Source organism: Schistocerca piceifrons, chromosome X, assembly GCF_021461385.2.
Source record: "Schistocerca piceifrons isolate TAMUIC-IGC-003096 chromosome X, iqSchPice1.1, whole genome shotgun sequence".
NCBI lineage: Eukaryota > Metazoa > Arthropoda > Insecta > Orthoptera > Acrididae > Schistocerca > Schistocerca piceifrons.
Window position 1 is genome coordinate 690,769,147 of NC_060149.1, and position 576,716 is coordinate 691,345,862.

Here is a 576,716-nt window from a genome sequence, read left to right on the forward strand (position 1 = left end):
CGTATCTTTTTAATCCATGTGCAGCAGCAGAAGTTGGAGTTAGAATAGGGGGGGCTTAGAGCATCATTTACATATGTAGATTCTAGAAGAATTTAGTGTTAAATACACTGCTAGCCCCAGCACCTCGCAACATAAGGGATCACCAATTTAATAGTGGATGGAAGAGTGGGGGGTAAAATCGTAGAGGGAGACCAAGAGATGAATGCAGTAAGCAGATTCAGAAGAATGTCGGTTGAGGCAGCTATTCGAAGATGATGAGGCTTGCACAGGATAGAGTAGCTTGGAGAGCTGCATCACACCAGTCTTTAGACTGAAGACAATAACGACGTAGACAAGGCTCTCTCGTGAAAGAGTCTGTCTATTAGGCAAAATAGTATCAATATTCCTACAGTTGTTACTGAGATTATCCTTCATAGAAAAACGACACGAAAGACTTTAATTTATAATATGCATAGATAGTCGCCATGCCCAACCGTGGTGTGCGTAGCGTCAAGCCACGTGTCCTCGGTTGTAGTTGCGCACTAGGTATACTTGCTCTCCTTTTATACGCTGGTGGGGTCCACTTGTTCCCGACAAGAATCAAGCGATATGTTTACCTCTATAAACGAGCAGCGACGAGACTGGCTAATTGAATCTCCGAGCCTACGGAAACAGCGAGTTCGGAGATAACGTCAAAGGAACTGCTGGCGAGTTTAAAGCGAGTTTCTTGTGTTGAATTCAAAGTGGAGCTCATTTCTGACCTCTGATGGCTGCCCAAATCATCACGAACCCCAGACATGTTTCCCTCTTGAGACGTAAACTTGGCCAGAAATTGGAAACAGTGTGCAACAAGACTCATCCGACGAAACGATATTCTTTCATTGCTCCAAAGACCAGGTTTGAATGCTTCGGCAGCATTTCCTGTTAGGGACACTTGCATCACTTTATTTATTCTCGAATCAGAAGCATACAAATTTACAGTAGCCATGCACATCAATAAATATGTACATATATACACACAAATTGTATTTATATTACATGTGCCCAGTACTTTGCAACCTCCAAGGCGCTTGGAGTGGCTTGCAGGAGATCAGTCTTCGTGCAGGATGTAGGGCACAAAAGGCACTGGAGCATGTGGCTTGTGGTTTGTTCTTGTCCACAATGACAGGACGTATCTTCTGTTATGAAGCCCCATCTCTTCAGGTTGTCTCTGGATCGTCCAACTTCTGATCGTAATCTCTTTAAAGATTTCCACACCAGCCAGCTCTCGTTGTGTCCAGGTGGTAGTTCTTCAGCTTCTGGTGTCTGCAGGTGAGGCGTCGACTTCTTCCATAACTCCAGCCTTGCCTTCTCTGGTGAAATTGTGAGCTCCTCGGATGTTTTCAGGAAGCTCTTTCGCGATCTCAGCCGTTGCTGTGGTGGATTATGTCCGTGCAGTGGATGGGCACTGTCCTGTTCCACTTTCAGTCCCTCCTTGTTGGCAGCCACTGTTCTGCGTATCCATGGTGGCGCTATTCCAGTCAGGCAGTAGAGCTTATCAGTTGGGGTGGGTCTTAAGCAACCTGTGATCAACCTGCAGGTTTCGTTGAGAGCAGTGTCTACTTGTCTGGCATGAGATGACCTGTACCAGACTGGAGAAGCATATACAGCAGTAGAAAAGCACAGTGCCATTGCAGAACAGTGAATAGTTTGTGGATGTGATCCCCACTGTGTCCCTGCTAGTTTGCGAATTAGGTTGTTTCGAGCAGAGATTTTCATTTTTGTGTTCTTGCAGTCAGTTTTGAATGTCAGAGTTCTATCGAAAGTGAGTCCCAAGTATTTAGGTGCGTGATGATGCTGGAGTTGGATGCCTGACCATGCAATATGTAGCTCATGATTAGCTTCCCTGTTCCTTAAATGAAAGGCACACACTTGTGTCTTCAAAGGGTTTGGTCTGAGTTGGTTCCGATTGTAGTAGCTTGACAGTGTTCTAAGTGCTGTTGTCAGGTTTCTTTCCACTCTTTCAAAGCATGAGCTCTGCGTAGCAAGGGCTAGGTCATCTGCATATAAGAATCTCCTTGTGCCTGGGGTCAATGGCTGGTCGCTGGTATAGATGTTGAAGAGAAATGTAGCCAAGACGCTTTCCTGAGGTAGACCATTTTTCTGCGCTCTCCAGCGACTGCGTTGTCCTTGAAATTCAACAAAAAACCTGCGGTTTTGGAGGAGGGTGCTGAGTAGTCTAACGAGGCGGGCGTTGTTGATCATATTGTACAGTTTTGCATGGAGTAACCGATGATGGACAGTATCATACGCTGCTGTGAGATCCACGAAGACCACATCCGTTACTTGACGAGTTTCAAAACCATCCTCTATAAACTGAGTGAGATTCAAAAGTTGCCCTGTGCAGCTTCTGTTTGGTCGAAAACCTGCTTGTTCGGGTATGAGAAGAGGGTCCATTACTGGTAGGATTCTATTCGTTTCGGCACTGACATGATTCACGAATGTGACATTCAGTTCTGCAGCGGTCGTCCTCTTCTTTTTCATTACAATCGTCTTCATTGACCGTCCGTCACGAACACTCGACATGCACCTTAGCCGCGCGGGGTAGCTGCGCTGGCTAAGGCGCCTTGCCATGATTCGCGCGGCTCCCCCCGTCGGAGGTTCGAATCCTCCCTCGGGCATGGGTGTGTCTGTCGTCCTTAGCGTAAGTTAGTTTAAGTTAGATTAAGTAGTGTGTAAGCCTTGGGAACGTTGACCTCAGCAGTTTGGTCCCATAGGAACTTACCACCACATACACCTTCGTTTGCTTCGAGACATAGCGGATTATGTTTTCCGCTTTCCACGTATTCCGTATAAATATTCCACACAGTGCCGCTTGAAACGCCAAAGACTTCAGCTACTTTAATTACGAAAGCACCCAACATACAAGCACCAACAATTTTTTCCACGTTCGAATTCACTTAGCTCCGATATAATGCACTCACAACTACACAGAACACTGTTCTGGCCATGATTAACGCTTGTAAAGAATTGAGGACGCTGCACAGGTGCCATTCTTCGTAAAATAAAGTAAAATAAACAGCGTAGCCTACAGGTCTGCCTAGCATCTGTATCTATGTTCCATCATGAATTTCTCGCGTTGTTTCCATATTTTTGTCCAGCATCTGTATAAATCTTATGTCCAATTAAACGTTGCTCGTATACATTCAAAGGATTCAGTGGCAGCACGCTCCCTCATCATCGAATTAATCAAGTTCTCATCTTAGCCCTACGGCCTTAATCCTTTATTTCACTGGATCACTTCGTCATATAATACCTTTATTACTAGTGTAGTAGACGTGAAGGGTGTCCAGCAAAATTAAATATCTCGTAGACGAAGATCGATAGACGAATGCAACAAACGGTATGTTTATTGTACACTGAGGTGACAAAAGTCATGGGATATCTCCTAATATGTTGGACATACTTTTTCCCAGCGTAGTGCAGCAACTTGACGCGGCATGGACTTAAGTCGTTGCAAGTCCGCTGCAGAAATACTGAGCCATGCTGCCCCTATAGCCGTCCACAATTGCGAAAGTGTCGCCGGTGCAGATTTTTACACACAAACTGATCTCTCGATTATGTCCCATAAATATTCGATGGTATTAACGTCAGGTGATCTCCCCTATTGTCCAGAATGTCCTTCAAGCAAATCGCGAACAGTTGTGCCCGGTGACATGGCTCATTGTCATCTATAACATGAACCTTATGAATGGCTGCAAATGGTCTCCAAGTAGCCGAACATAACAATTTCCAGTCAATGATCGGTTCAGTTGGACCTGAGAACCCACCCCATTCCACGCAAACTCAGCCCACACCATTATGGAGCCACCACCAGTTCGCACTGTTCCTTTGCTGACAACCAGCACCACACTCGAACCCTACCATCAGCGCTTACCAACAGAAACCATGGCTCATCTGACCAGTCCACGGTTTTCCAGTCGTCTATGGTCCAACTCATATGATCGTGAGCCCAGGACAGACATTGCAGGCGATGTCCTGTTGTTAGAAAGCTACTCGCGTCGATCGTTGCTGCCATAGCCCATTCACGCCAAATTTCTCAGCACTGTTCTAACGGAAACGTTCGTCATACGCCCTACATGGATTTCTGTGGTTATTTCACGCAGTATTGCTTGCCTGTTAGCACTGACAACTCTACGCAAACGCCTCTATTCTCGGTCGTTAAGTGAAGCCCGTCGGCCACTGTGTTGTCCGTGGTGAGAGGTATTGCCTGAAATTTTGTATTCTCGGCACACTTCTAACACTGTGGCTCTCAGAATATTCAATTCCCTATCGATTTCCGAAACAGACTGCTCCATGTGTCTAGTTCCAACTACCATTCTGCGATCAAAATCTGTTATTTCCCGTCGTGTGGCCAGAATCACGTCGGTAACCTTTTCACATAAATCGCCTGAGTACAAATGACAGCTCCACTTTTTTTTTTTATTTGGGGCAGGAGAGGGCTGGCAGCATCACAGTCCATTGTTCTTCAGCCAAATGGCTTTAACAAAAATACAAGGGGAACCCTTACATAAAAAAGTGGGGGGAAAAGGGGGGACATAAAAATACAGTAAATGGAGATGATAGGAGTTAAAATATACACTAACATGGGGACAGTGGGGGACAAGTAAAGAGTCAACATAAAGTTAAAAGAACACAGCTGGCAGTTCGTTGCGTACTTAAAATCACTGGAGTCAACCACAAGTTAAAAGTCGGCCACAGTATAAAAATTACACAGAGCGAAACATTTAAACAAAACCACTGGAAACGACAGAACACTCAGAAAGAATAAAAACCACTGGTAGGGACTGGAGGTTGGAGAAGAAGAAAAAAAGAGGGGAGGGGGGATGGGGAGCGGAAGGAAGAGGAAAAGGGGGGGGGGAGAGGGCACACCAAGAAACAGGAGATGGGCAGGGCAGGAGGTGAAGAGGGAAGACAAGGCAGGAAGGAGTGCAGAGACACTGAAAGGGAGCACAGGAGTGGGATGGGGCATAGGAGGGGGAAAGCCACTCAGGAGAAGAAAGGGGGAGGAGAGGGAGCCCTGAGGAAGAGGCAGGAGGGAGGTGGGGTTAGAGTTGGTAGGAGGGGTAGTCGTCAGGGCGAAGCTCATCATTCGTTAGGGGTAGATGCTGGAAGTTGCGTTGGGCAAGGAGGTGGAGAGTGTGGAGATGGAGAGAGGGTGGGACACAATGGTATAGGGGCAGCAACAGCTGGGGTGGAGAGGAAGGGAGACATGAGGGGGTGAGGGGGAGCGAGTCGGCGGACAATATATAGGCTGCAGATGTGTTCAAGGAAAAGGAGAAGGTGGGGAAAGGGGTTGAGCTCATAGAGGATTCGTGTGGGGGACGGAAGGTGGATGCGGGAGGCGAGGCGGAGTGCATGGCGTTCGAAGCTTTGGAGGACTTTATGGGGCAGAAATCCAAGCAACGCTCGCATAACAAAAGATGGGGCGGGACAGCTCCACCAATGCACTACCCCTTTATAACTTGAGTACACGATACTACCGCTATCGTCATGTCAGTGCAAAGTCTGTAAGAATATTATACAGAAGTTTTCAAATAGTTCGAAGAGCTGCTAACAGATGACGCTGTAATATGAATATGCAGTGCCTATGCAGTATAAAGTGCGCCGCGGTTCAGAGCGATTAATTTCACCATTGCACTATGAAAGGAGGTTAGCGTACTGAAGGAAGAGGTTGAAATTATGTATTCTACTGAACAACGTTTTTTCTGGTACTAGAATACCACAGGTCAGAACACAGTCCTACGGCAACGAGGCGAAGTTTTAAAACACAATTTAATGTTCCAAAAGGACCCGATGCGCAAATCATTCGCAAGCTCTTCGCCGAATTCCAACAGCCTAAGGCAGTTACTCCTGAAAATGTCGCCACACTTTCTGGAACTCTTCTACAAGATCTAAGAAAATCCCTCTGAAGAATTTCACCTGAGACTGGTTGTAAGCGTTTCAGCTCTCAGAGAATACTGAAACAGAGCCTAAATATGAGAATTTTTAAAATTTTCCCGGCGAATTGGATGTTCAAAAAAAATTCGGACGTCGTTTAATTCATTGCTCGATATTTCGACTGAGCACCTGCCAGTCACGTTCAAGTGAGCCATCGAAGACTGACGAAGAATTGCTCCGTTCCGCCCTCTATAGTGCACTGTGAGTATTCCGCGCATGCTTCAGAATTCAAGTTGACAGACGGACCACACCTCACGGCGGCGGCGCCCTTGCTCGTGGAACCGCGGAACTTCGCTGTCCTCTGATACCGCTCGCCGTAGAGAGGCCCGCCGCAGCCGTTGGCGCAATCTATCGTGTTCGATTAGAACAAATCGCGGAGACGATGGGGTTCCATGCACTGTCCAAGTGGTAACCGCCATCACGGTTCATTAGACTTTCCGCCAGGCGTATTTTCACAGATTTTTTAATAATGGAGTCCTAAAAAGATATAGCTGTGTTCAAAATTATTGTTCTATCATATCTATCATATTCTATTGAATGTCCAGTGGAAATACAGTGTTCGGCAATAGCGGACTTTCCTTGGCTGCAAAATGCGAGTGCAACGTTGATGTTTAGTGCAGCTTAGAGATGGGCAAACTGAAACACGTAACTGTTTCGAAACAAATGAAACAGTACAATGTAATGTTTCGATACGCTGTTTCGAAACAGTGAAACAGTTTGTGGTTTGTAATTTAATAAACCTACACATTTTATCATCTTGAATGTCTACTGTATAAGTATGTCCATATAAACACGAATGAGGTGCGAGAGCGCTAATCATATCACAGAAAGTATGAAACTATCACTTAGGCGTCTTGGCAGTTTTGTATTTCATGCAGCAAATGCGCTGCTTTCGTGTCGTGAGACTTTCGTACTTTTCAATTGGCTGAGGACAGCCATAGCTCAAGACAGAAGAACCACCACGAACGGAACTGGAGGTGGGAGCAAACTGCAGAAACAACGGATATGCTACTGGGATTCCCACATTCCGTTAGTATAGGAAATATACCCATCCTGCTAATTTCCACGCACACAAAGGGAATCATTGTGGATAATAGGCACAGTGACTACAGCCTTACAAATAATGCCAAATAATTCGAATAAATAACAAAATATAACGGAAAAAATTTTGTCTTTCAAGGTGTTTCGAACCGTTACTATAAATTCACCATGCTTCCCAGCGTTTCCCGTTCACCATTGCACTATCAGTGATATGTCAAACAGATTGCTTGCAATTATACCTACATCAAATATGCATATATGTCTAATAACTGTCACTCTACGCCTTTTTTTATTCACAATGTTGTAGGCTTACTTGCGTTTCTTAATATGATTACTGTATATGAACAGAGAAGCGTATGTTATAAAAAAAGTGTAATTTAACTGAATGATTTTCACATATTTATTATTTTGAATGTGAATAGTATGCGTTGTTTTACTGCTTGGTTAGTGTTTATAAAGCAGATGTTACGCCATTTCGGGATAGGACAGTCAGCTAGAAACGAAGCTTTATTTTCGGATATCTTAAGCTTCATGCTATTGCTTGTCAAAAAGATTTCGACACTCTTGAAAGTGTTTCACGAAGTGGTATATTGTGTTTCAGTACCTGTGCCGAGCCCGAATCTCGTCCGACACATAGCGGAATGAAACATCACTGTTTCGATACAATTAGTCCGTTCCAAGCACAGGTGGACTGAAACAGCCTTATTTTGAAACAACGATACAGTTTCTGTGTCTGGCTCGAGATCGAATCTGGTCCGGTTATCCGAGACAGGGGCGGAATGAAACACCACTGTTTCGAAACAGTGAACCACAGCCGTTCCGAAACACTGAAACAGTTCCACGTATCGATACACTGTATCGAAACATAGAAACAGTGGCCAAGTCTAGTGCAGCTATCTTTCACAGTGCGTGTGGTCTGTCCTATGTAACCCATACCACACTGACAAGCTATTTTGTAAATTCCGGCCTCTCCTCACCTTCCACAATAAACGAACAGCAGGGAATGCGAGGATGTAGGTCGTCTGACTGACTAAGCAAAATGCGTGTCGTGAATCTGAAGAGCAGGAGTTGTTACGTTGTGCACACAAATTTACGGCCACAGTCCGACTCGAGGCCCACGAGAGAGTCAGGCCGTGACACGTAAGTCACATCACGTAACACTGCAGGTCTTAGGCCGGTATTACACTATCAAATTTCTTTGTCAAAAATCTTTGTCAAAGATATTTGATTGTGTAATAGGAACTTTGTCAAATGTCGTCCAATATTTGATCAAATCTAGGGCCTCGCTGTAGATTTGATCAAAGAAATCGCTTGTCTTCTGTTCACTGCAATGTGACATGTTACCACAGGGAGCGCTAGCATCGCTGCAGCGTTCTGTCGTCTGTCGTGTTTTTATAAACATTGCCGGTAAATACAATTGGTGTGTGCCGACAACTACAAAATTAATAGAGATGTATGAAGCTGATGATGCGCTTTACAACGTGAGGCACCCTGAATACAAAAATAGAAATATATGCTCATCCATTTTATTTTATTTATTTATTTATTGTGCCGTGGGACCAAATTAAGGAGAAGTCTCCATGGTCATGGAACGAGTCAATACATGAAATTATAACACGATAGTAGAAACAGATAAAATTAAATATAAAAAAACATATTCAGGTGACAAGTCGTAAATTTAAATAAAGAAAATCAACAATGTAACGCTGGAATTTGCTTAATTTTTTAGCTCTTCCAGGAGCTCCTCCACAGAATAGAAGGAGTGAGCCATGAGGAAACTCTTCAGTTTAGACTTAAAAGAGTTTGGGCTACTGCTAAGATTTTTGAGTTCTTGTGGTAGCTTACTGAAAATGGATGCAGCAGAATACTGCACTCCTTTCTGCACAAGAGTCAAGGAAGTGCATTAACTGAGTGAAAGCTGCTAACTCTAGGGAATAGGCTAATATTGCTAACAACAAACGACGTTAAAGAAAATATATACTGTGAGGGCAATGTCAGAATTCCCAGACTATTGAATAGGGGTCGACAAGAGGTTCTCGAACTTACACCACATATAGCTCGAAGAGCCCGTTTTTGAGCCAAAAATACCGTTTTTGAATCAGAAAAATTACCCCAAAAAATAATACCATACGACATAAGCGCAAGAAAATATGCGAAGTAAACTACTTTTCGTGCTGAAGTGTCGCTTATTTCAGATACTGTTCTAATGGTAAATAAAGCAGCATTTAGTTTCTGAACAAGATCCTGGACATGGGCTTTCCACAACAGCTTACTATCTATCCGAACGCCTAGAAACTTGAACTGTTCTGTCTCGCTTATAATATGCCCATTCTGTCTGATCAAAATATCGGTTCTTGTTGAATTGTGAGTTAGAAACTGTAAAAACTGAGTCTTACTGTGATTTAGAATCAAATTATTTTCCACAAGCCACGAACTTATTTCATGAACTACATTATTTGATACTGTTTTAATATTACACACAAAATCCTTCACTATCAAGCTGGTGCCATCAGCAAGCAGAAATATTTTTGAATCACCTGTAATACTAGAAGGCATATCATTTATATAAATAAGAAAAAGCAGTGGCCCCAGCACCGACCCTTGGGGAACGCCCCACTTAACAGTGGAGACTGAACATCACTACCACTCTCAATATTGCGGAGAATTACTTTCTGCTTTCTGTTCTTAAAGTAAGAGGCGAACCAATTGTAAGCTACTCCCCTTACTCTATAATGGTCCAACTTCTGCAGTAGTATTTTGTGGTCAACACAGTCAAAAGCCTTCGTTAAATCAAAGAAAACACCTAGCGTTCGCCACCTTTTATTTAATCCGTCCAAAACCTCACAGAGAAAACATAATATAGCATTTTCAGTTGTTAAACCATTTCTAAAAACAAACTGAACATTTGACAGCAAATGATGTGAATTTAAATGCTCCAGTAACCTTGTATATACAACGTTCTCGATAACTTTAGCAAACACCGATGGCATAGAAATAGGTCTGTAATTGTCAACATTATCCCTGTCTCCATTTTTATAAAGTGGCTTCACTACTGTGTACTTTAATCGGTCAGGAAACCGACCACTCCTAAAGGAAAAATATTCTGCTAGATACCCCGTCATATCCATGAGAGTTCTTGGTCTTTAGTGATTTAATTATTAACTCAATCTCCCTCTTGTCAGTATCATGGAGGAGCATTTCAGGTAACAGTCTCGGAACACTTTTTTCTAAGAGCGCTATATGATTCCCTGTTGGGACTAGGTTTCTATTTAGTTCACCTGCTATATTGAGAAAATGATTATTAAATACTGTACATATATGCGACTTATCAGTAACACGGACATTCCCACTACGCACTGATTCTATATCCTCGACCTGTCTCTGCAGACCAGCCACTTCCTTTACGACTGACCAGATGGTTTTAATTTTATCCTGAGACTTAGCTATTCCTTCTGCATACCACATACTTTTTGCATTCCTAATAACATTTTTAAGCACCTTACAATACTGTTTGTAATGGGCTGCTGCATTTAGATGTTGACTGTTTCTAACGTTTTGATATAATTGCCACTTTGTTCTTCAAGATATTCTTATCCCTCTAGTCAGCCACCCAGGCTGCCTGTTTGTGCTAGTACCCTGTTTTGAACGTTCTAACGGAAAGCAACTTTCAAACAGCACGAGAAAAGTCTTGAGAAAAGCATTATATTTATCGTCTACTGTATCAGCGCTATAAACATCTTGCCACTCTTGTTCCTTGATAAGGTTTACAAAGGACTCTACAGCAACTGGATCAGCTTTCCTAAACAGCTGATGACTATATTTAACACGTGTTGCAGCACAAAAATCTTTTAGAGTTAGTATTTGTGCATCATGATCTGAAAGGCCATTCACCTTTTTGCTAACAGAATGCCCTTCTAGTAATGAGGAATGAACAAAAATGTTGTCTATGGTTGTTCTACTGTTCCCTTGCACTCTCGTTGGAAAGAATATGGTTTGCATAAGATTATATGAATTAAGGAGGTCTACCAGCATCCTCTTCCTTGCACAATCACTTATACAATTAATATTGAAGTCACCACATATAACTAACTTTTTGTATTTCCTATAAAGTGAACCAAGAACCTCCTCTAGCTTTAGCAAAAATATTGTGAAATCGGAGTCTGGGGATCTATAAATAACAACAGCTAGAAGTTTAGCTCCGTTAAATTTAACAACACCTGCACAACATTCAAACACCTTTTCAGTGCAGTACTTTGAAACATCAATTGACTCAAATAGGAAGCGGTTTTTCACATATATGGCTACTCCCCCATACCGCAAAGAGCTCCTCGAAAAGCTGCTAGCCAACCCGTATCCTGGTAAAGGAAGCCTCTGAATTATCTCCTTATTTAAGAAGTGTTCAGATATACCAATAATTTCAGAGTCAACATCTATAAGCAGTTCACTAACTTTATCTCTAATACCTTGTATATTTTGATGAAATATACTAATTCCCTCATTACTCGGATACCTAAGCTTTGTCAAAAGTGGTTCCTTTGTTAGAGAGACTTCCCTTAAGCAGGAATACCTATCAGCTGACTTCAATCTAAAAATGGTGCAGCTCTAACACCCACTACTGCAGGAATTTTCCCATGAGTTATCCCACCAACCCCACCTATGCTGTCACCTATAAGCTTTGCCAACTTCCCCTTCCCATACCTGTTGAGGTGCAGGCCATGTCTAGTGAAACCCGTCCTGCTGATAGACTCCACCGACACCACTGAAATGTGACCCATGCTTTCTGCCATCAGCTCACCCCCAAGTCTCATGTTATTACGCCTGACGGCTGTATTAAGATGAGGCCGATCGTGACGCTGAAACAGTTCCACGAAATGCACATTCGTGTTGCCAGTCTGAGTGGCTATCTTTTCCAAGTCACCATCTATGTCATACTCCCCACCCCTATCAATACTATTACCAGCCCCACCCACAATCACTACCTGATCCTCTTTAGTAAAATCCCTACATAACCCCCCTACGTTAACAGTCACCTGAGCTAATCCTGCATTAGGCTTCACAGTGCTGGAGACCTGGTACTCACTACCCAGCACTTCCTGCAACTGCTGGCCTACAGCTCTGCCATGAGAACTACCTAACAGCAGAACCTTCTTCTTCCTCTTCGACTTTGCAACTGTTCTAGCCACCGTAACTACTGACGTCTGCTGCATACTTCCTACATCTACAGCTACTAGAGATTCCTCTCCACTAGACTCTGACAGTTGGTCATATCCATTGTAAACACCAATAGTAAAACTATCTGAAAATCTTCTTCTCCTAGCAGATCTCTTGCCAACAGCCAGCTCCCATTCAACAACCCCCTTCTCCCTCCTCATCCTATCTAGCTCCTCCTGTGCGTTTTTCAACTGCACCTGAAGGGCACAGATCTTACGCTCCTGCTCTTCTATCAACTTATTCTTGCTACACAACCTGCAGTTCCAGGAGAGGATCTCACCAGAATGCCCATTGGCTTTCCCACTGCATTCCCCCCAGTGAAAATACTTCGAACAAGTCTCATACCGCAATCCACTACTCACGAACCTACGGCAAAGTCCACACTTCTCACTCATGGTAAAATTTTACTTTTTCTAAGTTCCGCTACTACAATAAGAAGATGTTAAAAACCTGACTACAATAAACACAAACTTACTCTACAAGGGAAGTAACTACTATTATTAACAGTATTAATAAACAACAAATGTGAATATAACAAAAGATTAATACAGAAAGAGAACTAAACGTCTAATGACACAGTAACGAAGCTGAAAACAGTTCCCAAAAGGTTCTTCTGAAATAATTTCACCAGAAAACACAAAAAACTCCGGTCGAAGACTACTAAAGTTCCTGAATAAACAATTATACACAAACAATTAATTAGTACTTAGCTTTCGATGCGCCGCTACAGCTGCAACTGGTCAGCGCGGAATGTAAACACAGGTAAGAGGTTACGTTGCTCGATACGAAACACAAATATCAGGTCACAACACAAGAAAGGCAGAGGTGAATGAAGAAACCACTAATAAGTCACTTATATAGTAAATATTATCACAAAAACCGTTAAAATATGTATCTGAAACCTAAAAATATTCTTAAGTAATTGTTGTACGACTTGACGTCTTCCACTGTAAGCTCACGTAACAAGTTTTGTTGAATGCTTTTATCGTGTCGTCGTAAAACTCACGGCTTCACCCACATTAGATTAGTTTTTCGTTCCATAGATCTGTGCTGAGGAGATTCTCGTGGATGTGGAACATGTCAATTTTTTTAAGCTGAAATAACAATACTAATAGTATGAATAAATACAATACACCATTTGTTTCTATTAAAAATTTCGTCAATGGAGTAGAAGGAGTTGGCCACTAGTAAGTCTTTGAGGTTCCTTTTAAACTGATCTTTATTTGTAACTAAATTTTTTATGTTTGCTGGCAAATTATTGAAGATGAGTAGTGGACCCTTTTTTGAACTAAAGTAAGTGCTTTGAAGTCCTTGCGCAGATCATTTTTGTTCCTGGTATTGTATGTATGAACTGAGTTGTCTGTTGGAAAAAGAGATATATTATTTAGGACAAATTTCATTAAGGAGTAAATATACTGAGAGGCAGTAGTTAGTATACCCAGTTCTTTGAAGAGGTTTCTGCAGGACGTCCGTGAATTTACTCCACAAATAATACGTATTACACGCTTTTGGACTCTGAAAACTTTTGTTTGACTAGGAGAGTTACCCCAAAATATTATACCATATGACATTATGGAATGAAAGTAGGCAAAGTATGCAAGCATTTTCATTTTTATGTTGCCTATGTCTGCTAACACTCGAATTGCAAATACAGATTTGTTAAGGCGTTTCTGCAGTTCTGTGGTGTGCTCCCCCCAACTGAATTTATTATCAAGTTGTAATCCCAGGAATTTAAGACTGTCAACCTCGTATGTATGGTTCCCTTTTTTCCCCACTTCTTTTCCGCATGTGCACACAATGCAATTGCGGTATGTGCAACTGCTGCGGTTAATAACAAGTTGTTGTCAGCCATCTTGAACTTTGACGAAGAATTTGATGACAGTGTAATACCCCTTCTAGCGCTACGTCAAAGATCTTTGTCAAATATATTTGACGGAATATTTGATCACATCTTTGATCAAATCTTTGACAAAGAAATTTGATAGTGTAATACCGGCCTTACGAGTGCCAGCAGCCGTCTCCGGTGGAGAGCAAGTAACTACACTTAGGCCGGAGGGCCTGTTATTTACACTGATTAACCAGAACGTTATGACCGCTGCCCACCACTATTAAGCTTTGATAGACATTCTTGCATGGGACCTGTGGTAGTAATCGAAGACACGCTAACAGCGGCGAACCACCTGCATCCCTTCATCACTGATGTCCTCCCCAACAACGATGTCGTCTTTTAGCTGCATAACTGTCCGTGTCTCGGAGCCAGAACCGTGCTACAGCGGTTTGAGGAGCATTATAGTGAACTCACGCTGATTTCTCGACGACCAAATTCGTCTGATGTAAATCCTATGGAACCCGTCTGGTTCGCTATCGAGCTCCATCACCGCCAACGCAAATCAGTGGCCCGTTATTTACGCGAAGTACATGGCTTGTGTGTAGACATCTAATGACACATACTTCCACAAACCTATCAACAAACTGTCGGATCCCTGATACGCATAATTAGTGATGTATTTCGTTACAAAGACAGACGAATGATCTATTAAGCACGTGGTCATAATGCTTTGGCTCGTCAGTGTTTTTCAGACGCCGGCCGTGGTGGCCGAGAGGTTCTAGATGCTTCAATCCGGAACCGCGCGGCTGCTACGGTCGCAGGTTCGAATCCTGCCTCGGGCATGGATGTGTGTGATGTCCTTAGGTTAGTTGGGTTTAAGTAGTTCTAAGTTCTAGGGAACTGATGACCTCAGATGTTAAGTCCCATAGCGCTCAGAGCCATTTGAACCATTTTTGTATTTCAGACTAGTTTTATAATTTTTGACTGCGCGTTTAAATACATGCAAGCTCTCGACAGCACGCAACAACTGAGTCCTCTAGTGGCTACCTTTCCAATTACATATTGATTCCGCATAGGCCCTGCACCGAGCCGAGCGTTCGCGAAGTGTGGCGGACAATCCGACTAGTAACGTAACAAGTTCGTTGCGAGGGCCTTATTTCTCGTGGGGCCCCGATCCGACTCGTATGATCGAATGGGCCAATCGCACGTGGCGACCCCGCACTGCCAGGGTGTTAAAGTAGTTGGGCAAAAAAATTCACGGCCGCCGGAGCGAAATGCGGCGCTCGGCGGAAATACACTCCTGGAAATTGAAATAAGAACACCGTGAATTCATTGTCCCAGGAAGGGGAAACTTTATTGACACATTCCTGGGGTCAGATACATCACATGATCACACTGACAGAACCACAGGCACATAGACACAGGCAACAGAGCATGCACAATGTCGGCACTAGTACAGTGTATATCCACCTTTCGCAGCAATGCAGGCTGCTATTCTCCCATGGAGACGATCGTAGAGATGCTGGATGTAGTCCTGTGGAACGGCTTGCCATGCCATTTCCACCTGGCGCCTCAGTTGGACCAGCGTTCGTGCTGGACGTGCAGACCGCGTGAGACGACGCTTCATCCAGTCCCAAACATGCTCAATGGGGGACAGATCCGGAGATCTTGCTGGCCAGGGTAGTTGACTTACACCTTCTAGAGCACGTTGGGTGGCACGGGATACATGCGGACGTGCATTGTCCTGTTGGAACAGCAAGTTCCCTTGCCGGTCTAGGAATGGTAGAACGATGGGTTCGATGACGGTTTGGATGTACCGTGCACTATTCAGTGTCCCCTCGACGATCACCAGTGGTGTACGGCCAGTGTAGGAGATCGCTCCCCACACCATGATGCCGGGTGTTGGCCCTGTGTGCCTCGGTCGTATGCAGTCCTGATTGTGGCGCTCACCTGCACGGCGCCAAACACGCATACGACCATCATTGGCACCAAGGCAGAAGCGACTCTCATCGCTGAAGACGACACGTCTCCATTCGTCCCTCCATTCACGCCTGTCGCGACACCACTGGAGGCGGGCTGCACGATGTTGGGGCGTGAGCGGAAGACGGCCTAACGGTGTGCGGGACCGTAGCCCAGCTTCATGGAGACGGTTGCGAATGGTCTTCGCCGATACCCCAGGAGCAACAGTGTCCCTAATTTGCTGGGAAGTGGCGGTGCGGTCCCCTACGGCACTGCGTAGTATCCTACGGTCTTGGCGTGCATCCGTGCGTCGCTGCGGTCCGGTCCCAGGTCGACGGGCACGTGCACCTTCGGCCGACCACTGGCGACAACATCGATGTACTGTGGAGACCTCACGCCCCACGTGTTGAGCAATTCGGCGGTACGTCCACCCGGCCTCCCGCATGCCCACTATACGCCCTCGCTCAAAGTCCGTCAACTGCACATACGGTTCACGTCCACGCTGTCGCGGCATGCTACCAGTGTTAAAGACTGCGATGGAGCTCCGTATGCCACGGCAAACTGGCTGACACTGACGGCGGCGGTGCACAAATGCTGCGCAGCTAGCGCCATTCGACGGCCAACACCGCGGTTCCTGGTGTGTCCGCTGTGCCGTGCGTGTGATCATTGCTTGTACAGCCCTCGCGCAGTGTCCGGAGCAAGTATGGTGGGTCTGACACACCGGTGTCAATGTGTTCTTTTTTCCATTTCCAGGAGTGTATGTAACGACGGGAGCAGCATTGTTGGCACACTCCCCAAAGCATCCTGTCGCTGTCCTACCCCATTGATTTAGGGTATTTCAGGATATCACAGGCATATAGTACTCGTGCCCTAGATAGGATATTCAAACGTTCTGTAAAGCGACGAAAGGGAGATATTAGAGCGATAGCTCTCTGAATAAAATAACAGAGCGAGATGGTACAATGGTTAGGAAACATGATGTATTCCCCTCTTTCTTCGATTTGAACTTATCCGACAGCCCTCGTGGTGTTGGGTAACGAGGCTTTCTTTCCAAGTGGAGGTCAGAGACTTGAATACTGTTCGAGCATGAATGTGGATTGTAAATGTATTTGTACTACTTGTGTTCACTGTAGTGTATTGACTTAGTCATGCAAGTAACATAAATGATAACTTACAACGTCCTGCAAGTTGTAAACAATTGGTTCAATCGCCAATGCGTCTACCGGAAGCATGTTTCTCTGACATGCAGAAGTGTTATGTGGCAATGTACTACAGTACTGATCCTTAAAAGTTTCAGACATTACATCTGAAAGGTGAGGAGTAGGATACCTCTATATCAGTAATCAATTACGTGCAGGAAGCTATTTTTATACTCTTTTTTTGCACGGCATCTGAGCAGGACTCATACAGCCATCATCATAAGATTTAATTCATTGTACATCAGCATCAAGATAAAATTATGGTCGAATGATGTTAAAGGTCCACCTGCCCTTAAGAGGATGTGCTGAAAAGTCATTTTTGATGTGAAACCTCTTAAAGCTCTTTAAATAAAACAAGCGTTAATAACATTCTATATTTTTATTCTTTTTTTCTAGATATTTTTCTTTCAACATAATCACCCTGGTGAAGAACACATTTCTCCCAACGAGAGACCAGTTTGTCTATAACGTCACTGTAGAATGTTCGACTTCGTGGACGGAGTTACATTCTCGTCTATGGATGCACCATTTTATCACTATCGAAGGTGTTCTTTAAGTTTTGGAAAAAGATTATAATCGGATGGTGCCGAGTCTGGACGGTACGGAGAGTGATCGATGGCAGCGATCCCAAGGATTGTTTCAGATGTCACAGTGCTCATGTGAGGTCTGGCATTGTCATGCTGAAGAAAAGGGTGCTCCATGTGTGACAGAACACTTCGAATTCTAAACCACAAATGTATATAAAAGCCGATATAAATTTAAATCTTTCAAGCAAACCAATAGTGAACAGACGTTGTGAAAGGGTACAGTACTGCCCGACACTGAAGATAGGTACAACACACTTCATTATTTTTGTCAGAACAACACATTTTTTTGTAAAATAACTCAATTTCAATTAATACAGCGAAGCCAGATACCAGTGTGGGAAAGAATGACAATTTATTTATTTAATTGATCACATGTGCACTCCCACAAAATAAATCCCTACATCCAGTTTGGTGAGATCTGTGAAATGAATGAATGTATGGTCGTCTGCTAACCGCAGATAGTGAATGTGAATATATGATCATCTTTGAGACGATCCTTTGGCCATCTTTGGTGAGACCAAAGAGATGAAATTTACCTGAGTTTTGAGTGCCTGAAATGTGGCTGACCAATACGGTAGCAAGGTGCTCCCCCACTTCGGCAGAAGTGCGAGAGGACCCGAAGAACGGCCATGTTTCAGCACTCTGCTGCTGGACCTTGGGCTGTTAAGACCTGTCTTAGGTGTGCTCCGTAAAGACAAAAGACTGGAGACATGGCATGCATGTGGAATACTTAAGAGTAGTTTGAAATAATAATTTCTCTATTTCAGGAACTTTTGTGGGGAAAATTAAATGTCAGGCAGGTAATATTAATGGGATCATAGTAATCTTCAGAAGTGACCAACGGTCACAATGAAACCATGTGTAGCAATAAGTTGAAATACTTCCGTGTGCTTAAGTTAAGCTGAATTACTAGCGTGTGTACTATAAGTTGAAATATTTAAGAAATAGCGTGTGCAGGACTTGAAATTAGAGACGAGTACTTCCACGTGGTGAGTACTGTGTGAGTCTCAATCTGTGTATGAGACAAAGGATAAAGAGAAGTACTCGTCCATGGTATCAGTTGAGGACTCGTGTGTGTGATGAATATGTTCTTAATATTACTTTGCGTGATATGTTTCCGTGTGACGCTGGATTCAAACTATAATACACTGAGAGAGAAGCAAGGTGAGTCAGCCGTCTATGCAGCAACGCCACTTGGCTTGCATTGCACAGGAAGACGTGCATATATCTCCAGAGTTCATAGTAGGAAAGTAGAATTACGAAGTGGGGCAGTGTCGTGTGAAACTGGGATAATTATTAATTGAAGTGGGAAAGCTGAAAGTGATAATGTTGTATTTCATGTTGTAGTGTGGTGTATGTCACGTAATTTGAGTATGTGTGGTTTGCATGGGAGAGTAGCAAGGAAGTTTCCGAGGTAATGGGTTATGCGTGTTCCTCTTGTACCGCTCGGTCTGGAGGAAAGTTTCGTGATGATGGTTGTGAGAGTCGAAGTGTGAGATATAGCAAAAAATCCACCATCCTATCCAGAAATTGCTCTGTAGCGTTAAATAATTACGAGACCATAAGGTAGAGAATCACCAATGTAAAGCCATGCCCACTGGGCGGAATTTCTCGTGTGTTATTGTTGTAGGTTATAGAATTTGTGTGTTTAGGTTATAGAATTTATCGGAATAAATAAGATAGTGAAAAGAAAAAGATTGGTGGCCTTTTCCTTCGAATTGTATGTTGTCATGATATCCAGAATTTATAATGTGTGCGCCACTCATATTCAGTGCGATGGCCAGGTGTTGATAAAAGCCGTTAAATAAATAAAGAAAATGTGGTATTGCCAGTGCGTAGTGAGCAGTCAGAGTTCTGTAAATTACTGATAGTCAGAAGTGCGTTTCCGTTGCGTATTATTCATATAGGAGGATAATTTGTAACTTAATTGTGAGTACGAGAGTTCATGTTACTCGTTAAATAAGAATGAAACCACTCGCTTGGCAGACCACTCATCTTGCAGGCCTGACTGCTTGATGCCACAGTATGAGCAAGCCATGTGGGTCCCTCTCAGTTGTTATAGGTGACTTGCAGGGTTATATCTGCTCGGGCAGCGAAAAAAGATGTCGTTGAGAGCCTATTCTTTACCACAGTCACACAATGGGGATGCGACCAGACTTGTGAGTGTATAACATGCTATGACTCCGGTGTTAATGCCCTGAAAATTTAAGTTATTTTCTATCACCTGTCGAAAGAGAAATGATTGCTCTGAAACCGAAGTCTCGGGTATTCATTGCTCCATCATGTGTCTCTATGTTCACGGTCACTTACCACTTACTTTTATTTAGCTGAAAGCTGTATACAAAATCGTAAAAGAGTGTGACTGCTCGCTGCAGTGTATCTAGAAAGACGAAGGAATTATCCGAATGGAACGGAAATCGATAGATATGACGTACAAGTACAGATAAACAAATGATTACAGTTCCAGAAAAATTAGATGATTTATTAAAGAGAAAGAGCTTCACAAATTGAGCAAGTCAATAACGCGTTGGTCCACCTCTGGCCCTTATGCAAGCAGTTATTCGGCTTGGCATAATGCTCTAAAGATTCTCAACTGAGGAAAGATCCGGCGATCATGCTGGCCACGGCAGAGATTGGTAAGCACGAAGACAAGCAGTAGAAACTCTCACCGCGTGTTGACGGACATTATCTTGCTGGAATATAAGCCTAGGATGGCTTGGCATGAAGAGCAACAAACCGGGACATACAAAATCGTCGACGTATCGATGTGCTGTTAGAGTGCTGTGAATGGCGTTGCTATGAAATGGAATGACATGGCAGACCATCACTCCTGGTTGTCAGACCGTGTGCTAGGCGACAGTCAGTTTGGTATCCCACTGCTGTCCGGGGCATCTTCCGAGACGTCTTCGCTGGTCGTTGGGGTTCCATTCCAAGCGGGACTCATCACTGAAGATTTGTTAGTTGCTTTGGGGTGTAAAGGGCCCAAATTACAGGGTCATCTGTCTCTATCACTGAAGACAATTTTACTCCAGTCAATAAGACTCCAGGCCGAAGCGTGTCTGCTTTGTAGACTTCATAGATTGCAGGTTGAATTATATTGTCTGATGCTGCTTTTAATGGGGATATCCGATTTTATTTGAAGTATTTTTGCTGTAGTAATTTGTTAAACGTTTCTGTATTTTTTCGATTGCTGTGGACCATCTCATTACTTTTATCCTTTAATATTGAAGTGTCATATCTTTGTAGTTACCTGCTACATATTTTGTGGTAATGTCCTTAGTTCGTTTTCTCACTATTTGTTTCTATCGTTAAATCTTCTTGGTATTGACATTTAACTCTTCTTATTATTATTTAGATTACCTTTCTTTGTTCTGTGAGTTCCAAATGTGGTTTTTCTGTTTTGTGACTCTGAGACTTTAATCAGGCTTGGTGTCTACATATAATAAGAAAGAACACGGAGAAGATGTGGATGGATATTGGGAGCTTTTAGATCAGATAGCAACAAACATAAATGAAAATCACATCAAAAATTTAATTGGAGATTTTAATGCCCAGTTAGGAAGGGAAACCAAATAAAGAGACCAGGTTGCCCTCCATGGGGTGGGGCACGCAACGGCTGTGGTTATGTTGGGTTAGAGAGAGCAGCAATCAGTCGTAGAATTAAGTTGCTTTAATATGACATTTATAGTCACAACGCAGATCAGATTTCGACCTGTGTCAGGTCATTATCAATGCTAAAACAAATACAAGAGTATATATTACAATGTGATTTACAAAAGTTATAAGTCCATCACATCGTTGTCTTTTAATGTTAACATTACATACCAGTGCGGAGTTGTAGCAGTTGTTCGTGCTCAAGTGAATGCTTACACGGTTCAACCATTACTGTCGTAAAATTATATGTTGGTTTCACAGTACACATCGGTTTTGCGTCTGGCGCCCTCTATGAGCTGCTCCTGAAGTTTACAGTTTTGACGACATTTTTTGTAACATTTATGTTGTATAGTAACTAAGTAGTAACATGAAATTATTATGAGTAAAACTATGTAAAATTACAATTCTTACTTTTCCTCATGTCTGTAATGTGCCAGATGTTTAAAGTTACTATAGCACATGACAGTGACAGTTTACGCCTCATGGGCTAAAACTAATTATAAAACTGATATGGCTACGTAAAGTACGTTGTAGGAAGTATTGCATATTTTGTCGTGTTGGGACCTGTCTTAACTTAATTAGTTGTAAGCATCATTTCAATATGCTGCACTTAGTGGCCGAGAAATAAGAACAATATGATAAAGCGTGATCTTTTGAACACGTATTTTGAAAAATGACAGCTTTACGTATTAATTGTTGCTAATAGTTACCCTCATGAGTTTGTGTGTTATTCTAATGCAATAAGTTATGTAAATATAGTGTAATGAAAGTGGTACTCGTTTAGATCTTATGCAAGTGGCTGCTACATAATGGCGTGAGGCAGTGACTGATCTTTGATACCCCCTGGGTCGAATTTTTCACTGCTTTCAAGTAGGCAGTTTTCATTATGACCTGATCATTGATCGGGTTACACTTAACATTTCTTTGGTGGCAAAAGATCTCCATCTCCTCAAGAAGATCGAGGAGTCCGCCCTTCTCGCCTCTATGTAGCAACCTTACATTTGACGTTAACATTGGCAATCTATGTTTAGTTGACAATAAATGTGCAGCCAAACTTGATTTCTCTGCTGCGTCTTTTCTTTCTAGAGCAACATGTTCCTTAAACCTAGTTTCCGGTCTCCTCCCTGTCTGACCTACGTAATATGCTCCACAATCAGGACAATCAATTTTATAAACCCCAGATGAATCAAGTACATTTTTACATCTACAGTATGTTGTAAGATATATCCGAAATTATTTGTTGTTCCACAGGCTGCTTTCACTTCGTATTTTCTGAAAATCGATGCAATTCTCATGCTCATTTTCCCATAATAAGGCAAGGTGACAAATTTTGTACTTTCTTTTGGTATCAAGATATTTATCTCATTACCATATTGTTTCTTCACATTCCTATATATCACATCGACAAATGTGTTAGGATAATTATTCACTTTAGCGATATATCTTATAGTTGCCATTTGATTGTCGTGTTCTTCTTTTGACAACTGAATGGCAAATACATGATTAATGGCGAAATTAAAAAACGCCGTTTTATGTTGAGTGGGATGGTTTGATGCGTAGTCTACAAATACCATCTGTGCATGTTTTTTTGCGAAAGATGCCAAATGTGTGCCTACCATTCTTTCTCTGGATAGATAAATCTAGAAAATTTATGGAACCATTTATCTCAATTTCACCAGTGAACTTTATTGATTCATGCCAACTATTGATAGTGGATAGTATGTTGTCAATTACTTCTTCATTCCTTTTTACTAACAACAGTGTGTCATCTACGTATATATAATAATATACAATTTTTTTCTGCTCTTAATGGGTTTTCTGTAAAGAATTTGTTCTCAAGATGGTTTATAGATATGTCTGCTAGTATACCAAATATAGAGCTCCACATACTAACACCTTCTGTACCATTAAATTTAAAACAGTTAAATTCCAAAAGTAGCTTCAATATCCCAATGAACTCCTCAATGTCCCTTTTTGAAAGCCTATTTTGCTCTAGTAAATTGTAATACACTCCTGGAAATTGAAATAAGAACACCGTGAATTCATTGTCCCAGGAAGGGGAAACTTTATTGACACATTCCTGGGGTCAGATACATAACATGATCACACTGACAGAACCACAGGCACATAGACACAGGCAACGGAGCATGCACAATGTCGGCACTAGTACAGTGTATATCCACCTTTCGCAGCAATGCAGGCTGCTGTTCTCCCATGGAGACGATCGTAGAGATGCTGGATGTAGTCCTGTGGAACGGCTTGCCATGCCATTTCCACCTGGCGCCTCAGTTGGACCAGCGTTCGTGCTGGACGTGCAGACCGCGTGAGACGACGCTTCATCCAGTCCCAAACATGCTCAATGGGGGACAGATCCGGAGATCTTGCTGGCCAGGGTAGTTGACTTACACCTTCTAGAGCACGTTGGGTGGCACGGGATACATGCGGACGTGCATTGTCCTGTTGGAACAGCAAGTTCCCTTGCCGGTCTAGGAATGGAAGAACGATGGGTTCGATGACGGTTTGGATGTACCGTGCACTATTCAGTGTCCCCTCGACGATCACCAGTGGTGTACGGCCAGTGTAGGAGATCGCTCCCCACACCATGATGCTGGGTGTTGGCCCTGTGTGCCTCGGTCGTATGCAGTCCTGATTGTGGCGCTCACCCGCACGGCGCCAAACACGCATTCGACCATCATTGGCACCAAGGCAGAAGCGACTCTCATCGCTGAAGACGACACGTCTCCATTCGTCCCTCCATTCACGCCTGTCGCGACACCACTGGAGGCGGGCTGCACGATGTTGGGGCGTGAGCGGAAGACGGCCTAACGGTGTGCGGGACCGTAGCCCAGCTTCATGGAGACGGTTGCGAATGGTCCTCGCCGATACCCCAGGAGCTACAGTGTCCCTAATTTGCTGGGAAGTGGCGGTGCGGTCCCCTACGGCACTGCGTAGTATCCTACGGTCTTGGCGTGCATCCGTGCGTCGCTGCGGTCCGGTCCCAGGTCGACGGGCACGTGCACCTTCCGCCGACCACTGGCGACAACATCGATGTACTGTGGAGACCTCACGCCCCACGTGTTGAGCAATTCGGCGGTACGTCCACCCGGCCTCCCGCATGCCCACTATACGCCCTCGCTCAAAGTCCGTCAACTGCACATACGGTTCACGTCCACGCTGTCGCGGCATGCTACCAGTGTTAAAGACTGCGATGGAGCTCCGTATGCCACGGCAAACTGGCTGACACTGACGGCGGAGGTGCACAAATGCTGCGCAGCTAGCGCCATTCGACGGCCAACACCGCGGTTCCTGGTGTGTCCGCTGTGCCGTGCGTGTGATCATTGCTTGTACAGCCCTCTCGCAGTGTCCGGAGCAAGTATGGTGGGTCTGACACACCGGTGTCAATGTGTTCTTTTTTCCATTTCCAGGAGTGTATATTACCTGTATAGTTTCGTCAATAGGTATGTTTGTATGTAAGTTTACAATGTCTAGAGAGACCAATTTCATTTCATCCGTTATTGGTGTTGTTGTGTCTAGACAAGACAGCCTAGACACAATGAGAGGAAGCCGAAAGGCACGCGCTAAGCTAAAGCAGGATGGCGTGAGGTCTGAAACAGGATACGTAATGAATGCTATAAAGAAAAGTAAAGTACGTAGCTTCTGTAATACTTAACTTTAATCCATCCTTGGTGCATCGCTATTGACGATATAAGTGAGAATCCATAGATACATGCAATGTTACTAATGGCGCCTTGCTAGGTCGTAGCCATTGACTTAGCTGAAGGCTATTCTAACTATTGGCTCGGCTAATGAGCAATGCTTCGTCCTTGTAGTCGCTAGCAAAGTCGTCCGTACAACTGGGGCGAGTGCTATTCCGTATCTCGAGACCTGCCTTGTGGTGGCGCTCGGTCTGCGATCACACAGTGGCGACACGCAAGTCCGACATGTACTAATGGACCGCGGCCGATTTAAAGCTACCACCTAGCAATTGTGGTGTCTGGCGGTGACACCACATTCCTCCCCCGCAAATCGGCGAACGGTCGTGTTATAAGGCTTCCGCCCGCCGTGGGGAGGACCCCATGTCGACGTATGCGATGAGGTGGGGAGCCTAACAACAGGCGAGGCTGTGCCACCCGCACCCGGCCATTCGGTCCGAGGGGATCTAGGAAACGCCTGAAAACCTAGTCCAGGGTGCGCGTCAACATGCGGTGTATGCGCCCGTAAAGAGACAGGAGGGGCCGAAGGGTCGACCTCCATTGCGTCGGGGTATCCGACGCGCGATGACGTCATGTGGTCCGGAGCGGGCAAGAGTTCCATGGCGGAGGACAGCTGGTCACGGGAAGCGATCGGAGGCGCGTGACCCAGGGAGGCGCTTGGCGGCTGCAGCGAAGCGTCCACTGCGGGCGGCGCCGGCGGGAGAACAGGCGGCGGCGGCGGCGGCGGCGGCGGCTGCGGCGGCGCGTCGCCATGGGGCAAAATGGAAGGCATCGTCGGTAACACCTGGGGATGAGGCGAGCCAGTTGATAGGTCCCCAGGGCGCTGACCGGACGGCACCGTCGCTGAAAGCAGACGGGGAGCGGCAGAACCCGTGCGACGACAGAGGCGCAGCTGATTGAGATGCCGACGCACCTCACCAGAGGCCCCCAAAACCAAATACATCGCGCGGCCGAGGCAGCGAAGAATGCGCCCTGCGAGCCAACGCCGTGAGCCGCGAAAGTTGCGATAGAATACAACGTCGCCTGGAACAACAGCAGGTGTCTGCCGCTGCACAGGAACCTGATGCGACGGATGCAGCAAAGACAGCAAGGTTCGATGAGGACGGCCGTGGAGCAACTCAGCAGGCGAGCGACCATCTCGGGGCTGAGAGCGATACGAAGACAAAAAGAGCAACAACGCGTCCTCCCGAGAATGTGACTCTTTCAACGTCAACATCTGTGACTTGAAAGTCCGGACCAATCGTTCAGCGGCACCGTTTGACTGAGGCGAAAACGGCGCGGATGTCAGATGTTGAATACCATTGGCCTGGCAGAATGACTGAAATTCTGCGGACATGAATTGTGGGCCATTGTCGGAAACAATAGTCTGCGGAAGACCTTCAATGCAAAAGATAGCAGACAACGCTTGGATGGTGGCAGTTGACGTCGTGGAAGACATCCGGACAAAAAAAGGAAAATTACTGAAGGCATCTACCAGAACCAACCATCGAGCTTTCCAGAATGGACCAGCAAAATCGATGTGCAAGCGTTGCCAAGGGGAAGTGGCTTTGGGCCATGCTAAGACTTTCCGCGGCGGTGCGGATTGATGTTCGGCACACGCCATGCAAGAAGAACACATATTCGTAATCGCAGCATCGATTCCGAAACAAGTACAGGGCTGACGAGCAAGTTGTTTCGTTCGCACTATACCCCAATGTCCTTGGTGAAGAAGCCGTAAAACAGAGGACTGTAACGAACGTGGGACCACGACTCTGGACTGATCATTATCAGAACGCAACAACAAAACACCACGTCGAACAAAAAGTCTCTCCTTGTGAGCAAAAAATCGGCGAACCAACGGATCCTCGATCCGAGACTTTGACAAGGGCCATTGCGTAGCAACAAAACGCAAAACGGTAGCAAGGACCGGGTCAGCAGCTGTGGCTGTAGCTACATGACGAAAATCAATCGGAAACGATTCGACTACTTCATCGGTTTCCGAATCAATGAACATGCAAGCAAGTTCGGAAGAATCGAATGCTCTATCCTCAGCAACAGGCAAACGGGACAACGCATCGGCGTTTCCGTGCTTAGTGGACCGATACAAGATATCGTAGCGGTACTGCGAGAGGAAAATAGACCAGCGAATGAATTTCTGCGCTGTACGCGGAGGTACAGGCTTGTTCGGATGAAAAAGCGATGTCAAAGGTTTGTGGCCAGTGACGATGGTAAAGTGACGACCATACAAGAAATCATGAAACTTAGTAACACCAAATATGAGAGCCAAAGCTTCTTTCTCTATCTGGGAATAATTTCTTTGCGCAGATGAGAGCAATTTGGACGCAAAGGCAATAGGGCGATCATGCGATCCATCCTTGTGCGCAAGCACAGCACCGATCCCGAAATCCGATGCATCTACCATCAACAAAAGGGGTTTCTGGGGATCGAATGGCGTAAGGCAAGTATTGGAAAGCAACGCCGATTTCAACTGGCGATAGGCGCGTTCGCATTCCGTCGTCCAGACGAACGGAACACCTTTACGGCGGAAGCGATGAAGCGGAGCTGAAAGGGAAGAGGCATTGCGCACAGTCACTCACACCTTGTGATTCTAAATCGTGTAATGTTCTTGCGACCTCATTACGCAATGTGTGAGGAACATTGCGCGCTCTGAAAAATTTCGGTTGCGCGTTGACTTTCAGTTTCAAATGCGCTTAATAGTTCTGAGCGCAACCTAAGCCCGGTGCAAAAATGTCTGCAAATTCTTCACATAGACGAGAAACACTGGCTGAAGGCACAGTCTGGTTCACTGATAGGACCTGATTTACTATAGACATGTTAAACAACTGAAATAAATCCAAACCAAACAAGTTCACTGCAGTAGAAGAACGAAGAACGTAAAATGACACAAGTTTTGTTTGTCCCTTGTATGTTGCAAGAAGAGTGCACTGTCCTAACACAGGGACATTCTGACCTGAATAACTATGTAACTTAACATTTGCGGCACGCAACGGAGGTTTGCCCAGTTGTTTGTACGTGTCGTGATTGAGCAATGAAACTGCAGCTCCGGTATCGAGCTGGAATGGTATGACCTTGCCATTAAAGTCCAAATCTACAAAAAGTTTATTGTCCTGCTGACGACAAGAGCGACTCTCTCGTGCAATTTGAACTGATACAGGGACAGCATCACTTGCTAATTGACGTGATTTCCGGCGACGTCGACGCACACTTTTTGTGGGACGAACACAGTCACTGTTAGAGAAAGTGGCACTGGACGAAGTGGAATTAACTACATGAATGTCCATGGGTGAAGGTCCACGGGCCTGAGTATCCTTGGTGCGATTCCGGCGCGAAGCAAAGGGCCTGGAATGGTTGTGATTGACTGATCTGAGCTTTTTCTGGCAAACACTTTGAACATGTCCTTTTTTATTACAATAAAAGCAAATAGCTTGGCGTGACGGGCAATTTTCACGCAAATGTCTAGTAGCACACCGCGGGCATGATTTCACTGCATTTGTATGCTGGCGCGGCACACCTGGTTTAGAGCGTGGCGGCAGCTGCGCGGACGTGTGCGAGGGCAGTGATTCCTGAGCAAAGTCAAGCGTGTCTTGTCTATCCAATATGTCTATCACTTGTTGAAGGGAGGGATTGACGAGTTTCAAAATCTGTTCCCGTATGCGAACATCAGAAACGTTCTGTGCAGTTGCATCATGTACCATTGTATCTGAATAAGGGAGTCCACATTCACACTGAAAAGCACAATCCCTTGTAAGGCCTTGCAATGTTGCAACCCACTCCCTATTACTTTGACCAGCCGTACGTTTTGTACGAAAGAAAGTATACCTTTTTGCAACTACATGAACTGTTTCCTTGAAATAGGCGTCCAATGCCGACAAAATTTCTTCGTAGGACAGAGTTGCTACGTCGCGTCGGGGAAATAATTTCACTATCACACGGTACGTTTGCACCCCTACACACGACAATAAATGAGGCTGCCGCTCGTTACCTTGAATTCTGTAGGTGGCGAGATGAAATCCAAACTGGCGTGACCACTCCGTCCATGTTTCCTGGTCTGCTTGAAAATTACGGAATGGTGGTGCAACTGCATGTTGTGGCTGCGGTAGCGATGAAGCGGCGGCGGCCGCATCGTTTTGCAGTGCACGTTGACCCTGGACGAGCTGTCCAAGGGCATCCAATAACGCCTGCGTCTGCTGATTCTGCAAGCGATAAAATTCGGACAGTACATCTGGCGAAGCCATGACAAGTAAATATAAGCAATTAGAAAGAACAAGACCCTTTCCGTTGACTCGTCGCCAAAAATGTTGTGTCTAGACAAGACAGCCTAGACACAATGAGAGGAAGCCGAAAGGCACGCGCTAAGCTAAAGCAGGATGGCGTGAGGTCTGAAACAGGATACGGAATGAATGCTGTAAAGAAAAGTACGTAGCTTCTGTAATACTTAACTTTAATCCATCCTTGGTACATCGCTATTGACGATATAAGTGAGACTCCATAGATACATGCAATGTTACTAATGGCGCCTTGCTAGGTCGTAGCCATTGACTTAGCTGAAGGCTATTCTAACTATTGGCTCGGCTAATGAGCAATGCTTCGTCCTTGTAGTCGCTAGCAAAGTCGTCCGTACAACTGGGGCGAGTGCTGTTCCGTATCTCGAGACCTGCCTTGTGGTGGCGCTCGGTCTGCGATCACACAGTGGCGACACGCGGGTCCGACATGTACTAATGGACTGCGGCCGATTTAAAGCTACCACCTAGAAAGTGTGGTGTCTGGCGGTGACACCACAGGTGTATTTCTAATTTTCTTCACTACCCCATACTGTTTTTTATAGAGAATTGACTGTGGGGTTGCTAGTTGGTTTTAAGAAACCGCAGACACTTTTTCGTGACCTTATGAAATGGACTGTCCCTGCTGTCTACCACTGGACGTATTGGATAACCGGGTTTGTGTACTTTTATTTGTGCCTTAAGTGTGGGTATCAGTGGGTTCATAACCTTTAGCATTTGTACTTCTCTTGGTGGTATTATCTCACTACATGTTTTTAATTTCTCAGGTAGCTTTATCTGTGCTTCCAATGTTACATCCTTATTAATTTTTTCTATGTTATTGTCCTCAAAGACTTTTATAGTTTTTGCAATATATTCCTCTTTGGTTATGAAAACCGTAGTACCTCCTTTTTCTGCTTTTGTTACTATGGCCCCACCCTCTTTAAGTTTATTATTAATACTTCCAACGATCCTATTTTCACTAATTGAACTAGGAACAGGTTTGTGTGTTTCATTCACAATAATGCTATTAATCGCTAGAAAAATCCTATTCTGTTCCAATTTTGGTAACTTTAAGGAATTTACCGCGTATTTTGGCTGAATTATTGTGTCTTTGATAGCCCTACGATCTATTCTCCTGTTTACATTGTATTTCATGCCCTTATTAAGCAATCCCACTTATTTTTGATCAAACATTATGTTAGTCAGATTGATTACTCTTGGAAAAAAATTAAATCCTGAATCACATGCATTATTGTTAGTCACTGAAACCAAATTTTCTAATCTCTTAATTTTGTTTGTATGTCTTTGTACTATTTGTTGTACCATTTTGTCTACTGTATTCGTGACACTACACAGCACTGTGTCAAACATCAAAGGTGAAAGCATACCAGCAATATCAAAATGTAACCCATATATGGTATCACTAATCACTTGTTTTTTCACAAACAAAGCCCTAATTTCACGTTTTGTTGAACGTTATATGCTGGTTGGTGACCGCCAGCTTTATCTTGAGTTTCTTGTATCTGTAAAAATCACAGTGCTTGTCCAGCTAGGCAGAAACTTCATCACCCTCCATGGGGTGGGTGCACGCAACAACTGTGGTTATATTGGGTTAGACAGAGCAGCAATCAGTCGTAGAATTAAGTTGCTTTAATATGACATTTATAGTCACAACGCAGATCAGATTTCGACCTGTGTCAGGTCATTATCAATGCTAAAACAAATACAAGAGTATATATTACAATGTGATTTACAAAAGTTATAAGTCCATCACATCGTTGTCTTTTAATGTTGACATTACATACCAGTGCGGAATTGTAGCAGTTGTTCGTGCTCAAGTGAATAGACATAATAGAGAAATGTCCAGCACAAAGAAGAACAAACAGGAATGTCACGAAACTGGTGGGATCTTGCACAAACCATGATATTATCTCAAAGCCAACATACTTCAAAGGAAGACCAAATAACCTCAAAACTAGGTAACACAGGGAATAGTATTATCATTTTTTTTATAAAAGTCCTTTTTCTTTAAACATGAATTTGTTTATTTGACTATTGAATTTCTCGAGAAAACCTTCACAGTGATTGCATTACCTTGCAATGACTTCGTGTTATGGTATGCTATCTGTAAGACATTATGGATCTTAAGATTTCTTCCACATTTCCCACAATACCGCACTAACGAATAAATTTATCTGAAAACGGTCTTCCCCAGCTTCAAGAGGTCAGGAATCTGCGGCTGACAACAGAACTGGATTGTATGAAATGAGGAATGGAAGAAATCAGTTTACCACGAATTTATATTAACTATTCTTTTAAAAGTCTTAGCCATTTTGCCAAATGAAATTTGACACAACATTCAAATAATGATGCAAAGCCGGTACAAACATAGGGTCAAGGGTCAAGGTCATAGGTCACAGCCCTGAGACAGTTGTCCTTTAAGATTGCTGGTCAATGTCCTTGTTCAAGGCCACAAGCCAAAGTCTTTCTGGAACAAGCAGTCCGTTGCTCTTTGCAAGTCAGCCACTTGACCTACCCTTCGCTGGCCGCTGTAGCCCAGCGGTTCTAGGCGCTTCAGCCCGGAACTGCGCTGCTGCTACGGTCGCAAGTTCGAATTCTGCCTCGGGCATGGATGTGTGCTATGTCCTTAGGTTAGTTAGGTTTAATTAGTTCTAAGTCTAGGGGACTGATGACCTCAGATGTTAAGTCCCATAGTGCTTAGAGCCATTTGAACCATTTGAACCTACCCTTCTTATCTCATATAAAAATATGTCAATTAAGATTGTTTATTACCCATCAAACTTACTGCCATTATTTATTAGATAATTAATGACACATCGGGTTTATCACTATTATTAAGGACATGTAACTTCAGTCATCATTATTAATGCTGATCATTGTTATCACCATTATTTAATACACAGTTATCATGATTTATTACCCAAAAATAAGGTTTTTCCCCATTAGTCCAGCCATCAAACTGATTCATCACTTATATTCTGTACATCATAGTGAGAGCATCAGATCAACTCAACACTCATCTTCTGCCTATTCGCACACCTTACATTGACTGTATTATCCATTACTAGACCAAGTGTCAAAATGTTATGAGAGAGATAATGGACCCCAGAGTTTCCATTCCTTTAAAAATGTATTTATTGTTGTATTTTCCCAATAGTTTGTACGAAAGGGGGTTACTGGTGTTTCCTCAATGCAGTTAAATTCGAAACAACATGAAAAAATAACTACTTAAACTGTCGCTTGTAAGGTTTTATTATGCATGAACAGATTAAAGACGTGAAAGTCCTTTTGTCTCATTATGCACAACTGAACAGCGTAGTAGGCCTATTGCAGCAGTAAAACATTAGTAAACCGCATGACTTTCTTTGTCTGACACTACCTGATGAGGGCACCTTACTGGAAACGAAGCTTAAATAATTAGCAAATTATGTTTTGCAAGCTAAATATTGTTGAAAAGCTTCTGAAGGTAAAAAACTGTAGTAATTGTACTATGGACGTATCTTTCATTGATTGTTATGAAACACAAAACAAATGCAACAATGCAAATAACATTAAAGACACACCATGGAACTTTTACGAAGGTCAAAGGTAACATTCCTTACGTTCGAAATGGGTTTAAGTGTTTCTAACTGTACGTCACAACAGAGCCTACTGTATGTATGCAATAAAATAAAAGATAATGAAACTTATATAAACAAAATAATTACAGTTAGTTATTATTGTTGACATTCTATTTCGAAGTCAACCTGTCCACTGAAATCATAGATGCCATCTTCCACATTAGTATCATATTGAAAAGATCAGTACGATTGTCTTGCATCTTTTGGGATCGGTGACTGTAGGGACTTCAATTCGTTTTTCTTTAGAAAGTGTTTACCCAGTTTCAGTGGGTGGAAAGAAGGTCTTCCTGTTTTCTTTTCCTTTTTCTGAATGCTTATCTCAACTGCAGTCTCCTGGTCAAAGTCTCTTTTCACAGAAATGCTTAGAGGTTTGCCCTTTCTCGTTTCAGTTTCTCTAGTTTTCAGGCAATTTATATTCTATTATGTGAACTTTGCGATTTGTTATTTGTTTTTCCAGCATTTGTGTTCCAACGAATTCTCTCTTTTCGACTCTGTGGACAAACAACTCATTCCTTTTACCACTTTCTTTCATGACATTCAATATATCATCGACAGTGTACAACCGTTGTTGTAATTTCAGTGTACACACTATGTCTCCAAAATCACTGTCATTGGGCAAAAAGCTGTGCCCTTGGAGAACATGACGAAATAGCAGTATTTTCTAACGTGGGGTGACTTTTCAGCACCGTTTTAAGCAATAGCATTACTTTTCTGTTACAATTTTGGCCTCCACACGAGTCTGACCAAAGAATAATTTCCTTTGCAGTAACATATTCTATATGTTTTTGACGCAGCTGCCAACCTCCTGAGCGCCACAGCCAGCTTCATTCTCAACCCAGACATAGCAGTGGCCTTCGCCGTCCCTGCCACTGTGAATACCTAATTTATACACACACACACAGGCGTTTTATAATATACAATGTTTGTAGGAATCTCAGGCAGAGAAACGTTTTTTGTACATCAGAACACAAGGTTTCGACATCAGAATTCTTCTTGCCTACAAGTGTGTCTTCCTTCCTCAAATCTTGTGCCTTCTCCACTTTTTCCAAATGACAACCTTTCTCTTCCCTTAACATTTTCAGCTTCCTATTATCATTACAGTGTTTCATTTCTACTTCTGATCTGTCACACACATTACATGTACCTTTCTTACATTTCTTCCTATTCATGTTGAATTTGGACAAAAAAAACTTTTCATACGAAGACAAGCTTATAGGTTTAGTTTCTTCCTCACAGTAGAATTAATGCATTTTTTTTACCGCTCTATCTTCTACAAAAAATTCTGTCTTTTTATTTGCCCTTCTATAATCTGATTTATATTTGATGAATTTCTTAGCGTGTTCAATTACCTCCTGTACACGAATATCTTCAATTTTATTTTTTCCACCACCTATTCGTGAAATTCTTTCCTAGCATTGTCCTCTCCCACTTTTTCCTAACATTTGTAGGGGCAGAGGTAATGTCGGAACTCTTTAGCTTCTTTGAAGACATTTCTTTGAATAAAACAGTCTTGGTTTTCGTATTTACGTTTCCGTCCCCTTTTCGGCCTCCCATTCAATAACTGGTTTCTATCTAGTTCAGCAAAGCTATTTTGTACTTAATTAGTACACACATTCTGCTGTGGCATCTCTTCATTTACATTTATTTGCCTGTCACCATTGTCAACGTGAATCTGGAGTTCTCATCTTCACTACTAGTTACAGAATCATCGACAGTTTCCTTATCCGCTAATACACATGTGGTTAAATCATTGTTACGATTATTTTCATTCAGAGAAGGACCTTTGGTTGGAATGTCAACGCTAGGAGATGTATATTCTCCCTAAAGAACGAAGGGAGAACGGAATACCTAAGATTTTTGACATTTTGTTTAGGTCTTCTAGGGATAGTTTTGAGGTTACCGTCCGAAAGAAGCTTGTGTTTTCGTACCTTTAAAGTCTAGACATATTCAACACACAATCTAGTATTAAGTTCCTAAGCACTTCACAGCTCACAAACCAAGGAAAGAACGCGTTTTGTTTGGTCTCTGCGCACAGTCGATGTTGGGTTGGGTTGTTTTGGGGAAGGAGACCAGACAGCGAGGTCATCGGTCTCATTGGATTAGGGAAGGATGGGGAAGGAAGTCGGCCGTGCCCTTTCAAAGGAACCATCCCGACATTTGGAGCGATTTAGGGAAATCACGGGAAACCTAAATCAGGATGGCCGGACGCGAGTCCAGTCGATGTTGTTAACCAGCGTTGTCACATGTGCCGTTTACCATCACTAGACCAGCGACCGGTAAGTGGTGCTTGGTCTAGTGTTGCAAGACAATTTGGATTGTGCTAGTGGATTTGTGATGTAAAACTGAAAATCGACGCGCAGGCAAAGCGCCACTTCGTCTTTTCTTATATTTCATAGCAACCGTTGCTACGATGACAACAACGATTTTTTTCCAAACAGGTTATCTTGTTTCTCAACAGAATGCGCTCACATCAGAAAGTGTAAAGGAATGATTCTTGGTCTGGTGATACATAACAAGTTCCACATATGCATCAATCTTTGATGCAATTTCGTATTTTGCAGTGTGCAGCAGTGTTGTGCACAATAACATTTCTTCAAGCACCCCATAGCATGACAGTCTTCTTCCATCGAAACACGCAGTTTGGGGGCTATTTGTTACTATTTTCCTGATTTACAAAAAATAGACATTTTTCGGTTCCTAAATGAACGTTTAACAAATAACACAGTGCATTATTTAAACAACATGTTTATACAACTGACAGTCAATGGTCTTGGAAATTGATACGTAACATTGATTGTAAGTGTACTAACCTGGTGCTTAGATATGATAGAAACAATGACATTATATGCATATTTAATGTTCAAACAACTGTCACTACTGTTGGGATAAGATAGTAGTAATTACAGCGTCTTTATTTTAGGGAACACATTGCTGTGGAGTGTCCCTGCACAGCCGGCCGGGGTGGCCGAGCGGTTCTAGGCGCTATAGTCTGGAACCGCGCTACCGCTACGATCGCAGGTTCGAATCCTGCCTCGGGCATGGGTTGTGTGATGTCCTTAGGTTAGTTAGGTTTAAGTAGTTCTAAGTTCTCGGGGAGTGATGACCTCAGAAGTTAAGTCCCATAGTGCTATGTAGCAGTTGCACTACGGGATATCACTACAAAAATTACACACTGATAACCCCTAGCTGCAATTACTGCAAGTATTTTTCTATTCAGCCACATTGGGCCACCAGGTGTATTAGGAGAATATGAGAGGCATAAATGATTTTTGTTATAGTACAAACATATCAATCAATCACTTGGATATTAAGGCTTGTAGTCAGCGCTAATAGTAGAGGTTTATGTGAGGCTCCCTTGCTGCGAGCGACCCTATCTGGTTGGAGGCAGTGACCTCTCATAACATCAGCTTGTACCTGGGTGTGGGCTGTGGCTGGCACTTTTGTCAGTGTTACTTAATTCTCCTCTCCGACACCTCATGGGCTGGTCGCTGTAGTGCTTGCTGTAAGTGTTTTATAGTTTTAAAAAATTCCATTAGTATCACAGCCTACTACTACACATGATGGTGTAGCGTGAATCAATAAAAAGATACCGACAGTAACCGTAACCAGGTGTTATCACTCTGTAATCCTTTTTAGCAACGTCCTGTAGTGCAGTTGTTACATAGGGTCTTATGTGTGTGTGATATTAGGCTTCAACGGCAGCGGCAAGCGACGGCGGGAGTTGCCTGCACAGCTGGTGCTCAAGTACATCAGATCCAACCATCCCCATACCACGGGAATGCAGCGGTGTTCCGTTGAGAGGTGGTGCAGTACTCAGTATGCATGGGACACCACACAACGCTCTGTTTGCTTAAATAAAGATGCTGAAACGTTTTCAAAAGAGCTCTTGTTCACCGCTAAATGTGGCTAGATAGATGACTTTGAAAGCTACCGAAAATAGATATGCAGAGGCATCGCTATCCTCGTTTCTTACATATATGACATCATTGGTTTTCACACACCTGCAATCGTTGTATTGCATTAATTTCCAAGGCCATAGTAGGTTGTCAATTATTTAAATAATCCACTGCAGTATTTGTTAAATGCTTATTTATGAATTCAAAATGTGTGTATTTTTCGGGAAAAACGACCAAAGCTGTTTATAGCAATGAAAGGAGTCTGTTATATGATGAGGTGCTTACAGAAATGTCATTGGGCACAATATATATATTTTTTTTATTTTACACGTCTACTTTCGTAGGACCAAATTGAGGAGCAAATCTCCAAGTTCATGGAAACACTTCAGTACATGAAATTTCAGCATAAAAGTAATAACAGATAAAATAAGATGTTTATGAACCCAAAAAGACAAGCCATAAATTTATGCAAACTCAGTCAACAATATAACACAGAAATCAGCCTAATTTTTCAAGTAACTCCTCGACAGAATCCAGGAAGGAGGTACACGGCTCGTGATGTCTGTAGTTCAACAATGCCTAGACGGTCAATACCGCGGTTCGATCGCGTCCGCATTGTTACTTTGCGCCAGGAAGGGCTCTCAGCAAGGGCAGTGTCCAGGCGTCTCAGAGTGAACCAAACCGATGTTATTCGGACATGGAGGAGATACAGAGAGACAGGAACTGACGATGACATGTCTCGATCAGGCCGAACAACGGCTACTACTACAGTGGATGACTGCTACCTATGGATTATGGCTTGGAGGAACCCTCACAGCAACGCCACCATGTTGAATAACGCTTTTCGTGCAGCCACGGGACGTCGTATTATGACTCAAACAGTGCGCAATAAGCTGCATGATGCGCAACTTCACTCCCGACGTCCATGGCGAGGTCCATATTTGCAACCACGACACCATGCAACGCGATACAGATAGGCCTAGCAACATGCCGAATGGACCGCTCAGGATTGGCATTACGTTCTCTTCAGTGATGAATGTCGCATATGCCTTCAACCAGACAATCGTCGGAGACGTGTTTGGAGGCAGCCCTGTCAGGCTGAAAGTCTTAGACACACTGTCCAGCGAGTGCAGCAAGGTGGATGTTCCCTGCTGTTCTGGGGTGGCATTATGTGGGGCCGACGTACGCCGCTGGTGGTCGTGGAAGGTGTCGTAAAGGCTGTACGATACGTGAATGTCATCCTCAGACTGATAGTGCAACCAAATCCGTAGCATATTGGCGAGGCATCCGTCTTCATGGACAATTCGCGCCCCCGTTGTGCACATCTTGTGAATGACTTCCTTCAGGATAACGACACCGCTCGACTAGAGTGGCCAGCATTCTCTCCAGACGTGAACCCTATCGAACATGTCTGGGATAGAATTGAAAAGGGCTGTTTATGGACAACGTGACCCACCATCCAATCTGAGGGATCTACACCGAATCGCCGTTGAGGAGTGGGACAATTTGGACCAACAGTGCCTTGATGAACTTGTGGATAGTATGCCACGACGAATACAGGCATGCATCAATGCAAGAGGACGTGCTACTGGGTATTAGAGGTACCGGTGTATACAGCAATCTGGACCACCACCTCTGAAGGTCTCGCTGTATGGTGGTACATCATGCTATGTGTGATTTTCTTGAGCAATAAAAAGGGCGAAAATGATGTTTATGTTCATCTCTATTCCAATTTTCTGTACAGGTTCCGGAACTGTCGGAACCGAGGTGATGCAAAACTTTTTTGCTGTGTGTACCATACATCATAAGCGAATGAAAATAAGCAAAGGAGACTAATTTTCGTGTCTAACTATCGCTTACTTCAGATACCGTTCGAACAGTAAAAATGGCAGCATTAAGTCTTTGAACAAGGTTCTGAATGTGGGCTTTCCATGACAGTTTGCTATCTATCTGAACACCTAGAAATTTGAACTTTTCAGTTTCGCTGATCATATGCCCATTGTGTGAAATTAAAACGTCAGGTTTTGTTGAATTGTGTGTTAGAAACGATAAAAACTGAGTCTTACTGTGGTTTAGCGTTAGTTTATTTCCTACAAACCATGAACTTGTGTCATGAACTACACTATCTTAAACAGTGCCAGTGTTGCACACAACATCCTTTACTACCAAGCTAATGTCATCAGCAAACAGAAATATTTTAGAATCACCTGCAATACTAGAGTGCAAATCATGTATATAAACAAAGAACACGAGTGGCCCCAGCACTGATCCCTGGGGCACCCCCATTTGACTGTACCACACTCAGAACTTACACATAGCTATTCTCAACACTTTGGATAATGACCTTTTGCTGTCTGTTGTTAAAATAGAAGGTGAGCCAATTGTGAGTTACTCCAGGTATTTCATAACAGTCCTACTTCTGGGGCAATATTTTGTAAGCAACACAAATAAATGGATTAGTTAAATCAAAAAAATATGCCTAACGTTCGAAGCCTTTTGTTTAATCCATCTAGTACCTCACAGAGAATAGAGAATATAGCATTTTCAGTGGTTAAACCACTTTTAAAACCATACTGTACATTTGATAGCAAATTATGTGAAATAAAATGTTCAATTATCCTTGTATACACAGCCTTTTCAATAATTTTAGCAAACACTAATGGCATAGAAATAGATCTAAAATTTTTCTACATTATCCCTTCCCCCCTCTTCATAAAGCGGCTTCACTACTGAGTACTTCAACCATTCAGGAAACTGACCATTCTTTAAGGAAAAAATACAAATATGGCTAAATACAGAGCTAACACTTGCAGCATAGTACCTTAATATTCTGGAAGGTACTCCATCATATCCATGGGAGTCCTTAGTCTTTGGTGATTTAATTACTGAAACTCTTCTCTTGCCAGTATCACAGGGGAGTATTTCAGACATCAGTCTCAGACAGGTATTTTCCAAGACAGTTATATGCTTCCCATAGAAACTAAGTTTTCATTTAATTCACTAGCAATGCTCAGGAAGTGATTGCTAAATACCATAGATTTATCTGGCTTATCAGTAACAGAAATATTTTTACTACGAACTGATTTTGTACCTCGATCTTGTGGTGCTGACCAGACACTTCCTTCATGACTGACCATATGGTTTTAATGTTATCCTATGGATAAGCTATTCTATTTTCGTACCACATACTCTTTGCCTTCCTAATAAAGTTTTTAAGCGCCTTAAACACTGTTTGTAATGGGCTACTGTAGCTCGATTGTGACTACTTCTAACATTTTGATATAATTCCCACTTTGTTCTACATGACATCCTTATTCCACTAGACAGCCATCCAGGCTGCCTTTTACTCCTAGTAGCCGCACGAGGTGTAAGGCGTCTTGTCACGGTCTGCAGGTCTCGGGCATGGGCGTGAGTGTTGTGCTTAGCGTAAGTTAGGTTAAGTTAGATTAATTAGTGTATAAGCCTAGGGGCCGATGACCTCAGCAGTTTGGTCTCATAGTCCTTACCACAAATTTCCAATTTTTTTTTACTCCTAGCATACTGTTTAGAACGTTCAACTATCAAAGAGCATGAGAAATGTGTTACAGAAAGCATTATATTTGTCATCTATGTTATCAACACTATAAAAATCCTGCCACTCTTGTTTCTTAAAGAAGTTTAAAAAACTCTCTATTGCCGTTGGATTAGCTTTTCCATACTTTGAAATTACATATAACATTTGTTTGAGTACAAAAATATTTTAGAGTTAAAATTTGTGCATCATATCTGAAAGGCCATTCACTCTTTTACCAACAGAATGCCCAGCTAGTAATAAAGAACGAATAAAAATATTATCTATGGCTGTACTTTTGTTCCCCTGCACTCTGGCTGGAAAAAACGCAGTCTGCATCAGATCGTATGAAGTTAGGAGATCTTCTAACATCCTTTTTCTTGCAGAATCACATACAAAACTGATATTGAAGTCACCACATATAACTAATTATTGGTACTTCATATAAAGTGAACCAAGAACCCTCTCTAGCGGCCAGAAATGCTGTGCAGTCAGAGTTAGGTAACCTATAAGCAACAGCAATTGGAAGTTTAATTTCACTAAATTCAACTGCCTCTGTACGACATTCAAATACCTTTTGAGTGCAGCACTGTGATACGTCTACAGACCCAAATTGAATACTGTTCTTTACATACAAATGGTCACTCCGCAACCCTGCAAAGAACTCTTGAAAAACAGCCAGCTAATCTGTATCCTGGTAAGGGAAGCCTCTGAATTGTCAAATTATTTAAGTGGCGCTCGGGTATACCAATGATATCACAGTCAACATTTATAAGCAGTTCATTAATTTTACCTCTAATACATTTTGTATTTTGATGGAATATGCTAATTCCTTCACTACTAGCACATCTGACCTCCTATGAAAGTAATTACTTTGTTAGAGAGACTTCCTTTAAGCAGTAATACATATCAACTGACTTCGGTATAAAAAAGATGCTGCTCTGTCACCAACTACAAATGTTCAAATGTGTGTGAATTCCTAAGGGATCAAACTGCTTAGATCATCAGTCCCTAGACTTACACACTGCTTAAACCAACTTATGCTACGAACAACACACACACCCATGCCCGAGGGAGGACTCGAACCTCGGAGCGGGAATGTCCACTGGCTTCCCCACTGCATTCCTCCCAATGAAAGTAGGTTGAACACATCTCACACCATAACCCACTATCACAAACATATTACGAAGCCCACACTTCTCAGTCATGGTAAAATGTTAACAGTTACTGAAAAAACTAAATTTCTACATTACCTAAGTTCAATTAAAACAGTAGACTTATTTAAAGAACTAACAATAGTGATCTCGAATTTCGATCTCTACTAAGAAAGCAGCTACTTTTATTAATACTACTTCACCACAACTAACACTAGTACTGAAAGTACTGTGCTGAAAATTGCGAGATAAAGGTTGAGACACATTCAGGTGTGTAGAGAGGCAGAACATGAGTGTGAAGTTGGTCTGATGCTCTTCATGAGTCAGTTTGCTGGCTAGACCGGTTGGGGAAAAAAATCATTATTTTTGGGTAACAAATTGTGATAAATGGGTATTAAATGATGGTGATAAAAGTGATACTTCATTAATAATGATGATTAAAGTTGCATGTCATTAATAATGGTGATAAATCAAAAAGTCATTAATTAATGAATAAATAATAGTGATAAGAGTGACTAGTGATAAATAATTATAAATGACATGTTGATCAGGAGGATAGGCTAAGCGACTGTTTTGTACAGAACAATGGGCTCTTTGCCCCATGAGTACTTTGACCTATAGCCACGAAGAGGAATTTTGACCAGCGACCTTGAAGGACAGCTGTCTCAGGAATGTGACCCATGACCTTGACACTTGACACCTGAGCCTGTCCTTGTACCAACTCTGTCCCACTACTCACTGGGAATTAGATATGATGGAGTGTGAGGTTTGAGACATAAATGTTGAGTTCATTCATATCAACTGGCCACGGAAAACATTGGGCAAACAAGCTCATACAAAATCATGTCCCCCAGCTTTTATCATTATAAAACTGTCCTCATGACAATAATAAAATAAAGATATAGTTTTGTTAAAATTTTTGTGGTGTGAGCCCCGAGACTGGAGTCTCATTAGCCTGCATGTAACTGCGGCCCTAATTACCACTTACTAGCATCGTCTGGTGGATACTGTGATACTGCACAAGCACTGAGGTTTGTTTCTGCTCCAAGACTGCTAAACGGCCACACACAACTTTCAGGACTAGATGCAAGGTGCACACATGGCGTCATGGTGGGGTTGAGCGGCAGGCCCATGCAAGCACCCACATATCTGCGGAGTGATCCTGAAACTATTCTGAGACTGGATGGTGCACTGTGTTGCCGGAACTGGAGATCGCCTGTGGGGCTGCTGTAGCCAACATAAATGCGTGCACACTATCAGGCAGTATGTGCATTGTTCGCTTGATGAGATTCAATGACACAAGTACCTGAGGCCTCCCTTCTTCCTGTGTAAATATCATGCACATCACGAAATTATAGCTTTACATACATCATGTGTGTCGCCACGATTCGTGTTGAGCGAGTTGCATCCTACTCCCACAGACAGAACAGTATCGCATGTAGAACTAGATATTCCAGATAACACACAGACTTTAAGAATATTTACACTGATGCAGAAAAACTGTAGAATAAAAACAATATAGGGTATTTCCAGAATGAGATTTTCACTCTGCAGCGGAGTGTGCGCTGATATGACACTTCCTGGAAGATTAAAACTGTGTGCCCGACCAAGACTGGAACTCGCGACCTTTGCCTTTCACTTGCGAGTGCTCTACCATCTGAGCTACCCAAGCAGGTCCTGAGCTCGCGTGCTGAGTGCTAGTTCTGCAAGGCTCGCAGGAGAGCTTCTGTGAAGTTTGGAAGGTAGGAGACGAGGTACTGAGGCTGTGAGGACGGGACGTGAGTCGTACTGGGTAGCTCAGATGGTAGAGAACTCGCCCTCGAAAGGCAAAGGTCCCGAGTTCGAGTCTCGGACCGACACACAGCTTTAATCTGTCAGGAAGTTTCAGTGTAGGGTATGCTATATTCTGCCGAAACGCTGCATACTACAAACAATTTGACTTCCCCAACGAAACGCCTACCTCTCCCACGGTGAATATCACATTCGAGAAGCAGTGTTGTAGCTTTAAATCGTTTCAGATACAAATACTGTCCTGCAGTCTTTGCTGTTGCCTAGTGTGATGCACAGACTAGTAAACTGACTCTGCATATCAAGAAAAACGCAGCTGTCTGTCAGGTACAATTCATGTCGGTAAGGGGCCACGCAGGAGTAATATTCAATGAACATGTAGACAGACTAGCAAAAGAGGTGAAAGACAAACCATAGACACATGATTTCAATCTGTCACGAATTTAAATTAACAATATTTTTAATAAAACAAGCTTTCAAGAACGGGTAAGAAGGTAGAATCAATCTAAAACTGTTAGAGGCAAAAGTTAATACAAACGTACAGGCGGACTGGCAGTTGACCCCAAACGTAAATAAATGTAATATACTGCGCGTATATAGGAAAAGAAATCCGCTACTATACAACTGCACTATGGAAACAGTAACAACCGTAAAATATCTAGTAGTATCTAGCTGCAGCGATGTTAACCGGAATGACAACATAAAACAAAAGGTAGGAAAAGCGAGACTGACACTCATAGGAAGAATCTTAAGAACGCGTAATTCATCCACTAACGAAGTAACTTACAAGGCGCTTGTTCGATCGATTGTTGAGTATTGTTCATAAATCTGGGACCCTTACCAGGGTGTCCACCCCCGGCAGCTGAGTGGTCAGCGTGACGGAATGTCAATCCTAAGGGCCCGGCTTCGATTCCCGGCTGGGTCGGAGATTTTCTCCGCTCAGGGACTGGGAGTTGTGTTGTCATCATCATCATCTCATCCCCATCGACGCGCAAGTCGCCGAAGTGGCGTCAAATCGAAAGACTTGCACCAGGCGAACGATCTACCCGGCGGGAGGCCCTCGTCACACGACATTTATTTTATACCAGGGTGGACTGATAGAAGAGCTAGAGAAGATAGAACAAAGGACGGTGGGTTTCGTCTCTGGATCGATTAGTCTGCGCGAGAGCGTTACAGAGATGCTCAATGAACTCCAGTGGCAAACGCTATGTGAGAGGCATTGTGCATCACGGAGAGGTTTGTTATTGAAATTTCGGGAGAGTACTCTCCGTCAAGGGTCGGACATCATATTACTCCCTCCCACATACGTCTCGCGGAACGATCACAACGAGAAAATTTGAGAAATTAGAACTAATACAAAGGCTTACCGAACAGTCATTCTTTCCACGCGCCATGGAACGGGAAAGCAGGGATCAATTGAAGGGCTAATTTCAATAGTGATACAAGTCCATTACCTCCACTTTTCTGCCTATAATGCTTCTGAAATTAATGATCCAAACAAACAGAAAGAAAGGTCCATCTCTAGCAAGAAGCCATATGCTTGAATATTTCTGGTATCTCAACTGCAGATTTTTGAGCGCTCATTTAACTTTAGGACTCTGTATCTCACAATGAACAAAAATGGATTTGTACCACTATTGAAATAAGCCCTTCAATTAGTGGTACCACAAGTACCCTCCGCCATACACCGTCAGGTGGCTCGCGGAGTATTAATGTAGATGTAGAGTGCTAGTCAGTTTGAAAAACAGATGTCTCTCACGAACAAAGAGAAAGTAGATATGCCACTCATCTGGAATCTGCCGGAGGAACTCGCAGAGAACCGTTGGCCTGCACAACTTCCAGAGTTTTTCTCAGGGGTAAACTCAAAGATAAAGTTTATGCACAAGTTCCGATGACCCAAGAGGATTAAAAACATCACAATTTTGCGGCATGTGCAGTGATATCGAAGAAGAAAGGAAGATTAGGATTTAACGTCCCGTCGACATCGAGATTATTAGAGACGGAGAACGTGTTCGAAATGTTCAAGGAAATCGACCGTGTCCTTTTAAAAAGAACCACGCCGGCATTTGCTTGGAGCGGTTTAGGGAAATCACGGAAAACAGAAATTGTATGGGCGGACGCGGAATGAAACCGTCGCCCTCTCGAATACGAGTCCATTACGCCAGCCACTGCGCTACCAGACTCGGTAATGATATCGAAGGAATTTCTTCAGGCTTTCCAGAAGGCCTTACAGAAGCTACTGCAAACGTAAGCTGCAGTAAGCGGTGGGCATTTTAAGCAATTTAAGACACAAATGTAACATTAAGGAAGTGTTTATGGCCACATTCTTTTGTTTATTTCTTTGTTGTTTCGGCTGTTTATGTTATTTCGCAATGTCTATCTTGACATTAAAATCATGACGTGAAGTTAGTATTTAACAATTCTCTTACGCCAGTCTTCTGATTTACAGTTCCATTCCATTTTGGACATGTAATAGTCTTTCAAGGCTCTGATAGAAACAAGAGCAGAAATGCTACCATAGTTAACTGGTGAGTCATCCTTACAAGGGAAACTCCCCCATCGCAGCCCCCTCAAATTTAGTGCTAAGAGGGCCCAGTGGAGAACTCGTCACAAACTGAACACAGATCAAGCATGAAAACAGGAAGAAGGTGTACTGGACTGTAAAAAAAAAGCAAAATATAAACAGTGAACCCTTTCAAGAACAAGAAGTACAATACAGAGCTGCACGGATCACAAATGAGGTCGTGGTTACGCCGGTACGGTAGCTCAGCGTGTTTGGTCAGTGAACTGGTTGTCCTCCGTAATAAAGGAAAACGTAATGGAATCCACTTAAACGGATGTCATGCGACGTCCACCCAGACCAAACGCAAAATAAAAAAATAAATAAAAAGTGGTTGCGGTGTTGGACTGACAAGCGGCCGAGCCGTGTTCAGTCCTCCCTCCTGCCATTGTTTTATCGCTGTTCGCTTTATTCAAATTTGTGTCTGTATCGTGGTATAACGTCCGTTTGCAACAACGAGTTGTAAAGTAGGGACTTATAATGACAGTTGATTCTGCACAGCCGTCCGGAGTGGCCGAGCGGTTCTAGGCGCTACAGTCTGGAACCGCGCGACCGCTACGGTCGCAGGTTCGAATCCTGCCTCGGGCATGGATGTGTGTGATGTCCTTAGGTTAGTTAGGTTTAAGTAGATCTAAGTTCTAGGGGACTGATGACCTCAGATGTTAAGTCCCATAGTGCTCAGAGCCATTTGAACCATTTGATTCTGCACAACTACTCTATTAGCAGCCGAAAGGAAGTGGCTTTCGAATGGGAACCGGAAACGTTTGATGACAAGGCGACGAGTCAACCGAACCCTCCACCGGAAAACATGCCTGGTGTGTCACACACGGCACTAGTGACAGTACGCCTGTCATATGATAGTAACCTCTTATCGAAGCACCTAATTTGTACTACTGGTAAGTGAGTGAGATATGCGTCCTTGCCCGATATGGGTGTTCGTATGAATGTGATTGTGATCACTCCCAAGAAAATGATGAAAATATAATAGTTTATCACATAAACTGCAACAAATGAACGCAACGGTTTCATAATCACACAGTTTCTTTGTCCTCTGTCAAAACATATGTTTTTAACGTTTTTGAAGTTGCGTTCCGTTTGGGTTCAAAATGGTTCAAATGACTATAATCACTATGGCACTTAACATCTGAGGTCATCAGTCCCCTAGACTTAGAACTACTTAAACCTAACGAACCTAAGGACATCAAACACATCCATGCGCGAGGCGGGATTCGAACCTGTGACCGTAGCAGCAGCAGCGCGGTTCCGAACTGAAGCGCCTAGAACCGCTCGGTCACAGCGGCCGGCGTTCCATTTTGGAAGTCTTGACACTTGAACACCGTTGTTGTAACATAGTTCCCACCCGTTTATTTGTTGTTTTCATTTCTGTTAGACGTCTATGTGGTATCTCGCCTAATCTCACTATTCATCACATTAACTTGCGACGGTTACGTATTCTTACCACATGATTCATATTCTGCAACCAATGTATAGTATGACAACTGCCAAGACTACAGAAAGAGAACAAGTATTTCAATGATCGGACGGACAGTTCATAATGCAATGCTGTGGAAAAAAATATGTATATGACACGCGGAAGCTTTGGACACGGCTCTCTCACTTGGCAGCCCAACATGATGACCACTTATCGATGACGCCGCTGCTGTTTTACGCTGCTCTTTATTGCACTTCCTGCTCTTGGACCATTCACTGTTTCTTTTTTGCTTTTCTTTCACAGTTCAGTAGACCTTCTTCCTGTTTTCTTGCTTGATCTTCGTTCAGTTTTTGACGGGCTATCCAATGGGTCATCTTACCCCTAAATCTAGGGGGGAGGGGGGGGGGGAGGGGGGTGCGATGGGGAGTTTCCCTTGTTAGATGTGCAACCCTTTGCCTTCGTGTTGGTGTATCAGTCGAACCACATGTAACCAAGTGTGATTAGTGTCAGTTCTAAATTAAACTTTTCCCCAACATTTCACTTTTATCAGGGACAGTCAAATGAAAACGAGATGGACGGAAAAAAGTAAGTAAATTGTGTATTATTTCAAAAGTAATCGTTATAAGTATTAATACATCTATCCAAGTGTGGGACAAAATTGTCAATACCTCCATGGAAAAGTGTTCGCGGTTGCCTGCGGAACCATGATTGTAGGCAGGTGTGCACCTCTTCGTCCGAAGCAAATCGATGGCCACGGATATTTTTCTTCAGCACTCAAAAGTATGGAAATCACGTGGGGAGAGATAGGGGCTGTATGGAAGATGAGTAATGGCTTCCCAGAGAATCTTCTGCAGCATAGTCGAAACAACTCGCCAACAAAATGCCCGCCCACATGTTGCCAAAGCTGCTTCGAGTACACCGCAGAAGTTTTGCTGGGAAGCCCAGACACAGCCGCCATCAAGTCCCGACCTCTCCCCATGCGATCTCCATATTTTTAGAGCCCTGAGGAAAGACATTTGTGCTTCAGACGAAGAGGTGCACGCATGGGTACAATCATGTTTCCATAGGCAATCGTAAATATTTTTCCGTGAAGGAACCGACCCGTTTGTCTCGCAGCGGGGTAAATGTATAAACAGATATGACGATACTTTTGAAATAATAACAGTTTACCAATTTCGTTCCATATTTTTCGTTTTCATTTGACTTCCCCTTCTATAAGTAGATTCTCATAACTGCGTAGAACCGGAGCACCTCACGACCGCAATCGGTCTCATGTTCCAAACAGACTAATCCTAATGTTCTAAATATCGTAATTTCTCCAAAAATGCTAATCGGATGTTAAAGAGTGAAACGCCATGCAGTTAATCTCTTTTATAACTACGATACTAGCAGTAGGAGCTACTATAGCCGTATTTGAAAAAGCGAAGTTGATACTGACATCTTTGTAATTAATATAGATATGCTAGAAGAATATACACAATTTAAAAAGACTTTTTCACAGTTTATGTGAAAGCAGAATTAAGATATCTTGAACGCACTGCGCTCTACCTGTTCGCATTCGTGCAGAACATCTATGATGGGTTGTTCTGTCACCGGTCTTGCCTAATACAGCCGTATTACCTTCTTCAAAACGAATTTCATTCGGTTCTTAGTCGTAAATGTCACAATCTGAAAGTCAGCTTTCAGGAGAGAAATTGACGTATACTATTTAACTTTTCTTAGATAGGATTTTTAAGGAATAAGCACAACCACCCGTTCCCTGCATTATGTGGCAAAACAACGGGTCGATGGTAGCTGCCTGTAATGTCGATCACATCCCAATAATAATCACAAAAATCGTTCCGTAGACCGTCATTGCCCGCACTTTATTGTGCCGTGAGCTTCCGATTATGTTCTTCATTTCCTGACTTGCAGTATTCATTAACAAGGGACCATCAGAGGTGTTAATCACGGTATTTGATTACTCTTAGGTATATAGGAGAAGGACCTGTCGGAATATTTGGATAACGGCTTTTCATGCGACGGCCACTAGTTCCTGAAAAAATTGGTGTTGAAATTTGTCGTGATTCGGTCAAGTAAGCGCGGCTCTGGCCAAGGTTCACGGCTACCACTGTGGCTGTACGTATTGAATTTCTACGAGTGCACTTTTTTTCGATCGTTCACATATCTTACGATCGTTAGTTTTCCACTTATACAAATGGGTTCCTCCTCGTTTAGCATGCTCTTTCCATCAATACAGGATAGCTTTGTGATTCAGTCGAGAGATTCCGTGCGACAGAAAACCCTTCAAGCTCCATTTTGGATGGACTACTATGAGAGCAACTGCTCTTACTTTGTACGATGAAGGCACATAATACGCAGGTTCCAACGCGAATTCTTCGCCAACGAACTCATTATCCCCCTCTAATTCCGTGTACTGCAGAGTAAATTGTTTCATGTTTTTCTTTGTGCTCGCAGAAAAAAATAATCACACAAAGGTAGAACTTACTGCCTCATATTCTTTCCGTTCGGCTATTTATTCAAAGTCTGTTAAATCACTCAAATGATTATTTGTCTTTCAGCCAACAGATGTTGTACTGTGCTGGATATCGCATCTCCAGATGCAATGTAATTACAAAAATCGTGCTCAGAGGTGTATTTGTAAAAGGTCCGAATCGTGAAGCAATCTTTGGTGTATATGATGCTGTTAGTGAGTTCACCCTTCGATTGCTCATCACACTACTTTACTTCTGATGGATCTTCTTTTGGCTGTTCTTTTGTAGAAGTGATTGCTTTTCCATTTAATTGTCATCGTGTGACACACACAGCACTGACAACGCGATGTGATCAAATGATGCTGGGTACAAACGCCAGTTGGCTGTTTACAGGACCTGGATATTCCGTAACAGTCGGCAAAGGAGAAGTGACAAAAGGCGTAATCACGTTCAGGAACCGCAGGAAGCGAACATTGTCCAAATATTTCGAATTTTACCTACGAACTACAAATACAATACACATTTCAAGGAAGTTTGCTGTAATTATTGATTTATTAATGAAATTACTATAGTGAAAATGGCTATTTTTGAATAATTTTGCATGATGTACACTATTTCGTGATATTCTGTACGTTGAAATTGAAAAAAAATATAATCTGCCAGAAACTGAACTCGTACCGCCAGCGCGGTAGCCGTAAAGATTAGCCGCTGCGCTGCGCTCGCTTGGTCGAAACATGACTGACATTACAACACTGAACCATAATTAATGTAGAGTAATGAAATTTCGGAAATACATTTCTCTAGGTAAAATATTCAAGCGATTAACATTGTAAAATCAAAGGTTCATGTAAGACAAGCAATTTCAAATGTGAAATACTGGTATCTTAATAACCGGTGTAACCGCCAGAACGTTGAAAGCAAGCATGTCAATGTGTATACATTGTGTTGCACAAGTCCAGGATGTCAGTTTGTGGGATGGAGATCCATGCGTGGAGCACTTGGTCGATGCTGTTTGTGGATGAAGCTGGAGTTGTCGTCCGATGATGTCCCATGTGTGATCGACTGGAGACAGATCTGGTGATCGAGCAGGCAAAGGTAACATCTCGACACTCTGTAGTGCATGTTGAATTACAACAGCGGTATGCATGAGAGCGTTATCCTGTTGGAAAACACCTCTTGGAATCCTATTCATGAATGGCAGCACAATACGAAATCACACCCCGGACCATAGCTCCAGGTGTAGGTCCAGTGTGTATAGCACGCACACAGGTTAGTTGCAGCCCCTCCATTGGCCTTCTTCTAACCAATAAACGGCCATCACTGGCACCGAGGTACAACCAGCTTTCGCCATAAAACACAATAGACCTCCACCCTGCCTTCTAGTGATCTCTCGCTTGACACCACTGAAGCTCCAAATGGGATGGTTTCGGGTCAGTGGAATGCACACAGAGCGTCTGACTCGGAGCTGTTGTTGAAGTAACCGATATGTAATAGTTCGTTGTGTCATAGTGGTGCCAGCTGCTGCTCATATTGCTACTGCAGGTGTAGTACGATGTGCCAGAGCCATATGCCGAACACGATGGTTTTCCCTCTCGGTAATGCCACGTGGTCGTCGGAGCCCGGTCTTCTTGCGACCGTACGTTCTCGTGACCACCGCTGCCAGCAATCATGTACAGTAGCTACATTCCTATCAAGTCTTTCTGCAATATCGCAGGAGGAACATCCAGATTCTCGTAACTCTATTACACGACGTCGTTCAAATCCAGTGAGGTGTTCATAATGGCGTCTTTGTCGCCTTAAGGGCATTCTAGACTGACACAAGTCACCATGTCCAATCTCAAAGGTAACTAACGCTCACGAGCGTTAGAGGGCGTATTTAAAGCAAACCTGATATGTATCCTCTTAGTGGCTCTATTAGCACCACTCTTATGCAACTGACACGACATCTGCACTGACATCATCTTTCAGATGTAGAAACACGCCTACCAACTTTCGCTTATGTAGTGCAACTCCTTCTTGGTGTCGCTTTTTTTCCATCAGTGAAGTATTTTTGGTATGCACAAAACTTCAGCATCGATTTCCTCGGAAACTAGGTGCCGCCGAATGAAAAGCGACTAGTCAGGTACTCATAACAGGTCCTTCTACACCGCGAGCTGTTCCAGAGGGGTCAGCAAGATGCTATTAGAATAAAAAATATATTAAATATATTTCGTATGTTAACAGATTTTTTGTTTTGGCCGCTTCCTGCATGAGCAGAGCTTAAGCGAACGCCAACTTCTGCGTCTAGCGTCTTCCTAGTGCCAACTGACACTAGCACACTCTAGCGCAAAACTAGAATTAGATAGAGTATGCCGTTAGACTGCGCGCGCTGCCTCTTTGCAGCTGACAACTGACAGTCACTTTACAGAGAAACTCGCATGTCAGACGAGAATCGACCATTGTTAATTTATTGCCAGTGCTTTCACAGACCGTGTTGTTTACATATTCAATATTCTGTATTAAAACAGTAGTGTTTGTAAAGCTAACAATGATGGCTAAATTGAAAAAGTTTTAAGCTCAATATTTTTTTCAATAATGAATATGTCAATGTTTTTTCTAAGTACCAAAAATAGAAAACGTATAAAAAGACTCTTAATTTGGCTTTTTTAGGTACTTGATACTGTGATATGACAGGGTACCAATCATGCTCGATGAGGGGGTCCTCGAGAAAATTTTGTTGGGAACCCTGGTTATGCACTATACCTAAGACTCAAAATCCATGATTAATAGGTTTAATGCTGTCCTTGTAAGAGTCTGTCATTGACGGCTAGTGGAATTTCATTTTGGTTGTTGAATAAATTGCTTTGTCGTATAAACTTCTACGATATGGTACTTGGTTTCTTTTCGTTCTGGATATTTATTTCCTTTGTCATTTCTTATTTGTGAAATTATTAGCGGAACTTCGCGACACTGGCAATGCTGTATTCATTTTTCGGCGTCCCCCTAATCCCACTCGCCTCTCGTTTGTTTTCGACTTTCACGACATCCATCCCGACTTTTCTTAACTGTCCCCTTCCGTTTCTTCATTTCCAAAAACTGTAGGTTCCATGTTTCCACCAAAATCCTACGTCTTTAATGCACTTCAGCATCAATACCAACAACAGTATATCTTTCATTCCCAACGATAGTACCAAACATTTCCCCGCCGTCAACTAAAACTAGACTCAAAACATCGCGATCACGCCCAAAAGACTTCAGTACCGACCGGTCCCCGTGTCATCATATTCCACACGCCGTCGTCAAAGCTTCCATTAAATGGGGTTCATATTCCATATTGACTGTTAATACTACTATCGATCGGGAGGATCAAATTTGCATTCGGCAAATCTTTTACCTTGAACGGCGTCTTCGTTACTTTGATCAATTCTGAACAACCCTTAGCTTCTCACACCGCTCATCACTTTGGATGAAGCACTTTCTTGAGAAGACTAATAGCTAATAGGAGCACTGATGATAACAGACAACCAACGAAATTTTAACTTGTACTCCAATCGATGCGAAACACAACGATACACAAGTTGTGACCACCGAAATTATCATTCGCCCTCTAAATGAACTCAACGAAAACCAAACACTACTCTAGCGAAAGTGCTACTGGCTCTCCTTTCTTGCTTTCAAATTACACGCAACTGTTTTTCTATGTGTGACTAAATCTACCGCAAATACAAGCGCCGATTGAAGTCTCTCGGAACCCTCTTTCTCTCGGCACCCGAGACCCGGGCCTACCTTCCCTATACGCAAATTCAGTCCTGGATACTAGGAATTCAATTGAACTTGTGACACAAGTTTTCATATTGTTAAATGTTAAATGTTAGTCACATAGTTCACCCATTATATACACTGTTGAGCCAAAATATGATTACCATTTGCTTAACAGCGTGGACTACCATACAGCAGCAATTTTCCTAGAATGGATGGTACAAGTTCTTGCTAGGATTCTGGAGGTATGTGGTATGTGATGTCTACGCACAGACCACACAACTCCCGTAAATTACGGGCCGGTGGATTGTGGGTGTAAAGCTAAAACCCGATAGCATCGCAGACGTGTTTCATATAAGTCGATTTTTGTGGTCAAAACATCAGAGTTCACTTGCATGCACCTTAAACAATTTCAGTACAATATTGGCCTTGCGATACTCTTATTTATCTTGCTGGAAGATGCCATCGCCGTCGGGCTAGACATCAATCATGAAGGAGTGTTGGTAGTTCACAGCTGTGAAGGTGCCTGATATTAATATCACAGATCTAATGGAAGCACAGGTGAACGTCCCCCGTAGATATTGACTCCATCGGCCTGTGTTCGTGGCGCGGTCCATTTTTTTGAGCAGTCCTTTGCCAGTATGACGTCGTATCCTGACAGGACCATCGACTTGGTATAACAAGAAATGTCATTCAGTCGACCACGTGACACTTTTTCATGGATCTATGGTTCACGTTCATGATCCCCTCCCTATTGCAATCGTAACTAACTATGTCATTGGTTCAACATGGGAACAAGTGTAGATCGTCTGTCACGGAGACCTGTGTTCAACGTTACCCTAAACGCTGTGCTCCGAAATACTTGTGCCTGCACCAGCATTATTCTGTGTCGTAAACTTCGCCACGTATTGTCGTCTATCCAGATTTATAGAGCGGGCAAGCCTTCCGAACTTCACGTTCTGTGATGACCGTGTACGTCCCAAACCTTGTCGCCTACTCGTGTTTTTCACCGTCTTTCAACCACTTTCCATAGATGCTCACGCCAGTTGCAAGCGAAAAGCAGACCAGATTTGCCGTTTCCGATTTGTCCATTCCCCCGCGTCCAGCGTTAACAACTTGCCGTTTGTCATAGTCTGTTATGTCAGCGGTTTTCCCCACTTGCGGGCCGTATCATCGCAAGAATGATTCCCCATTCGTCACTGCGCTGGTTACACACTTCCCTTATCGCGCCATGTGCCCGTAACAGCACCGGGCGACATTAAATCACGCACTGGGCAGTGGTCATAATGACTTGACTCATCAGTGTATGTATGTTAGTTCACCCTAATATTAAATCATGTCATCGTGCTTCACGTACCATTGCAACAAGCACTGAACTGTGTGGTTTTAAGTATGTTTAACAATAACGTTGATAGATTCAGGGATTTTATACTGAATATTATTTATGTCGTACGTGTTACACAAACGGGTATCAAGCTATGAAGCGAAGACTCCAAAGAACGGCTTGTCTTATAACAGCTCACGTATCACTTTGTGGCAGCTTTCAGTAACAGCTTAATTGGGCTCTGTTACTGCAAAAGAAACAGGAATGACTGAAAAGTAAGGGAGCTGCTATTGGAAGTGAAATTAAATGTTCATTTAACAGAATGGGAAACTAGGGAAACGGACATGTCGCAGTCTCCAACTCTTGCAGGCATTAACAGCGCATCAAGCCTTCTCCGGGGCACTGCATATTCAAACGAAGTGGTACTCCGTCCCCAATGAGTAACAATGGTGACATAAAAACAATAATGATGATTAGTGTTAAGATAACATTCCGAAGGAAATTTGTGGCATTTGGCTTATTAAATTACAGGGTCTGTTTTATATTTTGGAGTAACATTGCCGTCGCGCGTGTTAAATGTTTACTTAGGTACGCAACAGGTTGTCATTGTTTAGCTTCATAACGTTGGCAAGGATTTCAGAGTTGAAAGTTCTTGGTGGGAACAGTAAAAATACTAAAACAAATGTCGAAAGAAGTCTTTGATGCAAAACTATCAGAAGAAAATCACATAATTCCTTTTTCTATTTAATGCCGTTTCAAATTCTATAAAAAGTCGTTCTACATAGAAAATTAATAAATAACGCTGATAAGTCGTAGAAAGACAGTAGAGAGTTACAGAAGTTGAACCTGTTTAGTTGGGAATTCTAATGTTCGGGGAAATAATATCACCAATTATCGGTGGCCTCAAAGACGTGCGCCGATCGTGTATTATTTGTGCTGCAGTCAGAAAGGGATTCTGGTTGCTGGAATGAAGAATAAAATGTCTGCCAGCACTGAAGGATGTGGATATATTCTGTAAGTCCGCATCACTGGCTATCAGGTCATATTCTTCCGTAAACTGGAGTACTTCGTTGTTAACTGAAGGGCTCAAATGGTTCAAATGGCTCTGAGCACTATGAGACTTAACATCTGAGGTCATCAGTCCCCTAGAACTTAGAACTACTTAAACTTAACTAACCTAAGGACATCACATACATCGTCGCGCGGGATTAGCCGAGCGGTCTAAGACGTTGCAGTCACGTACTGCGCGGCTGGTCCCGGCGGAGGTTCGAGTCCTCCCTCGGGCATGGGTGTGTGAGTGTTTGTCCTTAGGATAATTTAGCTTAAATAGTGTGTAAGCTTAGGGACATGTGACCTTAGCAGTTACGTCCCATAAGATTTCACACACATTCGAACATTCATCACACACGTCCATGCCCGAGGCAGGATTCGAATCTGCGACCTAGCGGTTGCGGGGTTCCAGACTGAGGCACCTACAACCGATCGGCCACACCGGCCGGCTAAATGAAGGGCGTTCAAGAAGTAAGGCAATTCATTTTTTCTGAAAACAGGTTGGTTTTATTCAGGATTCCAGTACACTGTATTATTCTCCACTCTTTTGGCTACAAAAACCTGTTTTTCAACATAATCTCCTTCCAATGCGACGGCTTTACGCCACCTTAATGGCAGGACCTGTAGCTGCATAGTACCATTCTACTAGTCGGCGTCGGGGCCAACGTTTTCCCGTATCAATAACCTCCCCATCACCCCACTGCTACCCACGGAGTGCATCCTTCATTGGGCCAAACAAGTGGAAGTCGGAAGGTCCGAGATTCGTGCTGTAGGGTGGATGAGGAAGAACAGTCTAATGAAGTTTTGCTAGCTCCTCTCGCGTGGGGCAGATTTGTGTGAGGCCTTGCGTTGTCGTAGAGACATTTGTTTGTATTTTTGTGGCGACGGACACAATGAAGTCGTTTCTTCAATTTCCTGACGGGAGCACAACACACTTCAGGCTTGACCGTTACACAGTCCCAGTTGACCGTCGCCATGACTTTACCGGCTGAGAGTGTGGCATTGAACTTTTTCTTCGGAGGAGAAATGGGATGGCTCCGTTCCAAGGATTGCCGTTTTGCTTCCGGTTCGAAGAGATGAACGCATGTTTCATTACCTGTGACGATGTTCGACAAAAAATTAATACGATCGCTTCATAAAGCGCAAGAAATCCTGGAGAGATGGCTCTTCGTGGCTCTACATGGTCTTCTGTTACTCGGGTATGGATGTGTGTGATGTCCTTCGGTTAGTTAGGTTTAAGTAGTTCCAAGTTCTAGGGGACTGATGACCTCAGATGTTAAGTCCCATAGTGCTCTGAGCCATTTTCTTCTGTTAGGCGGTGAGGAACGCAGCGGGCACGCACCTTTGAGTACCACAACTGAGGGACGATTGTGTCAGCACTACCAACAGCGACGTCCAGTTGAGCAGCGAGGTGTTAGATTGTGATCTCTCGATCAGCTCGAGTGAGAGTGTCCGCACGTTCCAACATTGGAGGGGTCACAGCTGTATGCAGCCGGCCGGCACGCGGTAGGTCCGACAGGTTTGTGCGACCTCGTTGCGATGATGACAGATGCCTTGCCCAACGACTCACTGTGTTTTTGTTCACTGCTAGTTCTCCGTAGACATTCTGCAACAGCTTATGAATATCTGTGGCGCTGTGGTTTTCCGCCAAAACAAACTCAATGACGCCCCCCCCCCCCCACCCCCCACCCCCCGCCGGAGTTGCTAGTCTTCCCTCGGGCATAGGTGTGTCTGTTGTTCTTACAAGGGAACCTCCCCATCGCACCCCCCTCAGATTTAGTTATAAGTTGGCACAGTGCATAGCCCTTGAAAAACTGAACACAGATCAATCGAGAAACCAGGAAGAAGTTGTGTGGAACTATGAAATAAATAAGCAAAATATACAAACTGAGTAGTCCATGCGTAACATAGGCAACATCAAGGATACTGTGGGCTGAGCAGGGCCGTGGTTCCGTGGTTAGCGTAAGCAGCTATGGAATGAGAGGTCCTTGGTTCAAGTCTTCCCTCGAGCGAAAAGTGTAGAAGAATCTTTTTACCCATTCGCCAAGAGTACAAGTTAGGTGGGTCGACAACATATTCCTGTCGTGTGACGCATATGCCGTCACCTGTGTCGTATAGAATATATCAGACGTGTTTTCCGGTGGAGGTATAGGTTGACCTATGACCTTGCGATCAAATGTTTTCGGTTCCCATTGGAGAGGCACGTCCTCTCGTCTACTAATCGCACGGTTTTGCGGTGCGGTCGCAAAACACAGACACTAAACTTATTCCAGGGAACAGAGATGTCAATGAACGAACGGACAGACCATAACTTTGCGAAAACAAAGAAAGTGAACTTTATCACTCGAGAGAAGACTTGAACCAAGGACCTCTCATTCCGCAGCTGCTCACGCTAACCACGGGACAACGGCGCTCCTGAGTTCACACTATCCTTGATGTTGCCTATCTTGCGCATGGACTACTCAGTTTGTGTATTTTGCTTATTTTTTTCATAGTTCCACACAACTTCTTCCTATTTTCTCGATTGATCTGTGTTCAGTTTTTCAAGGCCTATGCACTGTGCCAACTTACAACTAAATCTGAGGGGGGTGCGATGGGGAGGTTCCCTTGTTAGCATAGGTTAGTTTAAGTAGTGTTAAGTCTAGGGACCGATGACCTAAGTAGTTTGGTCCCTTAGAAATTCACACACATTTGAACATTTGAAACTCAATGACAGCTCTCTGCTTGGAGCACTCCTCCGTTACTGACGCCATTTTGAAGGCTATGTATAGTGCCGTCACCTATCGGAACTTTATCAAACTGTAGGGGCTGAAGCGGGAATATTTAGCCATTTCCCACAAAATTCTGCATTTTTGGAACCTAATTTAGCGGAGAAAATGTGAAGCATTAATTACTGAACGCTTCGAAATTTCGTTGCGTCAGTGCTGATCTCTCTTGCAGATTCATCTTACGCCGAAGCCTTAAATTGGTTGACAAATCCACCAGATTTCTATTTCTTTGCAGGAACCGCAGATAAGGTCTTGTCATTGTCTTGCAACAGAATTTCTAACTTCATTTGTCGCTTCGTCTTTCTCAGCACTGTTAAGAAATTTGAAGATTTTGCATTTAGGGCTTAAAAAGTTGAGAGTTTCCACGTTGTTCGTATTTCCCATTTATTGATCAAAAGTGGTTTTGCCTAGTCTTCAGATCAAGCACACTTTTGTGGCGGTGTTCGTAGCGACAAACACTTGGCTGTGGAAATGGCTTACGAAGTCACCGCCACACTTTTAATAGCGGGCCGACCGGTCCGCTGGAACAGTGAACAGAAAGATGAAAGCCCAAACACTCATATTAAATAAAAGTCGGTACTTATCTTTTATTAAAGAAGATACAGAACAGTAGTGAACTCCGTGTCTACAGAAATCTGTCTAGTTCGAGTCGGAGCGGCTAGGTCAGCGTCGGCTGACGACAGACAACAACTCTGCTGCGATGAACACACAACTGACTAGCAAGTACACAATTCGGTGGCGAGTATACAACTGAGCGGCGAATACAGAACTGTCCTAGCGCTCGCGACTCCAGCGCTTAAGAAGCCAGAAGCCAGCGGTGGCGCGCGCAGACTTGCGGCGATTTGCTGTCTCGCTGGCGCTGCTTATGCGGACGGCGTCCGGACTTTGATGCTGCCAACCTTATGGCAGCGGGCTCGGTTGGCATTACTGGCTAGGATACAACACACACTATTGTCGGTTAAGACTGCAACACTAGGAAGGATAACAAATACCGAAATTTTACTTAATGTGTTTCTGAACTGAATTTGAGTGACGCCACTTCGTGCTGCTTCAGCTCTGCGACATAGTTAATCAGTCGTCGTAGTTGGTGAGTGATGGCGAGCCAGTCGCTCGGCAGTGGTTGAGGGGTCTTGTAAACAGGCTGACAGGCTGGCCAGGGCGACATTCGAACACCCTCTATTTAGACAACAGCACAGGCAACATACAGTCGCTTTGTTGAAAGATAACATCACAGAAACCTCTAATTAGGCACGACCTTAGCAAGTCACAAATTTATTGCCCGTTGTCGAAATTACGGTCTTTGCGAGCCAAAGGTCACTGTGTTGTGTACCCAGTGGGATTCCAAATTATCACGCAAAGTGCTAAGCCCGTACGACGATTTCAACGTTCGTTCTCCCCGGAGCCTTGACACACCAATGCGACCATCGTAATATTGCATGCAGGACAGGAAGAATTCTGGAAAGGCGGCCTCCTACTTTTCTCTCTGCTCCCGCATCAAAGTAACCTGCAGAAATGGTCGCTGTTCCGATAGTCCGTACTGCTCCATATGGCGTTGCACTATCTTGTCTTTCTGCAAACAAACCCTTTTCCTGATCCAAGGAACGTAATGTGGCTGTGAGACCTTACATGACAGAGCGAACAGTGTGTCCGTCCGCTCAGGCGCTAATCGCGCGGGGCGCTGGTATTGAGAGTCGCCCTCCTGAAATCATCGATTCCGTATTTGCACGATAATCTGAATAAACTGAACGGCCAAACTGTTCTCATCAGTTACAATTTAACATTTTATCGCTTTTTTTCTTAGTCTCACGACCGAAGTCTCTGGTGCACAACGCTCTGTCGACACGTTTTCGTTTTTAATTGCTAATAAAATGTACAATCACTCCCATTATGATATTAATAGCATCACAGATCGATTGTTAGTCTCTTTCTAATCTCTGAAAACATTGCTTACCTCCATAAAAAATTATTCATGCAGAAGAATGGCAGCTTCCTTTAAATTCTGTAAATGGTGGTTGGATGAGGTATCAGCGCCTCAGCGCTGACAGCATCGCATTTGGTTCAAATGGTTCAAATGCCTCTAAGCACTATGGGACTTAACATCTGAGGTCATCAGTCCCCTAGACTTATAACTACTTAAACCTAACTAACCTAAGGACATCACACACATCCATGCCCGAGGCAGGATTTGAACCTGCGACCGTATCAGCCGCGCGGTTCCGGACTGAAGCGCCTAGAACCGCTCGGCCACAGCGGCCGGCATCGTATTTGGCCCCCACATCAATAAGGAACTGTGTACTTTCAAGAAAACTTTCATTGCGTGCAACTTCTAAAGGTAAAAGTTTTTACTGACAAAGTAAGTGCGTGTTTTCCCTCAGCTACCTCCAAATACGTAAGAACCTCAGGAATTTTTACTTCTCTGTTCGTACTATAAAAGCTAATTACATTAAGTCGTCTAGACACACACATATGTTTTTAAAAATTTGAAGTTCCACTTTTGTGTCTAGCGTGAGCATACACCTTTTTGAACGTGAAACAAGCCACTGTAACTTTAATTTTCTTCTATTAATCAAAATCGTAACCAATTTCCGCCAGTCGATGATTTTAATTTGATTTCTTGCATTAATGTCTAGTCACTCTGCTTCACCTTACACGAAATTATGTCCATAGCGTTTATTCTATTAATAGACTTTAATATTTACTGCAGTACACTCCTTAACTGGCCACTACAGCAATAGAAAGAGTTAATAGAGGGTAGCAGAGACTTCACAATGCGTACATCGCAGGCAGCCAGCGATGTCATCCAGATCACGCTTCAGAGATTGCACGAAAGATAAGAATGCGGAAAAACAAGAGTCAGTAGGCGCACAAAAAGCGGCCATAGGCAAAAGCTAAAGACAGAAATACACTCACGTTCAGAGAAAATAGAACACCTTGAACTACTTGAAATAGGACGCTCAGATTCCCAGAACATGTACATTAGTGTGTTCTGCAGAACTGATTAGTATTTGAACCATGTCAGCCCGTCGGTTCAGGGTCAACAGCAATATCGCAGCGCACCACTACCTACCGGTAAAATATGCCTGCGGCTCTCGCTGTCGCTATAAATCGAAGGTAATGGATCAGTGTGACATGAGAAGGGTGCAGGATGCCTCACAGACGTATGCGCGAACCGTACAGTCCGATCGGTTAGTTTGAAAGAGAGTGCATTATTGGCATGAGAGAAAGCGATGCATCCGTCCGGAAAATTGCTGTTCGTATGGGACAAAGTGTCTCGGCAGTGCAGTGGTTGTGTGCAGAATGGTTCACTGAAGGCTGTAGAACACGACGAGATGGGTCAGGTCGCACCACCCAGACCACTCCCCGAGAAGATCCACACCACATCCGAATGGCATTGCGGGACAGATCTGTGTCGTCCTCAGCTCTGGCGCAACAGTGGATCGGTGTAACACATCCTACACAATCATGGGCGGCAGTCCGTCGCCTTTTATTACTACATGGGTTACGTGCGCCTCGTCCACTTCTCCGCCTACCTTCGTCGAATGTGCAGAACCATGCTAGACAGCAATGGTGTATGGAACGACGTTACTGGGGACAGCAATGACATCGGATTGTGTTTTCGGATTAATATATGTTCTATTTCTTTGAAAATAATGGCCGCATTTTGGTTCGCCGCAGACAGGGAGAGCGGCACCACAGTGAATGCATTCGCACACAAGAAATACAGCGCCAACTCACGGTCTTATGGTGGGGGTGTTATTGCGTTACAACAAATCGCAGTTGGTGAGTGTCCAGGGCACTGTGATCAGTATCAGCTACGTGAATGACACACTGCGACCCATAGTCATACCCTTTCTGCACAACACCGCAGACGCCATTTTTCAACAAGACAATGCACGACCACATGTTGCTGCACGAACACGTGCCTTCTTCGTGTCACAGGATGCCAACCTTTTTCCTTGGCCGGCCAGATCACCAGACTTGTCGCCTAGCGAAAATGTGTGGGACTGGTGAAACGAAGGGTGCAGTGCTGTGACCCAATGCCAACCACCACAGATGAACTTTGGAACCAGGTGAATGCAACATGGAGGCTATACCACAGGACGCAATTCGCGCTGATTATGCGTCGATACCATCACGCATGGAACAAGTTATCAGTGTCCATGGTGGATACTGTGCCTACTGAACCGAGGTGACTGAAATGCTAATAAATTCTGCAGAACATACTAATGTACATTTCCTGTGAATATGAACGCCCTTCCTCTAGTCGTTCAAGGTGTTCTGTTTTCTTTTCCTCTTTTTTTCTAAATATGAGCCAGATTCCGCTGAATCTGTCCCTTGTAAACATTCCAAGAATGTCCACTGACTGCAAGCTTCGAGCTATCCTTACAACAGACCTGCCCAGCCAGGGATGCAATGGCGTTTGCTGATCCCAAGTAACAAAATTTTACGAAAATCTTATTATATTGACACCGTCCTGTAAGTTTTAACCACAAATCAAATATTATTGCTGATATCTGCATTCACTCAAGTTTTTGTCAGCCACGTCCATCTCTAATGACCTCGATGTCGACGGGACGTTAAACCCATCCTTCTTCCTTTCTTTGTCCGCCACATAACTATCGCTGCAGACATCGACATGCACGCAGACGTCTCCACCACACTCTAAACGATCGCACCATTTCTATGGTAAAGACTCAAAATTCAAGTTATAATTGGAGACGGTAACATGCACAATGTAGTACCGGGACAGGCAACTATTGCAAATGCGGTGGCATGACAATTTTGATATATTTCTGTGTGAATGTTATTTTGTTTCTCGCTTACTAAATGTGTGAGTACTTTTCTGTCGTGTTTTACGTCAAGAAATGTTCATCGTTGCAAACCAACGTGAAATGAGGCCAAGAATTCAGTGAAAAACTCAGGAGTATGTTGAAAATACACACATCCTGATATAAGTGGAAGTCAGACAGAAACGCAACTACTGACGATGTTAAAAATTAATAAAACGAAAGACGTGTAGTAAAACAAAAATGTACATTTTTAGTAGTTGCAAAGACAGATTAAATAATTAAAATATAATGTCCGATCATAGGGGACTGTTTCTTTTCCTCTGAATACTCTTTTTATGCAGAAGTTCTCTTGCAAAGTTGAACATGTGTTTATATTTGTATATGCGGACGCTAGTGCTATTGGCTATGTAATGGAGATTTTTGAGATGAAATTGTTTTCTTATTTCGAATGACCATTTACCGCATTGTGTAACGAAAATTGGGATGTCAAGTATGGTGGTGTGCTTGATGGGTAAATCTAGCTCTTATAACGTTTGGATTGTTTGTCTTTCAATTTTTTTTGTTCACCTGGATTAATTTGTTGATAAAGTTTAATGAAGTTTATTTTTTTCGTCTTTTGTAATTTACATTTATCTCGAACATGACACAATATGCTCAGACCGAGCGAGGTGGCGCAGTGATTGTCACACTGGACTCGCATTCGGGAGGACGACGGTTCAATCCCGCGTCAGGCCATCCTGATTTAGGTTTTCCGTCATTTCCCTAAATCGCTTCAGGTAAATGCCGGGATGGTTCCTTTGAAAGGGCACGGCCGACTATCTCCCTGATCCTTCCCTTATCCTATGGGACAGATGACCTCGCTGTTTGGTCATTTCCCTCAAGTCAACCAACCAACCAATATGTTCAGCTATACTAAATATGAAGAGATCTCAGAGTTGTTAAGCAGTCAGACCAAGGACGAAGAGTAGTTAGGACTGGAGACTATAAACATTAGCTCTATTCTCGTAATCTGCTAATCGCATTCATGTTTCTCGTCGTCTAAAAACGGATGAGCCGGTTTTCCTAAGAGTAGGAATTTTTCGCTGCGCTGACGGGCTGACGGGACAGGGTGTTCTTCGTTAAAGAAACCACAAACACGTTAAATATTCCGTCCACCCATGATCCCTAGGAAGAGTGTTCAGTTAAAGTGTTGTTGCTTAAACCAAACTACTAATGTAATATACAATACTGATGGATCGTGTGGAAGAAAAGGGAACTCCTGGGTTTGCTGATAGCTCAACACTCACTGAGGCGACAAGGGTCATGGGATATCTCCTAATATCGTGTCGGATCTCTTTTTGCCCAGCGTAATGCAGCAGCTCAATGTGTCATGGACTCAATAAGTCGTTGGAAGTCCCCTGCAGGAATATTGGGCCATGCTGTCTCTACAACAGTCTATAATTGCAAAAGTGTTGCCGGTGCAGGATTTTATGCACGAACTTGCCTCTGGATTATGTCCCATAAATCTTCGATGGAATTCATGTCGGGCGATTTGGGTGATCAAATCATTCGCTCGAATTGTCTAGAACGTTCTTCAAATCAACAGCGAACAATTGTGTCCCGATGACATGTTTGGGAAGATGAAGTCCACGAAAGGCTGCAAATGGTCTCAAGGGTCCCACACATAACCGTTTCTGTCAATGGTCGGTTCAGTTGGGACAGAAGACACGGTCCATTCGATGTAAACACAGCCCACACCATTGTGGAGTTACTACCAGCTTGCACACTGCGTTGTTGATAACTTGGGTCCGTGGCTTCGTGGAGACTGCGCCACATGCGAACCCTACTATCAGCTCTTACCAATACAGATAGGCTCTCATATGACCAAGCCTGATCAGGCCACGGTTCTCCAGTCGTCTAGGCCCCAACCGATATGGTCACGACCCCAGGAGATGTGCTGCAGCGACTCGCGTCGGTCTATTGCTGCTATAGCCCATTAACGCCCAATTTCGCCGCTCAGTCCTAGCGGAGACGTCCGTAATGTTCCCACATTGATTTCTGCGGTTATTTCACGCACTGTTGCTTGTTGGTTAGCAATGACAACTCTACGCAAACGCCTCGGCTCTCGGTCGTTAAGTGAAGACCGTCGGCTACTTCGTTGTCCGTGGTGGGAGATAATGCCTGAAATTTGGTATTCTCGGCGAACTGTTGACACTGTGGATCTCGGAATATTGAATACCCTGATAATTTTCGAAATGTAGTGTCTCGTGTGTTTAGTTCCAGCTACCACTCGGCGTTCAAAGTTTAATGTTTGTCAATTCCCGTCGTGCTGCCATAATCTAGTCGGACACCTTTGCACATGAATCACCTGAATACAAATGACAGCTCCGCCAATAAACTGCACTTTTATATCTTGTGTAAGCGGTACTACCGCCATCTGTATATATGCATATCGCTATCCCATGACTTTTGTCATCTCGGTGTATAACGGACGCTGAAGAAGAGGATTATTTATTCCATATTTCTGCGAAGAGCAGAAAAAATCGACAATCTGTTTTTGACATTATGTCCATTAACAGTTTACCTTCCTCGGCATTGATACGCACTTGTAGCTTCTTAGTACATTTTGTAGCCATTTTACTTACGGATTTTACCTGGCTTGCAGCAATTGCTTCACTAGAACGCTGCTTACAACGCACTGGACTGGTCCAGAACAAGGTGACCTGTCACGCCTGGCCTAAAGCGCTGGCGCACTACGCATTGCGCTCTGTCGGGAAACACCTTCACTATTTTGTCACTGTCGAGGGGACGACGAGCGTATTACGTACTATGCGAACCAAAATTCCCTCCCTGTGAAAACCTAGCTATACGAATGGAAGATGCTTGCTGTTTATGCGCAAGTCGACAAAGACAGTGAGTGTAGGGTGGGGCTGTGGAAATGAAGTGGACTTTATACACGACGGTAGGGAGTCTCCACGCAGTCACTGCAGAACCTATTGTCTTCTTGCTACATCAATATCGTGCATGTCTACATTTACATAATACTCTGCAAGGCATCTAACTGTTTGTGGAGGAGGGCACATCTGATACTACAAACCAGCCCACCCCCCCTCCTTTCCCTGGCTTGGCATGTGGGAAGAATGATTGTCTATTCGTTGTAATTTGTTGAATTTTCGCGCCCTGGTCGTTTCGCGAGATTTGTGTGGAGGAAGTATTATGTTCGTCTCTTCTCGGAATCTGCTCACCCGAAATTTCAATAGTTAACCTCTCTGTGATGCACAACGCCTCTCTTGTAATGTGTGCCGCTGGAGTCTATTGAGAGTTTCTGTAACGCTCTCGCGCTGACTAAATGACCCCGTGTCGAAACGCATCGCTCTTCGTTGGATCTTATCTGTCTCTTCTATCAGTCCTACCTTGTAAGGATGCCAGACGGATGAAGAATATTCAGTAATCTGTCGAACAAGCGCTTTGTATGCTACTTCCTTCGTGGATGAGTTACATCTCCTTAAGATTCTTCGTATGAATCTCAGTCTGGCATCTGCTTTTCCTACTATATGCTTTATATTGTTATCCCATTTACGCTCTCTATAGCTACGCCTAGATATTTTACGGTAGACACTGCTTCCAGCAATTTGTCATCAATAGTGTAGTTGTGCAGTTGTGGATTTATTTTCCTATGTATGTGCAATACGTTGCATTTATTTACGTCTGGGGGTCAACTGGCAGAGCCGATACTGTCTTCTGGCGTTGCTACTTTCTTAAAGACAACCGCATCATCTGCGAACATTTTTAATGAGTTTCCAACGCTTTCTACTAGATCATTTATGTATATTGTAAACATTAACGGTCCCATCACACTTCCTCGGGGCACCCGAAAGTTACCTTTGTATTGTATTGTGTGTATTGTATGTTAACCGGGGGCCTAGAAACGACGGAGAGGCTCCGTCCTCGCCGCAGCCGCAGTGGTCCACAACCCCACGACGACTACCGCAGTCCACTTCGCCCCTCCGCCGCCCCACACCGAACCCAGGGCTATTGTGCGGTTCGGCCCCCGGTGGAACCCCCAGGGAACGTCTCACACCAGGCGAGTGTAACCCCTATGTTTGCGTGGTAGAGTAATGGTGGTGTACGCGTACGTGGAGAACTCGTTTGCACAGCAATCGCCGACGGAGTGTAGCTGTGGCGGAATAAGGGGAGTCAGCCCGCATTCGCCGTGGCAGATGAAAAACCGCCTAAAAACCATCCACAGCCTGGCCGGCTCACCGGACCTCGACACAAGTCCGCCGGGCGGATTCGTGTCGGGGACCAGGCGCTCCTTCCCGCCGGGAAAGCCGTGCGTTAGACCGCACGGCTAACGGGCCGGCCTAAAGTTACCTTTACATCTGCCGATTTTGTTCCGTCAAGAGCGACGTGTTGAGTTCTCTTTACAAGGAAGTCTTGAACCCAGTTACAAGTCTGGTCCGTTACTAGGTAAGCTCGCTTTTTTGTTTTTTTTTTTTTTTTCACTACACTGCGGTGCAGGACGGTGTCAAACGAATTCCTGAAGTCAAGGAACAAGGTATCAACCTGAGGGTCGAATTCTACAGTGCTATGGATCTCATGGTGAAACAGAGCGAGCTGAGTTCCGCAAGGCCTGTGTTTCCACAAACCGTATTGATATTGGTAAAGACATTCGTTCTCCAACAACGTTATAATTCTCAAGCATAAAATATCTTCCATAATTCTGCAACAGATTGACGTCAACAATAGAGACCTACAATTATGTGCATCTATCCTACGACCCTTCTTGAAAACGGGAATGACCTGTACTTTTCTCCAGTCGTTAAGTACTTTTCGTCGCTCCAGCGATCTACGATAAACTTCTGCAACAAACGGAGAAAGTTCTTTCATGTAACCTTATGGTATCTCATCTGGTCCTGATACTTTCCACTACTAAGCGATTGTAGTTACTTTTCTATTCCGCGATTGGTTACCTCAGTATCTGCCACGATAGAAACGAGGGACCATGTTACGATCATCCGCGGTTAAACAAATTCGGAAGACAGAATTCTGTGTTTCGGCATTCTCTCTGTTATCTTCCGTTTCGATGCCGGTATGGTTAGTGACGAGGAAACATTCCCAGGAGTCAATAAATGATCTTGATGATACTTGGCGGGTGTGTAGAGCGGCAAAATAGTACAAAACATGTTGTTTTTGTTTCTGCCCAATTTCACTTACAAGCGGAAAAACACACTCCAAAAGGTAATTTGGCGTTTTAGGTGTACAGGGAATATTTTCGGAACGATGACATATAAAAAAATGTTAGGCGCGTAATGGGGCCCCTTAGGAACATGGCTGCCAAGGAGGCGAAGGAAGCCAGCGTGCACTCCGTGTGCATTCCGGGGGGAGGAGTGACTCCGGATGTGGAAAGGGTGCTTCCGGATGCCATGAAGAGTACAGGGTGCAGCCAACTGCAGGTGGTGGCTCATGTCGGTAGCAATGACGTGTGTCGCTTTGGATCGGAGCAGATTCTGTCTGGTTTCGGGCAGCTAGCGGAAATGGTAAAGACTGCCAGTCTTATTTCCGAGATTACGGCGGAGCTCACCACCTGCAGCATTGTCGACAGAACCGACTGTGGTCCTTTGATGCAGAGCCGAGTGGAGGGTCTGAATCAGATACTCAGGCGGTTCTGTGACCGTGTAGGCTGCAGATTCCATGACTTGCACCATCGGGTGGTGGGTTTCCGGGTTTCGCTTAATAGGTCAGGGTCAGGAGTCGTCTACACACAGGAGGCGGTTACACGGGTAGCGGGGGCTGTGTGGAAGGCATTGGGCGGTTTTTTAGGCTAGAGGGTCTCAGGGAACCACAGAAGGGACGTCCGTCTAAATGTGGGCGGGTAAAACATAGTAAGGTAGTTGTAGAAACGATTGGTATTGTAGTTGTAAATTGTCGTAGCTGTGTTGGAAAAGAACCAGAGCTTCAAGCCCTAATAAAAGCACTGAAGCTCAAGTAGTTGTAGGTACAGAGAGCTGGCTAAAGCCGGAAATAAGTTCAGCCGAAACTTTTTCAAACGATCTAACAGTGTTCAGAAAGGATAGATTAAATACAGTTGGTGGTGGAGTATTTATGGCTGTCAGAGGTAGTTTGCCTTGTAGCGAAATTGAAGTAGATAGTTCATGTGAAGTAGTATGGGTAGAGGTTATACCTGACATTCGGACTAAACTATTAACTGAGTCGTTTCATCAACCCCCCGACTCAGAAGATATAGTTGCTGAACAGTTCAAACAAAACTTGAGTCTCATTTCAAATAAGTACCCCGCTCATACAATTATAGTCGGTAGTGACTTGAATCTACCCTCGATATGCTGGAAAAATTATACGTTTAAAGCCGGCGGCAGGCATAAAACATCATCCGAAATTGTACTGAATTCTTTTTCAGAAAGTTATTTTGAACAATTAATTCATGAGCCCGCTCGAAGCTTAAATGGTTGCGAAAGCATACTTGACCTTTTAGCAACAAATTATCCAGGACAAATAGTGAGTATTGTGACGAATACAGGGATTAGCGGCCAGTAGGCAGTTGCTGCTAGGCTGAATACCGTAACACGTACAACCATCAAAAAGAAACGCAAAGTATATCTATTTTAAAAAAAGCTGATAAAAATGCTCTTAACGCCTTTTTAAGAGACAGTCTTCACTCCTTCCGATCTGATCATGTAAGTGTAGCAAAGTTGTGGAATGTTTTCAAAGAGATAGTATCAACAGCAGTTGAGAGATATATACCACATAAATTAATAAGTGATGGTACTGATCCCCCATGGTACAGAAAACGGGTCAGATCGTTGTTGCAGAAGCAACGAAAAAAGCATCCCAAATTTAAAAGAACGCAAAATCCCCAAGATGGGCAAAGTTATACACAAGTTCGAAATGTAGCGTGTAATTCAATGCGAGATGCTTTTTATAATTACCACAACGAAATTCTGTCTCGAAATCCTGCAGAAAACCCAAAGAGATTCTGCTCATACATAAAGCACACCAGTGGCAAGATGCAATCAATACCTTCACTGCGCGATAACAACGGTGAAGTCACTGATGACAGTGCCACTAAAGCAGAGTTATTAAACACGGTTTTCCGAAACTCCTCCACCAACGAAGACGAAATAAATATCCCTGAATTCCAATCAAGAATAATTGCCAAGATGAGAAACATAGAAGTAGATACCCTCGGTGTAACAAAGCAGCTAAAATCAGTTAATAAAGGCAACGCCTTCGGCCCAGATTATATACCAGTCAGGTTCCTCTCAGAGTATGCTGATAAAATAGCACCATATTTAGCAATTATATACAACCACTAGCTCACAGAAGGATCCCTACCTAAAGACTGGAAAATTGCTCAAGTCACACCAATACCCAAAAAGGGAAGTAGGAGTAATCCGCTGAATTACAGGCCTATATCACTAACGTCGATCCGCAGTAGGGTTTTAGAACACTTACTGTATTCGAACATTATGAAGTACCTCGAAGAAAAGGAATTATTGATACATAGTCAGCACGGATTCGGAAATATCGTTCTTGTGAAACACAACTAGCTCTTTATACTCATGAAGTAATAAGTGCTATCGACAGGGGATTTCAAATTGATTCCATAATTTTAAATTTCCAGAAGGTTTTCGACACCGTTCCTCACAAGCGTCTTCTAACCAAACTGCGTGCCCACGGAGTATCGCCTCAGTTGTGCGACTGGATTCGTGATTTCCTGTCAGAAAGGTCGGAAAGTCATCGAGTAAAACAGAAGTAACATCCGGCGTTAACCAAAGAAGTGTTATAGGCCCTCTATTGTTCCTGGTCTATATTAACGTCATAGGAGACAATCTGAGTAGCCGTTTTAGATTGTTTGCAGATGATGCTGTCATTTACCGTTTTGTAAAGTCATCAGATGATCAAAACGACTTGCAAAATGATTTAGATAAGGTATCTGTATGGTGAGAAAAGTGGCAATTGACCCTGAATAAAGAAAAGTGTGAAGTTATTCACATGAGTACGAATAGAAATACGCTAAGTTTCGATTACGCGATAAGTCACACAAATCTGAGGGCTGCAAATTCAACTAAATACTTGGGGATTACAATTACAAAAACCTAAATTGGAACGATCACATAGATAATATTGTGGGTAGAGCAAACCAAAGACTGCGATTCATTGGCAGAACACTTAGAAGGTGAAACAGGTTTATCAAAGCGACTGCTTATACTACGTTTGTCCGCCCTATTCTTGAGTATTGCTGTGCGGTGTGGGATCCGCATCAGGTGGGACTGACGGATGACATCGAAAAAGTACAAAGAAGGGCAGCTCGTTTTGTATTATCACGAAATAGGGGAGATAGTGTCACAGGCATGATACGTGAATTGGAATGGCACGCATTAAAACAAAGGCGTTTTTCGTAGCGATGAAATCTTCTCATGAAACTTCAATCACTAGTTTTCTCCTCCGATTGCGAAAACATTCTGTTGACACCCACCTACATAGGGAGAAATGATCATCACGATAAAATAATAGAAGTCAGGGCTTGCACAGAAAAATTTAAGTGCTCGTTTTCCCCGCGTGCGGTTCGAAAGTGGAACGGTAGAGAGACAGCATGAAGGTGGTTCATTGAGCCCTCTGCCAGGCACTTTATTGGGAATAGCAGAGTAAGCACGTAGATGTAGATGTAGATAAAATTCATATGTAAGTAATGTTCTTCACAACTGTATAAGCAACTTTTGTAATAATCTGAAATTTTGCAAAATACTACACCACCATTAATTAATTTTGAAAACTGAAAACTTTTGTTACAACATAAATTAAAGAAGTTATCAAGCTACGTAGATCCCTCTGCATTAAGCCTGGTTTCTGAAATACCATTTCTGGAAGCTGTACACAACGCGCTGTCGGAGTATTTTCAACATACCTAAACATTCATTACAGTTCTAATTACTATGTTATTCATTTGTTTTATGTTTTAAGTTGACGGCATAGGTCACCGCTGAATATCAATTTGACTTCATAGATGGTGGTGACAATGGAGCAGCAGGTGATTCCTCAGTTTTTAAGTATTTGAATATGGGCAAAAAGCTGCAACGTAACCTTCTGAACATACCGAACGACCGTGGCTGCTGATGAAGCTTTTGGTTCATGGAGGCACATTTTGGGCCCTTTTGCTAAAAAATACGCTAAACCCATTAAAGAAAATTTTGAACCGCAGGCATACAACTACTCGCCGTATGGTTGAACACACATTTGGCATACTGGCGAACAAATGGCGTATTATTCATAGACCTCTTGAAGCTACCATCGATTTTGCGATACAATAATCAACGCATGTTGTATGCTCCACAAATCTGTGCGCAGAAGAGATGGAATCAACTTTATAGATATGGCTTATGAATGTCCACTGCAGGGTATAGACATTGAACACCAGGCTAGAACTATATCTGCTGTCAACATAAGCAACTATTTTGCAGCCTATTTTACGTCCTCTTTAGATTCAAATGGCTCTGAGCACTATGGGACTTAACATCTGAGGTCATCAGTCCTCTAGAACTTAGAACTACTTAAACCTAACTAACCTAAGGACGTCACACACATCCATGCCCGAGGCAGGATTCGAACCTGCGACCATAGCGGTCGCTCGGAAAGACTGAAGCGCCAAGAACGCTCGATCACAACGGCCGGCGTCCTCTGGAGAATCTGTTCCGTGGCAGTACGATGGACTCTGATTTCACTACGACTCAACAACATTGAAAAACTTACTTGTTCTATCCACAAAACATTATTAAGAAATGTAATATAATAACAATGTTAAAAATGTGTCAATAAAAGCAACTTTGTAAAATAAAAACTTACCTTGTTGTTTTTTTTTCTGTAGAGAGTTGTCCCAGCTCGTACTCCACACCTTTACACACACTTCTTCCCACAGTTCGCATTGCAAACTAGCGTCAGAATAATCCTTCAAAGTTTTATTGAACAATGCAGGCCTCTTTTCTACCTCATTTATGAACAATTCATCATCGATGTCTTCATCCCTCACAACAGACATTTTACGAACTTGAAAATTTCCAACTGCAAACAACAGAGACGGCAACTACACTGTCGCCCGTGTGCCCGCGCACGTATAACCTGTGGGAAGGGGGACAGGACGGAGACAGTTGCGTCGCCCTTCTGTCGGCGACCAGAGCAACTGAAAAGTTGTGCCGCTGTCGCGTCGCTCCGTGTGCGCTCTTACATACGATTGTACAGACTCTGTGGAAAAGATGAGACAGTTGCGCGATAAAAAGTCTCCCGTGTGCGCCCGCCCTAAGGCATACTGAATGATGCTTTTAAATTTTTTTCCACTTGTGCGCCACATCTTCGTCCTCAGCACTAAATATTTGATGCTGACTACTCAGATACCCTACAATTTGTACCCTATCATTTTTGATAAGCAAAAATATTTTCCTACCTTAACGATCCCTGTACAACCCATAGTCGTAGTTGCTATCACAGCCTCATGATCGCTGATACCTTATACCATTCCCAAATTCACCTTATACCATTCCCAAATTCACTGAGACAGTATATTTACCGCACGAGTAACAGCAATAAAAGAGCAGAATTCTATGTAGTCTTCTTCCATAAATGAAGATGTATCAAGCTGTAATTTGTCTTTCCCTCTTATTTGTGAGTTCCTATAACAGGTTTTGGAATAACTATGTCAAAACGCAGCGGTAATTTAGTGCAGCGTTAGAAATCCATTGAACAACATCCAGAATTCAGAAACTACGTATTTGGAAAGCGCAGTTACTAGAACAGCACAATGACCATGTGACTCAGTAAATAGCAACATACATCTGAGTTCAATTAATTGGATGTCTTACTAATTTAAGAGAATACTTACGCCTAGTCTTCCGTTGTGCAGCGCGCAGCTTGATGCCGTGTTCCTTGACTTCCGTAAAGCACAGATATAAATGGTTCAAATGGCTCTGAGCACTATGGGACTTAACTTCTGAAATCATCGGTCCCCTAGAACTTAGAACTACTTAAACCTAACTAACCTAAGGACATCACACACATCCATGCCCGAGGCAGGATTCGAACCTGCGACCGTAGCGATCGCGCGGTTCCGGACTGTAGCGCCTAGAACCGCTCGGTCACTCCGGCCGGCTGCACAGATACAGTTGCACACTGTCGTTTAGTGAGCAAAATATAACCTTACGGAGAACAAGACCAGATATCTGACTTGATTTAGAACTTTCTTAGAATTAGAAGTCAGTACGTTATTCTTAACGTGACGATATCGACAGATACGGTATATTACACGGCATTACTATTTACAGTGTACATGGTGAAGACGATAACTGTTCACAACTTACCACAATGGTGTAGGGGAAGTCGAGAGAAACCATTTGATAAACGACACTTGTGGTCTTTCAAGCCGGGAAACGGCCTTAAATTGGCCTATAAAAGCAGTGTAATAAACTGCGCACGCGCACCGCGTAAGATTTTGGAATTCCCCCGCCCTCTTCTGCCAGAGGCTTACTCGTGCAGTTAGAAATCGTAAAATTGATGCTTGTGTAAATTTTACCTCACAGTTTCGTGAGTTTTAAGAGTGCCAAATTAACAATTAAATGGTTTTGTTCTTCTGGCCTACTTATTACGAGACCATTATGCTATAAGGATTTCGATCGAACTAGAAAAGTAATTAGTTTTTGCATAACATGTTCAAAATTATTTTTTCTTTCATTACCCTCATAGGAAAGGTTAACTTATTAATGTTAACGAAAGACGGTAGGCCGGCCGGGGTGGCCGAGCGGTTCTAGGCGCTACAGTCTGGAACCGCGCGACCGCTACGGTCGCAGGTTCGAATCCTGCCTCGGGCATGGATGTGTGTGATGTCCTTAGGTTAGTTAGGTTTAAGTAGTTCTACACTCCTGCAAATGGAAAAAAGAACACATTGACACCGGTGTGTCAGACCCACCATACTTGCTCCGGACACTGCGAGAGGGCTGTACAAGCAATGATCACACGCACGGCACAGCGGACACACCAGGAACCGCGGTGTTGGCCGTCGAATGGCGCTAGCTGCGCAGCATTTGTGCACCTCCGCCGTCAGTGTCAGCCAGTTTGCCGTGGCATACGGAGCTCCATCGCAGTCTTTAACACTGGTAGCATGCCGCGACAGCGTGGACGTGAACCGTATGTGCCGTTGACGGACTTTGAGCGAGGGCGTATAGTGCGCATGCGGGAGGCCGGGTGGACGTACCGCCGAATTGCTCAACACGTGGGGCGTGAGGTCTCCACAGTACATCGATGTTGTCGCCAGTGGTCGGCGGAAGGTGTACGTGCCCGTCGACCTGGGACCGGACCGCAGCGACGCACGGATGCACGCTAAGACCGTAGGATCCTACGCAGTGCCGTAGGGGACCGCACCGCCACTTCCCAGCAAATTAGGGACACTGTTGCTCCTGGGGTATCGGCGAGGACCATTCGCAACCGTCTCCATGAAGCTGGGCTACGGTCCCGCACACCGTTAGGCCGTCTTCCGCTCACGCCCCAACATCGTGCAGCCCTCCTCCAGTGGTGTCGCGACAGGCGTGAATGGAGGGACGAATGGAGACGTGTCGTCTTCAGCGATGAGAGTCGCTTCTGCCTTGGTGCCAATGATGGTCGTATGCGTGTTTGGCGCCGTGCAGGTGAGCGCCACAATCAGGACTGCATACGACCGAGGCACACAGGGCCAACACCCGGTATCATGGTGTGGGGAGCGATCTCCTACACTGGCCGTACACCACTGGTGATCGTCGAGGGGACACTGAATAGTGCACGGTACATCCAAACCGTCATCGAACCCATCGTTCTACCATTTCTAGACCGGCAAGGGAACTTGCTGTTCCAACAGGACAATGCACGTCCGCATGTATCCCGTGCCACCCAACGTGCTCTAGAAGGTGTAAGTCAACTACCCTGGCCAGCAAGATCTCCGGATCTGTCCCCCAATGAGCATGTTTGGGACTGGATGAAGCGTCGTCTCACGCGGTCTGCACGTCCAGCACGAACGCTGGTCCAACTGAGGCGCCAGGTGGAAATGGCATGGCAAGCCGTTCCACAGGACTACATCCAGCATCTCTACGATCGTCTCCATGGGAGAACAGCAGCCTGCATTGCTGCGAAAGGTGGATATACACTGTACTAGTGCCGACATTGTGCATGCTCTGTTGCCTGTGTCTACGTGCCTGTGATTCTGTCAGTGTGATCATGTGATGTATCTGACCCCAGGAATGTGCCAATAAGGTTTCCCCTTCCTGGGACAATGAATTCACGGTGTTCTTATTTCAATTTCCAGGAGTGTAAGTTCTAGGGGACTGATGACCTCAGATGTTAAGTCCCGTAGTGCTCAGAGTCATTTGAAAGCCGGTAGCAGAAGAGGGCGAGAAGACATTTTAAATTTCGCGCAGCGCGCATATGCTGTAGCTTAGGTGGCTTTTTTAGGCCAATATGAGACTGTTTCCCAGTTGCATAGACAAAAAGGGTACTGTACCAAATTGTTCGTCTAGACTTTCCCTACAGTTCTGTGGTATGTGGTATCGTTTCCATCCTGTAAATACACTCTAAGGCAAAAAAAAAAAATAGTTGACTGATGGATGAACGTGTGTGGCACTGCAGTGCGATTTCACCGCGCAGCTGGCTAGGACAGCCAACGGGGGACATGTCCAAACTAGAACATAAAGTTTTTGCGAATCATTCCGGTAGTCAGTTGGACAACAACTATTCCTCGCAGAGAGACGCGTGAACAATATACGCCTTTGAGAGAGGACCTGTAGCTGGGCTCAGAGAAGCCTGTTGGAGTAATCGGCGAATCGCTCGACATTTGAATAAGAGAGATAACACTATTCGGTGATGTTGGCAGAAATGAGTGAACCATGGCCGAATACAGCGTCAAGAATGAAGCGGTGGACCTACAGAGAGGACCGAGCAGTCGTCAGAGAGTCACTCAGAGTCCCGGATTCATCATTACCATCGATTTCACGTGCAACTGGTGCTTCAGTGATCACAAAAACCGTTAACAGGCGGCTCGCAGAAAGGCGGTTGAGCTCCCGGCGTCTCTTGCCCCGACTACCATCGGCTTCTGTGCACTAAAAAACCCGTCTGCAGTAGTATCCGGCGCATTCGGCCTGCAGTTTGATTGACTGAAGTAGACCTGTCTTCAGTGATGACTCCCACTTCGAACTGAACCTGATGGCCAGCAAAGATGTGTCTGGAGACGCCCCAGTCAGCAGTGGGGTACCAACCTGATTGCCGCGCGCCATACGGCCCAACAACCAGGAGTGATGGTCTGGGGTGCCATTTCAATTTATAGCAAGATGACTTTGGTTGTCATCCGCGGCACCCTTAGGGTATAGCGGTGCGTCGACGATATGCTAAGCTCCGTTTTGTTGCCTTTCATGGCAAGCCATCCTAGGCTTACATTTCAGCAAGATAATGTACGCCCTCACACGGCGAGAGTTTCTACAGTTTGTTTTCGTCAGACACTACCTTGGCCGGCAAAGTAGCCGGATCTCTCCCCAATTGAGAACGTTTGGAGCATTACGGGCAGCGTCCTCCAACCATCTCGGGATTTTGGCGATCTAACGCACCAATGGGACAGAAACTGGCACGATATCCCTCCAAAGACATCCAAAGACTCTGCCTGCCAATGCCACGCCGAATAACTGCTTTTATAAGGAGAGGTGGACCAACACGTTATTGACTTGTTCAATTTGTAAAGCTTTTTTTCTTGAATAAAGTACCCATTTTTTCTGACATTGTAATCATTAATTTGCCTGTACATGTACATCACATCTAATCATTTCCTTCATGCTACGTCTTTTTTTTTAAGAGTGTAAATGACCTAGTGGAGAATGTTGCGATGTCCGTGAGGCTTTTTGCAGACGATGCTGTTGTCTATAGAAATATGGTGACGGTAGGGAGCTGTAACGAAATGCCGGAAGACGGGTAGGGGATCGATGATTGGTGCAGGGACTGACAGTTAAAGCTGAATGTAAATAAATGTAACATGTTATGCGTAAACAGGCGAAGAGTTGCCTTACTGTTAGGTGACGTTATGTTTGAATTGGCGGCGGTTACGTAACTACCTATAGGGTCACCCTTGACGAACAAGCCCTGGCTAAGGGGCCGGACGAAATGTGTCCTACAACGACCCATAATTACCTGTCCTTTCCTAATCCGCAAGAGCTAATTGGTGAACGAAGTAATTCTCAGTCTCCTGCTGTCCTTAATTATTCCTTCTCTATCTTTTCCTGGCTAAGGGATGGTAACCCCGACAGAAGAGTCCCTGGTCCCGCTGATTGTAGTTTTGTGTAGGGCTAATAACCCTTTCACACAAAAACAAATCGTTTCTCTTACTTACGTCTCGGAATGGTTTAAAAAACAATGATGTACGACAACACGGCAAACGAAAATTGGACTTTCATATCGGTGCGTGAAATCAAGGAGTCTATGAAAACCTGGACATATGCAACAATTGCAAGTCGAATTAAAGGAATATAATATAAAAATTTCTGCAATACAAGAAACAAGATTTCCTGGAGAGCACACACAGAATCTCGGATAATACACTATGTTTAACAGCAATGTGCAAACTGAAAAGCATGAATGTGGAACAGCATTTTTCATTTCAAAGGAGCTGGTTCAAACAGTCATCAGGATTGAGACAATTAATGGAAGAATTTGCTACATACGGGTGATAAGTCGATGGTTCAATAAATCTACTGTCATCGTTCATGCGCCTACAAACGACAAAGAAGATGCTGTGAAAGACAGTTTCTATGAACACTTGGAGAATGAGTATGACAGCCTACAGCAGCACGAGATCCAAATAGTACTGAGAGTCTTTAATTCCAAGGTAGGAAAAGAGAGACATTTGCAACCGACGATAGGAAATGAAAGCGTCCATGAAGAAACCAATGAAAATGGACTGAGAATGATTTCATTCGCCGAATCAGAAAGCATGAATGTTAGAAGTACAGACTTTCCGCACAAAGATATATACACGAAGACACACAGATGGAACGACAGCAAACAACATAGACCATATATTAATCTCAGACAGACATAGGACTGCTATCAGCGATATTCGTACGTACCGGGGTGCCGACATAGCCTCTGACCGTAACTTGGTGGTTGAATCCATGGTAGCAAAACTGGAAACAAATCACAGGAACCACAAAGGATGCACAGTGCAGGTTGACGTCCAACCACTGTGGGACAATCGTGAACATTGTCAGTACCAAGTGGAAGTGAGAAACAGATTTGAAATACTTGACAAAACAAGAGACGAGACGAATGAAAGCGAAACTAAACATTTAAATGTAATCTGGGCAGATTTCTTAAAAGTGATTCAAGCGTTAGCTGGAAGCACGCTACCGGAAGTAGAACGGAAGAAGACGAAGAAGTGGTTCAACGATATGTGCAGAACAGCAGTAGAAGTTAGTACAACAGTCACGAAGGCATGCCTACAGGAAAGAAAAAACAAAGAATTTGAACAGCGCTAAAGGGAGATACAGATGGAAACAAGCAAGACCCTACGAAGAGGAAAATGTCTTTGTTTGAGGCACCCCATAGGGCGTAGAGAATATTGAGAACAACAAGAAAGAAAACAACATTAGCAAAGTAGGTATACGGCACTATAAATGACATCTGGAAGGGATATCAGTCGCGAACAGCAGCTCTTCACGACATCGATGGAAACATTATCGCTGGATCAGACGATATATTAAATCTTGGAAAGAATATTTTGACGACTTATTGGGCAGATCAGAAACAGAAAATAAGCTGGATAAAACGTGTCCTACAACAGATGAACCTCTTGTAAATAACACAAAATACGAAGAGGTAACCAACAGTTTGAAAAAAAAACTGAAAAACAACAAACTGCGGGAACTGATGGAATACCAGGGCAACAGCTAAAATACGGCGGTCATAAAATTCACGAGAAATTGTTTCATCTTATTCTTGCCAAGATTAAAAAATACCGGGTGTATGGAGGGATCTGATAATTGTCCCTGTACACAAGAAAGGAGATAAACGGAACTGCAGGAATTGCAGAGGAATATCGCTATTAGTCACAGCATACAAAGCATTGTCACATATCATATTTAAAAGACTCACACTGTATACCATAGTCGTAAATGGAACTACCAGAATGTTTTTCGGAAAAATAGATCAACAAGACCATCTACAAAAAAATAAGGAAATACAAGAGTGCCAATTACCTGTTCATAGACTTCCAGAAGGCCTACAATTCGGTGCCCAGCGAAATGGTATGGGAAATCATGGCACAATACAGTATCTTCACGAAACTCATCAGCTTGGTCAAAATATGTATGGAGAAGGCAGTAACCAGGGTGACATCCTTAGGCTCGCTGTAGGACTGTTTTGAGAACAAAACTGGACTGAAGCACTGCGATGCTCTGTCCCCGTTTATCTTCAACCTTGTCATGGGAAACGTGGTAAGAAAAACCAAACGAGCAACAAATGCAAACATCACAGATAAACAACCGAATATAGTGGCCTAAGCAGAATATATAGTTTTAATAGGATATAACAATGGCGAGGAGGAGGAGATTAGTGTTTAACGTCCCGTCGACAACGAAGTCATTAGAGACGGTGCGCAAGCTCGGGTGAGGGAAGGATGGGGAATGAAATCGGCCGTGCCCTTTCAAAGGAATCATCCTGGCATTTGCCTGAAGCGATTTAGGGAAATCACGGAAAACCTAAATCAGGATGGCCGGAGACGGGATTGAACCGTCGTCCTCCCGAATGCGAGTCCAGTGTGCTAACAATGAAACGTCGCCTTTTGAAAAATTATAGATGACTGTGCTTAAACTGTCACACAATATTTTTAGCGCAACGCAATCTGACTTTCAATAATCGCTACAAAAGAATGGCCCTGACTAACATTAACCTATACCTTTCACAAATCACTTACCTCACAAAAATCTTCGTTACTCGAACTACTGCAATATAGCGAGCGCCACTACTGCCAGCTAAATAAAAGATTCTAACTACTGAAGGCACTAACTACTGATAGGCATAGTTAGCAAATGAAAGATTTTGATAGAGAACAAATGATGTATTTACCTTAATAGTCATAATATATATAGCAGTTCATGACACCCAGTCTTACAAATTTCAAAACTCCGCCGTCTCTCTCCCCACATCCACCACTGCTGGCGGCTCACCTCCAACTGCGCAACGCTACACGCTGTTAACAGCCAACAGCCCAACACTACAATAGCGAATATTACAACAATGCCACCCAGCCACAGACTGCACACAGCACAGCCAGTGATTTTCATACAGAGCGCAACGTGGCGTTACCCCATGCTCCCCACAAAAAATTTTACAAATTGTTTTGGGCAGTGGCCAATACAGATTTGAAGAAATTTTTCATAATTACAATAACAAAGATATCAAATGCACACACTTATTGACACAATGTTGGTCAAAAGCTAAAATTTTCTCACAGTCCATAAAGACAGTCCTGATCGTTCATCACAGTAAAATAGCAGTGTTTTTCTCAATGTCTGAGCAGTAAAAGAAAATGCACATGGAAGTAGTGGATTTCCATGCAGTCTTGAAGAAGTAGTGTTGTCCTTCCAATGGAAAGACAGTGATGACTCTTGACATGCAGACAGGTAATGGGCCACAACAGAGCAAACCCACAGCAGAGTCATTCGAAGTTTTGAAGAATACTGGTAGGTAGGTCATCACAGAGCAGACCCACTGTAGTCCTGATAGATATAATGGTATTGGTGGGCCACCAGAGGTGCAGACCCACTGCAGTCCTTGTAGAAATAATGGTATTGGTGGGCCACCAGAGATGCAGACCCACTGTAGTCCTTGTACAGACGGCCAGCAACCATCTGTTGCGACTGTGCAGGTGCACAATCACCATCGTAGAGTCTTGCGGACAGTATAGAAAGTCCATAAACCACCACTTGTGCATCCACAAAGTTTTTTGGAATTGTCCTTAGAACCAGCAATGCTGTTAACCAGTCCCTTGCTGAATTATTAACACATGTGCAAACACTAACAGTCCCTACTTCTCACATATTGTCCATATACTATGACCAACAGAAACGTGTGTAGTGAGATGTCACTTACAAGTTACATAATTTGATGAAATGGTGTCAATTACAATTTTATAACATAATAATACAATAACAAAGGTACAAAATACATCATTAAAGAACATAACAATATAGATAACAATTGTAGTAACACAGGCTTTACAAAAGAATAGAAATAAACATATACATCAGTGTTACAGGAATTATGACATAAGTAAATATATAAAATAATGAGAATAGTTTTCGAAACAATAATTTCACACATGAGCATTGAAACAGAACAGAATAAATAATGTCTAAACATCTTTACAAAGAAAATAACATATTATTTGAAAAATTCTACAACATAAATCTTATTAGCTAAACACTTAAAGACAGGAAAAAGACAAATACACAAGGGTACATAAACACATGGCGGAATAATACAAAAGGAAAGACAGGGTTCGTTTTCAGTGTGACATTTGGTACTGCAGTCCAACCCAAAACTTCATTCCATAGATCTTTCGTCTTATTTCTACATTTGTTTCCAGCAAAAAAATCCTATCCAAGTATGCTTTCTGTATTCTGTTCACATCCTCTTTCAAAAATACTTTTTTGGCCAAACCATGTTCTTATAGCTTCTCAATGCATTTGTTCCAATTCATCACAACTCATTCTCACATATAGCCTACCCCATCTTAAGCTAACTTAAATCTACTGAACTCAGATGCTAAACTAAGGGACAAGGCAATGCAGCAGCACAAAACAATTAACACAAACAGCAATGACAAAAAAAATGGAAAATTGCAAATCAAGCTACAGTAAATCTAAATTACCAAGCAATGCAACATTACAACTAATATGAGCCAATGTGTAGCAACAAGAAAAATAAATCAGTAGTAAAACTAGCTTAACAGAGTAATACAAAGTGAAATTTAGTAGCACTATGCCTGGCAAACAGCAACAGCAAATGCAATAACTTATATCTGAACATGACATAGCTCACGCAGAAAAAATATTACACTAAAGACAACAATGCAGACAAGGGAAATGTATATTCACATCTTAATGTCTATGTAATTAAAGTGGTGCACCACAAGAAGTTATTCTACCAAAAAAATTACCAAGTAGTTGAAAAGAAAATTCCGTATGTAATTCCTGTGAAGGGAAATGTCTTTTTATGCTCCTTCGTTTTCTTGAATAGATCATAAAATTATCTACTGGATCTGTAGGCATAAAATATTTATATTAGTACATCTATTAAATTTTATTTTAACCAATGCTGCAGTGCAGCTAGAAACTAGATATTAAACAAAATGAGTAAATAAATACATAAAGCAAGACATATGGCATTTCTCTCAACTAGCAAGACAATAGCCGTGAAATGTTTCTCATCGTTTCATTAGGCATTTTAGTAAATATCATAAATTAAGAGCTCCACAGTATAATCATATGTTTTCAAGTTTGAGCGTGTCGTATTTGCAATGCTTTCTACAAAGGAATGTCAATAGTGAGGATAATGGCCTCGTTTTTTTTCCACCTGTGCCTCTGAAAGGCACACACTAATGTCTTTTTTCCAGGCGACTGTCGCGCAGCTGCCCACGACGCATTACGTGCAGGTGGTCACTTAACTTTCTTACGGAAATATTTACGACAGCCGTTTCTGCTACAGTGACAGTCTCATATAAAAATATTTCACAGGTCAAGAATTTGCGTTACAAATCTGTAGAAACAAAATCCTATTGATATAACAGAGTCCAAAAAATTTTCATCGGCGTTGTAATACATTCACGCATTTACACACATTTCGTAACTCCTAAAGTACGATTCTTGGTTTCCAACATCCTTTTCCACAAATCAGAGTCTCTAACCACTACTCATTATTCATATACGTATTCCTCGACACTTCTTCAATATTTCATCAAAATAAATAGTAGCACAATCAAATTCCTCATTTACGGTAGCATCATCTTATTGATCATAAACATAGCTCAACAGCATAATACACATTGTCATCGTAATAATAACATCATAAAAATTCAGCCAAATCTCAAAAATGTCGTAGCTTTCAGCTATAATGTCAAAACCTAAAAAAATTCTCTGCTCATTTCAATAGTGTCATCTACCTCAATCGTACTTTAAAAATCGTGATCCCATACCAAATATATCATTCAAAGCTCTCATAATATCACAATGGTTCCGAAAAAATATGAACAGTTCACAAAGTACAGACAAAATACAATTTCATAAGTGTGAAGTTACCCAACTGTGTAATTGCGTAAACATGTGTCACTGATGTAGTAAAAAAATGTTTATCTCTCAGTTAAATGATCAGATATCTGTGTAATTTGTGTGTTAGAGAAATATGGTACCGATGTGTAAAGTTGTATAAGCAAATACCATATTAGCAAGGGCTCCTTATGCTTGCCAAACACATGGTACACAAAGTAAGCGTGTACCCCCCTGAGGATTAATGTAATTATACCCTCAGGTGTTACAGATTACAGCAATGGAATGAAATGTATCACGGAAAACTTTCTTTGTAATTCAAAAATCTTTAAAAATAAATGTTTTAAGTATAAAATTACTCAAATACGTGTACTGTAGCGCTAAACTGTGCGTCTTGTTGCAACATAATCTCTGTGGAAGTGTCGTAGTTATCGTCCTCCGAAAGCTAAGTTCTGCAGAAGTCAATGTACTTACCTCATGATAAACAAAAGTGAAATGCTTTGCGTATAGATATCGTAGTTATTATGCTTATTGGCGTGATGAAGAAAGTACTGTACAGTAACGTATTGTTGTGCCACGAAAAAGGCTGTCTCATTGTTGCTATACCACAAAAGTTAGTACTAAAACATGTTTTACTTTCCAGAATAATGCAGAAAAACTGTGCAGATATAAAACAGAAACACCTCAAAAGCAACATTGTAAATTGTCACTCGTTAGTAGCGTCGTGATAAAACCGTGTAGTTGTCACATAAACTAACGACTGTGTCGTCTGGTATCTCACAGAAAGTACTTTAAATCCAGAATGTATTTTCAAGTAAACCAAAATGTTGCATTAAAATCTCATTAGCAGTACCAGAATATGTTCTAAGTATGTAAGCCTTACAGTCGTTACGTAATCGTGCAACTAACAAGCAAGAATGTACACACACAATAACACTGTGACGTCTGTTCGCTATAACAATGCATTCGTAATTTCTGTTTCAGTAAGTTCTCTTGGTTCTTGACTGGATATTTAACTTCAAACATTGTTGCATATTAACAGATTCTAAGTCTGACAAGCATACTAGTAATGTAACGTGAAAAGTTATATGGCAAAGACAAAGTTAAAAAGCAGATTATCTTTCAATAAACGGTTTTACATGTGAAATGTGGTGCAATCCCTTACTCTTCCTGGTACGCAGAGTTTCAACTTCAACGCAATTATCATGTGGTATACGTCGGATTCTGTAAGGTCCATTGTAAACTAGAAAGAATTTGTGACTCAAGTATTTATTCTCATATGATAATGAATGAGCTTTAATTAGAACTTTCTGACCAATGTATAATTTCTTTGCTTTTGCTTTACCGTGTAGTTTTCTCTTTTTGTCTGCTGCAGATTTTATATTTTTAATAGCCAAATCAATTATGTCCTTGTGTCGAAGTTTACGTGTATTCGGGAAAGGTACAATCTCTCTGATTCTGTTCAGTGGTTCTTCATTCTTCAGTACAAGAATAGGTGGTAAAGCAGTGGAATCATGAGGCATTTCATTCAGCACATTTTGAAATAAGTGTAAATATATGTCCCAATGCTGATGCTTTCTGTGACAATAAAGTCTGCAAAGCTTATTGATTTCTTTCATAAACCTTTCAGACGGGTTACAATGTGGTGAGTACAATGAAATAAAAACAGGTTTGATTTTATGATTCCGAAGCATGCGTGACCAAACAGCAGATCTGAATTGCGGTCCGTTATCTGAAGTGACTTTAGCAACGTGGCCAACTTCACGTAAGAAATTTTTAATAAAGGCGTTGGATACAGACCGTCCAGTGGCTTTACGTAACGGAGTGAAAGAAACAAATTTTGAAGTAAGTTCAACAGCGACTAAAACGTACGAAAATCCATTAGATGTTCTGACAAGCGGTCCCAAGAGATCAACAGCAGCAAATTCTTTTAATTTAGAAGGAATCATAGGAAACAACGGAGCATGATGTGAGATAGTAGATGGTTTCGCCTTTTGACAAAGTTTACAAATAGACAAGACTCTTCGAATTCTCTTTTCCATATTGTTAAAATAACAAGTCGTCCGAAGAATATGATAACATTTTCGTGGACCAAAATGTGCGTGGCTGAAATGAATGTACCAAATGAGCTTATTAACAAAATCGTCAGGAATGCAAAGTACCCATAGCTTGTCATCAACAGTGCAGCGTTTGAACAGTATGTTGTTTCTAACCAGATAATAATGCCGAATCTGAGTGTGCGGCTTTTCATGCCATTTACTTTTGATGTCTTTCCAAATCGGATCTTTATCTTGTTCATGAGCAATGTCCTTTAAGGATGTGGTGATGAAGTTTTCAAAGGCGACTTTTTGAATGTAAAGAATACTGAAATTTTTCTCGAGGTTGCCTTCTGTGTTACTTTTCTCAAGCCCAGCCGGTGCGCGTGACAGTGCGTCCGCAACAATGTTCTCCTTGCCGGAAATGTAGACTATTGTGAAGTGGAATTCTTGCAGAAACAATGCCCAACGTTTTAACCTGTCATGATTTAATTTTGAAGACATAAGAAATTGTAATGCACGATGATCACTGTATACTTTTACGTGCTTACCAGAAAGAAAGAAACGGAATTTGTTAAATGCCCAAACGATAGCTAAAGCTTCTAATTCAGTAACGGAATAATTTTTTTCAGATTTTGTTAGCACTCGGCTAGCAAAAGCAATGGTTTTCTGAACAGTAGTGTCATTTTCTGTGGCTTCTTGAAATAAATGGGCTCCAAGACCGACTTTAGAAGAATCCGTGCTAAGGCAGAAATCTTGTGACAGATCTGGATGAGCTAGTATTGGCGCGTTAAGTAGCGATTCTTTCAAAGAACTGAATTCCATCTGTGCTTGTTCGTCCCAGTTCCAAATAGAATTTTTTCCAGTGAGAGAACAAAGTTTTGGTGTAACTAGAATTTGCATATTCAGAAAACGACGGTAAAAATTTACGAGACCTAGAAAACTGCGGACTTTTCTTTTTGTCGATGGAACTGGAATGGCTCTGATTGCTTCTAACTTTTCAGGATCCGGCTGAATGCCTTCAGAAGAAATAATATGTCCCAAAAACCTCACCTTTGACCTACCGAATTCAGACTTTTCCAAGTTAACTGTAATTCCAGATTCTGCAAAAATACGTAACAAACTGTTGAGGATGCGATTATGTTGTTCCCATGAAGCTTCTGCTATTAGAATATCGTCCACATATAAGGTGATGTGACGTTTTAAGAACTCAGGTAATATGGAATTTAGCCCGCGAATGAATGCTGCCGACGAAATGTTCAACCCAAAAGGAAGTTTCCGAAACTGATAACAAACGCCGAAACAAAGGAAAGCTGTGTATTTTCTATATTCTGGATGAAGTTCGATCTGATAAAAGCTGGATCTGAGATCAATGGAAGACAACACTTTTACACCATTAAAATTTTGAAGAAGTTCTTCCAACGTTTGCGGCCTGTCTGTTTCAGGAATGATGATAGTGAAACTTCCTGGCAGATTAAAACTGTGTGCCCGACCGAGACTCGAACTCGGGACCTTTGCCTTTCGCGGGCAAGTGCTCTACCAACTGAGCTACCGAAGCACGACTCAGGGCCGGTGCTCACAGCTTTACTTCTGCCAATATCTCGTCTCCTACCTGCCAGGAAGTTTCATATCAGCGCACACTCCGCTGCAGAGTGAAAATCTCATTCTGGAATGATGATAGTATTGATTTGTCTCGAATCTAAGACAAGCCTGATCGATCCATTTTTCTTCTCAACAGCATGTAATGGATTGTTGTATGAGCTTACTGCAGGCTCAATAATGCCCTCGTCAAGCATAGATTGTACTTCTGTTCTAACACGGTCCCTATAATGCGCCGGAATTACGTATGGTCTAACACAAAATTTACTATGCTCACGAACACGAAATTGGTATTGAAATCCCTTGATTGTTCCTGTTTTGTGAGTAAAAACTGTGGAATGTGCTTGTAAAAATCTCAAAAAGGTTCTCCCTATCAGTGTCATTACAATTCTCAATTGTTTGAATTTTATTCTGAATTAACTCATTAGTATCAAATGCGCCGTCGATATCATCCCTGTCAGTACTTGCAGAGTGATTGTTAGTGTCAAGTTCCGTCGAAAATTCCGAACTGTTATCTAACAGGAGGTAAAGCCGACTAATTTCTTCGTCATGGTTTGAGAGCCAATCTTCAAATTTCAAAGCTACTGACTTACCTTCTTTTTCTAAACTTATTTCAGCATCGTGAAAGTTTAAGATTGCTTTGTATTCATTCAAAAAGTTTACTCCCAGTATAATTTCCGTCGATAATAATGGAACAATCAGAAAGTTCATAGAGAAGCTGTGGCTTTGACAAAAGAATTCTAAGTTGGTTTGTTGGTGTACATCTACACTTTTTCCAAAGATTGCACCTTGTAATTTAATCTTATGTAACGGAAGTGTGGGGAAATCGTTCGATTTGTTGCATTTGCTAAAGGCTGTTTCACTAATTACTGAAATGGGACTGCCAGAGTCAAGTACTGCCGTAAATTTTACATCATTTACTGTAATGTGAATCACAGGATATGCAATGTTGTTATGTTTTATGTAGTGTTCTTGGAGTAAGATGTCCCTAATGTCTTCCATTTTTACGTAATTACTAGCTACGGCAGCTGCGTCTTTAGTTTCATACGTACGTTTTGTGGCTGCCAGCGGTATGAGTCATTGCCTATTGTCTCTTTGTTGGCGCGCGTCGTTATTGGGGTTTGGAGACCCAACTTCTACAAATTCACCTTGTCGAGAGGGCCCTGCCCTGTTTAAATCCCGCTAGTTCTGATGCAATTCAGGTCTGTCGTTACGATCATATCGTCTGTCATCATGTTGGTAGATTCCATAGTTTCTTTCTTGTCGGTCACGTGGTGGAGAATTTCTCCCTGAATCGTAACTGCGCGCTGGACCGTTGCGTCTAAAGTTATTCTGTCTCCATTGATAATAATTATTTTGGTTCCCATATTGTCTGTTTCTCTGATTGTCTCTGTGGTAGTCACTTCTGCGGAGAGGTGATCTTTCCCTGTAATTATTACTACTATGCCAACGGTTAACATACGGGTGGTGTCTGTTTTGGTCACGATTTGCGTTGTAAGAATAGACACGTCCAGTTATTATTTCTTTCAACGCGGAATTGCGACGGATGTGACCTGTAATTGTTGTGTTCCTGTTTTCGCGTTCCGCGATTGTCAGTGTCAATTTCTAATTCTTGTAAGAGTCCCTGAAAAGCTTCAATGTCGTCTTTGCAATGTCCTGCCAAAATAATATGTCGTAAATGTTCAGGTAGTTTAATTAAGCAAATGCGGATGAGTTCCGAGGGGATGTATGGGTTTGACAGGTACTGATTCTTGTGCAACATGTCTTCAAAATATTTCACAAGACTGTAAAATTCAGATTGTTCGAAATGTTTCATCAGTTTTACTCGGTCTTGTGTAGCTTGAGACCAATATGCTGAGAGGAAGGCATGATAAAATTCTCCTTCACTGTGACAATCGTGAATGACCGATCGCATTCTTTCAGCTGGTTCATTCTCTAAGTAGCCACACATAAATTCTAATCTGTGTTCTAACGACCAGCTGGGAGGAAAACAATGAGAGAATTGATGGTGCCATGTTTGAGGATGAATGTCGTTGCCAGAATTCTTAAATGTTTTGAATTTACGTGTAGTAATGAACAGCTTATAGTCAAAATCATCATGTCGGCGAGTCACATGTCGGTCATTGTTACGTCGTGTCGGCGGTTCCATCTCAAAATTCGGTGTGCCTTGCCAATTTCTTTCATAATTTCCGAAGTGTCCTGTGTTATTATTTTGTGGTTGTTCCGTATTTCTAAGTCCCTCTTCCCGTGTTGGAGCGCGAGTGTCCTCTGAAATATGTAATTTTTGTATTACTTGTGCCAACTGATCTTGTACTTCCCGGATTTCTCTTTTGTGTTGCGTATTAATTTGATTCTGATTTTGTTTGAATTTCTTAATTTGTTCATACTCTTCTGTGTCAGTCATGGCTACAGGTCTTGTGTCATTCAGATCATCATCTACTTTTGTAGATAAGTTAGTGAACTGATCCGAAAGTTCGGCTACTTTCTCCAGTAGTGTACTTATTTCCTCAGTGTGTTTTTCTGAACCAAGTTTCAGAGTATCTACCGTGTCCTTTAAGTTTTCCTGAGTTTTTGCAAGTTGCGTAACCGAATCTGTAGATGTAACTGAGTCAATTTTAGCTTGCAAGGTGTCGTGATTTTCATGAACAATGGTTTGCAGTTCTTTTATGGCTGCTTCGCGATTCTGTAATGCATTTTCATGCCGCGGAAAAATAGGTTGAAAATGCTCACAAATTTGTGTTTTTACTTCATTACAGACTTTTTGACATTTCGATTCAATGTTATGTAACTCAGTAGTTCTTCGCGTGTTTGTTCAAGTGTGGTGTCTAACTTTTGAAGCTTTTGCTGTGTTTGTCTCTGATTTTGTTCCATTGTGTCTAACTGTTGCTGTGTTTGTCTCTGGTGTTGTTCCATTGTGTCTAGCTGTTGCTGTGTTTGTCTCTGGTGTTGTTCCATTGTGTCTAACTTTTGAAGATTTTGTTCCATTGTGTCTAACTGTTGCTGTGTTTGTCTCTGGTGTTGTTCCATTGTGTCTAACTTTTGAAGCTTTTGCTGTGTTTGTCTCTGATTTTGTTCCATTTGTTGCATTAGCTGTAATAACAATGCATTAGTGTCTGGAATCTGTTCCTCTACGCTTTTCGGCAGTGCATTTGCACCGGCAACATTCACATTTTGACAAGCAGAAAATGTGTGTTGACTTATTTGAGAAAACGGTGAGGACGCAAAGCCCGAATCTACAGTATTTGCAAAATTGAGTCCTGTCATTTCGGATTCCTGAGGCGAGCTGTTGCCGAGCGATCGATCGATAATGCTTCCCTGTTCACTAATTGTTTCACTGCCTACGCCATTGTTTGCCGCCCGCTCCATTTCCCTATGTACAATTACCAAATTACTATGTTGAACATTAGTTAATTCATTACACGGTGGCGCTAACGCACTGCTTTCGTCTTCACTGCCATTTCTCAGTTTACTTTGGAGCCTAGTATTATGTTTTTCACACGCCATAATTGTCACAATATTTCACACGATAACACAGAAAAGCACAATTTGAAGAGCAAAATAAGATAACATAGCAATGGAAATAATCTCTACTTAATTGCAAGCGCAGCTGCGAAATACTTGGTGCAAATCTACATGCATGTCACAACTGTTTTACTGTACAACAATGAAAAACTACAGTTACAAAGGAAATTCTCTCTATGATTACGCGCTAGCAATAAACAAAAGCTACACTAATTACACAAACTACAAGAAAAAAATCAGAAGATTCCAGTGAGGTATCCTTGGCTAAGGGTCGACATGTGAAACATCCCCTTTTGAAAAATTATACATGACTGTGCTTAAACTGTCACACAATATTTTTAGCGCAACGCAATCTGACTTTCAATAATCCCTACAAAAGAATAGCCCTGACTAACATTAACCTATACCTTTCACAAATCACTTACCTCACAAAAATCTTCGTTACTCGAACTACTGCAATATAGCGAGCGCCACTACTGCCAGCTAAATAAAAGATTCTAACTACTGAAGGCACTAACTACTGATAGGCATAGTTAGCAAATGAAAGATTTTGATAGAGAACAAATGATGTATTTACCTTAATAGTCATAATATATATAGCAGTTCATGACATCCAGTCTTACAAATTTCAAAACTCCGCCATCTCTCTCCCCACATCCACCACTGCTGACGGTTCATCTCCAACTGCGCAACGCTACACGCTGTTAACAGCCAACAGCCCAACACTACAATAGCGAATATTACAACAATGCCACCCAGCCACAGACTGCACACAGCACAGCCAGTGATTTTCATACAGAGCGCTACGTGGCATTACCAATATAAAAACCTAGACAGCCTACTTACAACCACTGCGCCACCTCGCTCGGTAACAATGGCGAAACTGAAACGTTGTTCAAGAGCTAAATGAAACCTCCATGAAAACACGCTTAAAAATCAATGAGGAAAAAACAGAATACATGATCATAAGAAGGGAAAATATGACTACAGAACAACGTGATCAACTTCGCATAGAAAACTACACTTTGAAGAGCATTCCGAACTTCAAATATCTAGGTGTAAATGTAAATGATTGCAATAAAAGACAATACGAAGACCAAACTAGACTACGGAATGCAAACAAAGTCTACTTCTCCCTCCAAAAACTTCTAGCCTCCAAACTCTTGAAAAGGGAAACCGAGCTGAAACTTTACAATACAATCATCAGGCTTGTACTGCAATAGGGAGACGAGTCTCATGGAACATGGCCAAAACAGAGGAACACCCCCTCAGTCTTCGAAAATAAAGTGTATAGAAAAATCATTGAGCCAACATTTGATCAAGCAACACGAAGATGGGTTTGGAGACCCAACGAAGATCTAGTTAAGCAGCCGACCAACCCTCAGTAGTGAACATCACCAAAGCGAGATGTTTGCACTGGGCAGGCCATGTTGTCAGAATTGACCATGGCAGAATAGTTCAAGACCCCCTGGAAAACCAAAAAGCAGATGGCAAGACGAGGTGACCTCAGACTGCAGAGTGCTAGGTATCACTGAATGGGAGAAAGCGGTACAAGACAAAAGAACTGGAGGCAGGTAATGAGACTTCCCAAAGAACCCAAGGGAGTGAGTGAGTAAGTGGATGTGCGTATCCGCGAAAAAAATGGTCTACAAAGTGAGTAAGTGGATGTGCGTATCCGCGAAAAAAATGGTCTACAAAACACGTCGATTATTGAGTTTTGTTCATCAGTATGGAACCTTTGCCAAGAAGAGCTAGAGAAGATCAAATGAATAGTGGCCACTTTGACCTTGATCAGGGCTGGATTTATGCATAGGCGAGGTAGGATTGCGTCTAGCGCGCTGAGAGACATTGATCGGAATTTGTATTCCCGTTCGAAAACATGGAAGGCAGCACTGTCGCTAGCGTAGCGTTTTATTCAGTGTTGACTTCAGCTAGATTACTGCCTCTGTTCGCAGCTGCTGTACAATGGCGTATTGACATCGATGTGTGTACAAGTTGACATTGCTCTGGCAGTCAGTTGTAAATAATTGCGTGAATTAGCTATTATTTTTCTTAAAAATGTAGTCAACCCAACACGATGGAGCTTGCAAGGTGACGACACCTAGTCGCCATCACCGATTTCGTCCGAACATATGGTGCAGGGTGGCGCAGGGGAACGGGAAATTTTGAACGTTACAGTTGGCAGCACTGTAGCGCCGGTAGATGTTCGAAACTTTGCACAATTGATGTGAACGCATTGCCATTTAGTAATCATGGAGAATTGGACTGGTGCGGAACGTGCAGTAGCTGTGAGAGTGTTTTACAAAAATGGTGTTAGTGCGACTGCCGCGCAGAGAACATTTCGACAGCATTACCAGCTTGGACGTCATGGACGTGTCTCATCTGCGCATGCGATTACAACGTGGGTGCGTAATATTGAAGAAACAGGATTTGCCTTGAAAAAGAAACCTCCAGGTGGCATTCCAACGGTACGTACCCCAGAGAACATTGCAGCTGCTAGAGCTGCAATCGAGAGAAATCCTCGCCGCTCCGTTCGACAGCATGCATCTTCGCTAGGGATTAAGCGACGAAGCTTAAAAATAATACTGCACGAATCCCTATAAGTTGCAGATTGTGCAACACTTACTTGAACGAGACCCAGCGTCACGTATGGAGTTTAGTAGCCAGATATTGGCTAAAATCAACGAGGACGCGAATTTCCTTGGTAACTTATGGATATCAGACGAAGCCCATTTCCACCTGAACGGATTCGTGAACAAACAAAATTTTCGTTATTGGGCATAGGACAATCCTTGTGAGTTTCACCAGCGACCACTACATAGCGCCAAGGTCACAATATGGTGTGCTATATCATGTCATGGTGTTATTGGTCCTTATTTTTTTGAACGTGAGGATGGTAGTGCAGTGACAGTAACATCCGCTCGATATGTTGAAATGCTTTAAACATTCTTTACACCGAGACTGTACGAGCTTAATCTTAACGTCGAAAACATGTGGTTTCAGCAGGACGGAGCCACGTCACACACTGCTTGACAATCGATGGCAGCAGTTCGTCAATTGTTTGGAAGACGCATTATTTCACGTAACGGTGATATTGCATGGCCTGCGAGATCCCCTGATCTTAGTGTGTGTGACTTCTTCCTGTGGGGATATCTTAAAGGCAAGGTGTACCATACACGTCCTGCAACAACCCATGAACTAAAGGAGAACATTGAAAACGAAATCACTGCCATTCCCCAAGATTTGCTACACCGCACATTCCAGAGTTTTCATAACAGGCTGTTAGAGTGTGAACGCCGAATGGGAGCACATCTTTCCGATGTCATCTTTAAAAAGTAAAGAGACACTTTTGGACATTTTGATTGTAAAGACATACTGAATAATGACATACTGAATACATTCACTTTCGTTAATAAATTACTAGTTTTATGAATTTATTCATGGAAATGACGTTATTTCGAAATTTCCCGTTTCCCTGCGCCACCCTGTATATGCAGAACATGACCAGAAATTAAAGTGACAGAAATAGGAGCACCAGATGGCCAGGCTTTAGAAATAATAGCATTTTTGGCGCGGGTCGGGTGACGGATGAGTCATTTATAGTACCATAATTTCCATCCAGCCTTCAGCATAGTGGAAAAAATTTAGAACGGGAGGGTCATGGGGTCGAGTCCATATGTGGATAAGCTTTTTATTTTGCATATTTACGTCATTTGCTCTCTTAATAAACCGAAATAATTCTCTCAATATATTGTATTTATTAGTATTTTCATAAAAGGTATTAAAGGAGTTAAGAGCTAGCAAGCGAATGAGCTTCGCAGTCGTAGTTTGGCCCCAACGGCCATTGAGCCGATCTTACCTGCACCAAGGACATATTGTTCGCGTACATCTGTCGTGGGCTGCTCGAAGATCAAAATGAAACTAACGGAACACGAAGTCTTGAACGCTTTAATTATAATCACTCACTGAAAAGTTATTTGCAAAGCCCTAATGGACGTTGTAGGTACAATACTTTCTTGGAAATTTATTAGCTACTCCAAATGTTCCTTTGCCTTTCCGTTCATGCCTTTTACGAAAATATTAATCAGTGCAACATACTGAGCATTATCTCGGCTTATTTGCATAGTAACATACACAAGAAAAGTAAATAAAAATAAAACAACGTTTCCGCATATGCACTCGAAACACGTTTCTCTTATTATTGTTCTGAACTGTTTTCGCCACGTTAACCGCTGCCTGACAAGGAAGTTCCCGCAATTGACTCCTGCCTCGCTCGATCCGCATCAAAATGCTTAAAAAAATTTAAAAAAAAACGGCTGGCCGTGTAGATCTCCCACTTTTCCATCACTTCATTTCTGGCCAAGCCCTTCGTGTACCGCAATTTTGGATGAAATCTGTGGTGACGAGTAGGCACGGTCCCCTTCTTTCAGTTGACTGCTCAAGTCGAATACCCCAATTACGTTGCAGGTCGTAACATATAAAAGACACGATTTGATTACTCGCGACATAACAGAAGGCACGTTTTCTACGAAATAGTTACTAGTACATTCAATAATTTGGAGAAACGGGTGGAAACGTGCTCATCAATTTAACAAAAAGTTGTTTCCTGTCTAATCTTACATAGGCCGATGTAAATGAAACTGGACGACGAACGAAAAACCTTGGAAGCGTGTAGTCAAGTGATTTTGCAATCCGCATAGAAAGCGAATATATCGACCTTGCGTGGTATTTGAAAAGCAGTACCGGTATGTACAAAGACGAAGGATTAGATCTGTTGAAGCTGTGACTAATCTTGCAAGAAAATGAACTAGACGAATTGTATGCGAACGTTATGGTGGCTTATTCATTAGCGAAAAGGTCGCTATGTGTTTCAAAAAGACTTAAAAATTATCGCTGGGTTGTTGCTTAGCAAGGAAGACTTGAAATATCTTTGCATGGGAAAATGAAAGTTTTGCAGAAGTTAGAAATATATCGCGTGCTTCAATGCGAGATGCTTTTCATAATTTCCACAACGAAACTCTGTCTCGGAATCTGGCAGGAAACCCAAAGAGATTCTGGTCATACACAAAGCACACCAGTGGCAAGACGCAGTCAATACCTTCACTGCGCGTTAACAACAGCGAAGTCACTGATGACAGTGATAGTAAAGCAGAGTTGTTAAACACGGTTTTCCGAAACTCCTTCACCAAAGAAGATGAAGTAAATATTCCTGAATTCCGATCAAGAACAACTGCCAAGATGAGAAACATATAAGTAGATATCATCGGTGTAGCAAAGCAGCTTAAATCACTTAATAAGATCAAGGCCTCCGGTACAGATTGTATACCAGTCAAGTTCCTTTCAGAGTATGCTGATACTATAGCTCCATATTTAGCAAATATATACAACCGCTCGCTCATAGAAAGATCCGTATCTAAAGACTGGAAAATTGCTCGAGTCACACCAATACCCAAAAAGGGAGATAAGAGTAATCCGCTGAATTACAGGCTCGGTCCAGGTTGTATGACAGTCAGGTGCCTTTCAGAATATCCTGATACAATAGCTCGGTATTTAGCAACTATGCAGGGTGAAGCGAAATTCGCGCACTCGGGCTTCCCAGCGCGACTCCTCACATGCCAACGATAAAAAAAAAAAAAAAAGCTGCCACAAAATTTCGTCCGGCGAGTACATCCAGCAGAAAAAGGACGTTAAGGAGTGGCAATCTGGCAACACTGTAACCACATGTTTGGTAACTACCCTGTCACCCCACACTATTGCTGCTGTACGCTTGGTACAGTGGCTAGACTTTTGGGTTAGCATGCAGGAGGTCGAGGGTTCGATCCTGGTTTGGGGAGCACTTTTTTATTTGCTAATTTCATTCTGACGTTTCATACTGTATTATACACCGTCTCTCAGTTCACATGTATCCTCAATTTACAACATTTTGTAACGCTGAACATTAGAAATACGTGGTTAGACATAAGAAACAGACAGTTGAAACAAATTACCTGTCATAGGACAGAATAACTACAAACAAAATTATCAGTTCCAAGTTGCTAAAGATGATAGCACAGTGCAATAACACAACATCTACTTGTCATTTCTACTACATGTAATATGAGCAATCAGACGTCGCACATTAGCAACCAGTGGCAATAATAATGTCCATATTAATGACCGCATGACCTTCACAACAGAATACGTTGTCCTCAGAACAATAGATGCTCAAACCGACCTCCCTCCACGTACAAACATTGTGCAATCCGCCAGATCACACAGCTCTGGACCCTTCACAGCAAAGCTGAATCCACAGTAACAAGAGCAGCATGAAAGCGTGCTACCAATTCTTCCACATTCATCGGTGGAATAGAGTACACGTGCTCCTTCAGGTGTCTCCACAGGAAGAAACCCAGGGGATTTAGATCAGGTGAAAGAGGTTGGCAAATGGCTCTGAGCACTATGGGACTTAACTTCTGAAGTCATCAGTCCCCTAGAACTTAGAACTACTTAAGCCTAACTAACCTAAGGACATCACACACATCCATGCCCGAGGCAGGATTCGAACCTGCGACCGAAGCGGTCGCGCTACTCCAGACTGTAGCGCCTAGAACTGCTCGGCCACTTCGGTCGGCTGAAAGAGTTGGTCATACAAATGGACCTCCATGTCCGAGCCATTTCCCTAGAAATGTTGTGTCCCAATACTGTCGCACATTAATTACAGAGTGTGGAGGTGCACCATCATGTCGGAACCATATCCTCTGCTGAACATATAGTGGAACATCTTCCAGCACATCAGGCAGATAGTCTGAGAGAAATGCATGATTCTTTCGTGCAGTCAACTAGTCAGGCAACATGTAGGGGCCCAAACACCTGTTGCCCGATATTCCGGCCCAGACATTGATACCAAAGCAAACTTGATAGCGACGGTCAAGGGTGACGTGCAGGTTAACCTCACACCAATGGCAGGCATTGTGCATATTGAAGACACCCTCACAAGTGAATGCTGCTTCATCCGACCATATTTACAGTGTACACGAAGTCATCGCTGGGTTCCTGTTGTTGTTGGAACCATTCACAGAATTTCATCCGCTGATGGCGATCTGCAGAGTGCAGGTGTTGCATGAAAGCGTAATTATAGGGTGCAGATCATGGTAGCGCAGCACGTTAACAACCTTGCGTTGCGAGACACACAGCTGTCTTGCTACACTATGTGTACTTCGCTGAGGTTCTTGGTGTATGACCTCCAGAATAGCTTCCTCAGTAGCTGGAGTACGGCGAGTCTGTGGAAGACCTCTGTCACGCGATTGTGGAAGAAGAGAACCTGACTCCCAAAGGTGTAGCTCCAGATGACGAAACACACATTTATCTGGATGGCGTCGACGAGGATATCTAGCAGCATATTCACGATCTGGGACACCAGACCGATTATCAGATGCACCAAGGAACAGAAACATATCCTCATATTCATCGTTTGTGCGTGCCTTACGTCTGCCACACTGGTTTAGAGGTTTACAATGAGAAAATTCGATATGTGCACGCACATATATTGGAGTCTGTCACAGGCGCGTTACTCCACTCGCAACTACTCCCTGTCTGGTGGACAGCACAAGCAGTATAAACACGTCGTCAGTCCTGCACGCTGTTGCACCCAACATGCATTACCCCTCTGACAGATATTGTTCTGCATGATTCATCCCAACACCGCTAATTGTGATATGTTCAGTTTCAAATTACACTGTTTGCCTAACTGTAATAGACATGATGTTTCCACAATCTCATCGGTAATAATAATAATAATAATAATGCGTTGACATACGTACTGAACAGCATGCGGTTACCAGACTCAATGTTGAAAGGCATAATTAATGTGACCATGGTGATAACACATACAAATAGTAACTGAGTTTGGACAGCATTTTCAAAGAATGTTGCTAGTCCTACTGGCCCTAACGAAATGTAATGGACCTCAAGGAGGCAAGAATAATAGTTGGTACTAATCAATGGGACCATTGGAGAAGGGTACAAAGAAAACAGGTTTCGCATCTAGTAGATGAAATGGGGTGAAAAATTCACGCCCACGACGTGGAAAAGGCTTCTTTCAAAGCTGACCAATCTTCCATTTCTATGATTGTAGTATATAAGTGCAAATGTTTTCTAGAGGACCTGCTGTAATCGCTGTTGACGATTAAGATGCCAGATACCGTAACACCTGGACTACATTTACCAAATAAGAAACATATACCTGAACCTGGGAGCAAACCCTCCACCTCATGCATGCTAACCCAAACTCTCTCCGCTGCACCTACTGTACAGTACAACAAGTATGAGCTGGCAAAGGTTCATGTGGTTACAGTGTTGCCAGATTGCCATTCTTTTCTGCCGGATGTACTCGCCGGACGAAATTTTGTGCCAGATATTTTTTTGTCGCTGGCATGTGAGGAATCGCACTGTGAAGCCCGAGTGCGCGAATTTCGCTTCACCCTGTATACAATCACTCTCTCATAGAAAGATCCGTACCTAAAGACTGTAAACTTGCTCAAGTCACACCAATACCCAAAAAGGGAAATAGGACTAATACGCTGATTTACAGGCACATATCACTAACAGCGATTTGCAGTAGGGTTTTGGAACATATACTGTGTTCGAAAGTTATGAATTACCTCGAAGAAAATGATTTATTGACTGACAGATAGTCACACGGACTCAGAAAATATCTTTCTTGTGAAACACAACTAGCATTCTATACTCATGAAGTAATTAATGGGCCCTCCATTGTTCCTGATCTATATTATTGACATAGGAGACGATACGAGTAACCGTCTTAGATTGTTTGCAGATGATGCTGTCGTTTACCGTCTTGTAAAGCCATCAGATGACAAAAACGAATTGCAAAATGATTTAGATGAGATATCTGTATGGTGCGAAAGGTATCAATTGACCCTGAATAAAGAAAAGTGTGAAGCTATTCACATGAGTACTAAAAGAAATCCGCTAAATTTCGATTACGCGATAAGTCACACAAATCTGGAGGCTGTAAGTTCAACTAAATACTTATGGATTACATTTACAAATAACCTAAATTGGAAGAACACATAGATAATGTTGTGGGTAGAGCAAACCAAAGACTGCGATTCATTGGCAGAACACTTAGAAGGTGCAACAGGTCTAATAAAGAGGTTGCTTATCTCACGCTTGTCCGCCCTATTCTGGAGTATCGCTGTGCGGAGTGGGTTCCGCATCGGGTGGGACATGCGGATTGTCCTGTCACAGCCAGACACCACACTTGCTAGGTGGTAGCCTTTAAATCGGCAGCAGTCCGTTAGTATACGTCGGACTCGCGTGTCGCCACTATCAGTGATTGCAGACCGAGCGCCGCCACACGGCAGGTCTAGAGAGACTTCCTAGCACTCGACCCAGTGGTACAACCGACTTTGTTAGCGATGGTTCACTGACAAAATACGCTCTCATTTGCTGAGACGATAGTTAGCATAGCCTTCAGCTACGTCATTTGCTACGACCTAGCAAGGCGCCATTACCAGTTACTATTGATGCTGTAAAACATGTACCGTCAAGAGCGACGTTCACCATTTATGGATTAAAGTTAAGTATTCCACCAGCTACGTCAGTTTTTTCTACAGTCTAATTTCCTTGCCCTGTTCCAGACCTCACGCCAGCCTGCGTGAGCTAAAACGCGTGCCTTTCGGCTTCCTCTCATACCGGTGTTGGCTCTCCTGCCAACCCACAACACGGATGACATCGAAAAAGTACAAAGAAGGGCAGCTCGTTTAGAATTATCTCGAAATAGGGGAGATAGTGTCACAGACATGATACGTGAATGGAGTGGCAATCATTAAAACAAAGGCCGGATCCTCTCATGAAATTTCAACCACCAGTTTTCTCCTCCGATTGCGAAAACATTCTGTTGGCACCCACATACATAGGGAGAAATGATCATCACGATGAAATAAGAGAAATCAGGGCTCGCACAGAAAAATTTAAGTGCTCGTTTTTCCCGTGCGCCGTGCGGGAGTGGAACGGTAGAAAGACAGCTTGAAGGTGGTTCATTGAACCTTCTGCTAGGCACTTTATCGTGAATAGCAGAGTAATCACGTAGATGTAGATGTAGAAATTGTAAGCTCGATTAATTGTGTAGATAAAATTTATAATTGTGTTGTAAAAGTGTATCAAGCAACACTAGTGTATGTCTAAGCCAAATCTATGTTCATGGCTTCACATTAAAATACATTTACTTCTTTTCTTATCCTTCTGTGAACAAACATAATCAGTCTGATTTGTCTTGCAGTTAGTGTAAGATGAAAACAGCTATTGCGTTTCTTTCCTACGTACCTCCCTCCCTTCCAATTCGAGCTTGTTCCTTCCCTCACGCCGATATAGTTCTTTTCAAACAGAAAGATCATTTTTAAATGTACTTCAAGCATTTGCATTACTGATTACATATTTTGCAATAAGGAATCTTATTTTTGTAGGGCAACAAAAAGTCTGGAAACTAAAAAGCTCAAAAGTCGAAAGCAGACGAGTGTGAGGAGAGCCGAAAACCCTGTGTCCCAGGGCACCGCCACCCTGATCTTGATGTGGCGGTGATGACTCTCTCCACGCACCGCTCTACATACATGTTTACCTCATACACAATTGTGATTAAATTCTGGAGTTATGCTGTTATGGTGGATTATTTATTAATGAAATAAACAAATCAATTTTCCCTTATTTAAATTTGTTTTGGAACAACACTTTCTTCTGAAACACTTTCAAACTGATTGCTGTAGCACACTGCCAAGATGGAATGGGAAAATTTTTACCTTTATCTAAAAGTTTTCTCTGCATAAAACTGTTTAAGAAATATCTACAAGTTTGTTTTCTAAAATTTAGCCATGAAGAATGAGACCACTTCAGCCGTATGAAGATCTTTATTTCTGGCTCTGAGCACTATGGGACTTAACTTCTGAGCTCATCAGTCCCCTAGAACTTCGAACTACTTAAACCTAACTAACCTAAGGACATCACACACATCCATGCCCGCGGCAGGATACGAACCTGCGACCGGAGCGGTCGCGCGTTTCCAGACTGTAGCGCCTAGAACTGCTCGGCCACCCCGGCCGGTCTTTATTTCTGATCCAACTAATTTCACGGCGTTAGAGCCACCTCTTCAGGGATAAAGATTTATACTTTATTCCACACGATAATCAGTTTATGACCCTACACTGTTTGTCCAATAGTGATGAAACTATTTAACCAACAATCGGCTCGGTAGTTTTTTCCTCCAAAGGACGTCAACAATTGCTGGCAGCCAGAAAAAGAACTCTCAACCACTTATTGACAGTATTTTATTTTGAGAAAGTCAGCGTGACACCAAGAGGAAAGACGATCCTGAAAAGTTGATTTTTTACGCCAAAGTTCTTTCATCCTTTCTTCCAAAATTTCTAATGGCTATAGCAGACTCACATTGTCGTATTTACAACACTGCTTGTTTTCCTTCGTAATTTTTTCTTTCCTAGTAACTTCTTCATTAGTTGTAATATATTTTACTGCAAAATCGCTTCTATGTCTTTACAGTAACTTCGTTCTGTACCCTATTTTTTCTTTCATTATTATGCTCACTGTATCCCCAACCTCAGCCCTGGAGGATGGGAGATATAGAGTTGAAACAGCAACAAGTATCAACTTGAGTTTCAGATAAAGATTTCTCTGGTATATTTACCCTTTATAGCGCTGTACCACAGATCGGGTTACTGGCACTGTGCCTTCGGGGAGTGAATGAAAGCTGGTGCTGCTCAGTGATGAATCGATTGTGTCTTGGACTATACGATAGTAATATTCCTGTATGTAAACTGGTAACTGACAAAATGTATCATGTAATCGTACTTGCTTTAAAATACACGGTGGGATTTATAATAGAGAGAGCAGTCTGTAACACACTGTGACCAGCTCTGGCATTCATCCATGGTACATTGACAATTGGTTCGTACAACTGCGACGTCGGCAGAGGGAGCTATTTTCCAACAGGATAATACGCGCCATACAGCGCAAAGTTCTATACTATTTGTACGCATTTCTCTCTGGCCCTCCAGATGTTCGGACTTCTCGCCCATCGAGCACTCGTAGTATGTGGAGCCAGACGACCATCGCATTCTACATCCACATCCAACTGTAAACCATTGTCTAGTGCATGACTGAGCTTTCTTCCCATCAAACAAAATACAGTAAAAAATGGTCAAAGCGGAACGTGTACAATTTGGAAATCTGCCCAAATCGTGAAAGTATTTCAGTCCTGACGCGTTTTATATGCTATTTTTTTTTTTTTTTTTTTTTTTGTAAAGCTGAACGTGCTTAACTTAGAAACGGAATCCAGATTTTAAAACTTGATTAATAATCCATTGTATAATGCAGAAATGAGCTTATAGAGTACTACTGCATTACGGTATGCAGTACATTAGTTGTTCACGGCTCTACAAGGACTGCTGTTAAGCGGAGCGAAACCAAGAAAACATGTTCAGCGTAGCGCGGCGCTGCGCGTGTGGACATCAAACCGCGCCGCTCTGTGCAGAAACGAACAAGTGACGCGTAGTGTCGGTAAATCAAAGGAAATGCTTCCTTCGTGAGCGCTCTGTTTGTCGGCGTTTCTGTTTTCCATTATTACTGACGCCCGCAGCCGCACACTGGAACATTGTTGCGCACCCTACTGCAATCTGCACAGTGAAAGAGGTAGGTGTTGTTCCCTTAAACCGTGGTCTTACCCGGCAACAACATGATGTCGAACAAAAAGAATGAGTCGCTAACACTTTACGGAAAGAGTAAGGTAATCGAGGCGAGTGAAAAAACAAACTCTCTATGTGCGAAATAATGTTGCGTTTCGAATGTGGTAAAACACAAATTTATGATACTTCAAGAAACAAGGATAAGATGCGGTATGAATGGATGAAAGGGAATGGGCAAACGAAAAGAAGGAGAAGAAGACGAAAAATGAAGAAATTAACGGGATAGTGTGGGAATGGTTCGTAAGTGTGCGGGTAAAAAAACTTACTTTTGTCTGGATCCATATTGCAGAGTGAGGCTCTGAAAGTCGCTTAAAAGCTTGGAAATACGGAGTTTAAGGCATCCACAGGATGGCTGGACAGTTTATAAGCTAGGCAGAACATAGTGTGACATGTAGTGTGTGGGGAAGCCAAGGATGTGCAGGAAAGAGTAGCATGAGAAAGGAAAACAATAATGTACAATTTAACTGCGAATTACGACCAGAAAGACGTGTTCAACGCCGATAAAACGGGACTGTTGCATCACGCACTGCCTTCAAAATCTCTACCAGTTCGAGGTGAAAATTGCACCGGCGGAAAAATGTACTTTGTGGAAACATGTTAACTGAAATGGAGAAGCCAGTGGTGATTGGAAAGGCGGCAGAACCGCGTTGTTTCAAAATCATAGACGTCAGTAAGCTTCCAGTCACATGGCGAAGCAATAAAAAGCCGGGAGAGGTGAGTGGTATTATGGAAGAACGGCTGAGCTCTTTCGATGAAGAAAAGGAAATTGACAAGTTCTCCTTTCCTAGACAATGCAACCTGCCACCCGAAAGTCAAGTTATCAAATGTGAAAATGGCTTGGTTCCTGCCAGGTTCAACCAGCCTCAAATAACCCATGGAATAAAGTGTTAGTTACACATTGAAGTCCCATTGTCGGCGTTTACTGATGCAGCCCGTTGTACTTAGTGCTGAAGAAGCTAAAGTGAATTTACTCTTGCATAGTCAGTTTCTGTCCTGGATGCAGTAAACTGGATTGGCTTGGGAGTAACTGAAATAAAGCCAGAGACTGTCACCAAGCGCTTCAACAAAATGGAGTTTGCAGGTCAAGTACAAGACGCTTTGTGGCAATCGAACCTCAAGAAAATGCAGCAGCAATTGTTGAACTAATCACAATGCGAAACATTTCATGTAGTGGCGATGACTGCATTCGAAATGATGACTTTCTGTCAGCTCACTTCACTTTTACTTCAACAACGGATTTAGTGGAAATCCGCAACACAGATGATGACTAGGAAGAAACAAAGGAAGAAGAAGAGAAGCAAAACGACGCCGCTAGAAAAATTAATACGTCTGAAGAAGCTATTGCATGCATAAACGATGTTTCGAAATTTCCGGCCTCTGGTGGCCAAGCGGTTCTAGGCGCTTCAGTCTGGAACCGCGCGACCGCTACGGTCGCAGGTTCGAATCCTGCCTCGGGCATGGATGTGTGTGATGTCCTTCGGTTAGTTAGGTTTAAGTACTTCTAAGTTCTAGGGGACTGATGACCTGAGAAGTTAAGTCCCATAGTGCTCAGAGCCATTTTTTTAACAGGAAATTCAAACAGGTTTGCCTCGTTGACATGTGGCGGGAAAACTTAAATGTAAAGCAAATAAACAAGGGAATAGTAAGTATGTACATACAACAATAAACGAATTTAAAATGAGAGTAAAAAATAGAAATACCGTATTGTTTATCAGTTTGTGTAATAGCCCAGTATTCTACTCTACAATATACAGTAAACGAACATCTACTGTGCAGGAGTAAAGGTACATAAATACGTGCATAATTACAAATTTATAGTTTCGTGCATGATACCTGACAGATCTTACGTAGCCTAGTGAGTTTTACATAATGTATAAACTTGTCCAGTTTGGAAAATTATTTTAGTCCTATGCAGTTCCGTTTTGAGGAAGTTTTACTGTATTTGGGTTTCTTCCCGTTCGATTTGCATGTAGAGTGAGGGGAGAATGACTGTTCAGTGATTGAGCGTGTGTTGTAATTAGTTTAATCTTGTCTTTGTAGTCCATAGAAAAGCCAGTTAGTTGTAAGGAGCTCTTGTAGTTCTCCTTTGATACTCGTCAATTAAATGTTGTAAGTAAGCGTTTGCAGGATGGTCAGCATTGATATTTAAGCATCTGCCACGTCAGGTTATCCTTCATTTCTGTGGACACTCCCACAAGTCAAACAAACTGGTGGCCGCTCATGTTGTCACTGTCAGACATATTTAGTATGGATCCATGGGCATTCACAGAAATTTTTCCAAGAGGGGGCAAGATTCAAAAATTGCTAATTTTGATATAACTGATTTGATGGGTTTGAAAAGAAATGTGGCAAGAAGTATGGAATTTTCTACTTTGTGGATAGTTACATACTTAGTATTTTAAGGTAGATTACTTCAGTACCTATGCAGCAAACATACATCACTGGCATACAAAAAGTGAATCTTTTTATATTATTAATTTGAATATGGACGCCACCTGTTTGATTTGATGATCTGAAATTCCATCCACGTGTGCGTAAATCCAGGGTATCCAAAGCTAGAAAATATTCACAAAACTAGATTATTCATACTCCCACAATGTTAGACTGAAACTAAAAACGAAAAATCAGAAATAGGTAAAAATCATAATGACTGAGAAACTTCCATTAGCTATCAACAAAAACGCCACTATAATACCTCTTGAAGTGGAGAAATAGGGAATAAACTTTAAAAAAATCTTATTCGACTTTGATGCCATCTCTAACAATTTGTTTGCTTATAAAACCTTACATCTGTTCATGATAATTGATTTTGCATTGTTTCATTATTTGTTCTGTAGTGTTGACTACCGTAACTAAAACTTTATAAAATGCATTTTGAAAGGTACATTTTTTGTCTTTGTTACATAAATTGTAGTCCAGAGCAAAAAAACTATTAGATGAATTTGAGAAATCTCCGAAAACCATCCTCAAACTTACCTGTAGAATCAACTTTTAGTACCTAGGACTGAACCAATGTAATCAATTGTCTGTCAAGTTTGTGACATTACTGTGGCGTCATGTGATGCTGTGTTCTACTCACAAGAGAAGGTTCCAGTTCTCGAGAGCTCAATATTTACCTTAAAATTGCATGATTTTCTCCCTCTCTTCTAGTGTGGAAAAGGTATTTTCTTTTTTATAGGGATGTGTGTGTCAGTGCTGAATGAGGATTGGCACAGTTCTGCAAAGCTTCTTATCCACCTTGACTGCAGATCAGGCACCAAATCCATAGCTGCACCACAGGAATCAGCATAATTTCCCATGAATGGAGTGCCAACTAAGAAAACCCAAGATATATAGTGATTGCTAAGGTTGCAGTATTTCTTTTCCTGGTTAGCACTATTAAATCTGCAGTTTACTGCAGTTCCAGACAATGATTGCTACAAATTTGAGATAATTCTGTAACGAATCAAAAACATGTACCCAGAGTCCATGAGTGGGCAAGTGCTTCCTCTTCTTCCCCCCCCCCCCCCCCCTCCTTGCAGATGCCTATGTATGGGGCCCACACACTTGAGCAATATTCTACAACTGGTCACATGAGTGTCTGATAAGCAGCCTTTGTAGTTTGGCTGATTCTCCCAGCCAATGAATTGAAATTTGCAACCTGCTTTTCCCACAGTTGAACCTATATGATCATCCCATCTTATGTTCCCATAAATAATTACAACACAGTATTTGTGGGAGATCATTGACTTCTGCTGTGAATAATAGATAATGTGACAGAACTTTTTGCTTCTATGAAGTATGTAATTTTAAGTTACTGAACATTTCAAACAAGTTGCCCATATTTGAAATACTTTGAAATCTTATCAAAATCTGACCAGATGTTTTTTTCAGATAGTACTTTACTATAGTTAACTGCACCACCTGCTAAATATCTGAGGTTATGATTAATAATGTCTGCCTGATCATTCATATGAGACATGTACGAGAAGTGACCTAATGCACTTCCCTGGGTGCATGTCTCAAGTTACTTCTACATCTCACAATCACTCTCAATTCACCATAAAATAATGTATCCTCCTTATCAAGAAATCATCAATCTAGTTACAAAATTCATTTGATACACCATATGACCATACTTTCACCAACAAGTGTTGATGTGTTAGTGAGGCAAGATGGAATACTGCATCTTCCTGGCTGCCTTGATATATGACTTTCATCTTGTCATAGACAGTTTGGTTTCAAATGAACCAAGTTTTCAGAATCCACAGTGGTTTACATTGAACAAATCATTCTGTTTGAGATACTTCATTATGTTTGAGCGCAGTATGTGTTCTAACATTCTACAACGGATAACATGATACTGATATGATGTTACAATAATACTGGATGGTAGTTTCTGTGGTAACTTTTGCCTCCTTTCTTGTAGATAGACATGAATTTCACTTAATGAGTGTAGGATTCTGTGTGCCTGAGAAACATTCAGCCATTTTTATTGCTGTGAACCCCAACCATAAAAAGTTAAAACATTCAGCAGTTGTATTAAAAATTATATGACTTAATGTAATTTTGTCGAATGAAGACATGGTTGGAGACTGAGGCTGTTACTTGAAATAAATTGTTGATGGTGTACAGTAACCACCCACAAATTGGTTTCACATTACGTTACTCAAAAAGTATCATCACCAATTTCAAATTAACAAACTTCATCATCAGACGGTTTTTATACTTTCTTCAAAACAAGTTATACACTGGTTTACTGGTGAGATTTCCTAGGATAAACAATAATTCACACTTACAAATGAGTGGCTGGTTGCTGTACATCGTGAACAACGTACATAACTGTATGACTGATTAGCTTCTTGTGTGGCATTTCACTGGCCCACACTTCACAATCGGACTGCTGTGCCTTGCTCTATCACCAACTATTTGTTCACTGAACCACGGTTAGCCTTTGTTTTCACCAGTGCAAAGTACAACCTTCCTAGCCATGCACACAAACAGATAAATCTTCATACCATTTTAGTCAGAGTATTACATTATCCCCACAGCACTGTGTTATTGCATGCTTTTCTTGATCGATTATTTGTAGTATTGATGAAAATCAGTGTGGTGTGCAGTTAATCAGTTGTAGAACTTTAATTACAAATTTTTGCATGATCAGTGTTTAGTTTATCTTCACATGAGGGAACATTTCTTTGAAGAGACTGTTCTGTGTGATCAGTCCTGTGATGAACTATGATGTCAACAGCTATACAGATCAATGGAAGTTCTGAAGGAGGATTGTGGTGTAACCTCTATGAAACTTACCAAGGAAGAGTGCACAGTGGTTAAGAAACTGGACACTGACTCCAAAGAAGCAGCAATCACTTGCAGCAGTTTCCCAGGTGTTTACGTCAGCTTCAGCTACCAATTTCCATTAAGACCAGTACTCTGTCTCTAACAGCCTCAACAGCAGCAGAAAAGTAAACCTGACCATTATTTTTCATCATATAAATTAGTCAATCATCACATGAGGAGAAACGTGAAAATTTTCTGGAGAATCTGCCAACTATCTTTATAGCCATTACACTATTAGATTTCAAATTAGTAAACTTCAGAATAATTATTTTGTGAATATTAGTATATGTTGGTTTCAGAATACGTTCTCTATGCAGTTAGCTGATTTCTTCTTTCAAACTCAGTGTGCTGTTACTTGTTGACTGACTTTTATTTATTTGATAAGACATCTGATATATGTGTATACTGTGTTAAATTATCAATTGTATGAGATTTTAATAGCTTTCTTGACAGTTTCATGAACCTAACAGCTATCAAATTCCACCTATCATTAAGTGACCACAAACAAACTGTACTATCTTTACACAAAAGAATTGAGACTGCTTGCATTACTGACTGACCATCCACTGCAGTTTGGCTGATTGATTTTAATAATACTTGTCACATAGCAAGGACACAAATCAGGTTTGAAATACAGTTAGCCATTAACATACTATGACAAATAATTTCTTCATGATGCAAACAGTCTATTTTCTTTTGTGCCCTTGTGGAAAAGCCCACACTGCATTCTAGTCTAAGTCCTAATTGAAATGCTTAGCCAGTATTTATTATATGTACCTGTTTTGTATTGATGGCTTTGCTGAGTACTTGAGCATCAAAATAAACATTAACAGCAAGTGGCAAATTTATTGCAATCAGCAATCTAAGTACTGCATAAGCTAAACAACAGAAGCACAGGTGAACTGCATTTGGTTTTTTTGTGAAGAGAGCTATTGATGACTATGACAGTTTATCAATCTTTTTGCTTCCTAGTGTTGTACTTGTCTGTACTCTGGACTTGGAACTCAGTATATGTGTGGGTTTATCATAGTATGACATGACCACAGAGTGAAATGAGTAACTGTAATGAGTATCATAAAAAATACTTCTGTTACCTGCAAACACTATTTTAGTCCAGGGCAAAGCTTTTGTCAACCACTACTGTATAAACTGTACAGGAATGCTTGTCAATCATTGCAACATATGATGTAACTACCAGTGTGGACAGAATCATAAGCCAACTTTCCTGTTATCTGCACTCTCTGGAAACTCTGTATTATCTGGTCAGTAACAGTTTAGCATTAATGTTCACACCTGTATTTTCGCCACACAACTTATAAGATTAGTAATTCTTCCACAGCATCTCGATTCCTATAGAGAGCTCACCTTCTTATGCCCAAGGATGAACCAGAGACAATACAAGTTAGATACCTCTAGCCCACATCTGTTTTACAATTCTCCTTAACAGTGGTATCATCTGTGACTGATGAACTGACTGAGGCAATCCCGCTAAATGCCGCAGACAGAAAATCTATACCTTTCGTTCTAATGTCAACTAAAAATTCCCTGTACACTCAATCATTCACAAACATGTAGTCTGCACACATATTTAACTGCATGTAAGAAATTTCTAACGTAGTGTTGATTCATAATGTCATTTGTGGGTCGTACTAATAAGGCCTATGCAAACCATTTCACAGTCTGCAAAGTTTGACTAATGTAAAGGAACGCTAAAATGTTTTATTACACGTTCTTTGTGTGTTTTAATGTACATTATCACAAGTATGTTTGTTCCTTTTTGTGTAGCGAGCCCCTTCATAGTCAAATGCACCCAAGATTATGGAATATTTACAAGTTTAGCTTGAACACCTTTTTGAATGAAATACAATTTCTATTTGAAAATTATGTGATGTTGTCCCAACCTATAAGAAATAATTAAATGGGCAGAGATAATGCTATGTAAGAATATTGTCTGAGGTGACATGTTATATTTCATGTTTTTAGCAACTCCATATATAGTGTGAAATAAAAGTTATTTTCTATGTTAACTCTTAAGATGAATGTAGTATGTTTCCATTGTTACAGACCCCAGTTGTTGCGCATCATGTCCACCAATCAACATCATAGCACTAAAAATAATGAGCAATGTGGAAGCTACAGAAAATCCAATATCTCCATTTATATCCACAACACATCCACTTTGTGAATTTAATCATAAATCAATTGTTCCACAAAAGAAAGCACATGGAAAGCAGCACTGGACAGCTCCATCACACTCGTGTCCAGGTGTCCAGACAACTTTTGCCCTGGCCAGTTCTTGAGGATGGCAAGCAAGAATTTGAGGAAATGGTGTATTTATCAAAGGAGCTTTTGGAACTCATCTTGACATCAAAAAAATGAAACACCAAAGAGTGGGTCACATTTAAAAATACAGAATATATATTATACATCAATATCTACTAAATATCAAAATATACACTGAAGCATACAATCAGTATATATGAGTCAATATTAATATACTTAAAGGAAGTGATTTTTCTATGTAGGCTGTTCTTTTATTTCGCAATAAGCACTTTACTTCATCATTAGGCAGGTAGTTATTTTCACACTGAGGACACTATCAAGCTAGATTACAATAAAAACTGTTATGCTTACAGCATATTTAACCCACACAGCAGAGTGATGAAAAAGTTAAATGTGATGATGACCCTAAGAAGAGTTTCACACAGCTGTGTGGATTCATAATAGACTGTAAGTATAATAATTGTTATTATGATATACAACAATAATGTGCAAAATGGTGAAATCATCCAGTTCCAGAATAATTAAATAAAGTGTTAATGTCAAAATAAGGAACAAATTATTCAAGAAAGAGACGTGATTTAGGACAACTGCATAAAAATTGTATTAACATAGAGTGATAAAGAAGAAATGATTATAAATGTAACCACAAAAAAACATATAAACTCAAAATATACAGGAATTCCATAATTAATACATAAGATTAAGAAACAAATCACATAATGGTGTCTCAGAGCAATGAGTCCAAAATATGACATATATGATTTCAAAATAGCTGTTTTAAGTATTCCAAATTCACATAAAATATATTGATAAGTTTGAAATTGTTAATTTCTTTTCACATATGATATCAAAAGTGTACAGTTTCATAACTATTGATCTTTATTCCTGTAGTACAATAGCATGTTCAAAAACTAAAGTTCCCATACCTTTTCAACTGCGACTCAGAAACCTTATTACTCCACAAACTATTTATGTCAGTCTCTGCAAAGATATACAAGACTGTTGGTGTGGAGATCTATATACAAAAATAGTTCCACATCTGATGACACAGCTGAAACAACAGATTTACTGAGAAAAACAGTAAAATTTCTTGTAATAACTTCTCGCCACTCATGGAGATATGTAGGTACTGTCTTGTACAGATACAATGAGCATTAAAATGACCTTGTAATATGAATTTTAAAAATTCCAGTTCTATCCCTTGTACATACAACAGTAGGAACAGCCCAGACGTTGAAAAATTTCAGCAGATTCCTTATATGTGATTCTGATTATGATTGCGGACACCAAAAGTAACTGAACAACATGAACTCATTAATAAGAAGTAACTTAACAGCTATAATATGAGCCTATTAATATTGATATCTATAAAAAAAATTACATTTCTACTAAGTAAATACAGGACAATCATTCCCATCATAGCACAAACATTATGTGGTAACATAATTAATCAATGTATGAAGGAGGATTAACTCTTTTTGTGCCATGGTAAAACATCATGTAAAATGTTATGCCATTTGAAAATAATTTGTTTTAGATTCTATTCCAAATAGATTTCTACACCTCTCGCTATGTTACCACTGATGACGGCACAGAGATGATGAAATATGTGTGAATCAAGATACACATCATTTATCAGTTGATGTTTGTGCTGTAAAGGAAATACATTTTTTGCAGATGACAGACACCAATAATACATATTAAATAGCATATTACACTAGCTTACTACAGTACTGTTGGGATATTGCTAACAACTAACACAATATAGCAACATCACAATTAACACAGATAATTCTGTGAATAATAACAATAATATAAAACAGACAATTCTTAATATTTGGTTCTCTGAATACTGCATAAACATTGCTGATGAATGATTATAACTTCTTCTTTGCTTATACTTATAAGATAACTTGGCACACCAAATATATAGATACTTCTTTTTAAGTTAGATAATCATTTCTTGAAGGAAATAAACCAGAAAGATGTGTTCATCTGTGAACTATTTCACATTTTCCTTCTCTTCTTTCGTCCAGCTTGTGATTTCCTCTTCACTTGAATCTTCTTCCTTTTTGTACGACCATTTGTTGCTGGCCTCTGACGCTTAACAATCATTTTCTTGCCAGTGGGTACCTGTTAACACATATGAGAGTTTTATGAAATCATATTATTAATAAAAGAATAACTATGTCATTATTTACAAGATTTTAAACATGATCAGACATGTTGACATGAATGAAGACTATGTATGGTAGAACTATATGTTAGATTCGCTCTCATGGTAATGGAAAGCCCTGGTGAAATGCAAATACTTTAAGAATAAAGTTAACAACTCACCACTATACAGTTCAATGGGTTGTTACTTTTACTCCTTAAATTATTTAAATTCACAGTTGTGTGTCTTGCACAAGTTTTTACACTCATCTGGGATGTTCCTCAGTGCTGTTGCACACAAAAAATACTATAGCCTAGAAAAGTTGTGAAAATTCTCTAAAATGGCAAATAGGCTGCACAGGGGACTTTGAGACAAGACTCATACTATGTCTGTTTGATTTGGCAGCTGGGGAGGTGGAATCCCAGCACAGAGTCTAACTCATACAACTGTCAGGTACAAAATCACCAATATTTTTTGCTAAGTAATTAGAAAATTAAGAAATAATTAATAAATGATAAAGAAACATGAGATTATGCAGATGAACAATGATTCAAAATCAAATCCTCTCAATTATATCATCAGATATTAATAACAAGACCCTGATGTATAAGTACTAAATATCATTGTTTAACTGCACAGTTCATAACAGAAAACCACAGTTTATCCACTAATGAAAGCATAATTAATGACTATGAGATTTTAGTAATTACAAAGGGAAAGATCAAAATCTTGTTACTCCATTTTCCCTTCTAACTTATGGTTGGAGGTATAGATGGCTCATTAACCTTTCAATTAAAAATGATGGTGCCTTTTTTATTTATTGCTTATGCAGCCTGATCAGATTAGGGCACCATGGCCCCTTTTGCACTGGACCAGGAACAACAATACCAAAACTTACACATATAACACTAATAATAATAATAATAATAATAATGGACATTAATAATAATATTTCTTTGCTTTGACACATTTGAAGCTACGTTTGGTATCATCATATACAAAAGGGATCATGAAAGAGGAGAAGATTGAAAATGAGAATGACAATAGCTGTCAAGAAACGACGGACTTGCAATAGATGAATCTGTGAAGAAAGTGAATGGAAGACGTGGGGAGGGGGGCGAGGGAGAGGGGGTAAGGGATGATGACTAGAGTGAGCTGCTGACAACTATATGCAAGAGATAGCTATTGTGATAGACGATGGACCACTACCTGTCTTTTGAAGTTTGAAAGGAATTTAATTTCGCTAATATTTTGAGGGTGAACATGCCAAACTCAGGTTTCTGATACAGAAAACGATTCTGACAAGATGGTAGTGTTATGCAGTAGTACAGAGAGGATTTCACTTTGTTGAAAACGAGTTTTTCTACTGTGCTGTTCACATAGTAGTGTGAGAATTGAATGATTGAGAAGACGATAGCGGAAAGATAGAGTATGATAGTCTCTACACTTCTTTGCATGCAGCCAGTTTTGAACTCAGGAGTGAGACAGTCGAATTAGCAAACGTCATAAATGTATCGCGCACAAGTACTCAAACCCAGTTATAGTTGGCGTGAGATCTCATACGAAACTTCTTGAAGAATAGGATCACCATATTCAAGTATGAGGAGCATTAGAGTTTCCAGAAGTTTCTCATTAATATCTAGAGAAAATACTTCCTTATATTTCTGTAGCGAATGAAGAGATGCTGATATATTATTTTAGACTGCATTTGTGTGTGAAGTCCTATCTGAGTGATGGTCCAGAACTATCTCAAAGTTCTTCGCAGAAATATAAAACACGTATCATTGAGCGCGGAAGACATTCACTGAATTGGGAAGGGTAATAGTCTTTTGTTAGTAACTACGATAAATTCCGATTTAGATGGGTTAAGTTTCAAACATATGTTCTGCACCCACTCAGATAACGCAAGCAAGTCAGCAACAACTTAAATGATGGATGGCTGTGTACAGGGGTTTTGGAGTTGCACTTACGTATAACTGAAGGTCGTCAACATGTAAGCGATATCTGCAATGGGAAAGAACAACGGTGCATCATTAACATAGATTGAGAAAAGTAAAGGACGCAGTACTGATCTTTATCGCGCCCCTGATACTACATCCCTCCACTGTATTTTTTGTTCTGATCATTACGCATTGTTGGAGGAATGTAAGGCATGAGTGGGACCATTGCACAGAACTTGAAGAAAAATTTTGACTGATGAGGTTAGCAAGCAGAATGTCAAAGTCGACAATGTCAAAAACTTTTCCGAAGTCCAAAGAGCACATAATACTGTTGCCCCTTGCACTGCAATTTTTGCGAAAACCTGACTGGTATTTATCTAAAATGTTATTTATTTCACGTTAAGTAATTGGGAAGCTGATGATGAACTTGAATCCTTATATAATGCTGGCTGAATGTGAATGGGTCATACGCGTAGGGTTGTTTGGCAGATTCCTTTTTGGGTAATGGTTTTCTGTGTCCCTGCTTCAACGTTTTTCGGTTTGCTGGAGGTCAGAGAGAGGTTAAAAATGTTCGTTATTTTGGGCAGTAGTGGATCGATGAGGAAATTGATCATTTGCACTGTAATATCACCGTGTCCTACATCTGCAGAACAAATGCGTGCAAATGAGTTACTTCCCGTATCAAAGGTTACGGTCTGACGAGAAAATTTTTCGTGTGTACCAATCACTGATGCTTTAAAGGAATCGATGGTTCGCGCCCTTGTGCGTTGGTCACGTAAAGTTGTCGGAGTAGTGAAATAATGATTAAGATATCCTCAGTAGGAACTAGAGGTTCACTTGTAGATTCGGGTTTGTCTATTCCTAGGCCTCATCGACAGGCCTGCGATCGTCCTCAGTTAACGACTGAGCATGCCTGATTTTGCTGTTCTCATACATTGGCTAACTCGGTTACGTAATTGCTTATAAGTGAGATCTTTATCAGAGGTCGGCTGCCGTTTACGTATGTCCTCTGTGCTGCGTCTCTGGTACTCACAAGGTGTTTAGGGTAATCTTAAGCCATGGTGCAGGTTTTCTCGACATGATTTAAAAAGTAATTGTAGATGACTGTCAAAAAATTAACATGTGCCTACTTAGCAGGTCAGAATTAGAATAGGTACATATTGATTTTGTGACAGTCATCAAAAAATGGTTCAAATGGCTCTGAGCACTATGGGACTCAACATCTGAGGTCATCAGTCCCCTAGAACTTAGAACTACTTAAACTTAACTAATCTAAGGACATCACACACATCCATGCCCGAGGCAGGATTCGAACCTGCAACCGTAGCAGTCACGCGGTTCCGGACTGAAGTGCCTAGAACCGCACGGCCACCGCGGCCGGCTTGACAGTCATCTACGATTACTTTTTTACCTATGTATTCCCATTTTTATGTTCGTTCCTAAGATCAGGCACTTTCAGTGCAGCCTTTGTAGGTCAGGCGTGAGAATAAACCAGCTGGTTCGATTCTAGATGCCAAGCATATGTGCTGCAACCGTGACAGATCTGTTAATAATTGCTTCATGAAATATTGATAAACATCTCTGAATATGCTGTACGATGAGTCGGTCCAAGTGGAAGCAGTGTAAGTTTTGAACAGTAAAGTACAGCACATACTCGAATTTTGAGACGGACAGACTGCTGGTTAGAAAATTTATGTTCCTGTCTCCGGCTACAATTACGTGGTCATACAAAGATCGTAGACCTGAGAGAGCGGTTTCAGAGCTAGAGAGACGGCAAACTTTGGGTGGCTTGTATCTTATGCAGATAAGCCCCTTTGTGTTGATAGGTTTAACTTAAATGAACCTGTATCCAGGCTGTTTGTCTTCGTTTTTGGACATGAGCAAGACCTTGGGAAACATGTTTGCACTTATATATGCTGCCACATTGCCCCTCCACCTGTGACGCCTGTCATGTCAGAAAAACATAACCATTAAGACTTACAGAACTGGAGGGGATATTCTATTTCAGTTATGGCTCTGTCAAAATGACATGAAAGCTGAGGCCCTGAAACACACTCTTATAAATGAGATGGTACGGACTGCACGTTTGTGCGCTCCGGTTTTAGTTGTTACTGGAATGGAAGCCTATCATGCTGAATGGATGCCTGTCTTGCTCATGGAATACTAGCAAGGAAGTATTTGACTGGTTGTACAATGGAGAGAAGGTGTTTTGTACACACGAATAACGAACTATTGTCTGACTGATACTCCTTCCATTGGTGGTTGGTGTGGTTGTTGGATGACACGAATGGCAAGAATGAAGATGTTTCTGTTGGTCACCAAAGCAAAGTGCTGCAACAGAAAAAACTCTTCTAGCAATACAAGGTTGTTTGGCATATGATATGCTGTGCACTGGGATAACAGAAGAAGTTTTATAAAAATGTACAATTATACACAAAGGGATAATCAATAAGATGACAAGAGACATTCTACATTAAAAGAACATGCAAATTAGCCACTGTGTTATCCAGAAATATCTAGTACACACATTTGCGCTCCACTGTTAGCCAAAGGCATGAAATAATTTTATCAAAGGAGAGAAACGCCTCGTATTAATTTAAACAGCTGTAGCACTGCCGTTTATCGACTCGGTGGCAAGAGCAAAGCTCTGTGCGCTGCGAGTGGATGAACGACGCCCGCCCAGCATTGGAGAGGATGCTTGGCAAGCACAACAATCTGTATCAGAAGCATTACGAAACGTTTAAGCCACACAAGTCGTCGCAGGCAATCATATAAAGTACTCAGCAAATGCACAGCTTTGAATAGGGGAGAAAAAAAGACACAAAAACAACTGAAATCACGAATGGTACGAAATGCACTGTTTTATTTACAGATGTCCTCCTCACACATGGTGACCATATTGCAGTAAACCGGTTTGAATCTAACTTGTCATCATCAGAACTAAAACACTTGAAAAGACGAAAGCGCAAAATTACTGTTAAATACAATCCATTATAATTTTTTGTTAAAAGTGCAGACTAAAGAGAAAAATACCCAGCATCTTCCTCCGAAAGTAACACGTCAAGCAGTCTACAAGCACTTGTTGTGGTCACTTGAAATTAACTGCCGTGTTGCTCATAATGTTCGCACAAGGCGCGTGAGCATGCTCGGCTCACATCTGCGAGAAATGCAATTTAAAAAATATTTATGTTTAAATAACTGCTAAATAATCTTATTTTTGCACTTCTTAACACTTTTATAACTGTACAAGCGACGCGCCCCGGCATGTCACGGGTAGCACTAAATATCTGCGGCCGGAAAACTTGTATGTGTAGCGATAATAAATTACATGCACAACGCTTTCTCGTGAATCAGTCTATCTATTAATGAAAACCGTGACAAAGTTGCCACAGTTTACCGTATCTATAGAATTAATAGCCGCGCGGGATTAGCCGAGCGGTCTTCGGCGCTGCAGTCATGGATTGTGCGGCTGGTCCCGGCGGAGGTTCGAGTCCTCCCTCGGGCATGGGTGTGTGTGTTTGTACTTAGGATAATTTAGGTTAACCAGTGTATAAGCTTAGGGACTGATGACCTTAGCAGTTAAGTCCCATAAGATTTCACACACATTTGAACATTTTTGAGGTCTCGCGGTTCTAGGCGCGCAGTCCGGAACCGCGCGACTGCTACGGTCGCAGGTTCGAATCCTGCCTCGGGCATGGATGTGTGTGATGTCCTTAGGTTAGTTAGGTTTAGGTAGTTCTAAGTTCTAGGGGACTGATGACCACAGCTGTTAAGTCCCATAGTGCTCAGAGCCATTTGAACCATTTTTTGAACATTTTTGAGAATTAATATTAATTTCGCATTTTTGCCTCGAATTAACGTAAGAGACGAAAGAAAATGCCAGGTAAGATTATTTAAACCTACAACACACTCACGGATCATGGAAGTACGCACTAATCCCTACCGACCTAACAGACATGGGGGCAGTGACAACGGAATTTTATGGATAATGTTCTGTCTTCACATCGGCTGTGAAATTTGCATCTATCCTGTTTGTTTTCGAATAAATTAATGACGATTTTCATTGTACGGTCTTCCGAATATTCGTTTATACTTAATTTGGAAGAACTGAAAGGTTTTGTCTGTGCACCAGAGTTAAGTAACAAGAAAAGGCTTCCGGACTGGCGACACGCTGACGTCGTCAGAGGTTGCCGAAGGTGCGTGCAGACAAAATTAGAGGATACTGCAGATCCCCACCTGCTGGGACTCCTCCACGCGCACCCCTAGCGTCACAGCGAAGGTCGCGAGGTGGAAGCGCCGGTAGGAACACTGTCGCAGCTCATGGTTCGAAACCGCCTCTCCAAATCCTTGTCGTTGTAAATGACGTGTGCAGGTGGAGGGATGTAGCTAAGTGTGCAGCGTACAGCGCTTACGGGCTGCAGCTGTGGCTTCGGCTTCGGCTGTGGCTGCGGCGGCTGCGGCTCCGTCTGCGTGGCGCGCGTCTTCCTGCCCCAGTAGTAGAGGTTGCCGCTGCGTAGCCGCCTCGCCAGCTCTGGAGGCACCCCACATCCCCCGCTGTTGGCCAACGCGTCACGCTCCACAGCCTCGACGTCAATATCAGGGACCACGTCATCGAACACGGTAGTCGACGAAGAGGTCGACGACGTACTCGACATTGGCGAAACGGGGCGTAATAACTCGCACGTCGGCCACCAGGAGCTCTGCACTTCCGGTGTTTCTACGGCGACCCGCTTGAAGTCTCGCGGCTGAGACTCGCCACCGCTAGACTCCATGAAGCGCACTGGCAGCAAACGCGTCCAGCTATCAGTGAGGATAGGCAAGTCGACTGACGTGTTGTGGATTCGGCTCCTCCCCGCCGTAGCTCCTGCTTCCCCCTCCACCCGAGAAACCCCGCCCCCACGTCAGTCGCTGGCCAGTTCTTGGCCGCCCAGAGCTTCCGCTCGTACCCTCACTGCCTTCGTTCACCTTTACCCGCACGATCTGATCGTTCCCACGCGGCTGCGCTTGCCTTCCAAGGTCATACATAGCGGAGACGCCTGAACTTGCCCGCCTCTCTTGCCTCTACTAGGGATTCAAAAAAACTGCCGTCCAATGTCCTCGATTTGTTGTAAGGTCTTGTGAGTTCAAATGTAACGAGATATCTCGAACAAAATGACCTCCGTGCCAAATAACACGGATTCCGAAAATATAGAGCATGTGAAACCCAACTCGCGGTTTTCTCGCAAGACATCCTGAAAGCAATAAATCGAAGTAGTCAAATAGGCGACGTGTTTCTTGATTACTAAAAGGCATTTGACTCAGCACTACGCATTCGCTTATGTCGAAAGCACGAGCATATGGCTTATCACTGGAGAGTTTTGACTGGATTGGAGATTTACTGGTGGAGAAGAGGACACGGAACGTTATCTTGGATGGAAAAATGTTTAAATGTGTGTGAAATCTCATGGGACTTAACTGCTAAGGTCATCAGTCCCTACGCTTACACACTACTTAACCTAAATTATCCTAAGGACAAACACACACACCCATGCCCGAGGGAGGACTCGAACCTCCGCCGGGACCAGCCGCGCAGTACATGACCGCAGCGCCTGAGACCGCTCGGCTAATCCCGCGCGGCCTCTTGGATGGAGAATAGTCGACAAATGTAAAATAACTTTAGGTGTGCCTCAGAGAAGTGTGTTGGGACCTACGCAGTTCATATAGTATATTAACCCCAGAACACTTACGGGTGGGAAATGTTACATTGCTACTAAACCATCATGATAAACTGAACTACTCCAAATTTCTTCAAAGGAAGTCATAATTTAAAGGTTATGCATTAGATAATTATAATTATTAGATCTTCGATGGTATTTTACATACCAAATTAAGTACAAAATATCCCGTTTCATACCCTACCGCAATCGTAAATTTTACGACGGATTAGTAATCGTGCGGGTTTAGCGGAGCGGTCTGAGGCGCTGCAGTCATGGACTGTGCGGCTGGTCCCGGCGGAGGTTCGAGTCCTCCCTCGAGCAAGGGTGTGTGTGTTCGTCCTTAGGATAATTTAGGTTAAGTAGTGTGTAAGCTTAAGGGCTGATGACCTCAGCAGGTAAGTGCCATAAGATTTCACACACATTTGAACATTTTTTGATTAGTAATCTAGGGTTAATGCTCTTGCAGACAATGTTAACAATAACCTCACACTCTTCGCAGATTGTGTGGTTATATGCAACGAAGTACTGTCTGAAGAAACTGCACAAATATTCGGTCGGATCTTGATAAGATTTCAAAGTGGTGTGACTTCCTTTAAATGTTCAGAGATGCAAAATGGTGCACATCACAAAACTAAAACACGTACTAATATCAATGAGTTACAGTTGGAATCGATCAACTCATACAAATATTTAAGTGTAAAAATCTGTAGGGATTTAAAGTGGCATGATCACATAGGCTCAGGCAGAGGCAAATCGGGTGGCAGACTACACGGTTCATTGGCAGAATACTAAGGAAATTGAATCAGTTTTCAAAGGAAATTGGATACAAAACACACATAGACCCATCCTAGAACATTGCTCACGTTTCTGGGGCCTATACCAGATAGGACTAACCTGAGTAATTTTTAGGGATACAATGACGGACAGTATGGATGGTCACATGTTTGTTTGACCCACATGACAATGTCACGTGGAAGAGCTGAACTGGCAGGCACATGAAGATAAGACGCAAACCATCCCTTGAAAGCATACGTACAAAGTTTGTAGAACCAATTTTAGGTGATGAATCTAGGAAAATACTACAACCCCCTACGTATCACTCCTATAGGGATTGGGTTGGGTTGGGTTGGGTGGGGTTGTTTTCGGGGACGAGACCAAACAGCGAGGTCATCGGTCTCATCGGGTTAGGGAAGGACGGGAAGGAAGTCGGCCGTGCCCTTTCAAAGGAACCATCCCGTCATTTGCCTGGAGCGATTTAGGGAAATCACGGTAAACCTAAATCAGAATGGGCGGACGCGGGATAAGGATTGGGAAGATAAGACTGGACTAATTACAGCACGCTCAGAGGTATGTAAGCAATCTTTCTTCCCGCGATCCATACATGAATGGAATGGAAAAATGGGCTAATAACTCGTTCCGTGGGTACCCTCTACAATTGCACTTCACAGCGGTTTGTAGAGTACAGATGTGGATGAGGGATAGTTAGTTTTAATTATTGCTTTAAAAATTATTTACGTAATTAATACTTTTTGTTTGTTTGCTGATACATATCTGCAGTCCTTAAAGTCAGTCTGTTAACAGAAGAGCAAACAGCACTTGTGGTGGGGGAAGTGACCTATCCAGGAAGAGCACTACAACTGCCGTACAGGATGACTAAGAACCAGTTTCCCGTCTAGAAATGCAGCGCAGCTTGTGATGATTCACGTAGACTTGATTGGCTCTGAGCACTATGGGACTTTATTTCTGAGGTCATCGGTCCCCTAGAACATAGAACTACTTAAACCTAACTAACCTAAGGACATCACACACATCCATGCCCGAGGCAGGATTCGAACCTGCGACCGTAGCAGTCACGCGGTTCCAGACTGTAGCGCCTAGAACAGCTCGGCCACGCCGGCCGGCAGACTTGATTGGCGTGCGTTTATCTGTATGTTATATTGGTTACTAATTTTGTATTTTGACTTTTATGTTGCTGTGCTACTCTCTCTGACCATCATTTCTTTTTAGATTTCTTCACATTTTTCATGCAGCCATTTCGCTTTTGCTTCCTTGCATTTCCTATTTACTCCATTGCTAAGTGTCTTGCATTTCTGTACTCCTGAATTTCTCTGAACATTTTTGTACTTCCTTCTTTCGTCGAGCAGCTTAAGCATTTCTTTTGTTACCTATGGTTTCTTCGCAGTTACCTTCTTTGTACTGTTTTTCTTTCCAACTTCTGTGATTACCCTTTTTAGAGATGTTCATTCCTCTTCAACTCAACCGCTTAGTGAGCTATTCCTTAACGTATTATCTATAACCTTAGAGAACTTCGAGTGTATCTCTTCATTCCTTAGTGCTTCTGTATCCCACTTCTTTGCGTATAGGTTCTTCCTGTAGTCTCTTAAACTTCAGCCTACTCCTCATCACTAATAAATTGTGATCCGAGTCTGTATTTACTCCTAAGTACGCCTTACATTCCTGTAGCTGATTACGGATTCTCTGTCTGACCATGATGTTGCGGTTGATAATGGAAGCAAGACTGAAGAAAAATCAGGATACGTTCATAGGATTTGTCGACATGGAAAAAGCGTTCAACAATGTCAAACGGTGCAAGATGTTCGAAATTCTTAGAAAAATAGGGATGAGCTACAGGGAAAGCCGGTTAATATACACTGTGTACAAGAGCCACGAGAAAACAATAAGAGTGCAAGTCCAAGAACCAAGTCTCGGATTACAAAAGGTGTAAGGCGGGGATGTAGTCTTTCGCTCCTACTGTTCAAACTATACATCGAAGAAGCAGTGACGGAAATAAAATAAAGGTTCAAGAGTGGGATTAAAATTCAAGGTGAAAGGATATCAATGATAAGATTCGCTGATGACATTGCTATCCTCGGTGAAAGTGAAGAATAATTACAGGACCTGCTGTATGGAATGAACATTCTAATGAATACAGAATATGGATTGAGAGTAAATCGAAGAAAGACGAAAGTAAAGAGAAATATCAGAAACGAGAACAGCGAGAAACTTATCATCATAATTGGTGATCACGAGTAGATGAAATTAACGTATTCTGCTACCCAGGCGGCAAAATAACCCATGAAGGCTGGAGCAGGGAGGACATAAAAACAGACTATCACTGACAAAAGGAGCATTCCGGGCCAAGAGAAGTCTACTAATATCAAACATAGGCCTTAATTTGAGGAAGATATTTCTGAGAATGTATGCTTGGAGCACAGCATTGTGTGTTAGTGGAAAATGGACTGTAGGAAAACCGGAACAGAAGAAAACCGAAGCATTTGAGAAGGGGTGATCCAGAAGAATATTGAAAACTAGGTGGACTGATAAGGGATGCAATGAGGAGGTTTACTGGAGAATCGGCGAGGAAAGAAATATGTGTAAAACGCTGACAAGACGAAGGGGCAGGATGGTGGGACATCTGTTAAGACATGACGGAATAACTTTCACGGTACTAGAGGGGGCGGTTAGGGTAGAAATTGTAGAGGAAGATAGAGGTTGGGATACATCCAGCAAATAATTGAAAACTTAGGTTGAAAGTGCTACTCTGAGATGAAGAGGTTGGCACAGAAGAGGAATCCTTGGCGAACCGCATCAAACGAGGCAGAAGACTGACGATTAGTCAAGAAACAACAAACAAGAAAAAAGAAATACTTGAAAGATGTGTAATAAGATGCGGGCCTTGCTATTAATAGAAGCTACTGTAGTCATTATAAGGTTGAATTGATGCGCATAACAATGAATATAAATTGCATTTAGGTACTGTTTTTTACTAAATTCTGTACACCATTTGACATGTCACTCACGGTGTTTACACTGTCGTAACTCTGAGTTATTAGTTTTGCCCGGCCATCGGCAACTAGGGGTTCAATTTGTTTCAGAACATCCTCTGAGACATTATCAGCAATCTGACTTCCTGCATTAACAAAGTTCCAAAATCTTTCAACGGGTTTTTCATCAAAAACGTATCCGAAAACGAATAGCCAATTGAAATTCGCAAGACACGTTCGTGATTCCACCAGCGATTGCTGCAACATACAGTAATCCGCACGTATTATTTCATTACGAACTTCCTTATGGTACGCTTACAATATGCACTGCAATAGTTCGTTCTGAAATAACTTTGAATACTGGTGCTTGACTGAGATGTACTTGAAGATCTTAATCCAGTGCCGCACTAAACTGCATTAGCTCACGAGAAACCCCTTTGTTTTGAGGGGCATCAGATTCATCGCGGCTCCTCAGCCAGTTCCAATGCACCACAGAACCGAATACAGTTTACAATACATACATACATACATTACATACATACATACATTAATCCTTGTTCCATAGATCATGAATACGACATTTCGTAACGATGTGGAACGTATCACTTTAACATCAAAATAATTAATTAATTTTCTTTTTTTGCAGCTACTACGTCATATCTAAGAATTCATCTACTGAGTAGAAGGAGTTGTCATTCAGAAATTCTTTTAATTTGCTTTTAAATGTTGGTTGACTATCTGTCAGACTTTTAATACTATTTGGCAAATGACCGCAGATTTTTGTGGCAGCATAATTCACCCCTTTCTGTGCCAAAGTGAGATTTAATCCAGAATAGTGAATATCATCCTTTCTTCTAGTGTTGTAGCTATGCACTTCGCTGTTATTTTTTAATTGGGATGGGTTATTAATGACAAATTTCATAAGTGAATATATGTATTGAGAAGGTACTGTGAATATACCGAGTTCCTTAAACAAATGTCTGCAAGGTGATCTTGGGTCGGCTCCAGCTATTATTCTGATTACACGCTTTTGTGCAATGAGTACTTTCTCTCTTAAAGACGAATTGCCCCAAAATATGAAAGCAGTGAATGAAAATAGGCATAGTAGGCTAATTTACCGATACGTTTATCGCCAAAATTTGCAATAACCCTAATAGCGTAAGTAGCTGAACCTTAATTAACTTCAGTATAAACTGTATTTGTTCTTTTCTACTTGCTGTTAACTGTTTGCCTATAATGAGAATCTAATTCCTGCTGAATGCTGGTTTTGCCTAGAAAAGAAAGACTCAGAACATTGTTCACGTGTTGCTTTGACATTTCATGTACTTTCGTTTTATACCATTTATGCCCAACATCAGTTATTCCGGTCTTACACCAATGAACATCTGCCGCAAATAACATTCACAGCCACAAAATCATTTGCTCTTTTGTTAAATTTCCGGACTAAAATTACAGCATCGAGTTTTTGTTTGCTACTGCAGGTTCAGATTCGGGAGGTGCCTACCCAGCGTTTTTATCTGTATCTTTTTCACTGAGAGAGCTGCTGCTAAATGGAATTTTTAATAATCCAGTTATATTGTTCATGTTCTTAACTTTCAAAGACAACTGATTTCTCACTTAAAGAACACACTCTACACAGAGCTATACTTTTTTAATTACCTGAATTCACGATGAACTACAACGTCTTTCGACTGAACTGTGATACACGAGTATTAACAGAAATACTTCACGATTGGTTCGATACCAGGTGCTCAACACATGCTTTTTTTTTCTTTTATTGAATTTTGATTCCCCCGAAGGGGGCGGGCTGGCAGCAGCTTTGTATGCTGCTCTTCAGCCTACAGAATTTTTAAAATATAAGAAGAAACAACAAAAGCAGGCGATAAAACGGTGACTTAAACTGTAAAACGGCGGAAAATTGTGGAAAGTTAAAACATAAACAAAGGGGGGGGGGGGCGATGCAAATAAAATACACAGGAAGCAGACAGGGAAAATAGTAGGCAAGACAATTAAAAAACACGGCGACAGTCTGGTTTCTGTTCGCAAGAGACATAAAAATCACACCCAGCGACAGTATGATTGATGTCCGTTCGCAACACGTCGGAAAAGACGCACAACACGTTCGCAACACTTCGGAAAAGACGCACAACACTTAACAATCACTGGAAACACTGCACTAAAAAGTCAGCACGAAAATGGCACACCACAGCCAAGGGCAGATGGGGACTCAACACATGGTGAATCCGGTAGTTTTCTATTCTGTACCGACGACCCTGCTACTGTGAAATACGACCTCCTACGTTCAAAATCTAGCGGCATAATTATATTCAAAACAATATATTTTTATTTATAAGGATATTTAAGTGTATTATTTCTGTATTCGATTTAATTAAGGATTAATTTGCGTTTCCAAATGCATCAGCATTAACTTGCTGCAAAATTGGTAACATTGCATTAAAAGAAAGCTTGTGCCCGGAAAGTATTCCACTACTGGCGCTAGATGGCAGAATTGTGCTCCTGTAGCTTCTGTGCTTTACGGCTCTCTAACAGATGGAACGTAATCTCTGAGTTAGAGTAATATTGGTTCAGCCTCTACCATAAGAACTGTGTAGAAACCGACACCATAGCCTTGATACACGGAGGTTATATGTGTAAACATTGTCAATCTGGAGTTGGCTGTAAGCACGGATACAGGCTCCAAGCTACAGAAAACTACCGGGAGAGCACTTAACGCGCCTCTTCAAAATAGAAAACACATACTCAGAAATAACGTTTTATGCGCAATTCCTATTAACTTCCCTTTCCTTCTTTTTCACATAAGTGGTGCCACGGCAAAAGTGGCACTACCCCACAAACCGCCCGTGCCATTTCCCCGACGCTGTCAAAGCCGTGCTGGTGTTTCACTTGCAATGATTTTGACGTCGACTCTAACTTTCGTCTTCTTCTTCCGAAGAAGGAAAGTCATGGGGTCGACAAACACGAAGATAACCAACTGTTCATTACATGTGACTGTCCTACAGATAGACACGGAAAAAGGAATAATCAACTGCAGGGTAGATATTATCTTGACCTTATGGTTAAATTTCAGAAACAGAGAAAAACGTACATTTCCAGAATGAATTTTCACGCTGCTGAGATATGCTGGTGTCATTAAACCTATCACTGAAGGGACAGTAGAGGGGAAGAACCAAGAGGCAGACAGAGACTGGAACACATCAAAGAGATCATGGAGGACACCAGCTGCATCACCTATACCGCCCCCCCCCCCTCTCTCTCCTTCTCTCTCTCTTCTCTGCGCGCGCGCGCGGCGTGTGTGTGTGTGTGTGTGTGTGTGTGTGTGTGTGTGTGTTGTGATGTAAGAGAAATGCTACGATTGTGTGGCTGGATTTCTTGGAAGGAAAGGTTCTCTTTATTTACTCGTAAGGAGGACTGTGGGTTCTGGGTCCATGAGCTCTTCTGTAATGGTGGTTTCTACATGGTTTTGCTGGTTACTGGGGAGCTTCGATGATGGCCCGTGGCACCCGAATCCGGACCAACAGATCGAATATAATCCAGATGGCGGGTGGTCGGCCGCAGATCTTCAATGGTGTCCTGGAGCTTATGTGTTGTCTTGCTGATAGTGTCTCTGGTGGGGACAATGCCAAGTTCTTGATGAAGGTCCCTCGTCCGAGCCCACCGAAAGGCTTTCAGAATGAGCTCGAAGACGGCGATTTTGTAACACCTGTACTTATTTAATGTCTGTGTTGCTTGTGATGCCCGAGGAAGTGCAGCCATATAACATGGCGGGTAGGACCGTTGCTCGGTATAGCTTAACTTTCGTGCTCACATACATATGAGAGCTGGCAAGGAAAGGATACAAGAAGTACATCAGGCGCAAGGTTTTGACCTTTTTAGCGTTGACATGTTCCTCGAAGAGTAATTTTTATCAATTATGACTCGTCTTCTCTGGTTATATCAGTCAAAACAGCTGCTGCTGTAAGCACCAAACTGCCGCGGTCATGCGTCGACTACTTGTTAACAACACGTCCGCGAACTACGCGGGGACAACTTGCGGAAGCATCGACGTGTCATTCACGTACAATATGAAAAATCATTGGCGAGAGGGCGGATTCTTGTCGTAAGCCTTCTTTCAATTCTAGCGCGCTGGAGCGTTGTCACTTTATCTTATATACCGCTCTCAAGAGGAAGACCGAGGATATAAATTCGTGGCGAGCAGCTTCCAACCAACATAATTTGTTTTTGGATGCGATCCGCCTTGGGCAAACATAAATCTTAATCATACCATTCCCAGTCGTAAATTTTCGATGCAAATAACTTTTCTACATAAAGTTCTTTACGGTTGCAGGTCACCAACTATGAAACAAAAACAGCTGTAACACAAAATAAAGAAAACTACAAAAACCACAGCATGTGCTAAGAAAGTGTACATTAAAATTGTTATCTATTTTCAGATGTGTGAATGCTTGCTGGAAAATTCAAATTTCTACAGTTCAGATAGTAAACAGCAGTTTTCCCGTTATTCAATAGAAAGATAATAAAAACGGCCTGATGATGCTGTCTTCTGCGAAACATTCGTAAGTAAAAACGGATACACTAGAATAAGCTTCAACCTCAAGGTAAATTATTTTGAAATATGTCTCGAACTGATCAGTAGCTACAATGCGTATTTTACCGTACAACCATAGACCTCAACGTGTCATCAACACGCACTCTGGTGATCTGCAGTTCGTATATGAAAATGAAGTTGTCGACACAGCAGTACATGCGAAACTACCTTGTCCTCTAGTGACCATTTTCTCTTCGCAGAACAGAAGTCTGAACTTATTGGTCGCGAATTAAAGGAATGTAGAATACTTTATAAGAAACAACAACAGCAGGAAGTTTTAGACGGGGGGGGGGGGGAAAGGGGGGGGGGGCGGAAGATTACAGTTTACGAAGAGACTCGGATAGGACCACGATTGTGTAGGAATTCGGACATAATCTTTCGAGAGGAAGTATGCACGCACTCGCCATAACAGATTTAGGGAGACCACAGAAAATCTAAATTTCGATGGCCGGGAAGGGATTCGAATCCCCTCGACCCGAAAGTGAGTTGATTGCCTAGCCACTTCGGTCTGTTCCTTCATGGACATTTGTGAAAGCTGCATCAGCCGTACAAACCTCTCTGCTTATGTCTGAAGTTGAAAGTATCTGATATGTTACTGCATAGACAGCTGAAAATTATATGAACTGAAAACAGAAGAAGGAAGATATTTATTAACAGTAAAGTCGTACCCACGAAGCGTACATACTTGTGGCGTACCAAAGTCAACTAAACACGTGTGGGGTTGCTAAGAATAAAACATGTAACGAAATTGTAATACGCACTCTTGGAAGGATAACAAACAATGGCGAATCTCAGCAGTGACTTAAAGAAAAGGCGAGTTAAGGAAAGAAAAACATGAGAATAATGGCACTGCAAGTTAGCAACTGGGCGTGTTCGGCGCTTCGCTTGATCTTTCGAGGCCGTCGCAAACATGGGTTTTTCTTCAACTTGCATGGAGATAAGAAATAAAAGATTTGGCCATCGAACTTCATTAATTTGCTGTTTTCAGCATGTAGAATATTTATAGTGATGACCTTGGACCTCCGAGGAGTTCCTAAGAAAAACTTTGGAACTAATAGGACTCCCAAAGCTGACTCCAATGTTGTAGCTCGCGGTTTTGATGATTCGTGAGACCTTTGTCGCCTCCTTGCATAAAAAGAAAAGAATAGGAAAAAAAGAGGAGAAAAATCAATATGTAGGGATTTTGTGATCTGGCCAAGTAACCAACCATCGTATTTAGACTAACAAAAACGTTGATTCCTGCTTATTCCTGGCTAAGAAACGGACGATGAATTTAAAGGGATCTTGTTTCAGAAGCCAAGTAGGGTTCAAGTGATACAACAAAATATGGGAACAATTCGGGACAAGACTATGAATGCAACTGTCCAGGCAATAGCTCCAGAATGTTATGTTCAGTTCTGTGGCCTTACACTCGTAGTCACTGCTTAAATTTACTATAGTTTGTGGCAAACAGCTGCTGTTGTGCGCTTGTCTACTCCTAGCCACATTTATTCGCCACACGATGGTAATACCTTTACATATAAAAAGAAATTCAATAAAATTTACCCTTTCTCACTTAAATGATCAAAATTTGCATTTTTAATATCTTGTCCCCTTTTTTCCCTAGGATAAGAAGATAGATTTACTGCCGCTACTGTGACACACATTTACGTACCTGTCCTTCGTGTGAAAGCGTACAAGTATTGCTTTGTTCCGTAACATTTGCATTCTTCTCTAATTTATCAGGAGTCATGTCCGCACCCTGGTGACAGCTATTACGGGATGGTAGGGTAGTCTCGAGCAGCAGACTGAGTCACGCAACAGCTATTTTATAATAATAATTATTATTATTTTTTCGCTAGTTGACTGGTCTGAGGCTCTATAACTTAACAGGTTATAAAGAGCAACGACACGCGTGAGTTTTGTGCTGCTGTACAGATAAGTGATGTAGACTGCAACAAAACTCAGTTTAGTTCAGGAAACTAGTTTAATACGTGTATTAGTGTTTTGCAAGCTTACTATTAAAAGTTTCACTTCTCTTTGCCTATTATTCAAGAAAACACGAAAGGAACATAAAGTAGGGTTACGGTAGTATTCTTGCATACATTTTAGCGCAGTAAAGCTTATAGAATCTCATGTAATTGTCCTGTTCCGTTCCAGCAAGTTAAGAAAAGCGTATCCCTTTGTTTTTAACTATTATTTTGCGAAACATAGCGTAAATTTTAAGTCCCGGTATCTGGAAACTTTGCACATACGGTAGTACCTTTGTTTGCATACAGTTGCGACTAGGCCTAATTTCTGCAAACGTGTTTTTCTTCTTTTTATCGATAATCTAACTTATTGTCACTAAAGTAAGTTTGTTTACATACGATTGAGACTAGACCTAATCTTTCGTAAACGTGCTTTCTTGTTTTTCAGTAATTTAATTTGACTTATTCTCGCTAAAGTAAGATTATTACCATGAGTGAAAAGTGCCTGACGTGCCGTAGAATTATTAGCTCCAGGGTTTGGTGTGACGGCTGCAGTAGTTTTTTCCACTGGGGTGGCTGTAACGGCGTGGGAAATGAGGAAGTTGATCAGGCCCATCATAGGTTCTGTAGGATATGCAGTAGAGATAGCAACATAGTGGAACAGGAGGGTAAATCTGCTGCCCTTCAGGCACAGTTAGAGCAGGCTAGGGAAGATGTGAACAGATTAAGGAGGGAGAAGGGTAAAGAGAGGTGGGAAGCGGCAAAAGGTAACAGGAGGAAGAGACCTAGAAATTTGTCAGACACCCTTTTGGTGAATGTGAAGAATAAGTTTGACCCATTGCTTTAGTTAGAAACTGATGAACCTCAGATAGAGGTAGGTGCAGAGAGGGCACAACAAACTTTCAGTAGAAAATTGAATAAGAATGTAGGGAAGTCAGCAAAGAGAAAGAAAGTTTTGTTATTACATAGTTCACAAGCCAGAGGTGTAGGCCAACTTTTGCAGGACCAGTTAGGATCGGAATACCAGATCACAATTTTTTTCAAACCTAGTGATGGTCTGGGTCAGGTGACAGAGGATTTAGGTTCATCCTGTAAAGATTTTACCACGGAAGACACTGTGGTTATTGTGGATGGGCTGGGCAATAGTATTCACAGAGATCCTGGGTACAATATAGAGTGTGACCTGGCAAAGATTGCATCAGCAACGAGACATGCCAGTGTTGAGTTTGTGTCTGTTCTGAGACGCCATAATGGACCTTGTTTAAACTCTTTTTGTCGGGAGAGTTAATTTGGAGTTGGAATGGCTACTTGGGTCAGGTGCGGGGTCACATACTGGTTTGGTTCCTGTTGATTCTCTCAGTAGGTGGGGTTATACTAGACATGGCCTACGCATCAACAGGAAAGGGAAGGGTAAACTGGCTCGGTTAATAGCAGGAAATGTAAGGGGGGGAGGCACTGCCATGAGTGGTAATATACCAGTGGTCATAGGTGTTGGAGCAGCACCTTTTTTAGGCTACGTAGTACAGTATGAAGTCAAGTTCTGAGAGAAGTAAAGATTGAAACAAACCTTCAGTTTGAGAAATAAATCAAACCGCATAATCCTGGCACAGTGGATCAGCAAACACAACTGTTGGTTAAAAATTTAAAACAATCAGCAGAAATTTTATTTCCACCCGATATCATCTCGGTAAATGTAAAATGCCAACTATCTATAGTGCATCAAAATATTCGAAGGGTTAGAAGTAAAATTAATGAATTACTTATGTGTGTTGATGAATTACAGTCATCAAACCCAGTTGATATCATCTGCCTGAACATCATGTGACCACTAGTATAGATATGTTAAACCTTACAGAATTTAAGTCAGCCTCTTACTTCTGTAGACAAAATATGGAGAAATGAGGAGTTGCCACATTTGTTAAAAACAGTTTTTTAAAAAAATGGCTCTGAGTACTACAGGACTTAACATCTGAGGTCATCAGTCCCCTAGAACTTAGAACTACTTAAACCTAAGTAACCTAAGGACATCACACACATCCATGCCCGAGGTAGGATTCGAACCTGCGACCATAGCAGTCGCACGATTCCGGAGTGAAGCGCCTAGAACCGCTCGGCCACACCAGCTGACAAACAGTTTTAAATTTAAGAATATTGACATTAATAAATTTTGCTTAGAGCAGCACTTAGAAGCATGTGCAACAGAGATACAATTTCATAATAGGTCATTTATAATAGTAGCCATATACAGAGCACCTTCAGGAAATTTTGACCTGTTTGTAAACAGTCTTGAAGATTTATTATCTCATCAAAATTAAAAAACAAAGAACTAGTGGTTGGTGGTGATTTTAATATAGATGTCCTGAAAAACAGTCAGTGAACAGTTACTGAAATCAGTTACATTGTCAGTCAGTTTAATTTCTACTGTAAATTTCCCAACTAGGGTATACAAATGTTCTAAGACTGCCATTGATTATATCTTTATAGACAATACTAAGCAACTAAGCCACATTACAAAACCAGTATTAAATGGGCTATCTGACATGCAACACCTAACATTCAATTTTGAAAATTGTCAGGGTGAAACATCTATCAGAACCGAGCACAGAAGGCCAATAAAACAGTGAAAAACTGAGAAGGTTATCCAGAAATCTAAACGCCTCGGAAGAAGATAAATACATCCAGCAATAAAATAAAAACAATATGGGGTATAGTGAAGTCAGAGATAGGTAGGACCAGAAATGAGGAGGAACAAATAGCTCTAAAAATAAATGAAACCCTGGTAACAAATGCACGTTGCGTTGGAAACCATTTAAACAAGTATTTTGTCCCTGTTACTGATCGCATGGGGTTGTCAGGTTCAGTAAATAATGCAATGGAATATCTGAGACCAGTGCACACAAGCAATCTCAGTAAAATGGAACTGACACTTACTTCACCTAAAGAAATAGAATTCATCATAAAGTCCTTGAAATCAAAGCATTCTAGTGGTTATGATAACATATCAACAAAGTTAATAAAAGAGTGTTCATGTGAGCTTAGTCATATCTTAAGTTATTTGTGTGATCAATCACTTATCACAGGAACATTCCCAGACTGGCTTAAATATGCTGAAGTTATACCTCTCCACATGAAAGGGGATGAAGAAATGCCATCACATTACTGACCGATCTCACTTTTGCCTGCTTTTTCAAAAATCTTTGAAAAGGTTAAGTGAAGCACCTTAGTGAAAATAACACATGTCAAACTCACAGTCTGGGTTTTTTGAGGGTTCTGATATTGAGAAGGCTATTTACACTTACAATGAAAATGCCTGTAATTCATTAGACAACAAATTAGAGGCAACTGGCATATTCTGTGACCTGTCAAAGGCTTTTGACTGTGTGAATCATAGCATTCTTTTAAGTAAATTAAAATATTATGGCATCACTGGTGGTGCTGCAAAGTAGTTTCAGTCATATCTTACCAACAGGAAACAAAGGGTGTCATTACGTAACACTTCAGCTGTAGGCAATCAGACATCATCTGACTGGGAAGAAATTACATGAGGTGTTCCCCAAGGTTCCATACTGGGCCCACTACTTTTTCTCGTGTATGTTAATGACCTGTCATCTGATACATTACCAGATGCCAAGTTTGTCTTATTTGCAGATGATACAAACATTGCAATAAATAGTAAATCAAATATAAATTTAGAAAGGGCAGCTAATCAAATTTTTACTGGTATTAAGAAGTGGTTCATAGCCAATTCACTGTCATTAAACTTTGAAAAGATCCAATATATGCAGTTCAGAACTTCCAAGAGATTTCCTTCTAAAGTGCGCCTCATTTATGTTGGCGGCCGAGTTTAGGTTCGTTCTGCGCATCTGACGTCACAAAACACAGTCAGCCAATGAACAGAGAACGACGTTGCCAGATCTCGACTGCAGTGCATAGCATGGACAAGTGTCTTCAGTATTAGAAACGTTCAGTCATAAATAAAGTAATAGAAGAAAAGCAATGTCTTGATAGCAGACTTTCTTTTATAGAAAGTTTGGAAAAAGCGTTCTTTATATCAATTGCTTCATATTCTAGTAATTAATTAAACCAAACAAGCAACAAGACTCCTAATTCAGGCGATAGGAAGGAAAGGTGTTTGTATCAAACTCACGAACCGCTTTTTCACACTGAAGAAGAGCGGTAATTGTTTATTTCCTATTGTACTTCGACGAAGCGTGAGTAATTCATAGTCATACCAAAAGTGTTTGTCAGTATTTTGCGTAACGTGTTAGACTCCTCACTGTGCTCTGTAGGCAGACGATCTGCGTTAGCGTAATGGTTATGAGTTCAAACCTTGTGTGGAACTTAATATTTTAATTATTTAAAAACAATATCGAAGTGCCTTACTTCATGAATTATATTCGTTTGAATGCAATTTTTTGAAATTTCTAGTGCTTTGTCTCTTCATTAACCCTTTCGCTGCTGCAGACACGTGCTCCCCGCATTCCGCGCTGTGCGCAATTTTGTCATCACTGCACTGCTCGCCTGTGCAGACACATGGTGTTCCCACCGCTTTGACACACTTATCATTCAATTCCACAAAAACTATTTGGCCCAAAAATTTGATTTTTACACGTCTTCTTGACTGATGCCTTCCCCCCATAAATGACTTAATTTTGTTTCGATGTTCAATGCAGTTATTATGCAGCATTAAATGTACTAAACCACTGCACGAAATTTTGAAGAGTTTGCAGAGGTAGAAGTCCATAGCGTATACTTTCCGTATGGTCGATTTTAGTTGCCACAATCTTGAGAATGAAATGTGGACAAGATACCTAAATTTCATATAAAATTTACTGTATAACAATATCTCATTTAATTTAAGTACCACATAGGTGTCGTATGTAATATTGAGAAATATTCCGTCTTTCGTGACTGTAATAAAAGTTTTATTTACACTGGACGCGTTTGGCTTTATTTTAAAGCACTTCGGTCAATGAAAGGTATGGCACATACACAATGGTACTCATGTTCTCTTTCTTGTTTTTGTTCCACAGTCGCAGTTTCACCTATGGTACTGAAATATATTCCTCTTCTGCAACTGTAATAAGCGACTTATTTAGACCAGACGCATTTCTCTCTTTTGAAGCATCTCCAGTGCACAGTATTTTGTCTCCTCCATTGCCAAGTCACCTTTCGTAGTTTTGTGCTGCGGTAACACAATATTCAACATTTGTGTTGGCAGATCAGTGTTTTGGCAAATAAATGATGTTTGTGTGTGCCACACACAAAAATTATATTTGACATAGCTCAGAGCACTTCACTGATAGACGGTATATTCAAGTCCTAATGTTTTTGTAAGTCCACAGTTTTGTTTAATGTATTTTGTCTACTTCCTTTTGATTCATTGAAGTGCTTTAAAATAAAGCCAAACGTGCTCAGTGTAAATAAAACTTTTGTTACAGTCGCGAAAGACGGAATATTTCTCAATATTACGTACGACACCTATGTGGTACTTAAATGAGACATTGTTATACAGTAAATTTTTTATGAAATTTAGGTATCTTGTCCACATTTCATTCTCAACATTGTGGCAACTAAAATCGACCATACGGAAAGTATACGCTATGGACTTCTACCTATGCAAACTCTTCAAAATTTCGTGCAATGGTTTACTACATTTAATGCTGCATAATAACTGCGTTGAACATCGAAACAAAATTAGGTCATTTATGGGGGGAAGGTATCAGTCAAGAAGACATGTAAAAATCTAATTTTTGGGCCAAATAGTTTTTGTGGAATCGAATGATAAGTGTGTCAAAGCAGTGGGAACACCACATGTCTGCACAGATGAGCAGTGCAGTGACAAAATCGCGCACAGCACGGAATGCAGGGAGCACGTCTTTGTAACAGCGAAAGGGTTAATGCTGCCATGGTGGCTTTACTTCATGAACTGCGCGCTCCCCCCTAAATGTAAGCTTGCAAACTAGCTATACTATGGCGCTGCTTCCATTGGCGCGTGCGTCGTGTGCAACTGGCAACGCAGCACTCTCCCGCGTCTGGGCGGGCATGCGCGAGCCGCCAAGATAAAAGAATTCAACTATAGTGTGTGTATAAAATAAGATGGCATGGAAATAGGAGAAGTTGAGAGTGTAAAATTGTTGGGATTACAACCTGATAATAAATTCAGTTGGGAGCAACATACTAACGAACTGCTAAAGTGCCTAAACAAGTCCACATTTGCAATGCGAATAATGTCAGACATATGAGATATAAATATAAAAAAACTGACATATTTTACTTATTTTCACTTCATTATGTCATATGGTATCATATTTTGGGGTAACTCAACAACTGAGAAAAAATTTTTAGATTACAGAAGTATATAATAAGAGTAATGTGTGGTGTGAATCCAAGAACGTCATGTCAAAACCTATTCAAAGAATTGGGCATACTAACCACAGCTTCTCAGTATATTCATTCCTTAATGAAGTTTGTTGTGAATAATACATATATTTTTCCAACTAACTGCTTAGTACAAAGTATCAATACTAGAAATAAGAATGATATATATAAAGATTTAAAATCACTTACTCTTGCCCAGAAAGGAGTCCAGTATTCAGTAACACATATTTTCAATAAGTTACCAGCAACGTTTAAGAGCTTAGTTTCTGACAAGGCACAATTTAAATATAATTTAAAAGAATTTTTGGTGGGCAACTCCTTCTATTCCATCCATGAATTTCTCAACAAGTGCAGAAGACCATTTTAATGAAAATTTATTATACTTTAATTTTTGACAATACTTTGGTTGTAACAGCCAAGTAACTACCTACTGTGTGAATGATGGATGTATGGAAAGCAGACGTAAAATTTACTGTATAACAATATCTCATTTAATTTAAGTACCACATAGGTGTCGTATGTAATATTGAGAAATATTCCGTCTTTCGCGACTGTAATAAAAGTTTTATTTACACCGGACGCGTTTGGCTTTATTTTAAATAGTGGAAGTTTAATTTTAAATCTTGTACATAATTTGACTGTTCTTAACTGAGGATCATTGAAATGAATAATTTACTTTAATTTTTGACAATACTTGGTTGTAATAGCCAAGTAACTAGCTACTGTGTGAATGATGGATTTAATGAAAGCAGATGTAAGTATTAAACCTGTAACTATTAGAAGTTTAATTTTAATTCATGTACATAATTTTACTGTTTATTGACTGAGGATCATTAAAGTTAATGAAACTCAAGTTTTTCTAATTACATTTTTGTAATGTGTTTATCTGACGTGTTCCACACCCAGCTGGATCCCCTCTTTTGTGGGTCTATGGAATGAATAATTAATCTAATCTAATTTAATCTAATCTAATAAGGTGTGGCACTGCAGCATCAACTGAGATGTAGCAACACCAGTCACGTGATTTTAAATCAAAACAACAGTCTGTTTTGGAGTGGCAACATGTTGTGTTTTGTTTATGAGTCAACATACATATTAACTGTGTCTTTAGCTACAACTGACATTATTTTATACATTGTAGGTTATGACAGTTTTTAGCACAAGTAAAAACAATGTCAATGTTAAATTATCACAGCAGTATGTTCAGGTTTTCTGGTTGTATCAGTCAAAACAGACATCGTAAAAAGTCGATTTTTTTGTGTTTTTTTCCTTTAAAAGGCAAAGATGGAGAATTCAGGACATAAATGCGATGAAAATAACATGAAGGAAGTCATAGACTTAACTCTAGTGTATGACAGGGTCACTCTGACACAGCAGTGTGTTGTTCGATAATGCACATGCGCCACTGCCCATACACAGCCCGCTCCCAAAAATGTAAGTTCTCCACTGAGTGAGACCTAGTAGGGGACAGGCATTTGAAGTTGTGAGGCTTTGTTACTTAATTAATCTGGCAGAAATATATTTTGAAGGGTGCATGTAACTCAGGAGCACACATTGCATAGCTGTTCTGTTGCTGAGTGTGTGTAGTTCGTTTATGTGGAAATAGCACATAGGAATGACATTTTACTAACTGAAGGTGCAATACGGGAAGCACTGACAGAAGAACTCAATCATGAAAGTACTACATAAGCTGATTTTCCTGGGGCATTTATGGACAATGGCCAAACTGATCCATCTGCCAAATCTTTCGAGAGAAATGAAGAATACACAGTCATTGTAGGAAGACAGCTGCCCCCAATAGAATAGTCTTGCCAGCTGACACTGTAGTCCACATTCCAAGAGTGTGGACATATTGAATTAACAGGTTTATGAATAATTGAGAACACCTCAAAATATTTGTGTAATATTTGCATTTTTTTAAAAAATGAATAGCATCTGCCTCTAATTAAACAGCAAATAAGATCCTTAGACCAAGATCACTTTCAAGTTTCTTCATTGAAAAGTTTCCATGACAGACTTTGCTTAGTCTTGAATTCTTAATGCATTAATACTACTGTTGATTGAAAAAGTACACAAGAGAGGTGAAATAAAATTAGTTTAGTGCAGGGGAGTCCAATTTCATTATAAAATATTCTGTTTTCAGGCAATTTCTCCAGTGAATAATTGAGGGTCACTGTGAACCTGGTGTACACTTCGTGTGACTATTTCAGGGATGTACACTACTAGGGTTAAGTACACTACTAGGGTTAAAGCTTTACAGGAAAACAGAGAGGTAGCAATGAAAGCTGTTTTAAGAACAGAACATCCAGTGACGAACTGTAAACAGTACTATAAAATCATGTTAAAATTTAGGTAGTCAGCTTATGTCTTTGAGTAAAGATGAGTTTTTCAGTCTAGTGCACAAATATGTAGAGCAATTAAAAATAAAATCTGTTCAATAAGACATGATGATTTACGGCTGAGGGCAGCTGTGTTTGAAGCAAGCAGCAGCTTTCAGCAAGGAGCAAGTTGACAGATACACATGGGTGATTCCATGATGATATTACAAACTTTCAGGGTTGATGGAGAAGGGTAAATGTATCAATTTTAGGTAAGGGACTTTGGTCTGGAAACAACTGTGTCAACAGTTATAAGTGAAAATCCTTTTGATACCTCTGAAAGTGGAATATATGTACTGGTAATGTTGTTCCTAAGATTTTATGGTAGGCATCTTTCAGGAGTGGTAGTACTGACCATAACAAGAAATAAATGTCTAGTAAACATTGACTCCATACAGTACTGGTACATGTATTGTGCTGTCAGATGCATCAGAACGATTTTCGCTTATGACTTTCAACTCGGTTGTTTCCAGACCAGGGATCCTTACCTCGAATTGATACATTTACCCTTGTCCATCACCTCTGAAAGTCTGTAGTGTCATCATGGACCCACCCAGTATAAAATATGCAAAGGAGAAAATATTCCGTGTCATTGCAGTGCAGTATGTAAAAATCGAACACCTGTGTATAGAAGAATCTACATCTATACATCTACATCTATACTCCGCGAGCCACCTTACGGTGTGTGGAAATAATGTACGAGCCATAAAAGAGACCACTGAATATGGTTTAAATAAATTGAAAAGTTATCTGGTTCAAACAGTCCTCACACAGTCTAAAAAGATGGAATAATACCCACATTACCTGCTAATACAGCTAATTATTGACGAAATATGCTGCCTACTATGACTGCGTGCACAGCAAATGATATAAAAAGAAGGTGCTTTTGCTAAGTGAAACTGATGTTTCGAAACGAAGTCTGCAATGCAAGTCAGCAAGCAACTGATAGATGCACCTTGGAAATGACTAGGACAGATATAAAAACAAACAAATATAGTATACAGGAGTGTACGATATAGTTATGACTGTAATGAAAGTGAATCAGAGGTGAGCAGGAGACGTATCCTCCATACAATTGCTAGAGGCATGCATTGTACGAGGCAATGACCTAATGGAAGGAGCGACATCGTATTAGAAAACACGCAGCAGTAGCAAGGATATGTACAGAGACATCTATTTAAATTTCATGCCCGTCACATAAGAGTGGTGCTGGTAGCCCCAATATGACAATGCACATCATGCTATAACAGTTGTAAGCACTAGTTATCCTTTAGACCTGATGTAGTGAGTTGTTGTTAGGCAAGAACACCTTTAAGACAATGAAGATGGCTGCAGAAAGTGTCAGCAGGAATGTAGTCACTATACACGATCACTGGCAGCAGTGATATCTTCACAAGAAGAGCAGCCTCTGGACAGCCATGTCGCACTATTGAAAGGATAGATTGTCATGTTCGGTGTTTGGCTGTGGTGCATCATACTGCATCTGCAACAGCAATTTGAGCACCAGTTGGCACCACAGTGATGCAACAAAACGTTACAAATCGGTTACTTCAAGGACAGCTCCAAGCAAGCCAGATTGTAAATTTGGGTGTCAGTCTGGTGAATCGACTTGTTGTGCTGCCATTCATGAACAGCATTCCAGGGCATGTTTTCCAACATGATAATACTTGCTCACATGTGGCTGTTGTAATCCAACACGCTCTACAGGTTATTGGCATGTTGCCTTGGTGTTCTTGGTCATAATATCTGTCTCCAATTGAGCATGTATAGGACATCATCAGACAACAACTCCCACATCATTCACAACCAGCATTAACTGTCCCTGTATTGGCCGACCAAGCCGACACCTGTACAACACAATGCATGCACATTTTCAAGCTTGCATACATCATGCTGGTGGTTACGCCAGTTATTAGTGTACCAGCATTTCACATTTGCAATGGCTTTCCTCACGCGTACATTAAAGTGTGATATTGCACCATTAATCACTTAAATGTGTTACCCAGACAAGTGTATTCCCGAAATTTCATTACTCTACATTAATTATTTCTTGGTGACTGGAATTTTTTTTTTTTTCGTCAGTGTATGTAAGGGATTATCAAAAAGTTTCCATTTGAGTGCATTGCTGCATCATATATGCAATGTACTGTGTCTCTGCTGGGGTAAACATGTAGGCAAGGGATTAGTGTGGCATTTGTGTCTTTCTGAAATGCACGTGGTAAATACAGAAACATGAAGTAAGGCGGCTTTACAACCAAATCCATCCACATAGGACCAACGTGCTGTTATTCTTTCCTTGGGTGCCAAAATACAAACACCATTAGACATCCATCATAGAGTGAAGAATGTGTACAGGGCAGCATGTCTGTAAAAAACCACTGCTGTGGAATAGTGTGCCAAGTTCATAGCTGTTTCATGGAAATGCACCTCCCAATATCACAAATGTTGTAACCCAGAAGTTGCACCATCTTAAGTGGGAGACAGTTGAGCACCCACCCTATAGTACTGATCTCTTCCCATGTGATTATCAAACCTTAAAAAAAGGCCTTGAAGGGCCATTGATTCCTGTTGGATGAGGATGTGCAGAGGGCATCAGGACAGGGCATTTTACCAAATGGGTGTCTTCAAACTGGTGTGTCGTTGGGATGATTGCCTCAATGATCAAGGCAATTTAGACTCATTGGCATACCGATTCTGGACAGTACAGCCTCCGAACTGAAACTTTTTGATAACCTGTTATATACAAAAGATCTAGCAGATGACATTGGTAGCTCCGTCAGGCTGTCTGTAGATGATGCATTTGTCTATAGAAAGGTAGAAACACTAGAAGACAGTATATATTATTGCTGCAGTGACTTAATGTTGATCCTGTATATAAATAAATGTAAAGTAATGTGCATAAATAGGTGATTATATACCCTAATGCTGGATTGCACAATGGGCAACAAATCACTGGTGACAGCAAATACCATAAAACATATAAAACTATCCAGAGCGACCTAACGAGGAATGACCACTTTAAACAAACTTTAAGAAACAGAGAGCTATGATGAAATTCATTGGAATAATCTTACTGAAATGCAATTCATCCATGAAAGAAGTGGCTAACAAAATACTTGGTAGACAGATTCTTCAGTACTGCTTATCAGACTTGGACCCCCACCAGGTTGGATTAATGGAAGAAATGAAGAAAATGTGATGACAGCTCCTTTAGACAGTGTGAGAGGCTTGTGGAAATACTCAACAAGCTACAATGGAAGGCACTACAAAACAGGGATCGACTGTCACAGAGAGGTCTCCTGTTGAAATTGTAGAACCAGGAAGAACCAGACAACATATTAATTCCTCCAACATACATCATGACAGACAACGAATAGAAATTAAGAGGAAATAGTACTCAGAAGGAAGTTTGCCGAGAGTACCAGTTGTAAATGGGACACAGAAAAAGGGGGGGGGGGGGGGATAACGCCACCAGAAGCATCCTCCACCCACACACCATAAAGGAGTTTGTGAAACGTAGATGTAGATGAGACCAGAGAAGAGCATTATCTAGCAGTGGATGTCTAATGGCTGATGATGATGATGATCTAATAACTGTTAAACTCTAATGAAATAGTGATGATTTTAAATAATTTTCAGTCGTGACAGCGAACGATTCTATTTTCCTGTTACCTCTGAGAAAACTCCTTCACCCTCACAATGGAAACTGCTGATACTGGGAACAGAATTGTTTTCTGTGTCACTAAATGACTTCACATCTACATCATCTAATCAAAGTATCCAGACGTCCATTAGTGGACATTAATATGGTATGTGTCCAACTTTATGATGGCTTGAAATCCACTGGGGCACTTTCAATGAGGTGTCTGAATGTCTGTGGAGGAATTACAGCCAATTCTTCCTCAAGAGCTGAAACCAGAGAAAGTAACGATGATGGACACTGGTGTCTGGAGTGAAGTTGACGTTTTAAGCCATCATATAAGTGTTCCACTGGATTCAGATCAGGACTCTGGACAGACCAGTCAGTTTCAGGAATGTTATCATCCACAAGTCAATGCTTCACAGATTCTGCTTAATGACTGGATGCACTGTCATGCTAATAGCTACTATTGTCATCTCTGAACTGTTCCTCTATTGTATGCAGTACACGATGCTGTAAAATGTATCCATATCCTTCCACATTTAGCATTTTGTTAAGGGCAATACAGGAACCACAAACTCTCCACAAAAAACACATCCATACATAACATGACCTCTTCTGTACTTCATTTTGGCATTGTTGGCCACATTCTTCAGGCATACTCCATACCCAAACACTTACATTGGGCTTCCACAAGGTACAGCATGTTTCATCATTCCAAATCATTCATTCCCAGTCATCCACTGACCAGTGGCATCGCTCTTCATACCACCTCAAGCACTGCTTAGCACTGACTGCAGAAATGTGTGGCTTATGAGGAGCTAAGCGATCATTGTCCCCTTTTTGTTTTAACTCTACATACAGTCATTCTTCTAGATGGACTGCTAGTAGCACTTTTCAACTCATGAGTGATTTCTTCCACTTATTTCATGTGATTTTTTACAACCACCCTGCACAATTCTCGACAAACCCTGTCCATCAGTACATGAGGTCTGCCTGGTCTTTGTTTAGCTGCAGTTGTTCCTTCACATTTTCACTTCACTCACATCACCAACAGTTCACTTGAGCAGATTTAGAAGGGTTGAAATGTCCTTGATGGACCTCCTTCTATACTGGTGGGTCCAGCTCTTGTGACATCTAGTGGTCAATTCCGCATTACATACATGTCTGGATACTTTTGATCAGGCAGTGTTTGAGAAAGGCCATGTGAGAATCCTCACATAAACCATGATCATAAGTACTTCTGCAATGAAACTGGAGGGAGTAATTGAATTATAGCACTGTTTCCTACTCAAATGTTAAAAGCCTATCCTAAGGGCATTTTTAGATGAGGCACTAGATATGCAAAAACTTATTTTCAGAATGCTGCTGGTACTAGTTTTACATCTACCATGTGTTTGCACTTATTATTTTCATAAATCTTATTGTTGGACAATGAGATCGTATGGGAACAGGAAAGTAACAATTCTCTAAGTATCCACAGTCCAGCATTGGTTCAGCACAGGGATGTGCCAACACAATTCAGCAGCAAGGCATAAATATTTTGACATGGTTAGCTCATCACCAACAGTGCAAAATCGACACTTCTATGTGAGAGTGCAAATGAGCTCAGAGGAGAAGTGTAAGACAAATGCACACTGAACTGACTTCATTCCCCTCGTAACATTAAGTAAGATGCACTAGATAGTATGCAACAACCCATTAAGCAAATGTAGCAGGCCAGAGACCATTGAACACTACTAATAAAGGGGACTGATTCAGTCATTATGAATGACATCTCACTGCAAAGCCTCTCCTCAGTTCAATATAAATACCCTGACTATCTAGCTTACAGGCAGTCAATCAGTAGGATTGATATATTCCATGTCCTTCGCACTCGGTTCTCATATTACTGTATTGTAACGTCTTGCGTAAGATTGTCTCAGTATTGTCACACTGTGTCAGTCATACTCTCACTGTCTGGCATAATGACAGCAGTTCTGTAACCATGTGTAACAGGCTCCACACTCCAGGACCGCAGCTGCCACCGATGGATCATCCATAGGTCTACCACCACCGATCCAGTTCAGGGCACAAGCTGCTCTGATATTTCAGTTTTGTGTGGATCAGAGGGCCTACCTAACTGGCAGGCTAAGTTCAGCATACATTACAATATCAGATTTCATGTCATCCGACACCATAGTCCATTTGATGCTAAAATGTGGGCAGTGACCAGTAAGGGACTGGACACTCTCAAGGCAGTGTATAAGGCAGTTACACATGTGCTGTGGTCACGCCTTCTTTGCAGCAATCTGCCACACAGGAAGTGCCTACCGACTAGGGTGCGGGCAATCTGCCACATCGCAAGTTGCCAGCCGATGCTTCGGCTGATACAGCAACCTCCGGCAGCCCTGAGTCTGCCACTGATGACAGCAGGTTCATTTACAGTCTATATAGCAACTGGCCACCACAGTGACAGAGTAATAATTAACCTTGATTTATTGGTGTCCAACAATGCCCCTCAGCTCCTCTTGTCACATATCCTGACAAAACAGGAGAAGTTCCAGCCAAGGAGTGGCTGATCCCTACATTATGATTGTCTATTTCTCTCTGAAAAACTGTTTTATTGTTCCAGTAGTGGAAAATATGAAAAACGTACATGATTTACACAACAAATTACTAGGAACTCCTTGTAATGGTGTGATGTTGCAAGACCGTTTCTTGTTTTTGAACTGTCACTATGCTGTGACATTTTCCATAAAAATTGATCAACTCACTTTGAAAGAAAACAACTGAAGAGTTCATTACACAACTGACACTTGTCATATTTTTCTTTTGTTTTTGTAGCATCAACGCATCCTCGTAGCCGTGCTCAGGACTCACCTTTTGCTCTAATCAAATGTAGCAGAAGCTGCCCCTGTCCTGAGTTATTGCAATTCAAAGGAAATGTGGTTTTACAAAAACAACTCTTGTCATACACGATTCTGACAAAAACAGCCTCTGAAAATTGGCAAGGGTTGTTTTTGTATAATGATTGGTGACATGTAACCTGAACATTTTGTGTTGCCATCTTAGTAATGAGTTCTGAAGATAATGTCCTAAAAAAAGCAGTGAAACAGAAGAAGCTGTTGGGCAAGGCTTATGTAAGCCAAGCTGGTAGCGGTGTTCCTGCTAAATGTGTGGGAGATGACTCCCTTTACACACTCCTTCCATTCTTTCCTTTCCTTCTCACATAAATTTTTCTCTAAGGAAACTGTCCGAGAACTGATGTCTTTCCCCATCAGCAGCAGGTCAAAAAGATTGTAATGCTTTCACTAGGCAACAGTTGAACGTAGGAACAAAATTTCTCAGGCTTCTGCTCAATGGAGTAAAAACTATTCAAGACCTCCATTTGACTGGTCCTATAACAGTTGATAATGTGAAACAATGTATGTGGGACGAAGTAGTGCTTAGAGACGAAGCAAGTGGTGAGTATAGTACAAGTTCATTGTCTGCTACCCCTTTTGTACAAGACATATCCTTTTATTATAAAGTCTGAGTGATTACTGATGCCACTGTGTAGAGAGGCATTTATGGTTGTCCATGCTACATCTTGAGGTCGTTGTGCGCCCTACAACACTACTCATCATCATCATCATCATCATCTTGAGGTCGTGTATGCACTGTACAGCAGTGACTGGTTTCGAACAACAGTTCTCCAGAGGATAGGAGAAGAAAGCACAATAACAGACCTCATGCAGTCACTCGGCCACTCAAACACAACACTGAACAACAAATAGCCTTATTTAAACTATGAGCATATCGTTACTCACTAAATAAAAATTCGGCTGAAATGTATCTCCCTGACACTAATAAAATACATGCATTTTTCTGAACGAGCATAAAATCAATGTGACCTAAAAACTCTGCTGGAAAATGTTCAGTTCTTTTAATACATCATTTGGATATCCTAGATCAGACACTTGTTCTACCTATGACTCATTAGAAAAGTGGATAACTGCTGTTGGTGCTAGTGAGAAAATTGGATTGAAAGCATAAAAAGAAATACAGTTAAGAAAAGCAGAAACCTTTTATGAATCAGAAAGACAGTTTGAGCAGATTGCTCGACAGGGATTAGTGACAGTTGTACCTCTGGATTACAGGTGAAACCTACCTCCATCCCAGATAACAACTAATGCCATATTTTATGTGAGGTAACTATAGCATCATGTTTTTGGTGTTCATGACCTTTCCACTGACAAAGCCATAACGTTTACTTAACAGGGAGGAGTTGCCACATGAGGACAGAAAGAAGTGACCTGTTTACAGTTTCATTCCTTGGAAAAAAGCAGCATTTGGAAAGACATTTAAATTTTATTTCGAGTGGAAGCATTGGTCAGAATAAAAATTTTGTCACGATGTACTTTTTGTACATGTTGGTGCACTGCCTGCAAATGCTCAACAGAATAATCTAGCTGCTCCCCCTGAGTTGTCATTCTCTTTTGACCAAGTATCAGCATCTCTACTTTGTCTCATGTACAAACAGAATCACGTCATTGAAGTTTCCGATGACTGGAACACAGTCATTGGTTCTTCTTAACAACATCCTACACCTTTCAGAATCTGCAATATAGACCAGTTATTGACATTCAGTGTGAAAAAAGCTAGTGATCGCTACTGTAAGTCATCTGCAAACAAAACAGTGAAATTGAAAGGATTAAGACTGTATAAACTAGAGGCATCCAAAAGTTACATTTTTATGCTGGACTGGGCCTTGTCATACAGTTCCAATCTGAAACAAACTGGCATTTCACATGAGTTGACTTTTCAGTCAGCCTTATGATGTAATCAAGATGAAGAAATAAAAAACGGAATACTTCAAGGCTGATTTTCCTTTAAGATGCATGAAACTTGGATACAACAGAATCTGGCAACAGTAGTACAGAGGTCCAGTGAAAGTTCGATTTGTTCAATTCTATGTACCCTCAATGTAACGTAATCTTTCGTTTTGTGATACATGAGCACATCACGACATTCCTAATGTATAGTTACTGCAGCTACCGTAGTATTCCTTCTTACTGCCACTTAAACTTTCAGACAAGAACAGCGTTTGTCACTGAGGACTATAATGTGACAAAATTTTCCTTTTCGCTAGGCTACACATTAACTTAGGACAATAGCATAGGAATGTTTTAGATATACCTAGAAAGCAATAAAAACATGTAATTGATAACAAGATTGTGTACAATGATTTAGAAAGTTTTATTGCTCTCCTGAAAAACGTAATTTTTTTTACAAAGACTACTTTAATCATGAACTCTTCAATTGGATGTAGCTGAGTTAAGAACCTATTCAATAGTTTTCCTGTAATTGATTGAAAATAGTAACATACAGTTTTCACAGCATGTTAACTACTGTGTGGCTATGGATTTCACTATCACTATCTGAGATGATACAGCTCATGAGACGGTTTGTGTATACAAGGAACATTCAGAAAGTAAGTGTACTGTGACCATAACAGGCTGTGGATTTTGTTTTTTGAGTGTTGGCAACACTCACTGGTAGAGATGGATCCCCCGGCTATAACAAGCATCGCAGTGCTGTGGTAGTTTGTAAACTCACATTGTAGTGTCCTGTTGCATGAAAGATGTTGGTTAGAAATCCTGCCAAGTGCGAGCCATGTGCAGTGATCTGCTTCCTACTCATGGAAGGGAGGACACCTAACAAAATTTTTTTCTTATTCAAAACTGTTTATGGAAAAGGTTTGTTTAAGTGGTGTAGCGAGTTTAGTGGAGACAGAACAAATTCTCTTGATGAACACAGGAGTTGACAAAGACTGCCAACTGACAGTGGATGAAATTTCTGCAATGATTCCACATCTCTCCAGAACTGTCTTATGCAAGGCACTCACATAATGTCTGGGATAGCAGAAATTGTGTGCTAGATGAGTCCCAAAACAACTGCCAAAGCAGCACACAAAAAATCAGGTCAACAGAGCCCTCGAGTTTCTTGAGCAACTTGAATTAGAAGATGAGGATTTTCTTAACTCTACTATGTCTGGAGATAAAATGTGGGTAGCTCATTACATGCCTGCGACAAGAAGACGGTCATCACAGTCGCATCACATCAATTCCCTATCTGCAAAAAAAAGTCATGGCCTCAGTGTTTTGCGAGCAAAAAGGCATCATTTTGGTTGAATTTCTGCCTCAAGGGGAGACCATCATTGCACAACAATATTCTGAGACCCTACAAAATCTCAAAAAGAGCATTCAAAACAAAAGGAGGGGAATGCTGATGAGAGGAGAGTGCTTGCTGCATGACAACAACCATCCTAACACAACTTTCGCCACCAAGGCACTCTTGGACTCATTTGGTATTGCTCTGAATTGGCACTTTCACATCATTACCTTGTCACTTCCCTGAGGGCACACAAGTGGAATTAAATTTTCAACTGACGAGCAGATGCAGTAAGAGATTCTTAAGTGGGGTAAGGAGCTGTCAGGAGAGTTCTTAAAGAAGGTCATAAAGAAGCTTGTGCCATGGCTCACCACATGCATTGAACAAGATGGCAAAAAATAGTCAACAAGTGTAGCAACAATACCCTGTAATCTTTTTTGAAATACAACTTTTCTTAAAAAAAAATGAAAATACAGTACACTTACTTTCTGAACATGCCTTGTAGATAAGCGGTAATCAAAAAGTTTCCATTCAAGGGCTAAACTAACACCTCACCTACATGTCAGTACTTATACCGGTACACCCACATCAAAGTTATGCTAGGATGTCTATCTGCTGCTGCAGCACCCTCAAATGGAAACTTCTTGATCAGCCCTTGTAATTTATTACTGCTGCACCATACTGGTCATCTGGCCATAGATACTTAGTGCTGCCCTTGCAAAACCAGGCTGGGTCACTAGTAAAATTGTAAAAGACTATAGAAGGTTCTAATAATGAACACTTATGTACACAGATAAATAAAGCTATTGGAAATTTGGTTAAAAATTAATTGAAACTGTCAGATCGTATATCATTTATAAGGAATTCACAGGACTTTGAAAGATCAGAAATATGCAGTTAGTTTAAAGAGTATCTAAAAAAAACTGTACATGCAGGAATTTTTCAAATAAACAGAGCAGACCATGGCCCATGACCTATTTTTTTTTTTTTTTTTTTTAAATAGTCTTCTGTGATTTTACAGCCTAAAATTTGGCATTTGGACTGTTGATAGATACTCTCCATTTCTAGCATAAATAAAAATATTACAGTTTGCTAGGTTTCCTAGTGAGGAAACAATTCACTATTTCCTTCAGTAATCAAAGAAATTTATATATTGTCGCAGAAAGACATAGAACCCAGTGATTAGCCAGTCTAACCCACAAATAATGACTGCTAAATGGGAATTAGAAGTTCTGTTCTTGGAGTGAATAAACAGTCAATTATGAATCTGGAGACAAGTTACTATTTCTGAATGATGTGGGGTTAGTCTATGTGTGGTGAAAAAGGTGTTTAGTCTTAGATGAGTTACATTTCGCTTGGTAGTGATTTGATTTTGGGAAAGTGTGAGCAACTTGGTTGAGTGCAGAAAAGTACAGCCATACTGTTAAAACATCTTGGGAACATAAGTCACAAGTGAGCAGTGTATTACATTTTACTTGCACCGTTGTCTTTAAAATTTCTTCAGTGTTATTTTGCTTGGCAAAAGAAAATTACACATGGCAGGAATGTTGCAGAACAGCAGGCTAGCTCTGTTGACAGTGCTTCTAATAACACTCCAAGAAAAACAAAACAATATCAATGCATTTCCACATTCAAATCAAGTACACAGAACGAAAAACTGTGTTTGCAGTGAGTTATATGCAGCATGCACAATACTGATGTATGGCTCGATGAGGTGGAGCTGAGAAGAAATTAGGGTAAGGCTAGTTGGTTTTGCATCTTTTTCAGCTGGCAGAGACAACAGTAACTAATTAAGTGCAATGTACTGAAAGTTACCATGTTTCGCCTAGTTTTAGTGTGGGACATTCGATTATCTGAGTGTTCTGAGTGTGGACTGTGGAAGCACAAGCAAACAATGTCCAGGAAAAAATTCTCTCTCTCTCTCTCTCTCTCTCTCTCTCTCTCTCTCTCTCTCTCTCTCTCTCTCTCTCTCTCTCTGTTGCAAGTGGTAATGGCAGTACTGTGTCATTTCTATCAGAAACGGCACATTATTTTCAGACAATTTGATGAACTATTGATGCTGAGATACCTCAGCGCGCATGTGGAGATGTATGTCAAAAGAAGCAAGCATGGGGTTGTAAGTGAGGGGACACAACGAAGCTGGAAGTCTTCATCTGAGCACTGTTGAGCCAGTCCGTATAGGAGTACTAGTAAAGTAGTATGTTGCACATATGCCAGCTGCTCTACAATCTTTCACAAACCATTTTACAAAAATTATTTTATAAATTTATTGATAAATTGATAAATTATTTGATAAAAACTCTTAGTCAGCTTCATGGTGAATTGACTATTTTTTCCATGAATGATTATAATTGTTGTGATATCCTGAAATGATGTTAAGTCCCTCCATGAAATTTGAGTAGTATGCACTGAGAAACAGGAGTCACTATGGGTTTATATTGGGTGTGTGTTAGTCATACATTGCAGTTACAATATATGTTATAGGAAGGAGCTTACGGGCATTCATCACCAAGATTATCAGCGCATATGTTACAAAAATGTAGGTATGTATGTACGTACATTATGTGATCAAAAGTATCAGGACAACCCCAAAAACATACATTTTTCATATTAGGTACATTGTGCTGCCACCTTATGCCAGTTACTCCATACCAGTGACCTCAGTAGTCATTAGCATCGTGAGAGAGCAGAATGGAGCATTCCGCAGAACTCATGGACTTCGAACGTGGTCAGATGACTGGATGTCACTTGTGTCATACGTCTGTATGGGAGATATCCACACTCCTAAATGTCCCTAGGTCCACTGTTTCCAATGTGATAGTGAAATGGAAACGTGAAGAGACACGTACAGCACAAAAGCATATAGGCTGACCTTGTCTGTTGACGGACAGAGACTGCTGACAGTTGAAGAGGGTTGTAATGTGTAATAGGAAGGCATCTATCCAGATCATCACACAGGAATTTCAAATTGCATCGGGATCCAGAACAAGTACTATGACAGTTAGGCGAGAGGTGAGAAAACTTGGATTTCATGGATGAGCAGCTGCTCGTAAGCTACACATAATGCCGATAAACAGCAAACGACGCCTCGCTTGATGTAATGAACATAAACGTTGTATGATTGAACAGTGGGAAAATGTTGTGTGGAGTGACGAATCATGGTACACAATGTGGCGATCCGATAGCAGGGTGTGGGTATGGCGAATGCCTGGTGAATGTCATCTGATGGTGTGGTCGTGTTTTTGTGGAGGGGGCTTGCACCCCTTGTTGTTTTGCATGGCACTATCACAGCAAAGGCCTGTATTGATGTTGTAAGAACATTCTTGCTTCCCACTGTTGAAGAGCAATTTGGGGATGGCAATTGCATCTTCCAACACAATTGAGCACCGGTTCATAATGCACAGCCTCTGGCAGAGTGGTTACACGACAATAACATCCCTGTAATGGACTGGCATGCACAGAGACCTGACCTGAATCCTACAGAACACCTTTGGGATGTTTTGAAATGCCGACTTCATGCCAGGCCTCACTGACTGACATCAATACCTCTCCCCAGAGCAGCACTCCCTGAAGAATGGGCTGCCATTCCCCAAGAAACCTTCCAGCACCTGTACGAACATATGCCTGCGACAGAAGAAGCTGTCATCAAGGCTAAAGGTGGGTCAACACCATATTGAATTCCAGCATTGCTGGTGGAGGGTACCACAAACTTGTAAGTCATTTTCAGCCAGGTCTCCGGATACTTTTGATCACATAGTGTATGTCCCACCTCTCCTCCTAAACCAATGGACCAATTTCAATCAAACATGGTTCACATGTCACTTACTGTCTGTGAAGAATCACTATGGTGTAATAACCATTTACCTACCAAAGGAGAGGGAGTGAAAAAGAATGGTAGACCATGATGTGCGAATACCCAGACTTTATTCATCCTATATTTGAGAATGAGAACACTTCATGATTTGCAACAAAGTTTACAAACAATTTCAAACCTTTACCAAACTTTTTCTCACTGAAAACCCTCACAAAATGATGGATGGGTATTACCACTGTTCATGCAGTAAAATATCCACAGCCGATAAGACATTTTCATTTATTACTTCTTTAGAACTAACCATATTCATGACACATTTTGCAGACCGTACTTACATATACCTTTGAATATATCTGCAAAATTATATCATTTTTTAACACACATTTCAGGGGCTATGACCTCATAAACACCGGTATGCCTGATAGACTGCCATACCATGCATGATGCTTTGATTTACTTCTATGCTACTAATTCTATGTGCAACACATCTTGCATACAGTATCTACATATCCCACTGAATGTACCTACAGAGTTGTATCATTCTATGGCACATAGTTCAGGACACATGATCTCACAAACATTGAGCTGCATCAAAATGTAATTATAGGGCAAATGTGCTAGAGATAAAGGTGAGATATGTGTCCAAATATGTGTGAAATATATTCAATATATGTGAAACATATGTAAAATGTGTATGTGGTCAAGGCTGCAGATAAAGAAATCATTCCTAAACCTCAGGGTCGATTTCAACCAAACTTGGTACATATATTACTTGCCACCTGGATAGAAATACCATGGGCTTAAGAGCCAGCAACTTCCTACTGTGGTGGGGGCTATACAGTGGAGACAGAATGGGGAGAGGAAATGATGAACAGACAGAGAGGGGGAAGGAGGACACAGGCATGGATATAGGGAAGAAGGAGATGGGAGGATACAAGGGCAGAGGAAAACAGTCAGAGAAAGGGAAGAGGAGGGGGGCGAGCCGAAGTTTTAAATTTCATGTTCAAGATATCATTCACACAGGAGTATCATACAAACATACTGTCATCTGACCATCGGACAGACTCCCGTATGGACAATATAGTAACAAGCAAATAAAACACGAAGTCTAGATGGAATCCCAGTTCGATTTTACAAAGAGTACTCTATGGCATTGGCCCCTTACCTAGCTTGCATTTAATGTGAATCTCTTGCACAAAGCCCCGAGTGACTGGAATAAAAGTGCAGGTGACTCCAGTATATAAGAAAGGTAAAAGAGCGGACCCGCAAAATTACAAACCAATATCCCTTACTTCTGTTTCCTGCAGAAACCTTGAACATATTCACTGTTTGGATATAATATACTTTCTTGTGACTGGGAAGCTTATGTTCATGAATCAGCATGGTTTTATAAATCATCACTTGTGCAAAACTCAGCTTGCCCTTTTCTCACATGATATACTGAGAACTATGGATGATGGGCAATAGGCGACAGATTCCATATTTCTGGAAATCGTTTGACATGGTGCCCCATTGCAGGCTGTTAATGAAGGTACGAGCATATGGTATAAGTTCACAGATATGTCAGAGGCTTGTGGCAAGTGTTCATCACAGACAAGGATATCATCCCAAGGAAGTGTGATAAGACCACTGTTGTTCTGTATAAACATAAATCTGTGACAATCTGTGGTTGTTTGCCAATGATGCCATGGTGTATGGTAAGGTGTCAAAGTTGAGTGACCGCAGGAAGACACAAGATGACTTAGACAAAATTTCCAGTTGGTGAGATGAATGGCAGCTAGCCCTATATGTGGAAAAAGGTAAGTTAATGCAGATAAGTAGGAAGAACAAACCTATAATGTTCAGATACAGTATTACTAGTGTCCTGCTTGACACAGTCAAGTTGTTTAAATATCTAGGCATAATGTTGTGAAGCGATATGAAGTGGAATTAACATATGAGAACTGTGGTAGTGAAGGTGAATGGTTGATTTTGGTTTATTAGGAGAATTTTAGGAAAGAGTGGTTTACCTGTAAATGAGACCGCATATAGGACACTGGTGCGACCTATTCTTGAGTACTGCTCGAGTGTTTGGGTTCTATACCAAGTCGGATTGAAGGAAGATATTGAAGCAATTCAGAGGTGAGCTGCGAGATTTGTTACTGGTAGGATCGAACAACAATAAGTGTTACAGAGATGCTTTGGGAACTCAAATAGGAATCCCTGGAGGGAAGGCGATGTTCTCTCCCAGAAACACTATTGAGAAAACTTAAAAGAGAACAGCACTTGGAGCTGGCTGTCGAACTATTCTACTGCCACCAACATACACAGTGCGTAAGGGACACAAAGATGAGATATGAGTAATTAGGGCTCACATAGAAGCATACAGACAATCGTTTTTTCATCACTCTATTTGCAAGTGGAACAGGAAAGGAAATGACAAGTAGTGGTACAGGGTACCTTCTGTCATGCACAGTACAGTGGCTTGCAGAGTATCTATGTAGATGTAGAGGAACAGATGGAAAGAAGAAGGAAAGAGGAGGAGGTGGGTAGAGGGAGGGGGTGGGAAGAGATAGAGGCAGAAAGAAGAGATGGCCTCAGAAGGGAGAGGAGGAGATGGACAGACAGAGGTGAGAGGAGAAGATGAATAGAGAGATGGAGGAGGAAGAGATGGACAGAGAGAGCGGGGCTGGAGATGGGCATAGAGAGGAAGAGATGGACAGAGAGAGCGGGGCTGGAGATGGACATAGAGGGGAGGAGATGGACACAGAGAGATGGGAGGAGGAGACGGATGGAGAGACAGGGAGTGGTAGATGGAAAGAGACAAGGGGAGGAGATGAACAGAGAGGAGGGTGAAGGAGATGGACTAATAGAACTGGAACAAATACATACCCAGGAAACATGGGGTACTCAGCTAGTACATATATAAATGAGCTCCACTAACCTGGTCATCAGAAGAATCCTCCTCCTCCCCCTCCTCCTCTTCTTCTTCTTCCTCCTCCTCAGACTCACTCTCTGATATTATGTTAAATTGAGCCTCTGCACCTTGTGAAAATGATATCTGCAGCAAGAAAACTCATATTAACTTTAAAGCAAATGGATACCAAAACTTCAAATGATTAACATCAAAGTTTTTGTATATATCTTCGCCATTAAAAAATTGTCAATCAGAACAGTATTACTTGTTGAAAGTCACCTCGATTACAAATTGGACAACTTAAAACTTTAGTAAGTATGGTAATGTTCTTAACATTCATTTTGGTCTACCAAAAAATACACAAATGCGCTCCACTGACCTGGCCACGAGTAGCATGACTTTCTTCCCCTTCATCATCAGAATCATTCCCCGCTGGCATGTACATGTCAATATCAGTGTCCTCATCAACTGAGCTCAACTGTAGAAGAATTCTCAAATAAATTTCAAGGCAAGCAGATGTGAAAATTTCAAGTGTAAAAAATCAAATCAGGTATACATACCTCAAAAATTCTGGACAAGTCCATAAGTTCCTTATATTCATAAACTTGTGTCACGTAGAAGTCAATACCTTTGTATATGTCACGCCTCCTCAAAAACTGCAGAAAAATATCTTAGATTAATTTGTGCACAATTTACTAGACATCATTTTTAAGACACACTGAAGGTGATTGCTTACCGCTATTTGACCTTTGCGAGTGTCAGTAGAAGGAACTCTTGAGCTCAGGTCCGTCTCATCATATGAGTCATCCTGAAAATATTTCATGAAATGTAGTAGTTAAGTCTATCACAATATTTTGGCCAAATTGCATACTACGCTAATTTCATATGTGAATAGCATTCTACTTTCATTAGCTCTGTAATCCTGGAGATGGGGAACGTGGCCTTCTGCACAACCCCGTGGTCACAGTTCACCACATTACACAATGTTGTCTGCTCTGGACACTATCTTGTAGAGATCTGTAACATTGGATTATTGTCTCTACCAGATCAGAATATTACTTCTAGATGGAGAATGAGAGGACACTGCAGAATGCTTGTCTACCAAATGAGACACAACGAGCTTGTAAGGTGAATGTCACCAAGATACAAGCTACAAGGCAAGTCCCTTACAGTCACTGAAAATTCCTGGCAGTAGTGATGTTCAGAACTGAAGGACATAGATGACAGGCAGTAGTTATGAAGAGAGTGAGGTTGGATTGCAGTCTGCCTGCCATATTACTGAATCTACATACAAACCAAGCAGTAAAGGAAACTAAGGAAGTATTTGGAAAAGTAATAAATAAAAAGAAATAAAAAGTCTGAAGCTTGGTAACAACATTGTAATTCTATCAGAGATGGCAAAGGACTTAAAAATACGTCAGCAAGTGATGATTGAAGAAATTTTTGTGTCAAGAAGAAATCTACAGATGCCAGTGACTGAATGTTGACCCCTGTTTTGGCTGTACCAGAGGTGGAGGTCTTCCTACATGTCAGTCAGGGGATTTCAAGGTGGTGTAAAGTAGCTCAAGTAAAGTGACAACTGGAAATTTAGATGGCTGAAGGTGTTTTGATTCAACATTTTATACTGAACAGCCAGAGTCCCACAATCACCTGTATAAAGATGGACTTACGGAGACTTTTCAAATTTTATTCCATGCTTGAACACATTCCCCCCCCCCCCCTCCCCCTACATTTTTATCTGTGTTTTATTAGACAGAATTTTTTTCTCTTCTTCAATAGGATTTGAAGATTTTGTATAATCAGTCAACACTGGTCAGTTAATGTAAAAATATAATTTATGGAAAGCACCAGTAATTATTCATACTCCAGCAACAATGGCCAACACCAGCAACAACAGTCAACCTCAGTAACAATGGTCAACCTTCAGCTATGAAATCAAATAAAATTTGAACCTCTGAAGAAGATTCTGGTAGAGGCTCCCAGTCATCAAATTTTGTATCAAGAAATGACAAGGCCCCACCTTCCACTGTCTCCTGTCATCACCATGTGGGGTACTTGGATATGATGCACAGTTTTCTTGTCTGAAAATTTGAGAAAATCAAACACTTCATATGTGCCCTAGACTCTATGGATGCAGCAGCCATCAAGCAGGACCAACAATTAGTCAAAAATGAACACCCAGAGTTGGAACTTTTTGCAGTAAAGGAAATTAAGGAAGTATTTGGAAAAATAATTGAAGTTCAGGGAGAAGAAATAAAAAGTCTGAAGCTTGGTAACAACATTGTAATTCTATCAGAGATGGCAAAGGGCTTAGAAATAAGTCATCAAGTATTTGCCTGATGTGATTCAGAGTTTGGGAGAAGACGTTATGGACAAGGAGGTACAGCGGAGTAGTTGATGTGTATTAGGGACATTCTTCACAGATTTGCTGAAGACAAATTTGAATTAAATTTTAAGAACAATCTAGATGTGGAAACCTTTGCACCTTTGACTGAACTTCCTTTATGTACACTGACAAAATATGTTCCATAGGTTTCTGTAGATGTCAAGCAGAGTTTCTCTATAGATAAGAAGCTATGGAGCTCAAAGTGCCAGAATCTCAGTATCAAAAACATTGAAACAATGTGTGTAATCCAGTATAACAGAAACATGTAAATAGGGCAAAGTAAGTTCATGTAGCTGGTTTAAACCCAAATAAAGTTATTTCAGCAGCACTTTCTTTGCACCTTTTCATACATATTTTCAGAACTTTCCCCCCATTTTCTACCATAATTTGCACCTTACAATCCTTTCACTAGTAGTAAAACTGTCATTGGCGTAAAATATTTGCCTACTTTAACTTCGTCTTGCGGGTCAAAGCTGAGCCTGATGACAATTACTGAGACTGATTTAGAAGCCTAGCAGTACTTAGAAGTGAGCTGGATCTGCCAGTAAGCATTTTCTTCCATATCAGTTGTGTAATGAGCACTCTGGGCAAAATCTCTGACACTCCCAGGAGACATCACACTAATCCCAGGTATCAGAGACTGTAGTTTTGATAGTGGTCTCAATTTGGCAAAGAGGGGAGTCTAAAAGTTTCTCCAAGGCATACCATACGCTATTGAAGTCACTCATTGATGATTAGATCCCTTAGACTTAGAGCTATCCAATTGCAGGGATGTGGATTGGTCCATTTCACCCGCTTTCCCAAATCATGCCACATATTTCCTATGGCAGTAAGGTTGGGTAGCCAGTCGAGGTGCTGTAGGGTGTCTGATTTATCATCAAGTGATGAATGTATGCATACAATCCCGCCACCACAGCTGTTTTCATCTTGGAAGGTGGAAGTGTTCACAGTATTTTCATCACAAAGAGGCAGAAAAAAGGGCAACACTTGCTCACTGAGAACAGTGAAATAAACATCATAACCTTGCAGAACCTAAGTTATGTGTGAAATGTCTCACTAGTTCACAGGTGCACTCGATGCCTTACATAATTTGAAATGAGGCAAAATCACAACTCATTGTATAACAATACACATCTCAAGTCAACTGCCATTCAGTTTCTGTGTTTTGTGGCCCATTGAAGACGTGCAGCTGCACACACTGATGTGATCAACGACCTTGTGCAAGGTACCAGACTACAAAAGTCCATTGCATGTAGTTCCCCTCGCATTTTTCGCTTGGAAAGTACCTGAGATGGACCTGCATTCACTGACAGCATCAATTCCTGTTGGGTTCGAAACAAATTGTCAATGACAAAGTGTGACCTCTTCACCTGTTCCTGTCTGTTAGGATCATCATCTACATTCAATATTCTTACACCAAGTTACATGGTTACAAGAGGTCGTTCTACACCATTTACAGCACTCTGAAGCGACCAGTTTGCACTTTCTACAGTGAGCTTACTTTTAAAACTTTGATGGTATGCTGCACATCACTAGGAGTGCACCTTTCATCCTGTGGCCTAGCATGGGACTTTGCGTGGCACCACAGAGGGGAAAGAATCGAAAGTCACAGCCACATCTTTACTTTCACATTCTCTTTGTAGTGGATGCAATATAAAGAATCCGACAAACAGTCTTTAAAATAGGGAATCGCCTCTACAGGGGGACAACTCACATTCCACATTCATCTCTTCCACAAAAGCAGTGAAAAATTTGTCTTAGCATCATCAGGCAACCCAAATTTCTGGTCCACAATAAACATAGTTTAATGCTGAAACACAGCAAAAAAAAAAAAGGCTGCAACTCCAATGAACATTAAGAAACAGACAGTATTCAGACCTACCCAGTGGCGCACCACTGATGAATGAATTGGGCTGAGGGAAGCTACTTAACCATATACTAACCACTGTGCAGGACTGAAATCACACCATTATTTTACTAAACTACTCCACTACATAATGTTATCAGCATATGTTGAGTTAATAAATCGTTTGTCCTGGACCTAATTATTGGTCTAGTCTGAACCAGGCAATACAAAAATTTTGTAGCTCCTGAGCAAATTTTGTGCCCCAGAACTCTACCAAAACTTGCACAATGATATGAGGTTATCTAGATCTGGTAGGCCCATAAAATCAGGCTTGATCCATGGACATAGGCAACAGAAACAAATTACACAAAAAAACCTGAATGTTCTTATCTCTATCATAGCCTCTGTTAGTTGTCAAGTTTTAGATCATATTTGGGGCTTGACTACAAAGTTCAAGCGAAAACATGAAACACAAATTAAGAAATGCTGCTTACTTGGGAAATATGTTGTTTGTCTTTTCAAGTTTAAAAGATAGCTAGTTGTGAACTTAATTGCACAGGTAGATCTCACATTTAAATGTTCCTGTGAGCATTTGAGGCAGTCACTCAATATTAACTCATAAACAAAAGACAATCATGCTCTATCTAAAGTCATTACCATGTGAAATATCTGCACAAATATGAAACGAAAAATAGTACTCAACAGAATCACAGATGAACTTACTGAAGTAGTGTCCTCGGAGAATGAGTCTGCATCTCGAGAGTTGCCCGCCTGTGCTGTTCTAGAGGACCTGGTTGATCCACTTGAGGACGCTGATCCGCTGGGTGATGATGAAACACGTGACCAGGATAAGCCACTGGCTCGACGTGAACCATTGGACTCAGCTGAGCCACTGGGTCGGCTTGAAGCAACTAACCCGGCTGAGCCACTGGCTCGCCTTGAACTATCTGACCTGGCTGAGCCACTGGTTCGACTCGAACCATCTGACTCAACTGAGCCACTGGCTTGACTTGAACCCTCTGACTCAGCTGAGCCATTGGTTTGACTTGATATATCTGATTCGGTTGAGCTACTGGTTCGGTTTAAACCATCTGACTCAGACGAGCCACTGGCTCGGCTCGAACCACCTGATTCAGCTGAGCCACTTGTCTCAGCTGAGTCACTTGGCCATCTTGAGCCACCTGCCTGGGCTGATGGTCGGCGAGAGCCACATGAAAATGACGAGTGGCATGGTTGGGGATGGGCACGTGATGAGACTGGGCAACCTGGCTGGGCTGAGCCCTCTCCCCAGTATGAGCAACCTGGACGAGGCGAGAAACTTGCCTGGGCTGAACTGCCTTGCTGGGCTGAGCCACTTGGCTGGGCCTCGCTTTGCTGTTGCTGTTGATTGGGGCAGATAGCCTGGAAAAAAGCAAGACATGTTTACACTCAAGTACTGCAGAGAACATGCACTGACATTTTAGAAAATTTTAAAAATGCAGTAAAAATATGCTGAATGAATCCATACTGTGAGGACATATGGAATATTGTATAACAAGACGACATCAGAAAGATGTCAGGTTCATAGGTCCTGTAAAGCTCTGTGTACTGTCTCTGGAAAGCCCAGTGGTACACTCAACTCATTCACAGATATGACACTGAAATGTGGAAGCAAGTGCCAATTTGCTTCTCTGGCATCAAGGGGTACAATATAAAGAAATGAGTAAGTCTGAATGTGGCTGCGTTAATTACCACAAAATGTTGTTCTCACACTATGGCATTTTGGACTGTAAAGGATATGCTGGTAAGAAAATGATTTGTGTGCGTGCGAAATTAATCGGCAGAACAGGGTCATATAAAATGATAAATGTGTACTGGACTATGCAATGTTATTACAACATGACATGATTGCTTCTTGTCTGTGTAGCTGTAACAGCCTTTTCAGCTCTGTCCATAACGTTGGCTCAATACTGGAGTACTGCAACATGAATGGATTGGTTTCTATCGACAATTTGACACTCACTTGCTGCAGCCTGGACCTTTCATATGAATGCTATTTCCCTGCCTATTATTATTCATAAAATACAACACAATGATGCTGTCACTTGTGTGATGATCAGAAAAAAATATAGGGGAAAGACAGATACCATATACGGGAAAATTAAAGATGTCTTTGGAGAAAAGTGAATCACCTCAGATGGAAAACCAGTCATAAGCAAAGAAGGGAAACCTGAAAGGAGGATACAGAGGGTCTATACAAGGGCAATGAACTTGAAGTTAGTAGTACAGAAATGGAAGAGGACATAGATGAAAATGGGATGGGAGATATGACACAGTGAGAAGACTCTGACAGAGTACTGAAAGACCTAAGTCAAAACAGGACACTGGGAGTAGATGACATTCCATCAGAACTCTGATACCCTCAAGGGAGCCACCGGTGACTAACTCTTCCATCTGGTGTGCAAGATGTATGAGACAGGCGAAATATGAGACAGGTGAAATACCCTCACACTTCAAGAAGAATGTAGTAGTTCCAATTCCAAAGAAAGCTGTTGCTGACAGGTATGAAAATTACTGAACTATCAGTGTACTGACTCATGATAGCAAAATACTAACATGAATTCTTTACAGAATAATGGGAAAACTTGTAGAAGCTGACCTCAGCAGAGATCAGTTTGGATATTGGAGAAATGTTGGAATGCGTTTAGCAGTACTGACCCTACAACTCATATTTAGAGCATAGATTAAGGAAAGAAAAAACTGTTTATAGCATTCATAGACTTGGAGAAAGCTTGTGACAATGTTGACTGGAACACACTCTTTGAAATTCTGTAGATAACAGGGGTAAAACACAGGGAGTGAAAGGATACTTACAGCTTCTACAGAAAACAGACAGGAGTTATAATGGTCGAGGTCCATGAAAGGAATGGAGTGGTTGAGAAGGGCATGAGGCAGGGTTGTAGGCTATCCTAGATGTATTCAAGCTGTACATTGAGCAAGCAGTAACAGAAATAAATGAAAAATTTGGAATAGCACACAAAGTTCGGGGAAATGAAATACGAAGTTTAAGGTTTGCAGATGACATAGTAATTCTGTCAGAGACAGCAAAGGACCTGAAAGAGCAGCTGAACAGAAAGACAGGGTCTTGAAAGGAGGATATAAGATGAACATCAATGGAAGATAAACAGAAATAATGGAATGTACTCAAATGAAGAAACAATGAAATGTAGTGAAATGCAGTCAGGTGATGCTGAAGGAATTAGATTAGGGAACAAAACACTTCCAAAATAGTAGCTGTTTCTTGCTTTTTGGGCAGCAAAATAACTGATGATGGTCAAAGTAGAGAAGACATAAAATGTAGACTGGCCATGGCAAGAAAATCATTTCTGAAGGAGAGACATTTGTTAACATCGAACATACAAATAAGTGTTAGGGAGTCTTTTCTGAAGGTATTTGTCTGGAGTGTAGACATCTATGGAGGTGAAACATGGATGATAAACCGTTTAGAGAGGAGAAGAACAGAAGCGTTTGAAATGTGATAATGCAGAAGAGTACTGAAGATTAGGTGTATCGATCACATTACTAATGAGAATGTACTGAATACTGGGGAGACAAGAAATTTGTGGTGCATCTTGCCTAAAAGAAGGGATCAGTTGCTAGAACACATTCTGAGACATCAAGGGATCGCCAATTTAGAACTGGATGGAAGTGTGGAGGGTAGAAATCGTAGAAGGAGACCAAGAGATGAATACAGTAAGCAGATTCAGATGGATTTATGTTGCAGCAATTATTTGGAGATGAAGAGGCCTGCACACAGCAGGGTAGCATGAGAGCTGCATCAAACTACTCTTCAGACTGAAGACCACTGCAACAACAGAATTTTTTCAGGAGTCCTCCTTCACCCTGCCATACAGAAATGGCAATGAGAGTATGTGTATGAGACATCACTGTAGTGGCTGCAGTGTGATAGCCTTCATTGTTGTGTGGCAGTGCTGGCAAATGCTAAGTGTGTTGGTTTGGAGGCTCCACTGGCTACAACGTGTGATCGTCATTCCTACATATTGAGGACCACCTGATCATCAACCATAATTTCAGGTTTTTAGGGCCCTATGACACAGTGAGAAGACTGACAGAGTACTGAAAGACCTAAGTCAAAACCGGACACTGGGAGTAGATGACATTCTGTCAGAACTCTGATACCCTCAAGGGAGCCATCGGTGACTAACTCTTCCATCTGGTATGCAAGACGTATGAGCCAGGCGAAATACGAGACAGGTGAAATACCCTCACACTTCAAGAAGAATGTAGTAGTTCCAATTCCAAAGAAAGCTGTAGCTGACAGGTATGAAAATTACTAAACTATCAGTGTACTGACTCATGATAGCAAAATACTAACATGAATTCTTTACAGAATAATGGGAAAATTTGTAGAAGCTGACCTCAGCAGAGATCAGTTTGGATATCAGACAAATCACATGACATATTTAAGTCGACTGCTCACATATGGTGAGAAACAATGGGTATCACAGTTTTCCTGGCACATACATATCTGGAATTATTGTTGTGTCAGTATCTCATTCATAGCATAATAGTATTGTTGTAAACTACACTATAGGAAATACTACAACCAGCCAGAAGTTTTTCTGAAATGGTTTTATAGTACTATTGTTAATTTCAGACCTGAGCCCATCATCAGACGGTAGCATTGACTTCTTTGCAAGTTTCATGTTTATGTCCTAAAATATAACAAAGTTTTTATGATTGCATAGTTTACAAATGGTTTTACATTTGTCTCCTACAGTATGACAAAGTTTTTGTAATTACATAGTTTCACAGTTATATATGATCTATATATTGTACTTATTTAACAAAAAGCTTGCCTTTACATATTGTAAGATGGAGGTTCAATTTCCTATTCCAATCCATGCTGATCAGTGAGCTGAACTACATACAAGATGTTATATACATTTGTTTGCATTGACTGCTGATTTGATCTGGCCAAGAATGTGATAGGTGTACAGATATGGCACACTTCTGGAGTTACTACAAAAACATTTCTTTGTAGTACACATAATTTTATTATACATTTGTACATGTAATTATTTAAATCTGAAAGATACTGGTAATGGCCGATGAAGAATTTTCTCTCTGTCAATTAATTATTATTTCTATCACTTCAAATTATAAGAGTTGTATGAAATTTTGGAGGTACATTGTTTTTTTCTTTTTTTTCTTTTTTAAACTCTTGTTGATCATTCACAATGCAGTCAGGTTTACTTTGAATGTGGTTGTATGTTTCCAATTCCTTTAATAAATTCATCTGTATGTATATGACATCTTGTATGTAGGTCAGTTCATTGATTAGCATAGATCATAAAAGAAAATTGAACCTCTGTCTTCTAATATATAAAGGACAGCTTTTCATGAAGTTAAGTACAGTTTACAGAGCATATATAAGTGTAAAATTACGTAATCACAAAAACTTTATTATATTTTAGGATGCAGATGTAAAACCTTTTGTAAACTATGCAATCCAAAAACTTTGTTGTATTTTAGGACACAAATGTAAAACTTGCAAAGAAGTCACCGCTACTGTCTGATGATGGGCTCAGGCCCGAAACTAGTTATGGTACAATAAAATCATTTTAAAAATGTGTGGCTGCTCACAGTATTTCCTACAACATAATTTAAGAAAACAGCTACAGTGTTCTGTACTGGGGTAATGGGGCTCCTTCCCCAATACTGATATCAAATCAATTACACAAATTAATTAAATTGATAATGTCATGGTTTTTTGCCAGATGGAACATGGGTCCCTTTCCCCTCCCTCGTCTCCCCTCCCTTGGAAGTTGCAGCAAATCGAAATTTTGGTAGGAAATTGAAAAAATAGCGGGAAATTCAAATTTATTGGTGGGAATAACAAATTTTCTGTGTTCACCTTGAGGTTCGGAGACCAACTGACCTAGTTTATGACGCCACTGCCACCACCACCACAACAACAACAACAACAACAAAAACAACAACAACAACAACAACAATCCCCACCACCACCACCACCACCACCAGAGGGTGTTGTTGGACAGTTGCCACTCCCTATCTGGACCATGGCAGCAAAAGGACTCCATCTGTGGTGGACTGCTGCATAGGATGGACTTAGATCTGTATTTTGTACATAGGGGAGTATATTGTTTTTTTAAACAGTTTGAGATGCCACTGATAGAGGACTAGACAGTAGCTCCATCCAGTTTCATTAATAACTGCTAGATCACTGAAGAACAGTCTACAACTGAAAAGATGCTGCTGGGAGGAACATAAGGATGGGTGATAATAATATTAGAACAGCGACCCATTGTGCCACTGTGCTCTTGCGCTTTTTTTTTTTTTTTTTTTTTTTTTTTTTTTTTTTTTTTTTTTTTTTTTGCCACTATGTAAATCGAAGTGCCATCATCGATGACGATCCAGACTTGACTTGATAGTGGAAGGTAATTAGGTGCTTGGGTTCACTTTATTATATATAAACCTTTGGGGCCAACTTCATAGGACCTGTACATCAGCCTGTAAGAAACCACCAGTTGGTGGAATGGATCAGAATGCAATTGTACCTACGTGGTACACTTAGTTACGCAAAGTGTCTGCTCTGTTGTGCAGGGTCATCATATGGAGAGCAGCGTGCAAGTCAACTATGCAAGTATAGCGGCTGGCATGAAGTGTTTATCTGAGACCATATTTTTTAAAACTTGTAGATAGCTAATTTGTGTTGGACTGGCAAGACCCTAGATCGAGTTGCCATACAGTGTCTTAGAGAGAACCATCACTTTATATAATTGAAAGCTTTGCTATGGTAATAAGATCGGCACTCTTGAAAAACGGGTGGAGTTTCTTGTCAACACCGGAATCTTTGTTCCTGAGAGAGTCAATATGTTTACAGATAAAGAAGTGTTTGTCCAACGTGACCCTCAGGAAAGTCATTGTTGCCCCTCACAGGATATCCTGCCACGCAGTCTCAAGTTGGTAGGCATTGAGGGGTTGTTTCTTGCTGAAATAGATGGATGTCATTTTGGTGGGATTTAATTGCACTTTATTGGTCTTGCACCTAGCAGCTGTGGCATCTAGCTGATATTGATGGCTTCGAATATTGTCGTGAATATGTCTTCCACTGGTGAGAAAAGCCATATCATCGGCAAACTGTGCAATTTGTAACCCTGTGATAGTTGGCATGTCATTTATATAGAGATTAAATAGTAGTGGGGATAAAACGGATGCTTGAGACAGCCCCACCTGCGCCAGTAGGGTATCAGACAATTGCCCCTCTACTGTATCAATCATCTTTCTGTCTATCACAAAACTAGCTATAAGTTTCATGTTAACAATTAGGTATCGACGTCAGTTCATCTAGTTTCCGAATTAGTTGTTTCCTCCATACCTTATCATAGCCCCTTCAATATCTAAGAAGACCAATGCAGTTGCACTAGACAATTGAAAATTCTGGTAACATGTTCTGCGAATAGTTTATGATGGAAGTCATACTGTTCTACCCTGATTGTACCACCTGCCACCAATGGTTCCAACATGCAGGCCTGGATGAATCTCATGAAGATTTTGCCCAAACCACTTACAAGACCAATAGGTCAGTAATCTGCGGCGACGATAACGTCCTTCTGTTCTTTGGGAATAGGAACTACCTTGGCGATCTTCCATGGCGTGGATAAATGCTTCGTCAAGAGACAGCCATTGTAAATTGTCGTCAAGAGCACCAATAGTTTGCATTGTAAGTTCTTCAGGTGTCTGTTGCTGATGTTGTCAACGCCAGGTGCCTTGGTCCCATTTAGCTTCCTGAGTATAGTCCTAATTTCACTAGGTGTAGTTAGATGGCGGCGGAACTGGTCGGGAGTGGTGATGATCCAATCGGCTAGTTGTATGATGGCATGCTCGTGTTCCCTCTGGTCTCTTCAGAGGCTCCCACAGAAGCGTCATTTGTCGCTCAAACACCATCGGGTTTGCAGGAAAAGGAGGACATCTTCTCCTCGTACGTTTCTACACATCATTCAAGAATCATCGTCTAAGCTGTCTTTCCAGGCGATACACACACCGGCGGTAAGCTGGGTTGCGAGTCCTTTGCCATAGCTTTTGGTACCAGTTCTTCTGTAGCTGAAGTTCTTCAGGGAAGCAAGGCAAGCGATCATGTGTCTGGAAGTCATCAACAACCGTTATAGACGACAGTGTGTGGGCCTTCCGTAGTTTCCGAATTAAGTAATCGATGGCTTAATTGATTTGGGCCGTCATTTGATCCTCCAGGATAGGCACAATGTTGTTATTTAAGTACTTCTTGAACTGGGGCCGGTTATTTTCCTGATGAACTCGCTGGCTCAGTAGGTGATTCGTCCTTGGTAGCGTCGCCGGAACATTATCATGGTTCGACAATAAATCACTGATAGTAACAAGACAGAGGTCAATCCCAAGTCCTTGGGTGACAACAGTGTCAAGAACATCTCGACGTTGATGGTTGGGGGAGGGCGTGAGGATCAGCTCAAGAAATCCCCAGACTTCCAGGTCAAAGTCCTGTTCCAGGTGATGCGGCACCAGTCCCCTACGGTTGGTGGTACGTGAATTCCAGGTAGGATGGTTAGCGTTCCAGTTGCTGCCAATAAACGCCTTGCTGTTTGGCGCTAAGATATGAAGCAACTCTTGTGCTATGAGCTGCGATGTGGGATGAAGATATACCAACACAAAAGCGACCTCTCCCAAATCTGACCAGACTGAAACTGGAGACGCCTCCAACTCCTGTAGGTTGGGCAGGTCAACATGCCAGTGAGTACTAGTACAGTGAAGGTAAACTGCTGTGCCTCCACCTTCGGAATGTCTGTCAGAACCCACCATATTTCGAAGTTTGAAAGTTTCATTTGGCTGTAGGTGAGTCTCTGATAAGAAGATTACGTCGATCTTGTGGTGGCCAATGAAATCTTGTAGTTCATGTTTCTTATTGCGAACTCTAGTAGCATTCCATAGACATGTGCGAGGATCCTTCGTACGTGTGACCATTATGTTAATCTGACCCCTAAAGCTGAGCCAGTGTTTCCACCAGTATTACTATCTCAGAAAACTTGTCTTTAGTTGCCAACATCTTTTTTCCAGCAGTGAAGAGTTTGTGTAAAAAGTTCTGGTTGATAAAAAAATTGAGAATGGTTGTCACCTCCGCAAGTGCAGCATCCAGATCTCGTTGTTGAATAACCAGTGTCACGCTGTACACCCTGCAATGCTGAAGCAAACGGTCGTCCCTCCAGTGTTGTAGTTGCAAATCACACCTGGTCCTGAGATGGTGGAGGGGGGAAACTTCTTGAGAGCTTTCTGAAATTCGCTACAGCCCTTCCAGGAAGCTGTATGCAGGCCCTGGCAGCCAACACATTTCGGAGGTGAGCCTGGAGGTAGTGGGACCCTGTGGCTGTAACAGGACTCCTGCAGCAATATCATCTGAGAACACTGATGCATGTTTACAAATCGCAAGTCGCATCCTGGTCAACAGAAACTTGAGAAATATATCGTGCGATATTTTTTACGAATGTAGTACTTATTATATTACTTGAACACAGTGGCTCAAGACGTAAAAGAAAACTAATCAGTCACCTCCAGCGCCATATACTGAGTGTATTGTGTACCTGGAGAGCCGGCCAGCCGGGAAACCTCTCCTTCCGGCCGCCAATGCCGCTGGCAATGGCATGATGTTGTGTGACTCGGACTAACTGCAGCTCAACCCCTGACATAGTCTCTTCACTTTAAAAAAATCCGAAAATGAGATATTCTTTTGTCAATACATCTCGAATTTCTCAAGTGAAATGTAGATTCCTCCCTTTCGAAGACAGAAGAAATCTGAGGATACAAGAAGCGTTCTCATATCGCTAATGTATCGTTACTTGTTGTGAAAATTCTGTACAACACTGTGGTGTAAGACATATTTCCTGTAACTATTTTCTCATCAGATACAAAAATATTTTTTTTTTATCTGTTACGTCCTGCATCACAGGACTAGAATATTAAAGTCGTTTCTGGCTGATATAGAGTGCTAAGAGCATGCTCTACCTCTGTCACAGGATGTCTCCTCACTTTCGAACTTCCTCTTAACGTAAACAAATATCTCGTCACATCGGAGTCTCTCAAGATAACAGCGGAGAGAAGTTGTAAATAGATATATACTACGTATCACTTTATAAATTCGGTAATATGACTGATTTCATTACGATGGTCTCCCTGTGTAGGTGGGCGATTGATATTCCGTTAAAAGATCTTGCCGCAACGAAAAAATACCTAATTACCGCTACAACTTTCGAATCATATCAACGGTATCTCGCTCTCGCTTCTACCTGACCAACGGCACATCATTAATGTCAAATTGATGATGATGATAATGAAGTCCCATACTCGACAGAGCGTAGGGGAACGATGCGGGACTGCAGTCTGGAACCGCAAGACCGCTACGGTCGCAGGTTCGAATCCTGCCTCGGGCATGGATGTTTGTGATGTCCTTAGGTTAGTTAGGTTTAACTAGTTCTAATTTCTAGGGGACTAATGACCTCCGCAGTTGAGTCCCATAGTGCTCAGAGCCATTTGAACCATTTGAACGATGCGGGAGACCAGCACCGCCGTACTAGGCATGGTCCTAGTGGAGGTGGTTTGCCATTGCCTTCCTCCGACCGCAACGGGGACGAATGATGGTGAAGAAGACGACACAACAACACCCAGTCATCTCGAGGCAGGTGAAAATCCCTGACCCCGCCGGGAATCGAACCCGGGACCCTGTGCTCGGGAAGCCAGAACGCTACCGCGAGACCACGAGCTGCGAGCTTCCTAATTAATTAATTTGATCATGAGTGTCCCTTTGCACGGTGAGTAATCTTTTTCCTGCAATCGGATTACACTCGCCACGTAACTATTACAGACGCTGCCATGACTTCTTTGGAGGCTTTCCATAGGCTAGGTACTCAATTCCTAAGATACCAAAATGGGTGGTAACCATCGTCCAATAGCTGAAAACATTCAGCGCTCATTGCATTCTCTCTCTCTCTCTCTCTCTCTCTGTTGTCTTGTCATGCTGGTGGAGGTAAATCACGCAGAATTCACGTATACTGCTCCCGAGCTGATTCTGCTGAGACCTGTCGGCCTGTGGGGACAGTAAGATGTTTCACTCTCTTCTGCACCCCTGCGACGCCTCCGCCACCAGGTCGCCGGGACGCAGAACTCCGCCCGCGCGTCAAGGCTGTATCGCAGCTGGCCGATAACCCACCACTCGCCGTGCTGGACAGTTGTTTATGATTCCAGACTAGCAAAAGTTGTCCTATCCTTCTCAGAAAGATTGGGCCCTTAAATTTCGCTGGGGTAAACACCATGACGTTGAACAAAATGCTTCCCCTCATCCCTTCTGCAAACCAAAGGCGGCGTGAGATGTGTTTTCGAAATATCCCGGAAAGGCTGACACAGTGAGCAATAACAAAATACCTGTCTACTATTGATAGGCACATCCCAAACTTGTGCAAGTTTGCAGCCCTAGGTTCCCCTCATTAATACAGCCCTATAGAAGCATTCCTATTAGCACCTGCCATATTAGTGAGCGGATGATTCGAGAACTCGAACAGGAACCGCTGGGACGAAAACAATGTTCTTTTTTAGGAACACTGTTGAGTCCTGACATTTTAAGTCCATGTTGCCAACATACTCTTCGTATAAGGACCACGAAGATAAGATACAAGAAATTAGCGCTCACAGGGATACATATAGGCAGTCTCCTCCCTCACTATATCTGCGTCTGGAATAGGAAAGGGAATGACTAGTAGTCGTACAGCATTCCGTCCGACACACACCATACGATGGCTTGCAAAGTAAGCATATATATGTAAATTTAGTCTGCGTACTAAAATTTCAGTCATCCACTTAGAGGCACACAGAACTCACGGAAGAATGTTGTCTCTTATTTTTCACGAAAACAAAAGGTGGAACTTCTGTTGCCGATTGTCTAACTGTAGAAACCTTCATAATAGCCCCTAATTTTCTCATTGCAGACACTTCGCGAGACATACATGAGTGTTCACTCACAATGTTTAGAAGAAGCAATACAGTGCTCACTTTTCAAATCCACTTTGAATCCACCTGATTCTGACAAGTGAGAGATGTCCCCCGTAAAGTTACAGACCCCTGGTAATTCTCTCGACATCTCGTCACATTCTGACAGCACAGTTTCATTAGTCAAGGATGCTGACAGGTAGAGAGGTATCACAATAATTAAAAATTCACAACCATACAGAGTATACGCAGACTGCACACAGAAAGTCAGAAGCATAATACCTACAATTTATCGATACCGAATGACTGACTATAAATATCCCTCCTGTGCATGACCTAATCTCCTTTACCGAATTCCCATAATTACCATGCTACAAATACGACAGTGTGATGGTGTCAGAGTCTTCGTTGACAGCACAGTGTCTCCTCTCTCTCTCTCTCTCTCTCTCTCTCTCTCTCTCTCTCTCTCTCTTTCTCTCCCTCCCTCTCCCTCCCCCCCCTCTCTATCTCCCCCATCGTTATTTTTTTAACACACAACTGCATAAAACTACGAACTATGAAAGCTTCGCTAATGTTACCTGGTAGCGAACTGAAACAAGATTTTACCGCGTCTCTCTTTTCCGATATATCGGGAAACAAACACTGTCTGCTTGTTGACATCGGCCATATGTGGTGATCCCATTAAATTATATGTATTGGTCCACTGGAGCAGGTGACCAGTGATCGAAGTTGCTTCCATGGACCTGTGAAAAGTTTTGTCACCTGTACGGGAGGAAGATCATATCGACGATCAATCACAAGCAGAGGGTTCATGTGTTGTTGTTTCGTAAGCAGTTTGATATATTGTTTTTTGTAACACACTGAAGCAGTGTATGACTACAGCTGTGTACACGGCCAAACATTTTGTTTTCTACCATGACTTCGAGATATGTATCAGGTGCTAAATCAACATTAACACTTTCACAGAAAGTTGGACATCTCATAGTGTAGACTATGTGGCTCCCACAACACAGGATGCTTGAAATAAAAGACAAAGGACGAGTTTCCTATTGGCAAAAATGTGGAGGACATCGCAACATACAGAAACTGGAAGAGTTTGCGTCATTGTGGAGCGTTTCCAAAAAGCTGCCCATAGGTGATAACTTCTACATTTAATTTCATCTTCCACAGTGATGGGGATAGAAGATGTCTCGGTGTCCCATTTCGAAGAGACCAAGAGATTTGATTCTCCATATTGCAGCCATGTATATGATCACTGTTGCGGTGCAGGCCATTCCTGGAAGGTGTTACTCCCATCAAGACTCTCTCCATCTCAAACAAGTGGTGTCAATCAATCATTATGTGGTAATTAACAGTGTACCAGTGGACGGAGTGGATGGGAATGACACTGTTGATATGGGGCGATGTACTGTAATAAGCACAAGTTGATAGTGCAATCAATTTTAGCAACTGTACCAGTTTTTCCATAATTTCAGCGTCACCCAATGACACAGTTGCATGCTTCCCAATTTCTGTATCATTGCTAAATCTAACCCTCCACAACCCAGTCCCACAACTGGTAGATCCACTACAGACACAGAAAACACAATCCTGACATAAGGCGTGAGAACCCACCTTTAAATGCTATCCCACATGTAACACACTGTGGGTCCACCTCTAGACACAATTTGGGATGTTACGTATGGCGGATCTACCTTCAAACCCTATCCCAGACACGGCATATTGTGGCCGGCCGGAGTGGCTGTGCGGTTCTAGGCGCTGCAGTCTGGAGCCGAGCGACCGCTACGGTCGCAGGTTCGAATCCTGCCTCGGGCATGGATGCGTGTGATGTCCTTAGGTTAGTTAGGTTTAGTTAGTTCTAAGTTCTAGGCGACTGATGACCTCAGAAGTTAAGTCGCATAGTGCTCAGAGCCATTTGAACCATTTGAAAACAGCATATTGTGGTTCTGCCTCCGAACATTGCGCCAGATGTAACACACAGCAGATTCACTTCCCGGACATAGCGTACTGTAGATCCATCAATCATCGCTCCAGATGCATGGTGCATCCACACTCAAACGCGAACTCGGGTCTGCTCTGGGTTATGGGAGCCATCTCCGACACAGGTATACAGAAAATAGAACAAATGCAATGCAACTGCAGAATATCTTGTTGGAAGTGAGTATTCTGTCATTCATAAGATAAAGTTGGAGATTGCAGGATGTCCCCACATTGTCTTTGACCAACCCTCCCAGCAACACTTTTGTCGATTAGGAGGGTACTATTTCCGCTACATTCCACATCTCGTGAAGGAACAGAGTGAACTGTGTCCTTAACTGCAGTTCAGAAAAGACTTTCTGCATCAATCTCACTCACAACACCCATCAAAGTGCACAACATCTCTACAGATGCATATTTGTCGAGGAAGTTAGCACCCCTTATTCGTGAATAGTAGATATGACAGTGCTGTGATGATGTAACAGACGATTAAGAAGAAACGTGTGGTTTATGCATAATGGAGCTCCAAATGACGGAGTTTGTGGCACTTTACGTAAATAAACAGTGCTATTAATTCTGAAGTATTGTTCTAGTGTCTGGGTTCAGTACCAATAACGTATTGGCAAGAGAGAAATGGTTGAAGACTATCAACACATACACTCCTAAGGTTACACGGTTCTGCACTTACACACACGAAAATGTTAAAGCCATGTGGTATCTGAAATATTAGTCAAGTGGAGTGCAACGCTCTTAATACTCTAATGCACGATATATATGTCCAACATCTGACATACGTGGGTAGTGCAAGTTTTCTATCCCACTCTCTGCATTGACAAGCTGTAAGGTGATAAAACTACTTTCTTCTACACCAAATATGAACATAGATTCTTTGTGACACAAGCACAATATACTTGCCCGAGGTGTATAGTGCCCAGTGCTCACATCCCATTATGGTTCAGAAATTATGCCTTGCTCGCATCATTCCTATAAAATCATCAGCAGCAATGGGAAATGCATCTTACGAGAAAACAGATAAATGCATAGCAGCCATGTTTCACATGTGAAATTGCACACCATGCTGCACTAACTCTGCAAACAGGAGAACCGTCAAGAAAATGTACACACACAGTGTTTGCAGTGTCTCACAAACCTCTGTCAGTGAATTACAAAAGGAGTTTGAAACATTTTATGTAAATCATTTGTGCTAACAATTCTAAAGTGTTGTTCCGGTGTTTGATGTCCATACCAAGAAGGTATCAGAAAGAAAGAAATAATTGTGGAACATAAGCACATTCCAAGGGCTCCATGGTCCACAGTACACTGCGTCTGGGATAGGGTTCGACGGTGAATCCATCATGAATTATGTCCCAAACGGTGTCTATAGATGGACCCATAGTGCATTATGTCTGGGACAGGGTCTGAAGGTTGGTTCATCATGCCTTATATCTGGACATGTGTTCTATGTCTGAAGTGAATCCACCAGCAGCAGAACTGGGTAGCAGAGGGTTAGTTTAGCAATGATATAGAAATTGGGAAGCATGCAGCCGCGTCACTGGGTGGTGTTGAAATTACGGAAAAACTGGTACAATTGCTAAAATTGAGCACAGTTATCGACTGTGTTGCTTATTACAGTACGTCGCCCCATATCAACAGTGTCATTTCCATCCCATCCGTCCACGGGTACACTGTTGATTACAACATAATAATTGACTGACATCACTCGTTTGAGATGCAGAGAGTCTTGGTGGGAACAATACCTTCCAGGCCTGCACCAAAACAGTGATCATGTGCATGGCTGCAATATGGGGAGTCGAAGCTATTGGTCTCTTTGAAACAGAACACCGAGACATTTCCTCCCCGTCACTGTGGAAGATGATATTAAGTGTCGTAGTCATCACCTTTGGGCAGCTGATTGGAAACGCTCCACAATGCCGCAACCGCTTCCAGTTTCCATAGTTGCAATCTTCCACATTTTTACCAATAAGAAACGCCGCCTCTCTCTTATTTCAATCATCCCACGTGTTGTGGGAGCAGCAGAGTTCACACTATGCGATGTCCAACTTTCAGTGAGACCCAATGGATCGAAACATGTTAATGTTGGTTTAGCACCTGACACAGACCTTGAAGTCATGGTAGAAAAACAATATGCATGGCTGTGTACAAAGCTGTAATCATACACTGCTTTGGTGTGCTACAGAAAAAATAATGTATCAAAATGCTTACAAAACAACAACACATGAACCCTCTCCTTGTGACTTATAGTCAATATGGTCTTCCTCCAGTACAGGTGACAAAACTTTTCACAGATACAGGTAAGTAACTTCAATCACTGGTCGCATGCTACAGTGGACCAGTACATGTATTAATGTGAGCACCACATATGGTTGATGTCAATGCGCAAACGGTATTTGTTTCCTGATATATCGGAAGAGAGAGACATGGTAAAATGTTATTTCAGTTCTCTACCAGGTAACGTTAGCGACGCTCTTATTGTTTGTAGTTTTATTCCGTTGTGCGTTGCAAAAATAACGAGGAGAGAGCAGGGAGAGAGAGTAAGCGAGACACTGTGCTGTCAGTGAAGACTCGGACAATTGCACTGTCATATTTCTAGCATGGTAATCATAGGAACATGATAAAGGAGATAAGGTCATGTACAGGAGGGATATTTCTAGCCAGTCATTCAGTATCGATGAAGTATAGGTGTTATGCTTCTGCATTTCTGTGTGCAGTCCACGTATGCTCTGCATGGTTGTGAATGTCCTCCTGTACATTAGTGTGTTATTTTTCCATTTGTGACAGCTCCCTGCCTGTCAGCCTTCTAAACTAATGAAATAGTGCAGTCAGAACGTGATGGAGTTTCGAGAGAACTGGCAGGGATCTGTAACTTTACAGTGGACATCTCTTACTTGTCGAAATCAGTTGTAGTCAAATGGACTGGAAGATTCGTGAGAATACGACAGGTAAGCGATACTGTGACGAAAGGGCAGTTGAAAGATAAGGTCTATACAATTTCTTCTAAGTATTGTGGGCGAAAATATTAGAGTCACTCATGAAGTGACTGCAATGAGAAAATTAGGGGCTAGTATGAAGGTGTCTACAGAGAGACAGTCGGAAGCAGAAGTCCCGTCTTTTGTTTCTAGATAAATAAGAGACCACTTTCTTCTGTGAGTTTTGTGTGCCCAGCAATAGATGGACTCACATCTTATCAGTTAGACTAAATTCACATTTATACACTTATTTCGCAAGCCATCATACGGTGTGTGGCAGAGGGTATCCTGTACCACAAGTAGACATTCTCTTTCCTATTCCACCTGCAAATACAGCTGGGGAAAAAGGCTACCTATATGTATTCCATCTGCAAATACTGTTGGGAAAAAGGCTACCTATATGTACCCCTATGAGCGCTAATTTCTCGTATCTTATCTTCGTGGTACGGCAGTCAGCTTCAAATGTCAGGTCTCAATATCGTTCCTCAAAAAAAACATCATCTTCCCTCCGGCGATTTCCATTCGAGTTCTAAAATCATCCGCCAAACAATTTGGCAGGACCCAATAGCAATGACCCTATAGAGCACTATTATGAGAGAAGCCTAGGTCTCAAGCTCGTACACGTTCGGGATGTGTCAGTCACTAGCAGAAAGGTATTTTCTTATTGCTCACTGTGTCAGCATTTTCGGGATATTTCGAAAACACGTCTCAGAACGTTTCGGTTTGCAGGAGGGATGAGGGGAAGCAGTTTGTTCAAGATCCTGGTATTTACACCAGCGTCATTTAAGCGCCCAGTCCTTCTGAGAAGGATAGGACAACTTCTGTGAGTCTGGAATTATTAATATCTGTCTGGCACGGCGAGCAGCAGGTTGTCGGCTGTGAGCAGTACAGCCTTGACACACGAGCCGGTGACAGCTGTTCACATGTGACCCAGTGGCGAAGACATCGTGGGGGTGGAGAAGAGATTGAAACATCCTACTGCCCCCATAGACCAACAAGTCTCAACAGGAATATTTGGAAGCATTATACCTGAATCCTATGTGACTTACTTCCACCAGAATGACAAGACAACCGAGAGAGAGAATGCAATGAGCACTAAATATCAGCAGCTATTTGACTGTGGTTACCACCCATTTTGGTATCTTAGGAAGTGACTACCTAGCCTGTGGGAAGCCTCCAAAGAAGTCATGGCAGCATCTGTAATGGTTAATGGTTACTTGGCGACTGTAATCCGATTGTAGGAAAAAAACTACTTACCACGGAAAGGAATTCTCATGGTCAAATTAATTAATTAGCCTATCAAATCTGTTATCAATGAGTTGCCATTGATCGGGTGGAAGCGAGGGCGAGAGTACCAAGGATATGATTCGAGAGTTGTAGCCATAATCAAGCAGTTTTTCGTAGCAGCAAGATCTTTTAACGGAATATCAATCTCCCACATACACAATGAGAGACGATCATCCTAATAAAATCATCTATATTGCCGAATTTATAAGGTCATATGTAGTATAAACCTCATTTTTACAACTACTCACTGCTGTTATCTTGAGAGACTCCAATGTGACAAGATATTTGTTTACGTTAAGAGGAAGTTCGAAATGAGGAGACATCCTGTGACAGAGGTAGAGTATGCTCTTAGCACTCCATATCAGCCGAAAACGACTTTAATATTCTAGTCCTGTGATGCAGGGCGTAACAGATTAAAAAAATTATTTTTCTCTCTGATGAGAAAATAGTTACAGGAAATGTGTCCTACGCCGCAGCGTTGCACAGAATTTTCACAATTAACGACGCATTAGCGATGTGTAAACGTGTGTATGGTCACATTACTTTTATCTTCGAAAACAGCTCGTATAAAATGGAGGAATCTACATTTCACTTGAGAAATGCGAAGTGTATTGACAAAAGAATATCCCAATTTCGAATTTTTTTGAAACTGAGGAGTTTCAGAGCTGCAGTTAGTCCGAGTCCCACCGCATTGTTCCATTGGCACGGGTGGCCAGAAGTAGACGTTTAAGAAGGCCGCGGCTTCCTGGCTGGTCATTTCTTCACGTACACAATACACTTGGTAGCTGGCACTGGACGTGATTGGAGGCGACTGGTCAGTTTTTTTTTTTTTTTCGTCTTAAGACACCATGTTCAGGTAACATAATGAGCACTACAGTCTTAAAAAATATCGTATGATTTATTTTCCATGTTTCTGTTGACTAAGATGTGACTTGCGATTCGTAAATAGAGGTAAGTATGGTTCGTTCTCAAATTATGTTGCTACAGGAGTAGTGTATAAAGGACAGACACAATGACACAGCCCCCCCCTCCCCCTCTTATGGGTCTTCGTCCACCATCGGCTACTTTCCCCCCTCCCCCCTTTCGTTTTTCCACCCCTTCCCTCTTTTCTTTCCAGGTTCCCCCCGTCTGCCCTCGGCTGTGGTATGTCATATTTGTGCCAACTTTTTAGTGCAGTGTTCAAGTGAATGTTCAGTGTTGTTCGACTTTCCAAAGTGTTACAAACAGAAATCATGCTGTTGCTGGGTGTGAATTTTATATCTCTTGCGAACAGAAACCAGACTGTCGCCGTGTTTTTAATTGTCTGTCTATGATTTTACCTGTCTGCTTCATATGTATTTAATTAGCATCATCAACCCTTTGTTCTATGTTTTAAGTTCCACGATTTTCCGCCATGTTACCATTTAAGTCTCCGATTTTATCACCTGTTTTTATTAGTTATTATCTTCATCTTTTTAAAACAAATTCTGTAGGCTGAAGAGCGGCATACTAAACTGCTGTCAGCCCGCCCCCTTCGGGGGGGAATAGAAACGCAATTTAAAAAAAAAAAAACACACAATGGGTCACTGTTGTAATACTATTGTTCCCCATCCTTATGTTCATCCCAGCAGCAGCTATTCAGTTGTAGATCGGAGGCTATTCTCTGTACTTCAGTGATAGCCTGCTGTCGTATCATTATTACTTATCCATGAGGTTTAGGGCTACTGGCTAGAGTGCCTGGAGCAACTCTTTAGTGCTAGAGTAATAGCGAAAATATCCTCTCCATATCTAGCATGTATTCACAAGTAGATCAGCAGAAGGCTACTTCCCTGTACTTCAGGCATAGCTTGCTATGCTGTTATTATTATTACTATTACCACCACCATCGTACTCATACTCATATAGGGCTGTTGGCTAGACTGGCTGGAGCAACTCTCCAGTGCTAGGCTATTAGTGAAAATATCCACTCCACATCTAGCAGTTACTGACGAAACTGTCTAGTGCTCGATCAGTGGTAACTCAAATTGTGTAAATAAGCAATACACTGCACTGCATACAAAATAAAGACTTAGTCCGTCCTATCCAGCAGCCCAGCACTGCATATAAAATAAAGACTTACATCTGTACTATCCAACAGCCCAGCACAGACTGAGTCTTTTTTCTGCCAATTTCCAGATAGTGGAGGGGTGGGGAGGGGGGGAAAGGGAGAGCCAACAGCGCCCTCTGGTGTTGTGAACTAGGTCAGTTGATCTCCGAACCTCAAGGTTAACACACAAAATTTGATATTCCCGCCAATAAATTTGAATTTCCCACCAAATTTTCAGTTTCCCGCCATTTCCAGAGGTGAGGGGAGGGGATGGGGAAGGGATGGGAAGGGACCCATGTGCCGGCTGGGGAAAATAGATAACGTCTTTATGGGGTGGGGGTAATTAATTGATAGATTTAATTAATTCACTTAATAAGATATCAATTTGATATCAAACTTGTGGTAGGAGCCCGATTACCCCACTACTGTGTTCTCTAACCAGACTGGATAAAATTATGACAATATTGATGTTCTGTGAACTCAAGAACACATTGAGAGGGAGATCTGCAGACACACATCCAGGTTCTTACAGACTCTGTGCCATCACATTTAGAAACTCTCGTTGCAGCACGCAAGTTTTTAAGTGGGTATGTCGTATACAATTTTTTTTAATACTAGTCATTCCTATGGATCACTTCAGACAGTTTTGGCTATTTTGGTGTTGTAATTGCATAACCGTTAACCCTTTGAGTACCTTAGGTTTCCGCATGAAAGCGCCATTTTATTAATTTCTTTTAAGTAGCCTTGCCTTCCGTATGAAACCATTGACGCTTATTTCAAGAGAGAGACATCTAGTGGTACACTATGGTACTTCTATAAACGTAGTGCACTGTAGCAGTCACTTATTGTTAAAGAGTTCACTGCAACAGTCACCATGGAGATTGTGCTACTCGATTCTAGGAGATTGTCGCATACGGCTATATTTTATAGTGCTCATATTGAAGAGCTCATTGACAGCTTTGAGTTTGTGCAACTGCTGTTGCGAGTGGTTCCGAAATGAAACCACTGGAGCAGTAAGTACTTTTGATAAAAATGTATTAAAATTAAGGTCCATTTTTGCTTGTTATTTAGGAATATAATTTGTTTTACACATTTTGAGTTCATGGAAGTTTCAAGATGTTGGATTGTGTCTAGGAAAAATGTGAAATTGTTTTCAGATACAAGGGTTGACTGAAAAGTAATGCCTCCACCTTCGTAATTCTTCAACAGTTGGCAGCATTGGTATGCGGCAGGTACTGGCTTATTCTGTAGCCTCTGCTCTACAGCTCCAGTTGGCGGGAAGCCTTAGCATTGAACGGTTGTGTTGTTACAGTGTAAAGTATGGAACCCTGCGCAGACGGTCGGTCAATGCGATTTAAGCAACGTGCAGTCAATGAATTCTTGACAGCAGAAGGTGTCATCCCAAAGGAGATTGGAGATTCATCAGACAATGAAAGCAGTTTATGGTGATTGTGTTGACGTGCGCCCTGCGCGTCGTTGGGCGAGTAAGTTTAAAGATGTTGAGGCGGGAACATCTGAACTGCGTGACAAACAAAGAGTTGGACATCCTGTAACAGCAACCGCAGAGTTCCACAAGCAGAATGGAGACAGATTGATTCAGGACAATCGTCGTATCACTCAGAGAGAAACTACAAGCACAAACGGCAATTAAAAACAACGATGGGGTCACATTATTGCACAATGCCAAACCACACACTTCACGTGCCACCACAGCATAACTTCAGAGACTGAATCCCACCACTGTACGGCATCCTCCGTACAGTCCAGATTTAGTATTGTTGTTTGGGGAAGGAGACCAGACAGAGAGGTCATCGGTCTCATCGGATTGGGGAAGGATGGGAATGGAAGTCGGCCGTGCCCTTTCAAAGGAACCATCCCGGCATTTGCCTGGAGCGCTTTTAGGGAAATCACGGAAAACCTAAATCAGGATGGCCGGACGCGGGACTGAACCGTCGTCCTCCCGAATGCGAGCACCATCTGACTTCCATCTGTTCCCGATAACGAAAGACGATCTGCGAGGACATAATTATGCTTCTGATGAAGACGTTGAGAGAACTGTGAGACTGTGGTTGCCGAAACGGAATGTCGATTCTTCCGTGACGGCTCCAGAGAACTTGTTCATCATTGGCAGAAATGTATCCAGTTTTGTGAAAAATTTTAAAAGTATTTTTTTCATATATTTGGAACTCAAAGAGTTAGTGTGTAAGAGAGATTACGAACCCAGGGACAACGCTGTGAGTGCCGTTTATTTCTCATTGACTTAAATCTCAAAACACTACGTGAGTGCTAATGAGTTCCTATGAGGCATTATCGTCATTGCGGTTCACTGGAAACAGGAAGGCAGATTCGCTTTTAACGACAAGGTCAACAGAAACAGAGCACATGGACAGCTTTGGAAAGGATGGGGAAGGAAATCGGTCGTGGCCTATCGAAGAAACCATCCCAGCATTTGTCTTAGGCGACAAAAAGTAAGAGAATTTGTTTTACAGACTTGGATATTCTGAACCATACCAAATTTCATATGAGTAAGAGCACATATGAGAAGAACACACAGAGAACAGTATGCTACGTTAATGGACTTTTTCGGGACTAGATGCATCGATAGTACATGCTGCGGAATACACTATCAGATCAAAAGCTTGAGGGCACCTATTAATAGACAGTAATATAGGGTTCGTCCGCTTTCGCCTTTATGATGGCTTGGACACTGCGGGGAGCACTTTGAATGACATGTCTGAATGTCTGTGGAGTACTGGCAGCCCATTCTTCAAGATCCGAAACCAGACAAGGTATGCTTCTCCTAGTTTCTTTAACATATTGATCTTGAGTAGTTACAACAACCAGTTGCTATGGTGGGGCTACCACCTTTGAGCTTTGGCACTTGCTCCCAGTCAAGGTGTTATGGGTTGGGAGAAAAATGTCATTTCCCCTAGTTCCCATTGAGAGGTTTGGTTATACCGCCAGGGCTCTGATTAAAATAACTTTGTAATTGACAGACTGCAGTGCAGCCAGCCGCGCTATGCAAGCCTTCGCACATACCTACATAACTGGCAACACAGAGGGCAGGTGCCGCTCTAGGAAGAACTACGATTGGCTGGCGACTGGCCCCTACCTCTCGATTCGCTGAAAAGTCAATCACCAAGTAATTTTAATCGGAGTATAGCGATTTTTTTCTAAAGTTATTTATCCTTCACAATTACAACCTATTAACTAAAAATAGGCCATGCAATTCATATTTTCACGGGTAATAATAAATGTTCATGATTTACTCTTGGTAATTAATTTAAAAAAATGCTAGTACTACAAAAATGCTAATATTGCAACTACTTTCTACCGCTACAAAACTAGAATTAAACCCTTAACATATTACCTAACCACTAGTACTACTGTTAGTACTGTAGAATGTGTTCTGTTTTTGTCCACTTATTAGGGTGCATTTAAACTGTAGACGGTTGTTTCCACTACTGGATCCGCCCTCATACTACGCTGGTCAACAGCCATCGTCTGCTGGATTCCTTGGACACAGCATGTCAGCAGTGCTTCCACTGTAACAAGCTATTCCACGACTCACTGTCACGTCTTAGAATCCACGTACATTCTTGGAAAACCATTTCATTCAGTAGTCGTCGACCTCAGTTGTCTTCTCTCCATCTGTAGAGTACGTTGTCTAGGCTGGATGATAGCATGCTGGTGTACGACCGAATGCCTCGTCACGTCTTAATTAGCCTTCCTGGATACTGCCGCTGCAGTATGGTCCAAGATGCGTCAGGTTGACTCCCTCCTCAGGGCTGCTTTGTGATCCAGCATCCTTAATGCCTGACGGCCTTTATCCGTTGCGTCTTCGTAGCACACAGAGTCCCACAATGTATGCTCTGGACTGCTCACACTGCAGCAGGCGCAAATGTCATTCATTTGTATTTGATTTTCTACAGGTACATACACAGGGCCATGATTGGTCAGGTAGTGTATCAATCCACTCGACAGGTTAAAAAATCTCATTTTTAGTTCCATCCTAATGTTACGGAGAAATTTGTAAGTTCTCCTGCTGTGCACGAAGTGTCCCATTCACTTTTCCACAGTTGCAATATGCAATTTTGTATTAACCATTATGTAGTGGCCTCAGTAACAAGTATCCTTCGCACTTCCACTTGATTGCCTTTCGTTAACCATTAAATGGCTTCCCTTTTTCCCCTGATTTACAAGTCCAATGGGCATATTTCTAGAATTACTCACAAGGCATCATTTGGGGTAGTGTAGTAACGCCTATTAATATTAATAGCACACGTCGCTGAACTCTTCTGACTAATGATGCTGGCTTCTCCAGCGGGACTCTATAGTGCCCAAACTCTTGCACCATCATATCCTACGACTTACGCTAACAAAGATTGGTGACATTCTCTGAATGTATTCAGGGGAAGTAGAAATAGCCTATTTACGGTGGCTATAATTGTATTCATCACCTCTGTACCTTTTCTGCCTGCCTCCTCTATATTATGTGCAAAACTATGATGTTCGTCCAGGAATACCACTAGGTATATCATTACAGGGCTTCTTCTAATCGTTGCATCATTTAATTTTATCTTAGGATTTCTTGCTAGGTTCCCTTCCAGCAGAAGATACGTGGTTTTGTGAGGTGCTTGGGACAATCTGACACCATCCTTCAGGAGCGCCGAATTACACTTGTCTTCTATTAATTCTTCTGTAGTCACCGCTTACAACGAACGACAAGTAATTGGCAAATGAAATCAGTCCGTTTACATTGCCGCTGTGAAGTAACTTCCATAGTATCGGCTTCAATACCACATCCCAAAAGTCTGGAACACACACTAAGCCCTACGGACAGTTTGTCTTCGTTATTCCCTTTCCTCGGCATATTAAAGATGCATGTCTCCCACGCAAACAGTCCCTCAGGTACTTGTACAGAGTCTCTGGACACTTCAAATCCATAAGGCGACCAAAGAAAGACGGCAACCATAGATTATCGAAAACACAAGTAATATCGATTGTCATCGCTACGGCGTACGTGGGATGAATACCTATTGCTAGCGAGATCAACTTATTTATTACTTCTTCAGTTGACTTGCCTCTTCTAAACCCGTACTGGTGAGGGCTCATGCTGTATAAGTAGTCTGTTGCGGTATTCTGTCCGTAGACTGGTTTGATGCAGCTCTCCATGCTGCTCTATCCTGTGCAAGCCTCTTCATCTCCAAATAACTACTGCAACCTACATCCATCTGAATCTGCTTACCGCATTCATCTCTTGATCTTCCTCAACTATTTTTACCCCCAACTAGCCCCCCCCCCCCTCTTCCCTCCAGTGCTATATTGGTGATCCCCTGTATGAGGATGTCCTACCAACCGATCCCTTCTTCTAGTCAGGTGGTGCCACAAATTTCTTTGCTCCACAGTTCTATTCAGTACTTCCTCATTAGTTACGTGATCTACCCACTTAATCTTCAAAATTCTTCGGTAGCACCACACTTCAAAAGCTTCTGTTCTCTCCTTGTCTAAAGTGTTTATTGTCCACGTTTCACTTCCATACACGGCTACACTCCATACAAATACTATACTTGATGTTAAGAAATTTCTCTTCTTCAGAAACGGATTTTTTGCCATTGCCAGTCTACATGTTATATCCTCTCTACTTCGACCATCACAAGTTATTTTGCTGCCCAAACAGCAAAACTCTCATCTATTTCTTTAAGTGTCTCTTTTCCTAATCTAATTCTCTCAGCATCATGTAATTTAATTCGGCTACATTTCATTATCCTCGTTTTGCTTCTGTTGATGTTCATTTTATATCCTCCTTTCAAGACCCTGTCCATTCCGTTTAACTGCTCTTCCAAGTCCTTTGCTGCCTCTGACAGAATTACAATGTCATCGGAAAATCTCAAAGTTTTTATTTCTTCTCCCTGGACTTTATTTCTTTTCTTTCCTTTACTGCTTTCTCAATGAACATATCGAATAACACAGGGATACGCTACAACCCTGTCTCACTCCCTTCTCAACCACTGCTTCCATTTCATGCCCCTCGACTATTATAACTGCTGTCTGATTTCTGTACAAATTAGAAATAGCCTTTCTCCCGCTGTATTTTACCACTGCCAACTTTAGAATTTGAAAGAGAGCATTACAGTCAACATTGTCAAAAGCTTTCTCTGCGTCTAAAAATGTTATAAACGTAGGTTTGCCTTTGCTTAACCTATCTTAGGGTCAGTATTGTCTCACGTGTTCCTACATTTCTCCGATATCCAAACTAATCTTCCTCGACGTCAGCTTCTACAAGTTTTTCCATTCTTCTGTAAAGAATTCATGTTAGAATCTTGCAACTGTGACTTATTAAACTGATAGTTCGGTAAATTTCTCACCTGTCAGCACCTGCTTTCTTTGAAACTGGAATTGGTATTCTTTTTGAAGCCTGAGGGTATTTCGCCTGTTTCACACATCTTGCTCGTCAGATGGAAGAGTATTGTCATGGGTGGCTCTCCCAAGACTATCAGTAGTTCTGACGGAATGTGGTCTATTCCCGGGGTTTGTTTAGACTTAGGTCTTTCAGTATTCAGTCAAATTCTTCTCACAGTATCATATCTCACATCTCATCTCCATCTATGTCCTCTTCCATTTCGATAATACTGCCCTCACGTGTATCTTGCTTGTATAGACCCTCCGTGCACTCCTTCCACGTTTCAGCTTTCCCTCCTTTGTTTAGGGCTGGTTTTCCACCTCAGCTCTTGATATTGATACAGGTGGTTCTCTTTTCTCCAAAGGCCTCTTTAAATTTCTTGTAGGCGATATATATCTTTCCCCTAGTGATATAGGCTTCTAAATCCTTACATTTGTCATCTAGTCATTCCTGCTTACCCATTTTGCACTTTCTGCCAATCTCATTTTTTAGACGTTTGTATTCCCTTTCGCTCGTATGTTGCTCAAGGATTTCTACTAGACCTCGTCTTTTAACCTGTTTAGTCCTCTGCTGCCTTCAATATTTCAACTCTTAACGCTGCCACTCTTTCTCTACTGTATTCCTTTCCTCTGTTCTTATCAAACCTTCCCTAATGATCCCTCTGAAATTCTGAACAACCTCTGGATCTTTCAAGCTATCCCCGGTTCCATCTCCTTAATTTCCTACCTTTTCGCAATTTCTTTAGTTTTAATCTACAGTTCGTAACCAGTAAATTGGGGTAAAGTCCACATCTGCCCCTGAAAATGTCTTACAATTTAAAATCTGGTTTCGAAATCTCTGAATAGTCAATAAGAAACCTTCCAGTGTCTCCAGGTCACTTCCACACATACAACCTTCTTTCGTGATTCCTAAACCAAGTGTCAGCGATGATTAAATTATGCTCTGAAAAAATTCTACCAGGCGGCTTCCTCTTTCACTCCTTTCCCCCATTCCATATTCACCTACTATTTTTTCTTCTCTTTCTTTTTCTTCTATCGAATTCCACTCACCAATAACCATTAAATTTTTGTCTCCCTCAATTATTTCAATAATTTCTTTTACCTCATCATGTGCTTCTTCAGACTCGTCATTTGCGGAATTCGTCGGCATATAAACTTGTACTAATGTGGTGGTTGTGGGCTCTTTGTCTGTCTTGGCTACAATAATGCATTCACCATACTGTTCATAGTAGCGTACCAGCATTCCTATTTTCTTGTTCATTATTAAACCTACACCTACATCACTCCTATTTTGTTTTGTATTTATAACCTTTCATTCACCTGACCAAAATTCCTTTTCCTCCATCCACAAACTTCACTTCTTCCCATAACCTATCCTTGCCCCTTTTCGGATTTTCTGACCTTCCTGCCCAATTACGGGATCTGACATTCCACGCTCCGATCCGTGGAACGCCAGTTTCGTTTCTCGTGAGAACGAGTCAGTAGCAGTCTATAATCTCGTAATTTCTTTCATAATAATATTTCAAATATCTTGTCGAGAATGTTCAAAAGACAAATTAGTCTGTATGATTTGGGTAATATCGGATCCTTGTCTTGCGCTTTACTAATAATCATCACCTTAACATTCCTCCACAGTGCACGGACCCTTGCTTACAAAAAACACTTGTCGTACAGTTCACGTAATCAAATATTTAATTGGTCACGTAAGGCTTGTATTACTTCAGCAGGGATCTCATCCGGTCCTGCAAACATTTTCGTTTTCAATATTAAAATTATTTGTCTAATTCCTTACTGTGCGAAGGGGTGCACGAAATTATGGTTTCCTTTGACATTTTTCGTACGCTGTTCTGATTTTCTGTCTCATCTTCTTCTTCATCTTCAAGAAGCAGTGTTTCCACTAGCAGGGAGGATGAATGTTAAAAAAAAAATTCTGCTACCGTCCTATCATTTTTTTAACACTGTTGGGGACAGTATTTCCTTGCAGACAGTTTTTTATGGTATTGCCCAGGCATCGGTTTCTAAGGTAATCCCCAGGAATTGTTTCCGTGATTCCATTTTTGTTTTATGGTACTCTCCCTTAAAACACTGTTTAACATATCAGTATCCATACAGCTGTCGGATTCTTTCTTCTTGGTTCATGCTACTCTGGTATAGCTTTTCGGCACTAGTTGTTCCACATCTTAATTTCTGCTGCGCCACGGTCCAGATGCAAGGCACTCCTCTAGAAGGCCTCTCTCGATAGGTGTCGATACCCCCATTGCTGTACGTGTTGCCACTGTCAGTTCTTGCGCTGTAGCTTCTACATCATCACGCAGTAATAGACTACTCAGACACTGACGCACCCTCTTCAGTTCTTCGCAGTCGGCTTCCTTGATGTTGTATATTGGCTTTATGCGCACATTTCATATGGTGTCTTCGATTTCCCTACAGGTGATGGCACAGGGTACGCTACTGTGATCGCTCGATGTTTTTCCCACTCTCAGTCTTCCAGCCTTTCACACGTCGCGCTGCCGCCAGATTTTCTCGAGTGACGTGTGTTTTTGTGTATATGACGTTGCCCTGACCCTTCCTTGGTAAGCTGGCGAATTGCGAGGTGCATTCAATACCTGTAGGCTGAGTTTCATAATGGCTTCTTCTAGTTGCCTTCCACAGTCATCAGTCAGGCGGCTATACCACAACACTGACTTCGCATTTGCATCGCTGGAATACACAAGAGGCTTACTTCGTCCTGAGTGACTAAAACCTTTTAGCCTTACCAAATACTCGTCGACGTCTTCAGTAAATTGAAAATATATGAAAAACAGGATGCAACTATCCTTTCCGGTTAACATTTCCACACGGATTACGTACAAAACTGTGATATTGTTGTCACTGCAATGGCTTTATTAAACCCTATTATCGCTGCCAGAGTACGTTGCCCTTGGGTGACTATTTGAACTGTTATTGGTATAGTGAGGACATTTCCCGTCTCAAAATACCGTTCTTGGAGACACAATACAACAATATTCAACTATTCTGGCACTTTTCTAGCTTAGTGTAATATGCCGACACTTCGAATGGCATTAAGCTATCCTATTTTTATTTCCATTAGGAATGATGGATGTTCAAAAATACTTTTACAAACTTTGGGAACAGGTTCCTTACTCCAAAACAAGGAAAAAGTCGATATAAAAATATGTCCGAAAATCCTTAGTTTACGAGTTATTAATTGAAGTTTATACTTTAAGTAATCGGAGCTTATTCACACATAAACTCATAATAAATGCTCGAAGTGTCCTCCTCTTGCTTCTAAACACGCACGCACTCGTTGAATCATGGACTGTCGCACTCATTCAATTATTTCCTGATGGTTTCGAATGATCTCACAGTTTTCCATGACACGTCGACGAAGAGTTTCTACATCCGGATGGTCTGCTGGATAGACCAGTTGTTTAAGATCCCCCTAGAGACAATAATCCAAAGAATTATGGTAGGGGGAACGTGCAGGCCATGGAACTGGTCCTCTTCTTCCTATCCATATGTCATGGTAGATATACAGCCAGAGCATCTCGAACTCTGAGACTGAAATGTGCTGGAGCTCCATCATGCATAAACCACATGCTTCTTCTTATTTGCAGGGGCACATCTTCTAACAGGTCCTGGAGGGTGGTCTCAATAAATTACCTGTAGACAGTACCTGTAAACGTGCTGGGAGAACGTACACCATTATCAGAGTGCCACCTGCAATTCTAGCCCACACATTAAGATTAAATTGATGCTGTTGTCTAGTTTGTACTGTAGCATGAGGATTAAGATCGGCACAAATGTGCTGGTTGTGGAAAATTTGCTATTCCACCTCTGCCAAACTTTGCCCCGTCTGTAAACAAAACTGCCGAAACAAACAACGGATTGTCAGTTTGTGCAACAAACCATCGGCAAAGGTTCTCCAGTGGTGGATGACCAGCAGGCGTAAGGCTCTCTACAAGTTGAAGGTGATACGTATACATGAGCTGCTCGTGAAATACCTCCATGCTGAACTTGCCAATGTATCACATACCAGGGGTCCCTTGTCTTGCACTGATACCTGGCTCTTCTTTGACAGCTCTTAGAACGTGCTCTTCCTGGTCAGGCGCCCGAGCAGCACACGATCTTCCTCGATCAATAGACTGTGGTGCTACAGATCCTGTCTCGGCAACACGACGATACGCAGCACCAAAGATTGGATGTCACGGCATTCTTCGGTCTAGAAACGCCGTCTCATACAGCCGTGCAGCCCCATGTCCAACACCATTCGTGCGGCCATACATAAAAATCATGTATGGCTGCCCGCAAAATGAACATTCTGCCGTGATTGAACGGAACACCTTTTAGTTAATGTACAACCTGTAGCACATGTACATTATGGACACGTTGAAGACAGACAAATGCCGAATGGAAACAAGTCTCCCTTGCAACACAACACGATCTAGGATACAATGCGTCGAACGGGTGCACAGATAAGTGAAGTTGATGGGTTGTTCCCGGAAAACCGTTGAACGTCAACTTTGATTAACAACTCGAGAACGAAGGATTTTCGGACATATGTATATATGAGCTTCTTTTTCTTTTTTTGCAGTAAGTAACCTGTCCTCAACGTTTGCGAGAGTATTTTTGAAACACCCTATGTATTAGACAATCCGTCCATTCTCGTCTGTTATTCCCCTTAGTACGACCGGGCGTCATCACAAAATGCTAAAGAAAATAATTCATTTCGTCTGAAAGAAACTTGTTGCAATAAATTGTCCAATTTTTCTACTTGTGGTAATATACTCTCCACTGGGCACATATTCCTTACCAGATGTCCTTACGCCGAAGTAAGCGTGATCGGCTCTTCCAGCCTATTGAGTTACATCACGTTGTCTATGCTTTCATAAATCTGTCGCGGATCTCTTCCGGTATGTGTTCAATTGTCTACTTCTCTGTAGTAGGTGTTTGTTTCCTGTGCGAACTGACTAGTTAATCTAGTACTGTTTCTGTTGTACATTCATATCTTCCACTGTAAAATCTTCCTTTACTTTTGTATGCAGCGCAGTATTTTCATTGGATTGTATGCTATCGCATTCTACAGACAACTGCCCACTATATGTCACCAAATCCTGTTGGCCTTTATCGTATGTCACTCTTACTTTCGCCTTTGATCTTGCTTCTCTGTTACATCAGGTAGTTCTGAAGTTTCGAACTTCTTTCCTGCTTTTTCGTTGGTGCATCAAGCTCTGCTTTGGTCTGTATCCCAGGACCTTTGCATGGTACTTACTGCTCGCTTTTTGGCAGAAGTTCCTCGGTCTTTCGGCGTCCCTCCTCCTTGATGGTGATTTATGATCTTTACATAGACGGCCCGTAATGGTTTTGAGACGCCTATGCGTGATCCGTTCTTAAAAGGTGCCTTGTTAGAAGGGTTTGAGACGTTTCCCGTGCACTTTTTACCCCCATATTTACATGCCACACACACTACTGTTTGTTTGCTTTTTTGCAATCTTTTCTGATATGGCTTTCTTCCTTACCGTGTCCGTAAATTTCTATTTGTTTATCACAATGTTTTGCCAGATGACCAGTCTCGGCATTGCGCACACCGCCTCACTAATAGGCATTTTTCAAATGAAACTGAACGAAATGCAACACATACTTTTTTCCGCTTCATGCGAACTGTTCTGTTCTCAGGGCTCATTTCAGTAACTTGACGGACCACTTTTGCTCTGATTAGTCTTGTCCTGAATCGTACTATGAATCTGCTTTCGAAGTTTTCCTCGAACACTTCATCTTCAGGGTTCTGTTTGTATATTATGTTTTTTAGTGCCTTTGCATCTGGGTACTCTGGGATATCGTGAAGTATCATTACAGGTCTCTTTTTCTTAGGTTGTTCACATATCAGAGTCTCTTGCACCTTCCTGTTGTTCATTATCTTTTCCGTGTCACTTTGTGTAGTAGCTTCCAGGATGACTACATTGTTAATCGTCGTTTGTTTGATGTTTGCAAAAATTCTCTCTCTGGTGGGGTTTATTAAGGTCTTCAGTTTTTATTGCACCACCTTTGCCTCTTAATTTGTCCTCGACTTAATGAACGAAGTATTTCGCTGCACTGCTTGCATTGCTGCGATTTCAACACTGGAGCGGTTTTAGTTGCATCTCTTCTAGGCGCCATCGTCAGCGCTGCACTAGCGTATAATGTTTTGTCTGCTTTTTAGTGAATTCTCTCTCTCCTTTCTCAAGCGCCAATTAATATTACTTATCTTGTAGCCCATTGTGGTTATTTTCTCATGTAATTCCACTTTTAATTCCCTTGGTCTTGCCTGTGCCATTTTTTGCCCAGAAAATTAATTTTCAATGAATACTATCACGTCTTCGTACCGTTGTTGTATAGGGTGATCAATCGTTAACGCAGCTGTTTTCGCGGCGTGCAGGCGGCCGGCAAAGCCGGCTGCTGTGCTAACGGCGCGGGTGACAGAAAATACAGTATGGTTTGTCGCCTACGTTATCTCTAACATGCATAACGTAAACCATTTAAAAATTTAAATTACTCACACATATTAAGCAAGGAGATGCTGAAACTGCTTCCCTTCGTTGTTCAAATATTTATGAAACCTTCTTAGGAAATTGCTTATTATACTCTCTGGGTTTCTGTATGAAATGGCAGCAATTTCTTAACGAACGCTAATTTTAAGTTCATACAAACTGGATGGATTGGATCTGTACAAGTTCTCTCTTAATGACCCCCTCCCCAATAGATAAAAATCGCAGGCCGTATGTTGTTAGTGATAACTCTATTTTGAAACATGTCATGAAAGCACGTTCTCTCTCAGTTATTTGGCCAAAAATGCCCGCAAAGTGTTTTCCACATATTTCTCACAGTTAATTGTTTCTTGGAAAAAAATTGGGCCTATTATTATCTCACCACTAACAGCACAATACACTCTTATTTTTGATCACGCTGGGGTGCCTCGTGTACTATGGTAGGCTTTTCAGCTTTCAGTCCAATAATGGTTATTTTGTAAATTAAGGTCTTCCCTTAGGTGAAACCATGATTCGTCCGAAAAGAAAGTTATGCGAGGGCCTATTTCTCTGTCATGCACTCTGTTCAAAATCCATTCACAAAACTGCAACCTTTTGGCATGCACACCCGGTTTAAGTTCTTGCACTGCAGTTATTTTATACGGCAGTAACTATGTAGCCGTTTGAACAGTGCCATAGGAAATACCCATCTGCTGTGAAAGACGTCAAAATGGTTTTCCAGAAGACCATTCCAGAGCATGCCCAATGTTATCCAGAGTTTCTTTTGTGAGTAGTGTACGCGGTTGTCTATGTTTCCTGTCAAGAACACTTCCTGTTTCATGAAATTTATTTATCACTCAATGAATCGCACTGCGATTAGTAACATGGACATCAGGAAATTCCTCTTGAAGTAATCTCTATGCTGCCGCATCGATTCTGTACGCACTACGAATCTTGGCGAATAGAATACTCGTATTTCGCCATTTCACTTGAAAAACTTTCACTCAGTATACTGTATTGCGTCGCCAAGTGCTGCCTGCGCAAAGACCCCGGAATGGAGGGGAAATATACTCCCCACCAGAGCCCCCGCCGGCTGGCGCTCCTCTAATTGTTGCAGTTTTCTCTTCGGCATTATCATTTGAATTAGCCACGACAGTTGCCACCGTTCCTTTACGGCAAGCCACCCTGACTATTTCTGTTTGTCCGTTTGACGTCGAACACACTGCAGTGCACGGTCTCTCCACGTTAAGTTGCCTCGCGTACTTAGGCTACGTGTTCCTCGGTGTCACTATCACAATTGTTTAACGATTGTTGTTGAACGATTAACCGTTGAACGATAATCGTCAGTTACCAATTTACTCGGAACGTCTGCGACTTGATTTTTCGCTAGTATCGTGTTTCTATTCGCAGTCATCTTTCTAGCGAAAGTTGATAAAATGAGCTTAAAGTTCAGTAAGCGTAAAAGAGTGTTATTTAAATGCATTTTTATAATGAGATGGAAACGACTTTTCCACATATATCCGATGAAAAGAGCCAAAATACACCATATGTTTGAGCTCAAAAATGATAAATTAAGAGGGAGTGTATCAAACATTGGTCGTCACCCATTGTGAGGGGACAGCAAAAAGTTCTCCGAATTTTTCCGTCTTCCGGTTGGGCAGTTTGACTTTGTTCTAGAATTAATCAAAGACAATACCTACAGTGAATCCATAACACAGAAATCTGTACCCTGTAGCACCAGAAAAAAATTTGCTTATACATTGAGGTAAGTGCTACCGTTATTTACACTCTGAAATTCTCTTGTCCTGCATTTTCAAACTTACACAATGCGCCGAAACGAATCCTCTCTACTTACTTTGCTCCTCCTACACCTGTTCCACCACTCAGTTTGCTCTATTAGTTCTTGATGAATTTTTGTGCAGAAAGTGAAGTTCACCTACCTCAACAGGCGTTGAGAAGTCCGTTACATTCACTCTGTGATAGCAGATATTATTGTTAGTCTGTGAAAAACAGCGTTGATGAATAATAAAAACAACGTGAGAAGTATGAAATTAATCGTATAAAATTTAATACTGATTCGGAGTATGATTGTACGCAGCGTTCTTTAAGCCAGGACTGGGCCGCATCATACCACGACAGGTGCGCCTGCGTGAAAAAAAGAAAGAATACAGCTCACTCCTAGTTGCATCACAAGCCACTGTTCTAAACTCGCATACCTTTACTGCATGAAATAACAGCTCGGAATAATCTGTTACGCTACAGCATGTTCAGTAAAAACAAGGACAATAAAAAGCAATGTATATCGAACAAATTTATTGAAAGATAAAGTTGTACAAACTGTAGGAAGAAAAAAATTCTACATCCATTAATTTATGTAAAAGCTTCACCTCCGACGGCAAAACTTTGCGAAGTTCAAAAGGACTATGAGGTTGCGAAAAAGAAATTAGCTCTGTTAGTGAAGAGCTTTGATCTGAATAGCCTGCTTCAGAATTTGGCGATAATGACTGAGGCGCAACAGTAGCTGAAGAACTACAGCAAAAGCTTTGGCTATTGGAATGCAGTAGGAACCATGCGGTATTGACTCTATCATTTCAGTTTCCAGCCTTGCTATTACGTGTAACGTTTCAGTTTTTGCTCGTTGCTGTAGACCAGCTGTTAATTTTTTTACGGATCTGGCCAAACTTTTGAAACCGAGGTCAACATCATCTCTTTCTTCTAAAATAAATGTGCTCATCATTTCATTTCAATCTGATTGCCTCTTTTCTAGAATTTCTGCAATTTTTTCTCTATTGTTTGATCTTTTTTCTCGGCTTGTTATTGTATTACGAAGAGGGAATTGGCATTGTTGTTGGCGTCGTTGTTGAGGTTTGCATCAGTGAAATTTCCTCATCACTTGTCACACACGAATCTGCTTGAGAATGGTGAAGCTCCTGAAAGGAAATAATATACAATAAATGTCATCCATAATAGTTTTACGATTTATTTATTTTGAAAAATGGTTACATACCCACGATGTTCTTCAGACGTTGTTAGAAATGATAATTTTTCCTCCAAAGCTCATTTTTTTTCTTTTCTCGTTGGAGCAGCCGCTCGGCCGGTGTTCTTTCTTCTTTTTCTATCATAGGTGTCTTTTATGTTTCGCCAGCGTTTTTTGCACTGATGAACTACAAACAAATTTATAATAAATAAACCAACATAAAATAGTAATTTAGAATGTAATAACCGATAGTAAATTAATAAGTATTAATGGTTTGGTCGTTATTATTTCCATGTATTTGGCAACGGGTGACTCCTTCCATTCGCTATAATTTCAGTTTCGATTAAGTGTAAGTGAAATTAGTACACTCCTAAAACACTCGTTAGCAACACTCAATGAGGCTTTAGTACCATTAATGCTGCCACCACTGACTCAAGAAAAGTTGAAAAGAAAAGCAAAAGAATTTGAGTTGAAATGGGATTTCCCCAACTGTTCAGGAGCCATTGATACATATTCCAATTCTATGCCAAAAAAATACCTGCTCTCTTTCTCATAACTACAAAGCGTTTTTGTCAATAGTGCTTCTGGCTGTCATCGACGCAAATTGTAAATTCATTTACATCGACGTGGGATCCTACGGAAATGAAGGTGATGCAGGAATTTTCTAACGATCTGCTCTGGGAAGAGTATTCTATAATGGAGCGCTGCTTCCAGCCCCAAGCAAGCTACCCAACTTCGACGTCGTCGTCGGTGATGATGCTTTTCCGTTGCATCAAAAACGTGTTGAAACCATACTCGCGAGGAAGTGCGATCAGAGTCAACTCTAAAGCTGTATTTAATTACAGATTGTGCTTTCTTCGCCGAACTTCTGAAAATGCGTTTGGATTATTAGCGCAAGCTTTTCGTATTTTCTATACCCCAAATAAATTCACTCGCCGAAACTGTCAACGATACTGTAATAGTTTCCTGATGCTTAAACGACATACTGAGGGATACCTATACAGTAAAAACTGGATCATCTGTTCGTGAGCCAGATCCTTCGCAAAATTCACCCACAGACAATATGATTAGTTTGGCAAGTGGTCGTGGGTATGCTAATGTTGAACGACTTGGAAGTAAGAGATGCATTTCTAAAAATGGTTCAAATGGGTCTGAGCACTATGGGACTTAACAGCTATGGTCATCTGTCCCCTAGAACGTAGAACTACTTAAACCTAACTAACCTAAGGACATCCACACAACACCCAGTCATCACGAGGCAGAGATGCATTTGCTGCGTATTTCCTTCACCGATGGGAAGCTGGGCTGCCAACATCAACAAGTTAACAGAACCGACAGAAATTAATTGCGGTACTGTTAGTTTCATCCTTGTAGTACTGTAATATCAAAAACCTTGCTCCATTGATCTCAGTTACGAAAAATATGTAACACTAACGTTTTAAAATTGTCTTATTATTATTATTATTATTATTATTATTATTATTATTACTATTTCTCCAACTATACGCACGAACTGCGCAACATTACGTAATATTATGTTGCTGGATGTATTGAAACTTTGTTCATTATGTGGTGCATTTTCGTCAATAAATTTTACATTGCAGATTATAAAGTAATTACTAAGGCTAAATACTGGTATTTAGATAAAAAAGACAAACTTACTTGTTTTTGCAGTTTCACTGGCAATCTCAGCCCATGTATTGTCCTTGACCCTTTCATCTCTATAGGACACATTTGACAACTGGCACAGTGACGGATGATTCGCCATTTTCTCGACAAGACTTTCATCATCTGCGTCAGAAAACGGAGGAGCCATCATGCACGTGGCCTTTCACAACAGAAATCAAAAGCGACTGACGACTACAGCCAGGCTTCTACCGTACGACTATGCGAGACGTACGATCATCGTTAACGACTGTGTCGGCAGACGCTCGAAGCAACACAGCTCCATAAGAAATGCAAAGCAACAGTGCTCTACGATTATCGTTGCACGTTGAACGATAATCGCAACAGTCGCTCTGCGGGAAACCTATCTTCACGTCGCGGTCCGCTGAGTCTCCAGAAGCAGCGCCGTACTTGTTGGGTGGGGCTCGCACCGACGGCAGAGCTACTCACAAGGGACATTCCCAACACTCAATAAACCATCTCCATAAAACTTGGCCGGTGTGTAGAGGGGGCAAAATAATACAATACGTACTTTTGTCTGCACCGTTTCATTTTGCAGGTGTAAAACATTCCCCAAAAGGTAACTTCGTAAATTAGGTTTGGAAGGAATATCTCCAGAACCATCATACATAAAAAACGTTTCTCATATAAAACCTGATACGTAATTAACGTTCTTGAAAACTGTATAATCAAGTTTTGTAATAATCTGAAATTTTGTAAAATACGCCATCACCACTAATTAAACTTGAAAAATGAAAACTTTTGTTACAACATAAAATTTCAATTTACAACCATCCATGTGTAATAAAGCTTGTTTCGGAAAATAAGCTGTACACAATGTGCGGGGAGAGTATTTTCAACAGACCTAATTAAATTATCTAAACATTCATTATTAGTCTAGTTATTTATTTACTTATATTTCTATTAAGTTTTAAATTATTATTTTACGTTTTACATTAATTTTTTGTTTACCATTTCACATACGTGTATTTTGTTAATTGAAACTAATAAGTAACTCACTATTATGATGCGAAATCATTACAATTATGATAACGTTTTCTTACACCATGCACATAAAATTTCCTCAGATAATATACACGACAGAGAAAACAATATAAAACAAAATACAGTAGGATTTCAAATTGTCGCTGGTGATCCTCTAAATATCCCGATTTGTATCAAGCACATTTCAGTACATTGGCAAGCCTTGGAGAAAAGAATTGATTATGCACTAGTGACTGCGGCTTAATTATATTGTTTCTCAAGTGCAGATTCGCACCAAAACCATTCAGCAGAACTACGAGTTGCATTCAAGTTCTGAGGCCTCCGATTTTTTTTCTCCAGACTGGAAAGAGATAGAAACATGCGCATGCAATCATTCGTTTTCTGAATTTGCGTGGTGTGAAACCAATTGAAATTCATCGACAGTTGAAGGAGACATGTGGTGATGGAGTTATGGATGTGTCGAAAGTGCGTTTGTGGGTGCGACAGTTTAATGAAGGCAGAACATCATGTGATAACAAACCGAAACAACCTCGGGCTCGCACAAGCCGGTCTGACGACATGATCGAGAAGTGGAGAGAATTGTTTTGGGGGATCGCCGAATGACTGTTGAACAGATCGCCTCCAGAGTTGGCATTTCTGTGGGTTCTGTGCACACAATCCTGCATGACGACCTGAAAATGCGAAAAGTGTCATCCAGGTGGGTGCCACGAATGCTGACGGACGACCACATGGCTGCCTGTGTGGCATGTTGCCAAGCAATGTTGGCACGCAACGACAGCATGAATGGGACTTTCTTTTCGTCGGTTGTGACAATGGATGAGACGTGGATGCCATTTTTCAATCCAGAAACAAAGCGCCAGTCAGCTCAATGGAAGCACACAGATTCACCGCCACCAAAACAATTTCGGGTAACCGCCAGTGCTGAAAAAATGATGGTGTCCATGTTCTGGGCGTAATCCTTACCCATTGCGTTCCAAAGGGCAATATGGTAACAGGTGCATCCTACGAAAATGTTTTGAAGAACAAATTCTTTCCTGTACTGCAACAAAAACGTCCGGGAAGGGCTGCGCGTGTGCTGTTTCACCAATACAACGCACCCGCACATCGAGCTAACGTTACGCAACAGTTTCTTCGTGATAACAACTTTGAAGTGATTCCTCATGCTCCCTACTCACCTGATCTGGCTCCTAGTGACTTTTTGGCTTTTTCCAACAATGAAAGACACTCTCCGTGGCCGCACATTCACCAGCCGTGCTGCTATTGCCTCAGCGATTTTCCAGTGGTCAAAACAGACTCCTAAAGAAGCCTTCGCCGCTGCCATGGAATCATGGCGTCAGCGTTGTGAAAAATGTGTACGTCTGCAGGGCGATTACGTAGAGAAGTAACGCCAGTTTCATCGATTTTGGGTGAGTAGTTAATTAGAAAAAAAAATCGGAGGCCTTAGAACTTGAATGCACCTCGTATATCTGAAAAACTTCTCGCAAACCTCTTCCAACATCGAAAGTCGTATACATCTCATGACTGTGCCTGTACCGTCGGGATCTTTGGGATCACCGGATGAACAAGTTCCTTGTCCTCAGGCACGATACTCTGTACTAGTGGTCGTCAAATTGCGGCCCGAGGGCAGCATGCGGCCGAAATCAAGTATTCGTGCGGACCGTGGTTCTCAGGACTATTTTATAACAAAATTCATCTAGTAGATAAGAGCCGGATCCAGAAACTTCAATTAACGAAGAGCTTCCTAAGCGTGTAATTTTCTACTCACAAGGAAAACTCCGTATCGCAACCCCCTTAGATTTATTAGTAACATGGCCCAGCGGATAGTCCATCAAAAACTGAACACAGATCAAGCATGAAAACAGGAAGAAAGTGTACTGAACTTTGAGAAAGGAAGCAAAATCGAAATAGTGAACGGTCCAAGCTCAAGATGTGCAACACCGTGCACCCTTAACAGCTACGGGGTTGTGGTTATGTGGTCACGTTGTAGCACTGCGAATGGGGAGGTCCGTGTTCAAATCTTTCTTGTGCTCCATTTTTTCCCATTATATTACGTCCGTCCGGTCACTGACGTGTCTGTTCAGTGTATTCAAATTTGTGTCTGTGTCGCGGTGTAACGTCCGTTTGCAACAGCGAGCTGTAAGGAAGGGACATCCAAACTTATGTACCTCCTATTTGTCCTACATAAGTACCACATGTTACGACTCTTGCGTTCCGTATCGGAAGTTTTGCATCTTGAATTCCTTTCTTTGTAACATAGTTCACACCCGTTTATTTGTTGTTTTCATTCCTATGAGAGATCTATGCGGCATTTCGCCTGCTCTCACTATTCACCACATTTACCTGCGACGGTAATATATTCTTACCAATGTATAGTATGACAACTGCCAAGTCTGCAGAAGAAGAACAGAAACGTCAGTGACCGGACGGAAAGTTCATAATCTTGTGAAAAAAAAAAATTAAAAAATAAAATGAGGCACGAGGAAGATTCAAACACGGATCTCCTGCGTTACAGTCCAACACCGTGACAGTCCAACATCGTTCGATGCTACATATCTTGAGCTTGGACAGTTCACTGCTTCTATTTTCACAGTTCAGTAAACTTCTTCCTGTTTTCATGCTTTACCTGTGTTCAGTTTTTGACGGGCTACCCGTTGGCCCACATTACAATTAAATCAGAGGAGGGGGGAGGGGGGGGAGGTTGCGGTGTGGAGTTTCCCTTGCCAGTAAAACCAAAAATACTTACAAATACAGTAGTATTTTAAGATGTACTCAATTTTAATAGACGTTGGTGAACTCGGCTGTGAGTTAAGTAAAGCTTGCCGCCTAGTTCAGGAGCAGAGGGTCATGTAGGGTAGCCCCTGCGGAATTAGAGCAGGTGAGTGGGGGGGGGGGGGATGTTTTATTATTTGTCTTCCATTACTGACAACTCACGGGCGTGTCCGACTCGTATAGATCAGACGCTATTGTACAGATTTTGACACCGAAGTAACATGGATTTGTGAATGCATATTACACAGACGGTCATCTTCAAATAAGCTCCTTATTTGTAGCAGAGAACCTTAAATTAATTAAGGCTGTTGTAATACAATGCATTGAGCAGAAGAAAATTAGTATTTAAATTATTTATCAAACTTTATAAGGACAAATGTTATTATTAATCAAAGTCACTCGTACACATAGTGAAACCGACAATATTTCACCATGCATTTATTATGCCAAAACCATTAGACTGCTCAGGTTGCCAGAAATCTGAAATCTACCACAATCAACACCAAGTGTAATTTGGGACTGCCGGCCAGCTTCCCGCGTGTCTTCTATAGAATAATACTATCAGTAGCAAAAGCGACCGATGATTATAGAAGAGCAGTTTCCGAGCGCTTTTCAGATTACAGAAACCTGTGAGGTTAAGGTTTCAATTAAAATTTCCTCGATGTACTTACCACCACGTAAAGGGCTTAGCGAGGATAGAGAAGTTTACCCAACAGCAACTACTATGTGATTAACATTATATTGCACTTGAAAGTTAAGAACACGTGTTGTCGGTATGATACTGGGGCAATTATATGCTGCAGTCTTGCGTAGGAACTCTGCATAGTTGGCATCTGCCCGACATTTAATTTATGAAATAAATGAATGAGCTGTTACATTTTAAACTTAACGTTTAGAAAAAACTGAAATTTTATGGTTAATTATCTCAATTTTTACCACAGTTTTTAAAAGATTTGGAAAATTCTAGAGTTTCAGACACCTGTAAGTATGGTTTGTACGCTGTGCAAAATTCATCGAAGAATCTCTCTTACATATGAAGAAAAGTGTACCTATAGCAAAAAATGCAGCCAATAGTAAGTGAAAAAATGATGAAACTTCACATGTTAAAAAAATTTATTTTGTTATGTTTTTGAACTTCCAACGGTCCGTCGACGATATTCTACGCCTCGTTTTGTTGCCCTTCATGGCAAGCCATCCTGGGCTTACATTTCAGTAAGATAATGTCCGCCCGCACATAGCGAGAGTTTCTACTGCTTGTCTTTGTGCTTGGCAAACCCTACCTTGGGCAATAAGGTTGCCGGATCTCTACTCAGTTGAGAACATCTGGAGCATTATGGGCAGGGCCCTCGAGCCAGCTCGGGATTTTGACAATCTAACGCCCCAATGGGTCAGAATTAGGCACGATTTCCCTCAAGACATCCAACAACTTTATCAATCAACGCCAGGCCGAATAACTGCTTGTATAAGGGCCAGAGGTGGACCAACGTATTTGACTTGCACAGTTTTTGTGAAACTCTTTCCCCTCAATCTATAATCCAATTTTTCTGAAGTTGTAGTCATCTGTTGGCCGGTACATGTACATCATATCAACCGATTTCAGTCCCTTTCGGATAATTTCTTCGTTGTGGTCGTTTCTTCCCCTCAGAGTGTATTTGTAGCGACGAATATGAATTTAAATTACGGCTGTTGTAATACAGCGCAATAAGTAGAACTGAAATGATATTGAAAATATTCAGTAAATATTTGTGATCGCGTCTCCTGTTGTATAATGCATTTAAATATAAGTACAGTTACTTTTATTAATCACTTAATCGTCCGCCTGCACAGACAACACAACAACGCATTGTCAGGCAATTGCAGTGCCACAGTTTTAGGGTCGCTGATGGTGGCAGCAATCTGTTCCTGAGAAGAGGCAACATGAAGTGTTCCGGAGATCGGTTGTATCCAGTTGCAAATCTCGTACGACACTTTGTAAGCTCGTTTTTTTTTTTCCACTAAACAGCGGTGCAGGACAGTGTCAAATGCCGTCACAGCCTTATGATCACTGATGCCTTCCTCAGCGTTAACTGATTCTATAAGTTCAGGTCTGTTGGTTGCCAAAAGGTCTTAGATGTTACCCTCACGAGTTGGTTTTCTAACTATCTGCTCAAGGTAATTTTCGGACAAGACATCCAGAACAATGTCACACGAATCCCTGTCTCTGGCACCAGTTTCGATGGCATAACATTCCCAATCTCTACCTGATAAGTTGAAGTCACCGCCTTTAACAACGGCATGATCAGGAAAATTACTAATGATATTCTGCAGGTTCTGTTTGAAGCGCTCTACAACTACAGATCCTTGCCCAGGTGGTCTATAAAAGTATCCGATTGCCATTTTTGGCCGTTCTTTGATACTAAGTTTCACCCAGATTGATTCACATTCGGAATCCGTGATAACTTCTATAGATTTTATCGAATTTTTTACTGCAATAAACACGCCGCCACCATCGGCAACTAACCTACCCTTACGATAAACATACCAATCTGAACTTAGGATTTCGTTGTCACTGACATCTGGTTTCAACCAGCTTTCTGTTTCCAATGCTATCTGTGCGTTATAATCTTCAGTAAGCGATACTATCTGTGGAATCTTTACTTGGATGCTCCTGCAGTTTACTAAAATAATATTAATCTCTTCTACCTCTGATCTGCGAGGATCAAGATTCTCTGACGTCACTGTGGTTGATTTAACAGGCAAATCGTCTTAGATCCTAAGGGAGGTATTCTCTAACCTAAAAAAGCCACATGTGCACGCCACACGTACTCCGCTACCCTAGTAGCCGCTTCCTGCGTGTAGTGCACGCCTAACCTGTTAAGGCTTAAGGGAAACCCTACGATTCTGCACCCGATAGCGGAGGTCGAGAAATTCGCATCCAGTACCGTCCCAGAGCCGTCTGAGCATCTGGTTTAGAACTTCCACTCTGCTCCGTACAGCAGGACAGTGATCAAACCTTGGTACGATGCTACAAATAGACAGCTTTGCCTGCACCCCGCGTACGTTGCTAGTTGCGTTCACCAAATTAGGCAGCCGTCGAAAGTAGCCCAGGATGAACCCAAGCGGCAGGCTTGTTTTAAGCATTTATTTACGGGTCGCCATTATTGTAATGATTTTGCATCATAATAATGAGTTACTTATTATTATCAATGAACAAATTACACCTATGTGAAATTGTAAACAAAAAATGAATGTAACATGTAAAACAATAGTTTAAATCACACAAGAAATATAGGTAAAATAAATAACTACACTAGTAATTAGTATTTAGATAATTTAATTAGGTATTTTGCAAATTCTCTGACACCACCTTGTGTACAGCTTATTTTCCGAAAATGGTATTTTAGAAACCGGCTTTATTACACATGGATGGATGTAACTTGAAATTTTATGTTGTAACAAAAGTTTTCATTTGTCAACAAAAAAAAAATGGTTCAAATGGCTCTGAGCACTATGGGACTTAACATCTATGGTCATTAGTCCCCTAGAACTTAGAACTAGTTAAACCTAACTAACCTAAGGACATCACACAACACCCAGTCATCACGAGGCAGAGAAAATCCCTGACCCCGCCGGGAATCAAACTCATTTGTCAAAATTAATTAATGGTGGTGCCGTATTTTGCAAAATTTAATATCATTACAAAATTCGATTATAAAATTTTCAAGAACGTTAATTACATATCAATTTTCATATGAGAAACATTATTTTGCATATCATCGTTTCGAAGATATTCTCTCCAAACCTACAATCCAAAATTATCTTTTGGGATGTAATTTATACCTCAAAAGTGATAATGGACACAAACAAAAAAATCCCTGTTGCATTATTTTTGCCCCCTTCACTCACCTGACAAGTTTCATCAAGATCGTTTATTGACTCCTGGAAATGCCATCTAGTCAGGACTGTCGTCCGCGTGCCTCTCCTCAGCTGATCTAGTACAAACGCCGACTCGCACTCCCCACCGGTGGGAGGGGGACGATTCCTCCACACTGGAGGCGACCGATCGCACTGAAACTTCAAACACTCGCCATGCCTATTTACACCTCACAAAACGCGCACGTGGATAAGTGGCACTTCCACTACTTCCGTGTGGAGGCACCATCTGCCAATAACGACACTTGCGACACGAAAACAGCATTTCAACACAGTGCCGATGTCAAGACACAACTGATACGACGGCCATCTTGTCACATGTAATGGCAGTGATGTTGGACGCTGAGCTCTGGAGCAAAGTCGACGTTCAAACTCATCCCAAAGGTGATCCATTGGTCTCAGATCGAGACTCTGGGCAGGCCAATCCATTTCAAGAATGTTGTTGGCCACAACCCATTGCCTCACACATGCTGCTATACGTTTGGGAACATTGTTCAAAATGTTCAAATGCGTGCGAATTCCTAAGGGACCAAACTGCTGAGGTCATCGGTCCCTACACCTACACACTACTTAAAATAACTTACGCTACGAACAACACACACACACACACACACACACACACACACATGCCCGAGGGAGGACTCGAACCTCTGGCAGGAGGGGCCGCGCAATCCGCGACAAGGCGCCTTAAACCGCGCGGCCACTCCCCGCAGCTACGTACTGTCAAGCTGATACAAACAAGCATCGCCTTCGGACGATTCCTCTACTTTATGCAGTACACAAGGCTGTAAAATATATATATATATATCCTTCCACGCTTAGTGTTTTCTTAAATGCAATAAGGTGCCCACAACCACCCCAAGCAAAACACCCCCGTACCTTAACAACACCACCCCGGAACTTCACTGCTGACAGGACACATGATGGCAGGTGTGAGGTAATGGACGAGTTGTGGAGCTCTTAAAATATTCTAAGTTAGTGGCCGCACGGGCCGCTCGGCAAGCCGTGGCGCGGCAGCAACCACGTGGTGCCCGACGTTAGCTGAGCTAGAGGGGTAGCCCCAGCGCGTGGTCCAGGGACCACGTGGCTGGGAATTTCATGGTGACGCTGTGTCGATGGAGACATGCAGGGAGTGCCAAAGATGGCGGACTTTGTGAAACCTTAATGGAAAACATTTCACAGTTCGTATAGAAATTAATAGTAGCCAGAGGAATCATGGTACCTCAAAAAGAAACATGTACATTACCATTATTTGCATGACGATTCTAATGGTGTAATCAGATTTTCAATATCTTTATTAGTTTGAAGTGTAGTATCTGACTGTAAATTGTACAAGTAACACCCAGCAACGAATTTCCAAAATCTAAACGGTTCAACCGATTTTGTCGATCGACATGTCTTTAGAAAGCTATTAGTGTAAACCAAAATTGGTATAAATTACAGGTACGTAACTTGAATAGCACATGAGTTATTGGAGGTCAAAGTAGCCGATGACTATCGATCGCGTCAGGCCATAAGTGCTCCACAGTTACACGAAAAAACGGTAGCAGCATGCTTATAAATATATTTATTCATCTACGTCTTTGTTTATATCCGATATATACTATTCATGAAGAAATTGGTCAATTATTTACTATGTTTTAGAAAGGACAGAGACATTAGGCTACTGGCTTACTTCTGTTCTATGCCTTTGATATATGTTTATTTAATTTGTGTATGTATTTAATAATGTGTGTTAGAGCGTGTAATGGTCCAGCCGTAGGAATATTTATTTAATTTCAGGTTATGTAAATGGAAATCCAGTATTTCGAATGTGTTTCATTACGTTTGTAAGTGTGAGTTGGCGTGAAGAAATAGCGGGAGCGCTATAGCCAATCACAGCACTCGTTAATGGGGAGACTGTATGGAAGTGGGGGAGTTCGGAACAGTACGGGTGAGGGCACAGGAGACGAGAGTCCCGGACAGTACGGCGCGACGGATGCACTGTCGCGGAAAAGGCTGGGAAAGTGGAGCAGTTTGCACGTGGTCGCGGGTGATACAAATATTTCTTAGTGCCGACTAGTGCACTTGTGAGATCTGTGGCTTCTGCAGTGAAGACGTAGTATGCGTTTAGAAGTGAATGTTTCTCGAGCTATGTTGTTGTTCATAACTAATTACGTGAAGTAGGAATCTATTGTTTCCCTGTTAGTCAATTTATATTTTATTTAATTGCTGGACCATCGACACTAATAAAGGGCATTCTTAAAGGTAGTTCTGCTATCGTACTCATCATTTAAAGTCGTTAAAATAGTACCTGCAGAATATATTTAATTGCAATCTTTCATTTATAAATGTCTATATTACGTTCAAAATTCGCAATTGTCGAGTGATAGAAACCTTCGACCATTCGATTCATGTGTATATTCATATTGCATACTGTAGACTCATCAGTGCTTGGCTTGTAATGCAGCAGCTACGTATCCCAGCCCCTAGACAACGAAACCAGCCACAACTTTCAATATTTCATCTCTGAGTCGGAGGATACGTAGTTGATGGCCACACCATCATTTCATTATTATTTTGAAAGCCCGCACAGGTAATGTTATCCAGGGCATTCCCCAAAACGAAACCTTTCCGACAGACCTTTCCGCTTATCACTCCAAATCACTCGTTGCCACTGTCCAGGTGCGTCACTTTAGACCAGCTCAAGCGTTGCTTAGCACAGACTAATGAAATGTGTGGCTTGGGAGGAGCTGTTGGACCACTGAATCCCAAATTTTCTAACACTTTACACACATTCATTGCTCTAGTTGGATTGCTAAGAGCACTTTGGAACCCACGAGTGTCTTCTTCTGTAGTATTCACACGATTTTTTACAATCCTCACCCTCCCCGCCGCGGTTCGATGATCTCTGTCGGTCAGTACGTAAGGTCTGTGCGGTCTTGGATTAGCTATGGTTGTTCCTTCGCTTTTCTACTTCACAATCACATCACCAACAGTCGAGAGGGGCAGTTTCTGAAGGGGTGAAATGTTCGCGAATGGGTTTGTTGCTAAGTTGACATCCAGTGACGAGAACTCTCCTCACCGACCCACTCTGCTGCTACTACATCTGTACTGTCAACTCCTTTTATACTGGTGGTCCACCTCTCTCCACTTTACATTGTTGTGTTCGGATAGTGTAGACTTATGTAATAGTTTCAGTCTCGAAAAGCGTTATTGCTGGCAGAAAAAGGGGATAGTAAAAGATACGAAAAAAATGCTGATGTTTTATCTCTGCGTCCAACGGAATTGAAACGTAGCTGTCGCATTTCCAAAGACTGAAAAATAGCTCATGACCTTCATGCCCCATGTCAAAATAATTAATAAAAAAAAACTTCGATGACAAATCATATCAATCCTTTGATTGAATTCAAAACAAGCCTTCGATGAAAGTCTACATCAGCTTTTGGAAGGTTGTCACTTGTGTAAGGCAATCAATTGACATTACTTTCAGAAAAATATAGGGCGCGTTCAATAAGTAACGCATCACTCTTTTTTGTTCAATTTCGGTTGAAAAAATGCGGAATTTGTTGTGGGACATCCTGGAAAAATCCAGTTTCAGCCCCTATAGTTGCATGAAGTTGCGATGGGTGGCGGCGCTACAGGTAGCCTCTCAAATATGCTACGAGGAAAGCACAAGTGTGTAACGTCTTACCTATCAGCTAGGTGCAACGAATAGCGGCGAATACGATTATTTTGTCTGATCTTCCAGCGAGAGATCTCTCTAAAAAAATAAGACATCACATAACTTATGATTAATTTAGTAAACATCAATATACTAAAATAATAGCCTCGAGCGTTTGAACACGACCGCTGCTCCACGACGGGAAACGCAAAAAGCAGCGCTGCCAGATGAAGTAAAGTATGAAAACCTGCGCCGCACGACGGCGAGAAAAACTTTAGGCAGCGCCGGCGTTAACGTGTAAAATATAAGTGCAATTACTGTTATTAATCAATAAATGACATGCACACACAGATAACACAACAAAACTTCGTCAGGCAATTACAGTATCACAATTTTAGGTCGCTGAATGTGGCAGCAATTTGAAACAGAGAACAACTGACACGAAGTGTATCGAATGGTGCCGATTTTAATGATCAGTACTTGGGGGCTGCCGGCCAATATATTACAACCTTTCTATAGCTACTCTACTGGGGGCTCATAAAAAATATGTGGGTTACCAATTACTAAAAACATCGATACATATGCGACCCGATATCCCAGCCCCAATATCAGTATTGCTCTTTAAACAAAAATGTTCGACGGCCTCTGCTCTATATGATTCATTCATATAATGAATGTTTACACATTTAAATTAGGTATTCTCAAAATACTCTCACAGAACAATGTGTAAACCTTATTTTCCGAAAATGGTATTTTAGAAACCGGCTTTATTACACATGGATGGATGTAACTTGAAATTTTATGTTGTAACAAAAGTTTTCATTTGTCAAAATTAATTAATGGTGGTGCCGTATTCTGCAAAATTTAATATCATTACAAAATTCGATTATAAAATTTTCAAGAACGTTAATTACATATCAATTTTCATATGAGAAGCATTTTTTCCATATCATCGTTTCGAAGATATTCTCTCCAAACTTATAACCCAAAATTATCTTTCGGGATGTAATTTATCCCTCAAAAATGATATTGGACACAAACAAAAAAATACCTATTGCATTATTTCGCCCCTTTACACACCTGAAAAGTTTCATCAAGATCGTTTGCTGACTTTTGGGAATGTAATCTAGTCAGAGTTGTCATCCGCGTGCCTCTCCTCAGCTGACCTAGTACAAACACCGACTCGCACTCCCCACCGGTGGGAGGGGGACGATTCCTCCACACTGGAGGCGACCGATCGCACTGAACTTCAAACACTCGCCATGCCTATTTACACCTCACAAAACGCGCACGTGGATAAGTGGCACTTCCACTACTTCCGTGTGGAGGCACCATCTGCCAATAACGACACTTGCGACACGAAAACAGCATTTCAACACAGTGCCGATGTCAAGACACAACTGACACGACGGCCATCTTGTCACATGTAATGGTAGTGCTGTTGGACGCTGAGCTCTGGAGCAAAGTCGACGTTCAAACTCATCGCTAACGTGATCCATTGGTCTCATGTCGAGACTCTGGGCAGGCCAATCCATTTCAGAAATGTTGTTGACCGTAAACGACTGCGTCACAGATCCTGATTTATGACTGGGCGCATTGTCTCACAGATTCAAAAAACCATTTTCTTCGGACTATTTGTCTACTGCAGTTCATGAGGCTGTAAAACGTGTATATATATCCTTCTATGCTTAGCTTTTTCTTAAGTGCAATAAGGGGACCACAACCACACAATGGAATACAACCGCATATCTTAAACACCTCCTCCGAACTTCACTGCTGGCACTACACATGATGGTAGGTAACATTATCAAGGGAATTTCCTCAAACCCAAACGCTACCAACAGATTGCCCAGGGTATAGCGCCGTTCATCACTCCAAACCACTCTTTTTCCACAGTCATAACCCACTCTCCAGGTGCATCGCTGTACACCATGTACCATCTCAAGCGTCGCTTAGCATAGACTAATGAAATGTGTGGCTTATAAGGAGTTCTTCAAGCACTGAACCCCAAATTTTGTAACGCCCTTCGCATAGTCATTGTTCTAGTTGGGCTGCTAAGAGCACTTTTCTTCCCTAGATTTGACGCGATTTTTTACAACCCCCACCCCCATTTCCCCTGCCAATGCTCGACGGTCTCTGTCAGTCAATACAAGAGGTCAAGAAGTCTGTGCGGTCTTGGATTAGCTGTGGTCGTTCCTTGGCGTTTCCACTTCGCATTCACATCACCAACAGTCGAACTGTGCAGCTTTCGAAGGGTTGAAATGTTCCCATTTAATTTGTTCCTATACTGTCAACACACTATTTCAACTCCTTTTATACTGGCGATCCACCTCTCGTAGCTCTATACCATTCAGGCCAAAAGTAAAAATAAATAAACAACAAAAACCTTACAAGACAAGTCATATCAATTCTCTGATCAAATCCAAAACAAGCCTTCGATGAAATCTTACATCAGATTTTGGAAGGTTGTCACATGTGCAATGTGACCAATTGACATTACTTTCAGAAAAATACGACGCGTTGTTCAATAAATAACGCGACCCTTTTTTTCGGTCAATTTCGGTTTAAAAAATTCGGAATTTTTTGTGGAACATTATGGAAAATTGCCGCTTCATCCCCAATAGTTCCATGAAGTTCCCATTAGTGGCGACTCTATAGGAAGCATTCAAAATGGTGTCTGCAACGAAGTGCGTACCAAACAGAGAAAACCCATTGAGTGTCCGTTGGTGGAAAACTAGACCATCGCAGATATTCACAGGCGCTTGCAGAATCTGTACGCAGACACGGCAGTGAACAAAAGATGGTGAGTGGTTGTGCTAGGCATCTGCCATCATCACTACAACATCGCGCAACGCTGTCCGATCTACCGCGTGCCGGCCGGCTGCATACAGCTGGGACTGCTGCAACGTTGGAACGTGCGGACACTCTCATTCGAGGTGATCGAGAGATCACAATCCAACACCTCGCTGCCCAACTGGACGTATGTGTCGGTAGTGCTGACACACTCGTCCACCAGTTGGGGTACTCAAAGGTGCGTGCCCGCTGCGTTCCACGCCACCTAGCAGAAGAACACGAAGAGCCACGAAGCGCCATCTGTACTGAATTCCTTGCGCGTTATGAGGCGACCGAATCAATTTTTTGTCGAATATCGTCACAGGCAATGAAACCAAAGCCGCACCCTTAGCCGGTAAAGTCATGGCGACGGTTTTCTAGGACCCTGAAGGGGTTATTCTGTTTGATGTCTTCCCTCACGGTGTAAAGATCAACACTGAAGGGTGTTGCGCTACCGTCAGGAATCTAAAGAAACGACTTCATTGTGTCCGTCGCCACAAAAATGCAAACGAACTTCTCCTTCTCGACGAGAACGCAGGGCCTCACACAAGTCTGCCCACGCGAGAGGAGCTCACAAAACTTCATAGGACTGTTCTTCCTCATAAACCCAACAGTACGTATCTCGCACTTTGCGACTTCGACCTGTTTGGCCCAACGAAGGCTGCAGTCCACGGGAGGCAGCACGTGGATGATGGGAGATTATTGATACAGCAAGATATTAGCTCCGACGTCTACCCCTAGAGTGTTAACGACATGGACATGTAGGCCCACTCAGTAAAGTAAGGTCGTCGCATTGGACGGAGATTATGTTGGAAAACAGGTTTTTGTAGCCAAAAGAGTACGGAACAACTTCTCTGTTACTTGGTGGAATACTTTTTACTCGCGAGATTAAATTACTGGAATATCTGCTTCACCGAAGAAGATCAAAATGTGGTTCCTATGTTCAACAGTCGCACAGCTGCGAAAATGACAGTTATAGAAGTAACACCTGTACATTACGTCCCGTCGGAATTTCTGCGACTAAGATGACATCGGGCGAAAGTTCACCGCTACTGCTGCTGCTCCTGGAAGGTTAATCTCCCACGGCCTGTAATAGTGCAGACAATTTATCTTGACAAATGTCCATTTAATAACTCATTTCGCTCTTCTACAAAATTCAAACAACTGCTTGTATTCAGCTGTTAATATGGTGTATTGGAATCCTGAATAAAACCAATCTTCTTTCAAAAAATATGATTGCATTATTTATTGTACGCCCGTCATTTGATAGTTAGCATCTTCGATTTCCTTTGTTGTATGGATCCTTGCATTAAACTATTACTAAAATAGTCCGCAGACAGATGACATATCTTCCCGTGCTTGTAAGATAAATATCAAGTTATGCCAAATGTGGATGGTAACTACTGGGAAAGGGAAAATTTTCCATAGAAGTTAGAATCGTAACAGCTAAATGCACATGTACACGATTTGTTTACAAACACTAGCACTTGCAGTGATCCCATTCAGAGTAACTCACCCGTACATTACGTCCCGTCGGAATTTCTGCGACTAAGATGACATCGGGCGAAAGTTCATCTCTACTGCTGCTGCTTCTGGAAGCTGAATCTCCCACGGCCTGTAATAGTGCAGACAATTTATCTTGACAAATGTCCATTTAATGACTCATTTCGCTCTTCTACAAAATTCAAACAACTGCTTGTATTCAGCTGTGACGTCTTTAAGAAAATCACGTAGGCTGCTACCTGGAAATGGTAGACTCGTTTAGTAGATTTGTGGTTAACGACATGGACTTGTTTGAAACGCATAGCAGTATCCAGTCGGCGCACACAAAACAGACGAACGACCGGTAACGTACATTTTCAATAGGCTTCGTCAAGGTCTCACGGTCGTCAATTACCCACCACGGGTCTCGAAATCCAATTCGATGCCTTCTCTCCTTCCAAACAACTTCTCTGTTACTTGGTGGAATACTTTGTACTGGCGAGATTATATTACTGGAATATCTGCTTCACCGAAGAAGATCAAAACATGCTTCCTATGTTCAACAGTCACACAGCTGCGAAAATGACAATTATATAAGTAACATGATTTTTTGTTTTAGCAAATTCTAGGAATCTTTTATATATATATATATATATATATATATATATATATATATATATATATATATAAAATCTGTGTCAAGTGGCAGCGTTAACTCGTCTCTTCTTATATAGCGCAGTAAGGGATACTTGCATACCTCAAATATCTCCAATCGAGAGTCCAGCGACACAAATACTACACAGAAAGTTACTATATTGGTCAGTTGGTCGGGGCCGGAGTGACACTGCATCTTTTACTTACGTACTTGCATTTACTTTATGCACCTTTAGTGAACGCTGGAGTGTTTCAACTTCTTCCCACATACAAACTGAATAAACATGTAGCACAAAAACATACGAACTGTGTTTGATAAGTTCGATGAATTCATCTGTTTGCGAGAGACAAAACGCATGAAAAGACAACAACAAAATAGTTTCCTTTGCGAATTGTGGAAAGGGGCATGTACGAGCCCAGATAACAGTCTAAGTCAAGCTGAGTAACAACGCTTTTAGAACAAATGCGTTTCGTAATTTCAAGGTCGCTATGTAACCTGATACATATCACTTGTCAAGATGAGGATACCCCCTTCCGGTGCTTATACCTGTAGGCCAATTGTACGACATAAAATGGCAGGAAAATAAATGTCACCCATCCACTTCTGAGATCACTTTCAAGGTCACACCACACTTCCACTGATCTAGGCCAACACGATGACTTTAAAATGGTGGAACAAGTCCCCCCATCCCCCAACCCCTCCCCACCCACTTCTCTCAGTCCCATCGCGAGAGTTCTGTCATTAGAAGGATGTACACTATAATGAAAGGATCATAATGAAGTGCCAGCAGCAAAGTTATCCTACCGAAAAAAATGGCGGCAAATATTATCTTAAGGTCATAAATTACACTTGTCCCCCTTAAACATCCCAACAACAACATAAATTATACGAGACACTTTGACTTTACAAAGTGTCAATAAACAACTGCGGAAAATTCGAAGCTGGGCGTCAGTAGTGGGTAAGGGTCTCCTAGGACAATTTTGATATCAAATTTATATGCAAATTAATTAAACTGATCAATTAATTACCCCCACCCTACCCCCATTCGCGGATGACGACATGGTTTTTCCCCAGACACCACATGGATCCTTTTCCCCTCCCCCACCAGGCATGGAGGAAATTTCGAATTTTGGTGGGAAATTTAAAAAATGACGAGAACGTCAAAAATGGGGGGAATTTCTTTTCCCAGGGTTGTGCTGACGTCACACCCCACCCCCTCCCCAGAAACTGGCGCGAATTTCAAATTTGGGTAGGAATTTTTTTCTCTGCGCACGTGACCAGAATTGGTGGGAGAGGTTCAGTCTATGCTTAGCTGTCATTGTGGAAGCATCGTGATATGTTTGATCAGCGAGATGAATGTGAAGGGTAGAGTGGCTTTCAATAGTTTTAGCATATGTACGCATTCGAGGGTGGACTATAGCCACAGTTCACTAAATGGGGGATGGACAATTATGATAATGTAATAGTGTAGGAGAAATAAGCAGAACAATTCGGTTCAGTAGATTGTGGCAATGCAGAGGGATGGAACCAAGACGTATGTTGCAACCGATACATGCTCATATACATCAGCAAACTGTCGACATATTCCATATGAAACATTCACTCTTCTAATATGGAACACATGGGCATCTGATGATAATTCGCTTCAGTGGAAGCATATTCGTATGTGTAATATATACGACTGAAGAGCGTCAACTGCTATCCCCACCCACTTCCCCCTCCGTCAACCCATCCTCTCTTCCCATCATCACTCGTTCGCCATCCCCGGTGCTGCGCGGAATGTGTTCTATCGAAGAGCTGCTGGTGTCTGACCAGCCATGTTGCCTGTAAGCATACAGCCAACGACTGCGCCCATAGCCTTCTACATCCAGAATGGAAAAGAGTTATATTAGACGAGTGCCTGAAGAACAAGAGGAATACGTTCCAGCAGATAATGGCTATGCAGCAGAATGGTATCAAGACGCATTCTGCGGGTCATGCAGACTTACGCTGTTGTTATAACTACTTGCTATTTTTTAAATTCACAGTCAGTTTTTGCACCTCACAAGAGACGTCTGCCTCCGATCCAGAGGATCAAGCAACTGGTGTAGTTTGCAAATATGCCACTAGAGATGCTTGAAATTGGCAGTAGCCAATAGAAGCGCAGCATCTGAACACATCGGGGATCTAGCGCTGGCCCAGGATCTCTGCAGCCTCAGCTGCAGAGTCACGCAGCATGAAGCGCCAGCCAAGATTTTCCAGCGCTGCCCAACCACAGCAGCAGAGTAGGAAGACGCCTCTGAAGAGTAAGTACCCCTTGCTTGATATCTGTTAAGTGTCATTGTGAGAAAGACGAATTCCTTGTACTGCTATTATCGCTCAAAACAGTTTTTCTTCTTTGCTCATCAGGGCGTACGGCGTCCTCCAACCTGTCGGGAGCCGCAGCAGCGGCAGCACCATGGGATCCAATCACGCACCTGGACAGCTTGTTGGAGCAGGACAATGAGCCGTTATTGTTGACTGAAGACACCCAGCCATTCCCTGACTCGTAGAACTGCACCGGGGTTCCTAAACAGCATGACGCAGCTCGGTATTGCACCCTACCTTACGCGCCATCACAGAATATTCCAGTGATGCTGCATGGACAAAGTGAGGATGGAGTGGATGAGAAGATACCAATTACACCCTGTGCACCACTGCTGTTTGCTTCAGTGTATAACTTAAATGCTAATGCGTTTACAAATTGGTATACAGGGTTATTTTTCCACTGTGTACAAACTCTAGGGATTGATCGATAAGAGGATATGGAACAAAAAGGTCTAATGAACTTAAGTCTGGACAGGCATGGTTTCCATGCTGGAGACCATTTATGCTATCATACATTGTTACAGAGACTGCAGTCTAATAAGCACTGTACCATGCAGCCACAGTTACAGTATGCATGGCTTCATCCTAAAGGTTGGTACTGTTCCTCGTACGTCATGCCCTAGCTTCATCTCCTGCCATAGTAATTGGCAATGTTGTGTCTGATTCACTTCTCTTGTTGACTCACCTTGTAGTGGATTTGATACAGCGTTGTACACAATGGTTCCGTATTCGAATTGAGAGCTTTCTGACATGATCTTTACTTACGAAAAAACAAATGCAGGATGTATACGCAGACAAGTAAAAAAAAAACTAGATTTTTCCCGGATTTCCAGGTTAAAAAATACAGATTTTTCCAGAGTGAAAATACACGTTTTCCGTGTTAAGTAGCAGTATACTTTCCCTCGGAACTGTAATACTTATCAACCCTTTGAATGGTTAAGGTTTCTTACACCAGCTTCGAACTTTCCAGCACTTAAGAAAACAAAAACACGTTTCTGAAAGATCTCTAATATGCAGCAACATGTCCGCTGCATATTTTCGTATTACTATACGCTGCATATTATCGTATTACGAAAGTATAAATTCGAATTCCACTAAAAACGGGACATTCGTTTCAGAAGCATTGAAATCGAGATAGCGATGCGATTTTGTAAGCCACTCATAGCTCATGTCACATGATCCCGCCAGCCGATGACAGCACAGATTCAGAGCACAGGGCACGTGATATAGTCAGCCAATAGCAATATCACTGTTAAATAGCGCGAACACACAAATAGGAAACGTGAATGGTTTAAGCTAATATACATGGTGTAGCTACAAGAAAAGCTAAGCTTTCACATATACTATTGGTCTCTAAGATTAATAAGCTAGAAGAAAAGCTAAGCTTTCACATATAATATTGGTCTTTCTCTGCGAGTGTTACACTACAACAAACAAATCACACAAATGTTCCAGTAAAATTTTAATAATAACATAAACGTCTGCTTCTGTGGGCTCGTAATTCTTCTAAGTCGCTGGTCCCCAAAGCTTTAAGTTTTAAATGAGAGTCAAACGCTCTATGATTTAATAAATTTATCGCACAGTCTCACACGGAACGTAATGCATCTTGCGTGAAAGGAAATTTACTTTGAAAGTAACGCTTTTCAAATTCGCAATATTTTGCTGCTACCTGCTGGAAACAGGTTCGTTTCAGCAGTTGCCAGAGAGCGCCAGAAACCAGCCTTTACTGGGCCTACGCAGCTTCGATGACATCGTAAGCCCGTACGTTCGTACGTATGAGGCATTAAGACGTCTTACATTACGGCATAAAAGAAATAGGACTTCAGAAGATACTCCAAGAGCATAGAAATTTCGTTAACCATTCTAAAATGCATAATTCGGCTTAAAGTGCACGTTCTTATGTCCAGATTCACAATGAAGTAGGCTCCAACCTGATATTAAGCTTTCCACTGTGGTTTTCGTGATGCAGATTTTCGTAAAATACCACTACTATATTATCTTATGTTGTGTTCTTTATTATGGCATAATGCCGTTACGTGCCAGAAGATGAAAACGTGCACTTGAAATACAGCGAACAGTTGAAGCTAGCCAATAGTGTGGAACGAAACACTTCGTTTCAAATAAATTGATTGCCTCCCCCTCCCCCCCCCCCGCTCTCCCCACTGGAAATGACGGTGCGGTCGCCTCCTCCCCGACGGCACCATCTCCTCCGACGGCTACGAGGCCACCAACTCTCCACTGAACCTTGTTTTCCTAAGACCCACAAAAACTGTAAATTATTCGCTTAAAGATCTGGAAATGTATAGTGAAATATTGCATTTGACTGATCTGCAAAAGAATGCGAAAAGCTGAAGCAATGTGAGATACAAATCCATTATAAAACCTATATTGGATAATAAAAAGAAGCAGCGGTGATGGCATTGATATTCAGCATAAAAGAGTGAGCAGTCGACTCCCGCAGTATACATATTACGGGGACCACAAAGAGCTAATAGATCGGCTACGACTACTTGTGGCAACAGAGTTCGAAATACAGTACGCAATCGTATTAAAATGCAAACAGCAATTTAATGTAGGTGATTTAGTATGTGTTTCAAAACACAAGAAAGCATTTGAGATGTTATACATGCCACTCTGGTCAACCGAGATATTCACAGTCTCCAAAGTGCAGAGAAAGGATTCTAGAACGTACCTCTTAAAGGTCAGCAGTAGTACTGAAATTTCAGGATGCTTTCACACACAAGAGTTACAGAAGAGCTCGGAACCAGAAGTGTATACCGTGAATAGCTGGATCGACGCCAGCGATTTTCTATATAACGCCATGCGCAGACCACAACCACCTCAGTAGCATAACATGCCTGATAGGATATGCATTAGAGGAGGACGTGGTATTCTCGACAAACTACCAGTCAAATTACACATTCCTCGACATAACTCCTGTGGGCCTAGAACAAAACATCAAAAATAATTGGCGGTGATAAGGGGATAAATCTGCTCAACGAAGTGTGTATGGAATATAACTTTGCATATGCAACAAATAAAGATTGTCACACAGCAGATCGAATCTCAACTGATAAAGATTAGACAATGCGTGCGAGTATTGATGCAGGTCATCGCATTGCAGCATTTACAATTGAAAAAACTATGCATGGTAAAGTTAAGTTGGGCTTGGATGTGAAAAAGTTCAGCCAAGTTATGTGCTCTGCATGTCGGGCGCTAAGTAAGAAGAAGACAACCAAAGGGTGGATAAAAAATTGCATCCTAACAGCGATGTATGAAGCTGAAAGCGCCCTGAAGCAGAGAGTAGCGAGAAAAAGAAAATCGATTAAACCACCCAGGGTTCTACCAATACCCAAGATGTCAGGTAGAATAACCCCCTTCCTTATTCCTCCCATAGGCGGGCCCTTGGTGGTAGGGTCATTGGCTGGGGGTGCTGCTGCTGTTGGCAGCACAGTAAAGATTGCATAAAACTCCCAGGAGCAGAAAGACATAACCGCACGATGGGGAGAGTAGCCATTGGGAAAGGACTGTACTTGAAACCGTACAAAATAGGACTAGGTCTCTTCATAACAAAAAGCCCCTTAGCAGCCCCACCAGACAGTTCGCTTACAAATAAAGATCTGTTTAAGTTTGTTAAGAAGAAATTCAACATTCCGAGATTCCGAAGTGTGTTTATGCGGAATACATACCGAAGACTATGTGGAAATCTGGACCATGCGGAACTGTGAATCTAGATATAGCAGGAGGACCTGGCAGTCACTGGGTGGCATATGTTAAAAAAAGAAATACAAATAATGTATACTATTTCGACTCATTTGGCGACCTGCAACCTCCTGAAGAATTACAACGATACTTCACCGTCAGAAGACGTGTATTCTGTAATTTTCGACACTACGAAGACTTTAATACATTCCTGTGTGGTCATCTATGCATCGTGTTCCTTCTGACGTTTACAAATGGTATATAAGGAGGAGCATTAAGCATCCTTCACGAGTTGATATTTAGAAGCAATGTCCTACACTCTGACTTTAAAAGAATTATTGTCTCTATTATATGCAAATTACAGTGAAGCGCCAAAGAAACTGGTGTAGGCATGCATATATTAATACAGAGATATGTAAACAGGCACAATACGGCGCTGCGTTCGGCAACGCCTATGAAGATGACAAGTGTCTGGCGCAGTTGGCAGTTAGGTTACTGCTGCCACAAAGGCAAGTTATCAAGATTTAAGTGAGTATGAACGTGGTGGTATAGTCCGCGTACGAGTAATGGGGCACAGCGTCTCAAAGGTAGCGATGAAGTGGGGATTTTCCAGTACGACCAATTCACGAGTGTACCGTGAATATTACGAATTCGGTAAAACATCATATCTCTGATATCGCTGTGGCTGGAAAAAAATCTTGCAAGAACAGGACCAACGACGACTGAAGAGAAGAGTTCAACGTGACAGAAGTGCAACTCTTCCACATATTGCTGCAGATATCAATGATGGGCCATCAACAAGTGTCAGCGTGCGAACCATTCAACAAAACATCATCGATATGGACTTTCGGAGCCTAAGGTCCACTCGTGTACCCTTGATGATTGCACGACACAAAGATTTACGCCTAGCCAAGTTCGTCAACACCGACTATGGACTTTTGCTGATTGGAAACATGTTGTTTGGTCAGACGAGTCTCGGTTCAAATTGTATCGAACGGACGGGCATACACGGGAATGGAGACAATCTCATGAATTCATTGACCCTGTATGTCAGCAGGGGACTGTTCAAGCTGGTGCAGGTTCTGTAATGGTGTGGGGCGTGTGGAGTGATATGGGACCCCTGCTATGTCTAGATACGACTCTGACAGGTGACACGTACGTAAGCATCCTGTTTGATCACCTGCGTCCATTCATGTCCATTGTGCATTCCAACAGACTTGGGCAATTCCAGCAGGCCAATGCGACACCCCACACGAGAAGAATTGCTAAAGAGTGGCTCCAGGAACAATCTTCTGAGTTTAAACACTTCCCCTGGCCACCAAACTCCCAACACATGAACATTATTAAGAATTTTTGGGATGCCTTGCAACGTGATGTTCAGAAGAGATCTCCATCCCTCCGTATTCTTACGGATCTATGGAAAGCCCTGCAGGATTCATGGTGTCAATTCCCTCCAGCACTACTTTAGACATTAGTCGAGTCCATGCCACATCATGTTGGGGCACTTCTGCGTGCTCGTGGGGGCACCAAACGATATTAGGCAGGTGCACCAGTTTCTTTGGATCTGCAATGTATTTCCCACCAATCGATGTAAGTATTGGAGACTGGAGTATCACACTGATTGGACAGGTGATATTGACGATGTAAACGAAATTTTAAAACAGCCTGGAAAGGGATTGAGCTCCGAACAAACATCAGTACACTTAAATCTGAAATAAGGACGATGAATGCACCGACTGATTTTAAGCAGAAAAGTTCAACAGGCCGGCTGTTAGGTTTCGCGAACGGGAAGGTTTTGAAGATGGGTCCTAGTAAATTTTACAAATCAGATCAGACAGTGGATATTCTCCCTGTCAGTCCAATCTGTGTTGAGTGTAACATTGCTATGAACTCATATCTCAACGACAGATTGATTCATTCAGTTTACGGATTTTTCCCACCAGCTGGTATAGGGTATAAAATTGCTCACACTCCTACCAACGCTACATACTTTCCAGTGATAGTTCAGACATTGGGGTACCTGGAGCGGTGTATTGTGAATCACAATAACCAACCTGTTGATTTTCGTGGTGAAGAAATTATTGTACGACTACATCTAAGACAGTATGGACATAAGGAATAAAACCAGTGCACAAAGCACGGAGCACAGCACTTCGAAGCAGAACCGCATGGAGATAACATGCGCGAACTACGAGGTAGGCTTGAAACTCGCAATGACGTCGTTGCTCATTGCTGTTCCAGAAAATATGATGTGAACTTAATGGGGCAGAGACTAATTGTCGTACTCGTAATGTAGGCATAGCATCAATCCCTAAAATATATGTATCATAACCACCCTCAGATCTGAACGATTTAGAAAATGCAGAATGGTTCATGGACGAACCTGTGGGCAGAACAACAGAGGAGTACCACCGATTTACTGCTTGCATACCTCTAAAAACGCTTATGAGGTACTTTGAAGAAATGCAGCGAATTATTATGAATTCTAGACAGGAACTTATTCTGGTACGGAGTCCAATGGAGGGGAACTTGTACATTCGAGGAGCTCAAGAGGAGAAACAGATAATCGTCAATAAACACACATTACTGTGCCAGATGAGAAGCATTTGAAATTTTAAAAGCTCTGAATACCAGTACATATCTTGCATTAACTTTCTGCTCGCGGGAGCTTTTTGTGTATCCAGCGGTACCCACAGCAAGCAGGGAAACATGGGCTGTTAAAACTTCCATGTAGCTGGACACACAAAGATTCACCATACTTGTGTTTCAGACCAGCAGCAGGGGGAACTTAGCAAACGATTCCACCGTATTTGACGACTGTAATTTAACTAATTCCAGAGTCTACCTGAATTCAGAATTCTATCCATATGACAATTTACTGCTACTGGGCGGCCAGGATGTATACGATCTAGCATTTGAAATGTAGGCAAGGGTCTGTGATTCTTACTATGAAGGTTTTGAAGAGGAGGGATGCCTACTCAGTCCACGGAAATTCAAGGAGCTGGCACCAATCATCGCAACAGACTGTTGGAAGGAGAATGAGATAATTAAATGAGGGCCAATACATATACGAATCGAATTTCAATCCTCATCAAATTTCCCAGAACACATTGCAGTGTACGCTGTAGTTCTCCATGACAGTGTGATTAATTATTGCCACTTACTTACTGGTGTTATGCAGTATGCTGTGCAAATGACCAAGTGTTATGTCATACCCAGAGCACTACACAATGGAAACCTGAAGTGTGAACGTCGTTGCTGACATTCGAGATTTCTAGGATGATGAGTGTAGACAATGCACATTTAAAGATGTTGCAATCATAGCATACACAGTAGATTCTGGTATAACAGAGACATTCTCAATAAGCATTGCATCAGCTAGGCCCTTCAAGGATGTGAATTGTGCTAGAACACGGAGGAGTGCAAAATGGTTAACACGTTTCTTCCATCGACTCCACTGGGACAATCCTTGTATATCTTATAAAGATATGATGACATCACTTCGAATATTCGGTCATCCTGATACCATCATCTACATCAAAGGTGAGAAGAAGATCACATGGATGCAACAAATGAAGTTTATCTCCATTCAGGACCTGGAACTCCACGGATTCCCTGCTATCCATAAGCTCAAGAAGAGGACGATGTATGAAAATAGTGCTGTGTCTGCTTATGAAAATTTAAATTACTTTTAAGTTGGATTAATGAAAATAAATGCATTTTTATCTCACATTCCCTGTTTTCTTTCTTTCTACCTATCTCCCACATAGATAGTATGTAGCTTTGACCAGATCCTACATCTGTGGCTTTGTTGAAACACAAGTGATATAATTTCAGACATGTTTGCTACATGTTTTTGGAAGCTGACACGATCAGGACCTGCCTGTTCCCAAAATCTATACATGCAGCACAACAGGCGAAATCCTACGCAGCCATGACATATATTTTGTTTTCCTCCTATCTTAAACAGCACTTCCCTCATGCGTCAAACTAATATCTTGTGCATACTGCACGGCCTTTACACACATTTGTGAGGGTAGGGATTTGTGAAATAACACCAAAGACATATGGTAACGAATAACAATTGTTTTATTCAAACATAAATATTCACAGTGGTACTGCCTCTAATTGTTTACATAAAGACTTATGTCCTGAGCTGAATTAGTGCATGTAATACACCTATCGATATCTCAGCATCTTGTGCCCATAACACGACACTAATGCTGTAGGTAGATAATAAATTTAAACAAATTTAATCAAATATACACAAATTTAAGAAAATTTAAACAAATTTATAAAAATTATATTCGAATTGAACGGTACTGCCATACTAACTCGCCTCAGCTGTAGGAGTAAGCTCTTAGAGCAAAATACGAAATTCGAAGAGAATGGCGAACACACTTGATGGTGGTATTGCCTATAATTGTTTAAATAAAAACTTATGCCCAGTTCCTAGGAAGAGGTGACTTAGTTTAGTGGAGGTAGCCTTTTCTTTCTCGCCATTTTCTTAGGTAAGTAGAGGTAGCACAATTGAGCTATCTTCCCTCCAAAAGCCGCCATCTTGGATAACAGTACCCGCGTCATCAGCTGCCGTCAATCGCATCATCAGCTGACGTCACGTACTTAGCTCACGGCCGCCATCTTGGATAACGGTACTTCGGGGTGACGCCGCCCCTGGGGTGACGGCCGCCATCTTGGATAACGGTACTTTGGGGTGACCCACTTTGGAGTGACACTCTCCTTGTCCTACTACTAGAAATATACTTCTCTACACTCTCAGACAGGACACTGACCTGATCTTTTTTCATACTGGTGTTAGCCAATTGCTCAACTAGTAAGTGAGCATCATACCCACTTAAATTATGGAAGAAGATGGGTATGCGTCACAGTAAGTTATACTTTAAGTTGCATGCGTTGTGAGCTGCACAGCGGAACTTCCCCATAAGATGACAATGATCTCTACAGGGAGTTTCAGCTTTTCTGGCTAATGAGAGCCCAAAACTATGTCAGTTAACCTCATCATTCCATAATTTTTTATCCCCCTCCGATTCGATCACGGGGATGTTGGTGCTGTATAGCCTGTCAACATCCCATGAGAGTTCTTCAAACTCGGTGAGTAACCAAACCACAGGATTATCCCCGTCATAAGATTCATAGTGGTTAAGACTCGAATCATGTGAGAATTGAAGTTGGTACGCCGCTGCATACGGTACGTGTTTTTGCATGAAGGTGGTATGTGGGGCTAAGGGGTTCCCTTCACAGCGGGTGATAGAGGCAAAGAGACATTCAAAACTCTATGTATACAACAAATGGACATCGTTTGTGGTGGAGAACATTTGTGAATTTAATGAACTTGTTTTCTTCTATATGCATAACAACACTTAACTGTTCCTTGGATTCACAGTCCTTCAGATGCCTTTTTAAATACTTCTGTTCCTGAAAGGTATTGACACCGAAGCAAATGTGTTTTTTTACACTTGTTATTATTGAGTTGAGAGTTAAGGAGGTGCGACATGTCTTTGATCCATACGTAATGTTGATTATCACCTTCAGATAAGAGCATCATATTTACATGAAGATCAGACTCACCCGCATATTTCGAATAATGGAGTGGTCCAACTACAGTACGCTTATGCTCCTCCTGTTGCTGATTATCATCGTATGCTTGTCCTCCTTCTGTTGCTGATTATCATTATCGTCAGAGTCATCTGGCTTGCTTTCCTGCTTCTTCAAGTCATAAACGTGAGCCGAAATTCCAGGCTTTTGTGCCTCAATTTTTGGTATGTCCTGAATCTTCACGGTGAGCTTGATATTGTCAAAGACATAACATCCATGAATGTTAAGGCTTATTCCATATCGAGATATGCGAACTGGATGTACACACTAATTTCTTTCGCAAGCAAAGATTTACCGTGCAAAACAAGCATGATCCTTTCTATTTTCGACATTAATCCATGCACTCTTATTAGCTATATCCTCAGCGAGCTTGATACAACTGGACCCTCCTTTTAACAGATCACAGACATAAATATGAACGTCGATGTCTGGTATTTGGCTGAGTGCTTTAGCCGACCCTCTTACTTCCATCTTGGAAAACTGGGCCAGTATAAAACCCAATGTTGGTTCACGATATCACTCGGCGATTGATGTACTCCAAGATATAATGCCATTATCACCCCAGACGTAGTGCAAGCTTTTCTCCTCAGCAGCACGCTGCTCTTTGGGTGGGTGAATCAACTCGCAGCTAAGTACTGCGTTACATGTAACAGCATTAAATCTCAGATCATCTAGGGCTTTGGGGAGCTCTGTCTCCAGTGCCGGGATGTACATTTGTAGAAGCCCAACTGGATCGCGATAACTCCCTGCCGGATTCTCAGTTCTAGTGAAAGAGATTCGCCCTTCAAAGGCCCTAGCAACCGCAGAGTATTCTAGAGGGGCCATGAGGCCGCTAATCTCACATCCTTCACTATCAGGACGGGAGAGAGCACTACCGCTAGCCACAAGTTATTTATCATTAACAGTGTCAATAAAACTATGTGTAGGGGAAGCCAACGACTGTGTCCACCTGGTGGATGACGACATTGGGGAGGAGGCACCTGCTGCGGTGAGAGGTACGCACTAAGGCACACATACGTTTTGGTGCCAGCGAGGGCAAATAGCACCCAGGCTACGGAGAGAGCACTCGATGCTGCTACATGATGCTGGAGCCCTCAACACGACCAGCCAGGGGGGGGAGGGGAGATCACTGCTGTTGTTCTTCTGACTGAACCACCCAGAGACGCCAGAGAGAATGCGATGTTGCAGGGGCTAGCTGTGTCCACTGCCTCTCACACAGCTATGAGCAGTGGTTTGCACACGGGTGCACGTCTGACGCCTGTCCCCACAACCACCCTTCTAGGCACCCATGTTACAGCAAGCTGTTGTAGTGGCAGTGTTGGTGACAATTCTGTAACAGACGAATAATGAAAAAAATTAAGTACAATGCTCAAATTTTTTTAGATATATACTGTAAACAAATAACAACGATTAAGTACTACTAATAACAATAATTATATGCTGTGACGATGACGGTTGCATTATAATCACCTTTTATACTCTGGGTTCAAGGGTTATGCAGCTCAGTCAGTGTTTCTACTAGTTCTCCCACACAATCCAGTATTTCCTCCTCCTCATCCAAAAGGGCGAGATGGCACTGCCTTTCGGCTTACTCAGAATCCACCATCTCGTGTATGCACTCCGGTATTTCACCCTCCTCAGAAATGCCGTGGAGCCATTGATCCATCCCACTGAATTCGTCTACAACAAGATATTGATTATAATACACGTAATTACAAAAAAACCTCATACCAGATGGAAGTGATGACTCCTGGTCATCATCCTTGACGCATACCCCTGCTAGATTCTCCTTCTCTTGCTCCATAGCAACACCTACAACAATGAAGAATATATGTTTCACACAACTGTATATCATGAAAAAAAAATTGTCTAACATCAATATATTACAAATGAACTTACGTACTTGCTGCTGCTGCCTTTTGGTCTCCAGCAGCCGTGCAAAGGCTGTCAATTGCTGCACCAGTGCTGCAACAGTGAGATCAAAACTTTTATAAATACTTGTTACGATTTGAATACATCGAGAGTTGTTTTCTGACCACGTAAGCTATCACACACACAGGGAATTTGGAGATGCACTTACGTGAAGGTAGCATAACCTCTTCGACTTGCTGCTGCTATCAACTATTAAGCGACAAGTTCTGAACATGTAAACCATCAGACACAAAATTTGGAAATGTACTTACATGGCTGCTTCTAAGCTTACAGCTAATGCGCTAAGTCTTCACTTCGTGAATGAATGCTGCAACAGCAAGAAAGAGAACTTTTATAACAATCTGATGCGAAAATGTGTCACAATCTCGAAAAATTAGAATACTTTGCTACGAAACCTTAAAACTGTCGCAATTTGAACTCATAATTTTCTTTATAAACACTTACATGGCAGTTAGTCCAAGTCTGGCTGTTTCTCATCACCACTGCTGCTGGCGCTGCTACTGGTTGAACGTTTCATCTTGCGATGAGCACACGATCACAACTAGACACTGTCAAAGACTGATGATGGTTGTGTGATTGAGGGGTGGGGGGTGGAGTGTTGGGCTTTATATACCTTCAGGCTCCACCCTGTATTTTGCAGAAGACCAGACGTTGACGTCGACTGGCTTGCCGTTTGGCGGTCGGTGTGCGCTCCTTATCTTGACAATGACGTCCAGTCTGCATGATACCTTACTGTCAATGGGAAGCAAGTATGCTGGTCACGCTTACATGAGATTCACCTCGCAGACACCTCGCTGTGTGTCGCCTGTGATGTTTTGGACACAGACGAGCACCGCCTGGTGTGATCGGCAAGAGGTGTCTGGATGTTGGTGCGACAGATGTTTCCGTAATTACCAGTATGACTTCTCATCAGATACCTACTAAATTGCTTCTCTTTCCAGACCCGGCATACTTTCCACAAGCGAAGACGAAATCTGTGAAGTGGGTCTGTGGACACGCAGCTCACTATTTGTTTGCTGATGGAGAGAAAAGTATCCGTGATTTTTGGCAGTTCCTTAATGAACGCCATTGTGCAATTCTCCGCAATGCAAAATACAATTTTTCTCCTATTTCCTTTGCAGTGTCTTCCTTAACCCACTGCAGAGCTGGGGTGTTCCTGTCATGACGGGTTGATTCCCTGTCTCTTCCACACTTGGAACTGATATAGTCTCTGGTCATCGGAATGTTCTTCTCGGGAAAACTATACGTCTGTAGTCTCAACGAGTCTGACGTCTTGCGGTGCCGTCCTCCTCGCGACGCCGGTTTCCTTCTATTCTCAGTGGTATTAATGTCATATATTTAAACGGAAAAAAGGAAAATAAATAAATACACGATGTTCATTGTACCTCTACTCCCCGTTCCCTACGCTTTCCTTGGTTCCTGGAGGGTGGGAACGAGACATGGTGGCCAGGTCTCGGATTGGGACCCCTGTCCACTTTGCCCCTACCCATCCCCTCAGGCACTGGGAAGTTTCCTAAAAGAAATTGTGGCGTTCTAGATTAATAATCGAGTGGGCTGGCGGGCGGCGGTTCGAAACTCGTTGTGGTCTAAAAACTTTTTTTTCGGTTTTAATCTCTAAATCATTTAAATATGAAATTCATTAAATGGGTGTGTAACACCATAGCTCTAATGCTCTACTCATCTATTTTGCTTTTTTTTTTTTTCATTTAATATTACATCGTTAAGAACCTGTAAATGTTTTTGATTGAATAGATAACACAAAATTGTATACTCTTTTCTTTATTAAAACTTTGATGTCGTGGTTTGTTTCAATTCATTCTGTACTGTAAATGCTTTGTCCCATTTAGAGGGAACAAAACTTACTGTATATAATTGTAATTTTGTGTGAATAATTTTTTGTAGAAGTGTCAATATGTGAAAATGTTCTGTTTTATTTAATGTGTTTGTTTGCTGTTATGTAAACTGCTGACCTTCACTTAGGGCTCTTAGTTATTCTGTATGTAAAAGGTGTAGTGGTTCCCCTCGGGAACGGAACTGTGTAGCGCGCGCAAATTGTGGTTAGCTAAGGTGGAAAAGGTGGAACTGATAGTCAGTCGGGGACGAGCTACCAGTCGGAGACGAGTTACGAGTCCATGCACTGCCATGTAAGGGATGCATATTGTGCTGATTCCGAGAGAGGCTTTTCCTGCTTCTTTCTAAACCCTCGGATGGATGGATAAATAGCTGGAACTATTCTGGAATTTGTATCTATCATCGCCACCAAGAAATGACAGAGTCCAGCAATTCCGCCTGCAAATCCACCTACCAACATGCAGTTGCCACCACGTTGCGCAATCACTGTAACGTAATACTGTAATGATGTACAGTGAAGGACCAGCTTAATGGATGTGTCATTGTGCTGAAATATAAGGTAATTTGTATCTGAATTTATGTACCTACCTTGATTTTTCTCCTCATCATAACACCTCTCAGGTTCCTCTCCGTTAGAGCTAAAGTGATATCCGAGTGTCCTTACTAAAAGAAATTAAAGCCTAGAGCTTTGCTAATTAATGCCTCTTGAACTTAGTAAAAGGAAAGTTAAAGTTAATGTGGCAATAGAGTGAGTTAAAGTAAATGTTATTTGCTCAAAATAATTTTCCTATTAAAACTGCTATTTAAAGTGCTGTTGCTAATTTCAATATTAAAAGTTCTTAAGACTGAGGCTTATAAGGCAAATGATCACATTATTGTCTGTAGTAAATTCTTAAAGGTGAGTCAGTTCTTGCAATTGGGTCAGTATTGTGTTTCGCTGTAGTAAAAGTGAGAAAGCTGCAGTTGTGGAACATTATATATTCAAGTTTACTAAGTGTTTGTGTATCTTGTGTATTAGAAGTGCATGTTAATAGTAATGTTATAAAGACCATTCACTTTATGTAAGCCTGAAAGTAATAGGGTCTTTCGGTATCTCTTATAATTTTTGCAAATAGCTTGTGCTGCTCGAGTTGTTAGCTTCAATCTTAAAACATATGTGTGTCAGAGTTCATTGCACTCGCGTGTGGCTAAGTCTAGGTTGTGTTTCTCCATTATAGTTACTTATACCTACCTTCATAAACGAGAACGTTAATCTTTCTCTTGCCTAATTAGGCTGGCGACCGTTTCCCTTATTCTGTAAACAAAATAGCTAGGCAAAATTTTGTTTGTTACTATTCCAATATTTACGTAATTTTGACTTTCATTTCCGATAAGCCACCTCCGTTAGGAACAACACGGTCAACATAACAAAATTCCTCTCAGAGGGTAACACTGCTCTGTTGCTTTATACCATAATTGCTATAGCAAAATAATTCTGTTTTGCAAACTGCCTCCAGTTTTGAGGTTAAGGTATAGCAGTAGCGGACTGGGAGTGTTATACGTGGCGCCGCGTGACAGGACGTTGTTCAGTTTGCACCTACAGACGGAAAAAATTGTAAATAGTTAGCATTTTACAAACATAGAGTGAACACAAAACGTCCAGCGGCACGAACCTGTAACTTATTTGACAGAACGGGTAATTAAAGTTCAGTTTAAATTGAAAATAAAACGTATAAATACTTAATAGCAACTAAAATGGACAGGAAATTAGAAATAAATCTAGACACGCGAGAACAGAAAGCAATCGAGAGCAGTTCAGGGAGCACACCAACAGATGGCATTACTCGCGAGTTAAATTACGTACGTTACCACGCCGATGTAAATAAACAGATAGAAGCTTTGAATGTCGCGCGTACTAAGCAAGACAATATGGGCGATGTTGTCGAAGACAGTGGCTATGTCAATGAATCGCGGGATATGTTTGAATCACCAAAAACTGAAAGGGAAGGAGAACTCGAACACAAAAATGTAGCAGAACCTAAAAGTGAAAAGAATCCAGATATGATAGAATTGTTAAAAATGTTGTCTGCACAAATTGCAGCACAGGGACAACAAAATGCAGCGCTAAGTAGTGATATTAGTAAACAGATTGAGAAGGTTGATGTAAAAGTAGACATTGTGAGCAATGAAATTAAAAACCTTAAAAGCGAAATTACTGTCATCAGTGGCAATATTGCCAACATACAAGGACAGATTCAGATACAGATGAATTTTCGGAGGTAGACAAACATACTTATACCTTTACAGAAAGAGGTTACGAAAAAATTAACGACATCTTTTCGAAACAAAATCCGGAATGTGTAACTGAAACAAAACCGAAAGAGCCGCCGGATGACACTATATTAGGGCAGGCTTTACTTAATGTAATGACAGAAATAGATTTACAGAAACCTAAAGAATGTCCAGAGATAAATATAGTAGAACATGAACTGTTAAAGATCTGTAAAGATGTAGAGGCCCACAAACCCAAAAAGCCACCTGATATACAACTGAAATCAGTAGGTAATATTTCCTGGAAAGACATTATGGTTGAGCAGGATTTGTTATGGGAAGAACAGGAGGAAAAGGAACAGAGAATTATTAAACAAACTATAATACCAGTAAATGTTTGTAACACTGAACTGCAAGTACTTTTAGACACAGGATCCCAAATCAGTGCCATATCAGAATCATTCTTTGACCATATTTCATGTAAACCAGGGTTAGTAATAATGTCTGTGGGGTGAAAATTATAGGAGCTACTGGTAGGTCCAGCAAGCCCATTCAAAAACAAGTATTGATGGACATTGAAATAGGAAGCCAAAAATTTGAACATGATTTTTTAGTGGTCCCTGAACTAAGTGCTGAAATGATTCTAGGTATTGATTGACTAGACAAGGAAAAATTAATTTTAGTTTGTGGTAATGGAACTGTTAAGATTAATAGGGAAACCGAAACAATAGAAATTAAATTTGAAGGTGACAACCAGGTCCAAGCTGTGAACGTAGATCCCATTTTGTTAAAAATAGAATCTGAAAATGACGGTTTATCCCAACTATATGAAATATACCATGTGAGAGGTTTATTGCAGGATGATCAAAAAACTGACAGTTTTAGGGAAATTGTTGATGTTATCCAAGAAATATCATGTGAACAGAAAGATGATTTATTTGATATCTTGAATAGTAATAAGAAAGTGTTCTCTGATAAACCAGGTGTCGTAAACAATTTTGAATACCGTATGGATATCCTGGAACATGAACCATTCTTTGTCAGACTATATCCAATACCTATAGCTAAGAAAGAAGCAGTACAAGCTGAAATTGATAAAATGTTGGAATGGGGGGTAATAGAAAGAAGCAATAGTGAATACAATAGTCCACTTATTATAGTCAATAAAAAGGATGGAGGTGAAAGAGTAGTCATTGATGCACGGACATTGAATAAAATTGTCAGGAGAGAAGTAGACAGGCCTGAAAATTTAGATGATTTATTACAAAAGTTCCATAATGTAAAGTACCTAACTAGTTTAGACCTCACTGCTGGATATTGGCAGATCCTGTTACACAAAGATTCCAGGAAATATACAGCTTTTTTGTTTGTGGGAAAGTGTTACCAATATAAAGTTGTACCATTTGGTTTAAATACCTCTGTTTCTGTTTTCATTAGGGCTTTGGATTCTGTGTTAGGAAAAGAACTTTGTGCCAGATTGACTGTATATGTGGATGACCTATTGATTGCTACTGATAACTGGGAGGAGCATTGTGACCTGTTAAACAAAACCCTTATTGCTCTTCAAGCAGGGGGCATGACTTTAAAATTAAAAAAGTGTGAATTTGTGAGACAAGAAATTAAGTTTTTAGGACACATAACAACCACATTTGGGATTGGCAAGGACCCACAAAAGCTTAATGCTATTGAAAAATGCCCTCCTCCAAAGAACAGGAAACAGTTGAAAGCGTTTTTAGGTCTTTGTGGGTTTTACCGCAAATTTGTGAAGGGGCAAGCTTTTAGCAGCCCACATTTGAATAGCTTGTTGAAGAAAAATTGTGTATATGTTTGGACATCTGAAAGTCAGAAAGATTTTGAAAATTTGAAAACTGAGTTAGTAAGGGAAAACATTTTACATCACCCAGTTTTAAGTGAGCCATTCCACATGATTACAGACAGTAGTGCTTATGGTATTGGTGTTGAAATATTTCAGGAAAACACAGAATCTGGGGAAACAGAACATAATACCATTGCTTTTGCTAGTAGGACTTTAACTAAATATGAGAAAAACTATACTATTTCAGAGAAAGAGACCTTAGCAATCATTTGGGGATTAAAGAAATTTAGGATTTATTTATGGGGGCATAAAACCATAATTCATACAGACCACAAGGCATTAACCTTTTTGAAAAACTGTCGACTGTTTACCGGCAGGTTGAGTTGATGGGCCCTGTACTTACAACAGTTTGATAATGAGATATTATACATTAAAGGTAGTGACAATTATGTAGCTGACGCTTTATCACGATTGCCTGAGGGTATGAACAACTTACCAAGGGAATGTAATGAAGATGGCAAATTTCATATAAGATATATTAAGGAGGTTCCAGGTGGGAAAAGAATAGAGCAAATTTGTAAAAGCATGAGGTTCCATCAGAATGAGGATGAAATATGGAAGTCAGTGAAAGTTAATTTTAGTAACCCAAATTACCCACAAATCTGTAGATTTTACAAGATATTTAATGGAATTTTATATAGGAGAAAGAATACCAGCACTGAAGAATGGAAGGTGTGTTGGCCTAGGCAATTTGAGACTGAAGTGATTGATTATTTTCATCTTGCCTTAGGGCATTGTGGTCCCAAGAAGTGTATTGAAAAGTTAACTGATGTGGTTACGATTAATGTAAGTGTTCCTAAGAAAATTACTGAGAGAATAAGATCTTGTGATGTATGTCAGAGGGCAAAAGTAACAAATAGAGTAAATCAAGGTTTCATGCAGAATACAATACCAGAGGACACATTAGAATTGCTGTCAGTGGATTTGTATGGTCCTTTACCAAAAACCTCAGGTAATTGGTCTTACATTGTTGCAGTGTTGGAAGTATTCTCTAAATTTATTAAATTATATCCAATCAGGAAAGCCACTGCTAAAGCAGTCTTTAGCAAGATGACTGAGTATTTTAACACCATTGGTAAACCTAAAGCAGTTTTGTCTGATAATGGACCACAGTTTATCTCAAAAATCTGGAAGGAAGGCATGGAGCAATATGGTGTTCAAGTTATATATATTTCAGCTTACCACCCGGCTAGTAACCCTGTCGAAAGATATATGCGTGAATTAGGAAGGTTAGGTAGAACCTACTGTCACCATAACCATAAGGCTTGGGGCAGATTTGTAAATGACTTTGAAAAGACCATGAACACCTTATACCATGAAACCACCGGTTTTACCCCTGAAGAAATTCTGTTGGACCATAAAAGTAAAAGTATTATTGAAGAGATCTTGCAATTTCCACCTATTGTAGGAATTAACCTGCATCAGAAAAAAGAGTTAGTTAAGAAAAGAATGAAAGAGAAAGCGGCCGCTAGATCCAAAAGGCATGATAATAACCTTAAAACAACTAAATTTAAGCTTGGGGATTATGTCTTAGTGAAGACCCATGAAAAATCAAGTGAAATTAATAATGAAATTTCTAAATTCAAATACATTTACAATGGGCCTTTTGAAGTGCAAGGAACTCCACATGCAAATGCTTATTTTCTTGTGTACCCTAGGTCAAGGAAACCTTTAGGAGTTAGAAATATAGTCGACCTGAAATAATATGTCCACAGAAGCCAATGATGAATGAAATGTAGGAGCCTCAGGGGACATGCACTCTTTGCATTGTCAGGTGCCTGACGAGCACCAGGGACCCGAGTTGTTGCCAGCATTACTTCCATTTCTTTTCGTGCTGCCAACCTTCCTCTTCATCATTCAGAACTTTTACTATCTTCTTTCCTTCTTCTATATCAGAGTAAACTGAAAAGTGTAGAAATAATGTAAGATACTGTGTATTGTTTGTGGACGAGTAAATAAATAATTAAATTGGGTACACTGGAAAATGACCAATATGAATGTAAGTATTGTGAATACTGTAAAGGAAAAATTTAATGGAAAAGTAATTGGAAAGAGAAATATGGACGAGAAAAGATAAGAATATTGAAAACAAGGTAAATGAATACTATAATATGACTGAATGTTTTTTTCTGAATATAGGGATAATTATGATGTTGAAAAACTGGTGTATTAAAAACTGAGGAGATGAATTTGACTATTGTATGTAAAACAGATATGAGAGGTAAGTGTCTAGTGCCACAAAAAGTTAGCAGAAATCACTTGCACTAATATATAAAATTATTGTCCTCATCTTGACATTTGTGATAAAGAAATATTACTGAGTAAGAAGGTGGGGAGAAAAACCACAAATCAGGGACTCAAATAACCCCTGAACATTGTCATTATGCCAAAAATGTCATTTAATTGATTCTTGATTAATGTATATGTTACCTGATGTTGTCATTTGAAAAGAAATGGTTTTGTTGCCAGTGTCTAATTACTGTTTCAAAGTTGCAGGTTTTATGTTTTATACCATTAAAGCTAATTTTACCAAAGATGTGACATTAAGATGAAAAAACGTGGAGATAATGGCTATAAACTGCTCAAAAATATCTTATTGGGCAGCAAAACAAGACAAAACAATAAAAATACTGTAGTCCTGAAGTTGAGGACTACCATATATGCTATGTGAGCAGTAGCCAAAGGACTTGCCATTATGGGACAAGGAGCTGATAAGTGGTCATGAACTGCCAAACCTAGAGGATGGGGCAGTGTGTCAATTTAAAAATGTGTTTTATTTAGTGTTTTAATCTAAATTGTGTTTTTGTGCCTAAATGTTTATAAAGACTGCCAAACCAATAGTGGGCAGAATGTGTAACATGGACTGCTAGCACTGAGGCAAGCAGTGAAGTAAGTTAGGTTTTTTTGATCTGTGTGTTATGAACTGACTATTCTTTCTGAAGTCAGTGAAAATTTATTAAAAATATATATGCATTCTCATTCAAATGGATGTAGATGTTTTGATGCTAGGTTATTTGGAATAACTTAAAGTTTTGGACTGTGTTTTAAAACACGGCAGTGATGATTAAAGATAGGGTCTGAATAGGTTAATGTGTTTATGTGCAACAAACATTTTGGAATGCTATTAATGAAGAGCAGCTTTAAAGTTAATTGTATTGAGAAAACCTTGAAAAGTTACTTTTGTATTTAAAGAATCAGTTGGAAAAAGTTCTCATAGCTATTTTGTGTAAATATTTGTGCATATGTAGATGCAAACTGAATTGTTCAATATTTCATTAATTGCTGAACCTTGCAAAATGTACTATGACTATTAACATGCTTGTGTGTCTGAAAATTTACATTTCTTTAAAAATATTGAAAGACAAATTTGTGCTTTGTTGAGTTAAAATGTTCTGTGCTGTTGTCTATGTTTTTATTATTATTATTTGTGCTGTTGTCTATGTGTTTCTTCTTATTATTATTTTTTTATTTAAGGATATACCTATTCTACTAATGTGTAGGTTATTTTGTGTAATGTTTTGTCTTTTATTTGAACTGTGTGTGTATGAAATGAACATGTTTGAAGGTATCCTGTGTATTGATGAAAATTAATTTCCTTAAACTAGTGTGAATATGAAAATTTCTGTAAATGTATTATTTTGAGAATGTTTTTGGAAGAAATGTATGCATTTCTTAGTGTATATACTGTATATTTGTAATGTGTGTTCTTTTTTTTTTCTCTCCCAACTGAAGTTGGATGAAATTTTTTTTGTTTGCAGCCAACACCACTTAGGTGTTATGGATGTTTCCTTGAAGTATCCCTGACGGGAAACTTCAACGAAACATGGGGCATGTGTAACACCATAGCTCTAATGCTCTACTCATCTATTTTGCTTTTTTTTTCATTTAATATTACATCGTTAAGAACCTGTAAATTAACTCATACTTTACCATCATCTTTTCAAGAAAAATGCACGTCTTCAAGTTTCTAATTACATATCACACGCAAAACACTGGTTTTCAACACACATTCTTAACTATCGACCGTTTATAAAAGACTGGTGAAGTTAAGAAAACCTTACACAGTTAAGTCTTCTGGAGAAAAATGAAAGATCACATACACTTTGTTTGAACATGCTCATCTATATATATAAAACAAAGTCGGGTTTGTTACAACACTTATAACTCGAGATCTGCTGGACCAATTTTCATGGTTTTTGATTTGTTGGATTTGTCTCCGCCCCGAATAGCAGAATACATCTTAAAAATAATGTAAATTGACGAATAAAAATTTTCATGGTTTTTGATTTGTTGGATTTGTCTCCGCCCCGAATAGCAGAATACATCTTAAAAATAATGAAAAATTGACGAATACTTGAAAAATGCGTTATTTTCCCTAAAAGTTCTTTAGTTTCGGAGCTGTCAAATTTTTTTGTCAAAATCTGTAAGTAATGATTGACATTTATGCATGCATTCATAAACTATTTAAAATGGATGAATAAACTATTATGTGTATTTTTTTTAAAAAAAAAAAAGATTGAAAAATATTACACGTGCGTTCAGAAATGTGTAATGAATACTTAATCATTTCAATAAATGCTCATTTGTTTATTACATGTCAAACATTTGTTGTCCAATCCTGTCAAATACTGTAACAACTATTTATGTGTGCGTTCAGAAATTTATTTTGTGTAAAATGTCTCGAAAGTTCAGGTAGGTACTGTTATATTTGTTTGTTTTTGACATTAATTTGTGTAAATTATTTATTAAATTAATTAAAGATTTATTCTACAGGTTAACAAAAGTGTAAATATATTTTCATAGGTTGTCTATGATTTTTCTTGATAAGCTATTGTCTATGTCTCGATTGTTTTATGTGGTTTTGTGCGAGTGCATATTCAGTATTACTATTAATAAAAATGCCGCGTCCTAGAAGATCTAATCTTTCCCAGCGGAGCCGTAATGCAATTAGGCAACGGAATATCGCGAGTCAATTATCTGACGAAGAACGAGAAATTGCCCGAGAAGAGCGCCACGTTAGGATGGAGCAAAGAAGGGCCTTAATTCGTGCTTCTCAAACACAAGAGCAAAGAGAGGCAGCCCGTGAAACGGCTAGATTAGAAACGAGAAATCGTCGAGCTTATCGTACAGATGAATAGAGGAATAATCTTCGAAGTGCAAGAAGAAATGGTTCAAGTATTGATTTGAATCGAGCAGCGTTTCGATATGATTCCACCATCGACTACAGCTTGCATCGTTTAGTTTGCATTGGTCCAATGGACGTTGTTTGCCAGCATTGTGGCGCATTGAAGTTTGCTGGTGAAACGCCTGGTTTGTGCTGCCTTAGTGGTAAAGTGACATTGCCATTAGTGGTCCCGCCACCAGAGCCATTGCGTTCCCTGCTTTATGGCGAAACACTAGAATCACGACATTTTCTAGCGAACACTCAAAAATACAATGTCTGTTTCCAAATGACTTCATTTGGGGCGGAAATTATCGAAGAACACGGATATAATCCGACATTTAAGGTAATTTACGTTAAAAACTTTATTTTCTATGATTGTAAAAAAAATTTGGATTGTAGTTTGTTAGATTTCTGTATTTGTCTCTAAAATAAAAATGGTATGTTATTATTTGAAAAAAAAGTGTTTGTAAATCTAACTACAAGTATGGCTTTGAATTTACAGATTCAAGGCGAGATTTGCCATCGCATTGGATCATTGCAACCTATTGAAGGTGCACAGCACAAATTCTTGCAAATATACTTCATGGGCAATATGGAAGAACAACTTGACCGGCGTCAAGGGATCAACACAGCTACGAAAAGAGCAGTTCTCCAAGATTTGCAGCAAATGCTTCATGAACATCATGCATTGGTCAGGCTGTTCAAGACTGCTTTAGAGCGCATGCCAAGTGATGACTATAAAGTTGTAATCAGAGCAGATAAAAGACCAGCTGGAACACATGAACGCACATTTAATGCTCCAACAATCGATGAAGTGGCAATCCTGATTGTTGGTGAAAACTTGGAAACACGTGATATTGTGCTTACACGACGCAATACTGGGCAACTACAAAGAATATATGAAACACACCGTTCATATGACGCGTTACAATACCCGCTGATGTTTTGGCAAGGAGACGATGGATATCACTTTAATATCAAAATGATTAATCCATTGAATGGTAAGATCAATATCATTGTTTTCATTTTAACTTGATATACATTTTATTCTGTTTGCTTTTGGTACACAAATAAAGTTGTCACTCCTAATTTAGTAGAGAGTAGCTGTAAGAGTCGTTAACCTATTAGGGGTTCTAAAATACAATTTTTACTGTATTTGTTTCAGGTGAGGAAACTACCAAGAAGGTTAGTTCGATGAATTATTACGCATATCGTTTGATGATTCGTGAAAATTCTGACAATTATTTGTTGCGATTTCGTCGACTGCTTCAACAATACTGCGTTGACATGTACGTTAAAATCGAAACGGAGCGCCTGACTTTCATCCGGTTGAAAATTGCGTTCGGAAGAGTATATTCATTTACGCGATGCAATAAGCACAGAAGGAGATTCAGAAAATGTTGGTCGATTGACTATTTTACCAGCGACATACACAGGTAGCCCGCGTCATAGGCATGAATATGCGCAAGATGCAATGACATATGTTCGTCATTATGGTCGGCCAGATCTATTCATTACATTTACATGTAATCCGAAATGGATGGAAATTATTCAATTGCTGCTTCCCGGACAAACATCAAGTGATCGACACGACATCACCGCACGGGTTTTCAAGCAAAAAATTCGGTCACTAATAAATTACATTGTTAAGCAACACGTCTTTGGGATTACTCGATGCTGGATGTATTCAGTCGAATGGCAAAAACGAGGCCTACCGCATGCTCACATTCTAATTTGGTTAGTAGACAGAATTCGGCCAGATCAAATAGATGACATCATATGTGCGGAGATTCCTGCTCCTGAAACCGATCCAGACCTACATGATGTAGTAATCACGAATATGATTCATGGACCATGTGGCACTATCAACCGCCAATCACCGTGCATGGTCGACGGCAAGTGTTCCAAACGGTATCCGCGAAAATGCACGGCAGAGATCATTACAGGCAACGATGGTTATCCATTGTATCGGCGTCGATCGCCCGATGATAATGGTAGAACTATCACAACTAAAGTGAAAGGAAACAATTTCATAGATGACAACAGTTGGATTGTTCCATATTCGCCACTTCTTTCCAAAACATTCAAGGCACATTGTAATGTTGAGTATTGCAATTCGGTCAAATCTATTAAATACATTTGCAAATAGTCACGAAAGGGAGCGACATGGCGGTTTTTGGTATCCAAACATCCAATATAAACGATCAAATCACGCGCTATCAAGTTGGTAGGTATGTGAACTGCAATGAAGCAATTTGGCGTATATTCTCATTCCCTATCCACGAACGTTATCCCACTGTTGTACATTTGGGGCTGCATCTAGAGAACGGTCAGAGAGTATATTTCACAGCGTCGAATGCTGCTCAACGTGCCGAAACACCTCCAGCGACAACACTGACCAGTTTCTTTGCGATTTGTCAAAACGATCCGATCGCACGAACGTTGCTTTACTCGGAAATGCCACGTTATTACACTTGGAACGCTACATCGAAGAAATTTCAACGTCGGAAGCAAGGCGATGCAGTTCCTGGTCATCCAGATATGCGTTCTGCTGATGCTCTTGGTCGTATTTACACAGTTCATCCGAAGAATGATGAATGTTTCTATTTGCGGTTGTTGCTGGTACTTGTTCGAGGGCCAACATCATTTGAATCACTACGAACTGTTAATGGTATAGTGTGCCCCACATTTCGTGCAGCATGTCAAGAGCTGAATTTGCTTGAAAACGATACTCATTGGGACACGACAATCGCTGAAGCAATTATTTCTGCATCTCCAAGTCAGATACGCACATTATTTGCTATCATCATTTCGACATGCTTCCCATCGAACCCACGTGACCTGTGGAACAAATACAAAGATAACATGTCAGAAGACATTTTATATCGAATTCGTGTCAGCTCAAGAAATCCCGATCTTGAGGCGAATGAGGAGATGCATAACCAGGCTTTGCTCTTGATAGAAGATGTGTTACCTCATGTGCGGCAGTTTGTTAGTTAGGTTAGGAATGCCAGCGCCAGATCGCGGAATGAATGACGCATTTAATAGAGAATTGGAACGTGAACGTGAATATGATCCACATGAACTAATCCAATCAGTTCAAACTTACGTACCACTGTTGAATCCTAAGCAGAAGGAAGTCTATGATACACTGATTAATGCAATTGATGATGGAAATGGTGGCTTATTTTTTTTGGATGCCCCCGGTGGAACTGGGAAGACATTCCTCATGTCATTGATTTTGGCCACTGTACGTGCGAGATCCGAAATTGCGGTAGCAATTGCTTCTTCTGGAATAGCGGCCACATTGTTAGACGGATGCCGTACGGCTCACTCAGCGTTAAAATTGCCATTAAACCTTCAAACTACTGAACAACCGACATGTAACATTTCGAAACACTCCGCAATGGCCAAAGTTTTAGTAGCATCAAAAATCATCATATGGGACGAATGCACAATGGCGCACAAACGCGCATTGGAAGCACTAGACCCAACATTAAAATATCTGCGCAATGACTCGAGATGTTTTGGTGGTTCAATGATTTTATTATCTGGCGATTTCCGACAAACACTACCAGTAATTCCAAGATCTACTGCTGCCGACGAAATAAACGCTTGCCTCAAAGCATCAAATCTGTGGCGATATGTAAATAAACTTCAACTGTCTGTAAATATGAGAGTTGCATTGTTGAACGATCTATCTGCTGATGATTTCTCGAAGCAATTGCTGACTATCGGTAATGGCCGTGTTCCTGTTGACGAATCCAGCGGTTTGATTTCATTTCCTCCAAATTTTTGCAATTTCGTCTCATCAAAAGACGAGTTTATCAACAAAGTATTTCCGGATATCATTGCTAACCACAAAAATACTAAATGGTTAAGTGAGCCAGCAATTTTGGCGGCTAAAAATAAAGATGTAGATGACCTCAATTTTATAATTCAAAATCAAATCGTAGGTACTCTGTATTCATTCAAATCTATCGGCTGTGTAACAAACGAAGAAGAAGCCACTAATTATCCAACTGAATTTTTGAACTCCTTGGATGTGCCTGGTTTACCACCGCACAATTTACAACTGAAGGTTGGCTCGGTAGTCATCATGCTTAGAAATTTAAACCAACCAAAACTGTGCAATGGAACGCGTTTGGTGATAAGAAAACTGATGAGCAATGTGATTCATGCGTCGATACTTAAAGGAAAATTTAAAGATGAGGAAGTTCTTATTCCAAGGATTCCGATGATCCCAACAGATATGCCCTTTGAGTTTAAACGAATTCAATTCCCGATTCGTCTTGCCCTCGCCATGACGATCAACAAATCACAGGGCCAATCCTTGACTATTTGTGGCCTCAATCTAGAAAATGCGTGTTTTTCTCATGGTCAATTGTACGTGGCATGCTCACGTGTCGGCAAACCATCCGCATTATTTGTTCTTGCGCCTGACCAAAAAACAAAGAATGTCGTTTACCACAAGGTGCTTGAATGAAAATCCGATTAATGAATTAATCAGAGTGTATCCCAACCTGAACAACATAGTTTTCAATGATTTTTTTCTGACATGTGTTTGAAATACTTAATTATTATTATTTTTTTAATTTTTATTCTCATTCTGTATGTATTAATCATCATTCATCAAAATAAAATACTTTTATATTTCTATCTATATTAATATGATTTTGTATCATTGTATTACGTTCATCAAAGCCTAAATTAGTTCAGCTAAAAGGTAACACGACATTCATTGACTGTTAGGCGGTACGAAGTTCGCCGAGTCAGCTAGTTGTTTTATAGGAAAGATGTGGTCTCACATGAGCCAGAGTGATTAGCGTCGTAGAAACAAGGAAAACAATAATTTTCACGGCGTGGATCACGCTGTACAAATGTTACATTTTTACAGTTGTCACCTTAACACTGCAATCTGAACCCAACAGAATTGATCTGGAGCCAAGTTAACGGACTTGTCGCCAGAAATTACGGGACATTTAATCTGCCAAACGTACTGGAACTAATGCACGAAGCTTCGTGACACATCACTGCTGAACGATGGCGAAATGCAAAACAGCGCGTCATAAAAGAGGAGGAGGAAATGTAGACGTTTTGGTGGCTTGGCATTCTGTGGCTGATCACTTCGTTATGAACGGAGCACTACTGAAATGTACCGTATTCCTTGGAGTCCGATATGGAAGGAGTTCAGAGATTACCAGACGACTGACTGTAATACTTTCAATGGCTTAAATATTTAACTACATGGTGAAATCCCAGTAGTGCGCTTTTACGCCACACATAGCTCAAGCAGAAAAATTACCCTTCCTAAAGTGAGGAATTTCCATCACTCTTGTTTTTAATTACAGTACTACGTTTGTTAAGATCGACAGCACTTTATGTTTTCCATCAGATCGCCTAAAAAGCATATAGCCTGAGTTTTACCATTATTTCCTTCTGTTCAAAAATTAAATGACATTTAAGGCTTAATTGTTCTCTGCTGGTCTCTTTTTATGTCTTTACAACAGCTTTTCTCATCACTACAGGTTAGTTGTACCAGGTGGCTGGCCAGTGCTGTCCAAGTTAAATGCGCCGGTAAAGCTGTTGTCCCGTATTATCACTGAGTCGATTAAGGCCGGTATTACACTATCAAATTTCTTTGTCAAAGATTTGATCAAAGATGTGATCAACTATTGTCAAATATATTTGACAAAGATCTTTGACGTAGCGCTAGAAGGAGTATTACACTGTCATCATATTTTTCGTCAAAGTTCAAGATGGCTGACAACAACTTGTTATTAACCGCAGCAGTTGCACGTACCACAATTGCACTGTGTGCACATGCGGGAGAGAAGCGGGAAAAAAGGGAAACATACCTGGGTGAAGCCGTGGGTTTTACGACGACACGATAAAAGCATTCAACAAAACTTGTTACGTGAGCTTATAGTGGAGGACGTCAAGTCGTACATGAATTACTTAATAATGGATGAGCATACATTACTGTATGTGCTCAGTGAAGTGTATCCTCATATCACAAAGCACAATATTCACTTAAGAACTGCTACATCTGCAGAAGACAGGCTCACTGTAACACTCTGATTCCTTGCTACAGGAGAGGGTTGGGTTGGGTTAGGTTAGGTTTGGTTAGTAGATTAGGTTAGGTTAGGTCAGGTCTCCAATCTTCTTAATCTGCTTTTGTATTCAGGGTGCCTCACGTTGTAAAGCGCCTCATCAGCTTCATACATCTCTATTAATTTTGTAGTTGTCGGCACACACCAATTGTATTTACCGGCAATGTTTATAAAAACACTACAGACGACAGAACGCTGCAGCGATGCTAGTGCTCCATGTGGTAACATGTCACACTGCAGTGAACAGAAGACAAGCGACTTCTTTGATCAAATCTACAGTGAGGCCCTAGATTTGATCAAATATTGGACGACATTTCACAAAGTACCCTATTATACCATCAAATATATTTGAAAAAGGTTTTTGAAAAGGGCATTTGACAAAGAAATCTGATAGTGTAATACCGGCCTAAGCGTCACGCACAGCATAAAACGTAAAACTTGACTGAAGTTCTCGAGACAGCTTGGCTTCCACTCCGCGTGAAACGAAATCCAATAAGGTTCCAGAAAACGCGGAAGAATATATAGTGTAGTGGTTACACGAGGTTTATTCTCGAGATGAACGGAGTATAGGTACTAAGGCAACGCGCGCTCACTGTTCCGCCTGCTCTCTCCTGTGTTTGTTCCTGCTACATGACTATCTGATCTGGCAAGTTCTTTAACACCGCTCTTGTTCAATTTCTTAGTGTCTCCTCGTTAGCCTTTCTACCTCCTCGTCAACATGTCTTTACTGGCTATTAATGCTCTATTTTTTATATTTCAGGTTTGTTATTTTATTCTGATTGTTATCTGATCTATTTTTTGTCTGTGTACGACCGTATGCTACTGCCATACGAGTCTATGCCACATTATGTTGCTCTTGGGATGGTGAGTTTACATAATTATATTACCGTCCTCTTATTAATTACCTTCGTTTTAATAACACATTTTCTGACTATGAATTTTATACCCTACCAGTTCTCTTGCTTTTTATTGTTGTATACCTTGCTACTTGCGGTGGTCGCCTCCATCGTTCTGCCGATTTTATTAGCTGACAACGTTTCTTCTACGGGCGTTTTAACGTATATTGATTTGACTGAGAATGTTGGGTAGTCTGTTTAATCCTGAATTTTATACGAATTGACTGTCAGTACATTTACCCGTCGTTTACTACATCCTTTTATATCTTGGGGTAAAGACAACACTTTTATTATATTTTTCCACGTTCTTTCTACTCAGATGTATACCTGAGGATGCAGCTATAAGCTGCTAAACAGGTCGTTTTAATAAAGGATCATTTAACAGCCGTTACTGTTCTCCATTTATCAAAATGTAATTCCACAGCTGTGGCTGTCCAAAGTTTAAAGTGTTTTGTAGTTCAATTAAAACTGCAGTTTTCTAAGGTATATACACCCCCAGTCTCTATCATACTGATTTTCAAATGCATGTTGCTTACGAAGAATAGTCCGTACTACATCAGACAAGCGGAATCATCCGCATAACATAGATTTCCACATAGTTTACAGGCAACGGTTTAAAACTATACGTACACAGAGAACGCTTTATAACCTTTTTTCATGCTTGAGTATTTGGAAGGTGTAGTTCCACACGAATCAACTTTCACACGTTCGTATTACCCCTGTAAACTAAATACAGAACGACAGTAGTGTTACATATGTTTTATACTCGAAAGACACCAATTATACACACATCAAAAAAGGTTTTGCATCACTCCGGTTCCCAGAACTCCTGAAGATAGACGTTGACTGCGGATATTGAATCAGAGACACAGTCGCTTTGACTGTTCAGAGATGTCACTAAACCCGCCCAAAGATAAAAACAACCATGCATGAGCAGCGCCTAGTAGACGGAGGGGGTCCGACAGCCGATCAGTTCCAGTCATCCCAACAGGAAGGAGGTACACGGTTCGCGTTGTCTGTAGTTCAACCATGCCTAGACGGTCAATACCGCGGTTCGATAGCGTCCGCACTGTTACTTTGTACCAAGAAGTGCTCTCAACAAGGGACGTGTCCAGGCGTCTCGGAGTGGACCAAAGCAGACATGGAGGACATACAGAAAGGCAGGAACTGTCGATGACATGCCTTTCTCGGGCCGCCGAGGGCTACTACTGCAGTGGATGACCGTTACCTGCGGATTATGGCTCGAAGGAACCCTGACAGCAACGCCACCATGTTGACTAATTCTTTTCGTACAGCCACAGTACGTCGTGTTACGACTCAAAACTGTGCGCAGTTGACTGCATGATGCGCAACTTCACTCCCGACGTCCATGGCAAGGTCCATCTTTGCAACCACGACACAATGCAGCGCGGTGTAGATGGGCCCAACAACATGCCGAATGGACCGCTCAGGACTGGCATCACGTTCTCTTCACCGATGAATGTCGCATATGCCTTCAACCAGACAATAGCCGGAGACGTGTTTGGAGGCAACTCTGTTAGGCTGAACGCCTTAAGACACACCGTCCAGCGAGGGCAGTAATGTGGAGGTTCCCGGATGTTTTGGGGTTGCATTATGTGGGGCCGAAGTACGCCGCTGGTAGTCATGGAAGGCGCCGTAACGGCTGTACGATACGTGAATGCCATCCTCCGACCGACAGTGCAACAATATCGGCAGCATATTGGCGAGGCATTCGTCTTCATGGACGACAGTTCGCACCCCCATCACGCACAGCTTCTGAATGGCTTCATTCAGGATAATGACATCGCTCGACTAGAGTGGCCAGCATGTTCTCCAGACATGAACCCTATGGAACATGCCTGGGATAGACTGAAAAGGGCTGCTTATGGACGACGTGACCCACCAACCACTCTGAGGGATCTAAGCCGAATCGCCGTTGAGGAGGGGAACGATCTGGACCAACAGTGACTTGATGAACTTGTGTGTCACGACGAATACAGGCATGCATCAATGCAAGAGGACGTGCTACTGGGTATTAGAGGTACAGGTGTGTACAGCAATCTAGACCACCACCTCTGAAGGTCTCTGTGTAGAGTGGAACAACATACAGTGTGTGGTTTTCATGAGCAATGAAAAGGGCGGAAATGATGTTTATGTTGATGTCTATTCCAGTTTTCTGCACAGGTTCCGGAACTCTCGGAACCGAGATGATGCAAAACTTCTTTTGATCTGTGTAACTTGGTAATATCCATATTTTTGAAGGCACTGCGGAGGACAGCGTCTTGGATTGATACATAAATGTGTTTCTCCAGCTTCTACAATGAGGCACTTATGCATAATACTTGTACTGTCGTCTACACAAAGCTGTTGCAATACTGCAAGCAGTCGATTCATTAGAATACCCATTACACTGTTGGCATTTCCACTTCGTAGCAATAGTGTATTTAAATGATGCACTGTGGTAACAGTTAAACATTAAATCATGGGTACCCCCAATAGGCAGTCACTGGCTATTAGACAGCGTCACTGCTCTGACGTGAGTGGCGACACGTGATCGATACGGCTGTGGCGAGGCAGCACCGGTTGCATTAGGCACACCGCAGTGGCGTGGTTAGACGGGCGCAGTTACTATATAATGATATGCCACGGCGGGATTCGCACGGACTGTAGAACAGACATTGCCGCATCGTTGACCATCTCTCCAATGAATTGACTTTAGAATCTGCGAATATGTGTCCCTAATGCAATGCAAACCATGAAGAATATCTTATCTTCTATGTCCTTCATATCCGAAGTATCATGTGAACTAATGTGCATATAGTAAACAGCATCGAATCCATCCCTTTTATGCAAAGTACACCAACGTACACTCATTCTCCTCCAAAGCCAGTCAGGTTTATGTAAAAACCCGACAACTGCATATGTGAGTACTCCAAGACTTCTCAAGTTACAGAACCCAGTACGTTGTCCTCGACGGTGAGTGTTCGTCAGAGACATGGGTATCGTCAAGAGTGCCCCAGGGAAGTGTGATAGGACGGTTCTTATTTTCTATATTCATTAATGATTTGCGTTGTTTGCTCATGATGTTGTAGTGTACGGTACGGTGTCGAAGTTGAATGACTGTGGGAGGATAAAAGATGACTTAGACAAAAATTTTAGTTGGTGTGACGAATGACAGCCAGTTCTAAAAGCAGTAGTAAAAACAAACCAATGATGTTCGGATACAGAGTTAGTAGTATACTGCTTGACACCGTCACGTCGTCTAAATATCTGGGCGTGAGATTGCAAAGCGATATGAAATAGAACGAGCACGTGAGGACTGTGGTAAGGTGGTCGACTTCGGTTTCTTTGGAGAATTCTAGAAAAGTGTGATTCATCTGTAAAGGAAACCGCATATAGGACGCTTGTGCGACCTATTCTTGAGTACTGCTCGAGTGTTTGGGATCTGACCAAGGTCAGATTAAAGAAAGACATCGAAGCAATTCAGAGGCGGGATGCTAGACTTGTTAGTGGTAGGAATGAACAACATGCAAGTCTTACGAACATGCTTCGGAAATCAAATGGAAATCCCTTTTCGAGGAACACTACTGAGAAAATTAGAGAACCAGCATTTGAAGCTCACTGCAGAACGATTCTACTGGCTCCAACATACATTGCGTGTAAAGACGACAAAGATACGAGAAATTAGGGCTCTTATGGAGGCATACAGACAGTCGTTTCTCCCTCTCTTTGTTTGCGAATGGAAGAGTAGAGGAAATGATTGCTAGTGGTACAGTGTACCCTCCGCCACACACCGTGCGGTGGATTGCGAAGTATGTACGCTAATCAGCCAAAACATTGTGGCCATCTGCTTAATAGCTTGTTTGTCCGTCTTTGGAACGAAGTACTTCACTGATTCTGCATATCAGGGATCAGACAGTTTGTTGGTATGTTTGCGGAGGTATGTCGCATTAGATGTCTACACACAGGTCATGTAATTCACGTAAATACACTGGTAGACCTAAGTCAAAACAAGGCCCCGGGAGTAGACAACATCTCATTAGAACTACTGATAGCCTTGGAAGAGCCAGCCATGGCAAAACTCTACCATCTGGTGAGCAAGATGTATGAGACAGGCGAAATACCCTCAGACTTCAAGAAGAGTATAATAATTTCAATCCCAAAGAAAGCAGGTGTTGTCAGATGTGAAAATTACCGAACTATCAGTTTAATAAATCACGGCAGCAAAATATTAACACGAATTCTTTACAGACGAATGAAAAAACTGGAAGAAGCCGACCTCGGGGAAGATCAGTTTGGATTACATACAAATGTTGGAACACACGAGGTAATATTTACCCTATGAGTTATCTTAAAACGTACATTAAGGGAAGGCAAACCTACGTTTCTAGCATTTGTAGACTTAGAAAAAGCTTTTGACAACACTGACTGGAATACCCTCTTTCAAATTATGAAGGTGGCAGGGGTCAAATACAGGGGGCGAAAGGCTATTTACAATTTGTACAGAAACCAGAAGGCAGTTATAAGAGTCGAGGGACATGAAAGGGAAGCAGTGGTTGGGAAGGGAGTGAGACGGGGTTTTAGCCTATCCCCGATGTTATTGAATCTGTGTATTGAGCAAGCAGTAATGGAAACAACAGAAAAATTTGGAGTAGGAATTAAAATCCATGGAGAAGAAATAAAAACTTTGAAGTTTTCCGATGGCATTTTAATTCTGTCAGAGACAGCAAAGAACTTGGAAGAGCAGTTGAATGGAATGGACAGTGTCTTGAAAGGAGGATGTAAAATGAACATCAGCAAAAGCAAAATGAGGATAATGGAATTTAGTCGAATTAAATCAGGTGATGCTGAGGGAATTATATTAGGAAATGAGACACTTAAAGTAGTAGATGAGTTTTGCTGTTTGGGTAGCAAAATAACTGATGATGGTCGAAGTAGAGAGGATATAAAATGTAGACTGGCAATGGCAAGAAAAGTGTTTCTGAAGAAGAGAAATTTGGTAACATCGAGTATAGATTTAAGTGTCAGGAAGTCTTTTCTGAAAGTATTTGTAAAGAGTATAGCCATGTATGGAAGTGAAACATGGACGATAAATAGTGTAGACAAGAAGAGAATAGAAGCTTTCGAAATGTGGTACTACAGAAGAATGCTGAAGATTAGATGGGTAGATCACGTAACTGAATAGAATTGGGGAAAAGAGGAATTTGTGGCACAACTTGACTAGAAGAATGGATCGGTTGGTAGGACATATTCTGAGGCATCAAGGGATCACCAATATAGTATTGGAGGGCAGACCAAGAGATGAACACACTAAGCAGATTCAGAAGGCTGTAGGTTGTAGTAGGTACTTGGAGATGAAGAAGCTTGCACAGGATAGAATAGCATGGAGAGCTGCATTAAACCAGTCTCTGTACTGAAGACTACAAAAACAACAGGCCGCTGATTTGCGTACACGGTGATGGCGCCCGATAGCGACCCAGATAGATTTAATAAGATTTATATGAGGCAAATTCGGTCGCCGAGACAAATACGTGAGTTCACTATAATGCCCCTAAAACCACTGTAGCACGGTTCTGGCCGAAGATACGGACAGTTACACTGCTGAAAGATGACATTGTCATCGAGGAAGACATCAAGCATGAAGGAGCGCGGGTGGTTGACAGGGGTGTCTTCGATTATTACCAGATCCCATGCAAGCGCAGAGGAATGTCTCCCACAACATCATACTGTACCCACAAGTGTCCGTGGCGGGCTGCACGATTCGGGCCGCCGTTCATCTCGACCTAGTGTAGCAAAAATGTGATTCACCCGATGAGCCGACAGGTTTCCATTAATTGACGGTCGAATCTCGATGAATCAGTGCCTATTGCAATCGTAACTGACGATGTCATTGGGTCGACATGTCAACACGCAGGGGAGCTTTGCTGCGGATCTCCTTGTTGAACAATGTACGATGCATTGTGCTATTTCGGTAAAAATGCCACAGATCACAATCTGTTCTACTTTACAGAGCAAACATGCTTCCGAACCCCACGTTCTGCGAAGAGTCGTAGGCGTTCAACCATTTAGCGTGTAGTGGTAGTTTCACTGACCTTCTGCGTCTTTCCATAGATGGTCACTATAGTGGAACGTGAACATTCGACCAGCTTAGCCGTTTAGGAGATACTTGTTCGTAATAAAAAGTCGCTTATCTTCATGGATTTCCTCATTTGCAGCCCATATTTTCGCTGATACCCAGTCCGTGTCTGCTCCGCTTATATACTTTTGTTAGCGCCTCACATGCCGTGACGCCACCAGGCGGCATCCACCGTCGCGGTGGCCAGTGTTCATAATGTTTTGGCTTATCAGTGTATGCTACTTCGGACATGAAAGATACTCATGATAAGTTGGTGTTTATTTTACATAGTTTACATATACGCATTCGCAGATTCTAAAATCATTTTTACAGAGACGGCGAACGATGCCGGTATGTTTTCTCCGCACTCTGCGCGAATCTCACCAAAGCACATTCTTTTTAATTGTTTTTAATTGTGCTTCTCTAACCAAGGTGCTGTGTAGTGGGTCATGCTGCCGCCATTGACTTGCAAGAGTCGCAACGATCACGTGCCAGCCGGCTAAGTCACAGCGGCGATGTCATAACAGCCTGCGAATGTCTGGTTGTGTCCCACGTTTTAATGTTTTACAATTACTACACTGCTTTATTTAAGCAAACTTATACACTCTTACTGTAAAGTGCAACTGTCTGACGCTAAAATGAATGTTCTAATGGGTCGACTTCTCGGACTACTGCATCAGCTTCGTGCAGGTGACTATCGTCTTAGACAACCCAAGTACAAGTGCAACATTATTAAAGCTGCAGCAACAATTTTTTTCTCAATCCAGGACTTTGTTCTCCACAATAACATCAAAAATATGGATATTAACTGATTAGAATTGGGTCCTTTCGAGAATAAAAATATATGTCGCACTACTGTCAATCTGCAGTTACTCCACTGCGGTAACAAAACACTCAAAAATTGACTGATGTAGATTTACACCTTCCAGGAAATCATCGCCGCAGAAAAAAAAAACCGCCTGATTACCCCTCCAACTCAAATCCGTGGTATCCTAGCCATCGCTTCCGCCCACCAGGCGCCACGCCACTGGTATCAAATTGATAGACTAATTAATTAAATTGATCATAAGAGTCACTTTGCATGGTTAGTAATTTTTTTTCAGCAGTCGGATCACACTCACCAGGCAGCTCAAATGGGAATCGCTGCAGGGAAGACGATGTTCCTTTCGAGGAACACTATTGAGAACCGATATTTGAAGCTGACCACAGAAGGATTCTACTGCCGGCAACGTACATTTCGTGCAAGGACTGCGCTACTGAAAACACGATCACAACAACTGAGTACGTTACGGTCACCATGCATTAAACGCGGTCTTGGGTCCACAGGCATACACAAGAGCCGCTGATAGTGTTACGCTTTCTCGTAAAAATGCGACTGCGATTTGGAATCAAGTTTATCCATTCGACCACATACTTGCGTTGGATCCTATGGGCACGTCTTTTGATGATTGCAGCCACTGGTGAATCATGTTTTTGGCACTCTCATATCTCTAAAAGAATAACCTTCTCCAAACCTATCTGCTACTAAGGACCCCATACAGCAAAACTCCAGTGTCGTTTTCTAGACAGTCCCTCTGCATCATGTAACTGTTCCTCAATCTCTGCCCCGGCCTCCCTGCAGCTTTGTCCGTCTGATCGGTCCAATTTAAGTTGGAACTGAGGAGAAGTCAGAGACAGCTATATCTAAGAACGTCTGCGCCCTGGAACTGGAAAAGGACGAAGATTTAGCTACTACATTGCAGTGCGTCTCCAAACTGCACACAGATACTGCACTCCGAAGATGTGCAAACCTTAGGGTGCATTCATGTCTGCCACCTAAACATTCTCTCTATCCTCGTTATTTTGTACCAGGAAGAGGGAAAATCAACAAACTATAAAAAATTCCGCTAATGCGACAGGATAGAGATGTTGACAAAATATTACTGCATCCCTCTCTTCCCACATATCGAGAACACATACCGCCTGCATGCTGGCATCAGCCATATGTGCCGATCCTATTGGATATGCACGTATAGATCCATTGGAGCAGGTGGTCTGTAATCGTAGTCGGTAGCACAAACCAGTGTCAGGTTTCGTCGCCTGTACTGTACGAGGATCATATCCCACAGAGTATCAATTGCTTGTTCTTCTGCTGTAACAAAACCAAGCAGTGTATGATTAAAGCTGTGTACACAGTCATGTATTTCGTTGTTACCACCACTATTTCGAGATCTGTGTCAGGTGTTAAACTGACATTAACACGTCTTGATCCACTGGTTCTCACTGTAAGCTGGACATCGCATGTTGTAAACTATACTGCTGCTCCCACAACACACAGGAGAATTGAAATAAAAGACAGAGGCAGTGGATGTTTCTTATTGACAAAAATGCAGAAGAATGACACACAACTGGAAGTGTTTGTGGCACTGTGGGGTGATTCCAAACAGCTGAACAAAGCTGATTGATGACCTTTACTTTTAAACTCGTCTTTCACAGTGACAGGGTAGCAGATGTCTTGGCGTTCCATTTCGATTGATTCCTCATATTGCAGTCACGAATGCGATCACTGCAAGCATTGATTCATTTGCTAAACAGCTAGGAACTCTAGTACTATATACACAAGTATCAGGAGGAGATGTTGCTGACATGCACTAAGTCCGTACATTTCTTTGCAAGCCAACTGCACTTCAGAAGCATAACGGAATTTGCCGGTGTAAATGCCATAGAAGATTGCAGTTTCTATGAAACGTCTTGTTAATGGTGGGAGGTCGTATCACATAGCAATACTCTACTAAAATGGGTACTGACAGCCGTACATAAAGCAACTTGTAGGATACCCTACTAAACAAGAGGGCTGACAGGCATACTGTAGACGATCTTTGCTATACAGACTGCAACATAGCACAGCTTCCTGACAATCAGGATTGAGAAAAGTTTGCAAACTATTCTCTTTCCATCTACACTTTTAACTGAAGATGTGCAGAAAAACAGGCAACCCACAATTTAAAAAAAAATTGATAAGTGCTGCCATAAGTCGATGGGTACAGTAAATATCAAAATTTACATTGGTGTAACCCCTAACTATCACATTTGATTTTAATACAGCACGGAAAATTTCTTCCTTTTCTCTAGACATAATTTCTGTAATGTCAAAAATAGGCTATCCTTCCACCACACTCCAGCTTCCCTCTAGTGGAAAGAAGCTGCACAGCTGAGTCACAGGATAGCCAACACTATGCCAAAAGATAAACAGACAGGGAGAATCGATGTTGTGGAACACAACTATGCAGTGTCTCCTCGTAAAATATTTACCCCATGATCACAATTTTGAATTAACTGAGAAAAAGCGAAGACAGGTATCTTCCATCTATTTTCCAGATCAGTGGATGGTGCTCCATAAGAAGACAAGAGTAAAGAAACCTTTCAATGTTTTAAAAAATTACATGTGACATGTTTGTTACTGTAAAACCTCTTCTTCATACGGTGTAGAAACGAACAGTATATGAATCTGAGCAGAAGGTTTTATTAAGTAGGATTACATGTTTGAAAATTATTAAAGCTCGCCCTTCTAAGTTATTCTTTAAATATAGTTATGACAGTTTTGACAAATTTGATCCTGTAGATGTTAGAAAAACAAGTACCTGATAGGCCACCCATTACTAGTTTGATATTTCCTGTCAAATATGATGGTGCCAGACATATTAAACCTACTGAGCTCAAAGATTTACAGGAATTACTAAATTAAATCCCACAAGTGAAGCATGAGTAATACAGATTCTGAGAATATTAATGACAATGCATTGTTTAATAATACCGATTATTGTTAATTAATGAAGTTTTGTGTGTTTTTTTAGAATAAATTCATGTAAAATACATTAAACCTGTTATAAAGTGCTAAGGATATAAAAACACATTTTACTAGAATTAGTGGTAATTTGTGATTGTGGATTCTTTATTATTCAACAATTATTTCTTATGTTAAGTTGTATTATTAAGGATATGACTCATTAGAAACACCAATAGGTGCTTTCTTTATGAATTCCTGTTAAAAAATAAGGATGAAAACAATTCGATGTGTTTTTTGCAGGCTCACTTACAACAACCATTTCTAAAAATTGTGGGTTAGCCTGTTTTTCTGCGAATGTCATCAATTATATATTTATAAAAAACGAGGAGATTGTTATCACAGGAGATACAAGTGTTATACAGAAGTCGTGCTATGTATTTTTCATACACCACCACTTACAATATGCTACTATATGCTCATATCATAGTGTAAACTGATAATCAGCCAATCATTTGCTAAAGTGCAAGAAACTCTAGTTCTACACATAAGAATATAGGAAGAAAAGTTGCTGACATGCACTAAATCCCCTTCCCTCGAATCGTTTTATTATTAACATTAGATTAGTGGAATGTTACTTGTCAGATACCCTTCATTTATGTTCTGAATACTGTATAATTCTTTCCCAATATCTGTGAGCAGTGAGTCGTATGTATTTGGAATTGTAAAACACTTGCAAGTAACCATCTGAAAATCTAAAGTGGAATGATTCCATAAAACAAAATGCAAGGAAAAGGCAATACACAGAACGCATTTTGACATTATTATTGACAAAATCACGAGAAGTTTCCATATATCGAGGTGTGGGAGTGTCACAGGAGGTGAGTGCTCTGTGCATATGACCAACACAAGTAGCAAAGTTCCAGCAGCAAATATCCCATGACTTACCACCAATAGTGTAACAGGACATTAAGTGGGCCTCTTCACCTTTTAATATGCAACACATTACATTTACCTGCGTCAGGTCGTCGTCCTCTGTAATTCGCCATTACATATGAACTGCTGGAAAACCTATGTCAACGTAAAAATTCATTGATTTCAACATATAATTGAAAAAACCATGTTGCATTCCCTCTTGACGAAGATGTATGTGAACTACGGCATTTTCCACTTAAGGCACGCTGCTCGAATTTTACGTAATACCCTATATCACCTTTCAACACCTAAAAAAAAATTCTATAAACAACATTCAACAATATATAGATTTATTTGTATGTTCTTACGAGCACACCCTGCATACCCTCCAGTCACATATAAATAAAATCACGTATTCGTTCTATTTATGTGTTCGTGCAAAGTTGTTATCTTCTTGGTGTTGCAGCTAGCCATCCATTACATTTTATATGAGGACTCGGTTAAGAATATAATGTTGGTCAAAACCTTAGACTGCTTTATGTTTATAAGTTTGACATGTGATCATAACTTAACTCTCGGTTATGAATCATTAATTTACAACACAAATTGACACTATCTATAGAATCACACTACGTGACTAATTGGTTTGTGATGTTTTCGACGTGCTTTAGGTGCTACCATCACCTGCATGTCAGCATCCTTTCTGCCCTAACGCTACAAATACGTAACAGTGTATGCAGAAATGTGTTGCAGTCCCACTACTCTGTCCTCAATAAGCCATAGAATACCTAGGACTACCTATCAAGACCGACCTAAATTATAACTGCACAGCAGAAAAAATAACTAATGTAAAGTAATGATATATCGTGAATAAATTTGTCTAGGTAACATATAAAAGTGATTAACAATGCAAAACCACATGTTAATGTAAGCGCTAGATAAGCCATTGCATAAATAACCGGTGTAACCCCAAAAATGTTGAATGCAAGCATGCATACGCTCATGTGTGGTGCAGTACACGAGCCGGATGTCAGTTTCAGGGATGGAGTTCCTCGTCTGTTGCACTTCGTCGGTCAATACAGGGAGGATTAATGTGGTTTGTAGGTGATGCTGGAGTTGTCGTCCGATGATGTTCAATATGTGCTCGACTGGAAATAGATCCGGTGATCCAATAAGCCAAACCAACATGTCGAACTCTGTAGTGCATGTTGGTCTACAACAGCGGGATGTGGGCGAACGTTATCGTGTTGGAAAACACCCCCTGTAATGCTGTTCATAAATGGTAGCACAACAGGTCGAATCACCAGACTGACGCAGAAATTTGCAGTCGGGATGCGTGGGATGACCACGAATGTGCCCCTGCTGTCATTGAAAATCGCTGTCCCGAACCATAACTCCACGTTTATGTCCAGTATGTCTAGTGCACAGAGAGGCTGGTCGCGGGCCCTCAATTGGCCTCCTTGTAACCAACACAGGGCCACCAATGGCACAGACGCAGAACCAGCTTTCACCAGAAAACACACCAGGCCTCCACCCTGCCCTTCAATGAGCCACTGAAGTCGCAAATGGCGGTGGTTTGGGGTCGATGGAATGCATGCTACAGGGCGTCTCCCTCGGCGCTGTCAAATTGCTCCTGCAGATTGAGTACGATGCGCTGGACCCATACGCCGAAAACGATGGTCTTCCTTATCGGTAGTGTCACGTGGCCGCCTGGAGCCCGGTTTTCCTGCGAGTATACACTGTCGTGGACACCACTGCCAGCAGGCATGTACAGTGGCTAAATTCCTGCCAAGTATTTCTGCAATATCGTAGAAAGAACATTCACCTTCTCATAGCCCTATTACACGACATCTTTCAAACTCAGTGAGGCGCTGATAATGGCGTCTTTGTCGCCTTAAAGGTATTCTTGACTAATTTCACCATAGAACTTCCAATTTCGATGGTAACTAACGCTCACGATCGTTACAGCGTGTATTTAATGCAAGTCTGATTTGCAACCTCACATCAGCGCTACTAGCTCCACTCTTGTGCGACTAGCGTGAAATTTGAATAGACGACATCTTTCGTTTATCTCGCAATTTTTTTCCGTCACCTGCATGACACGTCATACGAAAATGATTCCATAGGTTTGTTTATAAATAAATAAATCTTCTGCTACCAGTCACGATTTTCTTTATTTTACTATTTGCACGACGCGTTTCGAGAAATAATTCCCATTTTCAAGTGCGTTTTTATGATGTGTGTTAAGCCATTTCTTTTGATGTTGTCAGTGTGTGTGAGTCTGCTTCGTTTTGTTGACTTTTACTGTAATACATAAGAAACGCGATTTTTAGTTGGGTATCAATATTTTCTGTGAGGTTAGTGGCTAAGGTTTGAGAACAATTTGTACTTACAATTTTCTAATGGTCCATTTGTGTAGAGAGTCACACACACTTAACATCACACACAACTTGTACATTTTACACATCGAAAATATCTTATATAAACAAAACAGTTACAAAGATCTTCTTATAGGTAGTTCACAGAGATAACATTATAGGTCTTCCACAGATTATGATATGCTTTTGTACAGAGGTTAATTTATCTTTACAATTTGGCTCATGAATTACTTATACTGATTTTACAATTGCGCTTATTTCTATGTTTTACTATTTTTATTTAAGTATATTATCGAAACATCTGAAGAAATTCACTGATTCACTTTCAAGTTTTTCATTTAATATTTTATCTTCATACTTTCTGTAATGTGAATATATCTCCAGTTCTTCAAGCAAATCCATTTTATGTCCTTTATCTAGTCGGTGGAGTACTTTGACGTTTTGCTCTATTTTTCCAAATGGGTGTCCTGTATTATGTATGTGTGTTGCTATTGCTGATGTAGCGTGTTTGTTGTGGGTGTATGCTCTAATGTGCTCTGTGTACCTGGTGTTGATATTTCGGCCTGTTTGTCCTATGTAGAACTTGGAGCATTCCTGGCATGTTACCTTGTATATTCCAGAGTCTGAATATGGATCATGATTACACTTTATATTATGTATTAGTTTTTGGTGTAGTTTATTGGATGTAGAAAACCCAATTTTTACTCTGTGATCTTTGAAAATATTTGCAATCTTCTGTGATACATTGCCTATGTATGGAATGCTAGATATATATTTGTTTTTCTCTTTTTCTTCTGTGGTGCCGTTTGTATCTGGGTTTCTCTTCATTTTGTCTAAGATTGTGTCAACCATGGAAGCATTGTAACCATTGGCAACTGCAATCTTCTTCACTGTGTTTATTTCTTGTTGTATATTTTCTTGGTTCAATGGTATTTTTGTTGCCCTATGCAGCATTGACCTGTAAGCTGCCTGTTTATGAATATTTGGGTGACATGAGGTTGCAGGGATTGTGGTGTCAGTCATTGTGTTTTTCCTATAAATTTTGAATGTGCATGTGTTGTTGTGTCTTGTAATATTTAGGTCCAGAAAGTTGATACTTTTATTTTGCTCATGTTCCACTGTAAATTTGATTTTCTCATTTAGATTATTGAAATGATTAAGAATGTCTGTGATGTCGTTGGTATCTCCTTTCACTAACAGTAGTGTGTCATCTACATATCTCCTATAAAATTCTATTTTCCTTAGGCAAGGTTCCTGCCTGTCAAATAATTTTTGTTCTAAGTGATTTATGTATATGTCAGCTATGGTACCGGATATGCACGATCCCATTGCTAGGCCATCTGGTTGCTTATAAATGTTGTCATTAAAGGTGAAGTAGTTGTAACTTAGGGTTAGCTGAAGGAGTTCCATAAATTCGACAATCTCTGTGTATGAAAGTTTCTTGTGTTGCATAAGGTTCTTTTGTATTACTGTTAGGGCTTCTTGTATGGGTATGTTTGAATAAAGGTTGGTGATGTCAAGTGATATAAACTGTGCATCTTGGGGGAGCTTTCTGGTTCTTAGTTCTTTGGCTAGAATCATGTTGTTTTTTATGGCATATGTTGTTTCATATGTATAATTTTTCACCAGTATGTTATTCAGTTTTTGAGACAGTTTGTATGCTGGGCTGTTTATAGAGTTGACCACAGGACGTATCGGGTATCCATTTTTGTGTATTTTTGGCTGTGCTCTTAGGCGTGGTGCTTTTGGATTCATACATGTAAGGTATTTCTTTTCAGTTTCTGTCAACAGGAAATGGGTGTTGACAGAAACTGAAAAGAAATACCTTACATGTATGAATCCAAAAGCACCACGCCTAAGAGCACAGCCAAAAATACACAAAAATGGATACCCGATACGTCCTGTGGTCAACTCTATAAACAGCCCAGCATACAAACTGTCTCAAAAACTGAATAACATACTGGTGAAAAATTATACATATGAAACAACATATGCCATAAAAAACAACATGATTCTAGCCAAAGAACTAAGAACCAGAAAGCTCCCCCAAGATGCACAGTTTATATCACTTGACATCACCAACCTTTATTCAAACATACCCATACAAGAAGCCCTAACAGTAATACAAAAGAACCTTATGCACACAAGAAACTTTCATACACAGAGATTGTCGAATTTATGGAACTCCTTCAGCTAACCCTAAGTTACAACTACTTCACCTTTAATGACAACATTTATAAGCAACCAGATGGCCTAGCAATGGGATCGTGCATATCCGGTACCATAGCTGACATATACATAAATCACTTAGAACAAAAATTATTTGACAGGCAGGAACCCTGCCTAAGGAAAATAGAATTTTATAGGAGATATGTAGATGACACACTACTGTTAGTGAAAGGAGATACCAACGACATCACAGACATTCTTAATCATTTCAATAATCTAAATGAGAAAATCAAATTTACAGTGGAACATGAGCAAAATAAAAGTATCAACTTTCTGGACCTAAATATTACAAGACACAACAACACATGCACATTCAAAATTTATAGGAAAAACACAATGACTGACACCACAATCCCTGCAACCTCATGTCACCCAAATATTCATAAACAGGCAGCTTACAGGTCAATGCTGCATAGGGCAACAAAAATACCATTGAACCAAGAAAATATACAACAAGAAATAAACACAGTGAAGAAGATTGCAGTTGCCAATGGTTACAATGCTTCCATGGTTGACACAATCTTAGACAAAATGAAGAGAAACCCAGATACAAACGGCACCACAGAAGAAAAAGAGAAAAACAAATATATATCTAGCATTCCATACATAGGCAATGTATCACAGAAGATTGCAAATATTTTCAAAGATCACAGAGTAAAAATTGGGTTTTCTACATCCAATAAACTACACCAAAAACTAATACATAATATAAAGTGTAATCATGATCCATATTCAGACTCTGGAATATACAAGGTAACATGCCAGGAATGCTCCAAGTTCTACATAGGACAAACAGGCCGAAATATCAACACCAGGTACACAGAGCACATTAGAGCATACACCCACAACAAACACGCTACATCAGCAATAGCAACACACATACATAATACAGGACACCCATTTGGAAAAATAGAGCAAAACGTCAAAGTACTCCACCGACTAGATAAAGGACATAAAATGGATTTGCTTGAAGAACTGGAGATATATTCACATTACAGAAAGTATGAAGATAAAATATTAAATGAAAAACTTGAAAGTGAATCAGTGAATTTCTTCAGATGTTTCGATAATATACTTAAATAAAAATAGTAAAACATAGAAATAAGCGCAATTGTAAAATCAGTATAAGTAATTCATGAGCCAAATTGTAAAGATAAATTAACCTCTGTACAAAAGCATATCATAATCTGTGGAAGACCTATAATGTTATCTCTGTGAACTACCTATAAGAAGATCTTTGTAACTGTTTTGTTTATATAAGATATTTTCGATGTGTAAAATGTACAAGTTGTGTGTGATGTTAAGTGTGTGTGACTCTCTACACAAATGGACCATTAGAAAATTGTAAGTACAAATTGTTCTCAAACCTAAGCCACTAACCTCACAGAAAATATTGATACCCAACTAAAAATCGCGTTTCTTATGTATTACAGTAAAAGTCAACAAAACGAAGCAGACTCACACACACTGACAACATCAAAAGAAATGGCTTAACACACATCATAAAAACGCACTTGAAAATGGGAATTATTTCTCGAAACGCGTCGTGCAAATAGTAAAATAAAGAAAATCGTGACTGGTAGCAGAAGATTTATTTATTTATAAACAAACCTATTGTATCTACAGTCGCAGGCTTTCAAAAACCATTTATAATGGATCAAATCAGAAAATGATTCCGATTTTCAGATGCGTTTTTACACTGAAGCGCCAAAGAAACTAGTATAGGCATGCGTATTCAAATACAGAGATATGTAAAGAGGCACAATACGGCGCTGCGGTCGGCAACGAATGGTTCAAATGGTTCTGAGCACTATGGGACTCAACTTCTGAGGTCATTAGTCCCCTAGAACTTAGAACTAGTTAAACCTAACTAACCTAAGGACATCACACACATCCATGCCCGAGGCAGGATTCGAACCTGCGACCGTAGCGGTCTCGCGGTTCCAGACTGCAGCGCCTAGAACCGCACGGCCACTTCGGCCGGCCGGTCGGCAACGCCTATATAAGACAACAAGGTTCTGGCGCAGTTGTTAGATGGGTTACAGCTGCTACAATGGCAGGTTATTAAGATTTAAGTGGGTTTGAACGTGGTGTTATAGTCGGCGCACGAGCGATAGGACACAGCATCTCCGTGGTAGCGATGAAGTGGGGATTTTCCCGTACGACCATTTCACCAGTATACCGTGAATATAAGGAATCCGGTAAAACACCAAGTCTCCGACATCTCTGTGGCCAGATAAAGATACTGCAAGAAAGGGACCATCAACGACTGAAGACAATCGTTCAACGTGACATAAGTGCAACCCTTCAGCAAATTGCTGCAGATTTCAATGATGGGCCATCAACAAGTGTCAGCGTGCGAACCATTCAACGAAATATCATCGATATGGAATTTGGGAGCCGAAGGCCCACACGTGTACCCTCGACGACTGCATGACACAAAGCTATACGCCTCGCCAGGGCCGTCAACACTAACATTGGACTGTTGATGACTGGAAACATGTTGTCTGGTCGGACGAGTCTCGTTTCAAATTGCATCAAGCGGATGGGCGTTACGGGTATGGGGACAGCCTCCTGAATCCATGGACCCTGTATGTCAGCAGGGCACTGTTCAAGCTGATGGAGGCTGTAATGGTGTGGGGCGTGTGCAGTTGGAGTGATATGGAGTTCCTGATACGTCTAGATACGATTCTGACAGGTGACACGTACGTAAGCATCCTGTCTGATCACCTGCATCCATTCATGTCCATTTTGCATTCCGACGGACTTGGCAAATCCAGCAGGACAATGCGACACCGCACACGTCTAGAATTGGTACTGAGTGTCTCCAGGAACACCATTCTAAGTTTAAACACTTCCGCTGGCCACCAAACTCCCCAGACATTAACATTATTGAGCATATCTGAGCAACGTGCTGTTCAGAAGAGATCTCCACCCCCTCGTACTCTTACGGATTCATGGACAGCCCTACATGATTCATGGTGTCAATTTCCTCCAGCACAACTTCAGACATTAGTCGAGTCCATGCCATATCGTGTTGCGTCACTTCTGCGTGATATTGGGCAGGTGTACCAGTTTCTTTGGATCTTCAGTGTAGGATGTTATTCAGAAGGTTAAAAGGATTTTTAGATAGTAATTGCACTCAGAATCATTGATAAATAATACCACGCAGTTGGAGCTGTAAGCTTGCCATTACTTACAAAGATACATGTGCATCAGGTTTTTTTCAATTGCCAATTCGAAACTACCATGTCCAGCTCCACACGAATTGTCTGTAACGAAAGTGTTTCACAACGGTCCACCGTATTCACGTGCATGGGAAATGAGAGGTAGTAAAAAGTTACTCAAGGAACCGGCACTACTGAAGGACCGTAAAACAGTTTTGATATGTGTCCGGTTTTTTCTTTTTTTTTTCATCGTATTGAACTATGGTAGGTAACAAATTTTGTCAATATCTTATAGGAATTAACATGAGGAGAAGTCTTCTACAGTTTCATGTGATACACCGCCATTAAACACCTCATTAGACTCACCTACCAGAATTTACCACTGTACATGTAAACAAAACGCAAATTTAATGATTGCACCACGGTCGTTAGCCGTGGTCAGGTGGTCACCATGAAACAACTCATTGTATAATCGTCACTGTCAGTGTCCCAGAATGTTGTTAGTACTGTCGAGTTAAAAAAATTGTTATAGTATAGGAGAACTTTGCTAGTGGTGGTAGCATGGACGATGATCGGATGTTAATAATGAATCATTGTCGAAAATGTCCTCGAGAATTAGAGATACATATAATAAAAAAAATATCAGAGCGCTTTAAGATCACACGCATACTGTACTCACTGTAATCGCTGCATTCTCCTCTTCACGCATCGTTCAGTGACGGCCTGTTTGTGTTATCGCGATTGGAGGCAGTTGGCTGTCTCAGATGCGCTTTGTCGGCATGACAAAGAGCGGCCATTCTCCACCTCTCGTTCTAGCATTATCTATCAGGTGTGTTGGTGATTCTTCCTGGCCGACAGAGAGCGGCCACTCTCCATTTCATTTGTATTCCAGTAGCAGTTCAAGTTGTAGAACCGCCACTCCGGCATCAGTTGCGAAAGAGCGCAGTACGGTGGGCGGACAGTGCACAGGCCGCGAGCACTTATGGAGAATAAAATGGAAGATAGTTTTTGCTTGTTTTTAATGAAGCGCGTGCCTCTACCATTCTTATCCAATGCCAGTGGTGGTGGTAACAGCCAACCGAGGATATAGTTTATAGTGCTATTTAGCGATGTCTTGTGCGTGCGTACAAAACTTGCGTGTAGAAACGCTCCTACTCCGATTTCCCGCCATTATTTACAAGGCTACTATAATCTTATAGTGTCAGATTCCTCTAAGGCAATCTTATAGTGACATCATTGTTTTTAACACACTATGTCATTTTTAACACACAAGTATTGAAGGGACATGTTCTTCATATGAAACGTAGACCTGGTATGTAACGGGAGTCTGTTTGTCACAGCAGTGCACACACAAAATGCCACGCTGTCATTAAAATATAGTAATTCTGCCATTTAAGACAACACACCCCTTTGAATTTCCCGCAGTTTTTTAGTTACACACTGTAACGTCAAAGTGTGTGATGCGTTTACGGATTATAAATTAAGACGATATCGGATTTTTTAAGTAGTTTAACTGCTGCAGGCATTTCATCATGACCATTCCACTACAGTGTACAGAACTCGAATGACGAAAATCACACTATGATACTAGAGAGAGAAGGGAGTGGGGAGGGGGTAGGGGGATGAGGGGCTTCTTTCCCCGCCATTTTGAAGTCATCTTGCAGGCCTATATCACCTTGAAAGTGAGCTAGTATACCCACAGTGGATGGGTGACCTTCATCTCTCCGCCGTTTCTTGTTAGACAACGGACTTATTGGCGAGGGTGGCGGAAGGGGTAAACCTTTTCTTGATACGTTGTACGTATCTGGTTACATCATGACATCACGACGTTGGACTTACCACGCGCAACTGCCCTACAGCCGTGGGCTGTGGCAATGACTAAGATTGTTATCTGGGCTCGTACATACCATGCTCCACTACGTCTGCTGCTACAAGCGTGCATTCTTCTAAGTTCACAGTTGCTACGTTATGAATGCAGACCATACAGCAAATGCTGCATGAAGCTGTCAGCGATCGACGAATTAGTAAACTGTCGCATAGGCTACAAACCTTACAGCTAAATGTACAAATGCTCTATTGCCAGACACACAAACAGTCGAAATGACTCAACATGCAGTAACTCACCCTTGAGATACGAGTTGGGGGCAGCTCTGCGAGGACGACGACTTCGGGTGAAGATGTATCGCGTTCTGCCTGCAAATAAGTGGAAAGTTGTCAAGGACATAGCGCTATCGCTTAAAAAACGAAGAGGGCCGTGTCACCTTTAGTATTAAATTTACATTATAACGGATTCCATACAATCGAGGACAAGTCGTCACCTGGAAAGAGAGTCGAGATATAACACATTCATGAAATTCCAGACAGTATGTGGAAGTTTCAAATAGGAAAATTAAGAAGGAAGAACAATGTTCGTACAAAAGGGTTAGACTGAATGTCATGGCAACCTGGTTATTAGTAGTATACTGTCAACAACAGACGAAAAGATCAGCGTTAGAAGTGCAGTTATCAGCTTCTGCTGTTGCCTCGTGACCCTGATCAGAATGAATTACCCTGCGTTAGCGAAGAAAGAATATATGTGTACATGCAATAAACACCAGCGCCATAGCGCTCATGACAGCAGCGATGGTGATTTTCTAGCTCCAGGTACGAATACACAGTGTTAGCTCCTATTGTTGTTAAGAATTACTCTGCAAGACAAGAAAAAATGTGGAAGTCATCGGCAATACATAACATTTATGGAAAACACAAGTAATAGTGATTATTAATTTCAGAGGTCTAATCGATATCAATGCCATAGACTGGGTATTCTGTTATACTTTTAGTTGCAATGCTTCATGGCAAGGAACCAAATCAATGGCGTTTGGTGCATTTATGGCATTTTTCTTGCAAGGCTTTTTCAACTGAGTTCGCATTTCTAAGCAGAACTGAAATAATGCTATGTCAAAATACAAGGGCTACAGTGTCCAGTAGAGCCTTACAGCTCCTCAGTGCTCACTCGTGTTTGCTTTATAGACATGGCAGCAGGTAAAGTCGCGAAAGAAATACCGACTGTACGTGTTAACTAAGCAGGAGCTCACAAATCACTGCATAAATTAGGCCCATATTTTGAGGCTGCTGCAGATATCTGTAGTAATAGCTACTGCAGATATCTGCCTTGTATCTGCGGATATCCACTACAGTAAGTATTTTAAGCAATACGAATTCGTCTATTTGCGTTATATGAAATATAAATTTATTATAATTATTAGTTTGGTTGTGAGTAACGATTATTGCCCGCTTGGGATGTAGTGCCACTATGCTGGTTTGAATGTCCTGAAAAGATTAAGTACACTGATGATATCTGCAAGGGCTAAAGATGGCAACAGGACCTTCTTCTTTTCTGCACAATTACACAGGCATTCTGTTTGCATCGTGCTAGCCTTCAGTCAGAGTCATTCCTGTTCCGTTTGCAGTAACAGAGGTCACTTATGCAGTCACCAAAAGTCAACACAAAGCTATCTGAAGGCTGTTCTAGGACATTCTATCCATTGGAATCTTCAGTAGTCTGAATACTGTTTGTATATCACATGCAATGCAAATAAAGTTCAGTGTAAAATCAGTAAAAATATCACAGGTCCTCTTAAATAAATTGTACACAATCCAACCCTTATTACATTGATAAGTGTAAACACATTAATATGATTCAAAATTACGATAATTAGTGTATATTCGATTGATGAACAATATGAGTAACTTTAAACAGTATGCAAAGTATGGCGACAACTTGTAACATGACTTCGCTTGACTTCCACACACTGCGGACATGTTCTGCACAAAACTTTTAAGTTTTCCGAGGGACTCTATTTGATACAGTGGGGTACAAATACACACCAGATGTATAGCAGAATCCGTAGCATAGTAGACTGATAATCTGCTGCAGTTTATGGATCGCTGGATCAAGTCTCACCCTAATCATACTTTTTGTTTTCGATAAATACCTATCTCTCGCAATTGCAAAATTTATTATCATTTTCATGAATAATGCACGTCTTCTTGTTTTTAATTACATATCAGACACGAAATTCCTGTTTTCATTTCAAATATAATTCCTAATTGTCGATATAAAGGTTGCTTAAACTGAGAAAACATAACAATTTAATTTTTAGAACATTGTTTCATACCACTGATGTACTCTCACACAAACCAGAGTGATAAGTATCGTAGAAACATCAAGATAAGTGCATCGAGCACACTATAAAAATGCTACATTTTTACATTTTCCACTGTACCATTACGATACGAACCCATCAGAACTGATCTGGAGCCAAGTTAAGGAATCTGTCGCGAGAAATAACAAGACTGTTAGCTGTCAGGCGTACTGGAACAAAAGGCCAGTTCCCACTATGGCTGCGACGCATCAAAAACCGCGCGGCAGAGCGTTGGTTGCCATGGAACTGCCGACAGCGGCGCGGCACAGCCGGCTCTGCGTCGCGGTTTGCCCATATCGAACCACTGCCGCTGCCGCGTGCCGCGCTGCAGGTCCACGCCGTCAACAGAACGTGCTGACGTGACAAGTACAGAACCATTGGCTACACAAACTTTCGCTGAAGTGCTGGTGCAGCGCTGCAGCACCTTTGAAATACTTAGCATCTGATTTCGAGGATACTATTAGGTGAAAAAATTCGATTCTTCTGCATCTTACAGCCTGATATCTTCGCTCGATACTTGCTGTATCAATTTTAAGTGAACTACTACACCACATTTTATTGAAATGTGCAAAGGTAAAAACGCATTGTGTAGACATTGCGTATAGTTCGTTTTAGGTAATATACTGTTGCATATTAAATTTAGCCAGCATATCGAAATTGTTTCTAAAGTTGAGAGCAGAACGATAGCTGTCACCATTCTCGTGATATTGGATGACATGTCGGTGGACAGACCACGCATTGGCTGTGCGCGGGTCTCGATGCGACCGATACTTCGCTGTGCTCGTCGTAAATCATTTGTAATCAAATTTCATAAACGATTCAAGAAATCGAATCGTGTTTTCTTTTTTTTAAATTATGGAAGAGTCACGTATTTTGCCGCATAATAAGTAAATATGCAAAATCTATTTATCTATCGAGATGTGAAAGTAATTACAGGTTTTCACAATGCATCGATGAACTTTTATGAACAGTATTTAATAGCATTTGAAATGAGAATTACAGTGAAACGGAACACATTAATATTTACAATACCCTACATAGCCCTACAGAAGTTCAATCGAAACTAATTTGCTGGAATGTCACAAGATGTAAGTTGCTAAGTATCTGCAAATATTGATTATTTCATTTTGTAAATAACAGACGCTTTTTTCTTACTGCAATGTGTGTTACTTGTTACCTTAAGACATCTTCGATGGAGTCTAGAATAACTCAATTTCGTTTTAATATGCGATATCAGTAGATTATAAAAGAGTTCAGGTCTTATTTTTTATGTAAATAAGTGATTATTTACAGTTAATCGAGTTTTTGGTTGACATCTGCGTTTCCTATCATCTGCCCACATGCTGGAGGTCGCACTAAAACATACCTTGCAGAACATAAGCACATTTTCACATTCCTACTTTTTCTTCAGAATTTTCATGCTCATTACGCTAATTGGTGTGGAGCTTTATTATTCTACTGTCACTAGCTGTAGACATTTTGCCGAAAACTATGATTTAAAGTCGTAACTACAGTGCGTTCACTTTTGGCTCTTCCTATTTGGTTTGTTTATGTACATGTTGCCAACCTAACGAATTATATGCTGAAAATTAATGTCTGTTCATTTCTGTTCTCCTTATAGCTGTATGTGTGTAGCTTAGTCAGTGCGAATTGTAGAAAGTTCAATGTGAAAGCAATAGCTGTCAGAGAGTGGTTGAAAGTTTTTGTGTTCGGCTGATTTCAGTTTTGGCTTAAATGTTCCGTGGAGGGGTTCATGTAGGGTAAACTCACTGCTTAGAGTAATAAATGAAATGGTGGAATAACACTCCAACAAACGATTATTCTCAGAATGTTATCATCCAACCCCTTTGTCCTCACTTTTACATCAACCTCTCCACTAGACATTTAAACCAAAAGTCGAATCAGCTGAACACGAAAACTTTCAACCACTCTCTGACAGCTACTAGATTCACAGTCAACATTCTACAATTCGCCCTGACTAACTACACACACACACACACACACACACACACACACGCACGCACACACACACACACACACACACACACACACACACACACAAAGAGAGAGAGAGAGAGAGAGAGAGAGAGAACACAAATGAACAGACTTTAGTTTTCAGACTTTATTTTTCAGCATATACTTCGTTAGGTTGGCAAGATGTACATAAACAAACCAAAGAAGAAGAGACATAAATTGAACACACGGTAGTTACGACTTTAAATCAGTTTTGGTAAAATAACCGCAGCTAGTGACACAAGAACAACAGTGGTCCACACGAATAAGCGGAAAAAAACATTGAAATTGTGAAGAAAAAAGTTTGTAACGTGGAACTGTGGTTATGTCACGTAAGTGAAGTAGTGTGACTTACAGCCTGCGACCAGATGGGAGGAAACGCAGATGCCAACCAAAAACTCGATTAACTGTAAGTAATCACTTATTCATGTGAAAAAAAGACGTGAACTGTTTTATAACCTACAAATATCGCAAAGATTCCACTGGAAATGCCTTAAAGTAAACGCATCTGGAACAAATAAAATACCGTACATCACAGGAAGAAAAAGACGTTTGTTATTTACGATACGAATATTTCTGTGCCTGCTGCTGGTGATGGCCGCTTAAACAAACTTGTAATTAATTATTTCGTTTCGCCTTAAGATATTTTACTTATTTGCATTTAGAATACTTTATAATTATATGTAATAACACCAGATTTGCAATTATTCTTTCCAGCATCGCGGAAATAGTCTTTACAGGTGGTATATATAGCCTCTGATAAGTCGATTTCTTTTACCGAAAGATTTTACATCCCTGATCGAATCTATGTTTCAATACACTTCGGCATAAAGTACCAACTATAATATTCTATGAATCATCTTCAATATTATAAAAGTGTCACTGTTCCCAGTCTTGAAAGTACTTATGAAGGATCAGTCATAGTAATTGGTTTCACAGTTACTACCAATGGACGATTCGATATTTAGTTGCAAAATGCCCTATTTACTTCCTGATTAACCCGCTTTCCCGACACAAACCGTAATTAAAAATAGTTTCATACGATGTTAGTGCATCCTTTAATAGTCTGAGAATGGTCACATGATATTTGAAGTCAGCGGAAAAGCCTCCACTGTACAAAAAACTAGTGACAGCATATGCAGAACTGTATTACGATACATTTGCCACGATGACTTCTACACAGTTTGAGAACTGCCAGTCCATTCGAAAGTCATGGATAATACGTGACGAGTCACTGGTTGTTGGTTCATGAAGGAATACATGTTCTTTTGAAAATGCCACAAATGACAGAATAGCCAACTCTATCATTTGTTGACAGTCGCCATAAGAAAACTGGATTCAAGTTGTAATTTTTCCCTAACATAAGGCTGTTTGCAGTGAGTAATAGGGATAAATACACAAATACATTATAAGTGATATGTGCTACAGGCTATATTAAACAAATATCGTGGCTGTAAATAAGCAACTGAATTACCTAATCAAAGGTAAAGCCTTGGTCTCTCTATCCGTCTCTACAATTTAGTTTCCATTACCAAACTGATCATTTCTTGATGCGTCAGAATATGTCCTGTCAACTAATCCCCTCTTTTAGAAAAGTTGTGCCATAATTTTCTTTTCCTCTTCAGTTTAATTCAGTACCTCTTCTTTAGTTATATGATCTATATATCTGATCTTCAGCATTCTTGTTTAGCACCACATTCTGAAAGTGTCCATTGACAGAACTGGTCATCGTCCACGTTTCACTTGCGAACAAGACTACACTCCACACAAATACCTTTATAAAATACTACCCAAGTATTTAAATTTGTATTCAGTATCAACAAATTTCCTTTTCCAGAAATGCTTTTCTTGCTATTGGCAGTCTGATTTTATATCCTCTCTACTTCTGCCTTCTCAATTACTGCTTCCCTTTCAAGTAAGTGAAGTCTTACAACTCCAGTTTGGGTTCTGTACAAGTTGTAGATAATCTTGTGTCTCTGTGTTTTTTCGCTGATATCTCCAGAGGTTCAAAGAGTGTCTTTCATTTAAGATTTTCAAAACCTTTCTCTAAACATACACTCCTGGAAATTGAAATAAGAACGCCGTGAATTCATTGTCCCAGGAAGGGGAAACTTTATTGACACATTCCTGGGGTCAGATACATCACATGATCACACTGACAGAACCACAGGCACATAGACACAGGCAACAGAGCATGCACAATGTCGGCACTAGTACAGTGTATATCCACCTTTCACAGCAATGCAGGCTGCTATTCTCCCATGGAGACGATCGTAGAGATGCTGGATATAGTCCTGTGGAACGGCTTGCCATGCCATTTCCACCTGGCGCCTCAGTTGGACCAGCGTTCGTGCTGGACGTGCAGACCGCGTGAGACGACGCTTCATCCAGTCCCAAACATGCTCAATGGGGGACAGATCCGGAGATCTTGCTGGCCAGGGTAGTTGACTTACACCTTCTAGAGCACGTTGGGTGGCACGGGATACATGCGGACGCGCATTGTCCTGTTGGAACAGCAAGTTCCCTTGCCGGTCTAGGAATGGTAGAACGATGGGTTCGATGACGGTTTGGATGTACCGTGCACTATTCAGTGTTCCCTCGACGATCACCAGTGGTGTACGGCCAGTGTAGGAGATCGCTCCCCACACCATGATGCCGGGTGTTGGCCCTGTGTGCCTCGGTCGTATGCAGTCCTGATTGTGGCGCTCACCTGCACGGCGCCAAACACGCATTCGACCATCACTGGCACCAAGGCAGAAGCGACTCTCATCGCTGAAGACGACACGTCTCCATTCGTCCCTCCATTCACGCCTGTCGCGACACCACTGGAGGCGGGCTGCACGATGTTGGGGCGTGAGCGGAAGACGGCCTAACGGTGTACGGGACCGTAGCCCAGCTTCATGGAGACGGTTGCGAATGGTCCTCGCCGATACCCCAGGAGCAACAGTGTCCCTAATTTGCTGGGAAGTGGCGGTGCGGTCCCCTATGGCACTGCGTAGGATCCTACGGTCTTGGCGTGCATCCGTGCGTCGCTGCGGTCCGGTCCCAGGTCGACGGGCACGTGCACCTTCCGCCGACCACTGGCGACAACATCGATGTACTGTGGAGACCTCACGCCCCACGTGTTGAGCAATTCGGCGGTACGTCCACCCGGCCTCCCGCATGCCCACTATACGCCCTCGCTCAAAGTCCGTCAACTGCACATACGGTTCACGTCCACGCTGTCGCGGCATGCTACCAGTGTTAAAGACTGCGATGGAGCTCCGTATGCCACGGAAAACTGGCTGACACCGACGGCGGCGGTGCACAAATGCTGCGCAGCTAGCGCCATTCGACGGCCAACACCACGGTTCCTGGTGTGTCCGCTGTGCCGTGCGTGTGATCATTGCTTGTACAGCCCTCTCGCAGTGTCCGGAGCAAGTATGGTGGGTCTGACACACCGGTGTCAATGTGTTCTTTTTTCCATTTCCAGGAGTGTACAAATACTATAAATACAAGTTTTCCTTTCTTCAGTCTGTCTACTAACTTAAGTGGTAGGGTCAGTATTACCTTGCGTGTTCAGACATTTCACAGGAATCTAACATTGTCCTCATATTACTTTGTATAGTTCCTTCCCCCTCTCCTTTCTGCATATTCCTTCCACCTTCTAGACTTCTCTTCTTTGCATAGTTTTGGCTTGCCAAATGACTTATGGCAACCGCTTTCTTATTTAGTTTCGGCAGCTATGTTTTCCAGGCGCAGAACTGCAGTTGGTATTTTGGACTCTGTCAGCGTCATTTTTTAGACATCTCGATTCCCTATGGCCTACTTTCTTTGCTTCATTTTTATATTTTCCATGTTGTCAACTCAATTCTATATACCGTGTTAGATCTAAGGATTTCTACTGCACCTTTTTTCCCATTTACATCCTCTGCTGCCTTCACAACTTCTTCTCTCACAGATATCCATTCGAATTCTATTTCAGTCAGTCGTTACCTAATGGTTCCTTCACGACTCCTGAAAAAGTAGTTCGCCAAAGAAAACGACTCAACGCTTCTCCTAAGCAGAACAACTCTCGGAAGCGACAACGACTAGAAGAACTGAAAACTTCCAACCGTTATGCGGCTGTTGCGACAGAAGATACTACGGATGCTCCAGAACGTATGGACTAGACGACTGCCGTCAATCTAGAAGCAGCTAAAGAGGGGACAGATGGCTCTGGCCGGAACTCACTATGCAAAGTCCCGCCTGTTACTATTTACCACACCAAGAACTACATGGAACTCAACAAGGCGAATATTGACGGCAGTCTTAAGGCCATCTACCAACGAAGATCAAATATCACTTTGACTCCTATGAAGATTAACGACGGGCCATCAATTTGTTTGTGTCGAATGACATCCACTTTTTTACACATCAGGCCGCAGAGGACAACGACCTCAAAGTGGTTGTAAAACGTCTACCTGCCGAAGTTACGGAGAAAGAACTGAAAGATGCACTGATAGAGAAGGGTTTCCCGACAATCAACGTCCACCAGTTTAAAAATCGAGACGACAACACCAAGGAATTACGAACTCAAGCTGCTTAATGCGTCACGTTGCCATCCCAAAAGGAAAACTACAAGATTTACATCAAATACCTTCTATATACTGTTTTGCTAATTGGGGAGCAAAATAACTGATGATGGTCGAAGTAGAGAGGATATAAAATGTAGACTGCAATGTCAAGGAAAGCGTTTCAGAAGAAGAGAAATTTGTTAACATCGAGTATTGATTTAAGTGTTAGGAAGTCGTTTCTGAAAGCATTTGTATGGAGTGTAGCCATGTATGGAAGTGAAACGTGGACGATAAATAGTTTAGACAAGAAGAGAATAGAAGCTTTCGAAATGTGGTGCTACAGAAGAATGCTGAAGATTAGATAAGTAGATCACATAACTAATGAGGAGGTAGTGAATAGGATTAGGGAGAAGAGGAGTTTGTGGCACAACTTGACCAGAAGAAGGGATCGGTTGGTAGGACATGTTCTGAGGCATCAAGGGATCACCATTTTAGTACTGTAGGGCAGCGTGGAGGGTAAAAATCGTAGAGGGAGACCAAGAGATGAATACTTTAAGCAGATTCAGAAGGATGTATGCTGCAGTAGGTACTGGGAGATGAAGAAGCTTGCACAGGATAGAATAGCATGGAGAGCTGCATCAAACCTGTCTCAGGACTGAAGACCACAAGAACAACATACTAAAGTCGTTATTGAAACCTACAAGAGACAAGAAGGACCTGTTCAATGTCGCCACTGCCAGCGATTCGAACATACAGCTAATTATTGCAGCTTGCCTGCTCGCTGCGTTCGATGTGGAGGGCAACACAGATCTTCATTCAGCATGTACTCTTCCCAGAGGGGCTCCACCGAAATGTGCGAACTGTGAAAAGAACCATCGTGCCACATGGCGTGGCTGAGGAACTTCTCTGGAAATATAGACAACGGTCTTCGCCTCAGCCCTCTCAACGGAGGACTCTTGTAGTACGGAACTCCAGCCTGACGACACACCCGCCGCCACACTGTCAGCAAACATCACAAGAACAGCCAGCGACGCCACGGCAGCCAGTACCACAGCTTCCTCCTGACGCACGCCCACCACGACAGCTTCGCCAGCATTATTCATACGCCCACGCAGCACCACCACGACGGCCGGAACCGGAAACCTACGTCTCACTAGCGCCAGAGCTCTCTGATGTCGCCAAACTTCTCACCACAGTGCAGCAACAACTAGTGGAGATACTTTCTGTAATCGAAAGTGTACTGAAGGCCTTTGGAAAACCTTAAGATGGATCGCCCTGGGACCACGAGAGACGTGAAAATCTGTATATGGAACGCCAACGGACTGAAATACAAGAAAACAGAATTTACTGAATTTTTACAACGTCACAAAATCAACATCGCACTTGTATCGGAGACGCACCTTCGTCCAATAACTGAGCTCAGATTCCGTAACATGTACGTCTCTAGAACTGGCAGACAAGGCCGACGAGGTGGAGGGACAGCAGTTCTATTTAAAAGGGAACTGCGTCATCATCATGAAACACTACCACACCTCCAACATCTGGAGGCAACAGCAGTAACGGTTCGATCGGCGGCAGGCAACACCACTTTCATCGCGGCGTACAACAGCCCCGGTAATCAACTGGTGCCAGCTTTCCCCGCCCCCCAGTTCACAAACTCTGAACTGGGGTCAATTTCGGACACATATTGACAACAATATCCGCCCGACGCAGGACGTTACAACACCGGAGGCCATCGACATTGCCGTACAAACTTTGACGGAGAAGATAAAGGTAGCCAAACGGAGGGCAACTACTCACACGTTCTACCCTGTAGTAGCTTTCGACGAGTTCCCGCCTCTACTTCAAGAACTGAAGACACAGAGAAACAGGAGCAGGCGACGTTGACTTCGCTATAGAAACCCGATCGATAGACAAGACACACATGTCTTAACACAAGAACTGCGCAGGAGAGTGGCCGAGTGGTGACAACAGGTCTGGGAAAATAAGATGGATGAATTCTTACTTCGAACCAATAACGAATGGCAGTTAGTCAAGAACATACGACACCAGCGGCCACCTAAACGAGCCATCAGAGGACCAGATGGCCTCCTCTATGACGAACTCGCCCAGGCAGAGCTGTATGATACGACTTACCAAGAACTGATGTCTACACCAGTCTGATGTCTACCGCCCACAACTCACTACACCAGCAGAGATCCGTAAAATTACCCGGAAGACTCGGAATAACGCGCCAGGCAACGACTTCATAAGTCGCCCAAGAAGCCAACTGTACTCCTTACCCTAATTTTCAACAGCTGCAGGGATATTTTCCTACGGCATGGAAGACGGTTCGAATAGTTCCAATCCCAAAGCCAGGTAAAGACCTAGCAGAACCCAGCAGTTACCGGCCAATTAGCCTCTTGCCGACCCTTGGCAAGGTGCTCGAGAGGGTGCTGTTGAAGAGGCTCCTTGACATGCTTACAGCGCATGATGTTATACGACCCAAACAATTCGGTTTCAAGGACAAGTTATCTGCCGAACTTCAACTTCTACGGATCACCGAACGGATGCAAGGAGGATACAACAAGCAGCACTTCACAATTGGTGTATTCCTTGACATCGAAAAAGCATACGATAAGGTGTGGCGGCCCAACCTTACCGTCAAACTACATCGCAATGTGGATTGTTACATTGGACTCATAGACAACTTTCTGCAGTACAGGAAACTGTATGTCCGTGTCGACGATAAAAACTCCAAAATGAAACTGATCTCCGCAGGAACTCCGCAGGGCTTTGTCATTTCGCCTCTGCTTTTCAACTTGTATATAAATGACATCCCAACAGTCCCCCTTGTTACGGCGAGTTTTTATGCGGACGATACGGCCTTTCTGACGACTGGACGACACTTGGACCAGCTAATCGCTAGGATGCAACGGCAACTTGATGTAATGGAACGCTGGGCGCTGAAAAATAAGATAACGATCAACCCGACGAAGACGGCAGCCGTTATGTTCACACGGAGGAAACCAATTCTCAACGGCAGACTCCAAATTGCTGATCAATTTATCCCATGGTCGCCGGGAGTGAAGTACCTCGGTGTCTAACTTGACAAAACATTGCTCTTTACGCGGCATATTGACAAGAAGAGGGCAGCCCAGAAGATGGCCAGGTCATTGATTCCGTTCGTGAAGAGTGGGGATCTCAACTCTCAGACTAAACTCCAATTGATAAGGCAACGGTGGAACCCACAATTTTATATGGCTTCACCTCGTGGGGAACTACGTACGTCTCAAACTACAACAAACTCCAAGCGCTACAAAACTTTTGCTACCGATGGATCACAGGAGCTCCATGGTGGACACGAAACGTCGACATCCGCACCGCACTCCACGAGACCACAATACAGGTGAAGGTCCATGACAAGGCTCTACGGGTTTTTGGCAAAATCGATGCCAAGTTCGACAATTAGATTCGGTAGGAACGGTAAACCCTGCAAGATGGCACAAGTATCGAGTACAAAAGTCAATAACGTTTCACCCCCCGATAGGCGATCTGTCAGAACACGAGGAAGCAGTCACACATAACAGCCTAGACACATCTCGCCATCCACAGGAGATAGCCATCACCAAAGACAGCAGGCTAAAGGACCCATTGAGTGTCCAAGCCTAACTGAATGTGTAATAAATACAGTGTTTTCCTTTCGCACACTACAGAGTATATATATATATATTAAGCAACCCTATTGCTGGGCGAACTCTACAGGCCGCTTCTGAAACCATCACCGCTCGCCCGCCGCCGCCCGGCAAAAACAATGAAGCTTTCTCTTTTCATTGGTGTAAAGCTTGTTCATTTTGGATTTGTACTTGAATCATACGAATTTTCGTAAATGGGTCCATCATTTAGAAAAACCCTGCATAATAGTAATGGGGCACTGGGCTTCAATAATAGGGATAGGAAGAGAAGGAAAAGTAGTAGGTGTATATGGACTTGAGGAAAGGAATGAAAGAGTAAGCCGCCGGGTAAAATTGTCCACAGAGCATAATTTAATCATAGCTAACACATGGTTTAAGAATCATGAGAGAAGATTGTATATGTGGAAGAGACTTGGAGACACAGGAAGGTTTCATGTTTATTCTATAATGGTTAGACAGAGATTTAAGAACCAGGATTTAAATTGTAAGAAATTTCCAGGGGCAGATGTGGACTCTGACCACAATTTATTAGTTATGAACGAGAGATTAAAACCGAAGAAACTGAAAAAGGCAGGAATTTAGGGAGATAAGACATGTATCTCCCCCCCCCCCCCCCCCCCCCCCCATGAACCATAGACCTTGCCGTTGGTGGGGAGGCTTGCGTGCCTCAGCGATACAGATAGCCGTACCGTAGGTGCAACCACAATGGAGGGGTATCTGTTGAGAGGCCAGACAAATGTGTGGTTCCTGAAGAGGGGCAGCAGCCTTTTCAGTAGTTGCAGGGGCAACAGTCTGGATGATTGACTGATCTGGCCTTGTAAAACTAACCAAAACGGCCTTGCTGTGCTGGTACTGCGAACGGCTGAAAGCAAGGGGAAACTATGGCCGTAATTTTTCCCGAGGGCATGCAGCTTTAATGTATGGATAAATGATGATGGCATCCTCTTGGGTAAAATATTCCGGAGGTAAAATAGTCCGCCATTCGGATCTCCAGGCGGGGACTACTCAAGAGGATGTCGTTATCAGGAGAAAGAAAACTGGCGTTCTACGGATCGGAGCGTGGAATGTCAGATCCTTTAATCGGACAGGTAGGTTAGAAAATTTAAAAAGGGAAATGGATAGGTTAAAGTTAGATATAGTGGGAATTAGTGAAGTTCGGTGGCAGGAGGAACAAGACTTTTGGTCACGTGAATACAGGGTTATAAATACAAAATCAAATAGGGGTAATGCAGGAGTAAATTTAATAATGAATAAAACAATAGGAATGCAGGTAAGCTACTACAAACAGCACAGCGAACACATTGTTGTGGCCAAGATAGACACGAAGCCCACGCCTACGACAGTAGTACAAGTCTACATGCCAACTAGCTCTGCAGATGATGAAGAAATTAAAGAAATGTATGATGAAATAAAAGAAGTTATTCAGATAGTGAAGGGAGACGAAAATTTAATAGTCACAGGTGATTGGAATTCGATAGCAGGAAAAGCAAGAGAAGGAAACATAGTAGGTGAATATGGAATGGGGGTAATGAATGAAAGAGGAAGCCGCCGGGTAGATTTTGCACAGAGCATAACTTAATCATACCTAACACCTGGTCCAAGAATCATGAAAGAAGGTTGTAGACATGGAAGAAGCCTGGAGATACTGGAAGGGTTCAGATAGATTATATGATGGTAAGACATTTCCAGGGGTAGATGTGGACTCTAACCACAATCTGTTGGTTATGAACTGTACATTTAAACTGAAGGAACTGCAAAAAGGTGGGAATTTAAGGAGATGGGACGTGGATAAACTGAAAGAACCAGAGGTTGTACAGAGTTTCAGGGAGAGCATAAGGGAACAATTGACAAGAATGGGGGAAAGAAATACAGTAGATGAAGAATGGGTAGCTTTGAGGGATGAAGTAGTGAAGGCCGCAGAGGATCAAGTAGGTAAAAAGACGAGGGCTAGTAGAAATCCTTGGGTGACAGAAGAAATATCGAATTTAATTGATGAAAGGAGAAAATATAAAAATGCAGTAAATGAAGCAGGCAAGAACGAATACAAACGTCTCAAAACTGAGATCGACAGGAAGTGCAAAATGGCTAAGCAGGCCTGGCTAGAGGACAAATGTAAGGATGTAGAGGCTTATCTCACTAGGGGTAAGATAGATACTGCCTACAGGAAAATTAAAGAGTCCTTTGGAGAAAGGAGAACCACTTGCATGAATATCAAGAGCTCAGATGGAAACTCAGTTCTAAGCAAAGAAGGGAAAGCAGAAAGGTGGAAGGAGTATATAGAGGGTCTATACAAGGGAAATGTACTTGAGGGCAATGTTATAGAAATGGAAGAGGATGTAGACGAAGATGAAATGGGAGATATGATACTGCGTGAAGAGTTTGATAGGGCACTGAAAGACCTAAGGCCAAACAAGGCCCCGGGAGTACAACATTCCATTAGAACTACTGACAGCCTTGAGAGAGCCAGTCCAGACAAAACTCTACCATCTGGTGAGCAAAATGTATGAGACAGGCGAAATACCCTCAGATTTCAAGAGGAATATAATGATTCCATTCCCAAAGAAAGCAACCGTTGACAGATGTGAAAATTACCGAACTATCGGTTTAATAAGTCACGGCTGCAAAATACTAACGCGAATTCTTTACAGACGAATGGAAAAACTGGTAGAAGCTGACCTTGGGGAAGATCAGTTTGGATTCCGTAGAAATATTGGAACACGTGAGGCAATACTGACCCTACGACTTATTTTAGAAGCTAGATTAAGAAAAGGCAAACCTACGTTTCTAGCATTTGTAGACTTAGAGAAAGCTTTTGACAATGTTGACTGGAATACTCTCTTTCAAATTCTGAAGGTGGCAGGGGTAAAATACAGGGAGCGAAGGGCTATTTACAATTTGTACAGAAACCAGATGGCAGTTATAAGAGTTGAGGGGCATGAAAGGAAAGCAGTGGTTGGGAAGGGAGTGAGACAGGGTTGTAGCCTCATCCCGATGTTGTTCAATCTGTATATTGAACAAGCAGTAAAGGAAACAAAAGAAAAATTCGGAGTAGGTGTTAAAATCCATGGAGGAGAAATAAAAGCTTTAAGGTTCGCCGATGACATTGTAATTCTGTCAAAGACAGCAAAGGACTTGGAAGAGCAGCTGAACGGCATGGACAGTGTCTTGAAAGGAGGATATAAGATGAACATCAGGAAAAGCAAAACGAGGATAATGGAATGTAGTCGAATTAAGTCGGGTGACGCTGCGGGAATTAGATTAGGAAATGAGACACTTCAAGTAGTAAAGGAGTTTTGCTATTTGGGGAGCAGAATGACTGATGACGGTCGAAGTAGAGAGGATATAAAATGTAGACTGGCAATGGCAAGGAAAGCGTTTCTGAAAAAGAGAAATTTGTTAACATCGAGTATAGATTTAAGTGTCAGGAAGTCGTTTCTGAAAGTATACGTATGGAGTGTAGCCATGTATGGAAGTGAAACATGGATGATAACTAGTTTGGACAAGAAGAGAATAGAAACTTTCGAAATTTGGTGCTACAGAAGAATGCTGAAGATTAGATGGGCAGATCACATAACTAATGAGGAGGTAGTGAATAGGATTAGGGAGAAGAGGAGTTTGTGGCACAACTTGACTAGAAGAAGGGATCGGTTGGTGGGACATGTTCTGAGGCATCAAGGGATCACCAATTTAGTATTGGACGGCAGCGTGGAGGGTAAAAATTGTAGAGGGAGACCAAGGGATGAATACAGTAAGCCGATTCAGAAGGATGTAGGCTGCAGTACGTACTTGGAGATGAAGAAGCTTGCACAGGATAGAGTAGCGTGGAGAGCTTCATCAAACCAGTCTCAGGACTGAAGACCACAACAACAACAAGACACGTATAAACTGAAAAAGGTTGTAGAGGGTTTCAGAGAGAGCATTAGGGAACGATTGACAAGAACAGGGGAAAGCAATAGAGTAGGAGAAGAATAGATTTGAGAGATAAAATAGTGAAGGCAACAGAAAATCAAGTAAGTAAAAAGACGGGGGCTAGGGGAAATCCTTGGGTGACGGAAGAGATACTGAATTTAATCGATGAAACGAGAAAATATGAAATGCAACAAATGAAGCAGGCTAAAAGAAATACAAACATCTAAAAAATGAGATCGACACGAAGTGCAAAATGACTAAGCAGGAATGGCTAGATGGCAAATGTAGAGATATAGAAGCATGTATCACTATGGGTTATACGCAGGGTGAGCCACTAACTATTGCCACCTAAAATAATTCCGAAAGTATGATAGAAGCTGAAAAGTTTGTAGGACAATGTTACATGGAACGACGGGGGCCATAATATGACGTGGGTGTTTTGTCGCTATGTGAGGTCGCGTCAGAGATATGAAGGTCAACTTTGTTTTTTTTTTTTTTAATTGGATGCTATAATTTGGTACTTATTTTCTGATAGTAGCTATCGAGACGAATCCAATGATGTATAACAGTAAGGTCAACGACGGTCAAAAAGCTGGCATGAACGTCCATTTACAGAAGGTGTTCGACGTGATGACCATTGGTATCAATGCACTGCTGCAATCTTCTTATCATGGATTGAGTGGTATTGCTTATTACTTCGGAACTTATCGAAGAACATGCTCTGACAATTCTCTCTCGTATACCGTGCAAATACTAAATATTCGCCGAATACGGCGTATCCATCTAATGTGCCATTGACATGTAAACACCATTCAACGGTTTCGCGATACAACAATAACGGGTACGGTAAGACTAGTATCGCCGAATCTAGCGAATGTGAATGATGTATTCCTTCGAAGAACAAGTGGTTATGCTTCTCACTTCGGAGAATGCCAACGAAATTCAGTGCGATCTAGAGACTTGTACGCTGAAAGATATCCTCGGCGTACTCACCCTACACGTCGTACATTTAAATATGTATATGATAAACTGAGAACAACTGGATCTTTAACCCATCGGAAACATATCCGGCAAAGGAAAGTTACCAACAGGAAACGGAAATTAGCACTCTTGCCACTGTGGTTCGAGATCCTTGAGTTACTTCGAATCAAATCGCAAGGGAATCTGGCATGAGCCAGAGTAGTGTTGTTCGTGTTCTGCATCGCCATAAATATCATCCTTACCGCATCAGTCACCACCAAAAATTAACTTGTACGGATTGTATGCGTCGCACTGAATTCTGTCAATGGGCTCATCTTCAGATTCAGAGGGATGACACATTTATTAATTTGATTTTATTTACTGACGAGGCTACATTCGCGAACCATGGAAATGTTAATCTGCATAACATGCATTATTGGGGAACTGAAAATCCATCTTGGCTGCGGCAAGTTGCACACCAAAAACCGTGATCGGTGAATGTATGGTGTGGGATTCTGGAGGACAGAATTATAGGCCCCTATTTCATCGAAGGAAATCTTAATGGTAGGAAGTACAACACATTCCTGCACGAAACATTAGGTCTGTTATTGGAAGAAATACCTTTAGGAACAAGGGACGAATGGTTCAAATGGCTCTGAGCCCTATAGGACTTAACTTCTGAGGTCATCAGTCCCCTAGAACTTAGAACTACTTATACCTAACTAACCGAAGGACATCACACACTCCCATGCCCGAAGCACGATTCGAACCTGCGACCGTAACGGTCGCGCGGTTCCAGACTGTAACGCCTAGAACCGCTCGGCCACCACAGCCGGCAACAAGGAACAGAATGTGATATCAACACGATGGGTGTCTGCACATTTTTCGCTGATGGCTAGAAATGAGTTGCAGAGACAATTCCCAAATCGTTGGATTGGACACGGAGGAGATATGTCGTGGCCGGCTCGTTCGCCAACCTTGATGCCTCTGGATTTTTTCTTGTGAGGATTCAAAAAGACATCGTTTATAAAGATGTTCCAACTACACCTGCAAATATGCGAGAGAGAATTGTCTGTCAGAGTATGTGCTTCGATAAGTCCCGAAGTGATAAGGAATACCACTCAATCCATGATAAGAAGATTGTAGCACTGCATTGATACCAATGGTCATCACTTCGAACAGCTTCTGTAAATAGACGTTCATGCCACCTTTGTGGCCTTTGTTGGCCTTCAATGACCCTACTGTTACACATCATTGGATTCGTCTAGATAGTCGCTATCAGAAAATAAGTACCAAACTATAGCATCCCATTTGAAAAAACAAAATTGACCTTCATATCTCTGAAGCAAGCCCACCTGGCAACAAAAAACCAACGTCATATTACGCCCCCTGTTGTCCCATGCAACTTATGTCCCACAAACTTTGCAGCTCCCATCATACTTTCGAATTTATTCTTGGTGGCAATAGTTAGTGACTCACGCTGTAGATACGGCCTACAAGAAAATTAAAGAGACCTTTGGAGAAAAGAGAACCACCTGTATGAATATCAACAGCTCAGATGGAAAACCAGTTCTAAGCCAAGAAGGGAAGGCAGAAAGGTGGAAAGAGTATTAGAGGGTCTATACAAGGGAGATGTACTTGAGGGCAATATTATGGAATTAGAAGAGGACGCAGATGAAGTTGAGAAGCGAAATGTGATACTGCGTGAAGAATTTGACAAAGTACTGAAAGAATTACGTCAAAACAAGGCCCCGGGCATAGACAACATTCCGTTAGAGCTACTGATAGCCATGGGAGAGCTGACCATGACAAAACTCTTACTTCTGGTGGGAAAGATGTACGAGACATGCGAAATGCCCTCAGACTTCAAGAAGAATATATTAATAATACCAATTCCAAAGAAAGTTGGTGCTGACAGGTGTGAAAATTACTGAAGTATCAGTTTAATACGTAACAGCTGCAAAATACTAACTCAAATCCTTTACAGAAGAATGGAGAGACTGGAAGAAGCCGACCTCAGGGAGGATCAGTTTGGATTCCGGAGAAATGTAGGAACACACGAGGCAATACTGACACTACAACGACTCGTAGAAGATAGTTTAAGTAAAGACAAACCTACGTTTTTAGCATTTGTAGACTTAGAGAAAGCTTTTCGCAATGTTGACTGGAACACTCTCTTTCAAATTATAAAGGTGGTGCGTGTAAAATACAGGGAGCTATTTACAATTTGTACAAAAACTAGATGCCAGTTATAATAGTCGAGGGAAGCAGTGGTTGAGAAGGGAGTGAGACAGGGTTATTCAATGTGTATATGTTATTCAATCTGTATATTGAGCAAGCAGTAAAGGAAACAAAAGAAAAATTTGGAGCAGGAATTAAGGTCCAGAGGGAAGAAATAAAAACCTTGAGGTTTGCTGATGACATTGAAATTCTGTCGGAGATGGCAAAGGACTTGGAAGAGCAGTGGAACAGAATGGGCAGTGTCTTGAAAAGAGAATATAAGATGAACATCAATAAAAGCAAAATGAGGATAATGGAATGTAATCGAATTAAATCAGGTGATGCTGAGAGAATTAGATTAGCAGATGAGGCTCTTAAAGTAGTAAATGAGTTTTGCTATTTGAGAAACAAAATAACAGATGGTGGTCGAAGCACGGAGGACATAAAACGTAGACTGGTAATGGCAAGAAAAGCAAATTTGTTAACATCGAGTATAGATTTAAGTATAAGGAAGTATTTGTATGGAGTATAGCCAGGTATTGAAGTGAAACATGGACAACAACACTTCGGACAAGAAGAGAATAGAAACTCCTGAAATGTGGTGCTACTGAAGAATGCTGAAGCTTAGATGGGTAGATCATGTAACTAATGAGGAGATGTTGAATAGAATTGGGGAGAAGAGAAATTTGTGGTACAACCTGACTAAAAGAAGGGATTGGTTGGTATGACACAGTCTGAGGCATCAATGAATCACCAATTTAGTACTGGAGGGAAGTGTGGGGGGTAAATATCGTGGAAGGAAACCAAGTGATGAACACAGTGAGCAGATTCAGAAGAATGTATGTTGCTGTAGTTACTCGGAGATGAAGAGGCTTGCACAGGATTGAGTAACATGGAGAGCTGCATCAAGCCAGTCTTTGAACTGAAGACCACAACAACAACAATCCACTTCAGTAGTTGCTTACTACTCAGTCTTCATTTTCAGGTACTTTAGCCAATGTGTTGCTGCTGTAGTAATTCTATGTCTCTCACCTTCTTTACCATTAAGGTGTAGTTGCCACAGTAAATTCCAGTGACAACACTTTTTCCCAATTTTTCCTTCCAAGATGTCTTCTATAAAGCAGCTCTGTCAAATTAAGAGTACAATTACTTATGAATAATAGCCACCTGCACTGCTATGTAAGTTGTTTATATTTTATCTCATTCACAATGAGCCCATTTCAGCAAATTGCCATCGTCAGGTGCTCTGTAAAAATTAGATAAGCAATGGTCTTAATGTAATGATTTTGTAACTATGATCTGAAAATTAATAATATATCATTAGGTGTTTTACCTTACACATAACATCGTTGCCGTCATGTCCTGTCTCTTTTGGAATTATTACTTTCTCCCAGGTGTAGAGTGGAGATATATATCAGATGTTACTTGTTTTCCATATATGCTACTTTTCTGACTGTTGGATGACAGTGGGTCAGCAACATTACATTGAATGCAGTTTCTGTCAGTCCAGGATAATTTTGGGTTCTTCTCCATTTGTATTGCTTCCTACTTTTTTCATTTAGTGTTTTCTCAGATACCACCCTTCGCAACCACAGTGAAGGAGGGATCCTAGCAGCAGATCCTTCCACCACCATGACCAAAAAGGTCAACAGCTTTCTTAAAAACCGGCCCTTGGAACAATATCACCTAATATTGGCAGTACTCCAACTGATAAAGTAGTATTATTGTTTAACATATGTAAACAAACAGCCTGTAATTTTCTGTTAATCCAGGAGACTCACAGAGGCCGAAACAATCCAAGACCAACAATAAATGGAATGAATCTCATCATGGAAAGATCAAATATAACAGATATCAAACAGAACAGCCAGAAAATATGGAAATTATTGAAGAGCTTCAACAATGACTCAGCCACTGCTCCTCCTGATCTCTCAAAGATAAAGCCAGACAAATTGCCCATCAGTTATTTCTGAATGGTATGACAAAAGGAAGATCTAAAACAAGTCTCAACTCCCAAGACATGCTGATGACAAAGACTACCTTGGCACTCCTTTCACCTTAAAGGAACTGGATATAGTATTTAAGTATATGAAGAACAATAAAGCTACAGAACAATATGATATATGAACACAAAAATTTAAAATGTTCAGACCTGCAACAAAACAGTGAATATTAAATCTTAAGAGCAACTGTGTTTTAAAATTGCAAATTTCTGAGATTTCACCAAAGCTAAATCAGTAGTGCTTCTAAAACCCAGGAAAAAGCCAACAGAACCACAAAGCATATGCAGACAAAGGCTCATATAACAGCAGTCAAGTTTTCGTCCAGGAAGATCTTGTTGTTCACAGATCCTTAATTTAATCCAACACATTGAGGATGGTTATGAAAGAGATCAAGTCACAGGTGTGGCTTTCATTGACCTCACAGAAGCTTAGGATACAGTCAACCACAAAAAGCTGGTTAGAAATGTGTATTAAGCTGCAAAGGAGTATCGCTTAGCACAGTTCATCCAATATTTGCACCAAAATGGGAGATACATTGTCACACTGCAAAATAAGGAAAGTCGATGCAGGATTCAGAGAAATTGCCTCCCCACGGAAGTGTGTTGTCCTTGCTGTTGTGCATCTACACACGTCAAGCCAATGAGCCATGGAACTAGAGCATTTATTTATGCTGATGATACAGTAATTGCTGCACAAGGCAAAACCTATGAGGAGGTGTGGAGAAAGCTTACTAGAGTTCTCAAGGAGCTGGCCCAGTGCTATGAAGCAAATCATCTGAAGCCAAACCCTGGAAAAACACACAGTGCGAGGTCAACCTCCAGAAATGGAGTTTCAGCAGTCATGATGAAATTTGCAAGTGTGGTGACTTGCAGGAACAACAACATCTGCTAATCTGTAGGAACCTTCCAGATACCTGTACCATTGGTGAACTTGTTGCAGCTAACAAAACAGCAGTCAAAACCACCGAATACTTTGCACTGCACAGAATATGAGGCGAATTATCTTGCTGTTTGTTTCTTTGTTCTATTTTCCTGTCTTTCTTTCATAAATTCTAGTTGTAGACAAAAATCCTTGTATTTTTATTGTTATTACTTTCTCTCTTTACTCTATTGAATTATGTGCAAAATGAATTCTGTGCACATAATTAATCTCTGTATGACACTACTGCTCTAGCAGTATTGTAATAATTTCATGTTCTGGACAACTAAAATAAACAAACTTTCTTTGCCGCATGGCATGCTTGCAAAGTGACTATGTGCCATTCAGTCCTGCAAAGCTGAGTTTTCCATGTGTCCCACTTTATGAACTCGTTTATGTTAGATGGCTCTAGTGTTGGATCCATCTTTCATCTCCATATCGACATTCCCACAGCTACAGTTGGTAATGGAATAGCAAGACCTCTCGTCTTTTTGTTACATTGAACTGCATAGATTTGCTGCTGTTACACAGCATAATATTCAAGAAGACACAATGCTATCAACATCATATCAGCTCTCTTTCTGTCTCTAGGGTGCCACACAGGAAACAAAAAACGAGGTACCAACTGGTCAAATTCTAGACGTTGACAAAGAATATATTTTAAGTATAAACAGTTTGACAAAAAGGTCTGTTTTCCTCAAACATAAAACATGGAATGAAAATAGTCATCTGCGAGCATCATAACCAGTAATATCAACACTGTTTACAATGTGTGCTATTTGGCATGACATGATGAGCAGCTCATAAATGGATGTACTGATAGATCCACAGTTTTATTTTTCACAAAGTGTTTTAAGCTCTTCCAACAGACATGCTTTTCTAAATCCCTGTCATCATAGTTTCAGTGAATAGAGACTTGAGATGCTGCAGGTCAGGAACATTACTTGACATTTCTGATGCACTGGAAGAAAATAGTGTACACATTATATGGGAATCTGTTAACTGAATGATGGGAAACGAATTATTTAACATAACTAGTAGTCCAAATGTCTGTCACCTTGATCATACCAGAGTGAGGAGTGGGTCATCAATGTGCCGGTAATAATAACTTCAGAGAAGGATGAGACAGAAGCCACATGCATATTTCCTTTTTGATATTAACATGAATTTATGTCAATATACAGACCAAGTTATGTTCAAAGGTAATCCTCCTAGTTGTACTATGATCCGCTTAAAGTTTTCCTGTTGTACTGGCTGCCAAATGTGTTATTAAAAAGAAAGGCGCTAACCACATAGACCAGTACTAGCAGCCCTTATTCAGTGATGGGACAGATAACAGGAATTATGTTTTATGTCTGATGATTTATTGGTCCAAGACTCTGTTTCATACATTGTTTGTACATGTCATATAGGACAGTGGTAAACCTAGTTAGTTTACAGTACAGTAGACATTTTGACTACATTGTTGACATAATAAAATGCATAATAATGTAGGTTGGTGTACTACATTGCTTCTACATATGATAATAGCAGCTATTAAGTGAGATGATGTGATAAGCACAATGTAAACTATATTATGAATTGACAGTTAGTGAAATTTGGTAAATGATGTTTACTTATTATGATGTTCCATAAACTCAGACAAAGAACAGAAGCAATGGTCAAGCAAGAACTGTTTTCACTTTATTTTAAATGCATTTAGTGTTGGTGTGCATTTTAAGTAAGAAGGCATATGGTTATATAACATAGCTCCTCTTTTGCATAAGTTTGTATTTACTGTGTTCCTGTGTAGGTTCATCTTCTGTCTAGTTTCATATGTGTGTATATTATAGTCATCTTTGAAGAGATTTTCCTTTTTTAAGATGCTCTCTTTTGTGAAAATTAGTATTTCGTATACAGGGTGTTACAAAAAGGTACGGCCAAACTTTCAGGAAACATTCCTCACACACAAATTAAGAAAAGATGTTATGTGGACATGTGTCCGGAAACGCTTAATTTCCATGTTAGAACTCATTTTAGTTTCGTCAGTATGTACTGTACTTCCTCGATTCACCACCAGTTGGCCCAATTGAAGGAAGGTAAAGTTAACTTCGGTGTTTGTGTCGACATGCGACTCATTGCTCTACAGTAGTAGCATCAAGCACATCAGTACTTAGCATCAACAGGTTAGTGTTCATCACGAACGTGGTTTTGCAGTCAGTGCAATGTTTACAAATGCGGAGTTGGCAGATGCCAATTTGATGTATGGATTAGCACAGGGCAATAGCCGTGGCGCGGTATGTTTGTATCGAGACAGATTTCCAGAATGAAGGTGACCCGACAAGAAGACGTTCGAAGCAATTGATCGGCGTCTTAGGGAGCACGGAACATGACTCGTGACTGGGAAAGACCTAGAACGACGAGGACACCTGCAATGGACGAGGCAATTCTTCGTGCAGTTTACAATAACACTAATGTCAGCGTCAGAGAAGTTGCTGCTGTACAAGGTAACGTTGACTACGTCACTGTATGGAGAGTGCTATGGGAGAATCAGTTGTTTCTGTAGCATGTACAGTGTGTGCAGGCACTATCAGCAATTGATTGGCCTCCACGGGTACACTTCTGCGAATGGCTCATCCAACAATGTGTCAATCCTCATTTCAGCGCAAATTTTCTCTTTACGGATGAGGCTTCATTCCAACATGATTAAATTGTAAATTTTCACAATCAACATGTGTGGGCTGATGAGAATCCGCACGCTATTGTGCAATCACGTCATCAACACAGATTTTCTGTGAACGTTTGGGCAGGCATTGTTGGTGATGTCTTGATTGGGTCCCATGTTCTTCCACCTACGCTCAATGGAGCACGTTATCATGATTTCATATGGGATACTCTACCTTTGCTGCTAGAACATGTGCCTTTACAAGTACGACACAACATGTGGTTCATGCACGATGGAGCTCCTGCACATTTCAGTCGAAGTGTTCGTACGCTTCTCAACAAGAGATTCTGTGACCGATGGATTGGTAGAGGTGGACCAACTCCATGGCCTCCACGCTCTCCTGACTTCAAACCTCTTGACTTTCATTTATGGGGGCATTTGAAACCTCTTGTCTGCGCAACCCTGGTAACAAATGTAGAGACTCTTCGTGCTCGTATTGTGGACGGTTGTGATACAATACACCGTTCTCCAGGGCTGCGTCAGCACATCAGGGATTCCATGCAATGGAGGGTGGATGCATGTATCCTCGCTAACGGAAGACATTTTGAACATTTCCTGTAACAAAGTGTTTGAAGTCATGCTGGTACGTTCTGTTGCTGTGTGTTTCCATTCCATGATTAATGTGATTTGAAGAGATGTAATAAAATGAGCTCTAACATGGAAAGTAAGTGTTTCCAGACACATGTCCACATAACATATTTTCTTTCTTTGTGTGTAAGGAATGTTTCCTGAAAGTTTGGCCGTACCTTTTTGTAACACCCTGTATATACGAGAAAGGCAGTGGCAATATTTTCAGAGTTTTAAAAAGGGGTCTACAGGAATACTTAGATGTAACTTTTATAAATCAGTGGATGCCACAGAGCCCAACCATATTTAGGCAGGCCCTGTGACAGTTTCCACACCTCTGACTCTATCAGACTTTATAACTGTAGCAACTGTTTGCATGTTGGGTAAATGGCAGTTTTCTTGAAAGTGATGATTTCATTCTGATTGTCTGAATATCAAAAACTTATTACAGTAGATGCAGCACGTAATATACTAACTTAAATTTAAGACGAATATGAGCCAGCTTTGATGTGATTGAGGACAGTTTTATTTATTGATACTTTTTTAACACAATAACTTATGAGATGTTGTGATCAATGTGGAAACAAGTTCTAACAGTACATAAAGAAAAATAATTTTCTGGAAATGTAGGTTACAGTGGTTATCAGTTTTATTAACAGTGAGTCTAGAATTTTCTAATTTGTGAAATTAGAGCCAAATTTCAGTCTCCTAACTGTTTATAATTCCTGTACATTAATATACACAATGAAAAATGTTAAATATCGATTGTGAACATTTACGGCAGTAACTAGGCCTTAAAATAATTACTGATATGCATACAATAGCATATTGGGACCAAATACTAACACGTGTGATTATTTGTCTGCCCCCCGGACAAAACTGTGGTCAACAAACACAAAATTTGATGGTTTGTGTCCTATCCTTATCACATTTTTGTTGCATTTCTGTATACTGCTCACTATGATTTTGCCATCATGAAGAAGAACACATACATAATTTTAATATCTCTTAAGAAACGCAAACTCTACCCAGAAATTCTAGTGGTCATTGGCAGTCTTGCTCTATAACCTTGAATGAATCTGGAAACTAAGAACAGAACAGAGAACTGTGCAGCACCTAACAGATTCCAAGAAACCGTCTAATTGTAAATGGATAATATATTATACTTAAGCTAGTCACAATGCTACTTTCTTTGGAGGTGGACAAACTTGTTTCTAGATCTGTTGGAAACTTTCTGCTAGAGATGACAACTCTGTAGATCTTACTAACCGAAGCTATGTTGGTATAAATGAGTTATATGTGCACATCATTCTGCATCTAAGTTAAATTTTACAAAAATTATGTTCAGCCACTGGAAAATGAAAAAATTATTTATATATAAAGATGGTATCTGTTCTTTCAGACAAGTTCGAAGAACAGATACCATCGGTGACCATGCAGCTCATTAGAATGAAATTACAATGAAATGAGTACCCTTATCTGCAAACAGGTGTTGATACAAGTCAACGAGAGCAGTTGAAAATATGTGCCCCAACTGGGACTCGAACCCGGGTTCTCCTGCTTACGTGGCAGACACACTATCCATCTGAGCCAATGCTGCCAAAAATAGCACTATTGGAATCATCACCACATCTCCTTCAAATTGGCCGATCAGTTTACATTTGTCACTAATATAAAATAAGAGGTGAGGAACTTCACAACTGCATTTTTGTTTTTGTTTACTCCATAGTTTAGATGTTCTTCATTAGTATCTTGTATCTGCTGAAAATCGTAAATGACGATCTCAGTGGGGAAATATAGAAATCATTCTTATCTATTTACTCAATCAGTCTTATTATTAGTGGCAATGATGCAGATTACCTGTACATTATAAAAACTGTACACTGAATAATTTTTTCATGTAAATCTGAAACAGAAAATGTAGTGATTCCTGAGACAGTCCTTTGTTTGTCAAATAGCTTTCTGTTGAGAAAACCTGCAGCTGCTGTAATCCATGCTTCTGAAATAAACCACTTTCAACTGTACATAAACTTTTACAGGAACATGACCAGTTTCTTGATTTCCAATCACAGTTTTAGGTGTACCTTCGTCAGTAAAACATTTAAGCCCTGATATAAGAAGGAGGGGGACTCAACCTTCTCAAAATAAAATACTGTTACCCACAACAAGTAGGGCATCATACTTCAAATTGCCCAACTGAGAAACTGACATGTTAAAAGCATGTTCACTTCACACGAGGAAGTGGCAGACAGCAACCCTCCAACCATCTCAATATGCAGGGCCACAGGCTGCCTCATCGAAAGATGTGATTTGAAATCCCAAAACATTCATGTTCTTGTAAAAGTTTATATACAGCTGAAAGCAGTTTATTTCATAAACCTTTGTTTATATCATTAATTTTTCATTGCAGTAATTTCTTCTTCAAAGGCATATGGAATAGTAGGTGAGTAAACCAGTGTCCAAAACAGATGAAATATTTTACTTCACCTTCACAACTAGCACAGGTAATTGCTACTTCTCAAGTGCATCATTTTACACAGTGTATACATCTTTCATTTTGTGGCTTCACTTGATGTAACTTACTACTTCTACTAATAACTGATTTCTTCAATATCATCTTTGAAAACCAAATCTGACCTTTGGAAACAACTTGCAGGCAGTCATAGTGCATATCTACACTGTGTATCAGAATATTTTCTGCACTTAGAAATGTATTTCACCTACATCGGACTACTTCATGTTCAATGCAATCATCATCAGTGGGGTTCTAAGGCTGTGTTCACACTTCACCCAAGACCAACAACATTCAGATAGTTTAATATTGCTGGTGGAATCTTTCTTGGGCTTCTGCAGGAATCATATCTCCCTTCTATCACTGTATCCCTTTCATGACTGACTGAATTACTGAAGAGCTCTTCCGTATAATTCTTTGTATTTTTCTGAAGAAAAGAGAAATTGTCTTTACTGGTGAAAAAGTTACAGGTATTCCCCACACAGCAAAATACATTCTCGGATTTGTGTATCATTTGTCAAAAACCTGCTTCCAATGTCCTGAACTGTACCAAATATGACCTAAGTCAACTTATGAACCACTGTGCATATAGTTTAAACACTGATCATCTCTTCCAGCTCACAATCATTCATACTGTATACGCATACAGAAACTCTCTCTCTCTCTCTCTCTCTCTCTCTCTCTCTCTCTCTCTCTCTCTCTCTCTCTCTCTCTCTCACACACACACACACACACACACACACACACACACACACACATACACACACACACACACACACACACACACACAGTGTGTTTCAATGTCTTTGCCTCAAATGTACAGGAGAACAACTTTTGTTATACACAAAACTTTCATTGACACTTCCCAGTGATGCTAGGAGCCATTTTATTGGATTCTCCAACCCTAGGATGATATTTCAACAAACTAGTAGGGTCTACTAATAAGTTGTGCTGCATCTGCATAGTACCTACTCCAGTAAATTGATAGACGGATTGTCAATGCCTCTACACAGAGAAAGGCATTTTAGAAATTAAGCCCGTCCCCTTTCACATAGATCAGATGCCTGGATTATAGGCAACACATATAGCATGTGAAAACCACAGAGTGCATATGCCCTCCTGCCTCTCAAGGCTATAACTTATAATAAAAGATGCCTAGCATCAGCAGGAAGTGTCAGCAAAAAAATTTTTCTAACAAAAGTTGTTCACCATGACATGATCTGTCACCCCTCAATGTTTAATGCATAGACATTGAAATGCCTCATAAGTTTCTAGCCCAGACAGAAATGCAGTGAAAAGTGTAGAGTTAATAGTTAAGTAGCAACTGTTCCTTGTGATTCAGTATCGCAGTTAGCATTGATTAATAAGAAATATCTTTCTTCATACTTCATAATGCTTTACTTATGACTAACTGATGTATACAAACAGTATAGTAAACTACATAATATTTCAAACTGTATAGCTATTTTTGAATATTTATTGAACAATTTAATTTTGTATTTTTAACAAGCTATCCAACAAATAAATTTCTGTTGTTGTCAAACATACGGAATTCCTGTTGAAGACAGTATTAAATTTGTTAGAAAACTGTTCAGCTTCAACACTGTATCCTTCATTACAATGCTAAGATGCAATGCTACCACATATAAGAAATCTGATTTATTCACTCAATACTTTCTTGAAAATTGATTGACAAATATTGCAGAATTAAAAAATCATGGAAAGCAGAAACCAACCACATTTCTTTATATACTGGGTGTTCTAATAAACTTGACCACCCTAAATAACTGTTTCTCCATTTCTGAATAGATCTTTAGGAGAGGAAATGAATTACTGAATAAAAAATAAAGGGTGCCATTTAAAAGAGTCATACCGCTGTCCATATCTTTGTAAAAAACAAAACTACAATGAAGGGAATCATGCTGATTGATATCCCCCTGGCAGTTAAGGGACATTTGCTTGAAACATTTTGTAATTTGCATCTGGACAAACAGTTATTTAGGGTGGTGAAGGTAAATGAGATGTATAAAATTAATACGACATCCATTTCTTGTCATTTTTATAAATACGTTACTTTCCTTGTGGAAAAAGAAAACTGCTGCTTTTCATTCTGCAATAGTCAATTGATTTTGATGAAAGTATTCAGATAGTAAACTTGATTTTTCACACATGTTAGTGTAACATTTTAACTTCACAAGTGTCTTTTCATTACTGGTAATACTCATTGTAAAATGGTGCTGTTTGTCAGCACATGCACTTCATTTACAAATACTGTATGGAATAAGTATGATCACCTGTAGCTTGCCGGAAAGATCATTTCATCCCATACATTACTGCATCTGAAATACAGTACCAAGAGTTTTTGAATAGCTAGTGATACAGTCTGTCTAGCAACTTTCAGAATTAAGCATGAGTTATTGAACAGCATTAATACTGCAACCACAAGTCAACACAGCAGGATAGAAAAAACTTGGTGACAATGGTTATACTCTACATTGCTTTGCTGTGGTGTATTCATCTCTTTGTCTCCCTCTATAATTTTTCCTCCACACTTCCCTCCAATACTAAATTGGTGATCCCTTGATGCCACAGAACGTGTCCTACCAACTGATCCCTTTTTCTAGTCAAGTTGCGCCACAAATTTCTCTTCTCACCAGTTCTATTCAGTGATCTACCCATCTAATCCCCCCCATGAACCGTGTACCCTGCCATTGGTGAGGAGGCTTGCGGGCCTGCCAGCCGGTGTGGCCGTGCGGTTCTAGGCACTTCAGTCTGGAAACGTGTGACCGCTGCGGTCGCACGTTCGAATCCTGCTTCAGGCATGGATATGTGTGATGTCCTTAGGTTAGTTAGGTTTAAGTAGTTCTAAGTTCTAGGGGACTGATGACCACATATGTTAAGCCCCATAGAGCTCAGAGCCATTTGAACAATTTTTTTTCTTGCGAGCCTCAGCGATACAGATAGCCGTACCATAGGTGCAACCACAACGGAGGGGTATCTGTTGAGAGGCCAGACAAACATGTGGTTCCTGAAGAGGGGCAGCAGCCTTTTCAGTACTTGCAGGTGCAACGGTCTGGATGATTGACTGAACAGGCCTTGTAACACTAACCAAAACAGCCTTGCTGTGCTGGCACTGCGAATGGCTGGAAGCGAGGGGAAACTGCATCTGTAATTTTTCCCGAGGGCATGCAGCTTTACTGTATGGATAAATGATGACGGGGTCCTCTTGGGTAAAATATTCCGGGGGTAAAATAGCCCCCCATTTGGATCTCCGGGTGGGGCTACTCAGGAGGACATTGTTATCAGGGGAAAGAAAACTGGCGTTATACGGGTTGGAACGTGGAATGTCAGATCCCTCAATCGGGCGGTAGGTTACAAAATTTAAAAAGGCAAATGGATAGGTTAAAGTAGATATAGTGGGGAATTAGAGAAGTTTGGTGGCAGGAGGAACAAGACTTCTGGTCAGGCGAATACAGGGTTATAAATACAAAATCAAATAGGGGTAATGCAGGAGTAGGTTTAATAATGATTAAAACAATAGGAATGCAGGTAAGCTACTACAAACAACATAGTGAACGCATTATTGTGACCAAGATAGTTACGAAGCCCACATCTACCATAGTAGTACAAGTTTATATGCCAACTAGCTCTGCAGATGATGAAGAAATTAAAGAAATGTATGTTGAGATCAAAGAAATTATTCAGATAGTGAAGGGAGACGAAAATTTAATAGTCACAGGTGATTGGAATTCGATAGCAGGAAAAGCAAGAGAAGGAAACATAGTAGGTGAATATGGAATGGGGGTAATGAATAAAAGGGGAAGCCGCCTGGTAGATTTTGCACAGAGCATAACTTAATCATACCTAACACCTGGTCCAAGAATCATGAAAGAAGGTTGTACACATGGAAGAAGCCTGGAGATACTGGAAGGGTTCAGATAGATTATATGATGGTAAGACATTTCCAGGGGTAGATGTGGACTCTGATCACAATCTGTTGGTTATGAACTGTAGATTAAAACTGAAGGAACTGCAAAAAGGTGGGAATTTAAGGAGATGGGACGTGGATAAACTGAAAGAACCAGAGGTTGTACAGAGTTTCAGGGAGAGCATAAGGGAACAATTGACAAGAATGGGGGAAAGAAATACAGTAGATGAAGAATGGGTAGCTTTGAGGGATGAAGTAGTGAAGGCCGCAGAGGATCAAGTAGGTAAAAAGACGAGGGCTAGTAGAAATCCTTGGGTGACAGAAGAAATATTGAATTTAATTGATGAAAGAAGAAAATATAAAAATACAGTAAATGAAGCAGCCAAGAAGGAATAAAAACGTCTCAAAACTGAGATCGACAGGAAGTGCAAAATGGCTAAGCAGGCCTGGCTAGAGGACAAATGTAAGGATGTAGAGGCTTATCTCACTAGGGGTAAGATAGATACTGCCTACAGGAAAATTAAAGAGTCCTTTGGAGAAAGGAGAACCACTTGCATGAATATCAAGAGCTCAGATGGAAACTCAGTTCTAAGCAAAGAAGGGAAAGCAGAAAGGTGGAAGGAGTATATAGAGGGTCTATACAAGGGAAATGTACTTGAGGGCAATGTTATAGAAATGGAAGAGGATGTAGACGAAGATGAAATGGGAGATATGATACTGCGTGAAGAGTTTGATAGGGCACTGAAAGACCTAAGGCCAAACAAGGCCCCGGGAGTACAACATTCCATTAGAACTACTGACAGCCTTGAGAGAGCCAGTCCAGACAAAACTCTACCATCTGGTGAGCAAAATGTATGAGACAGGCGAAATACCCTCAGATTTCAAGAGGAATATAATGATTCCATTCCCAAAGAAAGCAACCGTTGACAGATGTGAAAATTACCGAACTATCGGTTTAATAAGTCACGGCTGCAAAATACTAACGCGAATTCTTTACAGACGAATGGAAAAACTGGTAGAAGCTGACCTTGGGGAAGATCAGTTTGGATTCCGTAGAAATATTGGAACACGTGAGGCAATACTGACCCTACGACTTATTTTAGAAGCTAGATTAAGAAAAGGCAAACCTACGTTTCTAGCATTTGTAGACTTAGAGAAAGCTTTTGACAATGTTGACTGAAATACTCTCTTTCAAATTCTGAAGGTGGCAGGGGTAAAATACAGGGAGCGAAAGGCTATTTACAATTTGTACAGAAACCAGATGGCAGTTATAAGAGTCGAGGGGTATGAAAGGGAAGTACTGGTAGGGAAGTGAGTGAGACAGGGCTGTAGTCTATCCCCGATGTTATTCAATCCGTATATTGAGCAAGAAGTAAAGGAAACAACAGTGTCTTGAAAGGAGGATAATAAGACGAACATCAACAAAAGCAAAACGAGGATAATGCAATGTAGTCGAATTAAATAGGGTGATGCTGAGGGAATTATATTAGCAAATGAGGTGCTTAAAGTAGTAAATGAGTTTTGCAATTTGGGGAGCAAAATAACGGATGATGGTCGAAGTAGAGAGGATATAAAATGTAGACGGAATGGCAAGGAAAGCGTTTCTGATGAAGAGAAATTTGTTAACATCGAGTATAGATTTAAGTGTCAGGAAGTCGTTTCTGAAAGCATTTGTATGGAGTGTAGCCATGTATGGAAGTGAAACGTGGACAATATATGGTTTAGACAAGAAGAGAATAGAAGCTTTCGGAATGAGGTGTTACAGAAGAATGCTGAAGATTAGATAGGTAAATCACGTAACTTATGAGGAGAATGAGATTTTCATTCTGCAGCGGAGTGTGCGCTGATATGAAACTTCCTGGCAGATTAAAACCGTGTGCCGAACCGAGACTCGAACTCAGGACCTTTGCCTTTCGCGGGGAAGTGCTCTACCAGCTGAACTACCCAAGCATGACTCACGCCCCGTCCTCACAGCTTTACTTCTGCCAGTACCTCGTCTCCTACCTTCCAAACTTAACAGAAGCTCTCCTGCGAATGAGGAGGTATTGAATAGAATTGATAAGAAGAGAAATTTGTGGCACAACTTGACTAGAAGAGGGGATCGGTTGGTAGGACATTTTCTGAGGCATCAAGGGACCACCAATTTAGTATTGGAAGGCAGACCAAGAGATGAATACACTAAACTGATTCAGAAGGATGTAGGTTGCAGTAGGTACTGGGAGATGAAGAAGCTTGCACAGGATAGTATGGAGAGCTGCATCGAACCAGTCTCTGGACTTAAGACCACAACAACAAACAATCCATCTAATCCTCAGCATTCTTCTGTAGCACCACATTTCGAAAGCTTCTATTCTCTTCTTGCTTTACTGTTTATCGTCCATGTTTCACTTACATACATGGCTACACTCCATACAAATACTTTCAGAAACGACTTCCTGACACTTAAATCTATACTCGATGTTAACAAATTTCTCTTCTTCAGAAACACTTGCCTTGCCATAGCCAGTCTACATTTTATATCTTCTCTACTTCGACCATTATCAGTTATTTTGATCCCCAAACAGCAAAACTCATTTACTACTTTAAGTGTCTCATTTCTTAATCTAATTCCCTTAGCATTACCTGATTTAATTTGACTACATTCTGTTACCTTCGTTTTGCTGTTGTTGATGTTAATCTTAAATCCTCCTTTCAGGACATTGTCCATTCTGTTCAGCTTCTCTTCCAGGTTCTTTGCTCTCTCTGATAGAATTACAATGTTGTTGGCAAACCTCAAAGTTTTGTTTCTTTTCCATGCATTTTAACTCCCATTCCAAATTTTTCTTTTGTTTCCATTACTGCTTGCTCAATATACAGTTTGAATAACATCGGGGATAGGCTACAACCCTGTCTCACTCCCTTCCCAACCACCGCTTCCTTTTCATGCCCCTCGACTCTTATAACTGCCATCTGGTTTTTGTACAAATTGTAAATAGCCTTTCGCTCCCTGTGCTTTACACCTGCCACCTTCAGAATTTGGAAGAGAGTATTCCACTCAACATGGTCAACAGCTTTTTCTGAGTCTACGAATGCTAGAAATGTAGGTTTGCCTTTTCTTAACCTAGCTCCTAAAATAAGTCGTAGGGTCAGTATTGCCTCACGTGTTCCAATATTTCTACGGAATCCAAACTGATCTTCCCCAAGGTCAGCTCCTACCAGTTTTTCCATTCGTCTGTAAAGAATTCGCGTTAGTATTTTGCAACCATGACTTATTAAACTGATAGTTCGGTAATTTTCACACCTGTTAATCCCTGCTTTCCTGTCCATATGCTATTATTAAGTGGAATGTACATTTCGTACTTCAGAAGTGAAGAATATCCCATCAATAAATTAATGTAAGAAGAGATTTTCCAAGCCTCCATATCAACATTCTACTTTATTGCTTCGTAGTAACGATGAGGTTTTGGGACTGCAGCTGAATCACGTTAACTTCTAGCCACAATATTTCGGATGGCAATCGTCCAGCCATCCTCAGGTGAGTGTCCGCCACTAGGGACTGCAAGGTTTTTTTCTTTCTTTTTTGAATTTAGATTCCATCCCAGAGACGGGCGGGGGGGGGGGGGGTTCTGACAGCAGCGTAATACGCTGCTCTACACCCGACAGAAGAATTAAAACCGTAATGAGAAGTAACAAACAATATAAAAATGTGATAATAAGGTGACTTTGTGAAAAACAGTAAAATGGCAGACAGTTGTGGAAGTTAAAATAGAAGAAACACGGTGTTGACGATGCTAATGAAGACAAACAGGAAGTAGACAGGCACAATAAAATAACAAAAAAAATGGTTCAAATGGCTCTGAGCACTATGGGACTTAACATCTGTGGTCATCAGGCCCCTAGAACTTAGAACTACTTAAACCTAACTAACCTAAGGCCATCACACACATCCATGCCCGAGGCAGGATTCGAACCTGCGACCGTAGCGGTCTCACGGTTCCAGACCGCAGCGCCTAGAACCACACGACCACTTCGGCCGGCAATAAAATAACATGGCAACAGTATGGTTACTGTTCGCAACACTTCGAAACGGGGGTGCACAACACTGAACACTCAAACACTGCACCAGAGATTAGATATGAAGATAACACACCACAGCCTAAGGCAGATGGGTGGGGGGGGGGAGGGCCGGACAAATGAGGGGAAAAAACGAGGGGACACAGAAAAGGGGGGAGCAGAGAGGACGCGAGAAGGAGCGGGGAAGAGGACTCATGGGAGAGAAAGTAATCAAAGAGAGGGTAGGCTGGGAAAAACGGGCTGGACGGGGGGGAAAGGGAGCCCAGGAAAAGGACAGAGGGGAGGAGGGGGAGTTGAGGATCAGAGTTGATAGGAGGGTTAAATGGAGGGAGAGAGGGCGTTATCCAGGAAGGAGAGTTGACGGAAACAACCTTGGGAAAGGAGATGAAGGATGTGACATCTATCGAAATCCACACCCTCTGCAAGTACTGTTCTATCTGTGGCATGCAGGCACATGCATAAAGGTGAAACTATAAGTCCACCATCTGGCAGAATGCTCACTCATGTCGCTATAAACCAGACGTCCGACCAGACGTGTCTTCATGAATAAACTGTCTTCTCTCAGTAGAAATCAGAGAGAGCACGGGGTCACAAGCCTTGTCCAATTGAAAACCACCATCATGATTTAAAAGATTTTGTGATAGACGTATTTCCACAGATTCTTTCATTACTGAATCCCAAAAAGTTCTAGCTGGGACTAAAATAAATTCTCTTACCTCATTAGCATGTGAGCGGTTTCGCTGCGATGGATTGCTACCATCAATAACCACTCCCTCGGCCTCATTATCAGTGTATGTGCGAAGCCAGTGCTGTGAACAGAGCCCCCATTAACATCTCACCAGTAAAATTATAGCATGAAATCAGCAGCTCAGAATATTGACTTACTTACCATTCCGCGTGGAGGCTCTTGAACAATTCGCCTGTTGTTCTCATCGACTGTTGACTGAAAAATGAGTAAAAGGCTGCAATCAGAACATGCACATAGATTTAAAAGAGCATCTACATTTTATACTCAGTCGCTAAACTATGATAACCGTAGTATGAATGCGACAGACACAAAAGGAAAAGCTTCAATTAAAGGAAACAGACTTATGCCACCACGGTGCACTTTCTGCCATGGATCAAATTCGTCAGGCAAAGCGCAGCAGTCAAATAAGCTATTCATTGAATTAAGAGACTATGCCATTGATACACAATGTGGTCTGTTTTTCAACCATTACTCTTGCTTGACGAATAATCTAAATTTAGAATGATACACTCGTAAGTAGCCCAAGTACGAATTTTTACTTTTCAAACTGTGCCATACAGTTTCTTGTATTCAAAGTCAGTTCTTACCCATCAGTACTGTAGTGTGTTTAAAATAAGTTACGACTTCTAACAGTTTTGTGCAGAGTGACAGGAGGGGAATGCTTCTGCCAACAAAAGCTGAGTGTGGTACACTTACTTTTGGCGAGGGGCATCAACCAGTCATCAGAGGGACATTTTAAATAATAAACAAATGACAATACCTAGCAGGGCACATATATGAACACTTATGGTTCTGGTGTAAGAGGAGCCACAGAAAGGGAAGAATCATAGGTGTCCTCCTCTTGGAACCAGAAGTGGTGATGGGAGCTGATGCTGACAAAAATCATCATCTCTCCAAATTTTCCCTCTAGGAATTCCTCATAGATGTGTGATTCCTCCTTCTTGGTTTGTCTCACTACTCGAGATCAGTCCTGTAGGGTAACATCCGCAATAGCTTCTTTCGTCAGTATCTCCGCCTTACTAGGCTTAAAACTTTTTTTTTTCTTAACACATACATGAAGCCCCATTAGGTTATGTCGTTTCGCCGATGTGGTAGCTCTAGGTTTTATACCTGTACAGTTTTACAAGTTCCATTAATTCCATCTTATTTATACTGTATTCAGTTTAATTCGATGGAATGTTAGTATTGGGGCAAGGGGGACACCACGCTAAAGTACCGTTATCCAAGATGGCGGCGATGACGTCATCCAAGATGGCGGCGATGACGTCATCCAAGATGGTGGTCATGACGTCATCCAAGATGGCGGCTTTTGGCGGGAAGTTTGAATTTTGGCTGGAAGATAGGTCACTTGGACTACCTCCACTATCCTTATCCGCCTCCTCCCCCCAGAAAAATGGCGGGAAGTTCAAATTCCAACAGGATAGTGCATCAGACCATGGTTATCTCTGCTAAACTAAGAAAAATCGCGGGAAGATGGGTCACCTGGGCTACCTCCACTAACCGCCACCTTGTCCTAGGAAATGGCGCCAAGTCTGAATTTTGGCAGTAAAGAAAGGTCACTTGGGGTTTCTCTATCAACCTAAGAAAATTGCAGGAAACAAAGCTCACCTCTACGAGCCGAAGTCACCTGACCGCCACCTCTTGCTAGGGATTGGTGGGAAAAGGACTCAGTCTGCAATGGGCTGCTGGAGAGAGGAAGGAGTGTACTTTATTTATTTTGGAACAATTTATTTTGGGATGGTGTATATTTATCACAGTGATACAGAACACACGCTCTGACATGCCACACAGCATACAGACCTGCAAACTACGTCTCCATAACTCATGTGTAATGCTCTGCACACACACTTGCTAATTGTAAACTGTCAAAATAACGCATTGCACAGTCCACAGACATGCAAACCACTCATAAATAATGCAATACATTTACATCCAGAGAGCAAAACAACTCGTAAGTCGTCAAAATAATAATCCATTTAAAAGACTCTGCAAACATGCATGCTAATTGTCAACTGTCGAAATCATGCACCAGTCTTTATTTAAACAATTAGAGGCAGCACCAGCATCCAGTGCCTTCACCACAAGGTCCGCACTCCAACTGACCTAGTACACAGTACAGAGAGCGCTGTCGTCCATTTCGTGACGTAATCCAAGATGGTGGGAAAACGACCCTGACCCTGCCTGTGCTGAGCATGAGTATTTATTTTGCAGACAGTGCCTCCACCATGAGATCCACACTCCAACTGACCTAGTATGCAGTACTGCCACCAGAGGGTGCTGGCATCCCTCCTGTGACATAATCCAAGATGGTGGGGGAAATGGCAGGAAAATGACTCTGCCTGTGCTGGACATGAGTTTTTATTTTGCAGGCAGTGTCTCCACCACGAGATCTAGACTCCAACTGACGTAGTACACAGTGCCACCACCAGAGTGCACTGTCATAATCCAAGATGGTAGCCATGACATCCGCTGATGACGCAAGTAGCGTTATCCAAGATGGCGGCAGTGTGTTCATCACGAGGTCTAGTCCTAGTACACAGTACCACCTCCATTTTGTGATGTAATCCAAGATGGTGGGTGGAAATGGTGGGAAAAGGACTTTGCCTATGTTGGACATGAGCCTTATTTTTCAGGCATCCTCTCCAACATGAGATCTAGACTCCAACTCCCCTAGTACACAGTACTGCCACCACAGGGTACTGTCATCTCTCCTGTGACATAATCCAAGAGGGTGGTCTGGAGGGGGAATATGGTGCGAAAATGACTCAGCCTGCGCTGGGCTGCTGGGGAGAGTAAGGAAGGAGTGTATGCTATTTATTTGGGAACATTTTATTTAGGGGTGGAGTATATTTATCACACAGACACAAAACACTCGCCCTGATGTTCTTGGGGTCATGCCACACATCCCACAAACCTGTAGACTACTCCTATATCAGATGAAGTTAGTGGAGCTTTTATAGTTCGTAATTTTTCTCTGTTGTATGGTGCAGAATAATGATGATAGCAGGTTGGGGAGATAGATGTGAATGGACGTGGATGTCCTTCAGATTTTAGTATCTGTATCTAGTTTGGAGATGAGCCACATTGCGCGCATTTCCACCAAATTGTCAAAACACGCTCCTGTTGCACCAACTCATGTCATTCTGTTTCTACACGGGTTGCAGAAGGTGGCGGATATGTCTTTCTACGACTTCTGCTCAGTCCTGACTTAAATTGGAACGATCAGATGCGCAAAGCTGTAGAAATGGGAGTAGTTGCAAGATGCGTTGGGGGTGACTAAACCAGGTTCGAATTTTACTGTAGCAGACATGTTCAAGAACGGTGTCTCGTTTTGAGAAATGTGAGTGCCAGAAATATGATTCACTTGTGGGTGTGATCTGGGGCAGGTATGTCGTTGAATGGAAAGACTTGATTCCAAATAATGGACATCATTTCTAGCAGAAATGTAACACTAGAGATCAGAAGAGCTTGTGTACATTTTGTTATGACCTCAATCAATACATCACCTACTACTACTGTTTGTGTTCCTTCTCAATCACTCATCGCCTATAACTCATGGATATATCGCAGAACCTGTGATATGGTATCGAATCAGAATATGTTACAAGTACTATATAAATATCTATCTTGGGCAGTGTGAGGGAGTCGCAAATACAGCTTACATACCACATCCCTTAAGCGAATCACTTTCAAAATTCTGCGATTTTATAATAAGGTTGCATCATGAGCTGCGTGTAAATGGAGTGCTGATCTGATAATATACACTCCAGCAAACACAATCTCGGTATTTGTCTGGATAGAAAAACCACCTCATTCAGAGATCACGTTGCACCTCGATTTATAAAGCCAGTATAGCTTTTAACATGAATACTTGTGTGCACCTGTAGAATCATGAACGCTTGTGACAGTAACATACAGTAGTTGTTGGGATAGAGTTCTTTTAAGATCTGACCGATTACGTCTCTCATTCTAGGACGCTGGCCGGGTTGGCTGAGCGGTTCTAGGCACTAAAGTCTGGAACAGCGCAACCGCTACGGTCGCAGGTTCGAATCCTGCCTTGGGAATGGATGTGTGTGATATCCTTATGTCAGTTAGGTTTAAGTAGTTCTAAATTCTAGGGGACTGATGATCTCAGCAGTTAAGTCCCATAATGCTCAGAGCCTTTCTAGGACACAGTGGTAACACTCGCAAGAAAAACTTATGAAACATGTCCACCCACGATTAATTTTCTCTCAGTATTGTTTCGTATCGCAAGATTAGTTGCTGACGAAGTATTATACTTAGTAGTAGCGGTTGCATGATATGTTCACATTTGAGCAAAGACTTATAAAACATGTGTTTGTGTTCTGACATGTGCAAAGGAAATGACTATGTCCAGTCGTAAGGTAGGTATGGATTTGACGTGGAGTACTGTGATAGCATGGGAAGAGTATGTCAAGTCATGAGAATGGTACTGACATTTCTATTTGCAGAGCCACAGCCGTCAGCAGAGCGTATTTCCAATACTTTGCTCATTGTCAAATGTCATTCAACTGAGACCACGATTGTAACATTTAGTTGTAAGTACAGGGATAAAATATATATGTGACCGATTTCTTAGGATAAACATTATACCTATGCGTGCTCGGCCTGTAGCACTCGTGACCTGTGTAGGGGTGATTCACGTTTCCCGTTGGAGTGTGTAGGAATGTAGATGAATTAACCGTGTTGTCCTCTAGACAACCGAATAGCGAACTAATACTTAGTATGTGTTGGATAGCTTCTGTGATTGCGTGGAAATTTGAAAAGATTGACTATGGAGGTGTGTTTGCACTTGATCATTATTTCCTCCCAAATAAACTGTTCAGTTGCCTGCTTCTGCACATTTTGCGCCTTTATTTAGTTGAGGGAAGACCGATTGTGGTGTGTGCATCTAGTGTGTGGAAGACACATTTGCCGGTTCTCTAGATATGAGAAACACTTTAGTTGACCTTGTAAATTATAGGGATGATTTGGAATCTACTATATCACAGCCATCGGTATTCGAGAGTGGAAATATCAGTTTCCTCTATTTGTTTTGAGTAAATATCTTTGCAGATGTGACAAGTATCCACTTAGTCAGTGGTTTACAGCATGCCCCACCTAGCTGAAGTTTTGGGTTTGTAGAGAAATAATTTCCAATCTATATCTTGGGAATTATGTTGCGCTGGTAGGATGCTGCCTAGTAGTTGATATCGAGAAGTGCCGTGAAAGAAAATACGTGTGTTCTTATAATCCCCGTGTGTGGAAAAGCGAGCAAGCGAGGAAGCAGGTTTGGACCAGAAACAGTTACATGTTTCTGCCGAGGGGAAACGAGTCCAATTTGTAGAACAGTTCTGAGAGTGACTTCGGTCCACTGAGGGTGCTCTGGTCACGCATTGGGATTGGATGACTTGTGATCATCGGCTGCAGTATATACGGTACTGTCCGTCTCATGGTATATGTACAAATGATGTAAAAAGGATGATTTTGTTTGGCGCAGGATACGAATTGTATGTTTACTACATTGACATGGTACGCAGTGATACATTGCTGGGTTGGAGATGGGTTTCGCACACTAATATTCAAGCTTCTGTCCTTGGTGGGAGAGCAGTCTAATTGAGTAGGAGTCTTTCTGTGTTTGATGTTACTTATTGTAGGCGGTGATATATTGACGGGTCGTAGGTCAGTTTCCCATTCTAATATTCAAGCCCCTGTCCTCGATGGGAGACCAGTGTAAATGAGTAAGAGTGTTTCCGTATTTGACAATATGTATGGTAGTTTGTAATATTTAATAGCCGGTGCAATAGTGCGATCTGTGTAAAATAACCGCTGAAAGTCTCGTCTGCAGAATGAAAAAAGGCGGACGGTGTTTCGATACCAGCGGCAACAGTAATTCGGCGAGTAAATTCGATAAGAGCTAATCATAATGCTCGATTCATTCACATCCTTTGTGCTGGGATATAGGGGCCTCTACATAGCGGTGGGAGCGTTTGTGTATGTTGAAAGCAGAAAGGGTAACACGTGCAACGCGAGGAAGACTGCATTCGACGTTATTCTGGGCTATTTTCGTAAATAACTTCTGTTAGTGCAAGCATTTTCGTGCATACTAGCTGAGACATCAAGAAAGCGAGCGTTAACTATTTCTAGGACAGTATACAATTTCCGCGATGTCGAGTCAGTTCTTATTTTTTACATAGTCATGTGACACCAGTATAAGATTGAGAACCTTGTTAGATGTGCTTGCAATGGTCTGTAGCTACACAAGAGCACTTCGTGGCGATGCATCAGTCACAATAGGCAGTTAAGCACGGTTAGACGCGTCTCTCATGCCGCGTTAGGAACAATGCGCCCTGTGCTACTTTGTCATCAACAGTAAAGACACATGCTGCCCAAAGGCATCATGTGTATAAGACTGGCGTGAGTGTGCCTTGGAGTTCTGTGACGTCAGTATAACACTGACTATATACCCGAAAATAGAAACAACTTTTAGGGCGAGTTTTTTGTGTCAGTGTGATAAATATACACTATCCCTAAATTAAATGTTACAAAAAAAATAGAGTACACTCCTTACTCACTCTCCCCAGCAGCCCAGCTCAGGCTGAGTCTTTTTCCCGCCATTTCCCCCCACCATCTTGGATTACATCATGAAACGTACAACAGCACCCGCTGGGGGTGGAACTGTGTACTAGGTCGAGACCTTGTAGTGAACACACTGTTTGCCGCTATCTTGGATAATGGTACTTGCGTCATCAGGTGATGTCTTGGCTGCCATCTTGGATTACATCACGGAATGGACGACAGCGCCATCTGGTGGTGGTACTGTGTACTAGGTTAGTTGGAGTGCAGACCTTATGGTGAACACACTGGATGGTGGTGCTGCCTCTAGTTGTTTCAATAAAGACTGGTGCATGATTTCGACAGTCAACGATTAGCAAGTATGTTTACAGAGTCCGTTGATGATTCAGATGGCTCTGAGCACTATGGGACTTAACATCTGAGGTCATTAGTCCCCTAGAACTTAGAACTACTTAAACCTAATGAACCTAAGGACGTCACACACATCCATGCTCGAGACAGGATTCGAACCTGCGACCGTAGCGGTCGCGCGGTTCCAGACTGAAGTGCCTAGAGCTACATAGTCCTTTATATGGATTATTACTTCGACAATTTACGAGTTGTTTGGCTCTTTGGACGTATATGTATTGCATTATTTACGAGTGGTTTGTATGTCTGTAGGCTGTACAACGCGTTATTTTCTCAGTTTGCAATTAGCAAGCGTGTGTGTAGAGCATTATACATGAGTTATTTAGGACTAGTTTGCAGGTCTGTATGCTGTGTGGCATGTCAGAGAGTGTGTACTGTATCACTGTGATATAATATACTCCATCCCTAAATAAATTGTTCCAAAACTAAATAAATTGTTCCAAAATAAATAAAGTACACTCCTTCCTCTCTCCAGCAGCCCAGTGCAGGTTGAGTCCTTTTCTCCCCAGTCCTTAGGAAGAGGTGGCGGTCAGGTGACTTAGGTTAGTGGAGGTAGCTCAAGTGACCCATCTACCAGCGATTTTTCTTAGTTTAGTAGAGATACTGGTGGTGTGATGCATTATCCTGTTGGAATTTGAACTTCCTGCCATATTGCTAGGGGGACGAGGGGAGGGCGGTTAGGTTAGTGGAGGTAGTCCAATTGACCTATCTTCCCGCCAAAAGTCCCCATATTGGATGACGCCATCGCCGCCATCTTCGATAGCAGTGATTTGGTGTGGTGTCCCCTTTGCCCCAATACTAGTGTTTCTCTGTACTAAAAAATACATAAAAAATATAAAATTATCATCGTCTTTCCTCATCTGCACTGTCAGATTTTTGTCTAACACAATGGAGTGTGCGGTGCATAGCCCATTAATAATGTCGATTTTGGTGAAATACTTTGAAGCAGCAAATTGGAAACCCATTCCCTGAAAACTTCTGCATTCATTCCCTTAAAATAGTCATCTTGCAAGAAACAGTCTGATATGAAAGCACGAGCCGAGCCAACCTGAAGAACGGTTATCCTGACCCCCTTTCCCTTCTTACTGGTACTATTGTTGTTCCTTCAGCTGTGTAGTCGATCTTTAGTTAATGCATGGCACACACTGTCTCATGTCTCATCAAGCGAAAAATAAATCATCGAATGAAATTCTCCATATCACGCAGATACCAGTATCTGCAGGGGACTATGTCACTTCTCTTGATGATAAACTTCCGAGACAAAAACTCTCCGTGCCATAAATCAAGCTCCTGATGACAGTTTCGAACAGATGGTTATCTATCGTTAAATATTCATGCATGGGGTGCACCCAGAGCTCGCAATTTGCAGCATTGTTCCCAGAGTTGATCGAGGTCCTTTGGTTTGGAGACGAGTGTAAAGTCTTAACCACAGGGTTCGTCGACTCTGTGGCGGTCTGTTCTGTAGAGCTCTAGACATCCGTTATCAGTCAGGGATTTGTAGGACTCCCTTTAATAGGTCAGGGGTGCAATATACAAAGGAAGCAGCTACTCAGGTAGCAGAGTACTTGTGGAGTACATATGAGGGGTCTTTAGGCTAGACGGTAGTTTGAGGCACTCCGATGAACACTCCTCAGTAGATACGCGGCAAGGGAACTCATACTGTGTTCAGAGTAAAGATACTTCTACCGTCAAAATTTTATCAGTTAGTTGTGGCAAAGTTTTCAAATTTACTGCCATCCATGAAAGTTCTCGCACTCAAATTCTTCTCAGGACCGAGGGCTGGCTGAAACCCTAAATTGAAAGCTCTGAGATGTTCAGCGAGTATATATGAAAGATAGATTACAGGTCACAGGAGGGGGAGTGTTCAATGCAGTTGACAAAATATTGTCTTTACTGAGGTCGAAGTTGAGTGTGACAGTGAAGTTATCTGGTCGCGTATAACGGGACTAGGCGAAACGAAGGTAACTACTGGATGTTTTTACCAGCCACCCGATTCTGCTATGACAGTTCTAGAGTCAGTCAAGGAATTCCATGGTCTGTAGTGCATTAATACCCAGATCATGCATTACTAGGAAGCTAGATCGGCAGCCCAAACGCAATGGAAATATCTTAGACCTTGTAGCTACAAACAGGCTGGACCTTATTGACAATGTCAGTAAAGAAATGGGGATTAGTGATCATGATGTCATTATAGCAACTATGGAAGTTAAGCGGAGTATTTCTGCTAGAGAGAGCAGATAAGCAGTTGTTGGCAACTCACTTAGACAGTGAACTGACACCTCTTAGTTCCAGTAAGATGGACGTATAGGATTTATGGCCGTAGTTTATGCAGGCTATAAATCGTTGGATAATTATGTGCCTAATAAGTGGATTAAGGATGGGAAAGACCCACTATTGTTTAATAAAGAAGTTCGAAAAATGCTGAGGATGAAAAGGCTGTTGCACTCTCAGTTCAAAAGAGAACGCACAAAGACAAGCAAATGTAGGAGAGATTTGTTTGTCTGTGAAAGGATCTGTGTGTGAAGCATACAATTATCACTACTGCCATACCTTAGCAAAAGCCCTGGGAGAGAACCGGACAAAATTCTGGTCCTATCTAAAATTGCTATGTGGGTCTAAGCTTCCATCAAGTCACTTGTTGACCACTCTGGCCTGAAGATAGCAAAAAGAAAGCCAAAGTTTTAAATTTTACATTCAAGAAATCGTTCACATAGGAAAATCTTACAAATAAACAGTCGTTTGACTATCGAACCGACTCTCATATGGACAACATAGCAATAAGCATCTCTTTCTCAGAGAAACAACTGAAGGAGCTCAAAACTTAAGTCGCCCAGTCCAGATGGAACCCCAGTTAGGTTTTTTAAAGAGTACTCTACGGCATTGGCCCCTTACTTAGCTTGCATTTATTGTGAGTCTGTAGGCCAGCAGGAAGTCCCAAGGGACTGGAAAAAAGCACAGGTGACACCTGTGTATAAGAAGGGCGAAAGAACGGACCAGGAAAATTACAGACCAAATCCCAAACACTGGTTTGCTGCAGAATCCTTGAACACATTCTCAGTTCGAATTTTATTGAGACCGTGAATCTTATATCCACAGATTAGCAAGGTTTTAGAAAGCATCGCTCACGCGAAACTCAGTCTCCCATTTTCTCACATGATATACTGCAAACGGTGGGTGAAGGGCAACAGGCAGAGTCCATATTTCTATATATCCCGAAAGCATTTGACACGGTGCCACGCTGCAGACTGTTAATGAAGGTACGAGCATATGGAATAGGTTCACAGATACGTAAGGGTCTCGAAGACTTCTTAAGTAACAGAACCCGGTATGTTATCCTCGACAGCGACATGAGACAAAAATATCGTTAGGAGTGCCCCAGGGAAGTGTAAAGATATCGCTATTATTCTCTATCTACATAAATGATTTGCGGACATGGTGGGCAGCAATCTGCGGTTGTTTGCTGATGATGCTACAATGTGTCGAAGTTGAGTAACTGCAAGAGGGTACAAGACGACATAGGCAAAATTTTCAGTTGATGTGATGAATGGAAGCTAGCTCTAAATGTAAGAAAACGTAAGTTCAAATGGTTCAAATGGCTCTGAGCACTATGGGACTTAACTGCTGAGATCATCAGTCCCCTAGAACTTAGAACTACTTAAACCAAACTAACCTAAGGACATCACACACATCCATGCCCGAGGCAGGATTCGAACCTGCGACCGTAGCGGTCACACGGTTCCAGACTGTAGCGCCTAGAACCGCTCGGCCACTCCGGCCGGCCAAACGTAAGTTAATGGGGACGAGTAGGAAAAGCAAACCTATAATGTTCACATACAGCATTAGTAATGTTCTACTTGGCATAGTCACATTGTTTAAATATCTGGGCGTAATGTTGCAAAGCGATATGAAATTGAACGAGCAGGTGCGTATTGTGGTAGGAAAGGCGAATGATCGACTTTGGTTATTGGGAAAATTCTAGGAAAGTGTGGTTCTTCTGTAAAGGAGACTGGTTTAGAGGCTAGTGCGACCTTTTCTTGAATACTGCTCCATTATGTGGGATCTGTACCAGGTCGGACTAAAGGAAGACATCGGAGCAATTCAGAGGCGGGCTGCTAGATTTGTTACTGCTAGGTTCGAACGACACGCGAGTGTCACGGAGATGCTTCGGTACTCACATGGGAATCCCTGGAGGAACATTATTAAGAAAACTTAGAGACCAAGTACTTGAAACTGACTGCAGAACGATTGTGCTGTCTCCAACATGCATTGTGCGTAAGGATCATGAAGATAAGATACGAGAAATTAGGGCCCATTCGAAGGCATATAGACAGTTTTATTTGCAAGTGGAACACGAAAGGAAACAACTACTAGCGTTATGTGGTACCCTCCGCTATGCACCGTGAGATGCACTATGGAGTATCGATGTAGATGAAGATGTAGATTTTTTGAGGCTAAACAGAAATCTGTTTAATGTACAGTATAACTTGCGTTAACAGTAACCATGTATAAGTCTGAATACCTCATCCCGCTGAAATGCATCTTAGTTATTTGTCAGGAGCAAAATCTTGTCTTGCTTGGTGTTTCCAGGTGAGAAATGACCAGTGAATGTTAGATTAGATTAGACTAGGTTCAGTTTTCATTCCATAGCGTCAAAAATGAGATGATTCTTGTGGGTGTGGAACAAGTCACAAAGTGTAACATAAAAAACATAAAACATTAGAATATATAATACTGTCCTGATCATCTGTCAGGAGATTGTCGGAATAGGTGAATATATTACTGTAAACTGGAACTGCTAAAACTGACGGTATTAATACACTGTCAGAATGAAACATAGTGATGCACTTTTAATAAATTTATCATACACAAAATATCTAATCCTGACTGCTGTGACCAAGTGCTGTCAAAACTGAAACCTAACAGACATGCTTACTTCAGCTGGTCTACTGGTACCTGTTATGATATTCTTCTAGCAGTCCCTGTTAAGACATTCATCTACACAGTAGAAGGAGTTGCCTGTCAAAAAGTCTTTCAAACTCTGTTTGAACTGTGCTTTATCTGAAACCAAGTTTGTAATGGTCACCGGCAATTTATTGAAAATTTGTGTTCCTGAATGTTGAACCCCTTTTTGTACCAAGATAAGTGATTTTAGTTCTTTATGTAGATTGTTCTTATTTCTAGTATTCTACATCTACATCTACATTTATACTCCGCAAGCCACCCAAGGATGTGTGGCGGAGGGCAATTTACGTGCCACTGTCATTACCTCCCTTTCCGGTTCCAGTCGCGGATGGTTTGCGGGAAGAACGACTGCCGGAAAGCCTCCGTGCGCGCCGAATCTCTCTAATTTTACATTCGTGATCTCCTCGGGAGGTATAAGCAGGGGGAAGTAATATATTCGATACCTCATCCTGAAACGCACCCTCTCGAATCCTGGACAGCAAGCTACACCGCGATGCACAGCACCTCTCTTGCAGAGTCTGCCACTTGGTTTGCTAAACATCTCCGTAACGCTATCACGCTTACCAAATAGCCCTGTGATGAAACGCGCCGCTCTTCTTTGGATCTTCTCTATCTCCTCTGTCAACCCGACCTAATACGGATCCCACACTGAAGAGCAATACTCAAGTATAGGTCGAACGAGTGTTTTGTAAGTCACCTCCTTTGTTGATGGACTACATTTTCTAAGGACTCTCCCAATAAATCTCAACCTGGCACCCACCTTACCAACAAATAATTTTATATGATCATTCCACTTCAAATCGTTCCGTAAGCATACTCCTAGATATTTTACAGAAGTAACTGCTACCAGTGTTTGTTCCGCTATTCGCAATACATTACATTTGGTTATGTTAAGGGTCAGTTACCACTCCCTGCACCAAGAGCCTATCCGCTGCAGATCTTCCTGCACTTCGCTGCAATTTTCTAATGCTGCAACTTCTCTGTATACTACTCCGCGAAAAGCCGCATGGAACTTCCGACACTATCTACTAGGTCATTTATGTATATTGTGAAAAGCAATGGTCCCATAACACTCCCCTGTGGCACGCCGGAGGTTACTTTAACGTCTGTATACGTCTCTCCATTGAGAACAACATACTGTGTTCTGTTTGCTAAAAACTCTTCAATTCAGCCACTCAGCTGGTCTAATATTCCGTAGGCTCTTACTTTGTTTATCAGGCGACAGTGCGGAACTGTATCGAAAGCCTTCCGGAAGTCAAGGAAAATGGCATCTACCTGGGAGCCTGTATCTAATATTTTCTGGGTCTCATGAACAAATAAAGCGAGTTGGGTCTCACACGATCGCTGTTTCCGGAATCCATGTTGATTCCTACAGAGTAGATTCTGGGTTTCCAGAAATGACATGATACGCGAGCAAAAAACATGTTCTAAAATTCTACAACAGATCGATGTCAGAGATAAAGAAAGGCCTATAGTTTTGCGCATCTGCTCGACGACCCTTCTTGAAAAGTTGAACAACCTATGCTCTTTTCCAATCATTTGGAACCTTCCGTTCCTCTAGAGACTTGCGGTACACGGCTGTTAGAAGGGGGGCAAGTTCTTTCGCGTACTCTGTGTAGAATCGAATTGGTATCCCGTCAGGTTGGTTGGTTGGTTTGGGGAAGGAGATCAGACAGCGTGGTCATCGGTCTCATCGGATTAGGGAAGGATGGGGAAGGAAGTCGGCCGTGCCCTTTTAGAGGAACCATCCCGGCATTTGCCTGGAGTGATTTAGGGAAATCACGGAAAACCTAAATCAGGATGGCCGGACGCGGGATTGAACCGTCGTCCTCCCGAATACGAGTCCAGTGTCTAACCACTGCGCCACCTCGCCCGGTCCCGTCAGGTCCAGTGGACTTTCCTCTGTTGAGTGATTTCAGTCGCTTTTCTATTCCTTTGACACTTATTTCATGTCAGCCATGTTTTCGTTTGTGCGAGGTTTTAGAGAAGGAACTGCAGTGCGGTCTTCCTCTGTGAAACAGCTTTAGAAAAAGGTGTTTAGTATTTCAGCTTTATGCGTGTCATCCTCTGTTTCAATGCCATCATCATCCCAGAGTGTATGGGTATGCTGTTTCGAGCCACTCACTGATTTAACGTAAGGCCAGAACTTCCTAGGATTTTCTGTCAAGTCGGTACATAGAATTATTCACGCATAGCCCTCCTTGCGCTAACTTTGACATCGTCTAGCTTCTGTTCGTCTGAGAGGTTTTGGCTGCGTTTAAACTTGCAGTGAAGCTCTATTTGCTTTCGCAGTACTTTCCTAACTTTGTTGTTGAACCACGGTGGGTTTTTCCCGTCCCTCACAGTTTTACTCGGCACGTATCTGTCTAAAACGCATTTTACGATTGCCTTGAACTTTTTCCATAAACACTCAACATTGTCAGTGTCGGAACAGAAATTTTCGTTTTGATCTGTTAGGTAGTCTGAAATCTGCCTTCTATTACTCTTGCTAAACATATAAACCTTCCTCCTTTTTTTATATTCCTATTTACTTCCATATTCAGGGATGCTGCAACGGCCTTATGATCAATGATTCCCCGTTTCGCGCTTACAGAGTCGAAAAGTTCGGGTCTGTTTGTTATCATTAAGTCCAAGATGTTATCTCCACGAGTCGGTTCTCTGTTTAATTGCTCGAGGTAATTTTCGGATAGTGCACTCAGTATAATGTCACTCGATGCTCTGTCCCTGCCACCCGTCCTAAACATCTGAGTGTCCCAGTCTATATCTGGTAAATTGAAATCTCCACCTAAGACTATAACATGCTGAGAAAATTTATGTGAAATGTATTCCAGATTTTCTCTCAGTTGTTCTGCCACTAATGCTGCTGAGTCGGGAGGTCGGTAAAAGGAGCCAATTATTAACCTAGCTCGGTTGTTGAGTGTAACCTCCACCCATAATAATTCACAGGAGCTATCCACTTCTACTTCACTACAGGATAAACTACTACTAACAGCAACAAACACGCCACCACCGGTTGCGTGCAATCTATCCTTTCTAAACACCGTCTGTGCCTTTGTAAAAATTTCGGCATAATTTATCTCTGGCTTCAGCCAGCTTTCCGTACCTATAACGATTTCAGCTTCGGTGCTTTCTATCAGCGCTTGAAGTTTCGGTACTTTACCAACGCAGCTTCGAGAGTTTATAATTACAATACCGATTGCTGCTTGGTCCCCGCATGTCCTGACTTTACCTCGCACCCTTTGAGGCTGTTGCCCTTTCTGTACTTGCCCGAGGCCATCTAACCTAAAAAAAACGCCCAGTCCACACCATACAACCCCTGCTATCCGTGTAGCCGCCTGCTGTGTGTTGTGGACTCCTGACTTATCCAGAGGAACCCGAAACCCCACCACCCTATGGCGCAAGTCGAGGAATCTGCAGCTCACACAGTTGCAGAACCGTCTCAGTCTCTGATTCAGACCCTCCAGTCGGCTCTGTAACAAAGGTCCGCAGTCAGTCCTGTCGACGATGCTGCAGATGGTGAGCTCTGCTTTCATCCCGCTAGCGAGACTGGTAGTCTTCACCAAATCAGATAGCCGCCGGAAGCCAGAGAGGATTTCCTCCGATCCATAGCGACACACGTCATTGGTGCCGATATGAGCGACCACCTGCAGATGGGTGCACCCTATACCCTTCATGGCATCCGGAAGCACCCTTTCCACATCTGGAATGACTCCCCACGGTATGCACACGGAGTGCACATTGGTTTTCTTCCCCTCCCTTGGAGCCATATCCCTAAGGGGCCTCATTACACGCCTGACGTTGGAGCTCCCAACTACCAGTAAGCCCACCCTCTGCGACCGCCCGGATCTTGCAGACTGAGGGGCAACCTCTGGAACAGGACAAGCAGCCATGTCCGGCCGAAGATCAGTATCAGCCGGAGACAGAGCCTGAAACCGGTTCGTCATACAAACTGGAGAGGCCTTCCGTTCAGCCCTCCGGAATGTCTTTCGCCCCCTGCCACATCTCGAGACGACCTCCCGCTCTACCACAGGTGAGGGGTCAGCCTCAATGTGGGCAGTATCCCGGGCAGCCACAGCCGTAGTCCGATCGGGGGATGCGGGACGAGCTGGTCGTCCCCGAGAAACCCCCGTCCGGACCCGCACAGTGGTGCCCATTGGCAACAGCCTCAAGCTGTGTGACCGAAGCCAACACTGCCTGAAGCTGGGAGCGAAGGGATGCCAACTCAGCCCGCGTCCGAACACAGCAGTCGCAGTCCCTATCCATACTAAACACTGTTGTGCAAAGAACGTCTGAACTAATCTACAGAGGGCACAAACAATTCGACACAAAATTTAAACGGTTATTAAAATACAAGACTGCGTAGTAAATGCAGTAATGCTGCTACTTGTGCACTGCTGACGCACTGCTCGGCGGCAGAAGGCTAACTGTACTGTCAGTAACGTACAAAGACTATTTGAAAGAAATAAACAAATGACAGACGACTACGCGACTTTACACATCACAGATATTAAAATGCAAATCTGCCCCTGCTAATTACGAAACTACACAATGATGTGCCGGATTTAACTAAACAAGTGCGCTAAGAATGCTCAAGCAAATTTTCAACTTGACTACTACACTAATATGAACGCTAAATAAGCCACTCGCTGCTACTAGCGCACTGCTGACACACTGCTCGGCGGCAGAAGGCTAACTCATACTACATATTGAAGTATTGGTTGGAAATAAGAGATATACACTGAAGACGAAAGAAACTGGTACATCTGCCTAGGCTAAGCCCAAATTGATACGCGTATAGCACGTGTGCCGTGAGAGGACACTACAGAGCGACGCGCACGTTCCGCACGTGACGCGCGGGTCCAACGCGTATTCAGACGCGGAAACACACTTTGCACGCGTCGGCTGGCGACGCTCTGCGCAGACAGAAACGAAGCGCGCGCGTACACTGTAATCTTTCTCAAACGCTTTTAAAGAAACTATTCAGTAAAACTATTTCATTTTTACCTTGCTTGTAGCGTTATATGTCACCTTCGTGGCGAAGTGCCCATCATCTCGCTAATGGTTACACTTATTGTGGTATACACATTTTATTAAGACACTACGCAAAACATCAAAAGTTTGCAATGAGAAATAGGGGTCGATAAGATTTTGCGTTTGGTGCGTATTACACCATACGTTGCTGCGTATGGAATTTAGCTAACATGTTGAATTTTTCTTTAGACTTGGGAGGAAGTCTCTATCTGCCTACGATCTCGATAACTTGGATCCCATGTAGCGCTCTCACTGCCGATCAGTGAAATATCCACAACATCTCTCATATCTCCTAAACCACTTGAGACATCGAAACGAGAGTTTCGTGTATGATAGTACAAAAGGAGGAGAGTATTTTGCTAATTCGTAAGCACACGGAACTTACTTATCTATGGCGATATACCAGTAATTATACTTCCTTTTTTATTTCTTTCATTCCAGTCACTAAGTTATCGACAGCTAGTGAAACAAGAGTTTCCTAGTATGAAAATAAACATGAAATTTCTTCTCTTATGTTACTGTAAACCGACAGTATGAGGGTTTTCGTAAGCTCTTGAGTTCTTTGATTGCCAATTACTTGTTTGATGAGACACTCTGTTTCAGAATTCTGTCGCTGTAGCTGCTGTGAGATGAGTTTGTGCAAATTACACTATGTTTTGGCAAAGGAAGTACAATTAACCCTGTCAACAAGAGAAATGTGACCATTACTCATAAATGGTGATGCTTCTTCGAATGAGAGAAGGTTAACAATTCACACAAAAATAAATTGCCAACTCTGTTGGAACTTTGGTTGAATCCCCGTAACCCATTGCATTTTCAACACTGAACGACTGGAATGGACCAAAGGACTTTATTCCTTCTCCTGATCTGAGCAGTATTAAAATAATGACGACCATTCCCTTCAGGTGGAATGATAGGCACATTCCATATGCTGGTTACTCACCTACGGCTTACCAAACTAACAACGTGTGATTCGCGAATAAAATAGTTGTTACTGAGAAAAATAAACAATTGATCTGTCGCACAACGCAATGGTCAGTGCATTGTGAGCAGCTGAGCATAATGCGCTCGAAAGGAATGCGGAAGCTAGCCAAGTGTGCCTCGTGAACGGGAGTTCAAAAACATACTCATGAAAGTAGATCTGCCTTTGTCAGCAATACATTTCAACAAATTAAATATATCTTACCACCACACTCTTTCAGAATACTCCTACTTTCTTAATGATACCAACCAATTTTTTTTCATTTGTGTAGCCTGTTGTATAATTAGTTTATTAATGCTGATAATGTGTATGCAACAATTGAAAAGCTGTCTCTCAACAAGGGTAGCCAATTAAAACATTGTTATTTGTGACTGCTTTTCGACGTTTCTAGCTTGCAGTGGAAATGTGATGTCCACATGTACAGGGCTATTACAAATGACTGAAGCGATTTCATAAATTCACTGTAGCTCCATTCATTGATATATGGTCACGACACACTACAGATACGTAGAAAAACTCATAAAGTTTTGTTCGGCTGAAGCCGCACTTCAGGTTTCTGCCGCCAGAGCGCTCGAGAGCGCAGTGAGACAAAATGGCGACAGAAGCCGAGAAAGCGTATGTCGTGCTTGAAATGCGCTCACATCAGTCAGTCATAACAGTGCAACGACACTTCAGGACGAAGTTCAACAAAGATCCACCAACTGCTAACTCCATTTGGCGACGGTATGCGCAGTTTAAAGCTTCTGGATGCCTCTGTAAGGGGAAATCAACGGGTCGGCCTGCAGTGAGCGAAGAAACGGTTGAACGCATGCGGGCAAGTTTCACGCGTAGCCCGCGGAAGTCGACGAATAAAGCAAGCAGGGAGCTAAACGTACCACAGCCGATGGTTTGTAAAATCTTACGAAAAAGGCTAAAGCAGAAGCCTTACCGTTTACAATTGCTACAAGACCTGACACCCGATGACAAAGTCAAACGCTTTGAATTTTCGGCGCGGTTGCAACAGCTCATGGAAGAGGATGCGTTCAGTGCGAAACTTGTTTTCAGTGATGAAGCAACATTTTTTCTTAATGGTGAAATGAACAGACACAATGTGCCAGAACTGCGAGCTCGCATCAACGATGCTTTCGAACTCATTGATGGGGACATGCTGCGCCGAGTGTGGGAGGAACTTGATTATCAGCTTGATGTCTGCCGAATCACTAAAGGGGCACATATCGAACATTTGTGAATGCCTAAAAAAACTTTTTGAGTTTTTGTATGTGTGTGCAAAGCATTGTGAAAATATCTGAAATAATAAAGTTATTGTAGAGCTGTGAAATCGCTTAAATCATTTGTAATAACCCTGTACATAGTATAATGTCTCTTATTTCATCCATATCCAAGTAACGATAGTGAAACTTACGTACTTCATTCCTTGGACGCATTTTATCAGATGCACAAAGGGGTCATATCTGTGGAAATTACGCCTTTTAGACTTTTTGCAACAGATCGTAGAGATACGTCAGCACAACAGGCAGTAAGTAGATAACCTTGTTTTACTTTCCTGTTTTGCTTCTAAATCACGTGATTTTTGTATTATTCCTTACTTACTTATTTACTAAAGAGAATGCTGTGATACACACAGTCAAAGGCTTTTGACAGGTCACAGAAAATGCCAGTAGACTCTAATTTGTCATCTAGTGAGAAAAGTACATTCTCACTGTACATGTAAATAGCTTTCTCCATATAGCAACCCTTAAGAAACCCAAACTATGACTTGGACAATACGTTATTTGCATTTAGGTGCTTAAGGAGGTGCCTGAACAAAACCTTTTCAAATATTTTTGAAAAATCCTGCAAAAGTGAAATTGGTCGATAGTTGGTGGTATCTCTTTATCCCCCTTCTTGTAAAGAGGCTTAATTTCAGCATATTTTAGCCAGTCTGGAAATGGTCCGCTGATAAGAGACTGATGACACAAATAACTTAAAATAGAACTCAACTCGCATGAGTATTCTTTGATTAACTTCATTGATATGTTATCATAACCATAGTAATACACAGATTTTAAGGATTTTATGATGGATGTTTTTTCTTTGGGAGATGTGAGTGTCATTTCCATTTTACTAAAGTTATTTGTAGAGGCTGGACCCAGATACTCCATTTCACTGTTTACCAAACCTGATTAACTTCACTGATATGTTATCATAACCATTGTAATACTTAGATTTTAAGGATTTTATGATGGATGTTTTTTCTTTGGGAGATGTGAGTGTCATTTCCATTTTACTAAAGTTATTTGTAGAGGCTGGACCCAGATACTCCATTCCACTGTTTACCAAAACTGATAACCCCAAGCTGTCAATAAACGAAGTACTTGTTTAGGAGGCTTGCAACACTACATGCACTTGTTATCGATGTTTCATTTATTTTTAGAGCTATGTGTTCCTGTTCCTTTTTGGCTCCACCTGTCGCTGTCTTCACTTTATCCCATATAGTTTTTATTTTGTTGCCTGGTATAATTATCTTTTTCTCATAATAAAACTGCTTAGATTTCTGGATTAATTGCTTCAATATTTTGCAATATTCTTTGTAACTCGTTATAATGCTAACATCAGAGCTATTCCTAGATAGTAGATAGAGTCTCCTTTTTGTCCCAGATTATACCTTTTTTCCATGTGTAATTCATAGTTTATTTTTAGACTTCTGTTTGATTTGAGTTACCCTTAGGGGGAAATAATTCTGAAAAGAGTAAATAATTTTATTAATGAGCGCTTTGTATTTTCCATTTAAATCAGAAGTACTGTAATATCTATCCAGTTCATGTCTTTGAACAATCTTCTAAAAGTCTCAATTTTTGACAGATATATTACGCTCAGATAGCCCATTAACTATTGGTTTTGTGGTATGTTTTTTTTCCTAGATTTGTGTGCAAAGATGTCATCAATAGCAGTCTCAGAACATTTACTTTCCCTTGTTGCAAAGTTCACAACTAGAATCAAAATGAATGACAGTGTTACTGATTTCAATACTTGTTCACTGACAGAGCTTTTCAATACAACCACATTAAAATTCCCAGCAAGCATCATTTCCTTGGTTTTCACTGTGAGATGGGACAACAGAGCTTCCAGATTTTTTATGAAGAAGTTAAAGTTTCCTGAAGGGGCTCTTTATATACTTACTATTATATTTATTATGAAACACTTCTTCTATTGCACAAGCTTCCACGTGCTGCTCTGAGTAAAGCAACATCAATATCCTTGAAATCAAAAGAGTTTCTGACAAATGTGGCAACTCCTCCTTTTTCCATATTTTCTCTAAAGAAGTAAGAAGCTAAGTCCAATCCTGAAGCATTTAACATATCTATCCCAGCGGCTGTTCTATCCATCACTCTTGGAACATCTAAAATCATACTCCCACTACTGCACTCCAGTTCAAATTACTTGCGCACAGAGCACGAAAATTCACTGTCATGTAAGCGAGTTGGAATATTCGCCTTCCAGCTTTTGACACCTTTGAAGTCGGTGAGTGAGTTCTCTGATGTTCTTTTTTACGTCAAACTACATCTTGAGATATACCACATTGCTGCTGAAACAATGCTAATAATACAAAAATACTACTAGAGCTGACGATCGCAAGACCCTCTAAAGGTCGAAAAAATAATTAAAAAATTACATTCACTAGGTAATGATGGTGGTGTATGAAGGGAAACAGGTTCGTCATTGGTGTTACCTGAGCAACCATGAGTAGTAGGACTAAGAGAGTGTCAGCTCACTCTGCATTGTTGCCAAATTTATGCAAGATGGCGGCGATGGCGGCGTGACATCATCCAAGATGGCGGCTTTTGGCGGGAAAATAGGCCAATTGTGCTATGTCCACTAACTTAAACTCCAGAAAAAATGGCGGTAATTTTGGCGGGAAAACAGACCAATTGGGTTCTGTCCACTAACCTAAGTGTCCAGAAAAAATAGGCGCGAAATTCAAATTCCAGCAGGACAACACATGCAAAATCTTACTTTTCTTTATTATTATTTTTTATTATGCATTATCATTAATTATAATTCATTATCATTTATTATCATTCATTACCATTTATTTATATTTATTGTTATTGACCTACGTCCACTAGACAATTCCCCCCCCCCCCCAAATTTAAACTCCAGCACGATTATCGCTGCAAAACCGTACTGCTCTTTATTATTACTATTCATTATCATTCATCATTTATTATTATTATTTATTATTATTATTATTATTATTATTATTGGCCTACCTCCGCTGGAAAATTGCGCCAAATTCAAATTCCAACACAATAAAGTCTCCAAAACTGTACATCTATTTTTTTTATTATCATTTATTATTTATTCAAGATGTCCGATTTTCTCGGTGAGAAAGCTATTTGCGTTGCATCCATAGCAAAAAATCTATCACAAGTTCAAATCCCAACACCATAATATATCACACGTAGAACTTTCGCGGTCACTTATCTTTTTTCACTGGTAACCTATCAGAATCGCGTCAAATAATAAATTGCACTTATAGTAACCTATCTCACATCCTTTGATTTTGTAGGGGAAAGGGACTGAAGTCTTTATTTCAAGCAGTGCGGTCATCACTTGTTCTCCAACACAATCGGTACACATGTTCGAGTCCCAGCGCAGTCGCCACGACGTCCACGCCGGCCAGCGCGCGTGCTGCTGATGCCTACGGCGGTGCACGGGGGGCGGCCCGCGCTAGCCGCTGGACCAGCGATCGCTCCCACGTCGTAAACACGTTTTTCGCTGGACACGCTGGAACTTGCCTAGTTTGAAGTCACAGCAGTCCCTTGTCCGTTCACCATGTGTATTCGTCGCCTCCGCACGTTTACCACCAAAATTGTTTGCCTCGGAGCTGAATCACACAACAGTCGGCCTGCCACACTTTTGGCGCGAAGGTTGTTTTCCTGGGGACGTTCAAAGCTGTCGATGCCGACCGTTCACCGTCCACCACGTGTCTTTGTGGGACCGAGAACGCCGTGCTACACTTTTGGCGCCAAAGTTTTCTCGACAGTGGAATCCGCCATGACTGTATAACAGCACGTTTGGTCGCCACGAGAACGCTCGCTAATTGACTCTCTCTCGCGCGCGTGTTATAACTGGACACCCGCCGCGCCGCCGCCCCACTTACGTCACACACCCTCTATACACGCGACGGACATTGTCTTCTGTAAATATGCTAACTCCCACATCGCTCATCTAACCTATCAATTACCTAAGTACTTAATTCCATTTCAATTTTAATCATATTAAATAATTCAATTTACAATTTCATATACATATGCAAACGCTTTCAACTACTTTTCGAGGACCAGACCGCCATCTCTTCCTAGGAACCAGCGCCGAGTTTGAATTCTGGCAGTAAAGAAAGGTCACTTCCGCTTTCTCTACAAACCTAAGAAAACTGTTGGAAAGAAAGGGCACTTATACTAACCTCAGCCACCCGACCGCCACTTCCTCCTACGAACCAGCGCCAAGTTTGAATTCTGCCAGTAAACAAAGGTCACTTGCGCTTCCGTCACCAACCTAAGAAAATTGTTGCAAACGAATCTCATCACCACTAAACTAAGCCACCAGGACTCAACCTCTTCCCACGCGTTTTGCGTAAAAGGACTCACCCTGCACTAGGCCCATGGATGGAGGAACCAATTTACTTTATTTTAGGATGGAGTATATGTATCACACCGACATGTCCCACGCCATACAGACCTGCAAAACACTCCTACATAACTCATTTATAATGCTCTAGACACACGCTTGCTAACTGTAAACAGTTAAAAATAATGCATTGCACAGCCTACAGACATGCAAACCGCTCGTAAAAAATGCAAAACATTTACGTCCAAATAGCCAAACAACTCCTAATTTTCGGAAGTTAATTTCTGTGCATAGACTGATGCATGGAGGAACGAGTGTACCTTATTTATTTGGGACATCTCTTTTTGAAACTTTTGCATCTCATAGGTTTCGATATGTAAGGCTGACCTAAGGCAGGTTCTGAACTCCAGTAGTGCACTACACTTGGCAACACAACCACACCCATCAAGATATTCATTCCAATGCAGACCTGTAACTCCTCTACAGATAAATTTGTCCAGTTATTTGTTGACTCACTCACAGTCTGACCAGATTGCGGTTTTTGCGCAAAAACCGCTCAGACTGCGCTCTGCTGCTCAGGAAAGTAAGGAAGAACTGAACTCTATTTATTTCAAGCCCTTGTATTTAGTCATCTAGTATATTTGTCACAAAACACCCGCACTGATCCCACTGTGGTCATCTGACACAGGCCACAAACACGTAAAGAACTCCTAATTTCACTGTTATAACTTCAAGTTGAACAAATATATTTCAAGGACGACGTAATACATGAAAGTCACAGATCAAGTAAACAGAGCAAGACGTGTGTCACATTAACAGTCAAATCACAACAGAGTCCGAGTCTAGCGGCCGCTGGCTGGCTGGCCGCTTAGGTGGTGCTGCTGCTGCGTGGCTGGCAGACAGCGCCGCATGTAGAGGACGCGCGTAACTGCGCGGCGGCACTTTGAAAGTCGACGAGTCACAACACTTTTCCCCCCTTTGAAGTTTTTGCACAGGTCTTGATGGAGGTGGCCTGTAGATTGCTAACGTCCATAGGTGTTGTTTGACTGGCCGTAAAGTCTCGAGGAGGAGGCTTCCCGTACGGACGGAAGTGTCCCCGATGATAACGGGTCGAGATGACTGGAGACGTGGGGGTCGAGTCTGCTGCGTCGCTGTGCACCAATCTGCCCGTTGTGGCAAGTCCGGTTGTTATAACAGGAGACATGGCGATGTGTCCGCGTCCGTAGGAGAAGGAGGCGAGTAGAGTTGCTCCGACAGATGGCGGTCATCTGGCTCCTGCATGGGCACGTCTCCTGGTGGCGTCAGTTCTTGTGTTGGCACCGATATGATGGTGAGAGGACTGCGTTGGGAGTAATGAGAGATTCCAGGATCCCGAGCGTCAGGTAGAGCCGAAGGTGGTGTAGCGGCATCCGGAAGAGGCGTTGCCGGCACACGAGGCCGAAGCTGGTCCGAATGACGGACTGCAACACCCGTGTCCGTCTGGATTTCATACAGGCGTCGGCCACGGTGTCGTAGGATGCGGCCAGGACTCCATTTTGGGCGCCTGCCATATCCCCGTACCCATACAAGGTCGCCGGCGGTGAACCGGCCAAGCGAAGGCTCCCGCGGCTGCGAGGTGGAAGGCCGCAGAAGATGAAGTAGCGTGCGGGGCTGTCGGCCATGTAAGAGCTCAGCCGGGCTGTGGTCGCCCATGGGGGTGAAACGGTAAGAAGCCAGAAATTGGAGAAGCGCATCACCGGCAGCAGAAGAAGTCAGGAGTTTCCTCATCTGAGCCTTAAATGTGCGGACCAGTCGTTCAGCCTCACCGTTTGACTGTGGATGGAACGGAGGGGCTGTGACATGCATGACGCCGTGACGGGCACAAAAATCCCTTAAATCGGAAGAGGCAAATTGCGGACCATTATCAGTAACAAGAGTAGAGGGAAGGCCTTCCAAAGAGAAAATGCGAGCTAGAGCATTGGTGGTTGCCGCCGTGGTAGGCGACGTGCAAGGGACAATGAAAGGAAAGTTACAGTAGGCGTCAATAACGAGAAGCCAATAAGTACCTAAAAAAGGTCCCGCGAAGTCAGCATGAATACGCTCCCAGGGCTTCTCAGGCGAAGGCCACGGTGACAAAGATGACTTCGGGGCGGCGGCCTGTGACGCACGAGGGCCGCAGGCAGCGACCATGTGTGCGATTTTAGAGTCGATGCCAGGCCAGCACACATGACGGCGCGCCAGAGATTTTGTGCGAGAGACACCCCAGTGCCCTTGGTGAAGGAGGCGCATGATCGAAGCACGCAAAGACGCAGGTACCTCAACACGCTGCGTAGCATTTTCGGTGGAAAGGAGGATAACACCATCCCTAGCCGTGAGGCGGTAACGCAAAGCGTAGTGGTTCCGCAACGGATCAGAAGTCTTAGCGGACGGACGATCTGGCCAACCCTTCTGAATACAGCGTAAAACCCGGGAGAGTGTAGGGTCAGAACCCGTAGCAGCCGCCAGCCGATCCCCGGTGATGGGGAACCCATCCACAACCCGCTGCTCGGCAACATCCAGATAGAAACACAAAAGTTCGTCCCTATCGAATGCCAGATCAGGACCCATGGGAAGGCGAGACAGTGCATCAGCATTCGCATGTTGAGCTGTCGACCGGAAATGACTCTCATAATTGAAACGAGACAAGTAAAGAGCCCAACGCTGGAGGCGATGTGCAGCCTTGTCGGGAGTGACGTTGATGGATGAAACAAGGAAACAAGTGGTTTGTGATCCGTAACAAGATGAAATTTGGATCCATAGAGAAAAACACCAAACTTATGAAGAGCATAAATAATAGCCAAAGCTTCTTTTTCAATTTGACAATACTTTTGTTGGGCATCCGTGAGCGTTTTGGAGGCATAAGCAATGAGTTGTTCAGAACCATCACAAAAACTGTGCGCAAGGACTGCACCGACCCCGTATTGAGAGGCGTCCGTGGCAAGAACAAGATGTTGGCCAGGTCGATAAGTAGCCAGGCACGGGGCCTGTTTCAGCATAGTCTTCAATTTCTGGAAAGCCGCATCGCATGATGCGGACCAGTGAAAAGGCACGTTTTTATGCAACAGGCGATGCAACGGCTGAGCCACCGAAGCAGCAGATTGTAAAAACCTGTGATAGTATGCTATTTTCCCCAAGAAGGCCTGCAGTTCCTTAACAGATGTAGGGTGAGGAAGGGCATAGATCGCAGCGTCAGTTTGCTGAAGCGGACGAATCCATCCCGAGAGAGTTGAAATCCCAAGTACGTGATAGATGCCTGAAAAAAATTTTGGTTTCTGAAGATTACACTTAAGACCGGCAGTCTGTAAGACATGAAAAAGTGTGCGGAGATTCTGAAGATGTTCTTCAGTGCTGGAGCCAGTGACAACAATGTCGTCCATGTAATTTATACACCCAGGGACAGTGAGCAATAATTGTTCCAAGAATCGCTGAAAGAGAGCAGGGGCGCTGACAACCCCGAATGGCAATCGTTGGTATTGGTAGAGGCCGAAAGGCGTGTTAAGTACCAGAAACTGCCGGGAAGCAGCGTCGAGAGGAAGTTGATGATAAGCTTCTGACAGGTCAAGTTTAGAAAAATACTGGCCTCCAGCAAGTTTAGTGAACAATTCTTCAGCTCGAGGCATAGGGTAAGTGTCGATAAGGCACTGAGCATTTACAGTGGCCTTGAAATCGCCACAGAGACGAATATCACCACTTGGCTTAGCAACGACAACTACAGGAGAGGACCACTCACTGGAAGCGACAGGAAGCAAGACCCCCGAAGCAGTGAGACGATCCAGCTCCCGTTTGACCTGATCACGAAGGGCCACAGGAATGGGCCGAGCCCGTAAAAACTGTGGCCGAGCAGTGGGTTTGAGAGTGATATGAGGTTCTAAGTCGTTTGCACGGCCTAACCCAGGAGAAAAAAGGGACGAAAATGTCGTCGACAAGGAATCCAATTGACCATAAGGAATAGCATCCGAGACGATACTGACAGAGTTATCTATGGAGAACCCAAAAACGCGAAAGGCATCGAAACCAAAAAGATTCTCCGCGTTACTATGGTCGACCACAAATATGGGAACAGTGAGAACGACAGATTTGTAAGATACCTCAGCATCAAATTGTCCCAAGAGAGAAATCTTCTGTTTATTGTAAGTCCGTAATTGCCTAGTGACAGGTGACAGGATTGGAGAACCCAACTGAAGATACGTCTGAGAACTGGCGATAGTGGCAGCAGAACCAGTATCCACCTGGATGCGAACATCTCGACCAAGTATTTGGACAGTGAGGAATAACTTCCCTGAAAGGGAAGAAGTACAATTGACAGACAACACACACAGAATCAGAATCAGCGCCATGTTCATGAACATCATGTATGCGGTCGGATGACACATGACTACTTTTTTTTTTTTTTTTTTTTTTTTTTTTTTTTTTTTTTTTTTTTTTTTTTTTTTTGCATTTGTGACACACGGCCCAACGTTGTGGACAATCCTCTCGTGGATGTTTCGTAAAACACCGCGGAAATGAAGGAAGTTACCGTGGGTTTTGCTGCAGTTTCTTAGAGGTTTGTTTACGGTTAGGCCGAGGCTGCGCTTGGGAGCGTACTGCGGCCACGTCGGCCGGCGGGGACACCCCACACGCTTCGTCAACAGCGCACAGAGGTTGTATTTCCCCGACGTCACCCCACGCCTCTATTTGCGCTCCAGCGGTGCGAGAAATTTCAAAAGACTGAGCCATGGATAGGACTTCATCTAGAGTCGGATTTGCCGACTGAAGGGCACGTTGCCTAACTTCTTTGTCGGGCGCCGACCGGATAATAGCATCCCGTACCATGGAATCGGCGTAGGATTCTTTGTGAACGTCATTAACAAATTGACACGTCCTACTGAGGCCGTGAAGTTCAGCAGCCCAAGCGCGATAGGACTGATTCGGTTGTTTTCGACAACGATAAAAGGCAACACGAGAGGCTACCACATGCGTATGCTTTTCAAAATGAGAAGTGAGCACATTTCAGCAAAGGACAAAGATGCAGGATCTTTCAAAGGAGCCAACTGCGACAACAACCGATACATTTGAGGTGAAATCCATGAAAGGAAAAGAGGCTTACATGTTTGGTCGTCCGCGACATGAAATGCCACGAAGTGCTGTCAAAGACGTTTTTCGTAATCAGACCAGTCTTCCGCCGTTTCGTCGTAAGGAGGAAAAGGATGTAGAGACAACGACGGGAGACGCCCCGCATTTGATGCCGCGACGAAATCACGAATCGCATTTGTGAGAAGCGTTTGCTGTTCTATGAGACCTTGCAATAGTTGCTCTAAAGTAGCCATGGAAACACGTGGGTCAACGATGAAAAAGAAAAATTCACCACCTCGTTGCCAATTGTTATAACTTCAAGTAGAACAAATATATTTCAAGGACGACGCAATACATGAAAGTCACTGATAAAGTAAACATAGTAAGACGTGTGTCACATTAACAGTCAAATCACTACTGAGACAGAGTCCAGCGGCCGCTGGCTGGCTGGCCGCTTAGGTGGCCCTGCTGCTGCGTGGCTGGCAGACAGCGCCGCATGTAGAGGACGCGCGTAACTGCGCGGTGGCACTTTGCAGGATCGGCGAGTCACAACATTCACCACAGAATAGCAAACTGCTCTTAAATAATGCAGTACACAATATCCGCAGACGAGATCTGTACTCTTAAACTCTCCAAATAAAGCACAGCACAGTGCACAGACATGCTCGGAAAATAGTGCAACAGACGCACCCAAACACTCCCAGCTGCCAAACCGACCAAAAGTCTCTGCTCGGCCTCCCTCAAACATGACCTCCTCACAGTCGCATTCGCGCCTAACGCCGGAGAAAATTCATATCACCTGCACGCCTTAGATTACGTTCCAAGCCAGTCCACGCGCGCGTGCGGTCGGTGGGAGGAGGGATTCCAGAGCCTCTACCCAAGTTCAGCTTCCGCGCTCGCTCGTGACAGTCGACCAGAAAGGGCACTCTCCTCTGAACATGTGAAAGCTGCATTGTTCTTCTCATGTTTACCGCCGGTGTCTCAGGTCTAGACCTGCCCTCACGTCTATTGTCAGAAAAGACACACGATTAACGCCGCCGCGATAACACTACAGTGACGGAAAACCAATCACTCTGATCTGCGCTGCAGGGGCGTGTAATGATTGACAACACCCTATTTATTTTTTCAAACAAGTTATTTAACCACACAGTATATCAATCACACCATCACAAAACACTCACCCAGATTTGCGCTAGGCCATGTCCCACAGCCCACAGACATGCACCCAATCATAATTTCAGTACACACAATAGCAAACTGCTACTAAATAATTCTTCACACTGATGTGTACATACGCTCAGTACTCGTAAACTATCCAAATAACGCATAGCAGAGCCTGCAGATCCGCTCGCAAAATAACTCAGCACACGTGACAGGTACCCCTCTCCGCACCCTGTCCACAGGATCGTGAAATCACGCATCTGTCTGATAACAGCCCCTCCGTTCCATCCACAGTCAAACGGTGAGGCTGAACGACTGGTCCGCACATTTAAGGCTCAGATGAGGAAACTCCTGACTTCTTCTGCTGCCGGTGATACGCTTCTCCAATTTCTGGCTTCTTACCGTTTCACCCCCATGGGCGACCACAGCCCGGCTGAGCTCTTACATGGCCGACAGCCCCGCACGCTACTTCATCTTCTGCGGCCTTCCACCTCGCAGCCGCGGGAGCCTTCGCTTGGCCGGTTCACCGCCGGCGACCTTGTATGGGTACGGGGATATGGCAGGCGCCCAAAATGGAGTCCTGGCCGCATCCTACGACACCGTGGCCGACGCCTGTATGAAATCCAGACGGACACGGGTGTTGCAGTCCGTCATTCGGACCAGCTTCGGCCTCGTGTGCCGGCAACGCCTCTTCCGGATGCCGCTACACCACCTTCGGCTCTACCTGACGCTCGGGATCCTGGAATCTCTCATTACTCCCAACGCAGTCCTCTCACCATCATATCGGTGCCAACACAAGAACTGACGCCACCAGGAGACGTGCCCATGCAGGAGCCAGATGACCGCCATCTGTCGGAGCAACTCTACTCGCCTCCTTCTCCTACGGACGCGGACACATCGCCATGTCTCCTGTTATAACAACCGGACTTGCCACAACGGGCAGATTGGTGCACAGCGACGCAGCAGACTCGACCCCCACGTCTCCAGTCATCTCGACCCGTTATCATCGGGGACACTTCCGTCCGTACGGGAAGCCTCCTCCTCGAGACTTTACGGCCAGTCAAACAACACCTATGGACGTTAGCAATCTACAGGCCACCTCCATCAAGACCTGTGCAAAAACTTCAAAGGGGGGAAAAGTGTTGTGACTCGTCGACTTTCAAAGTGCCGCCGCGCAGTTACGCGCGTCCTCTACATGCGGCGCTGTCTGCCAGCCACGCAGCAGCAGCACCACCTAAGCGGCCAGCCAGCCAGCGGCCGCTAGACTTGGACTCAGTTGTGATTTGACTGTTAATGTGACACACGTCTTACTCTGTTTACTTGATCTGTGACTTTCATGTATTACGTCGTCCTTGAAATATATTTGTTCAACTTGAAGTTATAACAGTGAAATTAGGAGTTCTTTACGTGTTTGTGGCCTGTGTCAGATGACCACAGTGGGATCAGTGCGGGTGTTTTGTGACAAATATACTAGATGACTAAATACAAGGGCTTGAAATAAATAGAGTTCAGTCCTTCCTTACTTCCCTGAGCAGCAGAGCCCAGTCTGAGCGGTTTTTGCGCAAAAACCGCAATCTGGTCAGACTGTGAGTGAGTCAACAAATAACTGGACAAATTTATCTGTAGAGGAGTTACAGGTCTGCATTGGAATGAATATCCTGATGGGTGTGGTTGTGTTGCCAAGTGTAGTGCACTACTGGAGTTCAGAACCTGCCTTAGGTCAGCCTTACATATCGAAACCTATGAGATGCAAAAGTTTCAAAAAGAGATGTCCCTAATAAATAAGGTACACTCGTTCCTCCATGCATCAGTCTATGCACAGAAATTAACTTCCGAAAATTAGGAGTTGTTTGGCTATTTGGACGTAAATGTTTTGCATTTTTTACGAGCGGTTTGCATGTCTGTAGGCTGTGCAATGCATTATTTTTAACTGTTTACAGTTAGCAAGCGTGTGTCTAGAGCATTATAAATGAGTTATGTAGGAGTGTTTTGCAGGTCTGTATGGCGTGGGACATGTCGGTGTGATACATATACTCCATCCTAAATAAAGTAAATTGGTTCCTCCATCCATGGGCCTAGTGCAGGGTGAGTCCTTTTACGCAAAACGCGTGGGAAGAGGTTGAGTCCTGGTGGCTTAGTTTAGTGGTGATGAGATTCGTTTGCAACAATTTTCTTAGGTTGGTGACGGAAGCGCAAGTGACCTTTGTTTACTGGCAGAATTCAAACTTGGCGCTGGTTCGTAGGAGGAAGTGGCGGTCGGGTGGCTGAGGTTAGTATAAGTGCCCTTTCTTTCCAACAGTTTTCTTAGGTTTGTAGAGAAAGCGGAAGTGACCTTTCTTTACTGCCAGAATTCAAACTCGGCGCTGGTTCCTAGGAAGAGATGGCGGTCTGGTCCTCGAAAAGTAGTTGAAAGCGTTTGCATATGTATATGAAATTGTAAATTGAATTATTTAATATGATTAAAATTGAAATGGAATTAAGTACTTAGGTAATTGATAGGTTAGATGAGCGATGTGGGAGTTAGCATATTTACAGAAGACAATGTCCGTCGCGTGTATAGAGGGTGTGTGACGTAAGTGGGGCGGCGGCGCGGCGGGTGTCCAGTTATAACACGCGCGCGAGAGAGAGTCAATTAGCGAGCGTTCTCGTGGCGACCAAACGTGCTGTTATACAGTCATGGCGGATTCCACTGTCGAGAAAACTTTGGCGCCAAAAGTGTAGCACGGCGTTCTCGGTCCCACAAAGACACGTGGTGGACGGTGAACGGTCGGCATCGACAGCTTTGAACGTCCCCAGGAAAACAACCTTCGCGCCAAAAGTGTGGCAGGCCGACTGTTGTGTGATTCACCTCCGAGGCAAACAATTTTGGTGGTAAACGTGCGGAGGCGACGAATACACATGGTGAACGGACAAGGGACTGCTGTGACTTCAAACTAGGCAAGTTCCAGCGTGTCCAGCGAAAAACGTGTTTACGACGTGGGAGCGATCGCTGGTCCAGCGGCTAGCGCGGGCCGCCCCCCGTGTACCGCCGTAGGCATCAGCAGCACGCGCGCTGGCCGGCGTGGACGTCGTGGCGACTGCGCTGGGACTCGAACATGTGTACCGATTGTGTTGGAGAACAAGTGATGACCGCACTGCTTGAAATAAAGACTTCAGTCCCTTTCCCCTACAAAATCAAAGGATGTGAGATAGGTTACTATAAGTGCAATTTATTATTTGACGCGATTCTGATAGGGTACCAGTGAAAAAAGATAAGTGACCGCGAAAGTTCTACGTGTGATAGATTATGGTGTTCGGATTTGAACTTGTGATAGATTTTTTGCTATGGATGTAACGCAAATAGCTTTCTCGCCGAGAAAATCGGACATCTTGAATAAATAATAAATGATAATAAAAAATAGAAGTACAGTTTTGGAGACATTATTGTGTTGGAATTTGAATTTGGCGCAATTTTCCAGCGGAGGTAGACCAATAATAAATGATGAATGATAATGAATAATAATAATAAAGAGAAGTACGGTTTTGCAGCCATTATCGTACTGGAATTTGAATTTGGGTGGGGGGGGGGGGTATTTCTAGTGGAGGCAGGTCAATAATAATAAATAATACTGAATGATAATAAATGATAATGAATGATAATGAATGTTAATAAAAGATAACGAATAATAATAAAGAAAAGTTTTGCATGCATTATCCTGTTGGAATTTGAATTTCGTGCGTATTTTTTCTGGACGCTTAGGTTAGTGGACATAGCCCAATTAGTCTATTTTCCCGCCAAAATTCAAAATTACGGCCATTTTTCTGGAGGTTAGGTTAGTGGACATAGCGCAATTGGCCTATTTTCCCGCCAAAAGCCGCCACCTTGGATGACGACATGCACTGTTGCCAAGTCTACATGCCGCCATCTTGGATGACGTCATCGCCACCATGTTGAATAAATTTGGCAAGAATGCAGAGTGAGCTGACACGCTCTTAGTCCTGCTACTACCATATCATGTCCCTTTCACTTGGCTGAACTGCCAAAAGCCGAAGGTCATTTTAATTAGACAATTGTAAATAATCTATCGACAATAATAATGACTTAAGATAGGATGTGTTCTGTTTTAATGCGCCAGATAGCAATAAAAAAGTGAATATAACATTGCTGTCACTACCGAAAAGCACAGAGTAAATATTTTTACAGCGGTTCCGTTTGTGAAACTGATGTGATAAAATACATATTTAACTACTCTGTTACTTTAAGATTCACAGATATTAGCTGCACTGAATGTACATTGCATAAAACAGCGGAAGCTTAAAACACTTAACGTGTGTTACTGAAGTAAGCACACAGTAACTCGCAATTTTAGCAAAGTGATTAGATTTTGAACTCATATTTATAATGTTAGCTCTATTCTGCCGAGATGTCGACACCATTAGGATGGACACCTTTTTGAAATCTTAATACCAAATACTGGTAGATTCCCCCTACAATACTCAGATACACACACAGGGGCAAACTGAAGCTGATCTCTCTAAAAGACATTTCTCTATCAACCTGCCTCACGAGCCACTCAAGAACATCACCCACAGTGCTTTCTGTAACACTTTAGTCCATATCACACAGCAATGCATTAGATTTTCAGCATTAAAAAAGGCAATTATTACACAAAAAAACAATCTTACTTACATCAGGAAGCTGCCACCTGGCCCCATCCATCGGACGACCCCTGCTGGTACCAGCTCTCCTGTTGGCCGCACTCATGGACTGTGCGCGTTGCAGTACTACTCGTTGCCTGGCAATACGCACAGGTTGTGCACGATGCTCTCCCGTGCTCCGCCTGTTGTTGCCAGCGTCACTGCTGGATCCTTGCACTGGCTGTGGCCCCTGCTCTACAATTCCTACCCTGACGGAGCTACTACTGATGGCTCGTCCCACAGCCTGTGCTCGTTCTGGATTTCTATGCCTGTCACAAAGTAGATTACTTTCTCCATCCCTACTGCTGGAGCATGGGAGAGCTCTGTTGTTGCGTTCTTCCACTGGCACAGGTTGTGCACGATGCTGTCCTATGCTTCGTCCAGCGACAGCTTGACAGCAGCATCCTTGCACTGGCTGTGCCTCCTGCTCTACAATTCCAACCCTGGCGGAGCTACTACTGATGGCTCGTCCCACAGCCTGTGCTCGTTCTGCATTTCTATGCCTGGCACTAAGTGGATTACTTTCTCCATCCCTACTGCCGGAGCCAGCTCTGTTGTTGCGTTCTTCCACTGGCACAGGTTGTGCAAGATGCTGTCCCATGCTCTGCCTCCTCACAGCTTCTGTGTTGGATCCTTGCACTGGCTGTGCCCCCTGCTCTACAATTCCAACCCTGGCGAAGCTACTACTGATGGCTCGTCCCACAGCCTGTGGTAGATGACTGTCTCCATCTCTACTGCCGGAGCCAGCTCTGTTGTTGCGTTCTTCCACTGGCACAGGTTGTGCAAGATGCTCTCCCATGCTCTGCCTCCTCACAGCTTCTGTGTTGGATCCTTGCACTGGCTGTGCCCCCTGCTCTACAATTCCAACCCTGGCGAAGCTACTACTGATGGCTCGTCCCACAGCCTGTGGTAGATGACTGTCTCCATCTCTACTGCCGGAGCCAGCTCTGTTGTTGCGTCCTTCCACTGGCACAGGTTGTGCAAGATGCTCTCCCATGCTCGGCCTCCTCAGAGCTTCTGTGTTGGATCCCTGCACTGGCTGTGCCCCCTGCTCTACAATTCCAACCCTGGCGAAGCTACTACTGATGGCTCGTCCCACAGCCTGTGCTAGATGACTGTCTCCATCTCTACTGCCGGAGCCAGCTCTGTTGTTGCGTTCCTCCACTGGCACAGGTTGTGCAAGATGCTCTCCCATGCTCTGCCTCCTCAGAGCTTCTGTGTTGGATCCTTGCACTGGCTGTGCCCCCTGCTCTACAATTCCAACCCTGGCGAAGCTACTACTGATGGCTCGTCCCACAGCCTGTGCTAGATGACCGTCTCCATCTCTACTGCCGGAGCCAGCTCTGTTGTTGCGTTCTTCCACTGGCACAGGTTGTGCAAGATGCTCTCCCATGCTCTGCCTCCTCAGAGCTTCTGTGTTCGATCCTTGCACTGGCTGTGCCCCCTGCTCTACAATTCCAACCCTAGCGAAGCTACTACTGATGGCTCGTCCCAGAGCCTGTGGTAGATGACTGTCTCCATCTCTACTGCCAGAGCCAGCTCTGTTGTTGCGTTCTTCCACTGGCACAGGTTGTGCAAGATGCTCTCCCATGCTCTGCCTCCTCACAGCTTCTGTGTTGGATCCTTGCACTGGCTGTGCCCCCTGCTCTACAATTCCAACCCTGGCGAAGCTACTACTGATGGCTCGTCCCACAGCCTGTGGTAGATGACTGTCTCCATCTCTACTGCCGGAGCCAGCTCTGTTGTTGCGTTCCTCCACTGGCACATGTTGTGCAAGATGCTCTCCCATGCTCCGCCTCCTCACAGCTTCTGTGTTGGATCCTTGCACTGGCTGTGCCCCCTGCTCTACAATCCCAACCCTGGCGGAGCTACTACTGATGGCTCGTCCCACAGCCTGAGCTAGATGACTGTCTCCATCCCTACCGCCGGTGCCAGCTCTGTTGTTGCGTTCTTCCACTGGCACTACCTGTTGCTCTAAGACTCTAGATCTACTCCCAGATGCAGTGTTAGCTCCTTGGATGGGCTGTGGTTGATGCTCCACCACTTCTTGCCTGGCAGCAATTACTCTGTAGTCTCCTACCATGGGTTGTGCTGCTTGCCCTACAAGTTTTTGCCTGCCTCCAGCTGCACTAGTGGACACTTGCAAGTTTGGTGGCTGTTGCTCTACCTCACCACGTCTGTTGCCATTTCCATTGTTGACTGCATCTGTGGGCCGTGCTTGATACCCTACTTGACTATATCTGGCTATAGCTATATTGTTGACTGCTTCCAAGGGCTGTGCTTGTTGAGCCACCACTCTGTTCTTGGCCTCTTCCGTAGATTGTATCCGTTGTTCTAACACTACTTGTCTAGTGCCGGTTATGTTGTTGGCTTCTTCCACTTGCTGCCCTATTTCAGCTAGTATCAATGGCAGCACGGCATGTCTGCCACAGCACTTTCCTACTTTGGCTGGTGTTTCGTGTTCTACTGTTGAACTGTCGTCAGGTGTGTCGTCGGTTTTTCGCACATACTGTTCCCGATTCTCAAGTACTTCTCCTCTGGCTCCAGTGCTATTGTTAGCACCTTCCATTGGCTGCGACTTTCGGTGTACAACTATGTAAGTGGTTCCAGGTTCAACCAAAAAGTATCCATGTGTTTGTCCAGGGTCTACATAATAATGTTTGATTCTAGTTTTATCCGAGGGCAGTGGCTGAAAATTTGCCAGACCATATCTGGCGGCAGATCTGTTGTTGACTCTCTCTGTGGGCTGTGCTTGTTGATCCGTTGCTACCTGAGTGACTCCAGGTCTATTGTTGGCGTCTCCCATTGGCTTTCCGCGTTGTTCTAAAGCTCCTTGTCTGGTGCCAGTTCTATTGTTGGCGCCTTCCATCGACTGAGTCGGCTGCCCTCCTGCCACCAGCAGTACCTGTTTGGTATTGAAGTCTGCTATTATGGTTGCCTTCATGGGCTGCCACTTTTGCTCTAATACTCTTGGACTGTCGCCAGCACTATCGTTGGCTTTTTGCCCAAGTTTTTCCTGTTGCTGAAGTCTTTCTTCCTGGGCGCCAGTTCGATTGTTTGGCACTTTCGCTGGCTGCGACTGTTGATGTATAATTCTGTGATTGGTACCGACCACATTTTGGGCTCCTACATTTTGATCCTGCTCTACCCGACAATGTCTAGTGCCATCTCCACTGTTTGCAACTAGAATGTGCCCTTCCTGTTGGTCTGTCAAATCGTGTCTGACACTTGCAATAATGTTGGTTCCACCCAGAGGCAGCGTCCGTTGCTCTGCCCCTTGCAGTATGACACCAGCTCTACTGTTGGCTTCTTCCACAAGCTCTGGTCGTTGCTTTACAAAACCATGTCTAGTGCCAGCTTTACTACTCTCTCCATGTATGGGCTGTGATACATCATTTACCAGCCCCCGCCTGGCGCTGTCTCTATTGTTCGCTTCTTCCATTGGCTGTGTGTGTTTCTTGTAAACTATCTGAATAGCACCAGTTCCGCTGCTGGCTCTTTGCAAAGACTGTGTCCGCTGCTCAGACAAACCGTGGGTGGCAGCACCTCTATTGTTGAATACTTCCACGGGCTGTGCCAGTAGCTCTGCCACCTTATATATTGAACCAGTCGCAGCATTCTCTCTTTTGTTGAACTGTGTTCGTTGTTCTGCCTGTCCATTTCGGATGACAGACGTTTTGTTAGCTTCTTCCACGCCATTTATCGATTGGCCTTCCATTTCATGTCTTACTCCAGGTAGATTATTAGCTTCTTCTAGAAGCTGAGTTTCTTGATCTTCCACTTCGTGACCAGTAACAGCTGCATCTTTGCCGTTATTCATTCTGCATTCATGTGCTGGCACAGTCTTCTCCTGCAGCCCCTCATCGTCCTGTGGATGAAAACGCATTAACAATCCACTCACAACTGACAGTCATAACAAATATCAACTTAAATTACTATTACATTCATTTATTTCCTAACATTTCAAATTCTGTGGGGGCATAATGTTTTAAATACACACAAAGTGAATTCGCTACGTACTATTACATACTAATATACCAGTGTTCAAAAGTATATTCAGAAAGCAGATAAATAGAATGAGAAAATGTGAATTGCACTATCTAAGAAAGAAATTCCTCCTGCTTCGGTGCTGCACTTGACTTAAACATGAAAACATCTTTGTTGTGGGCGTAGTAGCCTTTCGATATAGCGGTCAATTTCAACCCAGTCTCGATAGTTATAATCTTCAATCACTGTGTAGCAGTTGAGACATACGTCTTATTCTCAGCAGCATCATGTGGGCCAAACAGTACCATTTCATAGTTTGGATACCGGTCCCAAAACACAAGAAATGTTCATGATAGTGCAGTAGAAGATAGCCCAATAGAGCCGATATCTGATTTAAATGCGTGACTTTATCCAAAGATGCCGAGAAGGTATGTGCCTGCCAAGCTTATAGCTAGCTCAAGAGATGTAGCTGCCCGACAACCTGTGTATCAAAGACTCGGAGAAATTGGACTGTGGGCTACATCTCCCGCTGCATGTGTCAGACTACCGGTACAGTAGAGATGGGTCCTTTTATTGATGACTTAGCAACATGCAAATCTGACTATGAACAACTAAAGGAATGTGCTATTCACAGATTATGGTTCAGTTTGAGTGAAGATGCGTGTTGGCACTAAGACCTATTTTTTTTTCTGTGAAATGACGTAATGGAGAGAAAGTTCCTAAAACTAAATTTCTTATTTCGTTCAGAAACGATTCCAACATAGCCCACTTACGAGGTAGAGCCCACCTTTCTAGATGGGGTGTTGACAATGACCAGCGGTACTATTGACAACAGTCTGTGATGCACTAAGCAGTACAAACTTTTCTTGTCTTAGGCGCTGCTAGACAGGTGTGTGCAGAGCGAATGAAGAAAGCTCCGTCCAGTATACTGCCTGCGGTGGTGCGGAAGCAATAAGCTCCGCCTCCAACATGTTATGCAACCAGTAGTCCAAGACCCACGATTTCTGCTTCGTATCGAGCGCACATCATTACTGCAGGCATGGAAAGATGTCTGGAATGCAGGAACAATAGGACAACGCCTCTATGAGTTCTTTCCCATTGTGAGGGAAAGACGTCAAACGAGATACATTCCACCCTCGAGAAGTATGATCCATTTTCTTGCAGAACACAGATCTGAACACTATGACTGCGGAAAAGTTGTAACACAGGACGATACCGTTTGGCACTGCATTCATTTCAAAGACGTCGTTCAATACAAAAAGAGCAGAAATAGGGAATAAAACGAGGCACAGTACCATGCGAGACAAATAAAAGTCGCACAAGTTAAACAAAATAGCCAAGAAGGTATTTAGGAGAGAGCTGGAGATTGATTTTCAAAAACCACAAAGGGATAACACTGATTCACCACCCATCTAGCCGCGCGGTCAAGAGGCGCCTTGCTACGGCTCGTACGGCTCCCCCCGTCGGAGGTTCGAGTCCTCCCTCGGGCATGGGTGTGTGTGTTGTCCTTAGCATAAGTTAGTTTAAGTCATATTAAGTAGTGTGTAAGATTAGGGGCCGATGACTTCTGCAGTTTGGTCCCACAGAACTTACCACAAATTTCCGAAATTTCCACGTATCTATACATACTATGTACTGAATTAGTCTTCCACCACGTTTTTCTGTCTGTATGTGACGGCTAACCTCAGGAACCACTGTAGGGATTCTTATGCGGTTTTCACGAATAGATAAACTGACTCATGAGGAAGACTTGTGTTTATAATCTACACTCCTGGAAATGGAAAAAAGAACACGTTGACACCGGTGTGTCAGACCCACCATACTTGCTCCGGACACTGCGAGAGGGCTGTACAAGCAATGATCACACGCACGGCACAGCGGACACACCAGAAACCGCGGTGTTGGCCGTCGAATGGCGCTAGCTGCGCAGCATTTGTGCACCGCCGCCGTCAGTGTCAGCCAGTTTGCCGTGGCATACGGAGCTCCATCGCAGTCTTTAACACTGGTAGCATGCCGCGACAGCGTGGACGTGAACCCTATGTGCAGTTGACGGACTTTGAGCGAGGGCGTATAGTGGGCATGCGGGAGGCCGGGTGGACGTACCGCCGAATTGCTCAACACGTGGGGCGTGAGGTCTCCACAGTACATCGATGTTGTCGCCAGTGGTCGGCGGAAGGTACACGTGCCCGTCGACCTGGGACCGGACCGCAGCGACGCACGGATACACGCCAAGACCGTAGGATCCTACGCAGTGCCGTAGGGGACCGCACCGCCACTTCCCAGCAAATTATGGACACTGTTGCTCCTGGGGTATCGGCGAGGACCATTCGCAACCGTCTCCATGAAGCTGGGCTACGGTCCCGCACACCGTTAGGCCGTCTTCCGCTCACGCCCCAACATCGTGCAGCCCCTCCTCCAGTGGTGTCGCGACAGGCGTGAATGGAGGGACGAATGGAGACGTGTCGTCTTCAGCGATGAGAGTCGCTTCTGCCTTGGTGCCAATGATGGTCGTATGCGTGTTTGGCGCCGTGCAGGTGAGCGCCACAATCAGGACTGCATACGACCGAGGCACACAGGGCCAACACCCGGCATCATGGTGTGGGGAGCGATCTCCTACACTGGCCGTACACCACTGGTGATCGTCGAGGGGACACTGAATAGTGCACGGTACATCCAAACCGTCATCGAACCCATCGTTCTACCATTCCTAGACCGGCAAGGGAACTTGCTGTTCCAACAGGACAATGCACGTCCGCATGTATCCCGTGCCACCCAACGTGCTCTAGAAGGTGTAAGTCAACTACCCTGGCCAGTAAGATCTCCGGATCTGTCCCCCATTGAGCATGTTTGGGACTGGATGAAGCGTCGTCTCACGCGGTCTGCACGTCCAGCACGAACGCTGGTCCAACTGAGGCGCCAGGTGGAAATGGCATGGCAAGCCGTTCCACAGGACTACATCCAGCATCTCTACGATCGTCTCCATGGGAGAATAGCAGCCTGCATTGCTGCGAAAGGTGGATATACACTGTACTAGTGCCGACATTGTGCATGCTCTGTTGCCTGTGTCTATGTGCCTGTGGTTCTGTCAGTGTGATCATGTGATGTATCTGACCCCAGGAATGTGTCAATAAAGTTTCCCCTTCCTGGGACAATGAATTCACGGTGTTCTTATTTCAATTTCCAGGAGTGTATAATTATGACGACCATGAGTGTGTAATGTATTTACTGATATCTCCATATTTTATATGCGTTTGGAGTGACATCTCGTGAGAATGATGGGAGCTAGGAGATAGTCAACTTCACAGGAGTCGGTATCTAGCATGAAAAGCAGTGAAGCGAACAGCCGCCGCAACTCGAGAGAGCATCGAACCTTTACCAGAACCACTGTGGTTGCAATGTTGTGTTTACGCAGTGTCTGTATCTTCACACAGCGATGTCCTTTAGACAAACATGCATGCATGCATGCATTTTCCAGTGTCTGCTGCCCATAGTGATCGCAGAACTATGTGATTCCCGCACACGGAGAGACATATATTTTTCTCGTCTGATTGCCTTGGCTTTGGCATGAAATACATAGTGCAAAGTCTGTATTTGATGGTGTCTATACAGTTCGATGTAGTGTTCCTTCAGACATGGGTGTATGTCTGAAGAGATTGTAATGTGAAGATACAGACAGTATATAAATGCAGACATTGCAACCACCAATCATGTATCCATGTCTCGACGGGTTAAAATGACAATAAAATATTTGTCTCTCTCTCTCTGTGGGAATTAGGAAATGTGCGGCTGTAAGGGTTCTGGAAGGACTGTGGAAGGTTGAATCGGTCCTGGAGGTACGCTCGGATAGCAAAATAAAGCGACCACTCGCGATTTGCTGGAAATTCGGGTTCGAGTCTCGGTCAGGCACAAATTTTCATGTGTCAAAAACAGCTGACGTCAATCCGGATTCTCAAAATACGAATCCATTTCGTATTATTGACCAGAATCGATACACATGAATATCTATACATATTATAAATCGATGTCCTCCACCGGATTTTTCTGTGTTTTCCCGGGTTAATATCAGGAAATAATATAGTGATTTTGATATGATATTCACTAATAGATGGACTGAGTCACCAGAACGGTTTGTGTGTATAATATACAGGGTGTTACAAAAAGGTACGGCCAAACTTTCAGGAAACATTCCTCAAACACAAAGAAATAAAATATGTTATGTGGACATGTGTCCGGAAACGCTTACCTTCCATGTTAGAGCTCATTTTATTACTTCTCTTCAAATCACATTAAACATGGAATGGAAACACACAGTAACAGAACGTACCAGCGTGACTTCAAACACTTTGTTACAGGAAATGTTCAAAATGTCCTCCGTTGGCGAGGATACATGCATCCACCCTCCGTCGCATGGAATCCCTGATGCGCTGATGCAGCCGTGGAGAATGGCGTATTGTATCACAGCCGTCCACAATTCGAGCACGAAGAGTCTCTACATTTGGTACCGGGTTTGCGTAGACAAGAGGTTTCAAATGCCCCCATAAATGAAAGTCAAGAGGGTTGAGGTCAGGAGAGCGTGGAGGCCATGGAATTGGTCCGCCTCTACCAATCCATCGGTCACCGAATCTCTTGTTGAGAAGCGTACGAACAGTTCGACTGAAATGTGCAGGAGTTCCATCGTGCATGAATCACATGTTGTGTCGTACTTGTAAAGGCACATGTTCTAGCAGCACAGGTAGAGTATCCCGTATGAAATCATGATAACGTGCTCCATTGAGCGTATGTGGAAGAAACTAAAATGAGCTCTAACATGGAAATTAAGCGTTTCCGGGCACATGTCCACATAACATCTTTTCTTTATTTGTGTGTGAGGAATGTTTCCTGAAAGTTTGGCCGTACCTTTTTGTAACACCCTGTATAACCACTACGCCAGGTAAAATGTGGTGCTACAGAAGAATGCTGAAGATTAGATTGGTAGATCACATAACTAATGAGGAGGTATTGAATAGAATTGGGGAGAAGAGGAGTTTGTGGCACAACTTGACTAGAAGAAGGGATCGGTTGGTAGGACACGTTCTGAGGCATCAAGGGATCACCAATTTAGTACTGGAGGGCAGCGTGGAGGATAAAAATCGTAGAGGGAGACCAAGAGATGAATACTTTAAGCAGATTCAGAAGGATGTATGCTGCAGTAGGTACTGGGAGATGATGAAGCTTGCACAGGATAGAGTAGCATGGAGAGCTGCATCAAACCAGTCTCAGGACTGAAGACCACAACAACAACAACGTCAGGTAAGTCGTGCAGCCGTAGATACTTAGTGCACTCGTGTGTGGCCGGCGTGGATGAGTGGTAAATAAATACATAAACCCTATATGTGAAGAACCTTGACGCAGACACATGTCGAGCTGCATGTGGCGGGATCCTGCCTCGGGCATGGATGTATGTGATGTCCTTAGGTTAGTTAGGTTTAAGTAGTTCTAAGTTCTAGGGGACTGATGACCTCAGATGTTAAGTCCCATAGTGCTCAGAGCCATTTGGACCATTTTTGCTTGTGGCGGGGTGACAAGTGTTAGATAGTGTCAGCAGTTCTTTTGTTGGACTCCGAGGCAGCTGTGACAAGTTGCTGCACAGCGACCAAATGGAGCTGGAAAACTAAAACATTTGCCGTTGTTGCAACATATGTCGTTACTGGAGTCATGGAGGCAACTCCTGAGACTGAGGACGTACTGAACTGACAGCATCGAAAAGAGATAGTTATTAATGGAAGCCTTAAAAGAAAGGCAGAAGGTACCATTTTTAAACTATTCAGTCTGTTCGTGGCCTTCCGGATTCCACTACGCTAGTAATTGTGACATCTGTTTTCAAGGATGTGCAGCTAAGGAACGACCGAAATCTTAATAAGTAAGTTATTAGTATGTCAATAAATTTACTTAGTAGATATTGTTATCATAGTAATTAATGAATCAGCTGAAAATTTTTATCCCTTTCAAATAGTTACCAAATGAAACTATAGAGTAATAGTTATTATACACAATAAAAAGACAAAGGCTGCTTTAGTTTCTATGTAGCTGACTTATACGTAAGCAATCTAGCTATAAATACCCCTGACAGCGATCCTTGTTTTCCGTAAATGCCCACAAACGAACTCACAATATTTCATGACTGATTCTAACACGAATAGCCTGAAGACTGCAGCAGTGCGAATGCTTACACTGAAGTCGACTGTACACAGTAGTATTTGATCATTAATGTTAGCAACATCTATATTAACACTGGCATACTGAAGTCTCCATAATTCTGCGGAACTACAGACTGTCAACACACATCCACAGTTATTGAAGAAAACAGAAGAGAGTTTGACTTACATCAGCAACTGGAAAGTTTTCTTCTATGCCCTCAACATTCTCGTCATCTCGTCTCACAACGCGCAGATCGAGAGCTGGTACATATACGTGGTCCTGAAAATATCGTAACATTGTCATTTCATTCAGGAAAATGAAAACTTTCTGTAATGTTTTACAATTTTTTGCACGTAGCCACTGAATGTGTCATTCAGTAGCTGTGCATTTACATAAGATATGGTAAAGTTTAATTAAAACGAGTTTTTGTACTGATTCATACCGTCTACATCTACATCTAAAAACTCTGCAATCACAATTCTCTATTACTCCAATCCCGTATAGCGCGCGAAAAAAACGAACACCTATATCTTTCCGTGCGAGCTCTGACTCCCTCATTTTATTATGGTGATCGTTTCTCCCTATGTAAGTCACTGTCAACAAAATACTTTCGCATTCGGAGGAGAAAGTTGGTGATTGAAATTTCGTGAGAAGATTCCGCTGCAACAAAAAACGCCTTTGCTTTAATGATGTCCAGCACAAATCCTAGATCATTTCAGTGACACTTTCTCCCCTATTCCGCGATAATACAAAACGCGTTGCCCTTCTTTGTACTTTTTCGATGTGCTCCGTAAATCCTATCTGGTAAGGATTCCACACCGCGCAGCACTATTCTAAAAGAGGGCAGACAAAAGGTCGCAGGCAATCTCTTTAGCTGATCTGTTACATTTTCAAAGTGTCCTGCCAATAAAACGCAGAACATAAAGGAAAAAAGAAACTTGTAAACTTGGGAATACATTGCTTTATTAATCAGGTGCTATAATGAGTCGAGATTGTTTGAGAACGGCGCGGACCTTTCACTAACGAGGAGAACACGGCACGTGCCATAACAAGATTTCCCAAAAACTTCGCTCAGAAGAAGAGGAGTCAAAATAACCGAATACGTCTCTCGGCTTATACGTAGACACTCAAACGTTTTGAAAAAACGGCGGTCAGAGTTTTCGAGATATTTTCGAGGTACTCGTACGTGTCTTGCCGTGTGATTTATTCGGACGAAGTAGGGGCACACCGGTTAGTGCCGCGGCTTGTAAATTTTGCTCCCTGTGTTTGATCTCCGATTACTACTTTTATTCTTGCTTTTCACTTATATACCCATGTCTGTAGAAGATTACAACACGAATGCTTTTCAGTGTATAGTAATATAACGTTGTCCTTATTATTCTAGTAATTGTTGCGTCAGATGAATGAATTTTAAAATAATGAGAAAATTATTTTGAATTGTTTTCGGTGAAATTCTTGTAGTGTATCTTGATTCATAATCAATTACCATCGACAGTTTTCGGAAAAGTGATCCGTTACGCATAGTTTGTAGCGAAATTATTGCCTTCGCGCACTGCTCGTGGTGTTCGGAATATCTGTGGCTCGAATGTTTCTACGATCTCGTAAGATCGGTATCATCTAAGGGAATGAACCAAAGCCGTCCTGGGCAGCCGCGCGGCCTAAGGCGCCTTGCCACGCTTCGCGCGTCTCCCACGTCGGAGGTTCGAGTCCTCCCTTGGGCATGGGTGTGTGGGGTATACCTGCTTCGGAGGAGGAAGAGATTAGCGTTTAACGTCCCGTCGACAACGGGGTCGTTAGAAACGGAGCAATAGTTCCGATCAGGGAAGGACGGAGATGGAAATCGACCGTGCCCTTTCAAAGGAACCATCGCTGAATTTTCCTTAGGAAAATAGCGGAAAAACAAAATCTGGATGGTCGGACGAGTGTTTGAAGCGTCGTCCTCCCGAATGCGAGCCCAGTGTGCTGACCACTGCGCTACCTGGCTACTGGCTACTGGCGCTACTGGCTACCTGCACCTGCTTCGGCAACAGACCGCACCTCCGCTTAGGAACAGTAGTGCTACTGCCACCGAACTGCACGGCGAACGTAGAGTTCTTTTACAGACCAAAAATCGCGAATTCACCAGTGAAATTGAGTTTTTCAGACTCCGGTGAAGAAAAGATAATAAACGGTGTGGCAAAATATTCCGTAATTTATGACCCACGGCGTGAAGAAAACAGAATCTTTTAGTTGAAGATAACGTCCGGCAAACTATAGTAAAGGAGTTAAATAAAATAAGTAAGTACACTGCTGGCCATAAAAATTGCTACACCACGAAGATGACGTGCTACAGACGCGAAATTTAACCGACAGGAAGAAGATGCTGTGATATGCAAATGATTAGCTTTTCAGAGCATTCACACAAAGTTGGCGCCGATGGCGACACCTACAACGTGCTGGCACGAGGGAAGTTTCCAACCGATTTTTCATACACAAACAGCAGTTGACAGGCGTTGCCTGGTGAAACGTTGCTGTAACGCCTCGTGTAAGGAGAAGAAATGCGTACCATCACGTTTCCGACTTTGATAAAGGTCGGATTGTAGCCTATCGCGATTGCGGTTTATCGTATCGCGACATTGCTGCTCGCGTTGGTCGAGATCCAATGACTGTTAGCAGAATATGGAATCGGTGGGTTCGGGAGGGTAACACGGAGCGCCGTGCTAGATCCCAACGGCCTCGTATCACTAGCAGTCGAGATGACAGGCATCTTATCCGCATGGCTGTAACGGATTGTGCAGCCATGTCTCGATCCCTGAGTCAACAGATGGGGACGTTTGAAAGACAGCAACCATCTGCACGAACAGTTCGACGACGTTTGCTGTAGCATGGACTATCAGCTCGGAGACCATGGCTGCGGTTACCCTTGACGCTGCATCAGAGACAGAAGCGCCTGCGATGGTGTACTCAACGACGAACCTGGGTGCACGAATGGCAAAATGTCATTTTTTCGGATGAATCCAAATTCTGTTTACAGCGTCACGATGATCGCATCCGTGTTTGGCAACATCGCGGTGAACGCACATTGGAAGCGTGTATTCGTCATCGTCATACTGGCGTATCACCCGGCGTGATGGTATGGGGTCCCATTGGTTACACGACTCGGTCACCTCTTGTTCGCACTGATGGCACTTTGAACAGTGGACGTTACATTTCAGATGTGTTACGACCCGTGGCTCTACCCTTCATTCGATCAGTGCGAAACCCTACATTTCAGCAGGATAATGCACGACCGCATGTTGCAGGTCATGTACGGGCCTTTCTGGATACAGAAAATATTCTACTGCTGCCCTGGCCAGCACATGCTCCAGATCTCTGACCAATTGAAAACGTCTGGTCAATGGTGGCCGAGCAACTGGCTCGTCACAATACGCCAGTCACTACTTTTGATGAACTGTGGTATCGTGTTGAAGCTGCATGGTCAACTGTACCTGTTCACGCCATCCAAGCTCTGTTTGACTCAATGCCCAGGCGTATCACGGCCGTTATTACGGCCAGAGGTGGCTGTTCTGGGTACTGATTTTTCGGGATCTATGCACCCCAATTGCGTGAAAATGTAATCACATGTCAGTTCTAGTATAATATATTTGTCCAATGAATACCCATTTATCATCTGCATTTCTTCTTGGTGTAGCAATTTTAATGGGTAGTAGTGTATATTAAAGCTGTTATTTACTAACGAATAGATTCATATATGTTCGCTGTTTATGACAATTATTACACGAGTACGTTCAGAAGGTAAGCGTATATGTTTGGCCACGCGGAGTAGCCGCGCATTATTGGGGGCCTTGCCACGGTTCGCGCGGCTCCTCCCCCGTCAGAGGTTCGAGTCCTCCCTCGGGCATGGGTGTGTATGTTGTCCTTAGCGTAAGTTACTTTACGTCAGAATAAGCAGTGTGTAAGCCTAGAGATCGTTGACCTCAGCAAAATGGTTCAAATGGCTCTGAGCACTATGGGACTTAACTTCTGAGGTCATCAGTCCCCTAGAACTTAGAACTACTTAAATCTAACTAACCTAAGAACACCACACACACCCATGCTCGAGGCACGATTCGAACCTGCGACCGTAGCGGTCGCGCGGTTCCAGACTGTAGCGCCTAGAACCGCTCGGCCACCCCGGCCGGCTGACCTCGGCAGTTTAGTCCCATAGGAACTAACCACAAATTTCCAAAATTTTTTCCGTACATGTTTTGTTTTCTATACACCATTATTTACAATCCATTGTTAACAGCTACCGCCTGTCACGCCACAGGACCGTATTCACTGCAGAAAAAAATCTTTTAAATTTGTCTCTAATTTCATATCCATTGCTGTTTAGTAATCCTCCAAAACGAGAAAAGCTAAGCATGTTTTTTGATTGTGTCCTTCATTAAAATTGTAACTATAAAACAGTGTCCATTTCTCTTCAAGGTAACGGTCACCTATCAAATTGTGTAAAACAACACGCCGATAATATCAGGTCGTGAGCAACATCAGGCGCCACAGCAATAGGATTATAAAAGACTCCTGTCACCAGCGGAGTTTTCTGTCACTCGACGAGGACGGCATAATGTATAGCACTGGTCGTCAAACCCTTTTTGCTCAAGGACCAATACTGACACTTTGAGCAGGCTCCTCGTGCCACATGTGTACCGATCTTATTACTAATAGTTGGTAACCTGCATAAATTAGTGTGTTATGAGCAAGACTGCAACATATTGGCCGCCGGCCCACATACACTGATCCTTAAAAGTCGGAACCATTCGAAACACTTCGTGCAAACTGCTCTCTGTTTCAGATTACTGCCCCACTCAGTGACCCAAAGTTGTATTACTGTTATTTCCTGAGGAAGTCTTGTTGTGTTACGTGTGTGAGCAGATAATTCATTGATTAATAATAGTAACTGGACTTACATTTAACACCTTGACGCCGGCGCTGATAAATGTTTTTCTCGCCATTGTGCGGCGCGGGTATTCATTCATTACTTCATCTGACAGCGCTCCTTTTCGCGTGGGGCGGCGGCCGTATCAAAACGCCCGAGGGTCCTATTTTAATAAATTGACTTTTACTAAAATAAGTACAAATTATGCGATATCTCATTTGTTCAGAAACCTCTCTCGCTGAGGAGTCACAGAAAGTAATTGTATTCACAGCTGTTCGTTGTGCCTGGCTGATAGGTAAATAGATTAAAAGTTACTATTTTGCTGTAAATGGGAGGCAATAAGGCTGAACGACCTGCCGCTCAATCTCATTTGCCGTTCGCGGAGAATCATGTGAACGGCGGTACAAATAAAGACAACAAACGAATGTACATCACTTTCAAAGTAAACGGTTCTCCTTAACAACACGGGCACTGCAACATCGTATTTAGCCGCCGATACCAGGCAGCGATTTTCAGTTAAAATGTCCTCCCCAGTACGCGAATTACATATGTGTGTTTGAGTACAGGTTGTGACGCTGTGAGTCGTGCATGGAGAGCCAAAGCGGTTAAGGCAACCGCTCGCGTAATGCGAGAAATCCGGGTTCGAGCCCCGGTCCGGTTCAAGTTTTCATTGCTGTCATTCCCTTATGCAGCTGATGGTTCTTCGTATTCGCAACTGCGAATACATTTCATCTATAATGAACGAGTATTTTGACGGAACGTCAAAACCAAGTGTATTTGCTGTGTTTGCAGTAACTTGTTGAATTATATTCATACCAGTTCATATTGAACCATCAAGTTACTTTCTTTTACCTCCACCAGCCTCCTATTCAATAACCTATTCGACTGTTACAGCTTCGTTTTGAAAGCTATACAAAACTCGTGACATTTGTTCATCCTGACGATCAGCTACGTCAAATAATAAAATCCATGTATTTGTGAATATTGCAGTACGTAGAATGCCTCTGAACGTTAATACTGACAGTTTTTATAATACGAATCAGTGCACTGTTTAGCATATTTTACCACTGACGATGTAATTTATATAACTGTTTGAAAACTGACAAATTCATGGCTTTTATAATTTGATGCCATTCATTTAATACCGCCGAGTATGATGTAAATGTTTTATGAACCTGATGATGGTCCTTGGGCCGAAACTGGTTGCTCAACAAAGAATATTTATCAGCGCTGTTGGAGGTAAAACATCACGTTTTTCAAACTGTGGCGAGAGTTGGATTCGTCTCAGTATTGGCTACGACAATACGTTCACTACACTGTGCATAGTAGTCTAACCGGAATCCGATTTTCTTACTCATTGTTAGATATATTTCCGCTTATAGTACTCTTATTGTTTACTGCCAGACCTGAGGTGCTTACGCGAATTACTTATTTGTTTCACCGCATGTATTACAATCTTCCTATGCTCGACTCAGTTCAACGGTCACTGATCATGTAATGATACTCATGGAAGGCGGTACACTTGATCTGAGCTTATTTGGACGCGTTTTTCGTGAAATGTAATTTGTAAACATTTGTTATTTATTGATCCATGAAGTTCTGGGAATGCAATCAATCCACTTCTCCTCCTCTTGTGGTATTTCGGCCGTGAATCGTCGAGCCATCTTTAGAATGAACCATAAGATACACTATACATGTGTTTTTTTATACTGACCGTCACCAGAATGAATTTTCACTCTGCAGCGTAACGCGCTGATTTAAACTTCTTGGTAGATTAAGATTGTATGTCGGAACTGGACAGAGGTGAGTAGGGATCGGGTGAGTCTTTCACAGTTGTAGAACATGCTGGGAGCACGTAATTCCTACGTACGGTCTGTTAGCAGGTTGGTCTATTGAGGTCAGGGTACGCTGGAGGTCGAAGTACAGTTTCTGCTTGACCCATGCAGCTTGGACCGTATGGACGCGTTTGACGTCGTCTTACGTCAGCGGCAACATGTGCGGGTTTCCCACTGTGCATGTAACAGTAGCCGTCAAAATTTTTTTCTCAAGAGCCAATAATACTGACACTGTAGGGTGGCACCCCGGAACGCAGATTTATCGACCTTCGTATTGACTGGTAACGTACATAAAGTAGTATGCTATGAGCCCCCTATAGACTAGCTATAGGGAGTAATGAGTTAGTACCTGGACCCCAATTACCGATCGTCAAAAATCGGCACCATTCGGAACACTTCGTGTAGGTTGTTCTCTGTTCCAGACCACTGCCACGTCCGCAGCTCGTGGTCGTGCGGTAGCGTTCTCGCTTCCCGCGCCCGGGTTCCCGGGTTCGATTCCCGGCGGGGTCAGGGATTTTCTCTGCCTCGTGATGACTGGGTGTTGTGTGATGTCCTTAGGTTAGTTAGGTTTAAGCAGTTCTAAGTTCTAGAGGACTGATGACCATAGATGTTAAGTCCTATAGTGCTCAGAGCCATTTGAACCATTTGAACTGCTGCCACCCTCAGCGACCCCAAGTTGTGACACTGTAGTTGCCTAACGATATGTTGTTGTGTTGTCTGTGTGAGCGGATGATTATCAACAGTAACTGCATTTATATTTAAATATATTCTTTCTTTCTTTCTTTCACTGGTGCCATATCCCGCGTTAACGCAGGGTCGGCATTGTTAGGAACGGATTTGGCAAGGTTAGGGGAAAGGGGTGGCCGACTGCCCTTCCTGCCGCCACCCCGTAGCCCCCAGGACGGAATTAGTGTACCCTTGCTGTCTGCGTCGAGTGTAATGAATGGAGTAGTGCGAGCGTGTTCAGATGTCTGCGAGTCGTGTAACTGAGGCGGAACGTGGGGACCAGCCCGGTATTCACCACATCCAGGCTGGCCGGCACACCGACCGATGACGGTAATCCTCCGGGCGGATTCGATCCGGGGCCGGTGCGCCTACCCGAGTCCAGGAAGCAGCACATTAGCGCTCTCGGCTAACCTAGCGGGTTTATATTTAAATGTATTATACAATAGGAAACAAGATCACAAATATTTACTGAATTTTCTGAATTTCATTTTCCTTCTGCTCATTGCGTTGTATTGTAACCGCCTTAATCTCACATTCGTTGCTACAGGTATATAATGCGTCTGAAGATGACTGTCTCTATAACGTACACCCACGAATCCGTGTTACTTCAGTTTGAAATTTGCACTACAGTAGGCACAAACGCCCATGAGCTGTCAGCACTTGAAGGGAAACAAGAAAATTTTCCTCCTATCAAACGCCCTCTCAGTGCGACGACAAATCTATCCGTTACTGCACCCAGCTTCATCCCTGAGGTGATTGGCCAACTTTTCGCACACTTACTATTATTGCTCCAGTATATTTTCGATTCGACGTAGAAGTCAGATACAGTCAACAATTGCGAATGGTAAGTATTTATCCTTTACCAACAAATTTATGTATAAAAATTATTTGATTAATGTGTCTTATAGTGTACTTTCTCGTCCGTGTTTGTACCTGTTCAAATGCATAATATCCATTTTGCATCTTCTAAATGCGGAGTCTTAGACTATCGTGCGAGACAGCATTCTCATTATACTGCGATTAAAATTACTTTGTACGTGACTGTCGACGAAAGGGATGCACTGCGTTGCCACCTGCAGCGGTGCACCGGCAGTTGCAACAGAGGGTGGTCAGGAAGATGCCCATTACGCAGAGTTCGTAAGCTAGACAGCAAGATATGACCCAGTCAGATATTGGCAACACGTGATCTTAACCGTCAAGGCTCAGACGGTTCTGCGACCGTGTAGGCTGCAGATTCCTCGACATGCGCCAAAGGGTGGTTGGGTTGCGGGTTCCTCTGAATAGGTCAGGTGTCCACTATACGAAGGAGGCGGCTACACGGGTAGCAGGGGTTGTGTGGCGTGGACTGGACGGTTTTTTAGGTTAGAGGGTCTCGTGAAAACATAAGAAGGGCTTCAGTCAGAAAGGGTGCAGGCTGAACACAGGAAGAACGTAGATAACAGTAACCATTGGTATAACACTTGTAAATTGTCGTAGCTGTGTTGAGAAAGTACCAAAGCTCCAAGTGCTAATAGAAAGCACTGGTGCTCAAATCGTTATAGGCACTGAAAGCTGGCTAAAGCCGGATATAAGCTCAGCCGAAATTTTTGCGAAGAACCTATCGGTGTTCCGAAAGTATAAACACGGTTGGTGGTGGCGTTTGTTGCCGTCAGAATTAGTTTATCTTGTCGCGAAATTAAAGTAGATAAAGACCTGTGAGTTAGTATGGGCAGAGGTCATTGCTGGAAACCGGAATAAAATAATGATTGGATCCTTTTACCGACTTCCCAATTCAGATCATACAGTTGCTGAAAGGTTCAAAGAAAACTTGAGTTTGATTTCAAACACGTACCCGACCCGTACGATAACAGTTGGTGGTGACTTTAATTTACCCTCGATATGTTGGCGAAAATACATGTTTCATTCCGGAGGTACGCATAAAAGATCACCCGCAATTGTGCTAAACGCATTCTCTGAAAATTATTTAGAGCAGTTAGTTCATGAGTCCACGCGAATAGTAAACGGTTGTGAAAACACATTTGACCTCTTAGCAACAAGTAATCCTGAGTTAATAACGAAGATCAAAACCGATTCAGGGATTAGTGAACACAGAGTTGTCGCGGCGAGATTGAATAATGTAATCTCTAAATTCTCGAAAAATATACCTATTCAAAAAAGCAGATAAAAATTCACTTGACGCCTTCCTAAGAGACAATCTCCACTCATTCCAAATTAATAATATAAGTGTGGACCAGATGTGGCTGAAATTCAAAGAAATAATATCGGCTGAAATTGAGAGATTTATACCAAATAAATTAACAAACGACGGAGCTGATCCTCCTTGGTACACAAAACGGGTTAGAACACTGTTGCAGAAACAACGAAACAAAAATGCCAAATTCAAACAGACGCAAAATCCCCAGGATTGGCGATCTTTTACAGAAGCTCGAAATTTAGCGCGGACTTCAGTGCGAGATGCCTATAACAGTTTCCACCACGAAACTTTGTCTCGAAACGTGGCAGAAAATCCAAAGAGATTCTGGTCGTATGTGAAGTATGTTAGGGGCAAGAAACAATCAATGCCTTCACTGCGCGATAGCAATGGAGATACTATCGAAGACAGTGCTGCCAAAGCAGAGTTCCGAAATGCCTTCACAAAAGAAGACGAAGTAAATATTCCAGAATTCGAATCGAGAACAGCTGCCAACATGAGTAACGTAGAAGTAAATATCCTCGGAGTAGTGAAGAAACTTAAATCACTTAATAAAAGCAAGTCTTCTGGTCCAGACTGTATACCAATAAGGTTCCTTTCGGAGTATGCTGATGCATTAGCTCCATACTTAACAATCATATACAACCGTTCGCTCGACGAAAGATCCGTATCCAAAGACTGGAAAGTTGCACAGGTCACACCAATATTCAAGAAAGGTAGTAGGAGTAATCCACTAAATTACAGGCCCATATCGTTAACGTCGATATGCAGCAGGATTTTAGAACATATATTGTGTTCGAACATTATGAATTACCTCGAAGAAAACGGCCTATTAACACACAGTCAACATGGGTTTAGAAAACATGGTTCCTGTGAAACACAACTAGCTCTTTATTCACATGAAGTGCTGGGTGCTATTGACAAGGGATTTCAGATCGATTCCGTATTTCTGGATTTCCGGAAGGCTTTTGACACTGTACAACACAAGCGGCTCGTAGTGAAATTATGGAATATCGTCTCAGTTATGTGAGTGGATTTGTGATTTCCTGTCAGAGAGGTCACAGCTCGTAGTAACTGACAGAAAGTCGTCGAGTAAACAGAACTGATTTCTGGCGTTCCCCAAGGTAGTGTTACCGGCCCTTTGCTGTTCCTTATCTATATAAACGATTTTGGAGACAATCTGAGCAGCCGTCTTCGGTTGTTTGTAGATGACGCTGTCTTTTATCGACTAATAAACTCATCACAAGATCAAAACAAACTGCAAAACGATTTAATAACGATTTAAATAACGAAAAGTGTGAGGTCATCCACATGAGTGCTAAAAGGAACTCGTTAAACTTCGATTACACGATAAATCAGTCTAATCTAAAGGCCGTAAATTCAGCTAAATACCTATGTATTACAATTACGAACAACTTAAATTGGAAGGAACACATAGAAAATGTTGTGGGGAAGGTTAACCAAAGACTGCGTTTTATTGGCAGGACACTTAGAAAATGTAACAGACCTACAAAGGGAACTGCCTACACTACGCTTGTCCGTCCTCTTTTAGAATACTGCTGTGCGGTGTGGGATACTTACCAGATAGGACTGACGGAGTGCATCGGAAAAGTTCAAAGAAAGGCAGCACGTTTTGTATTATCGCGAAGTGTAAGAGAGTGTCACAGAAATGATACAGGATTTGGGCTGGAAATCATTAAAAAAAGGCGTTGCTGGGGAATCTTCTCACGAAATTCCAATCACCAACTTTCTCCTCCGAATGCGAAAATATTTTGTTGATACCGACCTACATAGGGAGGAACGATCACCACGATAAAATAAGGGAAATCAGAGCTCGTACGGAAAGATATAGGTGTTCATTCTTTCCGCGCGCTATACGAGATTGGTATAATAGAGAATTGTGAAGGTGGTTCGAGGCCGGCCGGGGTAGCCGAGTGGTTCTAGGCGCTACAGTCTGGAACCGCGCGACCGCTACGGTCGTAGGTTCCTATCCTGCCTAGGTCATGGATGTGTGTGATGTCCTTAGGTTAGTTAGGTTTGATTAGTTCTAAGTTCTAGAGGACTGATGACCTTAGAAGTTAAATCCCATAGTGCTCATAGCCATTTGAACCATTTGAAGGTGGTTCGATGAACCCTCTGCCAGGCACTTGAATGTGATTTGCAGAATATCCATGTAGATGTGGATATTAATCGCACTGTAGTTGCACTTAATATCTACAACACGTTGCGTAAACTTCTCTGTCCGTGCTACGTCATATACGCGGTGGTAAGCACATAAAGAAGGTTTTAAATAAAACCTGCAACTCACGGGTCTCTGTAATTTTAAGAGTGCTCGGAAACTGCTCTTCTATAATTATCAGTATTGGGGCTAGGCTGGTGCCATTCCAAAGCACCTTTATCCAAGTTGGCGGCGATGACTTCATCCCAGATGGCGGCGATGACGTCAATAAAGATGGCTGATTTTGGTGGAAAATTTGAATTTTGGCGGGAAAGTGCCACGCCCCCCCCCCCCCCCCCATCGCCCAGAAAAATGGCGCGAAGTTCAAATTCCATCATGATAATCCATCACACCCCTGTTATCTCAACTAAGCAAAGAAAATCGAGGGAAAAAAGTACTTGTCTTTATTATTTAACCAATTTCAAGCACATGTGTTCTCCTCTGGGTCTGGACTCCAACTGGCTTAGTTCGGATCGTCGCAACCAGAGGACGCCACCGTGACGTCAGGTGATGATGGCGGGCTGGTGTGGCCGAGCGGTTCTAGGCGCTTCAGTCTGGAACCGCGCAACCGCTACGGTTGCAGGTTCGAATCCTGCCTCGGGCATGGATTTGTGTGATGTCCTTAGGTTAGTTAGGTTTAAGTAGTTCTAAGTTCTAGGGGACTGATGACTTCAGCAGTTAAGTCCCATAGTGCTCAGAGCCATTTGAACAATCAGGTGATGACGCAAGTAGCGTTATTCACGATGGCCGTACGCAGTGTGTTCACCACGAGCTCCAGAGCCCAACTGACTTAGTTCATACCGCGCCACCAGAGGGCGCTCTCCTCACGTCACATCATGACGCAGGTACCGGTATTCTAGATGGCCGTATACAGTGTATTCATCGCGAGCTCCAGAGCCCAACTGGCTTAGTTCATATCGTGGCCACCAGAGGACGCTACCGTGACGTCGGGTGATGACACAAGAGCGTCCGCTCTCTCTCGCGCCGCGCCACCGGCCCGCGGACTTCCGACCGCTTACATCACACACCTTCGGCCCCCACCTCCACACACGCGCCGGACATAGTCTTCTGCAAATATGCGAACCAATTTAACTGAACACAAGTGGTCAACATCGCTCATCTAAACTATCGATTACCTAAGTACTTAATTCCATTTCGATTTTAATGATACTCAATAAATCAATCTACAAGTTCAATATTCAATGATCAAATGACAAGTTCCACATTTTCCCACTATTAGCGCGGTGTTCATTCATGACCTAGCATCTCCATCCCTAGAATGCTGCACTCCTATTGGCTACTGCATTAGTCACGTGATTCGACTTCATAGAACCTAGGACTTGGAATCAATTTTCACCAGTGCCACACCCACCTGGACTTGGAATCTAATAATTAAATTCTCCACCACGATCCTCAACCCAGCACCACGCCCCCTTACCGACCCCTGTTAGTGGACTAACGTGCACTAAGCTGTATTAAAGTGTACTAACGTGCGCAGCGCATTGTGTCATCCAAGATGGTGGGGCGAAATGGCCGGAAAACAGATCTGAACACGTCTTTATTTTGCAGGCGGTGTCTCCAGCACGAGATAACCTGTCCAACTGACACAGTACACATTACTGCCATCAGTTCGTACTGTCATCCCTCCTATGACCTAATCCCAGATGGTTGTCTGTAGGGACGGGAATTATGCTAAAATTACTCAGGCTGCGATAGGCTGCTGGGGAGAGTAAGGAAGCAGTCCATTCTATTTACTTTCGAACATTTTATTTAGAGATGGAATATATTTATCACACTGAGGCAAAAAATTCTCCATCTTATGCTTGTGCTCACAACACACAGTCTCCAGACACCCAAACACCTACTAATTTACGGAAATAATTTAATTTCAGACATTCAGACTCCTAAATAATGCCGGGGTGGCCGAGCGGTTCAAGGCGCTTCTGTCCGGAACCACGCGGCTGTTACTGTCGCAAGTTCGAATTCTGCCTCGGGCATGGATGTGTGCGATTAGGTTAGTTAGGTTTAAGTGGTTCTAAATTTAGGGGATTGATGACCTCAACTGTTAAGTCCCAGCCGGCCGTAGTGGCAAAGCGGTTCTAGGCGCTACAGTCTGGAGACGCGCGACCGCTACGGTCGCAGGTTCGAATCCTGCCTCGGGCATGGATGTGTGTGATGTCCATGGGTTAGTTAGGTTTAAGTAGTTCTAAGTTCTAGGGGACTGATGACCTTATCAGTTAAGTCCCATTCTACTCAGAGCCTTTTGTTAAGTCCCTTAGTGCTTAGAGCCATCTGAACCATTAGAACAGTGGTAATTCACCTCTTGAGCGGCACGACTTCAAGAATACTCTGTAATGATCCACCACGCCTCTAGGGATCGAACGCTCTGTCCGACAGGGTTGCGCACCTTCCACGATACTGTATGCTTTGGCACTAGAGCCTCTACTCCAGAGACTTCGCCAACGCCTGGTGGACCTGACATTGGATGGGCACCGCTTCTGCTGTACGCCTATGCTGACGATCTAGTCTTCTACCTCCGCAATGAAGACGATGTTCGCGCGGCTCAGACTTGGGTGGCGACATATGGGGAGGCATCGGGCAGTTCTCTTAACATTTCCAAATCGAAGGTTCTGCTCATTGGTGAGGCTACCTGAGAGATATGTCGCTACTCTCACCAGCGTCCGCTGTTTGGGCACTGATTTAATGAATGATCTCCGTCGTTTAGCGGCAACAAACAGTAAACGTCTCCTCCAAACGATCAGGGTGGATCACCGGCTTAGATGCCTTGACAATGAACAGCGTGGGCTATACGTGAATGTCTACCACGCCTTTCGCATCCCCCATGTGGCACAAGTGTTCCTGGTTCCGATTACTCACGCCCACTGTATGTTGATGGCGATGGGATCCTTTGTCTGTACCGGGATGTTATTTAAAGTTTAATATTCCTCCCTTGCCCTGCCACGGGAGCGTGGTGAAGTGGGCTAATTACGTGTGCCAAACAGATTTACGGCACTTTTTGTTAGTTCCCAACTGAAAGTCTGGCGCCGTTGCCCAACGAACCTGATCGACTGCTTTTGTATGAATATGCGCCACACTCCATGTCAGCCCTAGTCATGTTTATCAGACATTCCACCACCGCCCCCTTTTAACACTTTCGGTATTTCTTTCTTGAATTAAGTTACATCCTCCAATCCTTACCACTTCTACGTATACTCTGGACAAAAGTCTTTGTCCATGACATATTACAAATATGTCGAACCCCCAACCCCATCGAACACAAGTTTCCCCAGATCGTATGGCGTCGTGTGTGGAAAGCGGTTCACTCAGGTTTTCTCGACACCTGTGTCCGGTCTACCTGGTATATTACCGTCAATGGCTAACAGGTCAACCTATTTCGTTTTCACCGCATCCGCCTCGCTGAGACACCCCTCTGTGTACACTGTAGTGTAGATGACACAGACGCTCATCGATTCTCATGTGGCCCGTTGTCTGATGTCTGGAGGCTCGCTCAGATCACTTTCCAGAGGCTTTTATTCCCAGATGAGGTTCATTACCTTGCAACGAAAACTAACATTGTGAATTGGGTACGCGGTTATACGGTCCGCTACCTTTTTGGCCCCGACGAGAAATCAGAACTGGGTTACTGGACGCGCCTTAACGACTGACACTGTGCACTTATTCGCAACCCCAGATACAAGCAGTTCTTTTCCAATTTTCTATGGAGGGCCTTTCATGAGCCGCCTTCCAGATGGAACGGCCAAGCCATGAGATGCTGATGCTTATTTTGCCGACATGATGCTCTGAACGCACTACAAACGGAACCTCTATTAAAATTTCAGGAAGACACGTTTGGATGTTCCACCAATCGGAAGGCGCTAGCGACTCCTGGAATTCTGGTAAATAAAATAATTTAATAAAAAATTAAAAATAAATAAAAAATACACAAATAAAAAACCGAACAGTAAAAAACAAAAATAAAAACAAGAAATGAAATATTAGACTAAAGAAAAAACAAAAGCCCGTACATGACTACTTTCATTTTCGTCACTAATCTATATGTTCTTCTTCCCTACTTTCTTCCTTTCCTACACCCTTTTAGTAATAGGTTAGCAGTTTTGGGATAGGTGTAGATAAGTGCCAACGCCTGAAGAGGTGCAGGTTCTTTTCCCTTTCCTGTCCAGGGACGGAAAAAAGGTGGCTAGTATTATGGTCTCTTACCTTCGCGCCCTTTCGTTTATGTAGCCATTTCCGTAGGTTACTACACGGTGAGTTCTTACCACGTTAGGGGATACAAGGGTGTTATATTAATTGTAAAGTTACAAGTCGATTTCACAATAAGTGTAACATTTATTATATATAATGCGTGTATGGTATGTTGAGTGGTTACAGTCTTAATGAATTCTCATATACTGATATTTCATCCTCATATAAATACTTATATCAGTTCTTATATTCTATTAAGAAGATTTGGTACATTCCTTTGGACGATATCAATCGTGGAAACATCCAAAAAACAGAAATTCTAACCACCACGAGCATCGCGCGAAGACAAGTTTGCCACAGCGACATTTATTTGTATGAATTCCCCTCCGGCCGGCCGTTGTGGCCGAGCGGTTCTAGGTGCTTCAGTCTGGAACCGCGCGACCGCTACAGTCGCAGGTTCGAATCCTGCCTCGGGCATGGATGTGTGCGATGTCTTTAGGTTAATCAAGTTTACGTAGTTCTAAGTCTAGGGGACTGATGACCTCAGATGTTAAGTCCCATAGTGCTTATAGCCATTTGAACCAATTCCACTCGGGAAAAAAACGACGTTAACACTGCTGAAAATTCATGCGTCTGCAATTTCGCACTAAACCACGCTTAACGGATCAGTTTCCCGAAAACTGGCGTTTGCAATTGATTGAGAATGAAGATCCACCATACGAATATCACAGAAAAAATTTCGAATAATTTTCTCATACGTTATTTTTTTATTTGTTCACCAAAGTTAGTGGACGAATGAGGACAACGTTATATCAGCGTACATTCGAAAACATTCATGTAGTAATATTCTACGGACATGAGCAGGAAATAAACATAATAATCGGGTTTCAAACTCGGGGCGCAAAAGTGTGAAGCCGCGACACTAACCAATGCGCCAGCGCTTCGGTCGTACTGTTGACTCACTATGAGGCACATAAAATAGCTGGAATACTTTGACCGCCGTTTGCTCAGAAACGATGGAATATCTACGGATAAGCCGAGACACGTGTTCGTTGAGTTGGACCACTCCACCACTGAGCGAAGTTTCTAGGAAACGGGTTTTCTGCACCTACCACGTTCTTGTCAGTCACTTCCGTTGTCCTTCTGATTTATTTTATTTGTTATAATAAAGAACTGTAAAGTTTTTGGCGATGAGGTTGTTCAGTTTCCACGCTCGTTCCCAGAGTACAATGGATTCAGCGTTGATTCAGTTACAACAGCAGCAGCGGCGACGGCGTACTCAGCTGCAACATTATGAATAACGGTAGTTAGGTTTGCTTCGTCAGTTGGTAACGACTTCACAAGGAGCCACGGTCACTCCGCAACTGCCCTCTGCATCCCCAACGCCTCCCCCAGTGCTTCCATCGTTCCAAGAGCAGAAGGGAGAGCGGGACTAGTACCTGCTGCCGCTTTTTTCGTTAGTGACAAAAGAAATAGAGTCTGTCCTATCAAGTGTGGGTAGCTGACCTCTGAAGATTAAGTCGGAAGTGGATTTATTTGTGCTAATTGTGAAGTAATTCTGAAGGCGGCAGGGGTAAAATACAGGGAGCGAAAGGCTATTTACAATTTGTATAGAAACCAGATGGCAGTTACAAGAGTCGAGGGACATGAAAGGGAAGCAGTGGTTGGGAAGGGAGTGAGACAGGGTTGTAGCCTCTCCCCGATGTTATTCAATCTGTATATTGAGCAAGCAGTAAAGGAAATAAAAGAAAAATTCGGACTAGGTATTAAAATCCATGGAAAAGAAATAAAAACTTTGAGGTTCGCCGATGACATTGTAATTCTGTCAGAGACAGCAAAGGACTTGGAAGAGCAGTTGAACGGAATGGACAGTGTCTTGAAAGGAGGATTTAAGATGAACATCAACAAAAGCAAAACGAGGATAATGGAATGTAGTCGAATTAAGTCGGATGATGCTGAGGGAATTAGATTAGGAAATGAGACACTTAAAGCAGTAAAGGAGTTTTGCTATTTGGGGGGCAAAATAACTGATGATGGTCGAAGTAGAGAGGATATAAAATGTAGACTGACAATGGCAAGGAAAGCGTTTCTAAAGAAGAGAAATTTGTTTACATCGAGTATTGATTTAAGTGTCAGGAAGTCGTTTCTGAAAGTATTTGTATGGAGTGTAGCCATGTATGGAAGTGAAACATGGACGATAACCAGTTTGGACCGGAAGAGAGTAGAAGCTTTCGAAATGTGGTGCTACAGAAGAATGCTGAAGATTAGATGGGTAGATCATATAACTAATGAGGAGGTATTGAATAGGATTGGGGAGAAAAGAAGCTTGTGGCACAACTTGACTAGAAGATGGGATCGGTTGGTAGGACATGTTCTGAGGCATCAAGGGATCATCAGTTTAGTATTGGAGGGCAGCGTGGAGGGTAAAAATCGTAGAGGGAGACCAAGAGATGAATACATTAAACAGATACAGAAGGATGTAGGTTGCAGTAGGTACTGGGAGATGAAGAAGCTTGCACAGGATAGAGTAGCATGGAGAGCTGCATCAAACCAGTCTCAGGACTCAAGAACACAACAACAATTGTAAACAGTGCTACGCCGACTCTTTTATTTGCGACGTCGTTGAACGTTCCGTTCCGGACAGAGGTGTGTCGGGAAGCGTTGCGTTTAGAAGATTCTACAGTCGACGAGGTTCTGGCTATCGCTCACGGATTCGAAGTGCCCCAGGCATCAGCTGGAGGATGCATTGGACGTAACGTCGGTGCGTCCAGTTCCACGGCAGAGGCGCTGTTCACCGACACTCACCCTGCTCATCCTGTTCGCACCGTTCGCAATCGGACCCTTTTCTGACGCAGGTTGCCCTCGTGTGCCGATTGTTTCGTGCGCATGCCCGTCGTCGCTTGCCCCATCGGGAGACAGTGTGCGGCTCACAATAAATACGGCCACGTGGCAGCTATTTGTTGTAGCTGCCCGCGCAGCCAGCCACTCTGGCGTGGGGGAGGTTCACAGTGTTCGGGTGCGCATAGAAAGCGGGTTCCCTGCGCGGAGGGGTGGGGGGGGGGGGGGGGCAGCGCGAGTCTAACTGACCCAGCGGGGGAAAATACCCCTTGTTATCTAATGAGGTAGCACACAATGGCAGCCGGGTAGCGGCGCCATCTGCCTGCCGGCAAACCGGAATGAGATTCCTTGCCCGCTTTCGGCGCACCAGTTAGCGACGCGCTTCGGTAAAAAAAGAAAAAAAATAATTTCTACGTCACTTATAGCTTTTGTCAGCTTCATGGTGAAATTCCCATCATCTCCCTCATGGTCATACTGTGATAACTGGACTTAACGTAAGACAGTGTGCGAAACTCGAACAAGTTCGGAATCAAAAGTATGGGTTGCCATGATTTTGCGTTTGGTCCACATTAAATCACAGGTTGTTGCACATGAAGTTTAGCTGAGATATTGAATTTTTCTTTAGACGTGGGAGGAGGTCTCTCTTGAATCTCGAGAAAATGGACTTCATGCGTTACGTTCATTTCAACAAAAACTGCATATGTGACTACCAAAACAAAGGCGTGATCCTGTCACAGCAGAGCCACTCTGGCTGAGCCGGAAATACACGATCGGATTATTGTTGGAATGGCAACTGCTTGGATCAGAACTACCGCACAACGTTGTTATTGCGATTGTAAAGAAACTATTGTTAAAAAATATTCGTACCCTCACGGCGTAGCTTAATAAAAACTAGCTTTCCATTTACGCCTGTAATCCTTAAGTTTTTTCATTATCTTTTGGTTTGGCGAAATAAGTTAAATATAACGTGGCATGTACCGTATGCGTCACTCAAAACTCGTCACTGATGACACCCTGAAGATAAAATGTTTAACAAGTCAGATGAAAATAAATCGCTAATATCCTTGCAATTCCAGGGGAATCCTGTAATAACCCGGTGTATCGTTAACAATGAACGGCTGGGACCGAAACTACCAAAGGATTTTATTTTGACACTTCAGTTATGTTTGACATGTGAAAAAGTACAGCAAATAACGTGTCATCTTTCCGTCCTATCCCTATAGAGTGACCTAATGAATCTGTTTACTACAAATATGTTTTCAGCTATCAGTGACAGTGGCTCAAGTAGTTCAAGTGGCTCTAAGCACTATGGGACTTAACTTCTGAGGTCATCAGTCCCCTAGAACTTAGAACTACTTAAACCTAACTAACCTAAGGACATCACACACATCCATGCCCGAGGCAGGATTCGAACCTGCGACCGTAGCGGTCGCGCGGTTCCAAACTGTAGCGCCTAGAACCGCTCGGCCATCAGTGACAGTGACTTTGAAGACTAGTTGGCAAGATTGCGCAAGTAGTCAAAGTGTTCACAGCTTCAGAGTTACGAGTTTTATTGAGTCAGTTCTACGCCGTAGAAAAATTGGAGCACTGCCCTATTAGAAACAACACCGAGTGAGGTGGCTCAGGGTTACGAAATATCGTAGTCGTTAATTTACGAACCGTCTCAAACTACTCATCAAAGTTTAAATAATTATGAATCTATCCTTAACACATGAAAAGATAATTGAGGTAAAATACTTCACCGCTTCACTCTGAATGGGGACAGGAGCACAAATGTGGTAAACTATTTGCTGCGAATTTCTATATTTCTCAGATGAACAGGGAGAAAGTCCCTTGGTAAGTTTCCCCTCCATTCGTTCACTATTAAAAATACTAACTACAGGATTCCGCCGAAACTGCAACATAAATGGCGATTTCTTTGAATTGTTAACCATTTCTCATTTGAAGAAGCATCAATTATAAGTAACGGCTACATCTCTCTTGTTGACAAGTTTAATTTATTATGTAAATTGAAGGTAGAGGAGGAAGGAAAGCAACTGATATCAGCTACGTCGAGACTTTGTGCGGAATCGGCGGAGACGAGTGAAAATGTGTCTCTAACCCGGGATCACCTGCTTAATAAGTAATTGCTATAACCAATACGCCATCCGGACACAGTGCTTAATGCAATTGCAAGGACTATCTCGGCACGCTCGCCGGCCAATCCACATTTCCACCTAACGTATCCGAATTTCCCCGAATATGTCCTCCACGCTTGCTAATTTTATAGTCCCGCTTGGGGGTCAACAGATATTGTGCATCTGCACTGAAGGCTGTGGAGTCATTGCCCATCGAGGCGAATCAATTATATGACTGTGTGGTGTCTGGTCTTTCGGACATGCTAAAACACAGTATAAATTGCACAAACTCACCTTGCAATAGCTACTGCGACAGAATCTTGAAATAGAGTTTCTTATTAAACAAGCAATAGGCGACCAGAGAGGTCAATATCTTACAGAAAAACTCATGTGTAGCTTTTAAGTAACGTAAGAGAAGAGATTTCACGTTTATTTTTATACTACGAGGGCTATGCCGAAAGTGTTTAGCAGAATGTGTGAATAAAATTTATTTGCAAAAAAAAGGTTTACAACTTTTCAAAATGTTCTCCATTAGCTTGTATACATTTTTCCATTCTCTGAAACCACTTAAAAAATGTGTTAGTCAAAGCTTCTTTTGGGATGTCACTTAGTGCACTCTCATACGGTGCAATGGCCTCTTCATCTGATGAAAACCGCTGCCCTCGAATTTTTTCCTTAGACTTAGGAAACAGAAAGAAGTCGCGGGGGGCCACGTCAGGTGAATAGGGGGGATGGGGTAACACTCGCACTTTTTCCTTCTCCAGAAAGTCCATCGTTCTGGCAGCCCTGTGCCCAGATGCATTGTCGTGATGCAGTAGAACGTGCCCACTCTTGGACTTTGGATGCTGTCACTTCCATGTGGCGATGACTTTTGGAAGAGAATCGTTCACGTACCATTCAGCATTGACTGTACAACACGGGTTCAAGGTCACAGAGGTGAGATGCCCGATCTTTGTGAAACAAGTTGCCAACATCTTTTTTGCAGAGCTCCGACTTCGTTGAACTTTTGTGGGTGGTTCCTCCCCTGTAAAGCACCACACAGAAGACTGTCTCTTCGTTTCAGGGTCATAATGGTAGACCCACGTTTCATCACCTGTGACGATGTTGTAGGTGCCTTAGGACTTCCCTCCATTGAATTTTTCGAGCAAGAAATGACCCTAGTCCACTCACGCCTCCTTTTAGCTTTCTGTCAAGGAATGTGGCACCCAACGGGCACATCTCTTAGTAAGGCCTAAGTGACTATGAACGATGTTCGGTGCTGCTGTTGATCCAATATTTAGGGTCCCTTCAATGTCACAAAATGTAAAATGTGGATCTTCTTTGATCATTTTCCTCACAGCATCAATGTTTTCAGGAGTCACAGCTGTTGCTGGCCGACCGGGACGAGGTTCATCTTCAGTTGACTGCCGACCCCTCGAAAACTCGCGAAACCAATTTCCAACTGTGGCCCTAGAAGGGGAAGCTTCACCAAAACCATGCAGCAAAGAAGAATGGCATTCTTCGGCACTTAAACCCCTTTTTATAATCGTAAAAAATCGCGGTGCGACAGCTCCATCCTGCACCGTCTCTGAATCAGCACTACCTGCCTTTCTTACCGCGCTGTGGGGGGATCACCGGCAGCCAGGGGCTGCGCGCGCACGTACCAAAGTCGAAAAACATCTCTCTTTCGAATGAAAACAACCCCATTGTCCTCCGCCTAACGGTTTACGGGCTGCTAAAAACTTTCGGCATAGCCCTCGTATCTAATTCTCTTATAATTAGATAGTGGCCGAGCGGTTCTAGGCGCTACAGTCTGGAACCGCGCGACCGCTACGGTCGCAGGTTCGAATCCTGCCTCGGGCATGGATGTGTGTGGTGTCTTTAGGTTAGTTAGGTTTAAGTAGTTCTAAGTTCTAGGGGACTGATGACCACAGAAGTTAAGTCCTATAGTGCTGAGAGCCATTTGAACCATTAGCTAGTGATGACTTCTTTAAACAAATATAATACTGTACTGAAAAAAATATTGAATATCAACTGTAGCTTCGGTTGCATCACCGTGGATAAGAAAATTCCGTATGTTAATCATATAGCAAAATACTCTCCTTTGTGTGCTATAATTTGCCAAAATCTTGTTTAGACATCTCTAACGGTTTAGGAGACAGGAATTTTATGAATATTTCATTCTTGCGCCCGTGCGGTCGGGAGTGAAAGTCCTACATAAAATCCGTTTTTTCCAGGCTGGAGATACGAGGGTCGTTCTATAAGTAATGCCAACACTTTTTTTTTCCTCAGAAAATATTTATTGTTAAGAGTCAGAATGTGGTGACAATATACATCACCATGTCTTGTCCATGTCCTATTCTTCTACGTAGTCTCCAACACGTTCTACGACCGTACGCCAACGTTGTGGAAGAGCAGGTATTCCCTGCTGGTAAAAGCTCTTGTCCTGTTGGCGTAGCCACGTTTTCACTGCACGACTGACGCTCTCGTCATCTTCAAAGTGTGTTCCCCATGGAGAATCTTTAAGCGGCCCAAAGAGATGGAAATCCGAGGGTGCCAGGTCTGGAGTGTAGAGTGTATGAGGCAATGATATCGCATCCAATTTGGAGATGTCTTCCCGGGTTCTCAGACTCGCGTGTGGGCCAGCATTATCGTGTTGGAGCAAGATTTCTGCTGGATTCTTGTCCGATCGAACACGTCGGAAACGGTTCTTGAGTTCATTCACAGCCTTCACGTATGCCTCTGAATTGATGGTTGACCCTCTTGGCATCACCTCCACGAGAATGGCGCCATCATAATCGCAGAGGACTGTCACCATGACTTTTCCGGTAGAGGTGGTTGTCTTGAATTCCTTCTTTTGTGGTGAATGAGGATGATGCCACTCCACGGACTGCCTTTTCGTTTCTGGAGCAATGTCTTGCACCCAGCTTTCGCCTCCTGTAACGATCCGTGACAGAAAGGCCTCACCGTCGGTCTCATAACGCTCCAACAATTCATATGAAATGGTCTTTCTTCGAAACTTGTGGTCCGCTTTGAGCATTCGTAGAACCCATCGTGAGCACCTCTTTGAATATCCGAGAGTCTCGACCATTGCAGACGCAGTTCCAATGGTGACCGACAACTGTAGAGCCAATTGTCGAGTTACGATGCGGCTGTCAGCACGAATAATGGCATCCGCACGATTCAGCATGTCTGGAGCAGTGGCTGTGACAGGACGTCCCGAGCGTGGTTGATCATGGAGCTCTATTTTTTATTTCCTGAGGCTGTAACTTTCTCTACCCATCGCCAAACTCTACTCAAATGGTTCAAATGGCTCTGAGCACTATGGGACTTAACATCTGAGGTCATCAGTCCCTTAGAACTTAGAACTACTTAAACCTAACTAACCTAAGGACATCACACACATCCATGCCCGAGACAGGATTCGAACCTGCGACTGTGGCGGTCGCGCGGTTCCAGACTGAAGCACCTAGAACCGCTCGGCCACACCGGCCGGCCCCAAACTCTACTCCTAGCAACAGCGGCATCGCCATACACTGCACACAAACGTTTATGGATGTTCACAACCGTTTCTTTTTCTGCACACAAGAACGTAAGTCGTATGTAGACGCCATTTTGACTCTGTATTACGGCTCTGCCATCTGTCAGAGCGGATCGAAACATCACCGGCGCACAGAACAAACATCAACTGTGAAGCACCAACAAGGACGTTTGTCTACGATATTAATGGCTTTTTAATAAAATGTGGAGCATTACTTACTGAACGATACTCGTAGATACCACATGACCATTAGCGAGATGATGAGCATTTCACCATCAAGCTGACTTATACAGCTACATATAACGTAAAAATCATGTACTTAATAGCTGCTGTTAAATCGTGAGACTGTAGAGCTAACGGAGCGCGCTTGGCGTTCTACTCGCAATGGCAGTGCTCCACCTTGACGAGTAGGCTAATCAGCGTTCTGTGCGCATCCATAGGCACGTAAAGTTGCGCTGGACAGCGCGGCGATTTGGCATGCAGACTACCGGTTTTCTTTGTTCTTATACTAACACCGGTGCAGGGGCAGGAACTCAGCATTCCCAGCAAGATCTGTATTGAGTAGAAAATTCAGCGAGAGCTGTTTCTTCTCCACGTCCTTACCGAGGCTTCTCTCCTGACTCTTAAGACATATCACCACTTGTCGCCCTGCTCTTCCCTCTACAAATCGTTTGCTCGGTTACAGCTATCAGCCGATTCATGTTAAAAAACCAGTTCACGATCGACGTCGAGTATTTGCATGAGCCGCGCGCGGTAGCCGAGCGGTCTCAGGCGCCTTGTTACGGTCCGCGCGGCTCCCCCCGTCGGAGATTCGAGTCCTCTCTCGGGCATGGATGTGTGTGTTGTCCTTAGCGTAAGTCAGTTTAAATTAGATTAAGTAGTGTGCAAGCTTAGGGACCAATGACCTCAGCAGTTTTGTCCCTTAAGACCTTACCACAATTTTCCAAATTTCTCATCAGCATGACGAGAGGGCGACCATATTTTTGGCCGTCAACAGTGCGACATCAGAAAACATTCACGGTATTTGCGTTTCAAATTCAGGCTGCTGCTCATCTCGCTTCCATTTCCATTCCGTTCGAGGCGTTGTACGACTTTAGCCATGACTTCAGGACTGTTTCCGCCTGGACTGTATGCTACAAAAGACTAAGAGGCTTACATCATCCGTAAACCGTCTACCGATCCCAAATTTTGTCGTGCTTGGCCTTCTCCTTATTCTGTACGACCGGCTGTCAAGGAAGAACTGCACAGGTTGTGTGGTCTAGGCATCACTGAACCCGTTTCTTCCCGCCAGTGGGCTACGCCTCTGGTTATTATTTGTAAGCCTATGAGGGATTTTGAGTGCACCGTTAACGCCCAATCGATTGGTTGCTACCCTATTCCCCGGCCCGAAGAATTACTCGCGAAACTGGGGGGCGGTGAATTTTTCGAAAATTGAGTTGGCAGAGGCGTACCTGCAGCTTCGTCTGGCTCCGCATCTTTCCTGGGAATGGCGTGACCCAAGGGACCCCTTCCTAGCGAGAGGAGCCCAAGGAGACTTACACTTTTCCAGCTGAGAAGTGGGGACTGGTGTTCTCGATGGTTGGGGGGGGGGGGGCAGTGCTCCCAAGGTAGGTGGTGCGGGAGCAACAGGGAGGGAAGTGCCCCCCCCCCCCCCCCGCCACCATCAAGGGGGCAGGTGTAGTCTTCTGACTCTGAGAGCCGACTGGAATTCGCAGAACTGATGGGGCTACAACTGTTCTCGTAGCGGCGGCGTAAGAGGTCGTAGCCACAGGATGTAGGCGCTCAGATTTCCTCTAGGCCTCAATGTAGGCCAGTCGGTCCAGGGTCTTGTATTTTATGATTTTCGTTTCTCGCTGTAAAATCCTGCAGTCTGGTGAGGAAGAGGATGATTCTCTCCGCAGTTGACACAGATGGGAGTCAGAGCACACGGAGTATTGGGATGGAATGGACGTCCACAATCTCGACATGTGATGCTGGAAGTACATTGGGAAGACATATGGCCGAACTTCCAGCACTTAAACCACCACATTGGTGGAGGGATAAATGGCTTGACATCACAGAGGTAGACCATCACCTTGACCTTCTCGGGTAATGTGTCACCCTCGAAGGCCATGATGAAGGCACCAGTGGCAACGTGATTATCCCTTAGACTCTAATGGACGCGCCGGACAAAATGAACTCCTCGTCACTCTAAGTTGGCGCGCAGCTCGTCGTCGGACTGCAAAAGGAGGTCCCTGTGAAATATAATACTCTGGACCATATTTAAGCTCTTATGAGGCCTAACGGTAACGGAAATATCGCCCAGCTTGTCAAAAGCGAGTAATGCCCATGACTGGGCAGAGGATGCCGTTTTAATCAAGACTGACCCTGGCCGCATTTTGGACATGCCCTACACCTCCCCAAACTTGTCCACTGAATGCTCTACAAAAAACTGAGCCTTAATCGAGACAAAGGAGTCCCCATCAGCTCTCGTACATACAAGGTACCAGGGCGAATAAGGTTCGCTGCAATCCTTAGCCTGCTGTTCCTCCCATGGTGTGGCCAGGAAGGGGGAACGATTTAGAATCATTCTTCCTTGCACTGTACTGAGTCTTGGAACGCTTACAGACTGGTGGCGTTTGATCACCGGTAAGTGATGACGTGGTACGGTTCATCGCGCGTCATCCACCCTGATGCCACCCACTCCAACCAGGGGCCCTCCCCACGGGCGCCACCCAGCCACAGCAAAGGCCACCTGGCAGGATGGCCATTGCCGGGAGTCCCGATGCCCCAGGGTGACGGGGATCTACTCCCTGGCATACGTGGGGAGTTAACGGTGCAGGCATCAGCAGAGTGATTCCTGTGTAGTCAGGGGGCTACAACCAACAGGGTACATGGCGGTCCCACCACAACAGACTGGCTACTGTGCTGGATATGAGGTGCAAAGAATTCCATGGTCCTCGTCGGTACAGAAAACGACACTTCATAGTGGGTGGAGGAATACGCACCCAGGAAGGTGTCCTTACTCAAGAGATGGAGGATGAGCGGGATTGCAATGCCACGACGAGAAAGTTGGCTAAAGGTCTCAATGCACGATGGACACGATGCACCATGTAAGGCGCCCTTCCCCAATTGGCTCGCTTTTCGGGAACATCTTGAAAAATGGAGGTCCCCTGTAGGGGGACATTTCCGATACTTATCGAAAAAAATCTAAAAACCGAAAGGTGTGAGACTCCTTTTAGTCGCCTCTTACGAAAGGCAGGAATACCTCGGGCCTATTCTAACCCCCGGGCCCTCAGGGGGGCCGTTTGAAGGGCTGTTGTGCCAACCGCCGGACAAAACTTCGTCTTTTGTCACAGTGCGCGGGATTAAATGATAGTTTAATGTACATGATAGAGTGGGAGGTGGACAAAATTGACAGATCTTCTAGAGAAATTTAAAGACTGCAGATGTCTGTGAGACACGTCGTGCGAAGAGTATAGCGACACAGACACAGAAATGAAGCTCTTGTTTAATTTCTTACCAGATCCATAATGGTTTCACGTGGCGCATTGAATAAATGATATTTTATGAATAAGAAGTCCGTAGCCACTGTGAATTTCGGTTTTTAGGTTTCATTTCCAATACTTATCGAAAAAAATCTAAAAACCGAAATACGGATTAGATTGAATATTCGATACGTGTCGGACGCAAAGCCTAAAAACCGAAATACAGACAGTCAATTGACGTTTATTCATAAAATACACTTGCTTCATGGTTAAGCTTTAAAATACAGCCAATATCCGAGCCTTCTGCTGTGAAGAATAAAGTTTGGGATTCTTACAGTTGTAACAGTTGCCAAATGATTCAGTTCTTATATATCTGTTGTGTTTATTAGATGATGTAGCTACCACCATTTATGGTCTTCTGATTTGAAATGAGTTTCTTAAGCTTACGGGGCATCTTTTACGCTACATACATATATGACTTCAATTTTACATGGACATAGTTTATATTATTGATTTTGCTTTACCATGATGTATTTCCTCAGGCAACTATAAATTACGTTGCAGGTTTGAGGAATCATTTTAGATAATTGTGGGGATACAACAGCACTAAATTCGAGGTCCTCTTAGCTTCTGCGGTAATATTTCTGACTTTACAGCCGTCATACTCAGCTACAAGAACTTCTTAGCGCAGTTGAGAAGGCAGCAGTGGGACGATGACGTAATGTGGTGTGAGGTAAAGATGATAGTTTGTTTGTTCGGTACGGGTATTGCGAAAAAGCCAGCCTAAATTGTGGTCCTCCACCGCGATTGGCTGCTGCGTTCGGAAGTAGTGTACCGAAGTTATAAATTTTGTTATTAATATTCATCATCATCATCATCATCATCATCATTTAAGACTGATTATGCCTTTCAGCGTTCAGTCTGGAGCATAGCCCCCTTATAAAATTCCTCCATGATCCCCTATTCAGTGCTAATATTGGTGCCTCTTCTGATGTTAAACCTGTTACTTCAAAATCATTCTTAACCAAATCCAGGTACCTTCTCCTTGGTCTGCTCCGACTCCTCCTACCCTCTACTGCTGAACCCGTGAGTCTCTTGGGTAACCTTGCTTCTCCCATGCGTGTAACATGACCCCATCATCTAAGCCTGTTCGCCCTGACTGCTACATCTATAGAGTTCATTCCCAGTTTTTCCTTGGCAAATTGAATCCTGGTGGTTGGACATTGATGCATGGCATATTCTGCAGGTTTTGGGGCACAGATTCTCTCCACCACATTTTCCAGAGGTTGCCATAATCCGGGTTAAGAGGATGCGTATTTTTTGCCTTTTTTAAAGAGGGGTGTCTTGAGCGCAATCTGTTCATCTCCAGGGCAGGAACATCCTTATGGATTGGCAGTTTCTCGTTGTTCAGCACTTTTCCATACTCGCGTAAGAGTATAAAGGCGTTGGCTTTATTGTTCCTGATATCATCCTCATTGTGTAGTTTAGTTGAGCATCGATCAAGCCTGTGTGTTTACTGTTTAGCCATACCGGTGCGGCATATTCTGCTGTTGTGTAGACAAGTCCCAGAGCCGAAGATCTCAGTACAGCCGCGGAAGAGCCCCACGTGGTCCCACATAGCTTCTGTATGATATTATTTCGAGTTTTAAGTTTTGCGGCTGTATTACGTAGGTGTTCCTTGAATGTTAGGGTTCTGTCAAAGGTGACGCCTAGATGTCTGGGGTAATTATTATGGTTTAGCTGCCTGTTTTCGAAATGAACGTTGAGCTTTCTTTTTGCTTGGGCATTGTCGAGGTGAAAGCATGTCACCTCCGTTTTTGTCGCGTTTGGCCGTAATCTCCACCTTCGGAAGTAATCTCCCAGCTTTGTTAGATCCGCAGTTAATGTGTTTTCCGTTGCCTCCATTGATCTGCCTCTTGCAGCTATTGCCCAGTCGTCGCCATATCCGAATTTTTAAGAAGTGGTTTCAGGTAAGTCAGATATGTAGAGGTTAAACATCAATGGCGCCAGAACGGAGCCTTGTGGTAAACCATTGTTGAGCTTCATTTGGTCACTTTTTAAGTCGCCCATTATGACTCTGAAACTTCTATCTGTGAGCATGTTATCAATGAGGTTGGCCAGCTTATTACATGGTATGACCCGCAGCAACTTAAATATCAGGCCTTGTCGCCAAACGGTATCATAAGCGGCTGATAGGTCAATAAAGGCTACTGATGTTTTCAGTTTTTTCTGAAAGCTCGCCTCTATATGAGTTGCTCGGGAGAGGATCTGGTCGGTGCAACTGCGGTTGGGTCGAAAACCTGCCTGTTCAATCGGTACCGCTTCAAGAATTTTTCCGCTTATTCTGTTGTAGATTGGACGACCCTGAATCGAATTCGGACAAATAACGGCAGATGTGCAGACAGCCTCCACAGGTGGGGTAAAATCACCACCCCGAGATGTGACTGCGGTGCGGACCGGCAGACGATTCGTCACATCGTGGAAGATCGCCCTCTGAGACGTTTTGCAGGAGACCCCAATGAGTTTCTGACCGCGACTGAAAGTGCAATAGACTATGTCACAAATCTGGATGTTTGTTTGTGAACTTTTGTTTGTTATATACACTATTTTTAAACACTTTTATATCTACAACTATATGTTACACACTGTGACTACTCTTTATTTCTGTGTCTTATGATTTTTATGTCTTTTCTATATGATGTGTTATATGCCATAAGCTAAATAAATAAATAAATCCCAGTTTTTCTTTGATTTCCTCATTGTGGACACCCTCCTGCCATTGTTCCCATCTACTAGTACCTGCAATCATCCTAGCTACTTTCATATCCGTAACCTCAACCTTGTTGATAAGGTAACCTGAATCCACCCAGCTATCGCTCCCATACAACAAAGTTGGTCGAAAGATTGAACGGTGCACAGATAGCTTAGTCTTGGTACTGACTTCCTTCTTGCAGAAGAGAGTAGATCGCAGCTCAGCGCTCACTGCATTAGCTTTGCTACACCTCACTTCCAGTTCTTTCACTATGTTGCCATCCTCTGAGAATATGCATCCTAAGTACTTGAAACCGTCCACCTGTTCTAACTTTGTTCCTCCTATTTGGGACTCAATCCGTTTATATTTCTTTCCCACTGACATTACTTTCGTTTTGGAGATGCTAAACTTCATACCATAGTCCTTACATTTCTGATCTAGCTCTGAAATATTACTTTGAAAACTTTCAATCGAATCTGCCATCACAACTAAGTCATCCGCATATGCAAGACTGCTTATTTTGTGTTCACATATCTTAATCTCACCCAGCCAGTCTATTGTTTTCAACATATGATCCATAAATAATACGAACAACAGTGGAGACAGGTTGCAGCCTTGTCTTACCCCTGAAATTACTCTGAACCATGAACTCAATTTACCGTCAACTCTAACTGCTGCCTGACTATCCATGTAAAGACCTTTAATTGCTTGCAAAAGATTGCCTCCTATTCCATAATCTCGTAGAACAGACAATAACTTCCTCCTAGGAACCCGGTCATATGCCTTTTCTAGATCTATAAAGCATAGATACAATTCCCTGTTCCACTCATAACACTTCTCCATTATTTGCCGCAAGCTAAAGATCTGGTCCTGACAAACTCTAAAAGGCCTAAACCCACACTGATTTTCATCCAATTGGTCCTCAACTAATACTCGCACTTTCCTTTCAACAATACCTGAGAAGATTTTACCCACAACGCTGATTAAAGAGATACCTCTGTAGTTGTTACAATCTTTTCTGTTTCCATGTTTAAAGATTGGTGTGATTACTGCTTTTGTCCAGTCTGATGGAACCTGTCCCGACTCCCAGGCCATTTCAATTATCCTGTGTAGCCATTTAAGACCTGACATTCCACTGTATTTGATGAGTTCCGACTTAATTTCATCCACCCCAGCTGCTTTATTGCACTGCAATCTATTGACCATTTTCTCCGCTTCCTCAAATGTGATCCTATTTCCATCATCATTCCTATCCCATTCTACTTCGAAATCTGAAACATTACTGATCGTATTTTCACCTACATTGAGCAACTCTTCAAAATATTCCCTCCATCTGCCCAAGGCATCCACAGGATTCACCAGCAGTTTTCCTGACCTGTCCAAAATGCTTGTCATTTCCTTCTTACCTCCCTTTCGAAGACTGCTAATTACACTCCAGAATGGTTTTCCAGCAGCTTGACCCATAGTCTCCAACCTGTTTCCAAAGTCTTCCCAAGGTTTCTTCTTGGATGCTGCAATTATCTGTTTGGCTTTGTTTCTTTCTTCAACATAACTTTATCTGTCTACCTGAGTTCTAGTATGTAGCCATTTTTGATACGCCTTCTTTTTCCTTTTACAGGCTGCCTTGACTGTGTCATTCCACCAAGCTGTTTGCTTCATCCTACTTTTACACACTACTGTTCCAGTACTACTGTTCTAGTATTGTGTCCCTGTACCTTGACCATCCCTTTTCCAATGACTGTAATTGACTAAATTCAACTAACTGGTACCTTTCTGAGATCGCTGTTATGTACTTGTGCCTGATTTCCTTATCTTGAAGTTTCTCCACACTTATCCTCCTACATATGGACCTGACCTCCTACACTTTCGGCCTCACAATCCCAATTTCACTGCAGATTAAATAATGATCAGTGTCATCTAAGAATCCCCTGAATACACGTGTGTCCCTCACAGCCTTCCTGAATTCCTGATCTGTTATTATATAGTCAATGACAGCTCTAGTTCCCCTGCCTTCCCAAGTATACCGGTGAATGTTCTTATGTTTAAAAAATGAGTTTGTGATTACTAAGCTCATACTGGCACAGAAATCCAAGAGTTGTTTCCCGTTCCTGTTGGCCTCCATATCCTCTCCAAATTTACCCATAACCTTTTCATACCCTTCTGTTCGATTTCCAATTCTGGCATTAAAATCACCCATGAGCAGAACACTGTCCTTGTCCTTTACTCTAACAACTACATCACTGAGTGCCTCATAAAAACTATCCATCTTATCTTGATCTGTCCCTTCACAATGCGAATATACTGACACAATCCTAATTTTCTTGCTAGACACTGTCAAATCTATCCACATCAGTCGTTCGTTTACATACCTTATTGTAACTACGCTGGGTTCCATTTCTTTCCTGATGTAAAGCCCTACACCCCATTCTGCTATTCCTGCTTTGACTCCTGACAGGTAGACCTGACAGCAGTTTTAGAGATGGGACTCCGTCATCTCCAAAGGTCCGAGGCATTTTGCTCTGATTGTTGCCAGCATCATATTTAAAGTACCAGGGAAGCATGTTGCTAGCCTTACTTGCCCCGAGTCCCATTGAGTTTTACCCCTAACGGTTGAGGGACTAACCGATGGATTTGGTAGTCTTTGCCGTATGAGCACAAAGGTGACCACAACTCAGAATATGTCCGAGATGCCCAGCCTTATTCCAAAGTAACTGGTATCCCGACTGTCGGGACCACTTACTTGGCCACTCATACGTTGCCCGTGGTTCATGAACTAGGACATGACTACAGGAACCTACACCATTATTAATATTAGAAAAACTAAATAGTGAATTTACTTTCATTTCATATAAAAGCTGTTCTCAATAGCATGTTATCATTCCACTATTTCAAAAGTGTTAATTACATTAACCAGCGGAATAATAGGCCTAAACAATAGCCGAACGAAAAGGCACACGAAGCACTTCGGAGATCTTCGGATCGAACCTAACTTGGAAGACGAACGAAGTGGTTCGGGTACAGGATCAGAGCTGGTTCGGCAGCCGCGATGGACAGACATGGGATCTCCCGCGGTCGGTGTCAGTTAAGACTTTATTAGCCATTTTATGTGGACATGTAAGTGAGAACAATTTGACAGTAATTACGCAAATACGCAGTTCATTGTTTTGTTTTTATTAAAGTCTGAAGACTGGAGATTATCCGTGACTCAAAGTGTAAAATAACTGTGCAGTTTCTTGTATTCTGCTAATAAAAAGGGAGCGGCATCACGTTTAGAGAAACCAATTTAAAATTAATTTATGTACACAATACTAGTTCCTCGCTAACAGTATATTACAGCCTCAAGACAACGAATTCAGGGCCTGTTTTCTGCGCGTGGCACAAAAACTATAGAGGACTGCATGTTGGTGAACATTATTCAGAACTTAGCATTCCACTCAAGGCGATGGAAGCAACTAGGCACCTGGCGTGTACTGCAATTTTAATACAAATGAGATCAGTGGCACGTCATCTGTATCATGAAAGTAATATCGGTGTAAATCATGAATAGGAAGTACTGAAGTGCTACGTGAATAAAAGTTAACTCTGTGTACGCGGTCCTTGGGATTACGTTATAAACGCCCCCTTAAGATTCTTCATGCTACGAGAGCCGCAGCATGCACAGGAGCGCGGGCCATCTGTGTCAACTTCAGCACATCACAAGAGCGGAGTTGGCAGCTATTGAGTATTGCTCATCAGTGTGGGATCCGTATTAGGTCGGGTTGACAGAGGAGATAGAGAAGATCCAAAGAAGAGCGGCGCGTTTGGTCACAGGGTTATTTGGTAAGCGTGATAGCGTTACGGAGATGTTCGTTTTGTCACAGGGTTATTTGGTAAGCGTGATAGCGTTACGGAGATGTTTAGCAAACTCAAGTGGCAGACTCTGCAAGAGAGGCGCTCTGCATCGCGGTGTAGCTTGCTGTCCAGGTTTCGAGAGGGTGCGTTTCTGGATGAGGTATCGAATATATTGCTTCCCCCTACTTATACCTCCCGAGGAGATCACGAATGTAAAATTAGAGAGATTCGAGCGCGCACGGAGGCTTTCCGTCAGTCGTTCTTCCCGCGAACCATACGCGACTGGAACAGGAAAGAGAGGTAATGACAGTGGCACGTAAAGTGCCCTCCGCCACACATCGTTGGGTGGCTTGCGGTGTATAAATGTAGATGTAGAATAGTAATGTCGACGCCGTGGGTCAGATACAAGTAAATGGTATTGAAGTCAAATATGGGTTTAATGGTATGTCAAATGTAGTCGAAAATAATTCATGTAACAGCGTAGATTCAAATTCTGATGGCGAATCAGAAATAGTAAATTTAATAACCAATGATCTCATTGAGCATTCTGACGTATCCATGAATAGTTTCACTAGAAATGTAGAGTTAACGAATAATGAGGACAGTGAGAATGTAGATTTAGTGGCAAACAACAGTAATGTAAACCCAGGATATGTAATACCTTGTCAAAATGACTAACGTCGACATTACTAAAGAGCCAGCAGAGGAGTTATGTACATCAAGTCAAGGTACAGCTTTAGCTGACACTTGAATAACTCTGGATGATCTCTATACAAAAATTAATTTTGCAAGAACAAAAAGAAGCGCAAAATAAAATAGATAAGGGTTAAAGGAAGTTAATGTGGGAATAGCTCAACGCTAAGCTCAGTGCACTGGAACAAAAGGTTACAAATCTCGAAGCTAAAACTGAGGGATGTTGCAAGAATATAGTTTATGAAAAAAAAGAATGGGGTAAAAAATTAAGAGTTTTGTAAGTCAGAAAGAAACCAAAAGGTTGATCATGAAATCAGGAAGTTAAATAAGGATTTGCAGGATCAAAATGGTGCAATACAAAAAACAATCACAATAGAACTGTAAGGAAGCTATCAAAGCAGTTAATGATAAACATAGAATACACTGGAATAATTTACAAAGCATCAAAAACGATCATGAAATATTTAGTCGTAGTATTTCACTTGTAGAAGACGCTTGTAATGGCAACACAAGTACGATCCAGGGTAAACTGAGAGAAATAAAGCAAAAAGTGCTTACTGAGACGTAATAGACACAATAGAGACACATTAGAAAATCGAGTTAAACAAAGTGCGTCGAAATTTGATGTGAACAAGAAAGGTATTATTCATGTACATGACGTAGCAGATCACGCTAATGTGTATAAATTCCGTCATTTCTGTAGTTACGGAACCATAGATCCAGTAGCCTTCATTAGACAGTCTGAGGGGGTCATTCCTGAAAACGTGACTCAACAACAACAAAAAAAACAAATTTGTTGTCAGTAGATTAGAAGGAGAAGTAAAATCATCGGGAACAGGGAGTCAGTAACACATGTAAACATATAAAGAATTCGTTCAAGCATTCTTGAATCAATACTGGTCTTACAGCACACAAAATAGAGTGAGACGTGAATAGTTGAGAACAGAAGGTTAGATGGTAAAAATGCCATTTTACCACAAATGGATAGGAGTAAAGTATTAGAAGATCTTGTACCAAAGTTCAATGGCGTCAAGATATTAATAAACATAGACTTGACGCCAGCTTCTGTCAGAGGCCGCTAGCAAAAAATGGTCAAAGGTATACTGCATTCGTTTACGGGAGACAAAGTTATCAGCTCAGTTTTAGGAAGCATCACATGGGGGTAGATTACGTGGCTGAATTTGAGGAAGCTGTGAATGACGAGCATCATTCTACTACGGAAATAACGCCATTACATTTATTGGATGAAATGTCGACCAGTGACACGAGAAAATATGACTCAGTGGGCAATGGCGTTCTTTGTATTGCTAGGTAACTGACAGCATACTTCATATTTTTCCTGCTGTTAATTCTTCCCCTTCTTTCATTCAGAACTACATCTGGCTTCTTTAACATTGGATAAGGCTGTGATCGAAACAAAAACAATGATAAACCACTCCGTGGCAGGATGTAAACAGTGGCATTGTTTATAAACAGCCAAAATCAAAACAAAACATTTAGTATTATATATTTCTATTGTAATAGTGTATGAAAATATGTTTATTTAAAACTTGTTTCAACTTATTAGGAAACTAATTTTAGGCATTTTGAGTTGTTACATGGAACTGTACAGGAGCTGTACGCGGAGGTTGGAGATGGGAGAATGGAATGACAGTTGAACTTAACACCAGTTGGGAAAGTGTGGAATTTCACGATGCAAGACCACCACACTGTGGACAACAGAATCATCAATCTGTTGTGGGCTGGTTGCGTATGTTCTGGTAAAAGGTGTGAGTGCAATATTCTTTTGCCTCCACATATTTGTGAAATACAGGGTGATCAAAAAGTCAGTATAAATTTGAAAACTGAATAAATCATGAAATAATGTAGATAGAGAGGTACAAATTGACACACATGCTTGGAATGATATGGGGTTTTATTAGAACCAAAAAAATACAAAAGTTCAAAAAATGTCCGGCAGATCGCGCTTCATCTGATCAGAATAGCCATAATTAGCATAACAAAGTAAGACAAAGCAAAGATGATGTTCTTTACAGGAAATGCTCAATATGTCCACCATCATCCCTCAACAATAGCTGTAGCCGAGGAATAATGCTGTGAACAACACTGTAAAGCATGTCCAGAGTTATGGTGAGGCATTGGCGTCGGATGTTGTCTTTCAGCATCCCTAGAGATGTCGGTCGATCACGATACACTTGCAACTTCAGGTAACCCCAAAGCCAAAAATCGCACGGACTGGGGTCTGGGGACCTGGGGAGGCCAAGCATGACGAGAGTGGCGGCTGAGCACACGATCATCACCAAACGACGCCCGCAAGAGATCTTTCACGGGTCTAGCAATATGGGGTGGAGCGCCATCCCGCATAAACATCGTACGTTCCAGCAGGTGTTTCTCAGCGAGGCTGGGGATGATGCGATTCCGTGACATATCGGCGTACCTCTCACCCGTCACGGTAGCAGTTTTGCTGTCCAGCGCCAACTGTCGGACATTTTGTGAACTTTGTTTTTGTTCTAATAAAACCCCATGTGTGTCAATTTTTACCTCTCTATCTACATTATTCCGTGGTTTACTAAGTTTTCAAATTTATACTGACTCTTTGATCACCCGGTATATAACTGTTGTGACTGCTTTATTTGCGACCATGTGAAGCGGACGTCTTTATGATGCATTCAAATAAAAATAACTGCAGAACAGCATGGTGCCGATATAACAGTGAGGAAAAGGGTGAAGTGTAAAGAATGGCATGACTAAGGCATCTGATGATGCAAATGTTTCATCGAATTGAAAGGACGGCGATGCGCCGATAATAGAGGTACAGCAATGTAATTACTCATGAGAAATGTGTCATTGAATATAATGAACGGCAATGCGCGATGAAAGGTTAACAGCAGTATAAAATTTTGTGATTGAAATGGGCTAGGGGATAGTGGACTGTCATAGAGAATTTTAGCAGAAATAATAGACTGTAAGTGAACAACTGACCACCAACAACATAAAGGTGCAGAATAATGTTACTTTGAAGATCTTTACTATTACAAGAATAATGTAGTTAGTATAGAAAGTGTAGGTATAGATTAATGATTTTGGAATACAAGGTTGTACATGAATCTATTGAGGATAACAATTGGTATTTTCTAATCACAAAATAATTACGTCATTAATTATATAGATTAATTAGTAATTTGAAAATGAAATAATATAAAGCAGATTCAAGTTCTGAAAAATATTAACGAACCACAAGAATAACGGAATGGTATGGCTCTTGAGAGATGATAACTGAAATATTTATAAAAATCTGAGTAAAAATTTTATTTCCACAATTGAGTGTTGGCTGCGAGAACATCCCAATTTTTGCAAATCTCAGAAGAAAACGGATGTGTAGTATTTGTGGCGTTACAGTTGTCATATTCAGCTACAAGAAGCGCTTCTAAGAGCACCTGAAAAGGTAGCAGTGGGACGATGACGTAATGTGGTGGTAAGTTCCTATGGGACCAAACAGTTGAGGTCATCAGTCCCTAGGCTTACACACCACTTAATCTAATTTAAACTGACTTATGCTAAGGACAACACACACACCCATGGCCGAGGGAGGACTCGAACCTCCGACGGGGGGGAACCACGCGAAGCGTGGCAAAGCGCCTCAGACAGCGCGGCCGCACCGAGCGGCAACGTAATGCGGTGTGAGGTGCCGATGACAGACGGTTTGTTCGGCACGGGTATCGTGAGAAATACCCCCTAAATTGTGGTTCTCCTCCGCGATTGGCTGCTGCTTTCGGAAGTAGCGCGCCAAAATGATAAATTTCTTTTACTAATATTACAAAAACTAAAGAGTGAATTACTTGCATTTCATATAAAAGCATCTCTGACTAGCAGGTTATCGTTCCATTTTTTCAAAAGTTTTAATTACCAGCAGAATAACAGGCCTAAACAATAGCTAAACGAAAAGGCAGATGAAGCACTTCGGAAATCTTCGGATATGTTCGGATCGCGCCTAACTTGGATGGCGGGCGAAATGGCTCGGCTGTAAGAGCAGAGCTCGTTCGGCGGTCTCGGCGGGTAGACATGTTATCTGCCGCGGTCGGTATTGGTGAAGAACTTAATTAGCAATCTCTGATCATTAGGTAAAAGAGAACAGTGTGATAGTAATTACGCTAATACGCAGGTCATTATTTTGTTTATTTTCGACGAAAGTGTGAGGAACGGAAACTGTGATTAATAAAGTTTACTACAAGTGCGCAGTTTCTCGTATTATGCTGATAAAAAGCGAGTGACATCCCGTTTAGAGAAACCAGTTCATTATTTGTGATTCTTAAAGTGTACTATAAGTGAAAAAAAAGAGTTCAAAATTTATTTATACGTCACCAGTTCCTCGCTAACAGTTCATTAGATCCTCAACATAACGGACTCAGGATCTACGTGCTGTTTACTGCGCATGGGACAACTACTACAAAGACTGCAGGTTGGTGAACATAAGTCAGAACTTCCGCATTCCACTCAGGGTGGCAGAAGCAACTAGGCGCCTCGCGTGTACTGCAATCTTAATGCAAATGAGATCAGTGAGACATCTGTGGTAACACAGACGAGGTATGAAGGAGGGAAATTTTGGAGTGAAAGTATTCATTATACACATGTAAATTCCTCTGGCCCAATAAATCTCGCTCCCTCTCTTTCACTTGCCTTACTACCAGTGGCTAGAAACGTAATGTAGCTAACAGCCTCTGTTTACAGCCTCTCTGACTGTATTTTTCCTTATTAATTCGAGTATGTTCAGCCGTTCAGAAATACGTTTCATCCATTCTTAGACAACTGAAATCATTGGCTCCCAGCTTCTTAAGTAACAGCGTTGGTTAATTTCTTCCTTTACCCACACCTTTCTCTCGGCTTTCTTGGTCTTGTCACCTCTAAAACAATCGAGGCAAACACCAGATTTTGTTTCTGCGTAAAACCAAGCGGGATCCCGTAGAACATAATAAATTCAGTGAACTTCAGATAAAGACATAAGAGGGCCACTGTAATACCTGAGTGCGTCGGTCGGAACGTGTGAAAGCGGCCACTAACTCACTGAGTTGATCGGTCGGTCGGCCGGCCGATAAATTGGCCCGTGTGTAGATGCCTTAACCATGATTTTACCAACCCCAAAATCAAGCTCACCTTTAATTAGAATTTTAACAGTGTCAGCCACTGACCGATTAAACTGATCAGTCAGAAACGCGCCGTATGCAAGCAGATGAGAAACACCGAAGCTATCTAACTTGGCAGTCCCGGACAATGGTGAATTATTGAGCTTGCAGGTGTGCTGGGCCCTCTCTTTCAGTTGGTCAACGCAAGCAAAAGTAATGTCAGGGCTGGAACAGTCCTTATCTCACCATAATTATTTAGTTTCGCAGTGAGGTATAAATATATGAGAAACTACTACATATGGCAACACTTTCTGGGTTAACCGGCCAAGTAACTGAGTACATGGGGTGGCAGGAAACATTTTGAACTATAGGTTTTACGTGTGCACTTTAAAATTAGCTACTGCACAGGATGATTGGAATGGTAAAGGAGGCGCGCGCTCGCACACAGACAGGAGAGCTTCTTTGTCGTAGCGCTGGGCCGCTTTGACCTGCCGCGCCGCCGTGTTTCGGTTCCGTCATGGGAGTCGGATCAGCTGAATACCTCTTTTACTCCTTTTACTGAATAAGAAAATCAAACGGGTAAGTTTAACGTACGTACTATTTCCCGAAGGAAGAGTAGCTAAAGGTTTACTAAAAAAACAACCAGTTTGCCCTACTGTGTTTACAAATAGTAAACGTATACGTTACGTGTAATCAAGCTGGGTCGCTACATTACAACAAAAAAATTTTCTCGATATTAATACGGCCATGTGATTCCCGCCACAGACTCGGGTTCGCCTACGCTGGAAGAAACTGAAGAGCGCCAGACTGATCTGTGTTCAGGAATTGATTGCTTCGTAAGGTAATTGTCAATGAAACTAAATTTCCTAGAAGTGTGCAGTTGTATGAAGGCTGTGATTCCTTTCCTCTTGTAATCGTTGGTGGTTCAGGTTTCGGTATGTTATCATTCTTACTGCGTTAATACGGAGACCTTTTTTTTTTTTTTTTTTTTTTTTTTTTTTTTTTTTTTTTTTTTGCAAAGAGTTTTCAGATACAGTCTCCGTAGGGCTAGAAAATGTTGGATGTGTTTTTTGCATTCTTGCTACAGACGGCGGGATTTTTTGATTGGCCTTCTGATGTATCTCAAGAATTTGCTGAACATATAAAAAAACTTGTGTGTTGCACAGTTTTGTTCGTGATACATACAAATTTGCACACACTTTTGAGTAATTTGAGTAATTCTGTTACATGACACTTCGACAGACCCACCATAAGCGGGAAGAAATGTAACTATCACCAATCGTCGTCTTCTAAAAACCGTTCGCCTCCAACGTCCGGCACCGAGCGAGGTGGCGCAGTGGTTAGCACACTGGACTCGCATTCGGGAGGACGACGGTTCAATCCCGCGTCCGGCCAGCCTGATTTAGGTTTTCCGTGATTTCCCTGGATCACTTCAGGCAAATGCCGGGATGGTTCCTTCGAAAGGGCACGGCCGACTTCCTTCCCCACCCTTCCCTAATCCGAGCTTATGCTCCGTCTCTAATGACCTCGTTGTCGACGGGACGTTAAACACTAATGTCCTCCTCCTCCAACGTCCGGCGAACACTTTCAAATTTCCTGCAGTTTATCTGAATATTCCTCACACTCCACGTTGCGTATTGGTGGCTGTTACTCAGCTTCAAAGACTTAACCAACAGGGTGATCTACACGACCGTACTATCAAAGAACAGTAAGCAACAATGCGAGTAAGTCACGAGCAGACTGTTTACATGCGGCGTTACCGGCTGCTTGGCCGGCCAGCAGCGCCTCCAAGCGGCGTCGTGTGAAGGCCATGTTCCGCCACCGGTGGCGGTATTTTGCCACTGAGCGCCACAGAAGCGCGTTGACGCTGCACGGCTGAAGGCGGCCATTCAAAAACCAATGCTCTTCTAGCGGAAGCGCCACTCAAAAGCGCTTCAGTGGCTGCGTGTGAAGGCGGTGACCCCCTCCCCCACTCCTACAGCTGACCCCCACCACTTCATGTAGCGCTGTAGCGCCAACCGCCCGACAAAAGCGGTCTTTTGTCACCGCGGTGCTGTAATCACTCAGTAGAGTAAGTAGTTTGGGAAGTGTGTAGACTGCACACGAGATTGGTCGATCGATCGGTCGGTCGGTTGGTCAGTCGGTTGGTGCGTGTGTAAGGCCTTTTGCAGTGTTTCAACAGTAAATATTGCGTTTGAATTTTGAATGTAGCCAGTGAACTGCGAATTATTATGGCTGGACACATTTTCAACAAAGACAAATTACATATGAAATTTGTAAATTGCCACTGAACAATGAATAGTTGCTATGGTGAAAACTGTTTTGAATAAGTGATATGTGGCAACGTTGATTACACTGAACGTCAGGAGGAACTTCTTTGATTTTGAACTGGCACTAAGGATTGCGTTGCTGTGAAATGGCACTGAACATTCCGGCATACTACGTGTGGCAATGGTAATTAACAGTGAAAATGCTAGTGGAAGGCACCGACTGCTTACTGTTGTGAAACACTGTGGGTATTAGGAAATGAGTGGATGTTTATTGTCACAATATTAATGTGGTGACGACGTGTAAACTGAGACTGAAGCTGGGCGAGTGAAGAGGACGTAATCATCAGACGGCGCGGATGCCTAAGAGTGCGATAGGGGGGGGGGGGGGGGGGGGGCAGCCGGGTTGGCAACTCAACGCACACATCTTCCTTCAGCTTTGTGACAACGTGGAGGTGTTTTATGTAAGTTGTATTTACGAAATTGTTACAGAAAGGAACGTCCGTTGTAGTTTATAGGATTTAATTTTGCAATTTTAAGAATCATATATTTTGCAAATATTTGCTATTGCAAATCAAGCAAGATGAGTTCAGTTAGTGAAAATGTGGGAAATGTTGCTAATAATGGACAATATTGAGTTAATTAGCAGCGAGAATGATAGTAATTTAATGGAGTAACTTAAGAGTGTAGAGTACTATGACGACATTGTTTCAAATTAGTGGCATTTTGTTCAAGATAGGACTTTCAATGAGATTCTGTACCAATTTTTTGGGCCATTTTAGGACTTAACTTTTGGACTGTTATAAAGTAACTAAGGCAAGATGAGTGATAATGAGAACACGGGTAATGAAATACCCTTGAGGAAAAAACTTGCGAATATGAATAGCAATGTTAATAAATCGTTGGGATGCGAATTTCTCGACCTCCGCTGTCGGATGGAGAATTGTAGGGTTTCCCTTAATAAGTCTGGTAGGGATGAGGTCAGGTAGGCATACACTACACGCGGGAGCAGTTACTAGTGCACATAAGTTTTTAGGTTAGATTCTCCCCCCCCCCCCCCACCTCTTGATATTAGAGACGAAATGCCTGCCGAAATTGGAGTTACATCAGCCACACTATTCTCCGAGAATGTTCGTCGTTGTAGATCTTCACTAACATAGAAAATTTTAAAACATTGTGCTTGGAGGATGTGCCACTTGTGCCTCATGTCGCCCCTTTTTTTATTACATTTAAACATACAGTGTAGGAAGGCTTATGTTGTTGTACGACAACAAGCAGTTAGGGTCGTTAGCAATCTCCATTCCATAAAACGACAGGTGACGGAGCGCGAGAACGGAGGCGAAAACAGAAGCCGTGTCGTACTGGTGCTGACAGAACACCGTGATTCACACTGCGTGATTGGCGGCAAACATAAGTTTGTTTATTAATATCTTTACTTAAAATTTTATCTAACACCATGAGTCATTAACAAAATAAACAGGCCCCAATCAGAAACGTGCCCTATGCCAACAAGTGCGAAACACGGAAGCTATACCACGTCCACCATAAACCCAGTGTGAACAGTACTTTAAGGGTTTTGTCGCGGGAAATAAGAAGACATTTAAGCTGCCAGATGTATTGGAACAATAATGCACGAAGCTTAGCTGGGATCTCACCGAGTTTAGTTTCACGTGTAGCAGTAGCCAAGATGTCTTGAGTATAGTAAAGTACGATAATAAGGATACGTTTTCAGCGATAATACGCGGGAACTGCTCAACGGGCGCATTTAACTTGGACAGCACTGGCAATCATCTGGTGCAACTAACTACAGTGACTTGAACGGTTTCAGTTAAGACGTAAACGAGTCGAGCAGAGAAACAATTTATCTTCGAATATCACTTAATTTTTAAACAGAGTGGAATAATATACGGCCAAACGTCAGCAACACGCTACTTACGGGAACAGACGGAAAACATTAAAATGCTCTCGTTCTTAACCATCATACATTGTATATAGAGATGAATGATGCAAATGCCCTAATTAGACACAGCCTATTGAAAATGCCTAAATTAAACAGGGGGTAATTTTTCTGCTGACCTACGTCTGACGTAAAAAGCACATTGCAGAGATTTCACCGCATAGTAATTACTCTGGCTCGTGCGAGACCACATATGTGGTATAAAGCAAAGGACATAATCCAAATAGAGTATTTGATTTTTCATTTTTGTCATAAAATTTAATTTAAACAACCTTTATTAAAAATCTTTTATAAAATAATAGTAATTAATAATTTATACCTCCCCCCATGAACCACGGACCTTGCCGTTGGTGGGGAGGCTTGCGTGCCTCAGCGATACAGATGGCCGTACCGTAGGTGCAACCACAACGGAGGGGTATCTGTTGAGAGGCCAGACAAACATGTGGTTCCTAAAGAGGGGCAGCAGCCTTTTCAGTAGTTGCAGGGGCAACAGTCTGGATGATTGACTGATCTGGCCTTGTAATTTTAACCATAACGGCCTTGCTGTGCTGGTACTGCGAACGGCTGAAAGCAAGGGGAAACTACAGCCGTAATTTTTCCCGAGGACATGCAGCTTTACTGTATGATTAAATGATGATGGCGTCCTCTTGGGTAAAATATTCCGGAGGTAAAATAGTCCCCCATTCGGATCTCCGGGCGGGGACTACTCAAGAGGACGTCGTTATCAGGAGAAAGAAAACTGGCATTCTACGGATCGGAGCGTGGAATGTCAGATCCCTTAATCGGGCAGGTAGGTTAGAAAATTTAAAAAGGGAAATGGATAGGTTAAAGTTAGATATAGTGGGAATTAGTGAAGTTCGGTGGCAGGAGGAATAAGACTTTTGGTCAGGTGATTATTACAGGGTTATAAATACAAAATCAAATAGAGGTAATGAAGGAGTAGGTTTAATAATGAATAAAAAAATAGGAGTGCGGGTTAGCTACCATAAACAGCACAGTGAACGCATTATTGTGGCCAAGATAGACACAAAGCCCATGCCTACTACAGTAGTTCAAGTTTATATGCCAACTAGCTCTGCAGATGATGAAGAAATTGATGAAATGTATGACGAGATAAAAGCAATTATTCAGGTAGTGAAGGGAGACGAAAATTTAATAGTCATGGGTGACTGGAATTCGTCAGTAGGAACAGGGAGAGAAGGAAACATAGTAGGTGAATATGGATTGGGGGGAAGAAATGAAAGAGGAAGCCGCCTTGTAGAATTTTGCACAGAGCATAACTTAATCATAGCTAACACTTGGTTCAAGAATCCTGAAAGAAGGTTGTATACCTGGAAGAATCCTGGAGATACTAAAAGGTATCAGATAGATTACATAATGGTAAGACAGAGATTTAGGAACCAGGTTTTAAATTGTAAGACTTTTCCAGGGGCAGATGTGGATTCAGACCACAATCTATTGGTTATGAACTGCAGATTGAAACTGAAGAAACTGCAAAAAGGCGGGAATTTAAAGAGATGGGACCTGGATAAACTGATAGAACCAGAGGTTGTAGAGCGTTTCAGGGAGAGCATAAGGGAACAATTGACAGGAATGGGGGAAAGAAACACAGTAGAAGAAAAATGGGTAGCTCTGAGGGATGAAGTAGTGAAGGCAGCAGAGGATCAAGAAGGTAAAAAGACGAGGGCTAATAGAAATCCTTGGGTAACAGAAGAAATATTGAATTTAATTGATGAAAGGAGAAAATATAAAAATGCAGTAAATGAAGCAGGCAAAAAGGAATACAAACGTCTCAAAAATGAGATCGACAGGAAGTGCAAAATGGCTAAGCAGGGATGGCTAGAGGACAAATGTAAGGATGTAGAGGCTTGTCTCACTAGGGGTAAGATAGATACTGCCTACAGGAAAATTAAAGAGACCTTTGGAGAGAAGAGAACCACTTGTATGAATATCAAGAGCTCAGATGGCAACCCAGTTCTAAGCAAAGAAGGGAAGGCAGAAAGGTGGAAGGAGTATACAGAGGGTTTATACAAGGGCGATGTACTTGAGAACAATATTATGAAAATGGAAGAGGGTGTAGATGAAAATGAAATGGGAGATAAGATACTGCGTGAAGAGTTTGACAGAGCACTGAAAGACCTGAGTCGAAACAAGGCCCCGGGAGTAGACAACATTCCATTAGAACTACTGATGGCCTTGGGAGAGCCAGTCATGACAAAACTCTACCATCTGGTGAGCAAGATGTATGAGACAGGCGAAATACCCACAGACTTCAAGAAGAATATAATAATTCCAATCCCAAAGAAAGCAGGTGTTGACAGATGTGAAAATTACCGAACTATCAATTTAATAAGTCACAGCTGCAAAATACTACCGCGAATTCTTTACAGACGAATGGAAAAACTGGTAGAAGCGGACCTCGGGGAAGATCAGTTTGAATTCCGTAGAAATGTTGGAACACGTGAGGCAATACTAACCTTACGACTTATCTTAGAAGAAAGATTAAGAAAAGGCAAACCTACGTTTCTAGCATTTGTAGACTTAGAGAAAGCTTTTGACAAAGTTAACTGGAATACTCTCTTTCAAATTCTGAAGGTGGCAGGGGTAAAATACAGGGAGCAAAAGGCTATTTACAATTTGTACAGAAACCAGATGGCAGTTATGAGTCGAGGGGCATGAAAGGGAAGCAGTGGTTGGGAAAGGAGTGAGACAGGGTTGTAGCCTCTCCCCGATGTTATTCAATCTGTATATTGAGCAAGCAGTAAAGGAAACAAAAGAAAAATTCGGAGTAGGTATTAAAATTCATGGAGAAGATGTAAAAACTTTGAGGTTCGCCGATGACATTGTAATTCTGTCAGAGACAGCAAAGGACTTGGAAGAGCAGTTGAACGGAATGGACAGTGTCTTGAAAAGAGGATATAAGATGAACATCAACAAAAGCAAAACGAGGATAATGGAATGTAGTCAAATTAAATCGGGTGATGCTGAGGGGATTAGATTAGGAAATGAGACACTTAAAGTAGTAAAGGAGTTTTGCTATTTAGGGAGTAAAATAACTGATGATGGTCGAAGTAGAGAGGATATAAAATGTAGACTGGCAATGGCAAGGAAATCGTTCCTGAAGAAGAGAAATTTGTTAACATCGAGTATAGATTTAAGTGTCAGGAAGTCGTTTCTGAAAGTATTTGTATGGAGTGTAGCCATGTATGGAAGTGGAACATGGACGATAACCAGTTTGGACAAGAAGAGAATAGAAGTTTTCGAAATGTGGTGCTACAGAAGAATGCTGAAGATAAGGTGGGTAGATCACGTAACTAATGAGGAGGTATTGAATAGGATTGGGGAGAAGAGAAGTTCGTGGCACAACTTGACTAGAAGAAGGGATCGGTTGGTAGGACATGTTTTGAGGCATCAAGGGATCACAAATTTAGCATTGGAGGGCAGCGTGGAGGGTAAAAATCGTAGAGGGAGACCAAGAGATCAATACACTAAGCAGATTCAGAAGGATGTAGGTTGCAGTAGGTACTGGGAGATGAAGAAGCTTGCACAGGATAGAGTAGCATGGAGAGCTGCATCAAACCAGTCTCAGGACTGAAGACCACAACAACAACAATAATTTATATCTGTAATTAAAACGGGAATTTTAGGTGGACTATGTAATTAGAAACAAGACGTGCATTTTCCGTAAAAAATGACGATTACATGTGTGTTCATTACCATAACTTTGATGAATTTTACATTTGAAAGATGTAGGTATACCGATTTGAAAAGAAAAAAAAATCGAAGTGAGGTTTCAACCACATACATTGTATGTAACCCGTTACTTTTCTGCTTTTTTTCGTTCGTAAGCCAAGCCGTCTGCTATCCACTTTTATTTTTTATTTACTTCTTTATTTTATAAACCGTCAGTCTACCCGCTTTGTTTGCTTGTAGGTGTTCGAAATGAAAAAAGATAAATCACTGCCCTGATATTCGAATCAGCGATACACAGAATTTTTTAAAGAATGAAACAGCCTTTTTGTTGCAGTTACAAAGTTAGGTTAACAATTTTCTTTTATATAAGCTGAACAGTATGACTATAAACCAGGCTGACATAAAACTAACATCGTAATAAAGTAGTATATTTTGGAAAGTTAACATACATCAGAAATCGGAAAACTCAATAAAATCACAGTAAAGGAAATAATTCTCCAACTATGCTTCAAATGGTTCAAATGGCTCTGAGCACTATGGAACTTAACTTCTGAGGTCATCAGTCCCCTAGAACTTGGAACTGCTTAAACCTAACTAACCTAAGGACATTACACACATCCATGCCCGAGGCAGGATTCGAACCTGCGACCGTAGTGGTCACGCGGTTCTAGACTGCAGCGCCTAGAACCGCTCGGCCACCCCGGCCAGCAACTATGCTTCAAATTCTAATGAATATCTTTCACATATTGAAGTGAATCCTAGTACACAAACAACAGGTAAGTAAAATTAAATTTCAGTAACAACCACTCCATTGTCATGCCACAAATAATATGTCCGTATTGCTTGAAAGCTACATTAGCTTAACACTATTCTCACATAACAGACGAAGAAAGAAACACACTACACAATGGAGAACCGTATTTCCAACTCTCCCCGCGCTGCTCTATCATCCAGGTATGTCTTCTCGCAAGCACATGGGATTCACCGATTCTTATCTTTCGTTTATTCTTTTATCGCGTCGATAATATAACTTCTGCCACCTTGGACGTTCCAGCTAGGGGGGACGGGGTGGGGGACGCTTGAAACGTACTCCATAGGAAGTTAGAGAAATACTGTCGATATTTCGGATTGCTCACGATCTGCAGCTGTAGTTCCTGTAATACGGTCCAAAAGTCCATCACATTCTTCGGGCCGTCTCAGAACATATAGAGCACTGTCTGCCCTCGAAGCCACGTTACTGCATTCGTTTTAGTACGTCCCGTCCGGGAAGAACATAACCCCTGGTACAATGGTGTGTTGTCTCATTCGAAGAAAGAAAGCGATCACTGGTGTCGCTAAACGCCACACTTCCGCCGAGGGGCCGTATATGAGGTGGCGTTCATCGTTGTCCAGAGTTTGGCACTGAGGGAACAGTGGTGAATCTATCAAATGAATCGCATGCAGTCTGGCTCGAGTGACTTTTTACTGTTAACTGTTAGGTACCACAGTGCACGTGTCTTTGTGTCTAAGGAAACATGGTGTATCGATTGCCATACCACATGCCAATTGATATTTGGATTCTACCTCTCAAGGGGATTGCGGCGTTGTCGGATCATTAGTATCCGATAGATGTCGCGCGCTGTTGCAGGTGTGGCTTCCGGCAATTGTTTCCGGCAGAGCCAACTGAACGCCCTGCTGATACAGAAAGGCGCGTACATGGTAAAGTCACTGGGAAATGTGCTGGACCGCCACTGACGCCATACGAGAAACTGGTGCTAATTCTTCTATTCCTATTAGACATACCTGATGTTGTCTCCACAGTTGTAACATTGTGCTGATATATATAGCGCCACCGCTCGATCGTGAACATGCGAAGACCAAGTACACCGCTACTAAAAAATAACTTACGGTAAGGGCGTCGTATTTGCGATTGAGCTATGCATCCCCTGTTACCAGAGCGCCTTCACTGTAGTAAATACAGTTCCACGGAAAACTTCAAAGACGATGTTTTTTCTGTAAATTTGTGAAAAATATTAAGAACAACCTGTTTATCGCCACTTTTTAACGATTTTCTACACGGGTTTTTTCACTACAGCGCAGGAAGCAGCGTAAGCTATTTTCACACTGCCTATTAGCAGCGCGACAATCGAAACACAACAGTACAGAGACTGCGATTGTACACGATTTTTTAAATAAAAACAAAACTACAGCATGAGTGGGAGAAACTTTGACGGTTGTTAGTGTATTAAGATATTTTTAAGTTTCATTTACCGTTACTTACAAGGGAAACTCCCCATCGCATACCCCTAAGACTTTGTGAAGTTGGCCCATTGTTGGCCGATTCGACAGCTCGTCAAAAACTGAACACAGATCAAGCATGAAAACAGGAAGAAGGTGTACTGAACTGTGGAAAAAAGAAGAAAATAGAAACACGGACCAGTCTACATTTAATATGTGCAATATCGAGCAACGTTAACGGTCGTTGTGTCGTGGTTGTGTGGTCATGGTGTTGGACTGCGACGCGGGAGATCCTACGTCAAATCCCATTCGGTCCAGTTTTGTTTTGTTTTTTTCCACAAAAGTATAAATTTTCCGTCTGGTCACTGACGCGTCTGTTCACTGTATTCAAATCTGTGTATGTGTCGTGGCGTAAAGTCAGTTTGCAATAGCGTGTAAGGAAGGCCCCTCCAGACGTTCGTACCTCCTATTTGTGCTACACAGGTACCACATGTTATGCCTCTTGCGTTCCATACTGGAAGTTTTGGCTCTTGAAATCCTTCGTTGTAACATAACCTGTTTGTTGTTTTCATTTCTGTGGGATATCTATGCGGGATCTCGCCTGCTGTCACAATTCATCACAATTACTTGTGACGGTAATATTTATTTATTTTTTATTTAGCCTATTTATTTTTTATTTAGCCTATTTATCGTATGACAACAACAGCAAACACTGACAAGTACATAAAGTTTAATTTTACATGTACATCTAGTTAAGTATTTACATATACTTTAGTTTTACTTTTTGGCACAAATTGTATACACATTTTTAAATTCTGAAAATTACTAACTTAATATTACTGACTACTTTGACTGATATAACTGCAAGTTAAAAAAGGCAGATACATTTAATCATAGTTCAATATCTAATGATCGAAGCCAACTAACAGCAGAGGGAGTAGCATTAATAAAGTCTCTATATGATCCAGGATACTTCCTCTGAGGACAGTCTCTAACAATATGTTGAACAGTTTGTTCTTGGGTCCCACAATCACAGGCTGGAGAATCTCGGAGTTCCCACTTGTGCATCATAACGTTCCACCTGGCATGGCCAGTTCTTATTCTGTTCAGCCTTGTCCACTCCCTTCTCTGCACATGAAATCCTGGCAGGCTGGCAGTTGGGTCTTGGATACCTCGATGTGCTATTGTTGCAGCATTCCACCTCTTGTGCCACTCTTCTTTAATGTCGAACTTCTTATCGTTCCTTCCATTATGCCACAGTGGATTGCGAGATTTTAAGCGTTCTGGGAGAGGGTTGTTTAAGACTGAATGAAATGGGAGGTCTTGTGGGTAGTCGGGGTGGTGTAGTTTCCTCCATTCTCGATCGATTGCTTCTTGGCGTCGTTATTCAGGAGGTGGGATGTTGCTGATGGTATGCAGCCAGGGGATCGGGGTGGATTTTAATGTGCCCGTAATAATCCTCTCCCGGGTTCGATTCCCGGCGAGGTCAGGGATTTTCTCTGCCTCGTGAGGACTGGGTGTTGTATGATGTCCTTAGGTTAGTTAGGTTTAAGTAGTTCTAAGTTCTAGGGGACTGATGACCATAGATGTTAAGTCCCATAGTGCTCAGAGCCATTTAATAATCCTCATTGACTCGTTCAGGTGTGCGTCCAGCTTCGTCGTGTGAGCATCCAGCTTCCTTGTGTGGGCACTCTGTTGCCACACTGGAGCACAGTATGCGGCAACTGGGTACACCAGTGTAAGTACTGAAGTACGTAGAGTCGATGCGTCGGCACCCCACGTTGTACCAGCTAGTTGGTGTATCCCGGGCAACGGACTGCTAAGGCAGCCATACTAGATCACACTCTCATGGCTACTCAAGACAACAGCACAAGACGGTAATATATTCGTACCACATGATTCATATTCTGTAACGAATAGTGAGAGCAGGCGAGTTGCCGCATAGACCTCTCACAGAAATGAAAACAACAAGTAAACGCTTGTGAACTATGTTACAAGGAAGGAATTCAAGAGTCACAACTTTCAAAAGGAAACGCAAGAGGCATAACATGTGGTACCTGTGTAGAACAAATAGAGGTACGTACGTCTGGAGGTCCCTTCCTTACACATCGCTGTTGCAAACTGACGTTACGTCACCACACATACACAAATATGAATACATCGAACAGGCACGTCAGTGACGGGTCAGAAAGTTCGTAATTTTTGTGAAGGAAAAAAAAAAAAAACCGAGTGAGATTTCAACCCCGATCTCCCCTCGTACTCAAACACCGTATCCACACAACCACGACCCGACGATCATTAACAATGATATTGCACATATTAATTTGTTCCGTTCCCTGTTCCTATTTTTCTTCTTTTTTTCCATAGTTTAGTACACCTTCCTGTTTTCATGCTTGTTCTGTGTTCAGTTTTTGACGGGCTATCCAATGGGCCAACTTACCACTAAATCTGAGATCGATGCGATGGGGAGTTTCCCCTGATTAGTAATAATATAGCCGGCCGCTGTGGCCGATCGGTTCTAGGCGCTTCAGTTTGGAACCGCGCGACTGCTACGGTCGCAGTTTCGAATCCTGCCTCGGGCAGGGATGTGTGTGATGTCCTTATGTTAGTTACGTTTAAGTAGTTCTAAGTTCTGGGGGACTGATGACCTCAGATGTTAAGTCCCATAGTGCTCAGAGCCATTTGGACCAGTAATAAGATATCTAACACATAAGGAACATCTACTTCCAAGTGCGTGACACCAGTACACGTGCGCTACGGCTGCTGACCAGTCATCTCGTTTGTGTTCGTGTCAATCAGGTTTATTCTTCTGATGAACAAAGTACAGCTCACTAGGCAGTCTCGGACTTGATTTCGGAGAGGCTGCACAGCACGTATGTGTAGCGGGCTGAACATATTTTCACGCAAAAGATTTAGTGAGTTAGAGTGCCTCGGATAACGTTAAGATGAGAATTCTTGAGTATGCAACTCTGAATGTTAATACAGTCATGTGAAAATAACTGTATGAACTTGCGGTGGTGCTCGTCAAGTGAAGATTCGACTCTACGAACTTACGTTCAAGCATTGTCTTAAATATGGCTCTAAAGACTGTTGTTTCCGAATTTTTGTTAAAAAAATATTCATACTATTTTTTTTCGAGACTTTAGGTGAAAGTAGCGTTGAGATTTTCCCACTTGCCACTCCATCATTCAGTTGATAGTATGCTCGTTTGGAGCTACGACCGGTGGAGAAGACAACTAGGACATCGAGACAACTGCCGGCCGAAGTGGCCGTGCGGTTCTAGGCGCTGCAGTCTGGAACCGCGAGACCGCTAGGGTCACAGGTTCGAATCCTGCCTCGGGCATGGATGTGTGTGATGTCCTTAGGTTAGTTAGGTTTAACTAGTTCTAAGTTCTAGGGGACTAATGACCTCAGCAGTTGAGTCCCATAGTGCTCAGAGCCATTTTCGAGGCAACTTTGCAGGACAAGATGTGAGCAAATCTCGTAATGGTGAATTAGGAAACTTGCAAGTGTGCTGGACCTTCTCTTTGAGTGGGTCAAAGTGGCCCTTCACAAGGAAAAATTCGCAGGAAACAGTCTGGGCAGTCAGCCTGTCAGACGCAGTAATGTCAGGATAGGAAAACTCGTTTAGTTACATAGTGAGGTATATAAATACGAGGTGATTCAGGTACCCCTAGCCGGCCGTTGTGGCCGAGCGGTTCTAGGTGCTTCAGTCCGGAACCGCGCGACTGCTACGGTCGCAGGTTCGAATCCTGCCTCGGGCATGGATGTGTGTGTGATGTCCTTAGGTTAGTTAGGTTTAAGTAGTTGTAAGTCTAGGGGACTGATGACCTCAGATGTTAAGTCCCATAGTGCTCATAGCCATTTGAGCCATCAGGTGCCCCTACCGCTGTCGTTTTATGCAACCCGTAATATTGCAGTTGGCCTTCATAAACCACGCACGAGATTTTCATATTCCCTCGGTCTATGTGCAAACTAAGTTTTACAGAAAAAAATAAGCAGTGCCTTTTGGTAGGAAATTTAATGCAGTTAAATTATGTACTGGGGTACGTTTTCGCCAAATGCCACGGTTTTCGAGTTATTCAAGAAAATTTACAAAAGTGACCTTCAAACGCACTTCCAACCCACACTCATCCCTCACCAGTCAGGCTGTCTAGTATGTTGCTCAGTCAGGATGTCTAGTATGTTGCTCGCGGCACTCCCACCTATCACTGTTAAAAAAATTTCCAACTACATGAACTATTCCCGACATTCGACATTTTCTGGTCTCTGTTGATTGGGCTACTTCATTAACATTATTAATTTAAACGTGCCCATGAGGGTAATTAACGAAAAAGACTTCTGTAAATGTCACGCTAAAACTAATTACGTTGGTAATTCGATCCAAAGCTAAACCTTACAAGCACAGTAGCTCCGTAGTCAGAAGGCCTGACGAATACAACGGTGTAAATGTTTATTTTATTCCGTTAATATTCACAGAATTGCTAGGTAAAATTTACATACGAGGCAGTTTTACAATTTATAAGTCCCCGACTAAGCCGGTGGCGTAATGAGGCCAGACAGTGAGAAAAAAGTGGGAAATGATATGTGCAGTAGTAAATATGAGGGTTGGAACCTTAATAGTGGCAGCTATTTATTTACAGCTCGTACAAAATAGATACGTGCTTCGAAGTTTTACTGATCTTCAAAGTAGTCACCAGCATTTGGTATAACCCGTTGCCAGCGATGTGGAAGTCGTAGGCTACTCTTAGCAGTGCCTGTTGTGTTGACTGTTCGAGCGGCACGGTCTATTGCCTGACGAATTTGTAGCAGTTCTGAAGCGAATGTCGTGAAGTGTTCCCTTCAGTTTAGAAATCGAGTTGAACTTACGAGGGCTTAAGTCAGGGGAGTGCAGTAGGTCGTATAGCACTTAGCATCCCCATCAGTCAAACAAATCTGTAACAGCTTGCACTGTACGTACTTGAGCATTGTCCTGCAAAATGATGGTCAGGTCCTGTAGAAAGTGTCATCACTTCTGTACCTGTGCTGTTCATTTTTGGAACACAACATACGACCAGCTTAGAGACAAAGTGATGACACTTTCTGCAGGACCTGACGATCATTTTGCAGGACAGTGCTCAAGCACGTACAGTGCATGCTGTTAATGATTTGCTTGCTTGATGGGGCTGCTGAGTGCTATACCACCTACTGCACTCCCATGACTTAAGCCCTCGTAAGTTCAACTCGATTTATAAACTGAAGGAAACACTTCACGGCATTCGCCTCAGAACTGCTACAAATTCGTCGGGCAATAGACCGCGCCGCTCGAACTGTCAACACAACTGCCACTGCTAAGAGTATCCTACGACTTCCACATCGCTGACAACGGGTTATACACAATGCTGGTGACTACTTTGAAGGTCTGTAAAACTTGGAAACACGTATCTATTTTGTACGACCTGCAAATAAATAGTTGCCACTATTATAGTTTCAACCCTCGTATTTGTGCGGCGGTAGGAGGGAGCGCCGTCAACAACACAGTAGAAATCTTGTCCGGTGGGGTGTGTCTGTGATAGCGGGGATGCGTTTGAAGGCCACTTTCGTACGTTTTTCTTGAATAACTGAAACTAAGGCCTCTAGTGGAAACATTTCTCAGTACAAAATTAAACTGCATTAAATTTCATACAAAAAGGCCCTGCTCACTTCTTTTCTGTAGAACTAAGTCTGCGCGTAGTGAGCGAGAGAATATGAAAACTCCGGGCGTGGTTTGTGAAGGTCAGCTATGACACAGCGGGGTACAAGAAACGGCAGGGGTAGGGGTAGCTGAATCACCCCCTGAAAGTGGAGCAGCAACACGCTCCCACGACGATTGAAGCTACTGTGCGAGCTCCCACACAGGTTTTCTTTGTGTGTTGCCCATCGTCGCCGATAATCGCTCACAGTTCGCTTCGACGTTGTTTCGTTACTTCCCCGCTTCGCAACGGTATTACCCGCATCAAATGCGCACCGTTTCATCCGCGGGCGAATGGGGAGGCGGAGCATGTGTTGCGCCTTTTATTTTCCGATAATGGTGAAGTGACTGGCCTTTTTCCTTCAAAGACAATTTTTTTTTTTTTTTTAGATGTTGGGTTTTTTTCACCGATGAGTTATAACAGAATCAGCCGTAATTTATTTCAACTTCTTTGTGGTGATCCTATAAAGAATTTCATACCTCATCCATTTAATCCGAGGAAGAAAATATTTTTGCTTTTTGAGACTGTTAATCTATTTAAAAGCACAAGTAATAACTGGTCAAGTCAGCGTGATGAGGAACGTAACAATGTTTTCAGCACTGCGGCGGGCTGTAAATGTTTGTTGGTAAGTTTCAGACAGATCCTCTAGCGCACGGGTTTCAATGTTCAAATGTGTGTGAAATCTTATGGGACTTAACTGCTAAGGTCATCAGTCCCTATGCGTACACACTAAGGACAAACACACACACCCATACCCAACCTCCGCCGGGACCAGCCGCACGGTCCATGACTGCAGCGCCCTAGACCGCTCGGCTAATCCCGCGCGGCGCACGGGTTTCATCCGGTCCGCGGAAGAAATTCGTGGGCGAGAAAGCGTGACGCATTTTCGGATATTTCAGTCGACGCTCATTTTCGGATATTTCAGTCGACGCTCATTTTCGGATATTTCAGTCGACGCTCTGGTCGCCTTCGGTTTGCAGTACTCGCGAAATCTGCCCATTTGAATAAAGGCAGCAGGGTCGATAACGTGAACAAACTAGTTCACGCGCACAAAGTACCGTGCTAGCTGTCTGCACGAAATTAACTATGTTTCCGTGCATCTTTAAGCCGTGGACCGAGTGAAGCGCAGCGGGCAGCGTTGAAAGCTGTTTTCCCCGCAGCGTGCAACACAAACCTAATTGGCGATAGGGAAGTGTACAGGGGGCAAGCGTTTCGGAGGGGGGCACGTGCAGCTGGCGGGTAACAGCCTTCAGCGGAGCGTGCGCCTGCAACACAAACTTGTTTGGCCGTCCGCACACGGATCGAAGCGCACTCGTCTTGGACGACACTCTTTCTATACGCGATTCTATCTCCCCCCCCCCCCCCCCAAATCGATTGGCCACGACGTAAGTGAATGGGTGACAGCCAACGGGTCGCCTTGCAGTCGTCTCGAAGTCACGGAGGTACGTTACCTTGTATGTGCTTTTCTTTTTCTTCGAGTGCAGAGCCCATGAGATGTAAGTGCAATAACTGAAATGAAATTTCAGTAAACAGAGAGTGTACCAGAATTGATGGTCAATATTCAAGGATATGACAGCAGGGATGATCATTCGAAACAAAAAAGTCTAGTAAAAATGGGCTCTAAAACGCATACTTTACGAGTTTGATCTTCGATAGTGTGAAAGAAATCTCTTCTACTGCAAGCTCTTTGTTTTCCATATTTTGGGAAGTGGTAGTAACGGCCAAGACAAGAAAAAAAGTCCAGTAAACATGTGCCCTAAAATGCATACCTTAAAAGTTATGAGCACTTCTCAATTACAAGAGTTGTTTCAAAGTAGCGAAGATGAGCGAGTGCTCATACCTCTTAAGGTGTGCAATTTTGGGCACATGTATACTGGGCACTTTTTTTCTTGTTCCATACTACCATTTCCCAAAATATGAAAAGCAAAGAACTTGCATTAAGGTGTGCGTTTTAGAGCCCATGTTTACTTCAATTTCTTGTTTTGTGTGATCATTCCTGTTATATCCCTTAATATTGACCATCGCTTCTGAAACACCCTGTACATTGTAAGATCAGGCAAATGCACAAATTTTAGATCATTTCTCAGAATCAACAGGCAATAGTTTCACTGAGTACGTGCCAACAAAGCCAGATCCCACGCCGAATAATAGCGATTCAACAATTACCTTCATAGATTTGGGGAGAAGAGGAAAAACATCGTGAGCTATGCAATTATACCATATAAAAATATGCAAGGAGGGATGATTACGGATAAAGCGGGGAATGACGTTGCCAAAGAAGTAAACTTGTCAAGTATATTTATTCAAATTTACAAAATGTTCCAATGTGTGTGAATTCCTAAGGGACCAAACTGCTTAGGGTCATGAGTCCCTAGACTTGCATACTACTTAAACTAACTTACGCTAAGAACAACACACACCCCATGCCCGAAGGAGGACTCGAACCTTCGGCGGGAGGGGCCGCGCAGTCCGTGACATGGCGCCTCAAACTGCGAGGCTATTCAGTTTTACTTTATACTTATTCCATACCTCATTACATTGCTAAACACAAACAAAGCATATGCAAATAAAGATGAGTCAAATAAAAAAATAGAATCGCGCATGATTAAGTACTTAGACCCATATGATCGTAAAAATGCACTTGCGAAGGCTCTAACGCTGAGCCTACACAAAAAATTCCAAAATAATTCGACCAAACTGAATTTAATCTGATAACGAACCCTCGTAAATGTTTTCAAATATTTTACATGTGAACTTCTTACATGCCCATGCCAGTATAATGAATCACTGCTCTAGTTTTGCAACCAATTGCAGTTCGGAATTCCGTGCTTTTTACGCGCAGTAAGCCCGTTTCTTCCACGTGGCGGACTGGGATTTCTACAGCGTGGATACGTTTTTAAAAGCTGGCGTTTCATTTGTTTCTGCTTCTTGCCAACAAAAAAATGGCTATGAGCACCATGGGACTTAACATCTGAGGTCATCAGTCCCCTAGAACTTAGAACTACTTAAACCTAACTAACCTAAGAACATCACACACATCTATGCCCGAGGCAGGATTCGAACCTGCGACCGTAGCGGTCGCGCGGTTCCAGACTGTATGTAGCGCCTAGAACCGCTCGGCCACTCCGGCCGGCAATTATGTAGAACTTCAGGATTTCTTTGTAGAAGAAGAACCACACATGAAAGATCATTTAGCATCCGATGGAGCGTTTAACCCTGCAGTGTTGGGATATTGTTTCATTGTAGGTCGCGCGGCGTCTCACAGCCGCCATAAGCATTATTGAGCCAACAATGTACATTTAGTTTAGTCTGTTCAAGTTTATATTTGTAAAAGCACTAATCAAGTGCTATGAAAGGGATGAGTACTTTATGACCAATGGAAAATAATTTATTTTTTCATATTTTTAAGTATAAATGTGCTTCACAAAACTGTTGACTGTCACATTACGTAATTTTTAATGCCTTTCATCACAAAGGTGAAAAACCAACATACATTTTTCAAAAAATTTCATTACAGTCCTTGTATGGAAACGTTGCTAGTTAATTGCGTTGTACAAATTGTAACAGAAATATCACAATCAGTGAGCAGTACTCTCAGCAGTCAGCGCATACTTGCTGCGTATGTAGTAAACACACACATTTCTTACAGCTGCGGCATCTGTACTTGGTGTAGAGGTTTTTTGAACGACACTTCTGTCTTTTTGAGCTTTGGTCCTCTTCTGTAAGTTGGACAGCGGCTACATCTGGAAAAAGATTCTGAATATTTTGTCTGTGATTTCTTGGCAACGATAAGCACTGGGAACGTTGACGCAAGTAATCGTCAGATAGATTACGTGCCACAAGTTTCAGAAACTCAGTGCGCCTGGTGCGAGCACGTCTGTTATTTGCATGGTATATTATTTGCGCATTTACACCTGCAATGTTCATCATGGCCTAAAAAAATCACCATTGGCCATCTGTTGGTTTTTCTTGGTATCATGTAAGCGCTGCATAGTTGACCGACAGTATCATCATCCTGATTTGGTTGCAATATAGAATGTTATCATTTCTGGCTTTTTTTATGGCCAGAAGTGGCATCAATTGCGGTATCGTGTTGCATTGTGGATAGTATCAGAACCGCCTTGTTTTTCTTGGTGACATACGGCATTAGAATTGAGTTTTTCTGAAACCCAAACAGTGTTATTCTTACAATGTAGGCTTTCACGGCCGGTGTTGTCTTCAGTTGAAACTTCCGGGCTAAGAGGCCGTGGTCGATGTATAAAATTTCCACCTGACCTTTCGTCTCCATCTGCGGGAGACATCTGCTGAGGTCGTCCGGCTACTGCCACTGAGCCTCCAGGTACTCTAGCATTTTATAGAGTGGATGGAGGGCACCACCATTCGTCACGTGATGCCGACGGTATGCCTATCTTTGGAAGGCGTCATCATTCTCGATAAAGAGTAATCGATTCTTATTCTGCTGGAGCAACGTCGACGTCCATATTTTGTCTAACTTTAAAACTTCCTCTTTTCTATTAAAATTGTTATGGTGTTTGTGAATCTCTATTGCTTCTCTATACATGCGCACATGATAATGGGATGTTCGTGCTAGAACGCTTGTCTTATTAAATTTAATTTCGTGATTCCCATCTCGAAAAACATGGTCAGCTACGGTCGATTTTTCGATGTGTCCTAAGCGACAGTTTCTTTTATGTTCTGCTAAGCGCGTGTTTACACTTCTTTTCGCTGTACCAATATATACTTATCCATAACTGCATGGAATTTTGTATACCCCAGGTGTTACTAGGGGGTGTCGGGCGTCTTTTGCAGTTCTTAAATATTCCTTAATCTTCTTGGTGGGCCTGAAGATTGTTTCGATCCCATACTTGGCCAGAACTTTCCCGATACGGTCCGTGACTTTGTTAATGAACGGTAGGAAAACTTTTCCAGTAGGTGACCGTTGTTGCTCTGGACTTCTGGCTTCTTTCCTTCTTTGATGGAGGGCTCGATCAATTTCCTTGCTGGTATATCCGTTTTTCATGATGGCTGACCGTAAGTGATTAAGGAGGGATGACTCGAACCTCCGCCGGGACCAGCCGCACAGTCCATGCCTGCAGCACCTTAGACTGCTCGGCTAATCCCTCGCGGCAGACTGTAACTGAGAGAGGAGACAGTAGCTGTGCGATATACTGTAAATCAATGAGAGAAAAAGGTGACGGTGGAAGAGAGACATGTGTAAACAGTGACCGTGACAGTGAGAGAAAGATGTTGAGTATGAAGAGACAGGGTGAAAGGATTTATATATTAAAAAAGAATGTTCTGTGTTAATGGAGCCTAAAGCTTTGATGAGGAAGGCGGAATGAGGATTCCACGTTTCTGTCAATCTGTCCGACAGGAGCATTTTTTCCGATGGCTATATTTTTCGCTCGCTATGAGCTTGTTGCGCGTCAGGGGCACTCGGCTACGGAAATCCTATAAACTTCGCTACTAAGAGGTTTCTAGGAGAACGTGTTATTTATTTGTATAAATGTTTTCTACTCGTTACTGACATCATGACAGTTCCGTGTTAACTTACATTGCCATTGAAGCCTATCTGTGATAATTGGTAGCCAACCTCATTCCTAATGTTTTGAGTATTAAGTATTTTGAGTGGCCCTACTCTGGTCTAGGGGTAGCGTCTTTGATTCATAATCAAAACGTCTTCGGTCCCGGGTTCGATCCCCGCCACTGCCTAAATTTTGATAAATAATCAGTATTGGCGGCCGAAGACTTCCGGTATAAGAAGTCAGCCTCATTCTGCCAACGGCCTTGTCAAAGAGGGCGGAGGAGCGGATAGAGGTTCAGGGCACTCTCTTGTCCTACGGGTGGGAAATTGCCCCTAAAGGCGGAAGAACCAGCAATGATCAACGACATGAGGATGCAGAAGGCAATGGAAACCACTGCATTAAAGACACGTAACGTGTATCCACAGGACATGTGGCCTGTAATTGAAGAAGTGTCATGATGATCTCTCCATTGGCAAAAGATTCCGGAATAATCCCCCATTCGGATCTCCGAGAGGGGACTGCCAAGGGGGAGGTTACCATGAGAAAAAGATTGAATAATCAACGAAAGGATAACGTTCTACGAGTCGGGGCGTGGAATGTCAGAAGCTTGAACGTGGTAGGGAAACTAGAAAATCTGAAAAGAGAAATGCAAAGGCTCAATCTAGATATAGTAGGGGTCAGTGAAGTGTAGTGGAAGGAAGACAAGGATTTCTGGTCAGATGAGTATCGGGTAATATCAACAGCAGCAGAAAATGGTATAACAGGTGTAGGATTCGTTATGAATAGGAAGGTAGGGCAGAGGGTGTGTTACTGTGAACAGTTCAGTGACCGGGTTGTTCTAATCAGAATCGACAGCAGACCAACACCGACAACAATAGATCAGGTATACATGCCGACGTCGCAAGCTGAAGATGAACAGATAGAGAAAGTGTATGAGGATATTGAACGGGTAATGCAGTATGTAAAGGGGGACGAAAATCTAATAGTCATGGGCGACTGGAATGCAGTTGTAGGGGAAGGAGTAGAAGAAAAGGTTACAGGAGAATATGGGCTTGGGACAAGGAATGAAAGAGGAGAAAGACTAATTGAGTTCTGTAACAAGTTTCAGCTAGTAATAGCGAATACCCTGTTCAAGAATCACAAGAGGAGGAGGTATACTTGGGAAAGGCCGGGAGATACGGGAAGATTTCAATTAGATTACATCATGGTCAGACAGAGATCCCGAAATCAGATACTGGATTGTAAGGCGTACCCAGGAGCAGATATAGACTCAGATCACAATATAGTAGTGATGAAGAGTAGGCTGAAGTTCAAGACATTATTCAGGAAGAATCAATACGCAAAGAAGTGGGATACGGAAGTACTAAGGAATGACGAGATACGTTTGAAGTTCTCTAACGCTATAGATACAGCAATAAGGAATAGCGCAGTAGGCAGTACAGTTGAAGAGGAATGGACATCTCTAAAAAGGGCTATCACAGAAGTTAGGAAAGAAAACATAGGTACAAAGAAGGTAGCTGCGAAGAAACCATGGGTAACAGAAGAAATACTTCAGTTGATTGATGAAAGGAGGAAGTACAAACATGTTCCGGGAAAATCAGGAATACAGAAATACAAGTCGCTGAGGAATGAAATAAATAGGAAGTGCAGGGAAGCTAAGACGAAATGGCTGCAGGAAAAATGTGAAGACATCGAAAAAGATATGATTGTCGGAAGGACAGACTCAGCATACAGGAAAGTCAAAACAACCTTTGGTGACATTAAAAGCAACGGTGGTAACATTAAGAGTGCAACGGGAATTCCACTGTTAAATGCAGAGGAGAGAGCAGATAGGTGGAAAGAATACATTGAAAGCCTCTATGAGGGTGAAGATTTGTCTGATGTGATAGAAGAAGAAACAGGAGTCGATTTAGAAGAGATAGGGGATCCAGTATTAGAATCGGAATTTAAAAGAGCTTTGGCGGACTTACGGTCAAATAAGGCAGAAGGGATAGATAACATTCCATCAGAATTTCTAAAATCATTGGGGGAAGTGGCAACAAAACGACTATTCACGTTGGTGTGTAGAATATATGAGTCTGGCGATATACCATCTGACTTTCGGAAAAGCATCATCCACACAATTCCGAAGACGGCAAGAGCTGACAAGTGCGAGAATTATCGCACAATCAGCTTAACAGCTCATGTATCGAAGCTGCTTACAAGAATAATATACAGAAGAATGGAAAAGAAAATTGAGAATGCGCTATGTGACGATCAGTTTGGCTGTAGGAAAAGTAAAGGGACGAGAGAGGCAATTCTGACGTTACGGCTAATAATGGAAGCAAGAAAAATCAAGACACTTTCATAGGATTTGTCGACCTGGAAAAAAGTTCGACACTATAAAATGGTGCAAGCTGTTCGAGATTCTGAAAAAAGTAGGGGTAAGCTATAGGGAGAGACGGGTCATATACAAGATGTACAACAATCAAGAGGGAATAATAAGAGTGGACGATCAAGAACGAAGTGCTCGTATTAAGAAGGGTGTAAGACAAGGCTGTAGCCTTTCGCCCCTACTCTTCAATCTGTACATCGAGGAAGCAATGATGGAAATAAAAGAAAGGTTCAGGAGTGAAATTAAAATACAAGGTGAAAGGATATCAATGATACGATTCGCTGATGACATTGCTATCCTGAGTGAAAGTGAAGAAGAATTAAATGATCTGCTGAACGGAATGAACAGTCTAATGAGTACACAGTATGGTTTGAGAGTAAATCGGAGAAAGACGAAGGTAATGAGAAGTAGTAGAAATGAGAACAGCGAGAAACTTAACATCAGGATTGATGGTCACGAAGTCAATGAAGTTGAGGAATTCTGCTACCTAGGCAGTAAAATAACCAATGACGGACGGAGCAAGGAGGACATCAAAAGCAGACTCGCTATGGCAAAAGAGGCATTTCTGGCCAAGAGAAGTCTACTAATATCAAATACCGGCCTTAATTTGACGAAGAAATTTCTGAGGATGTACGTCTGGAGTACAGCATTGTATGGTAGTGAAACATGGACTGTGGGAAAACCGGAACAGAAGAGAATCGAAGCATTTGAGATGTGGTGCTATAGACGAATGTTGGAAATTAGGTGGACTGATAAGGTAAGGAATGAGTAGGTTCTACGCAGAATCGAAGAGGAAAGGAATATGTGGAAAACACTGATAAGGAGAAGGGACAGGATGATAGGACATCTGCTAAGACATGAGGGTATGACTTCCATGGTACTAGAGGGAGCTGTAGAGGGCAAAAACTGTAGAGGAAGACAGAGATTGGAATACGTCAAGCAAATAATTGAGGACGTAGGTTGCAAGTGCTACTCTGAGATGAAGAGGTTAGCACAGGAAAGGAATTCGTGGCGGGCCGCATCAAACCAGTCAGCAGACTGCTGAAAAAAAAAAAAAAAAACTCTGACTATACCGTGTTTCTTAGAAACGCTGGTGATTACTATTAGAAGTTCTTTTTTTTTAAGGCCTTAACTGGATTTGAAATAATAATACACATTATGTAATTATTTTAAAAAGGCAAATGTAAATGGCGCCATACACCTAACATTTTCAGGGTATTTTGTGATATTTGCAAATGGCCGCTGTGAAATTTCAGCTCGATAATTTCTGTATAAGTAATTATGTTCTAAATTTCCTTTTAATGGCCGTGTTCTGAGGTTACAATAAGCTGTGAATTGCACTTTATGGTTAACTGTGAGGGGAGTCTCTTGATTCTGATTTGTCTGTTAAGATTTTACGTGATTAATAAAAATGTTTCCTGAATGTTGTTTGCACACCTCTCAACCCGGCACCACTAGTCATCACAATAGTAACATAACTTTCAGTAGATGGAACCTGTGTTCCAATTCTAAATATTGAAACAGTTCGACAGTTCAGCTGCTGATATTTTGCGATACTGGTCTGAATGAACATCTTGTAATTGAGCAGAACTGAACATGTCCCCCCTCCTCGGAAGAAAAAATTATCTACGCCCCTGTTCTATAGGGACTGAAAGCGTTTAGCAATTATTTTCCACTGATTTTGAGTGGGGCATATTAGGCGGTTTTCAACTCATTCCATATGATCTGCGTGGTTTGGTACTATTCGCTCAAATTCTCCCCGACTAAAGTACATTCCCAGTGAAACGAATGTATATCCAGTAGGCAAATACCTCAGATATACATATAACCGAAATGATTAAATGATTATCATCTTTAGAACATCGCGAGAAAAAAATATTTATTTGTACACAATTATATCCTTACAAATCTAAAATTATGTACTTAGTTTTGCGGTTACAGTAACTGAATGCAAGGAAACACGGAGGAACCTGCATAGTATGTTCGTGATGAATCTCACGCCCAAACCTAGTGGTAGTAGAGCAACAAAGAAGAAACCCTATTAGCTGATGGATGCAATGCAATTTGCTATTCCTTTCGTAAAATTAGCGGGCGTCCCTACTGGTAATCTACTTAAAATCGATCATCCCTACCAACACCAGACGTTTCGGGAACGGAAAATCTCTACAAAATAACCCTCTTCTCAGAAAATACAGGGTGATTCAAAAAGAATACCACAACTTTAGGAATTTAAAACTCTGCAACGACAAAAGGCAGAGCTAAGCACTATCTGTCGGCGAATTAAGGGGGCTATAAAGTTTCGTTTAGTTGTACATTTGTTCGCTTGAGGCGCTGTTGACTAGGCGTCAGCGTCAGTTGATGCTAAGATGGCGACCGCTCAACAGAAAGCTTTTTGTGTTATTGAGTACGGCAGAAGTGAATCGACGACAGTTGTTCAGCGTGTATTTCGAACGAAGTATGGTGTTAAACCTCCTGATAGGTGGTGTATTAAAGGTTGGTATAAACAGTTTACAGAGAATGGGTGTTTGTGCAAAGGGAAAAGTTCTGGACGGCCGAGAACGAGTGATGAAAATGTAGCACGCATCCAGCAAGCATTTGTTCGCAGCCCAGGAAAATCGACTCGCAGAGCTAGCAGAGAGCTGCAAATTCCACAATCAACTGTATGGAGAGTCCTACGAAAAAGGTTAGTTATGAAACCTGAACGTCAACTACCCGAGGCGATGGATCGGCCGCCAGGCAGCCCGTGACAGAGCACTTCATCACTGGCCTCCAAGAAGCCCTGATCTTACCCCCTGCGATTTTTTCTTATGGGGGTATGTTAAGGATATGGTGTTTCGGCCACCTCTCCCAGCCACCAGTGATGATTTGAAACGAGAAATAACAGCAGCTATCCAAACTGTTACGCCTGATATGCTACAGAGAGTGTGGAACGAGTTGGAGTATCGGGTTGATATTGCTCGTGTGTCTGGAGGGGGCCATATTGAACATCTCTGAACTTGTTTTTGAGTAAAAAAAACCTTTTTAAATACTCTTTCATTAAATACACATTTTTAAAGTTGTGTTATTCTTTTTGAATCACCCTGTATTTTGTCCGCGCTTGAAGGTCTTAGTACTGAGCAGCAACAGCCACCCTATCCCCAACCATCAAGTCAGCCCACATCTCCGGTCGTGATGCCAGTATCATCTTCTACAATTAATGAGCACAAGGTGACACGATCACCTGATCCCATGGGTAAGAGAAAAGGAGCCAGGAAGAGAAAATGTTCAAATTTTCGAAGTGACGCAGATAAAACTTTTGCTGAATATTTTTCAGCAGAGGCTGCAACGATTTTAAACACCTGCACTGAAAAAGATGAGAAGCAAAATTTTCTGGCCAGCCTAGTCTCATCAGACCTCATGCCGATGAGCGATGTTCAGCTGAGGTGTTATAAAAGTAGGGCATTGATCCTCATAGATTAGGTTACAGGGATCTCTCCGGAAATCTTGTATCATCCCACTATACGAGTGGCGCGCCCATCCCACCGGGACACGGCAGGATTCAGAGTCAACCACAACCAGTTTCACCAATCTTCTCTCACTGAAGGCAGATCAACGGGAAGTGCTTTTTCCATGTCGACAGAGCCAGCATATCACTCTGAACAATCCCTCTCCTCAGCAAAGAACGAAGCAATTTTCCACAATTTGTGAAGTGTTTTCCATGTACTTTCATATTCTTTTACTTTATAGTGTAATAATTGGGTATGGCTCTGAGCACTATGGGACTCAACTGCTGAGGTCGTCAGTCCCCTAGAACTTAGAACTAGTTAAACCTAACTAACCTAAGGACATCACAAACATCCTGCGACCGTAGCGGTCTTGCGGTTCCTGACTGCAGCGCCTTTAACCGCACGGCCACTTCGGCCGGCGTGTAATAATTACCTTCACAAAAATTTAATATCGTTAGAACATATATATATAGATCAACAATATTTTTCATGCTTTTATACGTTTACTACATATGTATATTAAAACTACACTCCTGGAAATGGAAAAAAGAACACATTGACATCGGTGTGTCAGACCCACCATACTTGCTCCGGACACTGCGAGAGGGCTGTACAAGCAATGATCACACGCACGGCACAGCGGACACACCAAGAACCGCGGTGTTGGCCGTCGAATGGCGCTAGCTGCGCAGCATTTGTGCACCGCCGCCGTCAGTGTCAGCCAGTTTGCCGTGGCATACGGAGCTCCATCGCAGTCTTTAACACTGGTAGCATGCCGCGACAGCGTGGACGTGAACCATATGTGCAGTTGACGGACTTTGAGCGAGGGCGTATAGTGGGCATGCGGGAGGCCGGGTGGACGTACTGCCGAATTGCTCAACACGTGGGGTGTGAGGTCTCCACAGTACATCGATGTTGTCGCCAGTGGTCGGCGGAAGGTGCACATGCCCGTCGACCTAGGACCGGACCGCAGCGACGCACGGATGCACGCCAAGACCGTAGGATCCTACGCAGTGCCGTAGGGGACCGCACCACCACTTCCCAGCAAATTAGGGACACTGTTGCTCCTGGGGTATCAGCGAGGACCATTCGCAACCGTCTCCATGAAGCTGGGCTACGGTCCCGCACACCGTTGGGCCGTCTTCCGCTCACGCCCCAACATCGTGCAGCCCGCCACCAGTGGTGTCGCGACAGGCGTGAATGGAGGGACGTATGGAGACGTGTCGTCTTCAGCGATGAGAGTTGCTTCTGCCTTGGTGCCAATGATGGTCATATGCGTGTTTGGCGCCGTGCAGGTGAGCGCCACAATCAGGACTGCATACGACCGAGGCACACAGGGCCAACACCCGGCATCATGGTGTGGGGAGCGATCTCCTACACTGGCCGTACACCACAGGTGATCGTCGAGGGGACACTGAATAGTGCACGGTACATCCAAACCGTCATCGAACCCATCGTTCTACCATTCCTAGACCGGCAAGGGAACTTGCTGTTCCAACAGGACAATGCACGTCCGCATGTATCCCGTGCCACCCAACGTGCTCTAGAAGGTGTAAGTCAACTACCCTGGCCAGCAAGATCTCCGGATCTGTCCCCCATTGAGCATGTTTGGGACTGAATGAAGCGTCGTCTCACGTGGTCTGCACGTCCAGCACGAACGCTGGTCCAACTGAGGCGCCAGGTGGAAATGGCATGGCAAGCTGTTCCACAGGACTACATCCAGCATCTCTACGATCGTCTCCATGGGAGAATAGCAGCCTGCATTGCTGCAAAAGGTGGATATACACTGTACTAGTCCCGACATTGTGCATGCTCTGTTGCCTGTGTCTATGTGCCTGTGGTTCTGTCAGTGTGATCATGTGATGTATCTGACCCCAGGAATGTGTCAATAAAGTTTCCCCTTCCTGGGACAATGAATTCACGGTGTTCTTATTTCAATTTCCAGGAGTGTATTATCTTAATGTCACAAGTATTCGTTTTTCTGCACTCATACATTCCCTCATATTTCTATTCATGTGCTGAATAGCTGGAGCTAAAATTTTCACTAAGGCGGTGTAAGATTCTTTTGACATTGTGCAGATGCTAAAAATTTTCAATCACTCTCGTGCAGTTCTCCAGCACGAACCAACAACCGCTGATGAAAATTCTGTTCTATGTACGGATGCGCCCACAACACTGTCTTTTTCTTCCGCTGCTGTCAGGACATCACAGCATCCCACTCACCACTAGATTTGTTCATTATACAGGTGGTTATTGAAGGAAATAACCAACCAAGTTTTGTTTCTCCCAGTTTCAGGTCGCAAGCTGACTGAAGGAAAATCGCGCCCACGACGAGTGCGAATCGACCCGTGTACAGACGGCCCTTGTTTCTCGAGCGTGCAGCGAGTTGCAAGCCATGTCCTTTGAAGAAATTATCACAGCAGTACAAGAAATGCCAGAAATTTGGCAGTCTTGTCTGTGGAGTGAAATAGGAATGACGCTTAATACAGACGGTAAGTAAATATTTTCATTTCATTCTCATTCTGAACGACAAAAGTAATTGTCTCGCACATTTCTTGCCGTTAGTAATGTTAGATACAATGGATTAAATTGTGTATACTATTTTCGTTTAAAATAGTATTTGAAACAGCAAAAAATGTAATTCACTTTTACTTACATCAAGGTAACTAAGATTTTCCTCCGGCGATACAGTTGAAAGGAAATTGGTGAAGGGTACTCTAAAGGGAGCATCGATTTTTCTCAAGACGTAATCAAATGTTGAACCAGAAATTCTCGTGCACTCCTGGAATATATCAGGATCTGATCGTAAACTCTGATACGATGTATTAAATTCTCTAAACAATTCTCTCCGTTTCATTACAATACTAGGATCCATCCTTACACTAAATATATCGACTGTCAGAAATGTATTTCCTTCTAGTATCAAATCGGATAGTAATGTGTCCGACATTATTGTTTGTCTGATCTCTGCATCTTGGACATTTCAGATGTACTATGTCCCGATACGGAAACAACCCATGCCTATGTGATCAATCACTAAAGTATTTTTGGACAATTATTTTTAAAAAATTGCTTGCTAATAGTTTTGATGAACAGGAACACACTAAATATGAAACGAATGACTTGCCTGCTGCCAAAAACCGCAAAGCCACTCCTAATAGTCGACTGGGTTTGCCTATCTCATTGACCTATTTTGTTTCTATATTCTTTCTCGTATAAAGACGGGTAAACATTACTTGTGTATTGTGGACGTATTAGAACACTGCAGCTGTTGAAACCGAAGGAAATTTATTATGTATTAGCTGCAGCCAGTTGCTTTTATACGCGCTTATTTTTCCATGACGACTTTTTTAGATGCTTGGCGTCCGATCTTCCGATATTTAGATTAATTTATCTATCGTGAACATTATTTCTTTACTAACGGCTTTGCAACGTGAGTTTTTAAGACAACTGTTGTAAAACTTCGTAAGTACAGGTACAATGTTCACGACGCATAAATAAATGTAAATGGCTATGGAGGAGGTGAACGTAAAATGAATGTACTCTCAGAAACGCTTGTTTTGTGGCGTAATTCGTTGGAGAGTCGGGAAAAGGGTGCTTTCCATACCAGTAAGTTACCCTGTAAACATTCTCGGACGCTATAGTTTTGAATTCATGAGCTAGGAGCGCTGCTGTCACGTCACTTCGAGGAGGCGGCCCCCTAGCATAAAATATGACTGTGAATCAGGCCCGCAGGTAACAAACGATTGCCCTTGCCTGCTCCAGATTAGATCTGGTCACTACAGACAAATGTGTACATGTTACCATGTGTCAGTTTTTCGGAGTCTTGTTCTGCTCCGAAGAGAAACTGAAAATAATGCATATTAAAAATTAGGTATTTCTAGGGGACGTCGGTGTAAAAGATCTGACAATGAGTTCAGTAGAAAGACTTGATGGACAAGTATCTCTTAGGAATATAGAACATGTTAATGAACATGTAAGTAAAGTAGAAGCCTCTGAAAATGATTTGTGTGTGCTGTTCTATATTGGAGGTTACGTATCTAACTTTTTATTAAAATTCGTGTGTGTGATAAATGTAAAGCACTTTTTTCAGTGCTGATGAATTCACTGCAAGCGGGATAAACAGTGAGATTAGCTCATACTTCCTGAATCTGTGCAGATTTGCCGTAAAGCAACCATCTCATTTCATATTTCAAATTGTCGTTGAAGGATACAAATTATTTCAAACACTTATGGCTTTGAAAGTTTGGTTTTAGACAGCACACATCACAGGAAAGTGTTCAAACTGCGCCAGCCGGTGTGGCCGAGCGGTTCTAGGCGCTTCAGTCTGGAACCGCGCGACCGCTACGGTCACAGGTTCGAATCCTGCCTCGGGCATGGATGTGTGTGATGTCCTTAGATTAGTTAGGTTTAAGTAGTTCTAAGTTCTGGGGGACTGAGGACTTCAGATGTTTTAAGTCCCATAGTGCTCAGAGCCATTTGAACCATGTTTTTGTTCAAACAGCTTCTGGAAATGACAGTTCAGTGTTACTGCTTTTAAGAGACATGCACTTATTGTAAAGATGTTAAAGAAATCATTTCAAAAACGTCACATTTTGAGAAATATTTTCATAATTATTCTAAAATAAGGAAAAACCGATTTGTAACCAACAGCAGACGAAAGTTACTTAAATTTTTCAAATAACTGCAGATTTGTGTGCAGTGAAGTTTTCTTTTGAGTTGTTTAATTTTGAATGTTTTCCGTTGCCACGTGGTATAAAAACCGCAATTTTGACGTTAGATAAATGTTTAACAAAATCTCCACACACAAGCCCTTTTAAGAAATCGCCTTGGACATAAATTCCATTGATACTGCTAAAAGAGGTTGTAATTTTAATTTCCCTTTCTGATTTCCTTTACAGCTGTTAAGTAATCTGCGTGAAATGTGCAATGTTTACACGTTTGAACCGAAATTTCCAACTGGAAATGGCACAGGGAACTGCTGATGTCATCCACGTACCTGTGTCTAGTAGGACTGCTGAAAAAAAAATAATATTGATGCTTTTTCAAAAATTTCGATCTATATCGGCAATAGTGTGCTTCCCTATGTATCAGTACGAAACGGAAATATCGAGTGCCGATATTTTTATTTTATATTATATATCTTTCGCGATTTTCGGTAAATATTTGAAAATGATTTTTTGAAACTGTAGTATAACATAGTTTTACTTTCACTGTGTGAAGGAACCTTACTGCTTTTTGAGTGTCCACCACGTCCAGTCTTTCTAATTGGCTGTGTGAAGCACGTATACGTGGCACAAAGCCTTTCTCTTTGGTGGCACAAAGAAGTAGTTCCTTTGCTCTGGAAGGCGGGGTATGAATGGTTCAAATGGCTCTGAGCACTATGGGACTCAACTTCTGAGGTCATTAGTCCCCTAGAACTTAGAACTAGTTAAACCTAACTAACCTAAGGACATCACACACATCCATGGCAGGATTCGAACCTACGACCGAAGCGGTCCCGCGGTTCCAGACTGCAGCGCCTAGAACCGCACGGCCACTTCGGCCGGCCGGTGTGAATGGAATAACAAGATTTCCTATGTGAAGAAATAGCACACCAGTTGCGCTAAAAAAACAATTTTTAACGGAACTAGTGTGTCATTTCTTCACACCGCCATTCTTGAAAAAGAGTTGCTGAAAATCATGAGCAAAAATCTAAATGACAAGACTGGTCTTTGCTGTACGTGAGAGGTGAAATGCTGACGTAATCGTCGCTCGGCGTTACTACGAGAAACTGCACCGTTTAGCTTCACCACGTAATTTTGACACTACAACTGCTAGGTTGCTGGCATTTACAAAAATGAAAAAACAGGGAAGTCGACATGAAGTGTTCCAGACATATCCAATACGTGACGAAACGAACCAGTGACTGACTACCACAGTGCTGCAACCGGGCGACGCAACCCGGGCGACTTAGGTGCCCTACGTAGGGTTGTCGCATGATATGTAGCCAAAGAAAACTGAAATGAGACAAAATAATACTCAGTGAGTTAGTCTCTCGGCATCGGTGGCTTCAGATTTAAAGCAAAAGTACCAGGGCGTTGTGTTCCAGCGCCGTCACGGCTAGAAAACTGCCATTTGGTAGAAAATTACCCTGCTTGTTCCAAAACTTTTTCTGTTCAACCAACTGAGACATAAATAGGTGACAGTTTATGGACTAACGCGGACAGCACTTCTTCCACAATTCTGCTGACTTATTCTGTCGATTCGAAAGAAAAATACTACAAATGGGTAAGATTCTCCTCTTGACAAAACTTAAAAAAAGGATGATTAAGCTAGTATGCTTTTATTTTTTAATAAACCTGTATTTCATGGCATTTTATGCGATATTTTCAAGAACATACGGCAAAACATTATGGACTCATGTCGATGAAACAGAAGAGAAAGAAAGCTTGTAACAGGATCAAATGTCTCGGCGAAACTAAAAACATGAGGTCTGTATGATCACTAGCTTTTCCTGGACATATTTCAACACGAAAGACAGTAAGTAAATCAGTTGATACAGCATACTGCCTTCACCTACCAATGATTTCTGCTTCCTTGCCTTTAGGAGTAATAAATATCGCCTGTTACAGCGCTTGCAGAAAATTTGACAAATCAGATCCGCATTTTTCGGTTAAAATATCACTTCTGGAGAACTAATACCTTGGGAGTGGGAATGTTTTTCTGTTTGGTAACAGAGCCAAAAAAAATCTCGTTTGCTGACAAAAATGTCTCCTTCCTCGAAAACTGCTACTCCTATAGCTTTGAAATTTTTGCTGCTGTTTTGTTAAAACACAGAATTCATGCAGGCACTAATATATGAGTGGTTCCTCAAACTTGGAAAAAAGTCCCTGATAATTCCAGGTGTAAGGATGAAGAATGGTGTGAAGAGGTTCCTGATAACCTCATCGAAATTAATGGTGAGCAGGGAGAGGGTAGCATAACACAATAAAGACTTTTCTTCCCGCTCAGCTGAGCTCTTCGTTGTTGTAAAACTGTTTACGGTGGGAGAGTAAATAGGAATGAGAAATATGACAGCATGTAACACGAAGGGGTTCAAATTGCCATCTGGAAATATTCGCTCTTAATAAGAAATGAAGAATTACTCAGAGCTCTATGATGTCTAAAACGTTAAGGGTTGGTAAACCTTATATCTGAACGAGCAGATAGTCCCTTTCGCCGCGGAGGGGGCTGTCGCTGTGGCACCTTGGACAACGCACCTTCCGCTACATGCAACTGTACGGTGACTGAGATCCAGTGTTCGAAACTACTACCAAGGGAGACTCCACTCTTATCACCAGTGACAAGATGGCCCACTGGATAGCCCGTCAAAAACTGAACACAGATCAAGCATGAAAACAAGAAGAAGGTGCACTGAACTGTGAAAAAAAATCAAAATAGAAACAGTGAACGGTCCAAGAACAACAAGTGTAATAAAAAGCACCCTGGTGCAGCAGTGGCGACGTGGGTCAGTGGTCATAGTGCTGGACTGCCATGCGGCCGAACAGTGTTCAAAACTCCCTTGTACCAATGGCTTTTTTCCCCCACAACATTATGAACTTTCCGTCCGGCCAGTGTGATGTTCGTTCTCTTTCTGTAGCCTTCGTACTGCACAATGTACATTTCTCTCGGCGCCTTGGACGACCTCGTCTCGGCCCTCCCGCCGGGAGGAGATTATTTTAACTCGGCTGCGTATTGGGCACTGCCGTTTTTTACTAATGTACGTTCCATCTTGGGTTTGCCATCTGATTTATCAGCTGCTTTAGCAAATGACGCACAGGCTGTCGCCCGCGTTTTATCTGCCGAAGCAATATGGTGAAGGCCATTTAATTGTCAGTTTTGGATCTCCATTTTTGTATGGTGCCTTTTTTAGCTCTTTTTCCACGTGCCTTCTTTAGATGTCTCCTATTCTTCCCATTGGAACTGACATATAGTCGTTTTCCTTGTCTCTGTGTTTGCGTTCTATAGTTTCGACTTGGGCGCGTATGACCTCAGTTGTTTTTTGCACCCTGTGGTAAGAACACGTTACCGTCGCAAGTAAATTTGATGACTAGTGAGAGCAGGTGAGATATCACATACAAGTCTCACTGAAATGAAAATTACAAATAAACGGGTGTGGACTATGTTACAACAAAGGAATTCAAGACTTCCAAAACGCAACGAAACTTCGAAAACGTTAAAAACAGACACTGAAGCGTCAAAGAATCTGGTATAGGCATGCGTATTCAAATGCAGAAATATGTAAACAGGCAGAATACGGCGCAGCGGTCGGCAACGCCTATATAATATAAGAAGTGTATGGCGCAGATGTTAGGACGGTTGCTGCTGCTACAATGGGAGGTTATCAAGCTTTAAGTGAGTTTGAACTTGGTGTCATAGGCGATGCACGAGCGGTGGGACACAGTATCTCCGAGGTAGCGATGAAGTGGGGATTTCCCGTACAAAAATTTCACAAGTGTACCTTGAATATCAGGAATCCGGTAAAACATCAAATCTCCGACATCGCTGCGGCCGGAAAAACATCCTGCAAGAACGGAACCGACGACGACTGAAGAGAATCGTTCAACGTGACATTTGTGCAACCCTTCCGCAAACAGCTGCAGATTTGAATGCTGGGCCATCAACAAGTGTCAGCGTACGAACCATCAACGAAACATCGTCTATATCAGCTTTCAGAACTGAAGGCCCACTTGATGCAGCCTTGATGACTGCAGGACACAAAGCTTTACGTCTCACCAGGGCCCGTCAACACCGACACTGGGCTGATGTTCCCTGGTCGGACGAGTCTCGTTTCACCCTGCATGTCAGCAGGGGACTGTTCAAGCTGGTGGTGGCTCTGTAATGGTGTGGGGCGTATGCAGTTGGAGTGATAGGGGACCCCTGATACGTCTAGATACGACTCTGACTGGTGACACGTACGTAAACATCCAGTGTGATCGCCTGCATCCATTCATGTCCATTGCGCATTCTGACGGACTTCGGAAATTCCAGCAGGACAATGCGACACCCACACGTCCACAATTGCTACAGAGTGACTCCAGGAACATTGTCTGAGTTTAAACACTTCCGCTGGCCAGCAAACGCCCCAGGCATGAACATTTTTGAACATATCTGGGATGCCTTGCAATGAGCTATTCAGATGAGATCTCCACCCCCTCGTACTCTTACGAATTTATGGACAGCCCTACAGGATTCATGGTGTCAATTCCCTCCAGCACAACTTCAGACATTACTCGAGTCCATGCCACGTCGTGTTGCGTGCTCACGGTGGCCCTACATACACGATATTAGGCAGGTGTACCAGTTTCTTTGGCTCTTAAGTTTATGTTTTTACAGACTACAGAGAAACTGTGTGGTTGTGAAACTGTTGTGTTCATTTGTTGCAGCTTATGTGACATACTATTACGTTTTCATCATTTCCTTGGGAGTGATCACATTCACATTCGTACGAACACGTATATCGGGCACTTACCAGTCGTACACATTAGGGGCGTCGATAAGAGATTCATGGCACACGTGCTGTCACTAATGCCGTGTATGACACAGCAGACGTGTTTTACGGTGAAGGATTCCGTTGACTTGTCGCCTTGCCATCAAACATTTGCGGTTCCCGTTCGAAAGCCGTTTTCCAGAATCAGCTCTCGTCATAGATCCCTCGCTGTTGCAAACCGACAATACCCCACGACACAGACACAAATTTGAGTGAAGAATATAGCAGAAAAAGTTCGTTTGTTGATCGTTCCACTCAGTTTTTTTTTTTTTTTTTTTTTTAAACAGAGGCCAGCCAGCCCTCTACCTGAACACGCTGAGCTACCGTGCGGGCAACCACTTAACCACGACCCCATTTATTCTTCCTGGCTGCTCTATGTTGCACTTGTTGTTCTTAGAACGTTCTCTGCTTCTATATTGCTTTTTTTTCTTCGCAGTCCAGTACACAGTCTTCCTGTTTTCATGCTTCATCTGTGTTTAGGATCGGGCAGTCCGCTGGGCCCTCTTATGTTCTGATCCAACCATCATCGCAGGGGGGGGGGGGGGGGGGACCGCTAACTAAAAAAAAAAAAAAAAAAATAGTAAAGAAGTTAACAGCAGCTATCCTTTCTAGAACAGCACACTTTCATTATTGCTGGGTATAAGCCTCTTCTGTTTGGCGTCAAGTGTTCCAGTCCCGCATCCACATCTCAAAATCCCTAGTGAAGTTATAATTTCTTCGTACATAAAGTATGAAAAACCAATCCGCCTTTAAGTATCCTAACATTGTTATAAATAATTATCTATTTATTTTATATTATATTTTTGCATAATTACGTACGAACTTCGTTCCATACATTAATCTATCTAACGGGGGCAGTGGTTTCATTGACGGTTGTGTCTATATTGCCAATTTTTCGGAGTAAATTAAGACTTAGGCTCGACACTTAGATATTGTTTTAATACTGACCTACGTTACCTAGGTAGCTTACTTGTATTTAAATTTCATGGTTTATCATTTTTAGATGTATTCTGTTTTTACTTTATTTACTTAACAATCCTCTGGATGCGACGCTTGGCTCAAATACTATTTACATTAAACTTAAATGGACTATATATTTAAGAGGTTTTTGTGTCTGGGTTTTTTACGTACAATCAACACCATCCCTACATTTACACAGATGCTTTTGAGGACGCAACACGAGTGACGCAAGATCTTACCTCGTCCAAATCTGTGTATTCTGACAATAGATGTATTTTCGAAAATATAATTGCAGTTGCAAGATTTTGGCATTGTAGTATTGCACGTGCGGTTCTTACTGTCAACCTGGAATTCTGAATTTTTTCATTTCTTGGGTATTTTGTAAATAGTGGTAATGGGGCTGTGTATGTTCTGGCGCAAAGTACCGTTATCCAAGACGGCGACGATGACGTAATCCAATATGGCGGCCATGATGTCAGCTAATGACACAAGTACCGTTATCAGATGGAGGATTTTGGCTGGAAGTTTGAATTTTGGGGGGAAGATAGGTCAGTTTGGCTACCTCCACTAACCTAAACCCCTCCCCTCCCCCCGAAAAATGACGGGAAGTTCAGATTCTGACAGGATAATGCAACACACCTCAGAAAATAGCGGGAAGATAGGTCACTTGGGCTACCTCCATTAACCTAAGTCACCTGACCGCCGACACCTCCTAGGAACCAGCGCCAAGTTTGAATTTTGGCGGTAAAGGAAGGTCACCTGGTGTTTCTCCACCAACCTAAAAAAATTGCAGGAAGCAAAGCTCACCTCCACTAACCTAAGTCACCAAGCCGCCACCGCTTCCCAGGGGTTGGTGGGAAAAGGACTCAGCCTGCAATGGGCTGGTGGAGAGAGGAAGGAGTGTACTTTATTTATTTTGGAACAATTTATTTAGGGATGGAGTATATTTATCACAGTGATACAGAACACACCCTCTGACATGCCACACAGCATACAGACCTGCAAACTACTCCTCCATAACTCATGTGTAATGCTCTGCACACACACTTGCTAATTGTAAACCGTCAAAATACCGCATTGCACAGCCTACAGACGTGCAAACCGATCGTAAATAATGCAGTACATTTACGTCCAGAAGGCCAAACAACTCGTAAAATGTCAAAATGATAATCAATCTAAAAGACTCTGCAAACATGCATGCTAATTGTCAACTGTCGAAATCATGCAAAAGTCTTTATTTAAACCATTAGAGGCAGCACCAGCATCCAGTGTGTTCACCACGAGGTCCGCACTCCAACTGACCTAGTACACAGTACAGAGAGCGCTGAGCATGAGTCTTTATTTTGCAGACACTGCCTCCACCACGAGATTCAGACTCCAACTGACCTAGTACGCAGTACTGCCACCAGAGAGTGCTGTCATCCCTCCTGTGACATAATCCAAGATGGTGGGGGGAAATGGCAAGAAAACGACTCTGCCTGTGCTGGACATGAGTCTTTATTTTGCAGGCAGTGTCTCCACCACGAGATCTAGACTCCAACTGATGTAGTACACAGTACTGCCACCAGAAGGTGCTCACACCCATCTTGTGACATAATCTGAATGGTGGTTTGGAGGGGGAAAATGGCGCGAAAATGACTCAGCCTGCGCTGAGCTGCTGGGGAGAGTGAGGAAGGAGTGTACTCTATTTATTTGGGAACATTTTATTTAGGGGTGGAGTATAATTATCACACTGATGCAAAACACTCGCCCTGATGTGTTTGGGTTCACAATACACAGTCTGCAGACCTGTAAACTACTTCTAAATAACGTTCTCCACATACGCAAACTCCTCCTAATTTCAGTACAGACCTGCAAACTGCTCCTAAATAAAGCAGTACACAGATGTGCAAACACGAAATCAACTCGTAAACTGTCCAAATAGCGCATAGCACAGCCTACAGCCCCGCTCACAAAATAATGCAAGAGACACGCTATAAACGCGCGCAAGCACAGCCCCCCACCCCCCACCCCCTGTCCAGTAGAGCGCACAGGAGGCTAGCGACAGCCCTTATGAAGTGACGCGACCGTCAGCTGTCAAACCACAGACAGAAGCACGTTAGGGTCCCGCACGCATTTGGCGGCGGCATCCTCTTCATAATTTACACCTGAGGAATTCCTATCGAAATAAATGTTCACCTAGACACCGGTACTGACGTGATCGAATGGGAGCGCCGATGCTCCAGGGTCGCGGCGTCACAGCTGCGAGAAACTGCTGGATACAGGTGAAAGTTGCATCTATTTTCGAGTATACAGTCATGGTTATGCTGACGTCACAGAACTCCAAGGCACGCTCATGCAGACCCCATATGCAAGACACCTCCAGGCAGCATGTGTCTTTACCGTTGATGACAGAATAGCACAGGTTGCTTTCCCACTAGCGATACTAATGGAACGTAAGAGGTGCGTCCAGCCATGCCTACCTGACCCAAGTAAAACGTCTGCGTAGCGACTCGCCATCTAAAAGGTTCTCAATCTTATACTGGTGTCAGGTGACTATGTAAAAAGTAAGAACCGAGTCGACTTTCCAGAAATTGTATTGTGTCCCAGAAATAGTTAATGTTATCTTTCTTAATGTCTCAGTTTGTATGCCCTTACAGAACCTGTTTACGAAAATAGCGCAGAATAACATCAAATAGACTCTTCCCAGGGTTCCTGACGTGATAGCCTTCCTGCTCTTAACATACGCAAATGTTCTCACTGCTATGAAGAGGCTCCTATATCCCAACACAAAGGATGTGAATGAATAGAGCATTATGATAAATGGTTCAAATGGCTGTGACCACTATGGGACTTAACATCTGAGGTCATCAGTCCCTAGAACTTAGAACTACTTAAACCAAGCTAACATAAGGACATCACACACATCCATGCCCGAGGCAGGATTCGAACCTGCGACCATAGCAGTCGTGCAGTTCCGGACTGAAGCACCTAGAACCGCTCGGCCACCGCAGTCGGCAGAGCATTATGACTGGCTGTTATCGAATTTACCTGCCTAATTACTTATGCTGCCGGTATTGAAGCACCATTCACCTTTTCTTTCTGGGACATTCAGGGGTAAAATTATTTTGCACAGATCACTAAACTGCATTGACATTTAAACCCTCAAAGTTGTCTACAGATCATCAAATACATATGAAACTGACAAGAATACTGGAAGCTAGGAAGGTATGTACCAGTGTAACTACAATTAAATATTTCGATTGGTGCTACAGTCTGATACCGATTGATGTACAGGTAATGTCTCCTCTTGGCAAGTGTGCTTGTGGAATGAATCTCAGTATATATAGTGCACATAATTTTCCACATAAAAAATCTCTCATACCCTCGCGGTTATCAATGTGCTGATTCTATATGTCCCTCACAGTAGGACACACAGTCATCCTCTCCAGTCATGCCACAACATAAACCATAGTAGCTTTGCACACAGTCATCCTTTCTAGTCATGCCACAACATAAACCACAGTAACTTTACAATGCAATATATACACATTTTACACAATGTAAGCCTCAGTAACTTTACAATACAATATATACACATTTTAAACAAACAGTGCAGTTATCTTTTATATTTGCACAGCACCCGGAAAGTTATGGTTTGCCTATACTCACACCGGCTATATGTCACGATGCTCTTCAGTCCTAAGGAAGCACCGTCAGCGTTTTCTTTCTTGCTGCAGACATGACATTGAGCAGCAGTAAAGTATTTTACACTGATCACCATATTGCACGGACAACTAAACCTCACAAAGTGCTATAGATATCGTCAAATACGGAAAGACTTACTCAATTACACTGCTCTCCCACTGGGGACAGGAGCTTGAATATTAGAGTGTGAAACCGATCTCCAACCCAGCAATATATCACCGTGTACTGTGTTGACATAGTAAACATACATTTCATATCCTCCACCATACAAAATCATCCCTTTTACATGAGAACACCCTCAGTTGACCGAAGTCACACTCAGAATGTTCTACGAATCCGGAATCGTTTCCCCTAGGCACAAACGCATTACTGTTTCTGCTCCAAACCTGCTTTGTTACTTGTTCACTTTTCTACGCACATCTCCAGACTCGAGGATTACAAAAACACACGTATTTTCGCATGGTTTGCCATAATATTATACCATTTTCACAGTACTTCTTGATATCAGGCACTAGGCAGCATCCTACCGATCGCTAGCACTACATAATTCCCAAGATATAGACTCGAAATTATTTCTCTACAAACCCCAAACTTAAGTGAGGTGCAGAATGCTGTAAACCACTGAATAACTAGAAACAAATAGAGGAAACTGATATTTCCACTCTCAGATACCGGTGTTGGTGATGTAGCAGATTCCAAATAATCGATGTAATTTACAAGCCAACTAAGGTCTTTCCCATGTCTAGAGAATATGGCAAACGTGTCTTCAACATCCTAGATGCACACATCACAATCGATCTTCTCTCAACTAAATAAACGTGCGAAATGTGCAGGAGCAGTCAACCGAACAATTTACATAGGAGGGAGTAACGGTCCAGCCCAAACGCACCTCCATAGACAAACTTCTCAAATTTCCACTTTACAACGAAAGCCGTCCAACACATACTTAGTATTAGTTCGCTATTCGGTCGTTTAGAGGAGGCAAAGTTAACTCAGATACATTCCTACACTCCAACAGGCTTCTGCATTTGGATGGCTGCTGCCTTTAAAGGGAAATGTGAGTGATTGCCACCACAGACCATGCATACACGGATTCATTCTAGAAAACTGTTCACATATTTGTTTTATCATTATACTTAGAATTAAATGTTACGGTCGTGGTCTGAATTGAATGGCATTCGCCAATGAGTGAAGTATCAAAAATACATCGCTGAAGGCTGTGGCTCTGGAAATGGAAATATCCATACCTTCCTTACGACTGGACATAGTAATCTCCTTGACACAAATCAGAACACAAACACATACATTATAAGCCTGATGTTCAAATGTGAACATATCACACACACCCCACAACTAAAAAGTATAATACTTGACCAATAAATGATTCCACACAATGCAAAATAATACTGACCGAAAATCAACGATGGGTGGGCATGTCTCGTAGGTTTTTCTTGCGAGTGCTACCACTGTGTCTTAGAAAGCGAGACGTATACAGCCAGATGTTAAAAAAAACCCGATCGCAACAACTACTGTATGTCACTGTCGCAAGTGGTCTTGGCTCTACAGCTGCACACAAGTACCCATGTTAAAAGCTATACCCACTTTACAAATCAAGTATCCATGTTAAAAGCTATACCTGCTTTACAAATCGAGGTACGACATTACCTCTGAATGAGGTTGTTTTTTCCGGAAAATTGCCATGACGGTGATTGTAGGAATGTGTATTATCAGACGAACACGTTGCCCAGGATCAACCTCATGATAAAATTACCGCATTTTGAAAGTTATTCGGCTAAGGAACGTGGTATGTAAGTGGTATTTGCGACTCTCTCACGAGATGCCCCAGCTAGATAATTCTTTAGTATTTATAGCACATTCTATATCGATACCGTATCAGAGGTTCCGCAATATATCCACCGAGTTATAGGCGATGACTGATTAAGAAACAACACAAACAGTAGTAGTAGACGATGTGCTGATTGAGGTCGTAAGAAAATGTACACTAGCTTCTCATATCTCTAGTGTTACGCTATCTGCTAGAAATTATGTCTCTCATTTGGAATCCGGTCCTTCCATTCAAGCACATACCTGCATTGGATCCTATTGACAATTCCTTTAATGATTACAGCCACTACTCAGTCATGTTTCTGGCACTCCCACATTTCGAAACGAGTCACCTCTCCCAAACCTAGCTGCTACAGTAAAATTCCAAACGTGGTTTTAGTCAACCCCTAGGCATCTTGCAACTGATCACGTTTCTACAGCTTTCTGCATGTGATCATTCCAATCTAAGTCGGAACTGAGCAGAAGTCGGAGAAAGAGATATCCACCACCTTCTGCAACACATGTAGAAACGGAATGACCTGAGTCAGTGCAACAGGACCGTGTTTTGACCATTCGGCGGAAATGCGCGCAATGTGGTACGTCTCCAAACTAGATATGGACACTACAGTCCAAAGAAATATCACTGAGTAGTAGTTGTAATCAGTAAGGGAATTGTCAATAGGATCCAATGCAGGTATGTGCTTGAATGGAAAGACCTGAGTCCAAATGATGGACATCATTTCTTGTGGATAGCATAACACTAGAGATCTGAGAAGCTAGTGTACATTTTCTTACGATCTCAATCAGCACATCATCTGCTACTACTGTTTGTGCTGTTTCTCAATCAGTCATCGCCTATAACTCGATGGATGTATCGCGGAACCTCTGATATGGTATCGATACAGAAAGCGCTACAAGTACTATAAAATTATCTAGCTGGGGCAGTGTGAGGTTCGCAAATATCGCTTACATACCACGTTCCTTAGCCGAATCACTTTCAAAATGCGGTAATCTTACCATGAAGTTGCATCGTGGGCTACGTGTTGGTCTGATAATACACATTCCTATGATCACCATCATGGCATTTGTCCGGAGAAAACCACCACATTCAGAGGTAATGTCGTAACTCTTTTTGTAAAGCGGGTATAGCTTTTAACATGGATACATGTGTGGAGCTGTAGAACCAAGACCGCTTGTGATGGTAACATAAAGTAGTAGTTGTTCAATGGTTCAAATGGCTCTGAGCACTATGGGACTTAACAGCTATGGTCATCAGTCCCCTAGAACTTAGAACTACTTAAACCTAACTAACCTAAGGACATCACACAACACCCAGTCATCACGGCAGTAGTTGTGATCGTTTTTTTTTTTAACATCTGACTGATGTTCATGGTGTGGGTTCCTGTAGTCATGTCCTAGTTCATGAACCACGGGCAACGTATGAGTGGCCAAGTAAGTGGTCCCGACAGTCGGGATACCAGTTACTTTGGAATAAGGCTGGGCATCTCGGACATATTCTGAGTCGTGGTCATCTTTGTGCTCATACGGCAAAGACTACCAAATCCACCGGTTAGTCCCTCAGCCGTTAGGGGTAAAACCCAATGGGACTCGGGGCAAGTAAGGCTAGCAACCTGCTTCCCTGGTACTTTAAATATGATGCTGGCAACAATCAGAGCAAAATGCCTCGGACCTTTGGAGGTGACGGAGTCCCACCTCTAACTGACAAACCAGGGACTCCTAAGATACGACTTGGCAAACAATTGGTAATGAGATGGGGAGCTATTAATATCAATGGGGGCTACTCTTGGAAGAAGGTAGAGCTGGCAGAGGCTGCAAGTAAGATGGGGCTGGACGTTTTAGCTGTTAGTGACGTTCGGGTAAGGGGTGAGAAAGAAGAAGAAGTGGGAGAATACAAGGTCTACTTGTCAGGAGTCAAAGCAGGAATAGCACAATGGGGTGTAGGGCTTTACATCAGGAAAGAAATGGAACCCAGCGTAGTTGCAATAAGGTATGTAAACGAACGACTGATGTGGATAGATTTGACAGTGTCTAGCAAGAAAATTAGGATTGTGTCAGTATATTCGCATTGTGAAGGGACTGATCAAGATAAGATGGATAGTTTTTATGAGGCACTCAGTGATGTAGTTGTTAGAGTAAAGGACAAGGACAGTGTTCTGCTCATGGGTGATTTTAACGCCAGGATTGGAAATCGAACAGAAGGTTATGAAAAGGTTATGGGTAAATTTGGAGAGGATATGGAGGCCAACAGGAACGGGCAGCAACTCTTGGATTTCTGTGCCAGTATGGGCTTAGTAATCACAAACTCCTTTTTTAAACATAAGAACATTCACCGGTATACTTGGGAAAGCTGGGGAACCAGATCTGTCATTGACTATATAATAACAGATCAGGAATTCAGGAAGGCTGTGAGGGCCACACGTGTATTCAGGGGATTCTTTGATGACACTGATCATTATTTAATCTGCAGTGAAATTGGGATTGCGAGGTCGAAAGTGCAGGAGGTCAGGTCCATATGTAGGAGGCTAAGAGTGGAGAAACTTCAGGATAAGGAAATCAGGCACAAGTACATAACAGCGATCTCAGAAAGGTACCAGTTAGTTGAATGTAGTCAATTACAGTCATTGGAAAAGGAATGGACAAGGTACAGGGACACAGTACTAGAAGTGGCTAAAGAATGTCTTGGAACAGTAGTGTGTAAAAGTAGGAGGAAGCAAACAGCTTGGTGGAATGACACAGTCAAGGCAGCCTGTAAAAGGAAAAAAAGGCATATAAAAATGGCTACATACTAGAACTCTAGTAGACAGAGAAAGTTATGTTGAAGAAAGAAACAAAGCCAAACAGATAATTGCAGCATCCAAGAAGAAATCTTGGGAAGACTTTGGAAACAGGTTGGAGACATTGGGTCAAGCTGCTGGAAAACCATTCTGGAGTGTAATTAGCAGTCTTCGAAAGGGAGGTAAGAAGGAAATGACAAGTATTTTGGACAGGTCAGGAAAACTGCTGGTGAATCCTGTGGATGCCTTGGGCAGATGGAGGGAATATTTTGAAGAGTTGCTCAATGTAGGTGAAAATACGATCAGTAATGTTTCAGATTTCGAGGTAGAATGGGATAGGAATGATGATGGAAATAGGATCACGTTTGAGGAAGTGGAGAAAATGGTCAATAGATTGCAGTGCAATAAAGCAGCTGGGGTGGATGAAATTAAGTCAGAACTCATCAAGTACAATGGAATGTCAGGTCTTAAATGGCTACACAGGATAATTGAAATGGTCTGGGAGTCGGGACAGGTTCCATCAGACTGGACAAAAGCAGTAATCACACCAATCTTTAAACATGGAAACAGAAAAGATTGTAACAACTACAGAGGTATCTCTTTAATCAGCGTTGTGGGTAAAATCTTCTCAGGTATTGTTGAAAGGAAAGTGCGAGTATTAGTTGAGGAGCAATTGGATGAAAATCAGTGTGGGTTTAGGCCTCTTAGAGGTTGTCAGGATCAGATCTTTACCTTACGACAAATAATGGAGAAGTGTTATGAGTGGAACAGGGAATTGTATCTATGCTTTATAGATCTAGAAAAGGCATATGACCGGGTTCCTAGGAGGAAGTTATTGTCTGTCCTACAAGATTATCGAATAGGAGGCAAACTTTTGCAAGCAATTAAAGGTCTTTACATGGATAGTCAGGCAGCAGTTAGAGTTGACGGCAAATTGAGTTCATGGTTCAGAGTAGTTTCAGGGGTAAGACAAGGCTGCAACCTGTCTCCACTGTTGTTCATATTATTTATGGATCATATGTTGAAAACAATAGACTGGCTGGGTGAGATTAAGATATGTGAACACAAAATAAGCAGTCTTGCATATGCGGATGACTTAGTTGTGATGGCAGATTCGATTGAAAGTTTGCAGAGTAATATTTCAGAGCTAGATCAGAAATGTAAGGAATATGGTATGAAGATTAGCATCTCCAAAACGAAAGTAATGTCAGTGGGAAAGAAATATAAACGGATTGAGTGCCAAATAGGAGGAACAAAGTTAGAACAGGTGGACGGTTTCAAGTACTTAGGATGCATATTCTCACAGGATGGCAACATAGTGAAAGAACTGGAAGCGAGGTGTAGGAAGGCTAATGCAGTGAGCGCTCAGCTACGATCTACTCTCTTCTGCAAGAAGGAAGTCAGTACCAAGACTAAGTTATCTGTGCACCGTTCAATCTTTCGACCAACTTTGTTGTATGGGAGCGAAAGCTGGGTGGATTCAGGTTACCTTATCAACAAGGTTGAGGTTACGGATATGAAAGTAGCTAGGATGATTGCAGGTACTAGTAGATGGGAACAATGGCAGGAGGGTGTCCACAATGAGGAAATCAAAGAAAAACTAGGAATGAACTCTATAGATGTAGCAGTCAGGGCGAACAGGCTTAGATGATGGGGTCATGTTACACGCATGGGAGAAGCAAGGTTACCCAAGAGACTCATGGGTTCAGCAGTAGAGGGTAGGAGGAGTCGGAGCAGACCAAGGAGAAGATACCTGGATTTGGTTAAGAATGATTTTGAAGTAACAGGTTTAACATCAGAAGAGGCACCAATATTAGCACTGAATAGGGGATCATGGAGGAATTTTATAAGGGGGCTATGCTCCAGACTGAACGCTGAAAGGCATAATCAGTCTTAAATGATGATGATGATGATGATGATGATGATCTGACTGATGACGTCTCGGTTTCTAAGACACAGTGGTAGCACTCACAAGAAAAACCTACGAGACATGCCTACCCATCGTTGATTTTCGGTCAGTATAATTTTGCATCGTGTGGAATCATTTATTTGTCAAGTACTATACTTAATAGTTGTGGAGGATGTGTGATATGTTTGCATTTGAGCATCAGGCTTATAATGTATGTGTTTGTGTTCTGACATGTGTAAAGGAGATTACTATGTCCAGTCGTAAGGAAGGTATGGATATTTCCATTTCCTTAGCCACAGCCTTCAGCAATGTACTTCCGATACTTTGTTCACTGTCGAATGCTGTTTAATTGAGACCGCAATCATATCATGTAATTGTAAGTATAATGATAAAACATATATGTGAACAGTTTTCTAGAAAGATTCCGTGTATGCATGGTCTATGGTGGGAATCATTCACGTTTCCCTTTAAAGTCAGCAGCCGTCCAAATGCAGAGGTCTGTTGGAGTGTAGGAATGTATCTGAGTTAACTTTGCCTCCTCTAAACGACGGAATAGCGAACTGATACTTAGTGTCTCTTGGGTGGCTTTCGTTGTCAAGTGGAAATTTGAGAAGATTGTGTATGGAGGTGCGTTTGGGCTGGACCGTTACTCCCTCCTATGTAAATTATTCGGTTGACTGCTCATGCACGTCACGCCTTTTAGTTGAGAGAAGATCGATTGTGATGTGTGCATCTAGGATGTTGAAGACACATTTGCCATGTTCTCTAGACATGGGAAAGACCTTGGTTGGCTTGTAAATTATATGGATGATTTGGAATCAGTTACATCACCAACACCGGTATTCGAGAGTGGAAATATCAGTTTCCTCTATTTGTTTCTAGTTACTCAGTGGTTTACAGCATGCTGCGCATCACTTTTAAGTTTGGGGTTTGTAGAGGAATAATTTTGAGTCTATATCTTGGGAATTATGTTGTGCTAGTGATCGGTAGGATGCTGCCTAGTGCCTGATATCAAGAAGTACTGTGAAAATGGTATAATATTATGGCGAACCATGCGAAAATACGTGTGTTCTTGTAATCCCTGAGTCTGGAGATGTGCGTAGAAAATCGAGCAAGCAACAAAGCAGGTTCGGAACAGGAACAGTAATGCGTTTGTGCCTAGGGGAAACGATCCTGAATTTGGAGAACGTTCTGAGTGTGCTCTGATGTAAAAGGGATGATTTTGTATGGCGGAGGATATGAAATGTATGTTTACTATGTCAACACAGTACATGGTGATAAATTGCTGGGTTGGAGATCGGTTTCACACTCAAATATTCAAGCTCTTGTCCTCAGTGGGAGAGCAGTGTAATTGAGTAAGAGTTTTTCCGTATTTGACGATATGTATGGCACTTTGCGAGGTTTAGTTGTCAGTGCAATATGGCGATCAGTGTAAAATAATTTATTGCCTCTGAATGTCATATCTGTAGAAAGAAAGAAAAGGCTGACAGTGCTTCCTTAGAACCGAGGAGCATTGTGACATATAGCCGGTGTGTGTGTAGGTATACCATAATTTTTCGAGTGCTGTGCAGATATAAAAGGTAACTGCACTGTGTGTGTAAAATGTGTATATATTGTATTGTAAAGTTACTGTGGCTTACGTTGTGTAAAATGTGTGTATATTGCATAGCAAAGTTACTGTGGTATATTATGCGAGATGACTAAAGAGGATGACTGTGTGTCCTATAGTGAGAGACGTATAGAATCAGCACATTGTAACTGCGAGGGTATGAGAGAGATTTTACGTGGAAAATTATGTGCGCTATAGATGCTGAGAATCGTTCCAGAAGCACAGTCGTCAAGAGGAGGCATTACCTGTACATCGATTGGTGTCAGACTTTAGCAGCAATCGTAATATTTAATTGTAGTTACACTGTTAAATATCTTCCTGGCTTCCAGTATTCTTGTCAGTCTTGTATGTGTTTGACGATCTGTAGACACCTTTTGCTGGTTTAACTGTCAAAGCAATTTACTGATCTGCGCAAAATAATTTTACCGCTGAAAGTCTTGTCTGCATAAAGAAAGAAAAGGTGGATGGTGCTTCGATAATGGCGGCACCAGTAATTAGGTGGGTAAATTCGATAAGAGCCAATCATAATGCTCTATTCATTTACATTCTTTGTGTTGGGATATAGGAGCCTCCACATAGCAGTGAGAACATTTGCATATGTTGAGAGCAAGAAAGGTATCATGTTAGGATACGTTTATGCTGCCTTCTCGCAGCTGGCAGCTCGCTGCTGGCACACGGCACCTCGCTGCTCGCCATGTGTATTCATCCTTCAGCTATTACATCACAGGAAAGTGCACAACTGCAGTGGCGTCAAGCGTAAAACATGTTCTCCACATCGTCTGACGACAGTGACAGCGATTCGTTCGCTACAAAAATGTGGTTGTTGGAAACGAGAAGGAAGTACGGAGTGCACCCTTTGAATGCTGAACGTCCTCACTACGGATACTTTCACAAGCATTACCAACAGCTCAAAAACTATCCAGATCGCTTTTTCAGACATTTACGAATGTCGCAAGAAACTTTCCAGTACATTCTAAATCTCATCGAACCAGGAATAGCTAAACAGATGAAGATTCGGCCCAACATTGTTAATGCAATTTCTCTGGAGGAGCGCCTAGTACTCACTCTGAGGTAATATTCGTCAGATTTTATTTATGTCTACTTTATGTACTACATCTGCCATCTGCTTAGAGTTGTCCTAATAGTAAAATTTATAACTTAGATGCAACTATAACTTTAAAAAATATTACACCTAATTACTAATGACAGATCCTATACAATATTTTTCTGTTGCATGATTTTGAATTACAGGGATACGAAAGACTTAACACGATAGTTACAAATAAAAACAATAGTAAATGCATTTCTGATAGTTTTATTTTATTTTAACCAATTCTAACTACATTTCAAAAGTGCTTTATAATATGACAAGTTTTATTTAGTCGCCTTTTTAAGCTCGGTTGTAATGCGGGTCCATTACATTCATAAAACTTACTTCCGCTTCACCTGGGCGATCGTAGTCTGTACCACCAGTTATCTTCTCACCTGGGCTTGATGATTGTACACTATTAACTGTGCAATGTTGGTTACTAAGTGCTGTTCCCTGTGCAAATCCGATGGATCCATTCTCAGTGCTAATATTTGAAGTAGATGGATGAATATGTATATACCGTTGCGAAGCTTCATCGTATCCTCTGTAACTTCGATCTGAAGATCCGTATACTTTTTCCATAACTAGTTTCTGCACATCTATTCTGAACGACATTTTGTCGAAAGGAATCCTGCGTCTCACGTGAGGAGGAAGAGACATGAAGGAAGCTACATCTTCATCGTCTTTTTCTGATAACAGCGACTCTTTCTTTGCGCACTCGCAACTTCTCTTTTTCAATTTCTATCAACTGAATTGCAATTGGGTCTACAGGTCGTGGCTTCTTCCTAAAGGCCCTACGTTCAGCAGGTGTAGAGTTTGGTGGTGCCTCAGCGCGATCAGAAGACACTGGTGAAAGTGGTGATGCTAAAGATGTTGTTGGTTGGCTATGAGCTTCATCAAAATGAGATTTATATTCGCTGTCGTGTTCAGTCGTATCGCTGGTTTCCACGGGATCCAAATTCCCACTAGTCGCTCTAGGTTCAAAATTACCCCGAAATACGGCCACTGTACTGGAACCGTGTGAGCAGCACAGCCTGAGGCGTGTCTAGGAAGCGTGTTCAGCCTTTCTTTGAACTGCTGTCGAAGACTTTTCCACTTTTTTCTTAACATCGCAGACTGCTGAAATAAGAGGAAAAATATCTTTGCAGAAACATTAAAGAATAACCAATTCCACTAAGTACACAATGTAGTTACATAAATACACGATGGAAAGTAACACACCTTTTTTTTTTTAAATTTCAGGTTCTTGGCAACAGGGAACTCGTATGCACGCCTAACAGGAGAGTTTACAGTAGGAATAACTACTGTTTCTCAAATTGTAAAACAGGTTTTATCAGTGTTGTGACAAACACTACAACCATTGCATATGAAGCCACCAACGGAAGAAGATTTCAGAGAAATAGTTGAAATGGTTTACAAGAAGTGGGGGTTTCCAAATTGTCTAGGTTCCATTGATGGGAAGCATATACGAATTGTAAGCCATAAATGGTCTGGTTCTATGTTTTTCAATTATAAAAAATACTTTTCAATAGTTCTGCAGTCTGTGTGTGATGCAGACTGTAAATTTGCTTTTATTGAAGTTGGAGCATTTGGGAAACAAAGTGACGGAGGCACTTTCAGGATGTCTGTTTTGTACGATAAAATGGTGAAAGGCGTGCTTCACATTCCTGAAGACGACTTTCTACCAGGTACTGCTGTAAAAGCCCCCTTTGTCTTCATAGGAGATGAAGCGTACCCCCTCTCAGAACCCGACGAAACCTTTTGCCAGGAGAAATCTTGATTGCTCGAATGAAAAGTTCAACAAAGTTCTTTCACAGACAAGAAAAACTGTTGAACGTGCCTTTGCGGCTGCAAAGTGGCGATTACTAAACAAACTAATTGAAACGAAAGTAGAGACTGCAGAACTGATTGTGAAAGCTGTTTGCGTTTTACATAATGTGATCGTGGACAAAGAGAATGTACTGAACAGTGTGGAGTACAGAGACGTACTTCCTGGAGTTCAGCCATCAAGAAGAAACAATGCAGCTCCTGCTGAAACTATCGAGATAAGGAATCTGTTAAAGCGTTTCTTTATTGAATAAAATATTGTGTAATGCAACAGACAATATGCTGTTTATGTTTTACATAAATAAGTAATATGTTTCAGTGTTCGTTTAATGAAGAAAGTATTGTGTAATGAAATTAAATTGAAATGCAACTTACGTGTTCCACAATTTATTGCAACTTCTTTCCATAGTTTATCCAGTACGAAACGGTTGTGATGATCTGCATGCTTCTGGTCCCAGATGGCGTTCCGTTCCAAAACGGCTGAAATAATCATTTGCTTCAAATCTTCACTCATTGTTTGTGGCCTGTACAGAAACTGCATCCAACAAACAATATTGTGCGCGATGGGACACGAAAGTACCACGAGAGCAACAAGCAGTCAAACAGCGCTCTGCTAGAGTGACCTTGAAGCAGCCAATCACAGTACAAGTTTCAGGCCGGGCGGCGATGGTCGTAGCGCGAAACACAAACCAGCTTGATATCACCGCCAGTCGTGGATCGTAGCGAGCGGCGAGCGGCGCGAGCTGCGATGTTGCACGCTAAATGGGGCGGTAGGATTCTGTGGGTTTGATTCATCATCGCCGTGCCAGGCAAGCGAGCAGTGTGGTGGCAGCATAAACGCGCTGGGAGGAGTGCAATCGGTGTTATTCTGCGTTAATTTCGTAAAGAGGTTCTGTTAGGGCATGAATGTTCTTGAATAAAAGCTGAGGCATCAAGAAAGCAAGCGTTAACTATTTCCGGGACACAATACGATTTCTGCAAAGTCGACTCGGGTCTTACGTTTTTCATAGTCACGTGACATCAGTAAAAGATTGAGAACCTTTTTGATAGCGAGTCGCCACTCAGACGTTTCGCGACATCGTGTCAGTCACGCTAGGGCGGGTACGCACGGCTGGACGCAGCTCGTATGTTCTGTTAGTATCGCTAGGGGGAAAGCAACCTGTGCTACTCTGTCATCAACGGTAAAGACACGTGCTGCCCGGAGGCGTCTCGTGTATGTGGTCTGCGTGAGCGCGGCTTCGAGTTCTGTGACGTCAGTAGAACGGTGACTCTATATTCGAAAATAGAGGCAACTTTCACCAGCGTCCGGCGGCGGCTCGCAGCTGTGAAGGCGCGCCCCTGGAGCGTCTGCGCTCCCACCCGGTCACGTCAGCACCGGTGTCTAGGAGAACACGTATTTCGATAGGAATTTCTCAGGTGTAAAGTATGAAGGGGATGCCGTCGCCACATGCGAACGGGACCCTAATGTGCTTCTGCGTGTGGTTTGACAGCTGACGGCCGCGTTACTTCATCGGGGGCTGTCGCTAGCTTCCTGTGCGCTCTACTGGACAGGGGGTGGCGGGTGGGGGGCTGTGCTTGCGCGCGTTTATTGCATGTCTGTTGCATTATTTTTTGAGAGGGCCTGTAGGCTGTGCTATTCGCTATTCTGACAGTTTACGAATTGATTTCGTGTTTGCACATCTGTGTACTGCATTATTTAGGAGTAGTTTGCAGGTCTATACTGAAATAATTTCGGTAAATTAGGAGTTGTTTGCCTATCTGGAGAGCGTTATTTAGAAGTAGTTTACAGGTCTGCAGACTGTGTATTGTGAGCCCAAGCACACCAGGGCGAGTGTTTTGTGTCAGTGTGATAAATATACTACACCCCTAAATAAAATATTCCCAAATAAATAGAGTACACTCCTTCCTCAATCTCCCCAGCAGCTCAGCGCAGGCTGAGTCATTTTCGCGTCATTTTCCCCCTCCAGACCACCATCTCAGATTGTCACAAGGTGGATGTGAGCACCTTCTGGTGGTAGTACTGTGTACTACGTCAGTTGGAGTCTAGATCTCGTGGTGGAGGCACTGTTTGCAAAATAAAGACTCATGTCCAGCACAGGCAGAGTCGTTTTCCTGCCATTTACCCCCACCATCTTGGATTATGTCACAGGAGGGATGACAGCATCCTCTGATGGCAGTACTGCATACTAGGTCAGTTGGAGTCTGGATCTCGTGGTGGAGGAACTGTCTGCAAAATAAATACTCATGCTCAGCACAGGAAGGTCAGGGTCGTTTTCCCACCATATTGGACTACGTCACAAAACGGACAACAGCGTTCTCTGGAGTGTGTACTAGGTCAGTTGGATTGCGGACCTCGTGGTGAACACACTGGATGATGGTGCTGCCTCTAATTGTTTAAATAAAGACTGGTGCATGATTTCAACAGTTGACGATTACAATGCATGTTTGCAGAGTCTTTTAGATGGATTATTATTTTGACAATTTACGAGTTGTTTGGCTCTCTGGACATAAATGTGCTACATTATTTACAAGTGGTTTGCATGTCTGTAGGCTGTGCAATGCGGTATTTTGACAGTTTACAATTAGCAAGCACATGTGTACAGCATTATATATGAGTTACGTAGGAGTAGTTGGTAGGTCTGTATGCTGTGTGGCATGTCAGAGCGTGTGTTCTGTATCACTGTGATAAATATACTCCATCCCTAAATAAATTGTTCCAAAATAAATAAAGTACACCCCTTCCCCTCTCCACCAGCCCACTGCAGGCTGAGTCCTTTTTCCACCAACCCCTGGGAAGGGGTGGCCTCTTGGTGACTTTCTTTCCCACAATTTTCTTAGGTCGGTAGAGAAACCCCAGGTGACCTTCCTTTACCACCAAAATTCAAACTTGGCGCCAGTTCCTAGGGAAAAAAATGTGTGTGAAATCTTATGGGACTTAACTGCCAAGGTCATCAGTCCATAAGCTTACACACTACTTAACCTAAATTATCCTAAGAACAAACACACACAACCATGCCCGAGGGAGAACTCGAACCTCCGCCGGGACCAGCCAGGTCCTAAGAGTTGGCGCTCGGGTGAATTTGAACTTCCCGCCATTTTTCTGGGGGAGGGGAGGAGGGTTAGGTTAGTGGAGGTAGCCCAACTGACCTATTTTCCTGCCAATATTCAAACTTCCAGCCAAAATCCGCCATCTTGGATAATGATACTAGCGTCATCGGCTGACGTCATAGTCGCCATATTGGATGAAGTCATCGGCGCCATCTTGGATAACGGTACTTTGCGCCCGAACATACACAGCCCCAATACTAGTGTCAACCTGAAATTCTGACTTTTTTTCCTTTGTTTTTTTGTAAATATACATGATTAAATCCAGTTCAGTAGGAGGCTTATGGTGATTGATCACAAAAACTTACCAGTTTTAATTTCCCAGATTAAGTTTTTGGCCGAATTAAAGTGTTCTTCCTAGGTTGAGTATTGTCCATAAGTTGGAAGAGACCATTGTAGAGAAAGCTGTCATTTATTTAGGCAAAAGGACTTTTGCAGTAGTCCAAGCTTATGTGTCCTTAAGTCGCATAAAAGCTTGCTGGTTGTTGCTGTTTGTGATCTCAAAGAAAGCTGTTTAATAATCCTAATTACAGATCGGCTTCAGCAGAATTGCAAAGTTCTAGGGGACTGATGACCTCAGAAGTTAAGTCCCATAGTGCTCAGAGCCATTTGAACCATTTGAACTGCACACTCCTGCAATAGGCTGCCTAAACTATTAGGCCAAAAATTATTTGATTTAGCAATGAATTGCTGACATAGAAAAACTGCAAAAAAGTCTGCGACAGAATATGTTAATCTTTTAGGAGTTGAGTTACAGTCACCCTTTTTCTGCTTCGTAGGTGCTGAAACGGGCAACTTCAAAAGACAAGTCATCAGTTCTGTTCAACTGTAGAAGATAAACATATTCTCTCGGTCTTTTATTTGAGCTTTTTTTGAGATCTACAATTTGGTACTACGAAACTCGATGTAGCTTTCATGTATTACACAGCGTTTATCAAGAGAGCGAGGACCGGAAAACTTTTTAATTGATTCAGCTGATTGAATTTAAACGGATGAACAGACTTTCATGGAATATAGCCACGAACCACCCCGATTAAACAAGCTTTCAAATAAATAAAACTGCATTAATATCGGATTTTCCGTTTGGGAGCTACGATGCCGCAGGCGGATGCAGATGCACATGTTAAACACCCCTCTGTTTGCTTTCGATTAAAAACTTAGGGCATGACCAATGACATATATAAGAAAAATAATCTATCTGATACCCAAAACATAACCTGCTGCTCGTAGACGTAAAAGGGCATAGCATGCCAAAGATTATTTTTCCTGGTACTTTAATATATTCGTCCCATTTTACTCGAAAGTCAACATGTACAGAAATCTTCAATCTAGTATTGATCATCATTTTGAAACTGCAATGGAAGTACTGTTGCAAATTTTAAAGTTTGTTTAAAGTTAATGTCAGATGAGTAATTCACTGATATAAAAAATCATTTGAAAATATTGCTGACGCAGTACAGGCACTTGAAACTGATATTTGAGAAAGAAGCTGTTTAGTTACCTATCTTCAGCAAAAATGCTGAACCCATGTACACAGAAACGAAATGAAGTTAAATTTAGCATTAGAGGTCACTAATGACTTCCCTGATGTCTCACGGCAAATACGTCAGACTACCTGTCTTTCTCCCTGGTGAGACTGAAAACCTCAAACGTGTATTTCAAGATCAGATTAAATAATCCTAATAAGCTATTCGGACAACTTCCGACACACTGATGCAGTCCTTCAGAGATACCGGTATGTATAAGAGGTTGACGATATGGAGGATATCTGTCAAATTATGATATGGCATTAGACAGTTCAGTCTTTAATTTTAACAACTTAATCATTTCAGAAGTTAATTCCCTAGTTGCGTCGAGTTTAACGTGGGCTCCGTACCATGCTGTAACGGCAGCAATATTCGCGGTAATTTCGAACACGAATCTCTGCCGTTGTATAACTGCAGTTAACTGACTGTGCCACAGTGACATTGCTTCCAAACTGCAGTTTTACCGTTTACGCATCATCTCATTTTACTAAACGTTGACAAGTTCACACCTCCAAAGAAAACAGACAATCAATAGCTTGCGAAACTGCAGTTAAAATACCAATTGGATATAACAAAAATGGCTACCGGAATTTAGCGCCACTAACGATTACGAAAGTCGCTGCGCGGCCTCTGTCCTATTTGGTACAGCGTGTACACGTCATAATACCACGTCTTACATTACCAGCACGAACCACTCACCCGCCGGGCACCTCCATCTGATGTGCTGTTGGGCGCCGGGGTCGGCTGCGCCCGATCCTCCGCCGATGTCTGTCGGCGGTTGCCTGGGCGCCGCCCTGTCCTCCGAGCGCCCGGCCTCCCCTCCCCAGCCGCCGCTGTATCCGCGCAGTCGCCACAGCCTGGGTCGTTCCCGCGCACAGCTCTATCGATCAGGCAGCTTCCGGCCCGGCCGTCTGCACCGCCGGGCCGGGGACAGCTGCCGGTGCAACCCCGCGACGCCCTTTCGAACGCCGATGGAGGCTAACAGGGTCCCTGTGCAGCTGCCTCTGCTGCAGTCACCTGTGGCCTCGTTGGCCACGCCGGCCCGTCATACGAAACTCTATAGTCAGCATCCACAGCACACCTCACGCATGCGCGAAGCCTCTGTAGCTTGCACGCGCACCTCACAGCTGTGTTTGTCGTGCCGATGTTCAACCCGGTCATGTGGTTGGATACGTCGAACTACAGTGAGCATCAAAAGCTGTCGTCTTATATTCCTGCCAAATCAAACCCTCAGAAATCGCCACATATTCGGAAAAACTGCCAAATATTTGTGACTAGTAAGAATACCAATATCCAGACTCTGTTGTAAACGCGAAAAAAAGGTAGCATACAGCAGGACGCGATTCCTCTTCCTTCTACTCCGTAACCTGACATTTCTACACACGTAACAACGCTGAATAATGGAAACTGGGTACAGTATTATTATTCGATTATAATTCATCTTAAGATTTAATTCATCTTAAGATTTCCTGAAGGCCTTCACTGCCAAAGGGTCATGAACTGACATTTAATTACAATAAATGCCACCAAGGGTGATGTGGTTATGATAAATCTTCAATGCGCAAAAAATTGTGAGTGCGCACGAGCAAGATTAGGTGCGGCTGCTGACTGTACCGTCTCGTGCCCGTCTCAAACAGCGGGTCCTGCGCCGGTACCACGACCGCAGAATTTGTATTCAGGGGTCGATGTAATATTTCTGGCTTGGCAGCCATTATATTCTGGTACAAGAAGCTCTTCTTATAGCAGTTGAGAAGGCAGCAGTGGCAAGATGACGTAATGTGGTGTGAGGTACCGATGACAGATCGTTTGTTAGATAGGGGTATCGTGAGAAAGACCTCCTCGATTGGCTGCTGCGTTCGGAAGTTGTGCGTCAAAATGATAATCTTCTGTTATTAATATTAGACAAACGAAACAGCGTATTTGCTTGTATTTCAAAGTAAAGCATCTCTCAATAGCATGCGATCATTCCATTATTTCACTAGTATTAATAAGCAGCAGAATAATAAACAACTGCTAAACGAAAACGAAGACGAAGCACTTCGGTTATCTTCGGATCGCGCCTAACTTGGATGGTGGGCGAAGTGGTTCGGCTGTAAGATCAGAGCTGGTTTGGCAGTATCGGAGGACGGACGTGTTGTCTCCCGCGATATTATTTAAGACTTAACTTGCAATGTTTAGTTTGTAAATGTGAGAGCTGTAAGAACATAGTACTCAGGTCATTAATTTGTTGAAGAATAGAAATTATTTGTGACTAAGTGGAATCTAACTGTGCAGTTTATCGTGTTCTGCTAATAAAAAGCGAATGGCATCCCGTATAAACAAACTGATTGGAAATTTAATTATTTCTAAAATAACAGTTCCTCGCTAAGAGTTTCTTACAGACTCTAGATAAGGGATCCACGAACTACGTGCCGTTTCCTGGGCAGGGGACAGCAACTATAGAAGACTGCAGATTCCACTCAGGGCGGTGGAAGCAAATAGGCACCTCGCGTGTACTGCAGTCTTAGAAGGGGAGGCCGCCAATTGTGAAATTCAGATTCGATTCATACTGCGCATAATAAAAGCTCATGGCCAGAGGTGTAATGTGGCAAAGAACCAAGATGCACTTCTCAGCCGTTGTCGAGAAAATCGAAAGTTAAAAGAAACCGTTGCGGTGAAATACTCTCTACGATTAATGATTTTCTACAGCGTCGTAGCGCAGTGGTAAGCGTTAGGGTTCGTAATTCTAAGGTCGCCGGATCGAATCTCGCTCCATGCAACCTTTTTTTTTAGGATTTGTTTTTTGTAATTCAAATATATATATATATATATATATATATATATATATATATATATATATATATATATAAAAAATTCCCGGCAATCAGTTGCAACAATTATTCATATAATAAGTTGTTGAAAGTCGTTTGTCGTGGAAAAACTGCCGACTTCGAACATCATTATGTTTTCCGCAAACAAAGTTGTATTTCACTAATGTTATTAATTGTCTTCATAATGTTTACCACGTATAGTTAACGGAAGACGTAGAAACGATATTCCGAAACGAATACGTATAGTGTAAGTCAAACGTTCGAATTAGAATAGAGACCCCGCGAACACAAATTTGCTGTGGCAGGTATGGAATATAAATTCCGTTACTCGCTCGTTACACTTGAAGGACAGATGTTGAATGGGCCGAAACGAGCCGCCGCATAACAGCGTAGTTGCCTGCTAACTTCGAAAGAAGGTAGATGCGCTCCCTAGCGCGACTTATAACATCGTCGAAAATCAGTGCGTAGGTGAGAGCTTTGTTACACCCTGTTAAACAAACGGAAAAATGGAGGCGGTACAATTGGAGAGCGATCCGGGCCCTTCGCATGAAAGTGATGTGATCGAAGAAGATTCTATGCACAGTGAAGTGGCGAAACAACAATTGAAAGATGCGTTGGTGTGTTTTGAAAGCCTCCTTCGTAACAGTAATCGCATCGCAGCAGAACCGTCATCATCAATCAACGAATACGCTGCAAATGCTCGCCAAAAAAACCTTCGTTCATGATGAGGAACTGATAGACATTGATGAAATCGATGATAATAATGCCTACGAAGACGTTGAAACGAGTCCCATTGCCAACGAATCATCAGACGAATACGAGCCGGACGAGAAGAAAAAAAAAGGGTACGACTATATTTCTCTGAATTACAAAATTAGAGCTGTCAATCTGGCCAAAGAACATCCAGGTTGGAGTCTCAAAACTCTACAAAAAAAGGGGTGCTCTCGTTTGACAAATATGGGCTATTTATCCAGGTGGGAAGAGCAAATCAAACGTGGCGGTAACAAATTTGATAAATATTGTATCATCGATTCATGGGTGCATGATCGCTTCGTATAAGCTCGACAAAACTTCCAGCAAGTTACTACCAGAAACCTGCAGCAGTGGGCCTTGGGCATAATGATGTTCGAAGTCGCCAGTTTTTCCACGACAAACGACTTTCAACAACTTATTATATGCATAATTGTTGCAACTGATTGCCGGGAATTATATATATATATATATATATATATATACATTTGTATTACAAAAAACAAATCCTAAAAAAAAAGGTTGCATGGAGTGAGATTCGATCCGGCTACCTTCGGATTACGAACCCGAGCGCTTACCGCTGCGCCACGACGCTGTAGGAAATTATTAATCGTAGAGTATTTCACCGCAACGGTTTCTTTTAACTGTCGATTTTCTCGACAACGGCTGAGAAGTGCATCTTGGTGCTTTGCCACATTACACCTCTGGTCATGAGCTTTTATTATGCGCAGTATGAATCGAATCTGAATTTCACAGTTGACGGCCTCCCCTTGTTAGTACAAATGAGATCAGTGACACGTCATCTGTGGTAACACAGAGGAGGTATGAAGGAGAGAAGTTTTCGAATGAAGGGGTTTATCATACGGACGTAATATCTCAGTCTATCTCTCCCTGACACTCTCTTGTTTTCAACTTCGCGTAACTACTTTTTGCAGAACCTAACATAATCGTGACGTAATGACGTTCGTTGTGAAGGCGAGCAGAAACGAAGCTATCGATTTGTCGATCGCTATAGCGAGCTGATGTTCGTGGATAAGACAGGAGAATCCCACAGTTTTGGTTGGGCAACATTCGAAATATTTGTGACAATGAAGAATATGAAGGTTACTGCTCATCGTTTCACTCGCAGCAATTTGAGCTGTCCTCTTAGGTTCCTACCTATCCATGCACTCGGAAATCGCATCGTGTATTGTATATCATGTCCCGGTTATCATTATTTATTCAAGCATTATATCGTTACTGCGTTATTAACCGGCATTCAGTGATAAGGGTGACGTGTTTGTGATAAAATTTCAGTGCGCTATTGCTTTGAAATGGCATACTCCGGCACACCAACTACAAAGGAAATCAATAATCGAAATGCGCACAGTTTTTCGAAAGCTGATAATTGAAAGCCCACAACTGACGTCAAGACTGCAAAAAGTAGTGTAAAATCTACTCGACTCTGTATTCAGCGACGCCGGCGAGAGGTCGAAACGACAGCGCCTGCCTGCTTCGCTCGCTGTGAGCGCCACTACCGCCGAATGATGCCAGCGGAACGCTGCCTCGCGCTCTCTTCGTTCCAGCGGGGCTCACAATCGGTGAAAAGTTCCGCTTACCGACTAGGACAGTTCCGTCATTTGAATGATGAACGTGGCATGTTATCGGACTCGGCTTTGACTGCTGTGTAATTGTAGTGCCCAGCCACCTTCGTTATACTTCTTGTTTAGTTGGTATTTGTAATTAAGAACTGTAGATACTACATTAAGTAAATTGTAACAGGAAACATAGTGAATCAGTATTGTGTTTCTTGTTAAGGTAGGCTATATGTGAAATTTGAGCACAATTAAATGAGGACATAATCGAAAAGATTACATTTCAAATACAGTTATTTGTCAATACTTCATACGGAAGTCAGTGGCAGCTCGCAACGACACATTCGCAATTATCTCGCCAACGGCTCTTTGTGAAGAACACGTTAAGAATTTTGCTTTGGGCATTACGAAACCCTGCCATAATAGCAAGTTCCTTTAGCAAATTCCGTGAAGATTCAGAAACTTTCATCTCTATATTTTTGTATTCGTAACTTTCTTGAAAGCGGCCAGTATCTCATCTCACATTGGCAGTTTACTACTGGGCTAAGCGACTTAACCCTGTGACGACCTCCCATTGACGTCGGCTGTCAGTAGGCATTCACATTAACATAAAGAACCGACAGATGTACAGATCGAACCGTTGCAGCCACCTAGACTGGCAGTGTAAATTTCTAAAAGTTCGTACACACTAGGCCATCGAACGACAGCCAACCGCATCGTTGGTAGAGACTTGCTTATTGTGTACAAGCGACAAATCGGAGCGAACGAAGCGGTTGGCTTTGGCTGCGGTTCGGTCTGCTGGCGGTAAAATCTGTGTTGGCGCTTGGTTGGCCTTGGTACACGTCTTCTAGTGTGGACGACAGGTCAAATATTCGCTGGCTCAGTAGCGATTTGCTGTGTCTCGAGGACGGCTGTGAATTTGTTTTTCAGGACAGCCGGAAGTCGCACTCAATATGTTTTGTTGACCGGTTTCGCTCTTTAATTTAACAAGACCATCATCAGAAACTCTGAAATTTACAGTTTAAAGTACAGTAGTTGGCTGTTAAACTGAAGAGCGAAACCAGTCAGTAAAACATACTGAGTGCGACTCGTAGTTGTCCTGCAAAACTTGATTTCAACAATCGTTGTTTCCCTTTAGGGCAATTCCTGCTCTCGCTAAGGGCGTGTATACATTGCATTTAAAAACACTGGAGTATGGAGTCGAATATGAAGAGAGCATTAAAGCTGACAGTTTTAACTTGAACGGGAATGCTTATGGGCCCCTACGAACTGCGATTATAAAAACGCAAAAGATTAGACGCTTGGAGGGAAATAACTCTGCTATTAGAAAGTGATATGCACGATGTGGAAAAAAACTGAGTCTTTTATTGACAACTTTTCGCCATGAATGACGAAGAGAAAGAAACAAAACTGGGAGTGACCATTAATATTTATGCTGCAGGTCCAGCCACCCTAAATGAGGTGTCATCTTTGGAAATTTTAGGGCACAATTCAATAACAATTCAAAATTGTAGGTTTCATTCGGATTAAAATATGAAATAGCCCACATTGCAATTCAGCTTTAAGGTCAGACAGTAACTTTGTCCCACCACACTGCTCCATACTTTGTAACGGATTGGTTGCGCACCAACATCGTTTCTCCATTGTCCTTTTCTGAGGATCAGCTTCTTGTACTAAAATAAACACTGCACCTGCGACGACTGCTAAATCTTCTTCTTCCTTCATATAAATATCGTCCGGTGAAATTGTAATTCAAACGCAACTTTATTATAAACGGAAGTAACGTCGGAAAGTTATCACAAGTGCGATTCTGCACGGCCGAATCCCTTAGCCCCAAGCCCTTCATTTAGTGTGGATGAGAAGCCGAACTCCAATGCATTGGCGACCAACGTTCGGCCGAATCCGGTCTCTGTAGTTCGTTGGCCTAGTGTGTACGGGTCTTAACTCTAACCTGGATACCTGTCTTTTGCTAGATACAGCAGAATATTCTGAATAATTATTTTTTATTAACTATGGCCTGCGCACATTATGACTTTAGCCATTCCTTAACACATGATGATGCCCTACAAATTATGAGCGTACTACACATGCTCTAACTCTCTCATAAATATACACTATAAGTTTCTGAACTAGTGATTCGTCCAGCCGCTAAAAACTTAAAAATATAGCAAGCTCACGATTATCCGGGTGCGGATTATCCGATTTGTGTATTATCCCTGCTTTCTTCAGCGATTTTTGAAAAATTAAAAGCCAAGCCCGCAGTTTTATTATAATCACCAAATACTTTCGTTTTCCAATTTCATCTTCTACCCTTGTAGCACGCCCGCGGGCCACATCCTGTCTATTATTTTCTTCGTCCTTTAGCTAGTGGCCAACCCGTTGTTTCTGAAATTTAACAAGTAATGCGGAGGGCTTTGAAATGTGGCATGTAGCATGTTTAGTAAATACTATAAAGAACCGTTTCTAGTTAAAGAAACATGTGTATTTTGTATTATAGGTATATGTCCGTTATCCACGCAGTCTCAGTTCCGCGTTAACCCGGATAATTAGGAGCTTTATTTATGTTTACATACTGACACATTATTTGTTGCTAATAGTGTCTTCATCCTGGTAGGTAGGTAGGTAGCTGTCCACAAAATACTACATACGGCAGTAAATTACTTATCCCATGTTACCGCAGAGCCAGCTGAAGATGATGATTTCGGTATCCTCCTCTCCACCATAACCACGTAGGGGATTTATCAGTCCATTGTAGAAATTGAGGTGCGCTCGGAGCCTTCCGTGGTTAAAGGCCGGTTCCCACTAGGGCTGCCGCGCGTCAAAACCGCGCGTCAGCGGCGTGGTTGCCATGGAAACGGCGTCAGCGGCAAGGCGCGGCGGGCTCTGCGTCGCGGTTTGACCATGTCGAACCGCTTCCGCTGCCGCGTACCGCGCTCCAGGTGCGCGCCGCCAATCACAGAACGCGCTGAGCGTGACGTCAGGTACGGCACCCCGGGCCACACGAACTTTCGCCGAAGCGCTGGCGCGGACGCGGCGGCAGCTACGAAATACTTATCATACGATTCCAAGGAAACTATTCGGTACAAAAATTTGATTCTTGGGCATGTCACAGCCTGATATCTTCTCTCGATAAAGGACCGAATTTATTTTCGATATTCGTCGTGGTCACTTGCTGTATCGCATTTACGTAAACCTTTACACGAAATTTTAATGTGTGTGCAGAGGTAAAAACGCATTGCGTGGACTTTGCGTACAGTTCATTTTAGGTAATACATTATTGCGTATGAAATTTAGTCAACATATCGAAATTGTTTTTAAAGCTGAGAGCAGAACGATAGCTATCACCGTTCTCGAGATATTGAATGATATGTCGGCGGACGGGCTGTGCGGCGACCGCGCGGGGGTTGCTCGCGACGCGACCGATGCTTCGTCCTGCTCGTCGTAAACCATGTGGTTGTATCAACCGCAAATTTCGTAAACGGTTCAAGAAATCCAAAAGCGTTTTTTTTTTTGCAAACGATAACTTGTAAAAAGTCATGTATTTCGTCGCATGATAAATATCCAAAATCTGTTTATCTACCAAGATATGAAAGTAACCACAGTTTTTCAGAAGGGATAGATGAATTTATTTAAACGGCATTTAATAGAATGTGGAATGAGATGTTAAACCGAAACTAATTTTGCTGGTATGTCATAAGATGTAATTTGCTAAGTATCTACAGCTATTGATTATTTCCTTTGGTAAGTAACAAACGTTTTTTTCTTTATCCAGTGTACTCTATTGGTTCAAGATGCTTTTCGCCTTTTACTTTAAGGCATCTTCGGTGGAATCTAGAATGATTCAGTTTTGTTTTGATATGTGATACATGAAGATTATAAAACTGTTCACATCTTTTTTTACGTGAATAACTGATTACTTACAGTGAATCGAGTTTTTGGCGGACATCTGCGTTTTCCCTCACCTGGTCACATGCTGGAGGTTGAACTGAAACATATATTATGGAACGTAAGCACATTTTCGTGCCGGTCGGAGTGGCCGTGCGGTTCTAGGCGCTACAGTCTGGAACCGAGCGACCGCTATGGTCGCACGTTCGAATCCTGCCTCGGGCATGGATGTGTGTGATGTCCTTAGGTTTAATTAGTTCGAAGTTCTAGGCGACTGATGACCTCAGAGGTTGTCGCATAATACTCAGAGCCATTTGAGCCACATTTTCGTGTTCGCTCTTTTTTCTTCTGTCAACAGCTGTAGACATTTTACCGAAAACACTGGTTTGAAGTCGTAACTACAGTGTGTTCACCTCATGTCCCTTCCTGTTTGGTTTGTTTATGTACATGTTGCCAACCTAAAGAATTATATGCTGAAAACTAATGTTTGTTTATGTCCGTTCTCCTTATATCTGTATGTGTGTGTGGCTAGCCAGTGATAGTTACAGAAAGTTGAAAGTGAATGCAGTAGTTGTCAGACAGTGGTTGAAAGATTTGGTGTTCAGCTGATCTCAGTTTTGGTTTAAATGTTTTGTGGAGGAGTGCATGGAAGAGTAAATTCACTGCTTACATTAATAGATAAAATAGTAGAATAGCATTTCAACAGATGATTATTATCAGATTACTATCACGCAACCCCTTTGTCCTCACTCTTTGACGCATCATAATATGTCCTGTCAACTTACCCCTCTTGTAGTCAAAGCTGTGCCGTAATTTCCTCTTCCTCCTCTATTTAATTCCGTACCTCTTCTTTAGTTACACGATCCTCATATCTAATCTTCAGCATTCTTATTGATCACCACGTTTTGAAAGCGTCCATTGTCTTCTTGACAGAAGTGTTCATCGCCCACGTTTCACTTACATACAAAGCTGCACTCCACACAAATACCTCTGTAAAATAGTACCCAATCATTAGAATTTATATTCGATATTAACAAATTTTCTTTTCCAGAACGCTTTTCTTGCTATTCAGTCTTCATTTTATATCCTCTCTACTTCTGCCTTCTCAGTTACTGCTTCCCTTTCAAGTCATTGACGTCTTAGAAATGCAGTTTGGTTTCTGTACAAGTTGTAGATAATCTTGTGGCCCTGTGTTTTATCGATGACATCTCCAGAGCTTCAAAGAATGTTTTAATTAAGATTGTCAAAACCTTTCTCTAAACATGCAAATGCTATAAACACAGTTTCGCAGTTCTTCAGTGTGTCTACTTAGCTAAGTGGTAGGATCAGTATTGCCTTGCGTGTTCAGACATCTCACAGGAATCTAACATTGTGCTTATGTTAGTTTGTACAACCCCTCCCCCTCTCCTCTCTACATATTCCTTCCACTTTCTAGCCTTCTCTCATTTGCTTAGTTCTGGCTTTGCCGAATGAGTTCTTGACAGTTGCTTCTCCTTTGAGCAACGTTTTCTTTGTTCTTTCTCATTTTCATTCCCCTATGTTTTCCAAGTGCAAAATCGCGTTGCAATTTTGGACTTTCTGTCAACGTCATGTTTAGACATTTCTATTTCCCATGGCCTACTTCATTTGCTGCATTTTTATATTGTTCCCTCTTGTCAAATTTAATATATCACGTTTTATCTAACGATTTCCACTGTACCTTCTTCCCGTTCACATACTCTGCTGCATTCACCACTTCTTCTCTCAAAAATATCCATTCGTATTCTAGCGGATTCCTTCCTTTGTTTCAGTCAGTAGTTGCATTACGGTAACTTTAAGATTACCGAAAAACTGTGGGTCTTGACTTATTTAAGTTCCATTTCCTTAATTTGCTACCGTTTACTGTCTCTTTAGTTGTAAACTGCAGCTCGTAACCAATAAATTATTGTAGGTTAGCGTCTGCACCGGGAAATGTCTTATAATTTAAAATCTGGTTTCGAAAACTTTGTTCCAAATATGTATTATTCTTTCATGATTCTTAAGCAAGATGCTGGCGATGATTACAGTATGTTCTGTGCGAAATTCTATCAGGTGGCTTCCACTTTCATCCATTCCCCAAAGCCTTTGTGTTCTTACTGTTTTTTGTACCTGCTAAAGTATCACATTTTAAATTTTTGTCTCGCTTAACTATCTGAATAATCTCTTTTGTCGTACATTGTTTCAATGTGTTAGGAGATAGTGAACAATCATGAACGGTAGTTATGAAATCTGTTTATGGTGAAATGAGAAAACATGAATAATGAAATATGTGAAAGAGTACATTGTACAGAAAATGAAAAATTGGTATGTCTTCACCCAACTTCGTCCTTCCTTCATGTAGGTGTAAGATACAGTTAATCAAACGCACCGGGCGTTTCAGTGGTTCCCACCCCGCACCTCAGTGGCTGTCCATTGACTACCGCTAGCGGCTGCCGCTTCCAGATGGGAACGCCAATTCCGCGGGCCGCCGCGTCAAAGCGGAAAACGCTTGCCGCTGCCGTTGCCGCACGACGCGCTGCCGCGCTCTAGTGGGAACCGGCCTTAAAAGCGGAGGCGAAATCGGATGACGAGGAACTTCCAGTGGTCCAGTTCAAGGTAGTACCAGGGTTGTGCAGGGATGTTGTGTACTATATCGGAATAACGTTGTTGATGCTGCTGTTTTCAATGTTCTGTTTAAAGAACGTGTGGATACTGATAGTAGCTTTGATGAAAAAGGGGTAGGGGTGAGTGTGGGAGAGCGACGACACTCAGAACTACATGCCGCGCGAGTTGCGGAGTTGGCACGAGGGAACTAGTAGACTCTTCCTCGACTATTTCTGGGTGCAAATTTCACTGGGCGCAGTTTACGGGACACTGAAAGACTCGAAACCATCGATGTAGAAATGAGTCGTTTTGTCAACGACTCCGCCACGAGTCAGCCGTCTGTGTGGAGGTAAGCAGGCTCAAGCATCACAGTATTTACTTTAAAATTCGTAAATTCATGAGTCTATTCCTGTTTCATAACAATAATAATTGATTACATAACAACGTAGTAATGTGTAATTCTGTTAAGATTCACAGGATTCTGGGGCGACAGACATTTTGGTGTGCCGCGTTGAGTCTAGGCCTGTCGGGATTCACCTCGAGTAAAAAAGGGTGCGGAACATTTATATTTAATATGAAATGTGATTTTCTCAACATATTTACTTCACGATCGTATTAAACTAGTAATGTTATAAATCGTTTTATTAAACTTAATGCAGTAGTATCAATTCAATGTCAATTTCTTCTCATACATCACGAGTGGCTTATATTATTGATATTAATAATGTGTTCTATTAACTATTAAACTAATATTACTAGTTGATCGTAAAACGTTTTCTGATAAAGTGAATTTTTTGTTTTTTATTCCTTCTCCTTTTAAGCCCAAATTAAACACAACTCGTTTTTTTCGTGAAATCCGACCAAACGAGGTAGCAAAAATAAAAAAAATCAAACTCGAAAATTAAGTGCCGCCGTAATGCACATGTTGGAGGAACACCGTATCGAATGTTACAGAGCAAAAGATTTTGATTTCACAGATGTTCATTTTCGAACTGACTGATTTTCTTTTGGGTAGCATTTTCTTTTTATTTCACAGTAAAGTATTTTAAGGCTTCTATTCTTTCCTTTCCCTCTCTCTTTGAGTCTGAGGCCACACATCTTCGCTGATATGCGAATAATGAAAAACACTGAGGTTTGTATGGCAGATCGTCCATGATTTAGGATGCAGTAATTACGCTGAAATTAAGAAGATAACTGAGAAGTGACAAAAATGGAGAATGGCATGAAACAAGGGCGTACCCAGGATCTGAACTAGGGCGGGGGGGGGGGGGGGGGGGGGCAGGTCATACTAGTCTCAGGAAACAAGGACTCGAGACAACATACAGCACTTCTTATTAAATAAAACAGTAAACCAGTGAAAAACTGCTTTTAATAAACATTTTAAATACAAGAATGCACTTGTACAATCCGAGAAAACATGCAGCATTTATTATTAAATAAAACAGTAAACTAGTGAAAAACTGCAAATATCTTCTAGGGGGAGGGGAGCTGCCCCCCCCCCTCCCCCCTGCCCCTCGCTGGGTACGCCCATGGCATCAAACAAACCGAGATCACATGTGCACTGGGTGCGAAAGTTACTGCAAATGTTACTTAACGATTTGGAAGATGAAGACGTCCTGTCGACAACGTATCCAAGCAACAGCGCAGTTAGGCAAGGCTCACATTGAGACGGGCGACCCATTCAAAGAGAAAACTGCAATCGCAAGCGAGAATGGAAGCTGCTAACCCAGCGGACGCAGCTGTTAGTCCCAGATTACAGTGGAGGGGCGCGACAGGGAAGAGCGGGCGCCCAAGAACTGTGGCAACAGAGAGCGGCGAGGCAACACGCAGGCTGGCGGCGACTGAGGTCGGCAAACGTGTTAGCCAGCCACCCGACCTGCAAACTTCCTCAAACGGTTTTAGAGAAACTACTGAGTAAAAAAATGGATTTTCGCGCTTCTCATAGCTTTATTCGTCAGCTTCATCATGAACTGCCAATCACTTCTTTAATCGTCATAGTTATTGCGATATTTCGCGATGAAGTAAACTACTGAAAGAATTTCGGAAAGACAGCGTTGAAAAACAGGAGTCGCCATGAATTTGCGTTTGGTGCATGTTAGACCCTATGTTTCTGCGTATGAAATGTAGGTAAAAAACTGAATTATTCTTTAAATTTGGAAGCATATCGCCATCTATCACCAATCTCGAGAAAACGGATTGTATGTAAAGGGCTTCGTTCTGAACTCGCGCGCCAGCGAAAAAGCTAGAATGAAATATTCGTAACATTTCTCGGATTTTGGCAAATGATTGTACATAAATGGAGAGTATTTTGCCATATGATTAATAGGCGAAATTTTCATATCTAACACATATTTAAGCGGCTACAAATTTTTCCGATGAAATGTAATTTTTAAGGGCAATCGAGAATTGTTACAGGTTGCTTGAAACCAGAACTAGTTTACGAGGCATGGCTCTGACGTTCACAATAGGATTCACAACCGTTGTAAGAATTGTGGAGTCAACCACCAAAGTGTTAGTGGGGTTGTCTCCAACCACTGCACATGCGAGTCCCTTCTCAAGATGAATTCTTAAATACTGTAAATGATTTATGCAACACACAGAACTTTCTAAAGCAATCGATGATGTTGACAGAAAATACATCCGTCTAAAACGCCCAGAAAATTCAGGTACAATGACTTACAGGTATAAAACTTTTCGTTCAACCGTACTGAAAGCAGTTGCAGATCCTCTTGGGAAATTCATTATAATCGAAGTTGGAGACCGAGCGAGGTGGTGCACTGGTTAAAACACTAGACTCGCATTCGGGAGGCGGACGGTTCAAATCCGCGTCTGGCCATCCACATTAAAGTTTTCAGTGATTTTCCTAAAACGCTTCATGCAAATGCCACGATGGTTCTTGGAAAAGGGCACTGTCGTTTTCCTTCCCTATCCTTTCGTAATCCGAACTTGTGCTCCGTCCTCCTCAGCTGACATATATACAAAAGTCGGCGAAGTAATCATTAATAATTTTTATAAGCCACCAAGTATTCCAAGGCCCCAGCACATCCTTCAATCAGTTCCTCATCCACGTATTTACTCGTATGTTGGTGAAATGGTTCAAATGGCTCTGAGCACTATGGGACTTAACTTCTAAGGTCATCAGTCCCCTAGAACTTAGAACTACTTAAACCTAACTAACCTAAGGACATCACACACATCCATGCCCGAGGCAGGATTCGAACCTGCGACCGTAGTGGTCGCGCGGTTCCAGGCTGTAGCCCCTAGAACCGCTCGGCCACCTCGCCCCGCCGTATGTTGGTGACTTCAACTGTCACCACGATCAGTGAAAATACTATGGAACACGCCACAAGCAAAAGAAACAAACTCAGTAATGGCTTTCCACATGGGTCAGTCCTGGGATCGCTGCTGTTTGCCTGTATATCGCTGATATGCCCGAAAACACATCCTTAAAATTTGCATATACTGACGACTGGAACTGGCCACCCAGCATGAACGCACAGAGGAGACTGAAAGCACATTGACATACGATCTTACCATCAAGACTTAACTATTTCCGGAATTGGAGGCTATTTCTAAGCCCAACAAAGTCAGAAGTTACAAGCTTTCACTTGAATAATAAAACTGCTAATAGAGATCTCGTGTAACAACCATTTACTCTCTCATAATATGACACCAATGTATCTAGGAGTCACCTTGGACACGACCCACAGTTACGTACAGCACTTGACAAAAACAGCAGTTAAACTTCGAACCACATAAAACGTAATTCGAAAGCTATGTGGGCACAACTTGGGTTTCTACGGCATCCATTCTACGGCATCTGCTCCGGGACTGGTCTACTCGGCAGCAAAATATTGTTCATCGGTATGGCTAAACGAAGAAAATAGACGTGAAATTGAATAGAACCAAGCGAATGATATCTGGATAACAAAAATACATCCGTCCATTGGCTACCGATACTTACTCATGTCCTATACCCCATCACTTGCGCTGACAGCATGCATTAGAGAGCTGACAGCATGCATTAGAGATTGCAGAAAAATACAAAACAAGCTAGCTTCCTATTCATTCCTTCTCTGAAGACGTAAATATCAACAGACTTCTATCAAGAAATCCTCAAACTGTTACTGCTGTAGACCTGCAACAAGATGACTTTGACATGAGAGAATGTTTGTTGGCTTAGTGAGAGGTAAAATTGCTTTACTGACACGTCCCAGAGAGATTCAGTACATATCCGAAAAACCTCACGGTTGGAGTTCCAAGCAGATTGTCGACTGGGCTAAACAGGATATGAACGAACCAAGGAAGATGTGCGGACTCCATGTATAAATTGCAAATGGTTACTTCAGGTTTGTGTGGCAGGGCTGTTGAAAGACAAACGATTCGACACATCATCGGGGAATGCTCTATCAGAAAGAACCACGGCCAGATAGACAATTTCCTGAATTCGACCGATGAGGCCCTCGAATACATTAGTAATCAGAAAATGCACTGATCAGCAAGAACTTTATGACTACCTACCTAATAGCCGGTATGTCCACCTTTGGCACGGCTAACAGAAGTGCGCGTCGTGGCATGGAAGCAATGAGGCCTTGGTAGGTCTCGCTGGAGGGAGTTAGCACCACACCTGACACGTAAGTCATCTACTTACACTAAATTCCGGAGGACGGGGCGATGAACACTGACGCCACGTCCAATCACATCCCAAATGTGTTCGATCGGGCTCAGATCTGGAGGTGGGGGGTGGGGAGGTGCAGCACATTAATTGGAACTCACCACTGTGTTCCTCGAATCACTTCCTCACACTCCCGGCCTTGTCACATGGCTCATTATCTTACTATAAAATGCACTCACTGATACTACATGCACCCTGCGTGTTTCTGACTAGCAGTCGCTCCTCACCTGGTGATGCTGCTATCGCCTGAACGGGTTTATGTCGATAACAGGTCGGTGATCATAATGTTCTCGTTGATCAGTGTATGTTTGTGATGTGTATCTTGTTAGGCACCAAGACCTTTGTGTCTTTATATGTATATTTATATCTCTATTTATACCTATGTACCATAAATTACGTTCATATTTTTCTTTGCATATTTGTGATCTATATGTACCTTTAATTTGTATTCGTCTTCCGCATTTGCAAGTTTATGTACTTCACTGGTATCCTTCATAAATTCTGATATGTGGCATACGCTAAATAAATACCAACTGGTAGACAAACGATGTCGCATCTAAGGATAATTCACCAGTTAACTACGGTCTGCTCTTGTTTCTGCCACAGCCTTGAAAGAAAAAAATGGTTCAAATGGCTCTGAGCACTATGGGACTTAACTACTGAGGTCATCAGTCCCCTAGAACTTAGAACTACTTAAACCTAACTAACCTAAGGACATCACACACATCCATGCCCGAGGCAGGATTCGAACCTGCGACCGTAGCTGTCACGCGGTTCCAAACTGACGCGCTTAGAACCGCACGGCCACACCGGCCGGCCCTTGAAAGAAAGTTGAACGCTAAAAATGGAATGAATTTGTAAAACAAATAATTGAGGTATAGGGGCTATTGACAACTTCGCGTCATGAGTTCAATGCCAAGATATACTATCTAAATAGAAGCAGCAGCATCAAAAAGGAAATCACAAAAGAATATGGTCAATAAACACTTCCTTTAAATTCTAATTTTGTCATAATGTGTTCGAAATGTCCACCGTCTACAGCAATACTCGTTTTCAGTCACTGGCGCAATCACTTCTAGACAGACTGAAGAGATTCCTTCGAGATCATTGCACATGCTGCAATAATGCAACGTTTTCAATGCCCTTGGGTCGTCAGAACTTGTGCACACTTCATTTTCAGTTTGCCTCTAAGAAACTCCAGAGGCGTCAAATCAAGCAGTCGTGCAGACCAACTGTTCTGTTCTTGTTCCTGTACATTTTCGTAAAGAAATAGCGTATCTAGTTCCCATTGCTTCCTGTACAACATTTATTTTTTGACTCGACACACGTGAACGACACAAACAGAATGAAAGCTATATCTCCTCTCTGAACTTTTGATACCAGTATCGCGGCGATGTAAAACTTTCTTCCTTCTCGGACGTGAGGTATTAATTTATATGGGTATGAAATCACTGACTTCCGCATGAGGTCAGCAATGGGTTTTCTGTCCATTCGTAACTTGGCGTCCTTCTACCCCACCGCTATGCTTGGTCCACTCAGGTGAATTTCTCAATAGATTACAATATATTAACTTTAACAGGTAAGGGACACGTGGCAGCTGCCGACCCACATCTGTTCGGTGTTTGCACATAGCCTCAGAGTTCCCGAAATTGCTATTCCATAACAATAACTGGTGTCGCATAGCTTCGTAGCCAACACTCCAGAGAACAGGTTAAAGTTGCTGTGTCTGGCGTTCCCAGGACACCTGTACTTGAGTGCTTAGTAAAGTTACGTTGTGCAAGACGCGACAGTTGGCTGCGACTGCGACGCTGCCCCCTCCTCTTTTCCCACCCTGGCAGACGGCGACACGGCCGCAACGCGACAGGAGTCGTCGCTGTTTCCCAAGCTCCGGTCGGCGGCGGCGGATTCAAATACATAAGAAAAATAAGAATTCCGATTTTCTTGCTGTAAAAAATACTGCATGTTAATGCAACAAAGTTACATCGGCTCCCAGAGTTAGTTTTTCGATACAGATTCTCCTTTTACTTTAAAAAATTGAAAAGTATCTCTTCCGGTTTTGCGTGTTTTTTTCGCTGTATATGACTTCTCTATCAATTGTGAGGAAAGTAAAAGGCACAAAAAATTGATGTTTGCGTATCTTACAGTTTCACATCACAGCTTGATAATGAGGTGTCTATTTTTCCGATATTCGTCACAGTTATTCCGATACTTAATTTACAAGCGACCTACTGCATAAAATTTGAATTGTGTACAGTGAAAAATGTGGTCGCTGGCTACTTTACGTATGGTTCACGTTAGGTCATACATCGTTGCCGATGAAAAGAAGCTAACATATCGAAATTATTTTTAAAGTTGAGATCAGAATGATATCGATCTCCGTTTCCGAGATTTGGGCACATATATCTCCGGGAGCGTCGCGACTAGCCGCCAGTTCTGTCGACGCGCAACGAGAATCGTGTGGTCATCACACGATAGAGAATGCATTTGTTTTGTTTCGTTGACACATTTGGACCTAATGAAACCATTTTATGTCATATATTTCTCCGGTATGAGTTACTAATATTTCTCCATATGCTCTTGACAATTTCATTTAAAATGCCACGAAATGTAGGTTTTTTAAAGCCAAGTGATCAAGCAGAACCCATTATCTTGGTTTTGCTGAGGCATCTGAACCTGTTCCAAGCTTTCTTTCTCGTTTGTTTCTCTGATACGAGTCCCGAATATTCCTCCACCTGTTTTTGCACATTTCACCTAAAATTCCAATGAAAGATAAGTTTATTAACAATAAGCACACGATAGCGTCATTGCATTGTTTCAAGTTCTTGACAACAAGATACGGTTACACCTTAAACATCTCTAGAATTTTCATTCTGAACGTCTACAGTATACACTGGCAGAAATGTGGAAGAAATAATGTCCGTGCTTGTTCACAAAATTTCCCCAAATTATACTTGTCAGTTTCTCCCATGCAGAAATTTTTGGAACAAGCTAAGGCAACTTTCATGCCGACTGACTCTTTATTCCCATCCAAATGAACTTCCATATTCTTATAATCTGACAGCATACATCGTTATGGATGACATGAACATTTAATCTTGCCAAGCTGCACCCAAAAGATGACTCCAGGATTTACAAAAGACGAATTTCAATTGTGAATTGTGTCAGACCAGAAGGGCCTTGTAAAACAGTAGTGCACTTTTGGCACAAGTTTTTTGAGCACCATCTTCTACCAATGAATTGAAGTGAATGTGACAAATTACTTATTGCAGCATACTGTTTGCGCACTCTGTTGAGAAACGCCTTCCTCAAAAACGAACATCTATTGATTACAGAAAGCTGTACAACAATCTGGTGGTGGTTTTTCACAATTAGAAGGTATCATCAAGACACCATTCTACCGTTTACTTTCAAAGTGAAGGTATTGTAAAATGTAACTTTCTCGTTGTACTTTACATTGTTCATTTTATAATGTACTTGCCGTTTTCAATTTTTATCGTCACAAAAAAGAGTAATGCGAAAATTGACCTTCAAGTTCATTTTCATCATTCTAATTCTACATGTGCATGGATTATACTGATTTTCATAACAGGCCTGAAAAATTTGCATTAATGGGAAAATATTATATATTTCACTCACCTGCCAGTTTCAACTGTGCACCAATTTCTTCCCAAATTCTGTCTCTGAACATAGTGTCTCTATATTTAGGGTTCTTCAAATCGTAAAGGCAAGGATGTTGCGAGACCAGCTCACAGAGCATCACATCCTGTGAGTGTCTCATTTCAGTTTTCCTTGACTGGCTCGACATCTTTCTGGCAGCCCTACGTCTTTGTGTCGTCCGACTTCCGTCGCAACACTGCTCACTGGTGCAGTGCTGCGACAGCTGCCGCAACAGTCGCGCGTCGCATCCCAAACTCGAACTGCGCATGCGCCAGCAGGCAACTTCTGACGTCACGTAGCGACCCGTCGCAGTCGCTAGTGTGCGTCGCGTCTTGGACAACGTACCTTAAGCCTGCCATCCGGCTTCCCCGGGACGCGGCCTGTGACGCGGCACAACACGCACAGTTCCCACTCTTTCGCCAGAGACCATTATCCTGGGTGATATTTTCCTTGCAGCCAAGGTAGCAGGTTTGACACATTCCCCATTCAACCAAAGAATAACCAGTATGCAGCTTACCGATATCTTAAGAATAACGCTTCACTTTATGAGCCGTTACAAGCTAAGTTGATACCGATAGAATATACAGGGTGTTTCAAAAATGACCGGTATATTTGAAACGGCAATAAAAACTAAACGAGCAGTGATAGAAATACACCGTTTGTTGCAATATGCTTGGGACAACAGTACATTTTCAGGCGGACAAACTTTCGAAATTACAGTAGTTACAATTTTCAACAACAGATGGCGCTGCAAGTGATGTGAAAGATATAGAAGACAACGCAGTCTGTGGGTGCGCCATTCTGTACGTCGTCTTTCTGCTGTAAGTGTGTGCTGTTCACAACATGCAAGTGTGCTGTGGACAACATGGTTTATTCCTTAGAACAGAGGATTTTTCTGGTGTTGGAATTCCACCGCCTAGAACACAGTGTTGTTGCAACAAGACGGAGTTTTCAACGGAGATTTAATGTAACCAAAGGACCGAAAAGCGATACAATAAAGGATCTGTTTGAAAAATTTCAACGGACTGGGAACGTGACGGATGAACGTGCTGGAAAGGTAGGGCGACCGCGTACGGCAACCACAGAGGGCAACGCGCAGCTAGTGCAGCAGGTGATCCAACAGCGGCCTCGGGTTTCCGTTCGCCGTGTTGCAGCTGCGGTCCAAATGACGCCAACGTCCACGTATCGTCTCATGCGCCAGAGTTTACACCTCTATCCATACAAAATTCAAACGCGGCAACCCCTCAGCACCGCTACCATTGCTGCACGAGAGACATTCGCTAACGATATAGTGCACAGGATTGATGACGGCGATATGCATGTGGGCAGCATTTGGTTTACTGACGAAGCTTATTTTTACCTGGACGGCTTCGTCAATAAACAGAACTGGCGCATATGGGAAACCGAAAAGCCCCATGTTGCAGTCCCATCGTCCCTGCATCCTCAAAAAGTACTGGTCTGGGCCGCCATTTCTTCCAAAGGAATCACTGGCCCATTTTTCAGATCCGAAACGATTACTGCATCACGCTATCTGGACATTTTTCGTGAATTTGTGGCGGTACAAACTGCCTTAGACGACACTGCGAACACCTCGTGGTTTATGCAAGATGGTGCCCGGCCACATCGCACGGCCGACGTCTTTAATTTCCTGAATGAATATTTCGATGATCGTGTGATTGCTTTGGGCTATCCGAAACATACAGGAGGCGGCGTGGATTGGCCTCCCTATTCGCCAGACATGAACCCCTGTGACTTCTTTCTGTGGGGACACTTGAAAGTCCAGGTGTACCGCCAGAATCCAGAAACAATTGAACAGCTGAAGCAGTACATCTCATCTGCATGTGAAGCCATTCCGCCAGACACGTTGTCAAAGGTTTCGGGTAATTTCATTCAGAGACTACGCCATATTATTGCTACGCATGGTGGATATGTGAAAAATATCGTACTATAGAATTTCCCAGACCGCAGCGCCATCTGTTGTTGACAATTGTAACTACGGTAATTTCGAAGGTTTGTCTGCCTGAAAATGTACTGTTGTCCCAAGCATATTGCAACAAACGGTGTATTTCTATCGCTGCTCGTTTAGTTTTTATTACCGTTTCAAATATACCGGTCATTTTTGAAACACCCTGTATCTGCCTTTACTATAGCTATGAAATAAGACTGTGCGTCGTTTAGTGACGACTTTCTCACAAGCCATCTTGTGACGGGGCGGTAAATAAGAAGTGCGATTGAAGCGTTCTCACGAATGTGCATATACAAATGTTGGTTACAAATATTATTGCAAATTTTGGCTCTCGCGTAGGTCTCAGGGGATGATTTCCACACTTGGTGCATTAGTACACCAGCACATTAATTATAGTTTTTGAATTAACTATTCACTCAGACATGAGTACAGTTTATGCTAGGGAACAAAAATTAGGCGATTATTATAGCATAATCAGTTTTTCACGACACAGTTCAATCACTATTTATTGGCGTTGTCCTTTTCTTTCACACAATGAAATTAGCACTGGTGAGACGGTTTACTGTTTAACTTTAATAATAATTTGACTCTGAGCCCCCAATAGCAGTAATGTAGGCTGCTATAAACGAAAATTACTCATTCAGTTCGAACAGAACCACAAGTACCACTGTCCTCTTTGTTCTAACAGTTTTGGCGCGAAATAACAGTTAGCCACATGTTCACTTACGACGATGTATACCTCGTAAATCGTACTCACACAAATAATCGTAGCATTTCCAGTTCACCAAATATATGCTTACACACTTGCACTATTAAACAATACTCTTTGTCTAAATAAATCGAAGCGAAAAATTCTTATTTAAACAACCACATAGGCCACCCAAAAGTGGGGCTTGCTCGCCACCCACCCTCCCAAAACGACTGACCCCTGGCCAAGATGGCCGCTCGCTTATATAGGCTCGGATGTCCATCCCCCTGGTTATTTAAGTAACAATCTCACCAGTTAGGGTTACAAATTTTTATACATACATCCCTCGACAGAAATAAGTAAACCATCAGAACCGCGCTAAAAAGTACTTCATATTTACTATGTTACATTAATTTGTAGGATTATTCTATCGCCCGTAAATCAAGTTTTAGTTTTTGAAAAATTTCGCCACTTAGCGCAAATTTGTTTGTTTAAGTCTGTGCTGCAAAGTTTTAACATAGAACTGCATATAGCACCGTTTTCAGACGTAATCTATAGCGATCTACACACTGCGCTGCTCAAAATCTTCATATCTATAATAATTAATTAATTATGGGCGATAAATGTTAATAATAATTTGCAAACAATGAAAACTATTGCAAGTTAAGTGTATAGTATAACTTAAGTAGATTAAAATACGTGTGATGTCACCCAAAATATTATATAGTGCCATTCTTTACGTCATGAATTTTCTATTGAATTTTATAATCAATTTTCCCTCGAACTTTGTTTATTGCTCTTTACGGGCTTAATTATTTGTGAATCTTAACATATGACTACGGCACTCGATCCGCTATGACGAAACGCTTTTAATGAGTGCTCGCTCATCCCTATAAGCTGTTATTTACTATTTTTATTAATCTTTCAGTATTCGTGATATTAGCCGATTTGAGGTTACTATAACTTTTGCGTCTCGTGACTTGAAATAAAGATCGATCGACCATCCTACCGACTGTTACAAATCTCGCGCGGGCGTGCCACGCGCTTCCGCGAATCGCGCACCAGGTAGTGCGCTCGCTCTCCATAAAGCAATCCTTGCATTCTAGAAATATTCATCTAGTAAAGGGGTTTGCACCGTCACACCGTCAGGTGGCTTGCAGAGTATGGATGTAGATGTAGATGAAACCAAAATTACTATATCTTAAACGACTCTGGCAATATTTGAGATGAACAGCTTGGATGAGTCACTCCACATGTGTCAAATATTGCCGCTATTGGTACGAGATTCACTAAACATAAAAACAACCAGAAAAAGTAAACGTGTGGCTAGCAGTCTTCTACTGATTCATGTTTAACCCTAGGACGCCTAGGGGGGGGGGGGGGGGGTTCGTTGAACCTACACTTTTTTATGTCCCCTGCTTTTGCCCAAGTAACTTTCATACTACATATACCCTTTGAGTTATTGTTTGTTGGCTATTTTATGAAACGTTAGTGTCAATATATTTTATAGAAAATTCCTGCTTTGAAATAAAAAATTAATAAACTAATTATGGGTACAACAACCCCCCCCCCCCCCTCTTACGCTTCCATGATATAGAAAATTTCCCTTAGTAGGATTGCGTATTTCTCATCTCTACAACAATGCAAGTTAGTTTCTTGTTGGTTGGTATTCTTGATATTTACAACAATCGGTTTACTTTCAGAGGAACAGAGGAAGTGATTGTTGATGTCAGTCAACTGTTATTTATCTTGTAAACTTGCAGTGAGTTAGTGCAGTTCCCTACTGTTCACACCCAGACTTAGAAATGACTAAAAGAATACGTGACTCGTCTTTAGAAAGTGTTCTGAATTAAATTTTAGATGAAGATTCTGAGTCGGGGAGTGAATGTGAATATGAGGATGGTGTTATGGAGTATGATTCGGATCGGGAAAGTGATGTGGATGTTAGAGAAGATGAAGATAGCCCAGCTTCAGGCAGTGACCATCAGGATGTTATTGTGGCCAGGTCTAGAAGAAGGTACATTACCACACAGCCTAGAATTCCTCGGAGGTCTGTTGCTAATATAGTAAGCGAGCAGGCGGGAGTAACTCCTGCTGGTGTTTGCCATTCACCTGGAGAAGCCTTGAAGTTACTTCTTACGCCTGACATCATGGATGCTATAGTAAAACATTCAAATGAAGGGGCAGCTAGGCGAAATGTTACTTTGACTAATAAGAAAGAATTGTATGCCTTTATAAGAATCCTGATATTTACGGGGGCAAATAAGGACAATTCTGTCAGTGTACACGATCTTTGGTCAGACCTAATGGGTCGGCCAGTTTACAAGGGTATTATGGCAAGAGAACGTTTCAAGGAAATTATTGCGATCATAGGGTTTGATGACAAAAGTACCCGCCAGCTAAGAAGGGAAGCAGACGAGTTCACAGCAATTCCTGATGTTTTCAACAAAGTGAATGATAAGTTTCCACTACTGTATAAACCAGGGGTCCACCTCACCATTGATGAGATGCTCAGCTTGTTTAGAGGGCGCTGCCCCTTCAAAGTATTTATGAATGATAAACCGGGCAAGTATGGCATCATGTAGTTGACAGATACTTCTTGAATATGGAACCCTATGCGGGTAATGTTCAGAATTTGTCGAAAGAAGAACGGGGTTCAGCAGCTGTCGTCAAACGTCTGGTAGCACCTGTGAAAAATACTGGTCGAAATATTACTACAGACCGATACTACACATCGGAGGATTTGGCGGAAGAGTTATACCAAGACTGCAAAGTTACTACAGTAGGAACTCTCCAGTCAAACAGGAAGCATATTCCAGACGTAATGAAGAACACGTCAAATCGAGAGCTATATTCATCAATGTTCTTGTTCACAGACCCATCAACAGGTAGGCCTCCAGTAACTTTGGTGTCCTACATAGCAAAAACGAAACCAAGTAAAAACTTACTGATGTTGTCAACAATGCACCAAGATAAAGGCACTGTTGGAGGAGAGAAGAATAAAACCGAGATAAATGCATATTATAATTCCACTAAAGGTAAAATTGATACTATTGATCAAATGGCGCATATGTACACCTGCAAGAGGGGAACAAAGAGATGGCCTCTATCTGTATTCTACTCTCTCATCGACATTTGTGCTACCAATGCAACCACCATATTCATCCAGCAACATCCAAGATGGAATGAAAAGAAACACAACAAACGGACACTTTATCTTCTGTAAGCTGGGATGGAGCTAGTGAAATTGCATGTAGAAGAAAGAAGTGCCAATCCAAGAGGGTTATCTAACCAAATTGTTCAATCAATGGAGACTATTCTACAAAAGAAAATCAATGAAGTGACAACAGAAGCACGTCAGCCTCCTGCAGGGAAAGGTCGGTGCTGTACTTGTGTAAGAGAAGCTAAAACAAGGAAGCAGAAGTACAACAATCTAAGTAAACCAAAACAGTATTGTGGACAGTGTCATAAACACGTGTGTAACGCACATTCAGAAAAAATTGTGAAGTGTGTCTCTTGCCTTGAAGTTGAGGACTCAGAGTAGTCTATTGTAGATGAACACATCTGTATTTTGTATTGTAATATGTCAATTTTTTATTCACTCAATCCAATATTTATAACAATTAACAACATTTATAAACCGATGCCTTAGTTAAAATACATAAACCATTTTGAAAGTTGTAATTTTTCGTCAGTAAACTTATTTAATACCTGTGGGGTCACCGAACGCCCCCCCCCCCCCCTTAGGCAGGCATCCAAGTTAGAAAAAAAGGCTTGGGGGTCCTAGGGTTAGGACACCTGCTGTAGTCTGTCTCTAGATCGTAATTTGTTAATGACACTCTAAGACAGCTTACCTTGACAGCTAATATGCTTCCTTGCCGATCTGCCTGATGCGCACCCGGAGGAGGGAGCTATAAAAAGAACAAATATTCTATAATACAGTACGAAAATCGGTTGTATACAAACTAAGAGCTATGTACACTGCATTTTAGAAAAGATATTCAGGTCAAACACTTTTATCAAGGTGTGTTCAAGCTGTTCTCTTAGTGTTTAGTGAAGTCTGTAACAAAGGCGTAGGCGCTGCTTTACAAGCATTGTTCAAAATCTCAATCACACCTCAAGTATTGTTCAAAATGTTGACCACTATGACCACAGCAAAGTTTATAGCCGATATGAAATGGCAGTGCCAGTGGTATTTTAAAAAGTACGATGCAATGTTACTTGACATGCATATATGTCCGAAGGAACAGCGACTGCAGCGGCTCCAGTCGTCAAGAAATACAGAAAATGTACTCGCAGTTGCATGCACGTCCGAAGGAACATTGCATCGTATTTCTTAATGATAACACAGGCACGACTATACCGTATTTATTCGCCAACACCAGGCTCTCGACTCTCAATATGTCCTTCCCAGACGAGAAAATACGTAAAGTACGAAAGCAGGTTGTGACACATGGACGATGACATACGGAAGTTTTGGTCTGGGCGTGCTCGTATGGCGGAAGCGGTTAAGGCAACCACTAACGTAAAGCGGAAAATCCAAGTTAGCTTCCCCATCCGGTATAAATTTCCATTGTCGTCATTCTAATATACAACCGAACGTGGCGTTCCCAATAAGTCTTGTAGGATCAAGAATTCCAGGATTTTGGCACGGGACCACCACAACCAGTCCATTGTTGTACAAGCTCTACATCAATTTTATTCATAACATCGACTGCAAAGACTACCGGCACCCCGTAAGTTCAGACAACACAAGCTGACGAATTTTCGGCGGAACATATTCTAGGAACAGTGGAGAACATGTTCAGGGAACGATTTTTACACAACTCAGTGCAGTATATCTGTAACCAATCACATAACCGTTGACTCAATCGCCCCACATATACGTGTGGGTCTTCGTCATCTCATACATGGCTATTTCTATTGTTGCACTTGTTTTATCTTGTAAAATGGTCTCGTCAGTAAATAATACGAGAGTGGAAAATAATGGTTGTCTGCAAGTTTCTGAAGAAACCAATTTGCAAAACTCCAATCGGTATTGGAAATCAGCTGATGCAATGATTGCACCTTCTGTGTATGGCAGAGGTACAGTTGTTGTTCATGTAAGAGTCTCTTAACACATGTTTCACTTCTGTTCAGAGCTACTCGCAATGCGTCGTGACGACTGCTTACGGCACAACTGTTATCAATCAGGTGTGACGCATTCTCTTCTGGATTCCGGAGTTCTGGCATAGCTCGCATTCCCTGTATCTTCTGTTCTAACACGGAATGATCGGGTTTCTCGTAGGTACCTATGTGCAGATTGAAATGGTCCGTGATGTCGTTCCAGTCGCTGCGGGAACAGTTCGGCACAGTGCCGTTAATAGGGGGAACCCTGTGAGAGAACGGAAACACTGGGATGTTCTCCTCATGTAAACAAACTGCTCGCTTCTCTGTGGCTTTTACATAAACCAAAAGGCCGACAGGTTACTTTAACCTAATATATGGCCCATAACTGTCATCTTAATTACCATATTGTACTAACCAAAACGTTCGTCTCTCCCTCCTGCACTTCTGTAGAGCAATCCTAGTGGTGGGATTTGACCCTCCCTCTCTCCCCAACCACCGCCATATGGTGGTCATGGACTTAGCATTGGTGCTCTGTTCCATTGGTCGATCAACTCCATGAACATCTGCAGCAGCAAATTCAGGTGATAGTTGCAATTTTGTTTTCGCAGTTTGTAACACTATGCGCCCAATGTTGTTTTCTGCAAGTATGGCAATGTATGACGATGCCGTTTACAGCTTTGGGGCAATTTATTACTATTTCATCGATTTTCTCCCACTTTTAAAGATTGACATCCTGACACACACTTAAATATAGCCGCGCGGTCTAAGGCGCCTTGTCCCGTTTCGCGCGGCTCCCCCCGTCGGTGGTTAGAGTCCTCCCTCTGGCATAGGTATGTGTGTCATCCTTATTAGCGTAAGTTAGTTTGTTAGATTAAGTAGTGTGTAAGCCTAGGGACCGATGACATCAGCATACCAATATTCCACGTTAAACAGTAATTAACACAGTGCGAAATTTTAACAAATACACTGTTATCTTATGTTAAATAATTGGCACAGTGCTAGAAATAGGCTCTCTCTATATACGAAGTTCATGATTCACTGTAAGGAACTCGTCCTTGCATTATTAGTGGTTTAAAACCAATGACGTCACTATCAGGTCGCCTATGATGTTTTCAGACGCTTCATGCCGTATGCAGCATAAGACGTGATTCAACTGACAAGGACACCTGTCAGCACTCAGAGGATGTCCAGTTGCGGTGGTGATTCCAGCCTTCGTTGCGATTAAGGGGGGTAGGACGTCAAACGGGCCGACTTCGAGAAGGAGAGGCACCAGAGGACATTTTAATTTGCACTGTCTATACTTTTACAAATAAATTCATAAAACTATGTCAGCACGACCAGGAAGGATTCAGGATTCACACTCATAGCAGTGGAAGTTCAAAAACACGAAAAAATAATATTTTTTAAATGTGAAATTTCATGATTTTTTTTCAATTACTGTTGAGTGCATTTGTTGCTATAGGTACACTTTTCTTCATAAGTAAGAGAGATTCTTTGATGAATTTTGCGCAGCTTACAAACCATACTTACAAGTGTATGAAACTCTAGAATTTATTTAATCTATGGAAAAATGAATGGGCTGTTACGTTTTAAATTTCGTGTTTAGAGAAAACTCGAATTTTATAGTTAATTATCTGAATTTTTACCACAGTTTTTAACAGATTTGGGAAATTCTAGAGTTTCATACACCTGTAAGTATGGTTTGTATGCTGTGCAAAATTCATCGAAGAATCTCTCTTACTTATGAAGAAAAGTGTACCTACAGCAACAAATGCAGCCAATACCAAGCGAAAAAATGATGAAATTTCACATGTAAAAAATTTGTTTTGTTATGTTTTTGAACTTCCTCTGCTATGAGTGTGAATCCTCAATCCTTCCTGGTCATGCTGTCAACGTTTTATGAATTCATTTGTAAAAGTATAGACAGCGTAAATTAAAATGTCCTGTGGTGCTTCTCCTGCTCCAAGTCGGTCCATTTCACGTCCTACCCCCCTTAACAGCAGTCAGCATGCGTGTATGAACCAGGTGCAAGCTGTGGAGGCCCATATGCAGCGACGTTCGCTGATCGGCCGTTGATGAGACACTGCTGGTAACTGCTTGGTTCATCTGGACAGTCAATTGCTCAACAGTTGCACATCTGTTCGCTCGCACACATCTCTGCAGCCGTCGTTCACCCTCCTGTCATCTACGGCCCGTGGTGCACCACAGTTACCTCGGCGCCAATTTTGGAAATGCCATTTTGCCATGCACGGTACAGTTTACAGACTTAGCCGTTTCGGCAAAGTTTGGACCCTTGGCCCGGAAGCCAATGATCAAGCCCTTCTGGACGTCAGATAAATCGCTCCGTTTCCGCATTACGACAATGTTTGCGCTGTTTCGCGCATCCACGGACACCTTTATACACCCTCCAATGTTAGTGCTGCCGCCTGCCGTCTGGAGTGGTTACTGACGTTGGCGTCGAATAGGCGGTGGCCGCATTAATGTGACTGGACCGTGCAAGTGCACGCTGTCCACAGTACGATGTTGCAAGTAGAGAAACAACTGATTTCTGGTTTTATGCGGCTGCGCACTGTGACAGGGGAAAATTCTGACAAAAAACACCGTCCATTTTTCTAAATGGCTCTGAGCACTATGGGACTCAACATCTGAGCTCATCAGTCACCTAGACTTAGAAATACTTAAACCTAAGGACATCACACACATCCATGCTCGAGGCAGGATTCGATCCTGTGACCATAGCAGCAGCACGGTTCCAGACTGGAGCGCCTAGAACCGTTCGGCCACCGCCGCCGGCCCATTTTTCTAAGCTCAGTGGCATAAGAAAAGGCGAGCTTTTTAAGAATTCATTGTGGCGCTGAAAGAATTAGTTTGCCATATCAGCTTAAAGCGACCTTGTGCATATGCAGATGGAACTAATCGATCTGCAATGTTAATTCCCATTTAAAAAACATGCCTCTACGTTAAAATCGTCCAAGTGTTCTACGTTGTTTTCCTCGGGAATAGTTTCCACTTCTCCATATGTGGTTGCAAACGTGATAGAATACTTCGGTCAACATATGTGCATGTAAAGATCTTTTCTATTATGAAACTATATAAGTCACGACTACGTGGCTAACTTAGAGAGGAAAAGCTGCGATATTGTCTGCATCTGTCGGTATGTCGACAGTTTCTACAAGATAGAAACTTTATTACGTTTTCAGCTAGCCAAAGGTAATCAAGCAATAGTCAAAAGTTGTTTTGTTGTGATCTATGTTGTCCAGAAATATGAAGCACGTAACCAAGCCGCATACAATGTTCCCTGAGTGACTGCATTGCTGTTTAAATGCAGCACTGTTGCCATTTTTCCTTCTTTCTCCTCCCGCCGCTCAAACAGTGTGGTATCCAACTGTGGGAGCGTGCAGCAAAGCCGCAGGGCTCTGCACGAGTGCAGAATTCTTGGCCATCCCTGATATAGGGGAAGGTAGTGCAACAGTTCTCCAGAGTATTGATCAAATAAGCCATGCTGCTGCACCCTTAACCCTTCGGTGAGCGCACCTGCGGCAGATAGCCGCAAGACTTTTGTTAGTACAAGACTTCTGTTAGTATCACAGATAGTGTTACAGTTGCGTCCACGTCCAGATACGTATTTGTTGTTCTCAACGGATGTCACCACTTACTACATTTGCGCTATTCATGCTTTCAGCATTTAGGTCGCTATTCTTGTTTGAAACGTGAGTGTTGCATTTGCGGTGTGTTTGCCGCTACGCGCTTTGTGATGTAAGTATTTTCTATACTTGTGTTTTTCTTTCGCCTCAAGGCAATCTTTCTTTTATATTAGTATATAATGAATATTCGAAAATTATACCTGCCATATTACGGGTGTTAACGGAATCGAATATTATTCCATGCAGTACACCTCATACGTGTGCTATTCCCAACATCGCGAACCACACTTGTTAATGGATGAAAGTGAAATGTGTAGTGAACGTCAGATTTTTCATAGGAAGAGTTAAGATCATATTTAAAATTGACTTACATAAATTGTCTCAATACAGAATGTCACCAATGCAATGTAAACTATGCAGAATAGCCGAAATGTCTACATATCTTCCAATGTCTCCCATGTCTGAAATACAATGTAAACTGGTGTGTATTGCTGTATGTCACAGCAGTACCATGTTTTAATACCAAAACATTTTGAAGATGTGGGAAATCTGCTGAAGGGATTGTATATATCTTAGTTTCTCAAACTGTGCTCCGCGAAACAGTTCCAAGTGCTCCGTGAAAAGGTAAGGATGTTATTTATTAAAATTAAAATTTTTTGATTTTTAAGAAATAAATTAGGGCGATTTTTTCGCCTTTGAGACGTGTAGAAAAGTATCGAATAGAGCAGAGAATACTATTTAGCACCTTCCATGTGAAACTGAAACTGTACAGAGGCTAACTGGTGTTTCGTTTAACATTTTCGCCCGTCTGCTCCTGGGACCCAAAAATATCGGAAGGCTACACAATGCATACAGACAATACGTTCTACAGCCTGACTGGTACAGGGAGCAGACTCAATACCTTGCATCTGCGTCTGTCTGGCAGCAGACACAGAGGCGAAACAGAAGTCGCTTCCAGCGTGTTTCAATGCATACAAACCTAATGTTCACTTGCTTATCAAGTCAGTAATTGCTTCTCATTTTTTCTTGTAGTCCAGTTACTCAGGAAGAGACCGATTAATTAAAATAGGGTTATACTTGTTACGTAATTTATAAGATTTTACGTTTTGGTCTATTTGTTTTGTCGGATAACGGTGAAACGTTTCAGTGGATCACTGGCTGAGAACAGGATCCTTAAAAAAACAGCAAAACTTCGGCTACATGACCTGGAATAGACATGCAAGCATTAACGTCCAAGAAGTATATATTATTCAGGTATTGGTTTTATTCAATGTTCAAGGGGATGAAGTTTCCAATAGGGTTTAGTTTTCAAAACTAAAAAAGGAAGATTTGCAGTATTTCAAAAAGAAAAAGATTTTTACTGACATACTGGAATAGGCCTGAGAAAAACTCACAGCGTGGACACGTCTGGCAGAAAAAAAAATAAAGATGTAACGACGAAAGGCCATAATCGTTACGCCTTTAACTTAAATTTTCATAGGTTTATTTTTGTAATTTAAACATTTTAAAAAAGTTTGTCTGTACGGTTCTTAAATACATATTTTTATAACTACGTAGCTTAATGTAATATTTTGATTTGTGTTTAACCTATTACTATTCTGTTATCTTCATATATGTCGTTACTCCATTACACTTACGTACATATTACTTTCTAATTTCAGTGGAGGAGAAGAGGGAGACGTTACTGCAACTGAACGGGATTGTTTTTCGGACGGATCAGCGACAGCGGGTGCAACACGGCTTCCTGAAATCCCCAATGAGGTTACATTTACTCTACTTCCGCGGAGACCAGTTCCACAGTTACCAAAACTTCAAAAAGAAAGGATTCACAGAAACCACTGATAGTAAACCTATGCAAGGATAAACTGAAGGATTTTTTAGAAGGAAGTATACTGAACTTAATCAAGTTCAGAGACGTAAATTATGCCATTCAAAAGCAGTCAACGAAGAGGCATTGATGAAATTTTTTTTTTTGTACGTGATTGGTTTGCTCAAGCCGGCTAAGCCCATACTATCGCTGAAAAGTTTATCGAACCTTGTGTAAAGGACATTGTTGAATGCATGTTGGGCGAAAAGGCCACTCAAGTGGTAGAAGCAGTTCCTTTATCAGATGATCCGGTTTCACGACGAATCGGGGACTTATCAGAGGATGTGAAAGCTACTTAATTTTACGTATAACATACACTGCATTTTCACTTCAAATGAATGGATCAACCAATGTAGCTGGCTTGGCCATATTAATGGTATTTGTGCGCTATTCGTACATGGACTCTTTTCAAGAGGATCTACTTCTGTGCAGACCATTAAAGACTATCACAATCAGCAATGAAATTTTTAAAATATTGGCCAATTTTTTCACAGAGAATAGCATCCCTTGGGATGACTGTGTCGATGTGTGCACAAATGGAGCAAAAGCGATGACATAAGACGTTTAGTGCAATCGCAAAAGTAAAAGAAACAGCAAAGGGGTGCAGCAGTAGTCACTGCGTACTTCAGCGTCAAGTTCTTGTAATGACGAAAGTTCCACCTTCTATAAAAACACTTCTGGGTGAAACAGTAACAATCATAAATTTTCTAAAATCACGGCCTAAAAATAGGAGGCTGTTCAAAACCTTGTGTGATGACATGGGTGGTCTGTCTACTTCTTTACTTTTCACACAGAAGTAAGGTGGCTCTCCCGTGGTGAAAGTTTAATGCGCCTCTTTCAATTGGGGAAGGAGTGTCAACATATTTTTGATTGGATAATGTATACAGAACTAGGAGTGAAGAAGCAACTAGAAGGTAAGCAAATCCGTGAATGCGCTCTGCTCGATACATTTTATTTAATTGCTTTTGTTAATTGTAGTCTGAAAAGCTCGTAAGACTGTTGCAGGATAGGCTGTGTTGAGAAATAATTGTTAAGAAAAGAATTCGATACGATGCGGCATTTCCGAGTTAATTACCATTTAAGTTAGCCAATCAGGCCACTGCGTGCGCAAATTCAAGTAGCCCCTTAGAGACAATGTCGCCAAATATGTTCTTAGTTTGGTTTCCTATAACAGAGCAAAGCAATACAAAAATTGGACATGGGACGGTAGTAAGGATCGAACTCGAACCAAAGGCTGAGCTGTCTCATACGCTATCATCTACGCCAGTATTTCTCAACCTTTTTAAACACGCGACCCCTTTCCAAGTAAAAAACATTCTGGCGACCCCCCTCTCCTCCCCCTCCCCGACCGAACTGTAAGAAAACTATGTCAGTGTTTGAAAGGCAACAAAAGGTAAAATGCACTGTTTATGTTAATCGCAGCGCCTGTGATTATAGATATTCCTTGCTGAGGTGGAGGTGTGGGGGCGAGAAGGAGTCGTGTGTTTTTGCTCGCTTCCGTCAGCTGTCGGATTATGCCAGCGGGTACGGACGTGATTATTATGTCTTTGCGCTCTGCTCCGAGCGCGAGCATAAAATGGAGAAGTTAGTCAAAACATCTGCGCAGCCCTCCATGTCTGATAAAATGGCGGTGGCGGAAGCGAATCAAAATCGAAAAAATACACTTTATACTGCTTATTTCAAGTATGGTTGTGCTGTCATGAACTATGAACCTCCGTGTGTAATTTGCGGCTAAGTATTGTCACGTGAGAGTATGAAATCATTGAAGCTTATGCGTCATCTCTCAACTAAATATTAGTCCAGTCAAATAGTAGATATGCCTTGCAAAAGGTGGGGTAGAAGAATTTATTTTTTCAACTCGTTCATATGGTTGGATAGATTAGAAAACCGAGTTTTGCCAACAAAATTTCGCTTGGGAAAACTTTCTGCAGTCAAAAAACTTCGAAAATATCGGACTTTTTTCAGTTTTTTCAAAGTATCTCAGTTTCATTTGCTCCTATCGCTTTAACGTCTATTTTATTTTTTAAAGAGCACAAAATTCTCAACAAATTTGATTCGTGCCATTTTTTTCTACTCCCAATATCTAAGGCGCTACAGCGCCTCAAAAAAATAACAATTTTTCAAATTTTGAGCATAGTGGCAAGATACCTAATTTTTGAACACTATTTTTTCAGTTCCTGTTTGTATAGTATAAATACATTATACATCGTGTTATAAGTTGGAATTTACCACCTCACTTTCAGGTATTCAATTCCTCTGTATGCAACATGAGGATTGCTGGGCACCCAATTACTGTGATTCTTACATCTCTACCTGAAGTTCACTATGGGCCACCTCAGCCCTGGTATTTGTAAAACTATAAATATAAAAATACATCATTCAGAGACATAAACACACACACACACACACACACACACACACACACACACACACACACACACACACGCACGCACACAAAATAAATTGTCTCAGGAAACTGAACTATTATTAGCTGCAATAGGCAACCTAATTAGGTAGGTAATTATTCTTGTGTATAAAAGCCATACAGTTGACATTAAAAATAAGTAGCTTTATTACAATTAAAATGCATTGTCAGTTACTAAAAAATGTTGACAGTTCTGGGTGTGTAATACTTGTAATATTGCACTTAAGCGCACTTGAGACAGATATGAGCATCACTTCCAACGTTTTGATGGGCCAGGTTCCTCAGTGTCACCAGAAATACCTTGAGTTACGAATTCAGTGTCTGTACATAGAGTTGGTCCCAGATTGACCTCTTCTTTAAACAGCGAGTCAGCCTCAGCAGCCGGCCGAAGTGGCCGTGCGGTTAAAGGCGCTGCAGTCTGGAACCGCAAGACCGCTACGGTCGCAGGTTCGAATCCTGCCTCGGGCATGGATGTTTGTGATGTCCTTAGGTTAGTTAGGTTTAACTAGTTCTAAGTTCTAGGGGACTAATGACCTCAGCAGTTGAGTCCCATGGTGCTCAGAGCCATTTGAACCAACCTCAGCAAGTTCGTTGGTTTCGTCAGCGGTTTCCTCAACATCCTCCATAACATCTTCTTCACTGTCTTCATATAAAAATTTTGGCACGTTTTCACAGTTTACCCCAATACATTTCTTGCAAATTGAAAAACATTTCAAACCCACTTTTCTGAGGGAGCACGCTCCGCCACAGTTCAGCTTGCATGAGCATGAAACAATGTGAAAAGTGCTTCAGGTGCTGGATCTTGGCTCATTATAACGGGTATTGGACCGTGGTCACTGTGATTCCAGCCCCATTTCTCAGGAGGTTCCCAGTTTCCCATCCAACTTTGGACTTGTTGGTAAGTCCGCAACGAATGATGTTGTGCAGCATCTTGTGTAGGTGGCAACCGTGCAAGATTCAGTTTGCTTTTTGTGGCAGACTTGGCGAATAGCTGGTACCGCAAATGGTCTAGTGTGTGGGAACTGCTGACACCTCCACTATACAATGCAATAGTAACCTGTTCTCCTGCAGTTATTATTTCTTCACGGGTAGCACGTGGTTTATTGAACGTGCAAAGCGCAGAGATTAGGGGTTCATTTTTCGCAACAATATTGCAGCACTTAATTTTTCCTTGACCAAAAAAAGCAGATGTTGTATCACATCCGCTAAAGGCGTGAGTGAACAGAATATATTCACTGTCAAACTTGTAAGATGCAGTGGAAAACCACTTGTCTTCTGCATTTCCTCTTCCTGGCTTTAAGAAAAATAAAGTTTTCAATGCCTTGCCCCAAACCGGTCATGAGCACAAGCAGGTCAACATCTTCTCCTACAATGACAACACTTCCAAAGTCTTTGGTTCTTGAAATGGCAGATGTTAAAATTATAACGTCAGCCTGGTGCACTTCAGTGCTACACTCCAGAAATTTCATTTTAAGAAGTGTGATCAAACGCATCTTGTTTCGTTCGTTGTACAAGAACTTGTCCTGAGGGACTTGGTTCACCATCTCTGATTCAATCACAACGTCAACCGAAGAATGTTGTTTGGACCTACGAATCCTCTCAGCACTCTTTGTGCTACATTTGTCTCCTTCACATGGATACCCATCAAATACAATAGCAAATTGAGATCCAAAATGACGTTGCAGGTAAGAAACATAGCTTTGTGATATTGACCTAAAGCAAACATTTCGAGTCCAAGTCACTTTGTGGATAAGGTACCCTCCATCAATGACAAAAAATTTACTCGGTCCACCTGACTTTACATCTTCCACTGGAACGAAGGCATTGTAGAATGAAGATTTTGTTCCTTTTCGCATGCCTTTTTCTGAGAATAGGGACATTCGGTAAGGAGCGAGTTTATATTTCAGAAAGGCTTTTAACTCTTGTTCACTTTGTTTCATTAAACAAATCCTTTGGAAAAGAGTTAAAGGATCAACAAGAGTAATTTTAGTGCTCCCAGCTTTTACAGAATTGAACGCAGAAAGGAGAGTCACTACTTTATCTTTTCTACCGAACTTTACATCGTGGAAATTGTCACCAACTATTGTCACCAACTATTCTTTGCTCGAAATTTGAAAAATTGGTATTTTTTGACGCGCTGTAGCGCCTTAGATACTGGGAGTAGAAAAAATAGTAAAAAATCAAAATTGTAGAGAATTTTGTGCTCTTTAAAAAAGAAAATAGACGTCAAAGCGATAGGAGCAAATGAAACTGAGATATTTTGAAAAAACTGAAAAAGTCCGAAATTTTCGAAGCTTTTTGACTGCAGAAAGTTTTCCCAGGAGAAATTTTGTTGGCAAAACTTGGTTTTCTAACCTTTCCAACAATATGAACGAGTTAAAAAAATAAAATCTTCTACCCCACCTTTTGCAAGGTACAGGCTTTTTATCTGACAGTTTCACTGGACTATATTCCAAGGAAGCTGATAAGCGGTTGGATTTCTTCGAAAGGAAACTGAAAACCCTTAACCAGCACCAAACTACTATGATTCAATTAATAAAGCAGTAATGTAATTTTTTGGTTAAATAATATTTTGTTACCACTTATTTGTTTATAAATTTAATAAATATTTTTAACTAATTTTAAGTATTCAGTGCCAACGAGAAAGCGTTATTAAATAGCTATAGAATCGCACACCGAGTCGCTAAAGCAGGGAAGCTGCATACAGATGCCGAAAATCTTACGGTATTTCGCCAGAAATTATGTTAGGAAATTTTTTTTCACACAAGTGACTTGTCATTTGGCGCCCTCTCCTCGTCGCTTTTCCCTCGTACGCCTTCACTCGTGTCAGCTTTTGCTACTAATAGTGACGCACTGTAAGTGCTCCTCGCAACTTGGCGCCCCAAGCAGCACCTTGTGTCGTTTGTACTTTAAACCGGCCCTGAGCAGAAAGCAAACAAGTTGAAAAGCATTCCACCTTCTGATAATACCATTGAATGCAGAAAAGCGATATGGCTGGTGACACTGGAGAACAATTAGTCGAAAAATTATAGAAGAACCCGCAGCTTGTTTTGCAGTTTGATGGATCTACTGATTTTTCAGATTGTTGGGAATTTATGGTATTTGCGCGCTTTCGAGCAGATGAAAGGAAGACATTTGATTTTGCGGAGCACTTCTGCAAACACTGCTGGCCAGTTTTTGTACAAGATGGTTTTAGAAAGGCTGGCAGTAATGAAAATCAGTAATGCCAAATGTTTCGAGGACACACTGCTTTTTTCATTGACAAGCTCTGGCATACTCGGTTTTACCTTCTGACTTAAATGATATGCTTAAAGAGATGATAAAGGTTGTGAACTCGATTAAGGGTAAAGCGTTACAAACTCGACTATTTACAGTCATCTGTGAAGACATTGGTGCGATCCATCAAAATGGCTTATCATACAGAGGTTAGGTAGCTTTCCAAAGGAAATGTATTGACACGAGTTGAGGAACCAAAAGCTGAACTGTTAATGTTCTTGCAATATTCTAACTCTAGATATGTGAATTATTTTGTGACCCTATGTGGCTATTAAAATTAGCATTTCTCGCTGATATTTATAACCACCTAAAAATTTTAAACAAGTGTCTCCAGCGGAGAGAAGAAAACATTGTAACAGTCAAGGATAAAATCAAAGCATTCCTCGCAAAACTTCGTTTGTCATCAACACCTTACAAAAGATGTTTGAGGCTTTCCCTTGAGATCAGAAGAATGTCGAAGAAACTGCAATGGTCGGTGGTCGTTAAGTTCTCACATTCCTTGTATGATACAGAACTTCCATAATTTGGAAGAGAAACTATTAAGTTTCTTTTCAGACCTGAACTCCAAAGCTGACAACGGGCATAAATGGATACTTTCTCACTACAACTGGCTGATCTGAGTACGTGGATGAAAGAAATACTTACAGATTTTTCTGTTGACTGCGTGCTTAAAGTGGAATTTAATTCGGGAAAGAGTGACGTCTTATGATTAAAGAGAGGAAAGGAGAATATCCACAGTTGACAAGGGAAGCTTTGAAATTATTGGTGCCATTCGCCCCTTCCTAACTAAGTGAATTAGTGTTCTCTTCAATGGTGAACATGAAAACTAAGAAGAGAAATAGGTTTCAATTAGAAAATAATTTGGTTATTTGTTTATCAGAAATAAAACTACTATTTCACAAATTATTAATAAATAGAGAGGCACGGCCTTCTCATTGATACTGTTGTGTTTTTATTGTTGTGTAAGATATACAACCCTTGCTTTCTTTTATCTGGCTATGTGGCAAATTCTGATAAGTGTCAAGTATGATTTTGAATAATACCAATGAGAGACACTAGTCATTAATCTTCAAACTGCAGTTGTGCCGATAAAGCGCTGTGCATCTGCGTATAATCGTTGAATCGTAACATTACTGTTATTGACTTTAGAGCCGGTAGTACACTCCTGGAAATGGAAAAAAGAACACATTGACACCGGTATGTCAGACCCACCATACTTGCTCCGGACACTGCGAGAGGGCTGTACAAGCAATGATCACACGCACGGCACAGCGGACACACCAGGAACCGCGGTGTTGGCCGTCGAATGGCGCTAGCTGCGCAGCATTTGTGCACCGCCGCCGTCTGTGTCAGCCAGTTTGCTGTGCATACGGAGCTCCACCGCAGTCTTTAACACTGGTAGCATGCCGCGACAGCGTGGACGTGAACCGTATGTGCAGTTGACGGACTTTGAGCGAGGGCGTATAGTGGGCATGCGGGAGGCCGGGTGGACGTACCGCCGAATTGCTCAACACGTGGGGCGTGAGGTCTCCACAGTACATCGATGTTGTCGCCAGTGGTCGGCGGAAGGTGCACGTGCCCGTCGACCTGGGACCGGACCGCAGCGACGCACGGATGCACGCCAAGACCGTAGGATCCTACGCAGTGCCGTAGGGGACCGCACCGCCACTTCCCAGCAAATTAGGGACACTGTTGCTCCTGGGGTATCGGCGAGGACCATTCGCAACCGTCTCCATGAAGCTGGGCTACGGTCCCGCACACCGTTAGGCCGTCTTCCGCTCACGCCCCAACATCGTGCAGCCCGCCTCCAGTGGTGTCGCGACAGGCGTGAATGGAGGGACGAATGGAGACGTGTCGTCTTCAGCGATGAGAGTCGCTTCTGCCTTGGTGCCAATGATGGTCGTATGCGTGTTTGGCGCCGTGCAGGTGAGCGCCACAATCAGGACTGCATACGACCGAGGCACACAGGGCCAACACCCGGCATCATGGTGTGGGGAGCGATCTCCTACACTGGCCGTACACCACTGGTGATCGTCGAGGGGACACTGACTAGTGCACGGTACATCCAAACCGTCATCGAACCCATCGTTCTACCATTCCTAGACCGGCATGGGAACTTGCTGTTCCAACAGGACAATGCACGTCCGCATGTATCCCGTGCCACCCAACGTGCTCTAGAAGGTGTAAGTCAACTACCCTGGCCAGCAAGATCTCCGGATCTGTCCCCCATTGAGCATGTTTGGGACTGGATGAAGCGTCGTCTCACGCGGTCTGCACGTCCAGCACGAACGCTGGTCCACCTGAGGCGCCAGGTGGAAATGGCATGGCAAGCCGTTCCACAGGACTACATCCAGCATCTCTACGATCGTCTCCATGGGAGAATAGCAGCCTGCATTGCTGCGAAAGGTGGATATACACTGTACTAGTGCCGACATTGTGCATGCTCTGTTGCCTGTGTCTATGTGCCTGCGGTTCTGTCAGTGTGATCATGTGATGTATCTGACCCCAGGAATTTGTCAATAAAGTTTCCCCTTCCTGGGACAATGAATTCACGGTGTTCTTATTTCAAATTCCAGGAGTATATGCTATGGGGAAAGAAATGACAAGAGAACAGAAAACGTGGTAGAAATAATAGCATAATGTTTCCATCAGTATTTTATTATGAACGAAGTCCAGTCGAACCTCGCCTAACGAGCACTTTGTATAAAGAGTGTGATTCGCATTTTTTTTCGGTAACAATTTCAAAAACCATCTTCTGACGCACATAGACCTCTTTAGCTGGTATATATGGGCAATAAGTCACTCGCTGTTCTATGACTTTCCGGCTTGTGCAGCAGAAGCTCCGACAAATGGCAATGCCGCAGTATTCAGCTGTACCGTTAGCCACACTTCTTGCATTCCATTTTTTGTCTCTGGTACCTCCGCTCCGGCCTCCTCCACCATGCTGCAAACTGTCTGTGACGTTAACCAACGCGAATTCAGTACAGCTGCACATTAACCAATATGTAGGGAGATGTTTCATTCAACCAGCCGTCTTCTGTGTGTAGTACTCAGTTTGAAAAAAAAAAAATGGCTCTGAGCACTATGGGACTCAACATCTTAGGTCATTAGTCACCTAGAACTTAGAACTAGTTAAACCTAACTAACCTAAGGATACCACACACATCCATGCCCGAGGCAGGATTCGAACCTGCAACCGTGGCGGTCTCGCGGTTCCAGACTGCAGCGTCTAGAACCGCACCGCCACTTCGGCCGGCAGTTTGAAGAGAAGGCAAAAATATGTCTTTAGACAATTTTCTTGTAAAAAAAACGATGTATAGCATTACACACTATATCACTATTTTATAAACTCTTTTAGTATCTTTTTCGGAATGGAGCGGATTATCCCACTTTTACGTGAATGCCTACTGGAAATATGTTTCCTGTAATGATTGTTTCGCACTGCAGGTAAGTCTCAGAAACGAATTAAGCCCCTAAGCGAGGCTCACGGTATAGCCAATTTGTTAAGGAGTAGATCTTTTTTTCGTATTTCTCAAAGTTACGCGTTGGATCATGCTCAATTAGCTATCGATTGGTTTCTGAAAACACTTGTCAGGTATTGCGTTTATTCGTCGTATTTATTGTAAAACAATCTACGTTCTAGTGAATTCGGAATTAATGTTAAACAAGGAATTACGTACGTTTAGTAAAAAAAAGTTTCACTTTTCTTAGACAGATGTTTTTTATCACAGAACCGGTAGTATTCAGACATGCGCAGGACTGGTTGTTTCATTCACTCTAATCCAGTTGCAAAAGAAGACATATCTTTTTAATTAATTGTGAGAATATTTGCTAAATGTTATTACAGATTACTATATCAGTTTTTTAGAAGATTTTTCCAACACTCTTATAGAGCACTAGTAAGCTAACAATGATTTACTTCACAGCAGTCACAATTAACAACACGAAAGAAATGAGAAACGAACCAGGCAACAAGGAACGACGTTTTATGGAAATCCCAATCAAGCCACGGAGCTACGAAAATAGAAACAACGTCACCACTGAGTGTGTCAGTTACAATCTGAGGTGAGCTCAGACGTCGTAGATCCGTTCAGCAGAAATTGCTGTAAATCGTGCTTTCTCTCACTGCTGTCAATTGTTTAGTTCGGAGCATGGTTACTGCAGTTCAATCTAGTAACTTGGTACGAAGTCTTGCACGTGAGCTGTGTGCTTGTTGTTGCAGCCATTTTGTATCACATTTCAACGTGAGCATCGTTTAAATGCACTTTCAAGAATTGTTCTAGTTCCATGTGATATTTTTACCACAGTAGGCGATCAGCATGAAAACTAAGTTGTCGGTACTGCACGAAACGCTGGACCCGCATCATCGTTCCCACCCAGAAATTAACGTGGTCCTCCCCTCTCCCCGCAAACCTCTTCGAGGTGAACTCGTTAATGTAGTCTGTATAGGACTTAGTGACCCTGCCCGTTCTAGTTCATTTCCGTAGATGTCGGGGGAAGTCCGACGGACATCGTGTCACTTCTCTTCGCTGCAAGCCTTTGCGTATTTGAAGTGTTCATGTTTAAATTAAATTCATATTCATTACTACAAATAAGTACCACATCCGAATGTGAATGACTTTCAAATGTGCTTCCACGAAACATAGTGATTTCCTTGTGACATGTCTACCGTAGTATATCATTGTCACGAAATATACAATGAGGAGACAAAAGTCATTGGATAGTGATATGTACATATACAGAAGGCGGTAGTATCGCATACACAAGATACAAAACGGGCAGCGCATTGGCAGAACTGTCATTTCCACTCACGTGATTTATGTGAGAAAGTGTCCGACGTGATTATGGCCGTACAACGGTAGTTAAAGGACTCCGAACGCGGAATAGTAGTTTAGAGCTAGACGCATGGGACATTCCAGTACGGAAATCGTTAGTGAATTCTATATTCCGACACCTAGAGTCGATAGTGTCCCAAGAATACCAAATTTTCAGGCATTACCTCTCACCACGGACAGTGCAGTGGCCGACGGCCTTCACTTAATGACCGAGAGCAGCGGCGTTTGCACAGAGTTGTCAGTTCCAAGAGACAAGCAACACTGCGTCAAATAACCGCAGAAATCAATGTGGGACGTACGACGAACGTATCCGTTAGGACAATGCGACGAAATTCTGCGTTAATGGGCTGTGGCAGCAGATCACTGACACTAGTGACTTTGCTAACAGCACGACATCGCTTTTAGCGCCTCTCCTAGGCTCGTAACCACATCGGTTGGACCCTAGATGAATGGAAAACCGTGGCCTGGTCAGATAAGTCCCGATTTCAGTTGATAAGAGCTGATGGTATGGTTCGAGTATGGCGCAAACCCCACGAAGCTATGGACTCAAGTTGTCAACAAGGCTCCATAATGGTGTGGGCTGTGTTTACGTGGAATGGACAGAATCCTCTGATCCAACTGAACCGATCATTGACTGGAAGTGGTTATGTTCTGATACTTGGAGACCATTTGCAGCCATTCATGGACTTCATGTTCTCAAACAACGATGTCATGTCACTGGGCCACAATTGTTCGCAGTTGGTTTGAAGAACATTCTCGACAGTTCGAGCGAATTATTTGGTTAGCCTAATCACCCAACATGAATCCCATCGAACATTTATGTGTCATCATCGAGAGGTCAGTTCGTGCCAAAATCCAGCACTGGCAACACTTCCACAATTATGGACGGCTCAATATTTCTGCAGGGGACTTCCAAAGACTTGTTGAGTTCATGCCACGTAGAGTTACTGTACTACGCAGGGCAAAAAGTGGTCGGACACGATGTTACGAGGTATCCCATGACTTCTGTCACCTCACTGTAGGTTATTGATCATGCTGCAAATTGTGGTTGCAGCATTTAAAGTGATTAAACTGGAGCCATACCTGCGACCGCGATCTCCCGAGCCAAGACTCTGCGATCTCGCTGGATATTGCGACGTACAGGTTGAAAACCACTGATCTACCCTACAAGAACAACAGACACTTCTTGTTTGTGGTGGGCTGCTTGAATTTTCGAGAGGAACGGCCTGATTGGCTTACTTCAACGCTAATTAACTCGGAAACAGCGCGACGTATCTCATTCTTAACAAATATTTCTCAGCACAAACTACTCTGCAACACCGTTACCAACCTTTCAGACTGTTTCTAACCACCCTGTATTTCGTTCTCGGAGTATTAGCGGGCGTTTTAAAACTGCTGGTCCCTGCGGCAGCCTACAGCCTGCGCGGTAACTGGAAGACAGTGGGTCATACATAGTTCAGGGCATTCGAAGCGGGTATTACTGTTTATGCACCTGCCTGTCTCACTTGTGTTCGTAGGTGCAGCCGCACAGCCAAGAACCTGTGGCTGCGCAGCGATCGTCAGACTCGCAGCAGAGCCCGGAAATAGTACATCGCGACGGCTTTGGAAACTTTTCGGTGCGCGAGGGCTCGCTCCACAGAGTGTGTTTGTTTGCATACAGATGTTGCAATTAGTTCTATAATATGCCAGGCGTTGTGGCAGCGGTTTAACCATTAAATATTACTAGTGCTGATAAAGCTATCTGGTGGGAGCAGAAGTTCCGTTAAAGGCTATATGTCCGGCGTCGGCAATGCACGGAAGTTATTTCTTTTGCTTACTTTAAATAAAGTGAATACGTCAACCATTACAATCCTATCCCTAGTGGTAGCAAATTGTTTATATTGTTATTTAGGGGTGTTTTTAATGTAAACATTGGGATTTCCCGCCATTATTTACAATTCCACGAAACTTCGTTGCGTTAAACTCACCTTAGGCGACATGACGTCCTTGCACTGTTTAACATTTTAAGATTCGGTTATCTCGAAGAGTTGTGGGGAGGGGGTCAAATCCTACTAATAGAATCACCCTACTGAAATGGATGAGGTAAAGTGGCCATTTTGGAGAATAAATTATGGTAATTAAGATCACAGTTATGGGTCATAAATTATATTTGGTTAATAGCATTTGGCGGAAATTCTGTTTGTATAAGGGCACAGCCAAGTGAGCGGTTTGTTTACTGGCGGGACTAACGAGTCCCGGCAGATTCTGTGGGGAATTACGTAACTCAGCAGCCCGTTAGACCTACAGGGACAGAAAGGTCCCTTTCCACACAGTTCGTGCTTCCTATTCTGCATGTCAGCACAGCATGCGCGCCATTCCGAAACCTGAACATCAGCCTGGAATGTGAACAGCTGCATTTCAAATGGCTGCTAGGTGTTTGAAACAACACTGCATTGTTACGTAAATAAAAGTACGGTTTACATGTGGTCTGAGGTCAGCTGCAAGATGTAAATAAAAGTTTTTGGGCTACAGTGATTTCAGTGCTGATTAAAACCCAGAGTACACAGTTGAGTACAAGGTAAATTTTGAAAACAGGCACATGTATTTGTAAAATTACTACTTGTAAAAATCATTTAAAAAGCACCTAAGAGCATCAGAGCATTAAAAAAACTCATTCCTCCAGAAAAAATTCAGGTCTGAAAAGGTTAGTTAGGTTAGAGGCATTGGTGGCCTTGTTTTGCAACAAATATTTTTTATATCCTCAGCAATCTGATACAACCGTTTGGTAAACCATTCTATAGTCAGAACCTCAATACAGCTGAAACTCCGAACATTTCTCACTGTAACTGTATGGAAGCAAATGCCACATGATGAGTAAAGAAAAAACAGCTCACGAACGACAATTTCACTTTCCGTTAGTGGTGTACCTTTGAGGGACAGAATGAGAAACGAGTATACACGGAAACAATTGCAATAAATATCACACATAGTCCAAACGCACTACAGTTGATTACACTACCATGTTCTTAGAACAAAGAAGAAGTAGTCACTGTCAAGCGAGAACTACTCCAACACCGATACTGAATTATAATCACGATAATTATGTATAATCAACACAGCTAACACTCCGAAAAAAGTAGACGTCAATAATACACTTTTGGTGTTAGGTCTAGACAAGACTGCTGCAAATGGAGATGTAAATTATACTGAGAGAATGCCAACTCACCGGTTTCCACAGGTCTTCCTCGCTACTAAGCTCACAAAGCGGTGGTTCGTCAGAAGGCAGTATCAATTTCCACCAGCTGAAACAAATTAAAAGTCATTAATCTTAAGCATTTTTTATTCTTTCTCTCCCTCGTCCCCGGCTGATTGGTTCTGAGGGGACGTAATACGTGTAGTACTATGGCATCTAAAAAGCTGGTTTACGCATTGGATTGATGGCGTTTAAGGGACCGAACTACGAGATCATCAGTCCCTTCATCCTTTTAGCGTCAAGCCGCGAAGGATCCTCAGAGACAAAGGACACAGAAGAAATATCCTGATGGACCGGATTGTAACTGAAAATCAATAAAACCAGGAGACAGAAGTATGTAGAAGTGAGAAAGGGACAACAGGGTGAACGTGAGTGAGTTGCTCCCCGGGATATGTCGTGCTATGTGAGATGCACCCTCTGCATCCGACCGGTTTTCCTCACCCTCCATTACCGCAAGAAAACTAGCAGACAAGCTGATAAAATCTGAGGAAAGAGAATCTCGATGACGAGACAGTAAATCAACGACAGGTGTAAAAGAATAATGGGAAGGGCAGGGCCCAGGCCGGACCGCCGAGAAACGGCAGTCATGGGTCCCTTGTGTACGAGCAGGCAACGGAGCACACCTCCAATCCCTCAAGCGGCCAATGAGACTTATGTGCCCTACCTCATAGAGAGGAGATAGAAACCGCCTTCGGGCTATTCCATTTCAAATTGAACGTTAAACGAGAAAACTGACCTCGTATTTTTAAAATCATTAATATTTTTTACATGTGTCATTACTGTAAAAGAAAACACCCTTTATAAATTTATTTCTTAAATGTTTACTAGATTTAGATATAAAAGTCGGCAAAGTTTGCTTTATTTTCCGAACGCAACAGTTTGTCTGCCGGGTAACTCTTGAAGCTTACATCGGATTACAGCGAAGTAAGATTCAGTTTGATGCTGAATGTCTATTGTTGATAGAAGTATATAACAATAACATAACAGTAATTAATACAGTTCTTAAAAACATTTTATTCATGTATTAACGTTAACACGCCGTTTTCATATTTAAATTTTATGGAGCCCTTGCTGAAACGTGGAAAAAATAATTAAATAACAATTATTTACGCATGGGTTGCAGTGGACTGTCATCTCCCACTCAACATGGGGTGACGCCTCGGAGCTAGTGACGGTCACTAGCAGGCCTCAAGGACTGATTGGTTGCGTCTGCTTACAAATCGTAGTCTCTGCACCCACTGTTACAGGCAAATATGTCTTTGTCAACATTTCTGACTTTGAAAGTGGAATGCAAGCAAGCGTTGTTAAGGTCAGCGTAACAGAATGTTACAGTTGTCAAAGTCGACACTACCTACGGATGCTATTCGTAAGGTGTGACTATTTGAACTTGTCTTGGACGTTGGCGACTTGTTCGAGCTCCTCGTCTCTTGACAGTTCTCCCAACACCATTGCACGGCCCCTATCCATGACGTATTGCAAAAAAGTGCGATTCTGTATTTATTCCAAAACCTCCTAGATGACTGCATAAATTTTTAAAGTTTTACAGATTTTTATATTGGGATGAAGCACCATCACAAAAGTAATTTTTTTGCCAAATTTTGTAATTTATTTTTGAGGAACTTTATTTCATCTCTCTGAAACAAGTGAACTGCGACTGTATCGTACTTCAAAGAACTGAAAATTGTAACGAACGACGTACAACTAACAGAACCACCATCACTGTTGTGGATAACAACAGTACGTAACGTGGCCTAACAGCTGCTGCAGTGGAACCCGGGAACTTCATCTTGTGTGGCAACTGAGTAACTTTCCGAGAAATCTATTAAAACGGTAATTTCTGTTGCTTTTAGGCTGTTTTTCGTTTCCTGTTAGTATAAATTTTGCTGTGACGCTACAAACTATCGTTTTTTCCAGTAGAGTAGACTTTCCATCAGTCCAGCAGCCAACGGTCCCGAATGCCCGATGGTCCGGCACCATCCCAGGTTCGGAACCACTCGGAAGTGACCAATACGCGTCTGCCACTGTCATTGCTCGGAATCAGTCAGAAGCTTTCGGACTTTACTCGGCTGATCTCAGCTGTCACCACACAGTTTCAGTTCATTGTTTTTACTGCGAGCGGTTTTCGCCATTTTTACTTGCGAAATCGGATCCATATTACAGAAGTGAACGTCGGATCCGTATTACAGAAGTGAACGTAAATATCAAAGTGACATGGAGAAGTTTTATTGACATCTAAGCAGTGACAGTGTCCTCGAAACCGAAACCTTCTTCAAGTCCTAAATCAGGAGAGAAATGTAAGCACGTAACTCCGACCATCAACCAGAAACAAAATCATCGAACGCCTGCAGAAAGATGAGAACAGAAATATTTTGATGAATGAATTTAATACTGACCTGTCAACCATCTCTGACATAAAAAATCAAGCAAACAAAGAGATGAACTAATGAAATATGTCTCTCAACCAGTAACAACTGAAAAAATTAGCTTCCAGATGACAATTAAAAAACTACAACTGGACCAGTGAGAGAGCGTATTGTACAAATGGTTCAATGCAGTATGCTCCGAACGAAAGCTGGTTACGAGGCCAATGTTTAATGAAAAGGAAAAGAAAATTGGGGAAAATTTAGGAGTAGCAGAAACTGAATGCAGTTTTTCTAGTGGTTGGCTCAGAAACTTTTTAAGTTTCGACATGGAATTCTAAGACTTGATCCTAACTGGCGAAACACTTTCAGCAAACCAAGACTCAGCGGAAAAATACAAAGACTAGTTTGACGAAATCATTGCAGATAACACTCTAACAGTTGACCAGATTTACTATGTCGATGAAACAGGCCTACTGTGGCTTTGGAGCTGCTTACCAACATCTAATCTAGCTGTGTGAAGTAAAAATGCGGCTAAACAGTTTAGAAGAAACAAAGACAGACAGACTGACAGTTTTGTTATGTTCTAATGTGTGTGGAAGCCACCGAATAGCTCCTTTTGTAATTGGTAAATCTGGAAAACCTCGGGCATTTAAAAATGTTACGAACTTGCCTGTTTGTTATGACGCTAAATCAAATGCGTGGATGACTGCCACCCTTTTCAAAAATTGGTTTTTTCATCTTTTTGTGGCACAAGTCAAAGGAAGCATCAAAAACCTTGGTCTGTCAGAAGACAGCAAAGCCATACTTCTTTTGGACAACTGTAAAGTACAACAGCAATTAGCTGAGTTAGTTTCAGGAAACATATTTCCTACACTTCTCCCACATAGTGTAACGTCACTCTTTCAACCAGTGGCTTGAGGTAATCCAGAACTTCAAATGTTTTTATAGGAGGTGAGTGTGATATAATTGACTTTCAAAAAACAATTAATCTACGAGATGCTGTCTATTCTGTCGAACTGTCTTGGTTCAGGTACAAAAGTTACTTTATAACGATGCCGTAGAAAACTTTGGCCAACTGCAGATCCTACATTTGATTCAACACCACTGACTGTTGAGTAAGGACGAACACCTCGAATCAGTATCTCAAGTTTTGGATGTTGTAAGAAGTATAGCCAATAACAATCCTTTGGGAAACGTATCCGAAGAGGAACTCGCGAAGTGGATTCAAATGGATAACAATGAACTTATCGAGCAGGAGCTAACCGATGAGGACATTATCCAAAGTGTAGCAGACCCTCAACCTATACGCGATCTTTAAGAGACTGAATCAGATGAAGAAACGGAAGAAAAGGAGAGAGTCAACTGGACAGCAGCCGCATAGTCTTTTGCTGATTCTAATGCTAATTATAATGTCTCCAAACGTATTGATTTACAAATCATTAGAAAAAACTTTTATGCCAAGCGACAACGACCTCAACGACCTCGAAAACAAAAATATATTCGAGATTTTTTAAAGTCAAACTAAAATATTGTATAGTACATGTATGCAAACTAAATGTTTTGAAAAAAAAATTTGGTACTGGCCGAAATTAGAACTAAAGTTATTAACCTAATAATTCTGCTAATCAACATTTTACTTCAAAACACCGTGTTAAGCTGTTTTCGCTGTACAACATGACCCATACCAGTAGTAAGAGGTACTGCCCCATAGTCCGGTATTTTCGGCAATCCAGCAGCAGACCCGTCCAGAACGTGCCGAACAATGGACTTCTCAAACAAAATGTCAATAAATTCATCTTTAGTTTTCTCCTAAGTCACTGTTGTTCTTACAGTCGTAATCCACTGTTTGTCTACCATTGTTCAAATGCCTCTGAGCACTATGGGACTCAACTTCTGAGGTCATTAGTCCCCTAGAACTTAGAACTAGTTAAACCTAACGACATCACACACATCCATGCCCGAGGCAGGATTCGAACCTGCGACCGTAGCGGTCTCGTGTTTCCAGACTGCAGCGCCTAGAACCGCACGGCCCACACACACACACACACACACACACACACACACACACACACACTGACACACACCGTGGGTGCCACCAGATCCCCTATCTTCGTGGTAGGATATTTGTCACTGATATGACGATAGAGTTCCTTTAGATCATACAGTATTAGTTTCTTGTCCACCTTTTTTCCGTACTTGCTGTCACATAATCTTCTTTTACATGTATCTGTCCGCTAACTTCTTCCGACACGTAAAACACAGTCACTAAATTTATGGATTCCTCCCAAAGGGAATGACCAGTCCTTCTTCCCGGTGTACACATTAATAATTCCTTTGATGCCACGTTTTGCCGCTGAAATCATGTTTCGCAGCATTTTCAGTTTTTGCAGTAAATCAGTGAAACGGCAGTAGAGTGAGGTTCTGAATTTGAAGAGTTTCTTTCCTAAGCAGAAATAAAGGCTTTAAAAAGATTTTCTAAAATGTCTCTTAGATTCATGTGTTTATGATCCATGTGTTTCTGACTGCTGAAAAACTTTAGCCTTTCATGGAGTTGCTATTTTTCGGCTTTGACTTTCCCATTTTTTTAAAGCTTTTTCGTTTTAATTGGAAACTCGACGTGCAAGACAAGAGTCTCATTTGATCCTGCTTCTGTAGTTTTCTGTATCACTTCAGTTGAACTATCCGAATGATCCTTTTTCACTACTGCTGTCACTATACTCATCACTTATATTCACACAAGAGCTTCGTTGCACATTTACTTGTTTATCTTGTGTCGTGCAGGTATCAGCACTAACTCTTTGAGTTCCTATTAATTTAAGTCTACAGGTAGAACAAATTTTAACAATACCTTTGTATCGGAACGGGATATCATACTTTTCCATCATTTGCGGCGTTATCTTGCGAACAGATTTAACATCTACTCTTTTGTGGTGGGGTAATTCCCTGGAATTGAACTAGTGGTGAGCAACGTGACGTTTTGCTCCCATTTTATGCAAATTGTGAAGTACGTATTGAATTATATGAAGCAGTATTGGGAGGGGACGTCGTTTATTATAGCACTTAAACTTTTCATCTAGCAACTTATTTTATAGTAACATGGAGCTTTTCTTACCTTAAAGCAGTAAATTGCCATGAGAAATTAATGAAAACTATTATACACTAAAAATAACTTTACAACTTTGTACAATACACATCCGTATCACAGTAACACCTGGCAAAGAAGTAACATGCTTAGGTGCGCGGAACAAATGAGGGTTGTTCGTTTATTGACGGTCGTAGCGTCCACTTGTTGGTATCCTCTTACAGTGCTATATAAGCAGCAGTCGATCGACATCGGCCTCGTCATTATTCCTGAGCCTTGTGTCCTATGGCGTAGCGCAGCCACCGGAATTTAGGTTCCTATTTACTTTTTATTTTTTTTTCAAAAGTTCCTCGTTGAAGTTTTTGCTAATAGTGCTTTTAAATCAAATGCTGCACAATATCTCATACTTTTTATTTCATTTAAGACTACATTTTTCAATAAAAATATGAAAAATTACGAAAATTACATAAAATGTATGTTCTAAAAATACCGCATAAATAACACCTCAAAATATACAATATTACCTTCATTTTGACTTTTATGTGACAAGTTTACTTTGAATAGTTTCTGAGCTACGTGTCTCCAGATAGCGCAAATTTATTAAATTGCTATATTTTTCACCATTAAAAAACTGGAAGCACTTGTTTATCACAGCTGAGAGTTTGCAAAAGATATGAACTTAACGTCTACTTCAGACGACAGAAAATTGAAACGCATGCAAAGTCTGCTGTCCGACTCGCAATGGAACAACCCCTTCACGGGTAAAACGTAGAACCAAATCAGCCGCTTCTGCGTCGTCGTCATCCGCTAAACACCACAGTCAGCGTGGCATTAAGTTTAAGGTTTCGCTGTAAGGTCATCAAATTAGGGCAGCCCCGTAGGATGTGGGCCATCATCAGACGGGAACCACACCGACAGTGGGGTGGATCCTCACGCCCTAGGATGTGGCAATGGGACAGCCAAGTGTGCCCAATACAAAGCCGACAGAGAACGGCGGAGTCCCTGGGAGAAGCACGAAGTGAAGATTGTCACATGGCCTCAGTCTCCTTTATTACTCGCAACTTGTTCGATGTGTTCGGAGAAATCGGAGCACACCAGTCCGAGCTCCAAGCCTCCGAAAGTTACAGTGTAAGGTAGACATACCTAGATGAATTTTTGGGTAATTTAGTGTTGATAACGGTGCATGTGTGATGCCCGGCATCGACGTTACTTTGCGTTTAATAGCTTTTTAGTGTGTCTCTGTAATTGCCGAACGGAGAGTGTGCTGGGTGGTTTTGATACATGGCCTCCTATGTGATGTGAATGGATATGACGTGTGTAATACATACTCCAAAAAAAAAAAAGTCGACGACGCACCACTAAGGGAGTTACGCAAATTGGTCAGAAATTGATATTCGTACATGTATCGATCGAGAACGCAAAATTGTAAACTTTGGTACCCGATGGATGACTTGCTGTTACAATGAAGCGCAGTTTCACTCTGCAGCTGGCAAGGATAGTAAATACGTGGCATTTCCATAACAGGGCATAAAGTTTTTGTGAATTTAATTTCGTGTACTCCGACAGTAACTATGCCTACAGACAGGCGCGTGAACAATATAAACAGATATCAGCATTTGACAGAGGACGTGTAGTTGGGCTCAAAGAAGCCAGTTGGAGTAATCGGTGAACATTGGAATACGAGCGATGCCACTATTCAATGATGTTGGCAGGAATGGGTGAACCATGGCCGAACACAGCGTCAAGAAGGAAGCATACGATCTTGAGTGACGACAGAACGTGGAGAGGCACTCGGAGTCCCGGATTTATCATTACGATCTATCCGACTTGCAACTGGTGCTTCCGTGCCTACAATGAACATTAATAGGCGGCTCACAGGAAGGAGGCTGAGCTCTCAGCACCCCTTCCTCGGACTACCATCGACCACTGTACAACACGAAGCCCGTTTGCAGTGGTGTCAGGCATAGTCGGCGTGGGATCTCATTGACTGGAGTAGAATTGTCTTTAGTGATGAGTCCCGCTTCGAACTGAACCCCGATGACCACCGAAGACGTGTCTGGGGGGCCCCGGACAGCCGTAGTATAAAACCTGGCTGTCGCACGCCATACGGTCCGACAATAACGACTGATGATCTAGAGTGTCATTTCATTTCATTTCATAGCAGGACCCCTTTGTTGTCATCCATGCCACTCTTACAGCACACTGTACGTCGACAATATTCTACGCACCGTTTTGTTACTCTTGTATGTATGTTGTATGTTAACCGGGGGTCTAGAAACGACGGAAGGCTTCGTCGCAGCCGCAGTGGTCCACAACCCCACGACGGCTACCACAGTCCACATCACTTCTTCGCCGCCCCACACCGAACCCAGGGTTATTGTGCGGTTCGGCCCCCGGTGCCCCCCCCCCCCCTCCCCCCAAGGGAACGTCTCACACCAGACGAGTGTAACTCCTATGTTTGCGTGGTAGAGTAATGGTGATGTACGCTTACGTGGAGAACCTGTTTGCGCAGCAATCGCCGACATAGTGTAGCTGAGGTGGAATAAGGGGAACCAGTCCGCATTCGCCGTGGCAGATGGAAAACCGCCTAAAAACCATCCACAGACTGGCCGGCTCACCGGACCTCGACCCAAGTCCGCCGGGCGGATTTGTGTCGGGGACCAGGCGCTTCTTCCCGCCCGGAAAGCCGTGCGTTAGACCGCACGGCCAACTGGGCGGGCTTTGTTACCCTTAATAGTAAGCCATCGTGGGCTTACATTTCAGCGACATAATGTCCGCCCGCACACGGTAAATATATGTCAAAACATCATATCCTCCACATTACACAGCAAATGAATACACCGTCAGTACCTCACATTTTGTCTTACTTGTGTGTGTTTTTTAATGAATTATTTACTATTTTGCCCGTAACTTTATTTAAATATTAATTACAATTGATAATACAAAATCATGGTAATATAAGAAGTGGTCAGTCGCACGTGTTAGCTGACACTACCTTTAAAGAAAGAGTGCCAAAAGACGCTTCTGACAAGCAGGCCTAAATAATTGTTTAAACAATATTTAACGACGGTCTGTTATCATTTATCTTGAGCTCACTTGCGCAAGAATACTGGCTTATTTATTTATGGACAAACATTTACTGTGAATGTTCAGAGAGTGACCGAATGTTCATAACATTTCTTTATTTAAATATTGTAGTAATATATTAGTTTAGTCCAGGAAGTTATCAGGATGAGTCAAATCATATCTGCAAAACAGAAGAGCGCTGTAGTTTTGGTGAGGACAGCCTTCAACAAGTGGAAAAGCGGACCCTAGCGGAGCACAACGGGAGTCAAGTGAGGACTGGGACTTTTCGAATAAAGGGCTCAAGGGAGCGTTTCTAGACACTCTTACGGAAGTTCTAGAAGAAGGCAGCCCTACCTGTGATAACGAGTGGTATTCGATCGTGGAGGTGTTTGATTCTAGGAGGTGAACGGCTGCTACAATACTTTAACTTCTGAAGGGGCTTGTGAGATCTGAATGTGCTACAGACTAGACCTCTAATTTTTTACGCTTGTATGATAGTACTGAGAATAGACAGGATATGAGCTTCTGCTCATCTCGCGTGTGATAATTTGTAAATCATCATGTTGAAGTCTGAACTGTTTGAGCTGGTGAATATTTCATGTATTGTGATCATGAAATGATCTTAGTTTTCGCGTATCTTTGATGACTACTTAGTCTGGGGATTTTGCTAACGTTCTCGTAACGCTCCAACGTAACTTTATTGCATTCGATAAGTTTGTTTTCTGTCTGTGTTTTAACTGAGTATCGCAAGATCACTTCCCGCATATTTAAGTTGTCCTTTCTTGAATAAACATTATTAAACATAATTCTCCGTAGTCTACCTCAACCGCAGACGTTAGAATAGAACGTTTCTTATTATTCATTTGACTTTTATTTTGCATTTCTGTTTATTTTATTAACTCGCAATACTAGCCAACTGATCACTGCAGGATCACAGCTACAAGTTATTACTTGCAGCGAATTAGCTGCGAGGCATGAAAGACATGGCTCGACCCTATGACTACCCCCAGCTATTCTTTTTAAACGGAGCTGTGCATAGCGCAAGTACCTAATGTACGAGTAACACAGAAAACGACGCCAACTGGTTTGTTCGTATGGGATGCTGTGAGCAACTACCCTAGCAGTAACCGTTAGGTTGTCTGATCTTTTGTCTTACACTACTCGTTACATATTTCTAACTTCTACGAACATCAAACAACTGTTTACATGTAGGTAGGCCCAATTAATGAAATTAACAAACGCATCAGGTCGCCTTTGGCTCGAAACACAGCTGTTTATTGATTTCAATATGGCCGACTTCACGCCTGCGCACTAAATTTTGGCACAGGGATTCCACCTAGGGGTGGACAAATTCTCCCTCCAGCCAGCCTGTCTGCCCCCATCTCCCGACGAATACAAGGGTAGAACCAAAAAAGATACGGCATGCCACCTGTCAATTATTTCTAGATTTCGCAGAGCCAAGTTGAGAGAGGGATTCTGTTGGAATTTCTTTTCACCTCTTCATTCTTATGATAATACTCTGGATTACAAAATCAGTCGGAGTTATAACAGAATCTGCGATATAGTTTCCACAAGCAGGTTACCCATTTTTATTTAGAAATTCGCCAACAGTGACAAGTTTCTCTTTTTGCTAGCACACTACATCTTGCTTCTTCTTACACAATCTAGCAGACACACTCAGTTGCAGTTACGATGGAATCCAATAACGAGGTTATAGAAAAGAAAAACACGGAACTAAGGGCAAGGCACATTTAATATTTGCGAAAATTTAAAATGTGATTCCTGAGGTACTGATCGACGGTTGGATACTGGGTAAATATGATCAGTATACGTATTGTTAGTATAAAGATAAATATGTAAGCTCTTAATTACGAGGTTTGAAACTTAAATAGTGGCAACTATTTATTCACAACTGATACAAAAGAGTTAAATGTTTCCACCTGTTACTTTCCTTCAAAGTAGTCACCAGCGTTGTGTAGAACCCGTTGCCAGCGATGTGGAAGGTGTAGTACACCGTTAGCAGAGCCTGTTCTGTTGATGGTGCAAATGGAGCAGTCTAAAGTTATGGTGATTCTCGTATACGGCTGTGATGGTGTTACCCTAACACATTACGTTCCACGGCAGCGGTTCTAGGCGCTTCAGTCTGGAACCGCGCGACCACTACGGCCGCACGTTCGAATCCTGCCTTGGGAATGGATATGTGTGATGTCCTTAGGTTAGTTAGGTTTAAGTAGTTCTAAGTTCTAGGGGACTGATGACCTCAGAAGTTACGTCCCATAGTGCTCAGAGCCATTTGAACCATTTTTTTATTTTTATCGACAACCCAACTACTTAGCACTTGCAACAAAACAGTGGCTATGCCTTGCGCACTCCAGTCTTTCGATACGTCATAAAACCCTACGAATCTCCCCTTATTTCTCGTGATTCGTTATTTCCAAAACGAAAAATTAAACTCATTTGACTTGTAGTTGAAATATCCGGTGTTTCGTCGGCTTGTACTGATATCAAAGGACAATTTTTAACTTCACTTGGAATTTGTTCTTGAAAAACTTTCGTAATACAAGCTATTAGTTCATTCTGTGTGTCAAAGGAAGAGCCTTGAAATACACCATCGATTACTAAATGACCTTTCATGTGTGGTTCTTCTTCTGCTAAGAAATCCACAAGTTCTACATAATTTCCTTTATATACTGATAGTCCAGATCCGTAATGATCTCTAAGAGTTAACTCTTGTCGTACTAAAAGGTACATAGTCAAAATAAGTCTTCATCACACATTTATGCTTCGATCAACCTGCTCGTTATGTTTCAATGCTTCCAGGGATGTTGCTTCTGAAACTGTAGGGTTAATTCTTACTGTACCTAGCTGACTGTATTTAACAGCTGCTGTGATATGGAAATGGAACATACATGCTGTTTCCCTTTCGAAAGGAAATTTCGAAGACACACTTCGCCGACTCCCACTTACGCCATTCAAAACCGTCGTTACGCATTCCAATAGTTCCCAGTAAAAACAAAAAAATAGTTTGTTCCATACAACGCTGTCACTTAACCACGGTTTTGAATTGTACTACTGTGTTTGGAAACAGCTTAAAATTTTCCTTAAGATTTTGCAATGGACATGCTTGGCGTCGAAGTTCGTTGTTTCACCAGGAGTTTATCTTTCAAAGAAGGACGTCAGAAGAATGCAGGGTTTTCACTTAAAAAATTCGGTGGATCTTGTGATGAAATAAAAGCGTTCATGGCATTTTGAGGTAGTTAGTAATATATTAGACAACTTACAGAATGACAAGACAAATTGACGATGACACCTTACACGTGACACTTCACACCGAAGTATACGTCACTAATAAGTTAATAACTACCACTACTTACTACATTTTCACTACAAAATTTATGTTCAAGATTTCACCATTAAGTACGTCTGGTACTGTTGATATGGAAACCTACAGACACGCTATGGAACTGCCAACGTTTGAAATAAGTAAGGATACTAAATTTTAATATGAGGAACAATGAATCCGTTAGGGAACTGCTGAATGACTTGTCATTCCACCTGGCCATGTATCTACCTGTTGGCGAGAAGTAGAAACAAATCAAACGCCAGCTTTTAAAAACGGTATCCAGTCCGTCGCGTGAAAGAAAGGGACTTACTGTGCGTACAAAGTACGGAATTCCGAGCTGCAGTTGGTTGCAAAGCTAGAGCAGTGATGCATTGTACTGGCGGGTGCATGTGTGAAGTTCAGACGTAAAATATTTGAATACATTTATGAAGGTACGTGATCAGATCGGATTAAATTCAGTTTGGACGAATTATTCTGGAATTTTTTGAGTAGGCTCGGCGTTGGAGCCTTAATGGACACTTCGCCACTTGAACAGCGATATCCAAGTGTTCAGAAGGCGCTAGTATCGCGTACACAAGGTATAAAAGGGTAGTGCACTGATACTTTTTGTATTCAGGTTATTCGCGTGAAAAGGTTTCCGACGTGATTACGGCAACACGACGGGAATTACCACAACATGAACACGGGATGGTAGTTTTGGCTAGACGCATGGGACATTCCAGTTCGGAAATCGTTAGGGAGTTCAATATCCTGTAATTGACATTGTCAAGAGTGTACAGAGAATACTCAAATTTCAGGCATTACCTCTCACCACGGACAATGCAGCGGCCGGATGGCCCTCACTTAACGAGTGAGAGCAGCGGTGTCTGCACAGACTTGTCAGTGTTAACAGACAAGCAACACTGCGTGAAATAATCGCAGAAATCAATGTGGGACGCACAGAACGAACGACGAACGTATCTGTTAGGACAGTGAGGCGAAATTTGGCGTTAATGGGCTATGGCAGAAGACGACAGACGGTGTGCCTTTGGTAACAGCACATCGCCTGCAGCGAATCAGCTGGGCCCGTGCCCATATCAGTTGGACCAGAGACGACTGAAAAACCGTGGCCTGGTCAGATGAGTCCTGATTTCAGTTGGCAAGAGCTGATGGTAGTGTTCGGGTTTGTCCGCAGCTCGTGGTCGTGCGGTAGTGTTCTCGCTTCCCGCGCCCGGTTTCCCGGGTTCGATTCCCGGCGGGGTCAGGGATTTTCTCTGCCTCGTGATGACTGGGTGTTGTGTGACGTCCTTAGGTTAGTTAGGTTTAAGTAGTTCTAAGTTCTAGGGGACTGATGACCAAAGATGTTAAGTCCCATAGTGCTCAGAGCCATTTGAACCATTTTTTTGTTCGGGTGTGACGCGGACCACACGAAGCCGTGGACCCAAGTTGTCAACAAGACATTGTGCAAGGTAGGGGTAGCTCCAAAAGGTATGGGCTGTGTTTATATGGAATGGAATGGGTGATCTGGTCCAACTGAACGGATCATTGATTGGAAATGGTTATGTTCGACTACTTGGAGACCATTTGGAGCGATTCATGGACTTCACGTTCCCAAACAACAATGTCACGAAACGGGCAATAATTGTTCGCGATTGGTTTGAAGAACATTGTGGAGAATTCGAGCGAATGATCTGGTCACCCAGATCGCCCGCCATGATTCCCATCGAACGTTTATGGACCACAATCGAGAGGTCAGTTCATGCACATAGCCCTGCACCAGCACCATTTTCGCAATTACAGATGGCTGGCTACAGACGCAGTACGGCTCCATATCTCAGCAGAGGACTTTCCAACGACTGGTTGAGTCCAAGCCACGTTGAGTTGTTGGACTACGCCGGACAAAGAGAGGCCCGATACGATATTATGAGGTACCCCGTAACTTTTGACATCCCAGTGTGTATTGTAAAATGCGCCAAACGTAAACTAGCTAGTGATGACTTTTGTACTGAAACTTTTCAAAGTAAGCGTTGTGTTTTACTTTACTTCGAAGTATGACAATAAGTCTGGAGAATAAGGAAAAGAAAGCATTTCATTATCAAGCTGTGATATCACACTATAAGAGGCGCAAAAAACTCTTATTTTTTAACGAATAGTTCCCTCACAATCGAATGACAAGAATTTCATAGCACAGAACACGTCCAAATCCGGAAAAAAGTGCTTTAATTTTTTTGCGCGAAAAGAAAGTTTTATTGAGTGAGTAGCGTGAGCAGCCCATTGTCCTGCCAGTTATCTGTCAAATGCCAGCTACTTTCAATTGTACTTATATCGACGTCGTGAGACCCAAGATGAGTAGTTATGATCTATGATCCCAATGCTAGCTCTTATCGGGAGCTTAAGGGGGAACGGTGGCATTCTTGCACTGATATTTTTGTAAATCCATATCTTTGCCATTTTTTGTTCACTGTCATTGAAATTTTGCACAGTTATGTATAGAGATCTAATATGATTTTTAAAAAAATTCAGAATTTTTAATAACAATCTAATGCAGTGAGATAATTTTGAATTTTTTATTGCATTATTATTTTAAGGTACACTTTTTCATAATTTCGAGACAAATTTGGCAAATTTTTTTAATGGTAAAATAATCTACACTAATAGGTGTACAATTAAGTGCAGTAACTTTTTGCTAAATTAATGCTATTATTTTCTGTTATATTTTGAATTCGAACGTTTTTTTACAAGCAAACTTTTCAATGTATTATCAACCACGAAACTGTGTATAATATCTCGATTAATATTTTGTTCCACTTAAATATTGCTTCAAACTAAAAGAATAGGTGTGCCAAATTTCATTGCAATCCTTCCAGTAGTTTCTGATATATGTGTTCCTGAAAGCAGAAAACCTTAAGTTGGAGAAAAATCATTTTAAATTTTGCATGAAATGTAAAAAAAAAAAAAAAAGTATCATACCTTAGCTAAAACTGCCCATATCCATATTCCATTTCTTCCTCATCATCCTCTAAAAGCCCAACTTGCTGAGGATGTGAAGTCTTGCCACATTCACATCATTAAACACTGCTGCAGCTTCCAAAACAGAAATCTTCACCACCAAATTGGAAACAAACACAGTCTTTAAACATCTTTTCCAAATAAGAGCATTGAAACTTTCATTTGGGTTCTGTGTTTTCCCATGCAGACATTTTTCTAGCAGTTCTGGTGAAGCCAGTGCTCTAAAAGTTGGTTTAATGGCCATTGAAACCTCATAAGGAAGGTTATTTTTATGGGTATAAGCTTCCCCACTTTCCTTACTTTTCAAAAATTTGCAACATTCATTAGAACAGAGGCCATGTTGAGGCGTAGTGTCTGTCGACAAGTAATGAAACCAAATGGCCCATACTGCTTTCCTCATACTGCCCAAGCTTGTGAGGTTACTTCTAATTGCAGCACGATAGTAGACTTGTAGGCTGTCAGTTCTCTTCTTTGTCAGTCTGTTTTTACCTCCCAGTGGTTTCCCCATCCTCTAGTAGCTTGCCTTTATTGTCTGCAACAAGTCTTCGGAGTCGTCCACCCATCCTCTTCTGATTATGGCCTGAGCACTCCAGTTTCTCAATAGTGCAATCTTTCCCATAGGGCTGACTTTCAACTACATTCTTGAAAGCACTAGAGTCTCCATCTCCTAAATACTGTACGTATCTTACTCCATACTTTTGCAAAGATCTATGGAAAATGAATTTCATACCTGCAGCTTCCATCCCACCACTGGAGCCTGCATAATTTCTGCTACACATAGCATTATGGGCTTCTTGCCATTCTATTTCTTTACCTGCATCAATATATTTCTTGTGCAAGGAACATGCAGAACAATATTTAGACACCACCTCTAAGTCTAATACTTTTCCAGTATCGACACTAATGATTGTTGAAACTCCCTGCAGTCACGTATGCCCCCTCTTCATCCAGGAACTGTCACAGGAAACTGCTATATCGCTGCTATTAGTTGCTTCACAATTTTCTTGAATTGCCCCCAGGACTTCCATTTTCATGCTCTCTTCACTTACTTCTGCAACTGCATTGAGGAGAGCAGTATTCATTACAGAAAATGTTAGGGGAGGACCAGGCATGTTTATAATACCACATAAAAGGTTTCCACCATCTCTTCCAATCCCTATACATCTTAGTCCATAAGCAAATCTCATATTGGTTTCATAGATTCTATTACTGACCTTTGATGTCTTGAATGGTCTGTCAGCATCACAGTTTTGACACAAAATGTGCAATGTACAAACCAAACCTTCTCTCTTTCCATCATCAACCAAATCCACATTTCCTCCTCAAACAGAGCACTTGCAGGCTTTTCTAAGTGCTTCTGCCACCATTTCCAGATCCACAATTCGGAAACCTGTATTTCTGTCATGATTGGATTCTTCTGACACAATCTCTGCCCTAAGTTTTATTTTAGGTGCACTTCGAGACAAGCTAATCTGCAGGCCCGACCCTAACCTCAATGTCAGTTTTTCGCTTTATATTGGAAATATGGGATTTACTATATTTTTTAAATACTTTACCAGGCCTAGGCAGTGTAAAAAGGAATCAACAGATTCAACCTTGCACAAAGAATGGCACAATAAATCAAACTTCACTCGAATTCCACAGAACAGCGCAAAACTTGTTTACAACACTCCACATCCTTCTATACCACACTGATTGAACCAGAAAATAGCTCCACAGCCTTCTTTACAACACTGCTGTTATGTATACAAAAAATCACAGCCTTCTAAAGCTATATTTTCTAGGTTCACAGGCCAAATTCTACTATAAAATTTTTCCTCCATTTGGTGCATTGAAAAGCGGGCTTGGCGCATTGCACTGCTTAGGATTTTAATTTTTTTTATGCCATGTGTAGTTCAAATTTCAAGGGGAAAAAAATGGTTGAGAAGGCTCTGAGCACTATGGGACTTAATATCTGTGGTCATCAGTCCCCTAGAACTTAGAACTACTTAAACCTAATGAACTTAAGGACATCACACACATCCATGCCCGAGGCAGGATTCGAACCTGCGACCGTAGCGGTCACGCGGTTCCAGACTGAAGCGCTTAGAACCGCACGGCCACAGCGGCCGGCCAAGGAAAAAATTTGGGATAATAATCTCAATTATACTTACTATCAAATAAGCAAATAAAAATAATTTGTAAATTTTTCATTATTTCTGCCACTATGTCCCCTTAAACATTCCATCGACAAGGAGATCATTTGAGACTGAGCAAACGTTCGCATTGTGGAAGGAAATCGCTCGTACCCTTTCCAAGGAACCGTCCCGCCATTCATCTTAAGCGATTAAACGAAATAATAGAAAAGCTAAATCTGAATGGCTGGACGAAGATACGATCGGCCATCCTCCCGCATAGGAATCCAGTGTTTATTACTGCTTAACTGACGCCCTTTCGTACGAACGGCGATCTCTTGTTACAATTAAAAAAAAAAAAAAAATCCGCTATCTGCATCACAACTTCTGCGCTGCAGACGTAACCCGGTAGTCGGTTACAAAGGAAGTTGTGATCCACGCGGCGTTTACTTACATATCTTACTCGGTGCCACCTTGCCCTTGACGCTGCATCATACACCTACGTACCTGACGCTTGTATGGAAACGCACTTGGGCAGAAACGGCTGTTCCAACAAGGAGTGCGCACCACAGTCTGCCTGCCGCTACCTGCGACGTACTGCTGGGAAACGCCGCTAGCCTGTATTGATTTGCAACAGGCAGGGGCGAAGATACGGGTGGGGGAGGGACGATGACGGGTGGGTCCAATCCCGGCCACCCCCAGGCCGCCGCCCACCCTCTCTCCCAGGGCAATGAAGTTTTTTCTTTCTGAAGTGAATTTAAAATCGCTCATGTTACAAAATGTAATGAATATGAGATTAAATTCTGACTCTTGAACACGTACAATGACTGTTAGGTTGGAAAGTTTGGTAGTAGCGAGGAGTGGCACGGTGCCCATGAGTTGTCGATGATAAACTGAGCTTCGGCTTCATACTTCTTATCGATACATGTTGGTACACTTCGTGTTGCCTTCTTATGGTTACGCCTGCTGCCAACTTCAGTGATCTAACAGTTGTAGCGCTACAGTAGCGCGGACAAGTCATGTTGCGTGTCAACTGAAAAATAAATAGCGTGCCGGTATCGAGTGTGTTTGAAGATGAAGAACTCTGCGATATGCTTTCACGTAACCTCGTTACTTCAGTGTGTAATTTATACCATAGCTGCTGATTATTTGCGCGCACACACGCCTACAGTTGGATGATTCTATAGAAGACACATCATTTCCCGTCTTACGTCCCTCCTTAACGTTTCAACAAAGCTCTCCTTCCTGCTTTCTTCGCACCTCATGCTCTCGTGACAACTCATGCCTACGGAGTGGAACCATTGCATCTGAAATAACTAAAACTTGAAATAAAAGAAACATAGATTAAATATAGTAGCTAATAAAAACATGATTTTTAATGCTTTAGACTTAAGAGTGTCTCACCGTTTCATTCGTAGTGATGCAAAAATGATAGACGTAATATGTAAGTTAGACCTATTTCCAGTGGCGTAACACTTGATGATTGTGCCCTCAAGTCACTGACGAATCACCGCGTGCGTGTTTGTTTACAAGAGCGTTAAATGACGAAACGAGTCTTGTGTAAGTTTTAAAACGTTTCGTCACTCTGATAACAAGATGGGAGCTGCAGTACTTAGCGTGATTGAGATAGTGTTGTTTGCCCTGTTCACATGAAGAGATAATTCCGGATTAAGTTTTTTAATGTATATTTCGGAAGAATGAAGTGTTATTAAATAATTGTTTTAATTTAATCACGCTAACATTACATGACAATAAATGTAGCCTTGTCACTGTCCGTGCGGCTTCCCCTGTCGGAGGATCGAGTCCTCCCTCGGGCATGGGTGTGTGTGTTGTCCATAATGTAAGTAAGTTTAAGTTAGACTAAGTAGTGTTTTGGCTTAGGGACCGATGACCTAAGTAGTTTGGTCCCATAAGACGTTACCACAAAATTTCCATTCACCATTACGGTTTGAGGATTTGCCATTTAAATAAACCACAAATAGTTTATTTGTAGTGGTTTTTAAATGCATTAAAAATAAGGGTATTGCTCCAGAAAACAGACCCATTAGGGGAAAAAACAGTGTAAATGTGGCTTCAAAAACCAATACTGTGAGAGAGGCAATGGTAGCAGCTGAAGACACTACATAACTGGTCTGACGCTACAATAACTTTCGGGACTGTCTTTGAGAGAGAAACTGAAATTTGTCAACAGCGAGACCTCTCAATCCTGGTTCCCCTGGTGGTTAACCTCTAACAGAGCAGACCCAACTAGTTGATGCATGACCCTGAGCAGTACTATCAAGGGACGGTCTTTATTCCATGTTTGGACTGTTTTATAACATAATTAAAGTTTACAGACCATAAAAAAGTGATATCTGGATTTTCTTCACTGTTCCCGATATCAACCATTGAAGTACTCTTAAACAGCGCAGAACGAAAAGAGTTAGAGGCCTTAACTGAATTTTCCATTGAAGATACTGAATGTGGAGTTGAAGACGTTATTTCTGAATTACATTTATGAAGAAAGAAATCTGTGAAAGGAGATTCCAGACCTTCGTGAGACGTGGAAGCACTGTTATTATACAACAGACAAGCATCCAAATATCAACAACATTAATACATTGGCCACAATTCCTATAACTAAAGCCACAGCAGAAAGGTCATCTCTACTTTTAAGAGAATCGAGACATAACTACTAAATACGAAAGGTCAGGCAAATATTGAAATTTAACTGCCTCACGTTGTCATATAACAATTCTTAGATTCTCATGTATTAACATTTACTGTTCCAAAAATAAATTTTTGCTTCTGTATCAGCTGAATTAAGTTTATTGCGTTTCATTCTTGCAGACAAGAATATATGGATTAACCCTCTTGTCCATTCATCGCTCAGTATCTATTACACCACTGGAGGTGATAGACAACCTCGCCAAGAGAAACTTGATATGTCATTATAGGGAAGGTATTTATTATATCCTGGTATCTTTGTTTTGATTTTAGTTTTTTAGACGAGGACTTACTTATTCATCTGTAGAACAAAATACTTTGTGTCGATGTCGTTGATACCTCGAACAATGCTTCCTATATTTAGTCCTAAAACACTTTTCAGAAACACTACTCTTCAGGCTGACAAATTGTTTGACCATGTTTTAAGATGCCTGCTATATTTAGCAAAATGCTTTCTTTCCACATCAACTATGCTGAAAGAGAAAGAATTTGAAGTGAACTTTCGTGTAACAAGCAGTTCACAGACACTAAATACTCGCGATTTACTTCAACATCAATATCAGTTGGAATTTTCTACTACAGTGTTATCATCTCGATTCATTTTTATTTGTGACGGTAGAATTCCGTCACCTCACCGAGCAGAAACACCCGCCGAACGGCTCTGTCGCGTCCTGCGGCAGTACAAACGCTCACCGCAAAAGCTGAGAGGACGCTCGCGAGCCCGTTTCGGCCTTTACGTTTCGCCGGCACGGCTTCCCGGGTGTGCCATCACCTGTTGAGCTGCCTGCAAGAAAACATCGTCTGTCATCATACCGGTGGCCCTTGGGTTGAGTATGCCGCTTGCCTCGACCTGCCGACACATGCACTGACCAACACGATTTACCGATGACATATTTCCTTGGATTGGGTCGGCTGAGTTAGGTTTGTATGAAAAGGAGATCAAGTGTATCGGTCGGTGCACGACAATGCACGGTACCAAAATGTTCCAAAAAGCCGCGCGCAAAAAAGCGATTTTTCAGGGGGCATATCTCCGCTTCCATTGATCACAGAGGTAAGGGGTCATGTGTTTTGGATAGTCCTTCGTTTAGTAACTATCTGTATGCTCATCGGAAGAACGGGCATACTCTTGCTATCCGACAGTACTGGGCCAAAACTTAAACATTACTCTCTTTCACCATCCCAGGCAAATTGAGAAAATCGGCTGGTTCTTTAGCATTAGGTGGGGTCTAGGGTGGACCTTAAGCAGGCTTAAAAAAAAAGCACTATTTGTTAGTGGGCGGTTCCTGAGAAAACACCGAAAAACCGTGATTTTGCTTAACAAAAGTACCAGTTGTGGGGACGTGCACCTCTATAATTTCTGTTCATGGCAAATCGTCGAAATCTTACCATATCTTGTTAAGATGATCACATTATTCATTACCAAGATCCAGAGGTTCAAAGTTACCGTAATTATGCACGTAAAATATGCACTTAATATCCAGTCTGGGGCGTAAATGTAGCTTTAACTGACGTGGTGAACACATGGCAAGGGTTCTAGGGCCTTCGCCAGCATCCTGAGATTAGCAAACAATGTTTTTAGGCAACATTTTCAGTAAAAAAATTCATTCCATACTGCCTCTGTATAATGGGCACTCCACACCTACTCAAATGTAGATAACGTGACAGTGACAAAAAATGGACTGGAAAGGGTCTTAACATGACATCTTGGGTTGTCGGGTGTTCTGCCGGATATCAGCGTCGTACTTGCACGATATTTCGGTCACGTAGCTCGAGACCTTCATCAGGTGCGACCTGAGACTGCTCCTCGAGTGGACCTGGTCCAGTATTTATGCCTATGGCCTTCCCCCTCCACCAACGGCTGCAGGCGCTTCCTCTGTGGTCCGCGCCCATTCCCTGCGACCTGCTGGAGCGTTGCTGCTCCGTTTTCCGTCCGCTGCGGTTCTAGGTGTTCCCTCTGCGGTCCGCGCCCACCAAACCCGCTCCTGGGGGTTTCATCTACGGTCTGGGGTACCAGGCGTTCCCCCTGCGGTCCGCGCCCGCTCACCACGACCTGTTGGAGCGTTGCCGCTCCGTTTTTCGTCTGCTGCGGCTCTGGATGTTCCCTCTGCGGTCCGCGCCCACCAGTCCCACATTTGGGTGTTCCATCTTCGGTCTGGTGCTCCTGGCAGTCCGTCAGGGGCTCGTTTACCATCTCCATGTCTCTGGTTCTTCTGTTTGTGTAGTGTTGCAGCTGGCCCCGTTGCTCCTTTAACAATTCCAGAGCCGGATCCCAGGCTCTGCTTAGCTGGTACCCTGTGTCACGATTCATAACATCGTCAGCCATTTTAATCTCAATCGATTCCCTTATAACACTGTCCCAAAATCTGGGTGTTTGTGCTAGAATCTTGGTATCCTCATACTTCATGGCATGATCTAGTTCTAGACAGTGTTCAGCAATGGCTGACTTAGTCACCTGTCTTAATCTAGTGTGCCTCTGATGTTCTTTGCACCTGATCTCCACAGTTCTTGTCGTCTGGCCAATGTAGGACATGCCACATTGACAAGATATATTGTAAATCCCTGGTTTTCGTAACCCCAGGTCGTCTTTGACACTCCCCAGCAGTCCCCCGATCTTGTTGGAGGGACAGAAAACACACTTGATATTGTGTTTACGCAGGATCCTACTGATTCTGGCAGAAATAGAGCCAGCATAGGGCAGATATGCCACCTTCTTTGCTTCATCTTGGTCTTCTTCAGGAACCTGTGGTATAGTGGCTGGTCGGAGTGCCCTCTCAATTTGTCTGTCCGTGTATCCATTCTTGGAGAAAACTGTTTTGAGACGTTCTATCTCTATGGGTAGATTCTGTTGGTCTGATAGGGCACGTGCTCTGTGGACCAAAGTCTTCAGAACCCCATTCTTCTGTGCAGGGTGGTGACAACTGCTGGCCTGCAGATATAACTCAGTGTGTGTTGGTTTTCGGTACACACTGTGGCCAATTGATCCATCTGCTTTCCTCTGGACTAGTACATCCAGAAATGACAGCTGGCCATTCTTCTCCAGTTCCATGGTGAACTTGATATTAGGGTGGCATGAGTTAAGATGTTCAAGAAACTCATTGAGCCTGTCCATCCCATGTGGCCAGATCACGAAGGTGTCATCCACATACCTAAAGAAGCATGTGGGTTTAAATGTGGCTGTCTCCAATGCCCTCTCTACAAAACTCTCCATAAACATGTTGGCAACCACAGGGGACAGTGGGCTGCCCATAGGTACACCTTCAGTTTGCTAGGGAACACCTAGAACCGCAGCGGACGGAAAACGGAGCAGCAACGCTCCAGCAGGTCGCAGGGAATGGGCGCGGACCACAGAGGAAGCGCCTGCAGCCGTTGGTGGAGGGGGAAGGCCATAGGCATAAATACTGGACCAGGTCCACTCGAGGAGCAGTCTCAGGTCGCACCTGATGAAGGTCTCGAGCTACGTGACCGAAATATCGTGCAAGTACGACGCTGATATCCGGCAGAACACCCGACAACCCAAGATGTCATTAGATCGCCGGCAAAGCCTGAAGGGTCTTAACATGGCTGAAAAGAACTTAATATGACTGCAAAAATTATATAAAACTGGAAAGACTGCAAAATCAGTGAAAAAGTTCTAATAACACTTTTAATTCTTTAAGATACAAATTATAAGCCGTGCCTTTTCGGTGAATTACGAGCGGTGTGCAAAGTATTCAGAAAAATGTGAAACAAACGATTTTGTGTTAACCGTATATTATGCATACTTATTTGTTGTTTATGTGTGTCAAAATATTTAAATAAACTGTCAAAACTTTACTGACCTATAGAATTGGTTTTTATAAGCTGCACTCCCAGCTGTAGCAGGGAAAAGAAGAGGACCAGCGGAAAAATGCTCCAATCAGAACAAAAAAAGGGAGAACATGTTCCTTTTTAAAAGACTCTTGACAGAAAAGTGGGGCACCAGCTGCCTCACTCCCCATTCCACTTTCGTCACCAAAAATTTTGGCATCCAAATATATTTGCGCTTTCTTGTGCAGAAAGAGAGTAGGAGAGAGACAGTAATTGTGGAAGACAGAGCAGAGAGTGCCAGTAGAACAGAAAGAGAGAGGAGACAATTGTAGTATGACAGAGGAAGGGGTAGTGAAAGACAAAGAGCATGGACGAAGACAATAGCAATGGGAGCCAGAGACAGAGGAGAGAGTGGAAATGAAAATACAGTTGTGTGGAGACCATACAGGGGCTTGTGGGGTCTAGACCCTCCCAGTCCGGCGAACTTTAAGACGTTGGCGTAGAGAAGGGAGCATTTCGATCGAAATTTGTAACACGTGGTTATGGGGGAAAATATAACTTGGATCCTGAGGAATTTTTAAGCTGCTGAGGTGTGATGGAGACAGTGGCAGTGGAAAAGAAAGATGAAATGAGTCAGTGTAATTGAAGAGGAGACAGTAGCAGTGGGATACACTGGAAGTCAATAGGAGAAAAAAGAGACTGAAAAAGACACATACCGGGTGGTTATAATTAAAGCGTAGCTACTCATAGACGTCCAGTGTGGCCTGTAATTGTCGTATGGCAGCAAAACTTGGTAGATAATCCAATGGGTAAGTGCGGAAGCGAGTTAAGCTCGAAAAGATTAGTTCCGATTTTGGCAACCAAGTGAAAATCTGGCGCTGTGAATACAAGGAAGACGTATAGAAACTTTTCCACATGTAATGGATTGGGAACTGGGCGTGGGCAGAAAAGTACAAACAAGTGAGAAAGGCATAAAGCTGATTTTATTATTAACCGCCACCTACACAATAATTTCAATATGAGCACTGGAGACGTCGACGAGATGCTGTACAGCGCCAGATTTGCACTCTGTAGGCCAAAATATGAACTAATTTTTTCCAGCGTAAATCAGTTCCGCATAAACGGATTAGCATATCTGCCAAGTTTCGATGCCATACGATAATTACAGCCCACACTGGATGGTAGTTGCACAATAGCTACAACCACCTGGTATATAGCAGCGCTGACATGCTGAGTACGACGGCATGATTACAAAGAGAGAGTGGGTGAAAGGATTTACAGGAGAAATAGAATGATCTGTGGTAATACAGCCTAAATTTTTTATAAGGAAGGCGGAATGAGGATTGAGGAGCTGGATCCTCACTTTTCTGTCATAGTCTTTCAAAGAGGTACATATTCCTCTTTTTTGTGTTCCGACAGGAGCATTTTTCAACTAGTTGTATTTTTGGCTCGCTAGGAACTTGTTGGGTGTCAGGGCACTCGGTTACCGACGTCCTATAAACTTAGCTATTGACAAGTTTAAAGGTGATTGTATTAATTATTTGTACAAATGTTTTCTATTCATTACTGACATCATGACAGTTTCATGTTAGTCTACGTTGCCATCGAATGGCAGTAGTTTTTTTTCTAAGCCCGTCTGTGACAATTGGCAGCCATCATTATTCCTTTCCTAATGTTTTGAGTATAACATATTTTTGGTGGCCCTATTTTGACTGCCGGCCGCGGTGGCCGAGCGGTTCTAGGTGCTTCATTCCGGAACCGCGCGACTGCTACGGTCGCAGGTTCGAATCCTGCCTCGGGCGTGGATGTTTGTGATGTCCTTAGGTTAGTTAGGTTTAAGTAGTTCTAAGTTCTAGGGGTCTGATGACCTCAGATGTTAAGTCCCATAGTACTCAGAGCCAGCCCTATTTTGACTGTTCTGTATATCTTTAAGAACTCGTGCCATTACTGTTTGAAGTTGATTTTTTTCTTTTTATAAGTACCTGAGTAGATTTGACATAAAATGCACAATACGTAATTGCTTTAAAAAGGAAAATATAATGGCGTCGTACATCTGAGGTTGTTAGGGTCTTTTAATTGTGGCATACGGCAACTGGCCACTGTGAGAATCAAATGGTTCAAATGGCTCTGAGCACTATGGGACTTAACTTCTGAGGTCATCAGTCCCCTAGAACTTAGAACTACTTAAACCTAACTAACCTAAGGACATCACACACATCCATGCCCGAGGCAGGATTCGAATCTGCAACCGTAGCGGTCGCGCGGTTCCAGACTGTAGCGCCTAGACCCGCTCGGCCACCCTGGCCGGCTGTGAGAATCCAGTTTGATATATTTCTGTGTAAGTAATTCTGTTTTAGATTTTCTTTTAATGGCCGTATTTTGAGGTCACTAAGCTTTGAATTGTACTATATAGTCAACTGTAAGATGAGTCTCTTGATTTTGATCTGACAATTAAGATTTGATGTGATTAAAGAAAATGTTTCCTGAATGTTGTTGCATGCCTCTCAACCCACCACAGAATTTTCAGTAGGTGGAATCTGTGTTCCAATTCTAAACGATATTTTGCGATGCTGATCTGAATAAGTATTTTGTACGTGAACAGAACTAAACTTCCCCCCCCCCCCACCCCCCAACCCATCCGAGAAGAAAAAAACTTATCTACGCCCCTGACAACAGGCATCAGTATACGGGGTGTTCAATTTATCTGAAGACATAGAAATATCTCGAAAACTACACATCTGATCCAAACAATTTAATAAAATAGATGTAGCTGATTCCTGTGAATTAGTATGGGTAGAGGTTATACTTGACAACTGGGATAAATTAATAATTAATGACTGGTTCTTTTACCGCCCCCCGACTCAGTTGCTGAACATAAAAAAAACTTGAGTTTCATTTCAAATAGGAACCCCACTCATACAGTTATACTTAAATCAAGCCTGGATATGTTGGAGAAAACACATGCGTCAAGTCGGAGGTAGGCATAAAACGTCATCCGAAATCGTTCTGAATGCGTTCTCAGAAAATTATTTTGAACTATTACTTTACGAGCTCACTCGAAGTGTAAATGTTTGCGAAAACATTCTTAATTTCTTTGCAACAAATAATCTTGAGCAAATAGGCAGCATCACGACGGATACAGGGACTAGTGACCACATGTTGTAGCGAGACTCAATACCGCAACATCCAAACTCACCAAAAGTAAACGTAAATTACATCTACTAAAACACTAGATAAAAACTCGCTTGAGGCCTTCCTAGGAGACAATATCCACTCCTTCCGATCTGAATATGTAAGCGTAGACCAGATGTGGTTTAAATTCAAAGAAATAGTATCGACGGATACTGAAAGACATATGCCAAATAAACTAATAAGAGATGGTACAGATCTTCCATGGTACACACAACAGGTCAGAACACTGTTGTAGAAGCAACGAAAAAAGCATGCCAAAATTAAAAGAACGCAAAACCCTCAAAATTGGCGAAGTTTTACAGAAGCTCGAAATGTAGCGCGAACTTCAATTCGAGATGCTTTTAATACTCTCCACAACGAAACTCTGTCTCGAAATCTGACAGAAAATCCAAAGAGATTCTGGTTCTATGTAAATTACACCAGCCAAAAGACACAGTCAATACCTTCACTGCGCAATAACAATGGTGATGTTACTAATGACAGTGTCACTAAAGCAGAGTTACTAAGTACGGTTTTCCGAAATTCCTTCACAACAGATGACGAAGTAAATGTAAATATTCTAAAAATCGAACCAAGAACAACTGACAACACGAGTAACTTAGAAGTAGATATCCTCGATGTGGCAAAGCAGCTAAAATCACTTAATAAAGGCAAGGCCTCCAGTTCTGACTATATACCAGTCAGGTTCCTCTCAAGAGTATGCTGATACAATAGCTCCATATTTAGCAATAATATACAGTCGACCGTTCCTAAAGCCTAGAAAGTTGTGCAGTTCACGCCAGCGCCAAGAAAGAAAATAGAAGTAATCCGGTAAATAACAGACCCATATCGCCGACGTCGATTTGCAGTAGGATTTTAGGACATATACTGCGTTCGAACATTATGAGTTATTTCGAAGAAAACGATTTATTGACAAACAGTTCACACAGATGCAGAAAATATCGTTCATGCGAAACGCAGCTAGCTCCTTAATCTCATTAAGTTGTGACTGCTATTGTCTGCGGATCTCAAATTGGTTCCATATTTTTAGATTTCCAGAAGGCTTTTGACAGCGCGCCTCACAAGCAACTTCTAATCAAACTGCGTGCCTATGGACTATAGTCTCAATTGTGCTACTGGGTTCGTGATTTCCTGTCAGAAAGGTCACAGTTCGTAATAATTGACGGAATGTCTTCGAGTAAAACAGAAGTAATATCTGGGGTTCCCCAAGCAAGTGTTATAGGCCTTCTGCTGTTTCTGATCTACATAAACGATTTAGGAGACAATATGAGTAGCATTCTTAGACTGTTTGCAGATGATGCTGTCATTTACCGTGTTTGAAGTCATCAGATGATCAAAACAAATTTCAAAACGATTTAGACAAGATATCTGTGGTGCGAAAAGTGGCAACTGACTCCAAGCAATGAAAAGCACCTGAATACCAAAAGGAATCCGCCAAATTTCGGTTACACAATAAATCACACAGATCTAAAGCCTGTCAAATTAACTAAATACTTAGGGATTACAATTACGAATAACTTAAGTTGGGACGATCACTTAAATAATGTTGTGGAAAAAGCACACCAAAGACTACGATTTATTGGCGGAACACTAAGAAAAGGCGACAGTTCTACTAAAGAGACTACCTACATCACGCTTGTACGTCCTCTTCTGGAGTGGTGCTGTACGGTGTGGGATCCGCATCAGATAGAATCGACGGAGCACACCGAAAAGTTCAAAGAAGGGCAGCTCGTTTTGTACTATTGCGACATAGGGGAGAGAGCGCCACGGATTTGAAACGTGAATTCGAGTAGCAGTCATTAAAACAAAGACGTTTTTCATTGCGACAGGATCTTCTCACGAAATTTCAGTCACCAGCTTTCTCCTCAGACTGTGAACTTTCTTCTCAGTCTGCGAAAATATTTTGTTGGCGCCCACCTACATAAGGAGGAATGATCATCATAATAAAAGAAGACAAATCAGAGCTCGCAAAGAATGATTTAAATATTGTACGAGAGTAGAATGGTAGAGAAATAGCTCGAAGGTGGTTCGATGAAGCTTCTGCCAGATACTTAACTGTGAATTGCAGAGTTATCATGTACACTATGTGATCACAGGTATCTGGACACCTGGATGAAAATTTCTTAAAAGTTCGTGGCGCCCTCCATCGTTAATGCTGGAATTCAATATGGTGCTGGCCCACCCTTAGCCTTGATGACAGGTTCCACTCTCACAGGCATACGTTCAGTCAGGTGCTGGAAGGTTTCTTTGGGAAAGGCAGCACATTCTTCACGGAGTGCTGCACTGAGGAGAGGTATCAATGTCGGTCGGTGAGGCCTGGCACGAAGTAGGCGTCCAAAACATCCCAAAACTGTCCTATAGGATTCAGGTCAGGACTCAGTGCAGGCCAGTCCATTACAGGGATGTTATTGTCGTGTAACCACCCCACCACAGGCCGTGCATTGTGAGCATGTGCTCGATCGTTTTGAAAGATGCAATCCCCATACCCCAATTGCTCTTCAACAGTGGGAAGCAAAAAGGTGCTTAAAACATCAATGTACGCATGTGTTGTGATAGTGCCACTCAAAACAAGGGGTACAAGCCCCCTCCATGAAAAACACGACCACATCATAACATCACCCCTTCCGAATTTTACTTTTGGCACTACACACTCTGGCAGATGACGTTCACCGGGCATTCGCCGTACCCACACCCTGCCATCGGATCGCCATTTTGTGTACCGTGATTCGTCACTCAACGCAACGATTTTCCACTGTTCAGTCATCCAATGTTTACGCTCCTTACACCAAGCGAGGCGTCGTTTGGCATTTAGCGGCGTGATGTGTGGCTTGTAAGTAGCCGCTCGACCATGAAATCCAAGTTTTGTCACCTCCCGCCTAACTGTCATAGTACTTGCAGTGGATCCTCATGCAGTCTGGAATTCCTGTGTCATGGTCTGAATAGATGTCTGCCTACTACAAATTACTACCCTCTTCAACTGTCGGCGGTCTCTGTCAGTCAATAGATGAGGTTAGCCTGCACGCTTTTGTGCTGTACGTTTCCACTTCACTATCACATCGGAAACAATGAACCTATTGATGTTTAGCACTGTGGAAATCTCGCGTACAGACGTATGACACAAGTGACACCTAATCATCAGACCACGTTCGAAGTCCGTGAGTTCCGCGGAGTGCCCCATTTGCTCTTTCACGATGGCTAATGAGTACTGAGGTCGCTGATATGGAGTTCCTGGCAGTAGGTGGCATCACAATGCACCTAATGTGAAAAACGTATGTTTTGGGGGATATCTTTGAAATCTTAAATGGGAACCCCCATTTTTTATTACAGATTCGGATTATACAGAAAAAAGTGAATAAGTTTTATCTGAAATCTTTTTCGTTTCGCGACAGATGGCGCTGTAATAAGAAGAATGAAAATGGGTAGAGCACTGTATGTTTCAAAATGCTATCCAATGACACTTGAATCAAACCAGTAAGCACCCACCTCCACGCTCTGAGGGTAGGACAGGCAGTTATTTCATAACTTTTAATGGGAAACCCCATTCTCAACGTTGTATTCCTCCGACAAAATGAGGACAGCTCGACGCGCCTCTGTGACCATGTAGCGAACTACAACCTATCATAACATGTAGTGTAGCGCTATCAGAAAAAGGTTCATTGATTCGATTTAGCATTATAGGTCAAAAGCTACGTGTAGCGTTACCCATGAACAACATGGACGTAGTAGTTTTCTGTTCTCTTTGGAGAGCTTTATGAATTTGAGTCCCCTTGCCTCTCCGATATCTAGTTGCTTTTTCCAATCAGAGTAAGTGTTCAAACGTTTGATCTTCAACTTCAATAGACTTATTGATGCTTTATTCAGATGAATGTGCACAGAGCAGAAGCACATCTGCGGGCATTTGAGCCAAGCGTTTCTTATGCGTTCTACCATGTTTTCACCGTCTATTGGCGCTGTTGATAAACCTTATCTTTTAGGTAACCCCTCAGAAAGAAATCCGGCGATGTCAGATCAGGCGCCCTAGCTGGCCTATTGCTAGAGCCACCTTTGTCAAGGTACTGACCACTGTAAACACGGTCTAATACTTCCCGTGCTTGAATTGAGTATGCGCTGGGCAACCGTCACGCTGAAACTACATACTTTCGCGCGAACGTTTCGGTTTGGGTTGTTTGGGGAAGACCAGACAGTGAGGTCATCGGTCTCATCGGATTAGGGAAGGGCGGGGAAGGAAGTCGGCCGTGCCCTTTCAAAGGAACCATCCCAGCATTTGCCTGCAGCGCGCGAACGTCAAAGGCAACATCCTCAAATAGTATTGGTAGGTCCTGGTCCAAAAAATTTCGATATTTGATTCCACTGAAAGTGCCTTTAATAAAATAAGGACCAAATAGGCTGTTACATATGACTCCACACCAAGCGTTAACTGACCAAGGACGCTAATGTTCAACTTGTAACCAGTAAGGATTTGCTATACTCATGTAACGCATGTTATGCTGATTAATGCTACCATGGTTTGTGACTGTGGACTCATCTGAAAACAGTACATTAGCAAAGAAATTGGGGTTTTTTGTATGTCTTGAAGTGCCCATTTATACCCATTTATAAAATACTACTCAATTATGAAAATCATCGCCATTAAGTTCTTGATGCAGTGAAATGTGATATGGATGATACTTATAACGATGCAATATGTTGACAATATTACCTAGGGAAATTCCGGAATCGCTTTGTAATTGCCGAGTGGTTTTGGTGAACAGCTTGTAGTACAGCTATTTTATTATCTTCTCCTGTAACAGTTTCTCTTAGTTTTCCGCTTTCGGCATTTACGCTGCCATCAGACATCAAAGCATTCACAACGTTTTTACAAAGTACGAGAGATGCTTTCAGTTCTACTTTTGAAAGAAAAGTGAGCTATAATCGCATTGCACTGCCTGTTATGATACGACGGAGTTCGCTACGTGGGCGCAGTGGTGTGTCGAACATTCCCCCCTTTCGTTTCAGCGGAGAAATATAATATTGAGAACGGGGTTTCCTATTAAACGTTATGAAATACCACTGAAACGCGGAGGTGGAGGTTTAATTGAAGTGTTATTTGATAACACCTTCAAACATACGATTCTCTAACTTTTTAATTTTTCCGATTACACCGCCATCTGTCGCGAAATCAAAAAAAAAAAAAAAAATATTTCAGATAAAACAAATGTATTTTTCCAGAATGAGATTTTTTCAAATGTATTTTTTTCCGTAGAATCCGAATCTAGAGTAAAAAATGGCAGGTTGGAGTGGAGATTGAAGTGTGATATCAATGGATGTCCCCCTCCGAGACGAATAAATTTTAACTATAAATTGTTTGGATCCGATCTGTAGTTTTCGTAATATTTCAATGTGTTCAGATAAATTGAACACCCTTCATAGTAGACTATATCAACAAAGAAGATATAACTTACTGGTGTTGTGTAAACGTTATAAAGAACAATTGTAAAGAAAGACTATCCACTAAAAGTAACATAGTTTTAGGAGAAGGTAGCCATGTTTTTATTCCAGATGAAGCAGCAAATGAAGTGCGAAAACATTTTGCTATCGCAAAAAAGCATGTAAAAGAAATAGATTCTACAATTTCATCAGTTTTTAGGCTGAAGAAGTAAGGTAGGTCTTCAATCAAGACTACGATTTAGTAACATAGTTACCATCGCACAGATGCAGGAAACAATCGCTATATCGCATTAGTCGAAAATAAATGGGAATTACACAAAATCCGACCGATATTGGAGGAATATTCTTTCAAGAAAATAATTTACTGTTGCATAATGACAGCAATTTTTTACTTGCAGATGTTACGGAATATTGGTGTTTGCCAACGAAGAGGGAAAATCATACACGAATGGCTGGTGTCGTGCCGATCTGATAAAATTCTGTGGAATTGCAGCCGCCTCACTCCAAGGCCATTGCCGAGTGGTGACTTGTCTTTTGGCTCCCGCTGCCGTCCCTATATTGCAGTGCGGCTGTTGAGGACGGTAGCAGCAACCAAAAGACAGTCACCACTTTACAATGGCAGAGAAGCACTCTCCCGAAAGCTCATGGACTTTAAACCACTTACGTGGCTCGAAACTCGAGAGAATTTTATCAGGGAAAATCATAAACCAGTGAATCATTCTTTGTGGGCGCAACGTTCAAGAGTTCCAGCATGAGTTTGACTGTTTCTACTTCCCGTCGATCTTACAAGTTCCGGGAGTAAACGAATACTATTTCAGTTGTCTACGCTTTGCTACTGTACAAAAAGCTATTAAAAACGAAGTGCCTGGATGAAATCCTGCATCTCTCGTGATGAACCTCGAAATTTCTATAGTTCAGTCAGCTAGAAGTTTGCTTTCTGAAACTGAGATTATGGGTTGCAATTATCAGTTTAATCAATTTTTGTGGAAACAAGTTCTGCCTTGCGACCTTGTTCCTGGAAATACGTTGTTACATAACAATGCGTTCAGCTCTAACACATCTACCATTGGGAGAAGATGTCTCTGAATTGTAGCGTGTAACCTGGCAATGTGTAATGTAACTATGTTGGTGTGTGCGAAACAGCCTGCTGTAATCGAGTTTCGAATTCGAAGAATTCGTCATGACAATGTCAGACCACACACGAGCGCTACGACATCTGCAACAATTCGCCCTTTGGGTTCACTGTCATCGATCATCCCGCATACAGTCCCGACTTGCCCCCATCTGATTATCATCTGTTTCCAAATTAGAAGAACACCTTCGAGGACTTCAGTTTGACAGTGATGAAGCAGTACAAGCAGAGGTGAAGTTGTAGTTTCGTCAAGAAAGTCAAACATTCTATAGTGACGGTATCAAAAATTTTGTCTCTCGTTGTGAGAACTGTGTTCGTCACCAGAGTGACTGCGATGAGAAATAAACACGTAAACAGGAAGAATAAAGATGTACAATGTTATATTTTATTCAAAGCTTTTATGAGTTTTCACATAAAATGTTTGGAGACATTAGTTTGAAGCACGACCTCGTATTTGGAATTGCAGTGGAAGGCCCTTCCTTGGAAATGTCAATACGAGGACATCTAATCCAACACACATACTGACTCTCTCAATCGCAGCTAAGCATTTTACTGTTCAGGTATATTTCTCAACCCCTTCTTATGCCATGCACCTTTCTTCGAAATATGCCAAAAAGGCAGCTTCTAAGCCAAAACACTAATTTATCTCTCAATCACAGTTCTCACCTTTAATGTCCAATCGCGTTTCTCGGTTCTTTTCCAAGCCAATCCTATCTCTTGGAAGTAGGGCAGTCACGGAGCTTCTGTAAGCCGAATATGCACTTGCATAATAGCTAATCATATGGGTATAGCCGGCCAAAGTGGCCGAGCGGTTCTAGGCACCGCACGACCGCTACGGTCGCAGGTTCGAATCCTCCGCGGGCATGGATGTTTGTGATGTCCTTAGGTTAGTTAGGTTTAAGTAGTTCTAAGTTCTAGGGGACTGATGACCACAGAATTTAAGTCCCATAGTGCTCAGAGCCATTTGAACCATATGGGTGTAAGGATTGCAAACACTCCTACCATTTGCCTTACAGTTTTTAGCAAAAGAGTATACAAGTTCAGTTGGCCTCTTAAGTTAAATGTATCGCTCATCTGTAAATTCCTACTTCCCATGTCATGTGAGGTTACGGGAGTGTACAAGAATAGCAAGCGCGTATCTGCATCGCCGAGTCAATGAATGGCATTCAACAGACCGGCTTTTAAAAAGCTGGAAACGTTCTATATTCAAGTTCCTATTGGGCATTAAAAGACATGTTGAAACTTGAATATAATCATGAATAGAAACATTTTGTGCAGACACACACAGAATATTAACAAACTAATTGCAAGCAAAGACCCTGTAATAAATTTTGATTCAAAGAATGATACTTATTACCCCATTATAGCTGTTTTGTACTCATCAAATGACCATGTGAACCATATACTAGCTTCCTTATACAGAAGCAGTGAACTTTGCAAACATTAAATATCCTAGAAATCTGAAGCACATGGAACTATTTGAAAAAAAGTACGAAAATGTACCTGTTAAAGTGTACAGTACTTAATATTGTGAGTGAGCGATAGTTATAAGAGGAAGAAAAAAAGAGTACGAAGGAAATTTGTTTAAAGTGGTTGCATTGTATGTCTCAACACACCATAATCGCAGTAAATACACTGATGAGCCAAAACATTACAACTACCTGCTTAATCGCTTGTTCGTCCGTCTTCGCAACGAAGTACATCACTGATTTTACGCATCAGGGATCCGACAGTTTGCTGATAGGTTTGTAGAGGTATGTGGCATGAGATGTCTACGCCCATGTTATGTAATTCGCGTAAATAACGGGCCGCTGATTTGCGTACGCGCTGATGGCGCCTGATAGTGATCCAGGTGAGTTCCATAGGATTTTCAGCACGTGATAACGCTCCTCAAACCACTGTATCACGGTTCTGAATCCGAGATACAGACAATTAATAGTGCTGAAACATGACACCGTCGTCAGGGGAAACACCAAGCATGAAGCGATGCAGGTGGTTCGCAGCTCTCAGCGTGTCTTCAATTACTACCACATGTCCCATGCAAGCGCAGGAGAATGTCTCCCACGGCGACAGCGACCGACCGCGGCTACAGAAGACAGAGGGCATCGCTGCCGCCTGCAGTCGGTGCGTTGCGGAACGCAGCGACAGACAAGCTATGCAGTTGCCGGGAACAACTGCGCGAGGTGAGATGTCTGTTAACACCACCGCTGTTATTGCGCTGTTGTTGGAAGAGGAAGACGATGACATTTTATTGTTACATTCCAGGAAAAGACGAAAGCTGGTAATGTCTTTATATAAAAGTAGAACTGCAGTAGGTAGTTACACAGCACTGATAAAAAGACAGTTGTTAGGTGAGGAAAATATCTTCCCACCAGCTTGCTTCGATAGCGCACTGCACGGTTCGAGCCGCCGTTCGCCTCGATGACGGCGTTTGTGGAGACGACCAGCGACCTAGTGTAGCAAAAATGTGATTCACCCGAAGAGCCGACACGTTTCCATTGATCGACTGTCGGATCCCGATGTCCGGTGACCACTGCAAACGTTAATTCATTATGTCATTGGGTCAACATATGAACACATTGGGGGCATCTGCTGTGGAGCACCATGTTCGACAGTGAACGATGAACGGTATGCTCCGAAACACTTGTGCGTGCACCAGCATTGTGCTCTTTCGGCAGAGATGCCACAGATCACCATCTATCCTACTTTACAGAGCAGACAAGCCTCCGAACCCCACGTTCTCTGAAGAGTCGTGGACGTCCAACCACTTAGCGCCTAGTGGCAGTTTCACTGTCCTTCTAGTTCTTTTCTTAGATGCTCACGCCAGTAGCACGTGAACATTCGAGTAGCTTCGTCGTTTTCGAGATACTCGAATAATAATAATACTTTCGCTAGGGTGCTCCGCTTACATACTTTCGTTACTACTTCACGTGCTCGCAACGCCACCAGGCGGCATCCAACGTCGTGGGCAGTGGTCATAATGTTGTGACTTATCAGCGTATGTTGATATTAATGCTTCAGGAAATATGCCATTTTTGTTACGTAAAAAAATCTTTAGGGGCTGGCGCACTGTATCAATACTCCTTCTCATTATTCAATTGTCGTATATGAGCGCTGTTTGAGCTGTTTTCAACCTAAAGCGAACTTGGCTGCACATTTAGTTGATTGTTGCAATTCAAACCACTCAACAGTGCCATGCCCAATACAGAGAAACAGTGCATAAAGCTCGACTAGTACAGCAAGCTATTAAAGCCACTGTCTGTCATGTACACTGATATAGAAACGCATGCTACAACCAGGTGTCCGTGACGAAATTCATGTGACTAAATCATACGATAGTGCTTTCTACGTACAGTGCAGTTACAGTGAGAAATGTTCGGAGTTTCAGCTGTATTGAGGTTCTGACTATAGAATGGTTTAGCAGACGGCTGTATCAGATTGCTGAAGACATAAAAAATATTTGTTGCAAAACAAGCAAATGAGTATTAGCCTCGATGAGGAAGAATCATTTGAAATAGTACAAGGAACTGTAATTTAAATTACAGACCTAATTTTAGAGTGCTAGTAGTGTTTCACAATCTCATGAACTACGATGCTCATATCATTATTGTGAACCTAAGAGGACAAATGGAAGAAACTTAGCATAATAAAAAGGTGAACATAAATCCAGGGAATTTTTATAGATTGCGGCAAACATGGAAAGGTATAAAACATTTACTAAAACTATCACAATGGAACATCATTGTGAAATAAAATTTCAGTTTACCGGTTCCCTTTGTGTTTAAAATAGAATGGAAATATGGCACCAGCCATACCAGCCATTCAACATTTGCTGAGTATCCCCGGCAAGCAAACGACCATCCTACAACAACAATAAAGGGCATGATTATAGACTAAGTAACAAGAAACGTCTCCAAACCTTCCAAATTTAAAAAGCAGCACTAGAGAAGAACACATAATAAATCAGCCCAATATCAGCAACCAGATGTTATTTAAACCAATAAACTTACTGTAGAGAAACGACGATCCCCCTAGACATAATATCACAAACTACTATCCATTTCATAATGACTGACCCTTGACTTTGAGCTCGTATTCTGGTTATATCGCATGACGAATGTCGATGTGTTGTATCTCACCGTAATTGTGAAAACGTCTACTTTTGTTTAGTGTATTAATATCACATTTTAATTGAAAAGGGGGGACATACGCGGTAATATTTAAGAGGAAGCGCGGTTTTTCGAATATTTTTTGGAAATGGTCAACTTTGAGGAATCACAGAAATTAGACCGTAAGTAGGAGAAAAATTTCTTTTACGCAGTTTAGAGGAACAATGTTTTTCTATTCGCAGGCGGATTTCCGTTATTTTATGATTATCAGTTTCGCCACTCTAATGTCAAACGAAAGACGCTGAGATTGAGCTTACCATTGTAGCTATTGCGGCGGAGATAGCACAGATTGTAAAGCTTGAACTTTCGTTGATTGTGTCGTATGTAATTACTGATGAATACTACCGGTATTTGTCAGTTAATACACTGATGGCCACCGTAAATGCAACACCCTGAAGGAAGCATCCGATTCAAGTGAATTTTACACCATGGGTTTGCAGCGATGAGATATGCAACTGATTAGAATTTCAGCGCAGACGCACATCACGCGCGCCTGTGGCGCCACCTCATAGCGCCATTTAAGGCTTGGCGATTTCGACGAGTGTACGTTCGGCACGTGTGTTTACCTTGTGGTTGTTTCACAAGACGATCAGTTATGCCTCGTAGACAACAGCGAACATCTTTTGATCAAGTATCCGAGTTCGACAGAGGAAGGATAGTGGCTTACCGAGATTGTCGATTATCATACAGAGAAATCGCTAGTCGTGTTGGACGAAACCAAACAACTGTAATGCGGATATGTGACCGTTGGATGCAGGAGGGTACGACGGACCGACGTGGTCGATGGCATTCACCTCGGTGCACCACTGCACGTGCTGATAGGCAAATTGTGCGCATGGCAGTGACGGATCGCTCAGTGACATCCCGAACGATAGCACAGCACATTGCGTCTGTAACGCATCATCCAGTGTCTGCGCGTACCATTCGACGCCGTTTACAGCAGAGTGGTCTGTCCGCAAGACGTCCATTGCTTCGTCTACCATTGACGCAGAACCACAGACGTCTCCGTCGCCAATGGTGTGATGACAGACGGATGTGGACGGCAGAATGGAATGACGTTGTCTTTATTGACGAGGCACGCTTCTGTCTGCAGCACCACGATGGTCGGATTAGAGTGTGGAGACACCGTGGAGAGAGGATGCTGGACAGCTGCATTATGCACCGCCACACTGGTCTTGCACCGGGTATTATGGTATGGGGCGGTATTGGATATTACTCTCGCACGCCTCTAGTACGCATTGCCGGTACTTTAAATAGCCGGCGCTACATATCCGAGGTGCTGGAGCCAGTTGTCCTTCCTTACCTTCAGGGCTCGGCCACAGCCATATTTCAACAGGATAATGCGCGACCACACGTGGCACGCATTGTCCAAAGGTACTTCGTCAATAACCAGATTGAATTGCTTCCCTGGCCGGCTCGCTCTCCGGATCTTTCGCCGATAGAAAACATGTGGTCCATGGTTGCTCAACGAGTGACCCAGATTACATCCCCAGCTGCCACACCAGATGATCTTTGGCAACATGTGGAAGCTGCTTGGGCTGCTGTACCCCAGGAACACATCCAACGTCTCTTTGACTCAATGCCGAGACGTGTGGCAGCGGTGATCTCCAACAATGGCGGCTACTCTGGCTACTGATTCTGGCAGGAACCACATGTCACAGACGTCTGTAAACGTAATCATTTGATACTTGGTCAACAAGTTATCTACAAAATAAATCCTGTTGTGCTACCTCTTGTCTTTCTTGGTGTTGCATTTATGGTGGCCAGCAGTGTAGTTTGTAAAGCAATTGTGTTAGTAGCTGCAATGTATACGGGGCTGTGGTGGTGCGTAGTTGTCATGCGCTGCCATTGTTGTGCTCGATAAATGCCTGTTCAACAGCGAAGAAGGTCTGCTTCGTTCTAGCAATTCAGTACACAATAGAGCATTGCGAATTCAGTCGTTGTTGGAAATAGAAGCAACAAAATGCGAAATTCCAAGTTAACTTTCAATATGCACTCCTGGAAATTGAAATAAGAACACCGTGAATTCATTGTCCCAGGAAGGGGAAACTTTATTGACACATTCCTGGGGTCAGATACATCACATGATCACACTGACAGAACCACAGGCACATAGACACAGGCAACAGAGCATGCACAATGTTGGCACTAGTACAGTGTATATCCACCTTTCGCAGCAATGCAGGCTGCTATTCTCCCATGGAGACGATCGTAGAGATGCTGGATGTAGTCCTGTGGAACGGCTTGCCATGCCATTTCCACCTGGCGCCTCAGTTGGACCAGCGTTCGTGCTGGACGTGCAGACCGCGTGAGACGACGCTTCATCCAGTCCCAAACATGCTCAATGGGGGACAGATCCGGAGATCTTGCTGGCCAGGGTAGTTGACTTACACCTCCTAGAGCACGTTGGGTGGCACGGGATACATGCGGACGTGCATTGTCCTGTTGGAACAGCAAGTTCCCTTGCCGGTCTAGGAATGGTACAACGATGGGTTCGATGACGGTTTGGATGTACCGTGCACTATTCAGTGTCCCCTCGACGATCACCAGTGGTGTACGGCCAGTGTAGGAGATCGCTCGCCACACCATGATGTCGGGTGTTGGCCCGGTGTGCCTCGGTCGTATGCAGTCCTGATTGTGGCGCTCACCTGCACGGCGCCAAACACGCATACGACCATCATTGGCACCAAGGCAGAAGCGGCTCTCATCGCTGAAGACGACACGTCTCCATTCGTCCCTCCATTCACGCCTGTCGCGACACCACTGGAAGCGGGCTGCACGATGTTGGGGCGTGAGCGGAAGACGGCCTAACGGTGTGCGGGACCGTAGCCCAGCTTCATGGAGACGGTTGCGAATGGTCCTCGCCGATACCCCAGGAGCAACAGTGTCCCTAATTTGCTGGGAAGTGGCGGTGCGGTCCCCTACGGCACTGCGCAGGATCCTACGGTCTTGGCGTGCGTCCGTGCGTCGCTGCGGTCCGGTCCCAGGCTGACGGGCACGTGCACCTTCCGCCGACCACTGGCGACAACATCGATGTACTGTGGAGACCTCACGCCCCACGTGTTGAGCAATTCGGCGGTACGTCCACCCGGCCTCCCGCATGCCCACTATACGCCCTCGCTCAAAGTCCGTCAACTGCACATACGGTTCACGTCCACGCTGTCGCGGCATGCTACCAGTGTTAAAGACTGCGATGGAGCTCCGTATGCCACGGCAAACTGGCTGACACAGACGGCGGCGGTGCACAAATGCTGCGCAGCTAGCGCCATTCGACGGCCAACACCGCGGTTCCTGGTGTGTCCGCTGTGCCGTGCGTGTGATCATTGCTTGTACAGCCCTCTCGCAGTGTCCGGAGCAAGTATGGTGGGTCTGACACACCGGTGTCAATGTGTTCTTTTTTCCATTTCCAGGAGTGTACAAACACCTCTCAATACATGAGCACTGAAAGGTGCGGCACATTTTAACAGTAAATGAAAAATCACTAATTTCGCGTAAATTTACGGGAAAGAACAATGAATGTAATAAAACATACCTTAATCGCTTTCGCCGCTGGCAAAGGTGTCGATGCTCCTATTCCAGTCGTCTACTTGGATCAGCAATGCTTCTATTGCAATGTCAAGGCAGTGGACTCTTTGTTTGTATCTGTTTTCAGGTTCGTCAACGTGACTCTCTGAATTCTTCCAGGCACTTTGGGAATAAATAAATAATGTGGCACATTATAATCCTTTTTTTCCAGAACTGGACGGAGTTTGAATTCTTCCTTTCTAGCCAGTCCACTCTTGAATACTTTCTCTGCGATAATAGTATACATTTGCTGCTGCGTAAGGCATTTTTGTTACCGCAATCTCAAGTTCGGTTATTTTCCATAAGCACGGCTCTTTTGTTGAAATATTGTATCTGAAGCCAATTCCCGAATAGCACGCCAAGGGGTTGTTTCACTCATATCAGGAAAGTCTTCTATTTCAATCTTCTACTCTTTCAGTACGGCTGCTACTGATGCAAACTGCTTTTCCACATTGAAATCGTGGATTGTTCTTCCTTCCTTTCCCTGTGTGGACTTGTCCAATGCATACTTCTGTCGCGTAACAGTACACTTCCGTTGGTGATACAAGACATGACGTTCCGCTTCATTCTCACAGCATTTGCTTCACTATAATTTCACTAATATCGAGACATTTAGAAGTTTCCTTTATTGGCTGTGATACGGAATTGTACACGCCTTGTTCTTTCTCGGCCTCAAAGTAAGCACGCGCACTGATGACATGGACTTTTCACAACTCAGTAAATGATTCACGGTTTCAGACAAGTGCAAGGCAACTGATTATATCACGAAGACTTTCTCACATAAGTACAAATGACAGCTAGACGGTAGTCTTAGATACTCTGATGAACACTTGCCATTGGATACTAGGCAAGGGAAGTCAAGACGGCGTTCACAATAATGACACTTCGACTGACAAAATTTTATCAGTAAACTGTCGAATTATTCGTAATAAAGTTCCCGAATTTACTGCCCTCCAGAGAAGTCCCCGCGCCCAAATTATTCTTGGGGCCGAGAACTGGCTGAAACCCGAGGTGGAAAGCTCTGAGATATTTAGCGAGTCGTGGAACGTATATCGGAAAGACAGATAGAGGCCATAGGAGGGAGAGTGTTCATTGCAAGTGACAAAAATATTGTCTCCATTGAGGTCGAAGTTATGTGTGACGGTGCAGTTATCTGGTAGCATATAGCAGGTGTAGGTGAAACTAAGTTAATTGTTGGATGTTTTTATCGGCGATCCGATTCAGCTGTGACAGTTCTCGAGTCATTCAAAGAATACCTACGGTCAGTAGCACGTAAATTCCCACATCATGCGATAATAGCTGGAAGCGACTTTAACCTATCGAGTATAGACTGGGATGTCTATGGATTCATTGCGGGGAATACAGAGAGACAGTCATGCGAAACACTTCTGAAACGTTTTCTACAAACTGTCTTGAGCAGCTAGCTCGGCAGCCCACACGCAATGGAAACATCTTAGACTTTGTACCTGCAAATAGGACGGATCTTATCGACAATCAGTATAGAGACGGAGATTAGCGATCATGAGGGCATTATAGCAACTATGATTACGAAAGTTAATAAATCAGTCAAGAGTGTTTCTGCTAGATCAGATATGCAGTTATTAACATCTCACTTAGACAGTGAATTGGCATCACTTATTCGAGTAAGATGGAGGTAGAGGAATTATGGACATAGTTTAAGAAGATTGGAAATCGTGGTCTGGAGAGTTATGTGCCTGGTAAGTGGATAAAGGATGGAAAAGATCAACCATGGTTTAATAACGAAATTCGAAGATGCTGAGGAACACAGGTTGTTGCACTCTCCGTTCAAAAGAGAACGCGCAAATGACGACAAGCGAAGGTTAGGAGAGATTCGTTCGTCTGTGAAAAGATCTATGCGCGAAGCATACAACCAACACCAGCACACCTTAGCAAAAGGTCTACAGAGAACCACCGAAAATTCTGGTCTTACGTAAAATTGCTAAGTGGGCTTAGGGCTTCCATTCAGTCACGTTTTGACCAGTCTGGTGTGGCAGCTGAATACAGCAAAACGAAAGCCGAAGTTTTAAATTTCACGTTCAAGAAAGTGTTCACATAGGAGAATCGTGCAAGAATACCTTCATCTGACCATCGGACAGTCTCTCTTATGGACGACAAAGTAATAAGCATTCCTGGGATAGAAAAACAAATGAAAGTTTTGAAAGCAAATAAAATCACCAGGTTCCGGCGAAATCCCCATTCGGTTTTTCAAAGAGTACTTTACGGCATTCCCATTCGGTTTTTCAAAGAGTACTTTACAGCATTTGCCCCTTACCTAGCTTGCATTTATCGTGAATCTCTCGCCCAACACAAAGTCTCAAGTGACTGGAAAAAAGCGCGGGTGACTACAGTATACAACAAGGGGGACAGAATGGACCCACAAAATTACAGACTAATAACCCTAACATCTATTTGCTGAATTCTTGAACATATCCTCAGTTCGATAACATTCTTGAGACCGAGAAGCTTACGTCCACAAATTAGCATGGTTTTAGAAAGCACCACTCGTGCGAAACTCAGCTTGCCCTTTGCTCACACGATATACTGCGAACTAAAGTGAAGGGCAACAGGCAGATTCCATATTTCTACATTTCTGGAACGCATGTGCCACGGTGCCCCATTGCAGGCTGTTAACGAAGGTACGGGCATATGGAATAAGTTCACAGGTATGTGAGTGGCGGAAGACTTCTTAACTAACAGGACCCAAGTGTGATGGGATCGCAGTTGTTCTTCATATACATAAATGATTTGGCGGACAGGGTGGGCAGCAGTCTGCGGTTGTTTGCTTATGATGTTGCTGTGGTGTACGGTAAGGTGTCGAAGTTGAGTGACAGCAAGAGGATACAAGACGAATTAGATAAAATTTTTAGTTGGTGTGATGAATGGCAGCTAGCTTTAAATGTGAAAAAATATAAGGTAATGTGGATGAATAGGAAGAACAAACCTGTAATGTTCGGATACAATATTACTAGAGTCCTGCTTGATAGTCAAGTCGCTTAAATATCTGGGCGTAGCGTTGCAAAACGAAAATAAATGGAACGAACATGTGAGAAATGTGGTAGGATAGGCGAATAGTTGACTTCGGTTTATTGGGAGATTTTTAGGAAGGAGTGGATCACCTGTAAAGGAGACCGCATATAGGATGCGAATTATTCTTGGGTACTGCTCGAGTGTTTGGGATCCGTACCAGGTCGGATTGAAGGAAGACATCGAAGCAATTCAGAGGCAGATGGGCTGCTAGATTTATCACCGGTAGGTTTGAACAACATGTAAGTGTTACGAAGATGCTTCTGGAACTCAAATGGAACTTCCTGGAGTGAAGGTGAAGTCGTTTTCGAGGAACACTCTAGAGAAAACGTAGAAAGTCGGAATTTGAAGCTGATTGCCAGACTATTCTACTGCCGTCAACATACATTGCGCGTCAGGACCACGAAGATAAGATACAATAAATTAAGGCTCATAAGGAGGCACATAGACGTCGTTGAAACCTCGCTCTATTTGCGAGTGAAACAGGAAAGGGAATGATTGGTAGTGGTACAGGGTACCCTCCAACACGCACCGTATGGTGGCTTGCGGAGTATCTACGCAGATGTAGATTTTTTCCTATTTTACAGGAATCCAAAATGTAGATAATGCAACAGTGAGCACTTAAATGAAAATACCATTCAGAGGTCCGGCAACATTGCGTACGTGGGACATAAGGACGCAAAAGTAAATAAATTAAACACGTGATATTACCTCTTTATGTAGAGTTATGTGCATAAAAACATAAAGAGTTGTGAAAGGCAACAAGAGAGTTAGCATTCGAACTTTAGGCGAATCGCGGCAATTTACATCCGCCTTTAGTACGACAAAATGACTAATCGGTAACCAACAAAAATTCGCCTTTAATTAGAGAATGGTTTTATCTTTAAATTGAGGAAAAGAAATTTTTATTCTAGTTATGGCTTGGCCGCTATGACTTCTCAAAGTTGACACTCGCCAAAAAATGGTCGAAAAAGTATGCTTTCTCTTAAATATTATTTTGTACGTCGCCCCCTTTTCATCTAAAACGTAACATTCAGACATCAAATACAAGTAAACATTTCTACGCTACGTACAACATATCGATGTCATGCGATGTAAATAGTCACGGTTCAATCATTATGAAATGGATATTAGGTTAGCCTCATTATGAAATGGGTATTAGGTTAGCCACCTAGCCACCCACAGCTGTACCATAGTAAAGCAAAAATTTACACACATAACAGTTGGGGCATGAAAGCTCTCTCCCTCCCCCCTCCCCTTCCCCCCACACACACACATTAATTGGAAAATATAAACTCTGACTTACACTGCCAATACGAGACGCTCCCTTACTACCAAAACAAATAAAAGACGAACGCATCCCGCAATAGCAAAACAAACCACACTAAATAGCGAGATGACAGTGGTTCTTCACAACACAAAAACGTGAATGTGTAGAGTTGGAGAAATTGCTGTGTGCTAAAATCTAGCTCATATATGTGGAATAACAGGAAGAATGACGTAAGCAAACAAAAAACTGTGAATAAAGATAAAAATTAATACTGTTTATAGTAGTAAGTTAAAATATGCGAACTGTTCATGATCATAGCAAACAAAATTGTATAGGAAAAAAATCTTATTGTTGTAATGACCACTGAAGATGCTTTAGAATAAATCGAAACGCTTTTGCTCTTAATAAGACTTTCATTACAGTGACAAGAGACTGGGTTAGCCTGTACAGCTTGTATATCTGCGACTGCGGAAAAAAAAGAGGCCGAAAAACATGGAAGATAACATATACTAAATTGTGAATTGCAGAGTACTCATGTAGATGTAGACGCAATACCGCAAGCCTGTTGTAAGGTTAGCTGAAAACATGCAGTCTGCGGACATCCTTGGAATGTTTGCAACGCCTGGGTTCTGTGTCCTTAGCTCCGGGCCGAGCGCAGACTTCAAATTCAGGCCAGGCTCAAGCTTATCTCCAAAACTACAGCGTATCCAAACGTTTACAGTGCTTTACAAAACATTAATACCTGTTGATGTGAATCAAAGGCATGGGGTGCAGACGTTAATAGCATTTCTCGTATGCGCGCAGACCTCCGCTCGTAAGATACTCGATTAAAAGTAGCTGCTGTGATGGAGGCATCGGTTTTGACCCCACAGCGAGACATATGGCTGCGGTGTTGCCAGACCTAGCCACAGCGAGACATATGCCTGAGGTGGGCGCCTGTGACATGTGAACCCAATGTGTACGCACTGGCAGAATCAACTGTTGCGAGAAACAACGTCTTGATGATAAGGGTCACTGTTCACTTTGATGTATTATAACGCCGTATAGACAGATCAACAACCTGTAAGTAGCAGTTTTACCACCCCCCCCCCCCCCCACCACCTAGTCGCAGCCAGCACTGTTTCCTCTACCACCTGTCATGCGGGTCCACTTACGTACTCCTCTATGGTCCATACATTGGCTTTGTCTGGACCTATCACGAGCAAAAGTGCGGATTGTGTCATTAATCCTGCAAACATCTGATAAAGCATATCTTGCCACTGTCATGTTTATCAAGGCACTGTCAGTGTGGCCTTAGTAAGCCAGGCTTGAAAGTGAACCTTTAAGGTTTGAAATTAGTCGCCAAATATAAGTACTGCAATTGCTGACAGATTAGTTAACAAACGCTTTATGAAATTTAATAAAGTTGCTGGTTCCCTGTCAGAAAAATGTTGAAGCAGAGAAAAGAATCTGCATTTATTTGGAAAATTTAAGTATTCTACGTCTGCGGTGGGTTAAAAGGCGGTTTTCCTAATTTTAGAACAATTATTTGTGACAATGTTATCCAAAATATGGCATACTTTCGAATTATTCCTTTCATATCTTTACTACAAGTGCTTATCTATAAAAAACAAGACCAATTAACTGTCATTTTCAGAGCTTTTTTTAACACTTTTCTATGGTTAATGATGTTTAGGAACAAACATGTAAGTTTATTACGGTATATTGATAATTTTTACTTATGGACCGTCTGACAGCAACTGAATAAAACACAATTTTAGTGCCATACGCGTTTCGCCTTTATTTTCTGCAAGGCATCATCAGTGGCAGGTTGCGTGGACAATTTCTTACATATTACGCTCCTGTTGCATTTTTGGTGTTGTTCTTCTTCTTATGAACGCCAATTTGCGGTTTTTTCCACATTCCACAGCACTATGCACTGAACGCTTGTTTTAATGCAATACTCTCTTAAATGCGCGCGAACTGGCCCGCTTTCAATCCGACTTCAGTTTCCTTTCATTTGAAAATGTTCTTAAATATGGCGTATGGCTTAATGATAAGCATAAATTCCCAGGGTGCTTGCAAGCAGAAACATTGAAGAAACCGACAGAATAATAGTCTGACTCATGTCGGAGTCGATTAAGTAAACTCTTTTCAATGTGATCTTTCACTTGCTAGTAAAACCTAACTGTAGCTTGCTAGTAAAACCTAACTGATCCCTATCACTTTTTAAATCATTAATGCACTGATCCATTGTGGAACAAATATTGATCCAATTGGACTTTGATATTCACAGTGTCACCATTTTGAGTGCTACTCATACGGCAAAGCAAGTTCTCTAATGTAAAGTACCATGTGAAAAGTAGAGCATTACTTAGTACCTACTTGTAATTGCTGGAAGGCATGTTAAAGCTGTTTAGACACTTCTGAAAACGCCTGATTCGTGAAATCATCATAATTTATAATGTCGTACTAATCGCACCGTACACTAAAATTTTGTCGCTCTCGATAAAAAACATTTTTGCTCTCTTCTCTGGCGACTTCCTTTCACCAGAAAGGAGAACAGATGTATGGGATGTTTGTCCAGGAAACAAAGAAGGGACAGTATTCGCCGTCAACCAGTGGCGGATCATGTGCCTAAATTCTCGGGAGACCGGGAAAAATATTCGAAAATCCCCTCCCCTTCCCTTTTAATGTAAGCAGAACTCTCCCCATTCTCAAAGAATATTTTTGGCTCAGAAACGGGCGGTTCTGGCGATAAGTGGTGTGAATTCGCGAGCCTTTTGTCGACTCCTGTTAGTTAGTCTTGGTGTATATATATATATATATATATATATATATATATATATATATATATATATATATATATATATATATATATATATATATATATACTTTTCTCCACGCAATTTCGAATCCAAACTGAAGAACTTCCTCATGGGTCAATCCTTCTATTCTGTCGAGGAGTTCCTTGAAAAATTAAGCTAATTCTTATGTTACATTAGTGATTGGGTTCACATAAGTTTGAAGCTTGTCGTAGTTTTTGGATTCATAAACGTTTTACTTTATCTATTATTACTTTTTAGTTGTAATTTCATGTACTGACACGATCTATGACCATGGAGATGTGCTCTTCAATTTGGTCCTACAGTCACCACAAAACGATCCAGAGGCAATTTCAGTTGAATAGCTGGACCGTAAAATTAAATTTTGACTATTAACAGGAATTCTCAGCAAATGAGCCCGAATGTAGTTCATATCAGGAGCTCAGTTTTTACCACTGTCTCACTGCAGTATAATTTCTGCAATACTGAGATAGTGTATTTTGTATGTTTTTTTTCCTTTCTTTGAAACTCCGTAAGTTTTCTGATCTCGACTAACAGGCATAATTTTTTATTGCGGTAGAAATAAGTAAAATTCTGGACAGAAAGCGTAATAAAAGCTTAATTATAAATCTAACGATCTGCATCTCGCAATGAAACTTAACGGGCCACGATACGCTACATCTTCGTCTACCTCTATGCTAGCAAAATACTGTAACGTGCATGGCAGAGGATACTTGCGTGGCAGAGGGTACTTCCCTTCGTTACAATTATTAGGCCTTTTTCCCCGTTCCATCCACGTATGGTTCCCCGCGTTAAATGACTACTTAAACGCCTCTGTAATTAGTCTGATCTTGTCTTCGCGATCCCTACGAGCGCGATACGTAGGGGGGTGCAGTATATTCCTGGATTCATCACTTACAGTTGGTTCTAGAAACTTGAGGTTTTCAAAGGATTGTTTACGTCTGTCTTCACGCGTCTGAAACGTTGAGTTCGTTCAGCATGTGGCCGAGTGGTTCTAGGCGCTTCAGTCTGGAACCGCGCGACCGCTACGGTCGCAGGTTCGAATCCTGCCTCGGGCATGGATGTGTGTGATGTCCTTAGGTTAGTTAGGTTTAATTACTTCTAAGTTCTAGGGGACTGGTGACCTGAGATGTTAAGTCCCATAGTGCTCAGAGCCATTTTTTTCGTTCAGCATCTCCGTGAGAGTCTCTCATGGGTCGAACAAGGCTTTGACCATTCTTGCTAAACGGTCTATATCCCCTGTTAGTGCTATTTGGTACGGGTCCCAAGCACTTGAGTAATTTTCTAGGACGGTTCGCGCGAATGGTTTGTATGCAATTTCCTAAGTGGACTGAATTACCCTACTATTCTACCAACGAACCGCAGTCTGCCACCCGCGTTACCTACGACTAGCATATGTGATCGTTCCAGTTCACACCCTATAAACTGTTACTCCCAGGTATTTATATGAGCTCACAGATTCCATACGTGCGTCATTGATATTGTAGTCGTACGACGTTACGTTTTTTCGTTTTATGAAATGGAAAATTTTACATTTCTGAACATTTACAGTAATTTGCCAATATTTGCACCACTTTGTAATATTATCAAGATCTGACTGAATATTTGTGACCTATTTTTCAGATTACTTCATTATAGATAACTGCATCACCTGCGAAAAGTCTGAAATTACTATTAATATTTTCTGAAAGGTCATTAACATGCAACATGAAAAACAATGATCCCAACACACTTCGGAGGAACACAACTGTCGATGACACTCCGTCCAAGATAAAATTCTGTGTCCCCACCACTAAGAAATCTTCAATCCCGTCGCAAATGTCCCTTGATATCCCGTATAACTGTACTTTTGATAATAAGCTTACCTGTGGTACTGAATCAAATGTCTTTAGGACGCCAAGAGACACTGCATCTACCTTACTGCCTTAATCCAGGGCTTTCAGAATGTCATGTGAGAAAAGTGCGAGTTGCGTCTCGCTTGAACACTGTTTCCAGAATCCATGTTCTTCGAGACACTTCATTATATTTGACGTCATGATACGTTCTATGATTCTACAACAAACTGATGTCAAATATACTGAAAGGTAGTTCTGTGGACCATTCTGCGACCCTTCTCGTAGGTGCGTGTGCCCTGTTCTCTCTTCCAACCTATAGGCACAACTTTTTGTTCCAGGGACTTTCAGTGTCTTATGGTTAAAAGAGGGGCTAGCTCATCCGCAAATTCAGTACAGAATCTGATAGACATTCAATGAGGCCCTGGAATTTTGTTCAGCTTTAACGATTTCAACTGTTTCTCAACGCCACGGACACTAATATCTATTTCATTCGCTTTTGCAGTTGTACAAGAATTAAACTTGGACAAGATTCCAAGTGTTCCCTTTGTAAAAGAACATTTCAAAACAGAGTTAAACATTTCGTATGTTGCTTTGCTACCCTCAATTTTAGTTGCTGCCTTGTCCGATAATTTTTTTTGTCAGATAATTTTTTCTTCCAAGGGAGTTAAGTTCTGTTCAAGTAGCATCTGGTATAGTAATTCAAAACAGTATCAAATAGTATTAGCAGCTTAACTGTCATAAACTGTGCCAACGTTTAGAATCGGAACACAAGTTGCATCTACTGAAAATTCTGATCCAGGTGAGTGGGTGTGAAAGAAATGTAGTAGAAAATTGCGAAGCTTGGTGATGTTAATGTAAATCTCTTAGTAAATTTTGAGTATCTAACACCTATAAACTGCATGTTATGTGACAGTCCGTTTGGAATGTTTTATTTCTCACCATGGTTTCACATATATTGCTTAATATTTTAAATCGCTGAGCATCGCTGAAGTTACTTTTGCCAATAAATGAAGAAGTTATTAAATTTCCTGGCAGATTAAAACTGTGTGCCGGACCGAGACTCGAACTCGGGACCTTTGCCTTTCGCGAGCAAGTGCTCTACCAACTGAGCTACCCAAGCACGACTCACGCCCCGTCCTCACAGCTTTACTTCTGCCAGTACCTCGTCCCGAGTTCGAGTCTCGGTCCGGCACACAGTTTTAATCTGCCAGGAAGTTTCATATCAGCGCACATTCCGCTGCAGAGTGAAAATCTCATTCTGGAAGAAGTTATAAATGAAAACACAACAACACTGGTGCAATGTTCTATAATATCTGTTATTTATTGTACAAACCGCTTTTCGCGTGTTCTCCATCATCAGATGTGGTGCAGTAAAATTTTAGTGGTTCAGAGATTTTAAATTACAGAATGTACAGAGTATCTCCATTTCCAGAGATGAAAAATATTGACTTTACATTTAAGAATAAAACAAGAGGGTTTATTTCAGTGTAAATTCGATGCAAGATTATTTAAGTACGATAAAATATGGCACACATTGACTAATAAACTGTAAATAAATTACAATAGCTGTTCATAGAAGAAAATTAAAACTTTGGTGACATGTTGCAAAGATGAAGCTGCACAAAATAATGTTGTCTTTAATAGGTCATAAATTACAAACAGGTAACATATACTAGTGATCTTAAGCGGGTAAGTGGTGCAGCTGTGATTATACAAAGTAAAGTTTTTAACACAACTCAAGTCAAGCGAAATGGGACATGTGAGTAAGAGGGATAATTTACAACATGGCCTGGATGGGATTATGAGTAGTATCTGCAGTTAAACGTGGCGAGTATTGTTTGACTGCATTTAATTCCGTTTGGAAGTTGTCTTCACTTATGAGGGTGATATTAGACAATGTCATATTGAATGGAAGGCAGGATGTTTATGGGTCACTGGGCGTTGACACCTGGCAAGTATTATAATGGCTGCGGTGGTACGGCTCGAAAGTACGCATACGGTCACTGTTGTCTAGGTTACATCTATAAATAATTTATGCAGTTACCCACAAACTCCATTGTGAATTTTATACAATTGTTTTAACAATTTAGTTGCTTCAGGAATTTTTTAAGTTGTCTGGCAATACCTGTCTATAAGCACAAAACATCATCAACATAGCTATGTAGACCAGTATCCAAGCCTGGAAGAGAGTGGATTAGTTTCCAAAAATTGTAATTCAAATTTGTCCATGAAGATATCAGCGGACTGGACTGAGGGGGATCCCACAACCAGACCATCCAACTGTATATATATCCTGCCACAGAAACGGAAATAATTTTATGTAAGACAAATTTGTGTAGATAATCTAATTTCATCTGTGACAACTGTGTAACTCCTGATTTCTCTAGTAAGTCTGTTGGAATGTTATGGCACTCCTACAGAACTGGATGTGTAGAAGAGTAAAATAAATACAAAAGATGGAATCCCTGCGCTCCTAACGAGCACTACTATTACTAATACTGCTAGTACTACTGCTAAGACGACGACTGCCACTACTACGACTACAGCTAATAATAATAGTAATAACAATGACGAGACACACTTTTATTTACAAACGAACAGGTAGAGTGGGCGTTTGAGCGTTGTTACTTGTAAAACAAGTTAATTCGACGGTCCTTCTTCTTCCCGAATCTTTCGATGACTGAGCATTCGTAGTACTAGTTGTTCATCTGAGGTATAAGCAAGAGGCCATACCGTCTCTCAAATACGTTTTTACGCGTTTAAGACAAGATAAACTGCTTTCAGCTCAAACACTTGTTGCAGAAATGGTGGCAATTAGACAAAATAGTCTGAGAGCTTCTGGAAGAATTTGGTCCGTTTCGTTCTCAATCGTTCTTCTGATAACGTCTCCCAAATCGAGCGAGTGATATGTTTCTTTATGCTGTAACGAAAATACAGCCTCCAGTTGTACACAAAACCGCGACCGATTGAAGGACTCCTATAATCAATGCAAACCGTCTACAGAGAAATGCTGAGCATGATTGGCATCGCCTAATTTAAGGAAGAGGAATTTATCACCATGAGAAAAATCTTGTTTACAACTGTGTTACTATATTATCCAATACATCGAAGTACACCGCTTCGTATTTTGACATCAATGGATTGCCAATGCATTCATCCATCGTTTCAGCTCTATTCGTGGAAGCTTCAGGTCGCGAATTAGTAGAGCTTTCTGTGGAATTTAAAAAGTCGATCAATTTATCTTCATTTCTTAATTGTTTCACGTAAACCGTACATTCTGGGAAGGCAAAACTGTCCCCAATTGGTTTTTTCCTGAAGAATGACGAGCAGTTCAGCCTTCAAAAACGTGCTTTGAAAAACAGAGAAAAAAAAACAAAGTCAAAGTCTAGGAGGCTGTTTTTGAAACTACAGACTTCTCTTGTAATCGTTGCACTAAGTCTGGACTGTCAATTACTTCATTTAAAACGTCAGTCAGCTCCGGACGGTTTTCGTGAATGGCAGATACCACTCCGGCGTGGCGAGGAGGAAACAATCCTTAATGGTATTATACAAGAACAGCTCTGCTGCGAAACTAAATTTAAACGATTTGCAAAACACTGAGTTAAAAGAACTTCGGACAAGAGGGCATTTCACGGACCTTACTTTGCAGCCAATTTAATTATCCATATTCACTACACAGAGGACAAGTAACGTAGGAGAAACCTAGCGAGGCGGCACCAGAGCTGCTGGCCTCCCGTGACACCTAAACGTACGGCAACACGGCCAAGACACTCTGTACCCAGCCTGTACCCCCTCTTCTGTTCCTTGTAGTGACGTCAGGTTACCACGGCAACAGAGGGTTTACCGGGGGCCTGGAGACGAGACTAGTCCGCACCCATCCCTCCCGTTGCGCATGCGCGTAGCCTGGCAGTAGCTATCCCACGCACCTCTCCGCTGCTTTTCGCGCGCCGATATTCAGCGTGGTCGTGTGTTATGTTCCTGCCTAACTACACCCTCGGATATAGCGACATATTCTGAAATAAAGAGCCAAATGTTTGTGATCTGTAAGGAATTATAAATCTCTTAGGTTCCTGCCAAACTACACCCTCGGATACCGCAATATCTTTGAAACAAAAAGCAAATACTTGTGACAAGCAAGGAATAATAAATGCCATTGCTGCCCGTTGCGCTCGCAACAATTTAAGCTGTACTCTTCGATTCCTGCCAACGTATACCCTAAGAAATCGCTACATATTGGGAAAAAAAACGGCCAAATATTTGTGACAAGCAAGAATACAAATGTCATTACTGTTTCCAGTCTGTTACAATCGCGAAGATGCGAAAAAATTTTGCGTAGAGCAGGACGCGTACCCTATTCTTTCCAGTCCTTAATGTGACATCTCTAACCACACGACCACGCTGAAGAATGGCTGTAAGTGACAGTATTATTCATCTTACGATTTTCTAAAGGCTCTTACCGTCAATGCGTCATGAACTGACATTCAATTATAAGAAATTCTACCAATGCTTACGTGTTTATGATAAATATTCAAAGCGTCAAAAACAACTGTGAGATGCGCGTGCTGGCTACCGAGAGCCTTTGAGCATTCGCACAGTGAGATGCTGGTGTTGGCTATAAAGGTTTACCGTAAAAAGTAGTTATTGCGACTACTACTGCTAACAAAGAAAAATGAGAAGGCCCGGCCTCCCTTGCCTCTTCTGGTCAAACATCATTGCCGTCAACTAGGGAATTGTCCTACAAACTGTTAGCACAGAACCATCTGCTTTCCTGATTTTATCTTCCGTAACAATCTACTTCTCGGCGAGATGCTTAGCACAAACTACAACTTTCTTCCGAGGTGAAATTTGCGGTAGGAATTGCTCGCAACCACTTAGTTCGAATTTTTTGTACATCAAAATGTTGAAATATTTCTTTCCTTGTTGGTCCTGTAATTTGCCGAACGCCCCATTTCAAAAACACTTACAAGATGTAACAGGCCGATAAATATCACTCGGCAAAGCGAAGTGGTAATCTGGCTGTCGTCTTGACTCTACTTTGTTAACTAGATCAAATACGGTTTCAGAGTGTCACTTATGAAACCGACTGGACTATGTAAATCTGTTGTTCCGATTTAGTCAACTCCCTGTGAAGTGAAAGTATCATCACCTTCGTAGGTTTTTTTTTCTTTTAACAGAGAGAAGAGTTTGTTCAAGAAGAGATGTTTAAAAATCTCATCCGTACGAGACTGTTTTATTACTCCCACCAGATCACGCTCATTATGGAAAATACTTTGAGTGATCAACAAAAAGTATTTCTCGTGATGCTCTAGTACATTAAAATTAATGCTGTTGTCCAAAGCAGTGGCACAAAGTAGGGGTTAAGATACGCTAATGACAAGCAGAAGGTTGGATTCGAGCTCCTGGAGGTGCTCTGAAATTTTTATTTTTAAATCTTTATCGAAATTACTTTATTCATTACTTTTACTCAGTTAATGATATTTATTTCATTTCTAATCCTTTACCGCATCATTTGATTATCGTATTAACTTTTTTTATTTGCCCAGCAGGTTCTAGACGGTTTCGAAACGTCGATCCCACTCTTCCCCTTATGAGTTACCGAATGTTTCGTCACCAGCAAATTATTGTAGGCGAAAACGATTGCCCAGTAAGAGAATGTGGGTGTAATTATTCACAAATTAATTTGACAAAGAGAATAATACTGTTGTCGACAATTAGTTTTGTTTTGCTAATTCAGCAGATCCAGAATAAAATTTTCACTGTGCAGTGCAGTGTGCGCGGATATGAAACTTCCTGGCAGATTAAAACTGTGTGCAGGGCCGAGAATCGAGCTCGGAACCTTTGCCTTTGACTGGCAAGTGCTTTACCATTCTTTTTTTAATTGATCTCACTTTCTTCGTTATTGTTCGTTGCATCTGTCCGCGGCAGACGCGCTTACTTCTCAACGGTTACTGAGAAAATCGCAAGATAATTTTGGTCGTCAAATATATACCTGCGCGTGGCCATTTTTGTCACGAAGCTGCGGCAGACGAGTGGTTAGCGTTCAAGCCCCGTAATCACTGTATCGCTGGATCGAGTCCCGGTCGTCAGTTTTTTTTAATTTCCAACACAGTCATTTTCTTTACTATTTATATTACAATTTATGTTATGGGAAAAATACGTGTAATCGGACGAACTTTTATTAAATTGACAATGTTATTTCGCAGTCTGCAAATTTTTATCATCAGAGATAATATAATATTCATAACTTTATGTTTCCCATGTTATGACAAAAAATACCATCCTGCAACTTGTACTCGTAATATCGAAAGCGACGATTAATTGCACATCTTTCGAAAGCCGTGTGTGCCGGTCAAAACTTGCAGGTAACAAGTAGTTTCGGGCTCCTTCCAGGTATAAGGGATTTCTCAAATCACGGACAAACATACATTTTCAGTATCACTTTATGCGTTTGGTCGTTTACTAGTCGATAGTTATGAATATTATATTATTTGTGATAGTAAAGATTTGTAGACAGCCAAATAACGTTGTAAATTTAATAAAAGTTCATCCGATTACACCTATTTTTCCCATTAGATCAATTGTACTATAAATAGTAAAGGAAGTGACTGTGTTGGGAAAAAAATAAATAAATAAAAAAGAAACTGACGACCGGGACTCGATCCAGCGATTACGGGGCTTGAACGCTAACCACTCGGCTGCCGCAGGTTCGTGGTAGAAATGGCTACGCGCAGGTATATATTTGACGACCAAAATTATCTTGCTATTTTCTCAGTAACGCTTCAGAAGTACGCGCTACTGCTTACACATTTTTGGTAGTCATAGCCTGCAGTTATTCTGACTGCGCCGTGGAAAACGCTTAGTTGGATCTTTATTAATTTTGTTAGTCTTATTGTTAAACATTACTGATCAACGTATGCCCAACGGAGAAAATGTTGCAGCTGAGTAATGATTTCCATACGGCATCATGTTTGTGACAAGTAGTAACACCGAATACAAAAACCGCAACATCAAGAACTTGGTTATCGAAGAGATGGCCAAAAAATATTAAGTATCAGCGAGAGATGTCGAAAGAAACATGCTGTCTTCTAGTTTCAGAGTCGAAAGTAAATTACATTCGAAACGAGGCCCTCTGCACATAGTTCACGTTTCCACCCACATATCCTCTTTTCATTTCTTTCACTACTGATTATTAGCACTGCACAAGCCGCCACCGCTATAAGGTCATCCATATTCTGCAAATATAGAGGAACAAGGCATTCAAGTGTGCACACGAGACATAGTATCTAGACTGTCTATATACATCGCTAGCTGCATGTCTGTAGACAGTGCGTCTATAATGTTTGCAGACAATCGCTCTATTTTGTATACAAGTGTGTACTTACCTTAACCTCAAAAAGACGACACACAGCAGCTCAAGAGAGGCACAACACACATGCAAGCATCACACAAAACAGTTATGTAAGTACGGTAGAATCTCGATTATCCGACCTTTGAATACCCGACTCCTCGGATAATCAGAAGACGGGTCCGCCCATTCGTCTGCGCGCTGCGCATGACGGCGCACCGGCGTTATCGATCGCTTTTGCTCCTGTGAGGGCAGGTGTCCGCCCGTCTGAGTCACGCTCCCCCGCACGCTCAGCTGACGTGACTTCTGTACTGTCGGACTGTTCGCTTTGCTATACTCAGTAATCCGCTCTTTTATCTGTGCTCTTTTTAAGTTTATTACTGTTTAATTTTAATGTCAGAGTGTGGTTTTATACAGTTTAAAATGTGATTAAAGAGTATGAGGGATACTGAAAGGCTAAAAATGGCTACAGATCAGAAACCAAAACGTGATGTGCGCACAATCGAACAGGGACTAATTGTTGGAGTGTTTAGACTGGAAGAAAACGAAGAGATCTTGAAGTTTCTTCATTAACTATAGATGATGAAAATGCTTTAAGAACTAGAGAAGCATCGAAAAAACTAAAACGTGAGTCTGAACTTCAACAAGGTGACACAGAAGCTATGCCTCCCTCCCGCCTCCACGTGACTTCAATAATTCAACCAATGGACCAGGGTGTTACTGAGAAGGAAACTCCCCATCGCGCCCCCGTCAGACTTAGTGATAACATGGCCCAGTGATTAGCCTGTCAAAAACTGAACACAGATCAAGCATGAAACCAGGCAGGAGGTGTACTGAACTGTGAAAAAAAGCAAAATGGAAACAGTGAATGGTCCGTGACCAAGTAGTGCAGTATACAGAAGCTTCAGAGAGTAACGACGTTGTGGTTAATGCTGGCACGGTAGCTCAGCGTGTTCGGTCAGAGGGTTAGCTGCCCACTGTAATAAAAAACTGAGTTAATGGATCAACGACGAACCTGAAGATGCGTCATGGGACATCCGCCCCGAACAAATACAACGACCATTAACGTACAAAATGAGAACAAAAAGAAAAAACAACAACAGTGGTCACTGTGTCGGACTGTTAAGTGGACGAGCCGTGATCGAAACTCCCTCGTGCCATTTATTTCATTTTTTTCCCACAACATTATGAACTGTCCGTTCGGTCATTTAAATGTTTGCTATCCTGTAATCGTGGCAGTCATACTATACATTGGTTATAGAATATGAGTCATGTGGTAAGAGTACATTACCGTCGCTTATGTGATCACTAGTGAGAGCAGGCGAGATACCATACAGACGTCTCACAGAAAAAAAACAACAAATAAACGGGTGTGAACTATGTTACAACAAAGGAATTAAAGAGTCAAAATTTCCAAAACGGAACGCAACTCCAAAAACGCTAGAAACATATGTTTTGATAAAGCACAGAGAAACAGTGTGGTTGTGAAACTGTTGCGCTTATTTGTTGCAGCTTATGTGACGAACTATTGTGTTTCCATGATTTCATTGGGAGTGATCACATTCACATTCGTACGAACACCGAAACACCGAAATCGGGCAAGAAAGGATATCTCACTCACTTACCAGGCGTACAGACAAGATGCGCCGGTAAGAGATTCCTACCGTATGACACACGTAGTGTTACTAATGCCGTGTACGACACACAGATGTGTTTTCCGGTGGAGGATTCGGTTAACTTGTCGCATTGTCATCAGACGCTTGGGGTTCCCATCCTAGAACCACTTCCTTTCGGCTGCTAATAGAGTAGTTGCGCAGAATCAACTGTCATTATACTCCCCTTCCTTACAGCTCGCTCCTGCAAATGGACGTTAGACCACGACACAGACACAAATTTGAATACAGCGAACATAAAATAGGCCCAAGAGAGGTCTGAACACGGCTTGCCTGCTTAGCAGTCCAACACCATGGCCACATTTTTTTTTTTTTAATCGTTTTGTTCGTTGCATTTGTTCGGGACGGACGTCCCCTGACACCCGTTGAAGTTCACTGTTGATTCATCCACTCAGTTTTTTTATTGCAGAGGGCACCTGACCCTCTTAACAACATCTTACCCTCTCACGCTGCTCTATACTGCACTTCTTGTGCTTGGAAAGTTCACTGTTTCTATATTGCTTTTTTTCACATGGCGAGTTTCCCTTGTGAGTGGTTAAAGTGACACTGCAGGAAGAAATACGTCAGTGCTATGTTAGAGAAAGCAGAAGAGGGTTGCGATCTTTTTTGAAGTAATGAAAACCGTCAACATGAAAGGTGCAATTTACACAGTTGATCAAGCTTGGTAAGAACTTCAGAAAACCAATCTAAAAAATCATGGAAGAAGGTTTGTCCTAGCCGAGACCAAGAGCAAGGACTTCCAGAAACTACTGAGTAATACATTGCAGATTTACTCCCTGATTTGCAGACTCTTCAGAATAATGTCTAGCCTGTTGATGCAGAGGTATGGCTAGCAGAAGTTGACGTAGCTGCTGTTACCAATGAAGAACCTGAAGATAATCAGATCATCGATCTTGTTTTGTAATAGTATAGTGTTCAGAAATAGCAGTCAGATGATGAAGAAAAGGAAGAAGACGAAAAGATCAGCCACTCTGCCCTCAAATTTTTGGAAAACGGCCATTCTCCACAGCTATGGACATATTGAGAGCAAAGAAGTAGCGCGATGTAGCCGAAAAGTTAAGCTTTAAGAAATTGAAATAACAAAGTCGTTTTCCACTTTTTTAAATAGATTTTCGGTGTCTAAAATTTTCTGTTTTCCTTTCTCTTTACTCTAATTTATTCGAAATGTAAGTTTTTTGGTTAATTTTGATTTATTACATCGTTCTGAGCTATTTAAATGAATTGTTTCACTCTCCTCTGATTATCCGACCTTTTTAGCGTTTCGACCACTCCCTAGTTTCAAAAGTGGCGGTTACTCGAGGTTCTACTGTATTTGCACTTGACAATCAGAATAAGTTCTACATACGTTTAGTGCTAAGCATGGGAAAAATACGTACTGAATGCAGTATTTCATTATTTAAACCAGAAACGTTTGTGAAACGCGAAGAGAGCAAAGGTGTCACCTAGCGCTTCGGGTGGCCAACCAACGATACACGCGGTATATACACTCCTGGAAATTGAAATAAGAACACCGTGAATTCATTGTCCCAGGAAGGGGAAAATTTATTGACACATTCCTGGGGTCAGATACATCACATGATCACACTGACAGAACCACAGGCACATAGACACAGGCAACAGAGCATGCACAATGTCGGCACTAGTACAATGTATATCCACCTTTCGCAGCAATGCAGGCTGCTATTCTCCCATGGAGACGATCGTAGAGATGCTGGATGTAGTCCTGTGGAACGGTTTGCCATGCCATTTCGACCTGGCGCCTCTGTTGGACCAGCGTTCGTGCTGGACGTGCAGACCGCGTGAGACGACGCTTCATCCAGTCCCAAACATGCTCAATGGGGGACAGATCCGGAGATCTTGCTGGCCAGGGTAGTTGACTTACACCTTCTAGAGCACGTTGGGTGGCACGGGATACATGCGGACGTGCATTGTCCTGTTGGAACAACAAGTTCCCATGCCGGTCTAGGAATGGTAGAACGATGGGTTCGATGACGGTTTGGATGTACCGTGCACTATTCAGTGTCCCCTCGACGATCACCAGTGGTGTACGGCCAGTGTAGGAGATCGCTCCCCACACCATGATGCCGGGTGTTGGCCCTGTGTGCCTCGGTCGTATGCAGTCCTGATTGTGGCGCTCACCTGCACGGCGCCAAACACGCATACGACCATCATTGGCACCAAGGCAGAAGCGACTCTCATCGCTGAAGACGACACGTCTCCATTCGTCCCTCCATTCACGCCTGTCGCGACACCACTGGAGGCAGGCTACACGATGTTGGGGCGTGAGCGGAAGACGGCCTAACGGTGTGCGGGACCGTAGCCCAGCTTCATGGAGACGGTTGCGAATGGTCCTCGCCGATACCCCAGGAGCAACAGTGTCCCTAATTTGCTGGGAAGTGGCGGTGCGGTCCCCTACGGCACTGCGTAGGATCCTACGGTCTTGGCGTGCATCCGTGCGTCGCTGCGGTCCGGTCCCAGGTCGACGGGCACGTGCACCTTCCGCCGACCACTGGCGACAACATCGATGTACTGTGGAGACCTCACGCCCCACGTGTTGAGCAATTCGGCGGTACGTCCACCCGGCCTCCCGCATGCCCACTATACGCCCTCGCTCAAAGTCCGTCAACTGCACATACGGTTCACGTCCACGCTGTCGCGGCATGCTACCAGTGTTAAAGACTGCGATGGAGCTCCGTATGCCACGGCAAACTGGCTGACACTGACGGCCAACACCGCGGTTCCTGGTGTGTCCGCTGTGCCATGCGTGTGATCATTGCTTGTACAGCCCTCTCGCAGTGTCCGGAGCAAGTATGGTGGGTCTGACACACCGGTGTCAATGTGTTCTTTTTTCCATTTCCAGGAGTGTACGTTCGACTGACGCGAAGGTTTCTGACGGTTGCAACTATCGCGAAACTGCGCATACCTAGTACAGGCTTTGAAAACGATTGCAATCGTCTGTGGTACCTTTACTCTAACGAACCTATGGACCAGGTAACCTCAAAGTAGGGGTGGGGCGACTCCTGGGGGGGGGGGGGGGGGCGGCGGAGAGCACAGAGTAATGCAGGCAGGCGCCGGGTTTCATTGAAGCAGTTGCATTTCATATTATGTAAGAAAAAGACATCTGGTGAACAAATATTGCTAGTGTCAGATTCTCTTTTCCATGAACCAAGTTAGGAAGTTCCCCCATCGTGATTTACCATCTTATTTCATAAAAACTGACCAGTAGGTCCCGTCATCAGGAAGGCCGAGAATCTGTCAACCACCTTCAGGCTTAGCTACTTACCAAGCATTTAATAACCACTAATGGCAATAGGCCGCTTGACAGCGTGACCGCCACTACCTTGCAACGCTGACTACAGTAATAGGTCGTTAATCACAGCTGTTGTCACTGTCCACTCGATTTCAGCCAGGCTTTGGAAGTCAGTTCAAAGGTTGTAAGTTTGCTAAAAGTTGGAGTAGTTAACCGGATTTAAAATTAAGTGATACAAGTTCCGCCATTCCCATGGATAAGTGGCAGATCCAATGTTAGTGAGTCACCGAGCGTCCCTTCTCCTTCAGAAGTATGCAGTTCTAACAAGCAAAAGGATTCGAGTTTAATCAACGTACATTTTTCTTCTGTGTCTTCCTCTGTTCCTATCAGCAACGTTAGTTCTAAACGCAAAACCGAAGTGCGTGAATATCAAGTTGGTTATCTGACATTAGGCTTCACTTGCACTCTTTTGAAATACAACGAGGACCACATTGTGTTTTTGAGTTTAGTCAACGATAGCTTGAACAGTATAAAACTAAAGAGACACCTGGAGACGAAACTTCCGGACTATGTGCGTAAACCCGTCGAATTTTTTTAGCATAATAAGCTACAACTAAGAGGAAGCGTCAGATTCCTAAAATAAAAAAAAGTCCTACGAGCATTGAAGATTTAACCTACTACATTGCAACGTCCAAATCACCTTGCATTACTGGCGAGAAATTACTTCTTCCCGCAGTCGTCAAAATGCAAGGAAAAGGATCTGACGAGGTTCTGAAGTCGATACGACTCTTCGATGATACCGTGTGGTCGTATTGATGCGACAGCCTCGTACATGGAAAACTGCTTGCTACCACGTCTTCATGACGCCCAAAATTCTCCCTGCAGCTTCGTGTCAGTACTGATATCGAAAATCTTACCCAGCTTCTTGTTTTTTTTTTATGCTAATGTTACGAAAATGAAATGTACGCCCTATTCTGTAAAGCTCTGGAAGCGAGTACTACAGACGAAGATATTTTCTTTCTTGCCAGTACCTTTTACGTTGACGACAATCTGCACGGACAAATTGTGTTGGTAGATGTACCCATACGTTCACTGCATTTACTGGAATTAAAATTGGATTGAAATGAATGTGCGCTGTTTCTCCCACTGTATAATTCACACAGTGCATGATACACAAGGAGGCGTTGCCTTATAAAGTTCTACAATCGGAATTCAATGAAGTGCTGAATGATGGAGTCATTGTTATAAATTTGGTGAAAGCACGAGCTTTAAACCGTAAGCTTTTTTCCATTCTTTGCGAGGAGACAGGTTTTACTCAAGATTCGCTTCTACATCACATGTAGGTTCTTTGGTTGTCTCGCGGTAAATTTTTTCGTCGCGTTGTGGATGAACTTCATCTTTTCGTACTGAAAAGCAGTCATAAACTCGCGGCTTTGTTTCTGGATGAAAAATGCTTCTAACGTTGCGCTGCTTGTCTGACGTTTTTGAGAAACTGAATGATTGTAACGTATCACTTCAAGGCCGAAATAGTAATACAATTGCACTTTCTTATAATGACATCGGTTGCAAGTACAACTCGGCTATAGCGTCGTGATTTCTGTGGTACGGCCATATTCCTCGTAGGGAACATACTTATCATCCTTGATTAATAATATAAACGTGTATGTATGCAAGCATGCATGTATCTCGTATATAACGTCATTTTCAGCCTCGGTTAGCAACAAGATTTTCCGTGAATCAATGTTCTGTAGATGAAAATCTGTTGTAATGATATAACAACCTGGCATATTCTTCTCTCTGCCGTTCCGTCAACACAGGTGTAGCGCAGACTCCTGACCTCAGTGTTACCCTAGCGCATTCGTAGTACAGTAGTGGTGACAATCACACAGCTCGTCGACAGTACACGTGAAGACAATTTACATAACAATTTGTTAAGAAGTGGACACATTTTGGAACAGAAAAAAAATTACGGTGGAAGAAAAAGTGGAAGTGTTTCATGAAATCGGGAATGGAGCTAAAAAAGATTACGTATGTCGTCAATTTGGCTTCGTAAATTCCACAGTCCAAACGATATGGAAGAACAAGGATAAAATTGCTCATTGTTACTGCGTTTGAACAAAATTGATCTAAAAGTAAGCGTTTACGAAAAGCTGAATGAAGCGACGTGGGTGAAGCGCTGCTGCTGAGACTTAAAGAACAGAGAGGCATCTGTGTAGCCATTAGTGTCTCTCACTTATGGTGAAAGCAGAATGATTTGCCAAGAAATTAATTGACAGATTCAAGCAACGTCACGGCATTACTTTTGGCAAATAGAGCGGTGAAGCCAACAGTGTGAATACTGAAACAATCTGTGGTATCGATAGCTAGGATGCCACGGCGTAGCTCCCAGTTAAGTTGGCACTACGACAGACAACGACGACAGCGCCCTCTAGCGGGCGCTGTTCAGCTCTACGAGTACCACTGAAGAGTCAGCCCATTTGATCAAGAGCAGACGGCCGGGACACTTCGCACCTCATTGCAACGTTATGTATTCTTCCTGCTAGAGTAAAGGTGCTTCAACTGTATTTGCAGTACCGACGTGTTTTACCTTTTTCTGCTCTTTGTTGAATACAAATATGAAGTTCTCGGGAATCTTCTTATCTGGAGGAGCATCTGTTTTTTTTAACTCTTCCTTTTTGTGTGTTTCTGGGAACACTGAATAGTTTGGCTGTTGTAGCGAACAGCATCTTTTCTTACAGCATCCGATTACTGTTGCATAGCTTTGGAATCCCACAATAGTTGTAGTGATTATCTTAAATAATTTGATGGCATTTTAACATAAAAGAAGTTGATTCTTCCAGAGATGAAAACAGCAACCAGTCCCTATTGATAATGATATTTATTTACACAAGTAGCGCCGGTACCTCTGAAGATAAACCTCTCGGTTCGAAACCGGTAACGACGCTAGCTGTATAAATAAATACCATTATTAACAGTGGCCGGCTGCTATTGTCTTCTTTGTAAGAAGGGTCATTCCATGTCAAATCAACATACTTTAAGTAAAAATTTGACCTCACCCTTTTAGACTTTGCTGAAAGCTAAGAAAAATTCCAAATTTCAATTTTTTACCTCAAACCATTCCTGAAACAGGGTCATGTAAACTTTTCAAAAACTGGCCAAAAATGTGTGAATGGACTTTTTTAAATTGCCCAAGAAGCTGCTCTAATTGAGCTAGAGAGCTGGGAAAGGTGTCATTTTGTAGCATTTTTCATGCTCTTTCCAGTAATACACAACAAAACATAGCCTCTAATTAATAACTTTTTCAAACTACTAATTAATATTTCGATTTAATTTATTTTGAAAATTTTAAAAATATTTTCACAACTACTTCATACTGTTGTAAATCACATGGCAAAATATAAATGTGGGATGATAATGGGTTCATTGTTAAAAAAAATTATTCAGGACTCTTCTTTTTCACTAATACCCGTAGTTTGACCAAACTGACCTTTAAAAAAACAGGAATTTCATTTAAATATAATGAAAGGTAAGTAAAAAAAGTAGTAGAAATATCAAAATATCACTTTCTTGAAACAAAACTAAACAACATATTCTATAATTGATAGCTTATTTTTTTAGTTTCTTACAGTTTAAACTAATAGCCTATTACCTGGCAAAACGAAATGTTGAGTGTGGGACCTATAACTAAAATTTAAATAAGGTGAGAAAAACTTGTAAGTAGACTATTAATGTAATACTTCTGGTCCAGAAATGCACATTTCATTAGCACAGACTTTAGCCACTGTATGAAATGAAATGAAATGATCATATGGCATTGTTGGCCGGGAGGCCCCATTTGGGGGAGTTCGATCACCGTATTGCAAGTTATTTCTAGTTGACGCCACATCGGCGACTTGCGAGTCAATGATGATGAAAATGATGATGAAGGACACACAGCACCCATGGAATCGAACCCGGGCCCCCTGCGTGGTAGGCGGTAACGCTACTGTTATGCTACGGAGGCGGACAGCCACTGTATGAAGGCTGAGCATGCTCGTGTTCCTGTCTGTGTATGCAGCAGGCTGTGAACAAGTTGAAACAAGCACAGTACTTGATGTCTGTAAAATCATTCAGGCACTGGGGCCATTGTTGAGAGGATGTAAGACTGTTACCTTCTAAGGCTTAGTGTGCCTACAGCACTATTGTGCATTGTGGTTTTAGCGCAAATCAATTCTTACCTCTGTGTTGACCAGTTTGTATCTCGTATATTTAATAGTTCAATTACAAGTAAATCTATAAATTGAAGGATAGTTTAGTTTATAAGTGGTTTTTGTATCAATATTGAACCACGTAAAAAGTGCAGTGTTGTAAGAGTGCAGTGTTGTAATCCATTGAAGAAGTCAATTCATTTTACTAGAGACAGAAAAAAACTGAGAAATGTCACAGCATGGATGCCCAAATTATTTCCACAAATACCTAGTGGTGGCAGGGTTTGTGATAAATGTGGGAAAGATGTAACCACATTGAAAAACACACCAGAGCCCATCAATGATAGAAGTGTTGAAGAAGATTCTTCTGGATCAGAGATAATCATCCCAGACGAAGACCCTGATTTCACTGCAACTTCAGTGGTTGTTCAAACACTTAACACATCACTTCAAGAACTAGGTGAGTTCCCAATTGATAAGAAAAGAGTAACATCTAGGTGTTACTCCAAATCAAAAGTGAAAAAATCTCATCAGTGGCACGTAAACTTTTTGTTGCTGCTGAAACGTCTTCATCAGTACTGATACTGATGAATCTGTTCTTCAAAATCTCAAAATAAACTTTAATAATTCTATAAGTAGAGCAAAAAGACTAATGATTCTTACAAGTTTACCTGAAAAGTGGAGAGTCAGGAAAATAATGAGGGAATTTAATGCTCCTAATTAGATTGTTCGGCAGTCCAAAAATTTTGAAAGAGAAAGGATTCATGGAAGGTCCGAACCCAAAACCAGGGAAGTGTTTGCCAACAGAAACTGTCAAAACTGTACATTCATTTTATGAAAATGATGAAGTTAGCCGGGCAATGCCAGGTACTAAAAATTGTGTGACAATTACAGAAACAAATGGAAGTAAAACAAAAATATGAAAAAGACTTATTTTGTGCAACCTTAAAGAAGTTTACAAACATTTTAAAGACAAGTTTCCTAATATAAAAGTGATGACTGGGTGTTGTGTAATGTCCTTAGGTTAGTTAGGTTTAAGTAGTTCTAAGTTCTAGGGGACTGATGACCATAGCTGTTAAGTCCCATAGTGCTCAGAGCCATTTGAACCAACCTAATATAAAAAATGTTTCTCTAAATTCGCTGAGTTGAGACGGAAATATAGTGTATTTGCTGGCTGGAGTTACACACACACTGTCTGTGTGTGCACAACTCACCAAGCCATAAAAATAATAAACAGCAGTTTAAACAATTATAAGCAGTGCATTGCAAAAATTCTTTGCAACTCATCATCAGTTGATTGCAACATGGGAAACTGTGGATATTGCCCAGAAGAAACTGTCATACATAAAATTTTACAAGACTCTTTTAATGAAAACTTAATTGAACGAGCTCAGCTCCGACAGTGGACTGCTGTAATCTGGAAATTGTTCTGGAAATTTCTGAAGAATTCATAAATTTATTTTGTAGTAAGATATCCACTTTGATTCGGCATGACTTTATTGCCAAGCAACAACGAACATTCCTTAACTCCACAAGAGAAAACATTATGGAATCAGAATTTGTTGTCATATGTGATTTTTCGGAAAATTATAGTATAGTTCTACAAGATGAAGCTCAGAGATACCACTGGACAAGACAACAGATTACCATTCATCCTTTTGTTATATATTACAAACAGGAAGACAAAATTGAGCATATAAGCTTTGTCATTGTTTCCGATTGCCTGGAGCACAATACAATTGTGGTTTACACCTTTCAAAAGAAGCTTATTTCTTACCTAACAAATTTCAAAAGCTTCCAAAAAAGATATACTATTATTCTGACTGTTCTGCTGCTCAGCACAAAAATAAGAAAAAGTTCCTGAACCTTTGGCTTCATGAGAAACCCTACGAGATCTATTTGAGTGGGCACTAGATAATATCCCAAAGGTTGATTTTGTGTATTCCATTCAAGAAGACCATGCTGCTTCAGAAATATTATTAAAAACCCAGCTTGAAGAGACATTGACAATCAAAGGAACACAGCAATTTCACGCTTTCATTCCCAACACTACATCAAAATCAATAGTCAAATACTTTTCAGGTGATATGCAGAGTTGGGAGCGGAAGTAACTACATCACCAGACAAACTGAAGTCACAAGATGTATCAGGCTATGTCACCACTGTATATGGCAGAAACTGGTGGCTTGGGTACATTTTTGAAAAAAACAAAGAACTTGACGAAGTGAAAATAACTTTTCTTCATCCATGTAGACCAGCTAAGTCATTCTCCTGACCTGCACATGCAGATGTCCTGTGGGTGTCAGTTGTGGATGTTCTCACAAAAGTAAATCCATTTATTCAAACATGGAGAAAATACATTCTTAATGAAAGTGATGTAAAACAAACCCAGTCGGCTTTGTTAAAATGTAATCTGTAAAGTTCCCAGACAATTTATTGGGGAACTATTTTCAACTCAAAACTTAATTTTTGTCTCAGGTTAGTCTTAATGTATATTTTATAGAAAGTTGTTTCAAAATTACTGTTAGCATCTATTGTGTTAAATTTAGCTATTTATAGATACTTGTTACTGAAAAACATGCATTATGTATTTAATTTTTTTAATAGTTTCATTCCAAACATCATGGACCAAAACTATTATGTAAGTACTTTTACTTTTTCATACTTTATTTCAGTCTGTAGTTAAATGCTCAAACTTTTTTGTTTTATTAGTTAATATACTGTTAGTTAAGTTGTATGAAATTAAAATAATCAATAAATTACAAAATATGTGGATTAGTTTTGTTTTACTTACCTTTCAGCACATTTTAATGAAATTCCTGTTTGTTAAAGGTCAGTTTGATCAAACTACGGCTGTAACAAGAGTCAGGATTTTTTTTTAACAATGAACGCATCATCATCCTACATTTACATTTTGCCATGTGATTTACAACAGTATGAAGTAGTTGTGGAAATATTTTGAAATTTTTCAATTATTTTTTTAAAATTAAATCAAATTTTAATCAGTATTTTGAAAAAGGTTATTAATTAGAACCTATGTTTTGTTGTATATCCCTGGAAAGAGCATGCAAAATGCTGCAAAATGACACCTTTCCCAGCTCTCTAGCTCAATTAGAGCAGCTCCTAGGGCAATTTAAAAAAGTCCATTCACACATTTTTGGCTGGTTTTTGAAAAGTTTACACGGCCATATTTCAGGTATGGTTTGAGATAAAAAAGTTGAAATTTGGAATTTTTCTTAGTCTCAGCACCCACTATGAGTATACTAAATTTTAGCAAAATCTAAAATGGTGAGGTAAAATATGTGTGTTGATTTGACATCAGAATCAAGCTTTATTATTTTACATGGTCACTGTCTCAAAACAGTTTTCGACAAAATAGCACGTTAACAACACCTATAATAGAGGAAAACAGCTTTTGACCAAGCTGTTAATGCAGCAATGCCTATGTATAATTATATGATTAAATATTCCATTGTCTTAAAACAATGTAAATTCAACTTCGCCCTGTAATGCCACTGGCCACTATGCCCAGTCAACAAGACCAAAAGCTGCCGGCTGGGGGAAAAAATTCGTATAGTCGTAAATTTTTGTACAATGGTAGAGGGAAGTGGTATGAACAATGTACTAAAGGTTCGTTTGAGCAGTTACCAGAGAGCGCCAGAAAACAGGCGTTACTGCGCATGCGCAGCTACGATGACATAGGAAGTCCGTGCTCGGTGTCTGCTGTGCTCATAAGCTTTTGTCGCATTTCTGTTTGCAATTTCGTGCGTAACTGGACGTCACATAACCATGTGCAGCACTGCGGCATGTTGTTCAGAAGGGACATACAGAGTTACTGTACTTCGGGCAACTGTTTTATCATATCGTATCCACATAAGGAATACAAAATAAGGAAGGAATTCTTGGCATGACAAAACTAAACTGTAAAGCTCAAAGTACACTAACATTTTACTGTGTGGTGACAAAACACGTTTTTTTTGTTCGTATTCTACAATACTGTTATGTAGCATTTCCAATCAAGTTTACACCTACAGGGCTTACAGTACAGCAAAAAGCAAGCAAGACAAAATACAAACTTCTTGCACAAGAAAACAGTTCCTTGTACACACCAAAACTAAAGACAAGTTATTTCATGAGTACTTCAAAGTGTATAAAAAAATTAACAAGGTTATCTGTGAAGCCAGGTAACTGTACAACTGGCAGTTTATATTTTACTCTAGAAATAAATATAAAGCGATGTTGGGAGTTACAATGATAAAACACAGTAAAAAAAAAACCGTTCCGCAAGACGATAAATGCCTTATTGCTAATAACGTGGAAGTAAATTAACATCAGAAAACTGAACTAATAACATATTTTAGTCTTCCGGGGCGCCAGATAATTTTTTCCGGATAGGGTTTAGGCGCGGGGGAAGCCGCTGTTCATGCCCGACTACAGCTTTGCGCATGCGCGTCAGCCAGCTGGCAACTGCTCAAATGAACCGTAAAAAAACCTCCCGGTGTGGTGCGACGTGGGGGATGCGTTGGGAGGGCGTGTAAATAACACTTTATTTTAGTTTTTTTTTAATATCTCTAAAACCGTGGCATCTGGCGAAAAATGTTTCTCAGTACAAAATTAAAGTACACTAAATTACCTACGAAAAACGTCCTATTAATTTTTTCTCTAGGGCCAAATAGTTTCAGCGTTGCAGTTGTGTTGATTAGTGTGAATGTAAAGCAAGGACGCCACTACGCTAAATGCTGTCTGAACAAGAAATTACATAACCTAGACAATTCATAAACACATTATTTCAGAGGCTAAAATATAACGTTTTACGAGCATTGTTGTAATAACTGTCACACATGCAAATGAATTTCTCACGTACCTTACACCAGACACAGAGAAAACACGAAATTTCGTTGCAGAGGAGTGCACGCTGCTATCGCCGTGAAATTTACTGCGAAACCATTCTCTCTGGACAGTTCTAAATATTCGCCACCAGGCTGCAGCAATCTGCAAGTGCCCGCACTGTCCACGATGGCCGTCATGCCCTATACACTCCGCTTAAAACAGAAAACCAATGAGAACCAATTTGTTAGCTATTTACAGCAACAGTAAATTACAAACGTCGATTTACTGCACGCTAGATGACAAAATGCGCGATTTTAAGTCAGACTGTCTCGTGTTAGAGATATCTGACAGGGTTTGAGTTTGGAGTTTATGGTTGATTTGGAGGAGGGGAACACACAGCGAGGTCGTCAGTCCCATCGGATTAGGGGAGGATGGGGAACGAAATCGGCTGCGCCATTTCAAGGGAACCATCCCGGCATTTGGCTGAAGCGATTTAGGGAAATCACGGGAAACCTAAATCAGGATGACCGGACGCGGACTTGAACCGTCTCCCGAATGCGAGTCCGGTCTGCTAACCACTGCGCCACCTCGCTCGGTGGAGTTGATGAAAATGTGACTTAGTCTTGAGATTTTGTTCGCAAAATATGTGCACCCGAATTCAATAAGGTAAAACTATTTCCGCATCGCGAAAATCCGGTAACGTCATCAGGAAATGCATTTTCGTAAGCTTTCCATAGATCACCTTAATAATTTGTTCCCATAAATAAAACTTAAATCAGAACATAGTTCAGCTCTTCCAGAACGCACTGTCAGTTTCTCTTTGAACGCTAAACAGTTTGCGAGTTTGAGCAAGTTGAATGAAACCTTAAGTAATTCTGAACAGTGTAAAACTGTGCGAAAATACTTGACACATACAATAAACTTAACTTCAACCCGCCACACGCAGAAAATCCACAGGGAAAAAATACAATACCAAACTCCGCAGTAAAGTACACTATGTGATCAAAAGCATCAGGGCACCTGGGTGAATATGACTTACAACTTCGGGCGCCCTCCATCAGTAATGCTGGAATTCAATATGATGTTGGCCCACCCTTAGCCTTAATGACAGCTTCCACTCTCACAGGCATACGTTCAATCAGGTGCTGGAAGGTTTCTTGGGGAATGGCAACCCATTCTTCACGGACTGCTGCACTGAGGAGAGGTATCGATGTCGGTCGGTGAGGCATGGCACGAAGTCGGCGTTCCGAATCATCCCAAAGGTGTTCTATAGGATTCGAGTCAGGACTCTGTGCAGGCCAGTCCATTACAGGGATGTTATTGTCGTGTAACCACTCCGCCACAGGCCGTGCATTATGAACAGGTGCTCGATCGTGCTGAAAGATGCAATCGCCATCCCCGAATTGCTCTTCAACAGTGGGAAGCTAGAAGGTGCTTAAAACATCAATGTACGCCTGTGCTGTGACAGTGACACGCAAAACAACAAGGGGCGGAATCCCCCTCCATGAAAACCACGACCACACCATAACACCACCGCCTCCGAATTTTACTGTTGGAACTACACACGGTGGCAGATAACGTTCACCGGACATGCGCCATACCCACACCCCGCCATCGGATCGCCACATTGTGTATCGTGATTTGTCACTCTACACAACGTTTTTCCACTGTTCAATCGTCCAATGTTTACGTTTCTTACACCAAGCGAGGCGTCGTTTGGCATTTACCGGCCTGATGTGTGGCTTATGAGCAGCCGCTCGACCATGAAATCCAAGTTTTCTCAAATGGTTCAAATGGCTATGAACACTATGGGACTTAACATCTGAGGTCATCAGTCCCCTAGAACTTAGAACTACTTAAGGCTAACTAACCTAAGGGCATCACACACATCCATGCCCGAGGCAGGATTCGAACCTGCGACCATAGCGGTCGCGCGGTTCCAGACTGTAGCGCCTACAACCGCTCGGCCACACCGACCGGCCCAAGTTTTCTCACCTCCCGCCTAACTGTCCTAGTACTTCCAGTGGATCCTGATGCAGCTTGGAATTCCTGTCTGATGGTCTGGATAGATGTCTGCCTATTACACATTACGACCCTCTTCAACTGTCGGCGGTCTCTGTCAATCAACAGTCAGTCAGGCTGTACTCTTTCGTGCTGTACGTGTTCCTTCACGTTTACACTTCACTATCACATCGGAAACAATGGATCTAGGGATGTTTATGAGTGTGTAAATCTCGTGTACAGACATACGACACAAGTGACTCCCAATCACCTGACCATGTTCGAAGTCCGTTAGTTCCACGGAGGGCCCCATTCTGCTCTCACACGATGTCTAATGACTACTGAGGTCGCTGATATGGAGTACCTGGCAGAAGGTGGCAGCACAATGCACCTAATATGAAATACGTATGTTTTTGGAGATGTCCGGATACTTTTGATCACATGTTGTACAATAGAGTCGAAAGACGTAATCCTTGTTAAGGTTACTTTTATGGCCGTTTGGCCTTCAGGTGCAAAGCCGAATAAAGGTTGATTTTTTGCTGGTGGCCAATACCTTAAGCCACGCTCCTCAAACCATCAAGTGATTTCTCTATGTGACAGTCTGGCTGAGTCCTTTAAGAAAACCGCTGTTGATTTTGTTGCCCTCCTACTTATCATAAGGGATAGCAATACGCGTCAAGTGGGTTTACAGTCATCTCGGTTACGAACCACTCTATAAATAGTTTCCCGCTGATGATACAATACTTCTAGAGGAGCTTGGAAGCCAATTAATCGGCCAGGCTCTAAGAGCACAGATGACAATCCAGCTACTAAATTTCAATATGTAAATGCCTTTGTTACTCTTACTTTCAGTGCGGAGCTACTATTACACATAATTAAAACTTTCTAAATCAATACACCCGTTGAAAAACGTAAAAACCAATTTTCCTTCTCTCTGACAGGTTTTCAACGGCTACATTGCAAACTGAGAACAAACAAAGTTCTGGACATGTGCGTGTCTGTACATAGTAACGTGATCAAGGGTAAAACAGTTGAGTTTTCGGATGGTAAACCTACGTTAAGATGGTAAACCTACGTTCATAGCAGTTGTAGATTTAGAAAAAGCTTTTAACAATCTAGACCGGAGTACACTCTTTCAAATTTTGAAGGTAAAAGGGATAAAGACAGGGAGCAAATGATATTTACGGCTTCTACAGAAACCAGACTGCTGTTACAAGGGTCGAAACACATGAAAGGTATGCAGTAGTTGAGAAGGGAATGTGCTACGGTTGTAAACTGCCGCCAGTGTTACGTAATATGTACATTTGGCAAGTAATAAAGAAAACAAAGGAGCAGTGTAAAGGGAACTTAAGTTCAGAGAGACGAAATAAAACCTTTGAGGTTTGCTGATGATGACGTAAGTCTGTCATAGATACAAAGGACATGGAAGAGCGGGTGAACAGAATGGTTAGTGTCATGCAAAGAGTTTATAAGATGAGCATTAACAAAAATAAAACAACGGTAATGGAATTTAGTCGAATTACATCAGGCGTTGTTTCCAAGGGAATTGGATTAGGAAATGAAGCACTAATACTAATTTTGGCAGCAAAAGAACTGATGATGGCCGAAGTAGAGAGGATACAGAATGCTAACTTCAATACCATGAGAAAGAGAACTTCTGTTTGCATCAAATATAAATGTAAGTACTAGAAAGTATTTTTCTGGAGGCATTTATCTCGAGTGTAGCATTGTACGAAAATGAAACGCAGCTAAGCAGATAAGACAAGAAGAGAACAGAAGTTTTTGAAATTTGGTGCTACAGAAGAATGGTGAAGTTTAGATAGGTAGGTCGAAAAACTAATGAGAAAGTACTGAACCGAACTGACGAAAAAAGGATTTATGGTTCAAATGGCTCTGAGCACTATGGGACTGAACATCTCAGGTCATAAGTCCCCTAGAACGTAGAACTACTTAAACCTAACTAACCTAAGGACATCACACACATCCATGCCCGAGGCAGGATTCGAACCTGCGACCGTAGCAGTCCCGCGGTTCCGGACTGCAGCGCCAGAACCGCACGGCCACCGCGGCCGGTAAGGATTTATGGTACAACTTGTTTAAAACAGATGCTCAGTTGATATGATACGTCCTGCGCCATCAAGGAATCATCAATAAGGAATGCAGAAAACCAAGGGATGAACAGAGCAAGCGGGTTGCAGAAGTTATTCAGAGATGAAGAGGAATACACAGGAGGGACTAACGTGGAGAGCTGAATCGAACCTGTTTTCGAACTGAAGATCACAACAGTAATTATAAATTTGCTGGTTGCGTTCTTTTTTCAAGTTATTTAATCCATAGCCACGGAGATAACCACTATCATCATGGATAAGTTAATAAAGAGTATGGTTAATTATGGACGTACTGCAAAGGCGTCAGTTTAATTCTGGTAAATATGCACAATGCATTTACCGTGTCGTAGAAGTGTTAAAATATACGGCAACTAGACGGAGTTCCACACAGCTGGCCGTATTACTTGAAAGGAAGAATTTATCACTGATGCCGTCAGAGAGAACTACTGCACGCCTCTGAATCACATTTCCGATCTGGTTGGTAACTTAATGTGCGGGTGAAACCAGACGTGGAATCAGGCACCAAGAACGGCTCAGAGAATCGCTTTTGGTCACATGTTTCCCGGACGGATCGAGAATTGACAGTAACAGCAAAGGTGGCTGTCTCCGCATTCAGAAAGAAATTGCATACATCTGTGACGAGGTAGGGGGCGATATGTTGGAAAATGAAGCAGAGCACAAAGAATACTTTACGCGTAGGTGCTCGACACACTGTTTTCAGAAGCAAAATGAATTCAGCTGAACCTAATGTCCACGTGCGGAGTTCAATCAAACAGAGAATTAAACATAACAATAAGAACAGTATATTTTAAAGTGAGTTGAGGAGTACTCATTTTAATGACCAAAAGAAACTCTACAGCATGCTAAAATGCTTTTGTATTTGCCAGCAATCTTCAGTGGTCATTCCGAAAATATGGCATAGGGTTGGGTTGTTTGGGGGAAGAGACCAAACAGCGAGGTCATCGGCCTCATCGGATTAGGGAAGGACGGGGAAGGAAGTCGGCCGTGCCCTTTCAAAGGAACCATACCGGCATTTGCATGGAGCGATTTAGGGAAAATATGGAATACATAATATGATTCCATATTTTGCTATTTACAGATTAAAAACAGATTGTTTTATAAATTTGGTCTACAATTAATTTACTTTCGGTGTTTTTTCCCTTTTTTTTTAAGTGTTCTGGACTCCACTCATTTTTCTCTCGTTATGAGTGGAGGTTCATGTCGGGACAAATACTTGGTTTCACTTTCACCATTCGCGATTTTACGAACCTGTTTTGCTGCATTTTCGTTTTTTTCTACTTCGATCTCCACTAACAAGTAAGGGAAAAGAAATGTATTACAGATCATGTAAACCGGCCGGGGTGGCCGAGCGGTTCTAGGCGCTACAGCCGGGAATCGCGCGACCGCTACGGTCGCAGGTTCGAATCCTGCCTCGGGCATGGATGTGTGTGATGTCCTTAGGTTAGTTAGGTTTAAGTAGTTCTAAATTATAGGGGACTGATGACCTTAGAAGTTAAGTCCCATAGTGCTCAGAGCCATTTGAACACATCGTGTCAACTCAGGAGAAACACCAAATATATAAAGAAAACTTGTTTTTCTCTACATATAGCAAAATGTGAAAGCATGTTATATATCTGATATTTCCAGAATAACCACTATGAATGCCTTGCAAATAAAACGAAATGCGTCTGGTGAAAAACAAATTTCATTAAGCTTAAGACGGAATCTGATATATAACAGCTGCTGCAAAAAATGACCATGCAAATAAACACGTTATTTTCTTAACCGATACTAATGTGTCTTTTTGGTAGAACATCATCACTACAAATTGAAAACACATTGTTGTATATGTTATACAGGATTAATTTATTCAGTTAACCGGTTTATTTATTTAACCAGATTACATGTTCATCATCACAATTAAGCTATCATTGGAAATTTGTGGTAACTTCTATGGGACCAAACTGCTGAGATCATCGGTCCCTAGGCTTACACACTACTCAATCTAACTTAAACTAACTTACGCTAAGTGCAACAGACACACCCGTGCCCAAGGGAGGACTCAAACCTCCGACAGGGGGACCCATGCGAACCGTGGCAAGGTGCCCTAGATTGCGAGGCTAATCTATCATCTCCAAAGAAGTTACTCATCTAGAGTGAGGCAAAAACACACTGTAAATGTCATCGTTCAAAGTGCAATAATAATACAATTAAAAATAGAAAAAGCTGAACAATAAATATGAAGGGAGCAAACCAGGAAAAAATATTAACACTGAAAATAAAAAAAACACTGCCCATATAACAGTTCAAATTAATTAACAATCTGAATAAAACAAAATTAGTCTTTGACAAGACTACTAAATACTAGCTTGAAGAGATATTATGTATGGAAGGTTATACAGAAACAGTGTAAAGGACAGAATCGACAACTGTAATGCCTGTTGATTTCCAGGCATTCCAATAGGCTGAGTTTTTGGCCTTTTTTTGCCAAGTCATGCTCACGGGACTGTGGCTGGTAGCTGTGGCCCTCACTCAGACAGTATGCTCAGCAAATGCAGAGAAATGATTCTGCAACCTCCAGCTGCATTCATGTACAGCCAGCTTACCTGCAGTGCCTCTGCCTGATTGACAAATATAAGACATATCACAAACAGGACAAGTAATTCTGTATACCCCACTTTGCTAGTAATTACGTCACATCTGTGATACTGAAATACACTGGGTTGTGGTGTTCTTCAAATAGCATAAAATTCTACAGATGTAGAATTTCTGTGTGTTTGCTGCACTCTGTGCTACCTGCCCAAGGTGTGATATTTTACACTACTTCCTGCAGACAGTTGAAGGAACAGCAGAGGGATCATAGAGTAGGGCTAAAATTTTCAATTTTTGATTTCCATGCAAGATGTGAGCAATAAGGACAGGATTGTAGCCATTGGATGAGCAATAAATTGTATTATATTTAGCTCTGATTTGAAATCTTCTTTCAACATTGGAACAGATATGCGATGGTGCACCATCGAGCGGAAAGTTGCATGTTTCTGTGTTATTGGGCATTGTGAGCAAGAATGTATTCCTGTGTTTGTAGCTGTAGCTTCTCTATAAATTTTGATAAAATGTGTTTGTGTACTGATATCATTGGTGAGATCTAGTAAGTTTATGGATTTGTTGCCAATCTCCATTGTGAACCAAATATTTTTATGTTGACCATTTAAGTTATGAGAAAATGTGTTGAGCTGCCTTTTAGTACCTGTCCACATACTTTGTACATCACCTACCCATCTAAATCAGTATATGATACGCGCACTTAAAAATTCTTTATTCAAAAAATGTTGCTCAAAATGGTCCATGAGTATTTTAGCCAAAAGTGTTCTAAGAGGTAACCCTATATATATAAGCCATCTAACTGTTTATACAGAGAGCCTTGCAAATAGAAACAGTTTTGCGCTAAGCATTTCTGAGTGATCAGTCTCAAGTCAATCAGTTCCACAGAATTGACATTAGACCTGCATATCAACTCTGTCAGAATATTAACACATTCCTCTACTGGTATGTTGGGAAAGAACTGCAGACTTCAGAGGATACTAATTTAGCACTGTGTATGATAGAGAGACCTTTTATCTTATTTACAATGTCCAATGAGTTTGAAATACCATGCTTCAATCTGAATTTAGTCTTGCTTTTAATTAAGGTGTCCCACAAGCCTTCAGGTGCTTCATAAAGAACCTACCAAATTATTCAAAGACGATATTAAATGGGTAACCAATCATGCAAAAGCATATTCTCAGATTTTGAAGTAAAGCTGCTAACTACCATGAACCCATTATCTGTATGGACTTCCTACACTACATAAGCAATATGTACCCTGTGTACAGTTGTATCAATATTCACTGCTCCATCTTGCAAGCTGGAGAGTAAATTGGACACCTTAATTAAAAAGCAAGACTAAATTCAATTTAAAGCATGGTATTTCAAAATCAGTGGACCTTGTAAATAAGGCAAAAGATATCTCTATTAAATTAGTATCCTTTGATATATGCATTTTGTTTTTCAACATATCAAAAGTGCAGAATTGGTTTAATTACCCCTGAGAGGTAAATTGTAGTTTTCTGAGTGGTAAAAACAAAATGGTTCAATTGTGTTTCTGCCACAAAATTAAAATACTTAAAATATCACTGCTATTAGCTCTATTTTCTAAGACTGTAATTCTGACTACACACGTTAAAAATAATTACATTCTTGCCAGATATCAACCTTAACATGTGACTCAACATGGTGGAGGTTAGAGCTTGTGAAAAAACATCTTCCTCACATAGTACACAGCTACATACATACTTTGTACTATGCATCTATGACATTAAAACTGAGACATATGCAGTGCATATGCTCAAATATCTCACGAAAATGTCTTCTCCGAGTCATAGACCGAAATTGCTTCATTCATCACTTCACAGCATACTGTCAGCACAATGCAACAGTAACTGTGTGTTGGCTACTATAGTGCTGTAGGACCCAGAAACTATAATAATAATAATAATAATAATAATTATTATTATTATTATTATTATTATTATTATTATTATTATTACTATACCCCCCCCCTCCCCCATGAACCATGGAACTTACTGTTGGTGGGGAGGCTTGTGTGCCTCAGCGATACAGATGGCCGTACTGTAGGTGCAACCACAATGGAGGGGTATCTGTGGAGAGACCAGACAAATGTGTGGTTCCTGAAGAGGGGCAGCAGCCTTTTCAGTAGTTGCAGGGGCAACAGTCTGGATGATTGACTGATCTGGCCCTGTAACACTAACCAAAACAGCCTTGCTGTTGTGGTACTGCGAACGGCTGAAAGCAAGGGGAAACTACGGCCTTAATTTTTCCCCAGGGCATGCAGCTTTACTGTATGGATAAATGATGATGGCGTCCTCTTGGGTAAAATATTCCGGAGGTAAAATAGTCCCCCATTCAGATCTCCGGGCGGGTACTACTCAAGAGGACGTCGTTATCAGGAGAAAGAAAACTGGCGTTCTACGGATCGGAGCGTGGAATGTCAGATGCCTTAATCGGGCAGGTAGGTTAGAAAATTTAAAAAGGCAAATGGCTAGGTTAAAGTTAGATATAGTGGGAATTAGTGAAGTTCGGTGGCAGGAGGAACAAGACTTTTTGTCAGGTAAATACAGGGTTATAAATACAAAATTAAAGAGGGGTAATGCAGGAGTAGGTTTAATAATGAATAAAAAAATAGGAATGCGGGTAAGCTACTACAAATAGCATAGTGAACGCAATATTGCGGCCAAGATAGATGCGAAGCCCACGCCTATTACAGTAGTACAAGTTTATATGCCAACTAGTTCTGCAGATGATGAAGAAGTTGATGAAATGTATGATGAGATCAAAGAAATTATTCAGGTCGTGAAGGGAGACGAAAATTTAATAGTCATGGGTGACTGGAATTCGAGAGTAGGAAAAGGAAGAGAAGGAAACGTAGTAGGTGAATATGGATTGGGGCTAAGAAATGAAAGAGAAAGCCGCCTGGTAGAATTTTGCACAGAGCATAACTTAATCATAGCTAACACTTGCTTTAAGAATCATGAAAGAAGATTGTGTACATGGAAGAACCCTGGAGGTACTAGATGGTTTCAGATAGATTATATGATGGTAAGACAAGAGATTTAGGAACCAGATTTTAAATTGTAAGGCATTTCCAGGGGCAGATGTGGACTCTGACCACAATCTATTGGTTATGAACTGTAGATTAAAACTGAAGAAACTGCAAAAAGGTGGGAATTTAAGGAGATGGGACCTGGATAAACTGAAAGAACCAGAGGTTGTACAGAGTTTCAGGGAGAGCATAAGGGAACAATTGACAGGAATGGGGGAAAGAAATACGGTAGAAGAAGAATGGGTAGCTTTGAGGAATGAAATAGTGAAGGCAGCAGAGGATCAAGTAGGTAAAAAGACGAGGGCTAGTAGATACCCTTGGGTAACAGAAGAGATACTGAATTTAATTGATGAAAGGAGAAATTACAAAAATGCAGTAAGTGAAGCAGGCAAAAAGGAATACAAACGTCTCAAAAATGAGATCGACAGGAAGTGCAAAATGGCTAAGCAGGGATGGCTAGAGGACAAATGTAAGGATATAGAGGCTAGGGATAAGATAGATACTGCCTAGAGGAAAATTAATGAGACCTTTGGAGAAAAGAGAACCACTTGCATGAATATCAAGAGCTCAGATGGAAACCTAGTTCCAAGCAAAGAAGGGAAAGCAGAAAGGTGGGAGTATATAGAGGTTCTATACAGGGACGATGTTCTTGAGGACAATATTATGGAAATGGAAGAGGAGGTAGATGAAGATGAAATGGGAGATATGATATTGCGTGAAGAGTTTGACAGGGCACTGAAAGACCTAAGTCGAAACAAGGCCCCGGGAGTAGACAACATTCCATTAGAATTACTGACAGCCTTGGGAGAGCCAGTCCTGACAAAACTCTACCATCTCGTGAGCAAGATGTATGAGACAGGTGAAATTCCCTCAGACTTCAAGAAGAATATAATAATTCCAATCCCAAAGAAAGCACTTGTTGACAGACGTGAAAATTACCGAACTATCAGTTTAATAAGTCACAGCTGCAAAATACTAACGCGAATTCTTTACAGACGAATGGAAAAACTGGTAGAAGCCGACCTTGGGGAAGATCAGTTTGGATTCCGTAGAAATGTTGGAACACGTGATGGAATACTGACCCTACGACTTATTTTAGAAGCTAGATTAAGAAAAGGCAAACCTACGTTTCTAGCATTTGTAGACTTAGAGAAAGCTTTTGACAATGTTGACTGGAATACTCTCTTTCAAATTCTGAAGGTGGCAGGGGTAAAATACAGGGAG

The 576,716-nt window shown here is 42.2% G+C and overlaps 1 protein-coding gene across 1 annotated transcript; it reads right to left on the minus strand.

Annotated features, from left to right (window-relative positions):
* Window positions 1-112,605: 112,605 nt before the first annotated feature.
* LOC124722620 lies at window positions 112,606-350,355 on the minus strand. The gene is made up of 12 exons (XM_047247755.1): window positions 350,245-350,355; window positions 339,887-343,762; window positions 305,559-305,612; window positions 305,386-305,478; window positions 268,611-268,679; window positions 215,553-215,651; window positions 162,709-163,386; window positions 158,490-158,561; window positions 158,314-158,409; window positions 158,133-158,231; window positions 157,781-157,897; window positions 112,606-114,532 (listed from the first exon to the last, which is right to left on the minus strand). The coding sequence occupies exons 1-12, from the start codon at window positions 350,353-350,355 to the stop codon at window positions 114,407-114,409; spliced, it is 5,490 nt and encodes a 1,829-aa protein (XP_047103711.1). The 3' UTR covers window positions 112,606-114,406.
* Window positions 350,356-576,716: the final 226,361 nt, after the last annotated feature.

Coding starts and splice junctions, on each gene's coding strand:
- LOC124722620 (XM_047247755.1), bottom strand. CDS start 350,355: ATGTTACGATATTTTCAGGACCACGTATATGTACCAGCTCTCGATCTG. Junction 305,479..305,558: donor AAGAGCCTCCACGCGGAATG/GTAAGTAAGTCA, acceptor CTCTGTTCACAG/CACTGGCTTCGCACATACAC. Junction 158,232..158,313: donor ACTTGTCCAGAATTTTTGAG/GTATGTATACCT, acceptor ATTCTTCTACAG/TTGAGCTCAGTTGATGAGGA.